General features: G+C 48.3%; 4 protein-coding genes and 1 long non-coding RNA gene across 8 annotated transcripts; 3 read left to right on the plus strand and 2 right to left on the minus strand.

Moving 5' to 3' along the window:
* The first annotated feature begins 19,132 nt into the window (after positions 1-19,132).
* Positions 19,133-293,742, plus strand: LOC127568859 (collagen alpha-1(XXIV) chain). 4 transcript variants are annotated; one of them, XM_052013085.1, is made up of 60 exons: positions 19,133-19,547; positions 47,114-47,178; positions 81,939-83,272; positions 89,803-89,856; positions 96,525-96,578; positions 99,314-99,367; positions 104,289-104,342; positions 107,834-107,878; positions 110,234-110,287; positions 112,128-112,172; positions 116,203-116,256; positions 118,346-118,390; positions 127,180-127,233; positions 136,095-136,139; positions 141,399-141,452; positions 141,566-141,610; positions 147,329-147,382; positions 149,495-149,548; positions 151,739-151,792; positions 169,603-169,656; positions 175,273-175,326; positions 176,320-176,364; positions 177,320-177,373; positions 178,283-178,327; positions 184,581-184,634; positions 190,508-190,561; positions 200,570-200,623; positions 204,235-204,288; positions 204,617-204,670; positions 206,380-206,424; positions 206,545-206,589; positions 207,700-207,753; positions 209,952-210,005; positions 211,622-211,675; positions 216,941-216,994; positions 218,389-218,442; positions 225,121-225,228; positions 234,072-234,125; positions 234,245-234,352; positions 235,470-235,523; positions 237,620-237,673; positions 239,158-239,214; positions 247,152-247,205; positions 249,192-249,245; positions 250,121-250,174; positions 256,314-256,367; positions 259,183-259,290; positions 261,582-261,689; positions 262,775-262,885; positions 263,659-263,712; positions 265,483-265,545; positions 267,339-267,392; positions 269,294-269,329; positions 275,492-275,527; positions 275,623-275,649; positions 278,304-278,369; positions 283,063-283,231; positions 285,053-285,162; positions 289,853-290,071; positions 291,954-293,742. In XM_052013085.1, exons 1-60 carry the CDS (start codon positions 19,492-19,494, stop codon positions 292,098-292,100), a joined length of 5,115 nt encoding a protein of 1,704 aa, XP_051869045.1. In that variant the 5' UTR covers positions 19,133-19,491; the 3' UTR covers positions 292,101-293,742. The 4 variants fall into 4 exon arrangements, 3 of the variants coding, with proteins under 3 accessions (XP_051869045.1, XP_051869047.1, XP_051869046.1); XM_052013087.1 differs by lacking the exon at positions 247,152-247,205; XM_052013086.1 differs by lacking the exon at positions 99,314-99,367.
* Positions 293,283-349,204, plus strand: znhit6 (zinc finger HIT-type containing 6). The gene is made up of 11 exons (XM_052013158.1): positions 293,283-293,389; positions 301,515-302,594; positions 304,896-304,961; positions 306,494-306,600; positions 306,685-306,770; positions 310,943-311,046; positions 321,742-321,810; positions 325,118-325,198; positions 328,762-328,842; positions 341,192-341,316; positions 348,967-349,204. The coding sequence occupies exons 1-11, from the start codon at positions 293,283-293,285 to the stop codon at positions 349,050-349,052; spliced, it is 1,992 nt and encodes a 663-aa protein (XP_051869118.1). The 3' UTR covers positions 349,053-349,204.
* Positions 349,205-378,007: 28,803 nt separating this feature from the next.
* ccn1 (cellular communication network factor 1) lies at positions 378,008-382,998 on the minus strand. The gene is made up of 5 exons (XM_052013093.1): positions 382,769-382,998; positions 381,811-382,024; positions 380,819-381,172; positions 379,663-379,835; positions 378,008-379,220 (listed from the first exon to the last, which is right to left on the minus strand). The coding sequence occupies exons 1-5, from the start codon at positions 382,817-382,819 to the stop codon at positions 378,918-378,920; spliced, it is 1,095 nt and encodes a 364-aa protein (XP_051869053.1). The 5' UTR covers positions 382,820-382,998; the 3' UTR covers positions 378,008-378,917.
* Positions 382,999-410,347: 27,349 nt separating this feature from the next.
* Positions 410,348-415,800, minus strand: LOC127568867 (uncharacterized). Its single transcript, XR_007956091.1, has 2 exons — positions 415,495-415,800; positions 410,348-411,107 (listed from the first exon to the last, which is right to left on the minus strand). It is a non-coding gene; the product is annotated as an uncharacterized LOC127568867 (long non-coding RNA).
* ddah1 (dimethylarginine dimethylaminohydrolase 1) lies at positions 413,738-526,625 on the plus strand. Its single transcript, XM_052013096.1, has 6 exons — positions 413,738-414,168; positions 500,812-500,911; positions 507,873-507,946; positions 508,780-508,899; positions 522,840-522,983; positions 525,782-526,625. Exons 1-6 carry the CDS (start codon positions 413,884-413,886, stop codon positions 525,890-525,892), a joined length of 834 nt encoding a protein of 277 aa, XP_051869056.1. The 5' UTR covers positions 413,738-413,883; the 3' UTR covers positions 525,893-526,625.
* The last annotated feature ends 26,061 nt before the right edge of the window (positions 526,626-552,686 follow it).

The following is a 552,686-nucleotide window of genomic DNA, read 5'->3' on the forward strand; positions in this document are numbered from 1 at the left end:
GCATATTTAAGGTTTAGGAAGCAAAAATCAGATCGGGCTCTTGAGAGCTATGAGGTAGCCAGGAAGGCTTCTACCCCACTGTACAGCATCTTCCCCACTGTGATAAGACTATTGAACGGTTCATTTATACGATAAGATGGACAATGAACTCACGATCTACCTTGTTGTGACCTCGCACCTTATTGCACTGCACTTTCTCTGTAGCTGTGACACTCTGTACTGTTATTGTTTTTACCTGTACTACATCAATGCACTCTGTACTGACTCAATGTAACTGCACTGTGTAATGAATTGACCTGTACGATTGGTTTATAAGACAAGCTTTTCGCTGTACCTCTGTACAAGTGACAATAATAAACCAATACCAATACCAATACCAAAAAGGAGCTCAAGAAGGGACTTAGGAGAGCTAGAAGGGGACATGAGAAGGTCTTGGGAAGTAGAAATAAGGAAAACCCTAAGGCGTTCTACACGTACGTGAGGAACAAGAGGATGACTAGGGTGAGGGTAGGACCGCTCAGGGATAAAGGGGGAAACTGCGTCTGGAGGTCAAGGAGGTAGGGGAGGTCCTGAATTAATACTTTCCTTCAGTGTTCACCGAGGAAAGGGACTCAGATGACTTAGAAGTTAGCGTAGAACAGGCTAATATGTTGGACCATGTTGAGGTTAAGAAAGAAGCAGTGTCGGAGCTACTAAAAAACATTGGGATAGATAAGTCCCCGGGGTCGGATAGGATATATCCCAGGTTACTATGGGAAGCGAGGGAAGAGATTGCTGAAGCATTAACGATGATCTTTGAGTCCTCCCTGGCCACAGGAGTGGTAGCAGAGGATTGGAGGATGGCAAACGTTGTTCCATTGTTCAAGAAAGGTAAAAGGGATAATCCTGGGAATTATAGACCAGTGAGTTTTACGTCAGTGGTGCGCAAACTATTGGAGAGGATTCTCAGGGACAGGATTTATGAGTATTTAGTCTTATTAGGGATAGTCAGCATGGCTTTTTGAAGGGCAGGTCGTGCCTCACGAGCCTAATAGAGTTTTTCGAGGAAGTGACAAGACAAATTGATGAAGGTAGAGCAGTGGATGTGGTATATATGAATTTTAGCAAGGCGTTTGACAAGGTTCCCCATGGTAGGCTCATCCAGAAAGTCATGACATATGGGATCCATGGAAACTTGGCTGTGTGGATTCAGAACTGCCTTGCCCACAGAAGGCAGAGGGTGGTTGTAGAAGGGGAGTATTCGACCTGGAGGTCAGTGACCAGTGGTGTTCTGCAGGGACCTGCTCTGGGACCCCTGCTCTTTGTGATTTTTATAAATGACTTGGATGAGGATGTAGAAGGGTGGGTTGGTAAGTTTGCAGATGACACAAAGGCTGGAAGTGTCACGGATAGTGTAGAAGCTTGTCGTAGGCTACAATGGGATTTAGGCAGGATGCAGAGCTGGGCGGAGAAGTGGCAGATGGAGTTCAATCCAGAGAAGTGTGAAGTGATACACTTTGGAAGAACGAACATGAAGGCGGAGTACAAGGTTAGTGACAGGATCCTGAGCAGTGTGCAGGAACAGAGAGATCCTGGGGTCCAAGTCCATAGATCACTCAAAGTTGCCGCACAAGTTGATAGGGTGGTTAAGAAGGCGTATGGTGTGTTGGCCTTTATTAGTCGGGGGATTGAGTTCAAGAGCCGCAAGGTGATGTTGCAGCTCTGTAGAACTCTGGTCAGACTACACCTAGGAAGGAAGTGGAAGCTTTGGAGAGGGTGCAGAAGAGATTTACAAGGATGCCGCCTGGATTAGAGAACATGTCTTATGAGGAGAGGTTGAGCAAGTTAGGGCTTTTCTCCTTGGAGAGACAAAGGATGAGAAGAGACTTGATAGGGGTCTATAAGATTATGGGAGGCAGCATCTTTTCCCCAGGGTGGTAATGGCCAATACCAAAGGTCACTCGTTTAAGGTGCATGGAGGAAAGTTCAGGGGGGATGTCAGAGGTAGGTTTTTTTCTGCACAGAGAGTGGTGGGTGCCTGGAATGCACTATGGGGGGGGGGGCAAGGGTGTGGTAGGGGTGGATACGACAGGGTCATTTAAAAGACTTTTAGGTAGGCAATGGACAAAAGAAAAATAGAGGGTCATTGGAGGTGAAGTAGGGAGGGGGATAGATAGAATGGGGATGAGGTTTATATAAGTCGGCACAACATCAAAGGTTGAAGGGCCTGTACTGTGCTGTACTGGTCTATGTTCTTTGTCCTGAGGCTGCCAAAGGATACAGCAGGACATAGATCAGTTGCAGATGTGGGCAGAGAAATGGCAGATGGAGTTTAATCCGGCCAAGTGTGAGGTGTTGCACTTTGGGAGATAAAATGTAAAAAGACAGTATACTGTTAATGGCAGGACCCTTAACAGTGTTGATGAGCAGAGGGATCTTGGGGTCCAAGTTCATAGCTCCCTGAAAGTGGCTACACAGCTTGATAGGGTAGTCAGGAAGGTATATGGCATGCTCGCCTTCATTAGTCAAGGCATTGAGTTAAAGAGTCAGGAAGTTATGCTGCAGTTTTATAAAACTTTGTTTAGGCCGCATCTGGAGTATTGCTTTCAGTTCTGGTCGCCCCATTACAGGAAGGATGTGGAGGCTTTGGAGAGGGTGTAGAAGAGGTTCACCAGGATGCTGCCTGGATTAGAGGGCATGTGCTATGAGGATAGGTTGGGCAAACTTGGGTTGTTCTCTCTGGAGAGGTGAAGGCTGAGGGGAGATCTGATAGAGGTTTAATAAGATTATGAGAGGCATCGATAGAGTAGACAGCCAGTATCTGTTCCCCAGGGTTGAAATGTTTAATATCAGAGGGCATGCATTTAAGGTGAGAGGGAGAAAGTTCAAAGGAGATGTGCAGGGCAAGTTTATTCACACAGAGAGTGGTGGGTGCCTGGAATGTGCTGCCAGGGGTGGTGGTGGAGGCAGATATGATAGAGGCATTTGAGAGGCACTTAGACAGGCACATGGATGTGCAGGGAATGGAGGGATATGTTCATAGTGTAGGCAGAGGGGATTGGTTTAGTTGGACATTTGGTTACTAATTTAATTAGTTTGTCAAAACATCATGCACCAAAGGGCTTCTTCCTGCACTGCACTGTTCTATGTCACCTGAGTGTTTCAGTTATGAGGAGAGACAGGACAGGGTGAGTTTGTTTCCCTTGGAGCGTCAGAGGCTGAGGGGAAACTGATCAAATAGAACAAAGTTATGAGGGGTAGAGGTAAGACAGGTAAAAAGAAACATTGCCCATTCACAGATGTATCTGAAACTAAAGGGCATAGCACTTGTTAGGGGAATAAGAGGTAAGGGGTAAGAGGTTCAGAGGGGATCTGAGGAAGAACATTTTCCCCAGAGGAGGGTTGGAATCTGGAACACACTTCCTGAGGGGGTGGTTGAGGCAGAGACTCTTACAAAACTTATGGAGTATCTAAATGAGCACTTGAATATTCAAAAAAGGAATTGTCAACGCTTTGGGTCAAAACCCTGCATCAGGACCTTCCCCCCTCCTCCTTTCCCCCCCACAGATGCTGCATGACCCGTTGAGTTCCTCCAGCAGATTGGGTCTTGTTCCAGATTCCAGCGGCTGCAGTCTCCGGAGTCTCCGTTACCTGGGATTTACCCTCCTGCTTTCTGTCTCCTTCCTTCTTTTGAATAAAGGAATTACATTTGTCATTCTCCAACTGAGCGGAATCTTCCCCCAGTCTACGGATATTGGAAAATTGAAATGAACTTATCAACAGCCACTTCCTTAAAGACCCTAGGATGACGTCTGTCAGGACACAGAGACTCACTGTCCACAGCTCCAGCGGTTTGCTTCCCTGCTCATTGTACTTTTCCTGACTTCCTTCCTCCTTTCTCATTCTCAACTTGCAGCTCTTTCTGGGATGTTACTTGTACCTTCAACATTAAAACCAACGGAAAACTCCTGTTTAATTCACCTGCCACCTCCTTGTTTTCCATCAGTTATTCCCCGAACCAACTTCCTATTGGGCCAACGCTCGCTTGTGAAGTCTTTTCAAAGTTTCAAAGTCGAGTTTATTGTCATCTGCACAAGTCCATGTGTGCACAGGTGCAATGAAAAACTTACTTGCAGCAGCATCACAGGCACAGAGCATCAGATAAGCAGCATTCACAAGAAAAACATAAATTAAAACATAAATTATATACAATTTTTACAAGAAAGAACACAATTAGAAAAAACAAACAAACTCCATTTTAGTGCAAAGTGATCAAAGTGGTCATGGTGTTGTTGAACTGCAGTGATTAGGGTTGTGCCGGTTGGTTCAAGAACCGAATGGTTGAAGGGAAGTAGCTGTTCCTGAACCTGGTGGTGTGGGACTTCAGGCTTCTGTACCTCCTGCCCGATGGGAGCTGTGAGAAGATGGCACGGCCCGAATGGTGGGGATCTTTGATGATGGATGTTGCCTTCTTGAGGCAGCGCCTCCTGTAGATACTCCTGATGGTGGGGAGGGATGTGCCCGTGATGTATTGGGCAGAGTCCACTACTCCCTGCAGCTTCTTACGTTCCTGCAACATTCGAATTTCTGTCCCAGACCATGATGCAACCAGTCAGGATACTTTCAACAGTACATCTGTAGAAGTTTGTTAGAGTGTTCGGTGACAAGCCGAACCTCCTTCACCTCCTAAGAAAATAAAGACACTGGCGCACCTTCCTTGTGACTGCATCTACGTGCTGGGCCCAGGACAGGTCACCCGATGTGTTAATACCCAGGAATTGAAAGCTGCTGACCCTCTCCACCGCCAATTCCACAATGTGGACTGGCGCATGTTCGCCCTCCTTCCCCTTCCTGAAGTCAACAATCAGCTCTTTAGTCTTGCTGACGTTGAGCAAGAGGTTGTTGTTGTGGCACTGCTCAGCCAGGTGTCCTGTCTCATTCTTTTGCCTTTATATTCCTATTATTCCTTTACATCTACGGACACTCCGACTACCCGTGCTCATAACCTCCTCCTTTGGTCATGTTGTGCTGTGACTTGAGGACCCAGTTCTGCTCATGCTATCGGACACGCAAAGCTTTCCACTGACTCCAAAATCCTTCACATCCTAAAGCAATAAAAAACTGCAGATGTTGGAAATCTGAAATAAAACAGAAATCATACATGTAGACACAACAGGCTGCAGCTGCTGGAATCTGAAACAACACATGAGCTGCTGGAGGAACTCAACAGGTCAGGCAACATCTGTGGAGGGAAACGGACAGTTGACTTCAGATCCTTTTATCACTTACCTTCACTAAGGGGCACTTTACAGCAGCCAGTTAACCCGCCAGTGCATCCAATGTTGGAAATACGCAGCAGGTCAGTCAGCGTCAGTGGAGAGAGAAACGGGGTTAATGGTTTAAGTCGATAACTTTCCTTGTTTCAAAATAGGCTCGGTGTCCCTGAGCAGCACAGTGGCACAGCGGGTAGAGCCACTGCCTCACATCTCCAGAGACCCGGGTTCAATTCTGACCTCGGGTGCTGTCTGTGTGGAGTTTGCACGTTCTCCCTGTGAATCCACTTGCCACCCACATCCCAGAGACGTGCAGGGTCGGTGGGTTAATTGGCCGCTGTAAATTGCCCCCAGTGTGTGGGTGGGGGGTAGAATCTGGGGGGAGTTGATGGGAATGTGGGGAGAATGAAATGGGGTTGGTGTCAATGGGTGGGTGATGGTCGGTACAGATACGGTGAGCTGAAGGGCCTGTTTCTATGTGACTCTTGTTTACAGATGGATTTGTGGTGAATTCAACATCTAACATTCCCCACCCCTCTGCCCCTCTGCAACTTGCCCCTGCAGATTACCCAATGGTGCGCTCTGGTCTCCCGCCCTGTGGACTCAGCCAGTGCTGATTTATCTTCTCCCACAGTGTGCCCCTCCCTCAGTACTGCCCCTCCCACAGTGTGCCCCTCCCTCAGTGCCGCCCCTCCCACAGTGCGACCCTCCCTCAGTACTGCCCCTCCCACAGTGTGCCCCTCCCTCAGTACTGTCCCTCCCACAGTGTGCCCCTCCCTCAGTGCCGCCCCTCCCACAGTGCGACCCTCCCTCAGTACTGCCCCTCCCACAGTGTGCCCCTCCCTCAGTACTGCCCCTCCCACAGTGTGCCCCTCCCTCAGTACTGTCCCTCCCACAGTGTGCCCCTCCCTCAGTGCCGCCCATCCCACAGTGCGACCCTCCCTCAGGACACTGCAGGTTTCACCTTGGAGTTTGATTACACCTCTCGTGGACCATGGTGATGGTCACCGTCGTCCAACCCACCTCACCCTGAGAATGCAGCAGACTGCATCAATGTGTGCACGTCTGGCTGTGGATCGCACCTACATCCTACCTCTGGGCCTTTGCAGTCCTTGCTGTCACTTGATGAATGCCAACTCACTGTCCACTGCAAACCCTTCCTTTCCCAGAGCCACAGATTATTTGTGTATTTAAACCCAAGGCCAGTGATGGGAGCCATTTCACATCATGGTCCTGTTTTTCACATGTATCTGCCAGGACAAAGTTTTTTGATTCATCAAAGGTGTTTGCGTTTACAGTTCATCGCCAGACTCTTGATGTCACCCCTGCCTTTGAGGATGCCTTGTCACGGGTCCATCTTCATTTTTCACGCATTACTGCTATAATCATAGTTTGCATCACCTATAAATAAACCCGACTGGCAATTATTGCCCTGCAGTGACCACGGGTCCGCCAACCCCTTGTTAAATCTCCGCTTTCATTGTTTTCCTTTCAGCCTTGCTCCTCTCCTCCTCGCAGTCCAAATGATTAACTGGTCTGAGCGGTGGGGTTTTCTGCCCAGACATGAAGGAGAACTATGTTTACCTAAACATCGGAAAAAGCAAGTAGACATTACAGAAGCACTGTTTAATTAAGTGGGTGTTTCCTGCTTTCTTCCCTCAACTCCCCTTCCTCCCCGGGGAACAGATTTAACTATTTACTGGGCTACAATTCCTTTCTTATCAGAGGGGTGTCATCGATAGAGTCATAGAGTGCAGGCCCTTTGTCCCATCGAGTCCATGCCGACCATCACCCACCCAACCCTACACTGATCCCATTTTATTCCCCCCACATTCCCATCAACCCCCCCAGATTCTACCCCCCACCCACACACTGGGGACAATTTACAGCGGCCAATTAACCCACTGACCTGCACGTCATTAGGATGTGGGAGGAAACTGGGACACCCAGGGAAACCCACACGGTCACAGGGAGAACATGCAAGCTCCACACAGACAGCGGAGGCCGGGTTTGAACCCTGGCGTATTGAGGTAGTACAAGGTAAAACAATAACAGAAGGCAGAATGAAGTGTCACAGCTACAGAGAAATTGCAGTGCAGGTAGACAATAAGATGCAAGGTCATAATGAGGTAGATTGTGAGGTCAAGAGTCCATCTTATTGTACTAGGGGATCATTCAATAGTCTTATAACAGCAGTATAGAAGCTGTCCTTGAGCCTGGTGGTACGTGCTTTCGGGCTTTTGTATTTGCTGCCTGATGGGAGGGGGGAGAAGTGGTAGTAATTAACTGTCTGACTAAACTAGTCCCTTCTGCTTACACAACGTCCATCTCCCTCCACTCTCTGCACATTCTTGTGCCTATCTAAGAGCCTCTTAAACCCCTCTATCGTACCTGCCTCCACCACCACCCCTGGCAGCACATTCCAGGCACCCACCACTCGCTGTGTAAAAAACTTGCACTGCACATCTCCTTTGAACTTCCCCCTCTCACCTTAAATGCACGTCCTCTAGTCTTACGTATTTCGACCCTAGGACAAAGAGATACCGGCTGTCTACCCTATATCTTCTCCTTCTCCCACATTCCAAAGACGTACGGGTTAGGAAGTTGTGGGCATGCTATGTTGGCACCGGAAGCGTGGCGACACTTGCGGGCTGTCCCCAGAACACTCTACGCAAAAAGATGCATTTCACTGTGTGTTTCAATGTACATGTGACTAATAAAGAAATCTTATCTTATCTCAGGGGAGGCTCAGAATGCTCAACACCAGCTGGAGAATATGGGCTGAATGGCTCATCTCTGGATTACGCTTGATGCAGCCCAACTGCTCATAGGTGGGTGTGAACCTGACACAGCCCCCTTTGTCCTGCAGCAGCAATGCATTTGATGCAGTCTGCATGAGTTACAGCAAGGCTTTTGACAAGATCCCGCATAGGACGCAGGGAGAGTGGCAGATTGCACCCAGTATCAGCACAGTGGCAGGAAGCAGAGGGCAAGGATTGACAGATGTCTGCAACTGGAAACCTGTTACCCGGAGCATGGCACTCTGTCCCAGGTTACACCTGATTTAGTGGGCATGATAGAGAAGGGTCTTCAACCTGAAGCACTGACTCTGTCTCTTCCCACGGCATGACCTGCTGAGCATTTCCAGCACTTTCTGTTTATATTTTAGATCTTGATCCAAGACAGTCCTGGAGTGTGCTGACCCTTTGTGAAATGGCTTCAGCAGATCCATTCATTATGTTTATTTATTACGCTCCTGTTTGTATCAGCTGCTGAGGTCAAGACGGTTGAGAGCTTCAAATTCCTAGAAGTTCAAGTTCAAGTTCCTGTCCTGATCCAACCACGTAGATGCCAGGGCGAAGAAAGCTCACCAGCACCTCTACTTCCTCAGGAGGCTAAAGAAATTTGGCATGTTCCCATTGACCCTCACCACTTTTATCAATGCACCATTGAAAGCATCCTATCTGATGTATCACTGCTTGGTACGGCAACTGCTCTGCCTGTGACTGAACAAACTGCAGAAAGTTGTGGACACAGCTCAGCACATCACGGAAACCAGCCTCCCCTCCGTGGACTCCGTCTACACTTCCCGCTGCCTCAGTAAAGCAGCTGACATAGTCAAGATCTCCACCCACACCGAGCACTCTCTCTTCTCCCCCCTCCCATCGGGCAGAAGATATAAAAGCCTGAAAGCACGTACCACCAGGCTCAAGGACAGCTTCTATGCCGCTGCTATAAGACTATTGAATGGTTCCCTAGTAGAATAAAATGGACTCTTGACCTCACAATCTACCTCGTTATGACCTTGCACCTTATTGTCTGCCTGCACTGCACTTTCTCTGTAGCTGTAACACTTTATTCTGTATTCTGTTTTCCTTATACTACCTTGATGTGCTTATGTATGGAATGATCTGTCTGGATGGCACGCACAAAAAAGCTTTTCACTGTATCTTGGTACATGTGCCAATAACAAACCAATACCAATACCAGGATTTGCAGCATCTGAAGTTTATTATGATAAAAAAAAGTTTGCAGGTGGCACAATGATAACAACATACAGAACAAATGAGATCAACAGCCCCCGACAACCACATTATTTCATCCTATCGCAAACGTTCCCTTTGTTCTACCCATCACCCTCCCAACCTTCTCTGCTACTGAGACTATTTTGTTTCTCTCTTTCTCAGTTCTGAAGAAGGGTCTTGGACCTGAAACATTAACTCTGTTTCTCTCTCCACAGATGCCGCCCGACCGATGAGTGTTTCCGGCATTTTCTGTCTTTATCTCAGATTTTGCAGGTTTTGTTTTTGATTTTCACTCCCTTAATCATTTATCCCGAGCCTTGCACTGATGCCATTCTCAGTCGAAGCTTACATTTTCACTGCAGTCATTGGCCGTGTGCTCGGCGCTTGAAAAGGATAGAGGTTCGGTCAGTTGGGCAGAGAAATGGCAAATGGAATTTAATTGAGAGAAGTGTGGGGAGGCAAAACGAGACAAGGGAATGGATAATAAGTGGGAGGATATTGAGTGGTGGGAGGGCATCAGTTATGCACCAGGTACCATCACATTCATTGTTGCATCCAAGTCCCCGGAGTGAGCCCACAGCCCAACACCTCTGCTGCAAGTACACTCCCCACTGACCACAGGGTCCTAAAGGCAGCAGGCCAGGTCATTAAGGTGGTTGAAAGGGTATACAGGATGCTTTCCTTTATTGGCTGAGGCACAGGATTCAAGGGGTGGGATATTATGTTAACATTGTACACAGATGAACCACAGCTTGAGTACTGTGTGTAAATCTGGTCACCACATTGCAGAGGAGAGAGATCCGGATGTTAGCAGAAGCAGAAAACTGTGGGAAGGGTTGTTTTTGTTGGAACGGGAGGTTGAGGGGAAGTTTAACTGAGCTGTGAAATGACGAAGGGCCTGGGCACCACAGAAAGCATCCTCTCCGGATGCAGGCATGGTAGTGTAGCGGTTAGCGTAACGCTATTACAGCACCAGCGACCCAGGTCCAAATCCAGCCACTGACTGTAAGGAGTTTGTACGTTCTCCCCATGTCTGTGTGGGTTTCCTCCGGGTGCTGCAGTTTCCTCCCACATTCCAAAGACGTATGGGTTAGGAAGTTGTGGGCGTGCTATGTTGGTGCCGGAAGCGTGGCGACACTTGTGAGCTGCCCCCAGAACATCTACGCAAAAGATGTATTTCACTGTGTGTTTCAATGTACATGTGACTAATAAAAAAATCTTATCTTATCTTATCTTATCTTATCTTATCTTATCACAGTTTGGTATGGCAATTGCTCTGCCCAGGACCGCAAGAAACTGCAGAGAGTTGTGGACACAGCTCAGCACATCACGGAAACCAGCCTCCCCTCTGTGGACTCCGTCTACACTTCCCACTGCCTTGGGAAAGCAGCCAGCATAATCAAGGACCCCTCCCACTCCTGACATTCTCTCTTCTCCCCCCCTCCCATCGGGCAGAAGATACAAAAGCTTGGGAACATGAACCACCAGGCTCAAGGACAGCTTCTATCCCACTGTTATAAGAATATTGAACAGACCTCTCATACACTAAAAGATGGACTCTTGACCTCCCAATCTACCTTGTTGTGGCCCTTGCACCTTATTGTCTGCCTGCTCTGCACTTTCTCTGTAACTACAACACTATATTTTGCATTCTTTCTTTTTACTACCTTGATGTACTTATGTATGGAATGGCACACAGACAAAAGCTTTTCACTGTATCTCAGTGCATGTGGCAATAATCAACCAATTACCAATACCAACAGAACAGCTTCTTCCCCTCCACCATCAGATTTCTGAACGGTCCATGAACCCATGAACACTGCCTTGTTATTCCTTTTTTTTTGCACTATTTACGTCTTTCTATCTTTATGTCTTGCACTGTACTGCCGCCACGAAACAGCAAAATTCACGACATATGTCAGTGATAATAAACCTGACTCTGATTCACAGAGGCATCAAAAACCAAGGATCAGAGATGTAAAATACAATGGTTGGAGAGGAGGGGAGGACTCAGGGGTTGGTGGGGACTGGGACTCAGAGGCTGAGACCCTATCACATGTGAACTTTTCAGATGTCCCCTACATTACAGCAGTTCGGGTAACAGAAATTTGCCCTCACAGAATTCACAGATCACCACCCCAAAATTTGAGATACGGAATAAAATTCGTTCTCATGGAAGTTATGTGAAAAAGTCAATAAATCAACAAAAAATTAATTTTTTTCTTGACGCGTGTGCAGATGATGTGGTATGGGTTGTTTTCTACAAACCCACACCCCCCATTACAGGAAGGTCACCTGTACATGGACAAGGACATGAAGAGACGTGATCTGCCGGACTACAGACCTGAAGCTCAGAGGTGGGGACAGGCTGCTCACTCTTTTATTGACTACCTGCTGCTGTGTTATAATATTTGTCTGATTCTACTTGCATTTCTGTAGCACCTTTCAGAATCATTGTGCCTGAAATCATGAGGGGCATAGGTGGCGTGAATGCACACAGTCTTTTCCCCAGTGTCGGGGAATCAAGATCTAGAGGGCACATGTTTAAGGTGAGAGGGGAGAGATTTAAAAGGAACCCAAGGGGCAACTTTTTCACCCAGAGGGTGGTCCGTATATGGAATGAGTTGCCAGAGGAAGTGGGTGAGGCAGGTACATTAACAACATTAATAAAGTACTTGGACAGGTACACGGACAGGAAAGGTTTAGAGGGATATGGGCCAAATGGGACTAGTTTAGGTGGGAATCTTGGTCAGCATGGACCTGTTGGGCAGAAGGGCCTGTTTCTGTGCTGTATGACTCTACAACTCTTCAGAACACGTCAAAGCACTTAAATCCAGTGAAGGGTTGTAAGTCAGGAGGTGCAGTGTTACCTACACACATGTAGCTGGTAGAACTACTGCCTCACAGCCCAGAGAGCCAGGTTCGATCTTCATACTGCACACGAACGAGTCGGTGAATAAGTCCCTCTGGATAGCAGTTGTGATGACACCTTCTGATCATCGAGAGAAGCCATGAGCATCATGAGAGGCTTTATGAGAGGCTCAGATAGGGCGGACAGAATCTTTTCCCCAGGGTAGTAATGTCGAATACTAGAGGGCATAGCTTTCAGGTGAGAGGGGGAAAATTTAAAGGGGATGTGTGGGGCAAGTTTTTTTACACAGAGAGTGGTGGGTGCCTGGAACGGGCTGCCAGGGGTGGTGGTGGAGGCAGATACAATCATGCATTCAAGAGGCTTTTAGACAGGCGCATGAATACACAGGGAACAGAGGGAAATGGACCACGTGCAGGCAGACGTGCTGGACACAGATATCATGGGCCAAAGGGTCTGTTTCTGTGCTGTGCTGTCCCTGGTTCTACCTGATGTACTGATGTGATGAAATGATCTGTGTGGATGGCACGCAGAACAAAGTTTGCTACATGTGACACTAATAAACCAATTACCAATTAAGGCTGATTAGATGGTAATTAATCAGCCTGGATTTGTCCTGCTTTCTGTGAACAGGACATCACTGGGCAAAGTTCCACATTGCCATGTAGACGTCAGTGTTGTAACTGGACTGGAGGTGTTGTTCTTCAGCACCACAGCTGGGATGTTGCCTGCTCCCGAAACTTCACTGTACCCAGTGCTCTCAGCTGATCTTTAACGTCACCTGGAGTGAGTGGCCTTGGCTGAAGACTGGGTCTGTGACGGTGGGATCTCGGGAGGGAGCGGAGATGGATCACCCACTGTGGTCACCAGTGTTTCAGCCTTGTCTTTACCACTCACAAGCTGGGTCCCAGCCCCGTAGAGACTGGGGATGTTGTTGAAGTGTCCACTCCTCGCCCGCGTCCCCCCTGCCCCCACCGACCCCCGCCCCCTCACACCCCCGTGAGCTGTGTAATTGCCCACCTCCATTTCTGACTGGATGTGGAAGGAGTGGAGAGCTTTGATCTGACCCTCATTTAACTCTGTCTGTTACATGCTGTTTAACAGGGTCATAATTAAAACCAGTTATGAAAGTCAAAATGTTTAAAAGGCAAGTGTTTAAAATCCATGATTAGCATTCAGACAAAGAAGTATTTTGAAATGCCACAGTTTCTTTTTGAAAGTGAAAATATCATCTTTCAAAGGGCGGATTATCAATCACAGGTTACATCAGAAAAGATGACATTACTGATGTAAATGAACATTGGAGTTAGAGATATTGAAGAAAAGTACTACTGGGACGAACTTCTGCCCCTTCCCCAGAGCTGCACCGTGGGACCTTCTGTATCTGCCTGAGATAGAAGGCATTGCCTTGGCTGAGCCCACCACCAGACGGCAATGGTACCAGGCAGCACTCTCTCCATCAGCTGTCGGGGTGGCAGTCTTGGTTTCTGTGTGACGTGCACCCAGAAATGACAGATTTAGAGTTAAGAGTCGCTGAGATCTGTCCCAACCAGACACACGTGTACCTCTGCAACAGACAACGTGCTGGAGGAGCTCAGTGGGTCAGGCAGCAGCTGTGGAGGGAAATGGACAGTTGACCCTTCATCTGGACCAGGGACTGGACCTGAAACATCGACTGTCCATTTCTCTGCACAGACGCTGCTCGACCCGCTGAGTTCCTCCAGCGTTTTGTGTGTTGCTCCAGATTCCAGCATCTGCAGTCTCTTGTGTCGATGTGTGTATCCTCAAATGTGTAGGGCGAGTGGTAGAACCAGGGGTGGGGGAGGTGGGGGCTGGGGGGAGTTGTTGGGAATGTGGGGAGAATAAAATGGGATCAGTGTAGGACTGGTGTAAATGGGCAGCTGATGGTTGGCATGGACTCAGTGGGCCGAAGGGCCTGTTTATGTGCTGTATGACTGTGACTCTTTTATCCTGTGTGTTCCATATTCCTTACAACATAGAAAGAGGCCCTTCAGCCCATCAAGGTTTAGGGTGACAGCACAGGAACAGACCCTCAGCCCAACTGGTCCATGCCGACCAAGTTGTCTACCTGAGCTTGTTTACCCATTTGCCCGGGTTTGGCCCAAATCCTTCCAACCCTGTCCGATCCATGTATCTGTCCAAGTACCTTTTAAATGTTGTTAATGTACCTGCCTCACCCACTTCCTCTGGCAGCTCGTTCCATATACTCACCACCCTCTGGATGAAAAAGTTGCCCCTCGGGTCCCTTTTAAATCTCTCCCCCGTCACCTTAAACCTGTGCCCTCTGGTTCTTGATTCCCCAACCCTGGAAAGAAGACTGAGTGCATTCACCCTATTGATGCCCCTCACAATATTACACTCCTCTGATAAGATCACCCTTCAATCTCCTACATTCCAAAGTCCCAACCTGCGCAATCTTTCCCTATAAACTCAGTCCCTCAAGTCCTGACAACGTTCTCATAAATCTTCTCTGCAGTCTTTCCAGCATAATGACATCTTTCCTTCAACAGGGTGACCAAACAGTGCTCCAGGTGCGGCCTCGCAAATGCCGACATGTGGAGCAATCCCACTCCAAACGAATTTTCCCTGTAACCTGTTCCCCCCACAATGCACACATTAGCTGCGACCTTCACGGCAGTGATTGCTGGTAATGGATTGCAGTGTCAGCTGTTGTGAAGGGTGGATTGGGTTAGGGGAGTGGGGGTGTAAATGGGGTGAGAGATAATGTCTTTTAGAGGAGGGAGAAATGTAACTGAGCCCAGAACCAGTGCTTACAGAGGCCAGGAAGGTGCAGCAAAACAGAGAACGTCACAAATACACATCAGGTGGCATCCGTGGAGAAATGACTGCTGAAACGTTATCTCTGTTTCCCTGTCCACAGATGCTGCCTGACCCACTGAGGATTTCCAGAATTATTTCACTCATTCAGGAAAAATGAGTTCCCAGCAGGTGACATCAAGGAAACAAACAGCCTTTGAAAAAGTTACAGTCTGAGGGGATCACCAGGCGTGCAGCCCGCAGACTGGGCAAGTGTAAAGTTGCTCTGTGGAGTGAGGACGGAACTCCGGGGTGATGTTCTGGAGCAGTACAGAGTGTTGCACCGAGGGAAGGGGGTACTGGGGGAGGGTCACACTGTGGAAGGGGCGGTACTCAGGGAGTGCCGCACTGTCAGAGGAACATGCTTCACTACTGACGGGATCTGCACAGCTACAGGGGGTTACACAGGGGCGCTGCATTAGAGTCAGACAGCCCTGAAACAGGCCCTTCAGCCCAACACGTCCATGCTAACCAAGTTGCTTACCGGAGTGAGTCCCATTTCCCCACGTTTGGCCCATGTCCCTCTAAACTTTCCTATCTCTGTACCTGTCCAAGTGTCTTTTAAACCATAATTGTATCCACCCCCACCACTTCCTCTGGCAGCTCGTTCCGTATACCCTCCACCCTCTGGGTGAAAAACTTGCCCCTCAAAGCACAGTTAAATCGTTCCCCCTCACCTTAAACCTACCCCCTCTAGTTTTAGACTCCCCTACCCTGGGGAAAAGACTGTGACCACCCACCTTTATCTCTGCCCCTCTATAAGGTCCTCCGTGGTCTTTGTCTGTGGAGCATGTTGGACTGCAGTTTCCTGGGTGTGATGTTAAATCCCTATGCCCTCGTGGAGAATATGCTGCTCACTATTTGGAACATTGGGTTCACCCCAGGGCCCCTCCAATGGCTATTCTTCAGTCCACTTTATTACGATAGATGACGTCATCATAATCTGTTTCGGTGAATTGCCATGTTGAATCATGAATGAGCCTATAATTGGCTGTAAAGTGCTTGGGGTTGTGCTGAGATCCTAAATGGGCAGTTCTTACATGGTTGATTTGCTCGAAGCTTTCAGGATTTTGCAAGGTGCAGATGGGTAGCGACTGAAAATCAAAACCAGGCCATTCAGGTAAGATTTGGAAGCTCTTGTTCTGACAGCCGGGCCGCTCCCACTGACAGCTGCGGAAAGTTGCTACCCACAATGTTAACTCTGAGCTCAGTGTCCTTCGCCAGGTTAGGGTTAAGGCTGTGGAAAGAGCCAAGCTTCAGATCAAATGATGGAACACCCCTGAGGGGTCGAATGGCCGTATTCTCTGATGATCTCAATAACACAAGGGCCGGCTACATCCTTGAAGGTAATTCTGCATTTTTTTCAGTTGATATCATCCATCGTCAAAGGCCGGTATCTGCGCAGCTGGTGGGCAGAGAACTGAAACGTCACACAGTTATAAGTGAGCATCCCGTGGCATTCACAACACAGGAACAGGCCATTCGGCCCAATGGTACATGGATGGGAAAGGTTTAGAGGGACATGGGCCAAATGCAGGAAAATGGGACTGGCTCAGGTAGACGTCTTGGTCAGCATGGACAAGTTGGGCCAAAAGGCCTCCATATGTGTTTAACCAACTCTCCCCAAAACCAGCCCTGATCTTCACCCCCCCCCCCCCCCCCACCTCTGGGAGGGAGCCCAACATTCCCACTGTTCCTGTTTCTTCCCAATCCCTGGCTGGATTGATCAGGTGACGGTTGGTCACCTCATCCAACAGCCATATAGAGCAGGTACAGCACGGATACAGGCCCTTCGGCCCAACTGGTCCATGCCGACCATGGTGCCCACCCAGCTAGTCCCAATTTCCTGCGTTTGGCCCAAATCCCTCCAAGCCCTGCCCCTCCGTGTACCTATCCAAGTGCTTCTTAAATGATACTGTTGTACCTGCCTCACCCACTTCCTCTGGCAGCTTGTTCCATACACTCACCACCCTCTGTGTGAAAAACCTGCCCCTCAGGTCCCTGTTAAATCTCTCCCCTCTCACCCTAAACCTATGGCCCCTAGTTTTGGACTCCCCCACCCTGGAGAAAAGACTGTGAGTCCATCTTGTCTATGCCCCTCATGATTCTATAAACTTCTACAAGGTCACCCCTCATTCTCCCAGGTTCCAAGGAATAAAGCCCTCACCTGGCCAACCTCTCCCTATAACTCAGGCCCTGGAGTCCTGGCAACATCCTGGTAAATCTTCCCTGCGCTCTTCCCAGTTTAACCATGGACGGCTCGGGGCTCTGCATTACTGAGCGGTCACTCAACTCTCCGTCACTTACTGATGCAGAATTCGGCCCATTGTTCTTGCGCTGGTTCTCTGGAGATCTCCAGCCAACCCCACTTCCCTGTCCTTTCCCAAATGCCTGCTCCCAACTCGCTGCAGGGAAGATCCTGCCCCGGACCTGAAACCTTGACTGTGTCTCCCTCCACAGCCGCTGCTCGACCTGCTGAGTGCTCCCAGCACGGTGTGTGTTGGTTTCTCCTCCGCTGCCCTTCCCCCCGCCGCCCGTCTCCCTGCTCCCGGGACGGTCTCCGCCTCCTCTCGGGACCCCGCTGCCAGGATGCCGGTCCGGGACAGCCATTGTGTGAGTCGGCCCAGCAGACGGATCCGGCGCAGATAAGGGCTGTGATGTCACAGGGCACTGGTGAAATTCAACACCGGCCCACACGTTAACACATTCACGCTGCAGCCCCTCTCGCTGCCGACCTCAGCCAGTGGTTCCCGGGCGAGGGAGGGGTGGGTGGGGGTTGGGGCTAGTTCTCGGGCACACCGACGGATGGCTGGAATTATACTGACATCCACGTCTGCACTGCTGCCGGGAGCTGCTCCGCTGGCCCGCAGAGGCAACGGTTCGCTTCAGTGCAGTGACTGAGAGGGGCGAGAGTGTGAGAGAGGGAGGGAGAGGGGGAGAGAGAGAGAGAGGGAGAGGGAGAGAGAGGAGGGAGAGGGGGAGAGGGAGAGGGAGAGAGAGGAGGGAGAGGGGGAGAGAGAGAGAGGAGGGGGAGAGGGAGAGGGAGGAAGAGGGGGAGAGAGAGAGGGAGGGAGAGAGAGAGAAAGGGGGAGAGGGAGGGAGAGAGAGAGGGGAGAGAGGGGGAGAGAGAGGGAGGGAGAGGGAGAGAGAGGAGGGAGAGAGAGGAGGGAGGGAGAGAGAGGGAGAGAGAGGGGGAGAGAGAGGGTGAGTGTGAGAGAGAGAGGGGAGAGGGAGGGCGAGAGAGTATGAAAGAGAGTGTGTGAGGGGGCGAGAGAGGGAGAGGGAAGGGGCGTGTGAGAGAGAGGGGGGAGAGAGAGGCGGAGAGGGAAGGCCAGAGAGAGAGAGAGTGTGTGAGAGAGTGTGTGAGAGAGCAGAGCGAGTGAAGACTGTGGGAGGAGAGTGTGAGAGACGGGGAGGGTGAAAGGGTAGAAGGGTTGAGAGGTTGTGAGGGAGAACAGGAAACAGAGGGAGAGAGACGAGATGGAGTGAAGTGCGAGGGACAGAGGGGAGTGAGGGGGGAGCGAGACTGTATGAGAGAGGGAAGGGACTGAGTGAGAAACCAGTGTGTTCGGGAGAGCGGGACCCTGGGAGCGGGATGTCAGAGAGACAGTGAGAGAGGGGCAGAGGGAGGGAGACTGTGTGAATGAGTGAGTGAGGGTGGAGAGAGACTCAAGGTGTACAGGATACTGAGAGAGTGTCAGGGAGAGTGTGTCACAGGGAGAGACGGTGCTGTGTGTGTGAGAGAGGGTGTGTATGGTGCGTGAGAGTGTGAAGACCTAAGGTGTTGAGAGAGAGGGAGAGCCCGGTGTGGTGTGTGTGTGAGAGAGGGTGTGTGTGTGAGAGAGAGAGGGAGAGAGAGAGCCCGGTGTGGTGTGTGTGTGAGTGTCAGAGAGAGGGTGTGTGTGTGTGAGAGAGAGGGAGAGAGAGAGCCCGGTGTGGTGTGTGTGTGAGTGTCAGAGAGAGGGTGTGTGTGTGTGAGAGAGAGGGAGAGAGAGAGCCCGGTGTGTGTGTGTGTCAGAGAGAGGGACTGTGTGTGTGAGAGAGAGAGGGAGAGGGAGAGCCCGGTGTGTGTGTGTGTGTGTGTGTGTGTGTGTGTGTGAGTGTCAGAGAGAGGGTGTGTGTGTGTGTGTGTGTGTGTGTGTGAGAGAGAGGGAGAGCCCGGTGTGTGTGTGTGTGAGTGTCAGAGAGAGGGTGTGTGTGTGTGTGAGAGGGAGAGGGAGAGCCCGTGTGTGTCCAGGGGGCAGGCGCTGTGAGAGGGTGAGTGTGTGAGAGAGGCAGTGGGCGGCAGAAGGTGAGAGGGTGAGTGAGGGAGACGCGGGTAGAGGAGGGCAGGGGGTGTGGGAGAGATGACCTCCTACACGTGAGTGCGGACACACACAGACACAGACACGGCGGTCCGCGGAGCTGCCCTGCCTCACTCCCCCGCTCGCCCGGACTTCGATGAATCAGCATCGCTGGCGATTTCTGATTTTGCCTCGGGTTTCGCTGCCTGGACAGATGCATACAAATGCATTTAGGAACCCAGAGGCCAACGGCTAGACCAATCTCTCCCCCCGCGAGAAGGTGAGTGCGGTCAGTGTGATGAAGTGCCGACAGCGGCTTCTCCGGCTGTTAACGAATTAAACTCTCCAGGTTGCCTGTGGGGTTTTGTTTTAAAGCAAATTTAAGCCTTGCGGCGGCCGGTTGCTCCTTGACTGTGTGACCCAGACTGAGCTGCCGGGGTTCCCCTCAATTTCTGTCTGAGTGGAGTTGGGGCGACTGGGACACCGTCCCGGCGACAGAGAACTCGCTCCCCGGACAGAGTTCCAGCCGACACATGTTTGTCCGGGAAAGGTTGTGTCCCGAGTGAGACCGGTGCAGGGTTTGGCCGGGCCGGGCTCCAATGCAGTTCTTGATCTGACTGTAACTTGTCTGTGTGTGTGTGTGTGTGTGTGTGTGTGTGTCTCTGAGTGTGTGTGTATGGGTGCTACTGGGTGTATGAGTGTGTGTTTGTGCCTGAGTGTGTGTCTGTGTGAGTGTGAGGGTGTCAGTGTGAGGGTGTGTGAGTGTGTGTGTGTGTGTGGGTGTGTGAGCGTGTGGGTGTGTGTGTGAGTGTGCGTGTGTGTGGGTGTACTGGAGCTGGTCAATGAATACAGCAGCAGGGGGTGGTGGGGAGAATATTTTGCCCATGGGCTCACGGACAGGAGACGGACAAAGGGCCGAGTGGCCAGCCAACCGTGCTGTAAACACTGGTGATCAGAGAATGGGTCTCACTCTCCAACTTGGAACCAGAAGCTGCTGGAAATCTGAGAGTAAAACCTGGAAACACTCAGCGGGTCGGGCAGCGTCTGTGGAGAAAGGAGCAGAGCTAACGTTTTATGTCCCACGCTCACCTTACTGCCGGCTCCTCCCGCCTCTCTCCAACAACCGAATACCCCAAACACTGGCTGCTCCTGCAGTAAAGTCGCTGCCTCACAGCTCCAGAGACCGGGGTTTGATCCCGACCTTCGGCACTGTCTGTGTGGAGTTTGCACGTTCGCCCTGTGACCGCGGGGGTTTCCCCCGGGTGCTCCCGTTTCCTCCCACATCCCAGAGACGTGCGGGTCGGTGGGTTAATTGGCCGCTGTAAATTGCCCCCAGTGTGTGGGTGAGGGGTAGAATCTGGGGGGAGTTGGTGGGAATGTGAGGAGAATAAAATGGGATCAGCGTAGGGTTGGTGTCAATGGGTGGGTGATGGTCGGCAGGGACTCGGTGGGCCGTGCTGGTTGACTGGTTCTATACTGGTACAATATCTGGCCCAGTTCTGGGTGTCCTCCGCAGTCCACCTGTAATGGGTGAGCTGTATGGGAGACAGGGAGGAACCACCCCCACCTCTGGAAGAAGCTCTGACTGTACTGGGGTTGGGAGCGAGTTACATTTGTTGATCCCCACCAGGGGCATCAGCCCGGACCAACACACGGGAAGCCGGACCAGCAGACAACAGGTTAAGTTGGTCCTTGAGTCGCCAAAGCTCCGGTACAAGTGGGAGTAATTGGGGCTGGAGTAGTTAGTGACCCGGCGCTGTCACTGGGGGAGACCGGGTCAGCCGGGATTCCGGGGCGGAGGGGGCACAGGCAGCTGAAGGCGGGAAGACAGTGGAGAGGGAGGGGTGTCGGGGCCGGAGGGGGTCACAGAGACGGGGAGGGGTGTAGGGGCCGGAGGGGGTCACAGAGGGAGGGGTGTAGGGACCAGAGGGGGTTACAGAGACAGGGAGGGGTGTAGGAGCCGGAGGGGGTTATAGAGACAGGGAGGGGTGTAGGGGCCGGAGGGGGTTATAGAGACAGGGTGTAGGGGCTGGAGGGGGTTACAGAGACAGGGAGGGGTGTAGGGGCCGGAGGGGGTCACAGAGGGAGGGGTGTAGGGGCCGGAGGGGGTTATAGAGACAGGGAGGGGTGTAGGGGCCGGAGGGGGTTATACAGACAGGGAGGGGTGTAGGGGCCGGAGGGGGTCACAGAGGGAGGGGTGTAGGGGCCGGAGGGGGTTACAGAGACAGGGAGGGGTGTAGGGGCCGGAGGGGGTCACAGAGGGAGGGGTGTAGGGGCCGGAGGGGGTTATAGAGACAGGGAGGGGTGTAGGGGCCGGAGGGGGTTACAGAGACAGGGAGGGGTGTAGGAGCCGGAGGGGGTTACAGAGATGTGCATCTGTGTGTGTCTGAGACAGGGAGGTTTATTCTGAAGAAGTGGATGTTTATTGTGTAAATAGGAACCCTGTGAAAGGTACACTTCCTATTCCAAATGGGCAGTGACATCTCTGAGCGATCTTTAACACTTTAAATCCCAAATACTTCTCTTTAAACGTACACATTCTATTCCTGTGTAAAATCCATTCTGAAGAGCGGACATTGGATGGAATCCCCAGTCCACTGAGTATCAGGATACAAATGCTCTTGGGTTTGGCCCCACGATGCTGGCGTTGACCCACTGGCTCCTTGAGGGTTAAGGAGTGGGTCGGACTGAGACATCCGGCCGGAGTTGTCTCCGAGAGAAGCGATCGGCAGGATTCCAGTGGGACTGGGAGTGAGACGGTCACTGGCCGGTTGTTGTGTCTCTGCTGTGGCGATGGGGAGGGAGGGAGATCTCACTGGCAGCTCACACCAGGGGTACCTGCTGAGTTCAGCGGGGTGTGTGTGTGTGTTTGGTGGGGGGCGGTTGATTGCAATCAGCCGCTGGACCTCAAAAGTGGTTCCTGCCCGCGCTGTTTATAAATAACAGCGTGGCTTTTGTTTGTACATCTGTTCAGCGCTGCTTCTCGCTGACACAGTGAACGTGAATGGAAGTCCACGGAAAGAACAGATTTAACCCCGGGGAACCCGTCCCTCTGGTTGGACAGGCCGGTTGTACCCCCTCTCTCTACAACTGCTGAACGTGTGTGTAACTGGGGGGAGAGGTCCTGACTCTAACACCGCACGGAAAGAAAGCCCGGCGTGAATTCTTTGGCCTCACACATAACTTGGAGACGCAGCGTTCCGGGAAGCGCAGTTGCCTTGAAACTCACCCAACCGCTCGGCCCCTCGACCCTCGTTCTCGTTCAGTAAGGACATGGCTGATCTCACTTCACTCTCCATTCCCACCCACTCTAAACTTTCACCCCCGGATCCAGAATCTGTCGAAGCACATTCAGATGTTTCCACTGCCCTTGGAGAGTTCCAAAATCTCAGCGCCCTCAGAGAGAAACTGTCAACCTGTCTGTCTGCAGCGGGTGACCTTCGTTTCTCAATACCAGCCCTTGGCTCCAGATACTCCTACAAGAGCAAACACCCTCTCCCTGTAACCCTGTCAAGACCCTCTGGAGGTTCAATGGTTCAATGTCAGCTTTCACTTTTCTCAACTCCAGCAGATACAAGTCTGGCCTATCCAACCTTTCATGGAACAGTACAGCACAGGAACAGGCCCTTCGGCCCACAATGTCTGTGCCGAATTAAACTAAATCCCTTCTGTATGTACATGATCAATGTCCCTCCGTTCCCTGCATATCCATGTGTCTATTTAACAGCCTCTTCCACCACCTCCCCTGGCAGCCCGTTCCAGACAACCACCACTCTCTGTGTAAACAAAAACACTTGCCCCCACATCTCCTTTAAACTTTCCCCCTCTCAACTTAAATGCATGTCCTCTAGTATTTGACATTTCTACCCTGGGAGAAAGAATCTGACTGTCTACCCTGTCTGTGCCGCTCATAAGTTTATAAACTTCTATCAGGTCTCCCATCAAGCCTCTGACGCTCCAGAGAAAACAGCCCAAGTATAGAACCATAGAACCATAGAACAATACAGCACAATACAGGGCCTTCAGCCCACCATGTTGTGCCGACCTTTAAACCACACCTAAGACTATCTAACCCCTTCCTCCCACATATCCCTCTATCTTAAATTCCTCCATATGCTTATCTAACAATCTCTTGAACTTGACCAACGTATCCGCCTCCACCACCACCCGAGGCAGCGCATTCCATGCACCAACCACTCTCTGGGTAAAAAACCTCCCTCTGATATCTCCCTTGAACCTCCCACCCATTACTTTAAAGCCATGCCCTCTTGTATTGAGCATTGGTGCCTTGGGAAAGAGGCACTGGCTGCCCACTCTATCTATTCCTCTTAATATTTTGTACATCTCTATCATGTCTCCTCTCATCCTCCTTCTCTCCAAAGGGTAAAGCCCTAGCTCCCTTAGTCTCTCCTTGTAATGCATACTCTCCAATCCAGGCAGCATCCCGGTGAACCTCTTCTGCACCCTCTCCAAAGCCTCCACACCCTTCCTGTAATGGGGTGACCAGAACTGCACACAATACTCCAAGTGTGGCCTGACCAAAGTTTTATACAGCTGCAACTGAGAAAACCTGCCCATTCCAAGTTAAGCAAACCTCTGAAATGTTTCTAACACATTTGAACCCATCCCCAAATAAGGAGACCAATACTGTACACAGTACTCCAGATGAGGGCAACTAAAGTGCAGCCTTCCTAGTTCAATTTCCTGAGCAATAACCTTGATAGCTTTGTTAATTATTTGCTGTACCTGTATACTGGACTTTAGTGAATGCTGCACTAGGACAGCCAGATCCCTCTGTACCTCAGAGTTGGACAATGTCTCATCATTGAGATAATATGCTGTTCAACATCTTCTCCCTTCCCCATCGTGCTCCTGATCTTTGCCCTCTCACTTAACCGGTCCACTTCCTTATGCTCTTTCCACAACTTACTTTCCTACCTATCTTTGTGTTATCAGCAAATGTAGTGACCATACATTTGGTTCCCTCACCCAAGATATCTGTATACATTTTTAAAGACAATGTGAGGGGCAAGTTTTTTATGCAGAGTGGTGGGTGCCTGGAATGGTTACCAGGGGGAGTAGTGGAAGCGGGCAGTTTGGCAGAGTTTAAGAGGCTTTTAGGTAGACACATGAATATGAAGGGAATGGAGGGAGATGGATGATACACAGGAGGGGGACATTTAGTATAAATTGGCATCAAGATAGGCACAACATCGTGGGCTGAATGGCCTGTCCAGTGCTGGACTGTCCTATGTTCAATGCAAAATGTTGACACCCAGCGTCGATCCTTGTGGTTCACCACTCTTTACATGTTACCAACCATGTGCGCCCCCCTCTGTTTTCTGTTCACCAGCCTCTCTCCTATCCAAGCCAACGTAACCTCCCACACCGTGAGCACTTCCATAACGATCTTTGATGTGGCATCTTATCAGAAGCCTTCTGGAAATCTGAGTATACTACATCCACCAGTTCTCGTTTAACCACATGATGCTTTTTCAAAATACTCCAATAAATTGGGAAACCATGCTTTCTTTTTTAAAACACAATGTTGATTTTCTTAGATTCGTAGAGTTATACAGCATGGAAACAGCAAGCCCTCCAGTCCTGGCAACATTCCTGTGAATCTTGAAGGGAAATAACCCTAAATAGCCCCAGGGAGGGAGAGTGTGGGGGGGGGGGGGGAATGGAACTGACAGTTGTGCCCAAACCCAGCAGGAATCACTGGGCTGAGTAACCTCCGTCTGCGGTGTGCTGTCTCTGTGGCTCAGTGTTGGTGTGAGCTTGTAGAGCTGTGTATGTTGGTTTGTTTTCAGGTTTTGTTTCATGCGTGTGCATGTGCGTGTATGTGGACATGTGTGTGATGTGTGTGCACGTGGACATGTGTGTTTGTGTGTGTATGTGCATGTCTGTGGACATATGTGTGCATGCGTGTTCATGTGGACATGTGTGTGCATGTGCATGTGGACATATGTGTGTGATGTGTGTGCACATGGACATGTGTGTTAGTGTGTGTATGTGCATGTCTGTGGACATGTGTGTGCATGTGTGTTCATGTGAACATGTGTGTACGTGTGCATGTGGATATGTGTGTATGTGTGTGATGTGTGTGCATGTGGACGTGTGTATGTGTGTGATGTGTGTGCATGTGGACGTGTGTTTGTGTGTGATGTGTGTGCATGTGGACGTGTGTTTGTGTGTGATGTGTGTGCATGTGGACGTGTGTTTGTGTGTGATGTGTGTGCATGTGGACGTGTGTTTGTGTGTGATGTGTGTGCATGTGGACGTGTGTTTGTGTGTGATGTGTGTGCATGTGGACGTGTGTTTGTGTGTGATGTGTGTGCATGTGGACATGTGTGTTTGTGTGCGTGTTGTTTCTCCTTTGACTGACTTATTTGAGTTTTGGGAAGTGGTGACCAAAAGGGCTGATGAGGGCAAGGTTGTGGATGTGGTCTACATGGACTTTAGCAAGGCCTTTGACAAGGTCCCACATTGTAGACTGGTCTGGAAGGTGGGATCACATGAGATCGAGGGTGAGCAAGCCAACTGGATACAAAATTGGCCTGGTGGGAGGGGTCAGGGTGTGGTAGTGGGGGCTGTTTTTCAGATTAGAGGCCTGTGACCGGCAGTGCGCCACAGGGATTGGTGCTGGGTCCCCTGTTGTTTGTCATCTATATTAACGATTTGGGTGAGAATTGTAGGTAGCATGATTAGTAAGCTTGCAGACGATACCAAGATCGGTGGTGTGGTGGACAGTGAGGAAGGTCGTCAGAGGTTACAAGAGGATCTGGATCAACTGGGAATGTGGGCCCAGGAGCGGCAGATGGAATTTAACTCAGACAAGTGTGAGGTGATGCATTTTGGGAAGTTAAACCAGAGCAGGACTTGCACGGTGAATGGCAGGGCCCTGGAGAGTGTTGTAGAGCAGAGAGACCTAGAGGTACAGGTACAGAATTCTCTGAAGGTGGTGACACAGGTAGACAGAGTGGTGAAGGCATATAATACGCTTGCCTTCATCAGACAGAGGGGACATTGAATACAAGAGTTGAGACATCATGTTACAGCTGTACATGACATTACTGAGACTGCACCGGGAATATTGTGTAAATTCTGGAGGGCAAACTATAGGAAGGCTGTGCTGAAGCCAGAGAGGGGCAGGAAAGATTCACCAGGATGTTGCTGGGACTGGAGGGCTCTAGTGATGAGGAGAGGCTGGTCAGGCACAGGTTTAAGGTGAGGGGGAAAGATTTAAAGGGGACCTGAGGGGCATGTTTTTCACACAGAGTGTGGTGGGGCTGTGGAATGAGCTGCCAGAGGAGGTGGTAGAATCTGGGGGTGGGGGGGGGGTGGTTGATGGGGATGTGGGAAGAATAAAATGGGATCAGTGTAGGATTGGTGTAAATGGGTGGTTGTTAGTTGGCATGGACTCAGTGGGCTGAAGGGCCTGTTTCTTGAAATAGAAGGAGGCCACTCGGCCCATTTAGAACATAGAACAGTACAGCACAGAACAGGCCCTTCAGCCCACAATGTTGTGCCGACATAGCTAATCCCTCCTACCTACAGAATGCCCATATCCCTCTATTTTCCTCTCATTCATGTGCCCATCCAAGCCCCTCTTAAAAGCCCCCAATGAATTTGCCTCCACCACCCTATCAGGCAATGCATTCCAGGCATCCACCACTCTCTCAGTAAAAAACGTACCCCTCATGTCTGTTCTGAACCTACCCCCTCTCACCTTAAATGCATGCGCTCTGGTATTGGATTGCTCAGTAATGGGAAGAAGATATTGCTTGTCCACCCTAACTATGCCCCTCATAATTTTATACACTTCCAACAGATCACCCCTCAGCCTCCACTGCTCCAGGGAAAAGAGCCCAAGTTTGTCCAGCCTCTCCTGATAGCACATACCCACTGTGTAATGGATGTGGGCCAAACGCAGGGAAACGGGACTAACTCAGAAGACACCTTGGTCGGAATGGATGAGTTGGGCCGAAGGGCCTGTTTCCGTGCTGTATTGTGAACAGGCCAGGAGGCAGGATTCTTGCTCTTGGCCTGTACCCAGTAACCATCCCTCACCACTGGAGACCAGTGCATTCATGAGCTCGTGTGTCAGAATTCTGGACGGGAGGAGGAAAGGGTTCAGGTTTTGAATTTGAACGAGAGCAGCTGTGAAGTGCTGCCCTATTAGGATGTGTTGCTGAAGCACTTTTTTTTAAATCTGTGATGCATTTCACATTTGAACCAGCCACCAACTGCTTTCACTGTCATGGTTCCAAGGGCTGGTTCTTGATTCTGCCCCTTATCCCCATGATGGGGCCTTGTGCAGCACATGGTTTCCATGCACTGCTATTTGCCTGATGACACACACTTGAGTTCCATCAGGAGACTAGTATAAGAACCCTGGTTCCACAAACACTGGTTGCCAGATTATTGGTCTATCTCTGGGTATACTTTGTCTCTAGGCTGCTTAGAGCTGTTAACTCTAGAGCAGTCTTGGTTTTGTGGTTTTCCCTAGAAAGCCCTGTTTCTGTGTTGGGACTCTGTCTCACTGTCTCAGAGCCCTGAAGCATGATTCCTTTTGTTTGTTGTTCTGTGTTTGGTACTGAGGAAGCATCCTGACTCCAGTCTTGTTCTGGTGTTCTGCATTTGGGTTCTCTGTGATCTTGCTCTTTGTGTGAAATTGTGACATTCACTCTCTCTAAATTGGTGTTGGTTTATTATTGTCACTTGTACTGCGGTACAGTGAAGAGCTTGTCTTACAAACTGATTGTACAGGTCAATTCATTACACAGTGCAGTTACTTTGAGTTAGTACAAAGTGTATTGATGTAGTACAGGTAAAAGCAGTAACAGTACAGAGTAAAGTGTCACAGCTACAGAGAAAGTGCAGTGCAATAAAGTGCAGGGTCACAACAAGGTAGATTGTGAGGTCAGAGTCCATCTCATTGTATAAGAGAACTGTTCAATTATCTTATCACAGTGGGATAGAAGCTGTCCTTGAGCCTGGTGGTACGTGCCCTCAGGCTCCTGTATCCTCTACCTGATGGAAGAGGAGAGAAGAGAGAATGTCCTGGTGCTAATGAAATTACACTCGATTTGCAAAGGTTGTGCTGAGAATGTATTTGAGGTGATTGGTTGGAGGCAAATATTTGCATTGCTTTTCACTTCTAGTAATCACACCTGATTGCTTAAACCAGGCCTGCAACAGACAGCTCACTGTAAATGTGTCCCAGAGTGTCACTGTCCAAACACTCATCTCAGTGCAGAGGTGAGCAGTAGCTCCCCAAAGTTTATCAAGCAGTTCATTTGTCTGCATTTAGAGAGCAGGGAAGATTTTTCTCCCATATGCAACCTAAGGATTAACTTAATCCACAAACACCCCAGTTCAGTCCGGAATCTGGTCCTTGTGGAATGAAATCTTCCAACTTCTGTCAAAGGTTTGCTTCTATTTAGCCAACCAGGTGTATTTGGTAAACTGAAGCTGTTCTAAACAATATCTCTCACAGTGCCAGAGACCTGGGTTCAATCCTGACTTCAGGCACTGTCTGTGTGGAGTTTGCATGTTCTCCCTGTGACTGCATGGGTTTCCCCTGGGTGCTCAGGTTTCCTCCCACATCCCAAAGATGTGGGGGTTCACTGGTCACTGTAAGTTACAATGTAGTAGAGGGTAATGTCAGTTTGAATCAGAGTTGATGGGTGTGTGAACGAGTAACTTGTAGAGAAATAAAAGGTGGCGTGGTGCATGGATTGCATTGCTGGGAGCTGGTATGTCACAAATGGGCTGTGGCCTCCTGTTTCAAGAAACAGGCCCTTCGGCCCACCAAGTCTGTGCCGACCATCACCCACCCATTGACACCAACCCTACACTGATCCCAATTTATTCTCCCCACATTCCCATCAACTCCCCCCAGATTCTACCCCCCACCCACACACTGGGGGCAATTTACAGCGGCCAATTAACCTGCCCACATCCCAAAGATGTGTGGGTTGGTGGGTTAATTGGCTGCTGTAAATTGCCCCCCCCCCCCAGTGTGTGGGTGAGGGGTAGAATCTGGAGGGGAAGTTGATGGGAATGTGGGGAGAATAAAATGTATAGGGTATAGGGATCAGTATAGGGTTGGTGTAAATGGGTGGGTGATGGTTGGCATGGACTTGATGGGCTGAAGGGCCTGTTTCCTTGCTGTAACTCTCTGACCTTGTGAGTGCCAGACTGCACAGAAATGGGCACTTTGGCCCACCAAGTCCATGCTGATGATTTAGCTCCTACTTCCATTAATCACAAGGCACAACTGTGACCTCAGGTATGTGTTCTACTAACTAGGGATGAAGTTCTGGGCAGATGCTGCTCATGGGAGTGTGCTGTGCACAAATGTGGTTTTCAGTGCAGTCCTGAAGTCAGGTTGCTATGGAAATGCCAGGGTTTAACATGCAGAGTGATTGGGGAGAGGGTGATTGCTCTGGTGTGTGAGTCAGTGCAAGGGCTTTATTGCTTTAACCCTGTCAGGAGTGTGAAGGGTGATCCTGACAGATGAGGCATTTTGTAATGGTGACCTGTTGGAGCATGAAGTCCTTTGCCATGGGGAACGTCTATTTTGGAGAGAACTCTGGAGAAACATTGACAAGGTTTTGCAAATTATTCACAGGACAGAAACAGTCCCCACTGCTCCCTGCTCCACACCTGACCTTCCCCACACCCCTCCTCAACCCCTCATACAACATCCACCTATTCCTCTCCCTCGGCACTCAAGCCCACTGTGGCTCACCACAACTGTTCCCCTGTAAGTCCCACATTCCTTCTGCTCTCTGGGAGATGAGGATTGTCCTCAATTACTGATCAGAGATTACACAGGACAGTACAGCAACAGGTCATTCGGCCCACCGTGACTCTGCTGACAATGATGGAAAATTAAAGTAAACATATCTGCCTACACACGATCTCTATCCCTCCATTCCTGCATATTCATGTGTCTGTCTAAATGCCTCTTAAATTCTGCTATTTTATCCACTGCCATCACTTGTTCCAAGCACCCACCACTCTCTGGGCAAGGCAACTGTTTTGCACATCACCCGCGGCCCCCCCCCCCCCCCAAACCTTAAAGTTATGCCCTGTGGTATTTGACATTTCTACCCTGGTGAAAAGATTCTGACTGTCTACCCTATCTATGCCTCTGATAATTTTTTAAACTTCTATCGGGTCTCCCCTCAGCCTTTGCTGCACCAGAGAAAACAGTTCAAATTTTTCCAAACTCTCCTTATAGCTAATACTCTCTATTCCAGGCAGCATCCTGGTAAACCTCTTCTGCACCCTCTCCAAAGCCTCCACACCCTTCCTGTAATGAGGCAACCAGAAGTGCACACAATACTCCAAGTGCAGCCTAACTAACGTTTTATACAGCTGCAACATGACCTCCCAACTTTTATACTCAGTGGCCTGACTGACGAAGGCAAACCTGCCGTATGCTGCCTTCACCACCCTGTCTACTGTGTTATTACTTTCAGACACTATCTGACATTGATGCCCCGAGTCAATGACCTTATCTGTGCCAAGCTTAATAAACCCCTTCATGATTTTAACAACTCCTTGGTCTTAAATAAAACACAAAATGCTGGAAACACTCAGCAGGTCAGACAGTGTCTGTGGAGAGCTCCTCACCCCTCAGCCTTCTCTCTACTGGTATTGGTTTATTATTGTCACTTGTCCCAAGGTACAGTGGAAAAACTTGCCTTGCATACTGATCGTACAGATCAATTCATTACACAGTGCACTGAGGTAGTTCAGGGTAAAACAATGCAGAATAAAGTGTCACAGCTACAGAAAGTGCAGTGCAGGCAGACAAGGTCGGCAGCAAAGACCTCTGGCCTGTCCACTATTTCGTCCTTCTGTTCTGATCCCACCCTGGGGTGGCACAATGTTGCAGCACTTAGTGACGCTGCCTCCCAGCTCCAGAGACTCTGGTTCGATCCTGACTTCCAGTCAAGTTAAAGTTGAGTTTATTGTCATCTGCACATTTATGCACAGGTGCACTGAAAAACTTACTTGCATCAGCATCACAGGCACAGAGCATCAGATAAGCAGCATTCACAAGAAAACCATAAATTAAACATAAATTATACACAATCTTTACAAGAAAAAACACAATTAGAACAAAAAGAAAAAAAAAAGTCCATTTTAGTGCAAATGATCAAAGTGGTCACAGTGTTGCTAAACTGTAGTGATTAGGGTTTTGCAGGTTGGTTCAAGAACCGAATGGTTGAAGGGAAGTAGCTGTTCCTGAACCTGGTGGTGTGGGACTTCAGGCTTCTGTACCTCCTGCCCGATGGGAGCTGTGAGAAGATGGCACGGCCCGGATGGTGGGGATCTTTGATGATGGATGTTGCCTTCTTGAGGCAGCGCCTCCTGTAGATACTCCTGATGGTGGGGAGGGATGTGCCCGTGATGTACTGAGCAGAGTCCACTACTCTCTGCAGCTTCTTACATTCCTGTGAATGTGAATTACTGTACCAGACCATGATGCAATCAGTTGGGATAATTTCAACAGCACATCTGTAGAAGTGCTGTCTGTGTGGAGTTTGCACGTTCTCCCTGTGACCGTGTGTGTTTCCCCCAGGTGCTCCGGTTTCCTCCCACATCCCAAAGACGTGCAGGTTAATCGGCTGCTGTAAATTGCCCCCAGTGTGTGGGTGAGGGGTAGAATCTGGGGGGAGTTGCTGGGAATGTGGGGAGAATGAAATGGGCTCAGTGTAGGATTGGTGTAAATGGGTGTGTGATGGATGGTCTGCACAGTGAACTGAAAGGCCTGTGCTGTGCTGTGTGACTGAATCATTTCACGGCTTTGTTATGTGCCTGTATCTCTTTTACAAAGTGTGACCTAACGCGTTCATGATCGAATGAAAAATAAAAATGGAAAATGTTGGAAACAATCAGCAGGTGAGGCCACACCTTTTGAGTGAGAAACAGAGTTTCCGAAAAATTCCCCGAAAAGTTAATTCAGTTTCTCTCTCCGCAGATGCTGTCTGACCTGCTGAGTGTTTCCAGTATTTTCTGTTGTTGTTTCAGCATTTTTGAACTTTAATTCACAATCGAATTAAAGTTCACTGCGTTTAATGCAATATAACCCCAGCACTGCAACACAATTTGATCCTGAAATAGTGGGAACAGCGACCTGGTGGACAGGGCTGGGACTGAGGAGCAGTGATGTGGAGGATCTGTGGGTCAAGCAGGGCTCTGGAGTGGGTCAGTTCCACAGGGCGTGGGAGGAACGAGCCTCTGTCGGCTTAGAAAGTAGAAACCCTAGCTGAGGCAGCTGAACACAACCAGGCAGCGAGGACTTGACGAACAGTGTTCCACCTGAAACCTTAACTCCCATTCGCTTTCCTTGGTGCTGCTTGACTGGCTGAGTGTTTAGAGCATTGTCTGTTCCAGTGTGGAGCGTATACATGAGCTTATTAACTGTAACGTATCCTTTTATGAGACTGTAGTAATGTTTGTTATAATGTTCATAAAGTTTGCAGCAAAGGGCACACCAGGTGATGTGACTATGATATTAACATAGACAGCATCAGCAAAGTAACTCTGTGGTGGAGTGTCATTCTGGTCAGTACTGGCAATGTCACCCTGTGGTAGAGGGACGCCATGCTTAGTGCTGGCAATGTCACCCTGTGGTAGAGAGACGCCATGTTTAGTGCTGGCAATGTCACCCTGTGGTAGAGGGACGCTATGCTTAGTGCTGGCAATGTTACTTTATAGTGGAGGACACCATGCAGGGTGAGGTCGATGGCTGTCATGCTTAGTGGACGGGAATGAACCAGATTCTAAACTGTTGACTGATTAGGTGAAACTGCACTGACCTGAATAGGTCCTAAACAAGATAAGAGCCCATGGAATTACAGGAGGGTTACGAGCATGGATAGAGCATTGGCTGATTGGCAGGAAACAGAGAGTGGGAATAAAGGGATCCCATTCTGGTTGGCTGCCGGTTACCAGTGGTGTTCCGCAGGGGTCTGTGTTGGGGCCCCTTCTTTTTACATTGTATATCAACGAATTTGGATTATGGAATAAATGGCTTTGTGGCTAAGTTTGCCAATGATACAAAGATAGTTGGAGGGGCGGGTAGTGTTGAGGAAATGGAGAGTCTGCAGAGAGACTTGGATAGACTAGGAGAATGGGCAAAGAAGTGGCAAATGAAATACAATGTTGGGAAGTGTCTGGTCGTGCACTTTGGTAGAAGCAATAAACGGGCAGACGATTATTTAAATGGGGAGAAAATTCAAAATTCAGAGATGCAAAGGGACTTGAGAGTCCTCGTGCAGGATACCCTAAAAGTTAACCTTCAGGTCGAGTCGGTGGTGAAGAAGGGCCTGTATTGTGCTGTATTGTACTAAGGCGAATGCAATGTTGGCATTCATTTCTAGAGGAATAGAATAGAAGAGCAGGGATGTGATGTTGAGGCTCCATAAGGCATTGGTAAGGCCTCACTTGGAGTACTGTGAGCAGTTTTGGGATGTGCTGATGTTGGAGAGGGTTCAGAGAAGATTCACTGGAATGATTCCAGGAATGAGAGGGTTAACATATGAGAAACATTTGACGGCTCTTGGGCTGTACTCCTTGGAGTTCAGAAGAATGAGGGGGGACCTCATAGAAACATTCCAAATGTTAAAAGGCCTGGACAGAGTCGATGTGGCAAAGCTGTTTCCCATGGTCAGGGAGTCTAGTACAAGAGGGCACAACTTCAGGATTGAAGGGCGCCCGTTCAGAGCCGAGATGCGGAGAAATTTCTTTAGCCAGAGAGCGGTGAATCTGTGGAATTTGTTGCCACGGGCGGCTGTGGAGGAAAAGTCATTGGGTGTATTTAAGGCAGAGATTGATAGGTATCTGAGTAGCCAGGGCATCAAGGGTTCTGGTGAGAAGGTGGGGGAGTGGGGCTAAATGGCAGAATGGATCAGCTCATGATAGAATGGCGGAGCAGACTCGATGGGCCGAATGGCCGACTTCTGCCCTTTGTCTCATGGTCTTATGCCTATTACACTGAAAACCTGTATCATAGAGTCATACAGCACGGAAACAGGCCCTTCGGCCCAACTCGTCCATTCCGACTGTGTTGCCCAGTGAGCTGGTCCCATCTGCCCGCGTTTGGCCCATAGCTGTCTAAACCTCTCCTATCCATGGACTTAGCTTGATGGCTTTTAAACGTTGCTGATGTGCCCGCCTCAACCACTGTTTTTGGCATCTCATTCCAAATACGCACCACCCTCTGTGAGCAGAAGCTGCCCCTTATGTCCCTTTTAAATCTCTCGTCTCTGATCTTAAACCTCTGCCCTCCTGTTTTTAGCACCCCCTCCCTGGGGAAAAGACTGTGTGCTTTCACCCTGTCTACGCCCCTCATGATCTTATACACCTCTATCAGGTCACCCCTCAATCTCCTACGTTCCAGGGAATAAAGTCCTGGTCCATGCAACGTCTCCTTGTAACTCAGGCCCCCAAGTCCAGGCAACATCCTGGTAAATCTTTTCTGTACTCTTTCTAGTTTAATAACATCTTCCCTATAACAGGGCGACCAAAACTGGACACAATACTCCAAGTACGGCCTCACCGACGTCTTGTACAACTGCAGCATAACGTCCCGACTCCTGTACTCAGTGCCCTGACCGATGAAGGCCAGCGTGCCGAACGCCTTCTTCACCGCCCTGTCTCCCTGTGTCTCTGCCTTCAGCGAACTATCCACTTACACTCCTAGGTCCCTAAACTAAAGTCCTCCAATCCAGGGAGTGTGGAGATCTGGGAGGGTTGCGGAGCTGGGGGAAGAACCTTGAAAGCGAGGTGGTGAGGTTTGATATTATTGCGGTGCAGGATGTAAAGTCAAGGCCAAATGTCAGTGGCCCCATCTGCTCGTCCCTCTGTAACCAGGAGCCACAATAGCTAATTACTCTACTTCCTGCTCGCAAACCAGCACAGGCTCGGGAGCCAGATGATTGGTAAATGGCAGGGAGATTCTTTGCAAACGTCGACATTTACAGATCAGAGGGAAAACAAATGGTGTGACCGGACTCTGGAGTTCCGGAAAAATCTACAGGGCGCAACGTTTAATTAGTGCAGCTTTTGAAAGGTCTCTTTGAAGGAATGCCTCATAATGAGATTGCACACAGGGTCTGGTTCACTGACAGTTGTAACTGAGCTAATGGGTCCAGCCACCTATTTAAGAGGAACACAACACGTGGGTGTACGTGATTTAGTTTCTTTTTCCCCCTGTAACCCTTTCATGGCTGCAGGACAAATTCTAAAATGGTTCACAAGTGGGTAAAGGGTGCCACTGTAGAGTTACTGCCTCACAGCTCCAGAAACCCGGGTTCAGTCCCGACCTCCAGCGCTGTCTGCGTGGAGTTTGCATGTTCTCCCTGTATTGCGTGGGTTTCCCCCGGGTGCTCCAGTTTCCTCCCATATCTCAACGACGTGCGGGTCCGTGGGTTAATTGGCCGCTGTAAATTGTCCCCAGTGTGTGGGTGAGGGGTAGAATCTGGGGGGAGTTGCTGGGAATGTGGGAAGAGAACAGGTTACAGGGATATAGTAGGAGAATGGGATGGATGGGATTCTCTGAAAATGAACATACATCTGATGGGCTGAATTACACCCTACGATGTATGAGAAGAGTTACCTCCTTATACACCAGGCAGCAGAAGTCTGTAACCCTCTTCCACAGGAGCCTTGGAGACTGAGAGCTAACTGCAAATTCAAAACTGAGCTTCTCAGATTTTCTTCAATCTAACTACAGCCTGACCAACTTTTACTTATAGAACACATAACAGTACAGCACAGGAACAGGCCCTTCAGCCCACAATGTCTGTGCCAAGCATGATGCCAAATTAAATGAATCCCTTCTGCCTGCACATGATCCATCTCCCTCCATTCCCTGCATATTCATGTGTCTATCTAAGAGCCTCTTAAACACCTCTGTTGTATCAGCCTCCACCACCACCCCTGGCAGCCCGTTCTAGGCATCCACCACTCTCTGTGTAATAAAAACCTGCCCGGCAAATCTCCTATAAACTTTCCCCCTCTCACCTTAAAGCTGTGCCCTCTAGTATTTGACATTTCTACCCTGGGAAAGAGACTCTGGCTGTCTACTCTATGCCTCTCATAATTTTATAAACTTCTATCAGGTCTCCCCTCAACCTCTGACACCCCAGAGAAAACAACCCAAGTCTCTCCAACCTCTCCTTAGAGCTAATACTCTCTAATCCAGACAGCATCCTGGTGAACCTCTTCTGCACCTTCACCAAAACCTCCACACCCTTCCTGTAATGGGGCGACCCAAACTGTACACTGTACTCCAAATGCGGCCTAAGCAAAGTTTTATACAGCTGCTGTATGACTCTGTGACTCCATAACATTACTTCCTGCCCCTTATACTCTATGCCCCTTGTGAGGAAGACAAGCATGCCATAGGCCTTCTTTACCAACCTATCTACTTGTGTTGCCATCTTCAGGAGGTGTGGACATGGACCCCAAGTTCCCGCTGTACATTTATTAACCCTGTCTGGAACAGGTTACACTGCACGTTTTGAAGTGTGAACTTATATACTTCACAAGTGACAAACCAGATTAAAAATCCAAACCACAATCTATGGCCTTTACCATACAACCCTGGAAATTTATAGTAGAGCAATAGGAGGTCCATCATGTCTGTTCTGTCCAAAAGAACAGACCATCTCCCACCTCTTGGTCTGCGCATTGCTACAGGCTACAGTCCTTTAAGTATCCATCCAGGTACAAGTGTGGTGAGGGTTGCTGCCCACACCAGCTTCCCGGTCACTGAGTCCCAGACCCCAACACTGTTGAACAGAATAATCTATTCCCTCCCAAGTCCTTGTACCAATTAACTTAAACCAGCACTGACAACAAGCAAAGCTTTAATGAATGAGGTAATCCATGGAGAACTGGTTATCTGGAGCTGATCTCAAAGATCTGCCGTAAATGTGGAGATTTAGACGATAATGATGTCCATTCTGGGAGTTCACAGAAAAGCAATGCAGTCCAGATTGGAAACTGCAATTTGTGCTTCTATGGAAAACCTTTCTGGGTCAAAGAGTCTAAAGGAATTTCAATTGAATTGTTTTGTTTAACTTTTTGACTTCAAAAGCACTGGAGGGGGAAATCAGATCTGACTGGAGACTGTTCCAAAAGTGATTCCCACATCGTGCTGACTCGGGACACATTCGTACTGAGCACGGAGCCCAGTCAACGGCAAGTGAGAATTACTGAAGCAGAGAGGTGTCCCAGCGATTCCTTCGGGCTCAGCCCTGTGTTACTGGCTCAACGCTGGAAACAAGGTTGTGGATGAGAAGAGACAGGAGTGTTCTTGTGGTGTCTTTCCTGATGGAATGTCCCAAAGCAGTGTAAGGGTGTAAAGTACCTTGGAAATGTAGTCACTGTTGTGTTGCCGGAATCGCCACAGTCAGTAGTGCACAGCAAGATCCCACCAATGCAATGATGACCCAGATAATCTCTTTCGCAGTGACATTGTTTGTTGGCAAGGCCACAGGGGTGAATCTCAGGACCGGGATCTGGGATCCTGTGAGAGAGCTCTCTGAAGTCTCGTTCTGCTGTGTAGTGGAACTTGCTTGTAAGCTTCTGCCTATGAGTTCACCCCGTATTATGAAAGAAAGGAGAGGTTGGACAAACTTCTGTTGTTTTCTCTGGAGCAGCGGAGGCTGAGGGGAGATCAGATGGAAGTTTATAAGATTATGAGAGGCACAGATAGAGCAGACAGCTGGTATCTTTTACCCAGGGCCAAAGTGTCTAATAAAATGAGGGCATGCATTTGAAGTGAGAAGGTGTAAATTCAAAGGAGATGTGTGGGGCAAGTTTTTTTACACAGAGAGTGGTGGGTGCCTGGAACGTGCTGCCAGGGGTGGGGTTAGATGTGATAGAGTTGTTCAAGAGGCTCTTTACAGGCACATGGATGTGCAGAGAATGGAGGGATACGGACATGTGCAGGCAGAAGGGATTAGTTTAGTCAGGCATTTAATTATTAGTTTATTAGTTCAGCCCAACACGGTGGGCCGAAGGGCCTGTTCCTGTGCTGTACTTTTCTAGGTTTATGTTCTAGGTCCTGGCTGAGCTGGCTGCTCCCTTCCGTTCTGCCGCCAATAAAGTTGCCGATGTCGTACAATGGTAATGAGTGAACAATGATATCTGCACGGTGTCTTGTCAGCGAGTCCCTCCGGATGGGGGATGACTTGTTCCCACCCTGGTTCTGTGGTGACTCCTGAGGCTGACGTGAGACGTGGAGATTCTTCCACTGCTGGGGACAGGTGGGTGATGTGTGAAGTGGCCCACACCTTCTGCCGCATCTGTGTGCTTCCGATTAACAGACACGGGATTGGAATTGGAATTGATCTATTACTGGGTAGGCACAGTAGCGGTTAGCGTAACACTATTACAGCGCCAGCGACCCAGGTTCAATTCCGGCTGCTGTCTGTAAGGAGTTTGTATGTTCTCCCCGTGTCTGTGTGGTTTCCTCCGGGTGCTCCGGTTTCCTCCCACATTCCAAAGACGTACAGGTTAGGAAGTTGTGGGCGTGCTATGTTGGCGCCGGAAGTGTGGCAACACTGCGCAAAAGATGTGTTTCACTGTGTGTTTCAATGTACATGTGACTAATAAAGAAATCTTATCTTGTCACATGCACCCAGGTACAGTGAAAAACTTGTCTTGCATACCATTCGTACAGATCAATTCATTACACAGTGCATTGAGGTAGTACAATTCTTAATTGATCCCCAATGCTCTTTCTCCACTGTGGGCAGTCCTGGGCCAGAGACTCCGAGGAGTCAGTGAGGATGTTGCATGTTTTAAGGGAGGTTTTGAGAAAATCCTTGAACATTTACTGCTGTGCAGCTAGTGCTCTTGTCCATGGTCAGAGCTCGGAGCAGAGCACCTGTTTCAGCAGCCTGGTGTCAGGCATGTGGTGGACCATCTCCTTCGATGTGCCAGCCTTCAGCTGACTGAGGAAAGGCAGTGTTTGAAGGTTGGGACCGGATCCCTGGCAGAAACACTCCTGGTCCAGCAGGCAGTGGTGACCCAGCCTCCTGTCCACTGCCGGACTCGCACTAACAGCAGCGTCAACCTTGGCACTGCAGAGGTATCACCAGTGCCGACCGACCCCGCAGAGTCACAGAAAACAGCACGGAACCAGGCCCTTCAGCCCACTGAATCTGTGCTGACCATCAAGCACCCATTTATTCTCCCCAGAGTCTACCCCTCACCCACACACTGGGGGCAATTTACAGTGGCCAATTAACCCACCGACCTGCACGTCTCTGGGATGTGGGAGGAAACCGGAGCACCCAGGGGAAACCCACGTGGTCACAGGGAGAACGTGCAAACTCCACACAGACAGCGCCAGAGGTCGGGATCGAACCTGGGTCTCTGGAGCTGTGAGGCAGCACCATTGTGTCACCTTTAAATCCTCCACATCCACTGGCAGGATAAGTGAACCGACATCAATGTCCTGATGCAGGGTCTCGACCTGAAACATTGACAATTCCGTTCCCCTACGCAGACGCTGCTCGATCCGCTGAGTTCCTCCAGCAGATTGTGTGTTGCTCCAGATTCCAGCGTCTGGAGTGTCCCGTGACTTCATCAGTGTCCTCCCTGAGCAACATCCACAGCTCTGAGGCACTAATTACCTCCACTGTAATTAAACTGAGGCTGCAGGGGGCAGGAAGCGATGGGATTACTGCTCCTCACAGGTGTGGGATGGGGTGTCAGGTGCAATTAGCAGCGAAGTCCTGAGTGAGTGGGATTTCACTGCGAGAGGTTGCGTCCAGCGATCCTTAAAGCCGGTGCTGTGAATGTAGTCTCGCCCCCAGGACATGGCTGGTGTAGTCATCAAGAATGAGGCCTCGTATTCCTCAGGGCTGCCGGAGTCCAGCTCCTGCACAGTCACACAGTCCGAGAGCGAGACTAATGACGCACGGCGGATAAGGGAACTTTACCTGTGGCATTAAATTACAGCAGAACTTGGAATAAATTAAAAAAGAACAGGACTTAAGGGACTGAGTTATAGGGAGAGGTTCAATAGGCCGGGCCTTTACTCCGTGGAGACCGAGGGATGATCTCACAGAGGTGTATAAAGTCATGAGGGGCACTGATAGGGTTTTCTTTCCAGGGTTGGGGAACTGGAAACTAGAGGACATAGGTTTAAGGTTTGAGATGAAAGCTTTAATAAGAACCTGAGGGGCAACTTTTTTACCCAGCGGGCGGTAGATATATGGACCCAGCTGCCAGAGGAAGTGGGTGAGGCAGGTACATCAGGTACATTGAAGAAATATGTGGACAGGTATGTGGATGACAAGGGTTTAGAGGGACATGGGCCAAGTGCTGGGAAATGGAATGAGTTTGAGTACACATCTTGGTCAGCATGGACAGAGATGGGCTGAAGGGCCTTTCTCCATGCTATACAACTTTATACGACTCTATAATGTTGATATGAAGTACAGAGAGGGGTGTGGCACAGTGGCCCAGCTGGTAAAGCCACTGCTACTCAGCTTTAACGTCCCGGGTTCGATCCCGACCTCCAGCGCTGTCCGTGTGGAGTTTGCACGTTCTCCCAGGGTTTCCCCCGGGTGCTCCGGTTTCCTCCCACGTTCCAAACATGTGGTGGGTTAATTGGCCGCTGTAAATTGCCCCCAGTGTGTGGGTGAGGGGTAGAATGTGGGGGGAGTTGATGGGAACGTGGGGATTAATCAATGATTAATGACCTGGAGGAGGGAATGAGAAGTAAGGTTTCCAGGCTTGTTGAAGATATGAAAATAGGTGGTGGGGCACGTTCTCATGAGGACATTGTGATTCTGCAAAGGGGCATAGATATTGATTTATTATTGTCACGTGTACCGAGATACAGTGAAAAGATAAGATTTAAGATTAAAGATTTCTTTATTAGTCACGTGTACATCGAAACACACAGTGAAATGCATCTTTTGCGTAGAGTGCTCTGGGGGCAGCCCGCAAGTGTCGCCACGCTTCCGGTGCCAACATAGCATGTCCACAACTTCCTAACCCATACATCTTTGGAAGGTGGGAGGAAACCGGAGCACCCGGAGGAAACCCACGCAGACACGGGGAGAACGTACAAGCTTCTTACAGACAGCAGCCGGAATTGAACCCGGGTCGCTGGTGCTGTAATAGCGTTACGCTAACCACTACACCGTGCCATCCAGACAGATAATTCCGTACATAAGTACATCAAGGTAGTAAAAAGGAAAACAGAATGTAGAATATAGTGTTACAGTTACAGAGAAAGTGTAGTGCAGGCAGACAAATAAGGTGCAAAGGCCACGACGAGGTAGATTGGGAGATCAAGAGTTCGTCTTTTAGTGTATGAGAGGTCCGTTCAATAGTCTTATAACAGTGCGATGGTACATGTTCTCAAGCTTTTGTATCTTCTGCCCGATGGGAGGGTGGAGAAGAGAGAATGTCTGGGCTGGGAGGGGTCCTTGAGTACATTGGCTGCTTTCCCAAGGCAGCGGGAAATATAGACAGAGTTAGTGGACGGGAGGCTGGTTTCCGTGATGCGCTGAGCTGTGTCCACAGCTCTCTGCAATTTCTTGCGGTCACAGGCAGAGCAGTTGCCATACCAAGCCATGATGCATCCAGATTGGATGCTTTCTGTGGTAGGTAGATTGATTTGAAGAAAATCTGGCAAATGGAGTTTAATGTGGGAAAGTGTGAGGTCATGCACGTCGGTAAGAGGAATCAAAAGGCAGATTATTATTCAAATGGAGAGAGACTGCAAATGAGCAACATTCAGAAGGATCCAGGTGTTCTAGTGCATGAATCACAAAATGTTAGAATCAGAATCAGGTTTATTATCACTGACATATGTCGTGAACTTTGTTGTTTTGTGGCAGCAGTACAGTGCAAGACATATAGTAACTTTTATGTCTTTTATAGTCACTTTTAAGTTACCAATAAATAGATAAATAAATAGTGCAAAGGCAGAATAATGAGGCAGTGTCCATGGGTTCATAGACCGTTCATGGCGGAGAGGAAGAAACTGTCCCTGAATCGTTGAGTGTGCGTCTTCAGGCTCCTGTACCTCCTCCCTGATGGTAGTAATGTGAAGAGGGCGTGTCCCCGATGGTGAGCGTCCTCAATGATGGATGCCGCCTTCTTGAGACACCCCATCCTGAAGATGTCCTCGATGGTGGGGAGTGTTGTGCCCGTGATGGAGCTGGTTGAGTCTACAACCCTCTGCACATTGGAGCCGCCATACCAGGCAGTGATGCAACCAGTCAGAACACTCTCCACCGTACATCTGGAGAAATTTGTAAGAGTCTTTGGTGAAATACCAAATCTCCTCAAACTCGTAATGAAGTAGAGCTGCTGGCGTGCCTTCTTCATGATTGCATCAGTGTGTTGGGCCCAGGATAGATCCTCTGAGATGTTGACGCCCAGGAACTTGAAGCTGCTCACCCTTTCCACTGCTGACCCCTCAATGAGGACTGGTGTGTGTTCTCCCGACTTCCCCTTCCTGAAGTCCACAATCATTTCCAAGGTCTTGCTGACGTTGAGTGTGAGGTTGTTGTTGCGACACCACTCAACCAGCCAATCTCTCTCACTCCTGTACGCCTCCTCATCACCGTCTGAGATTCTGCCAACAATAATGGTGTCATCGGTGAATTTATAGATGGTGTTTGAGCTGTGCCCAGCCACACAGTCATGAGTGTAGAGAGAGTAGAGCAGTGGGCTAAGCACGCATCCTTGAGGCTCACCTGTGTTGATTGTCAGTGAGGAGGAGGTGTTACTACCGATCCGCACTGACTGTGGTCTCCCGATAAGGAAGTCAAGGATCCGGTTGCAGAGGGAGGTACAGAGGCCCAGGTTTTGAAGCTTGTTGATTAGTACTGAGGGGATGATGGTGTTGAACGCCGAGCTGTAATCAGTAAACAGCAGCCTGCTGTTGTTTAGATGGCAGGTCCAACAAGTAGTTAAGAAGGCGAACAGACAGAACGTTGAACAGTACAGCACAGAAACAGGCCCTTCGGCCAACCCTGTCTGTGCCGACCATGATGCCAATATATGGTTGCACATGGTCTGTATCCCTCCTTTCCCTGCCTGTTCATGTGCCTGTCTGAATGCTTCCTAAATGTTGCTGTTGTATCTGTCTCCACCCCCTCCCCTGGCAGCCGTTCCAGGCACCCACCACTCTCACCTTAAACCTATGCCCTCTAGTATTTGACATTTCCACCCTGGGAAAAAGACCCTGATAGTCTACCCTATCTACGCCCCTCATAATTTTGTAAACTTCTTTCAGGTCTCCCCTCAGCCTCTGACACCCCAGCGAAAACAACCCAAGTGTGTCCAACCTCTCCTTCTAGCTCATACCCTCTAATCCAGGCAGCATCCTGTTGAACCTCTTCTGCACCCTCTCCAAAGCCTCCACATCCTTCCTGTAACGGGGTGACCAGAACTGCACACAATTCTCCAAGTGAGGCCTGACCAAAGTTTTATAAGCTGCAACATTTCTCTAGAATTTACTGATAGTTTCAGCGCTTCCACTCCCCATGGCCAGGATATGAAGAAGGTGGAGTCCCAATCAGAGCAAATTTAGGAGGAACCCTGAGTGTAGTTCAGGCTGAGGTAAGTATGTGTGACCTTAGTGGTTTAGTGTTTCTCTGCTAATAAAACAGCTGTTCTGGCGTGTGTTCAGTCCGTCCTGTAATCAATGTGACTTGTGTGTCCAGTTTTGATGGATTATGGAGCAATTGGAACGATTGCAAAAACATCTGATTTGGGGGCCTTCCTGGGGGCCACACAGACGGAGCTGGGAGCAGTGATCATCAACACAGGCAAACCAGCTGGGAACTGCATGCAATGTCTTGCCACTCTCTATCGAGTGATCACAGCCTTGAAACTCCTTCACACGGACAGCTGTAGTTATCAGAACTGGAAGCAGATTCAATGGGCTTCTTTAACAAAGTTGTAGAGTCATACAGCACAGAACAGGCCCTTCAGCCCAACTTACACATGCTGACCAAGATGCCCATCTAAGCTAGTCCCGTTTGCCCATGTTTGGCCCATATCCCTCTAAACCTTTCCTATCCATGTACCGGTCCAAATCAATATTAAATGCTGTTATTGTGCCTGCCTCAAGCACTTCCTCTGGCAGCTCGTTCCACATACCCACCACCCTCTGTGTCAAGAAGTTGCCCCTCAGGTCCCTTTTAAATCTATCCCCTCTCATCTTAAACCTGTGCCCTCTCTAGTTTTTAATTCCCTTTCCCTGGGAAAAAGACTGTGTGCACTCAACTCTGTGAGAATTGAAAAGGAGAAAACAGGTTTAGGGAACCTTGGTTATCGAGGGATATTGAAGCCCTGGGAAAGAAAAAGGTGACGTATATTAGGTACAGTATATGCAGTTAGGATCAAGTGAGGCGCTTGAGGATCATAAGAAATACAAGAGAACACTTAAGAGAGAAAACAGGAGGGCAAAACCAGGACAGGAGGTTGCTCTGACAGACAGGGTGAAAGAGAATCCCAAGGGTATATTAAGAGCAAAAGGGTAGCAAGGGACAAAATTGGTCCTCTTGAAGATCAGCGTGGTCATCTATGCATGAAGCCGAAAGAGGTGGGGGAGATCTTAAATGAATTTTTTGCATCTGTGTTTACTCTGGAGACAGAGATAGACTGAGGCAAGAGTAGTGAGGTCATGGAACGTATCCAGATTATGGAAGAGGAGGTGCTGGCTGTCTTGAGACGAATGAAGGTGGATAAATCCCAGGGCCTGTGGGAGGCTAGTGCAGAAATTGCAGGGGCCTGGCAGAGATATTTAAAATGTCCTTAGCCACGGGTGTGGTGCCAGAGGACTGGAGGATAGCTAATGTTGTTCCATTCAAGAACAGCTCCAAAAATAAGCTGGGAATTTATAGGCCAGTGAGCCTGACGTCAGTCGTGGGCAAATTATTGGGAGGTTTTCTAAGGGACAGGATATATAAGTATTTGGATAGACAGGGCCTGATTAGGGATAGTCAACATGGCTTTGTGCATGGCAGGTCATGTTTAACCAATCTTATAGAGTTTTTCGAGGTTACCAGGGAGGTTGATGAGGGAAAGGTGGTGGACGTTGTCTATGTGGACTTTAGCAAGGCCTTTGACAAAGTCCTGCATGGGAGGCTGGTCCAGAAGGTTAAGTCACTTGGCATTCAGGATGAAGCAGTCGATTGGATTCAACACTGGCTTAGCGGGAGAAGCCAGAGAGTGGTAGTAGATGGTTGTCTCACTGACTGGAGGCCTGTGACTAGTGGTGTGTCGCAGGGATCGGTGTTGAGTCCGTTGTTGTTTATCATTTATATTAATGATTTAGATGATAATGTGGCAAGTTTGCAGATGACACCGAGACTGGGGGTGTAGTGGACTGTGAGGAAGGCTATCAAAGCCTGCAGCGTGATCTGGACCAGCTGGGAAAAGGGGCTGAAAAATGGCCGATGGAATTTAATGCAGACACGTGTGAGGTGATGCACTTTGGGAGGACAAACCAGGGTAAGACTCACACAGTGAATGGTAGGGCTCTGAGGTGTGCGGTAGAACAGAGGGACCTGGGAATACAGATCCATAATTCCTTGAAAGTGATGTCACAGGTAGATAGGGTCATAAAGAGAGCATTTGGCACTTTGGCCTTCATAAATCAGGGCACTGAGTACAGGAGTTGGGATGTTATGTTCAAGTTGTACAAGAAGGAGAGGCCAAATTTAGAGTATTGTGTGCAGTTCTGGTCACCTACCTACAGGAAAGAGATCAATAAGCTTGAAAGAGTGCAGAGAAAATTTACACGGATGTTGCCAGGACTTGAGGACCTGAGTTACAGGGAAAGGTTGAATAGGTTAGGACTTTATTCCCTGGAGCGCAGGAGAATGAGGGGAGATCTTATAGAGGTATACAAAATTATGAGGGGTATAGATAGAGTGAATGCATGCAGGCTTTTCCCCTCAGGTTGGGTGAGACCAGAACTAGAGGACATAGGTTTAGGGTGAAAGGTGAAATATTTAAGGGGAATCTGAGGGGGAACTTCTTCACTCAGAGGGTGGTGCGAGTGTGGAACGAGCTGCCAGCGGAAGTGGTGGATGTGGGTTCAATTGTGACATTTAAGAGAGGTTTGGGTAGGTCCATGGATGGGAGGGGTTGGAGGGATATGGTCCGGGTGCAGGTAGATGGGACTAGGCAGAAGATCAGGCCAGCCTGGACTAGATGGGCTGAAGGGCCTGTTTCTGTGCTCTATGACTCTTATAAATCGTTGGTTAGACCACTCGGAGAACTGTGTGCAGTTCTGGTCACCACACAGCAGGAAGGACATGATTGCGCTGGAGAGGGTGCAGAGGAGATTCACCAGGATTCTTGGATCGGAGGACTTTAGTTATGGTGAGACATCGGACAGGCTGGGCTTGTTTTCTCTGGTGCGAAGGGGGCTGAGGGTGACCTGATAGACGGATAGAAGATTTTGAGGGGAATAGATAGGGAAGATAGTAAAGAATCTTTTTTCCATGGTGGGGACGTCTAAAACAACAGGGCACAGGCATGAGGTGAGAGGGAGGAGGTTTCGAGGGGATCTGGGAGAGGGGGGGGTTCTTCTTCCACACAGACGGTGGAGGTAGGTGTTCTCTCAACATTTACAAAGCATCTGGACAAGTGCATGAATCACCAAGGCAGAGGAGACCACAGACCAAGTGCTGGGAAATAGCATTAATATTAAGTGTGATGGTCAGCAGAGACATGATGGGCCGAAGTCCGTGTTTCTGTGCTGTATGACTCTGACACTGTAACTGCTATCATCAACTAAACAAGCGTGTTTCTCTCTAGGAAACCCCTCCTCTTCCTGGTCACAGTATGCATGGCTCTTGGAATTATACCAGTCCGCTCACAAGGTAAGATCTTCCACTCATCTGTGGCATCTCTGTATCGTGAATGGACAGTCAGTGAACAATGTGGTGATACTGAACATCTTCTGTCATTTTTCATGTTGTTTCAAAGCCTTTGAACTATTTATGATTCCATTGTTTTGGCTATTCAGAAATTCTCCGCTTTTGGTTCAGTTAAACTCTCACCATCACAGGACGGGTTTTGAACATTACACTGGAAGAATAAAACAATGCAGATGTTGGAAATCTGAAATAAAAACAGAAAATGTTCATCAGGTCAGGCAGTTTCTGTGGAAAGAGACACTGACCACTTCTCCTTCCACAGATGCCACCTGACCCGCTGGGTACTTCCTTCAGCTTCTGTTCGTGTTGAACCAGTACTATTTGTGATTATACTGATGGTGTTGGCTGCAATGTCTTGTGAACAGTTGGGAGTACACTCTTTTCAGACTTATAACTGAAACCCTTCATCTATGGTACTTTTCCAACTAAATTGGTAAAACATTGGTAAACTGGTTTATTGTTGTCAGAAGCACTGAGGTACAGCGAAAAACATTGTTTTGCATGCCATCCATACAGATCATTTCATCACATCAGTACATTGAGGTAGTACAAGGGAAAACAATAACAGAATGCAGAATAAAGTGTTCCAGTTACAGAGAAAGTGCAGTGCAGGCAGACAATAGGGTGCAAGGCCATAACGAGGTAGATTGTGAGGTCAAGAGTCTTTATCGTTCTAGGGGACCATTCAATAGTCTTATAACAGCCGGATAGAGCTGTCCTTGAGCCTGGTGGTACGTACTTTCAGGCTTTTGTATCTTCTGCCCTATGGGAGAGGGGAGAAGAGAGATTGTCCAGGGTGGGTGTGGTTTTTGATTATGTCGGCTACTTTACCGAGGCAGCGGGAAGTGTAGACAGAGTCCACGGAGGGGAGGCTGGTTTCTGTGATGTGCTGAGCTGTGTCCACAACTCTCTGCAGTTTCTTGTGGTCCTGGGCAGAGCAGTTGCCGTACCAAGCCATGATGCATCTGGATAAGGTGTTTTCTATGGTGCTCCTGGAAAAATTGGAGAGGATTGACTGAGACATGCTGAATTTCTTTACCCTCCAGAGGAAGCAGAGGTGCTGATGAGCTTTCTTGGCCATGGCGTCTACGTGGTTGGACCAGGACAGGCTGTTGTTCTATATGTTCACTCCTAGGAGCTTGAACCTCTCAACCCTCTTGACGTCAGCACTGTTGATGTGAACAGGAGCGTGTTCACTGCCCTGCTTCCTGAAGTCAATGAGCAGCTCTTTTGTCTGCTGACATTGAAGGAGAGGTTGTTGTCATGACACCATGTCACTAGGCTCTCTATCTCCTTCCTGTACACTGACTCAACTTCTCTGTCCTTTCTGCAAGACTGTTACATAGTATGGGGGGTTTGACTGAGGTCAACATATGGCAACAGCAACTTTTTGGACATCCTAAAGCACTTTATGAGGGCAATTGAAGTATTTTCCAAGTTTTGCTTGTTTTCGTGACATAGGGAGCATTGCAGCCAAGATTCCACAAGCTGCAATGGAATAATGACCACATGCACTGATATTTAGAAATGCTGATTAATAAATAATGGACAGGAAACCAGGGACTGTCCTCTCTGCTCTCTGTCAAGATCTGGACAGTGAAGAAGGTTGTCTAAGGGTACAACAGGATCTGGATCAACTGGGAGAGAGGGCCAGGGAATGGTTGATGGAGCTCAGCTTGGACAAGTGTCAGGTTGTCATTTTGGGAGGTTGAACCAGCCCAGGACATACACAGTGAAGGACAGGGCCCTGATGAGTGAACAGAAAGACCGAGAGGTACAGGTACATAGTTCCCTGAAAGTGGCGACACAGGTAGACAGGGTGGTGAAGACGGCGTATGGTATGTTTGCCTTCATTGAGGACAGGAGTTGGGATGTCATGTTACAGTTGTTCAAATCAACGTCAGGTTTATTACCACTGACTTAAGTGACGTGAAATTTGTTGTTTTTTGGCAGCCGTACAGTACAAAGGCATAAAATTACTTTAAATTACAAAAATAAATAGTTTGAAAAAAGGAATAACGAGGTAGTGTTCATGGGTCCATGGACCGTTCAGAAATCTGATGGTGGAGGGGAAGAAGCTGTTCCTAAAATGTTGAGTGTGGGCCTTCAGGCTCCTGTACCTCTTCCCTGACAAGAAGAGAGCATGTCCCGGCTGGTGAGGGTCCTTAGTGATGGATGCCACCTTCTTGAGGCACCGCCTCTTGAAGATATCCTCGATGGCAAGGAGTGTTGTGTCCGTGGTGGAGCTGGCTGAGTCTACAACCCTCTGCAGCCTCTTGCTATCCTGCGCATTGGAGCCTCCATACCAGGCAGTGATGCAACCAGTCAGAATGCTCCGCACCGTACATCTGTAGAAATTTGTAAGAGTCTTTGGTGACAGACCAAATCTCCTCAAACACTTAACGATGTAGAGCCTCTGGCGTGCCTTCTTCATGATTGCATCAACGTGTTGGGCCCAGGACAGATCCTCTGAGATGTTGGTGCCCAGGAACTTGAAGCTGCTCACCCTTTCCTCCGCTGACCCCTCAATGAGGACTGGTGTGTGTTCTCCCGACTTCCCCTTCCTGAAGTCCACAATCAATTCCTTGGTCTTGCTGACGTTGAGTGTGAGGTTGTTGTTGTGACACCACTCAACCAGCCAATCTATCTCACTCCTGTACGCCTCCTCATCGCCATCTGAGATTCTACCAACAACAGTGGTGTCATCAGTGAATTTATAGATGGTTTTTAAGCTGTGCTTAGCCACACAGTCATGAGTGTAGAGAGAGTAGAGCAGTGGGCCAAGCACGCATCCTTGAGGTGCATCTGTGTTGATTGTCAGCGAGGAGGAGATGTTACTACTGATCCGCACTGACTGTGGTCTCCCAATAAGGAAGTCGAGGATCCAGTTGCAGAGGCCCAGGCTTTGAAGCTTGTTGATTAGTACTGAGGGGATGATGGTGTTGAACACTGAGCTGTAATCAGTAAACAGCAGCCCGACGTATGTTTTGCTGTTGTCTAGTTACTCCAAAGCTGAGTGGAGAGGCAGTAAAGATTGTGTCCGCTGTAGACCTGTGGTGGCGGTTAGTATTGTGTGTATTTCTGTTCACTGTACTCTAGGAAAGATGTGATTAAGTTCGAGAAGGTTCAGAAAAATTTCACCAGGATGTTACCGGGACCGGAGGGCTTGAGTCTTAGGGAGAGGCTGGATATGCTGGGACTGTTTACCCTGGAGGCTGAGGGGTGACCTTATAGAGGTTTATAAAATCATGAGGGGCACAGATAGGGTGAATAGTCATAGTCTTTTTCCCAGGGTGGGGGGAGTCTAAACCTGGAGGGCAGAGGTTTAAAGTGAGAGGGGAGAGATTTAAAGAGGACCTGAGGGGCAAGTTTTTCACGCACCGGGTGCTGGGTATATGGAACGAGCTGCCAGAGGACGTGGTAGGGGGTACAGTTACAATGTTTAAAAGGTATTTGGATAGATGAATGGATAGGAATGGTTTAGAGGGATATGGGACAAACGCGGGAAAATGGGGCGAGCATATCAAGGCACCTCATTTGGTGTAGGTGGGTTTGCTGAAGGGCATGTTCTTGTGCTGCATAACTGTGTGAAATGCTGTGAATCCCTCCCGTGGGAGCACAGTTTAATGTCATACCCAAAGTATCTCTGACAGAACAGCACTCCCTCGGTACTGGAGTGTGAGCTCCACATCCTCATTGTTCTCTGCATTGTTCAAACCCACACAGGGAGGGGAATCTGTGGGATTCTCTGCCCCAGAGGGTGTGGAGACTGGATCACTGGGGGGTTTAAAGAGGAGGGAGGTAAATGTTTGAAAGATCAGGGAACTGAGGGCAATGGGGAAGTGACACAAAGGGGAGGTGAGGCCTGGGGCAGATCAGCCATATTGAATATGGTATAGTCTAGAGGGGCTGAGTGGTCTACTCCTGCTCCTACTTTCTTATTTTCTGAAGAGGTTTTTCTCCAGAATTCCTGATTAGTTTCCTTGGTGACTACCTTCTATCTAGTTCTGGAATTATCTCCCCATTGCTCTATAAAATACCTTCAATATCCAGCCCTCGGCCTTCTCTCTGGGGAGAAGTACCCCAGGCTGTTCAAGTTGACTTTAGTGGAGGTAATCTGATATTTGCAACACCCATATGAGTGAACATTGATTGCAGGAGACAGGTTAGGGACCAACACTGCCCTCAGTATCCCTGTTGCTGAATGTGGAAATTGGAGTGACAGTGGGACTTTCAGCACCACCACCGTGCCTCTTGCTGCTGACATTGCTGTGTCCCCGATCTGTTCCCAGTTGGCCCTAACCAAACCCGCCCACCACTCAACTCTGTATCTGAGCCTTAATGCCCTTTCAGTCAACGATGAGGTCTCTCAGATGCCCGCATCCTGGGCAGGACAACTGCCACATCTCTCTCAACGTTATCTTACCCTCACCTGCCTGTTGCTTAAACACCCCTCAAGGGCCAACAATTTATCTATAGAGTCACGGGGGTCATACAGCACAAAATGTGAACCTCGCACTTATTCTTCCCGAAATGTAACCCCTTGCACTTTCAGATTTTATTTCAGATTTCGATTTGTCTGCAGGATTTTTTTCTCTTCAGGCCCAGAATGGAGATCCTGTGTGACCTGCTGTTGCTGGAGAACAAAGGATCATTTGATTTGTGCAGCCTGCTTCTCAGCTGATTGTCTTGGTCCAAGTTTCAACTGAAATGTTGAAATGCTTATCTATTAACTTCAACTAACAGCAGATCAGATTCCGACAAATTGTTTCACTTCCAGCTGGGATGTGGGGAATCAGCCAAGATTTGGAAATACACCAGGCTCAGCTTATGTTTGGTTGTATCAGGAATCAGCCTCCCCTCTTGTTGAAATGTTCATGGATAAAGTAACAAGGCAGAACTGAAGTTGCTTGAATTGGCAGGTCTAATGTCCACACCCAACCCTTCGCTTTCAGTTTTGGTAGTTTGGTTTATTATTGTCACACGTACCGAGGTACAGTGAGGATCTTGTCTTGTGTACCGATTGTACAGATCAATTCATTTCAACAGTGCAGTGAGGTAGTACAGGGTAAAACTATAACAGAATGCAGAATAAAGTGTTACAGTTACAGAGAAAGTGCAGTGCAGGCAGACAATAAGGTGCAAGGCCACAATGAGGTAGATTGTGAGGTCAAGGGTCCATCTTATCACACTAGGGAACCATTCTATAGTCTTATAACGGTGGGATAGAAGCTGTCCTTGAGCCTGGTGGTACGTGCTTTCAGGCTTTTGTATCTTCTGCCCGATGGGAGGGGAGAGAAGAGAGAATGTCCAGGGTGGGTGGGGTCTTTGATTATGTTGCCTGCTTTACTGAAGCAGCGAGAAGTGACTAACTCCTTCAAAATATTTTTTTTGACATCTCACAGCGTCATACAACCCAGAACAGGCCCTTCTGCCCACCGAATCATTGGACTAGCTCACTGAGGCAACTTGATTGGCACGGACGAGTTGGGCTGAAGGGCCTGTTTCCATGCTGTATCGCTCTATGACTGTATGTGTCCATGCTGGCCAACCCATTTACACTGATCCCATTTCATTCCCGTCAACTGCCCCCAGATTCTACCCCTCACCCACACACTGGGAGCAATCTACAGCGGCCAATTCACCCACTGACCCGCACGTTGTTGGGATGTGGGAGGAAACCGGAGCACTTGGGAGGAAACGGGTGCACAGGGAAAACATGCAAACTCCACACAGACAGCGCCGGAGTTCGGGATCGAACCCGGGTCTCTGGAGCTGTGAGGCAGTGCCTGCGGGAAAGCAGCCAACATAACTAAAGACCCCTCCTACCCTGGACATTCTCTCTTATCCCCCTTCCCATCAGGCAGAAGATACAAAAGCCTGAAAACATGAGCCACTAAACTTAAGGACACCTTCTATCCCGCTGTTATAAGACTATTGAATGGACACCTTGTATGATAAAGATGAACAGTCGACGTTTCTGGTTGAGACCCTTCATCCAGACCATTTCCCTCCACAGATGCTGCCTGACCCGCTGAGTTTCTCCAGGAGATCACGTGTTGCTCCATATTACAGCATCTTGCAGTCTCTTGTGTCTTTAATGTTTTTATAAAGGTGGAGCATAACCTCCCTGCTCCTGTATTTGATGCCCTGACTAATGGAAGGCCAGAATCTCATGCACCTTCTTAACTACGTGATAGACCTAAACTGTCACCTTCGACATCTTTGGATTTGCACACCAAGGTCACTCTGTTCCTCAGTACTCCCAAGAACCTAAATCATCTTCCAGCTCACTCTCTCCCAGCTCCTCATAATGTTAAACCTTAGCATTGAATCTTCCCACAGTCTCCCCTCCTTCCAATAAACACCTTGACCTATCCACTCTTCCCTTGCCTTAGCTTTTAATGACTCATAAGAGGCCATTTGGCCCATTGGCTCCATGCCAGCTCCCAATGGAGCAATCCCTTACAACTCTGATAATCTGGCACAGTGGTGGACTGTTAGGGGGTACTCTGGTTAACACCCAAACATAGTTTTGTTTCCTTATTTTTACCTGTTACACAGGAGAATAATAAATTTCTCAGTGAACCAGTGAGTTTAAAAGTAGTAGGAAATTTGAGAGGACTAGAAAATAAAAGCAAGGATGTAGTGCTGAGGCTTTATAAGGCATTGGTCAGACCACATTTGGAAATATTGTGAGCAGTTTTGGGCCCCGTATCTCAGGAAGGATGCATGGATCCTGGAGAGGGTCCAGAGGTTCACAAGAATGATCCCAGGAGTGAAGAGCTTTAACGTATGAGCAGCGTTTGATGTATCTGAGCCTGTACTCGATGGAGTTCAGAAGGATGAGGGGGGATCTCATTGAAACCTCCTGGATATTGAAAGGCCTGGATAGAGTGGATGTGGAGAGGATGTTTCCATCAGTGGGAGAGTCCAGGATTCGAGGGCACAGCCTCAAAATAGAAGGATGTCCCTTTGAACTGAGACGAGGAGGAATTTCTTTAGCTAGAGGGTGGTGAATCTGGGGAATTCATTGCCACAGATGGCTGTGGAGGCCGTCATTGGGGGTATGTAAGGCAGAGATTGATAGGTTCGTGATTGGTAAGGGGGGTTAAGGGTTATGGGGAGAAAGTGGGAGAATGGGGTTGAGAAAATATCAGCCATGATCGAATGGTGGAGCAGACTCGATGGGCTGAATGGTCCAATTCCGCTCCTATATCTTATGGTTTTATGGAAATATACAAACACTCCAGTCCCGCACTCCGGATCCAGCTCCGGTCCCGCCCTCTGGATCCGCCTCCGGTCCCGCCCTCCGTTAACGTTTCAGGTCTAGGACCCCGTCAGAAGGTGCAGAGGGGGTGGAGTGATGGGAGGAACAAGGGGAATGTCTGTGATAGGATCAGTTGAAACAGCTTAATAGTTATCAGCACAGAAATCCGCTTGGTCTGTGTGATGAGTTATTAATGGTAACGTGATGGGACCTGCCGGGCAGACTTAATTTATATAAGTAGGATAAGAAAAAATGAGCCAACGTGATATAATAACAGGAAATGGAAAATACTGGAAACACTCAGCAGGTCAGGCAGCATCTGTGGAGAGAGAGAGTTGATGTTTCAGATGAGGCACCCTTCATCAGCACTGAGGAAGTTCGAAGCTTTGTGAGTCTTTGTGGCTCCGCTCACTACAGCTGACTTCCCTTTGCAATCTAAACTCTAATAACAACGAGAGGTGTCACTTGGAGCATTGTGTGCAGTTGTGGTCACCCCATTACAGGAAGGATGTGGAGGCTTTGGAGAGGGTGCAGAAGAGGTTCGCCAGGAGGCTGAGGAATATAAAGTTATGAGAGGCTCAGACCCAGTGCAGAAATGTTGAATATTAGGGAGCACAGCTTTAAGGTGAGAGGGGGAAAGTTTAAAGGAGATGTGCGAGGCAAGTTTTTATTTTACACGGAGAGCGGTGGGTGCCTGGAACGCACTGCCAGGGGTGGGGGTGGAGGCAGATACAATAGTGGATTCAAGGGGCATTTGGACAGCCACGTGAATGTGCAGGGAATGGAGGGATACGGAGCATGTGCTGGCACATGGGATTAGCCTTGCTTGACATCATGTTCGGCGCGGACAGGGGGTGTCGAAGAGCCTGTGCTGTTCCATGTTTCTATGTCACACTGACTCGGGTTTACCTGGGCGTTGAAGATTTGGATTTTGTCAGCAAGAAAGGAGAAAAAGCTTGAACTTTCAACAGCTTCTTAAATATGAGGGTGAGAACAGAATTAACTAATTCTGGAGGTTTTACAGTTGCCCTCTCCTGCCAGCCTTCTGATCGGGCGGTGGAGTAATGAAACATCTGGACTGGAGCCGTTTCCAGAGCGTCTGCCAGCGGTGCAGGTGTTACTGGTGTGGGATGCAGACCTGCCTGCGCTCTTGGCTTCCTCTCCAGACATCTGTCTTCCCCACTTCTGCTTCCAATTACTATAATGCAGTCGTCAAAACGACACTCTTGGCTGGGATGTCTAATTATTAGAAAGTGGTCAGGATGAAAAAGACCAAAGGAAAAAATGTAACAATTAAAGCCGTGTATGCGTTGCCCTGGAACGGAGGAGGGACGCAGTGGAGGTACAGAATGAGGCGAAGCATCGACAGGGTGGATGGTCGGAAACTGTTCCCCATGGACTCTCACCAACTTTTACCGATGCACCACAGAAAGCATCCTATCTGGATGCATCACGGCTTGGTACGGCAACTGCTCTGCCCAGGACTGCAAGAAACTGCAGAGAGTTGTGGACACAGCCCAGCGTATCACGGACACCAGCCTCCCCTCCTTGGACTCTGTCTTTACCTCTCGTTGTCTTGGAGAAGCAGCCAGCATAATCAAAGACCCCACCCACCCGGGACATTCTCTCTTCTCTCCTCTTCCATCGAGTAGAAGGTACACGTGCCTGAGGGCACGTACCACCAGACTTAAGGACAGCTTCTACCCCACTGTGATAAGACTATTGAACAGTTCCCTTATACAATGAGATGGACTCTGACCTCACCATCTACCTTGTTGTGACCTTGCACCTTATTGCACTGCACTTTCTCTGTAGCTGTGACACTTTACTCTGTACTGTTGTTATTTTTTTTACCTGTACTACATCAATGCACTCTGTACTAACTTGATGTAACTGCACTGTGTAATGAATTGACCTGTACAATTGGTTTGTAAGACAAGTTTTTCACTGTACCTCGGTACAAGTGACAATAATAAACCAATACCAATACCAGGGGGCAACTTGGAAAAAACAGTTGGACAGATACATGGATACCAAAGGTTTAGAAGGTTATGGCCCAAACTCTGGCAAATGGGACTGGCTTGGGTGGGGCATCTTGGTCAGCATGGACGAGTGGGGCCGAAGGGTCTGTTTCCATGCTGTATGATTCTATTACCCTCACTTTAAAGCTCTGCCTCTGGTATTTGAAGAGAGAGTCCAGCTACCCTACCTGATGTGCAGTGGTATTGCCATCGCTGAGTCCCACACCATCAAAATTCTGGGGGCCACCGTTGACCAGCCACATAAATCTTGTGGCTACAAGAGGAAGTCAGGAGCTGGGGATCCTTTAGTGACTGTCTCACCTCCTGACACGCCAGGGCCTTCCCCCCATCTACAAGGCATAAGTCAGGAGTGTGCTGGAAACGTCTCCACCTGCCTGGGTGAGTCCAGCTCCAACAGCTCTCAAGAAAGTCAACACCATCCAGGCCAAAGCAGCCACTTGATCGGCACCCCATCCACCCCCTACACACTCCCTCCCTCCACCACTGGCACACAGTGGCTGCAGTGTCCACCATCTACACAACACACTGCAGTTACTCCCAGGCTACTCCAACAGCACCTCCCAAACCTGTGACCTCCACCCCCAAGGACAAGGGCAGCAGGTGCAGGGGAACACCACCACCTGCAGGTTCCCCTCCACCATCCCAGCTTGGAAAATATATTGCTATTCCTTCAGCTTGGACCTCCCTCCCCACCAGCACAGCGGGAGCGCCTTCACCAGAAGGAGTGCAGAGATTCAAGGACGTGTCTCACCCTCACCTTTTCAAGGGGCAGCTCGGGATGAACAATAAGTGCTGGCTTTGCTGGCAATGTCCAGATCCCAAAGTTGAATTAAAAAATCCTTCTCAATCATTAGGGTGGACTCCTGGGTTACTCTTGTCACAGGCTAAACCATTACACCCTTTTCTGATGATGCTGTGCAATTTATTCCTGCTCCTTCCTCACATCCCTGCAACATTTCCTTTCAAGTAATCCCGTTCCCTTCTGCGAATTCCAGCTGAATATACTTCCACTGCCTTTTCAGGAAGCACGTCCCAGATCCCAGCAACTCACTGCAGGGAAGCTTTCTCCTCCTCCCCCCTCTCCTTCCTTTGGCCAATTGCCTTCACTCTCTGTTCTCTGGGCTGTGATCCTCACACTGCTGGAAGCAGCTGGTATTGGTATTGGTTTATTATTGTCACTTGTACCAAGGTACAGTGAAAAACTTGTCTTGCATACTGATCGTACAGGTCAATTCATTACACAGTGCAGTTACATTGAGTTAGTACAGAGTGCATTGATGTAGCACAGGTAAAAACAATAACAGTACAGAGTAAAGTGTCACAGCTACAGAGAAAGTGCAGTGCAATAAGGTGCAAGGTCACAACAAGGTAGATCGTGAGGTCATAGTCCATCTCATTGTATAAGGGAACCGTTCAATAGTCTTATCACAGTGGGGTAGAAGCTGTCCTTAAGTCTGGCGGTACGTGCCCTCAGGCTCCTGTATCTTCTACCTGATGGAAGAGGAGAGAAGAGAGAATGACCCGGGTGGGTGGGGTCTTTGATTATGCTGGCTGCTACACCAAGACAACGAGAGGTAAAGACAGAGTCCAAGGAGGGGAGGCTGGTGTCCGTCTTACTTAGTCCATCAATACCAGTAGAATTTGGATTGAAACCATGGACTCTGCTGATGGATGATAAGAGCTGGAGACACAATTTGTTGGTGTTGATAATGTTGGTCAGGATTGATGTGGCAAGATACTGTGGGTTTCCAGACAGTTCAGCTACATTAGTTTGGATTTTCATACAATGAATGCCAGTTACAGAGTCTCCAGAGGAAAGCAGCATGAATTTCTTGGAAATGACCGGCAGTGGACCTACCCTGTGACTGTGTTACTGTCAGAGAGGGAGAGGTGGAGCTGTTCAGACATTAATAACCATCTCTTGCGGGGTTTGGAGATTTGCTTCATGTGTTTTACGTTTGATTTCTTTCATGTTCTTTCAGTTAAAATAAATTCAGAGGTGTAAACGGACGATGCAGAGATTGGTCATCGTTGAGGAAGAGAGATTCAGACGACAGGTAGATTTAGATGGCCCGTTTAGCCGGGCAGAGAAGTGGCAAATGGAGTTTAATCCAGAAGAGTGCAGATGGACTTTAATACGGGTCAGTGTGAGGTGATGCATTTTGAGAGACGGAAGAAGGAAGTAACAGAGGAGCCTGAGGGTTCACGTGGATTGGTCTCTGAGGGTGGCAGCGCATGTTGAGAGAACATTTCATGAAGTATAAGAGACTTTGGTCTTCGCCAATATTGGGGAGTGCACACGGCAGGGGAGCAGGCAATCAATGGGAGGATGTTGAGTGGTGTGGTGGGACATGGAGTGACCACCGAGCACCAAAGGTGGAAGTACAGGTCAATTAAGGGTGAACAAGGCATTAACATGGGATGCTTCCCTTTATGAGCTGAGGCATAAGCAGAAAGGTTGTTTTCTCTGGAGCATCAGAGGCTGAGGGGAGGCCTGATAGAAATATATAAAATTATGAGATAACGTAGGGGAGGAGCAAAAACAGGGTAGGTAGAGGCTTTTTTACAAGGGTAGAAATGTCAAATACTAGAGGGCATAGCTTTAAGGAGAGAGGGGGAAAATCCTACACTAATCCCATTTCATTCTCCCCACATTCCCATCAGTTTCCCCCAGATTCTACCCCTCATCCACACACTGGGGGCAATTTACAGCGGCCAATTAACCCACCGACCCGCACGTCTCTGGGATGTGGGAGGAAACCGGAGCACCCGGGGGAAACCCACACGGTCACAGGGAGAACGTGCAAACTCCACACAGACAGCGCCAGAGGTTGGGATCGAACCCGGGTCTCTGAAGCCATGAGGCAGAGGCTCTGCCCACTGCACCCTGTGCCACCCCTTCTAACCCCAGTTTTCTTGAGTGTGGTCCTCTCTGATATGGATCCATGTTCATTCCTTTATGCACTTTCCTCCCTCAGTTTTGCATCCTTGGGCTGGGTCCAACCCCCTGCCAGTTTAGCTCAAACTCTCCCCAAGCACTCAGGACATTGGACCCCATCCACTTGTATTGTGCTTGACATGGTAATGAGGTTGTATTAGTTGAAGACATTATAATGGGACATGGGTTTGTTTGCCATCAGTAACAGTTTGGAGAAAATGTTTGATTTCATTGAGGAAGAACAGCCAGATGATTGATAGCAACTAGGATTGTACCTTCACAAGGAAAGCAAAATGAACCCACGCGATCTTCTGTAATGACTCTCAGCTGGCAAGCTGGTCTGTAGATGGGAATGTTTCTCACAAGGGGAGGGAGTGTATGGTTCTGTTTAGTTTTGAATAGCAGTGGTAGCTTGTTGATGAGACATTAACCTGGTGCCCATCTGGAAGGAGGAAGATCCCACTGGACCTACCTGGAAAATAGTTCTTAGTGTCCTGGGGCCAATATGGTGCTCCTGGTTAATCACTGGAACCAACTTTTTGGTATCTATTAGGTCACTGTGTGGGATTTTGCTCTGCACAAATTGGCTACTCTTCAGTGTGTCAGTCAAATGCTTTGGGACTTCTAGGCACCTCGAAGACTAGGCAGAACAGTGGTGCAGCGGGTAGTGCCACTGCCTCACAGCTCCAGAGACCCTGGTTCGATCCTGATCTCCGGTGCTGTCTGTGTGGAGTTTGCACATTCTGTGACCGCGTCGGTTTCCCCCAGGTGCTCCGGTTTCCTCCCACATCCCAAAGACGTGTGGGTCGGTGGGTTAACTGGGTGTGGGTGAGGGGTAGGATCTAGCAGGGAGTGTGGGGAGATGGGAATGTAGGGAGAATAAAATGGGGTCAGTGTAGGGTTGGTGTAAATGGGAAGTGGTGTGGTAGGAACAGGAAATGTCGGAAGCAGATACAAGAGCAACATTTAAGAGGCAGTTGCAGAGTCACATGGGCAGGCAGGGGACAGAGGGATGTGGATCACGTGCAGGGAGATGGGACTAGTTTAAATTGGCATCATGGTTGGCACAGAAACTGTGGGCCGAATGGCCTGTTTCCTACTGCATCTCTCTACAACTCTGAGGTGTTCCTCATTTCCTTGGCAACAGGTTGTGTGTGACATCAGGCAGCAACCATGTCTCTGAAACACAAACAGAAGTGCTGGATGGACTTGGTCAGGCAGCATCTGTGGAAAGAGAAACCGGTTATGGTTTGGGGTCAGGGACCCTTCCTCAGCTGTTGACTGGCTGAGGTCTTCCGGGACCTGTGTCTGTGTTTCACATTCCAGCATCGATGCTTTTGTCTGTTTTCCAAGTTGCCTCAGTCAGTCGGCACCAGGCGTGCGTCCAGCCATCTCGAGTGGCTGTCCTTTCTCGCGTGGCGAGGGCAGTGTGGACCTGGATTCCTCAGCAGAACCAGGGCAGGGGCATGACGATTCTGCTGTGGGCCTTGGGGACATACAGCCAACAGCACTGCTGTAATGTAGCAAACAAGGGCAGGTGAGGTGTGCACAGCAAGATCCCTCCCACAAACAATGACGAGATACAGGTCCTCCCTGGGTTACGGACGCTGGACTTGTGTACAGCCCGTGCAAACGACTCAGCGTTTGGGAGACCGACTGGATGGATTTTCTGTCTGCTGAGGGGCTACAGGCATCTCCTCCCGGGTGGGAACTCGCTTTGCAACTGTACTTCTGAGGTGTGGACATCTGGGTTACGAGCAGACCCCTGCTGTAACCAGGGGATGATCTGTAATCCGTTATTCTGCATTTGGCTGACAGATAGATGTCAGTCCTGGGATACAGAGAGAATCCACCGACAACACTGACCCAGTCCTCAGCTCATGTCTCATCTAACAGGGGCACTTCTGACAGTGCTGCGCTCGCTTGGTACGTCCATACAATGGTACAGTATCGCCCCTCCCACGGTGTGACACTCCCTGAGTACTGCCCCTCCCACAGTGTGACCCTCCCTCAGTACAGCCCCTCCCACAGTGTGACCCTCCCTGAGTACTGCCCCTCCCACAGTGTGACCCTCCCTCAGTATTGCCCCTCCCACAGTGTGACCCTCCCTCAGTTCTGCCCCTTTTTTTACAGTTAGTTTGTCTATATTGCATGTTTCACACTCTTCAAATTATTTTCCATCTCAGACTGCAAAAAAAACACGATTTTACTGATCATTGAGGTAAATGTACAGGCAAGGCTCATCAGTTTGCTGATGACACTAAAATAGGTGGTATAGTGGACAATGAAGAAGATTATCTAAAATTACAGGGGATCTTGATCAGCTGGGTAAGTGGGCCAAGGAACGGAAAATGGAGTTTAATTCAGATAAGTGCGAGGTGTTACAGTTTGGAAAGTCAAATCCAGGTTGGACTTTCACAGTGAAAGGCAAGGCCCTGGGGAGTGTCGTAGAACAGAGGGACCTTGGAGTACAGGTACATGGTTCACTGAAATTGGAGTCACAGGTAGACAGGGTGGTGAAGAAAGCTTTTGGCACGCTGGCCTTCAGCAGTCAGGGCACTGAGTATAAAAATTGGGAGGTCATGGTGTGGTTGTACAGGACGCTGGTGAGGCCGCACTTGGAATGTTATGCTCAGTTTTGGCCACCCTACTATAGGAAAGAAGTTATTAAACTGGAAAGAGTACAGAACAGGTTTACAGGGATGTTGCCAGGACTTGAGGGACTGAGTTATAGGGAGAGGTTGGACAGAATAGGACTGTTTTCTTAGAGTGTAGGAGACTGAGAGGTGATCTTATAGAGGTGTATAAAATCATGAGGGGCATAGACAGGGTGACTGCACTCAGTCTTTTTCCCAGGGTTGGGGAATCAAGAACTAGAGGGAATAGGTTTAAGGTGATAGGGGAGAGATTTAATAGGATCTTGAGGGGCAACCTTTTTACACAAAGGGTGGTATCTATGTGGCATCAGCTGCCAGAGGAAGTTGTTGAGGCAGGTACTCAACTTTTAAAAGACAGTTTTAAAAGACAGTTTTTTAAAAGACAGTTGGACAGGTACGTGGATTGGAAAGGTCTAGAAGGTTATGGGCCAAATGCTGGCAAATGGGACATCTTGGTCGGAATGGACCAGTTGGGCTGAAGGGACTGTTTCCGTGCTGTATAACTCTATGAAGAAACAATGGTTCATATTTAAGGAATTATGCTGTAGCCTTCAATAAATAAGATACAAACAGCAGGGAAAGTGGTCCAGCATGGTGCACTGAACATTAAAGATTATTTCAGATCAAAGAAAATTAATGTTATGTTACCAATCAGAGCAGTCGGAGCCAAGAAAAATATCAGAATTATGGAAAGAAGGGCCAAGATATTTCTGCAGAAGGGAAGGTCAGGTACTCAGAAACTGACTGTAAAAGCTTCTGTCGGTATCTACAGAGGAAAAGATTAGCCATGGCTTGAAGAATGTTCGAGAAATTGAACAAGTATTTCCTCCATGAAAGAAGATACAGAAATCTCCCAGAAATAATGGACAACTAATTGGTAATTGGTTTATTATTGCCACATGTTCTGAGGTACAGTGAAAAACTTTGTTTTACATACCATTCACACAGATCATTTCATCACAAAAGTGCATTGAGGCAATTCTCAGAGTCATAGAATTTAGATTGAACGGAGTAAAAGAATGATAACAGAAGTAACAAGGAGACCTGCAGAGAGCAGCGTGCGGTCACCACGCTCCGGCACTGCAGGGGGTTCAAGAATCTAGACTCAGCTGTGATCGGTTAAATGGCGGGTGATTTGGAAGGTAACCTGCAGGTGGTGGTGTTCCCCTGCCCCTCCCTGCTCTCGTCTTCCTTGGTGGGAGAGGTGGTGGGTTTGGGAGGTGCTGTCGGAGTAGCCTGGGTGAGTAACTGCAGTGTGTGGTGTAGGCAGTGCTCACTGCGGTGCGTTGTGCAGACGGTGCACACTGCGGTGCGTGTGTTGACGGCACACACTGCAGTGCGTGGTGCAGACGGCACACACTGCGGTGCGTGGTGCAGACGGCGCACACTGCGGTGCGTGGTGCAGACGGCGCACACTGTGGTGCGTTGTGTAGACGGCGCACACTGCGGTGCGTTGTGTAGACGGTTCACACTGCGGTGCGTGGTGTAGACGGTTCACACTGCAGTGCGTTGTGTAGGCAGCGCACACTGCGGTGCGTCGTGCAGACGGTGCACACTGCGGTGCGTCATGTAGATGGCTCACACTGCGGTGTGTCGTGTAGACGGCGCACACTGCGGTGCGTGGTGTAGACGGTGCATACTGCAGCCACTGTGTGCTGGTGGTGGAGGGAGGGGTGTTTGGGGGGTGGACAGGGTGCCCATCGAGCAGCTGCTTGAGCTTTTAAACTGAGGCTGCCTAAGTGATGTTGAGCTGCTTGTGGATTGTTGGAGATGTACTCTTCCAGGCAAGTGGGGAGTAACCTGGTACTTTGGGATGATCGCAGTGGAGAGGGTGCAGAGGAGGTTCACCAGGACGATGCCTGGGCTGGAGTGAGAAGAGGCTGGAGTTGGTTACCCTGGAGCAGAGGAGGCCAAGGGCGATGCAAAATTATGGGGAGAGAGATGGAAACATTTCCCCCGAGATTAAAACTGGAGAGCATTGCTTTAGGATAAGGGGCGGGGGGGGGGGGGTTGGTTTGGTTTAGAGGGGATCTGAGGAGGGATTTTTTAACCCAGGAGGAGGTTGGAACCTGGAGCGCATTGTCGGACGGACTGGTGGAGGCAGAGACCCTCACAACATTTAAGTGGGATCCAGACAAGAACTCGAATTGACAAAGCACGGAAGGCGATGAGCCGAGTGCTGGTAAATGGGATTTGTGCAGATGGGCAGTTGGCAGTCAGCATGGACATGATGGGCTGAAGGGCCTGTTTCTGTGCTGTAGGACTCTATGACTGATATCCCAAGTTTGTACCTTGTAGAAGGTAGAAAGTTTGAGGAATCATTCACCACACTTTTCCAGACATTGATACTACAACCATAGAACCATAGAAACATAGAACAATACAGCACAATACAAGCCCTTCGGCCCACCATGTTGTGCCGACCTTCAAACCACACCTAAGACTATCTAACCCCTTCCTCCCACATATCCCTCTATCTTAAATTCCTCCATATGCTTATCTAACAATCTCTTGAACTTGACCAACGTATCAGCCTCCACCACCACCCCGGGCAGCACGTTCCATGCACCAACCACTCTCTAGGTGAAAAACCTCCCTCTGACATCTCCCTTGAACTTCCCACCCATTACCCTAAAGCCATGCCCTCTTGTATTGAGCATTGTTGCCCTGGGAAAGAGGTGCTGGCTGTCCACTCTATCTATTCCTCTCAATATTTTGTATACTCTTAATATATTCCTCTTAATATTTTGAACATGGAACATAGAAGAGTACAGCACAGGAACAGGCCCTTCGGACCACTATGTTGTGCGGAACTAATTAAACTAATGACACCTAATCCCTTCTGCCTGCACAATGTCCATATCCCTCCATTTCCTGCACATCCATGTGCCTATCTAAGAGCCTCTTAAACACCTCTATCGTATCTGCCTCCACCACCACCCCAGGCAGTACATTCCAGGCACCCACCACTCTCTGTGTAAAAAAAAAACTTGCCCCACACATCTCCTTTGAACTTTCCCCCTCTCACCTTAAATGCATGCCCTCTGGTATTAGATATGTAGATCCAGGGAAAAAGATACTGTCTGTCTACTCTATCTATGCCTCTCATAATGTCATGAACTCTGATCAGGTATCCCCCTCAGCCTCTGCCGCTCCAGAGAAGACAGCCAATATTATGTTGACTGATGATTTTTGCCACATTATTGACTGCAAAATCAGTTCTTTGTGTGTGGAGTACAGAAACGTGTAAACCAGGTTAAAGTAAATCCAAACAGTTTCAGTCCCATCCAGTTGCTTGTTTGTGTTTTTCGGAGACCAGGAAAGTCGTTGGATTGCGGTGAAACGTCAGTGTGGTTAGAGGAACAATGACGTCACCCTAATTAGCTTCCAGACTCCCTTTGTAGATTCCTTTCAAACATGTTTGGATGTACAACAGAACCAACCTCCATCCCAAGTGTAACCACTTGAATATGGAGTGGATTGGATTAATACAATGGGGTTTCAGAATGATTCATTGCGAAGCAGTAATGGTAATCAGATGTAGAGTTGAATAGCTTGCTTTCGCTTGAGTACAAGAGAGAAAAGAGAAGAAAGGATTCACAGAATTTTAGGATGTCCTGGTTGCTTTGTAAGCCGGTGAAGTTCTTTACTGAAGTGTGGTTGCCTTCCATATCTGTGCCCACCACACCTGTGGTTCAGTGTTTGACCTGAGGTTGGGCATTTGCTGTTAGAGTCATAGGGCAATACAGGCCCTTTGGCCCAAACAGTCCATGCCGACCGCGGTGCCCACCCAGCTAGTCCCAATGTCCTGCATTCCGCCCATATCGCTCCAAGATCCGCCCCTCCACATACCTATCCAAGTGCTTCTTAAATGACACTGTTGTACCTGCCTCACCCACTTCCTCTGGCAGCTCGTTCCATACACTCACCGCCCTCTGTGTGAAAAAGTTGCCCCTCAGGTCGCTTTCAAATCTTTCCCCTCTCACCCTAAACCTATGCCCCCTAGTTCTGGACTCCCCTACCCTGGGGAAAAGACTGTTACCGTCCACCTTATCTATGCCTCTCATAATTTTAAACACTTCTATAAGGTCGCCCCTCATTCTCCTACGTTACAAGGAATAAAGACCCAGCCTGGCCAACCTCTCCCTATAACTCAGGCCCTCGAGTCCTGGCAACATCCTCGTAAATCTCCTCTGCACTCTTTCCAGGAAAGAGTTTGTGTTGCCAGAACACTTTTATAAAAAGCAGAGGTGACTGGTTCTACTCCAGCCCCTGACTTCCCTTCCTGCTGCCACCACGACCCCAGGGATCTTTCTCTGACCCACACACTGCCCACAGAGCAAGGTTTCCCACCCACCACCTTCCACAAGCCCATGAACACCCCGCTGCTCCACATCCTAGGTCAGACCGGACGGCACAGAGGTGCTGCTGGCAGAGCTGCTGCCTCCCTGCTCCAGTAATGCAGGTTCGATCCCGACATCCACACAGGCAGCACCAGAGATTCGTCATGAGGGAACAAGGGGACGGAAGGTCCACTCCTGATTCTGTTTTGTATGTTCTTAAAGCTTTCAATGCCTGCTTTTTTTAAATCTTTTCTCTCTCTCTCTTTTCCTTTTTCTCGTTCTCTTTCTCTCCTCCCCCATCTCTCAGTCCATCTCTCACTATTTCTCTTTCTCCCTCTTGCTTTCTCCCTCTCTCTCACACTTTAACTCTCTCCCCCTCCCCCTCTCCCCCCTCTTTCCCCCTCTCTCCCCTCTCCTCCACCTCTCCCCCCTTTACCCCTTTCCCCTTTCTCCCCCCACCACTCTCTCCAGGCCCTTTCTCCCTCTCTCCCCCTCTCCCTCCCCCTCCCCCTCTCTCCTCCTCTCCCTCTCCCTCTCCCTCCCCCTCCCCCTCCCTCCCCCCTCCCTCCCCCTCTCCCTCCCCCTCCCCCTCCCCCTCCCTCCCCCCTCCCTCCCCCTCTCCCTCCCCCTCCCCCTCCCTCCCCCCTCCCTCCCCTCTCCCTCTCCCTCCCCCTCCCCCTCCCTCCCCCCTCCCTCCCCCTCCCCCTCCCTCCCCCTCCCTCCCCTCTCCCTCCCCCTCTCTCCCCTCTCCCTCCCCCTTTCCCTCCCCCTCTCCCTCCCCCTCTCTCCTCCTCTCCCTCTCCCTCTCCCTCCCCCTCCCCCTCCCTCCCCCTCCCTCCCCTCTCCCTCCCCCTCCCCCTCCCTCCCCCTCCCTCCCCTCTCCCTCCCCCTCTCCCTCCCCTTCTCCCCCCCATGTGGCAACATTTCTTCCCAATCACTCTTCCACATCCCATCCCCGTTTTCACATCGGATCCGCTGGTTTGAATTTGCCCTCATTTTCACACCTTTTACTGTTTCACGGGACATCCATGCTGACTGGGATCTATTCATTACTCCCACATCCCCGCTTCCCAGCCCACAGCCCTGCAGGACTCAGCTCCACAAGTACCCATCCCAGCAGACTTAAACATAGTGAGGGTTACTGCCTCAACTGTTGTTCCAGACCCTTACACAGCCCATTTCTTCAGTCAACGGCCCCTCCTTTCTCATCGAAGTGTGGATTGTCCATCTCCCTCTGTTGATGCTGCCTAACCCGCTGAGTTCCTCCAGTGTTTGATGTGCTATTGCCTGCACTGTTACTACCCCATTATTACATCCCACTTTCAGCGATTTGACATAAAAAGGATTTCAAAACCCAGTCTTGTTAAGGGCCCGCCTAAGTAACAGAAGACACAGGTATGCTCACTCCACCTCCAAAATTCTGGCCCGTTTATTTTAGATTTCACATAACTTGCAGAGATCGGGTTTTCCCTCCGTAACTGACAACGTAGGTCTCCGTACAATAACACATGAATGATAGGAAAATAGAAACATAGAAAACCTACAGCACAATTCAGGCCCTTTGGCCCACAAAGCTGTGCCGAACATGTCCCTACCCTAGAAATTACTAGGCTTACCCATAGCCCTCTATTTTATTCAGCTCCATGTACCTATCTAACAGTCTCTTGAAAGACCCTATTGTATCCGCCTCCACCACCGTTTCCGGCAGCCCATTCCACACACTCACCACTCTCTGAGTAAAAAAACTTACCCCTGACATCTCCTCTGTACCTACTCCCCAGCACCTTAAACCTGTGTCCTCTTGTGGCCACCATTTCAGCCCTGGGGAAAAGCCTCTGACTATCTACCCAATCAATACCTCTCATCATCTTATACACCTCTATCAGGTCCCCCCCTCATCCTCCGTCTCTCCAAGGAGAAAAGGCCAAGTTCCCTCAGCCTGCTTTCATAAGGCATGCTCCGCATTCCAGGCAGCATCCTTGTAAATCTCCTCTGCACCCTCTCTATGGCTTCCACTTCTTTCCTGTAGTGAGGCGACCAGAACTGAGCACAATACTCCAAGTGGGATCCGACCAGGGACCAATATAGCTGCAACAATACCTCTCGGCTCCTAAGTTCAATTCCCCGATTGATGAAGGACAATACACCATATGCCTTCTTAACCACAGAGTCAACCTGCGCAGCCGTTTTGAGCGTCCTATGGACTCGGACCCCAAGATCCCTCTGATCCTCCACACTGCCAAGAGTCCTACCATTAATACTATATTCCGCCAACATACTTGACCTACCAAAATGAACCACTTCACACTTATCTGGGTTGAACTGCATCTGCCACTTCTCAGCCCAACTCTGCATCCTATCTATGTCCCTCTGTAACCTCCGACAGCCCTCCAAAACTATCCACAACAACCCCAACCTTCGTGTCATCTGCAAACTTACTAACCCACCCCTCCACTTCCTCATCCAGGTCATTTATAAAAATCACAAAGAGTAAGGGTCCCTGTACAGATCCCTGAGGTACACCACTGGTCACTGACCTCACGCAGAATATGACTCTTCAACGACTGCTCTTCGCCTTCTGTGGGCCAGCCAGTTCTGGATCCACACTGCAATGTCCCCTTGGATGCCATGTCTCCTCACCTTCTCCATAGGCCTCGCATGGGGTACCTTATCAAACACCTTGCTGAAATGCATATACACTACATCTACTGCTCTCCCTTCATCGATGTGCTTAGTCACATCCTCAAAAAATTCAATCAGGCTCGTAAGGCAGGGCCTGCCCTTAACAAAGCCATGCTGACTATTCCTAATCATATTATACCTCTCCAAATGTTCATAAATCCTGCCTCTCAGGATCTTCTCCATCAGCTTACCAACCACTGAGGTAAGACTCACCGGTCTATAATTCCCTGGGTTATCCCTACTCCCCTTCTTGAATAAGGGAACAACAAGATGTGGGGCTGTGTGGGAGGGAAGGGTTAGATAGATCTTAGAGCAGGATAAAATGTCGGCACAACATTGTGGGCCGAAGGGCCTGTACTGTGCTGTAATGTTCTATGTTCTATGTAACTCATGAGACCTTACCTCAGAGTGCAGATGTTCTGTTCAACAGGCTTCATGTTCTTGGATGCAATTACCAAGGTAATATTTGGTTTTCATAGAGTTATACAGCCCAGGAACAGACCCTTCGGCCCACCATGTTGTGCCAAACTAATTAAACTAGTAATTTGGTGATGCCTAACTAAATGAATCCCTTCTGCCTACACAAGGTCCATATCTCTTCATTCCCTGCACATCCATGTACCTGTCTGAGTTTCTTAAATGCCTCTATCATATCTGCCTCCACCACCACACCAGGCAGCACATTCCAGGCACCCACCACTCTCTGTGTAAAAAACTTGCCCTGCACGTCTCCTTTGAACTTGCCCCCTCTCACCTTAAATGCATGCCCTCTAGTGTTAGACATTTTGACCCTGGTGAAAAGATACCGGCTGTCTGCTCTATCTGTGCCTCTCATAATCTTATAAACCTCTATCAGGTCTCCCCTCAGCCTCCGCCTCTCCAGAACTGTCCAAGTTTGTCCGACCTCTTCTTATAGCACATGCCCTTTAATCCAGGCAGCATCCTGGTAAAACTCTTCTGCACCCTCTCCAAAGCCTCCACATCCTTCCTGTAATGGGGCGACCAGAACTGAATGCAGTTCTAGAGCTGCCAGAAAAAGTGGTTGAGGCAGGCACATCAGCAACATTTAAAAACTATCTGGATAAGTCCATGGACAGGAGAGGTTTAGAGGGCTATGGGCCAAACGCGGGCAGATGGGACCAGCTCGCTGGGCAGCACAGTCGGCAGGGACGAGTTGGGCCGAAGGGCCTGTTTCCGTGCTGTGTGACTCTGTGATTCTACACCAATTGTAATTTCTTTTCCTATCAACTCCCTGGGCTCGCGCCTGTAGATACTCCTGCCATCCACCGGTACTAGATTCTCCCCCTCACCCACATACTGGGGGCAATTTACAGCGGCCAATTAACCCACCGACCCGCACGTCTCTAGGATGCGGGAGGAAACCTGAGCACCCGGGGGAAACCCACGCGGTCACAGGGAGAACGTGCAAACTCCACACAGACAGCGCCGGAGGTCGGGATCGAACCTGGTTCTCTGGCTCTGTGGGGCAGTGGCTCTACCCGCTGTGCCACTGGGTTACCCTTGTGTTACCCTTGATTTAAGTCTCAATCAACTTCACTAGAACAGAACTTTGCATGCGCGTTTGTGGGAACTTGCTGTACACGAACTGCCTGCCATGCTTCTCTCATTGCAACCTTGACCACACTCCAAGATTACTATTACCAGGCTGTAAGACACTTCTTTGCTTGACCCCTATCCGTGTAAATATTTATTTCTTTTCTGGATTAAATGTGCCAGTACAAGACTGAAGAAGGGACAGAGATGGTGTTTGTTTGATGGATCTTTTGTACATTTCAACAACCAATTAGTTGCTTTTGAAGTGGTGTTGGTGTCTTTATAGAGGCAGCCGCTCGGTGAACACAAACTGCTCACAGCAACACGCACAATGTGCCTGTTAAAAGAATCTGAAAGGTGGGCAAACCAGTTCTGTGGGGAATCTGTGGAGATATTAGACCTAAACACCAGTGTCTAGCACTATCATGTCACTGTCTGGGTAATGAATCATTCAAGGCAGCTGCCGTAATCTCCCCATCATTTTTCAGTGAGTCACACAGGAGCTAAGGCCATCAATCACTGCATCGCAATTTAACGCAAGGTAAAGGACTTCTCCTCCGTACTTTGATCAAACATACCCCCTGTGCTCACTGACCTACACTGACACCTGGTCTGGCACTAACCCGATTTTAACATTCTCACCTGCTTTTCAAATCGCTCACTGTCCCTGTCTCCGAAACAGCCTCGAGACATCCCAGTTCCCTTCCATTTCCAGAGTCTTGAATTTAATCGCTCCCCCATTGCTGTCTGGGTGGCATAGAGATGTAGTGGGTAGAGGGGTAGAGTCACAGTGTCACACAGCACAGAAACAGGCCCTTCAGCCCAACCGGTCCGTGCCGACCAAGATTTCCATCTAAGCCAGTCCCACTTGCCTGCGTTTGGCCCATATCCCTCTGAACCTTTCCTATCCATGTTCCTGTCCAACTGTCTTTTAAATGTTGTTACTGTACCTGCCTCAACCACTTCCTCTGGCAGCTCGTTCCATGTATGGACCACACTCTGGGTGAAGAAGTTGCCCCTCAGATTCCTGTTAAATCTCTCCCCGCTGCCACACGGCTCCAGAGACCCGGGTTCGATCCTGACCTCCCGCGCCGTCTGTGCGGAGTTTGCATGTTCTCCCTGTGACCGCGTGGGTTTCCCCCGGGTGCTCCAGTTTCCTCCCACATCCCAGAGACGTGCGGGTCAGTGGGTTAATTGACCGCTGTAAATTATCCCCAGTGCGTGGGTGAGGGGTAGAATCTAGGGGTAGTTGATGGGAATGTGGGGAGAATGAAATGGGATCAGTGTAGGGTTGGGGTAAATGGGTGGAACGGACTCAGTGGGCCGAAGGGCCTGCTTCTGTGCTGTACCTCAATGACCGTGCCGTCAGCTGCCTGGCCTTAAACTCTGGACTCTCCCAGCACCCTTTCCATCTCCTCTTCCTTTCCTCATGCTCCTCTGGAAGATGTAGAAGGCCATTCCCATTCCGGAGGGATGTCGAGGGTCACAGTCTAAGGAGAAGGGCTGAGCTATGAAAAGCAGAAAGTTAGCAGGCAGGTCCAATGAGTAACTAAGAATGCAAATGGCAGATTGGCCTTTCTTGTGAAGCAGTTGGAGTTCAGGAACTGGGAGGTTTTATTACAGCTGTGCACGGTATTGGTGAGACCACACCTGGAATACTGCGCACAGTTTTGGCCCCGTTATCTAAAAAAAGATACAGTAAAGTGTCTGTAGCTGTGACACTTTACTCTGCATTCTGTTATTGTTTTCCCTTGTTCTACCTCAATGCACTGTGTAATGAATTGATCTGAACGAACTGTATGCAAGACAAGTTTTTCACGGTATCTTGGTACAAGTGACAGTAATAAACCAATTCCAATTCCAATAACATTGGGGACAGTCCACACAGATTCACCAGGCTAATTCCTGGGATGAGAGGATTGTCCTGTCAGGAGTGGCCGAACAAGTTGGGTTTGTATCCTTTGGAGTTTAGAAGAATGAAAGGTGATCTTATTCAAACATATAAGATCCTGACATTGATGCAATCACGAAGAAGGCACGCCAGTGGCTCTAATTCATTAGGAGTTTGAGGAGATTTGGTATGTCACCAAAGACGCAAATTTCTGCGGATTTACAAGGGAGAGCATCCTGACTGGTCACATTGCTGCCTGGGAGTTGACAGGGTGGACGTTGAGGTGTTTCCACCAACACAAACAAGGTGACAGAGCTACAAAATAAAGGGCTGGTCATTTAAAACTGGGGTGTGGGGAAAGTTCTTCTCTCAAGAGGGGGTGAATCTCTGGGATTCTCTGCCCCCGAGGGTGGCAGAGGCCGGATCATTGGATATAGTTAAGGTGGAGATAGATAAATATTTGAAAGATTGAGGAATTGAGGGCAATGGGGAACTGGCACAGAAGAGGAGATGAGACCTGAGGCAGATCAGCCGTGGTTACATTCAATGGTGGGACAGGACTGAGGGGCCGAGTGGCTTCCTCCTGCTCCTTGTTTCCTTGAGTTCTTGTGAGAAGTTTTTACCCCTGAGACAGTGATGAACCTGTGGAACTCCCACAGGAAGCATCTGAGGCCAAACCATTAAATATATTCAAGGAGGAGCTGGAAGTCCTTCTGAGGGTGAGAAGGGTGGAAGGACATGGGAAGGAAGCTGAATCAGGGGACTGAATGTGGATGGTCAGCCACAATCGTGTTGTGCGGTGGAGCAGGCTGCAGGGGCCGAATTTCCTTGTGTCAGTGTTAGTGTGGTCTGATACCTGATTTTCTTGGCTAATATTCTGGCGCAGTGCCTTGGAACATTTTGTGATGTTAAGGGTGCTATATAAAAGGAGGCTGTTGCCATCAGCATTCCGCAGAATACCCCCGGGCAAAGAGAGCTTGGTGACCTTGGAGATCTTGGCCATGCAGTTAATATCCCCAATCCCTCCCAATCAAGCAGCAACTGAAAATAATGTTAAACCGTGGAGTTGAGAACAGAGCAAACTTTTCAGAGACTTGTTGATTAGCAGATGCTCAAAGCGAATGGCTGATCTTACAGTAAACATCGTACCATGCTCATTGATGCCTTGATGAATCAGGCCACTGCTCCCAGTCATACCTTCCTGAGCTGTTTAGCACAAAACAAGACACGAGAAAGAGTACAGATACTGGAAATCTGGAGCAACACACAAGAAGGGTGAGCTGCCTCAACGACCATTGCCCAGTAGCACTCATCTACTGTGATGAAGTGCTTTGAGAGGTTGGTTATGGCTAGAATTAACTCCTGCCTGAGCAAGGACCTAGACCCGCTGCAATTTGCCTACCGCCACAACAGGTCTACAGTGGACGCAATCTCACTGGCTCTCCACTCAGCAACCAAGCAACAGCAAAACATACGTCAAGCTGCTGTTTATCGATTACAGCTCAGCGTTCAACACCAACATCCTCTCAGTACTAATCATCAAGCTTCAAAACCTGGGCCTCTGTACCTCCCTCTGCAACTGGATCCTCGACTTCCTTATCGAAAAACCACAGTCACTGTGGATCGGTAGTAACACCTCCTCACTGACAATCAACACAGGTGCACCTCAAGGATGCGTGCTTAGCCCACTGCTCTACTCTCTCTACACTCATGACTGTGTGGCTAGGCACAGCTCAAACACCATCTATAAATTTGCCGATGACGCCACTGTTGGCAGAATCTCAGATGGTGACGAGGAGGTGGACAGGAGTGAGAGAGATCAGCTGGTTGAGTGGTGTCACAACAACAACCTCACACTCAATGTCAGCAAGACCAAGGAATTAATTGTGGATTTCAGAAAGGGGAAGTTGGGAGAACACACACCAGTCCCCACTGAGGGGTCAGTGGTGGAAAGGGTGAGCAGCTTCAAGCTCCTAAGCGTCAACATCTCGGAGGATCTGTCCTGGACCCAACACACTGATGCAATCATGAAGAAGGCATGCCAGCAGCTCTACTTCATTAAGAGTTTGAGGAGATTTGGTATTTCACCAAAGACTCTTACAAATTTCTACAGATGTACAGTGGAGAGCGTTCTAACTGGTCGCATTGCTGCCTGGTACGGAGGCTCCCATGTGCAGAATCAAAAGAGGCTGCAGAGGGTTGTAGACTCAGCCAGCTCCATCATGGGCACAACCCTCCCCACCATCGAGGACACCTCCAAGAGGCGGTTCCTCAAGGAGGCAGCATCCATCACTAAGGACCCTCACCACCCGGGACACGCCCTCTTCTCGTTACTACCATTAGGGAGGAGGTACAGGAGCCTGAAGACCCACACTCAGTGTTTCAGGAACAGCTTCTTCCCCTCCGCCAACAGATTTCTGAACGGTCCGTGAACCCATGAACACTCCCTCGTTATTCTTCTTTTGCACTATTTATTTATTTTTGTAACTTTTAGTAATTTTTATGCCTTTATGTCTTGCACTGCACTGCTGCCACAAAACAACAAACTTCACAACATAATGTCAGTGATAATAAACCTGATTCTGATTCTGAGGAACTCAGTGACTTGGCCAGCATCCAGATGCTGCCTGACCCACTGAGTTCCTCCAGCATTTTGTGTGTTAGCACAAAGTGAAGCCACTTATGCTGGTGCATTGGTTAGTGCCGCTTCCTCACAGCTCCAGAGACCCAGGTTCGATCCTGACCTCCTGCACTGTCTGTGTGGAGTTTGCATGTTCTCCCTGTGACTGCGTGGGTTTCCCCTGGGTGCTCTGGTTTCCTCTCAAAAATGTGCGGGGTGGTGGGTTAATTGGCTGCTGTAAATTGTCCCCAGAGTGTGGGTGAGGGGTAGAACCTGGGGGGAGTTGATGGGAATGTGGGGAGAATAAAATGGGATCAGTGTAGGGTTGGTGTAAATGGGTGGGTGATGGTTGGCACGGACTCGATGGGCCGAAGGGCCTGTTTCCGTGCTGTATCTCTGTATGACTGTATCTACAACAGAGCTGGCACAGGTTCGATGGGTGAGTCGCCTTCTTTCTTGTATCATGTATTTGATTATTTTACAAATTATTATTGATTTGCCTGAGATAATCAAAATGTATAGGTTGGTGTGACTGCCAATCCTTCAGCGAATGGTGTCGAACGTAAAATCTGTGTAATGATGGAATGTATGATGATTCAAAGTTTAACTTTTAGGGAAGGGGCTCAGTTTGGACAGGGCTCGTATTTCAGTCGGGAATAATGCCTTGTTATTCCAAGAATGTTAAAGGATTTATCTATGCTTGTTAGTGAGGGACCTTGATACGTGTTGTGGTGTTGCACAGGTAAATCAGACACTGGCTGCAGACAGCACCGGTCCGTGTTGCTGGTTGGATGAAACCTTGGAATCAGAATCAGAATCAGGTTTATTATCACTGACATTATGTTGTGAAGTGTGTTGTTCTGCAGCAACAGTACAGTGCAAGACATAACGACATAAAAATTACCATGTTACAAAGTAAATCAATAGTGCAAAAGAGGAATAACGAGGTTGGGTTCATGGACCGTTCAGAAATCTGATGGTGGAGGGGAAGAAGTTGTTCCTGAATCGTTGAGTGTGGGTCTTCAGGCTCCTGTACCTCCTCCCTGATGGTAGTAACGAGAAGAGGGCATGTCCCAGGTGGTGAGGGTCCTTCATGATGGATGCCACCTTCTTGAGTCACCGCTTCTTGAGGATGTCCTCGGTGGTGGGGAGGGTTGTTCCCGTGATGGAGCTGGCTGAGTCTACAACCCTCTTGCAATCCTGCACATTGGAGTCTCCATACCAGGCGGTGATGCAACCAGTCAGAACGCTCTCCAGCGTACATCTGTAGAAATTTACAAGAGTCTTTGGTGACACACCAAATCTCCTCAAACTCCTAATGTAGAGCCACTGGCACACTGCCTTCCTTGTAATTGCATCAATGCGTTGGGCCCAAAATAGAACCTCTGAGATGTTGACGCCCAGGAACTTGAAGCTGCTCACCCTTTCCACTGCTGACCCCTCAATGAGGACTGGTGTGTGTTCTCCCGACTTCCCCTTCCTGAAGTCCACAATCAATTCCTTGGTCTTGGTGACGTTGAGTGCGAGGTTGTTGTTGCGACACCACTCAACCAGCCGATCTATCTCACTATTGTACGCCTCCTCATCGCCATCTGAGATTCTGCCAACAACAGTGGTGTTATTGGCAAATTTATAGATGGTGTTGGATGGGTGGGTTAGTAACTTCGCAGACAATACAAAGATTGGTGGTGTTGTGGACAGTGTAGAAGATTACCAAAGGATACAGTGGGATATAGATGAGTTGCAGATGTGGGCAGAGAAATGGCAAATGGAGTTTAATTCGGCCAAGTATGAGGTGTTCCACTTTGGGAGATCAAATCTAAAGGGACAGTACACTGTTGATGTACAGAGGGATATTGGGGTCCAAGCCCATAGCTCCCTGAAAGTGGCTGTACAGGTTGATAGGGCAGTAAAGAAGGGTATGGCATGCTGCCTTTATTAGTCGAGGTATTGAGTTCAAGAGTCAGGAAGTTATGTTGCAGCTTTTTCAAACTCTGGTTAGGCCGTATCTGGAGTATTGCATTCAGTTCTGGTTGCCCCATTACAGGAAGCATGTGGAGGCTTAGAGACGGTGCAGAAGAGGTTTGCCAGGATGCATGGGCTATAAGGAGAGGTTGGACAAACCTGGGTTGTGTTTCTACAGCAGTGGAGGCTGAGGGGAGACGTGAGAGAGGTTTATAAGATTATGAGAGGCATAGATAGAGTAGACAGCCAGTATCTTTTTCCCAGAGTTGAAATGTCTAATACCAGAGGGCATGCATTTGAGGTGAAAAGGGATAAGTTCAAAGGAGATGTGTGGGGCAAATTTTTTACACAGAGCGCGGTGGGTGCCTGGAGAGGGGTGGCTTTTAAGAGGTTCTTGGACAGGCACATGAATGTGCAGAGTCCTGGTGCGGAGACTGTGGAGCTGAGAACCACTCCAACCTCCCTCCAATCCCAGGGCCTGGGGAAGGTGGAACTTCCACAGTCTCGTACCCCTCAGATGCACATTGTCCCAGCACAAGGCTGGGTGAGGGGACCTACAGCCCAGCCCAGCTGTGCCAGCTCTTTGGAGGAGCTCTCCAATTAATCCCACTTACACTTTGTACACACAAGCTGTGCAGTTCCACGTGTAGAATCACCCGTACTTGCATAGTTTAAGAGAGGCCAGATGCTAAACAAATGTAATGAATGAACTGGACTATTCAGGGGGTGAGGGGGGCGGTGAGGAGACACTTCCTTATGAGAAGAGTGGAACTCTTTGCTTGCGCAGTTAATCAATGGTTTTGGCTGGGTATTTGGGGTAATTTAGCCAGTCCGAGTGGGCGGATGAGTGAATCCCAGAGAAGTTGTGATCTGGGAATGCTGGAGCAGGCCCGAGGTGTAGAATTGGCCTGTTCCTGTGTGACAGGGGGTTGAATCAGCCACATTGGTCAGGGTCTAGAATCACACGGGACAGCTGACTTCTGTCTCCTAAAGAGTTCTCTGAAAGTGGCGTCATAGGTAGACAGGGTACTTAAGAGGGTGTTTGGCACACTGGCCTTCACGTCAAGTTTATTGTCACATGCACAAGGACATTGAGTACAGAAGTTGGGATGTTATGTTGCAGTTCCACAAGATGTTGGTGAGGCCACACTTGGAGGATTGTGTTCAGTTTGGTCACCCTGCTATAGGAAGGACGTTATTAAACTGGAAAGTGTGCAGAGGAGATTTATGAGAATGTTGCCAGGACTCGAGGGGCTGAGTTGTAGAGAGAGGATGGACAGGCTAGGATTTATTCATTGGCGCATAGGAGACTGAGGGGTGATCTTATAGAGGTGCATAAAATCATGAGGGGCATTGATAGGTGAATGAGCACAGTCTTTTTCCCAGGGTTGGGGAGTCTAAAACTAGAAGGCACAGGTTTAAGGTGAGAGGGGAGAAATTTAATAGGAACCTGAGGGACAACTTTTTCACCCAGGTGGTGATCCATACATAGAACGAGCTGCCAGAGGAAGTGGGTGAGGCAGGTACATTAACAACATTTAAAAGGCAGTTAGGTAGGTACATGGATAGGAAAGGTTTAGAAGGATATGGGCCAAATGCAGGCAAATGGGGCTTTCTCAGGTGGGTATTTGGTCAGCACGGATGAGTTGGGCCGAAGGGTCTGTTTCCATGCTGTGTGACTCTAAAAGCCTGAGTGAACCAGGTGGTTGTTCGAATTACTGAGGCTGGCTATTCCCAGTTATTGTGGTTGGATGTGAGTTCACTTACCTGGAACAATACAGCACAATACAGGCCCTTCGGCCCACCATGTTGTGCTGACCTTTAAACCACACCTAAGACTATCTAACCCCTTCCTTCCACATATCCCCCTATTTTAAATTCCTCCATATGCTTATCTAGTAATCTCTTGAACTTAACCAATGTATCTGCCTCCACCACCACCCCAGGCAGCACATTCCATGCCCCAACCACTCTCTGGGTGAAAAACCTCCCTCTGATATCTCCCTTGAACTTCCCACCCATTACTTTAAAGCCATGCCCTCTTGTATAGCACATTGGAGCCCTGGGAAAGAGGCGCTGGCTGTCTACTCTATCTATTCCTCTTAGTATTTTGCACACCTCTATCATGTCTCCCCTGATCCTCCTTCTCTCCAAAGAAGAAAGCCCGAGCTCCCTTAGTCTCTCCTCATAATGCATACTCTCTAAACCAGGCAGCATCCTGGTTAATCCCCTCTGCACCCTCTCCAACGCTTCCACATCCTTCCTATAATGAGGCGACCAGAACTGGACACAGTGCTCCAAGTGTGGTCTAACCAGAGTTTTGTAGAGCTGCATCATTACCTCGTGGCTCTTAAACTCGATCCCTCAATTTATGAAAGCTAACATCCCATAAGCTTTCTTAACTACCCTATCCCACCTGTGAGGCAAATTTCAGGGATCTGTGGATATGGACCCCCAGATCCCTCTGCTCCTCTACACTCCCTGGAATCCTGCCATTAACTTTGTACTCTGCCTTGGAGTTTGTCCTTCCAAAGTGTACCACCTCACACTTGTCCGGATTGAACCCCATCTGCCACTCCTCAGCCCAGCTCTGCATCCTATCAATGTCCCACTGCAACCTTCGATAATCCTGTACACTATCCACAACATTTAATTTTTATAATTTAGGTTATATAATGCTTTTTGTTTCTCTAGGAACAGAACGACATACAGGCAGATCGGTGTTGTCTATTGGGGAAACCGGAGAATTTATAGTGGGACAACACACACAAAGTGCTGGAGGAGCTCAGCGGGTCAGGCAGCATCTGTGGAGGGATGTAAACAGTCGACGTTTCGGGCCGAGACCCTTCATCGGGACTGGAAGGGAAGAGGGGAGAAGCTGGAATGTCGGGGGAGGGGGTGAAGCAGAGGCTGGCAGGGGATAGGTGAGTCCAGGTGAGAAGGGGGGAAGGTAGGTGGGGGGGGTGGGGTGGGAGTGATGTGAGAGGCTGGGAGGTGATGCAGATGAAGGGAGTCGGTAGGAGAGGGCAGTGGGCCACTTTATTTCCCCTCTGTCTTCCCTCGTTCCGGTGGCCCCTCCCCCTCGTCTTTCCCCATCCCCCACCCTCATGTCCTGCCCATCCCTTCCCCACCTCCTTCCTTTATTCCAGGGTCCACTGCCCCTTCCCACCGGATTCCTCCTTCTTCAGCCCTTTGCCTCTTCTGCCCATCACCTCTCAGCGTCTCCCATCTCCCCTCCCCCCACCCACCCACCTTCCCCCCTCACCCGGACTCACCCGTCACCCGCCAGCCTCTGCTCCTCCCCCTCCCCCCACCCACCCACCTTCCCCCCTCACCCGGACTCACCCGTCACCCGCCAGCCTCTGCTCCTCCCCCTCCCCCCACCCACCCACCTTCCCCCCTCACCCGGACTCACCCGTCACCCGCCGGCCTCTGCTCCTCCCCCCCCCCCACCCACCCACCTTCCCCCCTCACCCGGACTCACCTGTCACCCGCCAGTCTCCCCCTCCCCCTCCCCCCACCCACCCACCTTCCCCCCTCACCCGGACTCACCCGTCACCTGCCTGCGTGTGCTCCTCCCCCTCCCCCCACCCACCCACCTTCCCCCCTCACCCGGACTCACCCGTCACCTGCCTGCGTGTGCTCCTCCCCCTCCCCCCACCCACCCACCTTCCCCCCTCACCCGGACTCACCCGTCACCTGCCTGCGTGTGCTCCTCCCCCTCCCCCCACCCACCCACCTTCCCCCCTCACCTGGACTCACCCGTCACCTGCCAGCCTCTGCTCCTCCCCCCCCCCCCACCCACCTTCCCCCCTCACCTGGACTCACCCGTCACCTGCCAGCCTCTGCTCCTCCCCCCCCCCCCCACCCACCTTCCCCCCTCACCCGGACTCACCCGTCACCTGCCTGCGTGTGCTCCTCCCCCTCCCCCACCCACCCACCTTCCCCCCTCACCTGGACTCACCCGTCACCCGCCAGCCTCTGCTCCCCCCCCCCCCCCCACCCACCTTCCCCCCTCACCTGGACTCACCCGTCACCTGCCTGCGTGTGCTCCTCCCCCTCCCCTCACCTTATTCTGGCTTCTGCCCTCTTCCCTTCCAGTCCTGATGAAGGGTCTCGGCCTGAAACGTCGACAGTTTATTTCCCTCCATGGATGCCGCCCGACCTGCTGAGTTCCTCCAGCATTTTGTGTGTGTTGCTCCAGATTCCAGAGTCTGCAGTGGGGGAGGGATAACAGGATATCGCGGGATTGTGAGATGATATATCAGAGAATCAATTTGGGTGCAGAAAGGGATGGTTCAGCTGTCAACACAAGCCTCATAGAGGGAGGAGGGATCTTCTGTGGGCTGTAAATATTGGTAGAGTTGGGCCAGACATGAGGAAGTAGGAGCAGGAGTAGGCCACTCAGCCCCTCAAGCCTATCCCACCATTCGTCGACGATTCCTTTCCCTCCCACAGATGCTGCTCGACCCGCTGTTCCTCCAGCAGATTGTTTGTTGCTTCAGTTTCCAGCGTCTGCAGTCTCAGGTGTCTCCATCATTCACTGTGACCCTGCTCACCTGCCCCCCTGCCCCCGTGATCCAGTCTCCACACCCTCTGGGGCAGAGAATCCTACAGATTCCCCTCCCTCTGTGAGAAGTTCCTCAGTGTGAAGTGACTCAGATTTGTCACGTGATGGCCTGTTTTTGTGTTGCAGACCCACAAAACGAATTGACGCGTGACTTTTTTGTCTCAACTCTAGGTGTAGACATTCTCCAGAATCTTGGTCTCACAGATACCAGGGCGTTGCTGACAGCTCCTCAACAACCATGGGCATCAGTCTCGTTACCTCCAGGGGTCACGGCTGCAGAGACGGGCATTATCCTGTCAGGCGACGCACACATTGAGGCTCCGACATCAAACGCCATGCCCCGGGACATTGGAGATGATTTCACCATCATTGTGGGTCTCCGCTCCCACAGAGTCAATAATGCCTTTCTTTTTAGCATTAAAAATAAAAACAGACTCCAGTTTGGAGTACAGATTTTACCCAGAAAATTAGTTGTGTATGTTGCTGAGAAACCCTCTGTATATTTTGAATATAATGCTCACAATGGACAGTGGCACACGTTCGCGATTCACATCAATGGGAAAACTGCCTCCTTTTATTCTGACTGTGGTGCAAAATTCATCCGCAAGGAATTACCCATCAAGCTCCCAGAATTTTCTCCCAACAGCAAGCTAACTTTGGGAAGGATGAGCTTGAAGTCGGTCCCTTTCGAAGGCACCATTTGCCAGCTGGACGTTTACCCAAACGCACAAGCCTCCATGAACTATTGCAACTACGTGAAGAAGCAGTGCCGGCACGCTGATACCTACCGATCGCCCACACCCTTGCCCACCACCGCGCTGGCTGAAGCGGCCACCTTGAGCTCCTGGACCACAAGTTCTACACCGAGGGAAGAGACACAAACATCTCCATGTCTGACATCAACAGCGGGGAGTCCCCAAGAGGTTCCACCCAGGAATATGTCGTTAAATAGAACGGACTCCAGTTTGTCAATGTCGAAGACTTCATCTACATCACCTCCCACTGCGACATCACCAGCTCAGCACTTCAATGGGACCTCGAGATTACACCAACCTCTGGGCACCCAGGTTGACCCTGCCACTGTCCTGACCACCACCAACTCCACCATTGAGCCCACCACCAGGAAATCCCAATTATCACCCAGTGCTGAAGATCAAGCCGTAGGTGACAAGACCACCTCTGACATTCAAGAGCTTTTACTCTCAATCCTGGAGGCTGGTGAGGTGGCAGAGAGCCAGGAAGATGCCAGTCCTTCTGAGGAGGCGGCACAAACTTCACAGCAAATACAGATGATCAATGCAACCTTGTACAGGGCAACAGAGGAGCCCTCATCACAAGATCAGGGCAGTTTATGGGATCAGGATGTTCCCTCTGCTCTGCCTTTAGACTCTGTCGAAAGCATGGATGACATTGAGATTGACAACTATGACTATGATTATGAAGACTTCCTGGACTATTTGAATTACCAAGGCTTGCCAGGGCCCAAGGGGGAGCCAGGACTACCTGTAAGTACTCTGTTGGATTCAAAGCAGTGATGGCCAATCTGTGAGTGAAGAGGCAGACAGGACACTTGGCTTTTATTGGCTGAGGGAGCAAGGGGGCCAGGCAAGGACTGTGCAAAACTTTAGTTAGGCCACAGGTGGAGCACCATGAATGGATGTGGGCAGCACAGAGGCACAATTGGTACAGCTGCTGCCTCACAGCTCCAGAGACCCGGGTTCGATCCCGACCTCCGGTGCTGTCTGTGTGGAGTTTGCACGTTCTCCCTGTGACCGCGTGGGTTTCCCCCGGATGCTCCGGTTCCCTCCCACATCCCAAACATGTGTGTTGGTGTCTCTGCTCGTATCTTTAAAAGGCTGACGCTGTTGCTTTTAGATTCCGTCACAGGATGGAAATCGATGCTTAAACCTGAAATATCCCAACTGTGACAAATGTTCAGATGTTCAAAGATACTCTGAATGTTGGGCTAATCTTAATAGAAATGGCAATATAAGTTCCAGTATATTATATTTTATTGGTTCTGCACATCTACAAAGAGCTTAGTTCATTTCTTTGGCGAATAACTCTCCAAGGTTTAACTGCCTTAACATATGTTATTGATTTATAGTATACTGTTTTGCCTCTGAGGTTACTGAAACTCAGCCTGTGGCAGCAGCCAAGTTAAATGTGTCTTGGCTGTGGTTGTGTCACCGAAAGGATCATAGAATTGGTTGTGGCACAGAGGAGCCATTTAGTTCATGGCGTCTGTGCAGTCAGTAACGCTGCAGAGGGAGCCTCAACAGGTCGTTTCCCCCAATTCATTCCCTTCACACGATCACTTGTTGGGTGTGACGCTGGTATTTGTCACAGAGTCACAGAGCAGGGAAAACGGGCCCTTCGGCCCATTGAGTCTGTGCCACCATTGACACCAATTCAACACTGATTGAATTATATTCTCCCCATATTCCCACTAACTCCCCCAGATTCTACCCCTCACCCACACACTGGGGACAATTTACAGCGGCTAATTAACCCACCGACCCCGCACGTCTTTGGGATGTGGGAGGAAACTGGAGCACCCGGGGGAAACCCACGTGGTCACAGGCAGAATGTGCAAACTCCACACGGACAGTGCCAGAGGTTGGGATTGAACCTGGGTCTTTGGAGTTGTGAGGCAGCCGCTCTAACTGCTGTGCCACTGTGCCGGACCTTTTGAGCAGCCATTTCAGAGGGTTAAGAAGCATCCACCACGCTGTGCCTTGTGGGCATATAGTTCAGACAAGTAAACATTTTCCTCGGAACTTAGTGACCACGGTGGGTCTTTAATAAAAGCCAAGGCACCCCATGGTCACCATGACTAATAGTTAAGGTTTATATGAGTTGCTTGAATTTAACTTCTCTATTTATTACAGTTTACATTTGATGTGTCCTGGATCACTGGTCAGTAACTTGACAAATGTATTGCTCTGTAATGCTGGTGCTTGTGGGATGACCTGAGGATCATGAATAACACCTCGTCCCAGGGACTCTCCCTCTGACGGTGCAGCCATGCCTTGGTGCTGCCCGGCAGTGTCAGCCCACGTTTGGTTCCTTCTGTCCCTACAGTCCAGGCTCCCTGTGTTGGGAGGGAGGGTTCTCTTGGTGACGGGGCCTCACTGTAGGGTCCCATCCAGAAGGGGCACCACTGACAGTACTTGGCTGGCAGGTCAGACTGCCGAGTGGGCCCATGTTCTGTGTGGGTCCTGAACTCGCAACCTCCCCAGTCAAAGCGCAGTCACACTGCCGAGTTCACTTGTAACCTGAATGCCATCGCCAGCCATGGGGTGTGTTTCTGGACAGCCGTGTGCCTTTAACTTCCTAAAATGTCCTGAGGAGCTCCCAAGGATGGGTAATCAGGCGATCTGTGCCACATAAAGAGGTATTAGAACAGGTGAAAGTTTGGGGTAGGTTTAAAGGAATGTCTTAAAGCAGTAAAGTAGGATTAAGTATAGAATAGTACAACACAGAACAGGCTCTTCAGCCCACAATGTTGTGCCGACATAGCTATTCCCTCCTACCTTCAGAATGCCCATATCCCTCTATTTTCCTATTCATGTGCCCATCCAAGCCCCTCTTAAAAGCCCCCACTGAATTTGCCTCCACCACCCCATCAGGCAACGCATTCCAGGTATCCACTACTCTCTGAGTATAAAACGTACCCCTTGTCTGTCCTGAACCTACCCCCTCTCACCTTAAAGAGGGGGGGGAGATATTTACAGGGAGAGGTCCAGAGCCTTGGGCAGTGGAAGGAATGACTTGACATAAGGAAGTGGCTGGGCTGCGGTTTAGTTTACAGTCCCTTGTTTTCACCTTCCACACTCTTTCATCCTTGCACCCTGTTGTCACCGAGTCAACTCTGTTCAAAGTTCTGCAAACCTCAACGAAGATGCTCTCTTGCCTTCTAAGTTGTATGAATTTGCGCAATCTCTCCTTGTAATCTAACCCTGGGAATCCAGTATCATTCTGGTAAATCTGTGCCCCAAATAGTCAGAGTCGTAGAGTCAGACAGCACAGAAACAGGCCCTTCGGCCCAACTCGTCCATGCTGAACAAGTTGCCTAACTGAGCTAGTCCCATTTGCCAGTGTTCGGCCCATATCCCTCTAAACCTTTCCGATCCACATCCCTTTCCAAATGAATTTTAAACGTCTTAATTGTACCCACCTCTACCGCTTCCTCTGACAGCTCGTTCCACACACCCACCACCCTCTGTGTGGAAATAGTTGCCCCTCAGGTCCACTTTAAATTTCCCCTCTCAAAGGTGCCCTCTAGTTTCAGACTCCGCTACCCTGGGAAAAAGACGGTGACCATCCACCTTATCTCAGCCCCTCATGATTTTATAAACCTCTATCAGGTCACCCCTCAGCCTCCTTCACTCCAGGGAAAACAGTCCCAGCCTCTCCTTATCACCCAAGCTCTCCAGTCCAAATAACAGCCTCATAAATCTCTTTTGCACCCCCTCTCGTTTAATGACATCCTAGTCCTGGTAAGGTGTGGTGAACTGAGCTACGCACAGAGGCAATGTTCCCAAGGTTTTGTGTACTGTACCTTCCTTCCCTGTGTAACCGTAGATGCAGCTATTGTTCAGTGGCCTGTGGCTGTGGATGGAGAAGAGCAGAGGTTTCAGGTTTACGTACCAACCAACAGGAATGTCTAAGAAGGGATTTCATCGAGATTCTCAATAGATTGACTGAACAGTATCACAAAAGATTCTTCCCTTGTCTAAGGGCGGGTCGATGATGTCTATTAATCCAAGGCTGTTGCTAAAAGGGTTTAGAGGATCCAGGGAGTGGCAGTTGGTTGAGCTGCTGCCTCACAGCTCCAGAGACCTGGGATCGATCCCGACCTTCGGTGCTGTCGGTGTGGAGTTTGCACGTTCTCCCCCTATCTGTGCTGTATGACTTTCCAACTCTATGAATGGGCAATACTTGTGGTGCTGATCATGACTTCAATGGAAATGTCCTGAGTTTTGTTGTCAAGCTGTCTCTGTAAAAATCCCACTGTAAGGAGGGACACAGGAGGTCAGAAGCACAGTCAGTGACCAGAGGTTTGTACGGGGATCATTAAGGATTTAGTAGCCACAAGTCACCAAGGTCTTTGACACCCATACATGGGGTACTAATGGGAGCTCAGTGGGAATAGCCTCACTCCTGATGCAGAAGACTCGGGATGCAAACCCGACTGGAGAAGTTAAGGAACCAAATGTCAGCCGACACTGCAGTGCGGAAGCCTGACAGCACTGTCAGAGGGACTGTCCCTTTCAGACATTACCCAGTATCCCATTCAGTCTCAGTGCTGACGCAGGGTCTTGACCTGAAACGTCGACAGTTCCTCTCCCCCCACAGATGCTGCTCGACCCACTGAGTTCCTCCAGCTGATTGTGTGTTGTTCCAGACCCCAACACCTGCGGTTTCCTGTATCTCCCACTCATCCTCGTTCAGATCTATCTGAACCCATCCCACCGCTAGGAGTAATCAGTCGGGGTGCTGTCTGGTGTCTGGGGCAAACAGCTAACCGAACCACACACACAGATGACCCCAGTGGTAGAACATCGAACAGTACAGCACTGGACAGGCCATTCGGCCCACAGTGTTGTGCTGATCTTGATGCCAATTTATTCTAAGTGTCCTCCTCCTGTGTATCATCCATCTCCCTCCATTCCCTTCATATTCCTGTGTCTATCTAAAAGCCTCTTAAACTCCACCAAACTGCCTGCTTCCACTGCTACCCCTGGTATCCCATTCCAGGCACCCACCACTCTCTGTGTAAAAAAAATTTGTCCCTCACGTCGCCTTTAAACTTCCCCCCTCTAACCTTAAAAGCACGTCCTCTGGTGTTTGACATTTCTACCCCGGCGAACAGATTCCGACTGTCTACCCTATCTCATAATTTAAAAAGCCTCGATCAGGTCTCCCCTCAGCTTCCGACACTCTAGGGAGAACAACTCAAGTTTGTCCAACTTTTCCTTATGGCTGATACTGTTACGGACTCAGTGAAAGTCCCTTTAAGATAGAGAGTGTGTGTGTATGTGTGTGTGGGGTGTGCTTACGTCAATAGAAGATAAAGGACGTAATGACGTTGTTGAAGAAGTCAGAAGAAGAAGAAGAAGGAGAGAGAGAGAAGGGAGAGAGACACCAGCCTGCTTGTTTTCTCTATCGATGGATGAGAAACAATAACTGTGTTTGCCACTGAAATCCATGTATGGAAGTTGGAAGTAATCCGGTGGAGTTCACTTTGTTGCTGACCTGTAGAAGGAAACAGGTATTTGTGTGTGGACGACCACGGTTCGGATGCTTTTCGGGGTGAGGAAGTCACTACCGAGTAAACACTGGAGTGTCGTTTGGGTTCCATCGTGGAACATTTGGATTTCGTATTTACTCTCTCTATGTTTTTCTACATCTACATCTTATCTTCAGACAACGGTGGTTGTTGAAGAAGCCCTTGCTCATGTTTCACCTTATGGCTTGCGGAACTGAACTTTAAGAACCATTCAGGAACTGGGAGTTTTGGACTTTGTCACACACACACACGACGAGTTTAGTTTTGGGGTTAACGTTCGAGGTTTAACATTTTTGAATTCTAACATACTAACATTTTTTTTACTTTTATTTTACGTATTATCATAAGTAGTGATTAATAAAATAGTTTTTAACACTGAATCATGCTCAGTGTGTTTCTTTTGTTGCTGGTTTGTGACAATACCCTCTAATCCAGGCAGTATCCTGGTGAACCCCTTCTGCACCCTCTCCAAAGCCTCCACACCCTTCCTGTAATGGACACAATACTCCAAGTGCGGTCTGACTAAGGTTTTATATAACTGCAGCATGACTTCCTTAATCTTGTACTCAACACCCCTCCCAATGAAGGCGAGCGTGCCGTACACCTTCTTTACCACCTTATCCACGTGTAGCCACTTTCAGTGAACTATGGACCTGGACCCCACTGTATTCCTTCATGGTCCTTTACACTGTTCACAGCTCCACCAATCTTGTTGTCATCCTCAAACTTGCTAATCTACCCGTCTACATTTTCATTCAAGTCCTTGGTATACATCACAAACAACAGAGGTCCCAGCACCCATCCTTGCAGAACACCACTGGTCACAGACCCCCAGCCAGAGTAACAGCCTTCCTGCTGCTGGTGGAATCTTGCTGTGCACAAATTGGCTGCTGTGTTTTCAACAGTGTCGGCACTTTAAGGAGTAATGCATTGGCTGTAAGGTGTTTAAGGATAAGTAAGGTGCTGTACAAATATCAGGTCTTTAGTTCACCCATAAATGAGGGAAGTGTTATCTGAAAGCAGAAATGCTGCAAACACTCAGCAGGTCGGGCAGCGTCTGTGGAGAAAGAAACGGTTAACGTTTTAGACCTGAGGCCCTTTGTCACAACGGGGAAAGAGCAAGATGCCAAGTTCTAGCACTTGGTGTTTGTTTCAGACTTCCAGCATCAGCCTTTCTTTTTGATTCACGAAGATTTAATCGAGTTCTGTAAAACTATGAGAGGCCTTGGGAGGGTGACTGAGAACCAATTTCCCCAAGAGGTCAGTACCCGGGAGATATAGAGTCCCACAGTGCAGAGACAGGCCCTTCAGCCCACCACGTCATGCTGACCATCAAATACCCATCCACACTAATCCCATGTCCCAGCACTTGGTCCGTACCTTCTCTGCCTTGGTGATTCAAGTGCTTGTTGGGCCGAAGGGCCTGTTTCTGTGCTGTATTACTCCATGAATCTATGAGAAGAGGGTGGTACAAAACAAATGCTGAGGAACTCAGAGGGTCAAGCAAATGGACAGTTGATGTTTCGGGTCGGAACCCTTCACCTGCACTGAAAGAGTTGGCCAGTGTGAAGAAGGAGCTGGTGATGGGGGTGGTAGAGAGGGGTGGGGGGCTTGTGGGGAACACCTGGCAGAAGCCTCCTGTTTCTGGCCTGTGAAATTCGACTTAATCCGAATGTTGGCTGTGATGTTGTACCATTGTACTGAGGAGAGTTCTAATTGAATGTTGTTTTGTTTGGGAAGGGACCTCCAGGACTACCTGGCGCTCCGGGACCCCCAGGGAGGCGAGGACCACAGGTGAGTGCCAAGGAGATTCAGATGAGTTTATTGTCATAGACGCCAGGGTGCAATGAAATTCCTTGCTCGGGTGAAGCTCACAGGGTGAACAAAAAAGTTGTGTTTATCATCATCTGCACAAGTCCATGTGTGCACGGGTGCAATGAAAAACTTACCTGCAGCAGCATCACAGGCACAGAGCATCAGATAAGCAGGATTCACAAGAAAAACATAAATTAAACATAAATTATGTACAATTTTTACAAGAATGAACTCAATTAGAACAACTAAAACATACCAGGTTGCATCACAGCCTGGTACGGAGGCTCCAATGCACAGGATTGCAAGAGGCTGCAGAGGGTTGTAGACTCAGCCAGCTCCATCACGGGCACAACTCTCCCCATCATCGAGGACATCTTCAAGAGGCGGTGCCTCAAGAAGGCGGCATCCATCACTAAGGACCCTCACCACCCGGGACATGCCCTCTTCTCATTACTACCATCAGGGAGGAGGTACAGGAGCCTGAAGACTCACACTCAACGATTTAGGAACAGCTTCTTCCCCTCCGCCATCAGATTTCTGAACGGTCCATGAACCCATGAACACGACCTCATTATCCCCCTTTTTTCCAATATTTATTTATTTTTTGTAATTTATAGTAATTTTATGCCTTTGCACTGTACTGCTGCTGCAAAACAACACATTTCACATCATATAAGATAGTGGTAATAAATCTGATACTGATTCTGAAACCAAAGTCCATTGTAGTGCCAAGAGGTCATCGTGTTGCTAAACTGAGGTAGTTAGTAATTGTGGCGGTTGGTTCAAGAACCGCGTGCTTGAAGGGGAGTAGCTGTTCCCGAACCTGGTGGTGTGGGACTTCAGGCTTCTGTACCTCCTAGGTCTACATGTACACATGATGATAATAAATACAATGACGAGCACCAAACCACAGAGTGGTGCAGATACTGTAGTGCAGTCTGAGATAGTGCAAAAAGAGACGCTAAAATGGCAATAACAGAAGAGGTGAAGTTAAGAGTCCGAGACCATGGCAGCAGCACCAGGAAGGGGGTGTGAGAGAGGTAGTTGGCTCAGGAGTCTGACAGCAGTGGGGAAGAAGCTGCCCCACACACAAGAAAATAGGAACAGGAGTAGGCCACTCAGCCCCTCTAGCCTGCCCCGCCACTCAATATGATCATTGCCCCATTATGGGAAGGATGTGGAAGCTTTGGAAAGGGTGCAGAAGATGTTTACCAGGTTGCCGTAAGGAGAGGTTGGACAAACTTGGGTTTTTTCTCTGGAGCGGCGGAGGCTGAGGGGAGACCTGATGGAGGTTTATAAAATTATGAGAGGCACAGATAGAGTAGACAGCCAGAGTCTATTTCCCAGGGTAGAAATGTCAAATGCTAGAGGACGTGCATTTAAGGTGAGAGAGGGAAAGTTCAAAGGAGATGTGTGGGGCACTTTTTTTACACAGAGAGCGGTGGGTGCCCGGAACGGGCTGCCAGGGTTGGTGGGGGAGGCAGATATGAAAGTGGTGTTTGAGAGGGTGTTAGATAGACACATGAATATGCAGGGAATGGAGGGATATGGATCATGTGCAGGCAGAAGGGATTTGGTTTAATTTGGCATCGTGTTCAGTGCAGACATTGTGGGCCATAAGGCCTGTTCCTGTGCTGTACTGTTCTGTGTTCTATGGCTGATCTGCCCCAGAACTCATCTCCTCTTCTGTGACAGTTCCCCATCACCCTCAGTTCCCTGATATTTCAAACATTTATCTCCCTCCTCTTTAAATCCCCCCCAGTGATCCAGTCTCTACACCCTCTGGGGCAGAGAATCCCACAGATTCACCTCCCTCTGAGTCACCCTCTGGGCTTTGCTCTTTGTGTATCCTTGTTGTCTGTCAAACCTTAAGATTTGCTTATTTTGGGACTCTGCCCAATACATCACGAGCACATCCCTCCTCACCATCGGGAGTGGCTACAGCAGGCACTGCCTCAAGAAGGCAACATCCATCATCAAAGATCCCCACCATCCAGGCCGTGCCATCTTCTCACAGCTCCCATTGGGCAGGAGGTACAGAAGCCTGAAGTCCCACACCACCAGGTTCAGGAACAGCTACTTCCCTTCAACCATTCGGTTCTTGAACCACCTGGCACAACCCTAATCACTACAGTTTAGCAATACTGTGAACACTTTGCAATAAAATGGACAGTGTTTTTTTGTTCTAATTGTGTTCTTTCTTGTAAAGATTGTGCATAATTTGTGTATAATTTATGTTTTTCTTGTGAATGCTGCTTATCCGATGCTCTAAGTAGGTTTTTCATTGCACCTGTGCACACATGCACTTGTGCATCTGACAATAAGCTCAACTTTGATCATTTTTCACTCCATGACTAGGACACCCCTCACCCTCATCCCATTCCCATCTTGTCGCATCCTCCCTGCCTCTAAAGCATTCACTCTTTGTTTTCTCCACTTCCAAATCCAAGCATCTGCTGCCCCTGCCCTTCTGCTCCTGTGCTCACTGACCACTGCTGGGGCCCAGGTACGTAACACCTCACTGCACATTCCTCAAATCCTTCCCCATTGACCAAGCCTGGTGCCCATATCGTTCAGTGTCAGATTCGGTTTCGTTACAAATCCTCCCTGGCCTTGCACCTCCCTCTCTCCTGACCACCTCCTCAAGCCTGTGGGATTTTCTCACAACCAATTCTGCCCTTTTCACCAACCCTGACTCCCATAGTTCCACCCCTGGCAGCCGGGCCTTCAGTTGCCGGGACCCCAAGCTCTGGAATTCCCTCCCTCCAACTCTCCCCTTCTCTCCCCTCCTTAAACTTTACACTTTAGCTAAACTGTTGGTAACTCTTCCATTAACTCTTTATGTGATCCTGTATCCATTTTGTTGGCTAATCCTCCTGAGAAATGCCATGTGAAGGTTACTATATAAATGTAAGTGGTTGTTATCTTTAGAAACATAGAAAAAAGGAACAGTAGGCCATTCGGCCATTCGGCCCTTTGAATCTGCCCCACCATTCAATGTGACCATGGCTGACTATCCACATTCAGTTCCCAGTTCCACCTTTCTCCCTGTATCCCTCCACCCCTCCAGCCCAAAGAACAGCATCCAGCTCCTTCCTCAATATATTTACGATCTGCCTTCAGTGGGAGAGAGTCCCGTAGGTTCACCATTCTCTGGGAGAGGAAACTTCTCCCACTCTCAGCCTTAAATATCTCCCCCCTTCTCCTCAGATCCTGGACACTTGGCCATCAGGAATATCCTTCCTGCATCCAACTTGGCCAGCCTTTATTTTTGCTTTTCTATTAACTTTATGGTCTTATAGAGAAAACTTGAACGGCTTGAGTTTGGCATCACTTGTGGCAGAGTCAGTGACTTGAGTCAGGGATTCGACAGTTCTGTTCCCACTCCAGAAGTTTGGTCACAATAGTCGAGGTGTCCAAATGCTCTCTGAAGACTTTCCTCAAGTCCTTCCCCATTGACCAAGCCTGGTGTCCATGTCATTCAGTGTCAGATTTGGTTTGGTTACGTTCCTGTGCTGAGCAGGCCCTTTGTAAAGTCTAGAACAGTGCAGCACAGGAACAGGCCCTTTGGCCCACCATGTCTGTGCCAACCATGATGACAATCTAACTGATCCCATCTGCCTGCATATGGTCCGTATTGCACCATTTCCCTGCCTATTCAGGTGTCTGAATAAAGGTCTCTTAAACATCGTATCTGCCTCCACCCCCACCCCTGGCAGCCTGTTCCAGGTACCCACCACTCTCTGTGTAAAAACTTGCCCCACACATCTCCTTTGAACTTTCCCCCCTCACCTTAAACCTATGAACGCTAGTATTTGACATTTCCACCCTGGGAAAAAGACTCTGGCTGTCTACCCTATCTCTGCCTCTCATCATTTTATAAATTCCATCAGGTCTCCCCTCAGCCTCTGCCACTCCAGAGAAAACAACCCAAGTGTGTCCAGTCTCTCTGGTTAATACTCTCTAATCCAGACAACACACTGGTGAACCTCTTCTGCACCGTCTCCACAGCCTCCACACCCTTCCTGTAATGGAGTGACCAGAACTGCACACAGTTCTCCAAGTTTTATACAGCTGCAACATGACTTCCCGACTTCTGTACTCAGTGCCCTGACTATAAGCATGCTGTCCGCCTTCAAGCCCCTAAATGTCATCCATCAACCACCCTACACTGATCCCATTTCATTCTCCCCACATTCCCATCAACTCCCCCCACATTCTACCCCTCACCCACACACTGGGGGCAATTTACAATGGCCAATTAACCCACTGACCTGCACGTCATTGGGATGTGGGGGGGGAAACCCACAGGGTCACAGGGAGAACGTGCAAACTGCACATAGCGCCGGAGGTCCGTATTGAACCCAGGTCTCTGGGGTTGTGAGGCAGTGGATCTACCCACTACACCATCCACACACACACACACACACACACACACACACACACACACACACACACACACACACACACACACTCTCTCTCTCTCTCTCTCTCTCTCTCTCTGTCTGTCTCTCTCTCTCTCTCTCTGTCTCTCTCTCTCTCTCACTCACTTTCACTCTCTCTCACTCATCCTCAACATGTTTAAAACATACCTGGACTTGAAGAGCCATAATCTACAGGGGCTGAGACTGGGAGGAGAACTGAATGCAGCCAAGAATCTGAGAGATAAAAACCCTTCCCTTTAACATGCACAGGTCAATTTCTGTTGACTCATTTTTCCACCTGCAAAAGACAGCCAGCACTCAAAGAGTTAAGCTGCTGTGGTTCAAAACGGAGTCTTTTTCTGAGAATGCTAAGCTAGCCTTAAATGTCAGTGGGACAATGATTCTGATTGTTTCAGGAGCAAAAGAGCAAAGGTACTTGTCAGTACGTTTAACATATTGAAAGGTCGTGGTAGGGTTGACTGTCCAATGTACCCAAGTGTTGGGAGTTCACTGAGGCTGTCCCAACAAAGGACTGGGACACCTTTCAAAAAGCATTTAGATATTTTTTCCCTTGTGGCCAACGGGAGTTAGTTTGTGAAGTGTTCACGGACGGCCCACTGGCTTCTGATGTTGTAGAATGTCAGCTTTCATCAGTGAATTACCCGTGACATTCATGAGCACGTCCAGATGGCAGGGAGCGCATCTGTGACCTGAAACCTCATCGCACATCACCCAGCAGCAGGTCACGTCAAGGGCAGACCTTCAGCTTCTGCAAATCACAGGGAAATTCTCCCAAATTTCCATAAAAATCAAAGTATCGTTGAGTCAGACAGCATGGAAACAAGCCCTTCAGCCCACCGAGAACGTGCCAACCCATTTACACCAAACCTGCACTAATCTCATTTCATTCTCCCCTCATTCCCAACAAACCTCCCTAGATTCTACCAGTCACCTACACACTGGGGACAACTTACAGCAGTCAATTAACCCACTGACCTGCACGTCTGAAATACTGTGTGCAATTCCAGCCGTCCCATTACAGGAAGGCTGTGGAGAGGGTGCAGAAGAGGTTCACCAGGATGCTGCCTGGATTAGAGGGCAGGTGCTATAAGGAAAGGTTGGACAAACTTGGACAGTTCTGGAGCGGCGGAGGCTGAGGGGAGAAGTTCGTAAGATTATGAGGGGCATAGATAGAGTAGACAGCTGTATCTTTTCCCAACGTCGAAATGTCTAATATCAGAGGGCATGTATTTAAGGTGAGAGGAGGTAAGTTCAAAGGGGATGTGCAGGGCATGTTTTTTTTACATAGAGAGTGGTGGGTGCCTGGAATGTGCTGCGAGGGGTGGGGGTGGAGGCAGATACGATAGAAGGATTTAAGAGGCTCTTAGATAGGCACATGGATACAGAAGAGGTTAGTTTAGTTAGGCATTTAATTACTAGTTTGATTACTTTGGCACAACATCATTGGGAGGAAACCGGAGCACCCAGGGGAAACGCACATGGCCCCAGGGAGAACGTGCAAACTCCACACAGACAGCGCCAGAGGTCAGGATCGAACCCCGGTCTCTGGAGCTGTGAGGCAGCATCTCTCTGGTCTGAGTAGAGTGTTTGGTCACAGAGAGCAAAGAGTGAACTTCTGGGGGAACTCAGTGGGTCAGGCAGCAGCTGTGGAAGCAGAGAGATAGTGGATGTTTCAGGTCGAGACCCTGCATCAGGACTGGTCATAGGGAGAACGTGCAAACTCCACAGACTGATTCTCCCTCTCACACGTCCATCAGCTTCTCCTTGTTTCTTCCGCCACTCCCGCGCACTGAGGGGTAATCCACAGCATCTAATTAACTTCCCAGCACGTCCTTGGGATGTGCGTTTAGACGTGGCTCTCAGCTCGATGGAGGGGACGAGTCAAAACTCCTGCTCTTGGAGTAAGTCAGTGTTCCCTTCTGTGTGAGTGTCCCCCCTCTACAGTGAGCTGTAGGTTCCTGCCACACACCTACTTCTGAGTCACAGACTTTGTTTCTCTACAAGCCCCTGAAAATTCTGATGGATATTATCAATTCTCCGGTGGAGTTGGAAAAGATGATTCCAATTTCCAAAGGGCTATGAGAACAATAAATTATGGAGAGCTCTATCAATTCCAAATGTAAATTTTAAAACTGAGTTAATATAATCATTTTGCAAAATGTTAGTAAGATTCAGCAAAATCTCATCTTCTTGTGTCTGCAGGGGTTTCCTGGACCACATGGGAATCCAGGATTGCCTGGTCTACCAGGCCCAAAGGTACGTGCAACTCCAGAGCCATCAATCTGTGTCTCCAACCTGCCGTTTTCCAGATGTAGCTAACCTTTGAAGTCTCCCACAGTCCCAAACCGTTAAATCATTATCTGCAGTGATGGGCTGCCGCCAGATGTAGATCGTACGCGGGCCATGAGCAGTGAACTCCCACCGCTTCCTCAACAGGACTGGCCAACCGTGGATGAAGGGAAATGGGAGACTTGGCAGAGGAAGCAGCAGATATCGGACTGGGACAGGAGGCTGGCTCCTGGTGGAAGGACTGATATCTCAGTGGGTCACCACAAGTCAGAATGGTTTGGGTTTGAGTCCCATTGTAAGTCCAGCCCAACACTCGAGTACTGAGGGTGGGCTGCACTGCTGGGGTCCTCTACCAGATGAGAAGCTACTGAATACGGGTGCGATAGTGTAGTGATTAGGTTTCTGGACTAGCAGCTAGAGTTCTGGACCATTGATTGTGAAAGTCATCTTGAATCCCACTGTGGCCGTTGGCATTCAGTTAATGAAGTAAAATCTGGGATTTAAAAGATAAGTAGTCTCAGTAGTTTGCTGCAGAAAACAACTTGGTTTACTTATGTCCTTTGGGGAAGGGAATCTGCCCTAGCGGAGACTTGATTAAGCCTCGGTGCCAGCAGTTAGTGGCTCAGGCGTTAGTGCTCCAGAGACCTGGGTTCGATCCCAACCTCTGGCGCTGTCTGTGTGGAGTTTGCACATTCTCCCTGTGACCGCGTGGGTTTCCCCCGGGTGCTCCGGTTTCCTCCCACATCCCACAGACATGTGGGTCGGTGGGTTAATTGCCCCCAGTGTGTGGGTGGGGGGTAGAATCTGGGGGAGTTGATGGGAATGTGGGGAGAATAAAATGGGATCAGTGTAGGGTTGGTGTAATTGAGTGGGTGATGGTCGGCACGGACTCGGTAGGCCGAAGGGGCTGTTTCCGTGCTGTATCTCTCCATAACTCTATGACTCTTCACTGAATAACCAGACCCTCATTTAGAGACTGTGACCCCCCCTGGTTCCCTCAGTCAAGGGAACCATCACCCACATGTTGTCATGGAGACACGGCTGTAATATTGTGGTGGGGCTGAGGGTCTTGGACTTTGGCAAGACCCCAAAAGGTGTGGCACGTTTTCAGAGTGTGGTACCCGAGTCGAGTGTCACTGGGAGCTGACGAGGCCAACAGCAGGCAGACGGCAGAAGTGCTGACGTGGTGGCAACAGTGGACTGAAAGACAAGAGTCCCCAACCTCGGAGATCCTGGCCCACAGTGGGACCCTCACCCGCACCATAATATTACAGCCATGTTGACAGAGAAATTGTTTTGGTGGGAAGGGTGTGGCCTGGGTTCCTGGACCACGGGTGGACAGGGTGGGGCGTTGGGGACTGATGGGGAATCAAGGGGGGAGACAGACGGTGTGGGGAGATGGGAGATAGGCGGTGATGAGGAATCAAGTGCTGATCAGAAGGGCGGTTCTGAGGGAGGGTCACACTGTGGGAGGGGTAGTACTGAGGGAGTGTTACTGTGGGAGGGGCGATGTGCAGAATTGCCTTCTTTAGAATTAGTTGTTCCAAATGGAACAAAGCTCCCCAAGTACTCCTCTCCCAATATGAGGATGTATCAAAGCAGTCCACGGTCAGAGAGTGACTCCCCTCCCAAACTGCAGCCTCAGTCATGACTTGATGTCACCATTCTGTACCCAGAGACTGGGCTGGGGTTTGAACTCACGACGTTCTGGTTCAGGCGTGCAGCCATTGTCAGTAGCCGAAGGGGATGATGGAAATTAACTTTCAAATGTGAGAGAGCCACTCTGATTCAGAAGTGACTCATTTTTCTGAGTTAGCATTTCAAGACAGCTGGTGGTTACACAATGCACATCCAGAGCTCCCACAGTGAATGACTACAACATTGCTGTTAGTTGCCAGTTTGCAAACTTAAATTCAATTAACTTCATTATGAATGGCCATGTTGACTTTGCTTTGTAGATGTAAGGACAATAAAAGAATAAAAAAAAATTGCCAGCTAATGTGCCAAATATTTTAACAAAATGAGGGGCATAGAGAGGGCAGATTGTTGGAAACTTCCCCAGAGCAGAGACGTCTTAAGCTAGGAAGCACAGGTTTAGAGTAAGGGGTAAGAGGTTCAGAGGGGATCTGAGGAAGCACTTTATCCCCCAGAGGGAGGTTGGAATCTGGAGCCCTCTCCCTGAGGGGGTGCTGGAGGCAGAGACTCTCACAACATTTAACAAGTATCTTTATTAGTACTTGAGTCACTAAGGCAGAGAAGGGTACAGATCAACTGCTGATAAGTGGGATTCATTGGTAATCAGTTTATTATTGTCACATGTACTGAGATACAGTTAAAGATATTTTGTTTGAGTGCCATCCAGACAGATTATTGCATGCATAAGTACATCGAGTTAGTACAAAGGGAAAACAGAATGCGAGAGGCTACTTAATGGTTAACATTGACAATGTGGGCCGAAGGGCCTGTTTCTGTGTTGTTTGACTGAAAAAATATTTTCCACGTAACACCCCTGAAATTCTACAAAACTTCAACCGTCGATATTTATACTTGTCTCTCTGTGGTTAATGAGCGTTTAATGCAAGTGCCGTATTTATCTTTGATTAAATGCATTGTTTAGAACTCTTGTAAGCTATGGCGAGTTGAGTGTTGCAGTCACCCTTACTCCGGTGATTATATTGGTGCATCCATAATTCCTACATCAGGGTCCGAAAGGAGAACCCGGCTTGTTCCCCATTAAAGCACCTCGTGGAGAGCAGGTAAATGAGTCCGGGGTCCCGTCTGTGTGCCGTGTCGTTGGAAGTCTTGTGTCTGCCACCATTTCCCCTCCATCACTCTTTGTTGTCTGCATGGTGCACTGGTTCACTGGTCGATGTGTCTTCAGTTTGCATTGAGAAGGAGAGCAGGCTCACTGTTTGTGGTGTCCGTGTGAGGGACCTGATGTGCGAAGGTTGCATCCTTGGCCATGTGGAATGCACGTAGTTGGTGTTGGTTTGACTGGTTTTCTTGTCCACACTCCACCTCCATCTCCGCCTGGCTTCTGTGTCACACAGGTGTGGTCTTTGTCTTCCATCAGCTTTCTGTGTTCTTGCTGCATGTGCTGGTGGGTGCAGGGAACCGTCGCAGTTTGGGGGAGTTTGTGGGGAAGCAGTATTCCAACTTCTTGTCAGTCATTCTAGGGAAAATCAGATGAATTGCCTTTAAAGTGGATCATTGCAAGCAGGTAAGGAGAACTAGCAACAGGTGGACCCCATTCCTCTGCTCTGATGGATCACATTCTGACCTCTGAAGCTGTCTGTGTGGAGTTCACACGTTCTCCCTGTGACCTTGTGGGTTTCCCCCGGGTGCTCCGGTTTCCTCCCACGTCCCAACGATATATGGGTCAGTGGGTTAATTGACCACTATAAATTGCCTCCAGTGTGTGGGTGAGGGGTAGAATCTGGGGGGAGTTGATGGGAATGTGGGGAGAATGAAATGGGATCAGTGTAGGGTTGGTGTAAATGGGTGGGTGATGGTCGGCACGGACTCAGTGGGCCGAAAGGCCTGTTTCCGTGTTGTATCTCTCTATGTCTTAGCTCCATTGAACTGCCTTAATCCCTTAACCCATAGTACCACGTTTAACAAATGTACTGACCACAGCCTTGAATGCTTGCCCTGCAGAGGGAGTTCATCAGCTTTACACCTTGACTTGTATTAATATTATTTACATGCTAACAATATTGAATGAGTGGCCCATCTCTAACTCCATGAGGCCTGCCCACCATCAACAAGACACGAGTATGGAGTGTGATGGATGATGGCAGCTCAAGAAATTCAACACTATCCCGGGCAAAGCAGCTGCTCGATCGGCATCCCGTCCACCCCCCAAACACCCCTCCCTCCACCACCAGCGCACAGTGGCTGCAAGTGTGCACCGTCTACACCACGCATCACAGTGTGCACCGTCTACACCACGCACCGCAGTGTGCACCGTCTACACCACGCACCGCAGTGTGCACCGTCTACACCACGCACCGCAGTGTGCACCGTCTACACAACGCACCGCAGTTACTTGCCCAGGCTTCTCCAACATCACCTCCCAAACCCACCTCCTCTCCCACCAAGGACAAGGGCAGTGGGTGCAGGGGAGCACCACCACCTGCAGGTTCCCCTCCAAGTCCCACACCATCCTGACTGGGAAATATATCACCGGACACATGAATGATAAAAAAAAAATAGGGAGCTCTGTGGGAGGGAAGGGTTAGATAGCTCTTAGAGCAGGATAAAATGTTGGCACAACATTGTGGGCTGAAGGGCCTGTACTGTGCTGTAGTGTTCTATGTTCTATGTTCCTTCACCATCACTGGGTCTAAACCCTGGAACTCCCTCCACAACAGCACCTTCACCAGAAGGACTGTAGTGGTTCAAGAAGGCGGCTCAGTCCCACCTTCTCAGGAGAAGTTAGGGATGGGAAATAAGTGCTGGTCATGTTCCCAGAATGAATAAAATGAATGTTTAGGATAAGCTGATCAGACAGACTGTACAGGCTGGAGTGAAAGATAAACACATGAAATGGAACTCTATATTCCATCCAGATAATGAAGTGTCTGCTCTCGACTGCGCTCATGAGTAACTGTGGTACAATTGGGCATGTGATTTCATCCAGCGTTTTATAGCTTAACATTAAATTTATACCGCTAATAAAATACTGTTATAAAAATCCCCTAGCATCTAATTTCCTATGAATTAGACCCGTCATTTACGAGTTATCTGTTGCCGGGGTGGTGCTCCAGGGAAACAGAGCAGTTTTTTAGCTCTTGCATTGGAGAGGAATAGTTGAGGAAAGGAAAGGAACATTTCTGTTAAGGCTGAGTGTCTGCAAATCAAAGGCAGTTCCCCTGATGTTTGCGTCTCTGTGAAGGAAGCGACTGTAAACTCTCTCCTCTCTACGGACCGTAGAAGGTTAATCCAGAGAGTTCACAGTCCTGTTGACAACAGCCTGCTTCATCATCTCTGGAACATTAACCAAAAAAACCCCCACGTAGTATCTAAATTTATCTAACATTGGGTAGGGCTCAGCGGGAGTACCGTGTCCAACACTGGTCACCACACTGAGGGAAGGAATGGAGAGGGTGCAGAGGATACTCACCAGGACATTGCCTGGGATGGAGTGTTTCAGTCAGGAGGAGAGACTGGAGAGGCTGGGTCTGTTCTCCCTGGGTGAGGAAGGCTGAGCGTGGGATCTGATAGAGGTGCACAAAACTGAGGACCATAGAGTCTTTTTCCCAGGGTGGAAATGTCAAATACTAAAGGGCACAGCTTTAAGGTGAGAGCGGGAGAGTTTAAGGGAGATGTGCAGGGCTAGCATTTTACACAGAAAGTGGTGGGTGCCTGGAACGAGCTGCCAGGGGTGGTGATGAGCGCAGATACAATAGTAACGTTTAAGAGGCATTTAGACAGGCACATGAAAGGGCGAGGAATGGAGAGATGTGGACCATGTGCAGGCAGATTAGTTTAATCTGGCATCATGGTTGGCACAGACATGCCGGGCTGAAGGGCCTGTGCTGTACTGTTCTATATAGGGTAGATAGTGAGAAGCTATTCTCAGTGGCAGAGGTGTCTAAAACCAGAGGACTAGGTTCAGGGTAAGGAGTAGGAGGCATCGGGTAAGGAGTAAGAGCTTAGAGGGGATCTGAGGATGCAGAGACTCTCACAACAAAATCAGTCGACAATCAAACAGAGTCAATTAGTTTTATGCAAAGGAAGTAGTGTTTGACACATTTGTCAGAATTGTTTGAGGATTTTAATGAGCAGCATGGATAATGGGAAAGTTGCAGGTGTAATGTATTTGGAATTCATTTGACAAAGTGCGACATAGAATCACAGAATGATTTCAGCAAGGAAGGAGACCATTTGGCCCCTTGATTGTGTACTGGCTCATTTCACTCCCCTCTCACTGCAGCCCTGTAAAATCTCTCCGTTCAGACATTGATCCAGCTCCCTTTATTAACATAATTATTTAACCTGTGTCCTCTTCCAGCCCCGAGCATTATAATAACAATCCTCAAGTCACTCATTATTCTAGCGCTGACCCCCTCCAATTAATGCCCCCTAGTTCTTAACCCCTCCACCAATGGGAACAGCTTCTCTCCACACCCTTCAATCTTCAACAGCGCTGTCAGATCCCACAACGAGCTCCTTTGTTCCAAGGAGAACACCTCCAGTCCCTCCAATCTATCCGCATAACCTTCCCACCCATCGTGCTGTAAGATTATCTGTCCATGTCACTACCTCTCTCCACAGATGCTGCCTGGTGTGTTGGGCAACCCAACACTCACCTTCTGGTTTCAGGTCTGGGTGGCTGCGTTTCTCGGTCCTACATCTCCCTTCGCTCCTTCCCTCTCCTCATTCAGCTCCCAGCCATAAACAGGGTATCCCCACGGCAACCCTGGGCCCACCCCATCACAGATATTCTCCTTGTCCTACTCATCCCATCCCTCCTCCCCCATCCCCTGCAACCTCTCCTCTCTTTTCCGGAATGTCAGGGCAGGCTCCAGGGGCTGAATGGGCGACCCCTGCTCTTTACGTGACCTCACTCCCTGCGGTCGTCCCTGTTCTGCGGTTTCCGAGGTTCCCCATGGCCCGTCTGATGAGACAGCACCAAAAGAGACCGACCGCCCCACCTTTCCCAGGCTGGTTGTTTGGAAGGCCCACAGCATGTAAATGCAGAGGAGGCAGGAGCAGGAATCGGCTCCATGACCCCTTGAGCCTTCAATCTGCTCAATGAGATCACAGCTGATCCATTACGTTGACTCCCCTTTCCCGCCTGGTCTACACGGATTCCCAAACAGATTTCGGTCTTGGTCTTAGATACACTCAATGACGAGAAACCACCTCGCTCAGGGATAAACTCCAAAGGTTTGCAAACCTCTGAGATGAGGAAACCTGATGGAAGTTTATAAGATTATGAGAGGCATAGACAGAGTAGACATCCGGTATCTTTTCTCCAGGGTTGAAACGTCTAATACCAGAGGCCATGCATTTAAGATGAGAGGGGGAAAGTTCAAAGGAGATATGTGGGGTAAGTTTTCTTACACAGAGAGTGGTGGGTGTCTGGAATGTGCTGCCAGGGGTGGGGGTGGAGGCAGATACGATAGAGACATTCAAGAGGCTCTTAGATAGGAACATGGGTGTGCAGGGAGTGGAGGGATACAGACATTGTGTAGGCAGAAGCTTAGTTAGGAATTTAATTCCCAGCTTAATTGGTTTGACACAACATTGTGGGCCGAAGGTCCTGTTCCTGTGCTGTACTGTTCTATGTTCTGGAAGAAATTCCCCACTCACCTTGGTGCCCAGTGACAGGCCTTTTATCTGGAGGCTGTTCCCCAGGCCTGAGGAACCAGATTCTCCCAGTCAACTCCTCAAAGAAGTCCATACATTTCAATGCCATCACCTCTCATTCTAAACCCATGGGATTAATGAAGGGAGATGCTCAAAGTTGGTCCATTGATGATGAAGTAGTGAAGGAGGCTGTTCAGCCCATTGTACCTATCCCAACCTATGGTGGGGGTCTCCAATTAGTCCCACTCCATTGCACTTTCTCCCCAGCCCAGTAAGTGTATACGTGGACGTTTCTGGAATATTCCTGTTGTTGCTATTGTCTCAGTTATCTTGCTAATGTGCTTTTGTTCTCTCACGTAGGGTGACCCAGGTCCACCTGGTTCAATTGGGCCATCTGGCCCCAAAGGTACAAAGGTAAAAAGCTCTTTGCTGCTTTTGAAGAATTTTCTTTGAGTGTTTCCCATCTGTAGCTGATTCAATGAAAGAAAAGTCTATCAGTGTGTGTGCTCTGGGTAAATGGTATTGGCTTATTATTGTCACATGCTCTGAGATACAGTGAAAACCTTTTGTTTTGCATGCCATCCAGACAGATCGTTCCATACAGTAGTACATCGAGGTAGTACAAAAGGGAAACAGACTGCAGAATATATCATGTTACAAGTTACAGAAAATGTGCAGTGCAGGCAGACAATAAGGTGCAAGGGCCATGATGACGTAGATCAGGAGTTCAAGAGTTCATCTTTATCATATAAGAAGTCCGTTCAAGAGTCTGATAACAGTGGGATAGAAGCTGTCCTTTAGCCTGGTGGTACGTGTTCTCAGGCTTTTGTATCGCCCGATTGGAGGGGGGAGAAGAGAGAATTACTGGCATGGGAAGGGTCCTTGATTATGTTGACTGCTATCCTGAGGCAGCGGGAAGTATAGACAGAGTCAATGGAGGGGAGGCTCCAACATCAAGAGATTGAGCAGGTTGGGACTATTTTCATTAGGGTGTTGGAGACTGAGGGGTGACCTTATAGAGGTGTTAAAATCATGAGGTGCATCGATAGGGTGAATGCAGAAAGTTTTTTTCTCAGGGTTGGGGAATCAAGAACTAGAGAGCATAGGTTTAAGGTGAGAGGGGAGAGATTTAATAGGAACCTGAGGGGCAACTTTTTCACCCATACAGTGATCCGTATTTGGAATGAGCTGCCAGAGGAAGTGGTTGAGGCAGGTACATTAACAGCATTTAAAAGGTACCTGGACAGGTACATCGATGGGAAAGGTTTAGAGGGATATGGGCCAAACACAGGCAAATGGGACTAGCTGAGATGGAAATCTTGGTCGTCATGGACCAGTGGGGCCGAAGGGCCTATTTCCGTGCTGTATGACTGTATCCAAGATGGCGTCAGAGTGTGGCGACTCTTTGCGAGGTGGGTTATGAGGTTTGTGTGTTAAGAGACGTGTCCAATTCCCTTTTATATTTCAGCGAGATAGCTCATCAATCCATTTTCCACTGTAACCTTCCTGGCATTTTGCCCAGCCAACACTTGATTGTATTTTGGTATCTGGCCGATCGGTCTACCCCATCAGATAAAGCTCAGCTGATAGAGCTATGGCAGCTGGAATTTAATCCTGACAGATGCGAGGTGATGCGGTTTGGGAAGGCAAACAAGGGTAGGACGTGCACAGTAAATGGTGGGGCCCTGGGGAGTGTGGATCAACAGAAGGATCTTTGGTTACAAGTTCATAAATCCCTGAAAGTGGCAGCACAGATCGACACGATGGTGAAGAAGGCACGGCATCGAATATATAAATTGGGACGTCATGTTAAAAACTTAATAACAAATTGGTTAAGCCAGACCTGGAGGACTGTGTGCAGTTCTGGTCACCACACTGTATGAAGGAAGTGATTGTATTGGAGTGAATGCATTGGAGATTCACTGGGATGTTGCCTGGATTGGAGTGCTTCAGTTATAAGGATAGGCTGGGTTTGTTTTCCCTGGGCTACAGGATGCTGAGCGGTGACCTGACAGATGAGCACAGAATGATAAAGAGAGGTGAGACAAATAGTAACAACCCTTTTTCCCAGGGTGAGGGTGTCTGAGACAAACAAGTAGAGGTTTAAAGTGAAACGTAGCAAGTGTAGAAGGGACGTAAGGGGGAGTTCTTTCCCCAGGGGAGGTTGGAAACTGGGACACACTGTCTGAGGGGGTGGTGAAGGCAGACAGTCTCACAACGTTTAAGTTGCTCTGGGTGGTACCCTAGTCCCAACAAGCATCAGCTGTGTCATCAACGACCTTCATGAGGTCAGAAGTGGGGACGTTTGCTGCCGATTTCACAAGTGTTGAACACCTCAGTAAATGAAACAACCCAGACAGCACTCAATCACGGTCTGATTAGTGGCAAGTAGCATTCATAGAGTCATACAGCACGAAACAGGCCCTTTGGCCCAACTCGTCCATGCTGACTGTGTTGCCCAGCGAGCTAGTTCCATCTTTCCCTATCCATGGAGTCATCCAGATGGCTTTTAAACATTGCTAATGTGCCCGCCTCAGCCACTATTTCTGGCAGAACATTCCAAATACGCTCCACCCTTTGCGTGAAGAAGCTGCCCCTGATGTCCCTTTTAAATCTCTCGCCTCTGATCTTAAACCTCTGCCCTCTTGTTTTTAGCACCCCCTCCCTGGGAAAAAGACTGTGTGCTTTCACCCTGTCCATGCCCCTCATTATATTCCTCTGTCAGGTCACCCCTCAGTCTCCAATTCACACCACAAGTGTGCCAGTCAATGATTCTCTCCAACTTGAAGGAATCAAGGTACCTGCCCCTGACATTCAGTGGCACTGCCGTCACTGAGTGCCAAACCGTCAAGATTCTGGTGGTCACCATTGACCAGAATCCCAGGTGAACCATTCACACAGGTACTGTGGCTACAAGAGCAGGTCAGAGGCTGGGATCCTTCAGCAAGTGACTTACTTCCTGACACCACTAAGGTCTGTCCACCATCTGCAGGGCACAAATCAGGAGTGTGAAGGAATGCTTTCCCATTGCCTGGATGAGTGCAGCTCTTCAACACTCAAGAAGCAGCCCAAATGATTGATGCCCCATCCACCCCCCTACACACCCCCTCATTGTGCGCCGGCGCACAGTGACTGCAGTGCGAACCGCCAACACAATGCACTGCGGTTACTTGCCCCAGGCTACTCCGACAGCACCTCCCAAAAAGACAAGGGCAGTAGGTGCAGGGGAACACCACCACCTGCAGGTTCCCTTCCAAGCCACGCACCATCCTAACTTGGAAACATATCACTGTTCCATCACCGTCACTGGGTCTAAATCCTGGAACTCCCTCCCCAACAACACAGTGGGGGCACCTTCACCAGAAAGGCTGTAGAGGTTCAAGAAGGCAGCTCACCCCCACCTTCTCAAGGGGCAGTTAGGGATGGGAAATAAATGCTTAGACCCCAAACAAAGAATAACTAAGTAAATAATTGGACAGAACTTTCAAAAGGAATTGGACAAATACTTAGAAAAGGAGGGATTTGCAGGGATTTGGAGTGGAACCAATTGGAGAGTTGTTGCAGTGGTCCAGGTTTGCTCTCCGTTATGGCCACAACTTTCCATGGGTCTCTGAGTATTTGCCACTTGGTTCGCAGCCCTGTACAGAGTAAAACGAGTGAGTTTGTTTAGTTCTGTAAGCAATTCTGATATAAACAAAAGTGGCCTTTTAGGTTTAAACAAAACTTTGCTTTATGATGGGAGATATTTGGGTTTTCTCTGGTGAACACCTATCAACTGATAGCCAAGTAAACTATCTGTGTATCTTCAAAGCCGATCTGTGTCTAATTCTGCTGGGTAACCTCTGAGTGAGTCAAGCTTACAACTTTCTGGTCAACAAACTGAACCCTGGGTATTTTTCTTTCAGGGTTCCAAAGGATACCAAGGTCTGCTTGGTCCTCCAGGGAAACAAGTACGTATTGTCCTGCACTGTGGGATACCGTGGGCATTGTGATGTGATTCTGCTGTGGGGATGGTTGCTGCTTCCCAGGGTGTATAGTTATATCGCCACTACCCTAACTCCTGCCATGTCCCATTCTCCTGTCTTTGGCTTCTGGTTGGGCACTGCCTCGTCTTCATTCCCACTTCATTCCCAGCCAGGGTCTCTCCCCCACCTGTCTCTGTAACCACCACTGACCCACCATTCCAGCATCTCCAGATTTTACTGCTCCATCAGCGGCTGTGCTTTCAGCTGCCTGAGACCCGAGCCCTGGAACACTCTCTCTCTCTCTCTCTCTCTCTCTCTCTCTCTGTCTCTCTCTCTCTCTCTCTCTCTCTCCCTCTCTCTCTCTCCCTCTCTCTCTCTCTCTCTCCCTCCACAGCTAAGAAGGTCCTTATAATCCATCTCTGTGATGTTGTAATGTCAACTTGCTTGGCTCGGGATCACATTCAATTCCTTAAAGCACTTTGGGGAATTTTATACACCATCTAAATTCAATGTGCTTTGTTGTTTTATTGCCAGATTGAAAGCATAGTCAAATGCATAATTTGACAACTTTCTCCTTGAATTACAAACTGGGATAATACTTAGTCTGGGCCAAGGATGGCATTGTGGAGCTAACATAGTACCTCTGCTCACCCAGCAACACATCTGAAATCTCTGCTTCTGGCTGGTTCATTTGTATCTTTTTTATTAAGTAACTACTTTTATCAACATAATTCCAGACCTTACAAACTTCCCCTAATATCAAATCTTTATATTGGATTTGGTTCCTCCGCCTGTTATCTGGGAGGTGAAATCGGAATGAAATGTTGTGATGAAACATGATAGGCCACTAATGAACTCAGAAGCGTCTTTATCAGTACTTATGAGCTTGTTGCAGTCAGTTATGAGCTGCCTCATGTCTGCAGCAGGGCCGACAGTGTAGAGCGGAGATAACCGGTACGGAGAAGTGAGAGGGAGAGGTTCGATAGAGGTGGTAGGGGATAGGTGGAACCAGGTGAGGTGGGAGATGATGAGCAGATGGCGGGGGGGGGGGGGGGGGAAGGGGGGAGGGGGAAGGGGAAATTTTGAGACAGAAGATGGAAAGTGATAGGTGGAACTAGAGAAAGAAAAGCATTATGCAGATGGAGCCAGGTGGGGGAGGTGATGAGTATGGGTAAAGGGGAGGGGTGCGAGTGGGAATGGAAAAGGGGAGAGAGACCCAAGGGACAGGTGGGATGGGAAAGGAACACGGGTGGGGGGGGGGGGGTGCGGTGCGAGGCGGGGGGTTGTGGTGTGGATTACCTAAAATTGGAAAATCCGTTGTTCCTAACGTTGGGCTGTAGGCTACCCAAGTGCAGTGTGAGGTGCTGTTGCTTGACCCCAGCGTGGCAGTGGAGAAGGCCAGGGACGGACAGGTGGGTGTGGGAGTGGGGAGGGGAGGGCCAGGGACAGACAGGTTGATGTGGGAGTGGGGAGGGGAGGGGAGCTGGAACAGAACCAGAAGCTCAGGTACTCCACCAAACAGTCACCTCATCTGCCTTCTGTGGGAGATGTTCGGCTACTATTACAGTTAATTTATTATTAATAATGTGTTATTAAAGGCAGGAAAAATCAAAGTAACCTCGCAATGTCAGCATAAAAACAGAACATCCTGTTTCTACAATTTCTCAGAAGCCATGGATTGGTACTGGTATTGGTTTATTATAGTCACTTGTACCAAGGCACACGTACAGGTCAATTCATTACACAGTGCAGTTTCATTGAGGTAGTACGGAGTGCATTGATGTAGTACAGGTAAAAACAATAACAGTACAAAGTGTCCCAGCTACAGAGAAAGTGCAGTGCAATAAGATGCAAGGTCACAACAAGGTAGATTGTGAGGTCACATACAGGAACTGGTGGACATACTGGTAGAACCATGGAGATATACAGCAAGAAGAGAGGCCCTTCATCTATGTCCATGCTGCCCATTAAGTACCTATCTATACTAGCTCATCTACCAGCATTTGGCCCACATCAGGGGGGCCACGATGCAAACACCGAGTGCAGACGACAAGCTTGGAGGAGGTGCTGATGAACCTCTGCCTCACCTGGAATAGCTGTTTAGGTCCAAATTCTACCCTTTCCTCAATTTTACTTGGACCATCTCTGACACTCCTCTTCCTTTTCCTTCTCTACATGGACTTCATGCTCGAGATCACAATAATATGTTAGTGGAAACTTGGAGTAATCTAACGATGAGTGCATTTTGAGTGCAATTTTCTGCCTTTGCCCAAATCAGAAACTCTTGCTCATTACGTGAATAGTTGTGCCCGTTTCAATGACTGCGTCTTCACTCTACAGGGTCCAGCTGGCTTGGATGGGAATCCCGGAGTACTGGGCTATCCTGGAAGGCAGGTGCAGTAACTATACATTGGATTTTCCAGTGGGGTTAATGTTTAACCTCTTCTCTTCACCAGTTTGCCCTGAATTAATCAGGTCCTAGAAAAGGGTGGATATGTTAATGTTCCAGGTGCAAGACGTGTCACCAGATGTTCTGACCAAGGATCTCGGAGAGGAAATGTTAACTTGTTTCTCTCTCTACAGATGTTGTCTGACCTCCTGAGAGAAACTGGGTCAACGTCTCAGTCCATTTCACACTGACGTTCTCCTGCTCCTCTTTCCAACTGTTCCAATCACACTTCACTGAGTGTGGCATCAATTTAACAACAGAGTCAAACCCCAGTGTCAGATAGTACTCAAAATCTAATCTTGTGTTGTAAGCACCTCTAAACTGACAACATCCATGGCAATTATTTTATTATAAAAAAATCAGGACTGTTACAGTGCAGAAGTCAGGCATTCAGCCTGTTGATTGCAGCCTGTTCCCCAGTAGAATGATCCAATCAGCCCCACTCCTCCACTCTTTCCCCACCAGCCCTGCAAATTGCTCCCCTCAAGTGTGGCTCAGCGGGCAGAGCTGCTGCCTCACAGCTCCAGAGACCCGGGTTTGATCCCGACCCCCGGCACTGTCTGTGTGGAGTTTGCACGTTCTCCCTGTGACCATGCAGGTTTCCCCCGGGTGCTCCAGCTTCCTCCCACATCCCAGAGACGTGCAGGTCGGTGGGTTAATTGGCTGCTGTAAATTGTCCCCAGTGTGTGGGTGAGGGGTAGATCAGGGGACTCTTGAGTTCAACTCCCTACCAAAGGCTCTGGTGTTTCACCATTCTGACAGACGTTGAGCTCCAGATAATCATTGCCCTTCACCGAAAGATAAAACCTCTTCACCTAAAGAGGATTTATCTATCAGTCCCTTGGACCTTTGTCCATGAGATGGAATCTGCGTCCCCATTCATGAACTGATATCTGTGTACACAACTTCCTTCTTTCCTTCCTTTTTAAATCAGGTACTGTTTTCCAGACCTCTGTCAGATATCCCTGCAACCTTTGTTAGCTCCTGCTTCCCCAAGCCTGCAGCAGGGAATACCTCCTCCCTGGAACTGGTGAATCTCCCGTGTATCTCCTTCGGGCCTTCACATAACCCCAGAACTAGGCACAGGATCAACTTTGAAAAGCAATACGGGAAATTAAGTTGGCATGAATGCCATTGTGTATTTTGGCACATCCAGGATGGAGACACAGTCTTGATGATTTCATCGTTTGTACATCCTCTTATAAAGTCTAATTAATACAGTAAAAACTCTCCCTGGAGTGATGAGAAACAACTAAAGTGCACCAACATTGTAAAAGAAACCTAAGTATTAAAGTCAGAGTCACACAGCACGGAAACAGGCCCTTCGGCCCATTGAGTCCGTGCCGACCATCACCAACCCATTGACACCAACCCTACACTTGATCCCATTTCATTCTCCCCACATTCCCATCAACTCCCCCCAGATTCTACCCCTCACCCACACACTGGGGGCAATTTACAGCGGCCAATTAACCCACCGACCTGCATGTCTCTGGGATGTGGGAGGAAACCAGAGCACCCGGGGGAAACCCACATGGTCACAGGGAGAACGGGCAAACTCCACACAGACAGTGCCGGAGGTTGGGATCAAACCCAGGTCTCTGGAGCTGTGAGACAGCAGCTCTGCCCGCTGCGCCACTGTGCCGGCCCTTTTCCAGCTGTGCTGCCCTTAACCAGCTGTGCCACTGCTTAAAGTGAGCAAAGCAAATCAGAGGTAATACAACGTAACTTTAAAGAAGTTTCTTTAACCACACCAGCTAATATCTAATCCTTCATTGTTTGCAGGGCTTGGCTGGTCCACAGGGAAAACCTGGTCCGAAAGGTGTACGGGTGAGTGATGCCTCAAAGCTGTTCAATGACACAGTCAAGTGAAAACCACTGAGGAGCAAAGCTAATCAATTTGGTGGTCTGGAGACATGCCCTCCAGAGGGTGGGTAAACCAGCGTCCTCCCCAGATGGACATAAGGACTCCCAGCTGCCCTTTCAGAGTCATACAGCACGGAAACAGGCCCTTTGGCCCAACTCATCCATGCCGACCAAGATGCCCATCTAAGCCAACCCCATTTGTGTCATGCTTCCGAGTGCAGGTTCTCGATTCTGCCCCTTATCCCCATTGATGGGGCCTTGTTGTGCAGCACATGGTTTCCATGCACTGCTATTTGCCTAATGACACACACCTGACTGCCATCAGGAGACTAGTATAAGAACCCTGGTTTCACAAACACTGGTTGCCAGATTATTGGTCTATCTTTGGCTATACTGAGCTGTTAACTCTAGCGCAGTCCCGGTTTTGCTGTTTCTCCTAAAAAAACCCTGTTTCCATGTTGGGACTCTGTCTCAGAGCCCCAAGGCAAGATTCCTTCTATTTGCCGCCTGCGTTTGCTTCCAAGGAAGCATCCCGACTCCAGTCTTGGACTGGTGTTCTGCATTTGGGTTCTCTGCGACCTCGCTCTTCGTGTGACAATTTGGCCCATGTCCCTATAAACCTTTCCTATCCATGTGCCTGTCCAAGTTCGCTTTAAATGTTGTTAATGTACCTGCCTCAACCACTTCCTCTGGCAGCTTGTTCCATATACGGACCACCCCCTGGGTGAAAAAGTTGCCCCTCACATTCAGGCACATTAATAATGTCATTACTGGCACAAATGTTTCAGTCCATATTTATTGAACAAATTGAATTTAAATTTCCTGGCCTCCATAGCTTTGAATCTGTATCTTTAGTTCAACAGACCAGCCTATGGGACACCAGTCTAGTGAACTAATCAGCATGCCCCTGTACACAAGTGCTCACATCACTGACCACACTTTACATCCCAAGTGTGGACTCCCCTCCACTTCTGTGAAGTGCTTGGGACGTGCTGAGGTTGGAACTGGTGCCTTTGGGGTACACTCCTGTCTATTTATCTTTCTCTCTGCCTGCGTTATGTGCTGTAATAGCGTTGCTGTAGGACATTCCCAGTAGGTCGGACTGTACTAATGGAGAGAGAAAAACTGAGGTGGGTAATTTGGAAGAACAGACCTGCTCTATACAGACAGGAAGAAGGAATGAGTTCCCTAAAGATGCAGAATTCAGTATTGAGTCCTGCAGGCTGCAAGGTGCCCAGATGGAAAATGGGATCAGTGTAGACGGGCAAAAAGGTCGGCATAGATGTGGTGGGCTGAAGGTCCTGTTTCTGTGCTGTACACTCAATCTGTGACTTCTCCAGTGAGCTTTCTTTGGTACTGCCTCTCACAGTATACCAGCGGCTGCCACACCGCAACTTAATTGGTAAATTGGTTTATTATTGTCACATGCGCCGAGGTACAGTGAAAAACTTGTTTTACAAACCGATCGTACAGATCAACTCGTTACACAGTGCATTGAGGTAGTACAAAGGAAAAGAAATTACAGAATGCAGAATAGTGTTACAGTTACAGCGAAAGTGCAGGCAGACAAAAAGGTGCAAGGGCCGTAACGAGGTAGATTTTATTGGTATTAGTTTATTATTGTCACGTACTGAGGTACAGTGAAAAAAGGTCAAGAGTCCATCTTATCGTACTGGGGAACTGTGCAATAGTCTTATAACAGTGGGGTAGAAGCTGTCCTTGAGCCTGCGGGTATGTGCTTTTAGGCTTTTGTATCTTTTTCCCGATGGGAGGGGGGAGAAGAGAGAATGTCCAGGGTGCGTGGGGTCCTTGATTATGTTGGCTGCTTTACTGAGGCAGCGAGAAGTGTAAACAGAGTCCATGGAGGGGAGGCTGGTTTCCGTGATGCGCTGAGCTGTGTCCACAACTCTCTGCAGTTTTCTGCAGAGCAGTTGCCGTACCAAGCTGTGATGCATCTGGATAGGATGCTTTCTATGGTGCATCAATAAAAATTGGTGAGGGTCAAAAGAGACATGCCAAACAGCAAAGCGTGCTGGTAGTTGTTACAAATGCAGAGAGTGCTTCTCGCTTTGTAGAAGGCTGGGTTAATGCTCCCTGGATAGTTCAGTGGTTCTGTGCACAGACAGCCCCGAGATCCCCTGTTCTTGCATTCTCCTGAAAGAGATGACATGGCTTGTCATTCAGTGTACATTCAATCAGTCTAGGTGTAAGTTGTTTTGAAGGGTTAGCCCCTCGGGCAGGACCTCAGTAGCCAGCTGGACATGCAGACCAGTACTCGTTTTCTCATTAATGCTGTCAAAGTAAGTAAGATCTCCAGTGTGAATTTGCATCCCTGACACACGCGCACTCACACACACACACACACACACACACACACACACACACACACACACACACACACACACACACACACACACACACACACACACACAGCAATCCATCCGGGGAGCAGCTGAGTTACCCCAACGTCTGTAAGCGTTGTGCCCTGGACTCCAAACGTAGTTATCCATTCTGGAAATTAAATGCATTTTGTACATACGTATTATTGCAGAATAGTTCACATGTATCGAGTTGTAGAGTCACACAGTGCAGAAACAGGCCCTTTGGCCCATCGTGCCTATGCTGACCACTACGCTTATCTACACTTATCCTACTTTTCAGCATTAATTCCACCTCTCTCTGTGCCCTGCTCATTCCGGTACCTGTCCGGATGCCTCTTAAATGTTGTTACTGTTCCTACCTCCTCCTCCTCTATTACACACTTTATAAGTTATACTATTTTCAGAACTTCAGTACATAAACTGAGCGGGAACATCAGTTCTGCTGTACTGGAAGTGCACAGGTTTGTACCAGGGCACTTTGTACAAACTCACAAATCTCTTTCTGTCTTACACCAATTTTCCATCTTTTCTGACAGTGTAAGAGGTCATTCGGCTCATCAAATCCAAATTGGCTCACACAGAAATCTCATTCCCCCACTAATTTTGCCCATTATCCCCACATTACCACCAACTACCCCCAGATTCCAGGCTCTGATTCAGACTCCACCCACACACTGGGGGCAATTTACAGCAGTCAATTAACCCACTGACCCGCACGTCTCTGGGATGTGGGAGGAAACCGGAGCACCCGGGGGAAACCCACGCGGTCACAGAGAGAACATGCAAACTCCACAGAGACAGCGCCGAGGGTCAGGATTGAACCCTGGTCTCTGGAGCTGTGAAGCAGTGACTCTACCTGCTGTGCCATTGTGCTGCCCCACAGGATAGAGGTATATACAATTATGAGGGGCACAGGTAGGGTAAGTAGCCAGAGTCTGTTTCCCAGGGTAGGGGGGTCTAAAACTAGAGGGCATAGGTTTAAGGTGAGAGGGAGCTGGTTTAAAGGGGATTTGAGGGGTAAGTTTATCAGTTGGTGTCTGTAAGGAGCTGCCAGAGAAGGTGGTGGAGGCCGGAACAGGAATAACATTTAAGGGGCATCGGGAAAAGTACTTGAATGGAATTGTAATTGGTTTACTTGTCACATGTACCGAGGTACGGAGAAAACTTCTTTTGCATACTGTTCATTCAGATCAATTTATTACAGAGTACATCAAGGTAGTACAGGGTAAAACAATAACAGAATGCAGAATAAAGTGTTACATTTACAGAGAAAGTGCAGTGCAGGCAGACGATAAGGTGCAAGGCCATAACGAGGTAGATTGTGAGGTCAAAAGTCCATTTTATCGTACTAGGGAACTGTTCAACAGTGGGATAGAGCAAAGCATGGAGGGAGATTGAATTAACTCAGGCAAGTGGGGCTAGTATAGAAAGGCATAATGGTTGGCATAGCGCCGGTGGGCCGAAGGGCCTGTCTCTGTGCTGTGTGACTCTCGGACTGTGTAAGTATAAACACCCTTTCCTTAAGTACCCTCTTCCGCCTCACGTTACTGCCCTGAGCAGTGAGGGTAACCACTAACGTCGGCTGTTCATAATTGCTGTCTCTTTCTCTACAGGGGTTCATCGGACCACCAGGGGTTGTCGGACCTCCTGGGCCGGAAGGTAAAAAGGTAAAGTGTGTTCCGAGAACGATCTGCTGCAGGGGTCGATCCCTGTGTCCCGGTCTGGTCACTGGGTACAAATAGGGAGTGTTTGTAAATCAACACTGAAGCCAAAACAAATTCAACATTCGATCAGATGGGATAGGAGCAGGAGAAGGACACTTGAGCCTATCCCACCATACCTCAAGATCAGGGCTGATCTCCTACCTCAGCATCACTGTCCTGCACTGTCCCTGTATCCCTTGATTCCTTTAATGTCCAGAAATCTCTCGGTCTGTTTTAACATAGAACATGGAACATTACAGCACAGTACAGGCCCTTCGGCCCACGATGTTGTGCCGACCTTTTAGCCTAGTCTATGATCAATCTAACCATTCCCTCCCTCCCACCATCCATGTTCCTATCTAAGAGTCTCTTAAATGTCCCTAATGTATCTGCCTCTACCAGCACCCCCGGCAGCAGGTCCACTCACCCACCACTCTCCTGTAAAAGATTTACCTCTGATATCCCCCCTGTACTTTCCTCCAATCACCTTAAAATTATGTCCCCTCATGTTAGCCATTGTTGCCCTGGGAAAAAGTCTCTGACTGTCCACTCGATCTATGCCTCTTATCATCTTGTACACCTCTATCAAGTCACCTCTCATCCTCCCTCTCTCCAAAGAGAAAAGCCCCAGCTCACTCAAACTATCCTCATAAGACATTCTCTCCAATCCAGGCAGCATCCTCGTAAATCTCCTCTGCATCATCTCTAAAGCTTCCACATCCTTCCTATAGTGAGGCAACCAGAATTGAACTCAATATTCTAAGCATGGTCTAACCAGAGTTGTATAGAGCTGCAACATTACCTCACAGCTCTTGAACTCAATACCCCGACTAATGAAGGCCAACACACCATACGCCTTCTGAACAACCCTATCGACCTGCGCAGAAACTTTGAAGGATTGATGGACGTGGACCCCAAGATCCCTCTGTTCCTCCACACTGCTAAGAGTCCTGCCATTAACCCTGTGTTCTGCCTTCAAATTCGATCTTCCAAAGTGAATCACTTCAGACTTTTCCAGGTTGAACTCCATCTGCCACTTCTCCGCCCTGCTCTGTATCCAATCAATGTCCCATTGTAACCCTCGACAACCTTCTGCACCTTCTACACACTGTTTTGAGTGGCTGTTTTATCAGGGGGAACATGCTCCATAGCAAGTCTCTCACCATTCTGTGAAACCAAAGCTTAGAGCCACAGTCATTGAGCCACATAACGGAAACAAGCCCTTCAGCCCACCAAGTCCCTGCCGACCATCATCCACCCATTTACACAACCCTACACTGATCCCATTTCATTCTCCCCACATTCCCATCAACTCCCCCCAGATTCTACCCCTCACCCACACACTGGGGACAATTTACAACGGCTAATTAACCCACCGACCCACATGTCTTTGGGATGTGGGAGGAAACCAGAACACCCGGGGGAAACCCACACAGTCACAGGGAGAACGTGCAAACTCCACACAGACAGCGCCGGAGGTTGGGATCGAACCCAGGTCTCTGAACCCGCTGCCCACATGTGTCATCCAGCCACGTACCTGTGACCCTGGTCCATTTACCCCTCCTCAACACCATCAGAGAAATTTAAGCAAAAAAATCAAAAGCAACTGGCCCAACTTGCCCAGGTCAGTCGAAAACTATTGAGGTGACTCCCATCTCTCATCTCCTGGTCCAAAGACTTGCAGCTTACAGTTCTTGACATCCTCCCCTTTTTACAACCTGCTAAGGGAGTTTCTACTTCTAACACTGTGACTCGCATTGAGGAAAGGCGCCTGCACCATCAGTCTGGGTAAACTGTATTTTCCTCAACCCCCTCTAACCCTGGCACCATTTCCCTTAAATCTTGGCCCTCTTGGTCCACAGAAGCATCTCAGTCCCAAGGTTAAAACTACCCATTGGTCCTGCGCTGGTCGGTGCTTGTGGAACAGTGCTTTACGTATCCTCAGACACGGCACACAAAGTGAATGTGGTGCAGAATCTGGGTGGAATCCTAATGTGGGAAATGTGATTCATATTGTCCATAGCTGGCTAATCTGAATGCTTTGTCTCCTTAGGGTATTGCTGGACCCAGAGGAACAAAAGGACCCAAGGGGAGAGAGGTAAATTCAGTTGGTATCTTCTAAACTTAGAAACCTTGCCTCGGAGCGCAGAACAATATGGTTTGTGTGAAAGACATTGACGGTTGCAGTGAAAATTCTCACTGGGAGTTTCCAGACACCAGAAACACCAGAAAGCAGGAACAGAAGGAGGCCACTTGGCCCCCCAGTCCTGTTCCACCATTCACTGTGACCACGGCTGATCTGCCCCAGGCCTCATCTCCTCTTCTGTGTCAGTTCCCCATCACCCTCCATTCTGGGATCTTTCTCACCCTCTGGGGCAGAGAATTCCACAGATTCACCTCCCTCTGTGAGAAGAAGTCCCTACACACCTCAGCTTTAAATGTCTGCCCCCTAATCCTGTAACTGTGTCCCCTCATTCCAGACTCTCCCACTGGTGGAAACATCTCCCCTGTCCTGTCCCCTCAGGGCCTGAGATGTTTGAGTGAGATCTCCCCTCATTTTTCTAAGCTCCAAGGAATACCAACCCAATGTGTTTCACCTCTCTTGTTCAGACTATTCTCCCATCCTGGTGAATCTCATAAAGTCAGAGTAGTACAACATGGAAACTGGCCCTTCAGCCCAACTCATCCATGCTGACCAAGATGCCCGTCTAAGTTAGTTCCACCTGCTCACATTTGGCCCATATCCCTCTAAAACCCCCACCACCCCTGTACTTATCCAAACGTCTTTTAAATGTTGTTATTGTACCTGCCTCAACCACTTCCTCTGGCAGCTTGTTCCATATATATGACACCCTCTGTGTCAAGAAGTTGCCCCTCAGGTCCCTTTTAAGTTTTTCCTTTCTCACCTTAAACCCATGCCTTGTAGTTTTTGGTTCCCTTTCCTTGGGTAAAAAAAATTTATAAGGTCACCCCTCAATCCCCTAGATTCCAAGGAATAAAGTCCCAGCCTGCCCAACCTCTCTCCATAACTCAGTCCCTCAAGTCCTGGCAGCATCCTCGTAAATCTCCTCAGCAGTCTTTCCAGTTCAATGAAAACTGGAGTTGTTCCCAACACTGGACAGTTTCTGCCTGAAAATGTTGCACAGTTTTCCAGGGAGTTCCTTGCATGAAGCAGGGAGATCCCCTCTCGTTGTAATGACAGAGACAATCATTCCATACAAACAGAGCAAATATTTGCACCCACTCCAATACTTCAAAGACTCGCCTCTCACTGAAAATATTCCTTCCATGACTCATTCGGGAGGCGTGGGCGTTGCTCAAGAGCCAGCATTTATTGTGCATCCATCACTGAGGGGGTGGGGTTGAGCCATGCAATGGTTACAGCACAGAGGGAGGCCATTTGGCCCATTGTGTTCTCCCAGAGCAACCCACCCACCAATACTTTCCCTGTGGTCTTGCAACCTTTTCCCCACCATCTGCTTGTCAAACTCCCCCATGTTGCAGCTGAATAAAACTTTGGTAAGGCCACATTTGGAGTGTTGTGGGCAATTCTGGTTCTCTGTAACCCCCTCAAACCCCGACAGCCCTCCCTCTGTAACCGCCTCCGGTCCCTACAACCCTCCCTGTCTCTGTAACCCCCTCCGGACCTACACCCCTCCCTCTGTAACCCCCTCCAGCCCTGACACACTTCCCTCTGTAACCCCCTCCAGCCCCTACACCTCTCCCTCAGTAACCCCCTCCAGTCTGTCCACCCCACCCTGTCTCCATAACCCCCTCCGGCCCCTACACCTCTCCCTATCTCTGTAACCCCCTCCAACCCCTACACCTCTCCCATCTCTGTAAGCCCCTCCGGCCCCTATACTCTTGCCTGCAGGCATCAGTACTGTGACCGATTGTGAGCTAACAGTGTCAGCGCTCACAGAACCACTCAGCAGGCTGACTCATAACGGCCTCCTGGGTTCAGGGCACATGGGGATGGACAATAAATGCTGACATTGTCAACAACATCCCGTTTCCTTGAAAGAAAAATTACCAAGGTGACGTTGCAGCTCTGTAGAACACTGGTCAGACCACACTTGGAGTATTGTGTTCAGTTCTAGTCGCCTCATTATAGGAAGGATGTGGAAGCTTTAGAGAGGGTGCAGAGGAGATTTACCAGGATGCTGCCTGGATTGGAGAACATGTCTTATGAGGATAGTTTGAGTGAGCTGGGGCTTTTCTCTTTGGAGAGAAGGGGGATGAGAGGTGACTTGATAGAGGTGTACAAGATGATAAGAGGCATAGATCGAGTGGACAGTCAGAGACTTTTTCCCAGGGCAACAATGGCTAACACGAGGGGACATAATTTTAAGGTGATTGGAGGAAGGTATAAGGGGGATGTCAGGGGTTAGTTTTTTACACAGAGAGTGGTGGGTGTGTGGAACGCACTGCCGGCAGAGGTTGTGGGGGCAGATACATTAGGGACATTTAAGAGACTCTTAGATAGACACATGAATGATAGAAAAATAGGGGGCTATGTGGGAGGGAAGGGTTAGATAGATCTTAGAGCAGGATAAAATGTTGGCACAACATTGTGGGCCAAAGGGCCTGTGTTCTATGTTCTATTAGTCATAACAGCTGTGAACGGACAGCTGTCAGCTTGAGTCAATTAGTCCTCTCCATGGGTTTTGTTGCCTTTAAAGTGGCTGGCAAAAGAATGCTGAGAAACCTTCTTCACCAACACAAACTACCCACAGTTACAATGGCAGGAATCAAAGGTCAGTGTCGTTAGCTATAAGTCTTCCACCCATGTCTGGATTGGAACTGGCCATTTCTGCCCTGTATCTTGCATCTGTGACATTGGCTCTGTCTAGCTTTCTCCATTAGCAGGGTCTGACCTGCTGGGCATGTCCCACAGAGCCACACTTCTGTGGCCTCTACAACTTATCCACACAGCAACCCTGGTCTCACCTTATCACAGACATTTCCTTTGCCCTATCCATCCTGGCTACCTACAGCTAACTTGGCTTTTCAGTTTCCCAGTTTTGATGAAGGGCTTCAGACTGTGAAACATTAACCATTTCTCCTTCCACAGATGCTGCCTGACCTGCTGAATGTTTCTGGCGTCTTTGTTTCAGACTTGCAGCATCTGCAGTATTTGAGTTTCCGGATAGGTCAGTTCGTACCCAGCCAGTGATGAAGGGTGTGTGTCTGTCAGACAAATTATTGCTGCCAGCCAGGTTTCACTTATTACAATGTGAAATGAGACTCTTCGGCCCATCAGGTCCATACTATCTCCAAGGGAAGCATTCCCATTTCTCCCATATCACCTCTCCTTATTTCCCTGAACGCTGCAATTTATTCTTTTTCCCACACGTCCATCAACTGCCCTTTGATTAGTTTGCCACTTAATAACATAAGGTGCAATTTACAGTGGATGCTTAACCTACCAACCAATCTTTGGGATGTGGGAGGAAATCGGAGCACCCGGGGGAAACCCACGCGGTCACAGGGAGAACGTGCAAACTCCACACAGACAGCACCAGAGGTCGGGATTGAACCCGGGTCTCTGGCTTTCTACTGCTCCATTATGCAGGATGGAGTTACTGAGATAGGGAGGGGTGTAGGGGCCTGAGGGGGTTACAGAGATGGGGAGGGGTGTAGGGGCCAGAGGGGGTTACAGAGACAAGGAGGGATGTAAGGGTCGGTGGGAGTTACAGAGACGGGGAGGGGTGTAGGGGAGGGAGGCGGTTACAGAGACGGGGAGGGGTATAGGGGAAGGAGGGGGTTACAGAGACAGGGAGAGGTGTAGGGGAGGGAGGGGGTTACAGAGACAGGGAGGGGTGAGGTCACGGAGAGATCTGTAAAGAGCAGTAAGGCCATTAAGACTGAGGCATTGGTGAACCTTTGCCCTCAAGTTTTAGACACATCTCCCCTGGGGAATCGTTTCTCACTCTCTACTTTCTCGCTGCCTCTCACTGTTTGACATCGTTCTGTCCGGTTATCCCTGGGCCTTTTCCCAAAACCTAACTCCGCCAGTGCAGTCAGTCCTCTGCCACCTTGGCTCCTTCCCCACCTCCCAACTGTGTGGACGTGACCTCACTTCCAGCTGAGAGCAAGCCTGCAGCTGTGCAGCACTCCCTCAGTGCCCTGAGTAGGGCCTGAACCTCTGACCCTCGGATTCAGAGGCAGGCATCGTGACCACTGGCGCCGTGGGGATTAAAATGGGAATGTTGGTGAGAGCAAATGTCTGTCCCTCCGGCAGTCTGGGCCATTCCATGTCACAAACGCTCTGTTAGCCTCTAGTCACGTTCTGGCCCCAGTAACTGGTTGGAATATCAAACAGAACGGAACGCACAGGAACAGGCCCTTCGGCCCACTATGTCTGTGCTGACCATGATGCCAATCTAACTAATCCCATCTGCCTGCACACGGTCCACACCCCTCCATTCCCTGCCCGTTCATGCATCTGTCTAAATGCCTCTTAAACGTTGCTATCCTATCTGCCTCCACCACTTCCCCGGCAGCCCGTTCCAGGCACCCACCACTCTCTGTGTAAAAAAAACTTGTCTTGTAAATCTCCTTCATACTTCCCCCTCTCACCTTAAACCTCTGTCCTCTAGTATTTGACATTTCCACCCTGGGGAAAAGACTCGATTATCCTTGCCTCTCTTAATTTTATATGCTTCTATATCAGGTTATAACAGTAACCCACTATGATTTGTAATGTCTCACCAGTGGATAAAAACCCATCTTAAGATGTGGTCCTTCAGTAAAATAGCAGGAAACGATGTCCGCAGTGTGGATCTAGAAGCCTCAGTATATCCGTTCTGGTTGGGGATGAGGTCCAATTGAAGTTGCAACAATGGGGGTGAACAGATGATTTTTCCATGAATATTAAGGGTTAGGGAGATGGAGTTATGATAAGGAGCACCTGGGAACTCACAAAATTACAGATAGCTTTCAGGCAGACTGGCTACTCCTGTCCCCATGTTTCTATAATTATTCCTGAACATTCCCAAATTTGCAGCATTAATGCAGTAAATGTCTGTGTGCCTCAGTTTGCATTCTACTGTCTGCATGCTGACAAGGACAAGGAGAATTAAGGCACAATTTAACATTCCTTTGTAAATTTGACAGCCACAATTGTCAGTGAGACTGGGGCAGCCTGTATTACATGTGATAATGCAGTTTGTCCAGGAACTGGGATTGATTAAACAAGCTTCATGCTTGGCACACCAGCCATAGAATTCAGTGTAATGCCCTTTATTAATCGCAAAACACGTTGTTAAATCATTTATAATTACCATTTTGTTTGGAAGCCTTCATACAAGCTGAACAAATTTGCAATGTGTTTATTCGATAAACAAAAGATTTACATTTCTGTAGCACCTTACCCAGTTTTAAATCATTGCAATGTACTTTATAACTATTGAAGTCCTTTCAAAGTATAGTCACAGTTGTAACCAAGGGAAAACAGCAGCCAATTTGTGCACAGCAAGCTCCCACAAACAGCAGTGTGGATCAGATTTTAGTGACTGTGGGATAAATACCAGGACAACGGGAAGGAAACCCTTATTTGCTCTTAAACAAAGGGACATAGTTCCAAGATAAAGGGACGGTCATTTAAAACCAAGATATGCAGAAGTTTCCTTTTGCAGAGAGAGGTGAATCTCTGCAATTCTCTGCCCCTGGGGAGTATGGACTACAGAGCCAATGGCAAACTGCTGAAGGAACTCAGTGGGCTGAGCAGCATCTGTGGAGGCAGAGGCATGGTCAATGTTCTGGGTTGAGATCCTGCATCAGGGCTGGGTTGTGGGGTCTAGCTCATTCAAAGTATTTGAGGTGGAGGTAGATAAATGTTTGAAAGATCAGGGAACTGAGGGCGATGGGGAACTGGCACAGAAGGGGAGATGAGACCTGAGGCAGATCAGCTGAATGGTGGGACAGGCTGGAGGGGCTGAGTGGCCTCCTCCTGCTCCTATCATCATGAATCACAGTGAAGTACAGCACATAAACAGGACCTTCAGCCCACCAAGTCCATGCTGGCAGCTAACCACCATGTTCTGTGTTGTGACCCCTCTGGTCCTTCAGTCCGTGTTCTCTGATCATCCTTCCTCAGGAAGGATGAGGTTGTGTTGGAGAGGGTGCAGAGGGGATTCACCGGGATGGTGCCTGGGTTGGAGGGCTTTAGTTATGGGGGGACAGTGGACAGGCCAGGCTTGTTGTCCCTGGAGCGAGGGAGGCTGAGGGGTGACCTGATAGAGGTGTGCAAGGTTATAAGAGGCATAGAACCATACAGCACAAAACAGGCCCTTCGGCCCACCGTGTCGTGCCGTCCATCAGACCACCCTCACACTACCTAACCCCTTCCTCCCGCATATCCCTCTATCTCACGTTCCTCCAGGGTAGGTAGTCAGAATTTTTTCCCATGGTAGGGGGTATCAAAGACAAGAGGCTGTAGGTTTATGGTGAGAGGAAGGAGTTTTAAAGGGGATCTGAGGGGTAGGTTTCATTGCACGGAGAGTGTGTGATATCTGGAACTCACTGCCAGAGAAGGGGGTGGAATCACTGTGCTGAAGACATGTCTAGACAGGCACTTCAATAGGCAAGGCACAGAGGGATGTCAGGCTAACGTGGGCAAATGGGAGTGGTGTAGATGGGCATGGAGGTGGTGGGCCGAAGGGCCTGTTTCTGCACTGTAAGACCCAACATCCTCCATCACCCACCTTCTGCCCCGGACCCTGCAGCAGGACTGGGTTGTGGAGACTAGCTCATCAGAAGTGGAGGTGGATAAATGTTTGAAAGCTCTCACTTCTGCTCACCAAACCCTCACCAGTTCTTTAGCTGCTGTTAAAGGGAGGAGGGGAAGCTGGGTGGGGAACAGCTGAAGGGAGGGGAGTGAGCAGCGTTATTTCTGATATCAGGGAGATCTGGAGTTTAGGCCAAAGCTTTTCCGTGACAAAAGGTGGCTGAGGAAGTCAGGTGAGGATTTACTGACTTCATGGATGAAGTGATATTGGAGCAGAGAGACCAAACAAAAGCAGACTCCAGTGAACAAAGCTGAGAGACAGTCACATGGAAGATCAAGTTTCAATCCATGGTAAATGACCAGTGGTGCAGCGGGCAGAGCCGCTGTCTCACAGACCCAGGTTCAATCCCTACCTCCGGCGCTGTCTGTGTGGAGTTTGCACGTTCTCCCTGTGACTGCGTTGGGTTTCTCCCGGGTGCTCCCGCTTCCTCCCACATCCCAAAGACGTGTGGGTCGGTGGGTAAAATGCCCCCAGTGTGTGGGTGGGGGGTAGAATCTGGGGGGAGTTGATGGGAATGTTGGGGGAATGAAATGGGATCAGTGTAGGATTGGGGTAAGTGGGTGGATGATGGTCAGCATGGACTCGATGGGCCGAAGGGCCTGCTTCCATGCTGTGTGACTGAGTCTATGACCCCCTGCAGGAGGAACAGCAGGGAGACGTAGTTTTGTGGGAAGTGGCTTCAGGAACAGGTAGAGTGTGCCCGAGGGGCCATTCACCCATCGTTCTCAGCCCTCACGGTCTGAATCCACCTCCGTCACCCCATCTCCTTCCCCACAGGTTCCAGTCAGTCGGTTCCACCTGCCTGGGCAGCCACAAAGAGGTATCATATGCCTCCTTATCGACTTTTATCTGTAGCTCCGCCAGTCCAGGAATGAACTTCTTCAGCTGCAGTGTTGCGGACCAAACACTGAGCATTATTCCCACCGGGGGACTTCAGTTTGATTTTGGAGCAGTGTGTGAACATACGTCACTTCTAGTTTTTCACTGTTTGATCAGAGCAGTAGGATGCCTGGCATCTACGGTTCAGTGGGTAGTTCACTTCATCCCAAATCAGAGAGTCATGGGTTCAAGCCCCACCTCCAACACTAAATAAAAACAAGCGACATTCCCAGTGCATCTCTCAGGGAATGCTGGAATATTGCACTGTGAGACGGGTGGTGTTGAGGGAGGGTCACTCTGTGGGAGGGGCCGTATTGAGGGACTGGCGCACTGTGGGAGGGGCAGTACTGAGGGAGGGTCACACTGTGGGAGGGGCAATACTCAGAGAGTCATAGTACAGCATAGAAACAGGCCCTTCAGCCCACCGTGTCTATGCCGACACCATGCCTATCTATACCAATCCCACCTGCCTACATTAGTTCCATCTCTCTCTGTGCCCTGCTCATTCAAGCACTTGTCCAGATGCCTCTTAAATGTTGTTCCTGTTCCTGCCTCCACCACCTCCTCTGGCAGCTCCTTCCAGACACCAACTACTGTGAAAGATTCACCCCTCAGGTCCCCTTTAAACCTCTTCCTTAAACCTGTGACTTCTAGTGTTAGACACCCCTACCATGGGAAACAGACTCTGGCTATCTCCACTATTGATGCTTCTCATAATTTTACATACTTTTATCAGTTCACCCCTCAGCATCCTTCACTCCAGGAAAAACAGTCCCAGCATATCCAATCCCTCCTGATAACTCAAGCTCTCCAACCCAGGTAACATTCTACACTACACCCTCCCTAGCTTAATCACATCCTTCCAACAGTGTGGAGACCAGAACTGCACACAGTGGTCCAAGTGCAGCCTAACCAGTGTTTTGTATGACTATAACCTGATGTCCCAACTCTTGTATTCAAGGCAATTGTGCCATAAACCTTCTTCCACACACTGTTTACCTGTGTTCCCATTTTCAGAGAACTATATGCCTGTACCCCAAGGTCTTTGTTCTACCAGTGCCCCCAGTGTGATATGGAGACTGGAACTGTGCACGGTGCTCCCAGTGTGATATTGCTTGATACAGGTTTAATACAATGGTTTTGCTTTTCAAATTTTTCCATCTAGAAGTGACCCTAGTGAATATTTCACTAATTATGTCCTTATTCACTTTTCCAGGGATATCCCGGTTCATCTGGGCCAAGAGGTCCTCCTGGTTCCGATGGCAGTCCTGTAAGTTTTATCCATTGCCCATTTTCCTCTCTGTGCTGTCCATCAGAGCTCACTGCCTTTCAGGAGAACCTTTGAAATGAGCTGCTTGAGGATAAGAACCTCACCTTTGGGTGGTGCTTCCAGTGAACATTCCCTGAGGCCCAGCAAACTGGAGAAAAAGCAAGCAACTGGTGTTAAAGATGGGAAGGTCTCAGACAAGCCTGATTTTACACTTGTCGTCATGACTTGTGCAAGCCTCTGCTCTCTGTTCCACCCACCTAACCCTCCCAGCCCCAGAGCAAGCCTCGGCTCATTCACATGGCTCTCGCCCCGTGTGAAGTTAGTGAATGTCCTTCAATTAATGCTGCTTGTAAATTTAAATCCAGAATTTCAGAGCAGAAATTAGTTTCCTTTGTTGCCTTCTGGTGATGTTTAATGAACGAATTTATCATGGAATTCAAAACACTGCAGATGCTGGAAATCTGAAGTTAACTGAGAAAATGCTGGAAACACTCAGCAGGTCAGGCAGCATCTGTGGAGAGAGGAACAGTTAATGTTTCAGGTTTAATCACAGACTTTGTCACAGACCCAAAACATTGACCGTTTCTCCTCCCACAAATGCTGGCTGACCTGCATTTTCTGTGTTGATTATCCTCGCGGAGAGCCATGTTGTTGTTGTCAAACAATCATAGAGCCACACAGCACAGAAACAGGCCCTTCGGCCCACCATGTCCATGCTGACAATCAAGGACCCATCTACACGACCCCCATTTACCTGCACTTGGTCCATTGCCTTCTCTGCATTGGATTTTGAATTAAAAAATTCTCACAAACACTACATTTCTTAACCTTTCAGCCTTTAACCTTTAACTCTTCCTGTCTAAACCTTTAAACAGGAAAGTTTCCTCAATTAATATGTAGAGGTCCCAAGTAGAGAGAGCGCGATACTGGATCTCCTCTTAGGGAACGAGACAGGTCAGGTGACAGAAGTGAGTGTAGTGGAACACCTTGGATCCAGTGATCATAGTTCCATTCGTTTCAAGATAACTATGGAGAAGGATAGGATTGGTCCTCGGGCTGAGATTCTAAATTGGAGTAAGGCCAAGATAGGCTGTTTTTCGTCAAAGAGATCCTTGGTAAGTGGGAGGCTTTCAAAAGTGAAATATTTAGAGTGCAGAATCTGTATCTTCCTGTTAGAATAAAAGGCAAGGCTAACAAGTTCAGGGAACCTTGGTTATTGAGGGATATTGAGGCCCTGGTAAAGAAAAAGGTGGCACAAATCAGGTATCTGCAGTTAGGATCAAATGAGGTGCTTGAGGAGTATAAGAAATGCAAGAGAACACTTAAGAGAGAAATCAGGAGGACAAAAAGAGGACATGAGGTTGCTCTGACAGACAGGATGAAGGAGAATCCCAAGGGTTCCTATAGCTATATTAAGAGCAAAAGGGTAGCAGGGGACAAAATTGGTCCTCTTGAAGATCAGCGTGGTCATCTATGTATGGAGCAGAAAGAGATGGCAGAGATCTTAAATGAATTTTTTGCATCTGTATTTACTCTGGACTACAGAACTGAGTCAAAAGAGTAGTGAGGTCATGGACCGTATCTGGATTACAGGGGAGGAGCTGCTGGCTGTCTTGAGGCGGATGAAGATGAGGATAAATCCCCAGGGCCTGACAATGTGTCCCCTTGGACCTTGTGGGAGGCTAGTGCAGAAATTGCAGGGGCCCTGGCAAAGGTATTTAAAATATCCTTAGCCGCAGGTGAGGTGCCGGAGGACTGGAGGATAGCTAATGTTGTTCTGTTGTTAAGAAGGCTCTTAAGAATAAGCTGGAAATTATAGGCCAGTGATGCTGACATCAGTTGTGGGTAAATTATTGGGACAGGATATACAAGTATTTGGATAGACAGGGCCTGATTAAGGATAGTCAACGTGGCTTTGTGCATGGCAGGTCATGTCTAACCAATCTAATGGAGTTTTTCGAGGAGGTTACCAGGAAGATTGATCAGGGGAAGATGGTGGATGTTGTCTACACGGACTTTAGCAAGGCCTTTGACAAAGTCCCACATGGGAGGCTGGTCCAGAAGGTTAACTCGCTTGGCATTCAGGATGAAGAAGTCAACTGGATTCAACATTGGCTTAGCAGGAGAGCCAGAGAGTGGTAGTAGATGGTTGTCTCTCTGACTGGAGGCCTGTGTCTAGTGGTGTGCCCCAGGGATCAATGCTGGGTCCGTTGCTGTTTATCATCTATATTAATGATTCAGATGATAATTTTGTAAACTGGGTCAGCAAATTTGCAGATGACACCGAGATTGGGGGTGTAGTGGACAGCGAGGAAGGCTATCAAAGCCTGCAGCATGATCTTAACCAGCTGGGAAAAGGGGCTGAAAAATGGCCGATGGAATTTAATGCAGACACGTGTGAGGTGATGCACTTTGGGAGGACAAACCAGGGTAAGACTCACACAGTGAATGGTAGGGCTCTGAGGTGTGCGGTAGAACAGAGGGACCTGGGAATACAGATCCATAATTCCTTGAAAGTGGCGTCACAGGTTGATAGGGTCATAAAGAGAGCTTTTGGCACTTTGGCCTTCGTAAATCAGGGCATTGAGTACAGGAGTTGGGATGTCATGTTGAAGTTGTACAAGATGTTGGTGAGGCCGAATTTGGAGTATTGTGTGCAGTTCTGGTCACCAACCTACAGGAAAGAGATCAATAAGCTTGAAAGAGTGCAGAGAAAATTTACACGGACGTTGCAGGGACTTGAGGACCTGAGTTATAGGGAAAGGTTGAATAGGTTAGGACTTTATTCCCTGGAGCGCAGGAGAATGAGGGGAGATCTTATAGAGGTATACAAAATTATGAGGGGTATAAACAGGGTGAATGCATGCAGGCTTTTTCCCCCAATGTTGGGTGAGACTAGAACTAGAGGTCATAGGTTTAGGGTGAAAGGTGAAATATTTAAGGGGAACCTGAGGGGGAATTTCCTCACTCAGAGGGTGGTGCAAGTGTGGAAAGAGCTGCCAGCGGAAGTGGTAGATTTGGGTTCAATTGTAACGTTTACCATAGAACCATACAGCACAAAACAGGCCCTTCGGCCCACCCTCACACTACCTAACCCTTTCCTCCTGCATATCCCTCTATCTCACGTTCCTCCATGTGCCTATCCAACAAGCTCTTGAACCTGTCCAATGTATCTGCCTCCACCACCACCCCAGGCAGTGCATTCCATGCACCAACCACTCTCTGGGTGAAAAACCTCCCCCTGACATCTCCCCTGAACCTCCCACCCATAACCTTAAAGCCATGCTCTCTCATCTTGAGCATTGGTGCCCTGGGAAGGAGGCGCTGACTGTCTACTCTATCTATTCCTCTCACTATTTTATATACCTCTATCATGTCTCCTCTCATCCTCCTCCTTTCCAGTGAATAAAGCCCTAGCACCTTAAGCCTCTCCTCATATTCAATACTCTCCAATCCAGGCAGTATCCTAGTAAATCTCCTCTGCACCCTCTCCAACGCCTCCACATCCTTCCTATAATGAGGCGACCAGAACTGAACACAGTACTCTAAGTGTGGTCTAACCAGAGTTTTGTAAAGCTGCATCATCACCTCGCGGCTCTTAAATTCAATCCCGCGATTTATGAAAGCCAACATCCCATTGGCCTTCTTAACTGCTCTTTCCACCTGTGAGGCAACTTTCAATGAACTGTGAATATGAACCCCCAGATCCCTCTGCTCCTCCACACTGCCAAGTACCTTGCCGTTTACCCTGTACTCTGCCCTGGAGTTTGTCCTTCCAAAGTGTACCACCTCACACTTCTCCGGATCGAACTCCATCTGCCACTTGTCAGCCCAGCTCTGCATCCTATCAATATCCCTCTGTAAGCTCCGACAGCCCTCCACACTATCCACAACACCACCGACCTTAGTGTCGTCCGCAAACTTACTAACCCACCCTTCCATCCCCTCATCTAAGTCATCTATAAATATCACAAAAAGTAGAGGTCCCAGAACCGATCCCTGCGGGACACCACTAGTCACTGCCTTCCAATCCGAGGGCACTCCTTCCACCACAACCCTCTGCTTTCTACATGCAAGCCAATTCCTAATCCACACAGCCAAGCTTCCTTGGATCCCTTGGCCTCTGACCTTCTGAAGAAGCCTACCATGAGGAACCTTATCAAACGCCTTACTAAAATCCATGTAAACCACATCCACCGCACTACCCTCATCAATCTTCCTCATCACCTCCTCAAAGAACTCTATCAGGCTTGTGAGGCAAGATCTTCCCTTCACAAAGCCATGCTGGCTGTCCCTAATCAGTCCATGATTCTCTAGGTGTTCATAAATCCTATCCCTTAGAATCCTTTCTAACAGCTTACCCACCACAGACGTGAGACTCACCAGTCTGTAATTCCCTGGCCTATCCCCATTACCTTTTTTGAACAAGGGGATAACATTCGCAACCCTCCAATCCTCCAGCACCATCCCCGTGGAAAACGAGGACTCAAAGATCCTTACCAGCGGTTCAGCGATCTCCTCCCTCGCCTCTCGAAGCAGCCTGGGGAAAATCCCATCAGGCCCCGGAGATTTATCTGACTTAATATTATTTAACAACTTCAACACATCCTCTCTCTTGATATCTACAACCTCGAGAACATTACCCTTACCAGCACTCCCTTCCGCGTCATCAAGACCCCTCTCCTCGGTGAATACCGAAGAGAAGTATTCATTGAAAACTTCTCCCACTTCCGCCGCCTCCAGGCAAATTCTCCCACCTTTGTCCTTAATCGGAACTACCTTTACCCTAGCCATCCTCCTACCCTTCACGTACATGAAAAAGGCCTTGGGATTTTCCTTAACCCTACTAGCCAAAGCCTTTTCATGTCCCCTTCTAGCTCTCCTCAGCCCTTTCTTAAGTTCCTTCCTCGCTACCCTATATTCCTCACGGGCCCTGTCTGAACCTTGCTGCTTATACGTCACGTATGCTACCTTCTTCTCCCTAACTAGTCGTTCCACCTCTCTCGTCACCCACGGTTCCTTCACCCTGCCATTCCTTCTCTGCCTCACCGGGACATATTTATCCCTAACATCCTGCAAGAGATCCCTGAACATCGACCACATCTCCATGGTACATTTCCCTTCAAAAAGGACATCCCACTTTACACTCCCAAGTTCTCTCCTTATAGCCTCGTAGTTCGCCCTTCCCCAATTGAAAAACCTCTTGTCCTCTCTGCACCTGTCCCTGTCCATGACAATTTTAAAGGTTATGGAGCAATGGTCACTGTCCCCCAAATGCTCACCCACCAATAGATCCTTCACCTGTCCCGGTTCATTTCCTAAAACTAGATCTAACATGGCATTCCCTCTAGTCGGCCTGTCAACATACTGCCTCAGGAATCCTTCCTGGACACATTTAACAAATTCCGTCCCATCTAAACCTTTGGCACTAAGCAGGTTCCAGTCTATATTTGGGAAGTTGAAGTCTCCCATTATAACAACCCTGTTATTTTTGCTTCTCTCCAAACACTGCCTGCCAATCTGCTCCTCTATATCTCTACTGCTACCGGGGGGCCTATAGAATACTCCTAGTAGAGTAACTGCTCCCTTCCTGTTCCTTAATTCCACCCATACGGACTCTAGAGATGATCCTTCTACAACATCCATCTTTTCCACAGCCACAACAGTGTCCCTGACCAGTATCGCCACCCCTCCTCCTCTTCTCCCCCCTTCCCTATCCCTCTTAAAACACCGAAAACCAGGAATATTCAATATCCAGTCCTGCCCTGACGTCAGCCACGTCTCAGTAATAGCCACGATGTCATAGTCCCCCATACTTATCCAAGCCCTCAGTTCATCACCCTTATTCCTGACACTTCTTGCATTTAAGTAAACACACTTTAGTCCATCTACCTTACTACTTTTATAGCCTGTATTCTGCTTCTCCTTCCCCAAAGCCTCTCTACCTGTTTGATCTAACTTTTCCCCATCCCCTTCTTCCTCTGACCTACTCCTCCGGTTCCCTTCCCCCTCACAAACTAGTTTCAACCCTCCCGAACCACCCTAGCAAATCTCACCGCAAGGATATTGGCCCCCTTCTGGTTCGGGTGTAACCCGTCCTCTCTGTACAGGTCCCACCTTCCCGAGAAGAGATCCCAGTGATCCAGAAATCTAAAACCCTCCCTCCTGCACCAGCTTCTCAGCCACGCATTTATGTGCCACCTCCTCCTATTCCTGCCTTCACTATCACGTGGCACTGGCAGCAATCCGGAGATTGCTACCCTTGAGGTCCTGTTCCTCAATCTTCTGCCTAGCTCCCTGAACTCGCTCTTCAGGACCTCATCCCCCTTCCTACCTATGTCGTTGGTGCTAACATGGACCACAACTTCTGGCTGCTTTCCCTCCCACTCAAGAATCCTGTGGACCCGATCAGTGACATCCCGGACCCTGGCACCTGGGAGGCAACATACCATCTGGGATTCATGCTCACTGCCACAGAACCTCCTATCTGTCTCCCTGACTATCGAGTCCCCTATCACTACCGCATGTCTCTTTCCCACCCTTCCCTTCTGAGCAGCAGTACCAGTCCCAGTGCCAGAGACCTGGTAACTGCAGCTAGGCCCCTGCAGGTCATCCCCCTCAACAGCTTCCAAGGCAGAAAACCTGTTACTGAGGGGAACAGCCTCCGGGGTTCCCTGCTCTGTCTGCCTGCCTGACTTCTTCTTCCTCTTCCCTCCCCTGACAGTCACCATTCTATCTGCCTCCTGAACCTCAGATGTACCTGCTCTAAGGGGGGTGACTGTCACCTGATGCACCGTGTCTACATAGCTCTCTCCCTCCCTTACGCTGTGCAGTGTTTGTAGCTGTGACTCCAGCTTATCATCTCTGAGCCGAAGTTCATCCAGCCTCAAGCACCTACTGCAGATGTGGCCATCTTGGACCGCAGCAAGGTCCACGAGTTCTTGCATCAAACAGTTGCAGCACACCACCATGTCCTCCATCTGACTACCTTTCTTTTTTCCCTAGTTAGTCCCACCTACAAATCTATAGTAGACAACAGGTAAACCTTTCCTTTACCTACTTACCAGCTACTTACCCTCCTTGCCCCTTCACGCTGAAGCCCCTTGAGCCAAAGCCTAACCACTCTGCTCCCTCTCACTCCGCTGCCCGCTCCGACGCTGCCCGCTCTATAGGCTGTTTCCTTTTTTAAGCTGCCCGCGCCGCGCCTGCGCAGTCCAGCCCCCACTCGACTAGTTAGAAAAAACTTATAAAAGTCTAACCCTTACACTATAAAAACCCTAACAAAAACTAACCCTTACACTTAAAAACCCTAATAAAAGTGATAAAGAGAGAAAACACTTAGCTGCTCCGAAGTCCTCCGAACCGAAGCCCGAGTCCTCCGAAGTTTTTTTTCTCTCCTTTTTAAGCTGCCCATGCCGCGCCTGCGCAGTCCAGTCCCCACTCGTCTAGTTAGAAAAAACTTATAGAGCGGCTTGGATAGGTCCATGGATGGGAGGGGTTTGGAGGGATATGGTCCAGGTGCAGGTAGATGAGACTAGGCAGAAGATGAGGTCAGCATGGACTAGTTGGACTGAAGGGCCTGTTTCTGTGCTGTAGTGCTCTCTGACTCTATCTTATCCCGAAGAGGGCTGGTACTATTAGTGTTTTACTTTAATGCTAAAAGTGATTCTGTTTACATTTTTTTCAATGTAGTTTGCCTGGACTTGTTCAATATGATAGATAGTTTGCAGTGTTATCTTTACATCTTAAGGAAGGAAAAAATAGTGTCACCTCTGAATTTTCTAGTTGTTGACATTGTTCTATACTTAATGTTTCATATTTCCATTTGGCCCATGGAGTCTATGCCAGCTCACATGGCAAACCATTGCTCCCTGTTGGTGTGTCTGTTCCACCACAGCCTCATCTCCCCCATCACCAAATCCTTCTGCTCCCACCCACATGTTCCCCTTAATCCCTCCCCACTGCTCCCCATGCTCTTGTCTAAGACCTTTCCTGTGGGAGTGAGTTTTCATTCTCACTGCTCCCTTTAACGAGGTTTCGCCTGAACTCATTGACTTGTAGTTATGCCGACTTTTTTCTTGAGTCCTCCCCATTGTCATGACATTTCATGGCAGGACTTGTAGATATCAGTTTATTCAAGCTGAATGCAATGTAATTTGCAAATCTGGACTAATCCTGTACTTGAAACCAAGTTTAAGAGAGTATCCTTCCAAACGTTGCTTCAACCACTCAGTCAGGGGAATTAACTCTTATTTATATTGCTCACATTGTTAAAGAAACAAGAAACATTTGTAATAGCTGGATATCCCGCCAACCTTCCCAGTCAAAAACAGTGACCACTTTCCAAATGTATGTCAGTGGAGATAGTGTGTGTTTCTGCAAAAAAAGGAGCGGTGTGGTACCAATGCTAGTAGATCCGCTGTCTCACAACGATCCAGGTTCGATCCTGGCCTCGGGTGCTACCTGTGTGGAGTTTGTATGTTCTCCCTGTGACTACATGAGTCTCCTTTGGGTCCTCAGGTTAATTGCCCCAAGTGTGTGGGCGCGGGGTAGAATCTGATGGGAGTTGATGTGAATGTGGGGAGAATAAAATGGGATCAGTGTAGGATTGGTGTAAGTGGGTGGTTGGTGGTAGGCACAGACTCAGTGGGCCGAAGGGCCTGTTTCCGTGCTGTGTGACTCTGTGACTCTAACCACTCCTTACAGAGCAGTTTCTATTCTAACACTATATTGATAGGTTTTAGTCAAAGGTACATCAGAGGTTTGGGGTTTGTGACCATGGTCCTCCAGTGAGAACAATGCAATGTGCCATGAACTAAGAAATGCAAGATCTAATATCGAATTCCTCTCGCTGTTTCTAGGGAAAAGTTGGAGGAGTTGGACAACCAGGATTCCCTGGTCTTCGGGTACGTATAACTCAGATGCACAACTTTAAGTCAAACTTGTTCTAAAATTAATTTTTGGGATATGGCAATGCCTGCATTTATTTCCCATCCCTAATTGCCCCCTGGAGAAGGTGGGGGTGAGCTGCCTTCTTGAATCTCTGCAGTCCTTCTGGTGAAGGAGCTCCCATTGTGCTGTTGGGGAGGGAGTTCCAGGGTTTAGACCCAGCGACTCTGAAGGAACAGCGATGTATTTCCCAGTCTGATGATGTGTGATGTGGAGGGGAATCTGCAGGTGGTGGTGCTCCCCACCACCCGCTGCCCCGTCCTTGGTGGGAGAGGTGGTGGGTTTGGGAGGTGCTGTTGGAGTAGCTTGGGCGGGTAACTGCAGTGCGTTGTGTAGACAGTGCACACTGCAGCCACCGTGCGCCGGTGGTGGACGGAACAAACGATTAGCCTGGTGGATGTGGTGTCAATCCAGTGAGCTGTTTTATCGAGCTCCTTAAGACTGGTTGGAGCTGGCAAGTGGGGAATGTTCCATCTGACTCTTGACTTGTGCCTCGTAGATGGGGGAAAGGCCTTGGGGTGTTCACTGCGGGATCCCCAGCCTCTGACCTGCTCTGTAGCCACAATGTTGTGTGCAACTGGACGTCAGGCAGACTGTACCATCGATCTGGTGCCACCTGTTCAGTAGCTCTGGGCAAGATGAATTTTTAGCTGGTGTTCTTTCTGTCTGAGTCTAATGGTTTAGGATCAGGTCAGTGTCCTTTGATTGCCGTGGATTAGTTGGCCCATTTGATCAAAGGATTTGGCAGGTTATCAGGGTCATTCAATGATATCAGTAACATTACTTCATCCAGCAACTTGAGGAATCCTGTCAGCCGCTTGAACCAGTTAGACCATGGCTGAGGTGCCTACCGTCCACGTATCCCCACCCAGTGCGATAAGATGGACTCTTGACCTCACAATCTACCTCTTTATGGCCTTGCACCTTATTGTCTGCCTGCACTGCACTTTCTCTGTAGCTGTGACACTTTATTCTGCATTTTGTATTGTTTTCCCTTGTATTCCCTCAATGCACTGTGTAATGAATTGATCTGTATGGACAGTATACAAGACAAGTTTTTTCACTGTACCTCAGTACATGTGACAATAATAAACCAATTTACCAAGTGAACGTTAGCAATGGGAGTTTTGAGTCCGATGGACTCTCAAACTCAGTTACTCCTTGAGTGGGAGAGGAAGAACTTCCAGATGTCCACCACCTTTCATGCAAAGGGGTATCCCACCTGAACAACTTTGTTCTCCTTCTGAGATTCTGCCCCAAGGTTCAGGATGTCTATGCCTGGAGAAATAGTTTCTCTCCGCCCACCCCGAGTCGGATGGAAAGTGCTGGATCTGCTGCCTCGTGGCTCCAGAGGTCCGCGTTTGATCCCGACCTCCGGTGCTGTCTGTGTGGAGTTTGCACATTCTCCCTGTGACCATGTAGGTTTCCCCCGGGCGCTCCGGTTTCCTCCCACGTCCCAAAGACGTGCGGGTCCGTGGGTTAATTGGCTGCTGTAAGTTGCCCCCAGTGTGTAGGTGAGGGGTAGAATCTGGGGGCAGTTGATGGGAATGTGGGGAGAATAAAATGGGATCAGTGTAGGGTTGGTGTCAATGAGTGGGTGATGGTCTGCATGGACTCGGTGGGCCAAAGGGCCTGTTTCTGTGCTGTATGACTCTGTGACTAAATACGAAAATCTTTTACATGCTGGCTGTTAGGTAGATGGGCTATTGTAAGTTGTCCCTTGTGTTGATGGGTGGTGGGAGATTCAAGGGGGATTCGCTGGGCATGTGAAGGAGCATGGGGGGGGGGAGTGGGATTGATGGGAATGTTCTGAGAGACAGCATAGACTGGATGGGCTGAATGGCCTTATGTGTTTGAATTTAAATTGGTTTATTATTGTCACATGTACTGAAGTACAGTGGAAAACTTTATTCTGCATGTCATCCATACAGATCATTTCATTACAACAGTGCACTGAGGTAGTACAAGGAAAACAATAACAGAATGCAGAATAAAGTGTTACAGCTATGGAGAAAGTGCAGTGCAGACAGGCAATAAAGTGCAAGGTCATAACGAGGTAGATTTTGAGGTCAAGAGTCCATCTTACCGCACTAGGGGACTGTTCAATAGTCTTATAACAGCAGGATAGAAGCTGTCCTTGAGCCTGGTGGTACGTGCTTTCAGGCTTTTGTATCTTCTGCCTGATGGGAGAGGGGAGAAGAGAGAATGTCTGGGGTGGGAGGGGTCTTTGATTATTTTGGCTGTTTTACCGAGGCAGCGGGAAGTGTAGACAGAATCCACGGAGGGGAGGCTGGTGTCCGTGATGCGCTGGGCTGCATCCACAACTCTGCAGTTTCTTATGGTCCCAGGAAGAGCAGTTTCTGTACCAAGCCATGATGCATCCGGATAGGATGCTTTCTGTGGTGGTGGTGATTCTTTTTGTGGATGTTGTCATGGTATGACTTTTGATGTCACAAGAAAATAGGAGCAGGAGGAGGAGGAGGCCTCTCAGCCCCTCAGTCCTCTCCCACCATTCACTGTGACCACGGCTGATCTGCCCCAGGCCTCATCTCCTCTTCTGTGCCAGTTCCCCATCGCCCTCAGTCCCCTGATCTTTCAAACATTTACCTCCCTCCTCTTTAAACCCCCCAGTGATCCAGTCTCCACACCCTCTGGGGCAGAGAATCCCACAGATTCCCCTCCCTCTGTGAGAAGAACACCTCAGTTTTAAATGACTGTTCCCTCATCTTGAAGCTTTGTCCACTTGTTCGAGACTCTCGCACTGGCGGAAGCATCTCAGCATCTACTCAGTGAAGCCCCCTCAGGATCTTGGGGACAGATGAAGGGTCTCGACCCAAAACATCGACTGTCCATTTCCCTCCACGGATGCTGCCTGACCCACTGAGTTCCTCCAGCACGTTGTGTTGCTCCTTGGGACTGAATAAGGTCACCCCTCATTCGGAATACAGACCCAGCCTGTTTAGCCTCTCTTGGTGGGACAATCCTCCCAGCCAAGGAACGAGCATGATGAACACTAGAGTCACAGAGTCACATTTGAGCACGCTGTAGTTATCGTCACCCTATTCATGCAGCTTTGAGCCTCAGCGACCATTGAATAAAAACTTCCTGCCCGTGTATCACTTTACGCAACTGCAGTTTCCAATTATGGCTCTAAAGTTTATGAACATTTTAAAATGGATTTGTCAAAATTGGCTTGTAAATCTTTGGCCCCCAGTCAATCATGGGTCCTCTCCAGATCTAACATTCTCGCAGCTGTTCTGGAGACAAGCTCAGCACTGTGTGTTACTGCCGGGAATCTTGCCAGCAACCATATAGCTTGCAAAGTACCGCTGTTAAGGCAAGGACTTCAAACACAGATGCTTGAGAAGTGGTTTTGAATTGTTGAATGATCTCGCACAGAAGGAGGCTGTTTGTCTCATTGTGTTGTCACCCTGGTGATCCATCAGGAGACGCACTTCATTCCTTTGATGAATTCCCTGATGGGCACTGGCTGTCGATATAGATGGGATGATACTTGGAGCTGCCCGTTCCTGTTTCTTGCACCGATAGCCATTCTTTTAAGCAAAATAACCGAGGATTCGCATCTCTGCAGAATTGGCAGAGTTGACACCTCTTGGGAAAGAGCAACATTGCTTTTTCAGGACTGTAAGAGCAGTTTTCAGGGAAAACCTGCCAGCATCGGTTTCTGAGAATTCAGGCAGGATGAAGGGCTGGGTCACTGCAGGATGGAAACTGAGTCACACAGCACAGGAACAGGCCCTTCGGCCCACCCTGTCCGTGCCGACCATCACCCACCCATTTACACCAACCCTACACTGATCCCATTTCATTCTCCCCACATTCCCATCAACTCCCCCCAGATTCTACCCCCCACCCACACACTGGGGGCAATTTACAGCGGCCAATTAACCCACCAACCCACATGAATTTGGGATGTGGGAGGAAACTGGAGCACCCGGGGGAAACCCACACGGTCACAGGGAGAACGTGCAAACTCCACACAGACAGCGACAGAGGTCGGGATCGAACCCGGGTCTCTGGAGCTGTGAGGCAGCGGCTCTACCCACTGAGCCACTGAGCCGTGCTGATAATCAATGTAAGAACTGAAGAAATCTTACTTGTTCAGTTCTTCTCCCTCAGCACCATGAACCAAGAGTCAGTCCGGGGGGCAGGTCTTCATGCTCTACAAGTGCATCATTCTCTCCAAAACTCACCAAGCAAGGTTGGTTCAATCAGAACAGACAAGCCATGCTTTCAGTATAGGGAGACCTGAACAAGTTCTCAGGAAGTTATATTGCAGCTTTACAAAACTCAGGTTAGGCCACGTCTGGAGTATTGCATTCATTACAGGAAGGATGTGGACACTTTGGAGAGGGTGCAGAAGAGGTTCACCAGGACGCTGTCTGGATTAGAGGGTATGAGCTATAAGGAGAGGTTGGACAAACTTGGGCTGTTTTCTCTGGAGCAGCGGAGGCTGAGGGGAGACCTGATAATTTATATGAGGGGCAGGCACGGTAGCATAGTGGTTAGCATAATGCTTAGCATAATGCTTTACAGTGCCAGCGACCCGGATTCAAATCCGGCCACTGTCTGTAAGGAGTTTGTACGTTCTCCCCTTGTCTGCGTGGGTTTCCTCTGGGTGCTCCGGTTTCCTCCCACATTCCAAAGACGTACAGGTTAGGAAGTTATGGGCATGCTATGTTGGCGCCGGAAGCATGGCGACACTTGCGGGCTGCCCCCCAAAAATCACTACGCAAAAGATGTATTTCACTGTGTGTTTCAATGTACATGTGACTAATAAAGATCTTATCTTATCTTATCTTATTAGATAGGGTAGACATCCAGTATCTTTTTCCCAGGGTTGAAACGTCCAGTACTGGAGGGCATGCATTTAGGTGAGAGGGGATAAATTGAAAGGAGATGTACAGGTAGGATTTTTACACAGGGAGTGGTGGGTGCCTGGAATGTGCTGCCAGGGGTGGTGGTGGAGGCAGGTACGATAGAGGCGTTCAAGAGTCTCTTAGATAGGCACATGAATGTGCAGAGAATGGAGGGGTATGGACATTGTGTAGGCAGAAGGGACTACTTTAGTAAGCATTTAATTACTAGTTTAATTAGTTCAGCACAACATGGTGGGCCAAAGGGCCTGTTCCTGTGCTGTACTGTTCTATGTCCTATGTTCTCAGTAACCATACTGCATTTCTCTTCCCATGCAGGGTGATGTGGGTCCTCAAGGGTTAACTGGCCTCCCAGGAATTCCAGGACCTCAGGTACAGTTTCTAAGCCATGATTATGATCTTTGATGAATTATTTTTCTGACTTGCGGCCAATGTCCTTCAGACATTGCAATACCTTTCACTCTCTGTTCCAATTCTCATTGCAGGGTCTGGTGGGAACCGTTGGCCAACCTGGACTGAAAGGTGATAAGGTGATCTAAATATTTCTATCTTTGGATATTTTAATCTGTAAGGAAACAGTTGATCTCTTCTAAGGATCTGCATTGTCCTGAACAGTGATAATCTTATAACGATCACAGAAGGAGACCATTTGTCCCATCGGGTCCATTCTATCTCCCAGGCGAGCAACCCCAGCATTTATTCCTTATTTCCCTGTATCTCTACAACTTACTCTCTCTCACACACTTGCCCATCAACTCTCCATTGCCTTATTTTGCCATGAAGCTACACTACAGGACAACTTTACACTGGCTAATTAACCACCGACCCGCAGGTCTTTGAGATGTGGGAGGAAACCGGAGCACCCAGGGGACACCCACGAGGTCATAGGGAGAACGTGCAAACTCCACACAGACAGTGCTGAAGGTCGGGATCGAACCTGGGTATCTGAAATTGTGAGGCAGCGACTCTACCCACTGTGCCACTGTGCTGACCTAAGTGGCTGTAGTGTATCAGGGTTCTCATAACTTGAGTTGACCCCATTCTAAAGGCAAGAGCTCAGTGAGACGGATATGGACATTGTGCAGACAGAAGGGATTCAGTGTCATTAGCTTAATTAGTTCGCCACAACGTGGTGGGCCGAAGGGCCTGTTCCTGTGCTGTACTGTTCTATGCTCCATGTTCTAATCAGAGGTTGAAGGGAAGAGACTTGGGAAGGGTAGACTGGAGTGGACAAGCCCTCATGTTCAGTGATGAGTTCAGACTGTTTCTTTGATGTCAGAACAGGAACTTTACCACTCAATGTGTTTCGGTGATCAAATCAAATTACCAGAAGCCTTTCTCAGGTACACTGCTGTGGAGTGTGGCTGGAACAGCACGTTTCAGATATGTGTGTTCTCAGACTAGGAAGTGCATGATGGAATATTGAATTCAATGTTGAATCGGGTTCGATAGTGAACAGAGAGAGGGAAAGAAAGGTTAGATAGAGAGCAAGAAAAAGGACTGAGGAAAAAAGTCAAAAACATTAATTTACTGTTTTAAAACTTTAGCAGATTTAAAGAAGGAATGAGATTCCACACCTGTAAAAAATTAATTTTGAGTGCAGACAGGATGTTTGGGAGTAATTAAGATTTAGAGCACTATTGAAAGGGTTCTTAGTCTGGAATGGATAACCCCTAATGTTCAGTGATGAGTGTGTAGCTGTGCTGTCAGTACAGGAACTTTGCCATTTGATCTACCAGTGGCCAAATTGGATTACTGGAAGCCACCCTTGGGTACTTTACGGATGTGCCGTGTAACTGGGATGGTGCCTTCTGGATTTTTGGGTCTTTCCGCACTCAGCCGAGGATTTTGTCCAACTTGCACTTGTGCAGCAGCAGGCACTGAGCGTCTCGCTCTCACCCCCATCGCAGAGAGAGTGCCAACATCTTCTGCAGTGTATAAAAATGACAGGAGACGGAAGAAGCCTCATGTGGAACGAGTTTTTACTAAATGAGTTCAGTGGTTATAACATGACAAACGATGAGCCTCTTCGTTGATTCATGAGTTCCACTCCTCTTGTGAATGTGCCTTCCACCTTACAGTAACATCTCCAGTTAATTCCGACATCAATTGAAACCATATTGCTCTGGAGGCAGTCAGGGAGTAACAAAGCTTCGATACGCTTTGATTCCAACCCCATGCTCTGAAGAAACACTTTAACAGATTACTTCCAAATTTACAAAGTGTTTGTTCTGTGCGGATTAACAACATTGGAGGAAGCAAAACCACAGCTCTTCAGCCACCATTTAGTGCCAGACTCTGGAAGATTAGGGGTACTGCACAATCAGTTTTTCGGTTATTGATCAAGGAGAAAGAATGTAACCAACAATCTGCTGGACGTACTCAGCAGGCCCTGAAGGATGACAGGCAGAAGGAGCCAGTAGGGGCTCCATCCCCACCTGGCTTCATCTGCCTGACGTCCTTCACCCCTCCTCAGTCCACCAGTCACCTACTGGCCTCTCTCCTCTTCATACCACCCATCTTCCCTCTCCACTCTCGGTCCTGATGCAGGGTTTCGACCCGAAACAATCGACACTTCCTTTCCTACCCACAGATTGCTTGTTGCTCCAAGATTCCAGCTTCTGTGCTTTCCTGTGTCTCTGAAGAATGCAACTGCCCACCATGATCGACCTTCCAAACGTTGCCCCAAGACATTGAAAGCTCAGTCCCACCGTATCATTCTGTGGCCTGCTGCACTGGTATAATGCCAGTTCAGGGAACACCACCTCACCTTCCACTGGATACATTGCAGCCTTCCACACCAATATCGAATTGCACAACTTTCTTTCCACTGTATCAGAACTAGCATCGTTTTGGCTCAGTTTATTTTCTTTGTTTGTCTGGCCAGCTGGACAAGTTACTTATTGTTAACAACACATGACACAGGCAAACATGTACAATGTGCTTCAAGCTGCCATGTGAACTGCTCCCATTGGCCCACTTGGTCTCACCCTATCACAGCAATGGCTAACACGAGGGGACATAATTTTAAGGTGATTGGAGGGGGGTACAAGGGGGATGTCAGGGGTAAGTTTTTTACACAGAGAGTGGTGGGTGTGTGGAACGCACTGCCGGCAGAGGTTGTGGGGGCAAATACATTAGGGACATTTAAGAGACTCTTAGATAGCCACATGAATGATAGAGAAATGGAGGGCTATGTGGGAGGGAAGGGTTAGATAGATCTTAGAGCAGGATAAAATGTTGGCACAACATTGTGGGCCTAAGGGCGTGTACTTCTAGTAGTGCTATCCGTTCTGTGTTCTATTCTACATGTATGTGAGGAACAAGAGGATGACCGGAGTGAGGGTAGAACTGCTCAGGGAAAAGTGGGGGGGGGAAATGTGTCTGGAGGCGAAGGAGGTATGGGAGGTCCTGAACGAATACTTTTCTTCAGTGCTCACCAGGGAGAGGGATTTAGACCAAGGGGAGGTTAGTGTAGAACAGGCTAATGTATTGGAGCATGTCGAAGGTAAACAAGAAGCAGTGTTGGAGCTACTGAAAAGCATTAGGATAGACTAGGACCCGGGGTCAGACAGGATATACCCCAGGTTACTATGGGAAGCGAGGGAAGAGATTGCGGGAAGAGATCTTTGCATCCTCCCTGGCCACAGGAGTGGTAGCGGAGCATTGGAGGATGGTAAACATTGTTCCAGTGTAAAGGTAAAAGGGAAAATCCCAGGAATTATAGACCAGTGAGTCTTACGTCAGTGGTGGGCAAACTATTGGGAGGATTCTTAGGGACAGGATTTATGAGCATTTAGAGAAGCATAGTTTTACTAGGGATAGTCAGCGTGGCTTTGTGAGGGGAAGTCATGCCTCATGAGCCTAATAGAGTTTTTCGAGGAAGTGACAAGACAAGTTGATGAAGGTAGAGCGGTGGATGTGATATATATGGATTTTAGCAAGGCATTTGACAAGGTTCCCCATGGTAGGCTCCTCCAGAAAGTCACGTGGTATGGGATCCATGGTAAATTGGCTGTGTGGATTCAGAATTGGCTTACCCACAGAAGGCAGAGGGTAGATGTAGAAAAGGAGTATTCTGCCTGGAGGTCAGTGACCAGTGGTGTTCTACAGAGATCTGTTCTGGGACCCCTGCTCTTTGTGATTTGTATGAATGACTTGGATGAAGAAGTCATTTTGCAGTTGACACGAAGGTTGGAGGTGTTGTGGATAGTGCAGAATGTTGTCGTAGGTTGCAATGGGATACAGATAGGATGCAGAGCTGGGCGGAGAAGTGGCAGATGGAGTTCAATCCAGAGAAGTGTGAAGTGATTCACTTTGGAAGATCAAACTTGAAGGCGAAGTACAAGGTTAATGGCAGGATTCTTAGCAGTGTGGAGGAACAGAGGGATCTTGGGGTCCAAGTACATAGATCCCTCAAAGTTGCCTCACAATTGGTTGGGGTGGTTAAGGAGGCGTGTGGTGTGTTGGCCTTCATTAGCCGGGGGATTGAGTTCAAGAGCCGCAAGGTAATGTTTCAGCTCTATAGAACTCTGGTTAGACCACACTTGGAATATTTTGTTTGGTTCTGGTCGCCTCATTATGGATGTAGAAACTTTAGAGAGGGTGCAGAGGAGATTTACCAGGATGTTTCCTGGATTGGACAACATGTCTTATGAGGATAGGTTGAGTGAGTTAGGTCTTTTCTCTCTGGAGCAATGGAGGATGAGAGGAGACTTGATCGAGGCGTACAAGATAATGAGAGGCATAGACAGAGTGGATAGCCAGCACCTTTTCCCTAGGGTGGTAATGGCCAATACTTGAGGTCTCTCATTTAAGGTGCATGGAGGAAAGTTCAGGGGAGATGTCAGAGGTAGGTTTTTTACACAGAGAGTGGTGGGTACCTGGAACGCACTGTGCTGGGGGTGGTGGTAGAGGCTGATACAACAGGGATATTTAAGAGACTATTACATAGGCACATGGACAAAAGAAAAATTGAGGGTCATGTGTGGTGAAGAAGAGAGGGGTAGATTGAATGGGGATAAGGTTTATATAGGTCGGCACAACATTGTGGGCTGAAGGGCCCGGACTGTGCTGTAGTGTTCTGTATTCTTTGGAACTCTCTTTCTCAAAGGGCAGTTGAAGTCGAGTCTTTGAACACTTTTAAGCCAGACCTGGATACCTTTATAATAAAGCAGGAAGCACTGATAATTCTCAGCCGGTCAGGCAGCATCTGGGGAGAAGGAAACAGTTAATGTTCCAGGTTGCACTATAATGTGAAACTGTATGTGGTGAAAAGTTGGAGACAGCAGGTGTCCAAGGAGATTGGCCTCCATATTAAATAATCAGAGAGCTAAAAGAATGGCACAGCGGGCAGAGCCGCTGCCTCACGGCTCCAGAGATCCCAGTTCGATCCTGACCTCCGGTGCTGTCTGTGTGGAGTCTGCACGTTCTCCCTGTGACCGCGTGGGTTTCCCCCGAGTGCTCCAGTTTCCTCCCACATCCCAGAGACGTGTGGGTCGGTGGGTTAATTGGCTGCTGTAAATTGCCCCCAGTGTGTGGGTGGGGGGTAGAATCTGGGGGGAGTTGATGGGAATGTGGGGAGAATAAAATGGGATCAGTGTAACTGATGGGTGGTCGGTGTAGATGGTGGGCTGAAGGACCTGTTTCTGCGCTGTATGTTTATGGGGCAGAAGTGAGCAAATAAGGTTAGGTGACTGAACAGTCTAGATCTCAACAAATGCTTGCACAACCCCTCCTGTCTCTGTGCACCTGATAATAACTGGACTTGTTACACTTTGATCTGGTGTGACCTGTCATTTCTTCAGAATAACACCCACTGGACATCAGAGGCAAAGCAATTCCAATTCCAATTCCTCCCGTCAGATAGAGGTCATTTTCTGTCAAACAGTTAAATTTGTTTTTGAAAACGAGATCTATGGGTGCCGAGATCCTCTCCTGGTTTTGCTCACCTGGCTGATTCATGCCACACTCAGTCTTTGACCTGCTGTAACGTGGTTCCTCACTGCAGCACCCAGACAAATGTGAGGGAGGCTGACATCTGTGCTAACAAAAATGAGCGATTCGTGTCTGTAGCGAGCTTGGTGTTTTCCCATTTACCTGAAATGAACAAACAAAAACCTCATCAACGTTCATGCATTTGACAGAGCTGTGTACTCAGGGAATGTGTGCGGTGTTTCTGCAGTTGAAGTGTGAGTACTCAATGTGGGCCCTCATTGTGACTCTGTGTGTGACAATGTGTTACCCAGGGTGATCACGGTTTGCTGGGAGCTCCTGGAGAACAAGGATTCCCCGGAGATCGGGTATGTACAAAGATGCATTTTCGTTCATTTCTCATTGCCTTGCGAACATTTATCTAAACTGCTCTTTAATGTGGTATTGTTACTGTAGGAGGGGCAGTACTGTGGGAGGGTTGGTGCTGAGGGTGCGTCGCACAGTGGGAGGGGCGGTACTGAGGGAGTGTCACATTGCAGGAGGGGCTGTACTGAGTGGATCGCGTGTGCCATGGACGGTGTGAACGAGATTCTCATCTGAAGTATTGCAGGTGCATTTTGCGGTGGTTAGCATTATTGCTGTAGTTAGAATCTGTCTGCCTAGTTTCTTCTTCTTTCTGTATCAGTTGTAGTAGTTTTGACACTGGATGTCCTTTTGTAGTGCTTTTAGTGAATAAAAGTTTGTTAAAAAATGGGGCGGTACTGAGGGAGGGTCATAATTCAGATGAGAAAATCTTTCAACACCTCTGAGTAATTGCTGTCAGGTTCTCCGTGATATTCCCAAACTGATACTTCACTTTCCACATAATTGCTTGGCAGGAAAAGTATTGGGATAGATAAGTCACTGGGCCAGACGGGATATATCCAAGGTTATTACGGGAAGTGAGGGAAGAGATTGCTGCGCCTTTGGTGACAATCTTTGTGTCCTCACTGGCCACAGGAGTAGTGCCAGATGATTGGAGGGTGGCAAATGTTGTTCCTTTGTTCAAGAAAGGGAGCAGGGATAACCCTGGGAATTACAGAGCAGTGAGTCTTACTTCAGTGGTGGGCAAATTACTGGAGAAGATTCTTAGAGACAGGATTTATGGGCATTTGGAGAAGCATAGGCTGATTAGGGACAGTCAGCATGGCTTTGTGAGGGGCAGGTCGTGCCTCACAAGCCTGATTGAATTCTTTGAGGATGTGACAAAGCAGATTGATGAAAGTTGAGCAGTGGGTGTGGTGTACATGGATTTTAGTAAGATGTTTGATAACGTTCCTCATGGAAGGATTCAGAATTGGCTCCCTCATAGAAGACAGGGTGGTGGTAGATGGAGTGTATTCTGCCTGGAGGTCTGTGACCAGTGGTGTTCTGTAGGGATCTGTCCTGGGACCCCTGCTCTTTGTGATTTTTATAACTGACTTGGATGAGGATGTGGAAGGGTGGGTTAGTAAGTTTGCTGATGATACAAAGGTTGGTGGTGTTGTGGATAGTGTAGAAGGTTGCTGTAAATTACAACAGGATATTGATAGAATACAGAGCTGGGCTGAGAAGTGGCAGATGGAGCTCAACCCAGATAAGTGTGAAGTGATACACTTCGGGAGATCAAATTTGAAGGCAGAATACAAGGTTAATGGCAGGACTCTTAGCAGTGTGGAGGAACAGAGCGATCTTGGGGACCACGTCCATAGATCCCTCAAGGATGCTACACAGGTTGATAGGGTTGTTAAGAAGGTTTATGGTGTGTTGGCCTTCATTAGTCAGGGGATTGAGTTCAAGAACCATGAGATAATGTTGCAGCTCTATAGAACTCTGGTTAGACCACACTTGGAGTATTGTGTTCAGTTCTGGTTGCCTCGTTATAGGAAGGATGTGGAAGCTTTAGAGAGGGCGCGGAGGAGATTTACAAGGATGCTGCCTGGATTGGAGAGCATGTCTTATAAGGATAGGTTGAGTGAGCTCGGGCTTTTCTCTTTGGAGAGAAGGAGGATGAGAGGTGACTTGATAGAGGTGTACAAGATGATAAGAGGCATAGATCGAGTGGACAGTCAGAGACGTTTTTCCAGGATGAAAAAGGCTAACATGAGGGGACATAATTTTAAGTGATTGGAGGAAGGTATCAGGGGGATGTCAGGGGTAAGTTTTTTTACACAGAGAGTGGTGGGTATGTGGAACGCACTGCCGGCAGAGGTTGTGGGGGCAGATGCATTTGGGACATTTAAGGGACTTAGATAGACACATGAATGATAGAAAAATAGGGGGCTATGTGGGAGGGAAAGGTTAGATAGATCTTAGAGCAGGATAAAGTGTTGGCACAACATTGTGGGCCTGTACTGTGCTCTAATGTTCTATGTTGTGTGTTCTATGTACCGACGTGAGGATTATTGCTGGGACTGTGTAATTACCATTGAAGGCACATATTTTGCCGTTTCTTTTTGAAGGGTGCTATTGGCTTGACTGGACCACCTGGAGCAAGAGGGAAACCAGGGCCACCGGTAGGTTTGGTTCACCTGGATGAGTCTGCCCCATCTGAATTCAAAGCTGCTGGTCGGGAGTCACAGAGTACTACAGCATGGAAACAGGCCCTTCGGCCCAACTCATCCATGCTGACCAGGATGCCCATCTAAGCTGGTTCTATTTGCCCGTGTTTGACCCATATCCCTCTAAACCTCTGATAAGATGGTGGATATAAATGCCCAAGGCGTGCTACTGCTTTAATCTGGTTTCTTTCAAGTTCACAGGAAAATTGTGAATCTCTTTTACAGATTAATCTGTGGGGTTTAGTCTGAGTTTCAACCAGAGTCTGTGAGAAATTGTGATCAGGAAACACTACGCTTAGGATTTACAGAAGATCGACTGTCTTTGGACTATGTTTGTATTCCCTGTTTTTAAGGAGTTATGGAATGATAGAATGATACGGCATGGAAAGGCCATTCAGCCCACTCTGTGTGTGTTGGCCTTTCTATTGGTCCCAGGCAGCTTTTCTCCCTGTCAACCATGTACGTTTCTTTCCTTTCCAAGTGGTTCTCTAGTTCTCTTTGCATGTTCCTGTTGAACCTTCTCCACCGCCCTTTCAGGCTACACGTCACGCTGTGGGAGAATTACTTTTAAAGTCGTACTGTCTCGCAACTCAGGCCCTTCAGCCCTCCAAGTCTGTGCCGACCATCAACCAGCCATTGACAGCGCCCTACACTGATCCCATTTAATTTCCCCCCACATTCCCATCAACTCCCCCCAGATTCTACGCCTCACCCACACACTGGGGGCAATTTACAGTGGCCAATTTTGATTTGGTTTGGTTTATTGTCACATATACCGAGGTACAGTGAAAAAATTGTTTTGCATGCCACCTATATAGATCATTTCATTACAACAGTGCATTGAGGTAGTACAAGGGAAAACAATAACAGAATGCAGAATAGAGTGTTACAGTTACAGAGAAAGTGCAGTGCAGGCAGACAATAAGGTGCAAGGGCATAATGAGGTAGATTGTGAGGTCAAGAGTGCATCTTATCGTACTAGGGAACCGTTCAATAGTCTTATAACAGTGGGATATTATTCTATAGTATTCTAGTATTCTGTAATAATCGTTGCAAACTGCTCTCTGCAATTAACCCACCGACCTGCACATCTTTGGGATGTGGGAGGAAACCGGAGCACCCGGAGGAAACCCACGCGGTCACAGGGAGAAAGTGCAAACTCCACACAGACAGCGCTGGAGGTCAGGATTGAACCTGGATCTCTAGTGCTGGGAGGTGCTACCAGCTACACTGTTTGTTCTACACATAGCAAGTTGAGGCCTTTTCCTACTTAAAGGCATGTTGCAGTTTAGTCCCAGAAAATTATCCATAATATCAATTGTCCATAATAATTCCTAAATCAAAGCATTCCAAGGATCAGAGCATAGATAATTATTTTGTCAAAGGTTTGCTCATCGTAAATTAAAATCCTTTTGAAATGAGGCTGCATTGGAAGTATTTTTCTGTACCCTAGCTGTCTGTCTCTGAGCATCAGGAAGCACTGTGTGACACTGCCCAAACTTTTGCTGATGCACCATAGAAAGCATCCTATCCTGATACATCACGGCTTGGTACGGCAACTGCTCTGCCCGGGACCACAAGAAACTGAAGACAGTTGTGGACACAGCTCAGCACATCATGGAAACCAGCCTCCCCTCCATGGACTCTGTCTATACCTCTCGCTGCCTCGGTAAAGCAGCCAACATAATCAAAGACCCCACCCACCCCGGACATACTCTCTTCTCCCCCCTCCCATCAGGCAGAAGATACAAAAGCTTGAAAGTACGTACCACCAGGCTCAAGGACAGCTTCTATCCCACTATTGAACGGTCCCCTAGTATGATAAAATGGACTCTTGACCTCACAATCTACTTCGTTATGACCTTGCACCTTATTGTCTGCCTGCACTGCACTTTCTCTGTAACTGTAACACTTTATCCTGCATTCTGTTTTCCTTTGTACTACCTCGATGTACTTAGGTATGGAATGATCTGTCTGGACGGCATGCGAAACATAAGCTCTTCACTGTGTCTCGGTACACGTGACAAATAATGTTTCCATTATCCAAACAGAGTTTTCATTCTATTTTTGTTTCATATTTCCAGCACCTGCAAGTTTTTTGACTTTTCACTGACTCTCTGATGCAATGTTTGCTGTTTGTCCTAGGGTAAAATGGGTGATGCCGGACCACAAGGTTTGCAAGGACTCCCAGGACCTGAGGTAACAGAGTGTTTTGTTCAGGTTGCTATTACAAAGCGAGCATTGTTAGATTGACCAGTCTTGGTAATGCAATAATCCCCTTTGCAATGTACAGCGCGTGTAATAAAATATCCCGATCTCTTCCCAGGACTGTATTCAGACCTAATGAGACACCAAGTCACGTAAAGAGATAGCAGGGCAGGGGAACAAATGTGCTGTCAGACATGGAGGTGTTAAAGAGATTAGAAGGGGTCACATGTTGTAGAGAGCCAGGGAGGGAACCACAGAGCTTGGGGCCCAGGCAGCTGAGGGCAGGGTCAACAGTGGTGGAGCCATGGGAATCTGCGAAGGGCAAGAGGCGGAAATTGGTGAAGCATGGCGGTGTTGGAGGATTGGAGGGGTGCAGGGTCTACAGACATGGAGAGGGGTGAAGGGTGGGTTATAGAGGGGGGAGGGACTGGAGGAGGTTACAGAGGTAGGGGGGGTGTAGGGGCCAGAGGGGGTTACAGAGACGGAGGAGTGTAGGGACTGGAGGGGGTCACAGAGACAGGGAGGGGTGTAGGGGCTGGAGGGGGTCACAGAGACAGGGAGGGGTGTAGGGGCTGGAGGGGGTTACAGAGACAGGGAGGGGTGTAGGGACCAGAGGGGGTTACAGAGACGGGGAGGGATGTAGGGGCCAGAGGGGGTTCAGTGTCAGGAAGGGATGTAGGGGCTGGAGGGGGGTTACAGAGATAGGGAGGGATGTAGGGGCTGGAGGGGGTCACAGAGACACGGAGGGGTGTAGGGGCTGGAGGGGGTCACAGAGACACGGAGGGGTGTAGGGGCTGGAGGGGGTCACAGAGACACGGAGGGGTGTAGGGGCTGGAAGGGGTTATAGAGAGAGGGAGGGGTGTAGGGACCAGGGGGGTTCAGTGACAGGGAGGGGTGTAGGTGCCGGAGATAGTTCAGTGACAGGGAGTGGTGTAGGGGCCGGAGGGGGTTCAGAGACAGGGTGGGGTGAAAAACTGAATGGAAAAATGTGTGAGTTTGGGTTGAATCTGTGATAAAAATTGTGCTGAATTTTTATAGAAATACTATCCAATAGTCCAGAAAATTTGCTGGTCTGGTACCACCGAAGAACCCAGCATTCCAGATTATCGGAGTTTTTCTGTGATCTGTTCTTAATGGACAAACGTTTCCCAGGCAGTGGGGAGAAGTTCTTTTCACAAAATGGTGCTGATCTTTTACTACAGCACAGCAGGAGGCCATTGGTCCCTGGAGGGAGCAGTCTGTCCCCACCTACCCTTCCTACAGTCTCTCCCATGTGCCCGTCACACTTACCTCTGTAGAGTCTAGGGAGTTGATGGGAATGTGGAGAGAACAAAATGGGATTAGTGTATGGTTGGTGCAGATGGGTGGTTGAAGGTCGGCACGGACTCGATGGGAGGAAGGGCCTGTTTTCTTGCACTATGGTTCCCTTAAACCTGCCTCTTCTGTGCTGAACCACTCCCTGTCAGAACTAGTCCAAAATTCACACACGCTCAGCTGTATCCTGAACTCCCTAAAGGAATTCTTAGCGTCTGTCATACTCCAGGCTCCCTGTAAATAAAGAGAACTCCATGTCAAACCCTGAAAGGCACCTGCCAGAACCTCTCACCTTGACATCCTAGAGGGAGTCCCAGCTGGTTTAAACTTTCCTGATAGTTTTCACCTCTGAGGTCTTGCGAGTTTATGCCTCAGGAAGGATAAACACAGATTCTCCTGAATGGAGGAGATGAACAGCTCATGCATCACTCCCTTGTCTCACACAGTCAGTTCATGCACTCATTTCCAAACCTGTTGTCAAGTGTTCACCATCTGCCACCCTGTGGCTGTTAGCAACCGCTGCATGCACAGTGGTGTAGATCCTCTGCCTCACAGCTCCAGTGACCAGGGTTCGATCCCGACCTCTGACGCTGACTGTGTGGAGTTTGCACGTTCTCCCTGTGACCGTGTGGGTTTCCCCCCGGTGCTCCAGTTTCCTCCCATATCCCAGCAACATGTGGATCAGAAGGTTAATCAGCTGCTGTAAATTTTCCCAAGTGCGCGGGTGGTAGAATCTGGGGGGTGTTAATGGGGGGAGAACTGAGATTGTGCAAATAGACGCCCGATGGTTGATGTGGGCTGGCTGAGGGGCCTGTATGTCCCCCAGATTAAACGTGGAAGCCAAATTCATGTAATCAAAATCATGTTGCAGCTGTATAAAATTTTGGTTCGGCCGCACTTGCAGTAAGATAAGACAAGATCAGATCTCTTTATTAGTCACATGTACATCGAAACACACAGTGAAATACATCTTTTGCGTGGTGTGTTCTGGGGGCAGCCCGCAAGTGTCGCTACACTTCCGGCAACAACATAGCATGCCCACAACTTCCTAACCCGTACATCTCTGGAATGTGGGAGGAAATCGGAGCACCCGGAGGAAACCCACGCAGACACGGGTATTGTGGTCAATTCTGGTTGCCCCATTACAGGAAGGATGTGGGGGCTTTGGGAGAGGTTCACCAGGATGCTGCCTGGATTAGAGAGTATGATCTATAGGGAGAGGTTAGACAAATTTGGGTTCTTTTGTCTGGAGTGTCAGTGGCTGAGGCACAATCTGAAAGAAGTTTATAAAGTTATGAGGGGCACACATAGGGTAGACAGAGTCTTTTTCCCAGGGTAGAAATGTATAACACTAGAAGACGTGCATTTAAGGTGAGAGGGGAAAGTTTATAGGAGATGTGTGGGGCAAGTTGTTTTACACAGAGAGTGGTGGGTGCCTGGAACGGGCTGACAGGGGTGGTGGAAGCAGATACAATAATGGCTTTTAAGAGGCTTTTAGATGGACACATGAATATGCAGGAATGGAGGGTCAGAAGAGATTTTAATTTGGCTTCATGTTCAGCACAGACACTGTGGGCCGAAGGGTCTGTTCCTGTGCTGTACTATTGTATGTTCTGTGTATGATCTAAGCTTTAAAACTTTCCCCAACAGCCCAATTCCCAAGTTTGTTAAACACCACTCTGGGAAAAACAACATTCTCAAATCAATTAATTAGATTGCAGATCACAATTGAGATATGGAGTCCAGTGAACATTTTCTAATGGAGGGTGCGGAGGGAATGCCGTGCAGTTTGTAATTATCGGGGCAATAAGCCCTGTCGAGCAGATGTAACCAATTTTGCTGTCGGAAGTCCGAGCCGATTACTAATTACAGACATGAAGCAGAGTGCTGTCTACCGCTCACACACCGACTCCGAAAGTCACAGGAGCCAATGGGGACCATCTGTGCAGTTTGATAAGGAGTGCTGTGGTTAAATGTGGCGCCTTACCTCAGCATTACACGGGTTGATTAGAGGATCCAGAAGCCGGGAATATGATTATCCTAGATCGCAGAGTGATAGAGTGGGTTCCGATACTTTGGTATGGCAGAGGATGTTTAGGGAATCACATCGGATAACCCAATTGCTGCTTTCCACACAATCAGGGATTCAGCCCTGAACCCAGGCTCCTGAGTTGAATGAATGATCCAAAAAGGCTGAATGGTGGAGTCCTGTCGGCTGGTGGGGAGGCAGTGAGCTCGGCCCCAGAACCCTGCACTTCCAGCTGGGGGGGGTGGTTACAGAGACAGAGAGGGGTGTAGGGGCCGGAGGGGGTTACAGAGACAGGGAGGGGTGTTGGGGCCGGAGGGGGTTACAGAGACAGGGAGGGGTGTTGGGGCCGGGGGGGGGGGGGGGGTCACAGAGATGGGGAGGGGTTAGAGGGGGTTACAGAGACGGGGAAAGCCAGGGGGTGGGGGCCGGAGGGGGTTACCACCCCTCCCTCAGTACCGATCCTTCACAATGCTGGACGTTTGTACAGGACAAGCCCACAACCTTCTGACTCAGGGACTGTGTTTCCCGCTCGGTCACAGCTGACACTACAGAACACTGAGGGAGCTGAATTGCTGGTTGTTTATCATGCAGGTGTCCCTGAAGAGGGATGGGAGGGTTTAGTTGCCCTCGGTGTGCCATGTGCCCAGGATACTGGGCAGGCTGGGCCTGTGGACCACTCTGTCAAACAGCAACAATACACATTTGATGAGCTGCCCTTCCTTGGGCTTCTCATCAGGATTGAAGGCCTGGGAATGAAAAGGCCGTCACAACCTGGATGGAATATCAGCCCAGGAGCAGGAAGCAGAGAGTAATGTTGTTTCATGGAACTGATGGTCCACATTTATCACCTGTCATCAGATTTGGCGGCTAGTCTCTTGATCTTACCCGAGTGTTGCTGTGAAAGTACAGTTTGAGTCTGTGTCTGATTGCTTTAAGTGTACAATGATCCACCTTTCACATCCAGTACCTTAGTTCCCACAAAATTCAGCTCCCACTTCTGCTTCCTGGAAACCTGAGATTCCCCTCCGGATTTACTTGGAGTGCTGTGTGCACTTCTGGTCACCGCACCACGGGGGAAGTGTGATTGCACTGGAGAAGATGCACAGGATGTTCACCAGGGTGTTGCCTGGATTGGAGCATTTCCATGCTGAGGTGGCATTGGAGAGGCTGGGTCTGTTCTCCCTGGAGCAGAGGGGGCTGAGGGGGGACCTGATAGATGTGTACAAAATTAGGAGGAGGGAGAGGTAAGATAGATTGTAAAAAAATCTTTGTTTACATGGTGGGGGGTGTCTAAGACAAGAGGGCATTGGAACAATGTGAGGAGAAAAAGATTCAGGGGGGATCCCATGGGGAGTTCTTCCCCTAGGGGAAGTTGGAATCTGGAATGCACTGCCTGAGGTGGCAGTGGAGGCAGAGACCCTCACAGCATTGAAGAAGTATCAAGGCAAGTTCTGCTACTTGTCCCATACATCAGTGATTTGGAAGGGAATGCCGGCGGCATGATTAGTAAGTTTGCAGATGGCTCCAGGTCCAGCCGATCCATGGATGACCTGACTTGTGGAAATCCAACTTTGGTCAAGCTCTCCCATGTGTTTCTAAAGCAGTCTTCAAGATAGTACCAATAATAAAATAAATATTATATGTTCCACTTGTTTTATTATGGCGAGTGTTAGGGTAAATATTCAATGAAAGAATTATAACATTGACATAGAGTGATACAATATGGGTTACTATGGACCACGGATGTTCCTTGGGAGAGTGAGACTCGTGTCAGAAGATGGGACGTGATAGGTGGAAGTGACAAAGAGCTGAAGGTGAGATGGAATCTGATAGGAGATGCAGTTTCTGTCCCTTTTCCCACCCTCCCCTCCTCCATCTGCCAATCACCCCTCCTCACCTGGATCACCACCCATCACCTGCCGGCTCTTACTTCACCTCTTCCCCTCACCTCTTCATACTGCTATCTCCCCTCTGTCGTTCAGTCCAGGGTCATGATCTGAAATGTCAACTGTCTATTGTCAGGCAGACGCTGCCTGACCCGCTGAGTTCCTCCAGCAGCTTGTGTGTGGCTCCAGATTCCAGCATCTGCATTCTCTTGTGTCTTCCTAAGCTAGTCCCACTTGCCTGCATTTGGCCCATATCCCTCTAAATCTTCCCTATCCATGCACCTGTCCAAGTGCCTTTTAAATGTAATTAACTCTTAGCAGCAGTGTGGAGGAACAGAGGAACAGAGGGATCTTGGGGTCCACACCCATAGATCCCTCAAGGTTGTGACGCAGGTCGATAGGGTTGTTAAGAAGGCGTATGGAGTGTTGGCCTTCATTAGTTGGGGTATTGAGTTCAAGAGCCGTAAGGTGATGTTGCAGCTCTATAGAACTCTGGTCAGACCACACTTGGAGTATTGTGTTCAGTTCTGGTCGCCTCATTATAGGAAGGATGTGGAAGCTTTAGAGAGGGTGCAGACGAGACTTACCAGGATGTTGCCTGGATTGGAGAGCATGTCTTATGAGGATAGGTTGAGTGAGCTAGTGCTTTTTTCTTTGGAGAGAAGGAGGAGGAGAGGTGACTTGATAGAGGTGTACAAGATGATAAGAGGCATAGATCGAGTGGACAGTCAGAGACTTTTTCCCAGGGCGACAATGACTAACAGGAGGGGATATAATTTTAAGTGATTGGAGGAAGGTATAAGGGGGATGTCAGAGGTAAGTTTTTTACACAGAGAGTGGTGGGTGCGTGGAACGCACTGTCGGCAGAGGTCGTGGGGGCAGATACATTAGGGACATTTAAGAGACTCTTAGATAGACACATGAATGATAGAAAAATAGGGGGCTATGTGGGAGGGAAGGGTTAGATAGATTTTAGAGCAGGATAAAATGTTGGCACAACATTGTGGGCTGAAGGGCCTGTACTGTGCTGTAGTGTTCTATGTACCCACCTCAACTACTTCCTCTGGCAGCTCAGTCCACACCCACCACCATCTGTGAGATAAACTTGCCCCTCAGGTCCCCTTCAAATCTTTCCCCTTAAACCTGTGCCCTCTGGTTTTATACTGCCCTGCACTAGTACGGTGATGGGAACGGCACACCGTGCTCTGCCTGTGGCCACATTGCCGAACTTTAAACTGGAGTAGCTATTTAAATCTAAAGTTGCTCCTGGCTTTAAACATAAGACATACCTAGAAACGGAATGCGAGACTGGGGCAGGGTTTGTTTTCCCTGGAGCTGAGGGGAACCTGAGAGAAGTGTACAAAGTTACGTGGGTGCAGAGATAGGGAGAATTGTGAGAAACTTTTACCATGGTGGACTTGTTTACAGTTACAGGAGGCACAGATAAGGTGGACAGGAACAGTCTTTTCCCCAGGGTAGGGGAGTCCAAAACTAGGAGGCATAGGTTTAGGGTGAGAGGGGAAAGATTTAAAAGGGACCTGAGGGGCAGGTTTTTCACACAGAGGGCGGTGAGTGTATGGAACGAGCTGCCAGAGGAAGTGGGTGAGGCAGGTACAACCGTATCATTTAAGAAGCACTTGGATAGGTACATGGAGGGGCGGGACTTGGAGGGATATGGGCCAAACGCATGAAATTGGGACTGGCTGGGTGGGCACCGTGGTCGGCTTGGACTGGTTGGGCCGAAGGGCCTGTATCTGTGCTGTATTGCTCTATGACTGTGGATCTATGTCTAAAACTATAGGACATAACTTTAAGGTCAGGAGCAAGAAGCTTAGAGGGGATCTGAGGAACTTTTATCCCCCCAGAGTGTGGTTGGAATCTAGAACGCACAGGTTGAGGCAGAGACTCACAACATTCAGGAAGTATCTAGATGAGTACTTAAGCATCAAGGCAGAGAAGTCTGCAGACCAAACACCGAAAATGAGATTGGTATAGATGGGTACTTGATGGGTGGCGTGGATTTGGTGGGCCGAAGGCTGTGTGTCTCCATGACTCTATAAACATTAACACTCTATTCTTTATGAAGAACATGAGGCTATTCGGCCTATTCAGTTTGTTCTAGCATTTAGCAAGTCAACTCCATTGACCCACCTCTGCCCCAAATCCCCCAATACTTTGGTAAATAGAAGGCTGCTTAGAACCACTCTTGGGTGGAATAAAGAGGGAGAACCAGGCCAATAGTGACCAAACAAAAATTTTAAAAACTGCAGGTGTCAGAAATCTGAAATAAAATGCTGGAAACACACAGTAGGTCAGGCATTACCTGTGGAAAGAGAAACAGAGTTAATGATTCATCAGTTGAGAAATTTCTGAACCACTTCCAATATTCACTTCTCCCTGAAGGTTACTACCTATCAACCTACAGGGCAGAGGAACCCCACGAAAGATTCCCAGGTATAAAGTTTTATACATAATATATTTGAAATTGTCACCAGTTGGGCCTACTGGAGACACGGACAATCTGTGTGGAGCCAAGTGTAGGTGAACTAAATGAATGCTTTTTATACTACAAAGCAAATGGATTTTGCAGTTGGAGAATTCAGTGAAGGGGAAGGTGAAAGTCTAGAGCAAGTGTCCATAAGTAAAGAGGAGTTACTTAGTGCCTTGGCGGGCTTGGAGATGGATAATTCCCCTGGACTAGATGGGATTTATCCCAGGCTGCTGCAGGAGGCAAGGGAAAAGATTGCTGGGGCTCTGGCTGAGATTTTTAAATCTTCGCTGGACACAGATGAGGTACCAAATGACTGGAGGACAGTACATGTAGCCTCCCATTTCAAGAAAGACAGCAGGGAAAAGCCTGGTAACTATAGATGTGTGAGCCTAACATCAGTGGTTGGGAAGATACTGGAAAAAAATTCTGAGGGAGAGAATTAATGATCACTTGGGAAGGCAGGGACCGATCAGGCACGGTCAATATGACTTTGTCAAGGGCAGATCCTAATTGACCAATTTGATTGAATTCTTTGAAGAGGTAACATTGAAGAGGTATCAGTGAGGTCAGGGCAGTAGGTGTGATTTACATGGACTTTAGTAAAACCTTTGACAAGGTCCCACACAAGAGACTGTTTAAAAGGTTATGGCCCATGGGATCCAGGGCAAGATGGCAAACTGGATCTAAAATTGGCTGAGCAAAAGGAGACAGAGGTGGTGGGAGAAGGTGTTTTTGTGACTGGATGCCTGTTACAAGTGGTGTCCCACAAGGATCGGGGCTGGGACCCTTGTTGTTTGTAATATATGTGAATGATTTGGATGTGGAAGGAAAGATTTTTGGAAGTTAAGCTGGGCCAGGACATACACAGTGAATGGTAGTGCCCTGGGGAGCTCTACTGAACAGTGAGACCTTGAGCTATGTACATAGATCCTTGAAAGCAGCAACAGAGTGGTGACGAAGGCGTACGGCACGCTCGCCTTCATTGAGTATGGATGTTTGGACAACATGTTGGACAGATCGTTAATTTATTAGAACAGAATGATCAGAATCAGATTTATTATCACTGACGTATGAGGTCAGATTTGTGGCAGCAGTACATTGCAAAGACATAAAAATCTGTACATTACAATAATAAATAATTAGAGCAGAAAGGAATGATGAGCAGCACACACGGAGAGCTGGAGGAACTCAGCAGGTCAGGCAGCATCTGTGGAGGGAAACAAACAGTAAATGTTTTGGGTCAAGACCCTTCATGGTTGACCCTCCACAGATGCTGCCTGACCTACTGAGTTCCTCCAGCATTTTGTGTGTGTCGCTCCAGATTCCAGCATCTACAGAATCTCTTGTGTCAAAGGAATACCAAGGCAGAGTTCATGGGTTCATGGACTGATCAGAAATCTGATGGTGGAAGGGAAGAAGCTGTTCTTGAGTCGTTGAGTCTGGGTCTTCAGGCTTCTGTACCTCCTCCCCGATGGTAGTAACGAGAAGAGGGCATGTCCTGGGTGGTGAGCGTCCTTAGTGACGGATGCTGCCTTCTTGAGGCACCGCCTCTTGAAGATGTCCTCGGTGGTGGGGAGGGTTGTGCCCCTGATGGAGTTGGCTGAGTCTACAACCCTCTGCAGCCTCTTGGCTGTTAGGCTGCACTTGGAGCTCTGTGTGCAGTTCTGGTCACCACACTACAGGACGATGTCATGAAGGTAGAGGGGGGGACATGAGGTATCTAAAATTATGAGGGGTAGAGATGATCAGAGGCAGATAAAACTAAAGGGCAAATGTTTAGGGTAAGAGATGAGAGATTTAGAGGGGATCTGAGGGGGACCTTTATTGCCCAGAGAGCGGTGAGTACCTGGAATGTAGTGCCGGAGAGAGGTGGAAGCAGTCACTGACAGCATTTACGAAGTGTCCAGATGTTTAGGCATGGAGGGCTATGGACCAAGTGTTGGGAGAAGGGTGCCCACTGGTTGGTATGGATGTGATGGGCCAAATGGCCTATTTCCATGTGGTGAGGTTCTATAATCCTATTGCTGGGATGGTCCAACTGTTAGGACCATCCCAGGGATAGCTGTTAGTCTCCTGCAGAGACAGTGGAAGGATGTTCCATGCAAACTTCCAAGAGCGAACAGGAGAGGTACTTGGAAAAGAGAGGGTTCTGCTCAGCTGCAGGAAAGAGCAGGGTCAGATTAATCGGCCAGTGTAACATCCCAAGGGTGTGAGTGAGGGGTACGATCTGGGGGGAGTTGAGGGGAGTGTGGGGAGGAGGTTACAGGGGAAATCAATGGGGGGATAGGATTGCTCTGTCAGGCAGCATTGACTTGATGGGTTGAACAGCCTCTTCCTGTGTCGTAAAGAGATATATAAAATGGATGTGAGTTGGAGACTGTCAAAAATTGGCTAAAAGGATTCTGTGCCCTCCAACCACAGTTCTGCTAGGCACGGTTCTGTTAGCGGGAAGCAGTTTGAAACGATAGACCAGTTGCTGTTCTTGTTGCTGTGGTGAGTTGATGGGCCTGTTGATTAACTAATTGGATAATCAGGCAGCAGCTGCCAATAAAAAGAAGTTCGGGTCAAGTGGAGCAGCCATTGTGTGAGTGGGCAGTGTGTGAGTGGGCAGTGTGTGAGTGGGCAGTGTGTGAGTGGGGAGCTGAGGCTTTGGCTCAAGAGGCTTCGGCTAAAGAGGTGGAGCAGGTGAGCAGAGGCTTCTGGCAGGTTCTCTTTCTGTCTCTGTTATTTGTAACTTTCTTTGTACAGAACAGTGGGAATGGCTCTCGGGGCAGTGGTGTGCTCCTCCTGTAGGATGTGGGAAGTCAGGGAGGCCTCCAGTGTCCCCGAGGACTACACCTACAGGAAGTGCGTCCAGCTGCAGCTCCTTACAGACCGCGTTAGGGAGCTGGAGCTGCAGCTGCACACACTCCGGATCAGTCGGGAAGCGGAGGAGATGACAGACAGGAGTTACCAGGAGGTAGTTACATCCGGGGTGTGGGATGTAGGTAGTCGGGTGACTGTTAGGGGAGGGAGAAGGAACGGGGAGTCGGTACAGGATATCCCAGTGACTGTTTCCCTTGGTAACAGGTATATTGTTTTGGATGCTGTTGGTGGGGATGAATCACCAGTGGTGAGCCACAGCAGCCTGGTCTCTGACACGAAGACTGGCTCTGTGGCTCAGAAGGGAAGTGGGGTGGGGGGGGGGGGTGGTTTGGAAGGAGAGGAGTGTGATAGCGACAGGGGATTTGTTGGTTAGGGGAACAGACAGGAGATTCTGTGGACAAGAACAGGACTCCCAGATGGTGTGTTGCCTTCCAGGAGCCAGGGTCGGGGACGTCTCGGATCGACAGCACATCATTCTGAAGGGGGAGGGGGAGCAGCCAGAAGTGTAAGATAATGGATAAGGTAATATAAGGGTTTATAATATAATATAAGGTAACATGGGTAAGATGAGGGTTGAGGTCCTGAAGAGCGAGTATTGGGAGTTAGGAAGGAAGCTTAAAAAGCAGGACCTCAAGGGTAGTAATCTCCGGACTGCCGCCTGTTCCATGTGCCAGGGAGGGAAAGAATAGGAAGATACAGCAGACTAATGATTGGCTGAAGAGTTGGTGCAGGAGTTCAGATTTGTGGATCACTGGGATCTCTTCTGGGGAAGGTATGACCTGTAGAGAAGGGATGGGTTACACTTGAACTGGACAGGGACCAATATCCTTGCAGGGAGGTTTGCTGGAGCTGTTGGGGAGGGTTTAAAGTAGGTTGGCAGGGGGCTGGGAACCAGACTGTTAGGTTAGAAGATGGATCAGTTGGTGTAGAAGCAGATGCGATGTGTACAGGGAAGGTGAGGAAGGGTAGGCGGGGATGGGGCATAAATGCAGTCAGTCAGATGGGTTGAAATGTGTTTACCTCAATGCGAGAAGTGTTAAGAATAAGGGTGATGAACTTCGAGCACGGATCAGTACCTGGAATTACGATGTTGTGGCCATTACAGAGACTTGGCTGTCACAAGGGCAGGAGTGGCTGCTTGAGGTTCTGGGGTTCAGATGGTTCAAAAGGGATAGGGATGGAGGTAGAGGGGTGGGGGGAGGGTGGCATTGTTAATCAGGGGTAGTATCACAGCTGTAGGAAGGGAGGACATCACAGAGGGATCATCTAATGAGTCAGTGTGGGTGGAAGTCAGAAACAGGAAGGGAGCAATCATTCTATTGGGAGTATTCTATAGGCCCCCAGATAGCCACCAGGACACTGAGGAGCAGATCTGGAGGCAGATTTTGGAAAGGTGGAAAAATGACGGGGTTGTTGTCATGGGTGACTTCAACTTCCCCAATATTGACTGGCACCTCCTTAATGCAAAAGGTTGAGATGGGGCAGAATTTGTCAGGTGTGTCCGGGAAGGATTCCTGACACAGTATGTGGACAGGCCAACTAGAGGAGAGGCCGTACTGGATCTAGTACTTGGCAATGAACCTGGTCAGGTGACAGACCTCTCGGTGGGTGAGTATTTCAGGGTTAATGACCACAACTCCCTGACCTTTAGCATAGCCGTGGACAAGGATAGGAGCAGACATTATGGGAAAGTATTTAATTGGGGGAGGGCAAATTACGATGGTATTAGGCAGGAACTTGGAAGCGTAAATTGGGAGCAGTTGTTCTCTGGTAAATGCACTGCAGAAATGTGGAGGTTGTTTAGGGCCCAATAACATGGGGTTCTAGATAGGTTTGTCCCACTGAGATGGGGAAAGGGTGGTAGGGTGAAGGAACCATGGTGGACAAGAGAGGTGGAAGGTTTAGGAAGCAAAAATCAGATCGGGCTCTTGAGAGTTATGAGGTAGCCAGGAAGGAGCTTAAGAAGGGACTTAGGAGAGCTAGAAGGGAACATTTGAAGGCCTTGGCAAGTAGATTTAAGGAAAACCCAAAGGTGTTCTACACATATGTGAGGAACAAGAGGATGACTAGGGTGAGGGTAGGACCGCTCAGGGAAAAAGGGGGAGAATGTGTCTGGATGTGAAGGAGGAAGGGGAGGTCGTGAATGAATACTTTGCATCAATGTTCACCGGGGAGAGGGACTTAGATGAAGGGGAGGTTAGCATAGAACAGGCAAATGTGTTGGAACATGTCAAGGTTAAGAAAGAAGCAGTATTGGAGCTACTAAAAAGGTTTAGGATAGATAAGTCCCTGGAGTCGGACAGGATCTACCCCAGGTTACTATGGGAAGTGAGAGAAGAGATTGCTGGAGCATTAACGATGATCTTTGAGTTCTCTCTGGCCACAGGAAAGGTACCGGAGGATTGGAGGATGGCAAACGTCATTCCATTGTTCAAGAAAAGTAAAAGGGATGATCTCGGGAATTATAGACCAATGAGTCTTACGTCAGTGGTGGGCAAATTATTGGAGAGGATTCTCAGGGACAGAATTTATGAGCATTTATTCTTATTAGGGATAGTCAGCATGGCTTTTTGAAGGGCAGGTCATGTCTCACAAGCCTAATAGAGTTTTTCAAGGAAGTGACAAGACAAGTTGATGTAGGGAGAGCGGTGGATGTAGTATATATGGGTTTTAGCAAGGCGTTTGACAAGGTTCCCCATGGTAGGCTCATCCAGAAAGTCATGTGGTATGGGATCCATGGAAAATTGGCTGTGTGGATTCAGAATTGGCTTGCCCACAGAAGGGGAGTATTTGAACTGGAGGTCGGTGACCAGTGGTGTTCCGCAGGGATCTGCTCTGGGACCCCTGCTCTTTCTGATTTTTATAAATGACTTGGACGAGGAAGTGGAAGGGTGGGTTAGTAAGTTTGCAGATGACACAAAGGTTGGAGGTGTTGCGGATAGTGTGGAAGGTTGTTGTAGGTTGCAATGGGATACAGACAAGATGCAGAGCTGGGCAGAGAAGGGAGAAATAGAGTTCAATCTGGAGAAATGTGAAGTGATACACTTTGGAAGATTGAACTTGAAGGCGGAGTACAAAGTTAACGGCAAGATTCTTAGCAGTGTGAAGGAACAGAGAAATCTTGGGGTCCACAGCCATAGATCCCTCAAAGTGGCCATGCAAGTTGATAGGGTTGTTTAGAAGGCATATGGTGTGCTGGCCTTCATTAGTCGGGAGATTGAGTTCAAGGGCCAAGAGGTAATGTTGCAGCTCTATAAGATTCTGATTAGACCACACTTGGAATGTTGTGTTTAGTTCTGGTCGCCTCACTATAGGTAGGATGTGGAAGCTTTGGAGAGGGTGCAGAGGAGATTTACAAGAATGCTGCCTGGGTTGGAGAACACATCTTATGAGGAGAGGCTGAGCAAGTTAAGGCTTTTCTCTTTGGAGTGACAGAGGATGAGAGGAGACTTGATAGAGGTGTATAAGATTACGAGAGGCATAGATGAAGTGGACAGCCGGCACCTTTTCCCTAGGGTGGGAATGGCCAATACTAGAGGTGTCCCATTTGAGGTGAGTGGAGGAAAGTTCAGGGGAGATGTCGGAGGTAGGTTTTTCACACAGAGAGTGGTGGGTACCTGGAATGCACTGCCGGGGGTGGTGGGGCCGATGCGACAGGGTCATTTAAGAGACTATTAGATAAGCACATGGATGAAAGAGAAATTGAGGGTTATGGGAGGTGAAGTAGAGAGGGGTAGATTGAATGGGGATAAGGTTTATATAGGTCAGCACAACATCGTGGGCCGAAAAGCCTGTACTGTGCTGTACTGTTCTGTGTTCTAAAGGTTCATATGGGGCTAATTAAGGGCCTTTTCCATAAGGTTTTACACTTGGAAAAACATTTGTGAATAGATTCACAAGATCATTTGTTCTATGTATTCTATGCACGTCTGCCATTGCGTATGAGCTCCCCCTTTAAAAAAACTGAACATTTGGAACATAAATACCTCCAGGTCTCTCTTTCAAATGGTTCCAGATCTTTGAAGGGTTGGCACAGCATTTCCCGAAACTCCTTCATACATTTCAGTCGGACAGATGTTGGATTTAGCTTTAGACTGGGACTCCTAATGACCATCTGTATGTCCACCCAAGGAGAGCATCAAATCAGATGTTGGCCAGACAGACGTCACCTTTGAGTTGATTCACTTGTAGCGTGGGTGTATCCTGTGCACTGATGTTCTTGGGCTACAGTTACCGCAGTCCGTACACAAATAAACCACATGGTCCCTATCTCCTGCCACTTTAATTTTCCATCCCACTCCCACTCTCCACCCTTGGCCTCCTGCACTATTCCAATGAAACTCAACATAAGTTCAAGGAACTGCACTTTGTTGGGACCTCATGTTCCAGCTTTACAGGATGTTAGTGGGACTGGTCCTGGAATATTGTGTGCAGTTCTGGTTACTGTACTGTAGGAAGGCTGTGATAAAGTTGGACAGGGTGCAGAAAAGATTTACAAGGATGTTACCAGAACTGGAGGGCTTGAGTTATAAGGAGAGACTGGACGGGCTGGGACTGTTTACCTTGGAGCAAAGGAGGCTGAGGGGTGACCTTATAGAGGTTTGTAAAATCATGAGGGACAGAGATAAGGCGGATAGTCAGTCTTTTTCCCAGGGTGAGGGAGTCTAAAGCTAGAGGGCAGAGGTTTAAGGTGAGGGGGAAAGGTCTAAAGGGGACCTGAGGGGCAAGTTTTTCACACAGAGGGTGGTGTGTGTGTGGAACGAGCTGCCAGAGGAAGCGGTAGAGGCGGGTACACTTACAGTGTTTTAAGCTAATTTGCACAGGTACATGGACAGGACATGTTTAGAGGGATATGGACCACACATGGGCAGATAGGACTAACTTATATGGGCATCTTGGTTGGCATGGACAGGTTGGGTTGAAGGGCCTGTTTCCATGCTCTATGACTGTGTGGCTCTATGACTCCATGTCTATTGGAACAGGAGGGTGTAGAGGAGGTCACTGGGACGTAGTGTGGGATAGAGTGTTTTCGGAGAGATTGGAGAGCTCCCCATACAGATGTGTCCAAAACCAGACCATAGGGTTCAGGGTGAGGAGTAAGGAGTTTAGACGGGATCTTAGGAGGAATTTTGAGGAAGATTTGAAAGTGGCTGGTATCGGGAACGCACTGTCTGAGGGGGTGGTAGAGGCAGAGACTCTCTCAACATTGAAGAAGTATCGGGATGAACACTTGAATCACCAAAACAGAGCAGGTAACTCAATGTAACACTAACTGCACTGTGTAATGAATTGACCTGTACAATCGGTGTGCAAGACAAGTTCTTCACTGTACCTCGGTACAAGTGACAATAATAAACCAATACCAATACCAAGGTATGGACCAAGTGCTGGGAAATGTAGATGTGTAGGTGGGTACTGGATGGTCAGTATGGAAATGGTGGGCCGAAGGGCCTGCCTCTCTGCTGTAGGACTCTCGGATTCTACTTATATTGATGGAATCGCCCCATAACCAGAGAAGAACTCCAGCCTATTTCGACAATGCTATTTAACTCTTTGCTGCCTGGTTTCATTCTACCTGCCTTTGTTGAACAACCTGGCCTCTCACTGAGTACAGTGACCAGGTGCCGGGGTGGCAGCTCGGGTCAGACTTCATGAGGCTGATATTTAACTCCATTGACCGCAGCTGAAGGGATACAGCCACTGGCCGATGATTGGGCATGTGGTTTGTGTTGGCAACCAAGTTCGAACATCTTCATCCTATCTTTCTGAGTGAGGTGGAATGAGCCCCAAGAATGGGCTCTCAGGGTGACCCGGTGGGGGAGATGGTGGAGCAGTTATTGCCGCTGCCTCACGGCTCCAGTGACCCGGTTCAATCCCGACCCCTGGCACTGTCTGTGTGGAGTTTGCACGTTCTCCCTGTGACCGTGTGGGTTTCCCCCGGGTGCTCCGGTTTCCTCCCACATCCCAATGACGTGCAGGTCGGTGGGTTAATTGGCTGCTGTAAATTGCCCCCAGTGTGTGGGTGGGGGGAGGGGGGGCAAAAGAATTAAAGGGAAGTTGCTGAAATGAAATTGAGTTGCAAGGCTACAGGGAAATGGGGGGGGGAGGGTGAATGTGACTGATGGGATTGTTCTCTGGGAGCTGGCATGGAGTGAATGAGCTATTTTTGTCTCATAATCAGTTAATAAGATCAGAATAACACTTCCCTTTCTATAGCACCTTTAATGTAGTAAACACATCTTGGGATAATTCATAGGAGTGTTACCACATGATGCAGAGATGTTTAGGCAGCTCTAGAGAGGTGACAGAGAGATGGAAAGGAGTGATAGAGAAAGAATTCCAGAGCTTGGGGCCCAGGCAGCTGAAGAGGCGATCTCGGAGGGGTGGTGGGGTGTGTGTGGTGTTAGCGACCCTGGCAGACCATGGAGAGGTTTGAATACAAGTTGAAGAATGTTGAAGTTGTTGTCTCCCCTCCGCGGACTCTGTCTACACTTCCCGCTGCCTCGGTAAAGCAGCCAGCATAATCAAAGACCCCACCCACCTTGGACATTCTCTCTTCTCCCCCCTCCCTTCAGGCAGAAGATACACAAGCCTGAAAGCACATACCACCAGGCTCAAGGACAGCTTCTATCCCACTGTTATAAGATATCTTTATTAGTCCATTTACATCGAAACACACAGTGAAATGCATCTTTGCAGAGAGTGTTCTGGGGGCAGCCCGCAAGTGTCACCATGCTTCCGGGGCCAACATAGCATGTCCACAACTTCCTAACCTGTACGTCTTTGGAATGCGGGAGGAAAACTGGAGCACCTGGAGGAAACCCACACAGACACGGGGAGAACGTACAAACTACTTACAGACAGCAGCCGGAATTGAACCTGGGTCGCTGATGTTGTAAAGCGTTATGTTAACCGCCACAAGACTATTGAACGGTCCCCTGTACAATAAGGTGGACTCTTGACCTCACAATCTACCTCGTTGTGACCTTGCACCTTATTGTCTGCCTGCACTGCACTTTCTCTGTAACTGTAACACTATATTCTGCATTCTGTTATTGTTTTCCTTTGTACTACCTCAATGCACCGTGTAATGAAATGATCTGTACAGATGGCATGCAGAATAAAGTTTTTCCTTGTACCTCGGTACATATGACAATAATAAACCAACTTATCAATTTGACTCAGATGACATATCAACACTTTTCCTGTTTTTCAGGGATTCCCCGGAGATATTGGGCAGCCCGGCCCTAATGGAGTTGAAGGTTCAAAGGTAGGAGGATAAAATATCTTTGTTTTGAATAGTTCTGTAACATTGATGTCATTGAGTTGGTTGAGCAACCAACCACATTAAACAATTTTACCAGACAGCGAACCAGGAAGAAGAAAGCAGAATTTATTTTGCAAATGTTATAAACTATTTGGTGTTTATTATAAAGACTAGAACAAGATAGAAGCTGAAATAACCCTTAAGGAAGAGCAGTAAGTTTGTTATAGAGTCACAGAGTTGTACATCCCACCAGGTCCATGCTGACCGTCCTGTCCATCCACACGAATCCCATTTGCTCACATTAGGTATTGGTATTGGTTTATTATTGTCGCATGTACCGAGGTACAGCGAAGAACTTGTCTTGAACACTGTTCATACAGATCAATTCATTACGCAGTGCATTGAGGTAGTACAGGGTAAAGCATTAACAGAATGCAGAATAAAGTGTCACAGCTACAGAGAAAGTGCAGTGCAGGCAGACAATAAGGTGCAAGGTCATAATGAGGTAGATTGTGAGGTCAAGAGTCCATCTTATTGTACTAGGGGACCGTTCAGTAGTCTTATAACAGTGGGATAGAAGCTGTCCCTGAGCCTGGTGGTACGTGCTTTTAGGCTTTTGTATCTTCTGCCCAATGGGAGGAGGGAGAAGAGAGAATGTCCAGGGTGGGTGGGGTCTTTGATTATTTTGGCTGCTTTACCAAGGCAGCGAGAAGTGTAGACAGAGTCCATGGAGGGGAGGCTGGTGTCTGTGATGTGCTGGGCTGTGTCCACAACTCTCATTTTCTATGCCTTGCCGAGTTAAGTGTCTGTCTCAATGCCTCCTAAACAGTGATTGTATTAGGTTCCACCACTTCCTCTGGCAGTGAGTTCCAGATATCACCTACGCTCTGTGTAGAAAAAAACCTTACCCTTCAGATCCCCTTTAAAACTCCGTCCTCTCACAAACATACACTTCCTTGTTTTTAATGTCCCTACCATGGGAAAAGGTTTCTGACTATAAGATTTCTTTATTAGTCACATGTACATCGAAACACACAGTGAAATGCATCTTTTGCGTAGAGTGTTCTGGGGGCAGCCCGCAAGTGTCGCCATGCTTCCGGGGCCAACATAGCACGTCCACAACTCTCTAACCCATACGTCTTTGGAATGTGGGAGGAAACCGGAGCACCCGGAGGAAACCCACGCGGACATGGGGAGAACGTACAAACTCCTTACAGACAGCGGACAGAATTGAACCTGGGTCGCTGACGCTGTACTAGCTTTATGCTAATCGCTACACTACCGTGCCTGCAGTACAGTGCAAAGACATAAAATTACTATAAATCTGAATTAAACTCTATTATTACATTGAACTGGGTGACCTTGCTGTAGAGGTGACCACCCAGTGTTGCTATCAGAAATCACACAGCAGCATGCAACCTCAGAGGGGCAACACAGCTAGGGCAACAACACTACAAGGGAACCTGACAGCCACATCTGCTGCTCCCAAACCCTTCGGCCCCACCTCAAATGGCAATTGATGGCCCTGGATGGTTTGCTGTCCCAAGGTGAGGTGGAACCTATGACTCGGTGGCCTTCAGGGTATTGGTGAGGTCCCTAAGTCAGCCCATCAGCTCCACTAACCATCACAAAATCCAAGCCACTGTGACAGTGATTTACAAAGTAAAGTGTATTTAACATTGCTTGCAGCTCACAGAGCTTCTCTGAGGTAGGAGAATGATGCATTTCTATTAGAATTCAGTTTGTGGAGGAGGTTTTTTTTTTGATTAATCATGGAATTGTGGAGTCATACAGCATAGAAACGGGCCCTTTCATCCTACCTCGTCTATGTCTTGATGCCCATCTATGTTAAGCCCATTTGCCCACATTAGGCCTGTATGCCTCTACATCTTCCCTATCCAAGAACCTGTCCAAATGCCTTTTAAACATTGTAACTGTACCTGCCTCTGGCAGCTGGTTCCATATCCCCACTGGGTGAAAAACCTACCCCTCAGATCTCCTTTAAATTTCTCCCTTCTCCTATGCCCTCTAGTTCTATACTCTCCTGCCCTGGGGAGAAGACTATGACCTTCTACCCTATCTCTGCCCCTCATAATTTTATAAACCTCGATCAGGTCACCCCTCAGCCTCTGACACTCCAGAGAAAGAACCTAAGTTTGTCCAACCTCTCCTTATAGCTCATACCCTCTAATCCAGGCAACATCCTGGTGAACCTCTTCTGCACCCTCTCCACAGCCTCCACATCCTTCCTGTAATGAGGCGACCAGAACTGAACACAATGCTCCGAATCTGGCCTAACCAACATTTTATACAGCTACAACATGACTTCCTGATTTTTATTCTCAATGCCCTAACTGATAAAGGCAAGTATGCCGTACGCCTTCTGTACCACCCTGTCTACTCGTGTTGCCCCTTTCAGGGAGCTTTGGATTTGGACCCCATGGTCCCTCTGTACATCAGTGCTCATAAGGATCCTGCCATTAATGCTCTTACATTTGATGTCCCAAATTACAACACCTCACACTTGTCTGAATTAAACACCATTTCTCCATCTATATTTCCAACTGGTCTATATCCTGCTGTATCCTTTGACGACCTTCCTCACTGTCCATAACTCCAGATTTTACCCAAACCTAGCCTATCCAACCCTCTCCTTGTAACTCCAGCCCTCCATTCCAGGCAACATCCTGGTGAATCTGTTCTGCCCTCTCTCCATTGCTGCCACGTCCTTCTTGCAGTGTGGCAATGTTAGTTAAGTCTTTCTTCACCTAAGTCAAAGTTTTTCGCTGTATCTCAGTACAAGTGACAATTTATCAGATCTTGTTTAGACCACATTCAGCGTGCTGAGTACAGTTCTGGTCACCATGTTGTTGGAATGGGTATGGAGTCACTAGAGAGGGAGCTTTACCAGAAATGAGAGGGTATATGTATCAGGAAAGGGTGTACAGACTGGGTCTCTCCCCCAAGAAGAGGACACTGGAGAGTGACCTAATGGAGGTCTGTAAAACTATCAAGGGTTTTAATCGAGTGAGTGCAGAGAGAATATTTCTGCTCTTGCACACAACGTCACCTGCCGGTAGAGTAGGAAAGGGCACAATGAAAAGCTGTCAATAAAAGATGGGCAGTATCAGAATCAGATTTATTATCACTGACTTATATGACGTGAAATTTATTGTTGAAAGGCATAAAAATCTATAAATTACAAAAATAAATAAATATTGCAAAAAGAAACAGAATAACGAGGTAGTGTTCATGGGCCCATGGACCGTTCAGAAACCTGATGGCGGAGGGGAAGAAGCTGTTCCTGAAACACTGAGTGTGGGTCTTCAGGCTCCTGTACCTCCTCCCTGATGGTAGTAACGAGAAGAGGGCATGTCCCAGGTGGTGGGGATCCTTAGTGATGGACGCTGCCTTCTTGAGGTACCACTTAGAACATAGAACATAGAATAATTACAGCACAATTCAGGCCCTTCAGCCCACAAAGCTCTGCCGAACATGTCCCTACCCTAGAAATTACTAGGCTTACCCATAGCCCTCTATTTTACTCAGCTCCATCTAACAGTCTCTTGAAAGACCCTATCGTATCCGCCTCCACCACCGTTTCTGGCAGCCCATTCCATGCACTCACCACTCTCTGAGTAAAAAACTTACCCCTGACATCTCCTCTATATCTACTCCCCAGCACCTTAAACCTATGTCCTCTTGTGGCCACCATTTCAGCCCTGGGGAAAAGCCTCTGACTATCTACCCGATCAATACCTCTCATCATCTTATACACCTCTATCAGGTCCCCCCTCATCCTCCGTCTCTCCAAGGAGAAAAGGCCGAGTTCCCTCAACCTGCTTTCATAAGGCATGCTCTGCATTCCAGGCAGCATCCTTGTAAAGCTCCTCTGCACCCTCTCTATGGCTTCCACATCCTTCCTGTAGTGAGGCGACCAGAACTGAGCACAATACTCCAAGTGGAGTCTGACCAGGGTCCTATATAGCTGCAACAATACCTCACGGCTCCTAAATTCAATTCCCCGATTGATGAAGGACAATACACCATATGCCTTCTTAACCACAGAGTCAACCTGCGCAGCCGCTTTGAGCGTCCTATGGACTCGGACCCCAAGATCCCTCTGATCCTTCACACTGCCAAGAGTCCTACCATTAAGACTATATTCCGCCAACATATTTGACCTACCAAAATGAACCACTTCACACTTATCTGGGTTGAACTGCATCTGCCACTTCTCAGCCCAACTCTGCATCCTATCTATGTCCCTCTGTGACCTCTGACAGCCCTCCAAACTATCCACAACACCCCCAACCTTCGTGTCATCCGCAAACTTACTAACCCACCCCTCCACTTCCTCATCCAGGTCATTTATAAAAATCACAAATAGTAAGGGTCCCAGTACAGACCCCTGAGGTACACCACTGGTCACCGACCTCCACTCAGAATACGACCCTTCAACAACCACTCTTTGCCTTCTGTGGGCCAGCCAGTTCTGGATCCACACTGCAATATCCCCTTGGATCCCATGGCTCCTCACCTTCTCCATAGGCCTTGCATTGGGTACGTTATCAAACGCCTTGCTGAAATCCATATACACTACATCTACTGCTCTCCCTTCATCGATGTGCTTAGTCACATCCTCAAAAAATTCAATCAGGCTCGTAAGACAGGACCTGCCCTTGACAAAGCCATGCTGACTATTCCTAATCATATTATACCTCTCCAAATGTTCATAAATCCTGCCTCTCAGGATCTTCTCCATCAGCTTACCAACCACTGAGGTAAGACTCACCGGTCTATAATTCCCTGGGTTATCCCCCCTCTTCGTGAATAAGGGAACAACATCCGCAACCCTCCAATCTTCTGGAACCTCCCCCGTCTCCATGGATGACACAAAGATCATCATCAGAGGTTCCGCAATCTCCTCCCTCGCCTCCCACAGCAACCTGGGGTACATCTCATCCGGTCCCGGCGACTTATCTAACTTGATGCTTTCCAAAAGTTTCAGCACCGCCTCTTTTCTAATACCTACATGCTCAAGCTTTTCAGGCCACTGCAAGTCCCCACTACAATCCCCCAGATCTTTTTCCATGGTGAATACTGACGTAAAGTATTCATTAAGTACTCTTCTTGAAGATGTCCTCGATGGTGGGGAGGGTTGTGCCTGTGATGGAACTGGCTGAGTCTACAACCCTCTTGCCATCATGTGTATTGGAGCCTCCATACCAGGTGGTGATGCAACCAGTCAGAATGCTCTCCACCGTACATCTGTAGAAATTTGTAAAAGTCTTTGGTTACATACCGATTCTCCTCAAACTCCTAACGAAGTAGAGTCGCTGGCGTGCCTTCTTTGTGATTGCATCAATGTGTTGGGCTCAGGATAGAGCCCCTGAGAAACCTCTTTGGGTAAAGAGGGGTGAGAACGTGGAACTGATTCCCACAAGGAGGGGTTGTGGTGGAGGGTACAGGTACATACCAAGGCAGGATGAAGGGGAAGGGAATAGGGATTACTCTGATGGATTTAGCATAGACATCCTGCGTAGGTAGTGTAAGTCTTCATTCACTTTCCATGTCTTTTCGAGCCTTTATTTATATTCCTTTTGTTTGGCTGTTTAGGGTGATCCTGGTGACAGAGGACCTCCAGGTCCCCGTGGGTCTAAGGGCCAGGAGGTAGGTGAGAGGGAGCTGTCAAGGGCGGTCAGGCACAAGTTCACCTCCCAGAATGGTGATCAGTATCACAGATCTGTTCCATTCCCCAAGTTCATGCTCACATCTCTGAACTTCCCATTCATGGAGTCAGATACAGCATGGAAACAGGCCCTTCGGCCCAACTGGTCCATGCTGACCAAGATGCTCATAACCTTCTAGCCCTTTCCTATCCATGTACCTGTCAAGTGTCTTTTAAATGATGTTAATGTACCCGCCTCGACCACTTCATCTGGCAGCTCATTCCATGTACTCACCACCCTCTGGGTGTAAAAGTTGCTCCTCAGGTTCCTATTAAATTTCTCCCCTCTCACCTTAAACATATGCCCTCTGGTTCTTGATTCCCCAACCCTGGGAAAAAGACTGTGCACATTCACCCTATCGATGCCTCTCATGATTTTATACACCTCTATAAGATCACCCCTCATTCTCCTACACTCCAATGAATAAAGTCCCAACTGACTCAACCTCTCTCCATAACTCAGTCTCTCGAGTCCCAGCAACATCCTCGTAAATCTCCTCTGCACTCTTTCCAGCAATATGGCGTCGTGGACAGATAAAGCACAGAAACAGGCCTTTCGGCCCGTTGAGTCCATGCCAACCATCAACCATCCACTTACACTAATCCCATTTTATTCTCCCCACATTCCCATCCTCCACCCCTACCCTGCCCCCAGATTCTATCCCACACACGGGGGCAATTTACATCGGCTAATTAACCCACCAACCCGCACGTCGTTGGGATGTGGGAGGAAACCGGAGCACCCGGGGGAGACCCACACGGTCAAAGGGAGAACGTGCAAACTCCACACAGACAGCGCCAGAGGTCAGAATCGAACCCGGGTCTCTGGAGCTGTGAGGCAGCGGCTCTACCCGCTGTGCCACTGTGCACCTCATTTCTAGGTGTCTGTGATTACTGACTCAACAATCCTTGACCCATTTGTCCTTGTACGACAGGGAGCTGAAGGACCAGTGGGACCACCAGGAAGCCACGGGTCACTGGTGAGTTTTATACCTGACAGTTACACCCCTCGTCCTGAACCTGTGCAGATGCCTAATGATGTAACACTGCTTGCCTTCGATGTTGAATTGCACCCAGCTTTAAAATAGCAGCAGGAAAGATAAAGCCTCCAAATGCCGTGAGACCACTTGCCCTGCTGGTGATGGGAAAGTTTCGAAGCTCAGAATAGTCCCTGTAGAGGCTAAACTGACCCAGGCACGATGGGAGCTGGCCACGTGTGTGTGTGGAGGTCAGACTGTGTAGTCAGGTTAGCCCTACTGAGTAGTGTATCTGGGTCAGGAGGATTTGCTTAGTAAGATAAGATAAGGTTTCTTTATTAGTCACACGTACATCGAAACACACAGTGAAATGCATCTTTTGCGTAGAGTGCTCTGGGGGCAGCCCGCAAGTGTCGCCACGCTTCCAGCACCAACATAGCACGCCCACAATGAGATGAAAACAGAAAACGCTGGAAAAACTCAGCCAGTCGGACAGCATCTGTGGAGGAAGGAAACAGAACCTGAAACACTAACTGCTCCTCTCATCACAGATGCTGCCTGACCCGCTGAGATTTGTGTCTCTTTAGTTCAGATATCCGTCGTCTGCACTTATTTTGAGTTGCAGTAATTAAATGAAGGTCGGGGTGTTTCAGACAGATCTGTGGTACGGGTCAGATTGATAGCGGGTGGGCTCGGAGCATCGAGAGAAACTGCTGCTCAACAGCAGGTTGTGTGTTGCTCCAGATTCCAGCATCGGCAGTCTCCTGTGTCTCCACATGGAGAAAGGCACTGGGCTTAAACTGGGCTCAGACTGGCCAGGCTGGGTTTAAATTCAATCCCCAGTAGACTCAGTACTAACCTTCAGGCCCAGTATTCCTGTCCACTGAATCTTTTATCCTTGTGCGCGGTGGTTGAAATTGTCACACTTACTGTACTAACCACCGAACCTCTGTTTTAGGGCAGACCAGGTCGGAAAGGATATCCCGGGGATGACGGATTAGAAGGCATGAAGGTAACCATCAATAACAAGGAGTAAGAACACAAGACAACAGGAGCAGGAGGAGGCCACTCGGTCCCTCAGTCCTGTCCTACCATTCACTGTCACCATGGCTGATCTGCCCCAGGCCTCATCTCCCCTTCTGTGCCAGTTCCCCATCGCCCTCAGTTCCCTGATCTTCCAAACATTTATCTCCCTCCTCTTTAAATCCCCCAGTGATCCAGTCTCCACACCCTCTGGGGCAGAGAATCCCATAGATTCCCCTCCCTCTGTGAGAAGAAGTCCCTACACACCTCAACTTTAAATGTCCACCCCCTAATCCTGTAACTGTGTCCCCTCGTTCCAGACTCTCCCACTGGTGGAAACATCTCCACATCTCCCCTGTCCTGCCCCCTACCTTTATACAACATGCCCACCTGTGTTGGTGTCAGTAATATGGCCAGTGTTGTTCTTTCTGTAACTGGAAAGAATTATTTTTCAAAGTCACCAGAACAATTTCCCATAAGAGTAATAGCATCACACAGCACAGAAATAGGTCCTTCGGCCCACAATTTCCATGCTAACCATTAAGAACCCATCTACAGTAATCCCATTTCCCAGCACTTGGCCCATTACCTTCAACTAGGCCATTCAAGTGCTCATCCAGGTGTTGTGAGAGTCTCTGCCTCCACCACCCCTCAGGAAGTGCATTCCTGATTCCAACCCCTCTCTGGGGGTAATATTCTTTGATCCCCTCTAAACCTCCTACTCCTCACCTTAAACCTACGGCCTCCGGTCTTAGACACCTCTCCTCTGAGGAAGCATTTCTCACTATCCACCCTCTCAATTTGTACTCCTCTGTCAGATCAGGTCCTCTCTCAGCCCCCTCCAGTCTCTTCTCACAGGGGTGATGAAAATATATTGTCTCATTGTTCCGTCTCACAGGGGGAGCAAGGAGATCTGGGAAACATTGGAAAGATTGGAGAGCCGGTAAGTTTGCATCTTTTCCAAACTGAATGTTTGTGCTTGTGAAGTTTTGGTGGGGAGAGTACGTTTAGATTTTGATTTAAATTTAAGCTCTGAACATTGTACTGAGGCATCTATTTCCTCAGTGACTGGGAAACATGTACCGCAGTTGTCACACTGAATCAGGTTGGTCCTTAAACCAATCCTGTTCAGATTAAGATGAGCTGTGGAAACACAAAGCCCCACACACAGGAGAGAAAGCAGTTATAGTCTTGGCTTCAAAGAACCAAAGGGCCATTGAGGGAGTGTAGGAACGGCGAGATCACCAAACCGCAGTGGATGCCCTGGTTCTGATTGTGACTCCTGTTGTGTAGTGTTCACAACACTGACAAGGTCCCTCTGCTCCCTGCTAATGTTTTCCTGCACACCACTCCCTCCCACCCCTCTGCATCACCATCTCTTCAGTTCCTCTCTCCCCAAGTTTTTCCTTCCCTCAGTGAAGCGATTTCTCCTGAACTTCCAGCCAGATTAACAATGCTTATCCTGTTCAAGATGTCCCATCTCTGGTCATAAGCCCCTGGCATATCCTTTCACTTTGGAGGTGCACTGTGCACTGACTCCCCTTGTAGATAAGTGGATCAGCACAGGACCCGACTGGTCATGACACAAGGCAGAATTTAATGTGCTTTCGGGAAGGGGACTTGTGTTCCTTATTGTTGGGTAGTTTCGATGTACATCACCTTGTCAAGGTTCTCATGGGAACCCAGACCTGTCAGTATGGAGACACAGACCCTGCCAGGGGCCGTGCCTACCAGGCAGAGACTGCACAGAGAAAGATGGTACTGGGTGAGAGCAGCACTGTGCTTATCAACTCTGTGGGCACCACTTACTGTCGAGAACCAGAGACGGCAGATGTTAGCATCTGGAGCAACAAACAAGATTCTGGAGGAACTCAGTGGGTCAGATAGCACCAGGCTGCATCCAGATGAGGGATCTTGACCCGAAATGTTGACTGTTTATTTCCCTCCACAGATGCTGCCCAACCTGTTGAGTTCCTCCAGTATTTTGCTTGTTGCACCATTTACTGTAGGCTTGTCTCACTCGATGGACCAGAGGCTAAACCAATGCGTGGGCTTACTCACACACACTCACACACACACTGTCCCTCTCTCTCTCACACGTTCTCTCTCACACGTTCTCTCTCACACGTTCTCTCTCACACGTTCTCTCACAGAGAATTCACAATTCACAATTCACAGGATGGGTCACAACTAAGAATTATCTTCACTGCTCTTTAAAACACTGTACTCGTTATACCGTGGTCTTTTCTGTAACAGCAGAAACACAAAGCAGAAACAGGCAGGATAGACAAAGGAGAGTCAGTGGATGTTATTTTCTCGGAAAACTGAATTTTCTCAGTTTGTGGTGATATTACTGAAGACCACTGTGTGTGTGTGTGTGTGTGTGTGTGTGTGTACACGCGCAATAGGGTAAGTGCAGCATTAGTGTAAATGGATGGTCAGCACAGGCTCAGTGGGCCAAAGGGCCTGTTTCTGTGCTACATGAGTCTGTAGGACAGGAAGGTTGGGAAGTTGGAGAAGGTTGCAGAGATGGAGGATGTAACCAAGGAGGCAGATTTTAAATCGAGCCTTTGGAAGGTGAGGTTGGGCAAGAGGAGGTGAGATGGAACAGGGAACAGGTTTAAGATAATTGCCGAAAGATTAGGGGGCAGATGTGAAGCAGATTCCGTAGGAACTTTGCAAAGGGAATTCCATAAACACTTGAATTTGCAGGATTGAGTGGAAAGGAAGGGATTAATTTTGTAGCCGTCCGATTTGCTCAGTTGTGGAGTAACAGAGTTAAGAAAACACGGAGATACTTTCGAGGGGGTGGGAGATGCATTCAGAAGCCATAGGCTGAGGGTCAGGTTTGCTTATGAGATGCAGGTGTAGAGAGCACCAATCTGTGCGGACATGTTCTCCTAATTACACCGAGAACAGATGGGTCTATTGTTTGATGTCATTCGGGGGGGGCGGGGGGGGGGGTCAACGTGCTCAAGGAGTTTTATTAAAACCTTTTGTAAATGCAAATTATGAGCGAAAGCTTATGAACAAGAGCGTGGTTTTATTATTCCTATGAGTGGTATAAACCTCTTGACTGGGTGGGAGGAGACCCCGGTGAAACTGTGTAATGGGGAGGACGGTCTCTCCAGCATGCTCTGACATTCTGATCATAGTAGCTGATCCGTTTCCAACTCTGTCTATGCACCTTGGGTCAGTAATCCCCCACTACCCGTGCAGAGACCGTTTCACCCTCACCCTGTGTCTGTTTCACCTCTCCGACCCCCACCCCTGTCAGAGATCTCGCCCTCCCCTCCCTCCATCTTTGCAAATTAAAACCTGTCTCTCTCCAACATTCACACATTATCTTGTGCATCCATTTCCTTACAGTGCTGAAGCAGGCCATTCGGCCCAATGAGTCCATTCCCATTGATCCCATCGCACCTTCGCTCCATCTGCCCTGGCTGTCTGGAGCTCCCAGTTGCCAGCCATTTCACACCCCTCCCCAATCCCATACTGACCTGTCTGACCTCGGCTGAAGGGTGAGGTTTCTGGGTACTTGGAAGCACCTTATAAAGTAGGCCGAAGTCAACATGGTTTCCTTAAGGCGAAATCTTGCCTGACAAATCTGTTGGAATTCTTTGAGGGAGTAACAGGCAGGATAGACAAAGGAGAGTCAGTGGATGTTATTTTCTTGGACTTACAGAAAGCTTTTGACAAGGTGCCGCACATGAAGCTGCTAAAGAAGATAGGAGCCCGTGGTATTACAGGAAAGCTACTACAACGGAGAACATTACAGCACAGTACAAGCCCTTTGGCCCACAATGTTCTGCTGACATTTTATCCTGCTCTAACATCTATCTAACCCTTCCCTCCCACATAGCCCCCCATTTCTCTATCATTCATGTGTCTATCTAAGAGTCTCTTAAATGTCCCTAATGTATCTGCCCCCACAACCTCTGCCGGCAGTGCGTTCCACACACCCACCACTCCCTGTGTAAAAAACTTACCCCTGACATCCCCCTTATACCTTCCTCCAATCACTTTCAACTTATGTCCCCTCGTGTTAGCCATTGTTGCCCTGGGAAAAAGTCTCTGACTGTCCACTCGATCTATGCCTCTTATCATCTTGTACACCTCTATCAAGTCACCTCTCATCCTCCTACTCTCCAAAGAGAAAAGCCCTAGCTCACTCAACCTATCCTCATAAGACATGCTCTCCAATCCAGGCAGCATCCTGGTAACTCTCCTCTGCACCCTCTCTAAAGCTTCCACATCCTTCCTATAATGAGGCAACCAGAACTGAACACAATACTCCAAGTGTGGTCTAACCAGAGTTGTATAGAGCTGCAACGTTACCTCGCGGCTCTTGAACTCAATACCCCGAGTAATGAAGACCAACACTCCATACACCTTCTTAACAACCCTATCAACCTGTGAGGCAACCTTGAGGGATCTATGGACGTGGACCCCAAGATCCCTCTGTTCCTCCATGGGTGGCACGGATAGAAACTTGGCTGACTGGCAGAAGGCAAAAAGTGGGAATAAAGGGGGCCTTTTCTGGTTGGCTGCCGGTGACCAGTGGTGTTCCGCAGGGGTCAGTGTTGGGTCCGCTACTTTTCACATTACGTGTTAATGATCTGGATGACGGAATTGAGGGCTTTGTGGCCAAGTTTGCAGATGATACAAAGGTAGGTGGAGGGGCAGGTAGCGTTGAGGAAGCAGGGAGTCTGCAGAAGGGCTTGGACAGGTTGGGAGAATGGGCAAAGAAGTGGCAGATGGAACACAGCGTAGGGAAGTGTACGGTCATGCACTTCGGTAGAAGGAATAAAGGCGTAGACTGTTTTCAAAACGGGGACCGAATTCAGAAATCGGAGATGCAAAGGGACTTGGGATCCTAGTGCAGGATTCCCTAAAGGTTAACTTGCAGGTTGAGTCGGTAGTGAGGAAGGCAAATGCAATGTTAGCATTCATTTCCAGAGGACTAGAATATAAAAGCAAGGATGTAATGCTGAGGCTTTATAAGGCATTGATCAGACCACATTTGGAGTATTGTGAGCAGTTTTGGGCCCTGTATCGAAGGAAGGATGTGTTGGTATTGGAGAGGGTCCAGGGGAGGTTCACAAGAATGATCCCGGGAATGAAAGGGGTGCGTTTGATGTCTGTGGGCCTTTACTCACTGGAATTTAGAAGGATGAGGGGGGATCTCATTGAAACCTACCGAATATTGAAAGGCCTGGACAGAGTGGATGTGGCAAGGATGTTTCCAGTAGTGGGAGAGTCTAGGACCAGAGGGCACAGCCTCAGAATAGAAGGACGTCCCTTTAGAACAGAGATGAGGAGGAACTTCTTTACCCAGAGGGTGGTGAATCTGTGGAATTCATTGCCATAGACGGCTGTGGAGGCCAAGTCATTGAGTGTATTTAAAGCAGAGGTTGATAGGTTCTTGATTAGTGAGGGTGTCAAAGGTTACGGGGGAGAAGGCAGGAGAATGGGGTTGAGAGGGAAAAATAAATCAGCCACGATCAAATGTGGAGCAGACTCGATGGGCCGAATGGTCCTAATCCTGCTCTTATGTCTTATGGCCTCCTCCACTCCCAGGGTGAGGCTAAACTGGAGGGAGAGCCCCTCCTCTCCAGGCTGGGCAGTCTACAGCATGAACACTGAATTCTCCAGCTTCCCCTGTGTCCCTTCCCTCTCCTCCTGACCTAACCAGCCCCCCAGCACCCTGTTTCTTCCCCCTCCTCCCCCCACTCCATCTGCTCATCACCCACACACCCTCTCCCCACATTTCCCACCTGCCCTCCCCACCTCCCTCCCTGATTCCAGGCTCCACCTTCCTGTCCTATCAGATCCCACCATCTGTCACCTCCACCTCCCACCTCCCACCTCCCAGCCTCTGTCACCATCTCCACCCTCCCCTCCTTCACCTGCCCGTCACCCCTCCTCACCTGGATCCACCCACCACCCGCCGGCTCTTGCCCCTCCCCTCCCCCTCGCCTCTTTATACCGGCCACCTCCCCACTATCTTTCAGTCCAGATGAAGGGTCTTGACCTGAAACGTCGACTGTGCATCTCCCCCCACAGATGCTGCCCGACCCGCTGAGTTCCTCCAGCAGCTCGTTTTTCCTCCAGATCCCAGCACCTGCAGTCTCTTGTGTCTGACTCTTCTTGAAACCCATTGCCCCACTTATTTCCCATCCTCTCCCACACATAACCAGCAACTCTGCCCTGATCCTCCTGCCACACATCTCGCTGAGGGGCCCATGAAGCTACTCGGTTCTGATGAAAGGTCACTGCTTCACCTCACCTGGTACTCTTACCCTAGGTGCTACCTGACCCAATGGAAGATTCCAGTAGTATTTTGCTTCTGGAATAAAGGTGTGGTGGAGAAAATAATTGGAAGGTTTAGGTTTAAGGTTATGAGAAATGTTGGGGACTGGAACTAGACAGTTGACTGAGAACTCACATGGATACAATGGGCCAAATGGCCTCCTCCTGTCTTGCAACCATTCTACGGTTGGAGGATCATCCAGCCTCCCAGCTTCAGACTTTTTTGTGGGTTCGATCCTGACCTCTGGCGCTGTCTGTGTGGAGTTTGCACGTTCTCCCTGTGACCGTGTGGGTTTCCCCCGGGTGCTCCGGTTTCCTCCCACATCCCAAAGACGTGCGGGTCAGTGGGTTAATCAGCCACTGTAAATTGCCCCTCTTGTAAGTAGGAGAAGCGGGGAACCGTCGAGAATAGGACACAGGAAAATCGTCGGGGTGCGGGATTGCTCTGTGAGGCAGTGTAGAGGATGAGCCGAACAGCCTCCTCCTATGCAGTGAGATCTATGGGAAAGAGAAACAGTTTAACATTTCAGGTCAGTGACCCATCATCGGCACTGGGACAGGGAGCAGACACAGGATTTTGTAGTTGCAGAGAAGGTGAGAGGACCATCCCTGCTGGGGTGCTGCCAGGGTTGCCCAGGTGGGGGCAGTACTGCCCACTGAGCCACAACCGATGCCCGTGGACATCTCTATCTCCACAGCACAAAGCAGATCCAAACAGATCAAAGGGAGCCGAGGTGAGTGGCTGCTGTTAACACGGAGCCCAGCACAACCTCAGTGAGAAGGAACAAGCGGCTGAACAAACTCCTTCTGTCAGTTTGTCCCCATAAATATTGTGACTCTAACCTACCTACCGAGCAACATCTGATGTGTCTGTCTGTTCACAGGGTCCTGCAGGTTTGCCTGGACCAAGGGGTCCCCCTGGGATTCTCGGTGAAAAGGTAACGTTTCATATTATCGGTTAAGACTATTAAACTTCCTCATCTTGAGTTCTGGGGTTATTTCTGCGTCAGAGTGAGGTGGTGCTCGATGTGCCTGGTGGTTCCTGAAATCACCTCCACCACCAAGCCTGGGGAGTTGGGGGGGGCGTGAACTGAGGAGGACATCTTGTGGATGTTCCCCTCCACCTCACCCTCCAAATGGCATTCTGCAGCCAAAACACGAACTTCCACAGGGAGCCTCCACACTCAGCTGGGCATACCTGGGTGGGGAGCATGTTGGGACCAGAACACCAGGGAGAAACTCTGCGTTCTTCCTCAAAGTTGTACAATTAAATATTTACACCCATCTTAGTAGAATGTTCCACGTGAAGGAAGGGAACTCTGACAGTGTGACCCTCCCTCAGTACCACCCCTCCCTCAGTGTGACCCTCCCTCAGTACTGCCCCTCCCTCAGTGTGACCCTCCCTCAGTACCGCCCCTCCCTCAGTGTGACCCTCCCTCAGTACCGCCCCTCCCTCAGTGTGACCCTCCCTCAGTACCTCCCCTCCCACAGTGTGACACTCCCTCAGTACTGCCCCTCCCTCAGTATGACCCTCCCTCAGTACCTCCCCTCCCTCAGTGACACTCCCTCAGTACCGCCCTCCCACAGTGTGACACTCCCTCAGTACCTCCCCTCCCTCAGTACTGCCCTCCCGCAGTGCAGTGCTCCCTCAACACCACACTACAAGACCATAATGCTGAAGATTTCCACATCAAGATTCCTTGCAGGGCAAAGAACCCTGTCTGACAACTCCGTGTGAACAGAGCTTGTGCTGCATTGTTAGAGATGAATTGTTTCAGGAGTTATGTTCAACTGAAGATCCCTGGCATGATTCGGGGTGAGATCAGCCGAGTTGTTTGTTGGGTCACATCCAACATTTACCCGTCAATCAACATCACATGTACGCATAATCATAATTTTTTTCTGCGTAACAGCATCTGATAGTGAGACTTATCTGGAGATCCAGGAGGTGAGATTTTCAATCTATTACAATGGGGCAGGAAAGAGATTTACAGTTAGTTACTGAGTGGTGGCAGGTGAGAGCTTTAGCTGGTTACTGGGTTGGGGCTGCGTGGGAAGGGGAATGGGTGTAGATGGCCATGGGAGAGTGCATCAGTAAGTCACAGAGGACCATAAAACATTGAACTCAGAACACAGACACGGTATAGCACAGAAACAGGCCCTTCGGCCCACCATGTCTGTCCCGAACACCACGTCAATCCCTTCTGCCTGTGTGATCCATATCCCTCCGTCCTCTGTGTTTTCATGTTTCTGTCAGTCTCTTAAACACCACTGTTGTCTGCTTCCACCCACTCCCCCGGCAGTCCGTTCCACGCACCCACCAGTCTCTGTGAAAAAAAACTTGCCCCGCACTCCTTTAAACCAACCCTCTCTCACCTTAAATGCATGCCCTCTGGTATTTGACTTTTCTACCCTGGGAAAAATATTCTGACCGTCCACTCTATCTGTGCCTCTCATAAGTGTATAAACTTCTTTCAAGTCTCCCCTCAGCCTCCGCTGCTCCAGAGAAAACAATCAAAGTTTGTCCAACCTCTCCTTGCAGCCAATGCCCTCCAATCCAGGCAGCATCCTGGTGAACCTCTTCTACACCCTCTCCACAGCCTCCGCATCCTTCTTGTAATGAGGCGACCAGAACTGCACACAATACTCCAAGTGCAGCCTAGCCAAAGTCTTCTTAAAGCTGCAGTGTGACTTCCTGACCCTTACACTCAATGGTCCAGGAAGGAAGGAGGGTTCTGAATGAGGGGAAGATGTGTCTGGTGGTAGAATCTCACTGGAGGTCTCAGAAGTTACAGAGGATGATCCATTGAATGTGACTGCCGGTGGGGTGACGGATGAGGACTCGGGGAACCTTATCTTTGTTCTGGTTAGGAGAAGAAGGGCAGGAAGTGTGATGGACATGGCTGAGAGCACGGTCAGCAGTTGTGGCTGGGAGAACGCAGCTGAGGAAACAGGGAGACGTCTCAGAAGCCCTGGTGGGGAAGGCACTGTCATCAGAGTAAATATGATGGAGCTGGAAAGGTTTAGATGGATTTAGGCCAAAGCAGGCAAATGGAATTGGCTTAGATGGGCATCTTGGTTGGCATGGACAAGTTGGCCTGAAGGGCCTGTTTCAAAGTCAAAGTCGAGTTTATTGTCATCTGCACAAGTCCATGTGTGCGCAGGTGCAATGAAAAACTTACTTACAGCAGCATCACAGGCACAGAGCATCAGATAAGCAGCATTCACAAGAAAAACATAAATTAAACCTAAATTATACACAATTTTTACAAGAAAGAACACAATTAGAACAAAATAAGGTCCATTTTAGTGCAAGATGATCAAAATGGTCCCAGTGTTGCTAAAATGCAGTGATTAGGGTTGCGCCGGTTGGTTCAAGAACCGAATGGTTGAAGGGAAGTAGGTGTTCCTGAACCTGGTGGTGTGGGGACTTCAGGCTTCTGTGATTCCTGCCCGATGGGAGCTGTGAGAAGATGGCATAGCCCGGATGGTGGGGATCTTTGATGATGGATGTTGCCTTCTTGAGGCTGTGAGTCGTTTTACTCCATGACTCTATGGGATGACTGAGAGAACGTTCTGCACTCAACAACATTGCAGCCCAGATTATCACCATCATTGTCTTCATGTCTCTGGAGTGGAACTGAACCTCCCCACCATCGAGCTCAGTGCCGCTGACAGAGACGAGTGATGTAGCTGGTAGATCCACCGCCTCACAGCCTTTGGGGTGCAGGTTTGATCCTGACCTCCGGTGCCATTCAGATGGAGGCAAAGAGACATACAACATGGATACAGACCCTTCGGCCCACCCTGTCCGTGCCGACCATCACCCACCCATTTACACCAAACCTACACTGATCCCATTTCATTCTCACCACCCTCCCATCAACTCCCCCCAGATTCTATCCCTCACCCACACACTGGGGACAATTTACAGCGGCCAATTAACCCACCAACCTGCATGTCTTTGAGATGAGGGAGGAAACTGGAGCACCCAGGGGAAACCCACGTGGTCACAGGGAGAACGTGCAAACTCCACACAGACAGTGCCAGAGATCAGGATTGAACCCGGGTCTCTGGTGCACTCTCCCACTGACCCCATCAGTTTCCCTGGGTGCTCCGGTTTCCTCCCACATCCCAACGACGTGCGGGTCGGTGGGTTAACTGGCCACTGTATATTGTCCTGAGTGTGTGGGTGAGGGGTAGAATCTGGGGGGAGCTGATGGGAATGTGGGAACACAGGTGACAGGGAAAATTAATAGTGGAAACATCCTCCCAACAATGACCTGACAGGCCTCCAGAGATTCTTCTGTGGTCGGTGAGATTTACAGCTGGCGGTCTGAGATATGGTTGGTGAGATTTGTGTGTGGTTACTGAAACATAACAGGTCAGGGATACAGCAATTACTGAGCAACAGGTGATGAAACACTGCTAGTTACTGAGATACAGACTTACTGCCCATTACAGAGCAACAGCTGAGCAAACTTATTGCTAGTTAATGAACAACAGGTAATGAGACTTGCAGCTAGTTACTGAGACGCCGGTGATGAGATCTACGGCTAGTTACTGAGATGTACCAGATGGGATACAGCCATTCCTCGATTTACAAAAGTGTTGCTTTTTGAGACATTTAGTTCAGTGAAATCTCACTCAGTGAAAAGTCTGGGCAGAATGCCTGGGGTATCTTGGTGCAGGGTACTCCCATGGGCACAGAGCAGCCGCTCTTTGTTACAGCACAAAATCGTTCCATAAAGTGAAGACCCTTAGCCCAAACATTCATCAGCAAAAATTCTTCAAACATTTGAGAATTCAGGAACTACTGGATAAGTCTGGTTGCTCTTGATAGGAATGGGGCGGGGTTGGTAGATGGAACTTCATCGCAAAATGTGAGAGAAGATGTATTTTCTGAACTCATATGGAGGTGGGACGTATCCAGTAAATGGTTGGGTGCTCAGGAATGTTCATGAACAGAGAGACCTTAGGATTGAAGTCCATAATTCCCTGAGAGTGGCAACAGAGCTGGTGAAGAAGGTGTATGGAATACTTGCCTTCAAGGGTTGGGGCACAGAATATAAAAGCTGGGACATTATCTTGTAACTTTACAAAACACTTGGACTATTGTGTGCAGTTTTGGTTGCCACACTATGGGAAGGATGAGGTTGTGCTAGAAAGGGTGAACAGGGGATTCAGCAGGACTGCAGGACTTTAGATATGGGGAGAGATTGGATAGGCTGGGATTGTTTTCCCCGGAGCGAAGGAGGCTGAGGGGTGACTTAATAGAGGTGTATAAAGTTATCAGAGGCATAGACAGGGTAGATAGTCAGAATCTCTGTCCTATGGTAGGGGTGTCAAAGACAAGAGGGCAGAGGTTTAAGGTTTAAGGAGTTTTAAAGGGGATCTGAGGGGTAAGTGTTTTACATGGAGAGTGGTTGGTATCTGGAACTCGCTGCCAGAGGAGGTGGTGGAATCTGTGTTTAAGAGGCATTGAGACAGACACTTAAATAGGCAAAGCATAGAAGGATACGGACCTACCAGTCATAGAGTCATACAGCACGGAAACAGGCCCTTCGGCCCAACTCGTCCATGCCGACTGTGTTGCCCAGTGAGCTGGTCCCATCTGCCTGCATTTGGCCCATAACCCTCTAAACCTTTCCTATCCATGGACTTATCTAGATAGCTTTTAAACATTGCTGATGTGCCCACCTCAACCACTATTTCTGGCAGCTCATTCCAAATACGCACCACCCTTTGCGTGAAGAAGCTGCCCCTGATGTCCCCTTTAAGTCTCTCGCCTCTGATCTTAAACCTATTGTTTTTAGCACCCCCTCCCTGGGAAAAAGACTCTGTGCTTTTCACCCTGTAGACAAATGGGATCAGTGTTGAGGGGAAAAAAGGTCGACAAGGACGTGTTGGGCTGAAGGGCCTCTTTCTGTGCTGTACAACTCTCTGACTCTGACCTGTCAATCAAAGTTTAAGGTCCCACACAGCTCTATCTCGATAACTGCTGTTTGTTCACAGTTGCACTGAAATGGAAGCTTGCCTTGGGCTGTAAATTTTTCAGATTCTTAGCAGTCCATGTGCATCACACTGGTGTTTGATGCATGGCCTGTCTAATGAGAAGGCAATCTCTCAACGAACTGGGGCCCAGCGACAAGAAAGTGCACAGGGTGTGTGTTTAACATAAAACACAGACTTGGGCAAATTAATATCAACAACTTAAAGATCGACCTGCAGTTCTTTGGCACGATGCACGTGATGATCTCAGGACATCCCAGAGATACTTTCACTATTTCCTTATGACTTGAAATGAGGCCATTCGACCTGTTGAGTCAGTGCCAGCACACAGACCAATCCCATTCTCCCATTCACTTTCCCTGTAACCCATCCACCCCACATTTCCATCAACTCCCCCCAGATTCTACCCCTCACCCACACACTGGGGACAATTTACAGCGGCCAATTAACCCACCGACCCGCACGTCGTTGGGATGTGGGAGGAAACCAGAACACCCGTGGGAAACCCACGTGGTCACAGGGAGAGCGTGCAAACTCCACACAGACAGCGCTGGAGGTCGGGATTGAACCCGGGTCTCTGGAGCTGTGAGGCAGCTGCTCTACCAGCTGTGCTACAGTGCTAGTCCTAAAAATGAAATGTATTTAAAACTGTGATGTAGGAATTCAAGCAGGTAACTTTGATGCAAATTGTAAATGTTTAATTGCTATTGGAGAGATTGACGGAGAGATTTGGAGAGATATTTGAATCTCTCGGTACTCAGGTTGGCCGATGTTTAACGTGTCTCTTCTTCTACGGCAGGGTGATCGCGGAGATCCTGGACCTCTGGGCCCACCTGGGGAGAAGGGATCCATGGTAAGCTGGAAGTCAGACACATCCTGCTCCAAAATCCACAGGTTTGGCAAACTGATGTCCAGGTTCTCGTCCTTGAGTTATGGAGTCACCATGGTTCAGAGGGGGGCTGTTTGGCCCAATGACTCCCTGCTGGCTGTATGAAGAGCAATCCCTCCAATCCCATTCCCCATCCCTCTCTCTGGAGCCCAGCAGGGTTATTTCCTGATGCAGGGTCTCGATCCCAAACATCGACAGTTCCTTTGCCTCCATAGATGCTGCCTGACCCGCTGAGTTCCTCCAGCAGCTTGCTTGTTGCCAGAATTACTTCCTTTCAATGCCGATCCAATTTCCTTCAGGAATCATTGTCTCTCCTTCCATTCCTCTCAGCAGTGAGTTCCAGGTCATTCCACTCACATCTCATGGTGTAGAAGGAAGCCATTCGGCCCATCGGGTATCTGCTGGCTCTCAGAACAATCCCATCAATCCCATTCCCCCACTTATTTCCCTGTAGCCTGTTCTCTCTCACATGCCCATTAACATGCAGCAGGTTCCCCCCTCGCTCACCCACACATGGGGGACAATTTACAGCAGCCATTTAACTCACCAACCCACACGTCGCTGGGATGTGGGAGGAAACCAGAGCACCCAGTCACTGTGGATAAAGTTCACTCGCATCCTCCTGGATCTCTCACCCAATGCCATAAATCTGTGTCTCTGGTCCCTGTGTCATCAGTTAATGGGAATGGGTTTTCATTGTCCACGTCTAAACCTGCACACCTCTTTTCCTCCTCTGTCGGATCTCCCCTCAATCTCCGTTGCTCCAAGGAGGACGGCTCCTGTTTCTCCAACACCATCCCCATCCCTAGGACCGTTCAGTAAATCCCCCTGCATCCTCTCAAGCCCTTCTCATTCTCCCCAGAGTGTGGTGACCACAACTGGATGCATCCTCTACCTGTGGCCTTTGTAAAAGTTCAGTGTTACTTCCCAGCTTTTAGAACATAAAACACAAGAAAGTAGGAGCAGGAGGAGGCCACTCGGCCCCTCAGTCCTGTTCCAGCATTCACTGTGACTATGGGTGATCTGCCCCAGGTCTCATCTCCCCTTCTGTGCCAGTTCCCCATCGCCCTCCATCCCTGGATCTTTCGAACATTTATCTCTCTCCTTTTCGAATCGCCCACCACTGGTCCCAGATCTCCAGCCAGAATAACACCCTTCCACCACCACCTTTAGGCAAGCCAATTCTGAATCCAAACTACCAAGTCACCATGGATCCAATGCACCTTAATCTTCTGGGTCAGCCTACCATGAGGGACATAGAACGTAGAACGTTACAACACAGTACAGGCCCTTCACCCCATGATGTTGTGCTGACATTTTAGCCTACTCTAAGATATATCTAACCCTTCCCTCCCACATACCCCTCCATTTTTCTATCATCCATGTGCCTATCTAAGAGTCTCTTAAATGTCCCTAATGTATCTGCCTCCACCACCTCTGCCGGCAGTGCGTTCCACGCACCCACCGCTCTCTGTGTAAAAAAAACTTACCCCTGACATCCCCTTATACCTTCCTCCAATCACCTTAAAATTATGTCCCCTCATGTTAGCCATTGTCGCCCTGGGAAAAAGTCTCTGACTGTCCAATCGACCTATGCCTCTTATCATCTTGTACAACTTTATCAAGTCACCTCTCATCCTGCGTCACTCCAAAGAGAAAAGCCCTAGCTCACTCAACCTATCCTCATAAGACGTGCTCTCCAATCCAGGCAGCATCTTGGTAAATCTCCTCTGCAACCTCTCTAAAGCTTCCACATCCTTCCTACAATGAGACGACCAGAACTGAACACAATACTCCAAGTGTGGTCTAACCAGAGTTCTATAGAGCTGCAACATTACTTCGCGTCTCTTGAACTCAATGTCCTGACTAATGAAGGCCAACACTCCATATGCCTTCTTAACAACCCTATCGACCTGCGCAGTGACTTTGAGGGATCTATGGACGTGGACCCCATGACTCTTCTGTTCCTCCGCACTGCTGAGAGTCCTGCCATTAACCCTGTATTCTGCCTTTGAATTCGACCTTCCAAAGTGAATCACTTCACACTTTTCCAGGTTGAACTCCATCTGCCTTGTCAAATGCTTTACTAAAGTCCGTGTAAGCAACATCCAGTGGCCCCACCCTCATCAATCATCTTTGTCACCTCCTCAGAAAACTCAATCGTTAGTAGGACATGACCCACCCTGCACAAAGCCCTGCTGATTGTCATATTTGTTCCAAATGCGCCTGAATCCTATCCCTAAGAATCCTCTCCAATGGCTTCCCTACCACTGATGTGAGACTCAGCAGCCTTCCATTTCCTGAATTATCCCTATTTCCCATCTTGAACAAAGGAATAACATTTTCTACTCTCCAGTCCACAGGACCTCGCCTGTTGCTAATGGGGATACAACGATCTTCAAGGCCCCAACAATCTCCTCTCTTGCCTCTTTCACCAACCTGGGGTATATCCCATCAGGCCCTGGGGACATCCACCTTGATGCTCCTCAAGAGACCCAGTGCCACGTCCTTTTGATTTCAAAATGCCCTGGTACATTAGTACACCCCACACTGCTCTCACTATCCTCCACATCCTTCTCCTTGGTGAATACTGGCGCAAAGGACTTGTTTCATACCTCGCCCACATCCTCAGACTCCAGGCACAAATTCTCTCCTTTATCCTTGAATGGTCCTACCCTCTCTCTCGTTATCCTCTTGTTTTTAATGTAAGTGTAAAATGCCTTGTGATTCTCTTTAATCCCACTTGCCAAGTGACATCTCATGGCCCCTTTTGACCTTCCTAATCCCTTGCTTGAGCTTTTTTAGGGACCTGCCTAATTTTAGCTTCCAAAACCTTACCTGCACTTGTAAGCTGCCTCCAACAGAACTAGTCTCAATACCCCAGGAACCTGCCGCCCTCCCTCCTGCACCTTCCCCAGGCACACATTCATCTGTCCTCTCCTTCATGTCCCACTAATGCACCGAGTAATCCAGGGATGACTACCCTGGAGCAACACACAATCTGCTGGAGGAACTCAGCAGGTCGAGCAGCATCTGTAGGGGGAGAAGAATTCTCTATGTTTTAGGTCCTAATGCAGGGTTTCGACCCAAAACTTCCTTCCCCTCCACCACCCCCCCCCCCCCCCCCCCCACACACACACACAGATGCTTTTCAATCCACTGAGTTCTTCCAACATTTTGTGTGTTGTTCCAGATCCCGGCACCTGCGGTCTCTTGTGTCTTCATGCCCACCTTTGAGGACACGCTCTCTCCTAGCTCCTTAGAATCTGTCCACAGGATCCCACCCCTTTTGTTGCCTGCGTCGTTGGTACCAGCATGGACCACAACCTCTGTCCGATCTCCCTCTCCCTCTGGTAGCCAGTCAGTAACACTAGGGAGGCAATCTGTCCTCTTGGAACCTCATCTCCAACTGCATCTACCTGCGGCATCATAAACACATCCCCATCGCTCTTTTGGTCTTCCTCCTCTGGTCCTGTGCCTTGGTAACCCATGGAGCCATGGTCTTGCCTTGGGCTGCACTCCCCAAGGTAAAGCTCTCCCCCATCACCACTCAGCCGGTTAGAGAGCAAGATACCCTCAGGGATCCCCTGAACTACCTGCTTACTCTGTCAGATGGTCCACGTTCCCTCTCTGCCTGGACTTGTTCAGCAGAAGGGTGACTGCCTTGTGAAACGTGTGATCCATGAGACTCTCAACCTCATGGACAGACCGCAGTGACGTCAGCTGTTGCTCGAACTCCTCTAGCTGACAACATCCCTGTGTCCTGGGGTCCCTGCATGGTGCAGGGTGTGCACTCTGGGGCTCTGAGGTGCCTTTCCATGCCTCAACTCACTCAACTAGGACAAGTACCAGGACAACACCCTTTCCTCTCACAGTGCCAATTCCCCTTCTCCCAAAATCAGAGTTTCCTGCTCTGTAGAAGCAGTACTCTGTAAAACCGGCTTCTACACTACTTACTGAAGGAAGCAAGAGAGGAGATTGGGGCCTTGACAGAGATCTTTGTGTCCTCTTCAGCCACAGGTGAGGTCCCAGAAGATGACAGAACAACCAATGTTGTTCCTTTGTTTAAGACGGGCAACAGGGACAAACCAGGAAATGATAGGGTGGTGAGCCTTACATCAGTGGTAGGGGGATCACTGGAGAAGATTCTTAGGGACAGGATCTACTCGCATTTGCAAAAGCATGAACTTATTAGGGATAGTCAGCGGGGCAGTGCGGGGTCGGTCAAGTCATATGAATGGGTTTTTTGAGGAGGAGATGAAGATTGATGAGAGTAAGGCAGTGGATGTTATCCACATAAACTTCAGTAAAGCATTCCACAATGCCCCTCATGGTAGGCTGGTTCAGAAGATGGGATCCATGGTGACTTGGTAGATTAGATTCAAAATTAGCTTGGTCGTGGAAGCCAGAGAGTAGTGTTGGAAAGGTGTTTTTTGACTGGAGGTCTGTGACCAGTGGCGTCCCGCAGGGATCAGTGTTGGGACTACCATTGTTTGTGATCTATAGACATGATCATTGATGAAAATGTAGGTGGTCTGAGTAGTAAGTTTGCAAATGACACAGAAATTGGAATTGTGGATAGTGAGGAAGGTTGTCAAAGGAATTGGAATTGGTTTATTATTGTCACTTGTACAGAGGTACAGTGAAAAACTCGTCTTGCATACTGATCGCACAGGTCAATTCATTACACAGTGCATTGTAGGTAGACAATAAGGTGCAAGGTCATAACAAAGTAGATTGTGAGGTCAAGAGTCCATCTTATCGTACTAGAGAATCGTTCAATAGTCTCATAACAGTGGGATAGAAGCTGTCCTTGAGCCTGGTCGTACGTGCTTTCAGGCTTTTGTATCTTCTGCCTGATGAGAGAGGGGAGAATGGAGAATATCCGGAGTGGGTGGGTCTTTGATTATGTTGGCTGCTTTACTAAGGCAGTGAGAAGTGTAGAGAGAGTCCAAGGAGGGGAGGCTGGTTTCCGTGATGCGCTGGGCTGTGTCCACAACTCTCTGCAGTTTCCTGTGGTCCTGGGCAGAGCAGTTGCCGTACCAAGCCGTGATACATCCAGATAGGATGCTTTCTATGGTGCATCAATAAAAGTTGGTGAGTGTCAAAGGGGACATGCCAAATTTCTTTAGCCTCCTGAGGAAGTAGAGGCACTAGTGAGCTTTCTTGGTCATGGCGTCTACGTGGTTGGAGCAGGACAGGCTTTGGTGATGTTCACTCCTAGGAACTTGAAATTCAATTCCTTCCTGAAGTCAATGACCAGCTCTTTTGTTGACTTTGAGGGAAAGGTTGTTGTCATGACACCATGTCACTAAGCTCTCTATCTCCTTCCTGTACTCCGACTCATCGTTACTTGTGATACGGCCCACTACGGTGGTATCATCTGCAAACTTGTAGATGGAATTAGAGCAGAATCTGGCCACGCAGTCATGAGTGTATAGGGAGTAGAATAGAGGTCTGAGGACACAGCCTTGTGGGGCACCAGTGTTGAGAATAATCGTGCCGGAGGTATTGCTTCCTATCCTCACTGATTGCAGTCTATTGGTCAGGAGGTCAAGGATCCAGTTACAGAGGGAGGTGTTGAGTTCCAGGTCTCAGAGTTTGGTGATGAGTTTGCTTGGAATTAATGTATTGAAGGCAGAGCTGTTGTCAATAATGATTCAACAGGATATAGATCAGTTGGAAATGTAGGTGGCAAAATGGCGGATGGAGTTCAATCCAGACAAGTGTGAGGTGTTGCACTTTGGAAGGTCAAATGTAAGAGGTAAGTGCACAGTAAATGGCAGGACCCTTAGGAGCATCGATGTACTGAGGATCTTGGGGTACAGGTCCATAGTTCACTGAACATGGCTACACTGAACGTGGGAAGAAGGCGTACGGCATACTTGTCTTCACCGATCAGGGTGTTGAGTATAAAAGTCAGGAAGTCACGTTGCAGCTGAATGAAACTTTGGTCAGGCCACAGTTGGAGCATTGTGTGCAGTTCTGGTCTCCCCATTACAGGAAGGATGTGGAGGTTTTGGAGAGGTTTATAAAATAATGAGAGGCATAGACAGGGTAGACAGTCTTTTTCCCAGGGTGAAAATGTCAAATACTAGAGGGCATAGGTTTAAGGTGTGATGGAGAAAGTTCAAGATGTGCGGGGCAAGTTTTGTTTACACAGAGCGGTGGGTGCCTGGAGCGTGTTGCCAAGGGAGGGCATGGAAGCAGGTACGACAGCAACATTTAAGAGGCATTTAGACAGGCACATGAACAGGCAGGGAATGGAGAGATGTGGACCATGGGCAGACAGATGGGATCATAGCCGGCACAGACATGGTGGGCTGAAGGGCCTGTTCCTGTGCTGTACTGTTCTCTGTTCTATGTATGAGATACATGAACAAACTCCTCCTGTATTTGACATAAAAACAGAAAATGCTACAAACACTCAGGCAGCATCTGTGGAGCAAGAAACAGAGTTAATGTTTTAGGTCTGGGACCCTTCATCCAAACAGTTCTTTCAGATTTCCAGCATTTGCAGTTTTTTGATTTTCCTGTGCTTTTTTTTATTCATTCGAGGGATGTGGCTTCACAGGCTGCCAGCATTTCATTGCCCATCCCCTGTTGCCCTTGGGAAGGTGGTGGGGAGCTGCCACAGTCCTTGAGCTGTGCATTTGCTAAAACCAGAATTTCAAAAACTTAAGTCAGCCCTTATTGACAGTGATTTCCAGGCAATTGGCTCCATCAACTTGTTTTCCACTTGTAGAAAATCTAAGTTTAGTTAAATGCTACCTCAAAAATTGAGATCAGATGCCAGACTCTTAAATATCCCCACTTACTGAAACCAACTCCCGTTCCATCCTCTAACTTCATTCAAACACATTCCGTGCAACAAATTATTGACATGAATTCTGTAAATACTTTGTGTTGAAGACAAATTTGGAGGAAATATGGAGCAGACGATGGCTCTGTGAATGACTTCAACGCACATCTGTCATCTTTTGAAAGTGTGGCTTGTACAGAGTGGGTTACCGAAACCCTGCATACATTTCAGCAATTAGACGCAGCAGCTTGTAAACAGAGCCAAAAACAGCTCCTACACCACAAACACTTTGCAGCAAAAAAACGTTCATCAAGGCAAAGGGCTCTTTAGCTAAGAACACCCTGAATCCCTATAATTATATTTTGTGCATAAACTATTTGGTATTGGTTTATTATTGTCACTTGTACCGAGGTACAGTGAAAAACTTGTCTTGCATACCGATCGTACAGGTCAATTCATTACACAGTGCAGTTACATTGAGTTAGTACAGAGTGCATTGATGTAGTACAGGTAGAAACAATAACAGTACAGAGTAAAGTGTCACAGCTACAGAGAAAGTGCAGTGCAATAAGGTGCAAGGTCACAACAAGGTAGAACGTGAGGTCATAGTTCATCTCATCGTAGAAGGGTCCAGGAGGCAGGTCCGCTTCGTAGTCGTTCCTGGAGGTCGGAAGATTGTCAGTCCTGTAAGACGATTTAAAAGAACATTATTAGTAATAGTGACATAGAGTTTAAATTTAAAAGTGTAGAACGATTATAGTAAGGGTAATAAGTAGATCTGTAGAGAGCAGCTTGCAACAAGTCACCACGTTCTGGTGCCATATTACTTGAAAAAAAACATGAACTGAAACTCTTTTGAGTAGATGTCTAATTTGGGAAGATCTAGTCAATCAGAGAACCACAATGGAGATCTGAGAGACTGCGGATGCTGGAATCTGAAGCAAAAACCAAACAGCTGGAGGAAATCAGCGGGTCAGGCAGCATCTGTGGAGGGAGAGGGATGGTCGATGTTTTGGGTCAAGACCATGCATCAGGACCCTGCCTTCCAACTGGGTGCTTCGGTTTCCTCCCACACCCCAAAGACAGGCGGGTTGGGGGGGATTAATTGGCCGCTGTAAATTGCCCCCAGTGTGTGGGTGAGGGGTAGAATGTGGGCGGGAGTTGGTGGGAATGTGGAGAGAATAAAATGCGATCAGTGTAAATGATCAGCACAGAGAATCGTCAAGTGCCTATTCCTCTGCTGTCCATCTGGATGATTCAGTGCGGCCTCCTGAGTTAATTTGGCTGAAGTCCCTTCACCACGTCGGGGACGTTGAGAGTAATTACTTAGCCCAGTCAGGGATCCCTGAAGCACTCCAGTAGTTACAAACCTCCAACCTGAGCAAGGCTCACTCACCCTGACTCCCCGTTTCCTGTGGGGTAGGCAGTCCTTTCTCTCTGCCCATGTATTCCCGTAACTCCTGAACACTTCTGCAGCTGTTATTTTTATCTTATTGCAAAATATAATGCATTTTATTATTTTTAGTTTTAAACAAGTTTGGTTTTAATACTTAGTTTCATTTTTCAGTATTTGCACTTTGTAAAATATTAGAATAAAGTGTTACAGCTCCAGAGAAAATGCAGTGCAGGCAGACGATAAGGTGCAAGGCCATAACAAGTAGATTGTGAGGTCAAGAGTCCATCTTATTGTACTAGGGGGCTATTCAATTGTCTTATAACAGCAGGGTAGAAGCTGTCCTAAGACTATTGAACAGATCTCTTGTACAAAGGCCGAATAGGGTGTATAAGGTTATAAGGGGTCCAGGTAGGGTAAAGAGGATGAACCCATCTCCCCCGGAGAGGGCGAGAAAGCCAGGGGGGACAGAGATTTAAAGTAATTGGCAGGATTAGATGAGGGGTGAGGAAAAAATTCTCTCACGCAGAGAGTGTTGGGGGTCTGGAACTCACTGCTGGAGGGGAGGGAGAGGCACCTTCACCCAATACGTGGATGTGACCTCGTGCTGGAGGGGGGGATTGGGTTGTGGACCAGCACAGAAGGGATGGGGTAAGTGGCCTCCGCCTGTGCTGTAATTTTTCTGTTGTTCCGCAGTTCTGCCGGTGGCATTCCTTCAATGTGATTGGCTGAAACCAATTACCAGTTTCCAAGGAAACAACCTCGGCCTATCCAATCTTTCAAAGGCAAAACCGCAATCTTGAAATCAACTTTATAAATATTTTACAACCGCAAATACTGAAAAATGAAACAGGCTAAGTATTAAAAGAAAACTCATTTAAAACTAAAAATAATAAAAATGCATTATATTTTGCAATAAGAAAAATAACAGCTGCAGATGTCAGACAGCAGTGGGTGTCTGGTGATTGGAAAGCTCGTCGTGGGCACCCGTCCCCCAGCTGAGCGTCAAACACCATTGTTCCACCACGATCGCGAAACCCAGGTCACTGAAATCCATTGAAGACTTCCGACAGCTTTTGTTTCCGATGTAACCGTTCTTTCTCTGGATCTGGATCTACACTGCCTGGTAACAGGAGACACCTGAGACTGCAGACACTGGAATCTGGAGCAACACACAATCTGCTGGAGGAACTCAGCGGGTCAAGCAGTGTCTGTGGGAGGAAAGGAATTGTAGGGTCCTGATGCAGGGATTCAACCCGAAATGCCAACAATTCCTGCTCGACCCACTGAGTTCCCCCAACAGATTGTTTGTTGCCTGGTAACAAACTCAGCTGTAACTTCCGAAAGAGAATTGGATAAATACTTGAAGTAATAATTCTTGCAGGGTTACTTGGAGTGGGATTAATTGGGAAGGGTCAAGTCGAGTCAAGTTTATTACCCTGTGCACAAGCACAGTGAGGGACAGGTACACAATGAAAAACTTTCTTGCAGCAGCATCACAGGCATTAATTACCATCACTAATTGCCTCTGACTGAGGGCTGGTTAAAAGTCAGTTTCCCATTGATGGGACTGGAGTCACATATCAACCAGACTAGATATCCTGTCCAGAAGGACATCAGTGAACCAGAGGGGTTCAGTTTGTTGCAGTGTGATCAGAGCCCCGTCTGTACCACTTCACCCCCCCAGAAGTGCCCAAGCACCAGCACCTTAGCTCAAGTGGAGGATGCCGGGGGGAGCACCAGCTTGTTAACCACTCTCCTTGTGTTTGTTTCACAGGGTTACATGGGACCTCCTGGGACAGCTGGACCAATGGGCCCCGAAGGACAGCCGGTGAGTAAACCGTCAGGGGGTGGGGGAAGAAAGGCAACTCAACTCCTGACCCGATGCCCCGCACTCCCTCAACTTTACAGGAGCAGGAGGAGGCCACTCGGCCCCTCAATTCTGCCCCACCATTCAATGTGACCATGGCTGATCTGCCCCAGGCCTCATCTCCCCCTGTGTGCCAGTTGCCTGGCTTCTCCTGCCCTGCACCGGTCAGGGTCTCTGTCCCTGCCTGGCGTGGGCGCAGGCTGGGTTCCTGTTGAACTTCGGTGCCTTTGTTCATTTCATTCCCAGGGATGCTGACTTCTTTGGCCCGGTCGGAGTTTCCAGTTCAGAGTATTGAGCAGTCACTGATCCACGACCCCAAACACATCAAAAAAATGTTTGTGTCCAATGACGTGCAGCTCCACATTTCCATCACGTCACACGGCTTCAGACACACGGTTACACTCTCGAGAACGTGGCAGCTATTTATACACCACAGACACCCATTTCCATGTATCATTAACCGTGACCAGTGTAACTGACCCTGACCCGTGTCTCCTGAGGGGTGATTTCAGGGGTCAAGTAGAGCTGGGCATCCCGCTGTGTGCTTGCAGTAACACCCCTTCCACACCGGGTTAAGGATTTTACAACAGTCCAGTGGTTTCACGGTCACCTTTCCCAAAACGAATGTTTTACTTGCAGGTCAATTCGATTAACTCACTCCCCCGTGGTTGGATTTGAACTCAGGCCCTGATCCTGTTTCACAGCAGCCCCCGAGATGCAGACAGATCTGTGTCAGGGTTTAAACAGCTGCCTTGTATGTTCTCTCAGGCAGACATAAAAGAAATCTTATAGAACGTAGAACAGTACAGCACAGGAACAGGCCCTTCGGCCCACAATGTCTGTGCTGAGCAGGATACTGCCTACACATGATCCACATCCCTCTGTTCCCTGCACATACCTGTACCTATCTAAAAGCCTCTTAGACGCCACTATCTTACCTGCCTCCAGCACCACCCCTGGCAGCACGTTCCAGCTCTTGCCCTGTACATCTCATTTAAGTATTTCCCCTCTCACTTTACATACACATCCTCTAGTATCTGACATTTCTACGTTAGGAAAAAAATCTACCCTATCTACGTCTCTCATAATTTTAAATAAACTTCTAACAGGTCATCCCAAAGTCTCTGACGCTCCAGAGGAATTTCCTTAAGACATAGGCCTTTCGGGCCAGCTCTTGGAACAATCCCATTCCCCCATTTAATTCCCTGCAAACTACTCTCCCTCGCATTCCCATTAAGTCCGTCCAGATTCTACCACACACGTCATGGCCAATTAACCCACCGACCCGCACGTCTTTGGGATGTGGGAGGAAACCGGAGCACCCGGGGGAAACCCACGCGGTCACAGGGAGAATGTCTCCACACAGACAGCACCGGAGGTCAGGATCGAACCTGGGTCTCTGGAGCGGTGAGGCCCCTTTGGCATTTCTTTAAAGAAGAGCAGGTTTGTTGCAGCAAATAATTACCTTCCAACCAACGTGATTAAATACAGATCGCCTTCTTAGCACATTGTTGCTTGTGGGATCTTTCTCTGCTACATTAGCTGTCACATGACTATTTGTTAGCACCTCACAGAGTCACACAGCCCAGAAACAGGCCCTTCAGCCCACCATGTCCATGCTGACCATTGAGCACCCATTTACATTTATCCTATTTACCAGCACTTGCCCCACAGACCAGTTAGAGTCAGAGAGTCATACAGCACAGAAACAGGCCCTTCGGCCCAACTGGTCCATGTCGACCAAGACTCCCATCTAAGCTAGTCCCATTTGCTCACGTTTGGCCCATATCCTTCTAAACCTTTCCTATCCATGTACCTGTCCAAGTGTCTTTTAGAAGTTGTTATTGTACCTGCCTCAACCACTTCCTCTGGAAGCTTGTTCCACATAGGTACCAGACTTTGTGTAAAAAAAAAGGTTGCCCCTCAAGTTCCTATTAAACCTCTCCCCTCTCACCTTAAACCTATCTCCTCTGGTTCTTGATTCCACAACCCTGGGAATGAGGGGCATTCACCCTATCTATGTCCTTCATGATTTAATTCACCTCTTTAAGATCACTTCTCAGTCTCTGACACTCCAATGAAAATAGTCCTAGGCTGTCCAACCTCTTCCTGTATCTCAGTCCTTCAAGTCCTGCAACATCCTTGTAAATCCTTTCTGCACTCTTTCCAGTTTAATAACGTCTTTCCTATAGCAGGGCGACCAAAACTGAGCACAATACTCCAAGTGTGGACTCCCCAGCGTCCTGTACAACCGCACCATGACCTCCCAACTTTTATACTCAGTGCCCTGACTGCTGAAGGCCAGCGTGCCAAAAGCCTCCTTCACCACCCTGTCTACCTGTGACTCCACTTCCAGGGAACCATGTATCGGTATTGGTTTATTATTGTCACTTGTACCGAGGTACAGTGAAAAACTTGTCTTCCAAACCGATCGTACAGGTCAATTCATTACACAGTGCAGTTACATTGAGTTAGTACAGAGTGCATTGATGTAGTACAGGTAAAAACAATAACAGTACAGAGTAAAGTGTCACAGCTACGGAGAAAGTGCAGTGCAATAAGGTGCAAGGTCACAACAAGGTAGATCATGAGGTCATAGTTCATCTCATTGTAAAAGGGAACCATTCAATAGTCTTATCACAGTGGGGTAGAAGCTGTCCTTTAGTGTTCTTGTACTCCAAGATCCCCCTGTTCTACAACACTCCCCAGAGCGTTGTTCACTGTGAAAGTCCAACCTGGATTTGACTTCCCAAAATGCAACACCTTTCACTTATCCGAATTAAACTCCATTTGCCATTCCTCTGCCCACTTACTCAACTGATCAAGATTCCCCTGTAATTTTTGATAACCTTCTTCACTGTTATGTTGTGAGAGTCTTAGGCTGTGTGTTCCAGATGCCAACACTCTCTGAAAAGATTCTTCCTCAGATCCCCCTGAGACCTGTTACCCCTTAATCTAACCTCTGCCATGGGGAAGGGTTTCTTACTATCTGCCCTATCTCTACCCCTCATAATTTTGTACACCTCTATCAGGTCCCTCCTCAGCCTCCTCCACTCCAGGGAGAACAGACCCAGTCTCTCCTCATAAGTGAAACGCTCCATCCCAGACAAATTTCCTCTGCATCTCATCCAAAATCCAGCACTGCTGACAGAGCAGCACTCCCTCAGTACCTCTACTCAAAGTCCAGCGGTGGGACTTGAACCTACAACTTTTTGAGCCAGAGGTGAAGCACTTCACACTGGGTCAGAGTTAGGGGAGGGAGATCAGAATCAGATTTATTATCACTGACTTAGATGATGTGAAATGTGTTGTTCTGCGGCAGCCGTACAGTGCAAAGACATAAATTACTATAAATTACAAAAATAAATAAATAGTGCAAAAAAAAACGGAATAACGAGGCAGTGTTCATGGGTTCATGGACCGTTCAGAAATCTGATGGCGGAGGGGAAGAAGCTGTTCCTGAACCATTGAGTGTGAGTCTTCGGGCTCCTGTACCTCCTCCCCAATGGTAGTAACCCCAGTGCTGGTACACTTACCTCATCCTGATGTCAGCTCTTTCGTCTGCCTTCCAGGGACTCCCAGGACGAAGGGGACCACCAGGGCTACAAGGTGTGAAAGGGAGAAGGGTAAGTGGTGTTTATCAGTAAACGATGGTCACTGTTGTAACACCCCTCCACACTGCCTGTTACCAGATCTGGAGAATTCAGATGGGATTGTTCTCCCTTCGATACATTAGCATCTGTACGACATTAAAGTTCCTCTCATGACCCTCTCACTCCTCCCTTTCATAGGAAGGATGTGATGGTGAGGTGCCAGGGTTAATGATTCTGAGCACTGCAAGTTCAAATCCCACTCTGCCTGATTTGGAGATGAAAGTTTGTGCGGAGCAGACAAGCTTCAGAAGCTTAAGGTGCGACGTGCGGCAAATCACATTGTTTCCTGTGACTCTTTCAGGGACCGAGAGGCTTGGATGGATTACCCGGAGAACAAGGACCTCCAGGTAAAAAGGTAATTATTTACTTTGTGACATGACACAGGGGAGTTCCTGGAATCCATTGCTGGCCAATTGAAGGCCACGAAAGCAATATTGGATTGAGTGCTCCAAGGGCAAATAAGATGGAGCCCATGAGACTGTCTCTGCATTAAAGATGCACCATCTTGTCTGGGAAATTCTGAGAGAGAGAAGAGGGGAATGAAGCATATCTGGACAGTGATGGTTTCATGTATATCTGTACTGACCCCCCAGTACACATCCACACCAAACCCATTCCCCAGCACCTGCTCCGTACCTCCTCTGCCTTGGTGATTCTAGTGCTGGTCCAGGTGCTTGTTCAATGTTGTGAGAGTCTCTGCCTCCCCCACCCCCTCAGGCAGTGCGTTAAAATTCCAACTAAGGGATAAAATTCTTCCTCAGATCCCCTCTAGACCTCTTCCACTATACCTATCCCCTCTGGTTTTGAACACCTCTGCTGTGGGGGAAATGTTTCTCACTACCCACCCTATCCAAGTCCCTCATAACTTTGTATACCTCTGTCAGCTTCCCCCTCCGCTCCCTCCGCTCCAAGCAAGACAAGCCCAGCCTCTCCAGTCTCTCCTTGTAACTGAAACCCTCCATCCCAGGCAACGTCCTGGGGAATCTCCTCTGTACCCTCTCCAACATAGTCTGGTGACCAGAAATGCACAGAGTTCTTCAGCTGTGGTCTAACCAACATTTTATAAAGTTTTACCATGAGCTCCCTGCTCATATGCTAATGAAGGCTAATGAAGGTGAACCCCAGCTAATGAAGGCCAGCATCCCAAATACCTTCACCACCCTATCCCCCCCTCAGGGATCCATGGACTTCCACACCAATGTCCCTGGGTTCTTTCAACTCCCAAGGGCTCTACCGTTCAATGTGTAAGTCCTTCCTCACATTTCTCAGGATTAAATTGCATCTAACAAAGTCATCAATATCATCCTATGGTCCAAGATTACTCTCCACACAATCAACATCCCGTGTCAATGTGAATACACAGAAGCACAGCATCTTGGTCATTCACCTGTTACCTTGCACGTAGCAATGATGTAAACCAGCGAATCACCTCGTTATGGGTGAAGTAGGGGTGAGTTGTGCAATGAACAGTTTTTTTATACATTGTTAACATTTAACAAAGGCATAAGAACACAAGACAACAGGAGCAGGAGGAGGCCACTCGGCCCCTCAATCCTGTCCCACCATTCAATGTGACCACGGCTGATCTGCCCCAGGCCTCATCTCCTCTTCTGTGCCAGTTCCCCATCGCCCTCAGTTTCCTGATCCTTCAGACATTTACCTCCCTCCTCTTTAAACCCCCCAGTGATCCAGTCTCCACACCCTCTGGGGCAGAGAATCCCACAGATTCCCCTCCCTCTGTGAGAAGTCCTTACACACCTCAGCTTTAAATGTCTGCCCCCAATCCTGTAACTGTGTCCCCTCGTTCGAGACACTCCCACTGGTGGAAACATCTCCACATCTCCCCTGTCCTGTCTGCTCAGGGTCTGAGATGTTTCATTAAGATCTCCCTTTATTCTTCCGAGCCACATAGAATACAGATCCAACTTTTTTAACCACTAGTGATAGAACAACCCTCTCATTCTGGGAATTAGTTGCGTGGATCTTCTTTGGACTGTCTCCAGTTCTCCAGCCCAGAAGCTCATTCTGACTGTGGTGTCCTACAAAGAGTTGTTTGCCTTGCAGGGGGAGAGAGGTGAAGCTGGACCACTGGGTGACACTGGACTCATTGTAAGTGTGCGCCTTTGATAAGATTTGCGATTATCTGTGCTCAGAGTGAGGACGGTCTCCTCAATCCTTTCGGCTTTTATTCTGCGAATTCTTTAAGTTGTGTCATTTTCTGAATTGCAGGGAAAGGCCGGGAATCCTGGAGAACAGGGAGCACCAGGACTTCCAGTAAGTACAAGATGTCTGTCATAAACCCACCTGTCGTTCAGTGTGCATCAAGAGAATGGAACCACGCACATTTCTTCAGAGTCCTTCACAACACCCCTCCCCCCCCCGACGGTGTGGTGCTCCCTCAATACCACCCCTCCCACAGTGTGACCCTCCCTCAGTACCACCCCTCCCACAGTGGGACCCTCCCTCAGTACCGCCCCTTTTTTTTTACAAAACGTTTATTAGCTAAAAGCACTACAAAAGACAACCATTATCAATACATTACATCTAATACAGAAAGAAACAACGAAGCAACTACAGAACTACAGAGAATAATGCAAACTAATACCCGTGAAACACACATACAACATTATGCCCGCTACCGCCACACACAACACTTCAGATCAAAATAGCATCGGCCTCGTCCACGACACATGCGATCCCCTCAGTATCGCCGCTCCCTCAGTGTGACCCTCCCTCAGTACCGACCCTCCCACAGTGCAGTGCTCCTTCGGAAATGTAATGGACTTTATACTTACGTGAAGCATGTGTTACCTTGTGTTGAAAAGACATCATTAAGCTAGAAAGATTTGTGAGGACGTTGTCAGGACTCAAGGGCCTGAGTTATATGGAGAGGTTGGACGGGCTAGGACTTCATTTTTTGGTGCATAGGAGACTGTGGTGTGATCATATAGAGGTGTATAAAATCATGAGGGGTATTGATAGCGTGAATGCACTCCATCTGTTTCCCAGGGCTGGGGAATCAAGAACTAGAGGGCACAGGTTTAAGGTGAGAGGGGAGGGATTTAGGGGATACCTTTTCACCCAGAGGGTGGTGAGTATATGGAATGAGCTGCCAGGGGAAGTGGTAGAGGCAGGTACATTAACAACATTTAAAAGACACTTGGACAAGTCTATGGATAGGAAAGGTTTAGAAGGTTCTGGGCCAAACATGGGCAAATGGGACCAGCTTGGATGGGGCATGTTGGTCAGCATGGACGAGTTGGGGCGAAGGGCCTGTTTCTGTGACTCTGTGGCTCTATTTCCCACGTGCGTTTCACCAGATGGACACTGGAACAAGAATTCTTGACTCCACTGTGTTTTCAGCCACACTCTTCATTGTTTCAGGGATTGACTGGGCCTTCAGGAAGCTCCGGAGATATGGGACCTCCTGGACAACCAGTTGAGTATACCTTCAGTCTCCTATTTCTTAACGGTGAATCTGTGGAGTGATGGAATGTAAAAAGGGGCCATTCAGCCCTTCCTGCTTGTGCTAGCTCTGTCAAGGCATATTGTCTCACTGAGTCTTTGTATATCTACGTACGTCCAGCTCCCTCTGTGGTGGCTCATTGAATCTGCTCCACAGGTGCTCATGCCACTCGGCCCCTCAATCCTGTTCCACTATTCAATGTTATCACGGCTGATCTGCCCCAGGCCTCCTCTCCTCTCCTGTGCCAGATCCCCATCGTCCTCCATTCCCTGATCTTTCAAACATTTACCTCCCTCCTCTTTAAACCCCTCAGTGATCCAGTCTCCACACCCTCTGGGGTAGAGAGTCCCAGAGATTCACCTTCCTCTGTGAGAGTTGTACCCCAATGCAGTCTAAATCTTGATTAATATTCCATGTAAATAAAGAAAATCCAAGTCAGGAGTGTGTTGAAACACCCTCCACTTGTCCAGATGAGTGCGGCTTCAACAATATTCAAGAAATTCAACACCATCCAGAACAAAGCAGCTGCTCGATTGGCACGCTGTCCACCCCCCTGAACACTCCCCCCGTCCACCCCCACACACTCCCTCCCTCCACCGCCGGCGCACGGTGTCTGCAGTGAGCACCGTCTAAACAACGCACTGCAGTTACTCACCCAGGCTACTCCGACAGCACCTCCCAAACCCACCTCCTCTCCCACCAAGGACAAGGGCAGTGGGTGCAGGGGAACACCACCACCCGCAGGTTCCCCTCCAAGTCCCACCCTGACTTAGAAATACATCGCTGTTCCTTCACCGTCACTGGGTCTAAATCCTGGAACTCCCTCCCCAACAGCACAGTGGGAGCTCCTTCACCCGAAGGACTGCAGTGGTACAAGAAGGCAGCTCACCCCCACTGTCTCACGGGGCAGTGAGGGGTAGGTAACAAATGCTGGGGTAGCCAGCGGTGCCCACATCCTATGAGAGAACGATAAAAATGTTTCTTCAAAGCCAAAACCCTTCAAACTGTGTCCTCCAGTCACCAACTCTTCTGCGCCAAAGACAGTTATCCCCTACAAACCCCCGGCAAAACAACTGATGATTTAGAATGCCTCTTCATCAAATCTCCTCCTATCCTTTTCTGCTGTAAGGATTTTTTTCCCAATCCCTCCACAGGAATGAATTCCCTCACCGCTGGGACACTCGCTGTAAATCCGCTCCACCTAATCTTCAGGACCAGAACTGAGCACAGAGCAAAAAGGGAGATTCTTGTGCACTCCAAGTCCTCGTTATACGGGTGGGATGAGGGACTTCCTGCACATGGATGGCAACATGGCCCTTTCCTTGTACCCAGTACTGCACTAAATAAATAATGCACTGAAAGATTAACGTGTATTAATTAACACATTAAAACTTTTAACTACACAAAAGGAAATGATATAGACGAACAAACTACTGCCATTGAACAGGGTTTGAGATCACACTGTACAGCTGTGTGAACGTAGAGTGTGCTCTGTTGGAAGAGTGCACAGGAGAGAGTGTACCAGTGCTCTGGAAACCAATCACCTGTCTACACACACGGTGACTGGTTCCTCAATGTCTACATTTCTATGGATATGTTTCCCTGAGATGGGGTCTGGACTGACCTTGCGAATCCACAGACCTGTGGTGAGCAAAGACCGAGCATTTTTCAACGAAATTGATCGAATCTCTTGTCAATTCGAAGTCAGACTCTTGGCAGGAATTTAACACTCTGATGAGAACTCACTCAGAATGTTGACAAGCAACTCTGGCTTTCCATGTGTCTTCATAATGTTTACTTTATTTCAAACATAAACTTTATTCATAATAAAATATATATACAAAAGAATAAACACTGTGCAAAACTCTTTAGATTCTTAGTATCATTTGGCCAATACATTCAATGGTGTTAAGACAGTTATATACATAGCACTGTTGCCACACATGTGGCCCCAAGTTATGTTCTTGTCCAGGGGATCGAACTGGAGACCTTTCACCCGTGAGGCAGACATGATAACAGCCTGTAATGTTCATTATTAGCTGCTCGTGAGAGCTCTCCTCCTTGTTACAAGGGATAAATGTATTGTGGAACAACTTGAATCATTCTCTCGGTGCACGGTTACCAGTCAGTGGAGGACTAGATGTTGCTCAACAATGATTTTTCTGTGCAGGGACCTCGAGGACAGGATGGTGAAGTGGGACCCGTTGGAGAAATTGGTCCTGAGGTAAGTCTTTCCATATTTTGCTATTTCCTTCCAGCTGTACCTCTAGAAGTGACGGGAGGCAAAATTCAGAACCGTGCCATCAGATTGCCTGTAAAATCCGTGTAAGGACCAAATCTCTGTCCGGTAGACAAAGAATCAAATGTCACTGGTGCAATCTTGGCAGGAGGGCCTTTGAGCTCTCCGGCACACATGCCTGAAACCCCCCGCTGCAAATTGTAGGGTCCTGCAAACAATGATGGGACAGATTGGATGGCACGACCACAGGACCAAGGATAGGAGTTGGGACGTTGTGTTCCAGTTTGCACTGGGAGTATTGTTGAGACATTTGGTCACCCTGTTATAGGAAGGTCAGCATTAAAAGCTGGAAAGACCGCAGAGAAGATTTACGAGGATGCTGCCAGGACTTGAAGGACTGAGTCATCGGGAGAGGTTTGGCAGGCTTGGACTCTATTTCTTGGAATGTAAGAGACTGAGAGATGACCTTAGAGATGTATAAAATCATGAGGGGTATAGATAGGGTGAATCCACACAGTCTTTTTCCCAGGGAAGGGGACCTAAAAACTAGAGGGCACAGGTTTAAAGTGAGAGGTGAAAAATTTAAAGGGAACCTGAGGGGCAACTTTTTCACACGGAGGGTACTGGGTGTGTCGAACGAGCTGCCAGAGGAAGTGGGTGAGGCAGGTACAGTTGCAACATTCAAAAGAACTTTGACAGGTACATGGATAGGAAAAGTTGGCCAAAAGATCGAGGGATTATGGGCCAAATGCAGGCAAATGGGACTAACTCAGGTGGGTAAGTTGGTCGGCATGGATGAGTTGAGGTGAAGGGCCTGTTTCTCTGCTGTTATAGCTCTGTGATTCTCTGAATGGGAATGGGAGAAATCCTCAAAAAAAGGGTCAAATGTGTCAAGTTGTGGGGCAGAGTTGGAGAGTGGGATTAATTGGAGACACTCCTGCACAGTCGGTATGGGGTGAATGGGCTGCTTCCGGTGTATCGTTCTTTATCTTATCCATTCAAGGGATGTGGTTCTGCAGGCTGAGCCAGCATTTCATTGCCCCTCCCTAGTTGCCCTTGAGAAGGTGGTGGGGAGCTGCCTTCTTGAACCACTGCAGTCCCTGAGGTGTGGGTACACCCCCAGTGGCGTCAGGGAGGGAGTTCCAGGATTTGACCCAACGACGGTGAAGGAACGATGATATAGTTCCCAGTCAGGGTGGGGTGTGGCTGGGAGGGAACTCCGGGGTGGTGACCCCTGTGCTTCTGCTGCCCTCGTCCTTCTAGCTGGGAGAGGTGGTGGGTTTGGAAGGTGCTGTTGAGGGGTCTCGGTGAGTTGCTGCAGTGCCTCCTTTAGATGGTACAACCTGCTGCCACTGTGTGTGGGTGGTGGAGTGAGTGGGTGGGGTGTCTATCAAATTAGCTGCTGTGTCCTGTACGTTGTTGAGCTTCTTGAGTGTTGTTGAAGCTGCCCTCACCCAGGCAGGTGGAGAGTGTTCCCTCACACTCCTGAACTGAGCCTTGGAGATGGTGGACGGGCTTTGGGGAGTCAGGAGCTGAGTTCTCTGATTCTACTACAAAAGAATGTTTTGCACTGTAAAGAGATTGGTCTGTTCATTACACAGGGAATTCCAGGACCTGAAGGAGAAGCTGGTCACCAAGGAGAACCTGGAGCCAAGGTAGGAACAGAATATCAGCCACCTGAGGGAGAAACAGCCTGGCCAAAGTCACAGTGTTGTCAGAAAGTGAAATACAAGAAGTAGATAGGGAGACTGTTTGGCCCCTTCATTCAGTGATATCCTGGGGCTTCTTCCAATTCATCTTCAGGTTGAGTAGTAAAGAAGACAAATGCATTGTTAGCATTCATTTCGAGAGGGCTAGAATACAAAAGCAAGGCTGTACTGCTGAGGCTTTATAAGGCATTGGTCAGACCACATTTGGAGTATTGTGGGCAGTTTTGGGCCCCGTATCTAAGGAAGGATGTGCTGGCCCTGGAGACGGTCCAGAGGAGGTTCACAAGAATGATCCCGGGAATGAAAGGCTTAACATATGAGGAACGTTTGATGTCTCTGGGCCTGTACTCAATGGAGTTCAGAAGGAAGAGGGGGGGTGGAATCTCATTGAAACCTACCAAATATTGAAAGGCCTGGATAGAGTGGACGTGGAGAGGATGTTTCCATCAGTGGGAGAGTCCAGGATCTGAGGGCACAGCCTCAGAATAAAGGGATGGCCCTGTAGAACTGAGATGAGGAGGAATTTCTTCAGCCAGACGGTGGTGAATCTGTGGAATTCGTTGCCACAGACGGCTGTGGAGGCCAAGTCATTGGGTGTATTTAAGGCAGAGATTGATAGGTTCTCGATCGGGGAGGGGGCTAACAGTTACAGGGAGAAGGCAGGAGAATGGGGTTGAAAAGAATTATCCATGATTGAATGATGGAGTAGACTCAATGAGCTGAATGGCTGAATTCTGCTCCTATATCTTATCTTATGGTCCACTTTCCCAGCTGATCCCTGAATTTCCTTACAGTTCTACATCCTATCCACCCCGGTCCTGAATATACTCGAGGACTGAGTATCCTCAGGCTCTGAGGTACAGAACAGCAAAAGTTTATAACTACAGCCCATCCCTCGGATACAAACACTAGATTTATGGAACCCCTACGTACAAACCAGCTCCCATAATATCACTGGATTCAAAAGTCCGATGTACATACAAATGTTTGTTCCTACGAAGAGCAGAACCAGTTTCCTGGAGTCGCAAGAGACTGATGCTGGAATCTGAAGCAACAAACGATCTGCTGGAGGAACTCAGCAGGTCAAGCAGCATTTGTGAGGAGGAAAGGAATTGTCGACATTGGGTTGAAACCCTGCACCAGGACCCGAAACGTTGACAATACCTCTCCCCTCACAGATGCTGCTTGACCCACTGAGTTCCTTCAGCAGATTGCTTAAAACTAGTATCCTCTCTCTCTCTCCACCTGGTAATTAGAAACATAGAAAAACTACAGCATAATTCAGGCCCTTCAGCCCACAAAGCTGTGCCAAACATGTCCTAACCCCAGAAATTACTAGGCTTACCCATAGCCCTCTATTTTACTCAGCTCCATGTACCTATCTAACAGTCTCTTGAAAGACCCTATCGTATCCACCTCCACCACCGTTTCTGGCAGCCCATTCCACACACTCACCACTCACTGAGTAAAAAACTTACCCCTGACATCTCCTCTATATCTACTCCCCAGCACCTTAAACCTATGTCCTCTTGTGGCCACCAATTCAGCCCTGGGGAAAAGCCTCTGACCCGATCAATACCTCTCATCATCTTATACACCTCTATCAGGTCCCCCCTCATCCTCTGTCTCTCCAAGGAGAAAAGGCCGAGTTCCCTCAACCTGCTTTCATAAGGCATGCTCCGACATTCCAGGCAGCATCCTTGTAAATCTCCTCTGCACCCTCTCTATGGCTTCCACATCCTTCCTGTAGTGAGGTGACCAGAACTGAGCACAATACTCCAAGTGGGGTCTGACCAGGGACCTATATAGCTGCAACAATACCTCACGGCTCCTAAATTCAATTCCCCGATTGATGAAGGACAATACACCACATGCCTTCTTAACCACAGAGTCAACCTGTGCAGCCGCTTTGAGCGTCCTATGGACTCGGACCCCAAGATCCCTCTGATCCTCCACACTGCCAAGAGTCCTACCATTAAGACTATATTCCACCAACATATTTGACCTACCAAAATGAACCACTTCACACTTATCTGGGTTGAACTGCATCTGCCACTTCTCAGCCCAACTCTGCATCCTATCTATGTCCCTCTGTAACTTCTGACAGCCCCCCAAACTATCCACAACATCCCCAACCTTCGTGTCATCCGCAAACTTACTAACCCACCCCTCCACTTCCTCATCCAGGTCGTTTATAAAAATCACAAATAGTAAGGGTCCCAGTACAGACCCCTGAGGTACACCACTGGTCACCGACCTCCACTCAGAATACGACCCTTCAACAACCACTCTTTGCCTTCTGTGGGCCAGCCAGTTCTGGATCCACACTGCAATGTCCCCTTGGATCCCATGTCTCCTTACCTTCTCCATAAGCCTCGCATGGGGTACCTTATCAAATGCCTTGCTTCTTCTAATTGTTCTTTCCTAAGTGCTTTTGATTCCATTTATAAGATAAGATAGGATTTCTTTATTAGTCACATATACGTTGAAACTCACAGTGAAATGCATCTTTTTGCGTGGAATGTTCTGGAGGCAGCCCTCAAGTGTCGCCACACTTCTAGCACCAATTACAATACTGTGAAGGTATTGTTACCATATCAAGTGATTTTTGCGTATTTTCCAACGTATGGACAAAATCAACGTATAGACATCTGTAAAAACAGAACCCGTTCGTTACCCAGCGATGGTCTGCATTCAGATTAAAGAAATGTCCCTTCATAGTAATCCAAAATGGCCAACCCTTCACTAGTTTTGGACTCTCCCGTGAGGGACACAGAGTTTCTCTGCATCGATCCTATCAGCCCCTAGAAATTCTGTACATCTCAGTGACATCAACACTCTTCTTGTGATCTCCAGTAAGTATTGGCTCAATCCCTTCTCACGGACATCCCCTTCACTCTACCATTAACAACCAGAAAACTCTCAGACTCTGACAATGACTCTGTTGGTGAGAAGCAAATTCATATCTGAATCTGATGTCGGGTCTTTGAAAGGTTTTAATGGCTTGAAATGACGAATATCCAATTGTAGGAAATACATTTCCTGTTGATCACTTTGTGAACAATGACATTTTTTTGTTAAATTTTTTTTGTGTCCAAACCAGGTTATTTGCATGCATGTCTCAAGCGATAGAGTCACCCAGCACGGAACCAGGCCCTTCAGCCCATCGAGTCCATGCCAACCATCACCCACCCACTTACATTAATCCTACACTGATCCCATTTCATTCTCCCCACATTCCCAGCAACTCCCCCCAGATTCTACCCCCCACCCACACACTGGGGGCAATTTACAGCGGCCAATTAACCCACCGAACCGCATGTTGTTGGGATGTGGGAGGAAACTGGAGCACCCGGGGGAAACCCACACAGTCACAGGGAGAACGTGCAAACCCCACACAGACAGCGCCGGAGGTCAGGATCGAACCCGGGTCTCTGGAGCTGTGAGGCAGCAAAGCTAACCGCTGTGCCACACTGTGCAGAAGAGCAGAGTCCAGGAAATTTTAGGCCTGTACCTCATTTGTTCTGCGCCACGGAGATGATGTCACAGGCAGGCAAGATCCTGATTGGCTGCGGAGACTGAGGGGCCACTTCCCCAGCTGGAGGGTGTGGAATCAGAGGGCTCGGTCTCTGAAACGGATGTTGGCCAGTTAGGAGCTGAGCTGCGTGGAAATTTCTTCTGTCTGGGGCTGATTGTAAGTTTAAGGAATTCTCCTCCTCCCATCAAGGATAACCAAGCCTGAGACTCATTGAATTTGGCACAGTGAGGGCATCAAAGAAAGAGGCTGGATCAGAGACAATGTCTGGGATCAACTGTGATATTATTGAATGGGTGGAGCAGGTTCGAAGGGCCTAATCCTTCTCTCCTTTCTTATCCCAGTTAGTTCAGCTGTTTTCTATATATGTGAGGCATTGGTTCATTCACTGCAGTATGACTGTCCATTTCTCTATTGAAAATCGTGTTGTATGGATCATATAACAACAATGACCTGCATTCAGTTGGCAGCTGTAAAATGTCACCAGGTACTTCGCAAAAGGTCTAGGTCTTAAGGAGGTGATAAAAGGTGTTGAGAGAGAGAGGGTTGGGAGGGGATGGTTTGGGAGGGGATCCCTGAACTTGGGATCCAGGCAGCTGAAGGCAGCCAGCAGTGGTGGAGCAATGGGAATTGGGGCAATCAAGAGGGCAAAATCAGAGGAGGGTAGAGATCTTGGAGGATTGTCAGGGGTGGAGGAGGTGCAGAGATGGGGAGGGATTTGGAGGAGAATGTGAAGGTGTTTATGAATATGGAGCTGTCTATGAGGCCCCAGATCCATGATTTTCAGCACTTTATTTGCAGGAATTCCCTCCAGAAACTTCTCCACCTCCCTGTGTCTCCCTCGATCAATAAGAAGCTCCCTCTCTGTCCATGTACCTGTCCAGACGCCACCTCAGGTGGATCTGTGTTTGATAACGCTCCTCCCTATGAAGCCTTCAGATGTTTAAAAGTCCTAATCAAAAGCTAGTTGCAATGTCCAGGACCTTGGGTACATCCTTTCCAATGCTGTGGAGCACACAGCCAATAGAGTTCAGATCATCTTCAGTCGAGTCAACCCTTAATTTTCCTCCAGTATACACTTGTCCAGATCTAGAGAACATCTGTTAATGCACTGCCAATTGCCTCGCAACCATCTCGTTCTGGGTTTGAAGGAACTGCCTGTCTCTTGAACGTCATGAGTTGATGCCTCCTTTTCTTCATCCACCCAACTTTGCAACTTACAAAAGAGACTTTGGTTTGCACAGGAGTACGTTCAGTAAACCATACCCATTCACACTGATAAATAAAACAATAAACGTTAGTAAAGCAGAAATATGGGACGATGTAATATTGGTTGTGTGATCAGATGAAGCAAGGTACATCTTTGATCACTAGTGGTAGCCACTGCTTGGAGTATCCCCTGCCGATACACCACACAGTTCCCTCAGAGGAACTGAATGTAATAAGTTGAGTACCTCAATGCTCGATACTATAGCATCGGTCCAACATGTGCAGCCAAAGGCAGGTTTTTACCATGTTGCTTTCAGATAAAAATCATGTGCCTAAACTTGTGATAAATTCTGCAAAGAGAACACTTGCCAACATTGTCAGAAAAACTTGCACAGATGATTGGAAAACAATGTACAGAATTTTTGTACGGACAAATTTTAATGTAAAGTGTCTTTGAATTAACACAGGGTGAAATCGGCCCAGCTGGCAGTGAGGGGGAACCTGGCCAGACAGGACTGAGGGTGAGTTCACCAAGTGCCAATATTCAAATCCGTGTTTACTGGCTGATTATGTGTAAAATTATACCTGGATTGACCTTCAGAGGCAGGATGAAGCAAGTCGTCTGTGCTTGATATGATCTTGCATTAGTCCAGGTGTGACTAAAGCACAGCAAAATACCATGGATTCTGGAATACAAACAGCAAAGGCTGACAGACTCAGCAGGTCAGGACAGCACCAGCAGAAGGCTGGGTGGAAACCATCTCCACACTCCTACCTGTCCTCGCAACCTCACATCTAAATCACAAAAGTTATTGCAGGAGATGGGAACAACTTCCATTCTGGAGTTGGTATTAAGAATATGTACATACACGTTGAAACTCTCGAATAGAACATAGGACATAGAACGCTACAGCACACTACAGGCCCTTTGGCCTACAATGTTGTGCCAACATTTTATCCTGCTCTGAGATCTATCTAACCCTTCCCTCCCACATAGCCCCCTATTTTTCTATCATTCATGTGTCGATCTAAGAGCCTCTTAAATGTCCCTAGTGTATCTGCCCCCACAACCTCTGCCGGCAGTGCATTCCACGCCCCCACCACTATCTGTGTGAAAAAAATTTACCCCTTATACCTTCCTCCAATCACTTTAAAATTATGTCCCCTCGTGTTAGCCATTGTCGCCCTGGGAAAAAGTCTCTGATGTTTCATCGTCACACTTTTCACGTCCAACATTCATCGTTGAGTGATTTCTCTGAACAAACTTGCAGGCTGAAGAACGTTGGGAGCACCGTGCACAGTTCCAGTCTCCATATCACACCGGGAGCACCGTGCACGGTTCCGGTCTCCATATCACACCGGGAGCACCGTGCGCTGTTCCGATCTCCAGATCACACCGGGAGCACCGTGCGCTGTTCTGGTCTCCGTATCACACCGGGAACACCGTGCACAGTTCCAGTCTCCATATCACACTGGGAGCACCGTGCACAGTTCCAGTCTCCATATCACACTGGGAGCACAGTGCACTGTTCTGGTCTATATATAATAGAAAGAATATGAAGTCACAGGAGAGGATACAAAAGGTATTCCCTGCGTAAACGTGGATATTTTTTGTGCTCGTATCTGATCCAATCTGCAGTAAACCTTACATACCCGGTGTCCCTCCACACAATGCATCTGAATGACTTGAACCATTCAATGGACAGCTCAGAATCTTACTTTCCACATGACGATTTGGCCCACCTTGCTGATGCTGGCATATACTGGTGTTTATGTGGCATATCAGACATCACTGAGTTCAACAAACACTGCTTCAGTCAGCTGGCATTTGTTTCCTGATTAAAAAGCAAATGGATTAACAAATGGTCAATGTTCTCCACTAGGATTAAAAGAACGGTCTCTCTTTCTGACTTAGGGTGAGCCAGGTCCCACGGGAGACGATGGACCTCAAGGGAAAGACGGACTAAAGGTGAGCTTGTGTAACCAGGGCTCGTGTTCGGGAGCCCAGTATCAATGACTCTGAGTGTCAGAAAGGCGTGCAGCCTAGATGAGGGCAGAGGTTTAGTCTCACACCCCTGTCCTCTGGGTCAATCCGTGCACCAATCACATGGCCCAGGAACATGATGAGACACTTGCACACATACAGAGAAGCTAGGGCAATGGAGCAGCCAAGGGCTCTGCCAGAGAGCTGGGTGCTAAGGAGCATCTCCAAGGTGGGGAGTGCCGGAGAGAGGGACATCCAGAGCTCACAGCCCAGGCCACGGAAGACAGAGCTTGGGCTGATCAAAAAGCCGAAATTGTTAGAGGACAAGAGATTTGGAATGGGTGAAGGGGGTTACAGAGATAGGGAATGGTGTAGGGGTCAGAGGGGGTGACAGAGACAGTGGGCAGTGTAGGGCATGGAGGGGTTACAGAGACAGGGAGGGGTGTAGGGGCTGGAGAGGGTTACAGAGATGGGGAGGGGTATAGGGGTCGGAGGGTGTTACGGAGACAGGGAGGGGTGTAGGGGTCGGAGGGTGTTACAGGGACAGGGAGGGGTGTAGGGGCCGGACAGGTTTACAAAGTTAGGGAGAAGTGTCAGGAGGGCTACAGAGGGTACAGAGATAGGGAGGGGTGTAAGGGGTTGCAGATAGGGAGGGTGCGGGTGGAGGGAGTTACAAGGGTAGGGGGGTGAGCCCGAGGTTGGGTACTGAGGCAGTGCCGGATTGGGTTCCAGTGTGGGTCAGAACACACCTCCCTGGGTGTGTGCACTCAGATAATGATCGCCCTGCAGGTGTGAAAGGAAATCAGGCCATTAACTTTCTGACCGTTCTGTTGAACAGGCTTCGGCAGGTACCTCAGTGTCGGCCCAAGCTTGGGAGGGATCCAACGCAACCTCACGGTGAACAGGCAGCCCCTCACACCAGTACAAGCAGCTCAGCCTCATCAGCTGACTGAACCCACCCTAGTCCTCCTGTTTTATCCGGGGAAGGCTGGCATTCCGATTGCACCCTTCCTAGGACCGGAGGAGACTGAGGGGTGATCTTATAGATATTTATAAAACCACGAGGGGCATAGACAGGGTAAATGCACACAGTCTTTTTCCCAGGTAAAGGGAACCAAAAACTAGAGGGCACAGGTTTAGGGTGAGAGGGGAGAGATTTAAGAGACCTGAGGGGCAACTTCTTCACCCAGAGGAAGGTGTTGAGGCAGGTACAATAACAACATTTAAAAGACATTTGGACAGGTACACAATAGGAAAGGTCTAGAGGGATATGGGCCAAACATGGACAAATGGAATTAACACAGGTAGGCACCTTGGTCGATTGGGTGAGTTGGGCTGAAGGGCCTGATTCTGTGCTGTAAATCAGTTTATTATTGTCACATATACTGATGTACAGTGAAAAACTTTGTGTTGCATGCCACCCATACAGATCATTTCATCACAGTGCATTGGGGTAGTACAAGGGGGAACAATAACAGAATGCAGAGTAAAGTGTTACATTTATGGAGAAAGTGCAGTGCAGGCAGACAATAAGGTGCAAGGCCATAATGAGGTAGAACTAGAGAGAAGGTGCTAGGAAAACTAAATGGGCTAAAGACTGATAAGTCTTCTGGACCAGATGAGGTGCATCCCCAGGTTCTGAAGGAGGTGGCTTTAGAGATAGCGGAGGCATTGGTGATAATTTTCCAGGAGTCGATAGACTCCGGCATGGTTCCGGAGGACTGGAGGGTTGCAAATGTAGTTCTGCTGTATAAGAAAGGTGGGAGGCAGCATAAAGGAAATTACAGACCTATTAGTCTGACACCGGTGGTGGGAAAGTTATTGGAATCGATCCTCAAGGATGAGGTTATGGAATACCTAGAGGTGCGAGGCAAGATAGGTCCAAGCCAGCATAGTTTCGTGAAGGGAAGATCCTGCCTGACCAACCTATTGGAGTTTTTTTGAAGAAATCACAGGTAGGGTGGATAAGGGAGAGGCTGTAGATGTTGTGTATTTAGACTTTCAAAAGGCCTTCGACAAGGGGCCGCACAAGAGACTGATTAATAAGATGAGAGGTCATAGAATTACAGGTTGGATAACAGAATGGGTGGAGCCTTGGCTGGTTGGCAGGAAGCAAAGGGTGGGAATAAAAGGATTTTGTTCTGGTTGGCTACTGGTTACTAGTGGTGTTCCGCAGGGGTCGGTGTTGGGGCCGCTTCTTTTTTCCTTGTACGTTAACGATTGGGATGATGGAGTAAATGGTTTTGTGGCTACGTTTGCAGATGACACCAAGATAGGTGGAGGAGTAGGGAGTATTGAGGAGACAGGAAGGTTGCAGAGAGACCTGGATAGTTTAGGAGAATGGGCAAGCAAATGGCAGATGAGATTCAATGTTGAGAAATGTGCAGTTGTACACTTTGGAAACAGAAATAAACGGGCAGATTATTATCTAGAAGGAGAAAAAATTCAAAGTACAGAAGTACAAAGGGACTTGGGGGTACGTGCAGGATACCTTAGAGGTTAACTGCCAGGTCGGATCAGTGGTAAAGAAAGCGAATGCTATGTTGGCATTCATTTCGAGAGGTATCGTGTATAAAAGTAAGGAAGTGTTGATGAGGCTCTACGGAGCACTAGTGAGGACTCATTTGGTATACTGTGCACAGTTTTGGGCCTCATATCTTAGGAAGGATGTGCTGATGTTGGAGAGAGTTCAGAGGAGATTTACGAGGATGATTCCCGGAATGAAAGGTCTTACATTTGATGAACGTTTGTCGGCTCTTGGACTGTACTCACTGGAGTACAGAAGAAAAATGTTGAAAGGACTGGACAGAGTAGATGTGGCCAAGCTGTTTCCCTTGGTGGGTGAGTCCAGCACCAGAGGGCACAATCTTAGAAACAGAGATGAGGAGAAATTTCTTTAGCCAGAGGGTGGTGAATTTATGGAATTCCTTGCCACGTACATCAGTGGAGGCCAGATCATTGGAGGCGTTTAAGGAGGAGATAGATAGATATCTAAATAGTCAGGGTATCAAGGAATATGGGGATAAGGCCGGAAATTGGGGTTAGAATAGTGTTTTTTTTTGTTCCCCCTCCCCCAATTTCTCATTTCTTTTTCTTTTTTCCCTTTTCTTTGGAGCAGACTCGATGGGCTGAATGGCCTACTTCTGCTCCCTTGTCTTGTGATCTTGTGAATGTGAGGTCAAGGGTCCATCTTATCGTACTAGGCGACCGTTCAATAGTCCCATAACAGCGGGATAGAAGCTGTCCTTGAGCCTGGTGGTACGTGCTTTCAGGCTTTGGTATCTGTATTACTCTGTTGTTCTGTGACTCTGTGGCTTCCCAAGCGGCTCTGTATACCCAGTCTGAAATAAGGTCACCAAATTATGTTTGCAAACTCCCCCGGAGACTCCCCAGATAATAATACATCTTTAGTGCTGTTGTTTGCAGAATAAATACTGCGCCCTGCACTTCTTTGAAACAATACCAGGGGGTCTTCTACATCCAACTGAGTTGGATGAATTTCCATCTACGCAGAAGGAGTCTACTTTGGCCCATTGAGCCTGTACCAGTTCACAGAAAAATCCCACTATCTGCTAAGTTTAACTGCACTCCCACCCCCCACCCCCACATTCCCATCAACTCCCCCCAGATTCTACCCCTCACCCACACACTGGGGACAATTTACAGCGGCCAATTAACCCACCGACCCATACGTCGTTGGGATGCGGGAGGAAACCGGAGCACCCGGGGGAAACCCACGCGGTCACAGGGAGAACGTGCAAACTCCACACAGACAGCGCCAGAGGTCGGGATCGAACCGGGGTCTCTGGGGCTGTGAGGCAGCGGCTGTACCCGCTGTGCCATTGTTCTGTAGGTGAATGTTCTGACAGATGGAATCTGTGGCAATGAAGCACTCCATCAGCCGCACACTGAAGCTTAAATTGGGATTTGATCTTAGAATGTTCTGAGTTAGTAAACAATCTACTGGGCTAGTCAGCACTGAAGCATTATACAGACCAATCAAATATTTCACAAATAGTTATTCAAGATATCGTTGAGCCTTCAATTCAACAGATATCTGGCACATCCTCCCATCACCCAACAAATCCCTCTTAAACTGGGGTCCCAACCTGCCCCCTCAGCCCCCACTATTCTGAACAAAAATTGGGGATTTCTCACCGGTCTCCAGGACAATATTTATCTCCCACATGACGTCACTAAACAAAGGCATGAAGGCCCGCTCACGTATCTCAGTAGTGTATGGGACTGTGCTGTTGAAAAGCCAGCAGTGTATTTGCCCACACTATCGTACTTCAAACAAATACTGTGCGAGCTGTTCACAATGAGATTATGGAGGTGACACAGCTCCTTTGGCACAGTGGCTCAGCGGGTACAGCCACTGCCTTACAGTGCTAAAGACCCAGGTTCAATCCCGACCTCCGGCGCTGTCTGTGTGGAGTTTGCACGTTCTCCCTGTGACCACGTGGGTTTCCCCCGGGTGCTCCGGTTTCCTCCCACATCCTAAAGACGTGCGGGTCGGTGGGTTAATTGGCCGCTGTAAATTGCCCCCAGTGTGTGGGTGAGGGGTAGAATCTGGGGGAAGTTGATGGGAATGTGGGGAGAATAAAATGGGATCAGTGTAGGGTTGGTGTCAATGGGTGGGTGATGGTCAGCACGGACTGGGTGGGTAGAAGGGCCTGTTTCCGTGCTGGGTGACTTTGTGACTCCAGGAAAAAAAGGAAGAAAGGTTTGCACTGATAAAGTTGCTTGTACCACCCCAGGTTCCAGAGTGTTTGTACAGCTCGGCAATTTACCAAATCCTTCACCATCAATATCCTCAGAACCTCCTTTTGACCGGAAACCCCACTGGACCAGGTGTACAAGTACTGTGCCTCTTCGAGTGGGTCAAAGGCTGGGGATTCACCTCCTGGTGGTAGGATCGGAGGGGTTGGGCACTGCTGTCCTGGGCAAGTAACAGAAGGGCATTTTGTTGTAGTGTTGCAGAGGGAATAAACGTGTAAGGTGGTGGATGGGGTGCTGGTCAACTGCTTTGTCCCCCATGGTATCTCGCTTCTTCAGAGTTGGTGGAGCTATACTCATCCAGACGTGGAGGGAATTTGATGGTGCCTTGTAGATGGTTGGAAGAGTTAAACTTGAAGAATTTGTTATATCCAGATGTCAATGAGTCGATTGTAGCTTCAACCAATACTCCCTCTGGTCCAAGGGAAGGGTATGATGCAGGAGCAAAATTTTCCCAGTATCAATAATTTGCCACAGTCTGAGCAGAGGCAATTATCCAGTAGGCTGCTCAAAGTTATTTTGTGTTTTGATGAAGTAAGTAGGGAGAATCTGTAGCCACGGCAGGAGGTTAGGTGAGCAGAGGGCAGAGTGAAGGGGAGTGGGCAGAAGGACCTGGGGGAGAGGAGGACTGTTCCCTGCAGCGAGTTGCTGGGATCTGAAAGGGCAGTGAGAGCAGATTCAACAGGAACTTGCAAAGGAGCCGTGCGGAGAGAGCAGCTGAACTAACTGGAAACTCAAGACTGCAGGAGATACAAAAGCCTGAAAGCACGTACCACCAGGATCAAGGACAGCTTCTGTCCCACGGTTGTAAGACTATTGAACGGTCCCCCGGTACGATAAGAAGGACTCTTGACTTCACAATCTACCTCATTATGACCTTGCACCTTATTGTCTGCCTGCACTGCACTTTCTCTGTGACTGTAACACTTTATTCTGCATTCTGTTATTGCTTTACCTTGTACTACGTCAATGTATTGTTGTAATGAATCAACCTGTACGAACGGTATGCAAGACAAGTTTTTCACTGTACCTCGGTACAAGTAACAATAATAAACCAATACCAATTCCAGATGCTGGAATGTGAAGCAACAACCAATCTGCTGGAGGAACTCAGTGAGTCGAGCAGCATCTGGGGGGGGAGAGTAGCTGTCAATGTTTCGGGTCAAAACCCTGCATCAGGACTGAGTGGGGAGGGGGAACGGCCAGAATAAAGAGAAGGGGAGGGGCAAGACAGGAGTCTAAGGTGACCGTGGACTTAGGAGAGGTGAAAGATAAGGATCAGAATCAGGTTTATTATCACTGACATAGATGATGTGAGATGTGTTGGTTTGCGGCAGCAGAACAGTGCAAGGCATTACATTACTATAAATTACAAAATAAATAGTGCAACAAAAAAAGGAATAATGAGGTCATATTCATGGGTTCATGGACCGTTCAGCAATCTGATGGCGGAGGGGAAGAAGCTGTTCCTGAATCGTTGAGTGTGGGTCTTCAGGCTCCTGTACCTCCTCCCCGATGGTAGTAACGAGAAGAGGGCATGTCCCAGGTCCCGGGTGGTGAGGGTGCTCAGTGATGGATGCCGACTTCTTGAGGTTGAGCCAGGTGGGGGAGGGGACGGGTGAAGCAAGACGCAGGTGGATGATAGAGGCAGGGAAAATAAAGGAGAGACAGGTAGACACTGACTGGAGATGCTTTCACAGGGCTGGGACAGGCATAATAGGTGAAGTGGTGTCCCTCTGGGCTGTGTCATTCTCTGTGGTGCGGTCAGTGGGAGAAATATGTGTCACATCCCGGCTGTTTAGAATCAGGGTAACAGTTGGTGTGCGGTGGTAATATTTTCCTGAAGTAGGCCGACTCTCATCAACACCTGCACTGTTACCACAGGGTGAACCCGGCGACGAAGGTCCCAGAGGCGAGGTGGGAGAACGAGGAGACTTTGGAGTTCGGGGACCTGCGGGTGAAGCTGGCGGACCTGGGATTAACGGGCTGCCGGTGAGTCGCGCGAGATGTCTGTGGTGTGGAGAAGGAACAGCACTGCCAGTCCTGCCTTTGTCCACGCACCTCCCCAAGCTGGGGGCTGGTGGGGAGCTTGGGTTGTTCATTGGAGACATGAGATTGAAGCCTATCGTTCAAATAATAGCTTCAGTAAAGGTGGCTTTGAAACTTGTGGATTGTTCTAGAAGCACCTCTGTTTATTTGTGGGCAGAAGGCACCTCCAAGGGGGGGGATTGACCTTCCTTGACCTGACCCTTGCCCAGATACACCCCTATTGTGGGTGGTCACGTTGCCTGACAGACTGTCCAATCCAGGGCAGTGAATGCTGGTCTTCCACATGTCTTTGGTTAACAGAAATCTATCAATCTCAGCCTCAGGATTAATGATTCAACATACATCAAGTGTTCACTCTCACCATCTGCCTCCCATTTACACCAACCCAATACTGATCCCATTTTATTCTCCCCACATTCCCACCGACTCCCCCCAGATTCTACCCCTCACCCACACACTGGGGACAATTTACAGCTGTTATGGACTCAGTGAAAGTCCCTTTAAGATAGAGAGTGTGTGTGTATGTGTGTGTGGGGCGTGATTACGTCAATAGAAGATAAAGGACGTAATGACGTTGTTGAAGAAGTCAGAAGAAGAAGAAGAAGGAGAGAGAGAGAAGGGAGAGAGACACCAGCCTGCTTGTTTTCTCTATCGATGGATGAGAAACAATAACTGTGTTTGCCACTGAAATCCATGTATGGAAGTTGGAAGTAATCCGGTGGAGTTCACTTTGTTGCTGACCTGTAGAAGGAAACAGGTATTTGTGTGTGGACGACCACGGTTCGGATGCTTTTCGGGGTGAGGAAGTCACTACCGAGTAAACACTGAAGTGTCGTTTGGGTTCCATCGTGGAACATTTGGATTTCGTATGTACTCTCTCTATGTTTTTCTACATCTACATCTTTTCTTCAGACAACGGTGGTTGTTGAAGAAGCCCTTGCTCATGTTTCACCTTATGGCTTGTGGAACTGAACTTTAAGAACCATTCAGGAACTGGGAGTTTTGGACTTTGTCACACACACACACGACGAGTTTAGTTTTGGGGTTAACGTTCGAGGTTTAACATTTTTGAATTCTAACATACTAACATTTTTTTTAACTTTTATTTTACGTATTATCATAAGTAGTGATTAATAAAATAGTTTTTAACACTGAATCATGCTCAGTTTGTTTCTTTTGTTGCTGGTTTGTGACAAAATTGGGGGCTCGTCCGGGATAGTTCCCAAGGTTAACGAGTGTCGTCTGGGATTGTACCCCAGATTGACGAGATTTGTTCGAGATTCAATCCAAAGATTTTTGAGGGAGGTCTGATAAATTCTTTTTAATTGGCTTGTGTGTGTGGAAACCAGCAGCAATGGATATTAAGGCATTTTTGGAGTCACCAACCCAAAAGGGATTGGAGGTGGCGAAAAAGGATGATTTGATAAAGATTGCTACCAGGCTAAACCTTACAGAAGTAAAGCAGTCTATGAGAAAGGCAGATATTCAGAGATTGATAGCTGGCCATTATGTGGAAAAGAAGGTGTTTGAGAAGGAAGTGTTAAAACAGTTTCCTGGCAGTGAAATAGCAATTTCTGAGGCACAGGTGCAGCTGGCAAAGATAGAAGCTGAACGAGAACAAACCCAGTTAAAGATAGAAGCTGAACGAGAGGAAAAGAGATTAGAGGCCGAACAAAAGCTAACTCAGATGAAGATAGAGGCTGATCTAGCAATGAAGCAGATGGAATTGAAGAAGATGGAGCTGGATAACGAGGAGAAAAAGAGGCAGCATGAGTTACAAATGAAGCGTAGGAGTTCGGAATCTGATTCTGATGATGGTTTTTCAGCCAGCAGGGAGGTTCGATTAATCCCTCCGTTTGAAGAAGATCAGGTTGATCAGTATTTCCAACATTTTGAAAAGGTTGCTGTGAGTTCAAACTGGCCAAGGAAAGGATGGGCTCTTATGGTACAGAGTGTGATTAAAGGTAAAGCTCAAAAAGCTTATTCTGCTTTGTCTGTTGAGGATGCAGCTGATTATACCAAGGTAAAACAAGCTATTTTGAAGGCCTATGAATTGGTCCCTGAGGCTTATAGACAAAAATTCAGAGACTTGAGGAAATCTGCAGATCAGACTTATATGGAATTTGCCAATGGAAAGAGAATATGTTTTGAACGATGGTACATGGCTAAAAATGTAGATGGGGATTTTGATAAATTGAAAGAATTGATACTAGTGGAAGACTTTAAAAGATGTGTTCCAGCTGAATTAACAACATATTTAAATGAAAAGGCAGTGGAAACTTTACAAGAAACTGCTAGGTTGGCAGATGATTATGCTTTAACCCATAAATCCAAATGGGGACAACCTAAAACCTTTCAAAAGAGTTACAAAGACAATCCAGGTAAACCGGAGATTAAATTGGGAGGTAATCAAAAAGGAAAAGATGAAAAGAAGCCAGGGCTGGAGAAACCTGTTGAGCGTATTTGTTATTACTGTAGGAAACCTGGCCACGTGATATCTAATTGTGCCCTTTTGAAGAAAAAGAAGGAAGCTGGGCCCAATGCTTGCTTTCAGGCAATTAAAAATCAAAAAGGTTTAGGAGATGCTGTTAAAGATCAGTCCTTGCAAGAGGGAAAAGCGGAAAAGTTGGAGGAGGTGAGAAAGGAATTCCGTTCGTATGTATCAGAGGGTTTTGTTTCACTGAATGATGAGTCACCCCAGGTGCCAGTGAAAATTCTTAGAGATACTGGGGCTAGTCAATCTCTCTTGCTGGACAGTGTTTTAAATTTTGGTGAAGAAAGTGACACTGGTGAGGTAAATCTAATACGAGGCGTTACAGGTGAGACCATGTCTGTCCCTTTTCACAGGGTGATTTTAAAGTCAAAGTTCGTAGAAGGACCAGTCGAGATAGGGATAAGACCTAGTTTGCCAGTGGAAGGAGTTTCTTTGTTATTGGGAAATGACCTTGCAGATGGAGAAAGTGTTCCTGTGGTACGGTTAACAACCAAACCAAGGATTGATGAGTCTGAGGATGATTCAGATGTTTACCCATCATGTGCGGTGACTCGAGCTAGAGCTAAAGAATTAGCCAAGACAGACAGTCCGGTGCAGTCTGATGTGGTTCCTTGTGACAGTCCTAAACAGGAAGAAAATTTTGATGCCTTATCTGAGACTTTTCTGTCTTCACTGGAGGATCAACATCCTTATAGTGAGCCTGAATTTAAAGATTTGTCTTTGTCGAGGAAGGATTTTATGGTGGAACAGACAAAGGACCCTGAGTTGACAGAATTGAAAGAAAAAGCTCTCTCATGTGAGGAGATTGAAAAAGTGCCAACTGGATACTATGTCAAAAATGGAGTGTTAATGAGGAAATGGAGACCTCCTCATGTTCCTGTTACTGAGGAATGGGAAGTTATTCATCAGGTTGTTGTTCCAAAAGTTTATAGGGATGAGATTTTAAACCTGGCCCATAGTATGCCTTTGGGTGGTCATTTTGGTGTGAATAAAACTGTAGGGAAGATCTTGAAACAATTCTATTGGCCTGGTTTGAGAAAAGATGTGGTGATGTTTTGTCGAACCTGCCACACATGTCAGATGGTAGGTAAACCAAATCAAAAACCCCCTGTGGCTCCTTTGAAACCAATTCCTGCTTTTGGTGAACCCTTTTCGAAGGTGATTGTGGACTGTGTTGGCCCCTTACCAAAGTCTAAGACTGGAAATCAGTATTTGTTAACCATCATGTGTGCCACTTCTAGATTTCCAGAGGCAATACCCCTTAGAAATATTAAGGCCAAGACGGTGTCAAAGACTCTTGTAAAATTTTTTACCTTGTTTGGTTTGCCAAAAGAAATCCAATCTGATCAAGGTAGTAATTTTATGTCAAAAATTTTTCAACAAATAGTCTATGAGCTGGGAGCAAAGCAGATTGTATCATCTGCATATCACCCAGAATCTCAAGGAGCTCTGGAGAGATTTCATTCTACTCACAAAAATATGCTGAAGACTTATTGCTTTGAAAACACAAAGGATTGGGACGAAGGTATCCATTTACTTTTGTTTGCCGTTAGAGAATCGATCCAGGAGTCAATCGGATTTAGTCCGTTTGAGCTTGTGTTTGGACATAGGGTGAGAGGACCTTTGGAGTTGTTAAGAGAGCAATGGGTTAATGAGGAAGTTCACTTGAGTCTGTTGGACTATGTCCAAAAATTTAAAACTCGGTTGGAGAGAGTCTGCCAGCTAGCGAGAGAGAATCTGAAAACAAGCCAGATAAGAATGAAGACATATTTTGATAGACGTGCTCGGCCTAGGACATTCGCAGTGGGGCAAAAGGTGTTGGTATTTTTCCCTAGCCAAAATAATCCCTTGCAAGCTCGCTTTTCTGGACCCTATGTTATTGAATCTCGAGTGACTGATCTAACATATATAATCAAAACACCAGATAGACGCAAGAAAACACAACTCTGTCACGTAAACATGCTAAAACCTTATTATGAGAGGGATTCAGTTGTGGCCTTGGTGGATGGTGAAAAGGTTGTTTCTAGAATGCCTGATGTTGATGTTGAGGAAGGCCAATTTAGACCAAATATTGTTCCATCGAAACTAAAAAACCAAAATATCATGGAGAACCTTGAAACGAAGTTGGACCATTTACAAGTTTCACAAAAACAACAGATGAGAGAATTAATTTTAAAATTTAAAAATCTGTTCCCAGATGTTCCAAACAGAACATCGATAATTACCCATGATGTTGATGTTGGGGATGCAAAACCAATCAAACAACACCCATATCGAATGAATGTGGAAAAAAGTAAACTTGTTGATCAGGAAATAAAATACATGTTGGAAAATGATATTATTAGACATTCTACTTCAAATTGGAGTTCGCCCTGTGTTATTGTACCTAAACCTGATGGAACTGTTAGATTTTGCACAGATTACAGGAAAGTGAATGCTGTAACAAAGTCAGATGCTTACCCTATTCCTAGGGTGGATGATTGCATAGACAGAGTGGGAAAGGCAAAATTTCTTACAAAGATTGACCTATTAAAAGGGTACTGGTGTGTTCCATTAACAGATAGAGGAAGGGAGATTTCAGCCTTTGTAACCCCTTCTGGATTGTATGAATACAATGTTTTGCCATTTGGAATGAAAAATGCTCCGGCAACATTTCAAAGAATGATTAATTCAGTGATTCATGGGTTAAAACATACAGATGCCTACATTGACGACTTAGTGACTGGGAATGATACTTGGGAAGATCACATCTCTGCGTTAGAAAGGTTGTTTGAAAGACTTTCCAAGGCTAACCTTACAGTTAACTTGGCTAAAAGTGAATTTGGCCATGCCACTGTGACGTATCTTGGTTATGTTGTAGGTCAAGGCAAGCAAGCTCCTGTTCAGGCAAAAGTTCAAGCAATATCTGAGTTCCCTATTCCCACAGGTACGAGGACTGTTAGAAGATTTTTGGGAATGGTTGGATATTACCGAAAATTTTGTAAAAATTTTGCTGATATTGCTCTTCCCCTAACTAATCTTCAGAAGAAGGGAGTAAAGTTTGTTTGGACAGATTCTTGTCAAGAAGCATTTGAGAAGCTGAAAGCCATTTTATGCTACCATCCTGTGCTCAGAACACCTGACTTTGAAAAGCCATTTTCATTAGCAGTAGATGCCAGTGATGAAGCTGCAGGAGCTGTGTTGTTGCAGAAGGGTGACCTTGATGATATTGACCATCCTGTAGCTTACTTTTCAAAGAAATTTAATGAGCATCAAAAGAATTATTCCACCATAGAGAAAGAATTACTGTCGCTTGTTTTAGCCTTGCAACATTTCAGTGTATATGTTTGCACCGCTCAGAAACCATTGACTGTGTATACAGATCATAACCCATTGGTGTTTCTGAGCCGAGTCAAAAACAAGAACAGAAGGCTGTTAAACTGGAGTTTAATTTTGCAAGAATTTGATCTCATGATAACTCACATTAAAGGCAAAGATAATGTGATTGCTGATTGTCTTTCCCGATGTTAAATGGGAAACATGTATCTGTACTAATCTGATATTCTGTAGTTGTGTAGCATGATAATTATTAACATTACTAACGGTATGCGCGGTTGAATTTTTCTTGGGAAAAATTTTTTTTAGGTGGGAGGTGTTATGGACTCAGTGAAAGTCCCTTTAAGATAGAGAGTGTGTGTGTATGTGTGTGTGGGGCGTGATTACGTCAATAGAAGATAAAGGACGTAATGACGTTGTTGAAGAAGTCAGAAGAAGAAGAAGAAGGAGAGAGAGAGAAGGGAGAGAGACACCAGCCTGCTTGTTTTCTCTATCGATGGATGAGAAACAATAACTGTGTTTGCCACTGAAATCCATGTATGGAAGTTGGAAGTAATCCGGTGGAGTTCACTTTGTTGCTGACCTGTAGAAGGAAACAGGTATTTGTGTGTGGACGACCACGGTTCGGATGCTTTTCGGGGTGAGGAAGTCACTACCGAGTAAACACTGAAGTGTCGTTTGGGTTCCATCGTGGAACATTTGGATTTCGTATGTACTCTCTCTATGTTTTTCTACATCTACATCTTTTCTTCAGACAACGGTGGTTGTTGAAGAAGCCCTTGCTCATGTTTCACCTTATGGCTTGTGGAACTGAACTTTAAGAACCATTCAGGAACTGGGAGTTTTGGACTTTGTCACACACACACACACGAAGAGTTTAGTTTTGGGGTTAACGTTCGAGGTTTAACATTTTTGAATTCTAACATACTAACATTTTTTTTAACTTTTATTTTACGTATTATCATAAGTAGTGATTAATAAAATAGTTTTTAACACTGAATCATGCTCAGTTTGTTTCTTTTGTTGCTGGTTTGTGACACAGCGGCCAATTAACCCACCTACCCGCACATCGTTGGGATGTGGGAGGAAACCGGAGCACCCGGGGGAAACCCACACAGTCACAGGGAGAACATGCAACCTCCACACAGACAGCGCCGGAGGTCGGGATCGAACCCGGGTCTCTGGAGCTGTGAGGCAGCAGCTCTACAAGATGTGCCACGGTGGCACCATGACTGGTTCTTGGTTCAGGTGCAGCCTTCCCCTGAAACAGTCGCAGTTTGTGGATTCCCTCAGTTAACCCTACATCTCCCAGCCGATCGTTTGGTAAATTGGTCTATTATTGTCACTTGTACCAAGGTACAGTGTAAAAACTTGTCTTGCGTACCGTTTGTACAGATCACTTTATTACAGAGTGCATTGAGGTAGTACAGGGTAAAACAATACAGAATGCAGAGTAAAGTGTTACAGCTACAGAGGAAGTGCAGTGCAGGCAGACAATAAGGTGCAAGGTCATAACGAGGTAGATTGTCAGGTCAAGAGTCCATCTTATCGTACTAGGGAACCATTCAATAGTCTTATAACAGTGGGGTAGAAGCTGTTCTTGACCCTGGTGGTAGGTGCTTTCAGACTTTTGTATCTTCTGCCCGATGGGAGGGGGGAGAAGTGGAAATGTCTGGGGTACTATCCCTGTATTCTATTCCCTTCATATTGAGAAATCTACCACCCTCAGTTCTGAATGAACTCAGAGACTGAACCACCCTCCAGGTCCACAGACTAACACAATCCGGGTGAAGAACTTTATCCTTGTCTCAGTCCTAAAAGTTGACCCCTTATTCCAAGACTCACCGCGGTCCTATATTCCTCAGCCAGAGGAAACATCCTACCCACATCCTACCAGGCTGTCGAATCCTGATTATTTACAATGGAATTCAGTTCTTAACCTTTAACGTACATTGGTAGCTGTGAGAGAGCATTTGTCAGTGAACACCTCTCCATGGTGCCAAATTTCCCGTCAGAGTAATGATGGGACTGATGACACATTCTGTGTGAAGATGCTAATCGGACAAGCAAAGCCACATGGAACACAGAACAGTACAGCACGGAACAGGCCCTTCAGCCCACCATGTCTGTGCCAACCATGATGCTCAATGAAATTGATCCCATCTTCCTGTACATAGACATTAGACAATAGGAGCAGAAGTAGACTATTCGGCCCTTCGAGTCTGCACCGCCATTTTGAGATCATGGCTGATCCTCAACAATCAATATCCTGTTCCTGCCTTGTCCCCATATCCCTTGATTCCCCGATCTATAAGAAACCTATCTAGCTCCTTCTTGAAAGTGCCCAGAGAATTGGCCTCCACTGCCCTCTGAGGCAGTGCATTCCACAAATTCACAACCCTCTGGGAGAAGAAGTTTTTCCTCACCTCTGTCCTAAATGGCCCAGCCCTTATTCTTAAATCATGCCCCCTGGTCCTGGACTTCCCCAACATCTGGAACATATTTCCTGTCTCTATCTTGTCCAATCCCTTAATAATCCTGTATGTTTCAATCAGATCCCCTCTCAATCTTCTCAATTCCAGCGTGGTCCATGTCCCTCCATCCCCAGCCTGTTCATGTGTCTGTCTAAATCCCGCTATTGTCTCTAGTTCCATCATCACATAATAGGGGGTATACAATTAAAGACACAAGAGAATACAGATGCAGCAGGAGACGCAAAAGCCTGAAAGCATGTACCCCAGACTCAAGGACAGCTTCTATTCCGCTGTTATAAGACTCTTGAACAGTCCCCTAGTACATATGTCAATAATAAATCAATTTACCAAATGGCACTGAGGTAGATCAGCCATGATGAATGGTGGGGTAGACTCAAGGGGCTGAATGGTTCACTTCTGCTCCTATTTTGCATGTTCCTATTTGTAAAGGAAGTCCTGCTGCTGATTGTGCATTGACTAAACAACTGTCTCTCTAACCACAGGGGCCCGATGGGACACGGGGCAAGCCAGGGCAACAAGGACGGACAGGACGAAAGGTGCCTTCAGTTTCTTGCTTGGAGAGTCAACCGAGCTGGCTGGTGATTGATGGGGATCACACTCCTGGTCCCAGGGAGAGCAGTGGAGAATGCATAACGTCCTGTTTCTCTTTCTTCAGGGAAGGAAGGGGCAGCAGGGTCCTGCAGGAGAACAAGGACATCCTGGTGAGCGAGGAGAACAAGGAGAAACAGGTCCAAAGGGAGTGAGGGGAACACGAGGAACAATGGTAAATCTCAACGTTTCTGCCACACTTCTCAAGCCCTACACCATGTTCCAAAGGCTTCCAGAATGAATGCAGTTCCTTTCGATTGTAATTTTGGAAAAATGGAAGCCAATTTTTGTGCTCAGTGTGATCCCACAAGCAGCCATCTAAGGTTGCCCATATTATCCATACAAGGGATTGTTTGGAGTTAATATTTGCCGCCATCAAACTCGTCATTCCTACTTATCCTTGTGACAACCTTGGTCTCACCACATCAGAGATGTTCCTTGTCCTATCCCTCCGCCCCACTTCCTCTGAACTCAAAACTAGCTTTTTATCTCTCTATCCAAATTCTGACCAAAGGTCTGGACCTGAAATGTCAACTGTTTCTCTCTCCGTAGACGCTGTCCGACCTGATGAGTGTTTCCAGCATTTTCTGCTTTTACTTCAGATTTCTAACATCTCCTTGAATGTTTTGCCTTTCATTTACCAGTCTCCGACATCCAGAGTGTCTGCTGTTCTGCAGTATGTTCCCGGGATCTTCCCTGCCCCCTGAGAGAGTAGATGGAACCCAGTCCAATGTTCCATCCAACGGTTGACAGTGGACTGTGTAGTGCTCCCTCAGTACTGACCCTCCCTCAGTACCACCCCTCCCACAGTGTGACCCTCCCTCAGTACCACCCCTCCCACAGTGTGACCCTCCTTCAGTACTACCCCTCCCACAGTGTGACCCTCCCACAGTACTGCCCCTCCCACAGTGTGACACTCCCTCAGTACTGCCCCTCCCCCACTCAAACCTGAGTCTCCAGAGCTGTGTGTTGGCCGTGCCACCTTTATTCAAAGTTGGCAAGTGACTGCGCTAATTTAGTAACTTCAGTGAACTGTAAAGGTGTGCTGTCTCCTGAGCCAAGATCACATTCCTCCAAAGCTCGGTAATTTATTCTCGATAACTGTTCAACTCTGTATGCAAATCTTCAGTTGGTGGTCAAGTGCAGGCGGTTACATGCAGTGGGTGCCAGGAACAATTTGAGACAAGTATTTCAGGGACACAGCGCAAAAGCAACATGGGAACAACACGGAACAATGTTCACAGTTTTTCTATTGCAAATGGCCTCTGCAGTGATTATCTCTGTTTGTGTAGGGACCTCCTGGTCTGATGGGCCCCTTGGGAGAACCAGGAATTATGGGATATCAGGTGAGTGAATGCCAACAACAACCCTACATTTATGTGATACCTTTGATGTGGTTAAAATATCCCAAGGTGCTTTGCTGGATAGGTTGAGCGAGCTCGGGCTTTTCTCTTTGGAGAGGAGGTGGATGAGAGGTGACTTGATAGAGGTGTACAAGAGGCATAGATCGACTGGACAGTCAGAGACTTTTTCCCAGGGCAACAATGATTGCCAGGGCAATGAGGGGACATAATTTTAAGGTGATTGGAGGAAGGTATCAGGGGGATGTCAGGGGTAAGTTTTTTACACAGAGAGTGGTGGGTGTGTGGAACGCACTGCCGGCAGAGGTTGTGGGGGCAGATACATTAGGGCCATTTAAGAGACTCTTAGATAGACACATGAATGATAGAGAAATGGGGGGCTATGTGGGAGGGAAGGGTTAGATAGATCTCAGAGCAGGATAAAATGTCGGCACAACACTGTGGGCCGAAGGGCCTGTACTGTGCCGTAGTGTTCTATGTAAAACCTGACACCGGGTCACAAACCAGAGCAGGTGGCGGAGAATCCGGAAAAGAGGGAGTGTTTATGGCGAGATTTGGAGAAGGGAAGAGGTTGGGCAAGAGAGGTCCAGGTGCATCTGCAAGATCGGAGGTGGAGGAGTACAGTGACAGTGGCTGGAAATGCAGGAGGAAGTTTCAGAGGTAGGTTGGGAACATCTCTTTTTGGACTTATCGATAGCGTCAGCCCCCACCATCTTCTGCTGACTGCTGTCCCAGTGAAAAGGTTCCTCTTCTCCTGCCCTCTGGCCAATCACTTGGGCCTCTGACAATTGACTCATTCAATCTGCTCAATAGGAACCTCTCAGCTCCCCCTTCAGGAGAACGTTCTCAACTCTTCCTCAGAGAGGCACAGGGGAGCGTTCTCTGGACTGAATCCCCTCAATCCCTGATCGTGTGGCTGGGAAAGTGCCCCCGCCTCCTCTCTGAGTCCTGTGCATTGTTTCAGAAGATAAATTCCCCTCCAGCCCCACCTTGTCGTCCGTTCCCCAGTCCCTGACTCTTTCTACTCATGGGAGGCCATCTCAGCCTCGGCCAGGTGAACATTCAACCATTTCCATAGTTGTGTTTAATTGGTAAATTGGTTTATTACTGTCACATGTACCGAGGTACAGTGAAAAACTTTGTTTTGCATGCCATCCATACAGATCATTTCATCACATCAGTGCATTGAGGTAGAACAAGGGAAAACAATAACAGAATGCAGGACAAAATTTAACCCAGTTCCACAAGTCTATGTTGCCAGGACTCAAGGAAGTTACAAAGAGAGGTTAAGCAGGCAAGGACTTTATTCCTTGGAGCAGAGGGGACTGAGGGGTGATCTTATAGAGGTGTATAAAATCAGGAGAGGCATAGATAGGGTGAATGTGTGCAGTCTTTTTCCCAGGGAAGAAGAACTAGAGAGCATAGGTTTAAGGTGAGAGGGAGAAGACTTCATAGGAATGTGAAGGGAAACTTCTTCACCCAGAGGGTAGTGCGTATATGGAATGAGCTACCAGAGGAATTGGTTGAGGCAGGTAATTTGGTAAATTGGTTTATTATTGTCACCATGTACTGAAGTACAGTGAAAAACTTCGTTTTGCGGTGCCGTCCATACAGATGCCCGGAATGCGTTGCCTGATAGGGTGGTGGAGGCACATTCACTGTGGGCTTTTAAGAGGGGCTTGGATGGGCCCATGAATGAGAGGAAATGGAGGGATATGGGCCTTCTGTAGGTAGAAGGGATTAGCACAACATTGTAGGCTGAAGGGCCTGTTCTGTGCTGTACTGTTCTATGTTCTATGTTCTATGTTGATCATTTTATCACAACATTTAAAAGGCACTTGGACAGGTACATGGATAGGAAAGATTTAGAAGGGTACAGGCCAAATGCGGGCAAATGGGACTAGCTCAGAAGGGCATCTTGGTCGGCATGGACCAGTTGAGCCGAAGGGCCTGTTTCCATGCTGTATAACTCTATGATTTAGGCTTTACTGAAAGTCGATATGGGTTTATTTCGACTAGACTGCAAAGCTCCTTTGAAAGCTTCTATGGCGACTTATAACTGACCAATGCTTCGATTTCAGGGTCACCGAGGACCAGCAGGACCTCTTGGACCACCGGGACCTAAGGGTGAGAAGGTAAGTCAGATCCGTTCTTCCTGACTTGCCAACCTTGGCCAGGTCACAGGGGAGGTCTGAAGAGGAGGGAGATAAATGTTTAAAAGATCAGGAGATCGAGGGTGATGGGGAATTGGCACAGGAGAGATGAGGCCTGGTCCAGATCAGCCGTGGTCACATTGAATGGTGGGAGAGACTTGAGGGGCCAAGTGGCCTCCACCTATTTTCTTATGCTCTTACTATGGCAATATCTGGATTTGGTTACAACAGCCGGATGTACCTCTTGCAATCATTTCAAATCACAATCAGAGATTGGAACTCCAAACTTAAAACGGAATGAGCAAAATATTTCAGCTTTGTTATTCTTTAACTATTTCAAGGAACATGGTTCTTGCATTCCTAATGTGGCTTTAAAGCAGTAAAATGTCGTAAGAGTGTTATCATATTCTGAATCCCAGTCAGCTGATTGAAAACCTGGACAGAGGTAGGAGTGGATTTTAAAAATGTGACACGGCGGCCAGGGCCGCTGCCTCACGGCTCCAGAGACCCAGGTTCGATCCCGACCTCCGGTGCTGTCTGTGTGGAGTTTGCATGTTCTCCCTGTGACCGCATGGGTTTCCCCCGGGTGCTCCGGTTTCCTCCCACATCCCAACGACGTGCGGGTCGGTGGGTTAATTGTCCCCAGTGTGTGGGTGAGGGGTAGGATCTGGGGGAAGTTGACGGGAATGTGGGGAGAATAAAATAGGATCAGTATAGGATTGGTGTAAATGGGTGGGTGATGGTCGGCACAGACTCAATGGGCCGAAGGGTCTGATTCTGTGCTGTGTGACTCTATGGAAAGGTTTGAAATTGGAATTGCTTTATTATTGTCACATGTACTGAGGTACAGTGAAAAACTTGTCTTGCATACCGTTCATACAGATCAATTCATTACACAGTGCGTTGAGGTAGTACAGGGTAAAACAATAACAGAACGCTGAATAAAGTGTCACAGTTACAGAGAAAGTGCAGTGCAGGCAGACAATAAGGTACAAGGCCATAACAAGGTAGATTGTGAGGTCAAGAGTCCATCTTATTGTACTAAGGAACCGTTCAATAGTCTTATAACAGTGGGATGGAAGCTGTCCTTGAGCCTGGTGGTATGTGCTTTCAGGCTTTTGTATCTTCTGCCTGATGGGAGGGGGGAGAAGAGAGAATGGGGGACAGAGTTACTTAATATGTTCAGGGTGGACAGTGACAGATGCTTGAACTATAAGGGAGTATGGGGAGAGAAGGGTAAAGTGGTGCTGACGCCAAGATTGGATCAGCCATTGTCACGTTGAAGGGCAGAGCAGACTCAAGGGGCTGAATGGCCTCTTCCTGTATTATAAGTCTGGATGTTTCAAGTCACAAGGAGAGCGATATGTAACAGAAATATGAAAATGCTTTCAATTTGTATAAAACTGATAACACTGAGGTGTTGCAGAGTAGAGTTGTAACCCCTGTTCCTTTCCTTCCACTCCCAGGGCTATCCAGGTGAAGACAGCAATGTTCCCGGACCACCAGGACCTCTAGGTGAACCAGTAGGTCATTCTTTTAGTAGCAAATACCGTTAATCCCTGTAAACGTTACTTCAGTGCATGTTCCTTCACATTTACCTGCCTTTTGCTGGAAGAATTTTCACAGGTCTGAAAACACAGGCACCTCTCAGACTCCTGCTTGGGTATTGCACGAATGCAGCCAATGCAACACTGCGCAGGAAATACTGCACAGGGGGTTTTCAGTGGAGTGGTTTTCAATTGAGTGCAAACATGAATAATTCAACTGTAGCTGGTCTAATACTGGACAAGATCTGTAAGTCAGCCACAGGGGTGGTTATCGATGGACAGACTCTTTGGGTAAAAGAAAATTGTTACTTTATCCCCATGGCAAACACCTCTGTAATCTGAGGCCATGGGTTTAGGGTAAAGGTAGGAGGTTTGGAGGGGATCTGAGGAAGAACGTAAGATATCTTTATTAGTCACATGTACATCGAAACACACAGTGAAATGCATCTTTTTGCGTAGTGTTCTGGGGGCAGCCCTCAAGTGTCGCCACGCTTCCGACGCCAACATAGCATGCCCACAACTTCCTAAACCGTATGTCTTTGGAATATGGGAGGAAACCGGAGCACCCGGAGGAAACCCACGCAGACATGGGGAGAACGTACAAACTCCTTACAGACAGCGGCGGGAATTGAACCCGGGTCACTGGCGCTATAATAGTGTTACGCTAACCACTACGCTACCGTGCCTGCCCCAGAGGGGGGTTGGAATCTGGAACGCACTACCCGAGGGGGTGGTGGAGGCAGAGACTCTCACAACATTTAAGAAATGTCTAAACAAGCACTTGAATCACCAAGGCGGAGAAGAGTAGGACCAAGTGCTGGGGAATGGGATTAGCGGAACTAGGATGTAATGGTCAGCATGGACACAGTGGACCGAAGGGCCTGTTTCTGGGCTGTCTGGCTCTAGAACTCTGTGAGCCCCTAAATGTTTCCTTTTGTGTGTATTTAAGCAGCTCTTTTGAGTCCTCCCCCACTGTATCTTCAGACAACACATCCCAGATCTCCATGGGAACACATTCTCCACATGGATCTTTTGACTGTCACCACAAATCCACATGAGGTTTGAGGATTAACTTGGCCGATAAATGGTTGCTATCATTCCTGGATTATTCCAGAAACAGGCCCTTCAGCCCACCGTGTAATGCTGACCATCAAGCAGCCCTCCGTGTTAGTCCCATTTATCAGTGATTCAGGTGCTGATCTAAGTGGGGGTAAGGTTCCAGTGCTCCCGCAGAGCATCATTTAAAGAAATCTTCGTTCCATTAAAAAACGGTTGCTGTGCTCAGTCCTGGAGACAAGTGACGATAATTCAGTGCGAATCACTCAGAACCGAGCACTGACGTTTGCATTTTTTCTCTTAAGACTTTGTAAAAGGAGGATTTGGGGGTTAAAGAAAATCAAAAAAAGCTGCAGATGCTGGAAATCTGAAATAAAAGCAGAAAATGCTGGAAACGCTCAGCGCATGTGGAGAGAGAAACAGTCAGCGTTTCAGGTCAAAGACCCTTTATCATGGCTGAGAAGGAGAGAAAACAAGTTAGTCTAAGTACTGGAGGTGGTGAGGGGGATAATGAGCGGTACGATGGGTTAGGGTGAAGTGATGGTCAGTCATTGACTGTATAGTGAGGCTCCCTTGTCTGTGTAATGTGGTGCTAATGTAGAGTCTGGGTAACAGAAGCTGGAATCTGGAACAAACAATCTCTGGAGGAACTCAGCTGGTCAAGCAGCATCTGTTGGGAGGGTGGAGGTGGGGGAAGGAATTGTCATAGTTTCGGGTCAAGACCCTGCATCAGGACTGGTCTAGGCCACAGAGTCCAGGTAACAATGTACAGTCCCACCTACTGAGACATGCCCAGCAAACTTGAATATCCACATGGAAGAGAAAGAGTGATGGTAGGCTCCAATGACCTGTCCTGATACAAACAGGAAGAAAGTGCGAGTTATCTAAAGTTGGAGAATTCGATATTGAGTCCTGCAGACTGCAGTGTGCCCTGATAGGGGGATGAGGGTTTATTCCACAAGCTCATTGCAGGAGGTCACAGACAGAGGTCAGGTGGGAGTGGGACGGGGGACTGAAGTGGCAGATGGACGAGGAGGTTTCCTTTCACGCTAGCTTCCTGGAGGCTTACCTCTGCGAGGCAAGGCACATCTGATTAACCTCTCAGTCTTCAATGCCTCAATACATTTATCTTCTTTCCTTCCACCATGAGACACACAGAGAAAAGTAACCAGTTCTTGGTCACTAGTTGCATCTTATTTCAGCTCCTCTTCCCACTCCCACACTGACCTGTCTGTCCACGGCCTCCACTGCCACAATGAGGCCAAAAGCAAACTACAGGAAGAGCAGCTCACATTCTCCTTGGGTAGTCTGCAGCCCAGTTGTATGAACATTGACTTTTCCAATTTCAGATAAACCACCCCCCTCCCAACCCCCACCGTGTTCCTTTCCCACTCCCACCATCCACCCAGGGTCTCTCTCTCCCTTTGTTCATCTTTTCCGTTCCCTCCCCCAACGCTCATTCCAGAGCCTCATCTCCCTCCCTCACTGCTCCCATCTGCCCATCACCCACATACCTATCTCCATGGGTTTCTTCTCCCTTGGTTCCCCTTTCCTATCCCCTCTCCCACCCGGATCTATCCGCCCATCATCCCTCTCTCATCTGGTTCCACCTATCACCTACCGGCCCCTGCCTCACCCCTCCCACTCACCAGCCATCTTCCCTTCCACTCTCAGTCCTGATGCAGGGTCTCGACCAGAAACATTGACTGTCCCTTTACCTCCACAGACGCTGCTCGACTCGCTGTGTTCCTCCGGCATCTTATTACCTTTGACTCTCAGTTCCAGTATCGGCAGTCCCTGTGTGCCAGTGTACCACCCCCGCCGTCATGTAGCGGCCGTGATTATCACCCTCTCTCTGAACTTCAGCGACAGTGAAGCAGCAGAAATGGAGGACAAATTTGTCTCCAGTCATGTGAGGGGCACGTTTCTGCTGCAAGCTGTGTACTGTCGGACACGTAGGGGGTGTGGGGTAAGGTTACCACCACACAGAATCAGCAACATGCCCACTGCCAACCAGCTAAATGCACTGGGCACATGGCAAACCTGTCCGAGCAACTGTCTACGGTGGGGATCAGGCACCCTGTCTGTACTGAGATGGGACATCACTCATGAAAAACATGATGATGCTGGAGGACTTGTCACCCAGATCATCACCCAGATTGTGGGCCAATTATAATTGTGTCTAAAGGGTCACAATTCAGCAGAGGGTTCTCCACAGAGAGAGTTTCATTCATAAAGAGGAGGAGAAGCTGTGATAGACAGAAGGTGTGTGCTGATTGAGAGAGGAGAGGTCGGGGAGACATAAAGCCAGCATGGAGGCTGCATGTTGTCCACAAAGTAATTTACAGTGTTTTCACTGACATAACTCAGACAATGTATACGTACCATGGGAGGGGTGATACTGAGGGAGGGTCACACTGTGGGAGGGGCAGTAATGAGGGAGCATTGCACTGTGGGAGGGGCGGTACTGAGGGAGGGTCACACTGCGGTGGGTCAGTACTGAGGGAGGGTCACACTGCGGTGGGTCAGTACTGAGGAAGGGTCACCCTGTGGGAGGGGTGATACTGAGGGAGTGATGCAATGTCAGAGAGGCTAAGCAGAATGTTGATTTGATTCTCATACTGATGAAAACCATTCTCCCTTTGAAGGTGCACAGTGAGGTTTGTCGCAGTGCTTTGACCACAATCCTTCAATCAACCGCGATAAACTGTTACCTGGGCATTATCACTTGTTTGTGGGAGCCTGCTTTACACAATTTGAGTTCAAGCCATACCCTAAACATCATTGCTTTCATCATGTCCTACAGCACGGAAACAGGCCCTTTGGCCCATCGAGTCCGTGCCGACCATCACCCACCCATTGACACCAATCCTACACTGATCCCATTTTATTCTGCCCACATTCCCGTCAACATGAGATGATGCATTTTGGAAAATCAAACCAGTGTAGGACTTATACAATGAATGGTAGGGGACTAGGGAGTGTAATGGAACAGAGGGACCCAGGTGTACAAGTGCAAACTTTGGTGAAAGCGGCGTTACAGGTAGACAGGGTGGTGCAAAAGGTGTTTAGCACGCTGGCCTTCATCAGTCAGAGCACTGAATACAGGAGTTGGGACATTATGTTGCAGTTGTATAAGTTGTTGGTGAGGCTGCACTTGGAGCACTGGGTACAGTTTGGTCGCCCTGTTACAGGAAAGACGTGGTTAAATTAGAAAGAGCGCGGAGGAGATTTACGAGGACGTTGCCAGGACTCGAGGGCCTGAGTTATAGGGAGAGGTCGGCCAGGCCAGGTCTTTATTCCTTGGAACGTAGGAGAATGAGGGGTGACCTTTAAAATGTTTACAATTTTGAGAGGCATTGATAGGTTGGACAGTAACGGTCTTTTCCCCAGGGTAGGGGAGGCCGGAACTAGGGGGAATAGGTTTAGGGTGAGAGGGGAAAGATTTAAAAGGGACCTGAGGGGTAACTTTTTCACACAGAGGGCGGTGAGTGTATGGAACGAGCTGCCAGAGGAAGTGGGTGAGGCAGGTTCAACAGGATCATTTAGGAAGCACTTGGATGGGTACATGGAGGGGCGGGGCTTGGAGGGATATGGGTGCAACGTAGGAAATTGGGACTAGCTGAGTGGGCACCACGGTCGGCATGGACTGATTGGGCCAAAGGGCCTGTATCCATGCTGTATTGCTCTATGACTCTGTGACTGCCCCCCAGATTCTACCCCTCACCCACACACTGGGGACAATTTACACGACCGATTAACCCACCGACCCACACGTCTTTGGGATGTGGGAGGAAACCGGAGCACCCGGGGGAGACCCACGCAGTCGCAGGGAGAACATGCAAACTCCACACAGACAGCGCCAGGAGTCAGGATTGAACGCGGGTCTCTGGAGCTGTGAGGTAGCAGCTCTACACGCTGCGCCTCTGTGCGTCCTTGCTGTTGAGGATATACAATAAATGTTTTGCTAAATGACCATGACCAGGGCGACAATGGCTAACACGAGGGGACATAATTTTAAGGTGATTGGAGGAAGGTATAAGGGGGATGTCAGGGGTAAGTTTTTTACACAGGGAGTGGTGGGTGCGTGGAACGCACTGCCGGCAGAGGTTGTGGGGCCAGATACATTAGAGACATTTAAGAGACTCTTAGACACATGAATGATAGACAAATGGGGGGGCTATGTGGGAGGGAAGGGTTAGATAGACCTTAGAGCTGGATAAAATGTCGGCACAACATCGTGGGCTGAAGGGCCTGTACTGTGCTGTAGTGTTCTATGTTCTCTGTTCTATTTCTTTCCCTGAAGCAGATGGATTTTGACAAATAACTTGGAGCTTCATAGCAACAAGACAAGCTACTTTTTAGATTCAGGTTTATCTGATTACTTAAAGTCCCAAGCTGCCATAGCATTGGAATTGGTTTATTATTGTCACATGTACCGAGGTACAGTGAAAGACTGGTCTTGCATTCCGATCATACAGATCATTTCATCAGATCAGTACATCGAGGTAGTACAAGGGAAAACAATAACAGAATACAGAATAAAGTGTTACAGTTACAGAGAAAGTGCAGTGCAGGCAGACGATAAAGTGCAAGGCCATAACGAGGTAGATTGTGAGGTCAAGAGTCCATTTTATCGTATTAGGGAACCGTTCAATAGTCTTATCACAGTGGGATAGAAGCTGTCCTTGAGCAGGCTGTGAATTCATAACACTATATCAGTGGTCCAGAGATTTGGACACAAAGGGGGTCAGGGGTTATAGGGATCGAGAGGAAGAAAGGACAGGGCATAGAACTGTACAGCACAAGAGCAGGCCATTCATCCCACGATATCTGTGCTGAACACAAGATTGGAGCAGGCCTTTCTTCTTCTCATGTTCTAAGAACGTGAAGTTCAGGGAAAGCCAGGCGTCTCTGGTGGTGAGTGAGGGGTGTACACAAGAGCAGGGGGGTAGGGCTTGTACCTGCTCACAGGATCCCGACAGCTCTAATGGATGAGTCAGGTCTGTTTGTTGATGTTGATGCGGGAGCTGTTTCTACCTGACGTGGTGAGCTCCTAAGATATGATCTGTTTCTCTGCACTCCGGTGGAGCGACAAACAGTGCACGTGGCACTCTTGGCAGCCCTCCATTGCTGGCCAGATTGGAGATGATTGGCTAATTCATTGGCTGCTCATGCGTAGAGACTATCCCGGCTGTTGGCAGCCAGGACTCCTGCATCATTCGAATCTGAGGAACTTAATTCCCCACCTGCGCATTCCTCACCCGTGCATCCCCCACCCATGCATTCCCCACCCGTGCATTCCTCACCCATGCATTCATAGCGTCACAGAGACACAGGGCACAGAAACAGGCCCTTCGGCCCACTACATCTATGTTGACCATCACGTACCCATTGATGTAATCCAATTGGTCTATAACCTTCTCTGCATTGACAATTCAACTGCTCATCCAGATGTTCCTTCAATATGAGGGTCTCTGCCTCCACTCCTCACCTCTCAGGCAGTGCATTCCAGATGCCAACCTCTCTCTCTGGGGGACAAAAAATCTTCCCCCTCACCTTAAACCTATGCCCTGTGGTGACAGTCATCTCTGCTCCTGGGAAGAGTGTAATACTGCCTACCCCATTTAAAGTTCTGTACACCTCAGTCGGGACCCCCCCTCAGTCCCCTCCGCTTCAGGGAGAACAGACCCAGCCTCTCCGCTCTCTCCTCATCACGCAGACACTTCCCAGTTTTGGAAGATTGAGAGTTCAGATCCCATTTTAAGTACAGATTCCAGGCTAACACTGTGGGGTGCACTGTGGGGGTGCCACACTGTCTGAATTATTCTCTCTCTGTTGGGATGCTAATCCAAAATACTAATAGATAACAGGATTTTGAAAATGAACAGGCGTGTTCTCCCCTATGTTCTGGTTAACGCCTAGCTCTCAACTAAGGTTTAAAAAGTGTATCATGACATACCGGTCATGGGATCTTGCTGTGTACACATTGGCTGACAAGTTGCACTGGTATCTACATTTCAATAAAGTACTTCATTGACTATAAAGTGCTGGGATAGGGAATGGAAAGGGGGCACTGGAGGAACACAAGTGGGTCGGGCAGCATCTGTGGAGGGAAATGGTCAGTCGACGTTTCAGGTCGAGACCCTTCATCTGGGTTGTTATTAAGGTTTCGAATCCAAATCTTTCTTCCCTCCATTCACTGCATTTTCATTGGACGAATTGCCCGACTTATGGGAGGAAGATGCTGCCATTTCCAGAGGCTTTTGGGTGGACCCGGTAGGCTGTCAGCTACAGCTGAAGCAGGCTTGATTTGCCGTAAGATAACCTCTGTTTTCTAAAGCAGAGCAGAAAATGCTGGAAACGCTCTTCTCTCTCCACAGACGCTGCCTGGCCTGTGGAGTGTTTACCAACACTTGCTGATTTTGTTTCAGATTTCCAGCACCTGCAGCTTTTTTTGATTTTTATTTCCCGCTTGCCACGTGATTGGCTGACACAGGATAACGTTAGGGCTATATTTCATAATCTCTCCAGTAACTGGACTCTAAAGGAATACAGTCGTAGAATAGTTCCATCTGGAAGGTTGCTTCCCATTAAAACAAGCTCTTGTGGTTTGATGTGAGGGGAAACTTTTAATAATAAACTGATCGCTCTGAAGCTTAAAACATAACGTGGACATGCCCTGCATGACAGGCAGGGGAAACCAATTGTACTTCATCTTGAAGCAAGGGTGAGTGAATGAAGTACACACAGATGATTGAGCTCACGTCAAACACTGGAATGATTTATTCGGTGGGGAGTGGATACAAGAGACATGTGTTCCCAAGCTGCATGTCACACATTGTTCTCTCTCTCAGGGTCCTGCAGGTCCCCGTGGAGATCGCGGTGAACCAGGAGATGAAGGCTACAAGGTAACTCTGTTGTTCTGTGGAGGTTTGAGGAGCTGCAGGCCAGGCAGGGGGTGGGGGTGTTGTTAGTTTGGGAGAAGGCTGTGGAAATATACAAGACACTTGTAAACTTGTAGAATGGCTGTGCGTTTGGTAAATGAATTTCAGTGTTGACAGAAAAGTTTGGTGATGCTTTTTGGTTGGAAGGATAAGGAGGTGGGTTAGTTTTTAAATAGTATTGAAATAAGGAAGAAAATCAAAGGAATAGGAGACAATATGTTGCAGTTGTATAAGTCATTGGTGAGGCTGCACTTGGAGCACTGTGGACAGTTCTGGTCGCCCTGTTACAGGAAAGATGTGGTTAAACTGGAAAGAGTTCAGAGAAGATTTACAAGGATGTTGCCAGGACTGGAGGGCCTATGGTCTTTATTCCTTGGAACCTAGGAGGGACACCTTATAGAAGTGTTTAAAATTATGAGAGGCCTAGATAAGGTGGATGGTAACAGTCTTTTCCCCAGGGTAGGGGAGTCCAAAACTAGGGGCCACAGGTTTAAATGGTGAGTGTATGGAACGAGCTGCCAGAGGAAGTGGGTGAGGCAGGTACAACAGTATCGTTTAAGCAGCACTTGGACAGGTACATGGGAGGGGCAGGGCTTGGAGGGATATGGGCCGAACGCAGGAAATTGGGACTAGCTGGGTGGGCACCGTGGTCGACATGGACTGGTTGAGCCGAAGGGCCCGTATCTATGCAGTATTGCTCTATGACTCTATGACTAATATGACCCTATTTCTAAACTCTAACCCCCAGCAATAATGACCAATGTGCCAAATGCCCTCCTAACCACTTCCTACCCCTGCCTGCTAACCCTTTGTCCTGCACAAGGACTCTGCACTTCACTCATTTGCAGGCTCTGTTTAGGAAGTAATCCACCTTTTGATCCTCTCATTAAACTCCAATTGTTTTCACGCACTCATTCAACCCCTCTGTATCCTGTGGCAGAGTCCAAATACCCTCATCAAAACATGCCCTCTCAACTCCCACCCTGCCCCCTCCTCTCAGTAGAGATGGTAGATAATTGAGGGCCAAGGACTGATCCTTGGGGCACTCCACCGGTTATGTTCCTCCAGCCTGAAAAAGACCCATTAATTCCATCACTCTGAGTGATCACCACACCGACACACTTCACCCCAATGCACCCTTCCATGGACAAGAAGAAACTAGAGGATGAAGGTCCTTAGGGTTTTGAGGGGTTTGGTTGGGAGGACTTGGAGAAGATGTTTCTATTTCTGGCAGACACCAGAACTGGGAGTCACATGGTAAGAACCATGACTAATTCAGTCAGAAGTTCAGGAGAAAACATCCTGACGCAGGGTTGTGTAAGGATGGGGAACTTGCAGGTGACCCCAATTGTCCAGTTAGGCAGTAAGATCCAGACCCCCCACCATCAGACACGACAGGTCAGTGCCAATAATCATAGAGTCACACAGCACAGAAACAGGCCCTTCAGCCCACTGAGTCCATGCCGACCATCACCCACCCATTGACACCAACCCTACACTGATCCCATTTCATTCTCCCCACATTCCCATCAACTCCCCCCAGATATTACCCTCACCCACACATTGGGGGCAATTTGCAGCGGCCAATTAACCTGCACGTCTCTGGGACGTGGGAGGAAACCGGAGCACCCGGGGAAACCCACGCAGTCACAGGGAGAACGTGCAAACTCCACACAGACAGCGCCAGAGGTCGGGATTGAACCCGGGTGCTGGTGCTCTACCTCTGGTGCTTCTAATGGGGGGCATTAATAAGAGGAACTGAATAAACTAAATGGGAATCTAGGGTCTTATTGCAGGGCCACCTCTGCAAAGGTCAAACCTTGTTCCAGGAGGAGCGCACACCATGAGCGTTGACCATTGGAATTTCTCAAGGAATATTTTAATGTTGATCATCTTCTCGAGGCTTGGCTGCCAAACTGACTGCTCTCTCTTTGTAACCAAAACCTGCAGGGTTACCAAGGTGTACCTGGACCAAGAGGAAATGTCGGACAGCAGGGAAGACCGGTAGGACTTCTTGAAAACAACGTGTTTGAACAGATAGTCAAATAGTGACTGTTACACTTCATTCACAGGAAAACGGTCAAACCTCTCACCTGAGTCACAAGGACCAAGGTTCAATTCCTGTCCTGGAGACTGACGCACACACTGTGGGAGGGGCAGTACTGAGGGAGGGTCACACTGTGGGAGGGGTAGTACTGAGGGAGGGTCACACTGTGGGAGGGTCAGTACTGAGGGAGGGTCACACTGTGGGAGAGGCAGTACTGAGGGAGTGTCACACTGTGGGAGGGTCAGTACTGAGGGAGTGTCACACTGTGGGAGAGACAGTACTGAGGGAGGGTCACACTGGGAGAGGCAGTACTGAGGGAGGGTCACACTGTGAGAGGGGCAGTACTGAGGGAGGGTCACACTGCAGGAGAGGCAGTACTGAGGGAGGGTCACACTGCGGGAGGGTCGGTACTGAGGGAGGGTCACACTGCAGGAGGGTCGGTACTGAGGGAGGGTCACACTGTGGGAGAGGCAGTACTGAGGGAGGGTCACACTGTGGGAGGGTCAGTACTGAGGGAGGGTCACACTGTGGGAGGGGTCACACACTGTTCACAGGGGAACATCGTCAGAGGTCGGGATCGAACCCGGGTCTCTGGAGCTGTGAAGAAGCGGCTCTGCCCACTGCACCACTGAGCTGCCCATTGGTAATTATCATATTTGTGTCCGTGGGATCTTGCTGTGCACATATTGTCTCACTCTCCCTGTTGCTGCACCATGGTCCTCGTTTCAGGAAGGTTCTCCGTTGCGGTGAAGGCTGGGAGAGGGACTGTGAGGGAAGTTCCCGAAGTTACTCAGCCTTGGGCGTCCTGTTTGTTTATTTTGTCCCACTGCAGGGAGACCCGGGACAACCAGGCGAGCCGGGGCCGAAGGGAGGAAAAGGACCGAAGGTATGTGCGTCTCCTCACCCTCAGACTGGTCCGAGCCACTGAGAGCCGCAGTGTACGCCGGCGAGGCTGGGGGGTGAAATGTGCCCAGCAAGGTCAAAGGGGAAATGGCATGAGCTGTAAAATGACATCACACCTTGTCACTCAAACCCTCTTACCTGTGCAACAAATAATTCAGAAGGCAAATTAGCCTTTATTGCAAAGGAGTCGGAGTTTGATGTTAGAGGAATATTATTACATTTGTTCAAAGTCGAGTTTATTGTCATCTGCACAAGTCCATGTGTGCACGGGTGCAATGAAAAACTTACTTGCAGCAGCATCACAGGCACAGAGCATCAGATAAGCAGCGTTCACAAGAAAAACATAAATCTTACAAGAAAGAATGCAAATAGAACAAAAAAAGTTCATTTTAGTGCAAAGTGATCAAAGTTGCAATAGTTTTGCTGTACTGAGGTAGTGATTAGGGTTGTGCCGGTTGGTTCAAGAGTCGAATGGTTGAAGGGAAGTAGCTGTTCCTGAACCTGGTGGTGTGGGACTTCAGGCTTCTGTACCTCCTGCCCGAGGGGAGCTGTGAGAAGATGGCACGGCCCGGATGGTGGGGAGCTTTGATGATGTATGTTGCCTTCTTGAGGCAGCACCTCCTGTAGATACTCCCGATGGTGGGGAGGGATGGGCCTGTAGTCTATTGGGCTGAGTCCACTACTCTCTGCAGCTTCTTACATTCCTACGTGTTCGAATTACTGTACCAGACCATAATGCAACCAGTCAGGATACTTTCAACAGTACATCTGTAGAAGTTTGCTAGAGTGTTCGGTGAGAAGCTGAACCTCCTTCACCTCCTAAGAAAGCAAAGATGCTGGCACGCCTTCCTTGTGATTGCATCTACCTGCTGGACCCAAGGCAAGTCATCCGATGTGTTAATGCCCAGGAATTCAAATGGCACATGGTGTCCTGTGTACAGGTTTGGTCCCCTGATTTAAGAAATGATTTACAAGCACTGGTGGCAGTAAAGGGGTTCACTCAGCTAATTCCTGGGACGAGAGGGTTGTTCTATCACGAGAAGTTGGATCTGAATTCTTTGAAAGGGTTCTCCAATGTTCCAGTCTCTTGCCAGTTCCTCAGTTGGGGAAAGAGTGAAACATTGTGGATCTGGTCCCACCAACCTTTCCGCCAGATCCCAGCAACTCCCTGCAAGAAACATTCTCCTCCTCAATGCCTCCCTTCACTCTGTGCCCTCTGTTCAGCCCTTCCTGCCCCTGGACACAGTCCCTTCGCTTTGGGAGCACCTGTATTCAGTCATCAGGAGAGGCCCTGAGCTTTCTGTTCTCCGCCACCCCATTCCACCTGGGATTGTCTGTCACCTCCTGCACTGTTATAGTGAGTCCCAACATACGCCTGAGGAACACCTCACCTTCCATCTGGGCACAGTGCAGCCTGCAGAACTCATAATGAAATGGAGTCCAGATGAAAAGTCTCGACCCAAAACATCGTCTGTCCATTTCCCTCCACAGATGCTGCCTGACCTGATATGTTCCTCCAGCATTTTGTGTGTTGCTCCAGATTCCAGCATCTGCAGTCCTTTGTGTCTCAATATCAAATCCTCTAACTTCAGTTATCCCTGTCTCTCTTTCTGTCTACCTAGAATGAGCCAGTTCAACCAGCCATCCAACTATGATTGTGGCTCAGTTTTTCTCTCTTCACTCTAGAGATAAGATTTCTTTATTAGTCACATGTACATCGAAACACACAGTGAAATGCATCTTTTGCATAGAGTGTTCTGGGGGCAGCCCACAAGTTTCGCCACGCTTCCGGCGCCAACATAGCATGCCCACAACTTCCTAACCCGTACGTATTTTGAAATGTGGGAGGAAACCGGAGCACCCGGAGGAAAACCACGCAGACACGGGGAGAACGTATAAACTCCTTACAGACAGTGGCCGGAATTGAACCTGGGTCACTGGCGCTGTAAAGTGTTATGCTAACCGCTACACTACCATGCCTGCCCATTAGTACACTCTGACCTGCTGGACATGTCCCACAGCCCTGCTGTTAGCCACACAGACAAAGAACTTCTAATTGAAACATAAATGAATTTGGTCTCACCCTATCTGAGGTATTTCCTTTAATATTAGCCTTCTCCCCACCCCCTCCATCTTCCCTGCTACCAATGACTAATTATTCTTTTCTTTGCCATTTCTGGCAAAAGGTCTCAGATCGGAAACATGAACTGTTCCTCTCTGCACAGATGCTGCCTGACCTGCTGAGTGTTTCCAGCATTTTCAGTTTTTATTTCAGATTTCCAGCATCTGCAGTTTACTTCATTTGATTTTCACCGTTACTTCTCATTTACTGCATCAAAACCCGCTCTGATTTTGAATATTAAATTTCCCCTCAACCTTCTGTGCTGCAAGAGCCCAGTAATGTCTAGCCCATCAGGATGATGACGTGTGTGTCTGGGCCACAGTGGAACAGCAGTACTTGTCTCTGTGGCCCTGTGTTGGCCCAGACAAAATCTCCAAGTTACTTCCAGTGACTCAACAATGTTGCAAGACTGGTAAAAAATTAACAAATGTTTTTGTTGACCTCCTGGCTTTTGAAGTGTCAGCCACCGCAGGATATTAGCAAGGTGCAAATTAACACCTCACTGCGGTGTGGCAGAGAGAACTGCTCCTCACCCGGCAGTGATCCAGGTTCAATCCCGACCTCTGGCGCTGTCTGTGTGGAGTTTGCATGTTCTCCCTGTGACCGTGTGGGTTTCCCCCGGGTGCTCCGGTTTCCTCCCACATCCCAAAGACGTGCGGGTCGGTGGATTAATTGGCCGCCGTAAATTGCCCCCAGTGTGTGGGTGAGGGGTAGAATCTGGGAGGAGTTGATGGGAATGTGGGGAGAGTGAAATGGGATCTGTGTAGGATTGGTGTAAATGAGTGAGTGATGGTCAGTACAGACCTTGATGGGCTGAAGGGCCTGTTTCCATGCTGTATCCCCATAATTCTCTGATCCTGTGTCATTGGGTTAGTGTGGATTTTCAGTTCATCTGCTGCTGAAACCCTGGTCCTTGCCTTTGCCTCCTCCACCACCCTCCTGACCAGCCTCGCCCCCGCCCCCACTCCTCGTGTCCGCTTGTGTCCGAGGTCATCCCACATTCTTGTTGACCTCACAGACTGCAGTTCAGAGACACGTGGGGAGGCCTGAGGGCGTCGGGAGCAGATTCAACAGGAGCACGTTGAGGGAATTGGAGAACCTTTTGGAACCAAACTAGCAGTAAAGCTAGAGCCCTGAGATACACCCAGGTCAGGCAGCATCTGTGGAGAGACCAAACACCGTGATCTTTCTTCGGAATTTGGCATGTCCTCTTCGACCCTCGCCAATTTTTGTCGATGCACCAAAGAAGCATCCTACCTGGACGCATCAGGGCTTGGTACGGCAACTGCTCTGCCCGGGACACCCAAGAAACTGCAAAGAGTTGTGGACACAGCCCAGCCCGTCATGGGAACCAGCCTCCCCTCCATGGACTCTGTCTACACTTCTTGCTGCCTTGGTAAAGCAGCCAACATAATCAAAGACCCCACCCACCCCAGACATTCTCTCTTCTCCCCCATCCCGTCGGGCAGAAAATACAAAAGCCTGAAAGCACGTACCACCAGGCTCAAGGATGGCTTCTATCCCGCTCTTATAAGACTATTGAATGGTCCCCTAGTATGATAAGATGGACTCTTGACCTCACATTCTACCTCATTATGGCCTTGCACCTTATTGTCTGCCTGCACTGCACTTTCTCTGTAACTGTAACACTTTATTCTGCATTCCGTTTTTTTCTTTTGTCCTAACTCATTGTACTTAAGCATGGAATAATCTGCCTGGATGGTGTGTAAGCAAAGGCTTTTCACTGTATCTCGGTACATGTGACAGTAATAAACTAATTCCAGACAGGAAGAAATTGGATAAATGCTTAAAGGGAAGAGGATTAGAGGACTTTGAGAGTACAGCAGGAGTGTGGAAATGATTCAATCCCTCCTGTACACAGCTGGCTGCTCTTCTGTCAGTCCGGCGATAGGTTTGTTCCTCTTCTCACAGACAAGGAGCTTAACTGCCTGTATTTCAGAATTGCCTTGCCTGTAGAAAGCAGAGGGTTGTGGTGGAGGGAGTGCATTCGGATTGGAGGGCTGTGACTAGCAGTGCCCCACAAGGATTGGTTCTGGGACCTCTGCTTTTCGTGATTTTTATTAATGACTTGGATGAGGGGGTAGAAGGGTGGGTTGGCAAGTTTGCAGACGACACAAAGGTCGGTGGTGTGGAGGATTGTCAAAGGTTGCAGAGGGGTATTGATAGGATGCAGAGCTGGGCTGAGAAGTGGCAAATGGAGTTCAATCCGGAGAAGTGTGAGGTGGTACACTTTGGAAGGAAAAACTCCAAGGCAGAGTACAAAGTTAATGGCAGGATTCTGGGCAGTGTGGAGGAGCAGAGGGATCTGGGGGTTCATATCCACAGATCGCTGAAAGTAGCCTCACAGGTGGATAGGGTAGTTAAGAAAGCTTATGGGATGTTAGCTTTCATAAGTCAAGGGATCGAGTTTAAGAGCTGCAAGGTAATAATGCAGCTTTACAAAACTCTGGTTAGACCACACTTGGAGTACTGTGCCCAGTTCTGGTCACCTTATTATAGGAAGGATGTGGAGGCATTGGAGAGGGTGCAGAGGAGATTTACCAGGATGCTGCCTGGTTTAGAGAGTATGGATTATGAGGAGAGACTAAAGGAGCTAGGGCTTTACTCATTGGAGAGGAGGAGGATGAGGGGAGACATGATAGAGGTATACAAAATATTAAGAGGAATAGATAGAGTGGACAGCCAGTGCCTCTTTCCCAGGGCACCAATGCTCAATACAAGAGGGCATGGCTTTAAAGTAATGGGTGGGAAGTTCAAGGGCGATATCAGAGGAAGGTTTTTTTTACCCAGAGAGTGGTTGGGGCCTGGAATGCGCTGCTTGGGGCAGTGGTGGAGGCAGGTACATTTAAAATAGAGGGATATGTGGGAGGAAGGGGTTAGATAGTCTTAGGCAAGGTTTAAAGGTCGGCACAACATTGTGGGCCAAAAGGCCTATATTGTGCTGTACTGTCCTATGGTTCTATGGTTCTAACTGTCCATTCAATGGCTACATCACTTCACCCTGTTACTGATATTCCCTGTGTACCACCCAGTACCCTCCAGCACCGTCTCTGTTACCTGTTACCTAAGTAAAAGAACTTGCTTTCTCTCTTTCTCAGTTCTGATGAAGGGGCTTCGATCTGAAACGTTAACTGGCCTCTCTTTCCACGGATGCAGCCTGTCCGGCTGAAATCTTCCAGCATTTCAGTTCTTCTTTCAGATTCCAGCATCTGCAGCTTTGTTTGTTTTCCAAGGTTAATCTACTTGTCTGAGACTTTTCCCCAGGGTTGGGGAATCAAGAACTAGAGGGCATAAGTTTAAGGTGAGAGGGGAGAGATTTAATAGGAACCTGATGGGCAACCTTTTCACCCAGAGGGTGGTCAGTGTGTGGAACGAGCTGCCAGAGGAAGTGGTAGAGGCAGGTACGTTAACAACAATTAAACGATACTTGGACAGGTACATGGATAGGAAAGGTTTAGAAGGGAAGCAAATGGGACTGGCTTGGATGGGCATCTTGGCCGGCATGGACCGGTTGGGCCGAAGGGCCTGTTTCCGTGCTGTATGACTCGAATACTGCCCCCACTGTTTAATACTGTTTCTCTCCCCAACGATCACTCTAAAATCCTTACAAATAAATCATTACCTTGTTAACTATTTATAATCCAGGGAACCTGATTTATGCGATCTCCCTTCATAATCTAACTCCTGGATCTGTGGGTAAATCACTGTTCCTTCATCATCCTGGAGCTCCCTGCCCAACAGCTCTGTGGGAGCACCTTCACCAGAGGAACTGCAGTGGGTCAACAAGGGGGTTCACCCCCACCTTGTCACGGGGCAGTGAACCGTGGACATGTCAGAGAATCCCAGATTCCAAAAACAGAATGAACTAAATGCGTGCGATCCCTCAGTGCCAGAGTCTCTCCGCGATGCGCAGCAGGTAGGGTTGTGCACAGTGCCCCAGCTGTAAGTGAATCTGAGTTCTGAACTTTCATGTTTACAGGGTTTAAAGGGAGCAAAAGGAGCTGCTGGTGGGGCGGGGACACCAGGTTTGCCGGTGAGTAACCTTCCGTTCATCTGTGTGTACTTGACCTTCAAATACCTGGGAGATTTCCCTTCCTCGTCGCAAGGAACGAACCAAGAGGAAAAGATGGAGACGTGAGAGTCCGCAGACACTGGAATCTGGAGCAACAAACAATCTGCTGGAGGAACGGTGGGTCGAGCAGCATCCGTGGGGTGGAAAGGAATTGGCGACATTTCGGGTCAAAACCCTGCATCAGGATTCCCCCACAGACGCTGCTCGACCCACTGAGTCCCTCTAGCAGACTGTTTGTTGCTCCAAGAGAAAGGATGTCGTTTTGTTCAGCCACACGTGGGGACAGTCAGTGGCGCAGCGGGTAGAGCCGCTGCCTCACAGCTCCAGAGACCCAGGTTTGATCCTGACCTCCGGCGCTGTCTGTGTGGAGTTTGCACGTTCTCCTTGTGACCACGTGGGTTTCCCCCGGCTGCTCCGGTTTCCTCCCACATCCCAGAGACGTGCGGGTCGGTGGGTTAATTGCCTCCAGTGTGTGGGTGAGGGGTAGAATCTGGGGGGAGTTGATGGGAATGTGGGGAGAATAAAATGGGATCAGTGTAGGGTTTGTGTAAATGGGTGGGTGATGGTCAACACGGACTCGGTGGGCCGAAGGGCCTGTTTCCGTGCTGGGTGACTCAATACCTCAAATTACATAGACAGGTTATTTGGTTTCCCAATGATGTATCAGTGACCCTGCTCAGAGTAGCCGCAGTTCCTGCCACTTGGGACCATTTCCAGTCTCCTAGACCAGGACTGGACAGAAAGAGGCATTTCAGACCTTGATGACTGGATCACCATTGATTTCTGTTGTCGAATCAGTTTCCAGCACAATCAGGAACTGCGTTCCAGAGCCCATCCACTTGTTGGGAAAATGCTTTCCCTTGTGTCGCCACCAGTTCTGCTGATGGACATCTCTGTGGTGACTGGCCCCCGGCCAGTGGAAACAGGTTCCATCTGCGGGAGGAGCAGCCAGAGTTGGAAAGTATAAAGTGTGCGATGTAGTCGCCATTGATACAACAAGAACCAGTCTTAAATCTTCTATTTCAAATGTGCCATACACAGTGGCAGGACAGCTACAGGGATAAACACTGAGGGGGGAGAGCTGGCCCCCACTCGCAGTGGGAGCTCCCTGAGACAGATGCTTTGGAAACTGACACAACTGTAAGACATTCTCACATACATGGACAACACATACAGATAGTGGGGCTGTGTTGATTATCTGAAATCGAAACCCGCAGGATGAGATCAGTGATGTTTCCAGACAGGCTAGCTTGCCATTTAGAACATAGAACAGTACAGCACAGGAACAGGCCCTTCAGCCCACCATGTCTGTGCTGAACACAATGCCAGTCTAACTCATCTCATCTGCCTGCACGTGGTCCATATCCCTCCATTTGCTGTCTGTTCACGTGCCTGAGTAAATGTCTCTCCAATGTTGCTGCTGTATCTGCTTCTGCCACCTCCCCGGTCAGCCCGTTCCAGGCACCCACCACTCTCTGTGTAAAAAAAACTTGCCTCGTAAATCTCCTTCAAACCTATCCCCCCCTCCCCCCTCACCTTAAAGCTATGCCCTCAAATATTTGACACCTCTACCCTGGGAACTAAGGGTGGAACTGTCAAATCTGACTGTCTGTCTGTGCCTCTCATAAGTTTATAAACCTCTATCAGGTCTCCGCTCAACTTCCAACACTCCAGAGAAAACAATCTAAGTTTGTCCAACAATCCAAGTTAGTACAAACAACTTGGCAGGCACGGTAGTGTAGCGGTTAGCGTAACACTACTACAGTGCCAGCGACCCGGGTTCGATTCTGGCTGCTGTCTGTATGGAGTTTGTACATTCTCCCCCTGACTGCATGGGTTTCCTCCAGGTGCTCTGGTTTCCTCCCACATTCCAAAGACATATGGGTTAGGAAGTTGTGGGCATGCTATGTTGGCGACGGAAGCATGGCGACACTTGCGGGCTGCCCCCAGAACACTCTACGCAAAAGATGCATTTCACTGTGTGTTTCGATGTACATGTGACTAATAAAGAAATCTTATCTAACATGGACATAGTCAAATTTGTTCTGGCTTTCTGTCCTCAGAAGCTTTGAGATCATTCATGTTAATTGCTTTGTCCCAGCAAAGGTGTTTGATGGTTTACTTAGTTAAGATGTGCTCCCATTGTAAATATGTAATTCGTTGGAACTATTTCTCAACACCCAAAATATTGAAGTAAACTGTGCAATTCCAACGATTGAAATTGTGTTCAATCACCTGCCATCATCTATGTTCTAGAGTATGAAAACTCAATGTTCTTTGACTTCAGAGAGTTTCTAGCAGTGGATTCTATCAAGAGGTTCTCCAACCACATGTCCTCTGTGTGCTGAACAAAGAGCTGTTGAATCTACCACTCAAAGTCACAACTCTCCATACTCTATCAGTAGCCTCGCCTCGCCTAATCCACAGCTCCTTTCCCTCTCTTTGTTTCTCACTCAGCTTCCATCAACCCTGGGTTTCTCTCTCTCTCACCAGTCAGGGAGACAGGCTTTGTCTCCCATCATTCACAAATGCCCCACTTCCCTACAAGTTGGGATGCAAACATTCCTTGTGCTGGAAGCTTTGGACAAAAGGATGCACAACGTGAGATCTACCCCTCCAGCAAGTCCCAGACATTTACATGCCAAGCTCTGAGGTGTAGTTCTTGCCCACGGAAACTCAGGGAGAATCCACGCCAGCCCCTTCTCAGCGAAATGAATGATGGGTCCGCAGTCACAACACTCGAAACATGTTGCTATTTTATTGACTCATTTTACAGGGAATCACTGGACCACCAGGTACCAGAGGAGCAGTAGGATACCCTGGGCCAAGAGGACATCCCGGGAGTGTTGGAAAACCAGGAGTTTCTGGAAACCGTGGGCCACCTGTAAGTAAATTCCATGCTTCAAATCTCCATTCTGACTTTTTAATAGAACAGCCAATTTATCTCACTGATTTAGAGTGATAAACTGTGCACAGAGGCATCAGAACCACTGACTTAGATGGCGTGAAATTAGTTGTTTTGTAGCAGCAGTACAGTGCAAAGACATTAAAATTTGCTATAAATTACAAAATAAATAAAGAGTTCAAAACGAAGAGGAATAACAAGGTAGTGTTCATGGGTTCATGGACCGTTCAGAAATCTGATGGCGGAGGGGAAGAAGCTGTTCCTGAATCGTTGAGTGTGGGTCTTCAGGCTCCTGTACCTCCTCCCCGATGGTAGTAACAAGAGGGCATGTCCCGGATGGTGAGGGTCCTTAGTGATGGATGCTGCCTCCTTGAGGCACCACCTCTTGAAGATGTCCTCGATGGGGGGGAGGGTTGTGCCCGTGATGAAGCTGGCTGAGTCTACAACCCTCTGCAGCCTCTTGCGATCCTGTGCATTGGAGCCTCCATACCAGGCTGTGATGCAACTAATCAGAATGCTCTCCACCGTACATCTGTAGAAACTTCCAAGAGTCTTCGGTAACATATCGAATCTCCTCAAAGTCCTAATGAATTAGAGCTGCTGGCGTGCCTTCTTCGTGAGTGCATCAATGTGATGGGCCCAGGATAGATCCTCTGAGATGTTGATGCTCAGGAACTTGAAGCTGCTCACCCTTTCCACCGCTGACCCCTCAAGGAGGATTTCAATGGCAGCTGCAGGAATTTAAATTGTGTCAATATGAGGATGTTGCCAGGACTAGAGGGTCTGAGCTTTAAGAAGCAGTTGGCCAAGCTAGGTCTTTGGCATAGGGGAATGAGAGGTGATCTTATAGAAGTTTATAAACTCATGAGGGACATAGGCAAGGTGGACGGGAACAGTATTTTCCCCAGGGTAGGGGAGTCCAAAACTAGGGGGCAGGTTTAGGGTGAGAGGGGAAAGACTTAGAAGGGACCTGAGGGGCAACTTTTTCACGCAGGGGGTGGTGAGTGTATGGAACGAGCTGCCAGAGGAAGTGGGTGAGGCAGGTTCAACAGTGTCATTTAAGAAGCACTTGGATAGGTACATGGAGGGGCGTGGCTTGGAGGGATTTGGGCCAAATGCAGGAAATTGGGACTAGCTGGGTTGGCACCATGGTCAGCATGGACCAGTTGGGCCGAAGGGCCTGTATTGCCCTATGACTCTATGACTAATAATATAAAGTCTGGGTTATTGACAAAGCTCATTTGGTTCACCGATTTCCCTTGGGAGGAAGATCTGCCACGTTACCCTGTCTGGAATGAATGTGCCCCCAGACCCACCATGTGGTGAACCCTTAATGCCAAGAGGACCCGAATTCAAGGGGATTGGAAATAAACACTAGTCTTCCAATACCGCCAACACCCGTCAAATCGCCGAGGTTACTCTGGTGATGACCGAGGTGGCCGTGGGTGGGGCTGTGGATCTGACCTCTCCCATTCCAGGGACTTAGTATCAACGTGCTGGTCGGGTGCACTGGAAGCTGTGATCCCTCCACACCACCACTTACTGGTTTAGGACCAGCAAGGCATGTCATGTGTCATACAGCACAGGAACAGGCCCTTCGGCCCATCGAGTCCGTGCCGACCATCACCCACTCATTTACACCAATCCTAAACTAATCCCATTTCATTCTCCCCACACTCCCATCAACTCCCCAGAGATTCCAACCCTCACCCACACACTGGGGGCAATTTACAGCAGCCAATTAACCCACCAAACCGCACGTCTCTGGGATGTGGGAGGAAACCGGAGCACCCGGGGGAAACCCACGTGGTCATGGAGAACGTGCAAACTCCACACAGACAGTGCTGGAGGTCAGGAGCGAACCCGGGTCTCTGGAGCTGTGAGGCAGCAGCTCTACCCACTGTGCCACAGTGCCTGCCTCGTTAACAGCAAGAGATCATAAATTTAAGCTCATTATTCACATTAGAAGAGAGATTTTTTTTCACCCAGACAGTGGTAGATTTCTGATGAAGGGTCTCTGACCTGAAACATTAACTGTTTCTCTCTCCACAGATGCTGCCTGACCTGCCAAGTGTTTCTAGCACTGCCTGGCTTTATTTCAGATTTTCAGCATCTGCAGTTGTTTGATTTTCAGTGGTGAAGTTCTGATCTGCTGCAGGCTGTTATAAGCAACACGTTTCCTTACCCCGAATCCTTGCGCTCTGCTGTTAAACCTGGTCACGTTTCCTGATGTAACTGTGTGTTTCAATGAATTGATGTACTTTCCGTAGGGCGACCTAGGTGATGTTGGACTAACTGGGGTCGCTGGGAAACCCGGACCTCGAGGGGCTCCTGGTGAGCCTGGTCCTGTGGGTGACAGAGGTCAACGAGGTCCTAAGGTAATTAAACCTCATATCGTTACTGCGTTAGTAGTTCTGGGGTCTGCCGGCTAAGACAATCCCTGCTCTTCAAGTGTAGACCCATAGGTTATGGCTCTGTTTAACTGATGGTTCCTGCTGAGATCACCCTTTCAGGCAGTGAGTTCCCGACCTAAGTAGGTGGTGTTGTTGACAGTGAAGGTGGTTCTCAGGATTTACAGAGGGATCTTGATCAGCTGGGTAAGTGGTCCCAGGAAAGGCAAATAGAGTTTAATTTGGATAAGTGCGAGGTGTTGCATTTTGGGAAGGCAAACGAGGGTAGGATTTTCCCAGTGAACGGTAGAGCCCGGGAGAGTGTTGTAGGACGGAGGGACCTTGAAGTTCAGATACATGGTTCCCTGAAAGTGGCATCGCAGGTAGACAGGGTGGTAAAGAAGGCTTTAGCACACTGGCCTTCATCAGTCAGGGCACTGAGTTTAGATTGAGTTTAGAAGTTGGGATGTTATGTTGCAGCACAGTAGTGTAGCGGTTAGCATAATGCTATTACAGTGCCAGCGATCGGGGTTCAATTCCCGCCGCTGTCTGTAAGGAGATTGTACGTTCTCCGTGTCACTGAGTGGGACTGCGTGCCAGCGGCCATGCCCTCAGTTGCCTGGGCCCCGAGCTCCAGAAATCCCCCCATAAACCTTTTCTCCTCCTCTCCTCATCTAAAAATCACCCATAAAGCAACCACGTTGAGCTTGATTTTAATGCCAGGGCTTGGTTTGATAACACTGCCCCGAGAAATGTTTCACCATGTTCTATAAATGCAGTTTATGTCTGCAGTGGTAGTACTGCCCTTGGTTCAGTGAAGGCTCTCCAAGTCAGCCTGGACCGGAAAGATTCACTTTTCCTTGGCAAATATCATCACATTCTGGAGATTTAAGTAAAAGGCAATCCAGTCTGCCTTCTGTCCAGACCTGTGCACAGTGCTCCCGGTGTGATATGGAGACTGGAACTGTGCACGGTGCTCCCAGTGTGATATGGAGACAGCACTCAGTGTTACAGATGTGGTCTCCTGTGTATTCTTTGAACCATGCCAATGAGTGACCTTTGTACCTTTGCAGGGAGAGAGAGGTTTGTCAGGACAACCGGGTCTCCAAGGTACTCGACGAGGTCAAGCTGGAGTGCAGGGTGACCAAGGATCCATGGGGGAACCTGGTCCTAAAGGTCAAAGGGTAAGTGTTGGCAATGACCCCAACATCCCCACTGCACACCCCAGCCACAACCTGACCACACATGAAACTGAAGCACTCAGACCACCCGATCCAATCCGTAGCCAGTGGTAACTAACTGAAATGCCTATAGAGATGCTGGCGGCTTCACGATTCCTGAACCAGTACAGGAAAGGGTCAAGCAGAACAGTGTTCATCATGGACTATTGTAGAACTTTTCACTCAAGCAACAGCTCTAAACACACCTCCTTCAGTACCGTCCCTCCCACAGTGCGACACTCCCTCAGTACTGCCCCCCCTACAGTGTGATCCTCCCTCAGTACTGCCCCCCACCACTGTGTGGCCCTCCCTCAGTACCGCCCCTCCCACTGTGTGACACTCCCTCAGACTGCCCCTCCCACACTGTGACCCCCCGCCCCCCCCCCTTAGTGAGCATGTTCTCCCTGTGACCACATGGGTTTCCACCGGGTGCTCCGGTTTCCTCCCACGTCGCAGAGACGTGCAGATCAGTGGGTTAATTGGCCGCTGTAAATTGCCCCCAGTGTGTGGGTGAGGGGTAGAATCTGGGGGGAGTTGATGGGAATGTGGGGAGAATGAAATGGGATCAGTGTAGGGTTGGGGTCAATGGGTGGGTGATGGCTGGCAGGGACTCAGTGGGCCGAAGGTCCTGTTTCCGTGCTGGGTGACTCTTCACTGGAAGTCCACTCTGTTGAAATAGACGTCGTTACAAGATCCGTTCTCACACTGTATTAAGATCCACGTTTTTGCTGTTTCAGGGCGATATTGGTGACCAAGGTTTGAGAGGCTTCCAGGGTTTTGTTGGCCCAAAGGTACGTTGATTGACAGCGCAATCATTTTACTTGTCATCGCTCCTGAAGATCATTACAGCTCTTGTCTGCATTGCACTGCACCCAAAACCCTCTTATCTGACTGGCTTTCACCAGAGCGAAGGGTATTCAGAGAACTTCTTCCATCATGGAGGGTTAAAGGGGAGGAACAGAGACAGTCCCGGTGCCCTAATGATCTCCAGGTGTGACCCTGGGCAAGTATCTGGTGGTCCTGTTAATGGACCTCTGCATCCTCTTCCCTCCCCACACGCTGTGCATCACGTATAAGTGGGGTGTATGCTGGTGTAGGAACCCTGTATGGAAAACCACCATGTTTGATAGGGGGCTGGGACTCACTGCCTGCGGAGGTGCCCGGTGGGGGCTGAGATTCACTGCCTGCGGAGGTGCCCGGTGGGGGCTGGTACTCACTGCCTGCGGATGTGGTGGGAACAGGAACCCTCACCGATTCTCAGCCGTACTTGGAGCTGGAACCTCTGAGCTTCAGAATGAGAACTGCAAGAGGGAGGTGAAGGTGGGGGCAGTTTCTCACCTCCCTGATCCAACGGGACGAAGCGACTCTTCCATATCACAACTTTCCACGATCCGGTGGTGGGAGTGGATCACCCAGTATTTTGTCGGGCTCTTTGTGGACAAACCAGGGATCCTCGACCCCCTGGCCTTCTGGTCCACACGTGGTCCCAAGCCCAACTCTATACAATGAGCCATCTCTGCCTGGGACACAATCCTGAAGAATTTGTCCCATCTCCAGGCACTCCCATCTGTGTCCTGCCCCCACTTGGCCAAGACACTCTGAAGAGAAGGCCTGGGGTCACCTTTAGGAGAATCACCATCCGGCCCAAATCCCTCCAGTCACCACCGGAGTGACCTGGACACAAGCCTCTACCACCCTGGGGTCAAATCCTTCCCCCCCCCCCTCCCCACCCCTACCACCTCAGCCCATCCTTCACTCACAGCCCCCTGGGCTCCAGAGTCGGGGAGAGATACAGCACAGAAACAGGACCTTCGGCCCACCCAGTCCATGCCGACCATCACCCACCCATTCACACCAACCCTACACTGATCCCATTTTATTCTCCCCACATTCCCATCAACTCCCCCCGGATTCTACCCCTCACCCACACACTGGGGGCAATTAATCCACCGACCCACACGTCTTCGGGATGTGGGAGGAAACTGGAGCACCCGGGGGAAACCCACACGGTCACAGGGAGAACGTGCAAACTCCACACAGACAGTGCCGGAGGTCAGGATCGAACCCGGGTCTCTGGAGCTGTGAGGCAGCGGCTCTACCCGCTGAGCCACTGTGCTGCCTAAAGTTTTCTGCCCTTCTGCCCCTATCCATTCAATTCCTGACTTTGACTGAGGACCAGACACACTCCTATTTCAGAGATCACTCTGATCTCTCTCAATGCTTCGTTTACATGGAAGATCCCAACACTGTGTCCAGAGTTGTGTCTGGCTGGTTCTGCCTTGAGGTCAGGTGATGCTGTAAGGTGGGTTAGGGGGTGTAGTTGCAATGGGCAGTGTGGTGACAGCTCAGTGTGACAATGGAGACAAAGACCCTCCAATCCCAATGACCACAGCTTCTCCCCTCAAACAACAGAAGAGCTGACTACTTTATGGAAACCACAGACCGTCGGCTGAAATGCCAACAGCTGTGTGTGGCTTCTGACAGCTGCTTAGCAGAGTGGGAACTAACGGTGTGGTGAAGTGTGTATCAGTTGGGAACCTACGCTGTTTTGTTTTTGACAGGGTCCAATTGGAGATGTTGGTTATAAAGGGATTCAGGGTCCCAAGGGCCCGACCGGATTATTTGTAAGTAAACTGTATTTTTGCACGTTTGAAGTTTATGTACAAAGTCAACTCTGTGACCCATTCAGCTCTGGGGATTTTACACTGTGAATGTATCCCTGCATCAACACCATCAGTGACACCAAGCAGGATCCAACAGAGTGTCTCGTAGCACAGACACAGGCCCTTTGGCCCACCCAGTCTTTGCTGACCATCCACCACCCACTTACCCCAATCCTACACTGATCCCATTTTATTCTCCCCACATTCCCACCAACTCCCTCCAGATTCTACCCCTCACCCACACACTGGGGACAATTTACAGCGGCCAATTAACCCACCGACCTGCACGTCTTTGGGACATGGGAGGAAACCGGAGCGCCCGGGGGAAACCCATGCAGTCACAGGGAGAACGTGCAAACTCCACACAGACAGCGCCGGAGGTCGGGATTGAACCCGGGTCTCTGGAGCTGTGAGGCAGCAGTTCTACCGCTGAGCCACTGTGCCATGCCCATGATCAGCCTGACGATAGACCTCCCCACTGCCTTCCCCAATAATTTTCCCTGTGACCAGTTGGCTCTCTGTGACCAGCAACCCTAACCCCTCCTGTCCACCCCTCCCTGTGCCATGGGTGACCGGCGGAGGTTCCTATTTAACCAGATGCCGTGGGAAACTTGTCCATCTGAATATGCCGGTCACTGAACCAAGTCAGGCTCCCCACCAGCATCCTAGCTTCCTGGGGCAACCCCACATGTGAGAGAGGGACGGGCCTCAGTCTCTGGAGGTTAGAAGCAGTGGAGGAGATTTCGCTGTGAGACTGAAGGGTCGTACAGTCCACCACGCCCATGTTCACATTCTTGCCCGTCTCCCCTAATCCCATCTGCTGCATGAGGTCCCTCAATCAAAAGAGTGTAAAAAACAGGAGGGCAGAGGCTTAAGGTGGGAGGGAGGAGTTTTGAAGGGGATCTGAGGGGTAGGCTTTTTACACAGAGTGGGGTTAGTATCTGGAACTCGCTGACGGAAGAGGCAGTGGAATCAGGTGCAGTCACTGCGTTTAAGAGATATTTAAACAGACACTTAAATGGACAAGGCATAGAATACACTCCTAATACGGGCAAATGGGGCTAGTGTAGAGAGGTATAAGGGTAAGAATAGACGGTGGGCTGAAGGGCCTGTTTCTGTGCTGCCCCTCTCTGGGACTCGACTCTCTGACAAATGGTGGTGAAAGTAGAGGCTCTGAACGATTTTAAGGCAGATGTAGATTGGTCCTTGATCAGCAGGTGGGTGAAAAGTCCCTGGAAACACTGGGAATGTGGAGCTGACGTTACAGTGAGACCGGCTGTGAACTTACTGATGATGGTGCAGGCTGGATGTCCCAAGTGCTGGTTCCTGCTCCTATTAAGATCTCTTTACTAGTCACATGTACATCGACACACACAATGAAATGCACCTTTTGCGTAGAGTGTTCTGGGGGCAGCCCGCAAGTGTCGCCACGCTTCCGGCGCCAACATAGCATGCCCACAACTTCCTAACCCGTAGGTCTTTGGAATGTGGGAGGAAACCGGAGCACCCGGAGGAAACCCACGCAGACATGGGGAGAACGTCCAAACTCCTTACAGACAGCGGCGGGAATTGAACCCAGGTCGCTGGCGCTGTAATAGCGTTACACTAACTGCTACACTACCGTGCCTGCCTCTCCTACTTTGTACCTTTGTCCCTGTGTTTGTGTTTACAGCATCTGCAGTTTTTTTGTTGCTTTTATGTTAATATTTTTGGGGCTTTGAAATTAATTCCAATTTCTTTTCCATTGTGAACAGGGAAATCCTGGACCGATTGGACCAGCTGGGATCACAGGTCCTGCTGGGACACCTGTGAGTATCTGCCTCCTTTGTTAGAAGCACCCTTGGCATCTCTTCCCACTGGTCTTCTGCATGTCAGCCAGATCTGGCATCCTGCACAATGCATTTCTGTCCCCAGTCACTCCCTGCGTTAACTGGACTCTTACAGTGCATGCATGTTATCCAAGGACATCCCATAACATTGGCACAAGACCAGCGAATTTTTGGACAGAGACATGAGTGGGGGTGGCAATGCTAACCAACGTTTGCCATCCCCACTCATATCTCTTCCCAAAGACCTGGCTGGCTGGCTGGCTGGCTGGCTGGCTGGCTGGCTGGCTGGCTGGCTGGCTGGCTGGCTGTGTGTGTGTGTGTGTGTGTGTGTGTGTGTGTGTGTGTGTGTGTGTGTGTGTGTGTGTGTGTGTGTGTGTGTGTGTGTGTGTGTGTGTGTGTGTGTGAGTGTGTGTGTGTGTGTGTGTGTGTGTGTGTGTGAGTGTGTGTGAGAGAGAGAATGTGTTTGAGAGAAACTGTGTGTGTGTGTGGGAGAGAAAGAAACGATGTACGTGTGAGAGAGATTGTGTGAGATATGAGAGAGAGACTGTGAGAGAGACTCTGTGTGTGTGTGTATAGATCTAACAACAGACTTAAATCTCTCTCCTGATTGACACCTTCTGGTGAGACAGTAAAGAACAACCTTAAACCTCTGTCCTCTTGTATTTGACATTTCCACCCTGGGGAAAAGACTTTGACCGTCTACTCTGTCTCTGCCTCTCTGAGTTTTCTAAAGCACTGTCAGTGGGATTGTGGTCCAATGAAGAGTGACCAGGGAAACAATGTACCACTGGTTAGTACCCCAGAGACTGTGGATGGAATCCAACGCCCCTTCCTCCTGCAGTCTCCCTGCAGGTGGTATCTGTTCATGCACACAGAAACGTGTGTGTGTGTGTGTGTGTGTGTGTGTGTGTGCATGAGTCTGTGGGTGTGTGTGTGTGTGTGTGAATCAAGGTGACCCAAGGACCTCAGAAACAGATACCATGCTCGATGTTCTTCTTCCCTCTGGTGAGCTCAGGGTTAATCCCATGGACTTCCCATGTTTCCTCCTGACCCCATGTCTGAGCGGTCCTGCCTAAATATCCACCCACTCCACCAACTCTTCAGTACCCACAGCCCCCAGGGACAGAGTTCAAAACGTCACAACCCTCTGAGTGCAGGAATCCCTCCACATCTGCAAGCATCTGGTGGCCCCATTATAGGATGTGGAAGCTTTGGAGAGGGTACAGAATGGGTTCACCAGGATGTCGCCTGGATTGGAGAGTACCTGACCTTGTACTGGGGAATGAGCCTGGTCAGGCATTGAAGTTTCAGTGAGAGAGCATTTTAGGAACAAAATTTCACTATGATGTTGCTGTGATGTTATGCTAGGCTGCTGCCTGGATCAGAGAGTACCAGCTATAAGGAGAGGTTGGACAAACTTGGATTGTTTTCTCTGGAGCATTGGAGGCTGAGAGGAGACCTAATAGAATTATGAGAGGCATAGATAGACAGTCAGGGTCTTTTTCCCATAGTGGAAATGTCAAATACTAGAGGGTATAGGTTTAAGGTGAGAGGGTGAAAGTTTAAAGGAGATGTACGGGGCAAGTTTTCACACAGGGAGTGGTGGGTGCCTGGAATGGGCTGCCCGGGGAGGTGGTGGAGGCAGATACGATAGAGGCGTTTAAGACAGACACACGAATATGCAGAGAATGGGGGGATATGGATCATGTGCAGGCAGATAGGTTTAATTTACTTTGGCATCATGGTCGGCACAGACATTGTGGGCCGAAGGGCCTGTTCCTGTGCTGTGTTCTATGTTCTATCTCCTATCTCTCGTACTGCACCTCCAATTAGAATGATTTTTCAATTCACGTGTTATTTTTCTATTTTTTTTTCCAAAGGGTCCAAAAGGAGTAAAAGGAAACAGAGGTGAACTGGTAAAAGCTTTAATTAAATCTCACACCGAATGTGCAGCAGCTACATATTTCTGGCAATGTGTAAATATTATAATAGATCGAGTTGCTCAAAGGCTGAGCTGACAATAAACGCGCTGCAGCCTCTGTAGAGGGACCACTGTGGGCGAGAGAGTCTATCGATAGCTGTGGGAAACTGTAAGGCTGTGACTGATACAGCTTCTGCCTCACAGCTCCAGAAACCCAGGTTCAGTCCTGACCACCGGTGCTGTTGTGGAGTCTAAATCATTGTAGGTAGGTTGTCCAAACCTCCTGATGCAATGGTCTATGACCCAGGTTCTAAGATCTTCCCAGTGATATTTCTGTTGGGGTTTGGTGGAGCCCTGTTCTGGAGATGAGTTGTTAATCGCTGGGGACTCTTTGTCTGTCTTTGAGGATTGAGAACCCCTCCACACTGACAGGTATCAGTAAACTCTGCACACCTCTGGACTCCAACCAGTGACCCGCCTGGTCCTAGGACACGGTTGACAGTCAAGGCAACCCCAGCGTGGCATTAATTAATGCTGCTGACCATTCTGTGAAGACATTGGGAAGTAATATTTCTAATTGTCCCGTAATATTAAAAAATACTCAATGCGCAATCCTGACCACAGCAAATACACCTGCAGTATCAGAAAACGTACCGTTGGAATGAAATGATCTGTATGAAAGGTATGCGAGACAAATTTTTCACTGTATCTTGGTACATGTGACAATAATAAACCAATTTACCAACTTACATTACAGGATGAGAGACAGAAGTATTGGAGTCACACAGCGCATAAACAGGCCCTTCGGCCCATCAAGTCCCTGCTGATCATCACCCACCCATTTACACCAACACTACACTGATCCCATTTCATTCTCCCCACATTCCCATCAACTCCCCCCAGATTCTACCCCTCACCCACACACTGGGGGCAATTTACAGCGGCCAATTAACCTACCGACCCGCATGAATTTGGAATGTGGGAGGAAACCGGAGCACCCGGTGGAAACCTATGCAGTCACAGGGAGAATGTGCAAACTCCACACAGACAGCACCAGAGATTGGGATTGAACCTGGGTCCCTGGAGCTGTTGGCTGAGCCACTGTGCGACTCAAGCACTGATGCTGAGTCACATGAAGAAATAGTGATACAGGTGACCAGAATCCTGCTCAGAAAAGGAGGGTTTAACGTCATCCTAGTGGAGGAGAGAGACTTGGAGAGGGGATTGCAGAGCCTGGGCCCAAACAGCTGAAGGCACAGTCACCAGTGGGGGCTAAAGTCAGGCGTGTATTAGTAGCTGGAATTGGAGCAGTTGCTTTTATAAAGGTTTAGAGGGCTGTGGGCCAAACACGGGCAGATGGGACTAGCTCACTCGGCAACACAGTCGGCATGGATGAGTTGGGCCGAATGGCCTGTTTCCGTGCGGTGAGACTCCATGACTCGAAATGTAAAAGGTCATCAAGAATTAAGTGAAAGTGGCACTCTGGTGAAAGAATTCACATCACTACATGAATACACAAGTAACTCCTGATGACGCAGCAGAAATGGCAGTCCTCTTAAAATCTCCAAAATAAGAAATAAATAACCAGATTCCCAGAACACTTCTCACAAGCACTGGACATCCGACAGGACTTTCCAGCCAGTGAGGTACTTTCTGAAGTGCAGCCACAGATGCATAGAAGGAAATGTGGCAGCTGAGTTGTGTGCAGAGAGTTCCCAAGTGCAACAAATGACGGAATTGGTATTGGTTTATTATTGTCACTTGTACCAAGGTACAGTGAAAAACTCGTCTTACAAACTGATCATACAGGTCAATTCATTACACAGTGCATTGAGGTAGTACAGGGTAAAAACAATACAGAATGCAGAATAAAGTGTCACAGCTACAGAGAAAGTGCAGTGCAGGCAGACAATAAGGTGCAAGGCCATAATGAGGTAGATTGTGAGGTCAAGACTCCACTTTATCGTACCAGGGGACTGTACAATAGTCTTCTAAGTAGTCTTAGAAGCTCTCCTTGAGCCTGGTGGTACGTGCTTTCAGGATTTTGTATCTTCTACCTGATGGTAGGGGGGAGAAGAGAGAATGTCCGGGGTGGGTGGGGTCTTTGATTATGTTGGCTGCTTTATCGAGGCAGCGAGAAGTGTAGACAGAGTCTGTGGAGGGGAGGCTGGTTTCCGTGATGTGCTGAGCTGTGTCCACAACTCTCTGCAGTTTCTTGTGGTCACGGGCAAGCAGTTGCCATACCAAGCTGTGATGCATCCGGATAGGATGCTTTCTATGGTGCATTGATAAAAATTGGTGAGGGTCGACAGGGACATGCTAATGATAATCTGGAGATTTTGTGACATTGAGGAAGGGGTACACATTGGACAAAATTCCTTGAGGAAAGATGCACGGTCTGTGTCCCATCTCCCAATCCACAGCCCCATAGACCACAACTTATCAAGTGTTCATCTTGCTACTTGGTAAACGTGGCAAAGGATTCTGCTTTCAACTCCCATTGGGTGAATTTTTTTCATGGACTTCCCCCTAAATCCTCCACCAATTAAATCTGTGTCCCCTAATTATTGGTCTATGCCCCAAGTGGTTACCATAGAGTCCCACAACACAGAAACAGGCCCTTCAGCCCACCATGTCCATGCTGACCTTTGTACCCATGTCCCAGCACTTGGTCCGTACTCAAGTGCTGGTCCAAATACTTGTTCAATGTTGTGAGGGTCTCTGCCTCCACTCCCCTTCAGGCAGTGCATTCCAGATTCCAACCCCCCTCTGGAGGGAAAAAGTTCCTCTTTGAACTTCCTCGAAACTTCCTACCCCTTTTCCTAAATCTCTGCTGTCTAGTTTTGGACATAGTTCACATTTCTGCTCCACACCAGCCTGCCCCCACTCTCCATCTCCCGCAGCATTCTCCCTTGTGTCTCTGTCCAGCCTCTCTGAGGTGCACCATGTTATTCTGCACCTGCAGGAGTGTTTAACAAGCAGAGGCTGCTCTGGGTCGTGATGTTTCAAGGCTGGTTTACCAGAGTACATGCTGAGAATGTTATGAACCACACTTGGAATAGATGACAAAAAGCAGATGAGACATTTCAAATACTTCAAAAGAAGTGCAGTGATCACAGGACGAATCTTTGCTCGGGAAAGAAAGAACTCATTAGATGTCCAAATGTGGAGCAGGTTACAGAGACTAAAACAATATGTCCTTTAAAGGCTAAAAATTATATGAAACTCGTAGTCAAAGTCTATTAGGGGAATGCAAGAGTGGCAGTATTCAAGATAAAATGATAAATTGATACCAGATTGATTCGGGATGAGGGAGTCGAGGAGTAAACTTCAATCACCCTCTATCCCATTGTACAGAAGTCCCAATGGTTGGGCGTCTGGCCCAGTGTAAAAACAAGAGGGTTGTTGTCGTGGGTAATTTTAACTTCCCCTGTGTTGATGGGACTTCCTTAGTGCCAGGGGCTGAGAAAGGGGCAGAATTTGTTTGGCGCATCCAGGGGCGTTTCTTCAAGAAATATGTAGATAATACAACTCGGGAAGAGGCCGCACTAGACCTTGTACTGGGGAATGAGCTTGGCCAGTGATAGAGGTTTCAGTGGGGGAGCATTTTGGGAACACTGATCATAATTCCTTAAGTATAAAAGTCGGGAAGTCATATCGTAGCTGTATAAAACTTTAGTTAGGCCACACTTGGAGTGCTTGCAGTTCTGGTCGACCCATTACAGGAAGGATGTGGAAAGGGTGCAGAAGAGTTTCACCAGGATGCTGCCTGGATTAGATGACATGAGCGATAAGGAGAGGTTGAACAAACTTGGGTTGTTTTCTATGAAGCATCACTTTTCCCAGAGAAGAGGTGTCAAAAACAAGAGGGCATAGGTTTAAGGTGAGAGGAAGGGGTTTTAAAGGGGACCTGAGGGGTAATCTTTTTCCACAGAGTGATGATATAGCAATGATTTTTGAGAAGGGATAATGTGTTACAAATTGTGCAACAGTTGGGTTGGATTTAATCCCAGAGACTGAGCCAGAAACAACAGTTTTGTGTGTGCCAAGAACGCTTTGTTCGTGCTGTTGTGTAAATTGCAATTTGCAAAGCATCCAGTGAACCACGGCAAGTGGATCCCTTCAATCACACAACAGGCATCTGTGCCGACAATAAAGCAAATGCTGGTGAGATGAAAGCTGCTGCATGGACATCTTCAAAGTAAACACAGGCACACAGTGGTAGTTCACTGAGGACTGACAGCAGTCTGGAAGGCAGTTACTGACATTGTGGGACTGACCACAGGCAGTACTGAGGGAGTGTCGCACTGTGGAAAGGGGGGTACTAAAGGAAGGTCACACTGTGGGAGGGGCGGTACTCAGGGAGTGTCACCCATCTAGTCCATGCCGACCTGATCTTCTGCCTAGTCTCATCTACCTGCACCCGGGCCATATCCCTCCAAACCCCTCCCATCCATGGACCTATGCAAACCTCTCTTAAATATTACAATTGAACCCTCATCCACCACTTCCGCTGGCAGCTCGTTCCACACTCGCACCACCCTCTGAGTGAAGAAGTTCCCCCTCAGATTCCCCTTAAATATTACACCTTTCACCTTAAACCTATGTCCTCTAGTTCTAGTCTCACCCAACCTGAGGGGAAAAAGCCTGCATGCATTCACCCGATCTATACCCCTCATAATTTTGTATACCTCTATAAGAACTCCCCTCATTCTCCTGCGCTCCAGGGAATAAAGTTCTAACCTATTCAACCTTTCCCTGTAACTCAGGTCCTCAAGTTCCTGCAACGTCATTATAAATTTTCTCTGTACTCTTTCAAGTTTATTGATATCTTTCCGTAGGTTGGTGACCAGAACTGCACACAATACTCCAAATTCGGCCTCACCAAAATCTTGTACAACTTCAATACAACATCCAACTCCAGTACTCAGTGCCCTGATTCATGAAGGTCAAAGCTCTTTATGACCCTATCTACCTTTGACGCCACTTTCAAGGAACTGTGGATCTGTATTCCCAGGTCCCTCTGTTCTACCGCACACCTCAGAGCTCTACCATTCACTGTGCAAGTCTTACCCTGGTTTGTCCTCCCAAAGTGCATCACCTCACACTTGTCTGCATTAAATTCTCAGTCACTTCTCAGCTCATTTTCCCAGCTGGTCAAGATCACACTGAAAGCTTTAGCCTTCCTCGCTGTCCACTACGCTGTGATGGGGGGGGGGGGGGGGCGGTACTGAGGGAGCATCACACTGTGGGAGGGGCGGTACTGAGGGAGGGTCACACTGTGGGATTGGGGTACTGAGGGAGGGTCACACTGTTGAATATGCTGCCTTCAGAAAAATATGGCAAAACAAGCCTTCCCGATGGATATAAAAGTTCCCGCAACTTAATTTTTAAGGACCTCTCTGTGTTGCAACTGATATTTATTCCTCACCCAGTGTCACTAAACGACAGACCATGTGCCTAGTATTACCTTGCTGTGTGTGGGATCCTGCCTTCCTGAAACTGCCTGTGCACTTTACAATGGGGTCTCCACTTCCAAAGTACTTCACAGCTTGTAAATCCCTCCGGGATGTGATGTGAAGCTCCAATAGTGCACTGTCCGACTAATCAGAAATCCCAATGGTTCGGGATGTGGCTCACCAGGTGCTGATCCTGCCCTCTGTCTGACACACTGGAGCCCCAGTTCCCACCCTCCCTCTCTCTCCCCAGGGCCCTGGTTCCCACACTCACTTTAGACTTACAGGGTCACTTGGATTTATCATTCTGCTGTGTAACATCTAATAAAAGTAAATTAAAAGTGTGTTATCGCACTTATAAAAGTTAATCCAACAGTCCATAAAATCTGGCACCACCAACCCTTAACCAAGATTTGCTTTATGTAATGGGACTCAGAAGGCGCTATAGAAATGCAAGTCTACCTTTTGCTCTCTGCTGATGGTAATTGCAAGACAGCTGCAAATCCCACCGGGACCTCAGAAATTCACAAGTGAGAAAAGAATACAAAGCTGGGGGGATGGAGGGAGACCGGTCGCAGGGGAAACATGGAAATGACCCGCCAAATGGTCTGCTTCTAGCCTGAGCTTCCAGACTAGAATCAAAAAAAAGGGACGTGTTACCCAACAGGGCAATAACTGAAGGTGTTTTCATTCATTGGCAGGGACCTGAAGGGCCTCAAGGACATCCCGGACCTCCCGTGAGTACAGATACATTTTACTTGGTGCAAGTGTTATGTGGGTTCCATTTCCCTTTAAACCTGCTTTAAGTTGAAACCTGTCTGTTTCATTCCAGGGTCCTCCTGGTGCCCCAGGACCACTGGTAAGCAAGATCCCACTCTCCTCGTTATATCTGTAAGGAACTGCCTCAGTTCCGACTGATGTCTTGTGTTGAAAAGAAAAATTAGTCTTTCCCCCAGTTTGAACATTGTACAAGGTGTCCCTCAGAGATACTAACACCGACGATCTCCAGTTTCCAAATTAGTAATTGCAACCCATCAGGGAAATATACAATCCATTTTGAATGCACCTTTCATCACATTCCTGAATGATTGACTGAATCCCAGCGTGATGAGCTCAGTTCCTTCAACGTGAAGTGACTTGTCTATTGTAGACCTTTCCAAGGTGTGCTCTACATACAAACCTCGCCCATCGATGGTTTTGAGTAAAAATTCTCCGTTATGCTGAATAGTTGAAATTTGTGGGATACTCGGATTCTGTCCAAACAAGGACACGTTGTACCCGATGTCTGGGAGTTTGTAGTCAGTAGTGAAGCGACAGAGATCACATTCATCTCACTGACAGCTGCCACGGGGATTTTGTTCAGTTCCCACTGTAGGTTTCATAGGATCATAGAACCATAGAACAATACAGCACAATACAGGCCCTTCGGCCCACCATGTTGTGCCGCCCTTCAAACCACACCTAAGACTATCTAACCCCTTCCTCCCACATATCCCTCTATCTTAAATTCCTCCATATGCTTATCTAGAAATCACTTGAATTTGACCAATGTACCTGCCTCCACCACCACCCCAGGCAGCGCATTCCATGCCCCAACCACTCTCTGGGTAAAAAACCTCCCTCTGATATCTCCCTTGAACTTCCCGCCCATTACTTTAAAGCCATGTCCTCTTGTATTGAGCATTGGTGCCCTGGGAAAGAGGCGCTGGCTGTCCACTCTATCTATTCCTCTTAATATTTTGTACACCTCTTATCATGTCTCCTCTCATCCTCCTTCTCTCCAATGAGTAAAGCCCTAGCTCCCTTAGTCTCTCCTCATAATGCATACTCTCTAATCCAGGCAGCATCCTGGTAAATCTCCTCTGCACCTTCTCCAACGCTTCCACATCCTTCCTATAATGAGGTGACCAGAACTGGACACAGTACTCCAAGTGTGGTCTAACCAGAGTTTTGTAGAGCTGCATCATTACCTCGCGGCTCTTAAACTCGATCCCACGTCTTATGAAAGCTAACATCCCATAAGCTTTCTTAACTACACTATCCACCTGCGAGGCAACTTTCAGTGATCTGTGGATATGAACCCCCAGATCCCTCTGCTCCTCCACACTGCCCAGAATCCTGCCATTAACTTTGTACTCCGCCTTGGAGTTTGTCCTTCCAAAGTGTACCACCTCACACTTCTCCGGATTTTTTCCGCTGATCCAAGATCCTTGCAAGCACGTTGTTCTCCAGCTGCAATTGTGAGCAGGAAAAGCAATGATGAAGCTCTTCAAGCAATCTGGTTCATGGCACCCTTTGGGGCTCCAACTAACTCTTGTCCCCCACAAACTTCTCTATCCTTTAAAATGTCTTCTCTTTCTTCAGCAGTCCCTGAAGATCAAGGATGACATGTCTTTACTCTGGTTCTGTGGGTTCCGGAGTGACTGACGAGGCCAATGCAGGAACTAGACTTTTGCGCAGATGGGGCAGGTCATGCCTGATGGGACAGTGACCGGGTGGTTTGTAGGTTGGTGTGTTCCTCCAGCCTTTTACATGGGGCCACTGTGTACTCCTGACACGTGGCCTCGAGAGACTGAGGACCATCCCCAATTTTCCTTCTGCACTCTGAGCAGGCGGGGGCCAGAGATTCCCAGGAGTCAGTGGGGATGTTGGGAATTTTTTCCAAGGAGGATTTGAGAACATCCTTGAATCTTTTTCCTCTGGCCCCCTGGCAGTCTCTTCCCATGTGTTTCAGGAGTCTGGTGACAGGTACACAAGCGACAGGGACTGCTCAGCAGGGTGAATGTCTCAATGAATTCCTGAACTGAATTGAATTCTTGAATTGGTTTATACTGTCATGTACCGAGATACATGCCATACACGAGTACCTCAAGGTAATAAAAAGAAAATAATGCAGAGTATATTGTTGCAGTTACAGAGAGAGCGCAGTGCAGGGAGACAATTAAAGTGTCCACTTTATTTATCTACCTGCAGTGGTCATTTGGGAGATCAAGAGTTTATCTTTAGCGTGTGAGAGGTCTGTTCATAACAGCAGGATAGAAGCTGTCCTTGAGCCTGATGCTACCTGCTTTTGAGGTTTTGTATCTTCTGCCTGACGGGAGAGGGGAGGAGAATGTCGGGGGTGGGGAATGTTGGTCTGCAAGGGTGCCTACAGTGTAACTGATACCTAATGTTATGACAGGGTACATTGTAGTAATGCATTACTGTAAACCTTTGCTTATTCTGTAGTTTTACGCTCGTTACTGTACTTGTTGTATTTATTAGTACTGTGTACACTGTTTACTCTGTGAGCTTCACACCAGCAAGGAATTTCATTGCACCCTGGTGTTTATGACAATAAACTCCTCTGAATCTGGGACTATGCTCCACATCTACCCGAGATCTGCCGGGTCTGGTCAACTTACCCATGCTGAGAGAGATGGAGAACGTTGCACTCAACAGTACTACACTCTTGTTGATGAGAAAAGATAGTCTTCACTGACATTTTTTATGTTATTTCTCTTCATTGTGTAGAGACACGTGGACATTAACGCAGCCATTCAAGCCCTGATTGCAAGCAACGAAGCTCTCCAGTTTGAGGTACCATTTGATTTAGTTGGTATTGGTAATTGGTTTATTATTGTCACATGTACCGAGATACAGCGAAAAGCTTTTGTCTGCGTGCCATCCGGACAGATCATTCCATACAGAAGTGCATCGGGGCAGTGAAAAGAAAACAGAATGCAGAATAAAGTGTTACAGTTACAGAGAAAGTGCAGTGCAGGCAGACAATAAGGTGCAAGGCCACGATGAGGTAGACTGGGAGATCAAGAGTCCATCTTTCAGCATATGAGAGGTCTGTTCAAGAGTCTGATAACAGTGGGACAGAAGCTGTCTTTGAGCCTGGTGGTGCGTGTTTTCAAGGTTTAGATTCTTCTGCCCAATGGGAGGGGGGAGAAGATAGAATGTCCGGAGTGGAGAATGTTGGCCTGGAGAGGTGTTCCCATAGCTTGGACAATGTTACAGTTACCACAGTGGGAGAAACTGTGGATGTATGAGGATTGATTATGAAACAAAACTAAAGATGACGTACTTAACATCCAACCAGTGGTGTCCGTCCATGCTGGACCCTGAGCTCAGGAATTCCCTCCCTAACCCCCTCCTCTATCTCTCACTCTCCTTTCTGGTACTCCTCAAAGGTCCCTCTGTGGAACATTCTTTCCTCTGTGAAAGGCCTGGATAGAGTGGACATGGAGAGGATGTTTCTATCAGTGGGAGAGTCTGGGATCCGAGGGCACAGCCTCAGAATAAAGGGACGTCCCTTGAATTGAGATGAGGAGGAATTTCTTCAGCCAGAGGAACTCGTTGCCACTGAGGGCTGTAGAGGCCAAGTCATTGGGGGTATTTAAGGCAGAAATTGATAGGTTTGTGATTGGTAAGGGGGTTGAGGGTTATGGGGAGAAGGCAGAAGAATGGGGTTGAGAAGAAAATATCAGCCGTGATCGAATGGCGGAGCAGAGTCAATGGGCCGAATGGCCTAATTCTGCTCCTATATCCTACGGTCCATCTTCTGGTCACCTGTCCAAATATCACCGTGAGAGCGACAAGTTCTCCGTGTCCGTGTGGGTTTCCCCGTGTGCTCTGGTTTCCTCCCACATCCCAAAGGCGTGTGGGTGGATGGGTTAATTTGCCGCTGTGAATTGCCCCCGGTGTGTGGGCAGTGGGGAACAAACCAAAGGGGAGTTGACGGGTTGTGTGAGAGAATAGGTTGCAGAGGATCAGGGAAGTGAAGAGAGGAAGAATGAGACTGATGGGATTGCTCTGCTGTGGGTGGGCATTGAAACTGTGGGCTGAATGGCCTCCTTTTATGTTTTAATTAGTAACTAAAAAAACATTGGTCCTGATGCAGGGTTTTGAACACAGAACATAGAACAGTACAGCACAGTACGGGCCCTTTGGCCCATGATGTCGTACTGACCGATATAAACACAGTCCACGATCAATCCAACCCTTCCCTTCTAAGCAGCCCACAACCCTCCATTTTTCCTACATCCATGTGCCTGTCTAAGAGTGTCTTAAATGTCCCTATTGTATCAGCCTCTACCACCACCCCCAGCAGTGCGTTCCAGCCACCCACCACTCTCTGTGTAAAAAAACCTACCTCTGACATCCCCCTGAACTTTCCTCCTCTGACCTTAAACTGATGTCCTCTGGTATTGGCCATTGCTGCCCTGGGGAAAAGGTGCTGGCTGTCCACTCTATCTAGGCCCCTCATAATCTTATACACCTCTATCAAGTCACCTCTCCTCCTGTGTCACTCCAAAGAGAAAAGCCCTAGCTCGCTCAACCTATCCTCATAAGACATGTTCTCTAATCCAGGAAACATCCTGGTAAATCTCCTCTGTGCCCTCTCTAAAGTTTCCACATCCTTCCTATAATGAGGCGACCAGAACTGAACACAATACTCCAAGTGTGGTCTGACCAGAGTTCTATAGAGCTGCAACATCATCTCACGGCTCTTGAACTCCATACCCCGACTAATGAAGGCCAACACACCATATGCCTTCATAACCACCCTATCAACTTGTACACCAACTTTGAGGGATCTATGGACGTGGACCCCAAGATCCCTCTGTTCCTCCACACTGCTATGAGTCCTGCCATTAACCTTGTATTCTGCCTTCAAATTCGATCTTCCAAAGTGTATCACTTCACACTTTTCTGGGTTGAACTCCACCTGCCACTTCTCAGCCCAGCTCTGCATCCTATCAATGTCCTGTTGTAACCTACAGCAACCTTCTACACTATCCACAACACCACCAACCTTTGTATCATCAGCAAACTTACTAACCCACCCTTCCACATCCTCATCCAGGTTATTTATAAAAATCACAAAGAGCAGGGGTCCCAGAACAGATCCCTGCAGAACACCACTGGTCACCAACCTCCAGGCAGAATACGCTCCGTCTACAACCACCCTCTGTCTTCTATGAGCGAGCCAATTCTGAATCCACACAGCCAAGTTTCCCTGGATCCCATGCCTCCTGAATTTCTGAATGAGCCTTCCGTGAGGAACCTTATCAAACACCTTTCTAAAATCCATGTACACCACACCCACTGCTCTACCTTCATCAATGTGCTTTGTCACATCCTCAAAGAATTCAATTAGGCTCGTGAGGCACGACCTGCCCCTCACAAAGCCATGCTGACTGTCCCTAATCAGCCTATGCTTCTCCAAATGCCCATAAATCCCATCTCTAAGAATCTTCTCCAGTAATTTGCCCACCACTGAAGTAAGACTCTCTGCTCTGTAATTCCCAGGGTTATACCTACTCCCTTTCTTGAACAAAGAAACAACATTTGCCACCCTCCAATCATCTGGCACTACTCCTGTGGCCAGTGAGGATGCAAAGATCGTCGCCAAGGGTGCAGCAATCTCTTCCCTAGCTTCCCGTAATAACCTTGGATATATCCTATCTGGCCCCGGTGACTTATCTATCCTAATGTTTTTCACATCCCCTTTTGTCACGTCGACATGCCCTAGCATATCAGCCTGTTGTACGCCATTCTCACAAACGTCAAGGTCGCTCTCTGGTGAATACTGAAGCAAAGTATTCAATAAGGACCTCCTCTACCTCTTCCGACTCTATTTATCCCTGATCGGTCCTACCCTTACTCTCATCATGCTCCTACTCTTCACATATGTGTAGAATGCCTTAGGGTTTTCCCTAATCCTACTTGCCAAGGCCTTCTCATGCCCCCTTCTAGCTCTCCTAAGTCCATTCTTAAGCTCCCTTTTGTCTACCTTGTAACTCTCCAGAGCCCTGTCTGATCTTTGCTTTCTAAACCTTAGGTAAGCTTCTTTCTTCCTCTTGACAAGATATTCTACATCTCTTGTCAACCACAGTTCCTTCACTCTCCCATCCTTACCCTGCCTCAATGGGACAAACTTATCCAGAGCTCCATGCAAGTATTCCTTAAACAACCTCCAGATTTCCGCTGTGCACTTCCCCAAGAACATTTGTTCCCAATTTATGCTCCCAAATTCCTGCCTAATAGCATCATAATTCTAAAACTAGAGGGAACAGGTTTAAGGTGAGAGGGGAAAATTTTAAAGGGGATCTGAGGTGCAACTTTTTCACACAGAGGGTGGTGGGTGTGTGGAACGAGCTGTCAGAGGAGGTGGGTACAACTGCAACACTTAAAAGGCATTTGGACAGGTACATGGATAGGAAACGTTTAGAGAGATTTGGGCCAAATGCGAGCAAATGAGACCAGCAAAATTAGGCAGCTTCAAGTTCAAGTTTATTGGAGTCATAGAGCCATGGGGCACTACAGCACTGAAACAGGCCCTTCGGCCCATCTAGTCCTGGTTTTCTGCCTAGTCCTATCTACCTGCACCCAGATAATATCCCTCCAAACCCCTCTCAACCACGTACCTGTTCAAACCTCTCTTAAATGTTACAATTGAGCCTGCATCCACCACTTCCACTAGCAGCTCGTTCCACACTCGCACCACCCTCTGTGTGAGGAAATTCCACCTCAGATTCCCCTTAAATATTTCACCTTTCACCCTAAACCTATGTCCTCTAGTTCTGGTCTCAGCCAACCTGAGGGGAAAAGCCTGCATGCATCCACCCCTCATACCCTTTTATTGTCACAGGCAAACACACCAAGGGTATAAATGCCATGAAAACAAGCTTTTTGTAGCAGCAACACAGTACGTTACAGACACAACACACATAAATTGCATAAACTTAAATTTACATAAATGATACATAATTTACACGACAAAATAAACAAAAATAAACATATGCTATCAGAGCAAGTTGAGGGAAATACAGTCCGAGGTAGTGTTGGGGTTTTTCAGATGGGTTCAGGAACCTGACAGCAGTGGGGAAGAAGCTTTTGTTGAACCGTGAGGTGTGGGTCTTCATGCTCCTGTACCTCCTGCCTGATGGCAGCATCGAGAAGAGGGCACGGCCCGGATGGTGCAGGTCCCTGATGATGGATGTCACATCCCTGAGACATCGCCTCCTGTAGATTTCCTCGATGGTGGGGAGAGCTGTACCCGTGATCCCCAACCAGCCTGGTCGGCATGGACGAATTGGCCTGAATCCCTGCTGTTCAGCTCTATGATCTACAGCTTGGTGAGATGGATATTTGATGCCTGGCATCAACATAGTGGGCTGAAGGGCCTCCTCTATGCTGAATGGCTCTATGACTCTGTAATAGTGGCTGTGCTTGCAGCTTTTTGCACTTTGTCTCACACTTCGACTAACATTTTCTGCAGAACTACCAGAATACTGAAACTGCCTTCCTTGAACAAGGCGTGGAGATATTCAAAACTCTTCACGACCTCAGCAGTCTCATGCACAGTCTGAAGAACCCGTTGGGGACCAGGGAACACCCCGCCCGTGTGTGCCGAGATTTGCTCCACTGTGACCATCAGTTACGCGACGGTAGGTACATCCTGCTCTTTACAGACAACTTTTCAAATGTCGGAAGGCCGCACATGGAGTACTGTGCTGCCACATTACAGGAAGGGTGTGGTTGCACTGGAGAGAGTGCAGAGGAGATTCACCAGGGTGTTGCCTGAATTGGCACGTTTATTACACAGAGGGGGGTGGGTGCCTGGAATTCGCTGCCGGGGGTGTTGGTGGAGGCAGATATCACAGAGGTGTTTAAGAGGTAAATTGGTAAATTGGTTTAATATTGTCACATGTACCGAGGTCCAGTGAAAAACTTTGTTTTGCGTGCCATCCATACAGATCATTTCATCACATCAGTACATTGAGGTAGTACGAGGGAAAACAATAACAGAATGCAGAATAAAGTGTCACAGTTACAGAGAAAGTGCAGTGCAGGCAGACAATAAGGTGCAAGGCCATAACGAGGTAGATTGTGAGGTCAAGAGTCCATCTTATCATTCTAGGGGACTGTTCAATAGTCTTATAACAGCGGGATAGAAGCTGTCCTTGAGCCTGGTGGTACGTGCTTTCAAGCTTTTGTATCTTCTGCCTGATGGGAGGGGAGAAGAGAGAATGTCCGGGGTGGGTGGGGTCTTTGATTATGCTGGCTGCTACACCAAGGCAGCGAGAGGTATAGACAGAGTCCACGGAGGGGAGGCTGGTGTCCGTGATGTGCTGGGCTGTGTCCACAAATCTCTGCAGTTTCTTGTGGTCCTGGGCAGAGCAGTTGCCGTACCAAGCCGTGACGCATCTGGATAGGATGCTTTCTATGGTGAATTGACAAAAATTACATTCTTAGATAGGCACATGAATATTTAGGGAATGAAGGAATATTAACCATCTACAGGTAGAATGGATTAAGTGTCATTAGTTTAATTAGTTCAACACAACATGGTGGGCCGAAGGGCCTGTTCCTGTACTGTACTGTTCTATGTTCTAATTGGAGGACTTTAGTTATGGGGAGAGATTGGACAGGCTGGGCTTGTTTTCCCTGGAGTGAAGGAGGCTGAGGGGTGAACTAATTGATGTATAAAATTATGAGAGGCACGGTAGTGTAGCAGTTAGCCTAACGCTATTACAGCGCCAGCAACCCGGGTTCAATTCCGGCTGCTGTCTGTAAGGAGTTTGTACGTTCTCCCCGTGTCTGCGTGGGTTTCCTCCGGGTGCTCCGGTTTCCTCCAACATTCCAAAGACGTACGGGTTAGGAAGTTGTGGGCATGTTATGTTGGCACGGGAAGTGTGGGCTGCCCTCAGAACACTCTACGCAAGAGGTGCATTTCACTGTGTTTCAATGTACATGTGACTAATAAAGAGATCTTATCTTATAAGCTGGATAGAATCTTTTTCCCATGGTAGGGGGATCAAAAACCAGAGGCCATGGGTTTAAGGTGAGAATGGAGTATTGAAGGAGATCTGAGGGGGAAGATTTTGCACAGAGGGTGGGTAATGTCTGGAACTCGCTGCCACAGGAGGTGGTGGGATCAGTCACCAGAGACATCTAGACCGGTACTTAAATAGGCAAGGCAGAGAAGGATAGGGAGCTAATGCAGGCAAATGGGATTTGTGTAGATGGGCAAGAAGGTCGGCATTGACTTGGTGGACCAGAGAGCCAGTGTCTGTGCTGTAGCACTCTGACTCTCTGACACAAAGCAGCAACCACTCAGACACACTGCTGGAGGAACACAATGGGAGGTGTTTCAGTCTGTGTCCCTGAACCAGGTATTCCTCCAAGCAGCTGGCTCCTTGCTCCAGGTTCCAGCATCTTGTGTCTCCATTACACTTGCTAACACAAGTTCTTTTCAATCCCGGCAGACAAGTATTGGATCGACCCCAACCTGGGCTGCCCATCAGATACAATCGAAGTATTCTGCAATTTTAGCACAGGAGGACAAACCTGCTTACAGCCCATCAGCACATCCAAGGTAATGAGGTGACTCCAGATTGGTGGCGTGCTGGGGCTGTTCTCTTTCGAGCAGAGAAGGTTAGAAGGAGATGTAATGGTCATTGAGGAGAGATTGTGTGCACTGGAATGGTCAGTGATCAGAGGGCCCGGAGTGATGGGGATTGACAGTATGACATGAGGAGGTAAATCGGTTTATTATTGTCACATGTACCGAGGTACAGTGAAAAACTTGTCTTGCAGACCGTTCATACAGATCAATTCATTACATGCTGCATTGAGGTAGTACAGGGTAAAACAATAACAGAATGCAAAGTATTCCAGTTACAGAGAAAGTGCAGTGCAGGCAGACAATAAGGTGCAAGGTCATAACGAGGTAGACTGTGAGATTAAGAGTCCATCTTATGGTACAAGAGGTCCATTCAATAACCTTGTAACAGCAGGATAGACGCTGTCCTTGAACCTGGTGGTACGTGCTTTCAGGCTTTTATATCTTCTGCCCGATCGGAGGGGGGAGAAGAGAGAATGTCCGGGGTGGGTGGGGTCTTTGATTATGTTGGCTGCTTTACTGAGGCAGTGAGAAGTGTAGACAGAGACCATGGAGGGGAGGCTGGTTCCTGTGATGTGCTGGGCTGTGTCCACAACTCTCTGCTGTTTCTTGCGGTCTCAGGCACAACAGTTACCATACCAAGCCATGATACATCCAGATAGGATGCTTTCTATGGGACATTGATAAAAGTTGGTGAGGGTCAAAGGGGACATGCCGAATTTGTTTAGCCTCCTGAGGAGGTAGAGGCACTGGTGAGCTTTCTTGGCTGTGGCGTCTACATGGGAAATATTTTTAGAGGGGAGTTGCTGGCATCTGGGACACACTGTCTGTGGCAGCAGATTCAACATGGACTTTGGGAAATTCTAGAAGGAAAAATCCCGGTGCGAGGGGCTGGGACTAATTGGAGGCCCTTTCAAAGAGCCAGCCCTGATATGATGGGCCGAATGGTCTGCTCTGAATCATAAAAGACTAACAGCACAAAAGCAGAACATTCAGCCTATTGTGCCCATGCTGCTTGAAAATGAGCCACACCCACCCCCTCCCCCAAATCTCATCCCACCTCCCAGCACCGGGTCCCTAGTGTGGCTCACGTTCCAAGACATGTTGGCCTTTTCTCCTTGGAGCGACGGAGGATGAGAGGTGACCTGATAGAGGTGTATAAGATGATGAGAGACATTGATCATGTGGATAGTCAGAGGCTTTTCCCCAGGGCTGAAATGATTGCCACAAAAGGACACAGGTTTAAGGTGCTGGGGAGTAGGTACAGAGGAGATGTCAGGGGTAAGTTTTTTACTCAGAGAGTGGTGAGTGTGTGGAATGGGCTGCCGGCAACGGTGGTGGAGGCGGATACGATAGGGTCATTTAAGAAACTTTTGGATAGGTACATGGAGCTGAGAAAAATGGGGGGCTGTGAGTAAGCCTAGTAATTTCTAAGGTGGGAAAGGTTTGGCACAACTTTGTGGGCCGAAGGGCCTGAATTGTGCTGTAGGTTTTCTATGTTTCTATGTCTGACTACTGTGGAAATATGATGGGGTATCAGCCTCTCCCACCCTTCAGACAGTGAGATCCAGACCCCTGAGGGTGCAAGGTCTTTCCTCATCTCCCCTCTATTTGGCTTCACCGATCATCGCTTTGTAAACAGTCCTCCAATCCTCGGGCATCACTCCTGAAACCAAGGAGGGTTGAAAAATGATGTCAGGACCTCAGCACAGTCACCACCCTCAATCCCTTTGACAGCCTGAAATATATTTCATCTGGACCTGGATGTTTAATGTCATAAACCTCCCTCTAAACTACACTAAGTCTTTGTCAGTCACAGGGGATTGGGACACAGACTTCCTGCAGATAACGGTAAAACACAGACACCACTCACAGCTACAACATGTCAAGTCCAGTTTACTGTCCTGTGCACAGGGACGGTGAGGTACAGGTGCGGTGAGGCGCAGGGACGGTGAGGTACAGGTACGGTGAAAAACTTGCTTGCAGCAGCATCACAGGGATGTAGGTACAGACAGCCCACAGGGCATAAATCATACAGGACAGTGAAGAGAGAGACCGTGCAAAACAAGACATTAGTGCAAAGACCCAATCAGAGACAAGCCCACGGCAGTGCAAGAGGAGGTGCGTGGTGTTCCGTTGCTGAGGTAGGGTTAGGGTTGTGCAGGTCGGTTCAAGAACTGAATGGTTGGAGGGAAATAGCTGTTTCTGAACCTGATGGTATGGGACTTCAGGCTTCTGTGCCTCCTGCCCGATGGGAGCTGTGAGAAGATGGCATGGCCTGGATTGTGGGGATCTTTGATGATAGATGCTACCCTCTTGAGCCAGCGCCTCCTGTAGATGTTGTCAGTGGTGGGGAGGGCTGTACCCGTGATGGACTGGACTGTGTCCAACTTGGAGATGATGTATCCATGGAGACTTAATAGTAGTTATGGAGAGATTGTGTCCACTGGCAGGAGGGTCAGTGATCAGAGGAGACAGTTCCTCCTGAAATATCCCAGCAGTCTGATCCCCATCTCTGGCCCTGCATCCGATCCACACTTCTGTTGTCCCTGCCCCTGACCCCCATCTGCTTCCGACCACAGTGACGGGAGACCGAGCAGGCGCAGGAAGAGCAGGCACCAGCCGGCCTCTCTGCCTCAGTGAGTGAGTCTGCTCAGTGCTCCTGGCTCTGCTCGGCTCCACACAGACCCCGGTTGTTGCTGCTCGGAGTGGGTGCAGAGAGAAGGCACGGAGAAGACGTCTCCCACCTGGCAGAAGATGTCTGCAGCCCTGCAGCAGCCGGAATATCCGTCCCCATCCATTTCACTGGTCTCCTAAACACTCAATCCTATGTATGGATTGTCCATAAGTCGGGCATTCGTACCCAGGGAAGACCTCAAAGTCAAAGTCAAGTTTATTGTCATCTGCACAAGTACGTGTGTGCACAGGTGCAATGAAAAACTTACTTGCAGCAGCATCGCAGGCACAGAGCATCAGATAAGCAGCATTCACAAGAAAAACATAAATTATACACCATTATACAAGAAAGAGCCCCAACTGGAACGGAAGAAGCAACGGCCACTCTGGTGCACAGTGGTCAGGGTTGCTGTTCCAGTGCTGCAACAGGATATCCAGTGTGATCCTTCTCCCAGCAATCAGGACTGAGCCAACCCCTCAGGGAGGGCTGGAGGAACATGCTGGTTTATCCACACTCCCAGTGATGTGCAGCCGACCTCATGCCCACACAGAACCACAGTCAGTAACTCAGCAGATTGCAAGGACTTCGCGTACGGTTAAGCCATATCTGGATGAGAACCTGAATCACTAAGGCATAGAAGGACCAAGTGCTGCTAGATGGAATTAGTGTAGGTGTGTACTTGGTCAGCATGGAGGTGATGGGCTGAAGGGCCTGTTTCTGTGCTGTCGGACTCTGTGACTCGATGATTTAACCAATCCAATATTTCACACACTTGCTCCTCAACCCTTACTGTTGTAAAGGCTGCAACCTCACCACGTCCTCCCACTTCATTCCCTCGGGATCAAGGATGACTTGCATCCACCCTCGTGGATCCTGAGGTGACTGGTGAGGCCAATGTGGGACCGGCAGACTCTTCCACAGATGGGGCGAGGGGTAGAATCTGGGGGGAGTTGATGGGAATGTGGGGAGAATGAAATGGGATCAGCGTAAATCAAAAAAAAACTTCAAATGCTGGAAATCTGAAATATTCAAACTGAAACATTAACTCTGTATCTCTTCCCACAGATTCAGCCTGACCTGCTGAGAGTTTCCAGCATTTACTGTTTTTATTTATGGAATTAGTGTCAGGGGGTGCTTGATTGCTCTTGGGCTAAAGGGTCTGTTTCTGAGCTGTGTGACTCTATGAATATAATGGTCAGTCTCTGTTAAATGAATCCTCACCACCCTTAACCTTAGACCTTGAGACTTGCCTTCAGTGGTAGGGGTGCTGAGTACAAGAGTAAGGAAGTCATGCCGCAGCTGTAAAAACCTTAGTCAGACCGCACTTGGAGTATTGTGTGCAGTTCTGGTCACCCCATTATAGGAAGGATGTGGAGACTGTGGAGAGGGTGCTGAAGAGGTTGACCAGGATGCTGCCTGGATTAGAGGGTATGAGCTATGAGGAGAGGTTGGACAAACTTGGGTTCTTCTCCCTGGAGCGGCGGAGGCTGAGGGGAGACCTGATAGAGGTTTCTAAAATTCTGAGAGGCACAGATAGGGTCGACAGTCAGAATCTGTTCCCCAGGGTAGAAATGTCAAACACCAGAGGACGTGTTTTTAAGGTTAGAGGGGGGAAGTTTAAAGGCAACGTGAGGGGCAAGTTTTTTACGCAGAGAGTGGTGGGTGCCTGGAACGGGTTACCAGGGGTAGCAGTGGAAGCAGGCAGTGTGGTGAAGTTTAAGAGGCTTTTAGATAGACACAGGAATATGAAGGGAATGGATGATATACAGGAGGAGGACATTTAGTATAAATGGGCATCAAGATTGGCACAACATTGTGGGCCGAATGGCCTGTCTAGTGCCATACTGTTCTACGTTCTTCAGCCCATCTGCTCTCAAGAGAACTGTTTCCCGGTGCTCAACCACAACTTCTGCTCCTGTGTAGCCAGCCGTAGTTTGCTCTTTGAGTTCTGTTTATTACCCTCAACTCTTCCCTCCTGTTTTGCAGTTGGACTTTGGGGTCGGGATGGTGCAGATGAACTTTTTGCACCTGCTGAGCTCGGAAGCCATACAGACCATCACCATCCACTGCCTCGATTTCCCAGTCTGGAGAAACAGCTCCAGCAAAGATCCCTATGCCAATTCCGTGCAGTTCAGGGGGTGGAACGGAAAGATATTTAAAGCAAACACGTTGGTTCAGCCCAAGGTTACGAGCGATGGGTGTAAGGTAAACTTTGAAACTTCTGTCATCAATAATTCTGGTTCTCCTATAACTCTGGCAAAACCAGCTCAGATGTCTTCAAATAACGCTGTGGAAGTAAAATTGCATTAAATGTACAGCTCAGGAAGAGGCTGTTTGGTCCCTTTGCTCCAAACCAGTGTATCAGCTCCAGCCCTGCCTTTTCCCACCCTCTCCATCTCCCTCCATCTCTATCCCTCGCTACTTTGTGTGTTTGTCCAGCGTCCCCTCAAAGCCTTCTCTCCTCTTCAGCTCAACCTCTCCCTGTGCAAGCAAGCTTCACAAACGGGGCACATGGTGGTGTAGCGGGTGGTGCTGCTGCTTCACAGCTCCAGGGAACCGGGTTCGATCCTGACCTTCAGTGCTGCCTGTGTGGAGTTTGCACGTTCTCCCTGTTTCCCCCGGGTGCTCCCATATCCCAAAGATATGCGGGTCGGTGGGTTAATTGGCCGCTGTAAACTGCCCCAGTGTGTGGGTGAGGGGTAGAATCTGGGAGGAGTTGATGGGAATGTGGGGAGATTGAAATAGAATTATTATGAATGGGTGATTGATGGTCGGTACGGACTCAGTGGGCCGAAGGGCCTGTTCCTCTGCTGTCTGACTCCACAGGGTCAAACATTTAAGATGGAAACAAGGAAAAAATTTTCTCTCATGGAGTCATGAACCTTTGGAATTCTCATTCTCAGAGGGCTGTGGAGGAGGAGACTTTGTCTCTGATTATCAGAGGTAACCCCTTTAATAAACAGACCTCTTAATCTCAGAATTAAAATTAATGATTGACCTCAATCTAGTCTGTGGAATAGAGTTCCATGCTCAACCTGTAAAAATGTCTCTGACTTTCACTACTGAAACCCAGCCTCCAATTTTCAGACCTCCTGTCCAGTCCCAGACTCCTCTAACGGTTTCTCCGTGTCCATCCAATCGGCTCCCCTTAATTTTGATATCTTTCCCGTCTGCTTTAGGATCCAGGGAGATGCAATTCTAGTTTGTTTAATTAAAGTTAAATTCCCAGATCCCATGTACAGTAAAACTCTGGTATTCTACTGTCCAGCTGTTCATAAATCCCGATGGTTTGACATCTGGGTCACTGGATCATAGAGCAGTGGAGAACAGATACAGGCCCTTTGGCCCAACCAGTCCATGCCGACCACTGTGCCCACCCAGCTAGTCCCAATTTCCTGTATTTGGCCCATATCCCTCCAAGCCCCACCCCTCCATGTGCTTCTTAAATGATACTGTTGTACCTGCCTCACCCACTTCCTCTGGCAGCTCGTTCCATACACTCACCTCCCTCTGCGCGAAAAAGTTGCCCCTCAGGTCCCTTTTAAATCTTTCCCCTCTCACCCTAAACCTATGCCCCCTAGTTTTGGATTCCCCTACCCTGGGGAAAAGTCCACCTTATCTACACGTCTCATAATTTTAAACACTTCTATAAGGTCGCCCCTCATTCTCCTACGTTCCAAGGAATAAAGACCCAGCCTGGCCAACCTCTCCCTATAACTCAGGCCCTCTAGTCCTGGATGATGGGTGCCGATTCCTTCGATCCCTTTCCCACACAGGGACCCAGTTTCCTGAGCTCCCTTTAAACTTACCAGGTACACTGAAAAACACAATATTCTACTGACAGCGCCAGAGGTCGGGATTGAACCCGGGTCTCTGGAGCTGTGAGGAAGCGGCTCTTGACCCTCCACATCCCATTGTAATTTAATGCTTCCCTCGCGTGCGCGCATGCAGACACACACACACACACACACACACACGTTCCATCCTTGCCGGACCCATTGACAAAGTTGACACAAAGCTTGCCCGCATGAATAATAAGGCTGTAGATTCTGAGCAATAAAATGTATCTGTTGTTCTTTGACGGCAGATTCAGGACGGAACTTGGCAGCAGACACGGTTTGTATTCCACACTCACGTTGTGAGCCAACTACCGATTGTTGAAATTCAGCAAACCCCTGGTTCCAAGCCAAGGAAGCAATACCGTGTGGAAATTGGTCCAGTCTGCTTTCTGTAAGGGACAACGGACACAGTTCTCCCAAAGAACTCTGCGAGGAATCTGCTTACGGAAAGCTAGCTAAAAGTTTTGAAGGAATTACCTCTGATGACAGTGAAAAATGCAGGAACATTTTCCTTCTTTAAGAAACGTCACGTTCCTTTTACTGAAAGTGACATCTCAGGAAGAATGCATCGATGGCCCAGAAAACCAATCGTTGCAGTCAACAGTAAATGCAAGCCAGCAAACGTTTGCTGCACAGTGTGTTTGTGCTTCTTGCCAATACTTCCCCCAACTAAAGGGAATGGAGACTCTTAGGAACATTTAGATTGTGACTTTTCCTCTGTCTGCTCTCCGCAAGCCAACACATTGATGGCTGCAGTGGAAGAATGCTGGTCAAACGTTCATGGCGATGATGGGATGGGAGTCACGATGGGATGGGAGTCACAATGGGCATGAGGAACGTCGCTGGCGGAGGTCACCTTTGAACCTCTCCTCTTCATGTCTGGGAGACGATACTTCTGCAGGAGCCCACTACCTCCAACACACTGCCGCCTCTGTCGGTCAAAGTCTGGAATCCCCCATGTGCCAATGGGACAGATCGCTGGGTTTCTGCTGGCCTGATTGTGAGCACGCCTCCCCCCCACCCCCCACCCCCCCCCCCCCAACCTGTCGACCTTTGTACAGAAGGTTGGCAGGAGCTAGGGTGCAGGAACACCACGTAGACTTGGCTTCTTACTGCTGCTTCACCATTTTCCCACTGGTGTTCCAGCCAACTGCCCCGGCATGTCACCTCCCATATTCTCAGAATCCAGATGGGTTGCTTAATCAACCAATGGGCAAGCTTCTCCCGCTGGGGTCCGTTGGTGACGAAAGGCTGGTGAACAACAGGCAACTTGCATGTCCGATTACTCAGTGTCCCACGGAGGACCTGCCCGCTCATAAGCCTGCCCCTCTTGGACCTTCCATTCCACCTTGTGCTCACCTCCTCCTCCTCCCCGTACCGACCAGCGAAAGGTCATTGGGTGGGCAGACAACAGGCGCTGGAATCTCCTGGGCTGACGACAGGGGGCATTTGTGCGCTCTTTTCCAACTGTTACACTGACCTCCTACCTGCAGGGGCTCCACCAGTTGGACAAGTAGAGCTGTGGCGGAAATTTGGGTATTGAACCTCAGATACTGGTCACACGTTGAAGTTCCTAGATGAAGCCCCCCAACCTTGCCCCCATCCCCAGTCGCACGGACGGGAGTGTTAAGCAGATGGAGTTACACAGGATAGCTTGTGTCTCACAGCTTCCTGGATGCCCAAGGTGCTTTTGTTAATAAGGTGCTAATCATTTCACAAAGACTTTGATATTGTTATTTTTATTTCAAAATGTATGTACTGGCTACATTCAATAATTTCTGTTTTAAAAGTACTTATTTGGTCATTGAGAGAGAGTCCTAGCGTCGTACAGCACAGAAACAGGCCCTTCGGCCCATCATGTCCATGCCGACCTTTTTGTCCATCTACACTGATCCCATTTGCCCGCATTAGGACCATTTTACTTCAATCACAAACATTATTTATATGAATGTGTAATTATGGTGAATCCGGCTCCCGTTTGTGGATGTGCTGTACAGATTGGTACAAGATGCATAGTGACTGTAGATAGACAGCAAAGCTTGGCTAGTGGAGGGAATATAATAGAACAATTGCTTGCCTTTCAGTTGTGAGGTTGCAGCTTGCTATTACTTATTAAATCTTGATCAACAACATCCAACGAAATGTTACTTGTGCATATTTTGTACAGTTGGTGGTAGGGCTGGGACCAGCCCTTCTATAATCAATTTATCGGTCAGCAGTTTTATTTAAGAGAAAATTGTTCAACCTCACCTATCATTATGACACAAAGGAAGCTTATTTAGACCCATTTACTGAGCTCTTAATTGGAGGTTGTGTACAGCAGGAACGTGTTTAACGTGATCCATCCCCATTTCCGGGCTCGGCAGTGCCTGTGGACCTTCGTTTGGACTTCTTGTTCCATAACCATCTCCCAATACTCCAGGAACATTTTATTTGTTGTCTTTATGCTTGGGATTATGCATGATGACTCTCTTAACCAACCAGACTCTGCCAAACGTAACTAAGAACATAAGAAATAGGAGCAGGAGGAGGACATCCGGCCCGTCAAGCCCGCTCCGCCATTCAATAAGATCATGGCTGGTCTGGCCGTGGACTCAGATCCACCTACCTACCTTTTCCCCATAACCCTTAATTCCCCTACTATGCAAAAATCTATCTAACTGTGTCCTAAATATATTTAATGAGGCAGCCTCTACTGCTTCCCTGGGCAGAGAATTCCACAGATTCACTACTCTCTGGGAAAAGCAGTTTCTCCTCATCTCCGTCCTAAATCTACTTCCCCGAATCTTGAGGCTAGGTCGCCTAGTTCTAGTCTCACCTACCAGTGGAAACAACCTTCCTGCCTCTATCTTATCTATCCCTTCCATAATTTTATATGTTTCTATAAGATCCCCTCTCATTCTTCTGAATTCCAGTGAGTGAATTCCACAGTTGTGTAACACATTTCCCAGTGAACCCAGGGGTATAAAGGGAGCAGGGGCTATACACGCACTCTGGATCCTGGCTCCAGCTGCAAACCCACCCACGTTCCTGACCCCTGGTGTTCCCAGACCCCAATCCCAGCTCTGGCCACACTCTGGACCACAGCTCACATTCCAGACTCATGGATGAGCCTCGTGCTGATTTATTGGAGTTTTATTGTAAAAGGATTTCCATCCAAATGCAGGCTGCAGAGTCAACAGCAGGGAAGATATTCAAACCTAGAAATCATCCCTGGTCCGTAGGGAGTTACTGAAGATCACAAGTGTTGCAGGATATCCAGCTGATACTTGGAGGCTGGAATCACAGGACTAGGAGTCAGAGTCAAAGTCGAGTTCACTGTCAGATGCACAGGTGCAAAGAAAAACTTACTTGCAGCAGCATCACAGGCACAGAGCATCAGATAAGCAGCGTTCACAAGAAAAACGTAAATTAAACATAAATTATACACAATTTTTACAAGAAAAAAACACAATTAGAACAAAACAAAATCCATTTTAGTGAAAAGTGATCAGAGTGGTCACAGTGTTGCTAACCTGGAGTGATTAGGGTTGTTCCGATTGGTTCAAGAACCGAATGGTTGAAGGGAAGTAGCTGTTCCTGAACCTGGTGGTGTGGTGCTTCAGGCTTCTGTGCCTCCTGCCCGATGGGAGCTGTGAGAAGATGGCATAGCCCGGATGGTGGGGATCTTTGATGATGGATGTTGCCTTCATGAGGCAGCACCTCCTGTAGATACTCCCGATGGTGGGGAGGGATGTGCCCGTGATGTACTGGGCAGAGTCCACTACTCTCTGCAGCTTCTTATGTTCCTGCGCATTTGAATTGCCATCCCAGACCGTGACGCAACCAGTCAGGGTACTTTCAACAGTACATCTGTAGAGGTTTGTTAGCGTGTTCAGTGACAAGCCGAACCTCCTTCAGCTCCTAAGAAAAGTAGAGACACTGGCGCACCTTCCTTGTGATTGCATCTACGTGCTGGGCCCTGGACAAGTCACCGGATATGTTAACGGTCAGGAATTTAAAGCTGCTGACCCTCACCACCGCTGATCCCCCCAGTTTAAACCTGTGCACGTTCACCCTCCTTCCCCTTCCTGATCATTAGTTCGGTCACTGAGAACCGAGATGAGGAGAAATCTCTTCACCCATTGGGTGGGGAACCTTCAGAATGTTGTACCCTGGATGCCTGTGGCTTGGGCACTGAAAGAATCAGGGTCATAGCATTGTGGAGCTTAGAAGCAGGCCCTTCGGCCCATCGTGACCATGCTAGCCATCGAGAACGCATCCATATATGGATCTGGGGATCAGGTGGGGAAGTTCTTGAGTTATAGTCTCTCTAGTTTTCTAATGCTTATGTTTTTGAGAATTTGAATGTTGTGCAAGCCCTTCTTTCTGCCTCTCTCACCCCTGCCTCCTTTACAAATGATTTTCTAATCCCCATTTCATTCACAATGCGAGGGTAAATTTTCCAGGTCTGTGGCCGGATGAAAGGCCTCGCTGCCTGGATCAGGAAGTTTCAGCGATACAAAAACAGGCCATTCAGCCCAACTGCCCCATGAGACTCTGCTTCACCCCCACTTCATCCCCTTTCCGCCGTATGGTTCCCCTGAAACCCAGCTCTGCTGATTGCCATTCCATAGTTCCTTCACAGTCTATTCAGCCCATCGAGTGTATGCTGGTTCACACAGCAATTCCCATTCCCTCCACATAACCGACTCTCCCATCAACCACCACCCCACCCCCCCCCCCGGAGACCTGGACGATTTACAGCAGCCAATTATCCTACCAACCCACACGTCTTTGGGATGTGGGAGGAGACCAGAGAACCCGGGGGAAACCCACGTGGTCACAGGGAGAACCCGAGGTCAGGATCGAACCCGGGTATCTGGAGTTGTGAGGCAGTGGCTCTGCCCGCTGAGCCACTGTGCCGCTATGGTGTATTTAACCATTATTTGCAGTTTTAAAGAGCAAGAGAAATTTCCAACTAAACTGGAGAAAACCATTTGGTTTTGGCTGAGAAATATGTACAGGATGTGTTGTTTATCCACAAAGATAAATCGTGTAAAATCTGGAGGTATTTGAAGTGTAATATTAGAGATAATTACCAAGAATTTATTTACCAATATTTCCATGTTACAGACAAATAAAGCTCAGTAATAGTCTGCAATTCTTCCCTGTTCAGTGTGAATCTTTACACTTCCTTCCTGTTCCTGCAGGAGTTCAGTGTCTTACACTGACTAGCTCAGTTGAGAAGACATTTATTTCAAGGATAGGACTGCAGCCGGGTTTCAGACTGCAGAAGAAAATTGGAGATTTCACATGGCTTTTCACATACTCTCCTGTCCAATCATGTCCTTCCCATAGCATGACGGCCACAACTACACACGGTACTGTTTGCGGTCTAACTCCTGATAGAGTCATAGACAGGCCCTTCCGCCCAACTCATCCATACCAACCAAGACGTCTATCTGAGCTAGTCCCATTTGCCTGCAAAACGGAGACACCAGAGACGGCCGATGCTGGAATCTGGAGCAACAAACAATCTGCTGGAGGAATTCCATGGGAAAGGCATCATCTATGGAGGGAAACATTGACTGTCCATTTCGGGTCGAGACCCTTCAAGAGGGCTACTCTTGAGTCCTGATGAAGGGTCTCGACCTGAAACGTCAACTGTCCATTTCCCTCCAGAGAAGCTGCCTGACCCGCTGGGTTCCTCCAGCAGATTGTTGCTCCCACTTGCCTGTATTTGGCCCATGTCCCTCTAGGCTTTTTTGAATTGATGTACCTCACCAAATGCCTTTTAAATGTTGTAATTGTACCTGGCTTTACAGCTTCCTCATTCTGTATACCTACCTGTGTGAAAAACTTGCCCCTCAGGTCCCTTTTAGATTTTTTTTCCCTTCTCACCTTAAACCTTTGCCCTTCAGTGTTAGACTCCCTTACCCTGTGACCATGCACCTGATCTACTCCCCTCATTATAAGGTGCCTCAGCCTCCTACACTCCAGGGAAAACAGTCCCAGCCTATCCAGCCTCTCCTTATAACTCAAGCCCCAGTTCTGATAACTTCCTCGTGAATCTTTGCTACACCCTCTCTAGCTTAATGGCATCCTTCCTATAGCTGGGTGACCAGAACTGCACACAATACTCCAAGTGTGGGCTCACCAATGACTTGTAGTTTTAACACAACATCCCAACTCCTGTACTCAGTGCCCTGACTGAAGGCCAGCGTGCCAAACACCTTCTTCACCACCCTGTCTACCTGTGTCGCCACTTTCAAGGAATTATGTACCTGTTCCCCGAGGTCTCTCTGTTCTACAGCACTCTCCAGGGCCCTAAAATTTACTATGCAAGTACTGCACTGTTTAACTTACAAAACTACCACACATCCCACCTGTCTGAGTTAAATTCCATGACTTATAGAGTTGTAACTTCCCTGTTCTTGAATTCTATGCCCCAACTAATGAAGGCAACTTTCCATATGCCTTCTTCATCAGCTTGTCTATCTGTGCTGCTGCCTTCAGGGATCCTTGAACTTGTACACCAAGGTCCCTCTGTCCCTCACTACTTCCCCGCGTCAAATTAAATTGGTTTACTATTGTCACGTGTACTGAGGTACAGTGAAAAACTTTGTTTTGCATGCCATCCATTCAGATCATTTCATCACATCAGTGCATTGAGGTAGTACAAGGGAAAACAACAACAGAATACAGAATAAAGTGTTACAGTTACAGAGAAAGTGCAGTGCAGGCAGACAATTGGTATTGGTTTATTATTGTCACTTGTACCAAGGTACAGTGAAAAACTTGTCTCGCATACTGATCGTACAGGTCAATTCATTACACAGTCAGTTACATTGAGTTAGTACAGAGTGCATTGATGTAGTACAGGTAAAAACAATAACAGTACAGAGTAAAGTGTCACAGCTACAGAGAAAGTGCAGTGCAATAAGGTGCAAGGTCACAACAAGGTAGATAGTAAGGTCAGAGTCCATCTCATTGTATAAGGGAACCATTCAATAGTCTTATCACAGTGGGGTAGAAGTTGTCCTTAGGTCTGGTGGTACGCAAGGCCAACCACTCACTCCGTATATTGCAGCTTTACTAGTTCTCCCTAAATATAACACCAGGATAAAATTCCATCGGCCATTTCTCTGCCCATCTTCACCAACCGATCAATGTTATTCTGTAGCCAAAGATTACCTTCTACACTATCGACAATCTTTGTGTCCTTGTACGAGCTAACAAATAATGCCTCCAACAGTCACATCCAGATTGTTAATATATATAAAACAAACAGTACATGTTTCGACATCAGTCCCTGTGGTACACTGTTGGTCACAGACTCCCAATCACAAAACAAACCATCACCTTCTGTCTCCCATTACCAAGTCAATTTCAGATCTAATTTGTCCCGAATCCCATGCGCTCTCATCTTTTGGACCAGTCTCCCATATGGGACCTTGTCAAAGACCTTACTGAAGTCCACGTATTCTATGTCAACCTCAATACACTTAGTTACCTCCTCAAAAAATTCAATTTAGTCAGATAGGATCTCCCCTTAACAGCCAAACTGACTATCCCTGATCAATCCCTGCTCCTCCAAGTACAGATTAACCAGCTCCCTCAGGATTTTTTCTAGTAACTTCACTACCACCGAAGCACTGCCCTGCAGCTGCCTGGTTTATCCCTGCAGCTCTCCTTGAATAAAGATAGCACATTCACTGTCCTCCAGTCATCTGTGAGCAGAGATTTGAACGTCTCTGACAGAGCCCCAATCTCCTCTCTTGCCTTCCACAGCAGCCTGGGATAAGTCTTACCAGGTCTGGGGATTTATCCACCTTTAAGCCCACTTATATATCTTCTCCTTTTCAAAGACAATTTGTTCTAGAACCATCTCCCTTCCTGATTTCCAGGTCATGCCCTCTTCTCATGACCACCATCGGGGAGGAGGCACAGGAGCCCGAAGACCCACACTCAACGATTCAGGAACAGCTTCTTCCCCTCCGCCGTCAGATTTCTGAACGGTCCATGAACCCTCGTTATTCCATTTTTTTTGGTAATATTTATTTTGTAATTTATAGTAATTTTATATCTTTGTACTGCTGCCACAAAACAACACATTTCACGACATACAGTATAAGTCAGTGTTAATAAAGCTGATTCTGACAGCATCCTTCTCTGCAGTCAGTACAGATGTGAAACATTTATTTAGGACGTCACCCATATCCTCAGGATCCAAGCACAACTTGCCTCTTTGTTTCCAATGGTCCCGCTTCAATCCCTATTCTTTTCTCTTGCCTTAATTATAAAATGCTTTAGGATGTTCCTTAATCTCGCTCACTGGTAAAGTTTAATGCCCCTCTTTGCCCTTCTGGTTACATTTTTTTTAAAAAAAGTTCCCTCTACGCAGAACAGTGCACACAGGAACAGGCCATTCGGCCCACAATGTCTATGCTGACCATGACGCCAATTTAAGCCGCACATCTGCCTACATGTCCCTAACCCTCCATTCCCTGTCAGTTCATGTGTCGGTCCAGAGCAACACACAAGACGCTGGAGGAACTCAACGGGTCAGGCAGCATCTGTGGAAGGAGATGGACAGTCGACGTTTCAGTGACTCCATGTGTCTGTCTAAATGGCTCTTAAACACCACTGTCGTATCTGCCTCCACCACCACCCCTGGCAGCCCCTTCCAGGCACCCACCCGTCTGTGTAAAAAAACGTACCCCACACATAGAACATTACAGCACAGTACAGGCCCTTCGGCCCACAGTGTTGTGCCGACATTTTATCGTGCTCTAAGATCTATCTAACCCTTCCCTCCCACATAGCCCCCCATTTCTCTATCATTCATGTGTCTAAGAGTCTCATAAATGTCCCTAATGTATCTGCCCCCACAACTTCTGCCGGCAGTGCGTTCCACACACCCACCACTCTCTGTGTAAAACTTACCCCTGACATCCCCCTTATACCTTCCTCCAATCACCTTAAAATTATGTCCCCTCGTGTTAGCCATTGTCGCCCGGGAAAAAGTCTCTGACTGACCACTCGATCTATGCCTCTTATCATCTTGTACACCTCTATCAAGTCACCTCTCATCCTCCTTCTCCCCAAAGAGAAAAGCCCAAGCTCACTCAACCTATCTTCATAAGACATGCTCTCCAATCCAGGCAGCATCCTGGTAAATCTCCTCTGCACCCTCTCTAAAGCTTCCACATCCTTCCTATAATGAGGCGACCAGAACTGAACACAATACTCCAAGTGTGTTCTGACCAGAGTTCTACAGAGCTGCAACATCACCTCACGGCTATTGAACTCCATCCCCTGACTAATGAAGGCCAACACACCATACGCCTTCTTAACAACCCTATTGACTTTGAGGGATCTATGGGTGTGGACCCCAAGATCCCTCTGTTCCTCCACACTGCTAACAGTCCTGCCATTAACCTTGTAGTCTGCCTTAGATTTCCACCTTCCAAAGTGTATCACTTCACACTTTTCCGGGTTGAACTCCATCTGCCACTTCTCAGCCCAGCTCTGCATCATATCAATGTCCTGTTGTAACCTACAGCAACCTCCTACACTATCCACAACACCACCTTCACCTCCCTGGCGCCCTGTGTCACCACTTCCAGGGAACCCTGTCCCTGAGCCCCTAGGTCTCTCTCCCACCACACTCTTGGGGGGACATGGGCCAAACGCAGGAGACTGGGACTGGCTGGGTGGGCACCGTGGTCGGCAGGGGCTGGGTGGGCCGAAGGGCCTGTCTCCGTGCTGCACTGCTCTGTGGGTCCGGGCGCCCAGTGTAAGCCCTGACCGTCCCGCTGCCCGAGTCGCCCCCGGCGGGACGTCCCGCTGCCCGAGTCGCCCCCGGCTGCTCCCGGCGGGACGTCCCGTTCCCCGAGTCTCCCCCGGCTGCTCCCGGCGGGACGTCCCGTTCCCCGAGTCTCCCCCGGCGGGACGTCCCGCTGCCCGAGTCGCCCCCGGCTGCTCCCGGCGGGACGTCCCGTTCCCCGAGTCTCCCCCGGCGGGACGTCCCGCTGCCCGAGTCGCCCCCGGCTGCTCCCGGCGGGACGTCCCGTTCCCCGAGTCTCCCCCGGCGGGACGTCCCGCTGCCCGAGTCGCCCCCGGCTGCTCCCGGCGGGACGTCCCGTTCCCCGAGTCTCCCCCGGCGGGACGTCCCGCTGCCCGAGTCGCCCCCGGCTGCTCCCGGCGGGACGTCCCGTTCCCCGAGTCTCCCCCGGCGGGACGTCCCGCTGCCCGAGTCGCCCCCGGCTGCTCCCGGCGGGACGTCCCGTTCCCCGAGTCTCCCCCGGCGGGACGTCCCGCTGCCCGAGTCGCCCCCGGCTGCTCCCGGCGGGACGTCCCGTTCCCCGAGTCTCCCCCGGCGGGACGTCCGGCAGCCAGCGGCCCGGCGCCGACAACAGGAAGCGGAAGGGCTGCGGGGAGGCGGAGCGGGGGAACAGCCGGCAGCTGCACGCCTGCCCGGGGATGGAGGCCGGAGACACCGCGGAGCTGGGAGGACCGGCCCCGACCCTGGGAGGACCAGGACCGACCGCGGGAGGACCGGCCCCGACCCTGGGAGGACCAGGACCGACCGCGGGAGGACCGGCCCCGACCCCCGGCGCGGAGCCCGGCTCCCAGCCGACCGGACTGTGCACCAGCCCGGGGGCCGGCGGCCGGGAGCCGTGCACCAGCCCGGGGCCGTGCACAGACCCGGAAGATGCAGCGGCGTCCGACGGGCTGGAAGGGACGGGGCCGTGCGCGGTCCCGGGAGGGAGAGGACTGTGCGCGGTCCCGGGAGGGAGAGGACTGTGCGCGGTCCCGGGAGGCGCGCGACCCGGCGCGAGCCCGGCTGCGGTGCGCGCGCCGCAACAACCCGCCGCTGTGAAAAGGAAGGTCTCGCTGTCGGGGTGAGTCGGGCTGCGGACCTGACACATTACAGACGAGGGACAATAGCGGGCGGGGCGGGGTCTGGGGGACGGAGAGGTGGGGGTGAAAGACAGTAAAAGGCGGTCCCCCCCCCCCCCCAGTGTGCAGAGCATGGATGTGATGAGGCTCAGCTGCATCTATTTTAATGCAAGGATTCTGACCAGTAAAGTACATAGAAACAGAAAACCTACAGCACAATTCAGGCCCTTCGGCCCTCAAAGGGGAGCCAAACGTGTCCCTAAGAAATTACTAGGCTTACCCATAGCCCTCTATTTTACTCAGCTCCACGTACCTATTTAGCAGTCTCTTAAACGACCCTATCGTATCCGCCTCCACCACCGTTGCCGGCAGCCCATTCCACACACTCACCACTCTCTGAGTAAAAAACTTACCCCTGACATCTCCTCTGTACCTACTCCCCAGCACCTTAAACCTGTGTCCTCTTGTGGCCACCATTTCAGCCCTGGGGAAAAGCCTCTGACTATCCACACGATCAATGCCTCTCATCGTCTTATACACCTCTATCAGGTCCCCCCCCCCCCCCATCCTCCGTCGGTCCAAGGAGAAAAGGCCGAGTTCCCTCAACCTGCTTTCATAAGGCATGCTCCGCATTCCAAGCGGCATCCTTGTAAATCTCCTCTGCACCCTCTCTATGGCTTCCACATCCTTCCTGTAGTGAGGCGACCAGAACTGAGCACAATACTCCAAGTGGGGTCTGACCAGGGATCTATATAGCTGCAACAATACCTCATGTTGGGCTGCATCTGGAGTGTTGCATGCAGTTCTGGTCACCCCATTACAGGAAGGGTGTGGAGGCTTTGGAGAGGGTGCAGAAGAGGTTCACCAGGATGCTGCCTGGATTAGAGGGTATGAGCTATAAGGAGAGGTTGGACAAACTTGGGCTGTTTTCTCTGGAGCGGTGGAGGCTGAGAGGAGACCTGATGGAAGTTTATAAAATTATGAGAGGCAGAGATAGGGTGGACAATCAGATTCTTTTTCCCAGGATGGAAATGTCAAATATTGGAGGACATGCATTTAAGACGAGAGGGGGAAGTTGTTTTTACACAGAGAGCGGTGAGTGCCTGGAACGGGCTGCCAGGGGTGGGTGTGGAAGCAGATACGATAGAGGTGTTTAAGAGTATGTTAGATAGACACATGAATACACAGAGAATGGAGGGATGTGGACTGTGTGCAGGCAGAAGAGATTTAGTTTAATTTGGCATTCTGTTCGGCACAGACATGGTGGGCCGAAGGGCCTGTTCCTGTGCTGTACTGTTCTGTGTTCTAAAAATCACAGTGAGATAGATTCACCGGGCTAATTCATGGGATGAGAAGGTTGTCTTATCAAGACAGCCTAGATACTTTGGTTCTGTATTCCTTGGAATTAGGCTGAGAGGTGACCTTGTTCAAACATACAAGCTCCTAAGAGGGCTTAACAGGGTAGATGCTGAGATGTTCCCACGAGTTGGAGAGTCACAAACAAGGGGGCATTGGTACAAAATGGGTAAATTGGTTTATTATAGTCACATGTACCGAGGTACAGTGGGAAAGTTTCTTTCGGTTGCCATCCATACATTGCATCAGTGCATTGAGGTAGGTCAAGGTAAAACGATAACAGAATACAGATTAAAGTGTTACAGTTACAGAGAAAGTGCAGTGCAGGCAGACAATAAGGTGCAAGGCCATAACGAGGTAGATTGTGAGGTCAAGAGTCCATTTTATCGTACTAGGGGACCATTCAATAGTCTTATAACAGCAGGATAGAAGCTGTCCTTGAGCCTGGTGGTACGTGCTTTCAGGCTTTTGTATCTTCTGCCCGATGGGAGAGGAGAGAAGAGAGAATGTCCAGGGTGGGTGGGGTCTTTGATTGCGTTGGCTGCTTTACCAAGGCAGTGGGAAGTGTGGACAGGGTCCATGGAGGGGAGGATGGTTTCCGTGATGTGAAAACCACGTGGCTCGTCATTTAAAACAGGCGTGCAGAAACCTCCCTTGGTGGGGTGAATCCCAGGAATTCTCTGCCCCCGAGGATGGCAGAGGCCGGATTATTGGATATATTTAAGGTGGAGATAGATAAATATTGGAAAGATGGAGGAATTGAGCGCAGTGGGAAACTGGGACGGAAGAGGAGCTGAAGCCAGCACCATTCAGCCATGATCATATTGAGTGGTGGGGCAGACTTGAGGGGCCGAGTGGCCTCCTCCTGTCATGGAGTCAAAGCATCGAGGGTTCTGTACAGTTCTGCGGTGCTCCAGTCTAAGCTGTCACGGTTTTGGGTCTCACAGGTGTGAAGCGTGCGGGACTGCGGAGGCCAAGTACAGGTGCCCTCGGTGCATGACCTACTCCTGCAGGTACGTCGTGGTTTCACCATTTGCCCCCTCCAACCCGCTGTGGGGACCTGACAGGCACAGAAAGAGGCCAGCCAGGCCCTCCGCTCCTTCCTGGTGTGTCCCCCACACCAGCCTCACCTCTCACCAAACCTTGTATTCCTTTCACCTGTCCCGCTATCTGTCTCCTCCTCACCCCAACCTAAACTGGTCTGTGGTCGTTACCCTAACCCTCCACACCAAACGGCTTCCATCATACATTATTGCCACATGTACCAAGATACAGTGAAAAACTTCTGTTTGCCTGCCATCCAGACAGATTGCTCCAGACAGAAATACATCCAGGTAGTAAAAAGGAAAACAGAATGCAGAATAAAGTGTTCCAGTTACAGAGGAAGTGCAGTGCAGGCAGACAGTAAGGTGCAAGGCCATAACGAGGTAGATTGTGAGGTCAAGAGACCATCTTATTGTACTGGGGAACATAGAACATTACAGCACAGTACAGGCCCTTCAGCCCACAATGTTGTGCTGACATTCTATCCTGCTCTAAGATCTATCTAACCCTTCCCTCCCACATAGCCCCCCATTTCTCTATCATTCATGTGTCTGTCTAAGAGTCTCTTAAATGTCCCTAATGTATCTGCCTCCACCACCTCTGCCGGCAGTGCGTTCCACACACCCGCCACTCTCTGTGTAAAAAAAACTTACCTCTGACATCCCCCTTATACCTTCCTCCAATCACCTTAAAATTATGCCCCCTCGTGTTAGCCATTTCCACGCTGGGAAAAAGTCTCTGACTGTCCACTCGATCTATGCCTCTTATCATCTTGTACACCTCTACCAGGTCACCTCTCATCCTCCTCCTCTCCAAAGAGAAAAGCCTGAGCTCACTCAAACTATCCTCATAAGACATGCTCTCCAATCCAGGCAGCATCCTGGTAAATCTCCTCTGCACCCTCTCTAAACCTTCCACATCCTTCTTATAACGATGTGACCAGAACTGAACACAATACTCCCAAGGGTGGTCTGACCAGAGTTCTATAGAGCTGCAACATCACCTCGCGGCTCTTGAACTCAATACCCCAACCAATGAAGGCCACACACCATACGCCTTCTTAACAATCCTATCAACCTGCGCGGCAACCTTGAGGGATCTATGGACCTGGACCCCAAGATCCCTCTGTTCCTCCACACTGCTAAGAGTCCTGTCATTAACCTTGTATTCTGCCTTCAAACGGAGAACCATTCAATAGTCTTTTCACAGTGGGATAGAAGCTGTCCTTGAGCCTGGTGGTACGTGCTTTCAGGCTTTTGTATCTTCTGCCCGAATGGAGGTGGAGGTGGGGGGGTCGGGGTTAGTCTGTCATCCGTCTGCCCAGCCCCTGCCTATGCTGTAAACCCTCCCTATCCCTAACTGCCCCTTGAGGAGGTGGGTGTGAGCTTCCTCCTTGAACCTCTGCAGTCCTGGTGACGGTGCTCCACGGTGCTGGGGGAGGGGTGCGGGGGCAGACTGTTTGTATGTTGGCGTTGACCTGTTCTTCTGTCACCTGTCGAAGTTTGCTCTGTGTGAAGAAGCATAAAGCGGAGAGTGGGTGCAGCGGCATTCGGGATAAAACGGCCTTCCAGTCGCTCAGCGATTTCACGGAGATGCAGCTACTCAGCGGTAAGTGTTGTCCTGGCGACTCTGAGTGTGATCCAAAGTCTTTGGCACCCCTGCACGATCCCTGAGTAACGTTGGTGATTTTAGATTACAGGTTCCTCGAGGACACTGGGAGACTGGCGGACAGCGCGCATCGAGACACGTTTGTTCACCAACCAACGTCCAGTAAAGCTGTAAGTTGTTAGTCGTAGAGTCATACAGCACGGAAACAGGCCCTTTGGCCCACTGAGTCCATGCTGACCATCACCCACCCATTTACACCAACCCTACACTGACCCCATTTCATTCTCCCCACATTCCCATCAACTCCCCCCAGATTCTACCCCCCACCCACACACTGGGGGCAATTTATAGCGGCCAATTAACCCACTGATCCGCACATCTTTAGGATGTGGGAGGAAACTGGAGCACCCGGGGGAAACCCACGCAGTCACAGGGAGAACGTGCTAACTCCACACAGACAGCGCTGGAGGTTGGGATCAAACCCTGGTCTCTGGAGCATTGAGGCAGCAGCTCTACCCTTTGTTAAGACTGTAGGAAGCAGACCACCAGGTCTGGGGAACTTATCGGCCTTCAGTATAAGTGATGAGTGTTGCTTTACATTCCTTCCTCTCATTTGTTCCTCAATTCAGATAAACTATTATTGGGACGTCCTTCTGCCTTGAATATAAACACAAAATATTTGTTCAAGATTTCAGTCATTACCTTAGTTTCCATCATTAATTCCCAGGTCTCTAATTCAAGAAAAGAAAAAGACAGGAAATGAGGAAACTTGTAGGTCAATTAGTCTACATCTATCATTGGAAAATATTGGAATCCATCATTAAGGAATATGGGAGTAGCAAAAGGCTTTGGAAATTATTGCACAATTGAGCAGAGTCAATATGGTTTTATGAAAGGGAAATCACTTGTGATAACTGTATCAATGTTGTTTGAGCATGTACTGAACAGGATGGACAAGGGGGAACCAGTAGATACAATATATTTGGATTTTCAGGGAGAATTCAGTGAGGTGCCATACTGGAAAAGAGCTTGTATCATGGAGTTAATATATTAGTGTAGTTAGACGATTGGCTAGTGGATAGAAAGCAGGAGGATGGGAGAGACACAAGAGGCTGCAGATGCTGGAATCTGGAGCAAAAATCTGGTCAGGCAGCATCTGTAGAGGGAAATGGACGTTTTCAAGTTGGCAATCAGTGACTAGTGGGCTGCCACAGACTTCACCCGTTTACAGTCTGTCTAATGACTTGGGTGAAGTGACTGGGTGTACTGCAGCCAAATTTGCTGATGACACAAAGGGAGGTGGGTTGGCGAGTCTTGGGGAGGATGCAAAGAGCCGGCAGAGGGATGTTGATAAGTTAAGTGGGTGAGCAGAAATTTGGTGGACGGAGTTACCCACTTTGATCAGAAGGATAGAAAGTAGAATGTTGTTTAAATGGAGAGAGGCTACAGAATGTTGCAGTGCAGAATAACGGCAAGTAATTAGGAAGGTAAATGGAACTTCGGGCTTGGACCATGAAGGTAGGGATGTCTTGCTGCAAATGAGACCACACCAGGAGCTCTGCTTGCATATTTGGTCTCCTTATTTAAGGAGGTTCATACTTGGATTGGAGGCAGTTCAGAGAGAGCTCACTGGGTTAATTCCCAGAGAGGGTGAGCAGGTTTGACCTATAGTCGTTCAAGGCGAGTGAGAAGTGATTTTATTGAAGTATAAGATTCTGAGATGGGTGCACAAGGTAGCTTCTGAGAGGAGTTTCGAACAAAGACATAGATACAGAACAAGGGGTTAACATTAAAAGGGGTTGAATATGCAAGCACGGTAGTGTAGCAGTTAGCGTAACGCTATTACAGCGCCAGCGACCCAGTTTCAATTCCGGCTGCTGTCTGTAAGGAGTTTGTACGTTCTCCCCCCGTGTGTCTGCGTGGGTTTCCTCCGGGTGCTCCGGTTTCCTCCCACATTCCAAAGACTTACGGGTTAGGAAGTTGTGGGCATGCTATGTTGGCACTGGAAGTGTGGCGACACTTGCGGGCTGCCCCCCAGAACACTCTATGCAAAAGATGCAGTTCACTGTGTTTCGATGTACATGTGACTAATTAAGATACCTTATTTTATCTTATGTTCTTTTAGCATCCACAGTTTTTTTTAACATAAGAAATAGGAACAGGAGGAGGCCATCTGGCCTGTCGAGCCTGCTCTGCCATTCAATAAGATCATGGCTGATCTGGCCGTGGACTCAGATCCACCTACCTGCCTTTTCCCCATGACCCTTAATTCCCCTACTATGCAAAAATCTATCTAGCTGTGTCTTAAATATATTTAATGAGGGAGCCTCTACTGCTTCCCTGGGCAGAGAATTCCACAGATTCACTTCTCTCTGGGAAAAGTAGTCGCTCCTCATCTCCGTCCTAAATCTACTTCCCCGAATCTTGAGGCTATGTCCCCTAGTTCTAGTCTCACCTACCAGTGGAAACAACCTTCCTGCCTCTATCTTATCTATCCCTTTAATAATTTCATATGTTTCTATAAGATCCTCTCTCATTCTGAATTCCAGCGAGTATAGTCCCAGGCGACTCAATCTCTCCTCATAGGCTAACCCTCCCTCATCTCTGGAATCAACCTGGTGAACCTCCTCTGCACCACCTCCAAAGCCAGTATATCCTTCCTCAAGTAAGGAGACCAGAACTGCACGCAGTACTCCAGGTGCAGCCTCACCAGTACCCTGTACAGTTGCAGCAATAACCTCCCTGCTCTTAGTCTGAAATACAAACTGATAATGCTGGAAACACTCAGCAGGTCAGGCAGCATCTGTGCGGATAGGAACAATGAATGTGTCAGGTCTGAGACCCTTTGTCAGAACCAAACAAGGGTCAGCTGCTAAGGAGATGAGGAGAAATTTCTTTTCTCAAAGGGATGTAACTCTATTGAATTCTCTCTCCCAGAGAGAGGTGGAGTCATTGAACCTGTTCAGGTGCAGACAGACATTTTTGGGGTCTGTAGGGGAGCCGAGGATTATGGGGATCAAACAGGAGAGTGGATCGGATTGAATGGTGAAGCAACCTTGAGGGGCCGAATAGCCTACTCCTTCACCCATCTGCATGTCCTTGTGTAAGTCTATCTTATGTGTGACTTCCAGCCCACCAATGTAGTTGACCCTAAATTGAAGCTCCTTGTTTCAGGGGCAGGTAGGTAAAACTATAAGACATAGGAGCAGAATTAGGCCATTCAGCCCATCGAGTCTGCTCGGCCATTCAATCATGGCTGATTGTTTTGCAACCCCATTCTCCTGCCTTCTCCTCATAACCCTTCACCCCCTTACCAATCATGAACCTATCAATCTCTGCCTTAAATACACCCAATGACTTGGTCTCCACAGCTCTCTGTGGCAATGAATTCAGCCCTCTGGCTGAAGAAATTCCTCCTCATCTCAGTTTGAAAGGGCCATTCCTTTATTCTGAGGCTGTGCCCTCGGATCCTGGGCTCTCCTACTGGTGGAAACATCCTTCTCCACGTCCACTCTATCCAGGCCTTTCAGTATCCGGTAGGTTTCAATGAGATCCCCCCTCATCCTTCTGAACTCCATCGAGTACAGGCCCAGAGCCGTCAAACGCTCCTCATACGTTAAAGCTCTTCACTCCTGGGATCATTCTTGTGAACCTCTGGACCGTCTCCAGGGTCCATGCATCCTTCCCGAGATACGGGGCCCAAAACTGCTCACAATATTTCCAGATGTGGTCTGACCAACGCCTTATAAAGCCTCAGCATTACATCCTTGCTTTTATATTCTAGTCTTCTCGAAATGAATGTTAACATTGCATTTGCCTTCTTTAACATAGAACAGTACCAGCACAGTACAGGCCCTTCGGCCCATCATGTTGTGCCGACCTATATAAACCTAATCCCCATTCAATCTCTCCCCCTCTCTACTTCACCTCCCATAACCCCCTCTTTTTTCTTTTGTCCATGTGCCTGTCTAATAGTCTCTTAAATAACCATATCATATTGGCCCCTACCACCACCCCACCACCCCCGGCAGTGCGTTCCAGGCACCCACCACTCTCTGTGTGAAAAACCTACCTCTGACATCTCCCCTGAACTTTCCTCCACGCACCTTAAACGGGTGACCTCTAGTATTGGCCATTGCCACCCTGGGGAAAAGATTCTACTACCGACTCAACCTACAAGTTAACCTTGAGGGAATCCTGCACCAGGACTCCCAAGTCCCTTTGCACCTCTGATTTCTTCGGAAAGGAGCAGTCTTGCCAAATCCCTCAAATAAGTTACATTTTTAAACCTGCCTTGACCTGGTTTTGTGGTGAACACGTGTCTCTTTCTGTTAACCTGCAGCTGAACTTCATGAAAAACCGTGCTCGAAGGTGTAACATGAACCTGAAACTGTTACCCATTGGGTTCACCAGACGAAGGGAGAATTCAACGTTCTACCACAAGAGGTGAGTAGGCACAGCACAGGCAACGGTTACGATCGGAAACCAGTGAGGGGTCTTCGAGACAACAGTTGGGAACAAAAGTTAAGGATGAGGACACAGCCCCTTTAGCTTGTTCTGCCAGCCATCATTCAGAGTGATTTGTAACTTAAACTAGAATGACAGGTACTCACCTGGTCAGGCAGCATCTGTGGGGACAGAAGCAGAGTTAACTTTTCAAACCTTTCCATTTGGATGGAAAGTCTTTGAGCTGAAATGTTGACCGTTTCCCTCTCCACAGATGCTGCCTGACCTGCTGAGTGTTTCCAGCATTTTCTGTTTATGTCAATGGTGTAGCTCTGTTTACCTGCCTTTGACCCACAATGTCTCTGTCTATCAAGAATTCATCATTTCTGGACAAGTAATTGGTTAATTCTGCAGTTTCTGTTTGCGGAAGGAAGTTTCACTCTCCTCTGGATACAGAAATGTTTTTGATCTCGTCCCTTTCACACTGGATGTAATTTTTAGACTCTGCTCCATGGAGCCTGATAGAGTCACAGAGGAATACAGCACAGATACAGGCCCTTCGGCCCAACCAGTCCATGCCAACCACGGTGCCCACCCAGCTAGTCCCAATTTCCTGCGTTCGGCCCATATCCCTCCAAGCCCCGCCCCTCCGTGTACCTATCCAAGTGCTTCTTAAATGATACTGTTGTACCTGCCTCACCCACTGGCAGCTCGTTCCATACACTCACCACCCTCTGCGTGAAAATGTTTGCCCCTCAGGTCCCTTTTAAATCTTTCCCCTCTCACCCTAAACCTATGCCCCTTTGTTCTGGACTCTCCTACCCTGGGGAAAAGACTGTTTACTGTGGACGGTAATCTTAAACACTGGTCACCCCTCATTTTCCTACGTTCCAAGAAATAAAGACTCAGCCTGGCCAACCTCTCCCTATAACTCAGGCCCTCAAGTCCTGGCAACATCCTCGTAAATCTTCTCTGCGCTCTTTCCAGTTTAGCTACGTCTTTCCTATAACAGGGTGACCAGAACTGTCCACAGTGCTCCAAGTGCGGCCTCACCAACGACTTGTACAACTGCAACATAACGTCCCAATTCCTGTACTCAGTGCCCTGACTGATGAAGGCCAGCGTGCTAAACGCCTTTTTCACCACCCTGTCACCTGTGACGCCACTTTTAATGAACTCTGCACTTGTACACCTGTGTCCCTCTGTTCCACTATACTCCCTAGTCCCCTACCATTCATAGTCCTACGCTGGTTTGACTTTCCAAAATGCATCACCTCACACTTGTCTGTATTGAAATCCATTTGCCATTCCTCAGCCCACTGCCCGAACTGATCAAGATCCCCCCGTGATCTACGATAACCTTCTGCACTATCAACAACACCTGTTAACCTCATGTCATCGCAGACTTACTGATCAAGCCTTGTGCATTCGCTTCCAAATCATTGATATAAATAACAAGGGTCCCAACACTGACCCCTGCGGCACACCACTAGTCACCGGCCTCCAGACCAACAAACAACCTTCAACCCTCTATCACTTCTGTAATAGTCATCCTTCTACTCATGAGCTATAGGAGGAGACCTTTGGTCTCACTGGGTCCATGTCGACTCCCAGGAGAGCAATCCCATGTACCACTCTCCCCTCCCCACCCCACCCCACCATCACCCTTTATATGAAACTCCGGTTAGGCTGCATTGGGAGTATTGCATTCAGTTCTGGTCACCCCATTACAGGAAGAATGCGGAGGCTTTGGAGAGGGTGCAGAAGAGGTTTACCAGGATGCTGCCTGGATTAGATGGTATGTGCTATGAGGAGAGGTTGGACAAACTTGGGTTGTTTTCTCTGGAGCGGTGGAGGCTGAGCGGAGAACTAATGGAAGTTTATAAGATTATGAGAGGCACAGATAGAGTAGACAGCTGGTATCTTTTTCCCAGGGTCGAAATGTCCAATACCAGAGGGCGTGCATTTAAGGTGAGAGGGGGTAAGTTCAAAGGAGATGTGTGGGGCAAGTTTTTACACAGAGAGTGGTGGGTGCCTGGAATGTGCTGCCAGGGGTGGTGGTGGAGGCAGATACAATAGAGGTGTTTAGAGGCTTTTAGACAGGCACATGAATGTGCAGAGAGTGGAGGGATAGAGACATTGTTTAGGCAGAAGGGATTGGTTTAGTTAGGTGTTTAATTAGTTGGGCACAACATGATGGGCCGAAGGGCCTGTTCCTGTGCTGTACTGTTCTATTTCCCTGTAACCCCTCCTGTTGTACACTCGAAGAGCTCCGTGACTTCCTGAATGCTGCTGCTCCTCAGTGAGCAGTTACAGGCCTTGGCGCCCACCAGCCAGTGAGGATGCTTTATTGTCTCGGGGGCACTTGGAGAACGTCCTTGAATCATTTTGTTATTTCCAAGTCTCCAATAGACCGTCCCCCCGCTCTCTCCCAATAGCCCGGCACATTTCACCTTTCCCAGGATTTCTCCAAATCCATTTGCAAGTCCCTGTTGGATCTGTTTCTTCCAGGCAGCACTTCCCAGATCTCAGAAACTCGCTGTGGGAAATATTAAAGTCCGACAGCATGGAAACAGGCCCTTAGGCCCAACATGTCCATGCTGACCATCAAGCACCCATCCACACTAATCCCATTTCCCAGCACTTGGTCTGTAGACTTCTCTGTGATTCAAGTGCTTGTCCAGATAGTTTTTAAATGTTGTGAGGGTCTCTGCCTCCACCACCCCATCAGGCAGTGCGTTCCAGATTCCAGCCTCCCTCTGGGGGAAAATCTCCTCCTCAGATCCCCTCTAAGCTTCACCTTAAACCTATGCCCTCTGGTTTTAGACACCTCCTATGGGGAAAAGTTTTCACTGTATATGTTCTCAGTTTTGTACACCCCTCAGGTCCCCCCTCAGCCTCTCCTGCTCCAAGGAGAACAAAGCCTGCAGTCTCTCCTCATAACTAGAACACTCCATTCCAGGCAATGTCCTGGTGAATCTCCTCTGCACCCTCTGCAGTGCAACCATGTCCTTTCTCCTCCTCCTCCATCTCTCTGGACCCTCCACCGATCCCCTTCACCAGCTCCCTCTGGTTCTGCCAGCTGAAATGGTGTCCCCTGCTGCCAGATGTTGACGTGGGATGGTCCAGAATTTGCAGCCACGAGCACAAGGAGGAGGATCTAATCAGGAGTTTGGGAGAAACATATTTCCCCAGAAATCGGTGGCAAAGTTGGGACTCGTTCTCAAGGGAGAAAGTGAGGAGGGTGGCAGAGATGGGGCTGGCCTCGGGGAAAGCAGGGTAGAAGGATATGGTAATGGGGAGGGAGGGAGAGGGATGGGGGCAGCCTGGTGTGGAGCGCAAACACCAGTACAGAGCAGAGGGGCCGAATAGCCTGCAAATAGTGTTCAGTAATTCACAACCCACTCTGTTGTTAAAGAGAAATCATAACTGCTCTGGTTGTTCACCGACTGTCCTTGTGAGCAGCACACTGCTGCCTCTGCTACTCTGCAGCACATCCGTACTTTCCAAAGCTTGTCGAGGATTTCCCGGCTGTACCAGTGACACAGGGTCAATAGATCGGTTTCTTAGCTCCAGAGTCCAAAAATTCAGAGTTCTAATTCTATTCCAGAGATTTGGTGCAAAACCTCAGTCGACACATCAGTGCAGTTCTGTGGGAGGGGATCACACTGTGGGAGGGGCAGTACTGAGGGAGCATCGCACTGTGGGAGGGGTGGTACTGAGGGAGCATCGCACTGTGGGAGGGGTGGTACTGAGGGAGGGTCACACTGCGGGAGTGGCAGCAATGAGGGAGCATCGCACTGTGGGAGGGGTGGTACTGAGGGAGGGTCACACTGTCAGAGCGACAGTGAAGGCACTGATTTGTTCCATTAACAATGAGGAGCAATTGGTTAAAATCTCCCGTAGCTGAAAGCATCTCAGCCAATGCTAGCGTTGGAGGCTGGGTGATAAATGTGTGTTATCACTTTAATATGTTGCTTGATCAACATCGTCTGGGCTGGAAAAGTCTTCTTCTTTATTCCGATTAGTTGAGCAGAAGGTGACACGGGGCAGTACATTCCAGTACGTTAGTGCCTTTCCAGTAATGAGCATCACATCTGGTTTGATGCAAGGGCAATCAATCACCAGCTTTAAATTGGGCCTGTTATTGCAGTTTTCTATAAATATCTTTTTTCCTGGAAAAGGGATTTAATGCCAGAGGAATTGGAGAGCAGCTGGCCTGATCCTGTGGTAAAGCACTCTGCTGGCTCCCTGCCGCACAAGTGTTGTCCTGATGGACGGAGCAGCTGTGGTGTCCGGGCCCAGAGGATAGGGAACGGGACTTGTCTGTCGAGGACTGATTCATCCGTCCTCCCCGTGTTCCCGGGCCTCCTGCCTCCCCATCCTCCGTCACCCCCTGAAGCTCCAAGCGTGTCCTGAAACCTCTGCTCACCACCAGTCCCGGTTTCCCAACTCTATTCCTTCCACTTTGTAAACCGACCTGATCTACCCACGACCTCTCCATAGCTGAATGTCCAGTCCTGTCTGTGCGGCTGCAGATCACGTTGTCAGTGCTGCATACACCTGATGCAGCGTCACCCCAGTAACGATAATCTGAATGGCGCAGCCAGTAAAGCTGCGACCCCCGGCGCTGTCTGCGTGGAGTTTGCATGCTCTCCCTGTGACCGCGTGGGTTTCCCCCGGGTGCTCCGGTTTCCTCCCACATCCCAGAGACGTGCGGGTTGATGGGTTGATTGGCCGCTGTAAATTGCCCCCAGTGTGTGGGTGAGGGGTAGAATCTGGGGGGAGTTGATGGGAATGTGGGGAGAATGAAATGGGATCAGTGTAGGGTTGGTGTCAATGGGTGTGTGATGGTCGGCAGGGACTAGATGGGCCGAAGGGCTTGTTTCCGTGCTGTGTGATCTGTGGCAGCCCAGTTATTATCTACAGAAGCAGAGTTAACGTTTTAGATCAAACCCTTCGTCACGACACATTGCAGTGCTGACTGCTGTCCGGTTGTTTCCACACCAATCCTGCCCGACCCACTGACTGTTGTCGGCAGTGTCCGTGCTCACGGTTCACAGTTCGGGCCGAGGAACCGTCATCGGGTGTTGCCACTCAGTTCAGTCAGTGGAAGAGGTTTCACTGTCGGACTGGTAGCTCCTCCTGCACAGTCCTCACCTTCACTGCCAGACCCCTCATCCTCCCTCCCTCCCTCCCTCCTATCTCCTACGCCCATCCCTGTCACCCCTTCCCGTCCCCGTCACCCTTCCATCACCCGTCCCTGGCTCCATAAAGCCCTCCATCTCCTACGCCCCTTCATCTCTTACAGTCCTCCCTATCCCTGTAACCCCCTCCGGCCCCTACACCACTCCCCGCCTCTGTAGCCTCCTCCGGCCTCTACACCCCTCCCTGTCTCTGTGACCCCCTCCGGCCTCTACACCCCTCCCTGTCTCTGTGACTCCATCTGGCCCCTACACCCCTCCCTGTCTCTGTGACCCCATCTGGCCCCTACACCCCTCCCTATCTCTGTAACCTCCTTCTTTGCAGCAATTCCGGCCTCTTAATTATCCCTGATTCCCATTGCTCCACCATTGGTGATCTTGCCTCCCTGAACCTCTTTACTTCTCTCTCCCTGTGTTAGAAGCTCCTTGCAGCCTCTCTCTGACCGAACTTTAGTCCCCAACCCAATAACTCAGGGTGGAGTTGCATCTGATTTACTCTCCGCAGTGTTCCCCATTGTGGAGCTCTGGTCCGGAGGGACTGGAAAGGCTGCTTTATTCTCTCTGGAGGCTGAGGGATGCCCTTGTAGAGGTTTATAAAACTATGAGGGGCATTGATCGGGTAGATCGTCAGAGTCTTTTACCCAGGGTAAGGGAGTCTGGAACTACAAGGCGCAGGTTGATGCTGAGAGGGGAAAGATTTAAAGAAGATCATAAGTTACTCACGCGGAGTCTGGTGACTATCTGGGACGAGCTGCCAGCGGAGATGAGAGAGGCAGATACAATTACAACCCTCGAAAGGCGTTTGGATGGGTACTTTGACAGGAAAGCTGTAGATGGATACGGGTCTAATGCAGGCAAATGGGATTTGTGGGGATAGGCATCACAGTCGGCATGGACAAGATGGGCTGAAGGGCCTGTTTCTGTGCTGTATGATTTTATGACTCAATGCATTTTTATCACTTTTAAGGCACTGTAGAAATCTTAAAGTAGAAGGAAAAAATTCCTCTTCCAAATATTAATGGAGAAACTGCAGGTGCTGGAAATCTGATCTATAAACAGAAAACGCTGGAAATGCTCAACAGGTTGGGCAGCGTGTGTGGAGAGAGAGAGTTAACATTTCAGTGACCCTTTATCAGTGCAGGTTCTGATGAAGAGTCTTCGACCTGCAGTATTACCTCTGCTCCTCTCTCCGCAGATGCTGCCTGACCTGCTGAGCGTTCCCAGCGTTTTCTGTTTCTGTCTCACTTGCACGTACTGTTTGTCGAGTTTGTGCTGCTCTTTTATTTGAGTTATTTTGTGGACATATATTGCATAACAGATTGCTATTTTGGTTACTTTTTTCTAAATGATTAGTTCATAAAACTTGGTTTGTAGTTGACTTCAATGACACTGAGAAAATCTCAAATTTTGAACTTTAACAAGTTCTGGTAAAAGGCATTTATGTGTCATCATTGCAATTTAAACAGTTTATATTCCAGTACGTATTGTTGAAGGAATCTTCAAGGGTCACATAAACGTACTAAAAAGCCCGTGATTTACCCAGGCTGTAGTATTAGAATGAGCTGTGAGTTAAATGTTCATGCCCCAGTTGTGAGATATTGGTCTTTACACCAATTCCATCCTATCACAACACAGAAGGAGGCCATTTGGCCCATTGAGGCCATGCCAGCTCCCAGCAGAGCAATCCCAACAGTCCCCTTCCCTCTCTTTATTTCCTTCAGGATTTGCAGCTTATTCTCTCTCACACCCTCAGTGTCTCTTCATATTTTTTTTCGATTTACAGCAGCCAATTAACCACCAGCATGTTTATGGGAAGTGGGAGGAAACCGGAGCACCCGGGGGAAACCCACGCGGTCACAGGGAGAACGTGCAAACTCCACACAGACAGCGCCGGGATTGAACCTGGGTCGCCGGAGCTTTGAGATGGCGGTGACCGCTGTTCCGTCATGCCTCCACAATTGGAAGCACGGTGTTTGACGATGAAATGACCGTTTAGTTAACCTCGCAGGGCAGAAACAGACAAATTTCTCCATGCTGGTGCTGAGATCCAACTGGAGACCACTCCCTCCTCCTCCCATCCCACCCTCTCAGGATATCCTGCTTCCAACTCAGTCACAGAGCACGGAAACAGGCCCTTCGGCCCATCGTGTTTATGCTGACCATTGTACCCATCTACATCGATCCCACTTCCCGGCACTTGGTCCGTTCCCTTTTCTGCCCTGGTGATTCAGGTGCTCGTCCAGGTACTTGTTCAATGACGTAAGAGGCTGCAAATGCTGCAATCTGGAGCAACAGACAATCTGCTGGAAAAACTCAGCGGGTCGAGCAGCATCTGTTGGGAGGAAAGGAATCGTCGATGTTTTGGGTCAAAACCCTGCCTCAGGACTGAGAGTGCAGAGGGGGGAATGGCCAGTGTCGAGAGGAAGGGGAGGGGTGAGATGGGGTCCAAGGTGATTGGTGGACTGAGGAGGGGTATTGGAATTGGTTTATTATTGTCACTTGTACCGAGCAAACATGCTGTAGGTTAATTGGCTGCTGTAAAAACTTGTCTTGCATCCCATTGGTATGGATCAATTCATTACACAGTGAATTGAGGTAGTACAGGGTAAAACAATAACAGAATACAGAGTAAAGTGTCACAGCTACAGGGAAGTGCAGTGCAGGGAGACAGTAAGGTGCAAGGTCACAACAAGGTAGATTGTGAGGTCAAGAGTCTGTCTCATCGTTCAATAGTCTTATCACAGTGGGGTAGAAGCTGTCCTTGAGCCTGGTGGTACGTGCCCTCAGGCTCCTGTATCTTCTACCCGATGGGAGAGGAGAGAAGATAGAATGACCCGAGTGGGTGGGGTCTTTGATTATGCTGGCTGCTACACCAAGGCAGTGAGAGGTATAGACAGAGTCCAACGAGGGGAGGCTGGTTTCCGTGATGCGCTGGGCTGTGTCCACAACTCGCTGTAGTTTCTTGCAGTCCTGGGCAGAGCAGTTGCCGTCCCAAGCCGTGATACCTCCAGATAGGATGCTTTCTGTGGTGCATCGGTAAAAGTTGGTGAGTGAATGTTGGTGGGTGAAAGATGACGGACAGGTAGGTGAGGGGGTGGAGTTGGGAGACAGTGGCAGGTGAATAGTAGATGGAGGGAGACAGAGAGAGGACTCTTTCAGTTCACTGTTTCTCTCCACAGACGCTGCCTGACCTGATGAGTGTTCCAGTATTTTTTGTTTATATCTCAAATATCCAGCATCTGCAATTTTTAAATGATTTTTCACAAACAACACTTTGTTGATGCACTTTAGTTACATTGCTTAAAGAATAAATATTGAACAGAGTTCGAGGAATCTTTTGCAACCACCAGAAAGAGTTGCAGTTTCAATATCCTGTCCGAATGTTTACTTTTAAACATTTCTTACCAGAAGTCGGCTGGAACATTTTTGTTCTCCCTCTGGTAACCGGTCATGGCTCGACGCAGCAATGTCCTACCCTGACACCCCTCCCAGGAGGGGAGGCTCCATCTTATGGGAGAATCTACAACAAGGGGGGAGGGGTGTCAGTGTTGGAAGAGAAACAGCCTCCTCTTTAAATGGCGGTGAGGCAAAATCTTTCCTCAGCAAAAAGGGTTGAGAATCTTTGGAACTCTCTTCCTCGACGAGTGGTGCAGCAGAGTCTCTGAATGTCTTTAAGGCAGATAGATCCCTGACAAGCAAGGGGGTGAAAGGTTACTGGGAGGGTGAAGCAGGGATACGGAGCTGACGTTACAGGAAGATCAGCTGTGAACTCATTGAATGGGAAAACAGGCTCGAGGGGTCAAATACTCTGCTCCTGCTTGTACAACATTATACAGCACAGGAACAGGCCCTTCAGCCCACCATGTCTGTGCTGACCATGATGCCAATTTAAACCAATCCCATCTGCCTGCACATGGTCTAGTCCCTCCATGCCTCTTCCTGCCTACGTTTCTAAATGTTTCTTAAATGCCCCTATCATATCTGCCTCCACCCCCACCCCTGGCAGCCCATTCCAGGCACCCACCACTCTGTGTAAAAAGAAAACTTGCCCAGCACATCTCCATTAGACTTTCTCCCTCTCACCTTAAAGCTATGCCCTCTCGTATTTAAGTCTAGGTCAAGTTTATTAGAGTCATAGAGCAGTACAGCACAGATGCAGGCCCTTAGGCCCAACCAGTCCATGCCGACCATGGTGCCCACCCAGCTAGTCCCAATTTCCCGCGCTCGGCCCATATCCCTCCAAGTCCAGCCCCTCCAAGTGCTTCCTAGATGATACTATTGTAAGATAAGATATCTTTATCAGTCACATGTACATTGAAACACACAGTGAAATGCATCTTTTGCGTAGAGTGTTCTGGGGGCAGCCCCGCAAGTGTCGCCACCCTTCTGGCGCCAACACAGCATGCCCGCAACTTCCTAACCCGTACGTCTTTGGACATTAATGCAAAAAAATGACATCTTAAAAATATGACATTTCCAAGATTTTTTGCACCAATTTTTGCAGTTTTTCTCTCTCTCTTCACTGTCTTGTCTAATTTATGTATAATGCCCCTAACTGATGTGTGTCTGACAAACGGTGTATTGTCCTTCATCAATCGTGGAATTGAATTTAGGAGCCGTGAGGTATTGTTGCAGCTGTATAGGACCCTGGTCAGACCCCACTTGGAGTATTGTGCTCAGTTCTGGTCGCCTCACTACAGGAAAGATGTGGAAGCCATAGAAAGGATGCAGAGGAGACTTACAAGGATGTTGCCTGGATTGGGGAGCATGCCTTATGAAAACAGGTTGCGTGAACTCGGCCTTTTCTCCACCTGATAGAGGTGTATAAGATGAGGAGAGGCATTGATCATGTGGATAGTCAGAGGCTTTTCCCCAGGGCTGAAATGGTTGCCACAAGAGGACACAGGTTTAAGGTGCTGGGGAGTAGGTACAGAGGAGATGTCAGGGGTAAGTTTTTTACTCAGAGAGTGGTGAGTGTGTGGAATGGGCTGCCGGCAACGGTGGTGGAGGCGGATACGATAGGGTCTTTTAAGAGACTTTTGGATAGGTACATGGAGCTGAGAAAAATAGAGGGCTATGGGTAAGCCTAGTAATTTCTGAGGTAGGGACATGTTCGGCACAGGTTTGTGGGCCAAGTGACCTGTATTGTGCTGTAGGTTTTCTATGTTTCTAAAGCTGACAGGACCTTGGTTTCACTTCCATTCTGAAGGATGGCACCTCTAACCATGTGGCAGTCCCTCAGTACTGCACTGGACCCTCAGGGCGTACTACTGGAGAGTGACTCGAACCCATAACCTTCCTACTGGCAGCTGATGGATCAGTCCACTGACTTGTGGTTCCTCTAGTGGATTCCTGTCATAAAGGTTATGTGTCGGGTAAACACGACCAAGAAATAAATAGAAAAGTGGGAGCTTGAACGCAAAGAGGCAGATCAGCACTGGCTGGTAAATATTGACGGTGGATTGATTCACGGTTTCTGATCTGTTTTCAGGGAGCAGATGTTTTATTGGCACGTGAAGCTGGTGTTTCCTCAGAGCTGTGCGGCATACACAGAGAGGAGGTGAGTGGAGGCTGCCTCAAGGTAACAGGGCTCGGAGGCTGGGGTCGAAACCTCCACAGACGCTGCCTGACCTGCTGAGTGTTTCCAGCATTTCATGGCTTTTCAGCTTTCCAGCATCTGCAGGTTTATTTTATTGATCTCGTCTACAAATCTCCAAAGTATCTGCACTCCAGTTCCAACCCCATTAGTGTCTGGGCCCAGAGTCATGGAGTCTTACAGCACAGAGGGCCCTTCAACCCACCATGTTTATCTGACCGTCCATTATCCATCCACTCTTGCCTCACTCCCTTACACTTCTCTGCCTTGGTAATTCAAGTGCTCGTCCAGATACTTTCGCACTGATTTTTGCTGAACCTCTCCACCTCTCTCTGTCTCGAAGACGCTTCTTAAAATCTCCTTCACTGGCAGAGACTCGAGCCTTGATATCTCCTTATGTGACGTGGGGACACGTTTGCATTTGAACCTTCCTGTGAGACACCATTCAGATAGTTGTTGCTGCATGACAGGCTCTGTATGGTTGTTGATGTTGCCTGGCAGTGCTCTGGGGATGGAACTGAAATGGGGAGAATGTGGAGTGAAGAATTTAGTGAGGATTGGGATTGCTCTGTGAGCCAGCATCAACTCGATGGGCCAAAATGGCCTCCTCCTATGTTGTAAGAAAGTATGGTCTGATAATGGGGTCCCTTTGAGTCAGAGTTGTTAAGTTTGTGGTGAGGTTAATTCTGGCCCAGTAATGAGGGGCAGAAATGAATTCGAATCAGGTTTATTATCACTGACACATGAAGTGAAATTTGTTGTTTTGGCAGCAGCAGTACAGTGCAAGACATAAAAATTACCATAATTTACAAAAATAGTGCAAAAGAGGAATAACGAGGTCATGTTCATGGGTTCATGGACCATTCAGAAATCTGATGGCTGAGGAGAAGAAGCTGTTCCTGAATTGTTGAGTGTGGGTCTTCAGGCTCCTGTACCTCCTCCCTGATGGTAGTAACAAGAAGAGGGCATGTCCCGGGTGGTGAGGGTCCTTAGTGATGGATGCCGCCTTCTTGAGGCACCGCCTCTTGAAGATGTCCTCGATAGTGGGGAGGGTTGTGCCTGTGATGGAGCTGGCTGAGTCTACAACCCTCTGCAGCCTCTTGCAATCCTGCACATTGGAGCCTCCGTACCAGGCAGTGATGCAACCAGTCAGAATGCTCCGCACCGTACATCTGTAGAAATTTGCAAGAGTTCTTAGTGACAGACCAAATCTCCTCAAGCTCCTAATGAAGTAGAGCCACTGGCGTGTCTTCTTCATGATTGCATCAATGTGTTGGGCCCAAGATAGATCCTCTGAGATGTTGACACCCAGGAACTTGAAGCTGCTCACCCTTTCCACCGCTGACCCCTCAATGAAGACTGGTGCGTGTTCTCCCGACTTCCCCTTCCTGACGTCCACAATCAATTCTAGATCTGGTCTTGCTGATGTTGAGTGCAAGGTTGTTGTTGTGACACCACTCAGCCATCTGATCTATCTCACTCCTGTACGCCTCCTCATCGCCACCTGAGATTTTACCGACAACAGTGGTGTCATCAGTGAATTTATAGATGGTGTTTGAGCTGTGCCCAGCCACACAGTCATGAGGGTAGAGAGAGTAGAGCAGTGGGCTAAGCACGCATCCTTGAGGTGGGCCTCTGTTGAGTGTCAGCGAATGTGGTTGTCCCTGTCCTCTCCGTGGTCTGCTGCAGCGTGGAAGCAGGCCCTTCGGCCCATCGAGTCTGGGCTGACCATCACCACCCATTGACACCAACCCTACACTGATCCCATTTCATTCTCCCCACATTCCCATCAACTCCCCCCAGATTCTACCCCTCACCCACACACTGGGGGCAATTTACAGCGGCCAATTAACCCACCGACCCGCACATCATTGGGATGTGGGAGGAAACGGGAGCACCCGGGGGAAACCCACACGGTCACAGGGAGAACGTGCAAACTCCACACAGACAGCGCCGGAGGTTGGGATCGAACCCGGGTCTCTGGAGCTGTGAGGCAGCGGCTCTGCCCACTGCCATGCCATTGATTCTGGCCCAGTGATCCAGGTGAGGGGCATAATTGTGGTATCCCTGTCCTTTTACCAAGCTCTTAGTGTAAATGGTGATCTCTTTCTTACAACTGCACTGAACCATGGGGCATGTTATTAGCAAACCTTTGCCAGTCTGGAAATGACTTTGGTTTTTCCTCATCTCTGCACAGAAGTGGGGAAATCCTGCTAACTCCCTGCAGAGCATCGGTGAGACCACAAAGGAATACGGCCCCTCCTTAATCAATGAAGGATGTGTTTGCATTGGAGGCAGTACAGGCAACATTCATAGAGTCATACAGCAAGGAAACAGGCCCTTCAGCCCAACTCGTCCGTGCTGACCAAGATGCCTACCTGAGCCAGTCCCATTTGCCTGCATTTGACCCATATCCCTCTAAACCTTTTCCATCGAAGTATCTGTCCAAATGTCTTTTAAATGTTGTAGTTGTACCCACCTCTACCACTTCCTCGGGCAGCTCGTTCCATATACCCCATATATGGTATATGAAGGAGGGGGAGGGGTGGATAGTACAGAGGGAACATCTCTGATAGAATGAGACCAAGGAATGAAACTCAGGCAGTGAGAAATGTAAGAACTGTGAAGTGTAGGGCTACGGGTGACCCTGAGCTTCCCGTTCCCTGCCACTTTAATTCCCCAAACCATTCACACGCTGACCTCCCTCTCTGGGTCAAACTGCACTGTTACAAGAAGGCCCAGCACAAGTTCAAACCTCATCTAACATCTGGGCGCATTGAAGCCCTCTGGGCTTGATATCGAATCCTTCAACTTTAACTAACTCACTTTGTCTGTCTATTTAGGGACAGCACAGTGGCTCAGCAGGTACAGCCGCTGCCTCACAGCTCCAGAGACCCGGGTTCGATCCCAATCCCAATCTCCGGCACTGTCTGTGTGGAGTTTGCACGTTCTCCCTGTGACTGCGTGGGTGCTCCAGTTTCCCCCCACATCCCAACGACGGGCGGGTCGGTGGGTTAATTGCCCCCAGTGTGTGGGTGAGGGGTAGAATCTGAGGGGAGTCGATGGGAATGTGGGGAGAATAAAATGAGATCAGTGTAGGATTGGTTTCAATGGGTAGTTGATGGTCAGCACAGACTGGGTGGGCAGAAGGGCCTGTTTCCGTGCTGTGGGACTGAGTCAATAACTGGCAAGGTGCGGAGGGAGTGAATGGCCTGTTCTTGAGTGTCCGTCTGCAAAACTGACGTTAAAATTGAACGTTTTTCCTTGCCAGGGTGGCTGATAAGAAGACAGTGGAAGAACTACTGAGGAAGTACATCGACCCGCAGGAATCCGACCCAGTCATTCGACAGAAGTACGTGTGAATCCTTCATGTACATAGAACAGTACAGCACAGAACAGCCCCTCCACCTACAATGTTGTGCCGACATAGCTAATTCCTCCTACCTACAGAATGCCCATATCCCTCTATTTTCCTCTCATTCATGTGCCCATCCAAGCCGCTCTTAAAAGCCCCTAATGATTTGCCTCCACCACCCTATCAGGCAACGCATTCCAGGCATCCACCACTCTCTCAGTAAAAAACGTGCCCCTCACGTCTGTTCTGAACCTACCCCCTCTCACCCTAAATGCATGCCCTCTGCTATTGGATCGCTCAATAATGGGAAAAAGACATTGCTTGTCCACCCTATCTATGCCCCTCATAATGTTATACACTTCCAACAGATCACCCCTCAGCCTCCACCGCTCCAGAGAAAAGAGCCCAGGCTTATCCAGTCTCTCCTGATAGCACGTGCCCTCTAATCCAGGCAGCATCCTGGTAAACCTCCTCCGCACCCTCTCTAAAGCCTCGACATCCTTCCTATAAGTGAGGTGACCAGAGGTGAGGTGAGGTATGAACACCCACTCCATGACCAATCTAACACTGACCTCCTCCCACTCCAGGCACGTTTCCCCCTCTACCCCTGAGTGGTCCTACCCTTACCCTAGTCATCCTCCTGTTCCTCATGTATGTGTAGAACATCTTGGGGCCTTCCTGAATCCTACTCGTCAAGGCCCTCTCGTGTCCCTTTCTAGCTCTCCTCAGTCCTTTCTTCAGCTCCTTCCTGACGACCCTGTAACTCTCAAGAGCCTGGGAGTTGGTGGTGATCCCTTCACTGAGTTTGGATCCACTCCATCCCTCACTGACGTCCAGACCTGGTTACTGCGGCAGTTAGTGGGATACTTTGCACGTTAGCGAGTGAAGAAGTGAAGCAATACTCAGCTACAGATACTGCCAGTTTTCTGGTCCAGGATCTGGAACTTAGCCATCAACCCACAGAGCAGGAACCACTGAATCCATGCTGAACAACAACCACCAATGCAAAGAGCTTGTGGCACCTCACAACAACCTGCATTCATAGAACATGGAACAGGAAGAGGCCCTTCGGCCCACTGTGTCTGTGCTGACCATGATGCCAATTATACTAATCCCATTTGCCTGCATGTGATCCACATCCCTCCGTTCCCTGCCTGATCATGTGTCTGTCTAACAGCCTCTTAAACGCCTCTATCGTATCTGCCTCCACCCCCACCCCTGGCAGCACATTCCAGGCACCCACCACTCTCTAGGAAAAAAAAAGCTTGCCCCGCACATCTCCTTTAAACCTTCCCCCTCTAACCTTAAACATATGCCCTCTAGTATTTGACATTTCTACCCTGGCGGGTGGGGGGGGGAACCTCTGACTACTCTATCTGTGCCTCTCATAATTCTATAAAACTTCTGTCAGGTCTCCCCTCAGCCTCCGACACTCCAGAGAAAACAATCCAAGTTTGTCCAACCTCTCCTTATAGCTCATACAGCTCTTTCTTCCTTTTGCCTATTAGTGCCAAGCTAAAGTAGTGAGGATGGCTACAGAGTCAGTGGTGTGTTCAGCTTGTGAGATGTGAGAGTTCTGGGAGACATCCAGTCTCCCTGATAACTACATCTGCACGAGGTGCATCCAGCTGCAGCTCCTTACAGACCGTGTTAGTGAACTGGAGCTGCAGCTGGTTGACCTTCGGCTCCTACAGGAGAATGAGGAGTACATAGGTAAGAGCTACAGGGAGGCAGTCACTCCAAGGCTGCAGGAGGCAGGTAGCTGGGTGACTGTCAGGAGAAGGGAGGAGAATGGGCAGGTAGTGCAAAGTACCCCTGTGGCCGTTCCCCTCAGTAACAGGTATACCACTTTGAATACTGTTGAGGGGGATGACCTACCAGGGGAAAGCTGCAGTGACCAGGTCTCTGGCACTGAGCCTGGTCGTGTGGTGCAGAAGGGAAGGGGGGAGAAGAGGAGAGGGGTAGTGACAGGGGATTCCATAGTAAGGGGGGCAGACAGGAGACTGTGTGGATGTGAAAGAGACTCCCAGATGGTATGTTGCCTCCCAGGTGCCAGGGTCAGGGATGTTCCAATGCGGCAGGAAAAGGATGGTAGAGTGAAGGAACTGTGGTTGACATGAGAAGTAGAATATCTAGTGAAGAGGAAGAAAGAAGCTTACCTAAGGTTTAGGCAGTAAGGATCAGACAGGGCTCTAGAGTTACAAGGTAGCCAGGAAGGAGCTTAAGAATGGACTTAGGAGAGCTAGAAGGGGGCATGGGAAGTCCTTGGCGAGTAAGGTTAAGGAAAACCCCAAGGTGTTCTACTCATATGTGAAGAATAAGAGGATAACTAGAGTGAGGGTAGGACCAATCAGGGATAAAAGAGGAAACGTGCCTGGAGTCGAAGAGGTAGGGGAGGTCCTTAATGAATACTTTGCTTCAGTATTCACCAGAGAGAGAGACCTTGACGTTTGTGAGGACGGCGTAAAACGGGCTGATAAGCTAGAACATGTTGATGTTAAGGAGGATGTGCAGGAACTTTTGAAAAACATTAGGATAATGTGGAGTAGGATGAGTGGTGCCAGATGACCGGAGGGCAGCAAATGTTGTTCCTTTGTTCCAGAAAGGGAGTAGGGATAACCCTGGGAATTACAGACCTGTGAGTCTCACTTCAGTGGTGGGCGAATTACTGGAAAAGATTCTTAGAGACAGGATTTATGGGCATTTAGAGAAGCATAGGCTGATTAGGGACAGTCAGGATGGCTTTGTGAGGGGCAGGTCGTGCCTCACGAGCCTGATTGAATTCTTTGAGGATGTGACAAAGCACATTGATGAAGGTCGAGCAGTGGGTGTGGTGTACATGGATTTTAGTAAGGTGTTTGATAAGGTTCCTCATGAAAGGCTTATTCAGAAAGTCAGGAGGCATGGGATCCAGGGAAACTTGGCTGTGTGGATTCAGAATTGGCTCGTCCATTGAAGACAGAGGGTGGTGGTAGTTGGAGCGTATTCTGCCTGGAGGTCGGTGACCAGTGGTGTTCTGCAGGGATCTGTTCTGGGACCCCTGCTGTTTGTGATTTTTATAAATGACGGATGAGGATGTGGAAGGGTGGGTTAGTAAGTTTGCAGATGACACGAAGGTTGGTGGTGTTGTGGATAGTGTAGAAGGTTGCTGTAGGTTACAATGAGACATTGATAGAATACAGACCTGGGCTGAGAAGTGGCAGATGGAGTTCAACCCAGAAAAGTGTGAAGTGATTCACTTTAGAAGGTTGAATTTGAAGGCAGAATACAGGGTTAATGGCAGGATTCTTGGCAGTGTGGAGGAACAGAATGATGGACCAGGCTGTGTCTACTACTCTCTGCAGCCTCTTGTGTTCCTGTGCGTTAGAATTGCCATCCCAGACCGTGATGTAACCAGTGCACTTGTAGTAGTTTGTTAGAGGATCTGGTGACCTGTCAAATCTCCTCAAGCTTCTAAGAAACTAGAGCAGTCACACCTGGAGGTAGCATCACACTGAATTCGGGTGAAACCGGCGGGCTGTGTTGAAGTTGTTGACGTACCTTTCCGTGTCTCTCTGCAGGCTAAAGGTTTATGCCCGGACCCCTCTCGACCAAGTGTGCATCTTTCTGAAGGTGGAAGATCGAAAGTGCAACTCCCTCAGGTAAAGGAGGGATCCGCTCTGACAGCTCCCCAGCTCAAATTTTGTGTCTTCAGCCACGGTGTTTACTTTAACCGGTCATGGTTAAAGTGACATGTGTGTTCGCAGGGGTCTGGCAGCAGTAGGGAGACCGGAATTGACACCAATACCTTTGGATGAGACACTCCCACCCTGCCACCATCCCTTCCAATCCAGACCTCTCTCACCACACAGCTTGAGAATACTTTTCAAGAGGGGCGTAGTGGCGGTACTGAGGGAGGGTCACACTGTGGGAGGGGCAGTACTCAGGGAGGGTCACACTGTGGAAGGGATTACATTACCATAACTGGTGTGTATATTGTAGCTGCATCATGCTACACCAAGGGTAGAGAGAGTGAAGCTTTCACAGAGGGAAGTGATGCTGACCGAACAGATTGGGTTCTCTATCCACTTCCTGTTCGTATCTTCCCATCTCCCCATCGAGGACCATCTTTTTATTCCAGACCACTTGATCTGCCAACAAGTTTTTCCTTTTAAATTTTGTGAATTATTTTAAAAATTGCCTGTTTCAGCAGGAAAGCTGAGAGTTCCCCAGAGGTCTCTATGTAAACAGAGGCCGTGTTGCTGCAACGTGCAGTCGGTGCTCTGCATTGTCCAGGCCACTGTGTCCCTGTGTCAGAGCTGATTTCTGCTCCCTGGCTGTAGTTACAGACTTGGAACCAGGAGAGGTCACCGGTGAGCCACGGAGCCTCAGCCTCCACATTTCCGTTTTCAGATCACAGGCCAACTCTCTGCTTTCTCAAAACTTCATTTAAGTTAAATATACTTGAGTAAACTTGTATATAAGATGAGTTGACCAGACGCAATTGGTGGCAAGGTGGCATAGCGGGCAGAGCCTCTGCCTCACAGCTCCAGAGACCCCGGTTCGATCCCAACCTCCAGCGCTGTCTGTGTGGAGTTTGCACGTTCTCCCGGTGACCGTGTGGGTTTCCCCTGGGTGCTCCAGTTTCCTCCCACATCCCAAAGACGTGCGGGTCGGTGGGTTAATTGTCCACTGTAAATTGTCCCCAGTGAGTCTTGCATCTGTGGTGGGTAAGCTGTTAGAAAGGATTCTAAGAGATAGGATCTATGAGCATTTAGAGAATCATGGACTGAATAGGGACAGCCAGCATGGATTTGTGAAGGAAAGATCTTGCCTCACAAGCCTGATAGGGTTCTTTGAGGAGGTGACCAGGAAGATTGATGAGGGTAGTGCAGTAGATGTGGTCAACATGGATTTTAGTAAGGCGTTTGACAAGGTTCCACATGGTAGGCTTCTTCAGAAGGGCAGAGGCCAAGGGATCCAGGGAGGCTTGGCCGTGTGGATTCAGAATTGCCTTGCCTGTAGAAAGCAGAGGGTTGTGGTGGAGGGAGTGCATTCGGATTGGAGGGCTGTGACTAGTGGTGTTCCACAGGGATCGGTTCTGGGACCTCTACTTTTTGTGATATTTATTAATGACTTAGATGAGGGGGTGGAAGGCTGGGTTAGCAAGTTTGCAGATGAGACAAAGATCGGTGGTGTTGTGGATAGTGTGGAGGGCTGTGAAAGCTTAGAGAGGGACGTTGATAGGATGCAGAGCTGGGCTGACAAGTGGCAGATGGAGTTCAATCCGGAGAAGTGTGAGGTGGTACACTTTGGAAGGACAAACTCCAAGGCAAAGTACAAGGTAAATAGCAGGACTCTGGGCAGTGTGCAGGAGCAGAGGGATCTGGGGGTTCATATCCACAGATCACTGAAAGTTGCCTCACAGGTGGATAGGGTAGTTAAGAAAGCTTATGGGACGTTAGCTTTCGTAAATCGTGGGATTGAGTTTAAGAGCCGAGAAGTAATGATGCAGCTTTACAAAACCCTGGTTGGACCACACTTAGAATACCGTGTCCAGTTCTCGTCACCTCGTTATATGAAAGATGTGGAGGCGTTGGAGAGGGTGCAGAGGAGATTTACCAGGATGCTGCCTGGTTTAGAGAGTATGGATTATGAGGAGAGACTAAGGGAGCTAGGGCTTTACTCATTGGAGAGAAGGAGGATGAGGGGAGATGTGATAGAGGTGTACAAGATATTGAGAGGAATAGATAGAGTGGACAGCCAGCGCCTCTTTCCCAGGGCAACAATGCTCAATATAAGAGGGCATGGCTTTAAGGTAATGGGTGGGAAGTTCAAGGGAGACATCAGAGGGAGGTTTTTCACCCAGAGAGTGGTGGGTGCATGGAATGCGCAGCCTGGGGTGGTGGTGGGGGCTGATACGTTGGTCAAGTTCAAGAGATTGTTAGATAAGCATATGGAGGAATTTAAGATAGAGGGATATGTGGGAGGAAGGGGTTAGATAGTCTTAGGTGAGGTTTGAAGGTCGGCACAATATGGTGGGCCGAAGGGCCTGTATTGTGCTGTATTGTTCTATGGTGTGTGGGTGAGGGGGGGAATCTGGGGGCAGTGGATGGGAATGTGGGGAGAATAAAATGGGATCAGTGTAGGGTTGGTGTAAGTGGGTGGGTGATGGTGCAAACCTGCAGATGCAGAAAATCTGAAATAAAGACAGCAAATGCCGGAAACACTCAGCAGGTCAGGCAGCATCTGTGGAGAGAGAACTTCTTCAAAGTAAAATGTCTCTGTTCCTCTCTCCACAGACGCTGCCTGACCTGCTGAGGGTTTCCAGCATTTTCTGTTTAATTTCAGATTTCCAGCATCTGCAGTTATTTTGCTTTCTGATATTAACCTACAGTTCAGTTTGTTCACACTGCAAGTATTCACCACGACACTGTATATATTGACTTTTACCCTGACGACATGCTCAGTGCTACACTGATCGTACATAATCGCTTAACCCTGACTGCATCATCGTTGTTGCTCTCTGTGTACTCCCTGTCACTCTGACCTCCCATATTCTTTGTCACCTCTGTTTCTGTAAGGACATATTCACTGTTAGAAGTTGGAATTGGTTTATTATTGTCACTTGTACCAAGGTACAGTGAAAAACTTGTCTTGCATACCAATCGTACAGGTCAATTCATTACACAGTGCATTGAGGTAGTACAGGGTAAAATAATAACAGAATACAGAGTAAAGTGTCACAGCTACAGAGAAAGTGCAGTGCAGGCAGACAATAAGTTGCAAGGTCATAACGAGGTAGATTGTGAGGTTGAGTCCATCTTATCGTACTAGGCAACCGTTCAATAGTCTTATAACAGTGGGATAGAAACTGTCCTTGAGCTTGGTGGTACGTGCTTTCAGGCTTTTGTATCTTCTGCCTGATGGGAGGGGGAAAAGAGAGAATGTCTGGGGTGGGTGGGGTCTTTGATTATGTTGGCTACTTTACCGTTATGCTGAACAAACTGACTATTACATACTATATATTCACCGTAACATTACACATTAATAGTAATTCTGACTATTATTCATTAGTCATAGAGATATACAGCACGGAAACAGGCCCTTCGGCCCAACTGGTCCATGCTGATGAAGATTCCCACCCAAACCAGTTCCATTTGCTAGCATTTGGCCCATATCCCACTAAACCTTTCCCATCCAAGTACCTGTCCAACTGTCTTTTACACGCTGTAGTTGTACCTGCCGCATCCACTCCCTCTGGCAGCTCGTTACTCTGACTCCAGGCGACCCGTGTTATGCACTTCAGAGTAACGGAAATTTGCTCTTACAGAATTGACAAATCACGACCTGTAAAGCTACCCCAACACAATAACATTCACTCTCACGGAATTTGTATGAAAAAAAGATCAGGCACAAATTTTTTTTTCACCTCGTGTTTCTTGATGTAGCTTTGTGTTACGGAAAATCACGATAAGGACCATTTCTAGGAACGCACACCCCCACCCCTGTAACACGGGACTCGCCCGTCCTTTGTCACAGTTACCACTCACTGTATGGACTCACTGTGACATGAACGATACGAGTTCACTATCAGAGACCGTCCCCGGTCACTGTTACTCTGACTACATTACTCTTGATGTTCATACTGTAATACTGCAGACTCACTGTTTCACTACATATCCACTTTTACTGTGAATGAGAAACACGATGATGCTGGAGGAACTCAGCAGGCCAGGCAGCATCCGTGGAGAGAAGCAGGCGGTCAACGTTTCGGGTCAGGAGCCTTCTTCAGGACTGAAGATAGGAAAAGGGGAAGCCCGATATATAGGAGGGAAAAGCAGAGCAGTGACAGGTGGACAGAAGAGGGGAGGTGGGGTGGGCACAGGGTGGTGATAGGTAGATGCAGGTAAGAGATAGTGATGGGCAGGTGCGGGGGAGGAGGGGAGAGCAGGTCCACCGGGGGATGGGTCAAAGGAGCAAAAAGGGTGGGTAGAAAAAAGAGAGAGAGGCTGGGAAAGGGAAGAGGCATGGAGGGGTGGGGGTATGTGGGAGGGGTGGGGGTATGTGGGAGGGGTGGGGGTATGTGGGAGGGGTGAGGGTATGTGGGAGGGGTGGGGGTATGTGGGAGGGGTGGGGGTATGTGGGAGGGGTGGAGGTATGTGGGAGGGGTGGGGGTATGTGGGAGGGGTGAGGGTATGTGGGAGGGGTGGGGGTATGTGGGTGGGGTGGGGGTATGTGGGAGGGGTGGGGGTATGTGGGAGGGGTGGGGGTATGTGGGAGGGGTGGGGGTTTGTGGGAGGGGTGAGGGTATGTGGGAGGGGTGGGGGTATGTGGGAGGGGTGGGGGTATGTGGGAGGGGTGGGGTTTGTCGGGGGGAAGTTTGGGGATTACTCAAAGTGGGAGAATTCAATGTTCATGCCGTTAGGCTGCAAGGTTCCAAGATGGAAAATGAGGTGCTGTTCCTTCAGTTTGCGCTTGGAATTCTCCTGGCAGTGGAGGAGGCCGAGGACTGACATATCAGTGATAGTGTGGGAGGGGGAGTTGAAGTGACCGGCGACGGGGAGACGCAGATCGTGGTTACGGACAGAGCGCAGGTGTTCTGCGAAACGGTCACCCAATCTGCGTTTGGTCTCCCCAGTGTAGTGGGGGGGGGGGGGGGGGGGTGCCACAGGTGACCGTATGAAATCTCATGTCTGTAGATGGAATGTTTCTACTCAAGGTGAGAAGGCAGCTGCGGTTAGGTCAATGAACTTCACTGTAACTGTTCACTGTAACCCTGGCTCTGAGTATTCATTATTAATCCATGTGTCTATCAGGTTTCAGTGTAAATGTTAACTATTCTTGGTGTTCATGTGACTGTTCAAGTGAATATGTACAGTCAGTAACGTATACGTTACAGTTACTCTGACTGTATACGTTCATGAACACTGACTGAACTGATTCACTGTTACACTGAATATTCACTCTAACACTGACTACTGAATCACTGTACACTGTGCCTGTTCCCTGCTGCACTGCATCTTCACTCCCACCTTCACTGTGTGCTCACTGTTACTCTGACCACATCTTCGCTGTTACTCTGGACATATTCCCCGTCACTCGGATATGATATTCCCTGTTACCCCCATTACTCCAGATACACATCCACTGTGACATTGTACAAACTCATTCTTACACTGTGTGGGATGACAAACTGTAACTGACTATTATTCACAGTTATCCTCGACGACTTTTTTTTACCGTGACCCTAACGGCACGTGCTCATAGAAACATAGAAAACCTACAGCACAATACAGGCCCTTTGGCCCACAGAGTTGTGCTGAACATGTCCCTACCCTAGAAATTACTAGGCTTACCCATAGCCCTCTATTTTACTCAGCTCCATGTACCTATCCAAAAATCTCTTAAAAGACCCTGTCGTATCCGCCTCCACCACCGTTACCGGCAGCCCATTCCACACACTCACCACTCTCTGAGTAAAAAACTTACCCCTGACATCTCCTCTGTACCTACTCCCCAGCACCTTAAACCTGTGTCCTCTTGTGGCCACCATTTCAGCCCTGGGGAAAAGCCTCTGACTATCCACACGATCAATACCTCTCATCATCTTGTACACCTCTATTAGGTCCCCCCTCATCCTCCGTCTCTCCAAGGAGAAAAGGCTGAGTTCCCTCAACCTGCTTTCATAAGGCATGCTCCGCATTCCAGGCAGCATCCTTGTAAATCTCCTCTGCACCCTTTCTATGGCTTCCACATCCTTCCTGTAGTGAGGCGACCAGAACTGAGCACAGTACTCCAAGTGGGGTCTGACCAGGGTCCTATATAGCTGCAACAATACCTCACGGCTCCTAAATTCGATTCCCCGATTGATGAAGGACAATACACCATATGCCCTCTTAACCACAGAGTCAACCTGCGCAGCCGCTTTGAGCGTCCTATGGACTCGGACCCCAAGATCCCTCTGATCCTCCACACTGCCAAGAGTGGCACTCACCGTGACCCTAACCGTGCGCCATGACCCTAATCACACACTGTGACACTCGGTGACATACTGACGATACATATTTTCTGTTCCAATGGTCATATCCACAGTACTCAATGTAACTCTGCGTTCACTCTGTACATGTTTCACTGTCATCGTAGAATGGCACAGGAACAGGTCCTTCGGCCCACCATGTCTGTGCCGACCATGATGCTGAATTAATCTAATCCCATCAGTCTGCACGCGGTCCGTCTCCCTCCATTCTGTGCCTGTGCAAGTGCCTGTCGAAAAGCCTCAAACACTGCTGCCGGTGTGTTCCAGGCTCCCACCCACCACTCTGTGTATTAAGAACATAAATCCTTTGAACTTTCCCCCCTCAGCTTAAACCTGTGCCCTCTGGTATCTGACATTTCCACCCTGTGCATATTCACTGTTCCGCTGCCTCTTTAACTGGTTGTGCCAGAGGGATCTGGTTCATCTGGACATTTTTGTTACATGAGAGAAGTGTCTTGCTGTTGTTTTCACATTGCTGCAGTGATCTCATGCTGTAGTATTAGTCATTGGCATTTGGGCCCAGGGTTTGTCTCAATCGCAGCTTGCAATTATCAGCTCAGGAACATTCGGAGCAGATGTGAGCTGAGAACTGGCCTCCTCGGCAGTCATTCAAACTCGACTGCTTGTCCTTTGAGCAGGAGGTTGCTGACGTTAGTTCCTGGGTGTAACCCTGCATTGGCAATCTTGTTCCACTGGATGTGGGTTGGTGCCAGGAATAACTTTCCTCTGTGGTCCCTGCTTCAATTGGTGGTCACTGTCATACAGCACGGAAACAAGCCCTTCGGCCCTACTCGTCCATGCCGACCAAGATTCCCATCTAAGCCAGTCCCATTTAGAATATAGAACAGTACAGCACAGAACAGGCCCTTCGGCCCACAATGTTGTGCCAACATAGCTAATCCCTTCTGTCTTTACCTCTCGTTGTCTTGGTGAAGCAGCCAGCATAATCAAAGACCCCACCCACCCGGGTCATTCTCTCTTCTCTCCTCTTCCATCGGGTAGAAGATACAGGAGCCTGAGGGCACGTACCACCAGACTTAAGGACAGCTTCTACCCCACTGTGATAAGACTATTGAACGGTTCCCTTATACAATGAGATGGACTCTGACCTCACGATCTACCTTGTTGTGACTTTTCATCTTATTGCACTGCACTTTCTCTGTAGCTGTGACACTTTACTCTACTGTTATTGTTTTTACCTGTACTACATCAATGCACTCTGTACTAACTCAATGTAACCGCACTGTGTAATGAATTGACCTGTACGATCAGTTTGTAAGACAAGTTTTTCACTGTACCTCAGTACGTGACAATAATAAACCAATACCAATACCCTCCTACCTACAGAAGGCCCATATCCCTCCATTTTCCTCTCATTCATGTGCCCATCCAAGCCCCTCTTAAAAGCCCCCAATGAATTTGCCTCCACCATCCTATCAGGCAACGCATTCCAGGCATCCACCACTCCCAATAAAAAAATGTATCCCTCATATCTATTCTGAACCTACCCCCCTCACCTTAAATGCGTGCCCTCTGGTATTGGATCGCTCAATAATGGGAAAAAGATATTGCTTGTCCACTCTATCTCTGCCCCTCATAATTTTATACACTTCCAACAGATCACCCCTCAGCCTCCACCGCTCCAGAGAAAAGAGCCCAAGTTTGTCCAGCCTCTCCTGATAGCACATGCCCTCTAATCCAGGCAGCATCCTGGTAAACCTCCTCTGCACCCTCTCTAAAGCCTCGACATCCTTCCTGTAGTCAGGTGACCAGAACTGCACGCAATACTCTAAATGCGGCCTAACCAGAGTTCTATAGAGATGCATCATGACTCCTATACTCAATATCCCGATTAATGAAAGCAAGCATTCCATAAGCCTTCTTAACCAGCCTGTCTACCTGTGTAGCCACTTTCATGTTTGACCCATATCCCTGTCCATGTACCTGTCCAACTATCTTTTAAATGATGTTACTCTACCTGCCTCACCCACTTCCTCTGACAGCTCGTTCCATACGCTTACCACCCTCTGTGTGAAAAAGTTGCCCCTCAGGCCCCTTTTAAATCTTCCTCCTCTCACCCTAAACCTATGCCCCTTAGTTTTAGATTCCCAATGCTGGGGAAAAAAACTGGACATTCACCCAATCTTTGCCCCTCATGATTTATACACCTCTATAAGGTCACCCCTCAGTCTCCCACGCTCCAAGGAATAAAGTCCCAGCCTGTCCAGCCTCTCCCCTTGAGCCCTGACAACACTGGGAGTTGACCAATAATAGTGCACCACTGATTGCCCTCAACTCCAAGCCCTCCATTCCCACCTTCCCCTTCCTCCCGTCTTGGCACTTACCCAGAGCCGATCATCCGGTCAGAGCTTGGTCCCTGAAGCTAGTTCCCACTGGATCACCAGATCCCTGTGCTTCCCACCACGTCGTTTGGAATTCTCCAACTATAAATGGAAATCAGTGCTCTGCAGATGCTGGAAATCTGAAATAAAAACAGAAAATGCTGGAAACACTCAGCAGGTCAGGCAGCGCCTGTGGAGAGAGAAATGGTTAACGTTTCAGGTTGAAGTCTCTTCTTCTGACTCTTTCTCTCCAGCATTTTCTCCTTTTGCATATATAATAGGGCCCTGGGGAGTGTTGTGGAACAGAGACACCTTGGGGAACATATAACAGTACGGCCCTTCGGCCCACAATGTTGTGCCAACTTTTATAAACCTACTCCATGATCAATCTAACCCTTCCCTCCTGCACAGCCCATAACCATTTCTTACATCCATGTGCCTATCTAAGAGTCTTTTAAATGTCCCTGTTGTATCAGCCTCTACCACCATCCCCCGCAGTGTGTTCCAGGCACCCACCACTCTCTGTGTTTAAAAAAAACCTACCTCTGACATCTCTCCTGAACTTTCCTCCTCTTACTTTAAACTGATGTCCTCTGGTATTGGCCATTGCCGCCCTGAAGAAAAGGTGCTGGCTGTCCACTCTGCCTATGCCTCTCATAACCTTGTACACCTCTATCAAGTCGCCTCTCATCCTGCGTCGCTCCAAAGAGAAAAGCCCTAGCTCACTCAACCTATCCTCATAAGACATGCTCTCCAATCCAGGCAGCATCCTGGTAAATTTCATCTGCACCCTCTCTAAAGCTTCATCCTTCTTATAATGAGGTGACCAGAACTAAACAAGTGTGATCTAACCAGAGTTCTATAGAGCTACAACATTACCTCGCGGCTCTTGAACTCACTCCCCTGACTAATGAAGGCCAGCACACCATACACCTTCTTAACCACCCTATCAACGCGTGGTGACTTTGGGGGATCTATGGACGTGGACCCCAAGATCCCTCTGTTCCTCCACACTGCTAAGAGTCCTGCCATTAACCTTGTATTTTGCCTTCAAGTTCATTCTTCCAAAGTGTATCACTTCACACTTTTCCAGGTTGAACTCCATTTGCCACTTCTGTGCCCAACTCTGCATCCTGTCTATATCCCGTTGTAACTTACGACAACCTTCCACACTTTCCACGACACCACCAACCTTCGTGTGATCTGCAAACTTACTAACCCACCCTTACACTTCCTCATCCAAGTCATTTATAAAAATCACAAAGAGCAGGGGTCCCAGAACAGATCCCTGTGGAACACCACCGGTCACTGACCTCCAGGTAGAATACTCCCCTTCTGCAACCACCCTCTGCCTTCTGTGGACAAGCCAATTCCAAATCTATGCAGCCAAGACTCCATGGATCCCATGCCTCCTGACTCTCTGGATGAACCTACCATGGGGAACCTTGTCAAACACCTTGCTAAAATCCATATACATCACATCCACCGCTCTCCCTTCATTAATCTTGTCACCCCCTCAAAAAACTCAATCAGGCTCGTGAGGCATGACCTGCCCCTCACAAAGCCACGCTGACTATCCCTAATAAGACTATGCTTCTCCAAATGCTCTTAAATCCTGTCCTTAAGAATCCTTTCCAATAGATTGCCCACCACTGACGTAAGACTCACTGGTCTATAATTCCCAGGATTGTCCCTATTACCTTGAACAAGGGAACAACATTTGCCATCCTCCAATCCTCCGGTACCACTCCTGCGGCCAGGGAGGACTCAAAGATCTTCGTTAGTGCTCCAGCAGTCTCTTCCCTCACCTCCTGTAGTAACCTGTGGTATATCCCGTCCGGGCCTGGGGACTTATCTATCCTAATGTTTTTCAGAAGCTCCACACGACCTCTTTCTTAACCTCAACATGTTCCAGCACATTAGCCTGTTCTATACTGACCTCACATTCATCTAAGTCCCTCTTCCTGGTGAACACTGAAGCAAAGTATTCATTCACGACTTCCCCTACATCAATGGTGTGTGGCACAGGCAGCAATCCAGAGATTACTACCCTTGAGGTCCTACTTCTCAGCTCCCTTCCTAACTCGCTATATTCCCTCTTCAGGACCTCAACCCTTTTCCTACCTATTTCATTGGCACCACAACTTCTGGCTGCTCTCCCTTCCCCCTTAAAGACGCTGTGGATTCGATCCGAGACGTCTCTGACCCTGGCACCTGGGAGGCAACACACCATCCGGGAGTCTCGTTCTTGTTCACAGAATCTCCTGTCTGTTCCTCTCACCGGTGAATCCCCTGTCACTATCGCACTTCCCTTCTGAGCCACAGAGTCAGACTCTATGCAGAGACCCGGCCGCTGTGGCTTTCCCCAATAGGTCGCTCCCCCCCAACTGTATCCAAAACGATATACTTGTTATTGAGGGGAACGGCCACAGAGGCACCCCGCACTGACTGCCTACTCCCTTCCCCTCCCCTGATGGTCACCCAGCTACCTGCATCCTGCAACTTGTGTGTGACTGCCTCCCAGTAACTCCTGTCTATCATCTCCTGAATGATCTGAAGGTCCTCCAGCTCCAGCTCCAGCTCCCTAACATGGTCTGTAAGGAGCTGCAGCTGGATGCATTTTTCACAGGTGTAGTGATCAGAGAGACTGGAGGTACAGGTACATAGTTCCCTGACAGTGTCGGTATGGGTAGGCGGTGGTGAAGAAGGCGTGTGGTAGGCTTCCATTCATCAGGCGGGGTGTTGAGTACAGGAGTTGGGATGTCACGTTACAGCTGTACAGATCGTTGGTTAGGCCACACCAAGAGCACTGTGTGCAGTTCTGGTCACCACACTATAGGAAGGGTGTGATTGAACTAGAAAGGGTGAAGAATAGATTCACAGGAATGTTTACTGGGACTGGAGGGCTTGAGTTATAAGGAGAGGCTGGATAGTCTGGGACTGTTTTCCCTGGAGCGAAGGAGGCTGAGGGGTGACCTTGTAGAGGTTTATAAAATCATAAGGGGCAGAGATAAGGTGGATGGTCACTGCCTCTTTCCCAGAGTGGGGGGAGTCTAAAACTAGAGGGCACAGGTTTAAGAGGAAAGATTTAAAGGGGGCCTGAGGGGCAGGTTTTACACACACAGGGTGGTGGGAATATGGAACGAGCTGCCTGAGGAACCACAGTGTTTAAAGAGTACTTGGACAGGTACATGGATAGGAAAGGTTTAGAAGGTTATGAGCCAAACACAGGCAAATGGGACTAGCTTAAAACAGGCATCTTAGTCAACATGAAGGGCCTGTTTCCATGCTGTATAACTATGAAACTCACCAAAGAGGTACAGGAGCCTGAAGATCCACACTCAATGACTCAGGAACAGCTTCTTCCCCTCTGCCATCAGATTTCTGAACGGCCCATGAACCCATGAACACGGCCTCGTTATTCCGTTTTTTGCACTATTTATTTATTTTGTGCTCTGTAGTAATTTTTATGTCTGCACTGTACTGCTGCTGCAAAACAACACATTTCACAACATACAAGTCAGTGATTACAAACCTGAATGTGAAGACTTCATTCAGTAACAGAAGTGGTGCACTTGTCCCACTGATTGTGAAGCTTTAGATTTAAAGTGGACGTGATTTCTTTTTAAGGTATCACAAGCTGGATTTAAGTCAAACGCTTGCAGAGAACCTGAGGCAGAAGACAATTATTGAATATCCCACATTATTCGTGGTGTTGAAGGAGAATTCTTCTGAGTATAAGTTACTCTGCGATGGTAAGTAATATCATTGGTTCTAATGTTGAGCAGAATCTTGCAATGAAACCAGAAGAATGATGTGTGAGATCAGTGTTTTGTGGGTTTAATTATATAAATCCCTAAAAATGCCAGCGCCAGAAATCTGTGTAAAGAAAACAAGCTTTAAAAAGATTTATTGATCATTGGTTGGGTCCCAGCTGGAGGACTGGAGCCAGTCCTGGGTCCACCCCTCAGGAGGATGTGATGGACCAGGAGAGGGTGGGGAGGGGGTTTACTGCAACAGTCCCGGGGAAGAGGGGAGAAGCTGTTCTCCTTGGAGCAGGAAAGGTTAAGAGAATACAGAGATACAGCAGGGAAACAGGCCATTTGGTCCATTGAGTGCATGCTGACCATCAAACACCCATTTACACCAATCCCATTTTATTATATAGACCAGTACAGCACAGGAACAGGCCCTTTGGCCCACAGTGTCTGCGCTGAGCACCATTCCAAGTTAAATTAATTCTCTTCTGCCTGCAGATGTTCCACATCCCTCCAATCTGGGCACCACCCAACAGGAAGGATGTGGTAACAATAGAGAGAGTGCAGAAGAGATTCACCGGGAGTTTTCAAGAATGGATGGTTATAATCGTAAGGAGAGATTGGAGAGGCTGGACTTTTTCCTCACTGGAACGTTGGATGCTGAGGGGTGACCTTATAGAGGTTTATAAAATTGAGGGATGTAGATAGTCTTTTACCCAGGGCAAGGGAGTCTACAGGGCACAGGTTTAAGGTGATGGGAGAAATTTAAAGGAGATCTGAGATGTAAGTTTCTCATACAGAGTGTGTTGAATATCTGGAGTGAGCTGCCAGAGGAGATGGCAGAGACAGATTCAGCTAAAATGCATTTGGGCAGGTCCTTGGATAAGAAAGTTGTGCAGGGATCCGGGACTAATGCAGACAGGTGGGATTAGCATAAATAGACCACGGTCGGTATGGACGGGGTGGGCTGAAGGGCCTATTTCTGTGCTGTTTGGTTCCATGATTTCCATGATTTTGAGGAAGCCTCCTCCTATCAGAGGGGTGGTAGTTATTGAGCCCCTCTCTGGGAGGGGCGGTACTGAGGGAGGGTCACACTGTGGTAGTGGCGGTACTGAGTGTGCTCTCCTTCAGCTTGATGAATTATTGGTAAAGAATCTAACAGAGCGGTGTCGGAGAACTTTGGAAGTTGTGGGAGTGTGTGGTTATCATCTGGAGCAGTGGCTGAGACAGCTTCTCTTCAGAAGGGGGCTGTTTTTCTCAAGTATTTGGGAGCTGATTTCCAACGCTGTGGGAGCGGTAGTGGCTGGCGAGTTGCCAGGGTTCGTTTTGAACTTTGAGGGAGCTGCGATTGGATTTCTTCTGATCTGTGTATCAATTGGCTTCCTCCCACTGGAGACCTTGGCCCAGGGCACCTGGGTGAAGAGTTTCTTGGCGACTCCTGGACTTTCGTGTGGCCGGGGAAACGTCGGGCTGGGCTGCCAGTGGACGCTTTGCTGTGTGCAGGAGGGATGGTCCTGGAGTTTCAGCTCGCTGACTGCATATTTGGAGACATCTCCCACCTTTTCCTTTTCTCTGGACTGCTCTTTGAGGATCTAATTAATGTTTTGCTGTATATCGGACAGGCAGTGTGTTTTGAATTTCTAACTGCGTAGGGACTAAACATGACTGCCTGTGCCTCGGGCATGACGCAGCCTCATTCCTAGGCAGCCGTCGCTGCTCCTGGAGGCGTGGCTACTGAGAAGACATCACCCTTCAGACTGTTGACTTTGAAAAATGCAGTTCGCTGCTCTGTGCCTCCATCGGTCGGGCTGAGCGATGGCTTACGGGCCATGTCTGCGACGGTGGGGGGCAGGGCTGGTGTCGTCACGGTCACTAGAATGTTTGGTGGACTGGTATTTGTATTGTGATCTGAGAAGGAGGTGTCCTTGGCCTTGGGCAGGGGGCTGACATTGGGGGGGGGGGGGGGGGGGTGGAATCTTCATGCCAGTGGAGCCGGTGGGGGCCCCCGTGCAGCGGGTCGTCCTTTCCAATGTCTTTCCCCCTATCCCTGACGAGGCCCTCCTCCCTCACCTGCAGTCTCTGGGCGAGGTGCAGTCGAGCATCACTCCAATGTTGCTCAAGCTGGCCGTACCTGGCTTTGAGAACGTGTACTCCTTCAAGCGCTCACTGTTTATGCAGTTGGCGTGGGATGGGGATGCTGAGGGGCAGTTCCAGGTCCTGCATGACGGGCAGAACTACAGAGTGTTCTGAGCCACCGGCCGTCTGCGGTGCCATGCGTGCAAGGCGTTTGCGCATGTCCGTCGGCATTGCCCCAGCCGCTAGGCTGCTGGCTCCGCCTCGACGGTGCGGGGGGATACCGCTGACACTCCTGCCGTGGCCCCTCCCGCTGCTGTTCCTGCCTCCGCTGCCCCTCCTGTGTCGGTGGGGGTGGGGGGTGGGGATGTGTGGTGCGGACGGTGGGGAGGGGTAGACTCCTGTCGTGGGTAGGAGGGCACGGCGGAAGAAGGGGCACCTTCGGGCCTCACCCCTGGAGGGGCAGGAGACAGCGGCCTCCTCTGGTCCGGACCCGGGGGGGTCCCTGTGGTCTCTGGGGTTCAGCGGGTGCCAGGGGAGGTTGAGGGGGAGGGTGCAGTGCCGGGGGCCGAGGTTTCCTCTGAGATGGAGGTCACTGTGCTTCCACACCCCAGTGGACTGAAGCGGCGCCGGAACGTGTCCGAGGGGTCGGAGGGATCGGGGTCGCCTGAGTGGGGGGATTTGTCCCCGGTGAAGGCCGTGTGCTCGAGGGGCGACCCCCCCGGAGCTGGAGGGTGGCACTGAGGGGGATAACTCGGCTTCTGTCGGGGTCGTACTCCCCGAGTCGGTGGGCGATCCCGCAGTGCGAGGGCTGTCGGAGGGAGAGCACCCACCCCCGGTTGAGGCTGCGCGCTTGGAGTGTGTGCCCGCTGGGGAGGGGGTCGGCCCCGCTGAGGGCCCCGCGGGTCCGGGGTTGCCTGAGGGAGGGGTGTCGGCCAGGGTGGTGGTGTCCCAGCTCGTGGCTGCCATTGAGGCCAGGAGTCCCGAGAGGGTGCGTTCCATCCCCGTGTCTGAGGGGGGTCGGGGTGCCCCTGGGTCACCAGCCCGCTCGGTGGCACAGAGTGAGGGTGCCCCAGTGAGTGGGGAGGGTGGGGATCCTCCTAGTGCTGCTGGCGGGGCGGGGGGGGTGGTGGTGGTGGTGGCGGTGGGAGACCGGGGTGTGGCGGTGGGCGTGGCCCCGTCGACTCGCGTCCTCCGATCGAGCTCCACGAGGGCCTGCGAGCCGCCCACCCTGGGGGGCAGTGACGGTGTTCGGGGTTCCAGTCCTGCCCTGCCTTGGGGCCAGGGTCCGGGTGGGCTCCTGGGCCCGGGGATGGTGGGGTCTCCTCCGGGCGCTGGTCCTGGGGTGGGGTCGCCCCTGGGGCAGGACCGTCCAAGGGGGCTCCAGCCCGGCTTGGGACGGGCGTGTTGCCCGGTAGTGGTAACTGCTCGGAGGATGACGAGAGCTTGGGGTGCAGTGGTGGGGGCGAGGGGGATTCGTTTGATGCTGAGCTGGAGGACTACCTCGTCCCCGGCACCGCGTCGCAGCCCGTCACTGTGGAGGACATCCGGGAGGTCCATCCACAACATGCTTGGGCAGGAGGGGGCGTCAGCGCTGGACAAGAAAGAGAAGCGCAGGTTCAGTAACCTGTAGAAGGTTCTGGTGGCTAAGTGTAGGGCGCGGGGGAGCTCGGTGGGGAGCCCTGCTCCTTCCGCCTGTAGCACCGGGGAGGGGAGTGTACTGCAGCCATCATGAAGGTCACCGTTGCCAGCCTGAACATCAATGGCGGCAGGGGGTCTCTCCGCAGGTTCCACCACCTCTCGGTCCTGCGAGACGGGAGGTACACGGTGAGCTTCCTGCAGGAGACCCGCACCATTCCAGGAGACGAGTCCGCCTGGCTCCTGGAGTGGCGCGGGGGGGGGTCTACATGAGCCACCTCAGCTCCACTTCGAGCGGGGTGGAGATCTTGTTGGCCCTGACCTTCCAGCCAGAGGTATTGCAAGTTCAGGAGCTGGTGCCAGGCCGTCTGCTTCATCTCACCATGCGCTCGGACGGCGTGCTGTTGCACTTCGTCAACATGTACGCCCCTGAGCTCGGCCCCATGCAAGCGCGCCTTTTTCGGGAGGTGTCTGCCCTGGTGGGCTCCTTCAAATGAGGCAAGTGCGTCATCCTTGGGGGTGACTTCAACTGTACCCTTGGGAAGAGGGATCGCTCCAGACCCCAGTGTAGCCGCGCATCCGTGCGGCTGTTGCAGGACCTGGTGGGATCCTTCGACCTAGTCGACGTTTGGCGGAACCTTCATCCAGACTCCCGCGCTTTCTCGCGGAGGCCCGGGTGGGTGGAGGTTCACGGATCGATCGGCTGTATGTGTCCAAGGCGCACATCTCCTGCGTGTCAGCAGCCTCCATGCGGCCGGTGGCGTGCTCAGACCACCACCTGGTTGGGTGGCGCTCAGTCCGCAGCCCGCGAGGGCGGGGTCCGCGTACTGGCATTTTAACAACCGGCTGCTGGATGACCGGCAATTCCAGGACTCGTTCTGCCTGTTTTGGGAGGCTTGGAGGGAGGAGCTGAAGGGCTTCTCCTCCCTAAAGCTCTGGCGGGGTGTGGGCAAGGCCCACATCCGTCTCTTCTGCCAGGAGTACGCGTGGGGGGGGCGCGACCAAGGGGTGGGTGTCCAAGATCGAGTTGGCTCGAGAAGGAGCTGCTCGACTTGGAGTCTCGGCTGGGACTGACCGCCGAGGACTCGCCCCTTTGGTGCGGGTACCAGGGAGTGAAGGAAGCGCTGAGGGACCTGCAGCTCGAAAGGTCCCGAGGCGCGTATGTGCGATTGCGGGTCCAGATGCTACGGGATCTGGTCCACGCCTCGCCGTTCTTCTACTCTCTGGAGCGCTGGCGGGGTGTCCGCGGGCGGCTCATGGAGCTGCTGGCAGCGGACGGATCCTTGGTCACGGATCAGGCGGGAATCATCCGGGCGGTCCGCACTTTTTACATGGCTCTGTTCTCACCGGATCTGTCCAGTGAGGAGGCGCGCACGACTCTGCGGGAGGGTCTGTCGAGCGGCTGGAGGCTCCTCTGAGTCTGGAGGAGCTGACCGCCGCCCTGGACCAGCTGTGGCGGGGCAAGGCTGCGGGGATGGACGGGCTGACGGTCGAGTTTCTCTGGGCTTTCTGGGACGTCCTGGGGGTGGACTACGTAAGGGTGCTGGGGGAGAGCCTGGCGACGGGTGAGATGCCCCTCTCTTGGCGTAGGGCGGTCGTGGTCCTGCTGCCGAAGAAGGGTTCTCTCCTCTGCACCGAGTACAAGCAGTGTGCCCGGACGATGGCCAATCGTCTGGGCTCCGTGCTGGCCCAGGTGATCCACCCCGACCAGTCCTACACGATCCTGGGCCGGTCCATCCAGGACAGCGTCCACCTCGTCCGGGACCTGCTATACCTCTGCTGGGAGGCCAGGGTGTCGGCCGCCTTTCTCTCCCTCAATCAGGAGAAGGCGTTCGACAGGGTGGATCATGGGTACTTGTTCAGGACTCTGCGCGTGTTCGGGCTCGGGCTGCATTTTGCGGCCCACGTCCGGCTGCTGTACACCGCCGCGGAGAGCCTCGTCAAGGTCAACGGGTCCTTGACGGCACCCTTTCGCTTCGGGAGGGGGGTGCGTCAGGGGTGCCCCATGTCGGGACAGTTGTACTCGGTCTGCGTCGAGCCGTTCCTGTGCCTCCTTCGGAAGCGGCTGACGGGGCTGGTCCTGCGCGAGCCGGCGATGGAGGTCGTCCTCTCGGCTTACGCCGATGACGTCCTCCTGGCGGTCACCGACCCGGCGGACCTGCGGACGATGCGCGAGTGCCAGCGGGTCTACTCGGCTGCGTCCTCCGCCAGGGTCAACTGGGCGAAGTGTTCGGGTCTGCTGGTGGGGCCATGGCGGGCGGACTCCCTGCCGGAGGAGCTGTGGCCCTTCAAGTGGAGCACCTCGCACCTCCTCTAGCTGGGGGTCTACCTATCCCCGGCCAAGGGGTCCTGGCCGGCGAACTGGCAGGAGTTTGGGGCGAAAGTCTCCGCCCGGCTGGGGCGCTGGTCGGGGCTGCTCCGGGCGATCTCGTACAGGGGCAGGGCACTGGTCATCAACCAGCTGGTGGCCTCCATGCTGTGGTACTGGCTGGCCGCGCTGGTGCCGCCCAACGTCTTCGTCGCCACCACCCAGAGGAGGTTGACGGACTTCTTCTAGGGCAGCCGGAGGCACTGGGTCTCTGCGGCGGTCCTGTCTGCCGTCGGCGGAGGGGGGTCAGTCGCTGGTGTGCGTGCACACCCGGCTGGCGGCCCTCCGCCTCCGGGCGCTGCAGAGATACCTGTACACCGAGCGCCCCCCACGGTGGCACGCGCTGGCCACCTTTTTCCTCCACCGGGGATGCTGCCTCCGGGGGGGGGGGGCGCGTCTTCCAGCAGCGGGCGTCGGCCGTGCCGCTCTGCAGGGACTGCCCGGGTTCTACCGGGATCTGATGCGGGTGTGGGGTGCGGTGTCGTGCGGCGAGCACATGGCCACTCCCTCTCCAGTCGCAGTAGGCGGGACACCGGGGGGGGGGGGGGGTCCCGGCCGCGCCGGCCCCCGCCCCACCAGAGTTGCTGGTCAGGCCCAGGGCCCGGCTTCTCTCGCGGGAGGCGGCTTGGCACAACCTGAGCTGCCTGGAGGACACGCTGACGGTGCCGTTCCGCGAGGCGTCGAGGCGGTTCTTGTACGGGCTGCTCCTGCACACCTTTCACTTCCTCGCCCTGGTCTGCCAGCCGGACATGCCGTGGCAGTCCGTCTTGCCGCGGGCGGCGAGGGCGCTCCCCGGTGGGGGTCTCTCTACGCGGGAGTCCTCCCGCTGTACGTCGGGGACCTGGGGTGGAGGGTGCTGCACCGGGCCGTGCCGTGCAACCGATTTTTGAGCCGGTTCACTGACACCCCGGCCGCCTGTCACTTCTGCGGCCGGGAGGAGACGGTGAACCACGCGTACGCGGAGTGCGAGAGGTTGCAGCCCCCCTTTGCGTACCTGAAGGGGCTGCTGCTCAAGTTCTGGCTGCACTTCAGCCTGACGCTGCTGATCTACGGTCACCCGGTGCGGCGTGGGGCGGGTCACGCGGGGGATCTCCTGGTAGGTCTTCTGCTGGGCCTGGCCAAGCTGGCCATCCACAGGACGCGGCAATGGGCGGCCGAGGGTTCCGATTGGTCCGCCTGCCTGCCCGTCTTCCGGGCTTACGTCCGCATGCGGGTGTCCTTGGAGAGGGAGCACGCGCGGTCTCCACAGGCACCCTGGCTGAGTTCCACGCTCGGTGGGCCCCTCGGGATCGCGTGTGTCGTGGACGGTGTGAACAAGGTTCACGTCTGAAGTGTTGCATTTTGTGGTCGTTTAGTTAGTGTTCTCTGCTGTAGTTAGAATGTGTCTGCATAGTTTTTTCTTTCCTGTGTCAGTTACTGTAGTTTTGACACCTGGATGTCATTTTGTAGTGCTTTTCATCAATAAACTTTTGTATGTTCATTCAAAAAAAAGGGATGTTACTGGAGGGGGCCGCACTTCTGAATGAGCAGATCCCAGTTTCATTGTACCTCCTTTCTTTCCTCGTCAGATAACTCGGATGAGGATTCTCGGAATGGTACAGACTCCTCGACAGAGAATGGAAGAGAAGAAGGGGAAGTCAGAGATGGCTCCTGAGTAAATCTGAATCGCACCCAACATACGGCACTCTGACTTGAATCAGTGTTGGGTGGGACCAGATGCAGTTGCTTACCCACTGGGACTGTGTTGACAGCACATTCACAAGTGTTATCTTTTTTAGAAGATCTCAAATAAATTTCCTAAATAATCTCAGCAGTTTATTTGATTGCCACCACACTTGAAGACAATATTTACGTGAATGTTTCACTACAGGTAGGGAGGGTGACGTGGGGAAGGATGGAAAAATAACACCAGTTATCATGAAAATCTAGAAACACCACAGATGCTAGAAATCTGAAATAGGAGCAGAAAAAGCTGGAAACACTCAGCAGGTCAGGCAGCATCTGTGGAGAGAGAACCAGAGATGCTGTTTGGGGTCCAAAACCTCTTGTGAGAACTGGGAGAGAGAGGAAACGGGTATTTTAATATAGGAAATATTTTAAAATGTTTTATTATATTAATTATATTAATTATATTTTATTAATTGTATTATTGATTAAACGTTAGCATGATTAATAAAATATAATATTTTAAAATTGGAAACAGATAAACAGAAAACATAGAGAGATGGGTAGAATCCCCGGATCTTTCAAACATTTACCTCCCTCCTCTTTAAACCCCCTAGTGATCCAGTCTCCACACCCGCTGCGGCTGAGAATCCCACAGATTCCCCTCCCTCTGTGGGATGTTCGCACACACCTCAGTTTTAATTGACTGCCCCCTAATCTTGTAACTATATCCCGGGACACAGGACAGAGATCGATGTCTATTAGACAGCCCAAAGGTTAAGGGGTCTCGGCAGGAGAGTTGACAGTCGGTGGTGTTTTGGAATGGTTTGAGGGTGACCAGTGAATGTAACTGTTCCGGGCACACGGTGCAAACAACTTGGTTTCTCTTTCCTGGTTTCTCTTTCCATTCTCAGCAGTGAATGTACGAAAATCGACCCAAATGAAATCAGTGCATAACCTCACTGGTGAGAAGTTCCAACAGTAACACCCACTCCACGTCCAATCTTGTCCAAAGGTTATTTTGGGGTTTAATCATTTTGAGATACAATTGCATCAGCAGCCAGCTGGTCTCAAGCTTTGTGTAGTCTTAACTCTTCCTTGTCTGAAGTTCATTTGTTTTTCAGTTGGCGTAGACTTTTTCTGGGATCTATTTGGCACAGTATTCCTGCAAGGTGTATAGAAGAGGAAGAGGCCATTTGGCCCTTGAACCTGCTCCATCGTTCAGTAGCAACCTCTACCTGACCACATTCCCACCCTTCTCCCCAAAGCCTTGTTTCCCTGGAGTGCAGAGCCTCAAGTACACACCCTGATGCACAATTCTGAAGGTTCAGAAACCTCTGAAGAAATTTCTTCTCAGTCTTAAATAGCCAATCCCATGGCAAGCAGAATATCCTGACCCACAAGCAAGAAACTATCCTGACTTTTTTTTATTCCCTTTCTGGGATCTGGACATGGCAGGGAAGCCGGTGTTTATTGACCATCCTGAACTGCCCCAAGAAGGTGGGGGTGAGCCACCTACATGAACCACCGCAGTCCTTCTGGTGAAGGTGCTCCCACGGTGCTGATGGGGAGCGAGTTCCAGGATATAGATAAGATATCTTTATTAGTCACATGAACATTGAAACACACTGTGAAATGCATCTTTTGCGTAGAGTGTTCTGGGGGCAGCCCGCAAGTGTCGCCACGCTTCCGGCGCCAGCATAGCATGCCCACAACTTCCTAACCTGTACGTCTTTGGAATGTGGGAGAAAACCAGAGCACCCGGAGGAAACCCACGCAGACACAGGGAGAATGTACAAACTCCTTACAGACGGTGGCTGGAATTGAACCCGGGTCGCTGGCGCTGTAATAGCGTTACGCTAACCGCTATAAGACCCAGCAATGTGGAAGGAACAGCGATATATTTCCAAGTCAGGGTGGGGTGTGACTGGAGGGGAAGCTGCAGGTGGTGGTGCTCCCCTGCACCCACTGCCCTTGTCCTTGGTGGGAGAGGTGGTGGGTTTGGGAGGTGCTGTCGGTGTAACCTGGGGCAGCTTCTTCACACAGAGGGTGTGCATATTTGGAATGAGCTGCCAGAAATAGTGGTTGAGGCGGGCACATTAGCAACGTTTAAAAGCCATCTAGATAAGTCCATGGATAGGAGAGGTTTAGAGGGCTTTGGGCAAAACACGGGCAGATGGGACTAGCTCACTGGGCAACACAGTCAGCATGGACGAGTTGGGCCGAAGGGCCTGTTTCCGTGCAGTGTGACTCTAGGACTCTATAAGGTGGTTTAAAGCCTGTTTTGTATAGTTCACCACTTTATCATGCCCCACCTCTCGCTGTGCAGAGGGGGAAAAAATGAAGGTCTTCATCCAATGTCGCCCTCACCAGCTGGGACATCCTGAGGTTACAACAGGGTTCGGCGAGCTCCACCATCAAATTTGCTTCTCACAGAGTGTCCCGGGACCGGAAATCGAAAACTCTGCAAAAATAAAAGAGCAAAGTGCTGGAAAGGCTCAGCCGTTCAGGCAGGATGGATGGCGGTTGTCATTCTCAAACATTAATTAGAACACAAGAAAATAGGAGCACCAGACCCCTCAAGCCTGTCCTAGGTCTCATCTCTTTGTTAGTTCTCCATAGGCCAAAACTCCTCGATCTTTTAAAGATTTTGCAACCTCTGTAAATGCCTCCAGCAATACCCTCCAGGGTGGAGAATTCCACAGATTCACCTCCCTCTGTGAGAAGAAGTCCCTACACACCTCAGTTTTAAACGTCCGCCCCCTAATCCTGTAACTGTGTCCCCTCGTTCCAGACTCTCCCACTGGTGGAAACATCTCCACATCTCTCCTGTCCCCCTTCAACACCCCCCATTCTTCTAAACTCCATGGAACACTCAGAATTATTGGTTTTATTATTCGTTCAAGGGATGTGGATCTGCAGGCTGAGCCAGCATTTCATTGCCCCTCCCTAGTTGCCCTTGAGAAGGTGGTGGGGAGCTGCCTTCTTGAACTGCTGCAGTCCCTGAGGTGTGGGTGCACCCACCGTGGTGTCAGGGAGGGAGTTCCAGGATCCTGACCCAGCGACGGTGAAGGAACGGCGACACATTTCCCAGTCAGGATGGGGTGTGGCTGGGAGGGAACTCCGGGGTGGTGACCCCTGTGCTTCTGCTGCCCTCGTCCTTCCAGCTGGGAGAGGTGGTGGGTTTGGAAGGTGCTGTCTGAGGGGTCTCGGTGAGTTGCTGTAGTGCCTCCTGTAGATGGTCCACACTGCTGCCACTGTGTGTGGGTGGTGGAGTGAGTGGGTGGGGTGTCTATCAAATTAGCTGCTGTGTCCTGTATGGTGTCGAGCTTCTTGACTGTTGTTGAAGCTGCCCTCACCCAGGCACGTGCAGAGTGTTCCCTCCCACTCCTGACTTACACAGAACATAGAACAGCATAGGAACAGGCCCTTCGGCCCACCATGTTGTGCCAAACTAATTAAACTAGTAATTAAATCCCTAACTAAACTAATCCCTCTGCCTACACAATGTCCGTATCCCTCCACTCTCTGCACATTCATGTGCCTGTCTGAGAGCCTCTTGTATGCCTCTATCATATCTGCCTCCACCCCCACCCCAGGCAGCACATTCCAGGCACCCACCACTCTCTGTGTAAAATACTTGCCCCACACATCTCCTTTGAACTTTCCCCCCTCACCTTAAATGCATGCCCTCTGGTGTTAGACATTATGACCCTGGAAAAAAGATACCGGCTGTCTATCTATGCTTCTCATAATCTTATAAACCTCTATCAGATCTCCACTCAGCCTCCACCGTTCCAGAGAAAACAACTCAAGTGTGTACAAACTCTCCTTATAGCTCATGCCCTCTAATCCAGGCAGCATCCTGGTAAACCCCTTCTGCACCCTCTCCAAAGCCTCCACATCCTTCCTGTAATGCAGCGACCAGAATTGAATGCAATACTCCAGATGCAGTCTAACTAGAGTTCGATAAAGCTGCAATGTAACTCTTGACTCTCGAACTCAGTGTCTTGACTAATAAAAGCAAGCATGCCAGATGCCTTCTTTACCGCCCAATCAACCTGTGCAGCCACTTTCAGGGAGCTCTGGACTTGGATGCCAAGATCCCTCTTACATCAATGCTGTTAAGGGTCTTGTCAACAGTGTACTGTCCCTCTAAATGAGCCTTGAGCTTTGGCCTGAGCCTTGCAGATGATGGACAAGCTTTAGGGAGTTAGGTGGTGAGTCATTCACCACAGGATTCCTAGCCTCTGATCTGCTCTTGTAGCCACAATGTGTATATGGCTGCTTCAGTTCAGTTTCTGGTCAATGGTAACCCCCAGGAGATTGATAGTGGGGGAATTCAGTGAAGCCAACACCATTGAATGTCAGGGAGTGATAGCTGGATTTTCACTTTTGGATATTGCCATTGTCTGGCATGAATGTTACTTGCCACCTATCTGCCCAGGCCTGGACATTGCCTCGGACTTGCTGAATTTAGATGTGGTCTGCTTTATTATCTGAGGAGTCACGAATGGTGCAGAACATCGTGCAGTGAACATTCCTACTTCTGACAAGAATGAAGGAAGGTCATTGGTGGAGCAGCTGAAGATAGTTGAGCCTTGCACACTACCCCAAGGAACTCCTGCAAGGATGTCCTGTGGCTGAGATGATTGACCTCCAACCATCTTCCTTTGTGCTAGCTATAATTCCAACCAGCAGATTGTTTCCCCCAGCTCCAGTGTAGCCAAGGCTCCCTGATGCCACACTCCATCAAATGCTGCCTTGAGTCAAGGGCAGTTACTCCCATGTCACCTCTGGAATTTAGCTCTTTTGTCCATGTTTGAACTAAGGTTGTAGAAGTCAGGAGCCAAGTAACTTTGGCAAAACCCAAACTGATCTGTGAGCAGGGAGTGCTGCTTGATAGCACCGTTGACTATCCCTTCCATCACCCTGCTGATAAACAACAGCGGACTAATGGTGGTAACTGGCCAGGTGGGATTTGTCCTGCTTGTGAACAGGGCCTACATGGGCAACTTTCCACATTGTCGGGTAGATGCCACTGTTGTATCTGTACTGGAACAGTATGATCAAGGGTAGGGCAAATTGGAATTGGTTTATTGTCATATGTACCAAGGTACAGTGAAAAACTTGTCTTGCATACTGTCCATACAGATCAATTCATTACCTAGTGCAGTGAGGTAGTACAGGGGAAAACAATAACAGAATGCGAATAAAGTGTAACAACGAAAGTGCAGTGCAGGCAGACAATAAGGTGCAAGGTCATAACGAGGTAGATTGTGAGGTCAAGACTCCATCTTATTCTACTAGGGAACCATTCAATAGTCTTATAAGAGCGGGATAGAAGCTGTCCTTGAACCTGGCGGTACGTGCTTTCAGGCTTTTGTATCTTCTGCCTGATGGGAGGGGGGAGAAGAGAGAATGTCCGGGGTGGGTGGGGTCTTTGATTATGCTGGCTGCTTTTCCAAGGCAGAGAGAAGTGTAGACACAGTCCGAGGGGAGGCTGGTGTCCGTGATGCGCTGGGCTGTGTCCACAACTCTCTGCAGTTTCTTGCATTCTCAGACAGAGCAGTGACCTGGAGTCCTGGAATTCTGGAGAACAGGTCTTCAGTACTATTGTCAGAATGTTGTCAGGGCCTTCGGTGTATCCAATGCCTTTCGCCATCTCTTGATGTCATGTGGAGTGAATCGAACTACCGGAAGACTGGCACGTATCATGCTGGGGCCCAGCAGAGGAGCTGAGGTGTGAAAAAAAACTTGCCCCGCACATCTCCTTTGAACTTTCCCCCTCTAGTATTTGAGAGTTCTACCCTGGGGAAAAAACAATGACTGCCAACCCTAACTGTGTCTCTCACAATTTTATAAACTTCTATCAGGTCTCCCCTCAGCCTCTGACACTCCAGAGAAAACAACCTAAGTTTGTCCAACCTCTCCTTATAGCTAGTACACTCCAATCCAGGAAACATCCTGATGATCCTCTTCTGCACCATCTCTAAAGCCTCTGTCTACGTCAACAGTGCTGAGGTCGAGAGGGTTGAGACCTTCAAGTTCCTGGGAGTGAACATCACCAATAGCCTGTCCTGGTCCAATCACGTAGACGCCACAGCCAAGAAAGCTCACTAGCGCCTCTACTTCCTCAGGAGGCTAAAGAAATTTGGCATGTCCCCTTTGACAGTCACCAACTTTTATTGATGCACCATAGAAAGCACCCGATCTGGATGCATCACAGCTATGTACAGCAACTGCTCTGCCCAGGACCGCAAGAAACTGCAGAGAATTGTGGACACAGCCCAGTGCATCACAGGAACCAGCTTCCCCTCCATGGACTCTGTCTACACTTCTTGCTGCCTTGGTGAAGCAGCCGACATAATCAAAGACCCCACTCACCTGGGCCATTCTCTCTTCTCCCCTCTCCCATTAGGCAGAAGATACAGGAGCCTGAGGGCACATACCACCAGGCTCAAGGACAGCTTCTATCCCACTGTGATAAGACTATTGAATGGCTCCCTTATACAATGAGGTAGACTCTTGACCTCACAATCTACCTTGTTATGACCTTGCACCTTATTGTCTGCCTGCACTGCACTTCCCTGTAGCTGTGACACTTTATTCTGTATTCTGTTATTGTTTTTACCCTGCAATGTGACTTCCCGACTTTTATACTCAGTGCCCCGACCGATGAAGGCAAGCGTGCTGTACGCCTATATACTTGTGTGGCCACATTCAGGGAGCGATGGATTTGCACCCCAAGCTCCGTCTGTACATCAATGCTCCCAGGTAGCGAAGCAACCATTCAGGTACTCACTGTCATGACATCAGAAACAAGTCCCTCAATTTCTGCACAGAAAGCTCCCACACCAATGGCTAAATTGTTTTAGTGACCGTAACTGGGGTAACTGCTGGGCATGACACTGGGAGAGAATCACTCTTCAAAATCATGCCCTTGATCTCCTATCCAAGAGAAAAGGTCTCACACTGGTGAACCTTATTCAAGTCAAGTGGAGTTTATTGTCAGATGCACAAGTCCATGTGTGCACGGGTGCAATGAAAAACTTACTTGCAGCAGCATCACAGGCACAGAGCATCAGATAAGCAGCATTCACAAGAAAAACATAATACAAGAGGTCACCCATTTAAGGTGAGTGGAGGAAAGTTCAGGGGGGATGTCAGAGGTAGGTTTTTCACACAGAGAGTGGTGGGTGCCTGAAACGCACTGCCAGGGGTGGTGGGGGCCGATGCGACTGGGTCAATTGAGAGACTATTAGATAAGCACATGGAGGAAAGAAAAATCGAGGGTTATGGGAGGTGAAGTAGAGAGGGGGAGAGATTGAATGTGGATAAGGTTTATATAGGTCAACACAACATCGTGGGCTAAAGGGCCCGTACTGTGTCGCACCGTTCAGTGTTCGATGCTAAACATAAGATATATACAAATTTTACAAGAAAGAACACAATTAGAACAAAAGCAATTTTAGTGCAAAGTGGTCACAGTGTTGCTAACCTGGAGTGATTAGGGTTCTGCCGATTGGTTCAAGAACCGAATGGTTGAAGGGGAGTAGCTGTTCCTGAACCTGATGGTGTGGGGACTTCAGGCTTCTGTACCTCCTGCCCAATGGGAGCTGCGGGAAGATGGCACGGCCCGGATGGTGGGGATCTTTGATGATGGATGTTGCCTTCTTGAGGCAGCGCCTCCTGCAGATACTCTCGATGGTGGGGAGGGACGTGCCCGTGATGTACTGGGCAGACCATGCCCCTGTTGGGAGCACCAACCTTGTATTTTGTTTGCTCAGGTCTCTGAAGTAACCCACAACTGTCTGTATCACAGGCAGGAATGCAACCACAGCTGATATCTTTCATCTAGTGTTTATAAATGGCTAGTTTTATTTAGCGTATGTGTATTATGTGACTGAAATATAATCAGCCAACATGCGATATTAACATTTCCCCTTCTACAGTAACTTGTTGGATAACTGGAACTCTCTGTGATTGAAATGATTATTTACCTTTTACCTGCCAGCCACCACAGTATTTTTAATCTGATGCCATTTGGCACTGTGTTGAATTCTGTAACGTCAAGCATATCCTCTGAATGTAATCTCAGTGGTTTGGATATAAAACAATCCTCTTGTAAAGGGAGAGGTTATCTGAGGTCTATGCAGGATTAACAGCAAAGAATGTGAATCTCACTGTAACCAATTGATTGGTAACGAATTTTTTTTTTTAGCATTTGAAACACTGGTCAGAGCACTTTCTCCTAGAAGGAGAAACTAACTACTCTTGCATCCATAACTAATCTCCTGCGCCAGTAACTCAGTGAAGAGTTTTCTCCCAAGACTGTTCGCAGTAGAGTCGATCACACTCCTGTCATCCAAACCCAAGAACCTAGGCTGTCACGACAGTGCAATTTCGGTACTGGTTTATTACTGTCACACATACTATCACACATACTGTCACACATACATGTGCACCGTCCAGACAGATCATTCCTTACATAAGCACCGAGGTAGCATAAAGGGAAACAGAATGCAGAATACAGAGAAAGTGCAGTGCAGGTAGACATTAAGGTGCAAGGTAGATTGGGAGATCAACAGTTCATCCTCTCGCATACAAGAAGTCCGTTCAAGAGTCTGATAACAGCGGGATAGAGGCTGTCCTTAAGCCTGGTGGTAAGTGCTCTTTTGTATCTTCTGCCTGACGGGACGGGGGAGAAGAGAGAATGTCAGGGGTGGGTGAGGTCCTTTATTATGTTGGCTGCTTTCCCAAGTCAGCAGGAAGTGTAGGCAGAGTCCGTGGAGGGAAGGCTGGTTTGTGTGACGGACTGGGCTGTGTCCACAACTCTCTGCAATTTCCGCAAAATCAATGAACTACATGGCCATCAGAAGAGCTGTCTGTCAACCAACGCCCTGCCAGGAAGAAGTAAAAGGTGTAAGGTGGTCCTTCAGATGATAAGATATCTTTATTAGTCACATGTACATCGAAACACACAGTGAAATGCATCTTTTGCGTAGAGTGTTCTGGGGGGCAGCCCGCAAGTGTCGCCACGCTTCCAGCGCCGACATAGCACGCCCACAACTTCCTAACCCGTACGTCTTTGGAATGTGGGAGGAAACCGGAGCACCCGGAAGAAACCCACGTAGACACGGGGAGAACGTACAAACTCCTTGCAGACAGCGGCTGGAACTGAACCCGGGTCGCTGGCGCTGTAATAACGTTACGCTAACCGCTACACTACCGTGCTAAAGTTATCGATCACTATCGATGCTGTTTGTGAGCTCATGGTGTGTGTGCACAGGTTGGCTGCTGCATTTTCTGCATTGTGTTTGCCTCAACAGAGATTTGGAATGTTGCGAGGCTGAAGAAGGTGCTACAGAAATGTAAGTGCTGTTACATTGGCTTACTGTCCAACAATCCATCCATTACAAAGTTCTCATCTTTGTTCTCATCAGTCCTGTATCTGTAACCCCCTCCAACCCTCTGAGTTCGCTGTGCTCCTCTATTTCCAGCCACCTTGATCATTCCCAATTTTACTCCCTCTGCCACTTGTGATGCCTGGGCCTCAATGTACAAAACTGCCCCTTGAAACCTCTCCACCTCAGGTGAATGAATGATGATAAATCTCCAGGTCAGGATGCTGCACGACCTGGAGGGAACCAGCAGGTGGTGGTGCTCCCCAGCACCCACTGCCCTTGTCCTTGGTGGGAGAGGTGGTGGGTTTGGGAGGTGCTGTTGGAGTAGCCTGGGTGAGTAACTGTGGTGCGTTGTGTAGACGGCGCTCACTGCGGTGCGTGGTGTTGACGGCGCTCACTGTGGTGCGTGGTGTAGACGGTTCACACTGCGGTGCGTGCGTACACGGTTCACACTGCGGTGCGTGGTGTAGACGGCACACGCTGCGGTGCGTGGTGTAGACGGCGCATGCTGCGGTGCGTTGTGTAGACGGCACACGCGGTGCGTTGTGTAGACGGCGCTCACTGCGGTGCGTGGTGTTGACGGCGCTCACTGCGGTGCATGGTGTAGACGGCGCTCACTGTGGTGCGTGGTGTAGATGGTTCACACTGCGGTGCGTGCGTACATGGTTCACACTGCAGTGCGTAGTGTAGACGGCACACGCTGCGGTGCGTGGTGTAGACGGCGCACGCGGTGCGTTGTGTAGACGGCGCTCACTGCGGTGTGTGGTGTTGACGGCGCACGCTGCGGTGCGTTGTGTAGACGGTGCACACTGCGTGCCGGTGGCAGAGGGAGGGAGTGTTCAGAGGGGTGATGAAGGAGGCTGTTCTATTCTGGATGGTAGTGAGCTTCTTGAGAGTTGTTAGAGCTTTACTCATCCAGACAAGTGCAGAGGATTTCACCACATTCCTGACTTGTGCTCTGCCAATGGTAGAAGGGATTTGGGGTGTCAGAAGGTGACTCACTCACTGGAGGATCCCCAGCCCCTGACCAGTTGTTGAAGCTGAACCTCTGGTCAGTGGTGACCTCCAGTGTCTCAGTCCTGGATTGTACAGCACAGAAACAGGCCCTTCGGTCCATCGTGTCCATGCTGACCTTTTTGTCCATCTACACTGATCCCATTTGCCTGCATTAGGACCGTATCCTTCTCTGCCTCGCCTATTAAAGTGTTTCTCTAAATGCGTTTTTAACATTGTGACTGTATCTGATTCCACTCCGGCAGCAAGTTCCAGATATCAACCACTCTCTGTAAAAAAGCTCCTTAAAACTCCTTCCTCTCACAAACCTCTGCCCTCCTTAACACCCCCCTACCCTGGGAAGAAGACCCTGACTATGTACGCTGTCTATACCTGTTATAATTTGATACACATCTATCGGGTCCCCCTTCAACCCCCATCGCTCCAGGGAAAACAAGCCCAGCCTGTCCGATCTCTCCCCATAACTAAAGTCCTCCAATCCAGGCAACATCCTGGGGAATCTCCCCTTGGTCTATTCTCCCCCCAGATTCTAGCCCTCACCCATACACTGGGGGAAATTAACCCACCGACCTGCACGTTGTTGGGATGTGGGAGGAAACTGGAGCACCCGAGGGAAACCCACGCGGTCACAGGGAGAACGTGCAAACTCCACACAGACAGCGCCGGAGGTCGGGATCGAACCCGGGTCTCTGGAGCTGTGAGGCTGCGGCTGTACTCGCTGTGCAGCCACTCCTCGACCATTGGTTCATGAGCAACATGAGGATGACGGGACAAGTGGCCTCTTTCACCGCCAGGAGTGTCTGTGACTCTCTCACTTGAGGCCCAGGTTTAATTGCAATCGTAACTCTGGAGGAACTTTCAGTTAGAGATCCCCAGCCGCAGAGTGAGTCATTCCCACATATAACTACCATGTGACTGACTGTCAGAAAGTCCCTCAGAATATAACCAATCATGTACAGGGAACTAAAGTTCCAACCAGCCAATCAGCGATGGAGAAAGGGTAAACAAAGAGAAGGCGACATGTCAACACAATATCCTTGGCCTGTTCTGATGAAAGATTCCACACCATATACGTAAAACTCTGATAACCCAGCACCCTGGTGGTAAGATAAAATCAGCTAAAACAAGATCTCTTTATTAGTCACACGTACATCGAAACACACAGTGAAATGCATCTTTTGCGTAGAGTGTTCTGGGGGCAGCCCACAAGTGTCGCCACGCTTCCGGCGCCAACATAGCATGCCCACAACTTCCTAACCCGTACGTCTTTGGACATTAACCGCTACACTAACCGTACCTGCCAGACTGGCTGGCCTTTTGGAATATTGGATGTTATTCTCATTAATAGATCAACACACTTTTCATTCACTTTCATTTCCCAGTGAAACCAGTGAGTTTAAATCAGGGACAGAGACGCTGGAGAGTTTAAAGGGAGCACAGGAATTGGGGCCTGTTGTTTAAAGGGAATGGGAAACAGGGTCCCGATGAGTTTAAAGGGAGTGGGAAACAGGGTCCCGATGAGTTAAAGAGAGTGGGAAACGGGGTCCCGATGAGTTAAAGAGAGTGGGAAACGGGGTCCCGATGAGTTAAAGAGAGTGGGAAACGGGGTCCCGATGAGTTAAAGAGAGTGGGAAACGAGGCACCAGTGAGTCTAGAGGGAGTGGGAAATGCAGCCCTGGTGAGCTAATGGGGGGTAAGAAAGAGGTTTCCAATTTAGTTCCATGGATCTGATCTTTACCCAGAACCTTGTCCGTCCATCTCTTCTGAATCCACTGCTCCCTTTTAAACACCACACTCCATGTTGCAGGAAGAAGCCATTTGGCCATTACAGTTGATACTGTGGATGAACCTTTCTAGTTGTCCCACTTCTCCACAAACCTGCCATTCTTCCTCCTTCAAGTATTTGTCGTTCAAAAGGCTGCTATCTAATCAGTGCACAGGTTTGATTCTTGTCAGTGTTCCCACAGACTGTGAAAGAATCAAAATGGTGAAGTTCCCCAGACACATCCACTATCAAACTTTAATCATTTCTCTGCAGTAAAAGTGATCAGCGAATGCTCTGTTCCTGTTTTCCTTGCATCATTGTTGTGGATGAAGTAATTCACTTGTTCTTGGCAAAATTCTTGTTGGAATCAGAGGTCATTTGGCTGACTTAAAGTTTCCAGAACATCCGAACTGATCTTGGGAATTCATCTGTGGATCTGACATTGATCAAGCCAACTTTCCCCAGGAGGGAATTGCCAGTGATCTCGGCTGAATGGGAATGATTCAGCTGGCAGTGGGAGCACTGGTGGACCATGGTGTGTGCTTGGGAGGGAGCCCTGCACTGGGGTCCCTCAATCCCTGGTGCTGGGACCCTTCTCTCTCTTTGATTTATGTTAATGACCTGGACCTGTGGAGACAGAAGATCATTCCAATGCTTGAGATCACAGGTAGATAAGGTGGCAATTGGAATTGGTTTATTGTCACGTGTACCGAGGTACAGTGAAAAACTTTGTTCTACATGCCGTCCATACAGATCATTTCATCAATCATTAATTGAGGTAGTACAAGGGAAAACAATAACAGAATGCAGAGTGAAGTGTTACAGTTACAGAGAAAGTGCAGTACAGGCAGACAATAAGGTGCAAGGCCATAACGAGGTAGATAGTGAGGTCAAGAGTCCATCTTTATTGAGGTCCATTCAATAGCCTTAATAACAGTGGGACAGAAGCTGTTGCAACCAGTCAGGACACCCTAGTCAGGATTAGAGGGAAGAAGAGGAGGAATTTGTCCATCCAGGAGGGTTGGTTTCTGGAACTCACTGCCTGGAAGGGCGGGAGAGGGAAACATTAAAGATAGAATTGGAGAAACACTTAACCACATGGCTGTGGTTAAAGTAAAGGAAGGGAACACGAGAGACTGCCGACACTGGAATCTGGAGCAACACACAAAGTGCTGCAGGAACTCAGTGGGTCAGGAAGCGTCTATGGAGGGAAACAGACAGTCGACATTTGGGGGCGAGACCCTTCAGCTGGACTGAGAGGTGAGACTGATTGGAGACCTCTGCCAATGAGCCAGCAGGGACTCAGTGGGCCAAAAAGCCTCATTCTATTAATAACACGGCATGGAAGATCACAACAGCCGAAAGCTCAACTAGACATGTCTCTTGAATTTTAGAATGGCTATGGTGTCGACATTTAAACAGTTAAACCACTAACTTGACTTGACCCAGATGTTGTGAAATGACTCTGGATGTCTGAAATGAGCATAAACACTCTCTCCTTACTTGGTGTGTGGGCCCCAGAGTGAAACCAGGACAATAGTTTGATTGATTCTACTGAAAGATCTCGTGTTTGTTCTGAAGTTAATGTCACGCTGGTAGGGGGAAGTGAAAAGAGGTTTGGGCATCAGATGTACACAGGAACACAAGGAAACCAGAGCAGGAGGAGGCCACTCGGCCTCTCAGTCCTGTCCCACCATTCACAGTGACCATGGCTGACCTCCTCTCCTGTGTCAGTTCCCCATTGCCCTCAGTTCCCTGATCTTCCATTTATTTACCTCCAATTTAAATAATTCTAATGAGCCAGTTTTCCAAAAGTCCCTGGAGTGGATAATACCAGATGTTAGAACATAGAATGTAGAGCAGAACAGTACAGCACAGGAACAGGCCCTTCGGCCCAATATGTTGTACTGAACTAACTAAGCTAATGATGCTTAATTGCCCTGATTCCCTTCTGCCTGCACAATGTCCATCTCCCTCCATTCCCTGCACATCCATGTGCCTATCTAAGAGCCTCTTAAACACCTCTATCGTATCTGCCTCCACCACCACCCCAGGCAGCGCATTCCAGGCACCCACCACTCTCTGTGTAAAAAACTTGCCCCCCCACATCTCCTTTGAACTTGCCCCCTCTCACCTTAAATGCACACTCTCTGGTATTAGACATTTCGACCCTGGGAAAAAGATACTGGCTGCCTACTCTATCTATGCCTCTCATCATTTTATAAACTTCTATCAGGTTTGCCACTCTCTCTGAGAAGTTTCTACATAACTTGGTTTTAAATGATGAACTCCAGAGAATGCAGATCCAACCTGTTTGCCTCTCTTGGTAGAAAAGGATTGAAGATCAAAAAACTACAGATGCTCCAAAACAAAAACAAAAAATGCTGGAAACACCCAGTAAGCCAGGCAGCGTCCGTGGAGTGAGAAACAGTTAACGTTTCAGGTCCAGGACCTGCCATCAGAAGCAGGAATGGACAATGTGATCAAATCAAAAGTTCTTCAAAGAACAGGGAGACCATGCCAAGAAACTTTCCCATAGATCCTCTTGCTCCTTCGCTTTAAAACCTTGCATCAAAAAAATAATAAATTAATATCTTAATCTTCAAAGCAAAATGAAAATCTTCAAACAAGTCACAACGGGCCATCCATAAATTAAACAAAACACTGATTTCTCACCCCATTCCTATTTAAACATCTAAAGAAATGACTTTGCCAGTTGGGAGCATGTCTGTCGATATCTCTCTAATTATCTCATTATCTGCTCGTTATTAATCTGGTGGGAACATGCTGTTATATCTCCCACGTTACAGCTACAAAAATACTTAATTGGCTGGAGAACACTTTGGAAAGTCCTGAAAGGGATGGGAAAGGTGCTATACAAACATTTCTGTTCCCCACCCCTCAACTGAGATGAAAACATCATTCTTTTTTTACTGTGGATAGTGGGGGTTACGACCTTGACATAAAGATGAAGGATTTAAGATGCATTAAATTGCTGGCTAACCTTACACTTCATTTCAGATACTTAACCAAAGTGGGCCCCTCGTGCAGTGGAAATGGGAGGAGAATAATCCTGGGGCTCATTCCCAGGCATCATTAGTTTAATTAGTTAGGCACAACACAATGGGCCAAAGGGCCTGTTCCTGTGCTGTACTGGTTGTTCTATGTTCTATGTTCCATGCTGTCTGACCTGCTGAGATCTTCCAGCAGTTTGGGCTTTAGCTCCAGCTCCCAACACCTGCAGTCTCTTGTGCTTATACTTCAAATGTCCGTCACTTGGGCAAAGCTGAAATGGATAAATGGGACATTTGGGAACAGAAGTTACTCCCTCTGAATTTTGAAATTAAGAACAACCTGGATGATGATCGACACCGGCCAATGACAACCCCACCACATTCAGCAAAGAGAAAACTTGTGTGGAAGTACTTTAGTAATCAAACTGATGGAGTTTGCAACTCACTGCCTGAGAAGTGGGTGGAGACAGAACCCCTCATCATCGTGTAACAGCGCCTGCTCTCTGCTCCCAAGTCCTGTAAAGGAAGAGATTACCAGGAGGAAACACTTCAAGGATGTCAAAGTCAAAGTCGAGTTTATTGTCACATGCACAAGCGCTTGTGTGCACAGGTACAATGAAAAACTTACTTGCAGCAGCATCACAGGAACATATAGAACACTACAGCACAGTACAGGCACTTCGGCCCACAACGTTGTGCCGACATTTTATCCTGCTCTAAGATCTTTCCCTCCCACATAGCCCCCCATGTTCCACGCACCCACCACTCTCTGTGTAAAAAACTTAACCCCTGACATCCCCCTTATACCTTCCTCTGATCACTTAAAATTATGTCCCCTCATGTTAGCCATTGTCACACTGGGCAAAAGTCTCTGACTGTCCACTCGATCTGTGCCTCTTATCATCTTGTACACCTCTATCAAGTCACCTCTCATCTTCCTTCTCTCCAAAGAGAAAAGCCCGAGCTCGCTCAACCTATCCTCATAAGACATGCTCTCCAATCCAGGCAACATTCTGGTAAATCTACTCTGCACCTTCTCTAAAGCTTCCACATCCTTCCTATAATGAGGCAACCAGAACTGAACACAATACTCCAAGTGTGGTCTGACCAGAGTTCTATAGAGATGCAACATCACCTCGTGGCTCTTGAACTCAATACCCCTAGTAATGAAGACCAACACTCCATACACCTTCTTAACAACCCTATCAACCTGCATGGCAACCTTGAGGGATCTATGGACGTGGACCCCAACATCCCTCTGTTCCTCCACACTGCTAAGAGTTCTGCTATTAACCTTGTATTCTGCCTTCAAATTCGATCTCCCGAAGTGTATCACTTCACACTTATCCAGGTTGAACTCCATCTGCCACTTCTCAGCCAAGGTCTGCATTCTATCAATATCCTGTTGTAACCTACAGCAACCTTCTACATTATCCACAACACCACCAACCTTTGTATCATCAGCAAACTTACTAACCCACCCTTCCACATCCTCATCCAAATCATTTATAAAAACACAAAGAGCAGGGGTCCCAGAACAGATCCCTGCGGAACACCACTGGTCACCGACCTCCAGGCAGATAAGCAGCACTCACAAGAAAAACATAAATTAAACATGAATTATTCACAACTTTTTACAAGAAAAACACAAAAAGAACAAAAATAATCCATTTTAGTGCCAAGTTGTCAGAGTGGTCCTAGTGTTGCTAAACTGTAGTGAGCAGGGGTGTAGCAGCTGGTTCAACAACCCACTGGTCGAAGGGAAGTAGCTGTTCCTGAACCTGGTGGTGTGGGACTTCAGGCTTCTGTACCTCCTGCCTGATGGGAGCTGTGAGAAGATGGCACAGCCCGGCTGGTGGGGATCTTTGATAATGGATGTTGCCTTCTTGAGGCAGCGCCTCCTGTAGATACTATGTTCGCAAATATTCCTTGAAAAAATTGGTATTGGTATTGGTTTATTATTGTCACTTGTACCAAGGTCCAGTGAAAAACTTGTCTTGCACTCTGATCGTACAGGTCAATTCATTACACAGTGCAGTGAGATTGTACAAGGGAAAACAATAACAGAATACAGAATAAAGTGTAACAGCTACAGGGAAGTGCAGTGCAGGCAGACAATAAGGTGCTAGGTCATAACAAGGTAGATTGTGAGGTCAAGAGTCCATCTCATCGTATAAGGGAACCATTCAATAATCTTATCACAGTGGGGTAGAAGCTGTCCTTGAGCCTGGTGGTACGTGCCCTCAGGCTCCTGTATCTTCTGCCTGATGGGAGAGGGGAAAAGAGAGAATGTCCTGGGTGGGTGGGGTCTTTGATTATGCTGGCTGCTTCACCAAGGTGGTGAGAGGTATAGACAGAGTCCATGGAGGGGAGGCTGGTTTCCGTGATGTGCTGAGCTGTGTGCACAACTCTCTGCAGTTTCTTGCAGTCCTGGGCAGAGCAGTTGCCGTACCAAGCCATGATACATCCAGATAGGATGCTTTCTATGGTGCATCGATAAAAGTTGGTGAGAGTCAAAGATGACATGCCAAATTTCTTTAGCCTCTTGAGGAAGTAGAGGTCCTGGTGAGCTTTCTTGACCATGGCGTCTATGTGGTTGGACCTGGATAGGCTATTTGTGATGTTCATTCCTAGGAACTTGAAGCTCTCAACCCTCTCGACCTTAGCACCATTGATGTAGACAGGTGCATGTACACCTCCCCCTTTCCTGAAGTCAATGACCAGCTCTTTTGTTTTGTTGACATTGAGGGAAAGGTTGTTGTCATGACACCATGTCACTAAGCTCTCTATCTCCCTCCTGTACTCCGACTCATCGTTACTTGTGATACGGCCCACTACGGTGGTATCATCTGCAAACTTGTAGATGGAGTTAGAGCAGAATCTGGCCACACAGTCATGAGTGTATAGGGAGTAGAGTAGAGGGCTGAGGACGCAGCCTTGTGGGGCACCAGTGTTGAGAATAATCGTGCTGGAGGTATTGCTGCCCATCCTCACTGTAACACTCTATTCTGCATTCTGTCATTGTTTTCGCTTGTACTACCCCAGTGCACTGATGTGATGAAATGATCTGTATGGATGGCAGGCAAAACAAAGTTAATCACTGTCCCTCGGTTTCTCACTGTTACACATCACGGCCTTACCGACTGGGGAATCCCTGACCTGTTGTCACTCACAGCAGAGGAGAATTCAGGATATCACTGAGCACCTCTTGAATCTTCCCAGGACCAGTAAAGGAGGCAGAGGGAGTGCACCACCTCTCAGACTGCCCCTGCACCCATCCCCAGCACCTCCTGCCCTTCATGTGACAGGTTCCATCTGCCACCTCAGAACCAGAGTGGGAGCAAGTCACCATAAGACCATAAGATACAGGAGCAGAATTAGGCCATTCAGCCCGTTGAGTCTGCTCCGCCATTCAATCATGGCTGATTTTTTTTCAACCCCATTCTCCTGCCTTCTCCCCATAACCCTTAACCCTCTTACCAATCACAAACCTGTCAATCTCTGCCTTAAATACACCCAATGACATCCTCTACTGCCCTCTGTGGCAATGGATTCCCCAGATTCACCACCCTCTGGCTGAAGAAATTCCTCCTCATCTCAGTTCTAAAGGGACGTCCCTTTATTCTGAGGCTGTGCCCTCAGATTCTGGACTCTCCCACTGATGGAAACATCCTCTCCATGTCCACTCTATCCAGGCCTTTCAGTATCCGGTAGGTTTCAATGAGGCACGGTAGTGGGCAGGCATGGTAGTGTAGCAGTTAGCGTAACACTTTACAGCACCAGCGACCTGGGTTCAAATCCGGCCGCTGTCTGTAAGGAGTTTGTACGTTCTCCCCGTGTCTGCGTGGGTTTCCTCCGGGTGCTCCGGTCTCCTCCCACGTTCCAAAGACGTACGGGTTAGGAAGTTGTGGGCGTGCTATGTTGGTGCCAGAAGCGTGGCGACACTTGCGGGCTGCCCCCAGAACACTCTACGCAAAAGATGCATTTCACTGTGTGCTTCGATGTACATGTGACTAATAAAGGTATCTTATCTTATCCTTCTGAACTCCATCGAGTACAGGCCCAGATCCATCAAACACTCCTCATACGTTAAGCCTTTCATTCCCGGGATCATTCTTGTGAACCTCTGGACCTTCTCCAGGGCCAGTACATCCTTCCTTAGATACAGGGCCCAAAATTTACCTGTGATTTCGAGGGACTGCAGGGAAGGAGACTGAGATAAGCACCTGAAGAGCAGCAAACTATGGACGAGGAGCTGGGAGGTGGGATTTGTCTGAAATGCCCTGTTTTGGACGGCATGGATACGATGGGTTGAATGGCCTCCTTTTGCTCAGTAATCACTATAATTCAGTATGGGGGATTTACCTATAGTTGACCATTAGGAGACAGGAAGAAAAGCCCAACAAACCCCTTCAATTCCTCGTCCCTGCAGAACCAGCACAGTGGTGCAGTGGGCAGAGCCTCTGCCTCACAGCTCCCGGGTTCAATCCCGACCTCCAGCGCTGTCTGTGTGGAGTTTACATGTTCTCCCTGTGACCGCGTGGGTTTCCCCCGGGTGCTCCGGTTTCCTCCCACATCCCAACAACGTGCGGGGTTGGTGGGTTAATTGGCCGCTGTAAATTGCCCCCAGTGTGTGGGTGAGGGGTAGAATCTGGGGGGTGGTTGGTGGGAATGTGGGAAGAATGAAATGGGATTAATGGTTGATGGTCGACATGGATTCGATGGGCTGAAGGGCCTGTGCCCAGGCTGTGTCCCTCCACTTCAGACTGTGAGTGGGTCTGAACTCTGAACTCAGAGGGCTGTGTGGGGGGATTGAACCACCTTGTCTGATGCCTCTCCATGGTATTGTAGGTATTCTGTCTAAGTAGTTTTTCGAAGGGAAAACATTACCTTTTGAAGTGAACACGGTTGGCCTGAACTCTTTGCTGTTTACGCAGGGCTTTTTTTTGCACGGAAACATCTGTAGCCCATCAAGTTGTCTGCTCTCTGCGCCACTGCTGCATTCTTTTGCAATTTCATACCTGCCCTTGGTAGTCTGATGGAATAAAGTGGATTCTTTCTCCATCTTAAAAACATCCTTCAACCAGCAGGTCTGCAATTTAATGTTAGGGAAGGAATGCAGATATTAATAGGCACTCACTTGTCAGAAACATCAGCCCACTGAACTGAAATGGATCACTGACATGCTGCTTCTTTTTTAAAAAATATCTGATTATCTTACTTCTGCTGGTAGACAGAGGTGGGTTTCTCCAAATCTTTTGTTATCTCATGTCAACTTGGTTCGAACCAAACACTCACCCACCTAATAGTTCATCTGCACTTTTTATCAGTGGAAGCTCTTGTGCCTCTGAGACAGAAGATTGTGATTCAAACCCTGTCCCAGGCACTTGTGACCAGCAGTTTATTGGTAAAGTAAATTGGTAAATAGGTTTATTATTGTCACATGTTCTTTGTTCTGCATGCCATCCCCATACAGATCATTTCATCACATCTGTGCATTGAGGTAGTACAAGGGAAAATGCAGAGTAAAGTTTTACAGCTCCAGAGAAAGTGTAGTGCAGGCAGACAATAAAGTGCAAGGTCACAGCGAGGTAGATTGTGAGGTCAAGAGTCCATCTCATCGTACTAGGAAACAGCTCAACAGTGGGATAGAAGCTGTCCTTGAGCCTGGTGGTACGTGCTTTCAGGCTCTTGTGTCTACTGCCCGATGGGAGGAGGGAGAAGAGAGAATGTCTGGCGTGGGTGGGGTCTTTGATTATGCTGGCTGCTCCACCGAAGCAGCGAGAAATGTCAACAGAGTCCTGAAGAAAGGCTATAGAGAATTAGGAAGGAAGTTGAGAAACAGGATCTCAAAGGTAGTAATTTCCGGATTACTGCCTGTGCTAAGCGACAGTGGGTATAGGAACAGAATGAGGAGGAGGTTAAATGCGTGGCTGAGGGATTGAACTAAGGAGCAGGGATTCAGATTTCTGGATCATTGGGGCCTCTTTTGGGGCAGGTATGACCTGTTCAAAGAGGGCGGGTTGCACTTGAATCCCAGGGGGACCAATATCCTGGCGGGGAGGTTTGCTAAGGCTACTGGGGAGGGTTTGTTGGGGGGTGGGATCCGTACTGGAGAGACTGGGGAAGAGGTGTTTGGCTCTCAAATAGAGAAAGCTAGTAGTAGGTACGATAGGCGGGTGATAGAGAAGGGACGTGCTCAGACAGGTTTGAGATGTGTCTATTTTAATGTGAGGAGTATTGTGAACAAGGCGGATGAGCTTAGAGCTTGCATCAATACTTGGGGATATGATGTGGTGGCCATTACAGAGACTTGGATGGCTCACGGACTGGAATGGTTACTTCAAGTGCCGGGTTTTAGATGTTTCAGAAAGGACAGGGAGGGAGGCAAAAGAGGTGGGGGAGTGGCACTGTTGATCAGAGATAGTGTCACAGCTGCAGAAAAGGTGGACGTCGTGGAGGGATTGTCTACGGAGTCTCTGTGGGTGGAGGTTAGGAACAGGAAGGGGTCAATAATTTTACTGGGTGTTTTTTATAGGCCGCCCAATAGTAACAGGGATATTGAGGAGCAGATAGGGAAGCAGATACTAGAAAGGTGTGAGAATAACAGAGTTGTTGTGATGGGGGATTTTAATTTCCCAAACATCGATTGGCATCTCCAGACAGTGAGGGGTTTAGATGGGGTGGAGTTTGTTAAGTGGGCTCAGGAAGGATTCTTGACACAATATGTAGATAGGCCTACAAGAGGAGAGGCTGTGCTTGATTTGGTATTGGGAAATGAACCTGGTCAGGTGTCAGATCTCTCAGTGGGTGAACATTTTGGAGATAGTGATCATAATTCTATCTCCTTTACGTTAGCACTGGAGAGAGATAGGAACAGACAGACTAGAAAGGAGTAAAGGGAATTATGAGGCTCTCAAGCAGGAAATTGGAAGATTAAATAGGGAACAGATGTTCTCAGGGAAAAGTACAGAAGAAATGTGGCAAATATTCAGGGGATATTTGTGTGGAGTTCTGCATAGGCATGTTCCAATGAGACAGGGGAGTCACGAGAGGATACAGGAACCGTGGTGTACAAAGGCTATAATAAATCTAGTCAAAAGGAAAAGAAAAGCTTACAAAAGGTACAGAGAGCTAAGTAATGTTAGAGATCTGGAAGCGTATAAGGCTAACAGGAAGGAGCTTAAGAAGGAGATTAGGAGAGCCAGAAGGGGACATGAGAAGGCCTTGGCGGGCAGGATTAAGGAAAACCCCAAGACATTCTACAAGTATGTGAAGAGTAAGAGGATAAGATGCGAAAGAATAGGGCCTATCAAGTGCAGCAGTGGGAAAGTGTGTATGGACCCGGAAGAAATAGCAGAGGTACTTAATGAATACTTTACATCAGTATTCACTATGGAAAAAGATCTGGGGATTGTAGTGAGGACTTGCAGCAAGCTGAAAAGCTTGAGCATGTAGATATTAGGAAAGAGGAGCTGCTGAAACTTTTGGAAAGCATCAAGTTGGATAAGTCGCCGGGACCAGATGGGATGTACCCCAGGTTGCTGTGGGAGGCGAGGGAAGAGATTGCGGAGCCTCTGATGATGATCTTTGCATCGTTGATTGAGACGGGAGAGGTTCCAGAAGACTGGAGGGATGCAGATGTTGTTTCCTTATTCAGGAAAGGGAGTAGGGATAACCCAGGGAATTATAGACCAGTGAGTCTTACCTCAGTGGTTGGTAAGCTAATGGAGAAGATCCTGAGGGGCAGGATTTATGAACATTTGGAGAGGTATAATATGATTAGGAATAGTCAGCATGGCTTTGTCAAGGGCAGGTCCTGCCTTACAAGCCTGATTGAATTTTTTGAGGATGTGACTAAGCACATCGATGAAGGGAGAGCAGTAGATGTAGTGTATATGGATTTCAGCAAGGCGTTTGATAAGGTACCCCATGCCAGGCTTATTGAGGAAGTAAGGAGGCATGGGATCCAAGGGGGCATTGCAGTGTGGATCCAGAACTGGCTGGCCCACAGAAGGCAAAGAGTGGTTGTTGAAGGGTCGTATTCTGCGTGGAGGTCGGTGACCAGTGGTGTACCTCAGGGGTCTGTACTGGGACCCTTGCTCTTTGTGATTTTTATAAACGACCTGGATGAGGAAATGGAGGGGTGGGTTAGTAAGTTTGCGGATGACACAAAGGTTAGGAGTGTTACGGATAGTTTGGAGGGCTGTCAGAGGTTACAGAGGGACATAGATAGGATGCAAAGTTGGGCTAAGAAGTGGCAGATGCAGTTCAACCCAGATAAGTGTGAAGTGGTACATTTTGGTAGGTCAAATATGATGGCAGAATATAGTCTTAATGGTAGGACTCTTGGCAGTGTGGAGGATCAGAGGGATCTTGGGGTCCGAGTCCATAGGACGCTCAAAGTGGTTGCGCAGGTTGACTCTGTGGTTAAGAAGGCATATGATGTATTGTCCTTCATCAATTGTGGAATTGAATTTAGGAGCCGAGAGGTATTGTTGCAGCTATATAGGACCCTGGTCAGACCCCACTTGGAGTATTGTGCTCAGTTCTGGTCGCCTCACTACTGGAAGAATGTGGAAGCCATAGAAAGGATGCAGAGGAGATTTACAAGGATGCTGCCCGGAATGCGGAGCATGCCTTATGAAAGTAGTTTGAGGGAACTCAGCCTTTTCTCCTTGGAGAGACGGAGGATGAGGGGGGACCTGATAGATGTGTATAAGATGATAAGGTATTGATAGGGTAGATAGTCAGAGGCTTTTCCCCAGGGCTGAAATGGTGGCCACAAGAGGACATAGGTTTAAGGTGCTGGGGAGTAGGTACAGAGGAGATGTCAGGGGTAAGTTTTTCACTCAGAGAGTGGTGAGTGTGTGGAATGGGCTGCCAGCAACGGTGGTGGAGGCAGATATGATAGGGTCTTTCAAGAGACTGTTGGATAGGTACATGGAGCTGAGTAAAATAGAGGGCTATGCGTAAGTCTAGTAATTTCTAGGGTAGGGACATGTTCGGCACAGCTTTGTGGGCCAAAGAACCTGAATTGTGCTGTGGATTTTCTATGTTTCTATGTTTCTATCTCGAGTCCATGGAGGAGAGGTGGGTTCCTGTGATGTGCTGAGCTGTGTACAGCAGGGATCAGCGCTGGGACCTTTTGTGTTTGTTGTATACATCAACAAGCTGGATGCAGGAGATGTGGTTAATAAGTTTTCAGGTGATAAGAAGATGGCGGTGCGATGATGACGGTCTCTGGCTGCAAAATGATGTGGATCAGTCGATAAGGTGGGCAGCGCAAATCTGGATGGAACTTAGCCCTGAACAATGTGATATGATGCATTCTGGGAGTTCTAGTAAGGGAGAGACTTAGACAATGCATGGTGGGGTGCTAGGAAGTTCTGAGGGACAGAGAGACCTTGGTGGACACGTCTATGGATTCCTGAAGGCAGCATCACAGGTAAATAAAGCGGTTAAGAAGGCAAATGTGATACTTGCCTTTATTAGCTGGGGCATAAAACGTTAAGTCCTAGGACACTGTGGGAAGCAAGGGAAGAAACCGCAGGGGCCCTGGCAGAGATATTTGTATCATCGATTAGCCAGGAGTGAGGTATCGGAAGACTGGAGGGTGCCTGATGCTGTGCCTTTGTTTAAGAAGGGCTGCGAGGACAAGCCAGGGAACTGCAGGCCGGTGAGCCGAACATCAGTGGTGGGAACGTTACTGGAGGAGATTCTGAGACACGGAATCTACCTGCATTTGGAAAGGTGAGGACTAATTAGGGAGAGTCAGCATGGCTTTGTGTGTGGGAAATTGTGTCTCATGAATTTAACTGAGTTTTTTTAAGAGGTGACCAAAGAGGATTAATGAGGACAGGGAAATGATGTTGTCTACATGAACTCCAGCAGGACTTTCGACAAGGTCCCACATGGTAGCCCGGTCCAAAAGGTTAGATCAAATGGGATCCAGGATGAGCTAGCCAACTGGATACAAAATTGTCCTGGTGGTAGGGTGGTAGTGGGGGCTGCTTCTCAGATTGGGTCCAGTGATGAGGATTTGGATGAAAGATGCAAGTGGTATGATTCATAAGTTTGCAGACGATACCAAAATTGTTGGTGTGGTGGACAGTGAAGAGGGTTGTCCAAGGTTACAGCAGGATTTGGATCAACTGGAAAAGTGGGAAAGGAACACCGGATGGAATTTAACTCAGAGAAGCGGGAAGCACCTGCACTGTGGGAAGTTAAACCAAGACGGGACTTACAGGAACTCGTACGTCGGGCTGCTGTTCATCGACTACAGCTCAGCGTTCAACACAATCGTCCCATCCAAGCTCATCATCAAGCTTCAAGCCCTGGGCCTCTGCACCTCCCTCTGCAACCGGATACCCGACTTCCTCATCGGCAGACCTCAATCAGTGAGGATCGGTAACAACACCTCCTCGTCGCTGACCATCAGCACAGGTGCACCTCTAGGCTACGTGCTTAGCCCCCTGCTCTGCTCCCTATACACACATGACTGTGTGGCTAAGCACAGCTCCAATGCCATATACAAGATCAGCAATGACACCAATGCCCAGGTTTATGGTAAGGGAGTTACTTAGAAGGGAACTGAGGATGACATTTTTGGTTGGAATCTGGAACTCACTCCCTCTGGGGGAGGTGAAGGCTGAGACTCTCACAACATTTCAGAAGTATCTAGCCGGGCACTTGAAGCTGGGCTGCGGACCGAGAAGGGGTGAAGTGCTTGCAGCACAAAAATCTGGGTGGAAACCCCCAGTGCAGTCCCCTGGGAATGCTGCAGTGCTGGGAGTACAATGTTTGGATGTGATCTTACCTTATACTATGTTTGGATGTGATTGTACAAAGAACTATGTTTGGATGTGATCTTATACCCTTGAAGTCTAATTTCTCAGGTGGATTCCAGTGAAACACTGGACAATCCGGTACCCCAGGGCCAATATTTACCCCTCAACCAACAGATCTGCTCTTTGCCACATCATGGGCTCATCCTGTGCATATGGCAGGTTAATCGCTCACTGCAAATTGGAGATGGATGGTGGAATTAATAGGATGCGCAGAGATTATTTTACAGGAGATATTGGTGGGGGAACAGGATTGCTCTGTGGGCTGGCACAAACTTGATGGGCCAAATGGTCTCATTCCCTGTGGTTAGGAAATGCTTGCTGCCGCAATCCTCACATTACAGCAGTGACTACACTTCTGAAGTAAACCTCTGGGAAAATGTAATGAAAATCAAAGTCCTTTTGTTTCAAACTGGGTGCTGGTCACTGAGACAGGTTTTCCGTGACTGTTCCCAGCCTTTCTATCAGCCCCATGAATTTTTAATTGCGGGAACCTCCCTCTGGAACTCTTGACTCAACTGGGAGAGGGAGCACGATTCACGAAATGGTACAAATCATAAAACTACCCAACTTTCTGCGCCTCTTGTACATCTCAGCTGAGGTCACCCCCACTCAATTGTTTTCTCTCTCTCTCTCTCTCTTTCCCTCCACCTGCTCAGCTCCTCCTCTCTTCCTCCCTCCCTCCCCCCTTATTCTGAGTGCTAGACATACCACACATTCCTCAGTATTTGTTGTCACCAGTTTCAATCACTGCCTTCTGGGGAATGAGCAAAAAAATCTCTTCTATTGTTCCGAAGCCACACGAGCAGCATTGGTGCTTTGTAACTCAAACGTGTTGGTTTGATGGCACAGTCAAAGTATTGATTTAGTGATACTGTGAATAGTAAAACCTGTAGATACTTTAATGAATAAAGTTTATTTTTGAAATTAAAAAAAAATCTCATGCATGCATCCAGACACAAATAGGAAGCTGGATCCCAGAGACTGGTGTACAATTCTATTCCTGCACCCCCACTAGAGAAGGTATCCGAAGCATTCCTGGAGAGATACCGGTCTGGTTCCTCAATACCTTGTTCTCTGTGTCTTGCTGGATGAAGGAATTTCTCAAATTGGCAAGAAATTCATGAGGGGGCCCATCCCATAAGAGGCTGGGTTTTCCTAGTTTGGGCCGTACGTCAGATTTCCGCCCCGACTGAATTCACTCGAGTGCCGATAAGCGTTAAATCTGATTTAAATATTTTCTGCCTAAGGATCTCCCCCACTCCTGTCGTAAACAATAACAACAGTAAAATGCATTTACCCCTTGGGATGAGTTCATTGAAAGGTGACACTTAGTCATCGCATTCCTTGACACAACTGGGGGAGAATTTCCTCTCTTTATGTCATGGGATCTGCTTTTATTTCCAAATTAGTGCTCTGGGAGTCTTGTTCCAATATCGCCGGAATCCACTGCATCCCCTCCAGGCTAACAAAAGGGCCCCGCGGGTTAGGATTGAGTTCGGGAGCTCCCATTTAATCACATTCTCTCCTTATATCCAGGTCTTGGCGTGAGAAGCTGCAGAGAATGCCATCTGGAACAGGGACTGGATTCCAAGGAAGGATTCCACAAACTTGCATTCTTGCTGAGTTACTTATCATGGCGGAGAATGAGGTTATTCAGCCCATTGGATCCATGCCAGCCCCCAACATTCCCCTGTAGCTTACTCTCTTTCCACTCCCCTTCCTCTTTCCAATTAACTACGCTGTGATATTTTTCTCTGGCCAATTAACCCACTGACCCGCACGTCTCTGGGATGTGGGAGGAAACCGGAGCACCCGGGGGAAACCCACGCGGTCACAGGGAGAACGTGCAAACTCCACACAGCGCCAGAGGTCGGGATCGAACCCGGGTCCCTGGAGCTGTGAGGCAGCGGCTCGACCCGCTGCACCACTGAAGGTTAAGTGGGAGATCTGATAGAACTTTCAGCTGGAACCAACAGGGTGCATAGAGAGAAGATATCTCTTCTGGTTGCGAGCTTAGCACTGGGCTCAGAGTCTAACAACTAAAGCCATTCCTCTTCAAAGAGTATTCCTCCCTGCAGACGGAGGAGGGAACTTTGAATTCTCTCCCACAAAGTGGCAATTGATGTCAGAACAATAGTTAACTTTGAATCTGAGATTGTTGACTGTAATGATCAAGGAACATGGGATGAAAGGCAGAATTAGGTCACAGATCAGCCATGACTTCACTGAAGGACAGAATCCCTTTGATGGGCCAAATGACCATGCTGTCTTTAAAGCTTTTGTCATTTTTTGGGAATGTGGACGTCACTGGCAGTGCAGGCATTTGCTGTCCAAACCTAATTGCCCCCAAACTAAGACAGTTCAGAATCAACCACATTGGTTGATCTTTAGTCGTACACAGAGCAGGCCCAGACTTCCTATCCTGAAGGATATTAATGAACTATGTGGGTTTTTGTGGCAACTTCATGGCTACTGTTACACTTTCTAACTTTTATTTCTCAAATTCCACCTTTATTTAATTACTTGGATCTAAATTCCCCAAGTGGGATTCAAACTCTTGTCACTGCATCAATGGTCCAGGCCTCTGGTTACTAATCCAGTAACTTAACCTCTAAACTATTATACCCCTGTGACATGATCCACCCAGTATGAATGGTTGCCTGTCTTGGTTCTAGTGTGTGTGTGTATGTGTTATACCATAGTGCTGGATGGTTTATGTTGCTTAGTTTCGAGCCCTCATTGATTGGATCCAGCGACATCTGATATTAGAACAGTTACGACCCCAACTGAATCATACATCTAATTTCATTTCCCTTTTACTTTTAATGTCTCTCTTGTCTTAGACTCACAACTGGGGTTCCACTTCAAAAAGAAATGAGCACTTTGCAGCAGAATTCAGTTCCATAAATAAATTGTTTAATTTCCTTCTTAAAAAAATTAAATCTATGTACATTTAATTCCAGTATGACTTTCTTGTACCCAATAGAATCTGCTACATTTTTGATAAATAATGCAACATTCAATGGATATATTGCAGGATTTAACATAACTGATTCCGTTCGCTGTGCTATGCACGTTAGACAGCCAGAACTTTTAACAGGTTTGGTTACTAGCTGCCACACAATGTGAGCTGTTCTGCTCACCCAAGGGAATAACGTGGTTTGCTCCTTGCCTGGGAACTCACAACTTTGCTCTATACTACGACCATGTTTTTTCCCACACGAGGACACGAGAGACAACGGGTTGCTTAGAGTACAAAGTAAGACATTATATAATAATACAAATATACATTGCTTTGTTACAAATAGAACAAAAAGAAGTGGGTAAACTATGCTCCAATATGAAGCTATTTCTTTGCTCCAATTAATTGAAGCTTCCATTTAAACTTGAGGGTTCACCCACCCCTCAGCCTCAGTTGCCCCGAGGGCATTAATGCACAGTGCACATAGGTATAAGATACAGTATAACAACAATCGTAGCCTTCCCCACCCCAGCTACTGGTCCCTACTACTGTTGTATGTAACACTAACCAGATAAACCCTACACTACAGCCCCTTCAACATCCCCAAGTCTTTCCAATATTCTGCAGTCACAACTTGGGAAAGAAATGCGGGGACTAGTGCAAACTACCCTGTTGGTGTGATGACTTGTGCTGGTTGTCCACATGACCCGTGGGAAGTATCTCTGCAGAAAGGGAGGAGGATTAAGTCCTGCCTGCTGTGTTACTGTCCTGTTTCAAACGTGTCCCTTCCACTGAGCGGCCGATTCCTCCGCTGCCTGCCCGGTGCCCGCCAGAGCGGAGGGTCAATCTAGGAACTTGTGAATGTCATTGTGCAGCATGACGTAAGGACTGGAGGCCTCGTTGTGGTGGGGGCAGTTGTAGTGGCACCGACACGACTGGATCATCATCATGTTCTTCGTGAAGGTCTCTCCGTCGTCACAGCGGAAGCGGACTCGGACTGTCCTGGTCTGCTGGGGGGTGCAGCAACGGCCATCCACGCACGAGCCGCAGTGCTTGGAGCGGTATCTCTTCACGCTGGTGCAGCCTGCGTAGGTGAAATGTGTCGCGCTGCTGGATTTTTTCGTCCTGTAGCACTTCTTTCCTTTCTGCATTGAGGGTAAAGAGAAGCACATGAATGGTCTACTTAATGATTAAAGCAGTGGATGCAACCATACCGTCGTGGAGAGATACAGCACAGAAACAGGCCCTTCGGCCCACTGAGTCCCTGCCATCTCCCAGCCATTTACACCAACCCTACACTGATCCCATTTCATTCTCCCCACATTCCCATCAACTCCCCCCAGATTCTCCCCCTCACCCACACACTGGGGGCAATTTACAGCGACCAATTAACCCACCAACCCACACGTCTCTGGGATGTGGGAGGAAACCAGAGCACCCGGGGGAAACCCACGCAGTCACAGGGAGAACGTGCAAACTCCACACAGACAGCGCCAGAAGTCGGGATCAAACCCAGGTCTCTGGGGCCGCGAGGCAGCGGCTCTGCCCGCTGCGCCACCCCAAGTGGACGGGGAGAGTGGGGTTTACCTTGAGGTCAGGAAGCGCGACCTGATCGCAGGGTCGTAGGTTGCAGATCCTCGTCTCCTTTCGAAGCTTGCAGTCAGGATTGTCATTGGTGACCCTGGTGGATACGCCTACCCCACAGGTCCTGGAACACTGCGACCACTCAGTTGTCTGAACAAAACACTTGGGTCTCCAAGCTGCAACCAAAGAAGGCAGGCAAACTTAGACACTTGAATTATCAACGCGGAGGACCACGCGATTCTTATGTAACATAATCCTTCTTAAATTATCTCATGCATGCGTTTTGCTCTTTTGCATGGTTTATTATCCAGTATGGAAGAGAAATTCTTTTGCTCAGTGGAGCTGTTGAAAGGCAATGAATTCAGGTCATAGCTTGCAGCTTCCGAAAACCTTGCCAACTCCGGAGGGAAGGGAATTCTGTCAGGGCGCCTGTTGATGACGTCACTGCCTCTGCTGGTACAGCCTGTGCGTTCAGGTTTTCCAGCCCCAGCGATGGTCACTGAGACCAAGGACTGCGGCCAACTTTGACAACATAACCTTCTGCTTATCCCTGCAAACTGAGGGCCAATGTAAAGCAACATGTGGCTGCATTTTCTTGCAGTATCGTCCACACAGATACATGGGCAGTTGTCAAATGGGACCTCCTGAAATCAGAGGACACCAACTGACAGGGAATGAGGAGATTTATGGGTTCTGTTGTGAAGTTATACAGCACGGAAACAGGCCCTTCGGCCCAACTCATCCATGCCAACCAAGATGTAGTCCTATTTGCCTGCATTTGGGCCATATCCCTCTAAACCTTCCCCGTCTACAGTACGTACCTGTCCAAATGTCCTTTAAACCGTGTTACTATACAGATAGTTCCATGTACTATGTTCTGAGGAACCTGAAACATTAACCCTGTTTCTCTCTCCACAGATGCTGCCTGACCTGCTGACCTCCAGTATTTTCTGTTTTTATCTCAGATTTAAAGCATTTGCAGGTTTTTTTTTGGATTTTGCCTTTCAGGGTTTGGAAGGGGTGCTCAGACAGGGGAGCAGATTCAGTGGACAGGGAAGGGGGAGGGGTAAAATCAAAGGGCAAGGACAGGCGAGTGGTGTCTCAAAGGGCTGTCAGGGGTGCAAAGGCCGAGTGGCCTGATACTTGTATCGTGCCTTACCTGGGAGCCTCTTGAACCGCTTTTTGAGCAGGGAGAGGAGCTCGTTGTTGTACAGGGGCAGGTCGTGCCATGATTTCACCACCGTCTCCTGGCTGAAGGCACCTCCCCTTCCTTCGGCCTCCGGCCCAGCCTTGCTCCTGTCACACGTCCACTCCTCGCAGCACTGTCCCGGCACCTTGACCAGCCAGGGGTTGGGGCAGCCCGCGTTGGGGAGCGAGAGCTCCTGGGGGCAGAGGGGGAGGCAGCCCACAGCCCCATCCATGCAGGTGCACTGGTGCTTGCAGTTGGGCTGGAAGATCTCACCGTTCTGATAGATCCGGCTGTTATACTCACACGGGCGTCCCTCTGACTTGGCTGTAGCGACACAAGAGCAAGGCAGAGGGCTGTCAGTGAGTGGGAAAGGGAGGGCAGCCTCACCTACCCTGTACTGCCGAGCTTCCCCAAGCACCTTCTCCTCAGAGCCACGGGAACATTCCTCCTGCACCCACCCCCCTCGCCCTGTCTCTCGACCCTCCTCCATCACCCCCACACTCCTTCCCCTAGTCCCCTCCCCACCTCCCTCCCCTGATTCCATGCTCCCACCTTCCTCTCCTATCAGATCCCACCATCACCTCCAGCTCTCACCTCCCAGCCTGTCACTACCTCCCCCTCTCCCACCTGCCTACCATCCCTCCTCACCTGGATCCACCTCTCACCTCCCAGCCCTTGCTCTACCCTCCCCCTCCCCAGATGAAGGGTCTCGACCCCCAGACGTGGACTGTCCACCACCCCCCTCACAGACGCTGCTCGACCCCCTGTTCCTGCAGCAGTGTGTGCCCTTTGCTCCAGGTTCCGGGATCTACAACCTGCCTTGTGTCTTCACTTGGAAATGCACGGAGTGCATTCCACACCGGTGAAGTCACAGGCTTTCACTGCCAGACCCTGACCCGGGGGCCAAGAAAGCACAACCATACATGGTTTTAAGTTGGAGGGGACAGTTCCCCTTTGCCTACCTCTGCAGATGCCCCGTTGGGCGCTGGGGCTGGCGCCAAAGTTGCACTCCAGCCCTCTGGTGCGGTCGCAGGGAAGCGTCTTGCTGCAGTCCTGGTTGAGCTGCCGGGCGCAGACTCGGCAACAGCCGCAGCCGTCCAGCAGCAGGCTGACGCCGGGGGCGCAGCGTGGAGGCTCCCGGGGGCACTGGCACTGCGGCGTGCAGCTCGGCTCTGCCTGCGGAGGGAGAGTCACCGGTCAGTCAGGCAACAACGTGGTGATGGAACTCACCCCAACCACCCCCCGCTCCAACCCCCTCCACTCCCCCTCCATCCCCTCCTCACTCCAACCAGCCCCCACTCCACTCCATCCCAAACCCCTCCACTCCCCCTTCCCACTCCACCCCCTCTGCCTCCCCACTCCCCCTCCATCCCCTCCCCACTCCCCCTCCAAAACCCCCCCTCCCCCCTGCACCAAGTATCCGCCAGGCGAATCTCAGACGATCCAACACTGACAGAGTCAAAACATCCCCCCGCACCAAAGCGGCTCTGGGCTGCGAGCGCTAACCCCGCTCCTCTCACCGCCGACGCTGCCCAACCTGCCGAGCATTTCCAGCATTTAAAGGAGGGAACGTTCGGCCCCTCCTGCCCCGTGCTAGACCACCGAGAGCAGACATAAAGAGGCTGCGGATGCCGGAATCTGGAGCAGCAAACCATCTGCTGGGGGAACTCAGCGGGTCGGGCAGCGTCTGTGGGGTGGGGGGGGGGGGGGAAGGAATTGTCAACGTTTCGGGTCGAACCCCTGTATCAGGGCAGGCTGGATTACTGGCAGTCCCGTCCCACTGACCCTGGTGGGAACCGTCCCTCTGCCCGGTCCGCCGGGACACTCAACGGTGTGAAGATTGCAAAGAAAAATAAAGTTTGCAGTGAAAAAAGAAAGTTTGCAAAGAAAAAAGAAAGTTTTGCAAAACAGGCGACTTACTTTGGCGAGGTAGAGAACGAGGAGGATTGCGAGAGCTGGAAAGTGGATCATTCTGGCGAGAGGAGAGAGCGAAGGCTGTAATTGCTCAGCGTGCTCCGGGTCTGGAGTCTGGGATGAGTGAGTGAGTGAGTGAGAGTGAGTATCTCCGGGCTCCTGCTGTCCTACCGCTCCGGTTTGCTGCCTCTCTGGTTGTCTGGGCGCTCTGGCTTACGCTTTTGCCTTTTATAAGCCCGCTGCCTCCTCCGGGCTGATGTCTCCTCCCCAAACGACAGACCCAGCTCCCCCCTCCCCAAACCTCCGTCTGAGGGCGCCTCACCAACAATTTCAGGAATGTCTCCGGCGGCTTTTTCCACAGACACCGCCCCGGTTACAGCGGCAGAGAAAATAATCCCGGCTGCTCCGCTCTGTTCTCTCCCTCCCCTCCCTGCTGAAAACACCACACATCATTCACACACATTCTAACGGGAGTGTGCATGCCAGGAGGGACACACAGCATGCTTTGAAGGTTGCATAATAGAATATTTACAAACCATTTCGTATTCACTACAGAGTGAATGCTCTTCCCGCCCCATTCACTTTGCCTGCATCCGTTTTAACAAGTTCCAGATGGTTTATCCTCCACGAGGTAACATTATTCCCATATTTGGTAGCGTAGAAATCTGCACTTTCCCACATATTTCGACTGCCATCTCAACCACAAAATATTGTTGACATCTCAAAACTTTTTTTGAGCAACGTTTTCTCTTGCAAAAAAAATGTTTTGATTCATGTTGGAGCAGAGGTCTTGGTATGGGATTTCGAGTCTTAGTCGAGTCATTTTTGGGGGGAAATTTGTTGACTGTGTGACAGAGTTGAAAGTTGTCAGTAATTCTGACAGCTACACTGCTTTGTGTTTTACTCCTAGGCAGGGCGACGCGGTTTAAGACATGTCACCTACGAATTAAGAAGCGGTCTTACCGGGGGCAAGGTTTGAGAAGGAGATGGGTTTCCAAGGTGGGCTCTGTGAGAACGTAGGACCACATTCACTAACTCTGCAGGGATGAACTTTTATAGTTGTGGGTTGACTCTCTGCAAATGGAACCCACCGGGCACATTGAGACACTGTCCTCGTGTGTAGAGGCACAGCATTGCTTAACATTCCAAGAAGATTTTGCATACAGATCAAACAGGGATTGCACGCACATTCTCCCGGCCACTGCCCGATGTCCAAAATCAGACTTAACCGCACAATGCGTAGTATATGTTAAAGATCTGAACATCTGAACAAATGAACAATCAGTCCCATGGATTTGTGAGACGACTGTGGAATTTGAGGTAATTTTTTTTTTGGTTCTAACTGTTTAGAGGAGCAGATGTTGAATTGCAATGTTAAGGATGTTTCAGAAGCCCTTTTGCGGAGTGTCCCGACACAATGAGGTGATGCTTCCCGTGGACGAACAGCAGCTAACGTGAGATGTGTCAACTATACCTGACTTTAGGGTAAATCTCGTTCTTGGTGTGATACTATACTAGTTTACTAGTGATCGGGAACTCACTGTGAATGTGTGTGTGTGTGTGTGTGTGTGTGTGTCTGTGATTTTCTTTAAATACTACGAGAGAAAGATTAGCGAAAATATAATTTGCGCAGAAGCCTGTTGGAAATCCCTCTGCAGAATAGTTACACACACACGCACACACCACAGGCACACACACACACACGCACAAATGCACACGCATACAAAGACACACACAGGCACACACACACAGATGCACACACAGACATACACTCACACACCCACACACAGACACACACACAGAGACACAGGCACACACACATACAAAGACACACACACACAGACACATACACAGAGTCACACACACACACAGACATTCACACACAGACACACACACAGGCACACACACACAGATACACACACACACAATGTGGCTGGAAATATCACGAAGAGACGCGAGACTCGGCGGTCAAGTCGCCCGATTGATCCTTTTTTTGCGAATCTGATGTCCCGCAGTAAAATAACTCCCAGAAACAGGCGAGCAGGAATTTCCAAATAAGCACATCCTTGTTCCGGCTGCCAGACCTCGGAGGTGCCTCGCTCGCAGTCAGCTCTATATTTAGACATTGTCCACTAGAAACTTCTCTTTAAAAGAATGTTTACAGTTTGGAAGATCTGGAATTGCATCCGATCTGGAAATGTAGATTGTAGGATATTGAGACATCACAGAACCCAAGAACCAGCAGCCGGTTACAACAGTTACTCTGATCCCATTTTATTCTTCCCACATTCCCAGCAACTCCCCCCAGATTCTACCCCTCACCCACACACTGGGGGCAATTTACAGCGGCCAATTAACCCACCGACCCCGCATGTCGTTGAGATATGGGAGGAAACCGGAGCACCCGGGGGAAACCCACGCGGTCACGGGGAGAACGTGCAAACTCCACACAGACAGCGCCGGAGGTCGGGATCGAACCTGGGTCTCTGGAGCCGTGAGACAGCGGCTCTACCCGTGTGTGGTATGCACCTGTGCTGCAGGTGGATATCACACACACAAACACACACACACACACACACACACAATCCAAATGCAGGGAGGTCACCCAGCAATGGTTGGACAACAGCTGGAGAGCAGTGTGTGTGTGGGTCTGGTCACCCCACTGCAGGAAGGATGTGACTGCATTGGAGAGGGCGCAGGGGAGATTAGTGAGGATGTTGTCATTGCTGGAGATTGGGCAGAGCCTGTCTGTGCCGAGCTCAGGGGCAGATTGAGTCAGGAGCAAGATACAAGATTTCTTTATTAGTCACATGTACATCGAAACACACAGTGAAATGCATCTTTTGCATAGAGTGTTCTGGGGGCAGCCCGCAAGTGTCGCCACGCTTCCGGCGCCAACATAGCACGCCCACAACTTCCTAACCCGTAGGTCTTTGGAATGTGGGAGGAAACCGGAGCACCCGGAGGAAACCCACGCAGACACGGGGAAAACGTACAAACTCCTTACAGACAGCAGCCGGAATTGAACCCGGGTCACTGGCGCTGTAATAGCGTTACGCTAACCGTTCCCTCAGAGAGAGGCCAGAAAACATGGACAGATGATCAAAAGGGAGGTGCGGGGATTGTTGGGAGGTGAATCTCTGGAGTTCCCTACCCCAAGGGCTGTGTGCCTGGATCACTGGCGGGGGAACGGGGGGGGGGGGGGGGGGGGGGGTCTACGGAGGAGGGAGATAAATGTTTAAAAGATCAGGGAATTGAGGGCGATGGGTGAATGCCCAGGAAAGCAGAGAGTTGTGGACTCTGCCCAGTACATCACGGGCACATCCCTCCCCACCATCGGGAGTATCTACAGGAGGCGCTGCCTCAAGAAGGCAACATCCATCATCAAAGATCCCCACCATCCGAGCTGTGCCATGTTCTCACATCTCCCATCGGGCAGGAGGTACAGAAGTCTGAGGTCCCACACCACCAGGTTCAGGAACAGCTACTTCCCTTCAACCATTCGGTTCTTGAACCAACCGCCACAACCCTAATCACTACCTCAGTACATCAACACTGTGACCATTTTGATCACTTTGCACTAAGATGCATTTTTTTGTTCTAATTGTGTTCTTTCTTGTAAAAATTGTGTTTAATTTATGTTTTTCTTGTGAATGCTGCTTATCTGATGCTCTGTGCCTGTGATGCTGCTGCAAGTAAGTTTTTCATTGCACCCGTGCACACATGGACTTGTGCAGATGACAATAAACTCAACTTTGATTTTGACTTTGATGGGGATCTGGCACAGAAGAGTTGATGAGGCCTGGGGCAGATCGGCCATGGTCACAAAGAATGGTGGGACAGGGCTGAGGGGCCGAGTGGCCTCCTCCTGCTCCTGTGTTCCCGTGCTCTAGGATGTCACTGGATGTCAGGTGGAGGCAGTGATTCTCACATCAGTTAACAAGTATCTGGACAAGCAGTTGAAACAGCAAAGTAAAGGTTACGCACTGAGCGCTGGTAAATGGGATGAGTGTGGATGAGTACAATGGTCAGCACGGACATGGTGGGCCAAATGGCCTGTTTCTGTGCTGTGTGACCCTATGGGCTGCTCAGCAATGTTAGTCTGAACATGGAGATGAGGAGGAACTGCTTTTCCCAGAGAGAAGTGAATCTGTGGAATTCTCTGCCCAGGGAAGCAGTAGAGGCTACCTCATTAAATATATTTAAGACACAGTTAGATAGATTTATGCATAGTTGAGGAATTAAGGGTCCTGGGGAAAAGGCAGGTAGGTGGTGCTGAGTCCACAGCCAGATCAGCCATGATCTTATTGAATGACGGAGCAGGCTCGACGGGCCAGATGGCCTCCTCCTGCTCCTATTTCTTATGTTCCTATGTTTCTTATGTTGTCCTGATGTTGCTGAAAAACAACCTGGCTTGATTTGAATCATGGAACCATATACAGCGCAGAGAGTGGCCACTTGGCCTATCAGTTCTCTGCTGGCTCCTGACAAAGCCTACTCCCTCGTCCTTTCCCTGCAGTCCTGAAAATTATTTACCCTTGAGTGTCGATCCATCTCCTGTTTGAGGGCCATGACTGTCTCTAACCTGCCCCTGTCCTACTTCCACACACAACCTCTCCACCCTGTGTAAATGGAGTCTTTTCTCAGAACCCCCTTGTACCTTCTCCCCAGAACTGCGTCCCCTTCCCCGAGCCCTTGAACCATCCCGCTGATGAGAACAGCTTCCCTCTTGTCCCTTCTCACTTTCCTTCAACCCATGGAGAACAATTCAGTATCCCCCACAGTCCTGGAGCTAAAATCCTTCACTTAAACAAATGCTGAAAATCTGGGAGTGCTCAATTTGGAGACATTTTCCTCCTCTCTCCAATGGGAGTTGCGTGAACCCTCTCTTACTACTCCCACTATGTGGTTTCTGCTGCTCTCCAACCAGGTTCTCACCCAAACTCGATCCACCTATCGCTTGCCAGCTCTTGCCCCCCCCCCCCCCACGTCTCAATACTGACCATCTCCCCTCTACCTTTCAACCCAAAATATCAACTGTCCATTTCCCTCCACAGATGCTGCCTGACCCGCTGAGTTCCTCCGGCTGTTTGGTTTTTGCTGCAGATTCCAGTGTCTGCCATCTCTTGTGTCTCCAACTCCAAAAAATCTTTGCCGCCCCCTCGGCTGGAACCTTCACATCTGTGCTAAAGTGGGATGACCAGAACTGGGCACAATTTCCCACCATTGCCCAGCCTGACCTCCCTGATTTCTACTCTACACTGCTATTTATGGATCCCAGGATCATAATCACCCTCTCAATGTCTTCCACCACTTACAAAGATTTCTGGACATATAAACCCAGGTCTCCATAAAGACCATATGATATAGGGGCAGAATTAGGCCATTCGGCCCATTGAGTCTGCTCCGCCATTCAATGACGGCTGATTTTTTTAACCCCACTCTCCCACCTTCTCCCCATTACCCTTAACCCCCTTACTAATCAAGAACCTATTAAGTACACACAATGATTTGGCCTCCACAGCCTTCTGTGGCAACGAATTCCACAGATTCACCATCCTCTGGCTGAAGAAATTCTGAAGCTGTGCCCTCAGATCCTAGACTCTCTCACTGATGGAAACATCTCCTCCACTGTTCTTCCACACCCTTTAAAGAAGTGTGCCATTTAGACCACTTTGGTTGGCCGCATTGTCTCTCTGCCAAAATGTATCACCCGCAGCTCTTATAAAACTCTGGTTAGACCACACTTGGAGTATTGTGTTCAGTTCTGGTCACCTCATTATAGGAAGGATGTGGAAGCTTTAGAGAGGGCGCAGAGGAGATTTACCAGGATGCTGCCTGGATTGGAGAGCATTCTTATGAGGATAGGTTGAGTGAGCTCGGGCTTTTCTCTTTGGAGCGAAGGACGATGAGAGGGGATTTGATAGAGGTGTACAAGGTATTGGTATTGGTGCATTATCGTCACTTGTACCGAGGTACAGTGAAAAGCTTGTCTTACAAACCGATCGTACAGGTCAATTCATTACACAGTGCAGTTACATCGGGTTAGTACAGAGTGCATTGATGTAGTACAGGTTAAAAACAATAACAGTACAGAGTAAAGTGTCACAGCTACAGAGAAAGTGCAGTGCAATAAGGTGCAAGGTCGCAACAAGGTAGATTGTGAGGTCAGAGTCCATCTCATTGTAAAAGGGAACCGTTCAATAGTCTTATCACAGTGGGGTAGAATCTGTCCTTAAGTCTGGTGGTACGTGCCCTCAGACTCCTGTATCTTCTACCCGATGGAAGAGGAGAGAAGAGAGAATGTCCCGGGTGGGTTGGGTCTTTGATTATGCTGGCTGCTTCACCAAGACAACGAGAGGTAAAGACAGAGTCCAAGGAGGGGAGGCTGGTGTCCGTGATGCGCTGGGCTGTGTCCACAACTCTCTGCAGCTTCTTGCGGTCCTGGGCAGAGCAGTTGCCGTACCAAGCTGTGATACATCCAGATAGGATGATGATAAGAGGCATAGAGCGAGTGGACAGTCAGACACTTTTTCGCAGGGCGACAATACCTAACATGAGGGGGAGTAATTTTAAGGTGATTGGAGGAAGGTATGGGGGCATGTCAGAGGTAAGTTTTTTTACACAGAGAGTGGTGGGTGCATGGATTGCACTGCTGGCAGAGGTTGTGGGGGCAGATACATTAGGGACATTTAAGAGACTCTTAGATAGCCACATGAATGATAGAGAAACAGGGGGCTATGTGAGAGGGAAGGGTTAGATAGATCTTAGAGCAGAATAAAATGTCGGCACAACATTGTGGGCCGAAGGGCCTGTACTGTGCTCTAATGTTCTATGCTCTACCCTGAATGTATTTTCATCGGAGCCATTCTGGTGAAATATTGAGGTTGTTATATGTTCATAGTGGAGGCCAACCAACCTCAAATAGGACCTCTAGTTTCACTTCAGTAACAGAGTGGCAATTTCAGAAACACACTGAACATCATGGTCACATTCCATTTGACATCTCAAGCACTGCAGTGGTTCAGAAGGCAGCTCACCACCACCTTCTCAAGGGCAACTAGGGAGGGGCAATGAAATGCTGGCTCAGCCTGCGAAGCCCACATCCCTTGAATGAATATAACAAAAAGTCCTCCCCTGCCTCTGGGACGTGTTGACATCTCAGTGATTTTGTGGTTGATTTTTCCTCTGGTTTATCTGTTGTCATTTGTATCTCAGGTGTAGCAGTCTTACCTCAGAGTCAGAAAGTTGTGGGTTCAAATCTCACTCCAGAGTCCCAAAGACGTGCGGGTCGGTGGGTTAATTGGCCGCTGTAAATTGCCCCCATTGTGTGGGTGAGGGGTAGAATCTGGGGCGAGTTGATGGGAATGTAGGTAAAATAAACTGGGATCAATGTAAGATTGGTGTCAATGGGTGGGTGACGGTCAGTGTAGACACAGTGGGCCGAAGGGCCTGTTTCTGTGCTGTGTGACTCTTTGACTTGAGTATAACTGTCCAGGCTGAAGTTAAACATTTTCTTCACAATTTCTACTTCCACAAGACACACATTCCCCTCCCCTTTTGCTCGAGGATCACTCCCTCGTCTGCTCCCTGTTCCCACCAACCACTTCCCATCCACTGACACGTTCCCACTGCATCGGCAGGAAGTTCTTTCACCTCTCCCCTTCCCACCACGCCGGTACCCCAACAGTCCTCCCAGCTGAAGTAGTGAATCACTTGCACTTCAGAATTAGAATCAGGTTTGTTATCACTGATTTATATGGTGTGAAATGTGTTGTTTTGCAGTAGTAGTACAGTGCTAGACATAAAAATCACAAAAATAAATAGTGCGAAAGAAAGGAATAACGAGGCAGTGTTCATGGGTTCATGGACTGTTCAGAAATCTGATGGCGGAGGGGAAGAAGCTGTTCCTGAATTGTTGAGTGTGGGTCTTCGGGCTCCTGTGCCTCCTCCCTGATGGTGGTAATGAGGAGAGGGTGTCCTGCATTCAGTGCTCACACTGCAGCCTCCTCTACACTGGCAAAACCAAATGTAAATTGAATGATTGCTGTGCAGAGCACCTGTGTTCAGTGAGCAGGAGTGACGATGAGCTTCCTGTGGTCTGCACTTTCATTCACCATGCCAGTCCCACTCTGTTGCTCCCTGCACTGTTACAATGAGGAACAACACCTCATCTTCCATCTGGGCATGGTAAACCCTTCCAGACTCAATACCGAATTCTCCAATAATAGGTAACTCTTTCTTTCCGGCTGTACCAGAACCGGCCGCACCTGCCAGTCACACCTCTGTGAATTTGGATCAGTTTTTCTCTCTCCATTAGTACTGCCTGACTCACTGGGCATGTCCCACAGCCCTACTGTTAACAACATGTAACTGAAACAAAGCCAAATCTGCCACATTAATGCATTTGGTCTCACCCTATAAGAGATATTTCCTTTGTTCTACCCCTCCCTCACCCAACCTCTCTGCAAATGAAAACTATTTTGTATTTTTCCTCTCTTTCCCAGTGTTGATGAAGGTCTTGGACCTGAAACATTGACTCTGTTTCTCCGTCCTCAGTTGCTGCCTGACCTGCTGAGTGTTCCTGCATCTACCTTTTGTGTATGTTCACAACCTAGGCTGAGCCTCCACAGCCATGGTGACAGTGGCAATAGACTGCCTCCTCAGGGGGGATGTGGCACATGGTAAATTGGTAAATTGGTTTATTATTGTCACATGTACCGAGGTACAGTGAAAAACTTTGTTTTGCATGCCATCCATACAGATCATTTCATCACATCAGTGCACTGGGGTAGTACAAGGGAAAACAATAACAGAATGCAGAATAAAGTGTTACAGTGAGAATAGGCAGCAACACCTCTGGCATGATTTTTCTCAACACTGGTGCCCCACAAGGCTGCGTCCTCAGCCCCCTACTCTACTCCCTATACACTCATGACTGCGTGGCCAGATTCTGCTCTAACTCCATCTACAAGTTTGCAGATGACACCACCATAGTAGGCCGTATCTCAAATAACAATGATTCGGAGTACAGGAAGGAGATAGAGAGCTTAGTGGAATGGTGTCATGACAACAACCTTTCCCTCAATATCAACAAAACAAAAGGGCTGGTCATTGTCTTCAGGAAAGGGGGTGGTGTACATGCACCTGTCTACATCAATGGTGCTGAGGTCGAGAGGGTTGAGAGCTTCAAGTTCCTAGGAGTGAACATCACCAATAGCCTGTCCTGGTCCAAGAAAGCTCACCAGCACCTCTACCTCTTCAGGAGGCTAAACAAATTTGGCATGTCATCTTTGACACTCACCAACTTTTATCGATGCACCATAGAAAGCATCCTATCTGGATGTATCATGGCTTGGTACGGCAACTGCTCTGCCCAGGACTGCAAGAAACTGCAGAGAGTTGTGGACACAGCTCAGCACATCACAGAAACCAGCCTCCCCTCCATGGGCTCTGTCTATACCTCTCGCTGCCTCGGCAAAGCAGCCAGCGTAATCAAAGACCCCACCCAACTGGGTCATTCTCTCTTCTCCCCTCTCCCATCAGGCAGAAGATACAGGAGTCTGAGGGCACATAGCACCAAGCTCAAGGACAGCTTCTATCCCACGGTGATAAGACTATTGAATGGTTCCCTTATTCAATGAGATGGACTCTTGACCTCACAATCTACCTTGTTATGACCTTGCACCTTATTGTCTACCTGCACTGCACTTCCCCATAGCTGTGACACTTTACTCTGTATTCTGTTATTGTTTTTACCTGTACTACCTCAATGCGCTGTGTAATGAAGTTTTGCTGACTTTGAGGGAAAGGTTGTTGTCATGACACCATGTCACTAAGCTCTCTATCTCCTTCCTGTACTCCGACTCATCGTTATGTGAGATATGGCCTACAACAGTGGTATCATCTGCAAACTTGTAGATGGAGTTAGAGCAGTCTGGCCATGCAGTCATGAGTGTATAGGGAGTAGAGTAGAGGGTTGGGGACACAGCTTTGTGGGGCACTCGGTACAAGTGACAATAATAAACCAATCCCAATCCCAATACAGTTAAAGTGCAGTGCAGGCAGACAATAAGGTGCAAAGTCGATGACGAGGTAGATTGTGAGGTCAAGAGTCCATCTTATCGTACCAGGGACCATTCAATCGTCTTATAACAGCAGGCAGTGTTGAGAAGGAGCAGGAGCAAAGTCTCCTGTGTCCGGGCTGATACATAGCCCTCAATGAACATTAATAAAAGCATTAAGTGGTCATTAACACATTTGTAAAGAAGCCTGCTGTGAGATCCCTGTTTGTAACTTGGCTGCTCTCTCTCCAACATGACCGCAGTGGCTCCAAGTCTAAAATTACTTCATGGACTGTCGGGCACTTTGATGTTGTGAAAGGTGCAAGACTTATTTCATCTCTGATTTATGTCATTCCCTGGGGTGCAAAGAAGCTTCACGCAATTTATATTTAGAACTTGCTCTCCAAGTATCTCATTAAATCGCAAACTGTTTTGACAACCTGCCCAGGAAGGTCAATTAACCCACCATTTGTAACTTGCCTCAAAACCCTACCCATCTGTGACCAGCAGCCAGACCATAGACAGTGAACCAACACTGGACAACCAGCAGGCAGACAGCAGACAATCCACAGACAGTTGACAACCAGCAGACAGCCTGCAGACAGCCCACAGACTGTGAACAACCAGCAGACAGCCTGCAGACAGTGGACAACCAGCAGACAGCGGACAACCAGCAGACAGCCTGCAGACAGTGGACAACCAGCAGACAGCCTGCAGACAGTGGACAACCAGCAGACAGCCTGCAGACGGTCCACAGACAGTGGACAACCAGCAGACAGCCTACAGACAGTGGACAACCAGCAGACAGCCTGCAGCCAGTTGTCATCCAGGCTCTGGAACAAACCTATCTACAACCAGCCACTAGAGGCCAGTGATCCACCACCATCAGAGAGGTGCCTGCAATCTGTCAGACAAACAGACTTGTATCTACAGTATATAGCACCTTTCTCAACCTCAGCACATCCCAAGTACTTCACAAACATTGGAGCTGAGACATCACTGGGTCCAGAACTCGGAAACAAGCCAACACGTCTATGCCAAACAAGATGCTCATCTAAGCTATTCCCATTTGCCCTCGTTTTGCCCATATCCTCCCAAACCTTCCCTACCCATCCACTTATCCAAATGTCTTTGAAAAGTCGTTTTGTACCTGCATCTACCACTTCCTCTGGCAGCTCCTTCCACATACTGACCACCCCCTGCGTGAAGAAGTTGCCCCTCAGATTCCTATTAAATCTCTCCCCCGTCACCTTAAACCATAGAACCATAGAACCATACAGCACAAAACAGGCCCTTCGGCCCACCATGTTGTGCTGTCCATAAAACCACCCTCACACTACCTAACCCCTTCCTCCCGCATATCCCCCAATCCCACACTCCTCCATGTGCCTATCCAACAAGCTCTTGAACCTGTCCAATGTATCTGCCTCCACCACCACCCCAGGCAGTGCATTCCATGCACCAACCACTCTCTGGGTGAAAAACCTCCCCCTGACATCTCCCCTGAACCTCCCACCCATAACCTTAAAGCCATGCCCTCTCGTCTTGAGCATTGGTGCCCTGGGAAGGAGGCGCTGACTGTCTATCTATTCCTCTCAATATTTTATATACCTCTATCATGTCTCCTCTCATCCTCCTCCTTTCCAGTGAATAAAGCCCTAGCACCTTAAGCCTCTCCTCATATTCAATACTCTCCAATCCAGGCAGCATCCTGGTAAATCTCCTCTGCACCCTCTCCAACGCCTCCACATCCTTCCCATAATGAGGCGACCAGAACTGAACACAGTACTCTAAGTGTGGCCTAACTAGAGTTTTGTAAAGCTGCATCATCACCTCGCGGCTCTTAAACTCAATCCCGTGGCTTATGAAAGCCAACATCCCATTGGCCTTCTTAACTGCTCTTTCCACCTGTGAGGCAACTTTCAATGAACTGTGAATATGAACCCCCAGATCCCTCTGCTCCTCCACACTGCCAAGTACCTTGCCGTTTACCCTGTACTCTGCCCTGGAGTTTGTCCTTCCAAAGTGTACCACCTCACACTTCTCCGGATTGAACTCCATCTGCCACTTGTCAGCCCAGCTCTGCATCCTATCAATATCCCTCTGTAAGCTCCGACAGCCCTCCACACTATCCACAACACCGCCTATCTTAGTGTCGTCCGCAAACTTACTAACCCAGCCCTCCACCCCCTCATCTAAGTCATCTATAAATATCACAAAAAGTAGAGGTCCCAGAACCGATCCCTGCGGGACACCACTCGTCACTGCCTTCCAATCCGAGGGCACTCCTTCCACCACAACCCTCTGCTTTCTACATGCAAGCCAATTCCTAATCCACACAGCCAAGCTTCCTTGGATCCCTTGGCCTCTGACCTTCTGAAGAAGCCTACCATGAGGAACCTTATCAAACGCCTTACTAAAATCCATGTAAACCACATCCACCGCACTGCCCTCATCAATCTTCCTGGTCACCTCCTCAAAGAACTCTATCAGGCTTGTGAGGCAAGATCTTCCCTTCACAAAGCCATGCTGGCTGTCCCTAATCAGTCCATGATTCTCTAGGTGTTCTCTAGCTGTGCCCTCGAGTTCTTAATTCCCCAACCCTAGGAAAAAGATGGTGCACATTCACCTTATCGATGCCCCTCATGATTTTATTCACCTCTATAAGGTCACACCTCAGCTTCCTATGCTCCAAGGAATAAAGTTCTATCCTGCTCAACCTCTCAATCCAGTCCCTCGAGTCCTGGCAACGTCCCAGTAAATCTTCTCTGCACTCTTTGCAGCTTAATGCCACGTTACAGCTGTACAAGACGTTGGTAAGGCCACATTTGTGTGCAGATCTGCTAGCCCAGCTATAGGAAGGATGTCATTAAACTGGAGAGGTGCAGAAATGATTTACAAGGGTGTTACTGGGACTGGAGGGTTTGAATTATAAGCAGAGGCTGGACAGGCTGAGACTGTTTTCCCCGGAGCGTAGGAGTCTGAAGAGTGACCTTATAGAGGTTTATAAAATCATAGGGGGCATACATAGGGTGAACGCGCACACTTTTCCAGAGGATAGGGAAGTCCAAAACTAGAGAGCTCAGGTTTAAGGTGAAAGGGGGAATACTTAAAGGATACAACAAACAATCTGCTGCAGGAACTCAGCAGGTCGAGCAGCATCCGTGGGACAAAAGGAATTGTCGATGTTTCGGGTTGAAACCCTGCATCAGGAGAGATCTCTCCCCTCGAGGTTTAAAGGGGACCTGAGGGGCAACGGTAGTGTAGGTGGGCGCCACTGTAGTGTAGCGGTTAGCGTAACGCTATTACAGCGCCAGCGACCAGGCTTCAATTGCCGCCGCTGTCTGTAAGGAGTTTGTATGTTCTCCCCGTGTGTCTGCGTGGGTTTCCTCCGGGTGCTCCGGTTTCCTCCCACATTCCGATGACGTACGGGTTAGGAAGCTGTGGGCATGCTATGTTGGTGCCGGAAGCGTGGCGACACTTGCGGGCTGCCCCCAGAACACTCTACGCAAAAGATGCATTTCACTGTGTTTCGATGTGACTAATAAAGATATCTTATCTTATCTTAACTTCTTCACACAGAGGGTGGTGGGTGTGTGGAACAAGCTGCCAGGCAGGTACAATTGCAATGTTTAAAGGACATTTGGACGGGTGCTGTACGTGGATAGGAAAGGTTTAGAGGGATATGGGCCAAACACAGGGAAATGGGACCAGCTCAGGAAGGCATCTTGGTCGGCCTGGACAAGTCAAGGTCAAAGTGGAGTTTATTGTCACATATCTGAGTCCATGTGTGCACGGGTGCAATGCAGCAGCATCACGGACACAGAGCATCAGACAAGCAGCCCGAGTTGGGCTGAAGGGCTTGTTTTCTGTGACTCTCGGACTCTCAGTATTTTTGAGCTTCAGTCACAGCTTTATTGAAGGGAAGACTGCAACCAAGCTGTGCATAGCAAGATCCCACAAATGGCAAAGTGATACTAACCAAATTAACTACTTCATTGATGTTGTTTAAGGGACTAAAATTAGTTAAAATACCAGGGAGAACTCACCAGCTCCTAAACATGGTGACTATGGGATATGTTATTTGTACCTAAGGATGGTCCTCAAGTTGATGCCTTGTCTGAAAGATGGCACCTTTGATGGTAACAAAATCAGCAAATGCTGGAAACACTCAGCAGGTCAGGCAGCGTCTGTGGAGAGAGAACCAGAGTTAACGTTTCAGGTTCAGAACTCTTCATCAGAACTGGGAAAGAGAGATAACAAGTTAGTTTTCAGTTGGAGAGAAGTCTACGGAAGGGATGGGTAGAACAAAGGGAGTACCTCTGATAGGGTGAGACCAATTGAATTACTCTAGAGGTTAGGCAGCAGATGGTACACTGCTGGCAGGGATGGGATGGGATATCTCTGGGATGGGCTTAAAACACAACATCTAGACTCAAGCGAGACACCAGCTGTGATACATAAAAACAGGAAATAGAAGCGGGAGTAGGCCACTCGGCCCCTCAAGCCTGCCTCACCATTCAATATGGCGGATCTGCTCCAGGCCCCATCGCCTCTTCTGTGCCAGTTCCCCATCACTCCCAGTTTCTTGCGGTCACAGGCAGAGCAGTTGCCGTGCCAAGCCGTGATGCATCCGGATAGAATGCATCGATAGAACTTGGTGAGGGTTAAAGGAGTTTGCTGCACGTCAGTCTATCAATGTTGACGGGTCAGATAGAGCCTCAAGTGTAAAGGGAGATGCAGAGAGGGGGCTGGAAGCTGGTGGGACGGGTCTGAGTCATCATTCTGCTGAGGAGGCTGCGAGATAATAATGGGTGTGACAAGCCATTGGGTCAATCTCAGATCAGTGCAACCCTTCCCACACTGCGTGTATCATTGTTTCTGCCACCATCCCACTGCCACAGCTCTGTATAATCTTCTCTAAACATCAGTTGATCCAGAAGGAAGAGTTGACGGTGAACTCTGTTTTTTATAATTGCTGACATTAACTTGCCATTCACAGTCTCTCCTCTCATTGAATTACCTTGGCCTCTCTTTACTAAGAACAGAAGAAGTTGAAGATGGTGAGCCTTACAGACGTTTGTGCTGCTCTAGCAGTCAATAACAATAAAATCATTTTCTGATAAAATAGGTGGTATAGTGGACAATGAAGAAGATTATCAAAATTTACAGGGGATCTTGATCAGCTGGGTAAGTGGGCTGAGGAACGGCAAATGGAGTTTAATTCAGATAAGTGCGAGGTGTTGCATTTTGGAAAGTCAGATCCAGGTTGGACTTTCACAGTGAATGGTAGGGCCCTGGGGAGTGTTGTAGAACAAGGGGACCTTGGAGTACAGGTACTCCTGACTCCAGAGCTGTGGATATGATCAAGGTGGTGGCAGTTTGATTGTTGGACCTCTGGAAAGCAGAGTGATGGGGTTTGTAAAGGAAAGTGATTTCATAGAGTCGTAGAGTCATACAGCACGGAAACAGGCCCTTCGGCCCAACTGGTCCATGCTGACCAAGGTGCCCCTTCCAAGTAAATCCCATTTGCCAACGTTTGGCCCATAACCTTCTAAACCTTTCTGATCCATGTACCTCACGATCCCACTATGACCTCACGATCTACCTTGTTGTGACCTTGCACCTTATTGCATTGCATTTTCTCTGTAGCTGTGACACTTTACTCTGTACTTGTTATTGTTTTTACCTGTACTACATCAATGCACTCTGTACTAACTCGATGTAACTGCACTCTGTAATGAATTGACCTGTACGATCGGTATGCAATACAGGTTTTTCACTGTACCTCGGTACAAGTGACAATAATAAACCAATACCAATACTTGTCCAACTGTCTTTTAAAAGTTGTTATTGTACCTGCCTCAACCACTTCCTCTGGCAGCTCATTCCACACAGATACCACCCTTCTGTGTAAAAAAAAGAAAATTTGCCCCTCAAGTTCCTCTTAAATCTTTCCCCTCTCACCTTAAACCTGTGCTCTCTAGTGCTTGATTCCCCAACCCTGGGAAAAAGACTGAGTGCATTCACCCTACCTATGCCCCTCATGATTTTATACACCTCTGTATGATCACCCCTCTGTCTTTTGCTCACCAAGGAATAAAGTCCTTGCCTGTCCAACCTCTCCCTATAACTCAGTCCCTCAAATCCTGGCAACATCCTGGTAAACCTGTTCTGCACTCTTTCCAGTTTAATCATATCTTTCCTATAGCAGGGCAACCAAAACTGAACACAATACTCCAAGTGTGGTGAAGAAGGCTTTTGGCACACTGGCCTTCATCAGTCAGCACATTGTGTTGGAAGGTCATGGAGCGGTTGTACAGGACGCTGGTGAGGCCACACTTGGAGTATTGTGTTCAGTTTTGGTTGCCCTGCTATAGGAAAGATATGATTAAACTGGAAAGAGTGCAGAACAGGTTTACCAGGATGTTGCCAGGATTTGAGGGACTGAGTTATAGGGAGAGGTTGGACAGGCAAGGACTTTATTCCTTGGTGAGCAAAAGACAGAGGGGTGATCATACAGAGGTGTATAAAATCATGAGGGGCATAGATAGGGTGAATGCACTCAGTCTTTTTCCCAGGGTTGGGGAATCAAGCACTAGAGAGCACAGGTTTAAGGTGAGAGGGGAAAGATTTAAGAGGAACTTGAGGGGCAAATTTTCTTTTTTTTTACACAGAAGGGTGGTATCTGTGTGGAATGAGCTGCCAGAGGAAGTGGTTGAGGCAGGTACAATAACAACTTTTAAAAGACAGTTGGACAAGTATTGGTATTGGTTTATTATTGTCACTTGTACCGAGGTACAGTGAAAAACCTGTATTGCATACCGATCGTACAGGTCAATTCATTACAGAGTGCAGTTACATCGAGTTAGTACAGAGTGCATTGATGTAGTACAGGTAAAAACAATAACAAGTACAGAGTAAAGTGTCACAGCTACAGAGAAAATGCAGTGCAATAAGGTGCAAGGTCACAACAAGGTAGATCGTGAGGTCATAGTGGGATCGTGAGGTACATGGATCAGAAAGGTTTAGAAGGTTATGGGCCAAACGTTGGCAAATGGGATTTACTTGGAAGGGGCACCTTGGTCAGCATGGACCAGTTGGGCCGAAGGGCCTGTTTCCGTGCTGTATGACTCTACGACTCTATGAAATCACTTTCCTTTACAAACCCCATCACTCTGCTTTCCAGAGGTCCAACAATCAAACTGCCACCACCTTGATCATATCCACAGCTCTGGAGTCAGCAATTCTAAAGCTCCACAGCTATAGTCCGACATGTGTTATTTTCATTTTGTAATTTGTTCAATCACAGCTTGCGGGCGTCCCTGGCAAGGCTATTTGGTGATGAACCCAAACTTGTCCTCATGGAAGGAAAGGTGAATGACAGAGTCATACAGCAGAGAAAAGGCCCTTTGACCCCCAATGTCCATGCTGGCCATCGTACCCATCTACACTAATCCCATTTACCAGCACTTGTTCCGTAGCCTTCTGTACCTTGGTGATTCCAGTGTTCATCTATATACAAAAGAACATAAGAAATAGGAGCAGGAGGAGGCCATCTGGCCCATCGAGCCTGCTCTGCCATTCAATAAGATCATGGCTGATCTGGCTGTGGACTCAGATCCACCTACCTGCCTTTTCCCCATGACCCTGAATTCCCCTGCTATGCAAAAATCTATCTAACTGTGTCTTAAATATATTTAATGAGGCAGCCTCTACTGCTTCCTTGGGCAGAGAATTCCACAGATTCACTACTCTCTGGGACAAGCAGTTTCTCCTCATCTCCGTCCTAAATCTATTCCCCCGAATCTTGAGGCTACGTCCCCTGGTTCTAGTCTCACCTACCAGTGGAAACAACCTTCCTGCCTCTATTTTATCTATCCCTTTCATAATTTTATATGTTTCTATAAGATCCTCTCTCATTCTGAATTCCAGCGAGTATAGTCCCAGGCGACTCAATTTCTCCTCATAGGCAACCTGGTGAACCTCCTCTGCACCGCCTCCAAAGCTAGTATATCCTTCCTCAAGTAAGGAGACCAGAACTGCACGCAGTACTCCAGGTGCAGCCTCACCAGTACCCTGTACAGTTGCAGCATAACCTCCCTGCTCTTAAATTCAATCCCTCTCACATTGAAGGCCAACGTTCCATTTGCCTTCTTGATAACCTGTTGCACCTGCAAACCAACCTTTTGCGATTCATGCACAAGCTCTCCCAACTCCCTCTGCACAACAGCATGCTGCAATCTTTCACCATTTAAATAATAATCTGGTCTTCTATTTTTCCTTCCAAAGTGGATGACCTCACATTTACCAACATGATATATTTGTGATCTATTCGTTTCTTTGAACATAGTGTATCGATGAGGGCAGGGCGGTAGATGTGATTTACATGAACAAGGTCTCACATGGGAGACTGGTTCAAAAGGTTAGAGCCATGGGATCCAGGGCAAGTTAGTAAACTGATCCAAGATTGAGTTGGCAATAGGATAAGATATCTTTATTAGTCACATGTACATCGAAACACACAGTGAAATGCATCTTTTTGCATAGAGTGTTCTGGGGGCAGCCCGCAAGTGTCGCCACGCTTCCAGCGCCAACATACCATCCCCACAACTTCCTAACCCATACGTCTTTGGAATGTGGGAGGAAACCGGAGCACCCGGAGGAAACCCACGCAGACATGGGGAGAACGTACAAACTTCTTACAGACAGTGGCCAGAATTGAAGCCGGGTCGCTGGCGCTGTAAGGCGTTACGCTAACCGATAGATTGTGATGGTAAAGTCCATAGATCCTGAAAGGAAGCAATGCAGGTAGATAACATGGTTAGGAAGGCATATGGGATCCTGGCCTTCGTTAGTCACAGCACTGAATACAGAATCCAGCTCTATAAACCATTGGTCAGACCTCAGCTAGAGCACTGGGTGCAGTTCTGGTCACCACACTACAGGAAGGTTGTGACAGCGCTGGAGAGGGTGCAGAGGTCACCAGGGTGCTGCCTGGGATGGAGTGTTCCAGTTATGAGGAGAGACCGAAGAGACTGGGTGTCTTCTCCCTGGAGCGGAGGGGGTTCAGAGGGGACATGACTGAGGTGTATAGAGTTATGAAGGGTATAGATAGATTAAGACAGCAAGGGGCTTATCCCATATCAGAGGTAGGCAAAACTAGAGGACACAGATGTAGGGTATGGGATCTTGCTGTGTGCCCATTTGCTGCCATGTTTTCTATGTTCCAACAGTGACAACACTTCAAAAATACAGGGTTGGCTATGAGGCCTTTTGGCATTGGGTGTCCTGAGGTTTTGAAATCTCTCAGGAAATAAGAAGCATTTTTTTCTCTCTCTCAACTGAGCTGCCTAACCTACTGAGTGCATTCCACTATGGTTTATCTCTTGATTTGCAACTTCTTTGGTATCTTGCTACACTCTGTGGTCTTGCTCCATTTTCCTGTATTACAAGAGTGATTACATGTCATAATTCCTTTCAATTCACAGCACAAAAACAGCCCCTGTGGCCCACCTCATCCATGCTGATCATGTTGCCTACCTGAGTTGGTCCCACTTGTTTATATTTGGCCCATATCCCTCCAAACCTTTCCCACCCATGTACCTGTCGAAGTACCTTTTAAATGTTGTAACTGTACCCACCTCTACCACTTCCTCTGGCAGCTCGTTCCACACACCCACCACCCACTGTGTGAAAAACTTCCCCCTCAGGTCTCCTTTAAACCTTTCCCCTCTCACAAACCCCTGCCCTCTTTAAATTTTAGACTCCCCTACCCTTGGAAACAGACTGTGACCATCCACCTTATCTATGATTACATGAGCCTCTATATGGTTACCCCTCAGCCTCATTCGTTCCAGGGAAAACAGCCCCAGTCTCTCCTAAGAGAGACTGGGGCTGTTTTGAGAATCATGGACTGATTAGGGACAGCCAGCATGGCTTTGTGAAGGGAAGATCTTGCCTCACAAGCCTGATAGAGTTCTTTGAGGAGGTGACCAGGAAGATTGATGAGGGTAGTGCGGTGGATGTGGTTTACATGGATTTTAGTAAGGCGTTTGATAAGGTTCCTCATGGTAGGCTTCTTCAGAAGGTCAGAGGCCAAGGGATCCAAGGAAGCTTGGCTGTGTGGATTAGGAATTGGCTTGCATGTAGAAAGCAGAGGGTTGTGGTGGAAGGAGTGCCCTCGGATTGGAAGGCAGTGACTAGTGGTGTCCCGCAGGGATCGGTTCTGGGACCTCTACTTTTTGTGATATTTATAGATGACTTAGATGAGGGGGTGGAAGGCTGGGTTAGTAAGTTTGCGGACGACACTAAGATAGGCGGTGTTGTGGATAGTGTGGAGGGCTGTCGGAGTTTACAGAGGGATATTGATAGGATGCAGAGCTGGGCTGACAAGTGGCAGATGGAGTTCAATCCGGAGAAGTGTGAGGTGGTACACTTTGGAAGGACAAACTCCAGGGCAGAGTACTGGGTGAATGGCAAGGTACTTGGCAGTGTGGAGGAGCAGAGGGATCTGGGGGTTCATATTCACAGTTCATTGAAAGTTGTCTCACAGGTGGAAAGAGCAGTTAAGAAGGCCAATGGGATGTTGGCTTTCATAAGTCGCGGGATTGAGTTTAAGAGCCGCGAGGTGATGATGCAGCTTTACAAAACTCTAGTTAGGCCACACTTAGAGTACTGTGTTCAGTTCTGGTCGCCTCATTATAGGAAGGATGTGGAGGCGTTGGAGAGGGTGCAGAGGAGATTTACCAGGATGCTGCCTGGATTGGAGAGTATTGAATATGAGGAGAGGCTTAAGGTGCTAGGGCTTTATTCACTGGAAAGGAGGAGGATGAGAGGAGACATGATAGAGGTATATAAAATATTGAGAGGAATAGATAGAGTAGACAGTCAGCGCCTCCTTCCCAGGGCACCAATGCTCAAGATGAGAGGTCATGGCTTTAAGGTTATGGGTGGGAGGTTCAGGGGAGATGTCAGAGGGAGGTTTTTCACCCAGAGAGTGGTTGGTGCATGGAATGCACTGCCTGGGGTGGTGGTGGAGGCAGATACATTGGACAGGTTCAAGAGCTTGTTGGATAGGCATATGGAGGAGTGTGGGATGGGGGGATATGCGGGAGGAAGGGGTTAGATAGTGTGAGGGTGGTCTGATGGACGGCACAACATGGTGGGCCGAAGGGCCTGTTTTGTGCTGTATGGTTCTATGGTTCTAATAACCCAAGCCCTCCAGTCCTGTCAATCCTTGTGAATCTTTTCTGTGCCCTTTCCAGCTTAATCACATCCTTCCTACAGCAGGGCGACCAGAACTGTGCATAATACTCCAAGTGTGGTCTCACCAATGACTCGTAGTTGCAACATGACATCCTACCTCTTGTACTCAGTGCCCGGACTGATGAAGGCAAGCGTATCAAACACCTCCTTCACCACCCTGTCGACCTGTGTCGCCACTTTTAGGGAACTATGTATTTGTACCTCTAGGTCTCTCTGTTCTACAACGCTCTCCAGGGCCCTGCCGTTTATTGTGTAAGTCCTGCCCTGGTTTAACTTCCCAAAACACAACACTTCACACGTCCAAGTTAAATTCCATCTCCATCGCCCACTTTCCCAGTTGATCCAGATCCTGTTGTAACCTTAGACAACCTTCTTCACTGTCCACTAGAGCACCAATGTCATGGTGGTCTAGAGGACAGTTCATCTGCAAACTTACTAACCACGCCCCCTACGTTCTCATCCAAATCATTAATATAGATGACAAACAACAGAGGACCCAGCACCGACCCCTGCAGCACACCACTGGTCACAGGCCTCCAACCTGAAGAACAACTCTCCCCTACCACCAAGCCAATTTTGTATCCAATTGGCTCACTCACCCTGGAGCCCATGTAATCTAACCTTCCAGACCAGCCAACCAGAATCAGAATCAGATTTATTATCACTGACTTAGATGACATGAAATTTGTTGTACCGTTTAAACCATGTGGGCTCTTGACAAAGGTCTTGCTAAAGCCCACTGCCCTGCCCTCATCAGGTCCTCTTGGTCATCTCTTCAAAAAACTGAATCCGATTCATGAGTCTGAAGTATTGTAAAATACTTCAGAACGCTCTGAGTTTGTGAAGTGAAATAATGCTTTAATGACCAGATTATCTCCTTTTAGCAGCTGATTAATTTTTATTTAACCCCCTATCACTTCCAGGCTGTTTGTAGGGGATTCAATGGTGGTGATACCATGGAAAGATATATAAAATTTATAAGAGGCATTGTTAGGGTAGATAATCAGAGTCTTTCACCTATTGTAGGTGTATTAAAAATCAAGAAGGCATAAGTTTAAGGTAAGAGGAAGGTACTTTAAAGGGGATCTGAGGGGTGTGTTTTTTACACGGAGAATGTTTCAGATCTGGAGCTCACTGCCAGACTAGGTGGTGGAATCGGATAGAATCACTGCGCTTAAGAGACATTTAGGCAGACACTTAGATAGACAAGGTGTAGGGAGGATACGATCCTAATGTGGGTAAATGGGATTAGTGTAGATGGACAAGAAGGTCAGCATAGACGTGGTGGGCTGAAGGGCCTGTTTCTGTGCTGTACTCACTCTATGACTCTAAAACCATTGAATGTTAAGGGCAGCTAGTTAAGACCTCTCTTGTTGGAGATGGGCATTTGTTCAGGTGTTACTTGCCACTGAACAGCCCATGCTAGCATGTCGTCCAAATGTGGCTTCAAGAAGTCATGGGCTGCCTCATTTTCTCAGGAATTGTAAATGGAACTGGATGTTGGGCAACCATCAATGAGCATCTGTTGTGTGAAAAGGTTCTTTTGGAATCTTAAAGATGCAGGACTCTGGACACAGGCTTTGGATTTAAAAATAGTTTAATCACAAAGGCAAACGTGGGGACAGAATGAATGGGAACGGATACATACTCACACACGCGCGCGGGAGACCGTGAACGTGTGGGGGAATCGAGGATGAGATATACACACACACAAAAACACACAATAAACAAGGTACAGCTTATCAAGGGATAAACACTTCAATGCCTGAACTCTTTGACCCAGACAAGCATTAGCCCTAACACTCCCTGGAATCTGACTAAGATGCTCCCAAACAACATGGTGGTGCACACTCTTACCAGTGGTCTCTGCAGTGTTGTCTCATTATTCCTGGGGGAGTCAAAAGAGGAAGTACTAGGAAGTGCAACACTCTTTATAGTGCTGGAAGGCTGGGTGCAGCCTGGCCAGGTAATTTAGACAGGCCAATGGTCAGGCAGGTTCAGGAACAAAGGTGGTCTCCAAGGCCAATCCCTATGCCCACACCTGATGGGTGGGGTGGAGCAAAACCTTGATTGACAGTGGTGTTACTTCCGATCTGATAAGCAATGCTGTTCTCCGACCAGAGGGATCAGTGTTGTTACTGTCACGTGACAGCTATGTGCTCTCCTACTACAGCATCCCCCCTGTTGATGTACAGTGGATGGCAGGTCAGTGATGAAGCTACTGAAGGTGGTTAGTCCAAGCTAACAACAGTGCTTTAGGCTTATAAATATATTCCGCCAGCATTTGTCACCTCATGGCCTGATATACCCCTCTCTCTACCATGAGCATCAATCCAGGGGACAGTCACGTTAGAGTGGGCATACAGACAGCCGCACCAGGCACAAATCAAGTACCAATGCAGTGACCTGCAACTCCTGGCCGCAGGACTGCCCACCAGTGGAAATAGTATTCAATGGCCAGAGCCAGCAGAGCAGATCTAAGCTCCCCATTTGTGGGTGGAGCATGCAAACTTCAGGCAGACAGCACCGGAGATTGGGATCTAACATGGGTCGCTGGAGTTGTTAAATTGTCGTCAAGTTTATTGTCTCTTAGATAAACACATGAATGATAGAAAAACAGGGGGCTATGTGGGAGGGAAGGGTTAGATAGATCTTAGAGCAGGATAAGATGTTGGCACAACATTGTGGGCTGAAGGGCCTGTACTGTGCTGTAGTGTTCTATGTTCTATGTTCTCTGTACACAAGTACAGTGAGGTACAGGTACAATGAAAAACTTGCTTTCAGCAGCGTCACAGGCACATAGGTACAGACAACACAATGTAAATTATACATAAAATTATACAATATAGAGAAGAAACACTGTGCGAAAATAAGACAGTGCAAAAAAAAACGAATCAGAGACAGGTCCATGGTAGTGCAGTTGGAGCACGGAAGGAGATAGACAGCCCAGTGACATGGTGTCATAGCAACAACCTTTCCCTCAACGTCAGCAAAATGAAAGAGCTGATCATTGACTTCAGGAAAGCGGGTGGTGCACACACTCCTGTTTACATCAACGGTGCTGAGGTCAAGAAGGTTGAGAGCATCAAGTTCCGAGGAGCGAGCATCATCAATAGCCTGTCCTGGTCCAACCACATAGATGCCACAGCCACGAGAGCTCACCAGTGCCTCTACTTCCTCAGGAGGCTAAACAAATTCGGCATGTCCCCTTTGACTCTCAACAATTTTTATAGATGCACCATAGAAAGCATCCTATCTGGATGCAGCACAGCTTGGTACAGCAACTGCTCTTCCCGAGACTGCAAGAAACTGCAGAGAGTTGGGGACACAGCTCAGCACATCACAGAAACCAGCCTCCTCTCCATGGACTCTGTCTACCCTTCTCGCTGCCTTGGTAAAGCAGCCAGCATAATCAAAGACCCCACCCACCCCGGACATTCTCTCTTCTCTCCCTCCCAATTTAATTTAAATTGGTAAATTGGTTTATTATTGTCACATGTACCGAGGTACAGTGAAAAACTTTGTTTTGCATGCCATCCATACAGATCATTTCATCACATCAGTGCATTGAGGTAGTACAAGGGAAAACAATAACAGAATGCAGAATAGAGTTTTACAGTTACAGAAAAAGTGCAGTGCAGGCAGACAGTAAGGTGCAAGGTCATAACGATGTAGATTGTGAGAAACAAAGGACTGTAGATGCTGGAAACCAGATGAAAAACACGATGATGCTGGAGGAACTCAGCAGGCCAGGCAGCATCTGTGGAGAAAAGCAGGTGGTCAACATTTTGGTTCAGGATCCTTCCTCAGGACTGAAGATAGGAAAAGGGGAAGCCCAATATATAGGGGGGAAAAGCAGAGCAGTGATAGGTGGACAAAAGAGGGGAGGCGGGGTGGGCACAGGGTGGTGATAGGTAGATGCAGGTAAGAGATAGTGATGGGCAGGTGCGGGGGAGGAGGGGAGAGCAGGTCCACCGGGGGATGGGTCAGAGGTAAGGAGGAAAAAAAGGTAGAAGCAAGGGGAGAAGAGAAGAAGCATGGTGGGGTGGGGGGGTCAGTGTGGGGAAGGGGTGTGGGGATTAATTAAAGTGGGAGAATTCAATGTTCATGCCATTAGGCTGCAAGGTTCCAAGATGGAAAATGAGGTGCTGTTCCTCCAGTTTGCACTTGGAATTCTCCTGGCAGTGGAGGAGGCCGAGGACTGACATATCAGTGATAGTGTGGGAGGGGGAGTTGAAGTGACCGGCAATGGGGAGATGTAGATCACGGTTACGGACAGAGCGCAGTTGTTCTGCGAAACGGTCACCTAGTCTGCGTTTGGCCTCCCCAACGTAGAGGAGGACACACTTGGAGCACCGAATGCAGTAGATGATATTAAGGGAGGTGCAGGTGAATCTCTGTCTCACCCGAAAGGACTGTTTGGGTCCCTGGATGGAGGTGGTGTAGGGGCAGGTATTGCACCTATGACGGGGTAGTGGAAAGCTCCTGGGGTGGGAGTGGGATGGGTGGGGGGGCAAGGAGTGAACTGGGGAGTCGTGGAGAGAGTGGTCCCTGTGAAAGACAGAAAAGGGTAGGGAGGGGAAGATCTGCTTGGTGGGGGGGTCCCGTTGGAGATGGCGGAAGTGGCGGAGAATGATGTGTTAGATATGTAGGCTGGTGGGATGAAATGTGAGGACAAGGGGGACCCTATCCCTGTTGGGTCTGGTAGGGTAAGAGCAGAGGTGTGGGAAATGGCAGAGATATGAATGCGAGCTCTCTTGACCACAGTCAGGGGGAAGCCCTGGTTAGAAAAGAAGTTGGACATCTCGGATGTCCTGGAGTGGAAAGCCTCATCATGGGAGCAGATGCGGTGGAGGCGGAGAAATTGAGGAAATGAGATAGCATCTTTGCAAGAGACAGGGTGGGAGGAGCTGTAATCAAGGTAGCTGTGGGCATCAGTGGGTTTGTAGAAGAAGATTGTGAGATCAAGAGTCCATCTTAGCGTACTAGGGGATCGTTCAATGGTCTTATAACAGTGGGATAGACGCTGTCCTTGAGCCTGGTGGTACGTGCTTTCAGGCTTTTGTATCTTCTGCCCGATTGGGGGGGGGGGTGCAAAGAGAAACTTAATTTAATTTACCACAGTTTTCCTTTGCCGGGGGAGGATTAAGACCACATTTGAGTATTTGAGAACACTTCTGCCCTCTGAAACCCTATGATGTGATTTTGAAGAAAAACAGCAGAATTATTGCCATGTCTTGGCCAAGAGTACCCTCCAAAATCAACATCACCGCTTCAAGTATCTGTTGTGTGTGAGAGCTTGCTGTGTGCAATTCAACTGGCAAACTCCCTCATTACAGCCATTACTGTACCTCAGAAGTGCTTCACCCTCTACAAAAGGTTTTGTGATATCCTGAGATCAAAAAGACTTAGGAAAGCAAAATAGCATTTTCTTTTACCTTTTCCAAGTCCTTTTAGACTGTGGTCTTCAAAAGAATGTGCCTAAGAAGCAGCAGAATGTCACCATTAAAGACGAAATCAGATTCAAGGTGATTTTTTTCTTTTGTTACTCCACTTCCTTAGGAGGCTAAAAAAATTCGGCATGTCCCCTTTGACCCTCACCAATATTTAAATGCCACTACCCTATCTGCTTCTACCACTCCCCCCAGCAGCCCATTCCAGGCATCCACCACTCTCTGTGTAAAAAAACTTGCCCCACACATCTCCTTTGAACTTTCCCCTTCTCACCTTAAATACATGTCCTTGAGTATTTGATATTTCTACCCTGGGAAATTGATTCTGTCTATCTATGCCTCTCATTATATTATAAACTTCTGATAGGCCTCTCCACAGCCTCCGCCGCTCCAGAGAAAAACAACCCAAATTTGTCCGACCTCTCCTTATAGCTCAAGCCTTCTTATCCAGGCAGCATCCTGGTAAACCTCTTCTACACCTTTTACATACTTCTTGTAATGGGACAACCAGAATTGCACACAATACTTCAAGAGCAATCTAACCAAAGTTTTATACAAATGCAGCATGACTTCCTGACTCTTGTACTCTATGCCCCTAGTGATGAAGGCAACATGCCACAGACCTTCTTGACCACTCTATCTTGTTGTGTGGCCACTTGCAGGGAACTATGCACTTGGACCCCAAGATCCCTCTGTACAACTGAAGAAATAAAAACTCAAAGTAAAAGTACAACAGGGGAAAATTGATAAGCAGGAACTTTGGATTGTTTTAAGGAGTTACACAGCATGGTAACAGGCCCTTCAAAGTCAAAGTCCAGTTTATTGTCATCTGCAATATCATTGTCATCTTATGCACAGGTGCAATGAAAAGCTAACTTGCAGCAACATCACAGGCACAGAGCATCAGATAAGCAGCATTCAAGAAAAGCATAAATTAAACACAATGTTTATAAGAAAGAACACAATTAGAACAAAATAATACAAAGTCCATTTTAGTGCAAAGTGATCAGAGTGGTCATAGTGTTGCTAAACTGCAGTGATTAGGGTTGTGCCGGTTGGTGCAAGAACTGAATGGTTGAAGGGAAGTAGCTGTTCCTGAACCTGGTGGTGTGGGGACTTCAGGCTTCTGTACCTCCTGCCCGATGGGAGCTGTGAGAAGATGGCACGGCCCGGATGGTGGGGATCCTTGATGATGGATGTTGCCTTCTTGAGGCCTCATGTAGATACTACCGATGGTGGGGAGGGATGTGCCCGTGGTGTACCACCAAGTCCGCACCAATCATCAACCACCCATTTACCCTGACCCCAATTTATCCTCCCCACATTCCCTGTGCTGCACTAAATCAAGAATTAGTGACTCTGAACCGATTCATGATGCAGGAGAGAAGATAAAACTGATAGAGCTGGGACAACGGATCTATCGAAGACAAAACTATTCAGAGCAGCCAACAGCCATGGTCCACGCAACTGTGAAGAAGCACGGTGCAGATGGTCATCTGGTGAGGACAGCACGCTTTTGGTGGTCATCCGGCTGAGCCTGACTCCACACCAGCAGGGAACCTGGGTAAAGAGCAGGAGGCATGACCAATGGCACTGCAGTCAGAGGAAGACTTATCTCATCAGTCGACTTGAGGCAGTATGTTCAGCCTAGAAGATTTGGACAGCTCGTGGATCTGTGAGTGGAATAGGGTGAGTGATTTGAAAGCAGAACAGTGACAGAATTGCTGATGGTATTGTGGAAGGTATGCCACAACCTGAGTAAAGGTATTTGGTGAAGGCATCCCAGTCTGGTTGTGAAAGGCAAAGCTGACCTTTATCAAAGTCAAAATCGAGTTTATTGTCATCTGCACAAGTACATAAGATATCTTTATTAGTCACATATACATCAAAACACACAGTGAAATGCATCTTTTTGCGTAGTGCTCTGGGGGCAGCCCACAAGTGTCGCCACGCTTCTGGCGCCAACATAGCATGCCCACAACTTCCTAACCCGTACGTCTTTGGAATGTGGGAGGAAACCGGAGCACCCGGAGGAAACCCACGCAGACACAGGGAGAACGTACAAACTCCTTACAGACAGCGGCCGGAATTGAACCCGGGTCGCTGGCGCTGTAAAGCGTTATGCTAACCGCTATGCTACTACTGTGCACATGTGTGCACAGGTGCAGCGAAAAACTTACTTGCAGCAGCATCACAGGCACATAGCATCAGATAAGCAGCGTTCACAAGAAATTCATGAATGAATGAATTCACAAGGAATTTATGGAGCACAGTGCTTGGCGAGCCTGTTTCTGTGAGAGGGAGGGGGCTAAGAGGTGGAAGGAGTGTGGGGGAGGGAGAAGGAAAGAGAGGGATGGAGGGAAGGTGGGAAGAAGAGTGGGAGAGAGTGTGGGATAGAAAGAGAGAGGAGGAGAATGGCGGGGGGAGAGAGGGAGAGGTGTGGTTTGGAGGGTGCGGAATGAATGGGGGAGAGGATAGTGGGACAAGGAAGGAGAGATCGAAGGAGGAGAAGCAAGAGGGAGGGGAAAATGGGGAAGGAAGGGGAATTGGTGAGGTACAAGGAGGTGGGAACTGAGAACATGAGGAGAGGAGGTAGAGGGAGAGGGGGGTCACGGGGAAGTGGGAGGGCAGCAGGGATGGCAGGATCAGAGGGGGCTTATAGACTGACAATAAGGGAGGGTGGGAAGGGGTAGCAAGCGAGGGAGGGCAAATGGAAGAGGAGGGGAATGAGGGGGAGCATAGCTGGATGTGAGGGGAGATGGTGTGGGTTTGGAAGGTCGGGGTGATGTGGAGGAGGGCAAGGTGATGAGATGGGTGCGCAGGAGGGGAGAGAACAGAAGCAGAGACCAAGGGTGGGAGATGGTGGCAGAGGTATGGAGGGTGAGGTAGGTGGAGGGTGAGGGGAGGTCAGGGAGAAATAGTGAGGGTCAGGGAGGAGATGGAAGACAAGGTGATAGGGAGAGGGAGGCTGAAGGTGGGAGAGGGAGGGATAGGGTGAGGGACTGAGTAGATAGAAGGATGGAGGGAGGTGGAGAGAGGGAGTGAGGGGGAAGGGGAAGGAGAGTGATGAGAGGGAGGGGATGAGAGGAGGGAGGGGGATAAGGGGGAGAGATGAGACAGAGGGGGTGAGAGGGGAGGGGGATGAGAGGAGAGAGGGGGAGGGGATGAGGGAGGGGATGAGAGAGGAGGGGGTGAAAGGGGAGGGGATGAGAGGAGGGAGGGGGATAAGGGGGAGACATGAGATGGAGGGGGTGAGAGGGGAGGGGGATGAGAGGGGAGGGGATGAGAGGGGAGGGGGAGGGGATGAGGGGAGGCAGGGGGATGAGAGGGGAGGGAAAGGGGGGAGGGGGATGAGAGGAGGGGATGAGAGGAGGGAGGAGGGGATGAGAGGAGGGAGGGGGAGGGGGATAGAGGAGGGAGGGGGAGGGGGATGAGGGGAGGGGGATGAGGGGGGAGGGGGATGAGAGGAGGGAGGAGGGGATGAGAGGAGGGAGGAGGGGATGAGAGGAGGGAGGGGGATGAGGGAGGGGGATGAGGGGGGAGGGGGATGAGAGGAGGGAGGAGGGGATGAGAGGAGGGAGGAGGGGATGAGAGGAGGGAGGGGGATGAGGGGAGGGGGATGAGGGAAGGGGATGAGGGGGAGGGGATGAGGGGGGAGGGGATGAGGGGGGAGGGGGATGAGAGGAGGGGATGAGAGGAGGGAGGGGGATGGGAGGGAGGGGCAGGGGGATGAGGGGAGGGAGGGGGAGGGGAATGGGAGGGAGGGGCAGGGGGATGAGGGGAGGGGGATGAGGGGAGGGGGATGAGGGGGAGGGGATGTGGGGGGAGGGGGATGAGAGGAGGGAGGAGGGGGATGAGGGGGGAGGGGGATGAGAGGAGGCAGGAGGGGATGAGAGGAGGGAGGGGGATGAGGGGAGGGGGATGAGGGGGGAGGGGGATGAGAGCAGGAGGGGATGAGAGGAGGGAGGGGGATGAGGGGAGGGGGATGAGGGAAGGGGATGAGGGGATGAGGGGGAGGGGATGTGGGGGGAGGGTGATGAGAGGAGGGAGGAGGAGGGGGATGAGGGGGGAGGGGGATGAGGGGAGGGGATGAGAGGAGGGGGAGGGGATGAGAGGAGGGAGGAGGGGGATGAGGGGGGAGGGGGATGAGAGGAGGGAGGAGGGGGATGAGGGGGGAGGGGGATGAGAGGATGAGGATGAGGGAGGAGCAGGAGGCGAGCAGCGCGCACAGGGGGAGGACTGGCGTGACCGCGCCCCCTCCCGCCCCGCCCGTGACCGCGCCCCCTCCCCCGGCCGTGAGCGCGCGTCCCGCGCCTGCCGCCAGACGCGCGGGACCATGGCGGGCTTCGGGCGCTGCAGCCACGCTGTGGTGCGCGGGATCCCCGACTCGCTGGCGGGCGGCGCGCTGCGGCGGAGCGGGACGGAGGGGGTGGACACGGCGCGGGCCCGGCGGGAGCACGAACACTACGTGCGCACCCTGGGCGCCGGGCTCGGCCTGGAGGTGCTGGAGCTGCCGGCCGACGAGGGGCTGCCCGACTGCGTGTTCGTGGAGGACACGGCCGTGGTGTGCGGGGACACGGCGCTGCTGAGCCGGCCCGGGGCGCTCAGCCGGCGGGGAGAGGTACGGCCGCGCCCCCGTCCCCGTCCCCGTCCGCGCGTCTGCGACCCCCGTCCCTGTCCGCGCGTCCGCGACCCCCGTCCGCGCCCCCGCGACCCCCGTCCCTGTCCGCGTCCCCGTCCGCGCGTCCGCGACCCCCGTCCCCGACCCCGCGACCCTCGTCTGCGACCCCCGTCCCTGTCCGCGCCCCCGCGACCCCCGTCCCTGTCCGCGACCCCCGTCCCTGTCCGCGCCCCCGCGACCAACGTCCCCGTCCTCGTCTCCGCGACCCCCGTCCTCGTCTCCGCGACCCCCGTCCGCGCCCCCGCGACCCCCGTCCCTGTCCGCGACCCCCGTCCCTGTCCGCGCCCCCGCGACCAACGTCCCCGTCCTCGTCTCCGCGACCCCCGTCCTCGTCTCCGCGACCCCCGTCCGCGCCCCCGCGACCCCCGTCCCTGTCCGCGTCCCCGTCCCTGTCCGCGCGTCCGCGACCCCCGTCCGCGCCCCCGCGACCCCCGTCCCTGTCCGCGTCCCCGTCCCTGTCCGCGCGTCCGCGACCCCCGTCCGCGCCCCCGCGACCCCCGTCCCTGTCCGCGCCCCCGCGACCCCCGTCCCTGTCCTCGTCTCCGCGACCCCTGTCCGCGCCCCCGCGACCCCCGTCCCTGTCCGCGCCCCCGCGACCCCCGTCCCTGTCCTCGTCTCCGCGACCCCTGTCCGCGCCCCCGCGACCCCCGTCCCTGTCCGCGTCCCCGTCCCTGTCCGCGTCCCCGTCCCTGTCCGCGCCCCCGCCACCCATCCTCATGCCCGCGCCCCCTGTCCATCCTCGCCCCTTGTGCGCGCTCCCTTCTCCTGCTGACCCCGCGCCCCCTGTCCATCCGTGCAGTCCTCCATGTACTGCTGTCCGTCTGTCCATCTCCTCCGTCCCCCCACTCACCTCTCCTGTCCCTCCTGCTGCCCCCTCCACACTGCCCTTCGACCCCCCGTTCCTCCTCCCGATCCCCTCTGTCCCGCCTCCCGACACCCTGTCCCATCCGTCCCTGCACTCCCCTCTCCTGTATCCTCTCCTCTCCATCCTCTCTGTCACCCAGCACTCCCTCCAGTCCTCCAACAGCCCTTCCACTCCCTCACATTCCCCTCCGCCACCCGGTTCCCCCCACACTGCCCGGCGCTCCCCTGCATCCCTTTCACCCCAACCTCTATCCCTGCATCTCATCACTTTCTCTCTCTTATCTCCATCCCTTGCTCCATTCAATCTTCCATTTCGTTGGACACCTCTGGGAACAATGGTCGTCCTCACCTCGTTTAATACAATTCCAGATTATTTTCTCACAAGTGCTTACAAAGTATTACCTGCAGCACTTTCCCGTTTCCTTCTGATGCCTCTCCCTTACCCTTTTTCTCCCTCTCCCTCTCTCTCCATGTCAAACACTCTGTGTACCTGAAGGATTAACCTTCCTTCTGGCAGGTGCCTGTTGAAGTCACATCTCAGGGTTTCCAGTATTTTTGCCATTTGGATATAACCCTTTGATCTTTGTCCTGATAAGATGACTCTGGTTAATGATTTCCCTTCTAGTGGTCAGTGTCTTTGGCCATTAACATTGTGTTCCTGTTCAGTGTTCCAAATGATGTGCTTTAAAATGTGAAGTGTGAATCAGCCTTCCAATATAACACCTTTTATTTCAGATTTAACAGGATAAATTTGGATTAGAAAATTGTGTGACGAAGACATCATTTCAGGAAGAAAGTGACCGTGCTGATTGCAAGACTCGTGTCTTTTGTTGCTAAACTGCTCAAATTCTTGTCCATTCATTTCTCTGTTCATTAATTTTATGGAATAGTAAGTTAAATGTTCTAGTTAGAGTACCCACTCATGTTCTGTGTTCTAATGTACAGGGTGCTGTATAGAAACAGACAAATGTAAAAGCTCTTTTAAACTATATCAGGTTATTCATACTTTTTCTCTGCCTCATATCCAAATATTTTCAACTTAATCAACCCAAGGAATGTCTGTTAGTCCTGGCTGATGCAGTGAAGCAACTTGTAAATGTATTGTACTCAAGTGAGAAATTTCTTCCTTAATGTAGTGTCTCCAGATCTCATTTGTGTCAAAATCATGCCTGAGATTTGTTTCTTTGATTAAACCTCCCATTTTTTAAATACATACATTTAGAATTCACATAATGTATTTCAGAAGATATTAAATAATGTCGCTCAGACTTGTACGATTCACAGCTACCTATACCATAGAGTCAGTCTCTATTTGTAGCTTAAGCTCTTTCGAATTAAATGTTTCCAATTCAGTGTTGAACAACCTCTTTAAAACCTTCCCTAGTGTTATGTTCAGGTACTGTATATTGCAACCTACTATTTAGTGATATAGGTCTTTACAGCAATGGATGTGTTGATATGGTTTAGTTTCACAGAACAAGATGCCTTTTTGGCAAAAACAAAGATTGTAAGATTTGGTTTCTGGATGGGAATTGCTGCTGTGTAATCTCCCAAAAAGTCGAAACTAGGAAGAAGCCGTAATTTTGTTTCCTGTTCCCTTAATGACTTTAGTGTGAAAGAAAAGGTCCATTTTTCAGGATCGTTGAAACAGGATTAAGCCCTACAGCTGTCCTCTTAATGCTTATTGAACGATCTTTCCTGCTAGCATTAAGCTTTTAACATCATCATGTTGAGTTGAGAAGGGTCACTGGGGAAAGTTCTTTAACCCAAACATCTCTGGACTTGGATGTTTTATTTAGCTGGGCACATTGTTTTAAGGTCATGGGTATGAAACTGAAGATTCCCAAGAATACTAATCAGAATCAGGTTTATTATCAGTGACTTACGGCATGAAATTTGTTGTTTTGTGGCAGCAGTACAATGCAAAGATTCAAATTTACTATAAATTACAAAAATAAATAGTGCAAAAAAAAGGAATAACGAGGTAGTGTTCATGGACTTCAGAAATCTGATGGTAGAGGGGAAGAAGCTGTTTCTGAATCATTAATTGTGGGTCTTACAGTTACCTAGAACTGCTGGGGAAAATAAAGATTTTTTTTATTGGGATATAGATAATTAATGGTGGGGTGGGTCCGACGATCCTGAGAAGCATTGAGAGGATAAATAGTAAGGATTATTGAGTTGGTAAATCAGGCTATAGCTCTGGGGGAAACCTGTATTTCATCAGAATGGGTGTTGGAACAAGAAATGCATTGGTCTGAGAGGCTGTTGAGATGGAGGCTGCCATGTGACTTCGTAGAGAATTGAAGAAAAGATTGAGAAAAGGAAGTAAACTGTAGAAGTTCCAATTGTGAAATCAAAAGTTATGTGTTTTCTTAAAACAATCTGTTCTTGTTCAGGAAAGTAGGACTGTGGCAATAGCTGTCATTGATACTTAGACACCCAGGTGTACCATCCTCAGGATAGAGAAAGAAGTGTTAGAAGTAGTGAATTAAAAACTATCTCTGACTCAGAGAGTTTTGCAAGGTTTAGTTCATCAATCTTATTTGGAGATTTTACAAAATAGAGTCATAGTTAAAGCCAAAGTCGAGTTTATTGTCAGATGCACAGGTGCAATGAAAAACTTACTTGCAGCAGCATCACAGGCACATAGCATCAGATAAGCAGCATTCACAAGAAAAACATGAATTATACACAATTTTTACAAAAAAACCCACAATTAGAACAAAGTGATCAGAGTGGTCACAGTGTTGCTAAACTGTAGTGATTAGGGCTTTGCTGGTTGGTTCAAGAACTGAATGATTGAAGGGAAGTCGCTGTTCCTGAACCTGGTGGTGTGGGACTTGAGGCTTCTGTACCTCCTGCCCGATGGGAGCTGCGAGAAGATGGCACGGCCCAGATGGTGGGGATATTTGATGATGGATGTTGCCTTCTTCAGGTTGTACAGTAAAGAAATGGACCCTTCAGTCCACTACATCCATGCCGATCATTTTGCCCATCTCCACTATTCCCATTTGCCCACATTAGGACCATGTCTTTCTATGCCTTGCCCATTTAAGGGTCTGTATAAATGCCTCTTAAATATAATTGTGTCTGCTTCCACCTCCTCTGGCAGCACGTTCCAGATATCAACAACTCTCTGTGTTTTTAAAAAAACTTGCCCCTCAGATCCCCTTTTAAAACTCCTTCCTCTCACCTTAAACCTACGCCGTCTTGTTTTTGATCTCTCTACCATGGGGAAAAGATTTTGACTTTCTACCCTGTCTATGCCAAATAGTGAAAAGTACACATTAAGCATTTGGTTTCAACATGAATTCTTCAAGGAAAAAATCAGGTCCCACTTTCCCCCCTTTGGGCTTTTGTTCAGTCAGATTTGTTCTGCTTGAAACGGCAAATACCTGGCTTGATGTGTCTATGCAGTGGGCACCCTGTAAATGAAATAGTTCTGGCTTTTAAAAAATGATAAGCATTTATTTCCTTCTCATTTTCAGAATGCATTACGTGCTGCATTCTGTCTAAATGTTAATCATTTGATAAGAAATAAGCTCGTTAAAAACTAGGCATTATATATCACAACCTGTTGTTTCAGCAAGATTATTGATCTTTACAGATGTACATTTTACCTTAGCAGAACAAAATTGCCTTATAAAGAAAATTACAGCACTACAGCATTTGGCCCATTGTGCCCACTTTGGTTTCAAAGAGAGTTCAGGATGGAATGGTGTGGCGCAGCTAGTACAGCCGCTGCCTCACAGCTCCAATGCCTTGGGTTCGATACTGATGTTGGGCACTGTCTGCGTGGAGTTTGCACGTTCTCCCTCTGACCATGTGGGTTTCCCCAGGTGCTCCAGTTTCGCATGTCCTAAAGAAATGCTGGTTGGTGGGTTAATTGGCTGCTGTAAGATGCCCCCCTAGTGTGCGGTAGAACCGGGAAGGAGTTGATGAAAATACAGGAGAATAAAATGGGATTAGTTTAGGATTGGTGTAAATGGGAGTTTGAAGGTCGGCATGGACTCGTTGGGCTGAAGGGCCTGTTTCTATGCTCTGAGGGCAACTTCACTTCCTATCCATACCTGTGTAACTTCAGATGATGAGAGGCATAGACAGGGTAGACAGTCTCTTTTCCAGGGTGGAAATGTCAAATACCAGAGGGCATAGGTCTGAGGGGGAAAGTTTAAAGGAGATGTGCGGGGCAAGTATTATTTTACACAGAGAGCGGTGGGTGCCTGGAATGGGCTGCCGGGGAGGTGGTGGAGGCAGATACGATAGAAACGTTTAAGAAGCATTTAGACAGATGTACAAACAAGCATGGACTGGAGGGATATAGACCATGTTTAGGGAGATGGGATTAGTTTAATTTGGCATCGTGATCATTCACAGACATGGTGGGCCAAAGGGCCTGTTCCTATGCTGTACTCTTCTATATTAACCTTGCCTAAGGTCCTCATGATTTTACACACTTCTTGAAACCTTCCCTCATTCTCTCAGTCTGAAGAAAACAATCCCAGTTTAGTCGATCTCTCCTCATAACTATAACTCTCGTGCCCTGCCGATGTTCTTGTAAATCTCCCCTGTTTCTTCTCTGAAGCTCTTGCATCCTGTAGTGTAGTGACCAGAAATGTAGCTGTGGTCTAATGAGTATTATTGTAGTATGCACTCCCTTGCTCTTATAAAGATGTATGGAGGCTTCAAGGGTTCAAAGAAATCTGGGTGTTCTTGTACCCAAGTCACTGAAAGCCAACGTGTAGGTGAAGCAAGCAATTTATGAGAGGGTTTGATGTTGTGCTGCAGTTACATAGGGCTGTGGTGAGACCACACCTGGAGACCACAGGTAGGATATATGGGTCCAGATTAGGTAGGCAGAAAATGCACCAGATTGGCAGGGTTGCTGTATGAGGAGAGAGAGAGTAGACCAAGCCAATGTCCTCTAGAGTTTGGAAGAACTGTAAGGTGATTTCATTGACACACAAGTCTTGCAGAGTTTGGGGTGGATGGAGGGAGGGTGTTTTCTCAGTGCAGTCTGGAATCTGGGGGGGGGGGGTCACGGTTTCAGGATGCAGAGTGGGTCATTTTTGGTAGAGATGAGAAGAAATTTCTTCATGGAATTGGTCATTTCGGGCAGAGGAGAAATTTCTTCAGAGTGGGGTGAACCATTCTCTTCCTGGAATCTATGGAGTTTATTCAAAAGACAGATCGATAAATTTCCGCATATTAAGGGAATCAAATCAGTGCAGGAAAATGGAACTAATGCAGAAAATCAGTCACGATCTGGACAAGTGTCAGAGCTCTCCTCCCGCTCCCCCTCCCCTCTCACCATTCACATTGTTCTTCCTCAACATCACCCTTGGCCCTTCTCTTTTCTCCTGACATACGCAAAGTACAGTATTTATTCAGAATAATGAGCCTGTCTTCTGCCTCCAAAATTAGCTTTACTGTTTTGGTCTCTAATAGAATCGTGCAGCACAGAAACAGGCTCTTTGGCCCACCTTGTCCATGCCCACTATCAAGCATCCATCTACACCAATCCCATTTACCAGCACTTGGTCAGTAGCCATGGCAGTTTATAAGTGCTCACCTGAAAAGTAAAACGTTGTGCAAGTACCTGCCTCAAACACCCCTGGGGAAGAATGTTCTAGATTCCAAACTTCATCTGGATGAAAAAAAATCTCCCTTGGATCTCCTCTTACCCTAAATCTGTGTCACAGCTGCCATGGGGAAAAGTTTCTTACAGTCTACCCTATCTATACCCCTGATAATTTTGTATGCCTCTGCTTTGTCCTTTGTTATCTTCTTCCTTCAAGTATCAATGAAGCATTGTTGAGGTTGTATAATTTTGCCTGCAGTATTTATTGACATGCCTTTTATTAATTTCCTGCTGCAAGTTTTACACACCATTCCATCTTTCACATCTCTTGGGTATCTGTCATAAATCGTAGAGTTATACAGCATGTAAACAGAAAGGGATCCTGGATTCCACACTGATTATTAAGCACCCATTCACACTGATCCCATTTTATTCTCCCCACATTCCCATCAACCCCCTCCCCCCAGATGCTACCCCTCAACCACACACTGGCGACAATTTACAGCAGTCACTTAACCCACCAACCTGCACGTCTCTGGGATGTGGGAGGAAACTGGAGCACCCGGAGGCAACCCACGCGGTCACAGTGAGAACGTGCAAACTCCACACAGTGCCGGAGGTTGGGATTGAACCCAGGTCTCTGAGCTTCAAGGCAGCGGCTCTACCCGCTGTGCCGCTGTGCCACTGTGCTGGCTCTGATAAGCTTCCCATTTGTTTTGCCTTGTACTCTGATACCCATGAAGCTCCAGATCTGGGAGCTTCCCTCTTCCCCCTTTACCGGCAGCACATCTGTTCTGAAACCTCCTTGAACACCTCTGACGTGCTCAAGTTGCTGCTTCTAGTGATATTTGCCAAATCACAACTCAGCCTTTAAAAATTGTCTTAACTAAAAAAAATAGAAATTTTATCCCTGGTACATCTTTTGTCCATCTGCAAAATGTACTTCATTTCGTGGAGAAGTGCAGTTTTCTATTTCCAAGAGATGTTGCAATGCGCTGGCTGAAAGTGTTTCATTGTCCCTTAATTACTTGGGTGTGGGAGGCAAGGTCTGACTTTCAGGAATGCAAGGAGAAAGATGTACAACTCCTTCAACACATTCTGCAAATTTAACTCTTAAACAGCGTTTTCTATTGGTGCGAGGCTTTTGCGATCATGAATTTGAGAAGGACAGGGCACATCTGGAAGATTTCCAAAATGCAAACATGTTAAGATGCAGATAGTGTTGTGTACAAAATGTTTTAAGTTAGTGAGAGGGAGTCATAGAGTAATATAGAAGGGAAACAGGCCCTTCAGCCCATCTCGTCCATGCCAACCATGGTGCCCACCAAGCTAGTCCCATTTCCCTGCATTTGCCCATATCCGTCTAAACCTTTGCTATCCATGTACCTGTCCAAATGTATTTTAAATGTGGTTGAGGCAGGTACAATAACAACTTCCACATACGCACCACCCTCTGTGTGAAGAAGTTGCCCCTCAGGTCCCTTCTTTCCTCTCTCATCTTAAACCTATGCCCTCTAGCTTTTGATTCCCAACTCTGGGGGAAAAAGACTGAGCGCATTCACCCTATCTATGCTCCTCACGATTTTATACACCTCAATAAGGTCGCCTCTCATTTCCTACGCTCCAAGGAATCAAGTCCCAGCCTGTCCAACCTCTCCCTATAACCCAGGCCCTCGAGTCCTGGCAGCATCTTGTTAATCTTCTCTGCGCTTTTTCCAGTTTAATGATGTGTTTCCTATAACAGGGTAACCAAAACCATATTCGGTACTCCAAGTGCAGTCTCACCAACATGTTGTACGACTGCAACATCGAGGAGAGTGAGGATTTGGAAGAATATTAATTGCATTTGCAAAGAACAGCTGGCAATGTAATGGTTCCCTTATCCATTGGGAGAGTGATGATCTCATGGGATCCTACTTACTGTGCTCTGGTGATTTGCTCATTTGTAAAGAGGTTAGACCTCTTATCCCCTTGTACGTTCTCTCTAATACAGGTTTATAATCCTGAGAAGCATTGAGAGGATAACTAGTGAAAGGTTGAGCATAACGTGAAAGACATTGTCATAGAGTAATACAGCACGGAAACAGGCTCTTTGGCCCAATGTCCCTGCCAGCCAAGATGCCCATCTGAGCTAGTCTCATTTGGCCCATATCCCTCTGAACCTTTGTTATCCATGTATCTATCCAAATGTCTTTTAAATGTCATTGTACCTGGCTCAGCCACTTCCTCTGGCAGCTGATTCTATATACGCACCACCGTCTGTATGAAGAAGTTGCCCCCCACCCCCCTCACCCAGTTCCTTTTCAAATCTCTCCCCTCTCATCTTAACCCTGTGCCCTCTAGTTTTTTACTCCCTTTCCCTGTGAAAAAGACTGTGTGCATTCACCCTATCTATGCCCCTCATGATTTTGTGCCCCTCTGTGAGGTCAGAACCTGTCGTTCAGAAGATTGTTTTTGGAATGCTGATTGCATTACCTTGAGGGTGGATTTTGAGGTGTGGATCAACGTGAGAACTGAAACTCCAAGAGGAAATGTTCAGTTTAAAAAAAATTCACGTTGTGAAATCAAAAGAATGAGCCCTTGTTCTGGTAAGTGAGGTTGTGTCAATAACTGCCATTGATGCTCAGCCACCGGAGTGTACCTTCCTTGGAACAGAGAAGGAAGTGGAGAATTAAAAATTAGATATGACTCAAAGAGTTGGAAGGTTTGCTACATTGTTCTAATAGGAGGGTGTAATGAAATTACAGATTGATTCACTATTTGGTTTCACTGTGGTACCTTTATGAAAAAAATGGGCATCATTTTTAAAAATTTCTTTGATTTGTTCATTTTTCCTGCTGTGGCTGTGACTGTTACTGGCAAAGCCAGAGTTTGCTGCTCATCCATAATTGACCTTGAGAAGATGGTGAAGAGCCATCGTCTTGAATTGCTCCAGGCCTTCTATAGTGGTGTTAGAGAGGGAGATCTAACGTTGATGTAGGACTAGTGATATATTTCCACATCAGGATGGTCCATGACTGTGTCCTTTTTGCTGTAGAGGTCATTGGTTTGTGAGGTTTTTGTCAGAGTACCCCAAGTGAGTAAAGTAGTGAATTTTGTAGATGGCACTGATTGCAGCCGCTGTGCATTAGGTGTAGAGGGTATGGATGTTTAAAATAAGATAAAATTTCTTTATTAGTCACATGTATATCAAAACACGCAGTGAAATGCATCTTTTGCGTAGAGTGTTCTGGGGGCACCCCGCAAGTGTCGCCACGCTTCCGGTGCCAACATAGCATGCCCACAACTACATGGGGTGTAATCAAGTGGGCTACATCCTCCTGGATGGTGCCAAGCTGCTGGGGCTGTTGGAGCTGCACTCATCCAGACAAGTGGAGAGTGTTCCATCACATCCCTGATTTGTGCTTTGTAGATGGTGGAAAGGCCTTGGGGTGTCGGGAGGTGAGTTGCTCGTTGCAGGATACCAAGCATCTGACCTCTTGTAGCCACAGCAGTTCTGTGGCTGGTCTTGTTGATCAATGGTGACCCTCATGATGTTGATGGTGTGGGAGTTGGTGATAAGTGCCATTGAACGTCATGTGTAAGTGGCTAGACTCTCTTGGTGGAAGCGGACATTGCCTGACACTTAATTGGCATTTATTAACCCACACTTGATTGTATGGATACCTTTCTTTGCCAAATGGAATTAAATATTGTACAATGATCATTGAGCATCCCCACTTATGACCTTCTGGTGAAGGGAAGGGTCACTGATGAAGCAGCTGTATATGTATGGGTAAGGATGTTGTCCTGGGGAACTCCTGCAGTGATGTCCTGGGGCTGGGATGCTTGACTTTCAACAACCACAAGTATTTTCTTTGTGCAATGACTCCAGCTATTGGAGTGTTTGCCCCTTGATGCCCATTGACTCGTCCACACCCAGTCAAATGCTGCCTTGACATCTAGAGCAGTTACTCTCCCCCCACCTCTGGAATTCAGCTCTTTGTTCCCTGCTTAGTCAGAAGAGATCTGGAGCCAGGTGAGTGATTATTGATGAGTACGCGCTGCTTGATAGCATTGTACTATCCAGCACTTTTCTGATTGAGTAAGCTAATTGGTTTGGATTTGTCCTGCTTCCTGTGAACAGGACATACCTTGGCAATTTTCCACATTGTCATGTAGACGTCAGTGTTGTAACTGGACTGAAACAGCTTGTCTGGAGCACAGGTCTGCAGTAAAACAGCCAGGATGTTGTCTGGTCCCGTAACCTGTGTTCTCATCTGTTTCTTGATATCACGTGGCATGAGTCAAATTGTGTGCCTTCCAGTTTCCACAAGGAAATGCCCCAATCCCAACCAGCAGAAGATGCCTTCAGCCCCGCAGCAGCTGGCAAATTGATCCCCATCCATCCCGCTGGTTTTCCCAACGCTCGGTCCTATGTGCGGGGTGTCCATAGTGTTCATAACCTGGGGATGTCCTGCAGGTGCTTAGTTCTGACTTGATCGTTAATCATTTGATGTTAAAAAATGACTTTCAGATCTGAGCAGGTGATCTTCCATCTCATTGGGGTTGTTGGTCTTTTCAACAACAGGTCTGTGCCATGGCATGATACAGTTTAACTTACCATTAAAACTGATGGTACAAAACCATACAATCCACCTTGCCCAGGTGTGTTTTGAGTCATACAGCACAGAAACAGGCCATTCGGCCCACCATGTCCATGCCGACCTTTCTGCCCATCTACACTAATCGTATTGGTCCGTATCTGTCCATGCCTATCTAATTGTCTCAAACGTAGTGATTGTATCTGATTCCACCTCCTCCTCTGGCAGCGAGTCACAGATATTGACCGCTCTCTGTGCAAAAATACCTACCCCTCAGATCCCCCTTTAAAACTCCTTCCTCTTACCTCTTGTTTTATGTTTTAAATGTGATGGATAGTTTCTCCTATGAACATTCATCTATTGTCTTCCCCCACATAGTTTCAATGGTACAGAATCAGAATGTCCCACACCTGGTGATCAGTTATAATAGCCTTGAAGTATCAGTTGAAGTTAAATTGTGAACAGGTTTTATTTCCTGGTTCTCAATTTGATTAATATCTGCCATCCATAATTTCACAGCTCCAGAATAATCCCTAACCGTGAATTCCAGGCCCCACAATGTTTGGAATGAAAATACATTTCCTGAAGGCTACTCTAATTTTTTTATCAGTTACTTTGATCTATGGCTCCTGGTTATCTTCCTCTCTGCTAAAGGAAAGAGGTCCCTGCTTCTCACCCTATCTAAGCGTCACATAATTTCATGCATCTCAATTAAATCTCAACACAGCGTCCTTCATTCCAAAGAAAATCACCCCATCTTTCTGCTGCCTGGACACCTTTTGTTATCCTTCAGGCATAAAACATCTTGGGCAACACACAAAATGATGAAGGAACTCAGTGGGTCAGGCAGCATCTGCGGAGGGTAATGGACAGTTGACATTTTGGGTCGAGACCCTTCTTCAGGACGGGAAAGAAAGGGGAGAAGGTATAAAAGGTGGGGGGAGGGAGTGGAGTGAGAGTTGACAGGTGAGGGGTGTGATAGGCAGGTGAGGGGGGGAGAGTGGGAGTGATGTAAGAAGTTGGGAGGTGATAGGTGGAAGTGACAAAGGGCTGAAGAAGATGGAATCTGATAGGAGAGGACAGTGGACCATGGAATAAAGGGAGGGGGGGTGGGGAGGGGAACCAGAGGGAGAAATAAGGGGGTAATGGGCAGATAGAGAGGGTGGGGGAGGAGAAAGAGTAGGGGCTGGAGGAACAAGAGAAAAGGCGGGACAGAGGGGAGTGGTTACCGGAAGTTGGAGACACCTTGAGCTTCTCCTGATGTAATGTGTTGGTATTTTTCCACACATCATCACTGCCCTCCAGATTTAATGTTTGAGTAAGAGGTGAGGGAGGGATCCGAGCAGAACTGAAGTAAGAACTATTGCATAAAGAAGTGGGCTTAGCTTGGACCGCGGGACTTCCCTTTCACCACATCTCTCATTTGAAGCAGTGAGTGAGTGGAGTTAAAGCAAAATTTGTTCAATGTGAGAATATGTTCAGGTGAAGGACGTGTTGGGGTTGATGGATGGAGCTGATTGGGCGTCTGTTCAAGGAAGAAGTGGAGGGCCCTCAGACCATCCAGATGTGGTTGAAGCTGCAGATGGATCTGGATGCTGTTCTACAAGGACTGGATAAGTTAGCACGCGGATATGGAGTAGACTAAGGGAAATGCAACGTTGGCCTTCATTGGAAGGGGAAATGGTGTATACAAGTAGGGAAACCTTGCTACAACTGTGCAGACCACACTTAAGCACTGCATGGAGGCTTGGTCTCCTTATTTACTTATTGGAGCCAGTTCAGAGAAGGTTTGTTACATTGGTTCCTGGGCTGAGAGATGGGGCAGGTTGGGCCTGAACTCCTTGGAGTTTAGAAGAATGAAGGGCAATCAGACTGAAATACAAAAGGTTCTGAGAGGGCTGAACAAGGCTGATGCTGAGGGAATGTTTCCCCTCTAGGGGAAACCTAGAACTGGACAGCATGGTTTCAGAATAACATCTTGCCTAGTTAAGATGGAGATAGAGGAATTTCTTCACCTAGAGTCTCAAATGTACCCAAGGGAGTCATGAAGGTTTGAACAGAACATAGAACTGTACAGCACTGGACAGTCCATTCGGCCCATGATGCTGTGCCAATCTTGATGCCAATTTATACTAAATGTCCTCCTGTGTATCACCCACATCCCTCCATTCCCTTCATATTCATGTGTCTGTCTAAAAGCCTCTGAAACTCCACCACACTGCCCGCTCCCACTGCTACCCCTGGTAACCCCTTCCAGGCACCCACCACTCTCTGCGTAAAACAAAAACTTGCACCTCACGTCGCCTTTAAACTTCGCCGCTCTAACCTTAAAAACACGTCCTCCGGTGTTTGACATTTCTACCCTGGGGAACAGATTCTGACTGTCTACCCCATCTATGCCTCTCATAATTTTAAAAACCTCTATCAGGTCTCCCCTCAGCCTCCACTCCAGGGAGAACAACCCAAGTTTTTCCAACCTCTCCTTATAGCGCATACCCTCTAATTCAGGCAGCATCCTGGTGAACCTCTTCTGCACCCTCTCCGCAGTCTCCACATCTTTCCTGTAGTGGGACGACTAGAACTGCAAAGTACAAGGCTGATGTTTCGACAAAAAGATTTCACGGGAATTAAGGCAATGGCATTCAAGTCATAGCCTTCAGTTGATGCCAAGATTAGATCAATCCTGGTCCTTACTGAAAGGCACAGAAGGTTCAAGGGAGCATCAGGCCAAATTGTTTCTTGTGTTATTAAGGAAGACTCAATATTTTGGTAAATTGGGGAGAAAAGTGGCAGATGGAATTTAATCCTGAAAAAGATGAAGTATTACAGTTTGGCTGGGCTAGGATATACCTAAAGAGTGGTAGGATCCCAGGAAGTACAGAGAGACCTTGGTGTACACATCAAAGGATCCCGAAAGGTGGAAACACAGGCAGATGAGGTGGCAAAGAAGGCGGCACTGGGGATTCTTGCCTTCAGTAGTCAGGACATAGAATACAAGAGTGGTATAGGCCACATCTGGGGTACTGTGTACATTTCTGGTCACCTCACTATAGGAAGGACGTGATTGAACTGGAGAAGATACAGAGGAGATTAGAAAGTCGTAGAGTCATACAGCACGAAAACAGGCCCTTCAGCCCAACTGGTCCATGCCGACCAAGATGCCCCATCCAAGCTAGTCCCATTTGCCTGCATTTGGTCCATAACCGCATAGGAGTGTAGCAGTTAGCGTAATGCTATTACAGCGCCAGCGACCCGGGTTCAATTCCTGCCACTGTCTGTATAGAGTTTGTATGTTCTCCTCGTGACTGCATGGGTTTCCTCCGGGTGTTCCAGTTTCCTCCCACATTCCAAAGGCATACAGTTTAGGAGCTGTGGGCATACTATGTTGGCACCGGAAGAGTGATGACACTTGCGGGCTGCCCCCCAGCACATTCTCAGTAACGCAAAAAGATGCATTTCAATGTACGTGACTAATCAATAAATGTCTATAAATATCTATATCCATCTGCCTGTCCCACTGTCTTATAAATGTTGTTATCATAACTGCCTCAACCACTTCCAGGATTTACCCTGGGATGGAGTGTTTCAGTAATGGCAAGGCACTAGATAGGCTGGCTTTGATTTCCTTGGAGGAGAGGAGATTGAGGGGGGATGTGTACAGAATTATGAGGAGCATTGACAGGGTAGATGGTGAGAAACGTTTCCAATTGACAGAAGTGTCTATAACCAGAGGTTTAACATGAGGGTTAAGAGATTTGGAGGGAGTATGGGGAAGAACCTTTTCACCTGGAGTGAGGTTGGAATCTGGACTGCACTGCATGAGGGAGTGGTGGAGGCAGGGACTCACAACATTTAAGAAGTATCTAGGCGAGCACTTGAATCACCAAGGCAGCAAAGGCTAGAGGTCAAGTGTTGGGAATTGGGATTGGTGTTGATGGGTAGAGTGGTCAGCGTGGACACGGTGGGCCGAAGGTCTGTGTCCATGCTGTGTGACTCTATTTTCAAACTGCAAATGACAGGATTCTGAAAGTGTTGTGTACCTGAACAAATTGTTTGTGGTTAGTGAGAGGGAAAGTCGAGATTTGGAAGAATACCAGTTATAGTTGTGAAGAGCAGCTGGTCAAATATGTGCCATTTTTCATTTGGACAGAGAGTATTAAGGGTGGCGTGAGTCTCTTGAGAGGCATTGAAAAGGTAAATGTGAAATATTGTTGATGAAAATAAAAAAAAACTACAGATGCTGGAGGTCTGAAACAAAATTTAGTATGCAAAATTGAGAGGTAGAGGTTTAAGTAGGAGAGTAAGAGGGTTGGAGGGGATTTGAGGAAAACGTTATCACCCTGGTGTGTATGACAATTAACTAATCTGAATCGGGTTGCAACCTGGAATGCACTGCCTGAGAAGATCGTGGAAGCAGCTACTCTCACAACATGTAGAAATATTTAGACGACCACTTCAGTTGCAAGGGCATAGAAGGCCACAGACCAAGTGCTAGTAAGTGAGATGAGGATAGTTGGGCACTTGGTGTTGGGCATGGACGTGGTGGGCTGAAGGGCCTGTTTCCCTGCTGTGTGACTCTTTAAAAACATAAAAATGCTGGAAAAGACTCAGCAGAAAAACAAGAGTTAACGTTTCAGGTGGAAGACCCTTTGTGAAGACAGTGAAAGACTATTGTTTGTAAATCGGGCAGAGCTCCAGAGAGTGCGCTTCAACAGATGGATGTTAAGCCACAGAATGCTTTGCTTTGTTACGGACTCAGTGAATGTCCCTTTAAGATAGAGTGTGTGTGGGGCGTGCTTACGTCAATAGAAGATAAAGGACGTAATGACGTTGTTGAAGAAGTTAGAAGAAGAAGAAGGAGAGAGAGAGAGAGAGAAGGGAGAGAGACACCAGCCTGCTAGTTTTCTCTATCGATGGATGAGAAACAATAACTGTGTCTGCCACTGAAATCCATGTATGGAAGTTGGAAGTAATCCGGTGGAGTTCACTTTGTTGCTGACCTGTAGAAGGAAACAGGTATTTGTGTGTGTGGACGACCACGATTCGGATGCTTTTCGGGGTGAGAGAGTCACTACCGAGTAAATACTGAAGTGTCGTTTGGGTTCCATCGTGGAACATTTGGATTTCGTATTTACTCTCTCTATGTTTCTCTACGTCTACGTCTTATCTTAAGACAACGGTGGTTGTTGAAGAAGCCCTTGCTCATGTTTCACCTTATGGCTTGCGGAACTGAACTTTAAGAACCATTCCGGAACTGGGAGTTTTGGACTTTGCCACACACACACGAAGAGTTTAGTTTTTTGGGGTTAATGTTCAAGGTTTAACATTTTTTGAATTCTAACATACTAACATTTTTACTTTTATTTTACGTATGGTCATAAGTAGTGATTAATAAAATAGTTTTTAACACTGAATCATGCTCAGTGTGTTTCTTTTGTTGCTGGTTCGTGACAGCTTCGAGTGGCCGTTGAGGTAATTTCAGAGTGAATTGAAGGAACATTTGAGAAGAGGAAACAATGTGAAATGGTGTGTTTTAGATTTCATAAAAGAATTAATCCTTGTTTGGGTAAATGAGGTTGTGTCATTGACACCTGACTGTGGAGTGTTTACAAAGCTCTGACTCAAGGGTTTTGCAAGGCTTGCTTCACTGCCCTTTACCAGAAGGGTTTAATGAAATCAATTACTGATCCACTGTTTGATTTCACAACAATTCTATGAAAAAAATGCTTCTAACCTTTTTCTGTTTGGCTCACATGTTGGGTACCATGAAATTGCCAAGTGCTTGGCTTTCAAGTTCTGTGTTCCAATGTAGAAGGCAGCTTGTACATTGAACAAGACTGGCTGTCAGGGAGAAAAATTTCAGCCTTAATGTTTTTAAGCTAGGTTGAGCAAGTCATGCATCTCCTACTAGTTTCCCATGATCAGACCAAGGACATTTCAAATTGTTGATGCAGTGTTGCTATTTTTAAGTATTGCATTGCAATCAAAATACCAGTTTCCTTCTCTGAGGTATGGTGCACCCTGAAATGAATGATTCCATTTGTGGAATAAAACCCCAAAATAAAGAACCTGCCATAATACTCATTTCAGGGATTGTACATCATGGTCATTTTCTGAGCCCCATTCGAGATCCTTTGACTGATGTGCCTTGAGGTGGCTCTGTAATCCAATCCGAGACCCCAGATATATCTGCAAATAATGCAGGCGTATTTCTACGATTCTGTCTGGACTTGGTGAGACTACATCAGGAATATTGTGTATAACTATAGTCTGGAAAAGGTGTGGAAAAGATTAGAGTCATAGAGTCATACAGCACAGAAACAGGCCCTTCAGCCCAACTGGTCCATGCCAACCAAGATGCCCCATCCAATCTAGTCTCATTTACCAGTGTTTGGCCCATAACCTTCTAAACCTTTCCTATTCATGTACCTGTCCAACTATCTTTTAAAAGTTGTTATTGTACCTGCCTCAACCACTTCCTCTGGCAGCTCGTTCCACATACATACCACCTTTTGTTTTAAATAGTTGCCCCTCAAGTTCTTATTATGTCTTTCCCCTCTCACCTTAAACTTGTGCCCTCTAGTTCTTGATTCCCCAACACTGTGAAAAAGACTCTGCATATTCACCCTATCTATGCCCCTTATGATTCTATACACCTCTATAAGGTCCAATGAATAAAGATGTTGCTAGGACTGGAGGGCTTGAGTTGTAAGGAGAGACTGGACAGGATGGGACTGTTATCCCTGGAGCGTAGTTTAAGGTGAGAGGGGAAAGATTTAAAGGGGACCTGAGGGGCAGAGGGTGGTGGGTCTTTGGAAAGAGCTGCCAGAAGAAGTCGCAGAGATGACATTTAAAAGGCAGCTACTTAGAAGGGAAAGCTTGAGATGAGACACAGGAGACTGCAGATGCTGGAACCTGGAGCAAAAAACAACGGTTGGAGGGACTCAGCAGGTCAGGCAGCATCTGTGGAGGGAAATGGACAGTCAACAGTGTCCCAGTGAAGGGCCTCGACCCAAAGTGTCGACTGTTCTTTTCCTTCTAAGGTTTCGAGGGATATGGGACTAGCTGAGGTGGGCGAGTTGGGCCAACGTGCCTGTTTCTGTGCTGTGCCACTCTTTGACTCTAGATCTGGACACTCTACCCAAAAGAGAATGTATGAGATAGAGGGAGCACAGATTGATGAGGCTCACCAGATTGATTGCTGGGATGTGGAGATAGGGGTGGGGCCATTCTCTGAGGAGATGGAGTTTAGGAGTGATCTCAGTGAGATGCACAATATTCTTACAGGGCTTGACAGGGACAGTGCTTTCTGTGGCTGGGTTGTCTAGAACCAGGGATCACAGTTTCAAAAGAAGGGGTTGGTCATTCAGGACTGAGGTGAAAGGTCTTTGCCCAGAGAGTAGTGGTTCTTTGCCTTTCTCTTCACCGGAGACCTGTGGAGGCTGTCGTTATTCAAGGGAAGGGATTTTTGGGAATCGAGGGATATGGAGTTAGTGCAGAAAGTGAGATAAAAATCACCCATGATCATATTGAATGGGGGAGCGGTGATGAGGGACCTGCTTCTGTTTGTGCCTTTCGTGGGAGTACAGCTTTCTTTTCTTTTCCAAGCATTTTTTGCCTTCCAAAGCAAAGCATTTTTTCTTTGAAGTGGAGCTCCAAGAGCTTCGAGGGTGAGGTGCAGGAAACCCCCTGTCTTGTGTGGGTGCTGTGTTCATTCAAAATGGTCTGTGTCCCGGTTTTCCGTAACGTAAAGTCGTGTCATCTGTGCATCGAGAAACATGAGTCGCAAGAAAAATCTTGTGCTTATTCATTTCCACACAAGTTCCATGAGAGTGAATTTTATTTGGTACCTCAGATTTTTGGGTAGTAATCTGTGAATTCTGTAAGAGTGAATCTCCATGAACCGAACAGCCGAAAGGCAGGGGTCACCTATACTCTTCCCAGCCCATGGTGTCACCAGCTGTTTTCTTCAGGAGTGCCTTCAGTGCCTTTTGTCTGTAGCCTTTCCTTTGATTGTCACAGCATCTCTGGCCATGAGCAAGCTGGGAGTATATGGGAACCTGAAGATCAGGTGCACACGTGTCCAGTCCAGGGTGGTTAATATCCAAGGACCATTATTTCCTTATAGGTGACATTGTGTCAGGTGGGAAGTCCACTCCACAGTGGAATGGTTCTTGACCCCTCCTCAGTCACTTTAAAGGCAGGTCTGTTTGCTTTGTATCTGTTTCCTTTATGGTGCAATGTAATTTACCAGAACAAGAACTCTTTCTTTGCATTGAAACATCTTTTGATTCAACAGTGACAATCGTTGCGTAATGCAGAATGTAGAACATTGCAACATGTTGAGTAAGTGGTTTCATTCCCTTAATTATTCAGGAGTGGTCTTTTGCTTGAGAATATTCCAGTGGAGGTGACCCATACCTTGAACCTCTTCTGCCAAATTTTCCATTTAACATTTTCCTTTTGAAGGATACACGTAACATTTTTCTGCTAAGACTAAGGTTTCTTTTAAAAGCTTTTATTGTGTTCAGAAGAAAGGTCTTTCCAAAACCTAAACCAATCGGGTCTTGCACAATGTGAGTCTGGGCAGAATATTTGAGAGTTTTAGTTGGGAGGGGGGAACTAGTGAATCTTAGGTATTGGAAAGTGGGTGCTTTTCAGTGGGACCAAGGAGCAAGGGGTGTGTAGGAGAACTGTTCTTTTTTCAATAATGACTCATTTGCAACTGTTAACTATTTATTTGCCAGTAATTGTTGAGTTGAGAAATGATAGCTTTAGAAGTACTTGGGAAATTAGAAACATATTGAATGCTTTGACCTATTGAGGTTAAATTCAAAATGTAAATTGTTGCAAGAATTCAGAATCTCCTGAGGTGGTTTCCACCCCAATGAAGTGCAGTAACCATTGAAGTGTAGCATAGTCACTGCACAGCAAGCTCCCACATACTGATGTGATGTATCAATTGTCCAATTGATCTATCAATTTGTTTTTCTTCATGTTGTTCAAGGAATACATATTATCAAGGATTTATTTGCCCTAATCTTGCTGAAAGCACACACCACCCATCCTTCCCTCTCCTCTCGGGTAAAACCCATTCTTCAACTAAGCCTAACTAGGGGGGAAGATTTAAAGGGGATCTGAGGGACAAGTCTTTCACACACAGGATGGTGGGTATGTGGAATGAGCTGCCAGAGGAAGTGGTTGAGGTGGATACAATTACAATGTTTAAAAGATAGTTGGACAGGTACATGGATGGGAAAGGTTTAAAGGGATATGGGCCAAACGCAGGCAAATGGGACTAGTTCAGGTCGGGACTAGCTCAAGCATCAAGTTGGTCGGTATGGAGGAGTTGGGCCAGAAGGCTTGTTTCTGTGCTGTTTCATGCTCTGGCTATTACCTGCCCTAACATCCCTTACTTTAATATACCATTCTGGTCATACTTTCCTGTGGCACAGGAAGTCATTTGGCCCATTGAGTGTGCTGGCTCTTGAGCAATCTCACCAGTTCCATTCCCCCATTTATTTCCCTGCAAACCCTGCCCTTTAACTCCACCTACATGACTCCAATTATCCCAATGATAAGCCGGTTAGCAAGTTAGGAGTAGAAACTGTGAGCACGTGGGAGGAAACCCACACAGTCACGGAGAATGAGTGACACACAGACATCACTGGAGCTGTGAGGTTAAGGCACTAACTATATCTTCTTCTGCAGCTGTGCTAAATATTGTGTGATAATTATAGGTGACCCTTGTTCCTAGAAAACGGTCCGTGACGCAATTTTCCGTAATGCAAAGCTGCGTCATCTGTGTGTGTGTGTGTGTGTGTGTCAAGGATTACATAGGACATACAACAGTACAGCACAGTACAGGCCCTTTGGCCCACGATGTTGTGCCGACCTAGTAAAACCTGCTCCACCAACAATCTAAACCTTCCCTCCTACACAGCCCATAACCCTCCATTTTTCTTACATCCATGTGCCTAAGAGTCTCTTAAATGTCCCTATTGTATCAGCCTCAACCACCACCCCCAGCAGTGCGGTCCAGGCACCCACCACTCTCTGCGTGTAAAAAAAACCCAAAATATCCCTCTGACATCTTCCTTAAAGTTTCCGCCACTCACCTTAAACGGATGTCCTCTGGTATTGGCCATTGCCGCCCTGGGGAAAAGGTGCTGGCTGTCCATTCCGTCTATGTCTCTCATAATCTTATACACCTCAATTGCAAGTTGAAAAAAATAAACGTTGTGTTTACTTATTTACTTCATTTCACTTAAATGCTGTGAGAGTGAATTTTATTCTGCATCTCAAATTTCTGGGTGGTGATCTGCGAATTCTGTGAGAGCAAATTTCTGGTTACCCGAACGGCCATAACGTGGGGATTGCTTGTACTCAATTTAAAAACAATATACTTTCTCCCAGTATAATTCAATTGATTATGGGACGTAGGGTCTGATTGGAGACCAAGGGCAAGCCCAGATCTCTTTGCCAACACCTGAATCTCCTCTGCTTCTGCAATTAAGATATAAACTATGACTGTCCTAAAGACACCCTCATTTTCTCAGCTGCTTTGCTTGTGTACAACTTGCTCAGTGTGCATCCCTTTTCCTGTAGCATAGATCAAGTCCTAATTCTTAAAATACACTTTAAAAGATTTAAATAAGAATTAAAATGCTCTTTATTGCATGGTTCTAATTTGTAAAATGAATGCAGCTTTTTATTAGTTATTACTAATATAGCTTAAACAAAAACGTGCATTTCTTTTGGATGTCTCAGGACTTCATAATGTCCTAAATCACTTTAATGTAGCCAGTGAGGTACTTTTCCAGTGCTGTAATGTAGGAAAAGGAACAATGAGTTTGTACACAGTAATCTCCCACAGTCAGTAATGTAATAATGACCCTGTCATCTGATTTGCTGTGTAGATTAAGTGATAAATATCAGACAGGGCATCAGGGAGTGCTCTGATCTTCAGGCAAACTCTTACATTTACTAGAGAGGGCCTTGGTTTAAAATCTGATCTAAAAGACGTGGTTTGGAGGCGAGACTGTTGCCAGTTGGGCGGAAGGGCCTGTGTCCGTGCTGTACAACTCTGTGACTTCTGATGCCGGAATCTGGAGCAAAAAACAAACTGTTGGAGGAACTTGGAAGGTTGAGCAGCATCTGTGGAGGCAAAGGACTGATGCAGGGTCTCAACCCGAAACATCAACTATCCCTTTGCCTCCACAGATGTTGCCTGACCCACTGGGTTCCTCCAGCAGTTCGTTTTTTGCTCTGGGTTAGTAGGTTAATTGGCTGCTGCAAATTGCCCCCAGTGTGCAGGTGAGGCGTACAATGTAGGGAGAATAAAATGGGATTAGTGTAAATTGGTTTATTATTGCCACGTGTACTGAGGTACAGTGAAAATCTCTGTTTTGCGTGCCATCCATACAGATCAATTCATTACACAATGCATTGAGGTAGTACAAGGGAAAACAATAACGGAATGCAGAATAATGTGTTACAGTTACAGAGAAAGTGCAGTGCAGGCAGACAATAAGGTGCAAGGTCATAACGAGGTAGATTGTGAGGTCAAGAGTCCAGCATTTGTACTAGGAGACCGTTCAAGAGTCTTACCAACAGTGGGATAGAAACTGTTCTTGAGTCTGGTGGTACGTGCTTTTCAGGCTTTTATATCTTCTGGCTGGTGGGGGGGGAGGGGTGGGGGAAGTGAGAATGTCCAGAGTGGGAGGGGTCTTTGATTATGTTGGCTGCTTTACCAAGGCAGCAAGAAGTTTTGAATGTGGAGCTGTGGTCAATAAACAATAGTCTAACGTAGGTGTCTTTACTGTCCAGATGCTCCAGAGATGAGTGTAGGGCCAGGGAGATGGCATCTGCTGTAGACCTGTTTTGGCGGTAGGTGAATTGCAGTGGGTCGAGGTTGTCTGGGAGGCCGGAGTTAGTGCATATCATGACCAGCCTCTTGAAGCGCTTCATGATAGTGAATGTCAGAGCCACTGGGCGGTAGTCATTAAGGTACATTGCCTTATTTTTCTTAAATGCCAGCATGATAGTGGTCTTAAAGCAGGTGAGAACCTCATTGAAGCAGGGAGAAGTTAAATATGTCTGTAAATACCCCTGCCAGCTGATCTGCGCAGGATCTGAGGACACGGCCAGGGACACCATCCGGGCCAGGTGCTTTCCGTGGGTTCACTCTCTGGAAGACTGATCTTACGTCCGCAATGGTGACTGTGGGTTCAGGGGCATTGAAGGCTGTCGTTTAATGGGTGGTTGATGGTCGACATGGACTCAGTGGGCAGAAGGGCCTGTTTTCATGCCCTAACGCAGCGCTCCCTTTGTACTGAGGGTCAACCTGGATGTTTTGCTGGAGTGGGGCTTGAATTCTGACCCGTGGAGCCACAAGCCCCTGTGCATCAGTTCCAGAATAACGCTCCTCAGGCCCACTAGTTGATACCAGATCCTTATTCCACAACTGCCTGCCCTGTTGGCCTCTCTAGTGAGTTTGCTAATGGTGACATTGAACTGCTAACTGGCCACACAAAGTAATCTGGTTAAGTAATGTCCTGGTTTGGCCGAGTGTGACTCCAGATCCCACACGTTGGGTCTGATATGCCCAGCAGGGTCTCCAGTTCCAAGGCAATCAGGAATGACAGATTCTGACCAAGGATGAGTGAAGGAAGCTTGGTGGAGGCCACTTGGCCTTTGTAGAAGGTCCTGTCCTGCCACAAGAATTCCCTATTAAAATCATTCACGGAATCTGCTCCCAACACCATTTCAGGGAGAGATTCCTAGACTCTTGAGGGAAAACCTTTCTGCTCATCTCCCCCTCTGTCTCTTCAGTTATTGGTCCAACCTCCCATGGTCTTGAGACTCCCTTGGCAAGGGCACACAGAACCTTGATATCAGAGCCAGGAAGGGTAGTTAAAACAACATGAACAGTATGCAGCTACTAAGAAGTGGTATGATAGCATCAGAGGCAATCCAAAGAAAATTCACCAGGCTAGTTCCTGGGATGAGGGAGTTGTCCTATCAAGTGAGGCTAAACAGGTTGGGTCTGTATTCCCTGGGAGTTTAGAAGAATGATCTGTGTAGGAACTACTCACAGAGGGAGGTGAATTTGTGGAGTTTTCTACCCCAGAGGGTGTGGAGACGGGATCACTGCGGGATTTAAAGAGGAAGGAGGTAAATGTTTGGAAGATCAGGGAACTGAGGGCGATGGGGAACTGGCACAGAAGGGGAAATGAGGCCTGGGGCAGATCAGCCATGGTCACATTGAATGGTGGGGCAGGTTTGAGGGGCCAAGTGGTCTTCTCTTCTCATGCAGCAGTGTTTGTAGGGTAGAGGTCTAGTGCTCATTGCCTTTCCTGAGGATACTGCAGAGAAAGAGCATTAGCTGATTGAAGCAGGCTCATTTTCTTTGATTCAGATTTATGATGATTTAAAAGCTTGGCCAATTTATTCAAAGTCTTGGCATGCTTTGGAGAACAGTTAATCTTTGGCCTGCTTTCCTCTGCTAAAATGCAACTTTTTAGCAGTTCTGAGTCTGCTGTGGGGAATATTTCTAATGATCCCATCTCCATCCCCCTCTGGGACAGAGAATTCCAGAGCTTCACCTCCCTTTGTAAGAAGAAATTTCTAAACACCTTGGCTTGAAATGTCCAGCTCCTTATAGCTATGTCTTAGGGTCTTTTGGAAGAAATAAGAAACTGACAGAAAGACAGTGTGCTATATTGGTAAATGGTTGTTTTTCAGGTTGGAGGTTTTGTGGAAATAAAGGAAATTGGAGACTGGGATCAGGTGTAAAAATGGAGGTAGTAAGTCAACTATGATTTATTGATAGGCACTAGAAAGGTAAGGGGTCAAATGGTTTATTTATGTTTTTGCAAGCTATTCTGTGATATTCAGTTTTTTCTTCTCCATGCATGGACTTGATGATCGTGGCACCATCTGGAGTATTGCATTCGGTTTTGGTCACTGCGTTACAGGAGGATGTGGAGGCTTTGGAGAGGGTGCAGAAGAGGTTCTCCGGGATGCTGCCTGGATTAGAGGGTATGAGCAAAAAGGAGAGGTTGGCCAAACAGGTTGTTTCCTCTCGAGCAGTGGAGGCTGAGGGGAGACCTGATAGAGGTTTATAAAATAATGAGAGGCATAGATAGAGTAGACAGCCAGAGTCTTTTCCCCAGGGTCGAAATGTCTAACACGAGAGGACGTGCATTTAATGTGAGGGGGGAAAGTTCAAATGAGATGTGCAGGACAAGTCTTTTTACACAGAGAGCGGTGGGTGCCTGGAATGCGCTGGTGGGGGTGGAGGCAGATATGACAGAGGCATTTAAAAGGCTCTTTGAAAGGGACACGAATGTACAGAGAATGGAGGGATATGGACATTGTAGGCAGAAGGGATGAGTTTAGTTAGGTGTTTATTTACTAGTTTAATTAGTTCGGCACACATTGTGGGCCGAAGGGCCTTTACCTGTGCTGTACTGTTCTATGCTCATCCTGAATGCTGCTCCTCCGCTGTGAATGGTCCTGGCCCAGAGCCCCCCTTGGAGACAGTGGCGATGTTCCACTTGTTCAAGGAGGCTTTGAGCATGTCCTAGAACCTTTTCTTCTGTCCTCCTGATGACCTCTCGTGCCATAGTTCAGGAAGAGTACTTTAGGAGTCTGGTATTGAGCATCTTTATGATGTGGCTGAGAGCCTTAATGATGGGGGTGTTGGCCTAGGGGAGGTCCCTTTAAGGGACCCTCAGACCGTAGACACTGTCCTGCAGGAGGCTGGCCATGGGTATCGACATGTATATTGGTCCTGATGTGGTGGAGCAGTACATACCCTCACAGGTGTGAGATTTTTAAAACATTTTTTGCCAGTCTTTCAGTTGAGGAGAAGAGTCCACCAACTTCCAGATCATTTCCCTCTGCAGAATCTTCTGTGGGGTGCACTACAGTGAAGTTTGCAGGGTCACTGTTGTGGAGGGGTTTTCTTTCCAGGGTGAAGGTTGTGAAAGGAAGGGCATAGATTGGAATTGGTTTATTATCGTCACCTGTACTGAGGTACTGTGAAAATCTTGTCTTGCATACCATCCATACACAGTTTATTGAGGTAGTAGGTAAAATCAATACAGAATGCAGAATAAAGTGTTACAGCTGCAGAGAAAGTGCAGTGCAGGTGGACAATAAGGTGCAAGGTCATAATGAGGTAGATTGGGAGGTCAAGAGTCCATTTTATCGTACTGGGGGACTGTTCAATAGTCTTATAATAGCAGGATAGAAGCTGTCCTTGAGCCTGGTGGTATATGCTTTCAGGCTTTTGTATCTTCTGCCTGAAGGGAGAGGGGAGAAGAGAGAATGTACGGGGTGGGTGGGGTCTTTGATTATGCTGATTGCTTTTCTGAGGCAGTGAGAAGTGTAGACAGAGTCCATGGAGGGGAGGCTGGTTTCTGTGATGTCCTGGGCTGTGTCCACAACTCTCTGCAGTTTCTTGCGGTCATGGGCAGAGCAGTTGCCATACCAAGCCATGATATATCCGGATAGGATGCTTTCTATGATTTATCAATAAAAATTGATGAAGGTTGATGGGGAGATGCTAAATTTCTTTAGCCTCCTGAGGAATTAGTGAGCTTTCTTGGCTGTGGCATCTACGTGGTTGGACCAGGACAGGCTATGGGTGATGTTCACTCCTAGGAATTTGAAGCTCTCAACCCTCTTGACCTCAGCACCATTGACGTAGACAGGTGCATGTACACTGCCCCCTTTCCTGAAGTCAATGACCAGCTCTTGTTTTGCTGACATTGAGGGAAAGGTTGTTGTCATGACACCATGTCACTAAGCTCTCTATCTCCTTCCTGATTAGTTGGAAAGTTGGGCAGAGTGGTGGCAGATGGAATTCAATCCAGTTAAGTGTGAGGTAGTGCATTTTGGGGCTGTCGAGTATCAACAGGACATGTGCAGTAAATGGCAGGGACGTCAGCAGTGACAATATATAGAGGGACCTTGGAGTGCAAGTTCATAGCTCCCTGAAAATGGTGACACAGGTGGGTAGGGTAGTGAAGGAGGTGTTCAGCACGCTTGCTTTCATAGGCTGAGGTACTGAGTGTAAGAGCTGGGATGTCACTTTGCAGCTGTGCAAAACATTGGTCAGGCCGCATTTGGATTAATGTGTCCAGTTCTGGTCACCGCACTACAGGAGGGATGTGGCAGCAGTAGAGAGAGTGCAGTAGAAATTCACCGGGATGTTGCCTGGAATGGAGGGCTGTAGTTATAAGGAGAGCCTGGATTGACTGGGTTTATTCCTGCTGGAATGTGGGAGGCTGTAGTGGGTTTATAAAAATTATGAGGGGCATAGATGGGCAGGGCAGTCTGGAACCAGAGGGCACAGGTTTAAGGTGAGAGGGGAGAAATTTAATGGGGATCTGAGGGGCAGGTTTTTCACACAGGGTAGTCGGTGTATGGAACAACTGCCAGGGGAGGTGGTGGAGGCAGGTACAATTACAGCATTTAAAAGACATTTGGACAGGTACTTGGATAGGAAAGCAATAGAGGAATATGGGCCTAAAGTGGGCAAATTGGACTAACGTAGGCAGGCATCATAGTCGGCATGGGTGAGTTGGGCCGAAGGGCCTGTTTCTGTGCTGTACCGCTCTGACTCTCCAACAATGAAGTATAACCAGTGATGTGGCAGGTTACTAATTACTAGGCTATATCTCTTACCCAGTTAGTGCAGGTCGCAAACACAAATCACTATCTATGCTAAAGCAACAAAGACTTTGCTAATCTTCTGAATGACGTTAAGTGCAGAGCTGGCTTTGTTTCAAACTTTCTGATCTATTAGGGGCATTGTTCCATCAGGTATATGGCTGTGTAACATATCCACATTGCACCTGTAGAACACTTGCAAAATAATATGTCTTAAAAATTGCTGTACTCAGTAACCTTTCTTGCAATGCTGTCCTGTTTCCTTGTCCACCAGCACTAGATCTCTTGGCTGATTTTATTGAATCATTGGCAATTAACACACTGCAATCATTATTCTGCACTTTCAGAGAAACTCATTTTTCTCAAAAACCTTATCTGTCTACTCACCCACTTAGCAAGAGGACCCTAGAACCAGTTTATTAAAGAGAAACATTTCCATAAAGTAAAGCTTTTAATTGATGAAATAATTATGGTTGGATTTATGAAGCACTTTTCGCAATCTTGAGATGTCAAACTCCTTTAAAGCACTTTGTGTGTAACCTGGATAGGATTTGATTTTATTGATAAGTGTTGATAATTGCAGTTTTTTTCTCCTCACATTCAGATTGGTAAATTCTTCAGAAACGTTTTTCAGAATTCATTGTGCACATTTCAAGTAACTATCACGAAAGATCTGAAATTTTTTTGTATTCTTCAGTTGTTTTCCACTGCTGCCATAAAATTGCAACAAATTAAAGTAGACATGTTTCATGGAGAAACTCGAAACGCTGGAGGAACTCAGCAGGTCAGGCAGTATCTGTGGAGCGAAATGGGCAGTCGACATTTTGGGTCGAGACCCTTCATCAGGACTGGAAAGAAAGAAGGGAGATAGCTGGTATAAGAAAGTGGGGAGAAGGAGTGGATAAGGAGCTGGCAGGTGATAAAGTGGATCCAAGTGTGGGGGGTGATAGGCAGGTGAGGGAGGGGGGAGAGCGGGAATGATGTCAGAAGCTGGGAGGTGATAAGTGGAAGTGACCGAAGGCTGAAGAAGATGGACTCTGATAGGAGAGGACAGTGAACCATGGAATAAAGGGAAGGAGATAGGGAACTGGTGGGAGGAGTGTCTGGGTGGTAGGACACATTTTATATTTTGTCAGGAGAAGCTTTTAGTTGTATGCTGTCATTGATAAACTGGCCTCAGGCCCCTAAGTATGTGCTATCTGAAATTACAAAACAATAAAACAATTTAGTGTAACAATAAATATCAATATTTTGTCAAAATTATTTTTAAAAAAGGCAAAATTCTGTTAAGTCTATTTGTGAGGAGTAAACTTGAAAAGATGAAGATCAGACTGTGTAAAAGATCTTAGAAATATAACAATGGCAGGCCATTGTGTTTGGGATGTTCGTTGAGGGATTAATATCGATCATAACACTAAGAAGAGATGCTTTCTCTCGGAAGGGACCAGAGGACGGCTCTTCTGATAGTGCAGAGTCACCAGACACAGCACTGAAGGTCTCCGACTCACGTCTCTGGAAGGTCATATGATCCACTTAGCAAGAAAGAGATTTCACTACAAGCAAGTGATCGATCGGTGTATAAACCTCTACGTCCGGCTTATAGATAAGACTGCTATTTGTCAAGATCAGAACCTTCCCCAGCAGTTCCCATAAGTCCCCCTGAATGTCGTCATGACCACAGTTCCAAGCTTCCGTAACTGAACGGTGAACTTTCCTCGGTCACCTCTCAGCCTGCATCCCTGGCATATTCAGAACCCACCAGACTTACCGTGGTCCCTCCCTCTCCCCATTCCTTCCCTTCCAGCCCACCCCAACTGCCGACTTCAGTCCCCACTCCTCACTTTTCCCTCCCCATCCCTGTAAATCTCTTTGTCCGACCTTCCTCCAATTCTGACTTTGTGAACAACCTCTGTTGTTGTTCCGTCGCGGGCTGATGTGCCTTCACCTGCTTGTGCCCTAAGCTCTGAAATTCCCTCTCTAGACCTCTCCAGTCTCTCTATCCTCCCCAGTAACACTACTTACCACCTACCTCAGTGATCCTTCTGGTCATCTGCCCTAATGTGTCATTTCAAGGCTCAACATTAACACTTCTGTCAACTACCTTAGCATATTGACGCCGCGGATAGAGCTGCCACCTCATGGCTCCGGTGACCTGGGTTCAATCCTGATCTCCAGTGCCGTCTGTGTGGAGTTTGCATGTTCTCCCTTGTGACCGCATGGGTTTCCTCCCACATCCCTAGGACATGCAGGTCGGTAGGCTAATTGGCTGCTGTAAGCTGACCCCAGTGTGGGGGAGTTGAACTGGGGGAATTGATGGGAATGTGGGGAGAATAAAATAGGATTAGTGTAAATGGGTGGTTGATGGAGGTATGGACTCGATAGGCCAAATGGCCTGTGTCTGTGCTGTATGACTCTATTCCATTCTAAAGTTGTTAGTGTCAAGTTATTACTGAAGGAGAGGGAAGTATTGGATGTTACTGTGGCTGAATCATGCATTTATCTGTCCTACTAAAGGAAGTGAAGAAATTCCTCTTGTTGCTAAGTATCTGTTGCTGCTTGTCTTGGTCCAACCCCATTTGTTTCCAGTGTGTGGTGAATGTGCAGGAGGTCAGACAACTTCTGGGCCACATTCTGGCCTATGTGTAACATCTACAACCGAGGAAGAATCTCTCCCCGCTGTGCTTTCTGCGTCCCCTTCCATTATTGTACTTTCGCAGTTCACAACCAGGCCAGGGTGCCAACAAAGCCTTCACACTGATGGCTCGATACAGTGTGCTTAGGAAAAGTTACCCACCTGATCAGCACTGTGGCTGCATCATACGCAAGTCAAGTCGAGTTTGTTGTCATGTGCACAAGTACAGTGAGGTACAGGTGCAATGCAAAACTTGGTCAATTGGTTTATTATTGTGACGTGCACCACGGTACAGTGAAAAATTCTGCATGCCACCCATACAGATCATTTCATCACATCGGTACATCGAGGTAGTACGTGGGAAAACAGTAACAGAATGCAGAATAACAGAAGGGCAGGAGGTACAGAAGCCTGAAGTCCCACACCACCAGGTTCAGGAACAGCTACTTCCCTTCAACCATTCGGTTCTTGAACCACCTGGCACAACCCTAATCACTACAGTTTAACCACTACGACCACTTTGATCGATTTGCTCTAAAATGGACTTTGTTTTATTTTATCTAATTGTGTTCTTTCTTGTAAAAAAAAATTGTGTATAATTTATGTTTAATGTTTTTCTTATGACTGCTGCTTATCTGATGCTCTGTGCCTGTGATGCTGCTGCAAGTTAAGTTTTTCATTGCACCTGTGCACACAGGTGCATATGACAATAAACTCTGACTTCAATATAGTGTCACAGCTACAGAGAAAGTGCAGTGCAGGCAGACAATAAGGTGCAAGGTCATAATGAGGTAAATTGTGAGGTCAAGAGTCCATCTTATTGTACTAGGGGACCATTCAATAGTCTTATAACAGCGGGATAGAAGCTGTCCTTGAACCTGGTGGTACGTGCTTTCAGGCTTTTGTATCTTCTGTAAAACTTGCTTGCAGCTGCATCACAGGAATATGGATTCAGACATAAATTGTACATAAATTATTCAAGACTGAAGAAAAAGACTGTAAAACAAGAATTTGTGCAAAAATGCAATTAGGAACAAGTCCACGGCTGTGCAAGAGGAGGTCTGTAGTGTTCCGTTGCTGAGGTAGGGTTAGGGTTGTGTAGGGTCAGTTCAAGAATCTGATGGTTGTAGGAAAGTAGCTGTTCCTGAACCTGGTGGTGTGGGACTTCAGGCTTCTGTACCTCCTGCCTGATGGGAGCTGCAAGAAGATGGCATGGCCCGGGTGGTGGGGATCTTTGATGATGGATGTTCCCTTCTTGAGGCAGCACCTCATGTAGATGCTGTGGGTGCCTGCAAACAAGAGAAGTGCATTCTTTGACAAGGCTGATTAAATAAGGAAGCTTGGCTCCCAATAATGTGCCACTGTCCTAGCAGCCTGTGATTACTTAGAATGGTATTCACTATTGTTCAACTCCGTACAACGGCTTTTGTCCATTTGCAGATCAGGCACAGATTTTCACTACTTTTCTGTTTTAGTGAAGAAGTGATTGAAATGATGTTTAAAGCAGAAGAAAATAGGAGCAGGAGTAGGTCACCAGGTCCATCAAATCTGCCCTGCCATTCAATATCATCGTGGCTGATCTGTGCTGGCCTCAACTCCTCTTCAAAAACAGGCTTCCTCTATTCAAGAATAGAGCAAAATAGAATTCTTTCTGAAGCTGCTCAGTAACAGAGTGCTTTGGTGCCAACCAGATGTCTGAGGAGAGATTCTCAAGGCATTTTAATGATTTTTTTTCCCACTGTTGAACCAGCCCATACATTCTTGTGCGCATTTTTGGGAGCGTCTTTCAATAACATTGCTTTGAAATGATGTTATTTCTGAATTAAGGTTAGATCACCAGTACATTCTGATCATTGCTGAATGCTTGGCTTTAAACCTTCACCACCACCTGTTGTGATTGGGGGTGGGGGAGAGAAAACTGAAGACAAGTAATGGCAAAACATTATCTTAAATCATGCAATGTGGACGTGACATAGAAGGAGCATTCCATATCACCTTTATCATTGTTCAACTCCCTCTTACTTTGTTGCCTCGGCCAAGAAAGCTCACCAGCACCTCTACTTCCTCAGGAGGCTAAAGAAATTTGGCATGGCCCATTTGACCCTCACCAATTTTTATCAATGCCCCATGGAAAGCATCCTATCCGGATGCATCATGGCTTGGTATGGCAACTGCTTAGCTGGGACCTGCAAGAAACTGCAGAGAGTTGTGGACACAGCTCAGCACATCACGGAAATAGCCTCCCCTCCGTGGACTCTGTCTACACTTCCCGCTGCTTTGCTAAAGCAGCCAGCATAATCAAAGACCCCACACATCCCGAGCATTCTCTCATCTCCCCCCTCCCATTGGGCAGAAGATACAAAATCCTGAAAGCATGTACAGCCAGGCTCAAGGACAGCTTCTAGCCTGCTGGTATAAGACTATTGAACGGTCCCCTAGTACGATAAGGTGGACTCTTGACCTCACAATCTACCTAGTTATGGCCTTGCACCTTATTATCCACCTGCACGGCACTTTCTCTGTAACTAACACTTTATTCTGCATTCTGTTATTGTTTTCCCATGTACTACCTCAGTGCACTGATGTGATGAAATGATCTGTATGGATGGCATGCAAAACAAAGTTTTTCTCTGTACCTCGGTACATGTGACAATAATAAACCAATTTTAGCTGTTTCAGAAGAACACCCTGTGGTCTTGGATCTTCGTGCACTCTTGCAGCAGTCCACTGGTTTTGTGATCCCATCGCTGATTGTGAACATTGATATTAAAAACAAGGCCATTTGGCCGATCTGGTCCTTGCTGATTGACAGCAGAGCAAATCTGTTGGTCCTATTTCCCCGTCTCTTAATTTCCCTGAAACACTGCAACGTGCTCTCTCTCTCATGCTCATTGACTCCCTGTTTGATTCGTTTGCCACTGACCATCCTAAGAGAAAGGTGCAGTGATCAATAATCTACCAACGCTCTTTTAGGATTTGGGAGGAAACCGGAGCACCAGGTAAAGCCCACGTGCTTATAGAGAGAACGTGCAAGCTCCACACAGACAGCAGCTGAGGTCAGGATTGAACCCAGCTTGTTAGGATTGTGAACTTAAATACCCTAGTTGCTATGTGGTATTTTAACTTGTGTCTCTGGATCATGAGTCCACACGCTAATTTACTGACATAATTACTGTACCCTGACCCCACAAACTAAATGCCTCTTTTTTTTTTGAGTTCATACATGTCAAATGATCTGTATTCAGATGAAGGGTCTTGACCTGAAACGTTGACTGTCCATTTCCCTCCACAGATACTGCCTGACTTGCTGAAACTTGCAAGTGGCAGCTAAAATTTGATGCAGAAGTGTGAAATTTTATTTAAAAAATCAAAGAGACAGCAGATGCTGGAAATCTAAAATCAAAAGAGAAATTGCTGAAAATACTCTGTAGGTCGGGCAGCATCTGTGGGAAGAGAAACAGTTAATATGCAAGTTGCATTTCTTTTTGCAGTTGCCAAGATCTATAGGGATGCTAGAATCTGTAAAGATTCATTGTTGTAGGGATGGTAGAGACACAATCAGTCATTAACTTTGGAAGGGAATTGAAAAAGCCCTTGGCAGAGAATGGGATGCAATTACTCTACCTGGAGCCAGTATTGATTGAATGGGCCAAATGGTTCTCATCTGTGAGACCATTAGATGTATTTAAGCAGGAGATAGATAAATATTTGATAGATTGAGGAATTAAGGGTTATGAAGTACTAGCACAGAAGAAGAATTGAGGCCAGTATAGATCAGCCATGATCATATTGAATGGTGGGGCAGGCTTGAGGGGCCGAGTGGCCTCCTCCTGCTTCTCCTTTCTTACAAAGTTGCTTGGGAGTAGAATTCAAGCTGACCGTGTCCTTGAAGTCTACACAAAGGAGTGGAATTAGTGCTGCACCCAGGTTATACCACCTGAGCTGTAGGTTTGTTTGGAATTGGCCATTTGGGTTCAGAACATTGTAGAGGCAGAAGGGATTAGTTGGGCATTTTACTGCTAATGTAATTGGTTCGACACAACATTGTGGGCTGAAGGGCCTGTTCCTGCTCTACTGTTCTATATTCTGAGACCAACTTCAAGTGCAACCTTTTTTTAACATGCAGAAGACGGTGGAATCTTTATTTGTGCTGTATAGAATTTGCCCCTAAAAATTCTCTGATGTTAAACTAATTTCAGGCAAATTGCATCAACTTCATTGAGAGGAAACCTCCACTCAGGAGTGTGCAGTGGCAGAGTTGATGAACACTCTGCAGAAAGGGGAAGACAGATGAGGGGCTGAATGGCTCATTGGGCTTGTGACCAGTGAGGATGGTTTGCAGAGTGCTGGGAGTCCTTGCATCCATCTGGTGGGACTCCAGCCCAGTGGGTGTGGACAGTTGGAATGCTGTCGGGAGATGATGCTGGGAACATTGTTGTAACTGGATGTTCGTTTGTGTCACCCCGAGAAGTGTTTTGCATGTGTTGCTCAACTGACAAGTTCTCATGCATGCACTCGAAGTTATTTATTGGCCAATTATTGAGAACTTTGGGAAAAAGATAATTAGGGATCGCCAAAGTCTTCTCTACACTGGGGAGACCACCCATAAATTGGGTGATTTTACATTATTCCAGCGTAGCTCAAGAAACAGAACCTCATCTTCTGCCTGTCTACCTGCCTGCGTTCAACTATTTTATCAATGCCATAGTGATACTGCGTTCAACCGCTGTATCACTCCCTCCACGCCGCCCCTCCCACAGTGCAGTGCTCCCTCCACACTGCAATACCTTTTGTATCTGTACTTCTGAACCCCTTTAACATTTAAAACATCTCCATCAGATCAGCCCTTGATCTACTGTACGCAAGGCACCTCGAATTTGCAGTTGAAAAGATGGCAATAAAATTGTAAGGAATTTGAAGTGAGCTTGGCAAAAATTGCCATTCGTTGAATTCATGATTGACATTAATGAGTGCAAAGGTCAGAGTAAGTTTCAGTGCAGTAATGTATTAACCCCGCAATCTCATGGGAGCCACCTTTTAATTACATCTGCAGTTCGTGGAGGGAGATCTGTGTTGAAAACTGTACAACAAAGGATGTGTGGGTTGTGTCACACTGGTACAGGAAGGGTATGGAAAAGCTGTAGCATTGTCTTTGTGGTCCCGGAAACTTGATTGGAGAATGGGAGCATTTCACCCCATTATCTCAACAGCAAGCCCTTATTGCAATGCAGCATTTTATTCCATGTTGCTATTCTTTGCGAGATTGCAGGAAATGCATTAAGCTGATTGCTTGCTTGTGCAGAGACATGCATGGCTTGTAATGGCTGTGGCAAGGATGTGGTAAATTAAATTGGTTTATTATTGTCATTTGTACCGAGGTACAGTGAAAATCATGTCTTGCATACAATTTGTACAGATCAGTTCATGACATAGTGCATTGAGGTGGTACAAGGGAAAACCAAACAGAATGCAGAATGAAGTCTAGCAGCTATGGAAAAAATGCAGTGCAGGCAGACAATAAGGTGCAAGGCCATAACGAGGTAGATTATGAGGTCAAGAGTCCATTTTATTGTACTAGGGAACCATTCAATAGTTTTACAACAGTGGGATAGAAACTGTCCTTGAGCCTGGTGGTACGTGCTTTCAGGCTTTTGTATCTTTGCCCGATGGGAGGGGGGAGAAGAGAGAATGGGAGGGAGATGGAATGGGAGGAAGGCGTTAGTGAAGAATGCAATCAGCAGCCCTCGATTCCACGGCGCACATCTGGACCGAGAGCCCCTTCAAGATTCCCAAGTGAAACTGGTCTAATTCCTTCAGCGCACCATGTCCGTCTGGAATCCTGGGGAGATGAATCATGGAGCCCTGAGGCATGGAGGGAGGCCATTTGCCCCATTCTGTTCTGGCTAGCCAGACTAATTCCACCACAGTTCTCGGTCTGTAGCCCCCTGGGTTACGTCACATCCAGTGATCTTCGAGGCGCTGCCTAAATTATGATCATTTCTGCTTCTGTCACCTTCCCGACCCCCACTGATCTCCACCCACCTCCTCTCCAGCCCTTCCACTAATTGCCTTCTATTTGGGGAAACAGATGTTTCCTCTTTGACCAACCTGCACCTCCAACGATGTTTTACATCTCTGTGCTGTGACACTTTACTCTGCATTCTGTATTGTTTTACCCTGTACTACCTCAGTGCACTGTGTAATGAATTGACCTGTGCGATCGGTATGCAAGACAGGTTCTTCACTGTACCTCGGTACAAGTGACAATAATAATAATTAATCTCCATTTATTCTCTGTCCTAAAGATAACAGTCCCAGCTTGGAAACCTTTCTTGGCCACATCCTTTAAAATCTCTGGGGGATGAAAATAAGCCGGGATGGATCAGTGTGCAATAAAACCTGAAAATACTAAAAGCACTCATCAGGTCGTGCAGGATCTGTGGAAAGTGAAACAGATGACCTTTCCAGTCTGAGAACCTTCATCAGGGCCAGTACGGGATTGAAGCAAAAACCAAGCTGCTGGAGCAACTCAGTGGGTCGAGCAGCAGCTGTGGAGGGAAAGGAAGGTGTGAGCCAGTCCTGATGCCGGGTCTCGACCTAAAACATCGACAATTCCTTTCCTCCAACAGACGCTGCTCGACCCACTGAGTTCCTCCAGAAGATTGTGTGTTGCTCCAGATTCCAGCATCTGCGGTCTCTTGTGTCTCCTGTATGGAATTGTTAGGATTACTCTGAGATCTTCAGAAACTGGACAGGCTGTTTAAGCTTTCTGCATATCATGAGACAATATAAACATGGTATTCGAGTAAGGAAATGGCCAAAGCAATGAGTACAAATGGGTTAAATATTAAATGATAGTGATACGGCCGTGCCAATAAGACACTTAAATAACTTTCACCCCGTCTCTGCATGCTGTCCTGTGCTGTCACGTTCTAGTTGTATGTGGTGACCAGAACTTACCATTGTGGCTCAGCTAGTGCTGTATACATTCCACTGTGACTACAACCTACCCTCCCAATTCTCATCATCCACCTCTCCTGCTACTTTGGGGAATTGGTGGACATGCACTCCACAGTCCAGTTCCTCTATGCTTCAGAATGTTCGACCGTTTACTGTGTATTTCTTTGCTTGTCCACACTTTCCAGATTGCAGTACCTTGTACTCCCTGGATTGTATTTAACGAGCCCCTTCAGTGATATGGGGAGCTGGGACTGGAGTCCTTAAAACAGGCAAGCCATTAAAAGTCCAAACAGTGTGGAAAAAGGAGGAATTGTCAGACTCTTTTTCCAAGGTTAGAAATCTCAAGTACTAGAGGACATGCATTTTGGGCGAGAGGGAAAGTTTAAAGGAGATGTATAGGGCAAGTTTTTTTTTACAGCAGAGAGTGGTGGGTGCCTGGAACAGGCTGCCAGAGGGAGTGGTGGAAGCAGATATGATAGTGTGTTTAAGAGGCCTTAGATAGACACATGAATGTGGAGGGATATGGATCATATACAGGCAGGAGAGATTTAGTTTAACTTGGTGTCGTGTTCAGTGCAGACATCGTGGCAGAAGGGCGTGTTCCTGGGCTGTACTGTTTTATGTTCTATGACCCGTTTCCTTGGAGGACAACCAGCGGGGACAGACTAACGATGCCTAGTGAAGATTGGAGATGAGGAGACACCTCTTGCACCACAACTTGTCATGCTCTGGGATTCACGGTCTGAAACGTTCCTTCTCCATCACTGGGCCAAGATCTTGGAACTTCCTCTGTAACAGCACTGTGGGTATGTCCACATCTCAAGGACTGCAGTGGTTCAAGAAGGCAGCTCACCACCACCACCTCAAGGGCAACTAGGCTAGGGCAATTAAATGCACACCCCTTGAATGAAAAGGTGGGAAAAGCAGATTCAATTGTGGCTTTCAGAAAGAATCTGGATGCACAAGGACACGAAAGAAAATATTCACAGGGCGATGGGGAAGGGACTAAACTGAGCGCTCCTACAAGAAGCTGCCCCAGAGAAGATGGACTGAATGGCCTATCTGTGCTGTGCTGATACCACGGTTCAACAGTTAAGTGTGTAAAACCTGTGCTTTGTTGTCGAGAGGTGAAGCTTAAGTTTCAGGGAGGCAGAACCAATGCGAGTCTCCAAGGCTGGAATGTGTCAGGATCAATGACTCCATTTATTCCCTGAGTTTCTGCAAAGTCACAGCAGGTCGAGAGGGCTTTTTATCACTAAAGATTATTCCCACTGCTGAGTGATGGGCTTAAAATAACTCTGCACCCGTTGTGCGGAAGGTTTGCTGTAACATTAGATGCCAACCACAACTTTACCATGACAGCCCATGTTCTGAAATACAAATTCTTTTTTAAATTGACCTGCACATGAAATAGACCACTACTGTCCTGAGTGAGGCATCTTATCCTTTCTCCCACACCCTGCACTCAGTACCACTCCGCCCCATGATGTGCTGGGAGACTGGGTGAATGATCGTTGGGGCAAGGACAACTACACACGATTGGAGCCCAACCAACCAGCACAAAAACTGAACACCTTCAGACCACGAGACATCGGAGCAGAATTAGTCCATTCGGCCCTATTGAGTCTGCCCCACCAGTTGATCGTGGCTGGTTTATTATTCCCTCTCAACCCCATTCTCCCTGTAACCTTTGACACTCTTACTAATCAAGAATCTGTCAACCTCTGCTTCGAATATACCATTTTAGCTGCAACTTTCCAGTTTTGATCCAGAAGAAACTCTCAACCACTGTCTTCAATAAGCTGCAAAAAATCGATCGTGAAGATTTTCCCTGAAAGATCAAAATAATCTGCATGAATGGTCTGCAAGACAAGTTTTTCACTGTACCTCGGTACAAGTGACAATAATAAACCAATTCCAATACAATGAAAACAATGGCCCAAGAGTGGATGATGCTTCAGTGTCACAAACTACTTAGTTATTGCTGGCTATACAACTGTGCATCCAATTTACTTCAGACAAAGGATGCCTGCTATACTACCAGGGTAGAACTTGGCTTGCAAGAGGCAAATTCTTTTGGGGAGGAAACTACAATGAGGAGGAGGGGATTCATCAGTTCCACAGTGCGAGGATGCAGTGGAGAAGTATTCAAGGTGGTATTGATAACTGAGACCTAGGACACCTCCCTCTGTAACTGGATCCTTGACTTTCTGACCAACAGACCGCAATCAGTGAGGATAGGCAGCAACAACTCCGGCACAATTATTCTCAACACTGGTGCCCCACAACGCTGTGTCCTCAGCCCTCTACTCTACTCCCTGTACACTCATGACTGTGTGGCCAGATTCTGCTCTAACTCCATCTACAAGTTTGCAGATGATACCATCATAGTGGGTCGTATCTCAAATAATGATGAGTCAGGAAGGAGATAGAGAGCTTAGTGACAAGGTGTCATGACAACAACCTTTCCCTCAATGTCAGCTAAGCAAAAGAGCTGGTCATTGACACCAGGAAAGGGGGTGGTGTACATGCACCTGTCTATATCAATGATGCTGAGGTCAAGAGTGTTGAGAGCTTCAAGTTCCTAGAAGTGAACATCACCAATAGCCTGTCCTGGTCCAACCAAGTAGATGCCGTGGTCAAGAAAGCTCACAAGCGCCTCTACTTCCTCAGGAGGCTAAAGAAATTTGGTATGTCCCCTTTGACACTCACCAACTTTTATCGATGCACCATAGAAAGCATCCTATCTGGATGCATCACGGCTTGGTATGGCAACTGCTCTGCCCAGGACTGCAAGAAACTGCAGAGAGTTGTGGACTCAGCTCAGCATATCACAGAAACCAGCCTCCCCTCCCTGGACTCTGTCAATACCTCTCGCTGCCTTGGTGAAGCAGCCAGCATAATCAAAGACCCCACCCACCCAGGTCATTCTCTCTTCTCCCTTCTCCCATCAGGCAGAAGATAAAGGAGCCTGAGGGCATGTACCACCAGGCTCAAGGACAGCTTCTATCCCACTGTGATAAGACTATTGAACGGTTCGCTTATACAATGAGATGGACTCTTGACCTCACAATCTACCTTGTTTGACCTTGCACCTTATTGTCTACCTGCACTGCACTTCCCTGTAGCTGTGACACTCTACTCTGTACTCTTTTATTGTTTTTACCCTGTACTACCTCAATGCACTGTGTAATGAATTGATCTGAATGAACGGTATGCAAGACAAGTTTTTCACTGTACCTCAGTACAAGTGACAATAATAAACCAAAACATGTCAGGAGCTCTGTGTAAGTAGTGGAAGGAGAGCACCACCTCACAAACTGCCACATCCATGGGAAAGGCTACAGTTCCCACACTGGCCTCATCAGCCACCTTAGAACTCACAGAAAGCCAGAAGTGAGAGAAGAGATTGCTGCACCTTGGGATTGTCCACCTTTACTTCAGTGGTGGGCAAATTACTGGGAAGATTCTTAGAGACAGGATTTATGGGCATTTGGAGAAGCATAGGCTGATTAGGGACAGTCAGCATGGCTTTGTGAGGGGCAGGTCGTGCCTCATGAGGCTGATTGAATCCTTTGAGGATGTGACAAAGCACATTGATGAAGGTAGAGCAGTGGATGTGGTGTATATGGATTTGATAAGGTTCCTCATGGAAGGATCATTCAGAAGTCAAGAGGCATGGGATCCAGGGAAACTTGGCTGTGTGGATTCAGAATTGGCTCGCCCATAGAGGGTGGTGGTAGATGGAGAGTATTCTGCCTGGAGGTTGGTGACCAGTGGTGTTCCGCAGGGATCTGTTCTGGGACCCCTGCTCTTTGTGATTTTTATAAATGACTTGGATGAGGATGTGCAAGGGTGGGTTAGTAAGTTTACAGATGACACAAAGGTTGATGGTGTTGTGGATAGTGTAGAAGGTTGCTGTAGGTTACAACAGGACATTGATAGGATGCTGACCTGGGCTGAGAAGTGGGAAATGGAGTTCAACCTGGAAAAGTGTGAAGTTGGAAGATCAATTTTGAAAGCAAGGTTAATGGCAGGACTCTTAGAGTGGAGGGACAGAGGGATCTTGGGGTCCACGTCCATAGATCCCTCAAGGTTGCTGCGCAGGTTGATAGGGTTGTTAAGAAGGCGTATGGTGTGAGGGCCCTTATTAGTCGGGGGATTGAGTTCAAGAGCCACGAGGTAATGTTGCAGCTCTATAGAACTCTGGTGAGACTACACTTGTCTGGTCGCCTCATTATAGGAAGGATGTGGAAGCTTTAGAGAGGGTGCAGAGAAGATTTACCAGGATGCTGCCTGGATTGGAGAGCATGCCTTATGAGGATAGGTTGAGTGAGCTGGGGCTTTTCTCTTTGGAGCGAAGGAGGATGAGAGGTGACTTGATAGAGGTGTACAAGATGATAAGAGGCATAGATCGAGTGGAGAGTCAGAGACTTTATCCCAGGGCGACAATGGCTAACACAAGGGGGCATAATTTTAAGGTGATCGGAAGATGGTATAATGGGATGTCAGGGGTAAGTTTTTTACACAGAGAGTGGTGGGTGCGTGGAACGCACTGCCGGCAGAGGTGGTGGGGGCAGATACATTAGGGACATTTAAGAGACTCTTAGATAGACACATGAATGATAGAGAAATGGAGGGCTATGTGGGAGGGAAGGGTTAGATAGATCTTAGAGCAGGATAAAATGTTGGCACAACATTGTGGGCCGAAGGGCCTGTACTGTGCTGTAGTGTTCTATGTTCTACGTCTCCTTTAAATTTCCCCCCTCACCTTAAACCTTTAGTTTAACCCTTTAGTTTGAGACTCCCCTATCCTGGGAAAAAGACAGTGATCATCCACCTTATCTCTGCCCCTCATGATTTTATAAACTTCTATCAGGTCACCCCTCAGCCTCCTTCACTCCAGGGAAAACAGTCCCAGCCTGTCCAGCCTCTCCTTATAATTCAAGCCCTCCGGTCCTGGCAACATCTTCGTGAATCTTTTCTGCACCCTGTCCAGCTCAATGACCTCCTTCCTGTAGCATGGCGACAGGATCTGTGCACAGTGCTCCAAGTAGTGAACCTGTGGCATTCTCTACACAGAAAGCAATTGAGGCTTAATCATTAAATATATTCAAGAAGCAGTTGGATTTAATACTAATGGCTCAAGAGGCCAAGGGATGTGAATCAGGACTGAATTTGGACGATCGACCTTGATCGTACAGAATGGCAGAACAAACGAGAAGGGCCGAATGGCTCACTACTAATTTCTTTGTTTTGAGGTCAGTGAGCAGGCGTGATTGGTGAGTGGGATCTTTCTTAAAATTCCATTGAAACTAATGCAGAAACAATGCATTCACCAGGAGGTCACAAACAAATCCACTCCACCCCATGTCAGAGTTGTACACCACTGAAGCAGGCCCTTCGGCCCAACTCATCCATGCCAACCAAGATGCCTATCTAAGCTAGTCCCATTTGCCTGTGTTTGGCCCATTTCCCTCTAAACCTTCCTCTCCTTTGAATGTTGTTAATGTACCTGCCTCAATCACTTCCTCTGGCAGCTCATTCCATGTACTGACCACCCTCTGAGTGGGAAAAAGTTGTCCCTCAGGTTCCTATTAAATTTCTCCCCCTCACCTTAAACCTATGCCCTCTTGTTCTTGATTCCCCAGCCCTGGGAAACAATCTGAGCGCATTCACCCTATCAATGCCCGTCATGATTTTGTACACCTCTATAAGGTCACCCCTCATTCTCCTACGCTCCAATGAAAAAAGTCTCACCCTGCTCAGCCTCTCTCCATAACTGTCCCTCGAGTCCCAGCAACATCCTCATAAACCTCCTCTGCACTCTTTCCAGTTTAATGGCATCTTTCCTATAGCATGGTGACCAAAACTGAACACACCGTCATCTTGTTCTGTCACCTTAGTTTCCTAGTTTGAACACCACGGGGGGAGAGGGGAGATTTGCGACGGGGTTTTCTGCAGACAAGTTCAGGGCTTGCTATTTACATCAGGGATGAACTGACCTTGGGGAAAAAAAAATGTTCTTGTGATCTCCGTGATGAGACCGTAGCAGTTAAATAAAATGTTTAACTAACTTTTTATGTATTACATGGACAGCCATAAGAAGTATATTTTTAAAAATGCATTTCATTTTCAAATATTTGAGAGGAACTATGATATAAAATTAATATTTTTATTTATATGTATCTTTCCACAAATATAAAATTAATATTTTTAAAACCAGGGAGTTTTCAAAGCAGTGTTTAATGCTCAAAGTACTATTAAATCCTCAGATTTCATGTTACAAAATGCATGGTTTTCAGTATATTTTACAGTGGTGCCAGACTGTAAATAGTTCAAATTTAGTTCAAGTGAATTCATTGTAGTAAATTGGTTTATTATTGTCACATGTAGCAAGGCACAGTGAAGGACATTTGATACAGATCATTTCATCACATCAGTGCTCTGAGGTAGTACAGGGTAAAACAATAACAGAATGCAGAATAAAGTGTTACAGTTACAGAGAAAGTGCAGTGCAGGCAGACAATAAGGTACAAGGCCATGATGAGGTAGATTGTAAGGTCAGGAGACCATCTTATTATACTAGGGGACTGTTCAATAGTCTTATAACAGTGGGATGGAAGGGGTAGAAGCTGTCCTTGAGCCTGGTGGTACGTGCTTTCAGGCTTTTGTATCTTCTGCCAGATGGGAGGGGGGAGACGGGAGAATGTCCAGTCTTTGATTATGTCGGCTGCTCTATCGAGGTAAGCACCAAACTCTGCAGCGTGGGGAGCAGAGTCCTGTTTCTCAGCGTAGTGACAGTGAAGGCTCATTCTGTGACATTGTCGCTGCAAGTGAGGCAGCTCAAGCCTGCATTTAGACAACATTCGGACACGGGATGACAAGTGACAAGTAACATAAGCGGCACAAAAGTGCCAGGCAGTGACCATCTCCCGGTTAGGGAGAGCCTGGCCACTTGTTCAGTGGCGTTACCATTGCTGTGTCCCCTACAGTTGATATCTTGGGAGTCACAATTAATCCGACACTCAAATGGACCAGCCACGTAATTGCTGTTGCCACAGGAACAGGTCAGATTCTGGCTATCCTGTGCTGACCAATTCACCCCTGACATCCTCAGGTCTTTCCAGCTCGACGATGAGTGCAGCTGCAACAACTCTCCATAAGCTTGACACCCTCCAGGACAGAGCAACACAGGATAGGCCTTCCATCCACCATACTGATCATTCATTCTCTCCACCACAGTGGCTGCAGTGTGCACCATCCACAAATGTACTGTCACCAGGCTACTGTAAAAGCACCTCCGACATTAATAATCTCTACCGCACCCCCCCCCCCCCCCCAAGGATGTGGGCAGTAGGTACAAGGGCAACACCACCCCATGCAGGTTCCCCTCCAAGTCCCACACCACCCCAACTGGGAAATATAGAACATAGAACAGTACAGCACAATACAGGGCCTTCGGCCCACAATGTTGTGCTGACCTTTAAACCTGACCAAAGACTATCTAACCCCTTCCTCCCACATATTCCTTTATTTTAAGTTCCTCCATATGCCTATCTAGTAATCTCTTGAACTTGACCAACGTATCAGCCTCCAACACCACCCCAGGCAGCGCATTCCATGCACCCACCACTCTCTGGGTAAAAAACCTCCCTCTGACATCTCCCTTGAACTTCCCACCCATTACCTTAAAGCCATGCCCTCTTGTATTGAGCATTGGTGCCCTGGGAAAGAGGCGCTGGCTGTCCACTCTATCTATTCCTCTTAATATTTTGTATACCTCTATCATGTCTCCTCTCATCCTCCTTCTCTCCAAAGAGTAAAGCCCTAGCTCCCTTAGTCTCTCCTCATAATGCATTCTAAACCAGGCAGCATCCTGGTTAATCTCTGCACCCTTTCCAAAGCTTCCACATCCTTCCTATAATGAGGTGTCCAGAACTGGACTCAGTACTCCAAGTGTGGTCTAACCAGAGTTTTGTAAAGCTGCATCATTACCTCGCGGCTCAAACTTGATCCCACGACTTATGAAAGCTAACACCCCATAAGCTTTCTTAACTACCCTCTCCACCTGTGAGGCAACTTTCAGTGATCTGTGGATATGGACCCCCAGATCCCTCTGATGCTCCACACTACCCAGAATCCTGCTATTAACCTTGTACTCCGCCTTGGAGTTTGTCCTTCCAAAGTGTACCACCTCACATTTCTCCAGATTGAACTCCATCTGCCACTTCTCAGCCCAGCGCTGCATCCTATCAATGTCTCTCTGCAATCTTTGACAATCCTCCACACTATCCACAACACCACCAACCTTTGTGTTGTTTGCAAACTTGCTAACCCGCCCTTCTACCCCCTCATCCAAGTCATTAATAAAAATCACGAAAAGCAGGGGAAGTATATTGCCGTTCCTTCATCATCACTGGGTCTAAGTCTTGGAGCTCCCCCCCAACTGCACTGTGGGGGCACCTTCACCAGAAAGACTGCAGTGGTTCAAGGAGCTGGTTCACCCCCACCTTGTCAAGGGCAGTCAGGGATGGGAAACACATGCTGGCCTTGCCAGCAAAGTCCATATCCTGGGAAGTGAATAAATAAATAAAGTTCTGGCCTGTACAGCTACAGTTCTGTGCTGTTTGTGTACAGTTCCAAAACTCCAGCCTATTTATTTATACCAAGTTTAATGCCACCTGGAATAGGCAGTATTTATAATTATTCAGCAATTGAGGTTAGACTATATTAGAAGCAAAGTGCTGAGGATGTTGGAGACCTAAACATACAAATTAAGACCAGGAATAAAGCTGGAGACACGAGAGACTGCCGATGCTGGATTCTGGAGCAACACACAAAGTGCTGGAGGAACTCAGCGGGTCAGGCAGCATCTGTGGAGGCAGATGGGCAGCTGATGTTTTGGGTTGGTGCCTCATCTGGACTGGTGAAGCTGATCTGATTGTACTACTATGATTCTGACCTCAGCCCCATATTCAAGTCTCCCTATGTTAACCTTTCGTCCACAAACTTGTCCATAGGGTAGGGACATGTTTGGCACAGCTTTGTGGGCCGAAGGTCCTGAATTGTGCTGTAATTGTTCTATGTTCATAGATGCCTTAAAAATAGTCAGAGCCTTAACCCTTTATGTTTAAGCAGTAACCCCTAGTTCTGAATACTCCGATATTCACACTGTCAACTCTCCTCTGAATCTTATGTTTCAATCACTGTCCTAAACTCCAGCGGATACCTAGCCTGACCAACCTCTCCTCATAAGACAATTCACCCTTTCCAGAAATTGATCGAATAAACCTTCCCTGAACTGTCGCAGGTAGACAGGGTTGAAGAAGGCTTTTGGCACGCTGGCCTTCAGTTAGGGCATTGAGTACAGATGTTGGGACATTATATTGCAGCTGTACAAGATGTTGGTGAGGCCGTATTTGGAATATTGTGCTCAGGTTTGGTCACTCTGCTATATAAAAGATGCCATTAAGCTGAAAATAGTGCAGAGGAGATTTACGATGGTGTTGCCGGGACTTGAGGGACTGAGTTATGGAGAGAGGTTGAGCAGGTTGGGACTTCTTTCATTGGAGCGTAGGAGACTAGGAGTGAGCTCAGAGATGTATAAAATCATGAGGGGCATCGATAGGGTCAATGTGCACCGTCTTTTTTCCAAGGGTTGAGGCATCAAGAATTAGAGGGCATACGTTTAAGGTGAAAGGGGAGAAATTTAAACGGAACTTGAGGGGCAACTTTTTCACCCAGAGTAGCCCGTATATGGAACGAGCTGCCAGAGGAAGTGGTTGAGGCAGGTACATTAACAACATTTAAAAGGTACTTTGACAGGTACATGGATAGCAAAGGTGTCGAGGGATATGGGCCAAACATGGGCAAATGGGACTAGCTTAGATGGGAATTTTGGTCGGCATGGACCAGTTGGGCCAAAGGGCCTGTTTCCGTACTGTATGACTCTATAATTGCTTCCAATGTATTAACATCCTTCCCCAAATGAAGAAACCAGTACTGTGCACAATACTCCAGATATGGTCTGCCAATGCCCTATACAACTATTGCTTTTGTAATTAATTCTCCTAATAATAAGCAATAATATTCTATTAACTTTCTTAATCATTGGCTGGAATCTCCAGGAATACAAGAAGTGCTGAGAATATTCAGCAGAACAGGAGACGTCTGTGCCAAGAGAAACATCGGTGATAGCATTCAGATCAAATTAATTCTGATTCTCACCCCGTATGACACATTTGAAAGCTGGTTAACCAGAAATTGATAAATTGGTTTATTATTGTCTCATGTACTGAGGTAAAGTGAAAAACTTACCTTGCGTACCGACTATACAGATCAATTTATTACACAGTGCACTGAGGTAGTATAAGGGAAAACAATAACAGTGCAGAATAAAGTGTTACAGTCACAGAGAAAGTGCAGTGCAGGCAGACAATAAGGTGCAAGGTCATAACGAGGTAGATTGTGAGGTCAAGAGTCCATTTTATTGTACTAGGGGACCGTTCAATTGTCTTATAACAGTGGGATAGAAGCTGTCCTTGAAGCTGGTGGTACGTGCTTTCAGGCCTTTGTATCTTCTGCCTGATGGGAGGGGGGAAAAGAGAGAATGATCGGGGTGGGAGGGGTCTCTGAATATGTTGGCTGCTTTGCTGAGGCAGTGAGAAGTGTAGAAAGTTGCATAAGTAGTTATTGTTTAGAAACTTTTCACATTTGGGGTGACACAAGGTAGAGCAGCTGCCTCTCAGCTCCAGAGACCCGGCTTCGATCCTGACCTCCGGTGCTGTTGCTGTGGAGTTTGCATGTTCTCCCTGTGACTGCGTGGGTGCTCTGGTTGAAGTTTATTGTCATACATGGTGTAAATGCCATGAAAATTAGCTTTTTGCAGCAGCGGCAGCCCAGTACTTTACAGACACAAGTTAACATAAGCTTACATTAGTTGCATGACATTAGCATAAGGACAACAGTGCAAGTTGGGAGAGAGAAAAAGAAATATAGTCTGAGGTCGTGTCAGGTGGGTTCAAGACCTGATGGCAGTGGGGAAGCAGCTGTTGTTGGTATCCTCCTGCATCTCAGAGACACACGTGTTGAGTGGTTAATTGGACACTGCAAATTTCCCCTAGTGTGTAGGTGAGGGGTAAAATCAGGGGGAGGGTGGGGTGGGGGGAGGAGTTGATGGGAATGTGGGGAGAACAAAACAGGATTGTGTAGGATTGGTGTAAGTGGGTGGTGGATGGTGGGCAGGGACTCAGCGGTATGACCCTAACACTCTAAACCTTGAATCCTGAGAGCAGCAGGTAAGGTCGGATACAAGGGGAAAGTATTGAGCAAGACTTTGGATGGTATCGGAAACACAAACACAATCATGATTTTTGTTTTAATTGGCATTGTGCGCTAGTGCAGGTAAAGCAGAGAAAGCAAATGGGATGCAACAATTAGTCTTCAGAACTCTGCTAATTATTTACAACCACAGCAAGTTGTTACTTTTCTGTTTGTAAGAAGTAGTGTTTCCTGGTGGATTTTGTAGCAGATTCTGGAGCAAGTGCAAGGAACTGGATCATCTGTTGTGAATGAGCATTTATAACGTTGTTTAATTTTATTCTGGGGAGGCAAGTGCTGAGATTCCCTGGAGGAAGGAAGGAATCCACTGGTTGTAGTGAGCGGGAGGAATATCCATGATGAGGGAGTTGTGCATGGATACTAGGCTGGTCCTGGTCAATGTCAGCAATTGAATCCGGGTCTCTGACACTGAGAGACAGCAGTTCTACCCGCTGCACTGTGTATTCCACTCTGGCAGGCTTCACAATCCTTAATCCTTGCCCACCCCTCCCCTGACGTCAGCTGACATCCCTGGCATACCTGCCCCTCCCCTCAGATATCGGGGCCACTCAAGAACAAGAACAGTTACCATTTGTATAGCGCCTTTAAAGACCCGAGATACTTCATGGGGATGCAAATGCAGCGAAGGTCAGTGCTAAACTATGTGCGCAGATGTTAGAGAGGTCCCCAGGCCCCTGCTTAAAGGGGGAGCAAGAGAGGCCCAGAGGTGTTGGGGGTGGTGGTGGGGGAACTTTTAGAGCTTGGGTCCAAGCACTGAAGGAACAGGGAAATGTGCTGGGAACCCAGATTAGAGGAGGTAGTACAAGAGAAAACTAACAGAATGCAGAGTTAAGTGTTACAGTTACAGAGAAAGTGCAGTGCAGGCAGACAATAAGGTGCAAGGTCATAACGAGGTAGATGTGAGGTCAGGAGTCTTATCACACTAGGGAACCAATCAATAGTCTTATAACAGCGGGATAGAAGCTGTCCTTGAGCCTGGTGGTACGTGCTTTCAGGCTTTTGTATCTTCTGCCCGATGGGAGAGGGGAGAAGAGAGAATGTACGGGGTGGGGTCTTTGATTATGTTGGCTGCTTCACCAAGGCAGCGGGAAGTGTAGACAGAGTCCATGGAGGGGAGGCTGGTTTCTGTGATGTGCTGAGCTGTGTCCACAACTCTCTGCAGTTTCTTGCGGTCCCAGGCAGAGCAGTTGCCATACCAAGCCGTGATGTACCTGTACCATTCTTGTAGCCCTGTTATGTCCTTAAACTGAGGGCTGGCAGGTAGGAGTAACTTGACATCCATTGTTGGCTAGCACAGACAGAGTGGGTCAAATGGCCTCCTCCTCAGAGGGAAGAAATGTGCATTGCCCGCAAGTGATTGGCTTGGATTGATTCCAGTTGTGCTGAGATTAAGATTCCCCGAAATGTTTCCCTATTTTCCTGCTGTTCAATGTATTTTCAGTTAATATGTATTGCAGGGACTCAACCAAGCTCTAATAGTTTATTTCAAATATCCCTCTGAAGAATGTTCTTGGCTTAGAACCGGACTTGGAAATAGAGAGTCTCACTGGTTTCCTGATTGTGCTCCTTTGTATTTTGGTGCTCAGACAGTTACACTTTTCCCTATCCGATGTTTTAATAAATTACAGATGTATGTTCTCAGACACTGGACCAAATCAGAAAAAGTATTCTGCTGCAGTAGTTTTCTTTCCTGGGGGGATTGTTGCAAAGATATATGTGGGTACAGAGGCAGGGTAGTTAGGTGCCTGGCAGAACATTCAGAGATATGGGCTAATGTGAGTGAGATGTGGGTTTAAATCGTAACAAAACAGCTGAGAGTTTAAATTCAAACAACTAAATTACACCGGTGACAAACAGCTCCACCTCCCCACCACTTTGCTCTCTCTGAATTATCCTGCTAATTGTCTACCATCTGATACACCCCGCGCCCCTCACCATAACACCAACACACCCCGCGCCCCTCCCTGTGACACTGACATACCCCGCACCCCTCACTGTAACACCGACACACCCCGCGCCCCTCACTGTGACACCGACACACCCCGCGCCCCTCACTGTGACACCAACAACCCCTCACTGACACCGACAACCCCTCACTGACACCGACACACCCCTCACTGTGACACCTACACACCCCTCGCCGTTACACCGACACACCCCTCGCCGTGACACCGACACACCCCGCGCCCCTCGCCGTAACACTAACACACCCTACACCCCTCGCCGTGACACCGATACATCCTTCGTCCCTCACTGTGACACCGACATACCCCATGCCAACACACTGGCGCACCCCGCACCCCTCACTGTGACACCAACATACCCCATGCCAACACACCAACGCACCCCGCGCCATGACACTCTGATTATTGTAACAGTAATAAAATCCACGACTCTGATCCATATAAATTTCTTGACCCTCTGCCCCTTCGGATGGAGGTCATCAACTCTGCTGCCTGTTCTCGGGTGGTCTTCTAGCTCGGACAAGCCCTGCTCCATCATTGGCTTCTGCATGCTGCACTGTGCTGCACTGTGTTGTGGTTGTGTTGTGCTGTGTTTCAGGATAGGCAGCGCTTGGATTTTAAAAAATCCACCCTTATTTTCAAGTTGCCCCCTGTTCTCTGGAAATATTGACTGTATTTTCATTGACACGGATATAACGGATGTTTCTTAATTGGGTCTAAGATAGTGTCGATCGTCAGAATCTTGTTCCCATGGTAGGGTTGTCAGAAACAAGAGGACAGAGGGTTATGGTGAGAGGAAGGAGGTTTATAGGGGATATGAGGGGAAAGTTTTTTTTACACACGGAGGGGTTGATATTTGGAACTCGCTGCTGGAGGGGGTGGTGGAATCAGGTACAGTCGCTATGTTTAAGAGACGTTTAGACAGATACTTAAATAGGCAAGGCATAGGTATGGTCCTAATGTGGGCAACTAGGATTAGTGTGGATGGGCAAAAAGGTCAGCACGGACAGGGTGGGCCGAAGGGCCTGTTTCAGTGCTGTATGCCTCTACGACTACATTTGACTATGACTGGCCTTGCATCTTATTGTCTGCCTGCACTGCACTGTCTCTGTAACTGTAACACTCTATTCTGCATTCTGTTACTGTTTTCCCTTGTACTACCTCAATGCACTGATGTGATGAAATGATCTGTATGGGCGGCATGCAGAACAAAGTTTCTCACTGTACCTTGGTACATGTGACAATAATAAACCAATTTACCAATTTACATTTACATTTGTTCTTATAAATAAAAAGCAGATGTCCTAACGGTTTAATGCGTTGGATAATGGAGTAAAAGTTCCTCTTTTTTTAGTGATGGAAAGAAAGAATTAGCAAACTTCTAAGCTAGTTTCTCATGGCCAGTGGTGGTGTTCAGAAGTAGTTATGACTCAGTACTCCATTGGTTGGCAGGCATGAAGCCTGGGAAGTGGGAATAACTGGCCTTTGAGGTGGCAGGCTGTGGCTAGTGGGATACCGTAGGAGTCAGTGCTTGGGTCTCCGCAGGTCAAGATATACTTCAAGGATCTGGATGAGGGAACCTAATGTAATATTTCTAAGTGTGCCAATGATGCAAAAGTGGGCAGGATTCTGAGTTGTGGAGAGGCTTCAGGGAGATTTCGACAAGTTGAGTGACTGGGAAAATACAGGGGATATGCTGTATAACAGATAAATGTGAAGCCACCCACTTTGCAGAAAGACAGGGTATAATTTGAATGGTGGCGGTTTAGGAAGTGTTGATGTACCAAGGGATCTGGGTGCTGCAGAGTCATACAGCATGGAAACAGGCCCTTCGGCCCAACTCATCCATGCCAACCAAGATGTCCATCTATTGCTAGTCCCATTTGCCTGCATTTGGCCCGTATCCCTCTAAACCTTTCCTATCCATGTACCTGTCCAAGTGCCTTTTAAATGTTATTGTACATGTCTCAACCACTTCCTCTGGCAGCTAGTTCCACATACCCACTGCCTTCTGTGTGAAAGAACTTGCCTCTCAGACCCCCTTAAATCTTTCCCCTCCCACCTTAAACCTATGCCCTCTAGTTTCAGACTCCCCTACCCTGGGGAAAAGACTACGACCTTCCACCTTATCTAAGCCCCTCATGATCTTATGGACCTCTACAAGATCACCCCTTAGTCTCCTATGCTCCAGGGAAAACAGTCCCAGCCTGTCCTTATAACTCAATCCCTCCAGTCCTGGCACCATTGCTGTGAATTTTTTCTGCACCATCTCTAGTTTAATCCTATAGCATGGTGACCAGAACTGTACACCCGTGAAGCCCAATAAATCCTTGTACCACAGGCACTGGAAGCCAACAAGCGGTGTTGCAGGCAATTGGGAAGGCAAGTGGTCTGTTGGCCATCATTCCAGAGGTTAAAGTACGGGAGGAAGGATGTTTTATTAGTTTATACGGAATCTGGTGTGACCACGCCTGAAATGTTCTTTGCACACACTTCCCACCGAGGGGGTCTTTGCCCGACTGTTTCTGGGTGGGGACTGCCAAGGAGGAGAGAGTGGTCGAGTAGGCTTGTCTTCACTTCAGTTTAGAGGTTGAGGGGGATCTCATTAAAAATGCAAAATGCTAACAAAATCTAATTGGCTAAATACAAGAAGACTGGTGAATTGGTTTATTATTGTCACATGGACTGGGGCACAGTGAAAAACTGTGTTTTGCACACCATCCATACAGATCATTTCATCACATCAGTGCATTGAGGTAGTACAAAGGAAAACAATAACAGAATGCAGAATATAGTGTTACAGCTACAGAGAAAGTGCAGTGCAAGCAGACAAAAAGGTGCAAGGTCATAACGAGGTAGATTGTGAGGTCAAGAGTCCATCTCATCGTACTAGGGAACAATTCAATAGTCTTATAACAGCGGGATAGAAGCTGTCCTTGAGCCTGGTGGTACGTGCTTTCAGGCTTTTGTATCTTCCACCTGATGGGAGGGGGGACAAGAGAGAATGTCCGGGGTGGGTGGGGCCTTTGAGTATGTTGGCTGCTTTACCGAGGCAGTGAGCAGTGTAGACAGAGTCCCCGGAGGGGAGGCTGGTTTCCATGATGTGCTGAGCTGTGTCCACAACTCTCTGCAGTTTCTTGCAGTCTCAGGCAGAGCAGTTGCCGTACCAAGCTGTGATGCATCCAGATAGGATGCTTTCTATGGTGCATTGATAAAAATTGGTGAGGGTCAAAGGGGACATGCTAAATTTCTTTAGCGTCCTGAGGAAGTAGAGGCACTGGTGAGCTTTCTTGGCCGTGGCATCTACATTGTTGGACCAGGACAGGTTATTGCTGATGTTCACTACTGGGAACTTGAAGCTCTCAACCTTCTTGACCTCAGCACCATTGATGTAGACAGGAGCATGTGCACTGCCCTCCTTCCTGAAATCAATAACCAGCTCTTTTGTTTTGCTGACATTGAGGGAGAGGTTGTTGTCATGACACCATGTCACTAGGCTCTCTATCTCCTTCCTGTACTCCGACTCATTGTTATTTGAGATCTGGCCCACTGCAGTGGCGTCATCTGCAAACTTGTCGATGGAGTTAGAGCAGAATCTGGTCACACAGTGGTGAGTGTATAGGGAGTAGAGTAGGGGAATGTTTCCTCTGGCTGGGAGGTCAAGAACCAGGAATCAGTCTCAGGATATGGGATAAGACGTTTCTCTGGACTGAGATCCGGAGAAATTTCTTCAGGAACCCGTGGACTTCCCCCACAGGGCAGTGGAGACAAAGCTGCTAAATATATTTTAAGTGGAAAAATTCTAAAACACAGAAGGCATCATCACACGGAGAGAGCAGGAACATGATATCGAGATGGAGGATTAGCCGTGGCTGCACGAATGGTGGAGCTGGCTCAGGGCTGAGTAAGTGAAAATCAAAAAAACTGCAGATGCTGGAAATCTGAAATAAAACAGAAACTTGGGAGCACTCATCAGGTCAGGCAGCATCTGTGGGAAGAGAAGTGGAGTTAACATCTCAGGTCAGAAGCCCTGCATCAGAACAGTGCCGACTCAAGGGTGTTTGACCTGAAACGTTAGCTCTGGTTCCCTTCCCGCAGGCGCTGCCTGACCTGCTGAGTGTTTCCAGTTTCTGTTATCAAGGGACTGAATGGCCTCTTCCTGTTTTTCTCTGTTTCTAAAAAGTCTGTCGCAGCTCATTTTGCCAAACGTTTTCACAGCGAGATTAGTGTGAAAAAACTTAATGTTCACTTCAGACCCCTGATTCTGTACTGACTGCCCAGTGAGAGCTAGCCCTGTGCAGGGGCAGCTCTCACTGAGAGCATCGAATGAGTCTCTGCATTTAACAGCACCAGTGGGAATGCCAAAAGTCGCTGTCAGCTCTGCCCCATTGAGACGGGGAGTGCCGACATTCAGAATCAGTATCACCGACTTACATGTTGTGAAATGTGTTGTTTTGCAGTAGCAGTACAGTACAAAGACATAAAATTACTATAACACAAAATAAATAGTGCAAAAAAAAACAAGTTAGTGTTCATGGACCGTTCAGCAATCTGATGGTGGAGGGGAAGAAGCTGTTCTTGAATTGCTGAGTGTGGGTCTTCAGGCTTCTGTACCTCCTCCCCAATGGTAGTAACGAGAAGAGGGCATGTCCCGGGTGGTGAGGGTCCTTAGTGATGGATGCCACTTCCTTGATCATTGCCATTGTTACTGCAGGTACCATAGCATCTGACCCCGACCACAGAAATTACCCCTGATCACCTTCCTTTTCCTGAGGGGAAATGGCTCTTTCCAAGTACAGACACTTCCTGAGTTACATAAAGGTTCTGAGAACTGTCCGTAACCTGACATTTCTGTTATTTGAAAACTCTGTCAGCTGAGATCACAGAAGTCACGCTGGTAGGTTGATTAGTACAGATCTCAGTTAAGTTGGATCTTAGAATTATTTAATTAGTACAGATCTGCACTGCAGATTCAAAACAGTCCGGACCACGGGTGTTGTCAAACCAGAGTGTTTCAGCCTGTATAGCCACCACATTCCAGTCCATCCGTGAAGCAACGGGTCTTGGTTTCCATGTTTATGTAGGAGTCTGTGGGAAGCATGGGTTTATCAGGCCGTGTCTGGAGCTGATGAGATGTAATTCTTTGGATGAATGCCACTACTAACTCTGGAGTTTGCTCACACACAGACAGTAAATAAAGTTTCTTTGGAATGCTCTTGATTGATATCTGAAATATGTCGTTTCACCTCATGAAGCTGACGGGAAACAGTAGGTGTGCTTATTAGATTAACTTTCAAAACACTGATCGGAGAAGAGCCAGTTTGTAATCAGTTTGCAAGGTAACAAGGCAGATCCTTATTTATAGGCTTTCAGTTTAGATGCTTTGTATTTATGGAAAACATATCAGGGTAAATAACTTAAATTTGCAGACAAATGGGGGGGGGTTCTGGGCAGAGAAAGAGGCAGCTTGTCCCGTCCCAAGTCTTAATGCTGGCTTTCAAAATTACTCGGTTTACTTGTGGGGGGTGAAGAGAAAGAGTGGGTTCCTCAGCATTGCCCTCCACCATCAGATTTCTGAACGGTCCGTGAACAGTACCTCCTTATTTTTTTTGCACTATTTATTTATTTTGTAATTGATAGATCTTTATGTCTTGCACTGTACTGCTGCCGCAAAACAACACATTTCACGTCATATGTCAGTGATAATAAACGTGATTCTGATTGGTGACCATACCTTCAGCTGCCTGGAGTCTAGGTTTAGGAATTCCCTCCCCAAACCCTTCTGTCTCTCTCCTTAAAAACATTCCATAAAACTGAACCCCTTGGGATAAAGTTTGGAGCATTCTCTCCTACTGTTTAATTCTATCGTTCCTGGAAAGCAAATTTGGAGTTTCCTGCATTAAAGTTGATCTCAAAAACCAGCCTCCCCTCCATTGACTCTGTCTACACTTCCCACTGCCATGGGAAAGCAGCCAACATAATCAAAGACCCCTCCCACCCCGGTCATTCTCTCTTCTCCCCCCTCCCATCAGGCAGAAGATACAAAAACTTGTGAGTGTCCTCCAGGCTCAAGGACAGCCTCTATCCCCACTGTTATAATACCTCACATACGCTAAAGATGAACTCTTGATCTCTCAGTCTACCTCATTGTGGCCCTTGCACTTTATTTGTCTACCTGCGATTTCTCTGTAACTGTAACACTATATTTTGTATTTTTTCCTTTTGTACTACACCGATGTACTTGTGTATGCAATGATCTGTCTGGACGGCACGGAAACAAAAGCTTTTCACTGTATCTCGGTACATGTGACACCAATAAATCAATTACCAATTATCTATAAATTCAAGTTATGGTAACTGGAGGAGATTGAGATCACCAGCAAAAAAAGTTATTTAGGACATGAAGTGACCCAAGAGGAGACATGATGGAAACCAAATCCATAACAGCAGCTTTTAACTTGGACGTGGATCAATAATTGCAAACTAAAATGATGCTGGGAAAGGGCAGAGGTTGGGGACTAAGTGGTTAGTTCTTTCAGAGAAGCGACAGACATGATGAGCTAAATTGGTGATCCTGACCTGTGAAATTCTTTGAGTTCGACAAGGGTTAAAGAGAAGCCAGACAAAGATTAGAATCCATTACGTTCTTACTACTTGTCAGGCAGCAATTTAAAGAGCAAAAAATAACTGCTGGAGGAACTCAGTGGGTCGAGCAGCATCTGTGGAGGCAGAGGGAGAGTCGAGGTTTTGGGTTGAGACCCTGGATCAGGTTCTGATCTTCAACACTATTAACTCTGTCTACACTTCTCGCTACCTCGGTACAGCAGCCAACATAATCAAAGACCCTTCCCACCCCGGACATTCTCTCTTCTCCCCCCTCCCATCGGGCAGAAGATACAAAAGCCTGAAAGCACGTACCACCAGGCTCAAGGACAGCTTCTATCCCGCTGTTATAAGACTACTGCACAGTTCCCCAGTACGATAAAATGGACTCTTGACCTCACAATCTACCTCGTTATGGCCTTGCACCTTATTGTCTGCCTGCACTGCACTTTCTCTGTGACTGTAACACTTTATTCTGCATTCTGTTATTGTTTTCCCTCGTACTACCTCAGTTCACTGATGTGATGAAATGATCTGTATGGATGGCATGCAGGTTTTTCACTGTACCTCGGTACATGTGACAATAATAAACCAATTCCACAGTCTTGACCTGAAATGTGGACCATCCCTTCCCCTCACAGATGCTGCCTGACCCGCTGAGTTCATAAAGTCATAGGTAAAGTCATTGAGTCACACAGCACAGAAACAGGCCCTTCGGCCCAACTGGTCCATGCTGACCAAATGCCCATCCAAGCTGGTCCCATTTGCCCACGTTTGGCCCATATCCCTCTAAACCTCCAGTACATTGTCTTTTGCTCCAGATTTCAGCACCTGTAGTCTTTTGTCTGCAATTTAATGGATTTGTGAACAACAGAGACGATGACAACCACAGAACAGCCCCGGGGTAAAGAACTCCAAGGTTCAGTCCTCTGATGGAAACAAAACTCCTCCTCAAACAAAAACAGAAAATGCTGGAAAAACTCAGCTATTTGGGGAGCACCTGTGGGAAGAGAAACGGTGAAGGTTTCGGATCAGCTACCCTTTGGTTGGTGGGTAGGTCCCAGATCAAAAACTCGACTTCTCAGTTCTAAATGAGCAACCCATGAACCTGAGGTTGTCTTTCAGTTCTACCCTCTCCAATCCGGGAGAACAGCCCCTCAGCGTATTCCTGTTATAGAGTCAAACAGCACAGAACCAGGCCCTTTGGCCCACTGAGTCTGTGCCGTCCATCCACCACCCATTTACACTTATTTTATTCTCCCCACATTCCCGTCGTTCCTCCAGATTCTACCCCTCACCCACGCACTGGGGACAATTTACAGCGGCCAATTAACCCACCGACCCAGATGTGGGAGGAAACCGGAGCACCCGGGGGAAACCCACGCGGTCACAGGGAGAACGTGCAAACTCCACACAGACAGCGCCGGAGGTCTGGATCGAACCCGGGTCTCTGGGACTGTGCCACCCAGTCACTCTCTCAGAATTTTACAAATAAGAATCTTATAAGAGTTCGAGTTACAGAAGCATTTGAAACCATCTCCAGCGCACCAGGGGTGAACCTGCTGTCGAGTTGCCTTGTTGATGCACAGTGTGTGAATTGCAATTTACATATTCAGGGACAGTGACGGTGTGGTGAAGAGCACCATTTATCAGGACACCTGACACATCCCACAATCTTCACAGGAGCCATGCAGTGAAGACTGCAGGTTGCATAATGCGAATGTGACAGGCATTATTTAGCTGATGAGGAGTGGGTGGTATCTTGCATCCACTTAAGCAGCAATACATTACGATAAGAAAGTTCTTCAAAAATTGGGTCAACGCTGGAAGAAATTATTTATAACTATGGAAGGATGGAGCACAGTCAACCATTTCCCTTCCACTCAAAGCCTCCAGCAAAGGAACTGATTTGCATTCGGTATTGTGAGGCTGCCATTTGCTTCGATGTTTCTGATTCACCCCGGTCAGGTTGAGATCAAGTTGTCTGTTGGTCATTCGGCCCATCTGATCCGTTCTGGCCTTTATGCTACCCCCTCCATACTTCTCACAATATCAGTAACTCCCTTCTGTTGCTTCCCCCTCGTGTTTAATCAGCATCCCCTTTCACTTCTTTTGCTCTTCACCCTAACCCCGCCCCACCCCCGTGGGAGGAAGTTCCTCCCCCCGCGGGGCAAACGAGCCCGTGAACGGGGAACAGAACTGTACGGTCGTAGAGTCACGCAGCACAAAAACAGGCCCTTCGACCCACCACGTCCATGCTGACCCATCAGGTACCCATCAACACATCCCATTTACCAGTCCGTGGCTTCCCCACCCTTCAGCTGCTCATCCAGATACTGACTAAACATTGTGAGAGTCTCTGCCTCCTGCCCACCTCAGGCAGTGCATTCCAGATTCCAACCTCCCTTTGGGGGAAATAACACCTCCCCTCGAAACCTCTCACTCCCTGACCTCCAACCTATACCCTATAGTTTCGGATACAGCACCTGGCTCTAAAATGGCAGCCAAGTTAAGGATCGAGCAGGATGCTGGGGTGTTACATCAGCTGTGGGATACTTAGCCAGGGCAGGCTGACCGAGGAAACAGGTTCATTTGTTACTGAAACAGAGAGAAGTGTGGCTTCAGTGGAAGGTTTACTCACCCTGTCCTCAGTGAACATGGGCAGGTCAGGTTTGTTTTAACGTGCACAAGTGCAGTGAGATACAGGTTGCAGCATCATCAGTGTCACGGTGAGGGGCGCGTCAATGTTACAGTGAGGGGTGCGGGGTGAGTAGGTGTCACAGTGAGGGTCGCGGGGTGTCTCGGTATCACAGTGAGGGGCACGGGGTGTGTCACTGTCACAGTGAGGGGTGCGGGTTGTGTCGCTGTCACGGTGAGGGTCGCGGGGTGTGTCGGTGTCGCAGTGAGGGGTGCAGGGTGTCACGGTGAGGGTCGCGGGGTGTGTCGCTGTCACGGTGAGGGTCGCGGGGTGTGTCGGTGTCACAGTGAGGGGTGCGGGGTGTGTCGCTGTCACAGTGAGGAGTGCGGGGTGTGTCGGTGTCACGGTGAGGGGTGCGGGGTGTGTCGGTGTCACGGTGAGGGGTGCAGGGTGTCACAGTGAGGGGTGCAGGGTGTGTCAGTGTCACGGTGAGGGGCACAGGGTGTGTCGCTGTCACGGTGAGGGGTGGGGGGTGCATCGGTGTTACGGTGAGGGGTGCGGGGTGTGTCAGTGTTACGGTGAAGGGTGCATCAGTGTTACAGTGAGGGGTGCAGGGTGTGTTGGTGTCACAGTGAGGGGCGCGGGGTGTGTCGGTATTACGGTGAGGGGTGCGTCGGTGTTATGGTGAAGGGCGCGTCAGTGTTACAGTGAGGGGTGCAGGGTGCGTTGGTGTCACGGTGAGGGGTGTGGGGTGCGTCGGTGTCACAGTGAGGGGAATGGGGTGTATCGGTGTCACGGTGAGGGGTGCGGGGTGTGTCGGTATTATGGTGAGGGGTGCAGGGGTTGTGTGTGTTACAGTGAGGGTCGCATGGTGTGTCGGTGTCATGGTCAGGAGTGTGGGGTGTGTCGGTGTTACGGTGAGGGTCAAGGGGTGTGTCGGTGTGATGGTGAGGGGCCTGGGGTGTGTCAGTGTCATGATGAGGGGCGCGGGGTGCGTTGGTGTTACGGTGAGGGGCGCGTCAATGTTACAGTGAGGGTTGCGGGGTGAGTAGGTGTCACAGTGAGGGTCGCGGGGTGTCTCAGTGTCACAGTGAGGGGCGCGGGGTGTGCTGGTGTCACAGTGAGGAGTGCGGGGTGTGTTGGTCTCACAGTGAGGGGTGTGTTGGTGTCACAGTGAGGGGTGCGGGGTGTCACGGTGAGGGACCCGGGGTGTGCCGGTGTCACAGTGAGGGAAAATCTTGCCTGCAGCAACATCACGGGCACCTAGGTACAGACAACACACGGAGTATAAATTATGCATAAATTATACAAGGCAGTGAAGAGGAAAAGAAAGACGGCAAAAACAAGACATTACTGCAAATAAAACACTGAGACAAGTCCACAGCAGTGCAGGAGGTGGTGTGTGGTGGTCCGTTGCTGAGGGGGGGTTATTGTTGTGCAGGTCGGTCCAAGAACCTTGTCGATGCATCAGCTGACTGTCCTCGATCGTGGGGCAGTGTCCTCTGATGTCAGAACTCTGATCTGAAATACCAACGTCCTCGCAACAGAACATCATCCTTGGGGCATGAATGTTCTTCCCTGTTCTTCGCCACATCACCAGCAAGTCACCCAGTGGCCCCAGCTTCGGGAAGTGAGTTATTGGACCTGTGTCTTGGTTACTACCGCCTGCTGATTGAGTGGGTCCAGGGGGTAGCACCTTGTCAGAAGCTCTGTGGGCTTACTTCGCACTCAAGGGTCTTTGGTGCGGTGGTGAGGGGGAGCCATTTCATGCAGAGATGCACCTGTTGGATAGGACATTGAACTGAAGCCTCCTCTGCCTCTCAGGAGGATAGAATTATCGGGAGATACAGCACGGAAACAGGCCCTTCGGCCCACTGAGTCCCTGCCGACCATCACCCACCCGCTTACACCAATCCTACACTGATCCCATTTTATTCTCCCCACATTCCTACCAACTCCCCCCAGATTCTACCCCTCACCCACACACTGGGAGCAATTTACGGCAGCCAATTAACCCACCGACTTGCACGTCTTTGGGATGTGGGAGGAAACCGGGGCACCTGGGGGAAATCCACAGGGTCACAGGGAGAGCGTGCAAGCTCCACACACACACAATGTCCTGTCCGACAGCTGCATCTATTGAACAGTTCCCTAGTACGATAAGATGGACTCTTGACCTCACAATCTATCTCATCATGGCCCTTGCACCTTATTGTCTGCCTGCACTGCACTTTCTCTGTAACTGTAACCCTTTATTCTGCATTCTGTTATTGCTTTTCCCTTGTACTATCTGAATGCACTGATGTGATGAAATGATCTGTATGGATGGCAGGCACAACAAAGTTAATCACTGTAACTTGGTACATGTGACAATAATAAACCAATTTACCAACACTGGAGGTCAGGATCAAATCCAGGTCTCTGGAGCTGTGAGGCAGCAGCTCCTACCCACTGCACCACATGGCACTACAGGTGTCCTGGACAGTATTAATCTACCAACTATCAATAGAATAAATTATTTTCTATTTATGTAAGCTTGGAACATTTGTAAAGCACTTTGGGACATCCTGTGTGGGACAAAGAGGCTCAATAGAAATTCAAGTTCCTTACTGAGGTGATGTCTGGAACACAGTTTAAATCTACTCTTGAACTAAACATGTTATCTCATTCAAGAAATGAGTGTTCCATTTTTCTGTCAGCCCAACAATAAAAATTGAAAGCAGCACTGTCTAGACAGAACCTTCAGGAAATCCAGCAGCTACTTGTGTCTTTCTGAGGGCCGTCTTGTACCCACAGAGGGCCAAGTGGTTGAATATGTTCACTGCTGGTAGGAGTTGGTGTAGGGAGAATTTGTTGTCAGTGTTAAAGCCCATTTGACAGGGCTGTACAGGGGTACAAGCAAAGCTTAAAGCTTTGATACTTGAAATGAGAAGATGGAACAACCATCGTGCATTCACTGTTACATTACGTTACTCTTTGGACACTGTTCCAGAAGTTGATTTGCAAGTTTGGCACAGCTCCTGACACCTCTTCCAGCTCTCTCTCAGACAGCCCCTCTTGCCTTTGCAATGCATCACACAGTGAGAAAGCCTGGCATTGTTTTACAGGGCTCAAAGTAAACACAGACCGCTCTCCCGATTGCAGTCCTCAGATTTAAATTCTCCAGTGTGCAAAGTGATTAACGTGCAGGACTTCAAGCCCCACTCAAGGACAAATGACCAACATTGTCTTGCAAAGGGGATTTGTTCAGCAGAGTTTGTTGTCCAAGCTGTATTAAAAGATGAGGAGATGGTCACAGAATCTTTCTGGACAAAAATCACCACACCTTGTATTTTGTGCCCTGTATGTATGGAAGGATGTGCTGGCATTGGAGAGGGTCCAGAGGAGGGTTACAAGAATGATCCTGGGGATGAAAGGGTTAATGTATGAGGAGCGTTTGATGGCTTTGGGCCTGTACTTGCTGGAGTTTAGGAGGACGAGGGGATCTCATTGAAACCTACTGAATATTGAAAATCCTGGATAGAGTGGATGTGGAGAAGGTGTTTCCATCTGTGGGAGAGTCTCGGACCAGAGGTCACAGCCTCAGAATAGAAGGGCGTCCCTTTAGAACAGAGATAAGGAGGAATTTCTTCAGCCAGAGGGCGGCAAATCTGTGGAATTCATTGCCACAGAGGGCTGTGGAGGCCAAGTCATTGGGTATATTTAAAGCGGAGGTTGACAGGTTCTTGATTAGTGAGGGTGTCAAAGGTTACGGGGAGGAGGCAGGAGAATGGGGTTGAGAAGGAAAAATAAATCAGCCATGATCGAATGGCAGAGCAGACTCGAGGGGCTGAATGGCCCAATTCTGCTCCCATGTCTTATGACCTTATTATAAAATGAGTAAATTTGATTCCCATCTAAGCTTGTCTGATTTTTGCACATTTGACCCATATCCTTCGGAACCTTTCCTATCCATGTGCCTGTCCAAGTGCCTTTTAAATGTTAGTGTACATGCCTTGAGGGAATCTAAGTGCCTATTATAGAGGTTCAGTACACAGCTGTCACTAATGCCCCCACTGGCAACTTTCTTGGAGTCATCAATGACTGGAAGCTCAGCTGGCCCAGACATAAATACTTTGGCTGCAAGAGCAGGTCAGGGGATGGGCTTCCAACAAGAAGTGATATCCCAAAGTCTTTCCACCATCTGCAAGGCATGAGTCAGTAGCTCTCTCCACATGCCCAGACGAACGTTTCTCCAACAGACTCGAGAAGCTCGATACCAACCAGGGCAAAGCAGCCCGCTTGACTGGTACTCCCATCCAACACTTGAAACTTTTAAGAAACTATATACTTGCATTGGAGGCAGTCCAAAAAATTTCACTGGGCTAATTGTCAGGATGAAAGGGTTGTCCAATCACAAGCGGCTAAAGGAATTAGAGTTGTAATCTTTGGAGTTTAAAAGAAAGAAGGGTGAACTGATTGAAACATCTCAGGTCCTGAGAGACCTGACGGTGGATGTTTAGGTGTTTATATTACTGAGAGTCTTGAACAGGAGACATAGTTACAAGATTAGGAGGCAGGAACTTCTCACCGAGGGAGGGGAATTCTCCACCCTCTGGGGGGATTTAAGGAGGAGGGAGGTAAATGTTTGATGAGGGAATTGAGGGCGATGGGGAACTGGCACAGAAGAGGAGATGAGGCCTGGGGCAGATCAGCCATGGTCACAGAGAACGATAGGACAGGACTAAGGGGCCAAGTGGCCTCCTCCTGCTCCTGTTTTCTTGTGTTCTACTTGACACCACTCCGTCGTCGTGGCTGCAGTGTGGACCGTCTACACAATGCACCACATTTACCTGCCCGGGCTACTCCAACAGCACCTCCCAAACCCACCACCTCTCCCACTAAGGACAGGGCAGCGGGTGCAGGGGAACACCACCACCCGCAGGTTCCCTTCCAAGTTGGTCAACAGCCTGACTTGGAAACCTATCACCTTACATCGTCACTGGGTCCGAATCCTGGAACTCCCTCCCCAACAGCACGGTGGGAGCACCTTCACCAGACGGACTGTGGTGGTTCATGAAGGAAGCTCACCCCACCTTCTCGGGCAGTGAGGGATGAGCAGTGAATGCTCTCCTGGAACTGGTGTTGAAAATCAGTAGCAACCAGAGAATCCCCAGCATGGCTTGTGGTCTCCACCCCCGGAGAGTCCTCGTCCCTCCTACTTCTTATTGCTCTGCCTCTCAGCAACATTACCTGGAGGTGAGTCAGTTCCCACACGAATGCCAACAACGTTCCACATATCCCCAACATCTCAGAATCAGAGTTATTATCACTGATGTGTGTTGTGAAATTTGTTGTTTTATGGAAGCAGTACAGTGCAAGATGTAAAAGTTTATAAATTACAAAAATAAATAGGAATAAGGAATAGCAAAAAAAAAGGAATAACGAGGTAGTGTTCATGGGTTCATGGATCGTTCAGAAATCTGATGGCGGAGGGGAAGAAGCTGTTCCTGAATTGTTGAGTGTGGGTGTTCGGGCTCCTGTACCTCCTCCCTGATGGTAGTAACGAGAAGGCGGCATGTCCCGGATATCTCCTGGTCTCTCCATTCTCACTGCAGTCACACGGCATGGAAACAGGCCCTTCGGCCCACTGAATCAGTACCGACCATCCACCACCCATTTACACCAATCCTACACTGATCCCATTTTATTCTCCCCACATTCCCATCAACATCTCCCCCCACCCCACATCAAGATTGTACCCTCACCCACACAATTTACAGTGGCCAATTAACCCACCAACCTGCACACCTTTGGGATGTGGGAGGAGATCCGAGCAGTCACAGGGAGAACGTACAAATTGGTAAATTGGTTTATTATTGTCACTTGTACCGAGGTACAGTGAAAAACTTGTCTCGCATACCGATCATACAGGTCAATTCATTACACAGTGCACTGAGGTAGTACAGGGTAAAACAATACAGAATGCAGAATAAAGTGTTACAGCTACAGAGGAAGTCCGTGCAGGCAGACGATAAGGTGCAAGGTCATAACAAGGTAGATTGTCAGGTCAAGAGTCCACCTCATCATACTAGGGGACCATTCAATAGTCTTATAACAGGGGGATAGAAGCTGTCCTTGAGCCTGGTGGCTTTTGTATCTTCTGTCCTATGGGAGGGGGGAGAAGAGAGAATGTCCAGGGTGGGTGGGGTCTTTGATTATGTCGGCTGCTTTACTGAAGCAGCGAGAAGTGCAGACAGAGTCCATGGAGGGGAGGCTGAGCTGTGTCCACAACTCTCTGCAGTTTCTTACAGTCCCAGACAGAGCAGTTTCTTTCAGTTTCCTTTCTTTCCGCCAACTCCACAGGGTCAGCACTGGAGGTCAGAATCAAAACCAGATCTCTGGAGCTGTGACTCAGTGGCTCTAATACCTGTTTGCAGAACATCCAGGACTAGATGAGCAGGAATTTTCTCCATTTAACCATCAGGCAAATAAAAGCCCAACCTTGCAAACCCTGATGCGCTCTCTAACCTCTGCTTCTGCTCTCTGCGTCATCTCTCACTATCCCTGATCTCAGTCGTTGTACCTTCAGGCATCAGTCTCCATCCCAACCCCCACTGAAACCTAACTTGGTTTCTCTCTTCCCCAGGTCTGATGACGGGTCCCAGAGTTGAAACGTAAACTGTTTCCCTCTCCACAGACGCTGCCTGACTTGCTGAGTGTTTCCAGCATTTTCCAGTTTTATTTCAGATTTCCAGCATCTGCAATGTTTTTGATTTTCATCCGCAAACTCTGCCCTGCCCTTCCACAGCCTCTCCACCTCCCTCTCCTCCTTAAAGCCCATCTCTGCACCCGAGGCTTTGGTCACCTCCTGAGGCTACGCCAGATTTTGTTTGATGACATTTATGTGAGCGGCCTTGGCATGTTTTGCTCCATCAAAGATGCTGGGACCAGTAGAAGCTGCTATTGCTGCACAGAATTCTCCCGCTCTCTCTATCTCACCTCCCTCTCTCTATGTATCCCCATGTCGCTCTGGCCCAGCTCTCTCCCCCATTCTTTCCCTCCCCTTCCTTGGTTTATCTCTCTCCCCATTCTGTCTCTCCCTCCCCTCTCTCACCCCGTTCTCTCTCTCTCCCCATTCTCTCTCTCTCTCCCCCCGTTCTCTCTCTCTGTCCCCCATTCTCTCTCTCTCTTTCTCTCTCACTCTCTCTCTCCCTCCCCCACCATCCATTCTCCCTCTCACTCCCCTGTGGAAATCCAGCCTGTATTCCCATAACATGTCCTGAACCAGACAATGGGAATGGACTTATCAGCCGTCTGTCCTCTCCTGTTCTCTCTCTCTCTTTCACGCAGAGGGTGGTGAGTCTATGGAACGAGCTGCCAGAGGAAGTGGGTGAGGCAGGTACAACAGAAGCACTTGGATAGGTACATGGAGGGGCAGGGCTTGGAGGGATATGAGCTGAATGCAAGAAATTGGAACTAGCTGGGTGGGTACCGTGGTCGGCATGGACCGGTTGGGCAGAAGGACCTGTATCCCTGCTGTACCTGCTCTATGACTCTCTCTCTCCTGTTTCTTTTCTCTCTCTCCTGTTTTCTCTCTCTTCCCCCTATTCCCGACTCTTTCCCCCACTCCGACTCACGTGGTGGTACAACAGCACAATGCCCCGCTGCTTCTCTGTGCGTGCAATATATGCGGGATCAGCACATCTGGGAGGAGGTTGTGTCGGCCGGGGAAGGATAATCTGTTTGGGTGATCAGGTGAGGTCTCTGACTGACCTTGGGCTCCTCCTGGTGGCTGCTATCAGTTTAACAGCTTTCATCTCTCGCCCTCAGAGGGAGTCCAGAGAAGTTACAGAAACAGAAGGGAGATTAACTTAAATGTGCAATGTCGTTGGAACCAAATCTCAGGAATAGAGTAGCACGTGCAGCTGCCACAGTAAAATGTTCAGAGCTGCAGGCCAGGAATGAATCTCTAGGCAAGTGTCAACTTGGATATCCAACTCCATTCCTCCTCTTGAGTCATTGATGAGTTTCGTGAAGTTCAGGGGCTCAGCACAGATCCGGGGAACACCACTTGTGACATCCCATCAGTCAGAGAACCGACCCCTTCAGTCCAGCTCGGTCTCATGCCTCCAACTAATTCCTGGCCAATGTTACCCTCCAGTTGACACTTCAGGTCAAGGCCCTTCATCCGGGCCATGAAGCTCTGCATTCTGCATTGTTTTACCCTGTACTACCTCAATGCACTGTGTAATGAATTGATCTGTACAATCGGTATGCAAGACATGTTTTTCACTGTACCTCGGTACAAGTGTCAATAATAAACCAATACCAATAATACAAGGGAAAACAATAACAGGATGCAGAATTATGTGTTACAGCTACAGAGAAAGTGCAGTGCAGGCAGACAATAAGGTGCAAGGTCATAACGAGGTAGATTGTGAGGTCAAGAGTCCACCTTTATCCTATGAGAGATCCATTCATGGGATAAAAGCCATCCTCGAGCTTGGTGGTGTAGGCTCTCAAGCTTCTGTAGCAAGAGGTAGAATTGGGCCCACACAGAGATTTAGGGCTGGAGATGTTTACAGGCGTGGAGGGATTTGAACAAGGATGAGAAAATTAAGGCGGAGGTGCTTCTGGGATGAGACCTTGTATGGCTGAGCGAGCACGAGGTGTGATGGGCAATTAGGAGCTAATGAAAGCTCCTCCACCGATTCTCATGGTGGAGACTACTAGATGTCACATACAGGTCCCTCTTCATCAATGTGGTTTAGTTCACTTTGTTAAATCACTCCCAAATTGCCAACCTGTTGAACTGTTACACTGCTGCATTAAACTTTAATGTTTTCAACCCTGAGAACAGATTCAAATCCAATAGGTGTGCTGTACAGTGTCGCCTAGTGTCTAAATGTTGGTACTGTGGGTTTAAATGACTTGATTCTTTTTTAAAAGCCTCAAAAGTTGATGGGAAGGAAGGAGTACGTAGATAAGGTGGGTAGTGAGAAACATTTACCCATAATAGAGACATCTAAAACTAGAGGGCATAGGGTTAAGGAGAAGAAGAGGGTTAGATGGAATCTGGGTAAATATTGGAAAATTGGTTTATTATTGTCACATGTACCGAGGTACAGTGAAAAACATTGTTCTGCATGCCGTCCATACAGATCATTTCATTACAACAGTACATTGAGGTAGTACAAGGGAAAACAATAACAGAATGCAGAATGAAGTGTTACAATTGCAGAGAAACTTCAGGCAGAGAATAAGGTGCAAGGCCATGACGAGGTAGATTTTGAGGTCACGAGTCCATCTTATTATACAAGAGGTCCGTTCAATAGTCTTGTAATATAATCTTTACCCCCAGAGGGAGGTTGGAATCAGGAATGCACTGCCTGAGGGGCTGGTGGGGGCAGAGAGCCTCACAACATTTAAGAACTATCTATAGGAGCACTTGAATCACCAAGATAGAGAAGGCCAAGTGTTGGTAAATGGGATCAGTGCAGATGGGTCCTGGATGGCTGGCATGGACGTGGTGGGCCGAAGGGCCTGTTTCTGTGCTGTGTGACTCTAGTTATAGAGTTTGTATAAAGGATTTTCCGCTGAAATTTAAATAGGAATGCACTAATGAAATTATCAAAGGCATCACTGACAAACAACTCAGTTCCAGAGTCTGGGACAAGGAATCTGATGCTTCATCAGTGTCAGCTGCTTCTGTCCAGTGTTTGGTGAACATCACATGACAGTGTTTCCCATTTGAATGAAGTTGTGAAATTGTGTCCAAGCTGCGCTTGAACTCTACACTGGTGTGGTTTACCCTTCAGGTTTCTGTCAAATTTATTTGCATAACTTCCAGTGTGCAATCTCCCTGAACCAAGTCTCTCCCAAGTGTTGTTCTTGCTGTGGGAATGGAGGGAAGGAATAACATGGTTAGACTGGCTTCAGGGAAAAGTTTAGTCTGTGGGTCGAGAGCTAATTGGGCCAATTGCCTAGGGCTTATCTACTCAGAGCTTGTAGTCACTAATTAATCGGGAACCAATCAAATGAGGGAAAGATTAAGAGAGTGAGGCTGGAACAGGAGGTGATCTTGGTGGAGCAGCCAAGACGGACCTGAAGACCTACTCCAGTTTCTTGTTATGAGGAAGTCTCTGGATGTCCTTCACAAGAGCAAGTTCATGAAATGCCTCCAAATGGAGTTGCTCCAACTCGAAACATGAATTGGGAATAATTTGTAACCTCAGAATGGTTTCTGAACAGTTTATTCCAGGGATAAGACCAGAAAAAGCTGGAAATACTCAACCAATCAGACACATTCAGTGCAAGGAGAAGCTTGGCTGATGCTCCAAGCATTCCTGAAGATCGCACCATAACTGAAGCAGTTGGGGATAAAAGATCCAGCGGGAGTGACGATGGACTTCAATGAGGAAAATTTGGGGAGTCAATGGTGGTGCATAGACACTCGTGTTGACTGGTCAGGTCTAAGGCCTGGCCTCTGTGCTGTATGTCTTATGTAATCCTTTGTAAATGAGACGATATTGTATTGAACAAGAGCAGGGAAGCTCCCATCTCGTCCTGCCCGGTATCAGTCCCTCAACCAACAATCACTACATTAGATTGTCTCTCAGATATAGGGAAGCATTGTTCAGGGTCCTGATGAGGCCATGCTTCGAGAACCAGCCACAGTTTTGATCCCTTATTTAAGAAGGGATATTCTAAGATTGGAGTCAGTCCAAAAGAAATTCAACAAGTTAATTCCTGCGATGGTTGTCACCAGCAGCTAAAAGAGTTGGGTCGTATTCTTCGGGGTTTAGGAAAATGAGGGCTGATTTCAAGGGCACATTTGAGGCCCTGAGGGACAGGACAGGGGAGATGTGGAGGTGTTTCCACCAGTGGGAGAGTCTGGAACGAGGGGACGCAGTTACAGGATTAGGGGGCGGACATTTAAAACTGAGGTGTGTGGGGACTTCTTCTCACAGAGGGAGGGGAATCTGTGGGATTCTCTGCCCCAGAGGGTGTGGAGACTGGATCACTGGGGGGTTTAAAGAGGAGGGAGGTAAATGTTTGAACGATCAAGGAACTGAGGGCGTCACTGTGTGTTTTGATGTACATGTGACTAATAAAGATGGGGAACTCGCACAGAAGAGGAGATGAGGCCTGGGGCAGATCAACCATGGCCACATTGAATGGTGGGACAGGATTGAGGGGCCGAGTGGCCTCCTTCTGCTGTTATTCTCCTGCATTCCTGTGTCACTGTTTGTGGAGGTTTGCTGTGAGCAAATTAACCCTTGTGTTTTCCTGCACTACTGTAGGGATTGTATCTCAAACTCTAAATTGCTTTGGCTCCATGAGGTTATGAAGGAATGGAACTTTGTTGTGTCATCTTGGAGATTTACTGACTAACAGCACAGGGGAAAGGTGGGCAGGGGAAGTGTGGTAATAATGAGAGAGGTTTATAAAGTTATGAGAGGCATAACGAGGTTAGACAGTAAGAGTCTTTCTCCCAGGGTAGAAATGTCAAATAGTTTAGGGCATAAGTTTAAGGTGAGAGCAGGAAAGTTTAAAGGAAGGGTGGTGGGTGCCTGGAATGGGGTGGGGTGGAGGCAGATGCAATAGTGGTGTTTGAGAGGCTCCTGGATAGGCCCATGGATGTGCAGGGAATGGAGGGATACGGACATAGTGAGGGCAGAAGGGGTTAGTTGAATTAGACGTCATTAGTTTAATTAGTTTGGCACAACATGATGGGCCGAAGGGCCTGTTCCTGTGCCGTACTGTTCTGTGCTCTATGTTCTAATGGAAGATTTAATCGGCACAGGGATTGGGAAAGCAAAGGGGAGGAAAACTATTCAATGAGTTACTAAAGGGTCAGGCCTTTAACCGAAATGAGAGCAGACGGTGTCTATGATGTGGTGAGTCCTGCCATCAGTTCTCAAAGGCACAAGGTGAGGCCGGATTTGGAATATTGTGTTCGATTTTGGTCGCCCTGCTATAGGAAAGAGTGCAGAGGAGATTTACGAGGAAGTTGCTGGGACTTGAGGGACTGAGTTATGGAGAGAGGTTGAGCAGGTTGGGGCTTTGTTCATTTGAACGTAGGAGAATGAGGGGTGATCTTACAGAGGTGCATAAAATCATGAGGGGTATAGATAGGGTGAATGCACACGGTATTTTTCCCACGGTTGGGGAATCAAGAACTAGAGGGCACAGGTTTAAGGTGAGAGGGGAGAGATTTAATTGAACCCTGAGGGGCAACTTTTTCACCCAGAGGGTGGTCAGTACATGGAACGAGCTGCCAGAGGAAGTGGTTGAGGCAGGTACATTAACAACATTTAAAAGGTACTTGGACAGATACATGGACGGGAAAGGTTTAGAGGGATATGGGCCAAACGCAGGCAACTGGGACTAGTTTAGATGGAAATCTTGGTCAGCATGGATGAGTTGGGCTGAAGGGCCTGTCTCCGTGCTGTATGACTCTTAAGTGCGAAGTGATACATTTTGGTAGGTCAAATAAGGGTAGGACATACGCAGAAAATGGTAGGGCATTAGGGAGTGCTGATGAACAGAGGAACAGGGGGTACAAGTCCATAGATCCCTGAAAGTGACAGCATAGGTGGATAGGATATGGGACTCTTGCCTTCCTCAGCCGTGGCGTAAAATATAAGAGCAGTGACATCATGTTAAAACTTTATAAAAGTTTGGTTAGACCACAGCTGGTTACCACACCTTAGGGAGGATGAAATTAAACTAGAAGGTGTAGCGGTGAATCACCAGGGTGTTGCCTGTATTGGAGCATCTCAGCTCACACTGGTACCCCCTCTGTCTCCCGTCCCCTCTCTCTCTGTCTCTGTCTCTCTCTCTCTTTCCCCCTTCTGCCTCTCTCCCTCACCTATCTCCCACCCTCTCTCTCTCTTACTCCCACTCTCTCTTTCACCTCCCTTCTCTCTCTCGCCTTCTCCCTCTCCCTTGTCTCCCCTCTTTTGCCTCCCCCCTCCCTTCTCTCCTCGCCCCTCTCTCCCTTTTCTGCTCCCTCTCTCTCTCATGCTTGCTCTTCTGCAGTCTCTTCCTCAGTCCCCTGCCCCCCTCCCTCATTGCCCCTCTTTCACTCTCTTTCTTCTCCACGCACCTAATCCATATTTTTCCTTCTCACTCACTCACGCACTCACACGCACTCACACGCACTCACTCACACACGCACTCACGCACTCACTCACGCACTCGCTCACACGCACTCGCTCACACGCACTCACTCACACACACACTCACTCACACGCACTCACTCACACGCACTCACACGCACTCGCTCGCACGCACTCACTCACGCACTCGCTCACACGCACTCACTCACTCACTCGCACGCACTCACTCGCACGCACTCACACTCACTCACTCACACACACTCACTCGCTCACATGCACTCGCTCGCACACACTCACTCGCACGCACTCGCTCGCACGCACTCGCTCGCACGCACTCGCTCACTCACACGCACTCACTCGCTCACACGCACTCGCTCACTCACACGCAATCGCTCACACGCACTCACTCACACGCACTCGCTCACACGCACTCACTCATGCACTCACTCGCTCACACGCACTCACTCACACGCACTCACACTCACTCACTCACACACACTCACTCACTCACTCACACGCACTCGCTCACGCACTCACTTGCTCACACGCACTCACTCACTCACACGCAATCGCTCACACGCACTCGCTCACACGCACTCGCTCACACGCACTCACTCATGCACTCACTCGCTCACACGCACTCACTCACACGCACTCACACTCACTCACTCACACACACTCACTCACTCACTCACACGCACTCGCTCACGCACTCACTCGCTCACACGCACTCACTCGCTCACACGCACTCACTCACACGCACTCACTCGCTCACACGCACTCACTCACACGCACTCACTCACACGCACAGACACCTATTAGTGGAGAAGATAGTTCTGTCTCCGGCGGAAAATGAATCTGTTAGAATGGTTTCTCATTCACGTGACCCTGAGGAATTGTACTCGACAGTTAATGTCAATGTGTTGCCACGGTATCGAACAGTGTGTCTGGTCGTTACCGTTTCCAAGACTAACAAGAGGTTTTTCCATCTTCTGTACATTTTTCAGTCTCACATATTTGCCATTTAATTCTACAATAACCTTTTTAGAACTGTTCAGAGGATTGGATTCCAGTCCTGTTGGTCTAGCTGATCTCATGTCTGGTGACTATGTAAACTGTTCCTCAGCAGAAGGCATTGGATGAATTAATGATGAAATAATCCATCCGCTCCTTATGAAAAAAAAATTAATATAAACACTCGCTCTCAGCAAGATACTGGGCAGCAGTGGATGAAAACTTTAAATGACAGGATGTTCTGGGAGTATTTTCTCAACCTCTGACTAAACCATTCTCAAAGAAGGAATGTGGTTGATTCCATCGCTGTGTGTTTTCCGTGTGCCTCAGCAGGGAACAAGGGTAGACTCTGTGTGACTGCAGTTTTACCAAGTGTGCTGAGGGAAGATTTCCCACCCTGGGTTAATAAGATGTTTATAATTCTTCTGCATGTGGAGCTCATTCCAACTGGCAAACCCGGTGTGTCTCAACCAAATGTGACCTCGAAGTCAAAGATCAGCGAGCACGGTTGAGGGAAAGGTTCGTGTTTATTGTCATGGGCACACATACCCAGCGTATAGATGCCATAACTATTAGCTTTATGCAGCAGCAACACAGTACATGACAAACGTAAATTACATAAACTTAACATAAATTATACATACACAACACAAGAAACAAAAATAAACGTAAGGACATCAGTGAAGATTGAGGGAAATACAGTCCGAGGTGGTGTTAGAGTTTTTCAGGTGGGTTCAAGAACCTGACGTCAGTGGGGAAGAAGCTGTTGTTGAACCTTGAGGTGTGGGTCTTCAGGCTCCTGTACCTCCTGCTTGATGGCAACATCGAGAAGAGGGCATGGCCTGGACGGTGGGGGTCCCTGATAATGAATGTCATCTTCCTGAGACATCGCCTCTTGTAGACTTCCTCGACGGTGGGGAGAGCTGTACCCGTGATGGAACTGGCTGATTCCACCACTCTCTCTGGCCTCTTGTGTTCTTTTGCTTTGGGGTTCCCATGTCAGGCCATGATGCAACCAGTCAGAATGCTTTCCACTGTACAGCTGTAGAAGGTTGTCAGAGAGCTGCGAAGTTCTTGGATGTGACCCCACCTTAGTTGCAAGTAACTGGTATTTTGTGTACCCAGGTCTCAAGCCACCTGGTCAGACATTGTATTAAATTTGTCCGGTTTCACTCGAGGGAGATGAATTTTTAGAATTCTATGCACATACAGTCACTGAGGATATTCAAAGGTTTGACTGAGAAGTTAATGGACTCAAAGGGAATGAGGGAGTGGGAAGCAGTTGTGAGTTGAGAGACTTTGGATTGTTACTATTGGTTTATTATTGTCACGTACTGAAATACAGTGAAAGCTTTTGTCTGCGCGCCATCCAGACAGATCAGTCTGTACACAAGGACATCGAGGTAGTAAAAAGAAAAACAGAATGCAGAATATAGTGTTACAGTTACAGAGAAAGTGCAGTGCAGGCAGACAATAAGGTGCAAGGCCATAACAAGGTAGATTGTGAGGTCAAGAGTCCATCTTAATGTACTAGGGGACTGTTCAATAGTCTTATAACAGCGGGACAGAAGCTGCCCTTGAGCCGGGTGGTACGTGCTTTCAGGCTTTTGTATCTTCTGCCCAATGGGAGGGGGGAGAAGAGAGAACGTCCGGGGTGAGTGAGGTCTTTGACTATGCTGGCTGCTTTACCGAGGCAGCGAGAAGTGCATGGAGGGGAGGCTGGTTTCCATGATGTGCTGATGGCAGTCATGTCCAGGGTTTCTGGGGAAGTGGTGGGGGAGAGAATTCATAAGCAGAAGAAAAATCACATTTTTCCCTTGATGCGTACTGCTTAGAATGTGGAATGACTCCAGATTTTAAACAGTAGGAAAAATTTATCCCATCTGTTCTCAGGATGAGTGCATCACGTTGTTCTGGAATGTAGTTAACTCAAAGACATCTCTCCCTCTCTGGAAGCCATTCAAAAAAATAACATCATCAACATAACTTACGAAAGTGACCTTTTCCAGCATGCTTGACTCATAAGGTAGTTTATTACGTGAATTCTGAAGAAAGCTAAGGCAAGATAAACTCATTGGCTCATGGATGTTTATGGCACAGAGGGAGGCTGTTCTGCCCATTGGTTGATGCTGGAGAAGGGAGAGGTGTTCTGGCTGCCCAGCTCTCTATCTCTCAGTGGATCACGGCACCCCCTGCATGTTGTCAGGCAGAGAGTTCCTGACACCCACCACTGCTGCTGGTAAAATAGAACAGAATCAGAAAGAGGCTATTCATCCTGGTATCTGTAGTGGCCAGTAACTGACCCAGATAACCCCACTTCCCATTAGGGGCATCGATAGGGTGAATGCACTCAGCCTTTTTCCCAGTGTTGGGGAATCGAGAACTAGAGGGCATAGGTTTAAGGTGAGAGGGGAAAGATTTAATAGGAACTTGGGGGGCAACTTTTTTCACACAAAGGGTGGTATTGGTATTGGTTTATTATTATCAAGGTACAGCGAAAAACTTGTCTTGCATACCAATCATACAGGTCAATTCATTACACAGTGCAGTTACATTGAGTTAGTACAGAGTGCGTTGATGTAGTACAGGTAAAAACAATAACAGTACAGAGTAAAGTGTCACAGCTACAGAGAAAGTGCAGTGCAATATGGTGCAAGGTCACAGCAAGGTAGATCGTGAGGTCAGAGTCCGTCTCATCGTATAAGGGAACCGTTCAATAGTGTTATCACAGTGGGATAGAAGCTGTCCTTGAGCCTGATGGTACGTGCCCTCTATCTTCTACCTGATGGGAGAAGGGAGAAAAAAGAATGACCTGGGTGGGTGAGGTCTTTGATTATGCTGGCTGCTTCACCAAGGCAGCGAGAGGTAGAGTCCAAGGAGGGGAGGCTGGTGTCAGTGATGTGCTGGGCTGTGTCCACAACTCTCTGCAGTTTCTTGCGGTCCTGGGTAGAGCAGTTGCCGTACCAGGCCGTAATGTATCCAGATAGGATGCTTTCTATGGTGCATTGATAAAAGTTGGTGAGTGTCAAAGGAGACAAACCAAATTTCTTTAGCTTCCTGAGGAAGTAGAGGCACTGGTGAGCTTTCTTGGCCGTGGTATCTACGTGATTTGACCAGGACAGGCTGTTGGTGATGTTCACTCCCAGGAACTTGAAGCTCTCAACACTCTCGACCTCAGCACCATTGACGTAGACAGGTGCATGTACACTGCCCCCTTTCCTGAAGTCAATGACCAGCTCTTTTGTTGACATTGAGGGAAAGGTTGTTGTCATGACACCATTCGACTAAGGTCTCTATCTCCTTCCTGTACTCCGACTCATCGCTGTTTGAGATACGGTCTACAATGGTGGTATCATCTGCAAACTTGTAGATGGAGTTAGAGCAGAATCTGGTATCTATGTGGAACGAGCTGCCAGAAGAAGTGGCTGAGGCAGGTACAATAACAACTTTTAAAAGACAGTTGGACAGATACATGGATTGGGAAGGTTTAGAAGGTTATGGGCCAAACACTGACAAATGGGACTAGCTTGGATGGGGCATCTTGGCCAGCATGGACAAGTTGGGCTGAAGGGCCTGTCTCCCTGCTGTATGGCTTTATAACTCTTTGTCTCACATTTTCAAGTGTTCATCAGGGAGCTTTTGAAATGTGGGTGGGAGGAGTGGTTCTTGTTTTTTGTAAACTTTTACTTCCTTTTTTTATTTTTAAGAAAAATCGTCAGCGATCCTAGCAAATTCCAAACAGGAATGGCACAGTGGTCCAGCAGATAGACCCGCTGCCTCACATCTCCAGTGACCCGGGTTCGATCCCGACCTCTGGTGCTGTCTGTGCGGAGTTTGCACATTCTCGCTGCACATTGTCCCCAGTGTGTGGGTGAGGGGTAGAACCTGGGGGGAGCTGATGGGAATGTAAGAGAGAATAGGTTACAGGGAACTAAATGGGGCAATGGGATTGCTCTGAGAGATAGCATTGACTTGATGGGCTGAGTAGTCTCCTGTGTACTAAGGAGAAGAGCTTTTAAGAAAGGAAGAAATATTCCATTGCTCTGCTGTAAGAGACCATCAAAGTCAAGACATTCTACTGTGTAACTGCTGTTGGCAACTCTAACAACCGATGTAGACACAACAATGGAGCTCTTTAACTGTACCTTGTGGTGTAGTGTGAGGCTGTACCAGACCTACAGCCTAACCTGACACCCACGGCCGCCGGTAAAGATCGTTCACCTCCACCTGATCAGTGTCCCAGTGCCAAGGTTAACACCCCATTTGCAGGACACCCTCAGACTGACCACTGTAACTTGTCCCCAGTGTGTGGGTGAGGGGTACAATCTGGCCAGAGTCGCCGGGAATGTGGCGAGAATAAACTGGGATCAGTGTAGGGTTGGTGTGAATGGATGGGTGATGGTCGGCATGGACTCGGTGGGCCGAAGGGCCTGATTCTGTGTTGTGTGACTCTATGACTTTATTGCAGTTGAATTAAGAGGCAAAAATGTTCATTCAGGTACGTGCCGATACAGCACAGAAACAGGCCATCCGGCCCTTACTGACTATAAAGCACTCAGTTACACTAATCTTACATTAATCCAATTTCTTTGTTTTCTTTACATTCCCATCAACTGCCCCCAGATTCTACCCCTCACCCACACACTGGGGGCAATTTACAGCGGCCAACTAACCCACCGTCCCGCACATTGTTGGGATGTGGGAGGAAACCGGAGCACCCGGGGGAAACCCACGCGGTCACAGGGAGAACGTGCAAACTCCACACAGCGCCGGAGGTCGGGATTGAACCCGGGCCTTTGGAACCGTGAAGCAGTGGCTTTACCAACTGTGCCACTGCACACTGTGTTATCTAATGAGATAGAGTCACACACAAGTGAAGTACTCTATGTTAAGGCATAACATAGATCCAAGTGTGGGCCACCTTAACTTGAGGGAATTATTCCAGACTAAACAAGGCGTGTGGCACGCTTGCCTTCAGTGGTCGGGGCATTGAGTATAAGAGTCAGGAAGTCATGCTGCAGCTGTATAAAACTTTAGTCAGACTGCACTTGGAGTATTGTGTGCAGTTCTGGTTGCCCCATTATAGGAAGGATGTGGAGGCTTTAGAGAGGGTGCAGAAGATGTTCACCAGGATGCTGCCTGGATTAGAGGCTGAAAGGAGACCTGATAGAAGTTTATAAAATTATGAGAGGCAGAGATAGGGTAGACAGAATCATTTTTCCAGGGTAGAAATGTCAAATACTAGAGGACATACATTTAAGGTGAGAGGGGGAAAGTTTAAAGGAGATGTGCAGGGTAAGTTCTTTTTACATAGAGAGTGGAGGGTACCTGGAACAGGCTGCCAGGAGTGGTGGTGGAAGCAGATACAAAAGAGGGGTTTAAAAGGCTTTTAGACAGATACATGAATATGCAGGGAATGGAGGAATATGGATCACGTGCGGGCAGAAGGGATTTAGTTTAATTCGACATCGTGTTCAGCACAGACATGGTGGGCCGAAGGGCCTGTTCTTGTTCTATGGAATTGTGGACACTGATACATTGAGTATATTTAAGGCAGATCAAGAGATTTTTGAAATACTGTGGAGTTCAGGGTTATAGGGATCGGGAAGGGAGGTGGATTTGAGGCCAGGATCCGATCAGCCATGCTTTTATTGAAAGGTGGATCAGATTCGAGGGACGAATCCTGCTTTTGTTTCTTACGTTCTGAAATGAATAACAAACTTACTTGGAAATCCCTTAAAAGGATATTTACTGGGTAGTTGAAAGAAAGCTGGTGTTAAATGGTTTCCGCTGTCTGTGTCCAAGATCTCTGCACCTTGACCAGTTTTCCAGAGATCAGAAACGTTGGCAGTCCCCACCACCTCCCCACCTTGTCTCTGAAGTCTCGCTGGGCCTCTGATGAGGTTGCGATGTTGTTTTGAGAAATAACACTGTGAGGGGTTGTGTGGAAGCTGAGGGAGACTGAAGCAGTCTTTGTCGGATGCCCTTGAAGTGCTCGATTCAACATCCTCAGCCCACCAAAAAAGTAAAATCTGTCCAGACCGAATACCTGATAAGCTGACGTATTTGAGCTGGGTCATAAAATATATTAAAAATATTGAGGCTTAATCCATAGCTGAGATAACGTATTGTGTGGTTCTGACACTGGTTACTGTTCTAAACAGAAGGAATGAATTAACAATGACTTAATTGTACTGTAGATTTCAAACACCGGCATTAAAGTTCGTTTGGAATGTTAACATGAAACGTTAAACTCGAAATCCTGATCCTTGTATAATTTGTTATGATTAGTGTTTATCATGAGCAATGACTGCTTAAATGCCTTCCAAAGTACACAAAATATCTTAACCTCATTACATTTCTGTGAAGACTGTTTAAAGAGTAACGTCAGTGGGCCCAATGACTTGAAAAGGTGCTGGCGTTCTTAATCAAAGTTGGCCCTTCCTGTGAGAAGAGGACTGGGAAAGGGGAAATTCTTACTGCTCCGGGACCCGGGTTCGATCCTGACCTCCGGTGCTGCCTGTGTGGAGTTTGCACGTTCTCCCTGGCTCCACCGAGTGCCCTGGTTTCCGATTGAAGTCTAGAAATTCAGAAGTTTAGAAGTGTAGGAGTTTATAAAATCATGAGAGGCATAGATAGGGTAGAGAGTCTCTTTGCCAGGGAAGAAATGTCAAATACTAGAGGGCATAGCTTTCAGGTGAGAGGGGGAAAGTTTAATAGAGATTGATGAAGCAAGGTTTTTTTACACAGAGTGGTGGGTGCCTTGAACGGGCTGCCAGGGGGGGTGGTGGAGACAGATACGATGGAAACAGGCAGAGAATGGATGGATAGGGACCATGTGCAGGCAGATGGGATAGGTTAGGTTGGCACCATACTCAGCACAGACATGGCGGGCCGAAGGGCCTGTTCCTGTGCGGTACTGTTCTATGTTTCTCCCACATCCCGGGTTGATAGGTTAATTAGTGATGGTAAGTTACCCCGAGTGTAGGTGAGTGGTAGGAAAATCGGAGGGAGAGTTGATGGGCATGTGAGAGGGAATAGTTTACAGGGGAATAAGTGGGGCAGGGGATAACCCAGTGGCCTATAGTTTCTTGCTTTCTGTCTCCCTCCTTTCAGGAGTGGCAGTGTTACATTTGCAGTTTTCCAATCCTCTGGGTCCTTTCCAGAACCCAGGGAATTTTGCCAGATTGCAATCAATGCATCTACGAACAACAAGCAGTTCCTTTAAGAGCCGAGGAGGAAGGCCTTTGGCCTTTGGTCACATTGGTTGCCTACTGCTTGTTAGAAGTTCCCTCCTCCCATCATCTTTAATTACCCGTAATTATTGGAATGATTTCAGAATCTTCTACCATAAAGACCAATCTAAAATAATAATTAAGGATCTCAGCCATTTCTCTATTTCCCATTATAAATTCCCCAGACTTAGCCTCAAGGGGACCAGCATTCACTCTAACTATTCTGCTTGCAGAAGGCCTTATTATCTATTATTATTTTACTTCTTAGTTTAATACTCTCCTTTCTCCCTCTTTATATTTTTGGTTCAGTCATCCTTTGTTGGTTTCTAAAACCTTCCCCATCCACTACCTACCACTAATCTTTGCAACACTGTGTGCCTTTTATTTCAGTTTGATATCATCCTTGACTTCCTGAGTTAACTACGGATGATGCAAACCTCTTGGAGAGTCAATGACTGGAATTCATCTTTGAGTTGGGCTGAAGGGCCTGTTCTGGTGCTGTATGACTCTGTGATTCTGAACCTCTTGCCCCTCTGATTTTAGATACTCCACTCTGGGGAAAAGATTCCTACTATCCACCCCTGTATGATCATAGTCACACAGCACAGAAACAGGCCCTTCGGGCCAACTGGTCCATGCCGACCAAGATGCCCATCTAAGTGAGTCCCATTTGCCAGCGTTTGGCCCATATCCCTCTAAACCTTTCCTATCCATGTACCTGTCCAGTGTCTTTTAGATGCTGTTATTGTACCTGCCTCAATCACTTCCTCTGGCAGCTCGTTCCATATACAGGCCACCCTCTGCACTAGTGCCACACAGTTGCAGCTGTTGATACCCTTTGTTCCAAATTTAGCTGCTCAAACCTGCTTCCCACTTTCCCATTGATCTTCCAAAAGCCCCAGTGCCTACAGATGATGGACCACTCAGAAGTTGCCTCTACACAAACAACATAGGATTGAACATTGAACGTAAACCTGTTGGATCCATGGCACCGTCCCTGTAATCTGATACCATCTGATGAACAAACTGAACAGAACTGCAGCTCCAACCCCACAATGTATTGTGTTAAACCCTAGGAGATTAAATAAAAATTATATCCATGAAATACGATCCACACTCCACTTCCTGAGAGCCTGCATGTCTGGAGGCTGTTTTCTTAACAACAACCAGTGGTTGTTTGGTGAGTGCAGCAAGCTAACATTGCAGAGCAGTTACAGGTTTGTCCCTCCAACCTGCGTATTGTGAAGTCCTCACATCCATTTCCCAGGATTAATGTTCCCTTTAAATCTATGTCTCAATACTCCTGGCACTCCCATCATTTTTGTCGGGACTGTGGCTGCCTCACAGCTCCAGAGACCCTGGTTCGATCCCGACCTCCGGCGCTGTCTGTGTGGAGTTTGCACGTTCTCCCTGTGACTGCATGGGTTTCCCCCGGGTGCTCCGGTTTCCTCCCACATCCCAAAGCTGTGTGGGTTGAAGGATTAATAGCCCGCTGTACATTGCCCCCAGTGTGTGGGTGAGGGGTAGAATCTGGGGGGAGTTGATGGGAATGTGGGGAGAATGAAATGGGGTCAGTGTAGGTGGGTGTTTGATAGTGCAGATTCAGTGTGTGCAGAGGCTGATTCTGTGTTGTATGATTCTACACATCAGGGAAAGATAAACTCTTACCTCAGAGATCACCAGAACTTTTTCAAGGTAACTTCATGGTTGTGGATAGATGAGTTGGGAATGTGAACAGAGAAATGGCAGATGGAGCTTAACCTGGACAAGTGTGAGGTGTTGCACTTTGGGAGGTCAAATGTAAGAGGAAAGTATACAGTAAATAGCAGGAGCATTGATGTACAGAGGGGTCGTGTGGTCCAAGTCCATTATTCCCTGAAAGCGGCAACATAAGTGGATAGGGTGATAAAGAAGGTGTATGGCATGATTGCCTTCATCAGTCGGGGTGCTGAGTATAAAAGTCAGGAAGTCAGGTTGCAGCTGTATAAAACCTTGGTCAGGCCATACTTGGAGTATTGTGTGCAGTTCTGGTCGCCCTGTTACAGGAAGGGTGTGGAGGCTTTGCAAAGGGTACCGGAGTGGTGAACCAGGGTGCTGCCTGGATTAGAGAGTGTTAGCTGTAAGGAGATGTTGGACAAACTGGGGTTGTTTTCTCTGGAGTGTCGGAGGCTGAGGGGAGACCTGATAGAAGTTTATAAAGTTATGAGAGACACAGACAGGGTAGATCATCAGAGTGGAAATGTCAAATACTAGAGAGCATCAGTTTAAGGTGAAGGAGGGGGGAGTTTAAAGGAGATGTGTGGGGCAAGTTTTATTACACAGAGAGTGGTGGGTGCCTGAAACGTACCACCAGGGCTGGTGGTGGAAGCAGATACAATAGAGGTGTTTAAGAGGCAATTAGACAGGTACATGAACAGACAGGGAATGGAGGGATGTGGACCATGTGCAGGAAGGTGGGATTACTTGGGTTAGCACAGACATTGGGGGCCAAAGGACTGTTCCTGTGCTGTACTGTTCTATGTTGTATGATTAGCGTAAATGGGTGGGTGATGGTCGGTGCAGACTCAGTGGGCCGAAGGGCCTGTTTCCATACTGTATGACTCTTTGATTCATTGACCACGCACAGTAAATGGCATCAGGCTCAAGATGTGCTGAAGTTCAGGGTGCACTGCTGGGAACGTGTGCAGCAAGGTCTCACAAACTGCAGTGAGGGAAATAACTAGAGGTTGTTATTTTTTAACGGCACCTTGTTTAATTTGATAGCGAGGATGTGGATGCTGCTGCCAGTTTCTGCACTCCCTGACCGTCCCTCACTGTGTCCCGGAGAAAATGGCCTGCCAGGCAGTTTCTGTCAGGGTCAATGTCTTTGGCTATTGGCCAAGCTCACTGGCCCTCTCTGGGTCCGGAGTCACACAACCATTTCCCAGGGGGGCATCAGTGAACCAGAGGTATTCATCCACAAACCAGCATTTGCGGGGTCAATGATGTCGGCATCGACACAGGTCAATAGGCCCATCAAGTCCATGCTTGTTCCTAGCAGAGTTCCACCCCATGCCATCCCATTCCATCTCAAGTGCCAACTCTGAAGCCACTGACACTGACTGGCCTCAGCACTGGCCACAGCAGACTTAGACTGTTAACACTGGTGAACTAGGTTCTGCAGGAACAGATAATAATTGAAAGAACATATCATTTGAAGAAGAGCAGAGAGCTCTCTCTGGTGCTTTGCCCAAACAAGCTCACTACTCCAATACAGATTGGAATTGCTAAAGCTTATGCAAGAACGGAAGAAGTTGAAGATGTTTTTCTGCCTTCTGGATTTGCAGCCCCTGGAGAGAATTAACTGAACAGGGACTTTGCTGTCATCAGGACACTACCAGTAGGCTGTAGTGTCTTTCCCAGTGTCCGGAAACATCTCAGTCACAGGGTCACACAGCACAGAAACAGGCCCTTTGGCCCATCATGTCCTTGCTGACCATCCAGTGTACATCTACACTAATCCCATGTCCCAGCACTCGGTCTATAGCCTTCTCTGCCTTGGTGTTTCAAGTAGTTGTCCAAACACTTGGTAAACGCGGTGAGAGTCTCTGCCTCCACCCCTCCCCTCAGGCAGTGCGTTCCAGATCCCAACCCCCTCTGGGGAAGAAGTTCTCCCCTCCACTCCTTATCTTAGATCTAGGCCCTCTGGTCTTAGATGCCTCTGCTATGGGGAACATTTTCTTTCTATTTTTCTTAATTTTGCCTCTCATGATTAGGTATCCTTCCATCAGATCTGTACCTCATCATCTCCCTCAGCCTCATCTACTCCATGGGGAACAAACCCAGTCTCTCTCAATAGTGCAGTCGTCACATTGTAAAGTAGGAGGTACCTCACAGGTATTGAGGGTGCCTCTGGAGATTAGTTTATTGGTTGTGGGACCAAGAACGTTTGGGATAGGATTCATGGCCTAGGGATGATAAGACAGATGAACTGTGTTTGATGTCTTGTGCTGGCAAGAAGTGAAATATCAATCATCTGTGTGTAACTGGGATCGGATACAGGTCAGGGTCGGGAACATTGGGTGTCAGGAATGTGGAATATGGAAGTGGTTGAGGCAGGTACAATAACGACATTTAAGGGACATTTGGATAAGTACATGGATAGGAAAGGTTTTGAGAGATATGGACCAAACACGGGGCAAGTGGGACTAGCTCAGGTGGGCAGTTTGGTTGACATGGATGATTTGGGCCAAAGGGCCTGTTTCTGTGCTGTATGACTCTGAATGTGGGTGGGTTTGTGGCTGGAGTCAGGGACAAGAGTGCTTGTATGTTTTTGCTTGTTTTAATGAGCTGGAATTTACCTAGAAGTTGTGATTTCATGTACATGTAGCTGTGACGGCTGTATGTCATTGTAACTGTAGTGTGACTGCCAGCAGCGTTAGTGTTATCTGTACTATTATGTTGTCTGCAGGACATCCATGCCCCCATCCCCTGCGGGTAACAAGGACTTAGTGTAATTAATACTTCAGCCACAAAGAGGAATGCAAGAGCAAACTCCAATCCCACCTCTACCCTTTCAATCTTTGGTTCCTCCAATTTTCTTCCATTTAAAGACGGTGGCTCTTTGGTACGTTGTAAAGAGACGAAGAGTTACAGTTATATAGCACCTTTCACCTTCCAGGCCATCTTGAAGCAGATACAGACAGTGAAATCCGTCTGAAGTGTCGGCACTGTTGACAGTGGAAACACAGCAGACCATTTCTGTTTAATTAGAACATAGAACATAGAACAGTGTAGCACAGGAACAGGCCCTTCAGCCCACAATGTTGTGCTGAACTAATTAAACAACTAATTAAATGCCTAACTAAACTAATCCCTTCTGCCTACAATGTTCATATCCCTCCATTCTCTGCACATCCATGTGCCTGTCTAAAAGCCTCTTAAATGTCTCTATCGTATCTGCCTCCACCCCCACCCCTGGCAGCACATTCCAAGTACCCACCACTCTCTGTGTAAAAAAAACCTGCCCCACGCACCTCCTTTAAACCTTCTCCTCTCACTTTAAATGCAGGTCCTCTAATACTTGACATTTCTACCCTGAGAGAAAGACTCTGGCTGTCTACTCTATCGATGCCTCTCATAATTTTATAAACCTCTATCAGGTCTCCCCTCAGCCTCTGACGCTCCAAAGAAAACATGTTTGTCCAACCTCTCCTTATAGCACACACCCTCTAAACCAGGCAGCATCCTGGTGAACCTCTTCTGCACCCTCTCCAAATCCTTCACACCTTTCCTGTAATGGGGTGACCAACATTGCACACAATTGATAAGCATGTTTCTGTGTTCGGCAATCTACACAATTTGAAAGCCCGGTATTTGTTTTTTTTATATATAGGTGGACGCTACGAAGAAAGTTCTGACTCAACTTGGTCTTAATATCGTGGAAGTGATCGATGAGACAGCAACTCTCGATGGCGGTGACATTCTGTTCACAGGTAGGAGCCTCGTCCAATCAGACAATGGCTGAGATCTCAAAGTGTCTTAATCCTTATCAGAAGGGCTTGATAGCAATAATCTATGATTTAATTATGAAAATACGTCCAGAATCACTGGACAAAATTAAGAATGAATGGGAAAGTGAACTCCAGACACCTTTACCTACAGAGACATGGAAGAAAATTCTTCATGTAGTTAATACATCTTCAATGTGTGCCAGACACACTTTGATACAGTTTAAGGTAGTTCACAGGACCCATATGTCAAAAGATAAGCTAGCCCATATTTATTACCATATAAATCCTATATGTGACAGATGTAGATCGAATGTGGCTTCCCTGACACATATGTTTTGGTCCTGTCCTCTTTTGGAAAAATATTGGAAAGACATTTTTAATATTATCTCAACTGTATTGAATATTGATTTACAACCTCACCCTATCATTACAATTTTTGGATTACCAAGGATAGAGTCTGGCCATTTATCTGCTTCCGCTAACCGTATGATTGCCTTTGTTACATTAATGGCCAAAAGATCCATTTTGCTTAAATGGAAGGATCCAATGCCCCCTACTACTTTTCAATGATTTTCTCAAACTATATCGTGTTTAAAATTGGAAAAAATTAGGAGTGGTACTGTTGATCCTTCGATTAAATTTGAAGATATTTGGAGTCCATTTATTCAATACTTTCATATGATATAGATCCCTTTTCAATAACTTTTCAATTTAGAGGAATGGAGTTGACAACATAATATTGCTGTTTCTATTGAGAAATTTCAGTCCAATTTTTTTTTCTTTTTTTTGTCTTTTTTTGACATTTTCTTTTTAGTTTGGTTTGTTATATTATTTACAATTTTTTATTGATTTGGGGATTCTTTTTCTTTTCTTTTATATACACAATAAATCTTTTTCTTTCCTTTCTTTTATATTATATTCAACTACTAAGAGATCGTGAGATCTAAAGATTTTTTTTTATATTTTATTATTCTTTATGATTATCTACGCCATGACTGTTCTCCTGATTTCTTTGTATTACATGTATGATCATCAATGTTATATATTAATCTGTATTAGTTTGGAAACTAATAAAAAGATTGAAAAAGAAGGAGATCTGAATGTGTGTTTGACACCGAATGCTACATCTGTTGCTTGAAATGGATAAGCAATATTATGGGAAGGACGTGGAGGCTTTAGAGAGGGTGCAGGGGAGATTTACCAGGATGCTGCCTGGATTAGAGGGCATGTCTTATGAGGATAGGTTGAGTGAGCTAGGGCTTTTCTCTTTGGAGCGACGCGGGATGAGAGGTGACTTGATAGAGGTGTACAATATTATGAAGGGCATAGACGGAGTGGACAGCCAGCATCTTTTCCCTGGGGCGGCAATGGCCAATACCAGAGGACATCAGTCTAAGGTGAGTGGAGGAAAGTTCAGGAGACATGCCAGAGGTAGGTTCTTTATACAGAGAGTGGTGGGTGCCTGGAATGCACTGCTGGGGGTGGTGGTTGAGGCTGATACAATAGGGTTATTTAAAAGACTCTTAGGCACGTGGATGTAAGAAAATGGAGGGTTATGGCCTGTGCAGGAGGGAAAGGTTGGATTGATCACGGAGTAGGTTTATATCGGTAAGTACAACATCGTGGGCCGAAGGGCCTGTACTGTGCTGTACTGTTCTATGTTATAAAATGTAAGGAACCCCAGTGATATTCATGACCTGGGAACAGTGGGAGGCCATTCAGCCCCTCAACTCTGTCCTGCCATTCCTCCTCCTCTTCCTTCTTCTTTGGCAGACCCTCAGGATTGAAGATGACTTGCTTCCATGGGGTTGGAAGTGACTGATGAGGCCAGTGTGGGAACTGCAGACGCTGCCACAGGCGGAGCAGGAGGTGTTTGGCAGGACAGGTGGAGTTTGTGGGGTGTTGGCTCCTTCACAGTTTAGACCGAGACTCTGTGAGTTCCTGACACATGGACTTGAGGTTCTAGATACCTGAATGCTCCTCCTCCACTCTGAGCAGTCATAGGCCAGGGATTCCCAGGGGTCAGAAAGGTGGTTGAAATTTTTGAACGTGTCCTTAAAACTTTGCCTCTGTCCACTTGGTCATCTCTTTTCCGTAACAAGAAAACTCCGGTTAGGCCGCATCTGGATTCAGTTCTGGTCGCCTCCTAACAGGAAGGATGTGGAGGCTTTGGAGGAGGGTGCAGAAGAGGTTCACCAGGATGCTGCCTGGATTAGAGGGCATGTGCTATAAGGATAGGCTGGACAAACTTGGGTTGTTTTCTCTGGAACAGCAGAGGCTGAGGAGAGACCTGAAAGAGGTTTATAAGATTATGAGAAGCCTAGGGTAGACAGCCAGTATCATTTCCCCAGGATTGAAATGTCTAATACCAGAGGGCAGGCAGTTAAGGTGAGAGGGGGTAAGTTCAAAGGAGATGTGCGGGGCAAGTTTTTTTTACACAGAGAGTGGTGGGTGATTGGAATGTGCTGCCAGGGGTGGTGGTGGAGGCAGATACAATAGAAGCGGGCAAGAGGCTTTTAGACAGGCACATGGATGTGCAGAGAATGGAGGAACATGGACATTGCATAGGCAGAAAGGATTCATTTAGTTAGGCGTTGAATTACTAGTTTAATTAGTTCAGCACAACATCGTGGGCCGAAGGGCCTGTTCCTGTGCTGTCTGTTCTGTGTTCGATGTTCTAGTAGTGTGTTTGCTTGTGGAGTGTGTGACTGATGTGACCTGCTCGAAGAGCTAACGGAGTGTAACTGGGGCTCATTGCTGGGGTCTGGGAGAGGACATTGATGTTGGTTCACATCTTTCCAGTGGATTTGGAGGGTTTTGTGGAGACAGTACTGGTGGTATCTCTCCAGTGCCTTGACATGCCTGCTGTCAGTTGTCCATCTCTCAGAAGGAAAGTGCAAAGTCGAGATTATTGTCATCTGCACAAGTCCATGTGTGCACAGGTGCAATGAAAAACTTACTTGTAGCAGCATCACAGGCACAAAGCATCATATTTAATGCAAAATGATCAAAGTGGTTATAGTGTTACTAAACTGTAGTGATTAGGGTTGTGCTGGTTGGTTCAAGAACCGAATGGTTGAAGGGAAGTAGCTGTTCCTGAACCTAGTGGTGTGGGACTTCAGGCTTCTGTACCTCCTGCCCGATGGTGGCTGCGAGAAGATGGCATGGCCCAGATGGTGGGGATTTTTGATGATGGACGTTGCCTTCTTGAGGCAATGCCTCCTGTAGATACTCCCGATGGTGGGGAGGGATGTGCCCGTGATGTATTGGGCAGAGTCCACTACTCTCTGCAGCTTCTTACGTTCCTGCGCATTCAAATTGCCGTCCCAGACCGTGATGTAACCAGTCAGGATACTTTCAACAGTACATCTGTGGAAGGACAGAAATTGCTACTACCTGGTAGGCCAGGAGCTTCATGTCTAAGTTAAGGACTCAATCTTCAAATGCCTTTTTCCTCAATTGACCAAAGATTATGCTGGTGTAATGAATATTTAGACAGCCACGTGAACACGCATGGAATGGAGGGACACCGATCGTGTGCAGGCTGATGGGGTTAATTTAATTGGGCATCATGTTCGGCACAGACTCCCTGGTCCGAGGGGCCTGTTGCTGTGCTGTACGGTTCTCTGTTCTGGATGGTGTGCGGTGGTGAACTTCATCATCAATCTCCGCATTTGTTGAGAGGCTCCCAAAACACAGGGAAGTGGAAGGAGGACCTTTGACAAGAGGCCAATTCTCCTGTACACTTCAGTGAACAAGTTGACAATAACTTGGAGGTCAGACTCCTAACATGTCAGAATCAGAATCAGATTTATTATCACTGACGTAGAAGTTGTTGTTCTGCGGCAGCAGCACAGTACAAGGACATCAAGTTACTATAAATTACGAAAATAACTAAACAGTGTTAAAAAAAAGGAATAATGAGGTAGTGTTCATGGACCATTCAGAAATCTGATGGTGGAGGGGAAGGACCCGTTCCTGAATCATTGAGTGTGGGTCTTCAGGCTCCCGTACCTCCTCCCCGATGGTAGTAATGAGAAGAGGGCATGTCCCAGATGGTGAGGGTCCTTCTTGAGGCACCGCCTCTTGAAGATGTCCTCGATGGTGGGGAGGGTTGTGCCCATGATGGAGTTGGCTGAGTCTACAACCCTCTGCAGCCTCTTTCGATCCTGTGCATTGGAGCCTCCGTACCAGGTGGTGATACAACCAGTCAGAATGCTCTCCCCCCACCGTGCATCTATAGGAATTTGCAAGAGTCTTTGGCATACCAAATCTACTCAAGCTCCTGATGAAGTAGAGCCGCTGGCATGCCTTCTTCATGATTGCATCAATGTGTTGGGGCCAGGATCGATCCTCCGAGATCTGCAAACTGCAGCTGGACTACTGAGGTTTGGCTGACCTTGTACTGGAGTGTGGACACCTGAAGATGAACAGTAATCCTGTAGGTTGGCTCCACTGCTGGAGGAAGCTCATCAGAGGTGAAATGCAGCGTTGAAACCTTCCTCACCACCATGCTCTACCTTGTCTCTGCCATTCACTGGGATCGGTCACTGGGAACTGATTTATTATTGTCACGTGTACCGAGATATAGTGAAAAGCTTTTGTTTGCGTGCCATCCAGACAGATCAGTCCATACACAAGGACATCGAGGTAGTACAAAGGACAAACAGTAACAGAATGCAGAATAAAGTGTTACAGTTGCAGAGAAAATGCGGTGCAGGGAGATAATAACGTGCATGGGACCATAATGTGGTAGATTGTGAGGTCAGGAGTTCTTTATCGTATAAGAAGTCCATTCAGTAGTCTTATAACAGCAGGGTACAAGCTGTCCTTGAGCCTGGTGGTACATGTTCTCAAGCTTTTGTATCTTCTGCCTGACAGAAGGGCGGAGAAGAAAGAGTGTCCGGGGTGGGTGGGGTCTTTGATTATGCTGGCTGCTTTCCCGAGGCACTGGGAAGTGTAGACTCCATGGAGGGGAGGCTGGTTTTTGTGTTGGGCAAGCTCTACAAACCCACCTTCTTCTCATATTCTTTAATACTTTTTGCTTCATGCAATCTGTCAGTCAACGGTTGACACAGCATCAATTCCCATCTCTGGGAGAGAATGAAAAACTTTTACCAGTCTTGTATCCCGAGGGATTTCCTAACTTCAGTCCTGGTTCTAATTTATAGTGGGGTTGTTCATTACGTAAAGAGATTTCCCAATTCTAGTCAGGAGAAATATTTTAGCCCATTACTTGTTAGGTTTAACCATTACTAATGGTACAGCTTGTTCTACTGTCACTGCTTGGGATTGCAGAACATTCTTCTCACTGTTAACCAAATGAGGTCACATTTACAGTGTGTGATGGTTTGCAGTTTGCTCTCTCGATCATTTCCCTAACCTCATTACCATCATCAGCTGACACTTACCTGATCTTACCGGTCATGTTCTTTCGCTTGACTCGATGGTGGACTCAGCCAGTTCCATCATGGGTACAGCTCTCCCCACCACCGAGGACATCTACAAGAGGCGATGTCTCAAGAAGGCAACATCCATCGTCAGGGACCCCCACCATCCAGGCCGTGCTCTCTTCTCAATGCTGCCATCAGGCAGGAGGTACAGGAACCTGAAGACCCGCACCTCACGGTTCAACAACAGCTTCTTCCCCACTGACGTCAGGTTCTTGAACCCACCTGAAAAACCCTAAATCTACCTTGGATTATGTTTCCCTCAACTTGGACTGATGTCTTATGTCTGTTCTTGTTTATTTTGTCGTCTAAGTTATGTATAATGTATGTTAATTTAAGTTTATGTAATTTATGTTGGTAACGTACTGTGCTGTTGCTGCAAGAAACTACTTTTCATGGCATTTACACCCTGGGTATGTGTGCCCATGACAATAAACTTGAACTTTGCACTCCCTTTAACTACCGCCCTTGTAAACCACACCACCCGCTCGACTGATCCCAACTCCAAATCCTTCTTCCACCTCCATGCATCTCCATCCCCTCTCCACTCCCACCCATTGCCACCGCCCCTGTTCCCACCCCTCTCCACCCCACCACCTTCCACTCCGACTCCCACCCACCTACAATCCCGGGTGGTGGAGGTGGATGTGGTTCACTTGTTCTGGTCCGCTGGGAACGTTGCACTTCCGAGAGTCAAAACACTGCAGATGCTGGAGACCTGAAATAAAAACAGAAATCGCTATAAACCAACTCAGCACATCAGGCAGCGCCTGTGCAGAGAGGAGCACAGGTAACGTTTCAGGTCCAGTTCTGAGGAAGGGTATCAGAGGGAGAGAGAGAGAGAGAGAGAGGGGGAGAGAGAGAGAGAGAGAGAGAGAGAGAGAGAGAGAGAGAGAGAGAGAGAGAGAGAGAGAGAGGCGTGACAGTGTGTGAGAGCGAGTGTATGTGAAAGTGTGAGTCTGCATAGAGACAAACAGCGCAGAAGCAGGCCCTTCGGCCCAACCAGTCCATGCCGACCCAGATTCCCAGCTAAGCCAGTCCCATTGCCTATGTTTGGCCCATATCCCTCTAAACCTTTCCCATCCACGTACCTGTCCAAGTGTCTTTTAAATGTTGTCAATGTACCTGCCTCACCCACTTCCTCTGGCAGCTCGTTCCATATACTCACCACCCTCTGGGTGAAAAAGTTGCCCCTTGGGTTCCTATTAAATCTTTCCCCTCTCACCTATGCCCTCTAGTTCTTGATTCCCCAACCCTGGGAAATAGACAGTACACGTTCACCCTATCTATACCCCTGATGATTTTACACATGAGTGTGAAAGTGTGAGTGCACGTGACTGACGGTGTGAGAATGTGACTGTGTGTGTCTGTGCGAGGGAGTGAGAATGAGCTGCAGTGAGAGTGTGTCAGTGCCCAGCAGCTCTTTGCAGTGTTAAGAAGCAGTCACTTACCAGTAACTGTTGACACCTCTCTGTGGTCTAATTCACATTTAGGTAAAGAATTCTTCGTGGGTCTTTCGGATAGAACCAATCAGCGAGGTGCAGAGATTCTGGCCGATGTCTTTAAGGTGAGTGACGTTTTGTTTGGACTTCTCTCTGGAGAGTAGAGCAGTGAGGTGGCCTGAGGAGGCTTTTAACTCACCACGGCCTTTGGTTAGGGTTGACAAGGAGGAGCTGTTTTCACTGTGAAATCCAAACCACAAATATCGGAGTTATTCAGGAATTAGTGAGATATCTCTTTTCTCGGACTGGGGATGGGAGGGAGGGAGAGACAGGTATGGAACAGAAGGGATGGTGTCTCTCACGTTGCTCGGGATGAGTAGGGGCAGAATCTCACTCTCTCACTCCCGCATTCACTCGCGTCTCTGACTCTCACTCTCTCTCTTAAATATACTCGTGCACTCTCACACTCGCACTCACTGTCGGTCACATGCACTCACTCACACTTGCACACGCACTCACACTGACACACTCACCCATTCTCAGTCTGTCACACAAACACACAGTCACTCTCACACTCACTGTCAGCCGTGCACTCACACTTTCATGTGCACTTCCACACGTATGAACACTCACTCACACTTTCTCATACACCTACTCTCACTGCCAGGCCTCTCTCGCATGCACACACTCACACAGTCGTGCCTCTCTCACTCTTTTTCTCTCTCTCTCTCTCTCTCCCTATCTCTCTCTACTCTCTCTCCCTCTCTCTCTCTCTACAGTGAACATAGGAATAGAACACCAAGGATGGATGGCACTGATGAAACTGTTTACCAGAGAAAGAAAGATAATCTCATTGATATCGAGGGGGGAAAGGGGAAAATTGGAAGCAAAAATCCACCAGAACTCGGGCTGTGCTTCGACACTGTTGCCTCGGTTTGATCGCTGTTTCCCTCTGTAGGATTATGCTGTTTCCAAAGTCTCTGTCACAGGGGCTCTGCACCTGAAGAGTTTCTGCACTATGGCCGGCCCAGGACTGATTGCTATTGGCTCCAGTGATCACGCACAGAAAGTGCTCACGGTAGGTGCACCAGGGCACTCGCTTCTCGAACCCTTTCTGTAATGACAGGGAGATCCCGGTCTGGCCAGTTCCTTGGCTCCACTTCCCTTTGTACCTTTGCAATTGATTGCAGGTTTAACTGAGGGAGCATTGACTGTTGGCGCAGGAGACTGCAGACACTGGAACCTGGAGCAACAACATATGAGAAACTGCTGGAGGAGCCCTCAACCCCCTCCCTCCCCCTCGCCCAGCTCTTCCTCCTTTTTGTCTGCCTCCATCTGTCATGTCTCCCAACTCTAACCCTCTCCTACCCGGCTCGATCTGCCTGCTGTCCTTCAACCTTCTCCCAATCCCAGTCCACCGATTACCTGCTGACCCCTGTCTCACCCTCCCCCTCTCCTCTTCATACCGGCCATCTCCCCTCTCCACTCCCGGTCCTGATACAAGGTCTCAACCCAAAACATTGACAATTCCTCCCTGCCCCCCACAGATGCTGCTCGACCCGCTGAGTTCCCCAGCAGACAGGGATGAGTTCCACATCTTTTCCTGAAGGACCTGTCTCCGAACTGCCTCTGACTTGCAGACTGTACCACACAAACAGCAACTCAGAGTATTTTGGGACTGAGTTCCTCCAGTAGGTTGTGTGTTGCTCCAGATTCCAGCCGCTGCAGCCTCCTGCGTGTCCGCTCAGAGGACTTCATTGGCTGCACCTTGGGATTTCCGAGGGAGCCTTTCTCAAGGAAGTCGTAAAACTCCAACACTCTAGAACACTTGTGACTTTGATGGTGCCAGACTGACAGATTTTCCAGACTATTAGATGTTGTAAACACCCAAACACACTTTCATTCCACTTTTTTTGTTACGTATTATGTTAGTGGGCTAGTAATTGTTTTTCAGTGCACCCGGTAGGTTTTGGGAGGTAGAACCGGGAGATAAGATCAGACAAGGTCTCTTTATTAGTCACATGTGCATCGAAACACACAGTGAAATGCATCTTTTGCATAGAGTGTTCTGGGGGCAGCCCGCAGGTGTTGCCACGCTTCCGGCGTCAACATAGCATGCCCACAACTTCCTAACCTGTACGTCTTTGGAATGTGGGAGGAAACCGGAGCACCCGGAGGAAACCCACGCAGACACGGGGAGAACGTACAAACTCCTTACACACAGCAGCCGGAATTGAACCCAGGTTGCTGGCACCGTGAAGCGTCAAACTAACCGCTACACTACCATGCCTGCCCAGATTTTCAGATGGTAGGTTTTAGTTTGTCAAACCTTCTCTGCAAACCTCCCACGATCCTGACACCTAGTGTTATAGGGTGATACAGCATGGAAGCAGGCCATTTGGCCCACCACCTCCATACTGACCAGTGGGAACCCATCCATATTATTCAAATCTCCCAGCACTTGTCCTGTGCCCCTCTATGCCTGGGTGATTCAGGTGTTCATCTAGACTCTTCTTAACTGCTGTCAGTGACCCTCTTTTCACACTCTGTCCAGCAGTGTGTTCTAGGGACTCAGTATTCTCTGTGTGAAAAAGATCCCCTCTAAATCTCTTCCCCCTTACCCGAAAACTGTGTCCTCTAGAGTCATAGAATCAAACAGGTCCTTCGGCCCAACTGGTCCATGCCAACCAAGATGTCCACCTCAGCTGGTCCCATTTGGTCCATATCCCTCTAAACCTCTGGTCTTATCTTCCTGTGATATGGGGAAAAGTTTCCTACTATACCCCTCGTAATTTTACATACTCAATCATGTCCCTCCTTAACCCCTTCTGCTCCAGGGAGAACAGACCCAGCCTTCCCAGTTCTCAACCCTGACCCCTGCCCCAACTGTACACCTAGCCCACAGTCCATGCTCGTGCCCTGCTTACACCTCACTGGTGATCCGGACCGCCAGCTCACACTCCGGACTAGTGAGCCAACCACGTGCTGGGACTTGCAAACAATCGGGTACGGGAATTTTACTGTATGACAGCACTCGGGTTACAAGTTATAGGCATGGCTAACATGAACCAGCAGATCATTGGGAATTTAATCTCACAGTCTACGTCATAGAAATGGCAAAGTGTTCCTTTGTTTTATCCCCTTGCTGGTTAAGACGTCAATATGAGTAGGTGTCCTTCAAGATTTTGTCACCCAATAGGGTACATGAAACCAGAAGATCGAGTCCAAAGCCCCTGTGTAGGGGCTTTGAATATAAACTGATAATACTGGACGTCTCATGGGTGATTTGACTTCTACATTTTTGTAAACAATGTGCTCACCTCATTGAGTTTTATTTGACTTTTTTTTATCTTTGCTTGAATTCTGGCTTCTAGTTAAAGTGCTTTCCATGTTATATTTCCCTATAATGTAGCTGGAGGGCATTTAACCCATCCCAACGCACGGACCAATCGCAGTCATTTCCCTGTCACCTGTTCTTCCCACATTCCCATTGACTCCCCTCAGATTCTACCCCTCACCCACACACTGGGGACAATTTACAGCGGCTGATTAACCCACCGACCCGCACGTCGTTGGGACATGGGAGGAAACTGGACCACCCGGGGGAAACCCACGCGGTCACAGAGAGAACGTGCAAACTCCACACAGACAGCACCAGAGGTCGGGATCGAACCTAGGTCTCTGGAGCCGTGAGGCAGCAACTGTACCAGTTCTGCTACTGTGCACTGTTGTCGAGTTAGTGAACATCGATGAGTGAAGTTATCCCACTTTCTTGAGTTGTATTTGGTTATCGGATCTTACTGGAAGAGTTCCCGTCTACTCGAGATAAAAATGCTTTATCTGCCGTCTCTTCAATTTAATTCTTGGGGTTTTTGAAGTAAAAACTTCAATGAAAAACTTGTCAGAATCTTAGCTTAGTGACCAAAATGTTCAAACTGATAAAACTAGTCGATAAGCAGTCCACAGACACCACCAAATCAATCAGCTGTGTTAATTGCTGCGGGAGGAACTCAGCAGGTCAGCCAGCATCTGTGGAGGGAAGTGGACAGTCAACGTTTCAGGTCGAGACCCTTCTCCCATCCATTTCCCTCCACAGATGCCGCCCGACCCGCTGAGTTCCTCCAGCGTTTTGTGTGTTGCTCCAGATTCCAGCATCTGCAGTCTCCTGTGTCTCTGCTGCGTTAAGCGATTTCATCTCGAGTGGAAGTAGTCTCAATGTCTCTGGTATGTGGATAGAGAGGGAGAAGGAATGAATTGCAACACCTCATTGTTTAATGTGTCCCTTGTTCTAATCAAGGCGGGGTCAGCTGTAACTCCCTCCACAGTTACACTCTTTCCCCTCTGTTTTTTTTTGTGAGATAATACTCCATATGGAATGAAAGGAAGAAAAGTACCCAGAATTACATGTTTTATTCATTCAGAGGCTATGGCTGGGACTGGCAAAGTCAAAGACGTGGGCCAAGTGACCCCTCGAGCCTGATCCACCAGTTACCAACACTACGACAGATCTTCCACCTCGTGCTATTTCCCTGTAACCCTTGATACATAAACATCCAAAAATGTCTTAATCTCAGTTCTTAATCTGAGATTAATTTGTACCCAGTAGAAGTTTATAAAATGATGAGAGGCATAGACAGGGTAGACAGTCAGAGCCTTTTTCCCAGGGAAGAAATGTCAAATACTAGAGGACATTCATTTAAGGTGAGAGGGGGAAAGTTTAAAGGAGATGTGTGGGGCAAGTTTCTTACACACAGAGTGGTGGGTGCCTGGAACGGGCTGCCAAGTGTGGGGTTGGAAGCAGATACAAAAGAGGCATTTAAGAGGCTGCTAGACAGTCACATGAATATGCAGAGGATGGAGGGATATGGATCACGTGCGGGCAGAATGGACTTAGTTTAATTCAGCCTTGTGTTCAGCACAGACATAGTTCCTGTGCTGTACTGTTCTATGTTCTGGGTAATCATCAGCGAAGCCTCGACAGTGCTCCAGGATCGAGAACTCAGAACATTCTCTCCCCTTCAGTCCTACAACTGACTTACAGCAAATAGAATCCGTTTATTCAAAGTCAAGTTTATTGTCACCTGCACAAGTCCATGTGAGCACAGGTGCAATGGAAAACTTACCTACAGCAGCATCACAGGCACGGAGCATCAGATAAGCAGCATTCACAAGAAAAAACATAAATTATACACAATTTTTACAAGAAGGAACACAATTAGAACAAAATGACAGTCCATTTTAGTGCAAAGTGATCAAAGTGGTCACAGTGTTGCTAAACTGTAGAGAATGCCTTAGAAATCACAGCCAAAACACAACAAAGTCTTCTTTTAAGACCAAGTTATTTCTCGAAAAGATTCTGAGGCCACACAGTTAGTGCCCTTGGCATGGGGTTCTTGGTGCTGAATTGTCTCTGTAACAGCAGCTGGAGCAGATTTATGGTGTGAGTCACATGGGAGGCCATACGGCAGAGGATCTGAGCATGAACACAGTTAACACCCACAGGAAGTATCCAGAGGATACGGGGACAAATCTGGTTGGCAGTTATTCTGTATTGCCCATGAACTGGGCAGCTTGTAGGACCATTATTATTATTTTTTTATTATTATTATTTAAATCCAAAGGCAGCGTGATTGGTGTCAGCTACAGACTCTTCTGGGGAAGGATGGCAGGTGATCTTCTCTAAAGGGTAGATTATAGTCTCACAGTCGTTGGTTCCAACTTCTCCTCTGGGTTGGACATTTATTTGATGAACTCTTGACCTCACAATCTACCTCGTTATGACCTTGCACCTTATTGTCTGCCTGCACTGCATTTTCTCTGTAACTGTGACACTTTATTCTGCATTCTGTTATTGTTTTACCCTTGTACTACCTCAATGCACTGATGTGATGAAATGATCTGTATGGATGGCATGCAGAACAAAGTTTTCACTGTACCTCGGTACATGTGACAATAATAAAGTGATTGGCAATTTATTATTTAATTAACTGGATTTACTGGGATGTGAACGTGCGCCTGATTATTAATCCAGGTAAATGACCATAAAACCACCATACGCTCTTGCATACGCTCTCCAGTGACCCCGGTTCGATCCCAACCTCCAGTGCTGTCTGTGTGGAGTTTGCACGTTCTTCCCTGTGACCACGTGGGTTTCCCCTGGGTGCTCCGGTTTCCTCCCACATCCCAAAGGCGGGTCGGTGGGTTAATTGCCCGCTGTAAATTGCCCCCCAGGGGAAGAATCTTGGGGGAGTTGATGGGAATGTGGGGAGAATAAAATGGTATCAGTGTAGGGTTGGTGTCAATGGGTGGTTGATGGTTGGCACAGACTCGGTGGGCCGAAGGGCCTGTTTCATGCTCTTTGTCTCTATGAATTAGATAGTATATATATCCCGGAAAAAATCCATTCAGCCCAACTAATCTGTACTGTTATTTATATGTTGGATGAACCCCATCCCATGTCACCTGCCTTATGTCAGCCCATCAGGACCTGTGACAGAGGAAGGTGTGACCCCTCCCTATCCACCCACCGAGACACACTGGGGAGCAGGAGTCGTCCATTTGAACGTTGGGCAACTATTTCATTTAAGAAGTTTCCTGCTATCTTCTGAGCCGTTGGAATGTTTCTCAACTCTGGTTGGAATGTTACACTTCATGCAAAGTATTAACAAACTGGATTAACCCTTCCCCTTCAATAGACATGGAAATGTCGCCAGAGATCCCACACGGCTTCTGCACCCAACATCCCTGACACAAGGCATCTTGTCTAGGCCCTAAGCTCTGGACTTCTCTCTGGAAAAACTGCCTGAATCTCCCCCCACCCACTCAACCCCCAACCCTCTCCTTTTAACTCATATCACAGCCTTACTGGAGGCAACAGAGTTTAAAAATAAGTTGAGAATAAATGAGTTCCTGAAGTTTTCTGGTGGCCAGTTACATATTGGCCTTGTCCCAGGGGAGAGGTTGGTGACCACCTGTCCTGATCTCTCCGTCTTGTCCCTGGTGTCAAATTTTGTTCACTAACACTCCAATAAAGCAGAGGTTCACTACGTTAAAGATACATTGCAAATACGAGTCATTATTAAGCAGGAATATGAGAATTTTTTTCTACACATATCTTTTGTTAATTGCTTGTGTGTTTCTTAGCAACCCGCCCTGACCCTCTGCCAGCACGTGACCAGCACCACCAACCTGCTGGCACTTTGCTGCCTTGTCGTCTCTCATTTTATTTTTACCCTTCACAGCTTCCTGAAACACTGTGACACTGACTGCAGTAAATTAAGGGCGTTTCTGAATTTAACTTGTGTACACTCTAATTCCCTTTGCATTACTTTTTTTCTGCGTGTCACAGCAGTGCTTAAGTTCCAGGAGTTTTCTTTTACTGTCTCCAGTCGGTCAAACAATTTAATGTTAAAATTAAATTAATCGTAGCTGAGTGTGGCAGGGAGCCACAACAGAGTGATTAAGGTTGATAATCCAGAGACTAGGATTACTAATACAGAGAGAGAGATTTTCATATCGCACCACTTCAGCTGGGAGTTTCAATTCAGGTCATCGAAATTCACGGCACTGAAGAAGGCCATTCGTTCCATTATGTCCATGCCAGCCAACAATGGAGCCACCAGGCGTCTCCCTCTTCCTGTCCCTTGGTCTGTAGCCTTACAGGTTAAGGCACATTGTGTACTTATCCATTTAAATATAGTATTAATATAGTATTAATGGTAGGACTCTTGGCAGAGTGGAGGATCAGAGGGATCTTGGGGTCCAAGTCCATAGGACGCTCAAAGCGGCTGCGCAGGTTGACTCTGTGGTTAAGAAGGCATATGGTGTATTGTCCTTCATCAATCATGGAATTGAATTTAGGAGTCGAGAGGTAATGTTGCAGCTATATAGGACCCTGGTCAGACCCCACTTGGAGTATTGTGCTCAGTTCTGGTCGCCTCACTACAGGAAGGATGTGGAAGGAGATTTACAAGGATGCTGCTTGGAATGCGGAGCATGCCTAATGAAAGCAGGTTGAATGAACTCAGCCTTTTCTCCTTGAGGGGGGACCTGATAGAGGTGTATAAGATGATGAGAGGCATCAATCGTGTGGATAGTCAGAGGCTTTTCCCCAGGGCTGAAATGGTTGCCACAAGAGGACACAGGTTTAAGGTGCTGGGGAGTAGGTACAGAGGAGATGTCAGGGGTAAGTTTTTTACTCAGAGAGTGGTGAGTGTGTGAAATGGGCTGCCGGCAACAGTAGTGGAGGCGGATACGACAGGGTCTTTTAAGAGATTTTTGGATAGGTACATGGAGCTGAGAAAAATAGAGGGCTATGGGTAAACCTAGTAATTTCTAAGGTAGGGACATGTTCGGCACAGCTTTGTGGGCTGAAGGGCCTGTATTGTGCTGTAGGTTTTCTATGTTTCTAAATGTGCTGCTATCTGCCTTCACATCCATGCAAGCAGTGGGTTCCAATCCCAAAGCTCTGTGGAAGAAGATGGTTTTCCTCAGTTTCCCTGTTATCTCCACTTCCATTTTATATTCCCTAGTTATTGATTTCTCGGCTAAAGGAAATATCATCCCTCCCTGAACATCTCCTCCTTTAAAATCCTCTTCCAAGGCCAACCTTTGGTCACCTGAACCATTATCTCCGTTGGTGTTTAATGTCAGAATTTCATTTTGATGATGCTTCTGTAATGTACATGGAGACACTCTGCCAATCAACAGCATGGTGTATAAACAGATGCTGGAGAGTATTGCCAGATGCCATATCTGACGTGACATTCAGCAGCACTGCCTGTGGGGAAAACTGTGAAGGCTGCGTTATCCAAACACCAGCCACTCATTTGAAAATGTGCTGTGAAATATTATTTAGAGATACGGTGCCCCTCTATAGCAATGCACATTCTTTTGTTCTTAATATTCACTGGTCAAACTCTCTCAACTCATAGGCTGTTTGTTCTTGTTCTACTTATCAGACTGAAATAACACAGAAAGAGGCCATTTGGCCCAGCAGGTCCATGCCAGCTCCCAGGGAGCAATCCCATCCATCCCATTCCCTGCCCCTCTCTATACATCCCTGTACCCCTGCAAATTATTCTCTCTCATACATGCCCATCAACTCCAAACTAATGGGTAATTTACAGCAGGCAATTAAATTACTGGCATGTCTTTGGGATGTGGGGGGAAACCCACGCGGTCATGGGGATCGCGCAAGCTCCACACAGACAGCGCCGAAGGTCAGGATTGAACCCAGGTCTCTGGAGCTATGAGGCAGCGGTGCCAACTACTGTGCAAGCAGTATAGCAGCAATCTGGGTAAAGGTTACTGGGTTTGGCTCGAAATCACTCGCCCATGTCCTGTACCTCTCAGTCTCTCACCCTGCACCCCAGGCCGAAACTAAGAATGCAATGTTCCGAAATGCTGAACTCCATGGCTAAGGTTAACGGAAGCAGAGATTCCACTTTGAATGCAGTTTGAAAACCCTACCCAAATGTGCTGGAAACTTGTGGTCAGCTTCTGGTAAATGTCTATTTTGCATAATTACTGATGAAAATTCTCTCATGTACTGATGTAATCGGGCAGTGGAACCAGCAGGGACGTTCTTTTTTTCTTCTGGCATCTGCATATTTGTTAAATTGGAGGCTTTCATCTGTGCATTAAATCTGAATCTGAATCAGGTTTATTATCACTGAATTATATGTTGGGAAATGTGTTGTTTTGCGGCAGCAGAACAGTGCAAAGATATAAAATCACTACAAAGTACAAAATAAATAAATAGTGTAAAAAAAATGGAATAACGAGGTGGTGTTCATGGATTCATGGACCGTTCAGAAATCTGGTAGCAGAGGGGAAGAAGCTGTTCCTAAGTCGTTGAGTGTGGGTCTTCAGGCTCCTCCCCAATGGTAGTAACAAAGAGAGGGCGTGTCCCTGGTGCTGAGGGTCCTACGTGATGAATGCCGCCTTCTTGAGGCGCCGCTTCTTGAAGACATCCTCGATGGTGGGGAGGGATGTGCCCGTGGCAGATTACTAATTTGCTGCATTATCAGTTCTGGCAAATCTTCATTTCTGGACCAACACAGACCTCAGTGGCACAGTGGTCAGAGCCGCTGCCTCACAGCTCCAGGGATCTGGGTTCAACCCGACCTCCGGCACTGTCTGTGTGGATTTTGCACGTTCTCCCTGTGACCGTGTGGGTTTCCCCCGAGTGCTCCGGTTTCCTCCCACATCCCAACAACATGCAGGTCGGTGGCTTAATTGTCTGCTGTAAATTGCCCCCAGTGTGTGGGTGAGGGGTAGAAACTGGGGGGGAGTTGACGGGACTGTGTGTTGGTTGGTTCATTGTCACCTGCAACAAGATACAGTGAAAGGCTTTTGTTTGTATGCCGTCCAGGCAGATCATTCTGTATGTAAGTGCAACGAGTAGTAAAAAGGAAAACAATAACAGAATGCAGAGTAAAGTGTTACAGCTACAGAGAAAGTGCAGTGCAGGCAGACAATAAGGTGCAAGGTCATACCGAGGTAGATTGGGAGGTCAAGAGTCCACCTTTATCATTTATGAGGTCCGTTCAAGAGTCTGATAACAGCGGGGGGTGGGGGGAGGGGGCAAGGGCGAGGGGGAATGTGAGGAGAATAAAACAGGTTAGGCTAGGATTAGAGAGGAGATTTACAAGGGAATTGCCAGGACTCGAGGGGCTGAGTTATGGAGAGAGGTTGAGCAGGTTGGAACATTTTTCATTGCAGTGTAGGAGAATGAGGGGTGACCTTTAGAGATGTATAAAACCACGAGGGGCATTGATAGGGTGAATGCACTCAGTATTTTCCCCAGGGCTGGGGAATCAAGAGCTAGAGGGCACAGGTTTAAGATGAGAGGGGAGAGATTTAATAGGAATCTGAGGGGCAACTTATTCACCCAGAGGGTGGTCAGTGTGCGGAACGAGCTGTCAGAGGAAGTGGTTGAGGCAGGTACAATAACAACATTTAAAAGACACTTGGACAGGTACATGGATAGGAAAGGTTTAGAAGGTTATGGGCAAATGGGACTAGCTTAGCTGGGAATCTTGGTCGGCATGGACCAGTTGGGCCAAAGGACCCGTTTCCGTGCTGTATAACCCTATTCATGTAAAATTGGGCAGTTGATGGTCAGCATGGACGTGTTGGGCCGAAGGGCCTGTTTCATGCTGCATCTCTGGACCCTATGACTCCTGGATAAACAGCTGAGCTGTGGTGGTGCGGGAGAGATTTACTAGAATATCTCTAGGGTTGAGAAATTTCAGTTAACAGGTTCGATGGGAGAATCTGGGGTTGAAGCAAAGAAAGTTGAGGGGAAGTTTGACAGAAAATAATAATCAAAGAAACTGTGAATGTCAAATAAAAACAGAAAATGTTGTAAACACTCAGCAAGTCGAGCAGCATCTGTTGACAGAGAAAGAGTCATTGGTAATTGGTTTATTATTGTCACATGTACCGAGGTACAGTGAAAAACATTGTTTTGCATGCCATCCATACAGATCATTTCATACACATCAGTGCACTGAGGTAGTACAAGGGAAAACAATAACAGAATGCAGGATAAAGCATTACAGAGAAAGTGCCGTGCAGGCAGACAATAAGGTGCAAGACCATAATGAGGTAGATTGTGAGGTCAGGGACCATGCCAAAAGAACTGGGAAAGAGAGATTTAAAATAAGGCAACTTTTAGTTGCAGAGAAGGCAATGGGTGGACTTTGACAGGGCAAGGCTCGCGTTACAGTGGGCATGTGTTGTAGGGATCTTCTGGTCAAGTGGGCTCATGGGGGGCAGTTAGAGAGTGATACTGCATTGCTGGTGGCAGGGCTGTGGGATATGCCCAGCAGGTAATGGAGCAGTGGAGAGAAAATAGGTGTGGAGAAGATCAGGAGTGGTTTGGAGGGAAGTTCTGCCCATTGGTGCACGGATTGAGGATTATAGGGGCAAAAGTTTCAAGTGATACAGAAGGTGGGGAGGTATGGAGAAACCTTCAACACCATGAGCAGTTATGATCTGGAGCAGTGGCGACCGTGGTAGTCAGGGCCCCAATGAGGCAAACGGGTGGGTGTTTGAAGGTAAGTAATTCACAGGATTCTGAGGAGAGAGTGGGGCGGGTTGGTTTGCTCTCCGTGGTCCTGGTATGGACTCGATGGGCAGAATGACCTCCTTCCGTGCCCTACCCTTTCTTGTGATTGTGTGATGTGGAGCTTGCTCCCACTGGGAGAGACTGAGGCGAGGAGCAGAGAGACGGTTACCGGGAAGCTGGAGAAATGGGAAGGGATCAGGATGTGGGGAAGTGGGGGAAGGGGAGGTGGAGGAGAGGCCGGTGTGGTGCAGAAACAACAGCACTCAACAGAGGGGCCAAACGTCCTGCATCTGTGCTGTAAAAATAGCTATCGTCCTACAGCACAAAGGATATTACTGGAGCAGATTCTTAGGGACAGGATTTACTTACATTTGGAAAAACATGGAGTTATTAGGGGAGTCAGCATGGATTTGTGTTGGGGAGGTCCCGTCTCACAGATTTGATTGAGGAGGTGATTGATTGGTATTGGTATTGGTTTATTATTGTCATTTGTACTGAGGTACAGTGAAAAACTTGTCTTACAAACCGATCGTACAGGTCAATTCATTACACAGTGCAGTTACATTGGGTTAGTACAGAGTGCATTGATGTAGTACAGGTAAAAACAATAACAGTACAGAGTAAAGTGTCACAGCTACAGAGAAAGTGCAGTGCAATAAGGTGCAAGGTCACAACAAGGTAGATCGCAAGGTCAGAGTCCATCTCATTGTATAAGGGAACAATTCAATAGTCTTATCACAGTGGGGTAGAAGCTGTCTTTAAGTCTGGTGGTACGTGCCCTCAGGCTCCTGTATCTCCTACCTGATGGAAGAGGAGAGAAGAGAGAATGACCCGGGTGGGTGGGGTCTTTGATTATGCTGGCTGCTTCACCAAGACAACGAGAGGTAAAGACAGAGTCCAAGGAGGGGAGGCTGGTACTGTGAGGGTAGGGCAGTGGATGTTGTCTACATGGACTTGAGTAAGGTGTGTAACAAGGTCCCTCATGGTTCAGAAGATGAAGTCACATGGAATCCACGGTGGGTTGGGAAGTTGGAATCAAAATTGTCTCGGCCATAGAAGAGAGTAGTGGTGGAGGGGCCTGACTGGAGGTCTGTGACCAGAGGTGTTCCCCGGGGATCAGTGTTGGGACCTCTGCTGTTTGTGATTTTATTATATATATAATAAATCTATAAGTCTATGACAGCCGCTGTCTGTAAGGAGTTTGTACGTTCTCCCTGTGTCTGCGTGGGTTTCCTCCGGGTGCTCCGGTTTCCTCCCACATTCCAAAGATGTACGGGTTAGGAAGTTGTGGGCGTGCTATGTTGGCGCCGGAAGCGTGGTGACACTTGCAGGCTGCCCCCAGCACATTCTACGCAAAAGATGCATTTCACTGTGTGTTTTGATGTACATGTGACTATTTTTAATAAAGAAATCTTATGTATCATCTGGTTGAAAATGTAGGTAGGCTGTTTAATACGTTTGCAGACAACCCTCTAATTGGTGGAAGTGTGGACAGTGACGAAGGTTGGCCAAAAGATACAGTAGGATATAGATCAGTTGGAAACTTAGGTGGGGAAATGGCAGATGGAGTTTAATCTGGACAAGTGTGAGATGTTGCACTTTGGGAGGTCAAATGCAAGAGGAGAGTACACGGTAAATGGCAGGACCCTTGGGAGCATCGATGTACAGAGGGGTCTTGGGGTGCAAGTCCATAGCTCCCTACAGGGGCAACACAAGTAGATAGGGTGGTGAAGCAGGCGTACGGCACGCTTATCTTCATTGGTTGGAGCATTGGGTCGGGAAGTCATGCTGCAGCTGTATAAAGTTTTAGTTTGGCTACATTTGCAGCACTGTGTGCAGTTCTGGTCACCACACTACAGGAAGGATGTGGAGGCTTTGGAGAAGAGGTTTACCAGGATGTTGCCTGGATCAGAGGGTATTGTCTAGAATAAGAGGTTGGACAAACTTGGTTTGTTTTCTCTGGATTGTCAGAGGCTGAGGGGAGACCTGATGGAAGTTTATAAAATTATGAGAGGCGCAGATAGAGTAGACAGTCAGGGTCTTTCTTCCCAAGGTGGAAATGTCAAATACTAGAGAACATGGGTTTAGGGTGAGAGGGGGAAAGTCTAAAGGAGATTTAAAGGCAAGTTCTTTTACACAGCGAGTGGTGGGTGCCTGGACCGTGCTGCCAGGGGAGGTAGGGGGGGGCAGTGGAGATAGCAATGTCTAAGAGGCGTTTAGACAGACACATGAACAGACAGGGAATGGAGAGATATGGACCATGGGCAGGCAGATGGGATTAGTTAGATTACTATCATGGTCGGCACCGACATTGTGGGCCGAAGGGCCTGTTCCTGTGCTGCACTGGTCTGTGTTCTATTTGGACTTCCTTCATTACTGAAATCTCCATCCCAGTCAACAGGCGAGGCATGGAAGGATATGGAGCTAATGCAGGCAAATGGGATCAGTGCAGGTGGGCAAAAAGGTCAGCATGGACATGATGGGCTGAAGGGCCTGTTTCTGTGCTGTATAACTCTGGGACTCAATAGCAGTCTGGTGACTCTTCTCTGCACCCCTTCCAGTGCAATTGCATCCTTCATATAGTGTGACAACCACATCTGTACGTGGTTCTCCAGCTGTGGCCTACGCCATTGTGTTTTAAAGTTATACCATAACTTCCCTGCTCTTCTATTCCATTCCTCACTAATCAAGGCACATATCCTGTCATCTCTGATCTATGCTGATGGTTCAGGATGTAATCACTAGCTGAACCACATCGATATTACTTGGTTTCATCTATCAGCAAAATGGGAGCTTATCAAATCCTTCTTGGTCATCCCCATTGATCACGATCTCTCTGAATCGTGCAAACCGCTGAGTGTCTTTGATTGATCCAAACCAGAGATGGAGCCATTTGCATCTGTTTGCTCACCCGGTTTGATTTAACTTCCTTTGCTCAACAGAACATGCAGGAGATGAGTGAACATCGTTATGACAAGCTGACCCTGCCAGATGATGAGGCTGCAAACTGTGTTTATCTGAACACGCCGGAGAAGGGACACGTCCTTCTGCACCGCACTGCCGAGGAATTCCCCGAGAGCGCAAAGGTAAAGCGGGCTCTGCTCTCATTTCAGCGAGGCTTCTCATTCCTGACGTTTAATGGACGGTTTGTCCTTCACAGTGGAGTTTTGCTCTCAGAAACCTGCATCAAGGGACGAGGCAGTAGTGCAGGAATCCAAACTGAAATCTTTAGAACATAGAGGCCACATGTAGAGGTTCAGGAAGATAGTTCATGACTACCTTCTCAAGGGCAATAAAAGCTGGCCTGGCCTGCGATGCCACCATCTTATAAAGTTAATAAGTAATCAGTCTTGGCTCTGGCACATTGGCCAATAAACTCTGCTTTGATTCAGAAGGTTGTAGGTTCAAGCCCCACTCCAGAGACTTGAACGTGAAAACCCAGCGCAGTGTTGAGGGACTCTTCTGCTCTTAGGTGGTCTCTTAGTATTGAACAAAACGCTGGAGGAACCCAGTGAGTCAGGCAGCGGGAGGGAGATGGACAGTCGATGATTCGGGTCACGACCCTTCAGCAGGACTGGAAAGGAAGAGAGGAGACAGTCAGTCCAAAAGGTGGGGGGTGGGGTGGGCCAAGAGCTGGTGGGTGACGGGTGGATCCAGGTGAGGGGGTGATAGGCAGGTGAGGGAGGGGGGAGAGTGGGAGTGATGTCAGAAGCTGGGAGGTGAGAGGTAGGAGTGACGAAGGGCTGAAGAAGATGGACTCATAGGAGAGGAAGGTAGAGCATGGAATGGAGGGAGGTGGGGAGGGGAACCAGTGGGATGGGTGTGTGGGTGGTGGGCAGAGGGAGAGGGTGGAGGAGGGGAAAGACACAGGGTGATGGGGACCAGTTGGATCAGGAGGAGAGAGAGAAGAAAAATGGGGTACAGAGACAAAGGGGAGCGATTGCCAGAAGTCTGAGAAGTCCGTGTTCAGTTCTGGTTGCCTCATTACAGGAAGGATGTGGAGGCTTTGGAGAGGGTGCAGAGGAGATTTACCAGGATGCTGCCTGGATTGGAGAGCATGTCTTATGAGGATAGGTTGAGCGAGCTCGGGCTTTTCTCTTTGGAGAGGAGGAAGATGAGAGGAGACTTGATAGAGGTGTACAAGATGATGAGGCATAGATCGAGTGGACAGTCAGAGACTTTTTCCCAGGGCGACAATGGCTAACACGAGGGGGCATAATTTTAAGGTGATTGGAGGAAGGTATAAGGGGGATGTCAGGGGTAAGTTTTTTTTTAACACAGAGAGTGGTGGGTGCGTGGAACGCACTGCCGGCAGAGGTTGTGGGGGCAGATACATCAGGGATATCTAAGAGACTCTTAGATAGACACACAAATGATAGGAAAATAGGGGGCTATGTGGGAGGGAAGGGTTAGATAGACCTTAGAGCAGGATAAAATGTCAGCACAACATTGTGGGCCGAAGGGCCTGTACTGTGATGTAGTGTTCTAAATTCTATGATGTTCATGCCGCCAGGTTGGAGACTGCCTGGACGGAATATGAGGTGTTGTTCCAGACGCAGGTTCCCAACCCAGAACATCAGCTGTCCATTTCCCTCCACAGATGCTGCCCAACCCTCTGAGTTCCTGCAGCAGTTTGTGTGTTGCTCCAGATTCCAGCATCTGCTGTCTCTTGTGATTCTTAGTACACAGGCTGACTTGTATCCATCTGTGTGTTCCAAGGTGGTTGTTGAGACCAATGTGAAATCCACAGTGGGGCAGGAGGTGTCTGATGGACAAACTTAGGTTGCTTTCTCTGGAGTGGCAGAGACTGAGTGGAGACCTGACAGAAGTTTATAAAATTATAAGAGAATAGATAGGGTAGACAGTCAGAATCTCTTTCCCAGGATAGAAATGTCAAATACTAGAGGGCATGCATTTAAGCTGGGAGGGGGAAAGTTTAAAGGAGATGTGCGGGGCAAATTTTTTACACAGAGAGTGGTGGGTTCCTGGAACAGGCTGCCAGGGGTGGTGGCAGATACCATGGTGGTGTTTAAGGGGCCAAATGCAGGCAAATGGGACTAGTTTGGTGGGCACCGTGGTCGGCACGGACCAGTTGGGCCGAAGGGCCTGTTTCCATGCTGTATCGCTCTGTGACTCTATTTCCATGTGCCTTCTCCCCCAACTCGCACTGAGCAGCAACAACTGGGGTCTGGACGGAGCCAGGCTGAGCTGGGAGCGCTGAGCAGACTCGCTCACTCACCGAGTCAGAGAGACTGGCCGGCGGCTTCACTTCCCGTGCCTGCCCGCTCTCCTATCACAGCCGTTCCTGGTCATTTCTGAACTCGTTGGCACTTAACCGCCCTCTGGGATGGTCTAACGACGCACCCAGTTGTCCTTACAGGTGGGCAGCAAATGCTGACCTGAAGCCCCCATCCCAGGAGGCGATAGAACAATGCAGCCTAGCTCCACATATCCCACCTGGGGAGCCCACAGCCCAATGGTCGGCACATGAGATGACTCCTCCATGTTCCTTTCCCATTCCCGCTGGTCCACCCGGGTTCTCTCTCCCTTTGTTCACCGTTCCCATCCCACCTGCCCATCACCCACACACCTGGGTTTCTCCTCCCCCATCCGCCCCACATCCCTCCCTTATCTGGTTCCACCTATCACCTACCAGCCCCTGCCTCAGCCCTCCCTCACCCCTCTATACTGTCTACCTCCTCTCTCTACTCAAAGGGTCTCAACCAGAAACCTCGTCCATCCCTTTCCCCCCCACAGATGCTGCCTGACCCACTGAGTTCCTCCAGCAGATTGTGTGTTGCTCCAGATTCCAACATCTACAGCCTCCTGTGTCTCCACCGTACATGAAAAGTGTTCTTTAAATCTACTCCTCTTTCTATTGCAGGTGTTTGGAAAACTGAGGGACTATCTGCTGATTCCGGTCGCCAACACTGAACTGGCCAAAGTTGACGGAGGGCTGACTTGCTGCTCCATTCTCCTCAATAAGGGGGCCTGAAAGCATAAGGAATCTGGCTTTATAAAAAAAAGGAGCTGTTACTTTTGTTTGGCGATAATGTGATTATTACAGATTACGCAGCTGTGTGGTTCTATTGATTGCTGCTTCCTCCTTTGTCCTGTTCTATCTCCCAGTTTATATTGAGAGCGGGTGGTCCTTTACTGCCATCTTGTGATTAAAACCACTTATAACCTTTCCGTGAATGAACTGCTGTAAAATGATGAGTAGGACATGATACAATATATACAGATACTAAAAGGGTGAATTAAGTTATATTCAAAATAATTAATACAGATTTAGTTTAAATACTGCTGTTGATTACTTTGTATGGGTTTTGATGTTATTTACTGTAAATTCTGTGGACAACTTCCTTGACTTTGTACCAGTTCCAAGTTAATGAGGCACATGGATACCCAGATGCCAAAATGACTCCATGCTTAACGTCATTCCATTAGAGGCATACACTGTGAAATTATGGAGCTAAATTGCTAAATATTTCTAGATAGTCCAGTTCCTTCTGTTATCAAGCTTTCCTGGACTCCAATGTACTTTTTTATTACGTTAGTCTCATCTTCTGCGCAGCGTGTGTGCCAAAGATGTCATTGCATTGAGCCTGGTCACAGAAGCACAACAGGAAGCATCATCATTCTTCCTTGCCAAATGATTCCTTGATGTAGTTTTCACTGATCACATCCGCTTCATGCTGAATAAATAAAAATCATTATCAATGCTGCATTCAGTTGTTTTTTTGTGCTAAGCTGAACTCATTTTCATAACTTTTTAATTTCTGACATTGGATTGGAAGCATTTTTGTATTACAAAATATTGTTCTGTCTGGAGTGTCGGAGGCTGAGGGGAAACCTGATAGAATTTCATAAAATTATGAGAGGCACAGATAGAGTAGACAGCCAGAGTCTTTTTCTCAGGGTAGAAATGTCAAATACTAGAGGACGTGCATTTAAGGTGAGAGGGGGAAAGTTCAAAGGAGATGTGTGGAGCAAGTTTTTACACAGAGAGCAGTGGGTGCCTGGAATGGGCTGCCAGGGGTGGGGGTGGAGGCAGATATGATAGAGGTGTTTAAGAGGCTTTCAGACAGACACACGAACAGGCAGAGAATGGAGGGATGGGGATCATATACAGGCAGATGGGATTAGTTTCATTGGCATCGTGCTGGGCACAGACATCGTGGGCTGAAGGGCCTGTTCCTGTGCTGTATTGTTCTATGTTCTATGTTATAAGGTAAAATATGCTTACAATCTAATGTTACAGAAGCATTACTTTCCAAATTTTGTTGCCATTTTGAATAGATTTTGCCATGCTTCCAAGCATTTTACACCGTGGTTCGCCACGGGATTTCAATTTCCTGAGTGTTAACTTGGATTGCCTTGGCATAAAAGCCTCCAGAGGGGCTGGAATGTTTGAGGTGTGTCCAGGAGAACTTCTTGATGCCGTATATAGATAGAACAACGAGGGAATGAATTGGTTTGATGCAATTGGTTTAATATTGTCACATATACCGAGGTACAGTGAAAAACTTTGTTTTACATGCCATCCATACAGATCATTTCATCACAAGGGAAAACAATAACAGAATGCAGAATAGAGAGTTACAGTTACAGAGAAAGTGCAGTGCAGGCAGACAATAAGGTGCAAGGTCATGATGAGGTAGATCTTGAAGTAAAGAGTCCATTTTATTGTACAGGAGGTCTGTACAATAGTCTTATAACAGCGGGATAGAAGCTGTCCTTGAGCCTGGTGGTACATGCTTTCAGGTTTTTGCATCTTCTGCCCGATGGGAGAGGGGTGGAGAAAGAATGTCCAGGGTGGGTGGGGTCTTTGATTATGTCGACTGCTTTACCGAGACAGAAGTGTAGACAGAGTCCATGGAGGGGAGGCTGGTTTCCGTGACATGCTGGGCTGTGTCCACAACTCTCTGCAGTTTCTTGCAGTCCCAGGCAGAGCAGTTGCCGTACCAAGCCGTGATGCATCCAGATAGGATGCTTTCTATGGGGCATCTATAAAAATTGGTGAGGGTCAACAGGGACATTCTGAATTTCTTCACCCTCCTGAGAAAGTAGAGGTGCCGGTGAGCTTTCTTGGCCGTGGTGTCTGTGGTTGGACCAGGACAGGTTATTGGTGATGTTAGTGATGAGCATTACTGGACCTTGTCTTGGGGAATGTAGTGGGTCAGGCGGAGGGAGTGTCAGTGGGGGAGCATTTCGGAGACAGTGATCATAATTGCACATTTCAAAGCGGTTATGGAGATGGATAGGGCCGGACCAGGAATAAAGGTCTTAAATTGGAGGGAAGATGAATTTCATTAAAATAAGGCAGGACCTGGTAAAGGTAGATTGGGAGCATCTGCTTGCAGGTAAGTCCACAGTGGGAGGCATTCACAGGAGAAATAGCAAGTTCAAGGTCAACATGTTCCTGTCAAGGTAAAAGCCGGGGTAACAAGTACAGGGAACCCTGGATGTCGAGGGGTATTGAGGGTTGGATAAAGAGAAAAAAGGAAGCGTATACCAGGTATAGGGAACTCATGACAGGGTGGGCCGTTTAAGAGCATAAAACTTGTAAGAGGAAAAGGGGGGGTCATGAAATATTACCAACAGAGATGATTAAGGTAAATCATTATATACTCACAGCAAAAGAATGACCAGAGTCGGCCCATTCGGTATGAACAGGGACAATCTGTGTGGACCCAGAAGGTACAGGAGAGGTCCTAAATAAAGCATTTTCATCAGTATTAACACAGACTTTGCAGTTGGAGAATTCAGTGAAGGGGAAGGTGAAAGTCTAGAGCAAGTCTCCATAAATAAAGAGCAGTTACTCAGTGCCTTGGTGGGCTTGGAGGTGGATAAATCCCCACGACCGGATGGGATTTATCCCAGGCTGCTGCAGGAGGCGAGGGGCTCTGACTCAGATTTTTAAATCTTCGCTGGCCACAGTGAGGTACCAGATGACGAGAGGACAGCAAATGTGTTCCCCCTTTCTAAGAAAGCCTGGTAATTACAGACCTGTGACCTTAACATCAGTGGTAGGGAAGTTATTGGAAAAATTTCTGAGGGACAGGATTAATGATCACTTGGAGAGGCAGGGATTGATCAGAGACAGCCAGCATGGTTTTGTCAAGGGCAGGTCCTCTCTGGCCAATCTAACTGAGCCTTTTGAAGCCATAACCACAGTGCGTTGATGAGAGCAGTGCAGGGAGAGGCGGTTTAAGATAAGATTTCTTTATTAGTCACATGTACATTGAAGCACACAGTGAAATGCATCTTTTGCATAGAGTGTTCTGGGGGCAGCCCGCAAGTGTCGCCACGCTTCCGGCTCCAACATAGCACGCCCACAACTTCCTAACCCGTATGTCTTTGGAATGTGGGAGGAAACCAGAGCACCCGGAGGAAACCCACACAGACACGGGGAGAACGTACAAACTCCTTACAGACAGCGGCCAGAATTGAACCTGGGTCGCTGGCACTGTAATAGTGTTACGCTAACCGTTACACTACCGTGCTGCCCTACATGGACTTCAGTAAGGCCTTCAACATGGTCCTATGTGGGAGACTGGTACAAAAGATTAGGGCACATGAGATCCAGGACAAGTTGGTAAATTGGATCCAAAATGGGACAGGAAATAGGTGTCAGAGGATGATGGTAGAGGGTTGTTTTTGATGCCTGTGACCAGTGATGTTACACAGGGATTGGTATTGGAACCTTTGCAGTTTGCAATATATGTGAATGATTTGGATGTGGTTGTAAGAGGGAGGGTCAGTAAGTTCACAGATGACCCAAAGACTTGTGGAGTTATTGTCAGTGTGGAGGGTAGTCTTGGGCTACAAGGTGATATCGATGTGTTGGTGAAATGGGCTGAGGAATGGCAGATGGAGTTTAATTCTGATAAATGTGAAGTGGTTCATATTGTGAGCACAAACAGGACTAGGACACACACAATGAACGGTAGGGTCTTAGGCGTACTGAGGAACAGAGGGACCTTGGTGTACAAGTCCAAAGATTCTTGAAGGTGACAGTGCAGGTCGATTACATGGTTGAGAAGGCCAATGAGATACTGGCCTCATTGGTTGGGCATTGAGTACAAGAGCAGGGAAGTAATGTTCCAGCTTTATAAACCATTGGTCAGGCCTCAGCTGGAGCACTGTGCACAGTTCGGGTCACCACACTACAGGAAGGTTGTGACAGCGCTGGAGAGGGTGCAGAGGGGATTCACCAGGGTGCTGCCTGGGATGGAGTGTTCCAGTTATGAGGAGAGACTGAAGCAGAAGAGGGGACGTGGTTGAGGTATATAGAATGATGAGGTGTATAGATAAGGGAGACTGCAGGAAACTTTCCCCTTATCAGTGAATCACAGAAAGGGAGGTCCCTGCAGATAGCGGAAAGGTGTGGCTGGTGGTGGGATCCTCTTGTAGCTGGTGGAAAAGTCAAAGAATGTGTGCTGGTGGGGTGCTAGGGGGAGGACCGTGGAGCTCTATCCCTGTTCTGTCTGGGGGAGGGGTGGGGGGGAGGTTGGTGTAAGAGCAGAAGTGCAGGATATAGAGGAGATGGAGGTGAGGGCTCCATCCACCACGGTCGGTGCCCCACTTTCTGCAAAAGAGGAATCTCGGGAGTGGAAGGCCTCATCTCCAGAACAGATGTGGTGAAGACAGAAAAACTGAGAGAAAGGAATGGTGTCCTTACAAGAGACGGGGTGGTGAGCGGTGTAGCCTCGGTAGCTGTGGAGTCAGTGGGTCTGCAGTAAATGGTGGTGGATAGTCTGTCTCCTGGGAGATCAAGGGGAGAGAGGTGTGGGAAACTGTCCAAGTGAATCTGAGGGCAGGTGGGAAGTTGGTAGCGAGTTTGATAAAATTGACGTTCCGAACGGGTGCGGGGTAAGATTTAGGGTAAGGGGGAAGGAGCTTTTGTGGGGATCTGAGGGAGACCTTCTTCACCCAGAGAGTGGTGAGTACCTGGAACACACTGCCTGAGAGAGTGGGGGAAGCAGAGTCACTGACAGCATTTAAGAAGTGTTCAGGTGAACACTTGGGTCACCCAGGGGTAGAGGGTGACAGGTCAAGCGCTGGAAGGTAGGATTAATACAGAAGGGTGCCCACTGGTCAGTGTGAGCATGATGGACCAAATGGCCTGTGTCCATGCTGTATGACCTTATGACATCCTCTTATCGATGAAATTATTGCTGCATTTTAACAATATAAAAATTTAAATGCTTTCAAAAATACCAAGAAAATACACAACAGATTGTTTTGTATTTTTTCTCTCTGTAATTATTCTCTTTATTCTTATGAAGATCTTATGGCCATGTCACAAACCAGCAACAAAAGAAACACACTGAGCATGATTCAGTGTTAAAAACTATTTTATTAATCACTACTTGTGATAATATGTAAAATAAAAGTAAAAATGTTAGTATGTTAGAATTCAAAAATGTTAAACCTCGAACGTTAACCCCAAAACTAAACTCTTCGTGTGTGTGTGTGACAAAGTCCAAAACTCCCAGTTCCAGAATGGTTCCTAAAGTTCAGTTCCGCAAGCCATAAGGTGAAACATGAGCAAGGGCTTCTTCAACAACCACCGTTGTCTGAAGATAAGATGTAGATGTAGAGAAACATAGAGAGAGTACATACGAAATCCAAATGTTCCACGATGGAACCCAAACGACACTTCAGTGTTTACTCGGTAGTGACTTCCTCACCCCGAAAAGCATCCGAACCGTGGTCGTCCACACACAAATACCTGTTTCCTTCTACAGGTCAACAACAAAGTGAACTCCACCGGATTACTTCCAACTTCCATACATGGATTTCAGTAGCAAACACAGTTATTGTTTCTCATCCATCGATAGAGAAAACAAGCAGGCTGGTGTCTCTCTCCCTTCTCTCTCTCTCCTTCTTCTTCTTCTTACTTCTTCAACAACGTCATTACGTCCTTTATCTTCTATTGATGTAAGCACGCCCCACACACACATACACACACACACTCTCTATCTTAAAGGGACTTTCACTGAGTCCATAACACCTCCCACCTAAAAAAAATTTTTCCCAAGAAAAATTTACCCGCGCATACAGTTAGTAATGTTAATAATTATCCTGCTACACAACTACAGAATATCAGATTAGTACAGATACATGTTTCCCATTTAACATCGGGAAAGACAATCAGCAATCACATTATCTTTGCCTTTAATGTGAGTTATCATGAGATCAAACTCTTGCAAAATTAAACTCCAGTTTAACAGCCTGCAAACATATACACTGAAATATTGCAAGGCTAAAACAAGCGGCAGTAATTCTTTCTCTATGGTGGAATAATTCTTTTGATGCTCATTAAATTTCTTTGAAAAGTAAGCTACAGGATGGTCAATATCATCAAGGTCACCCTTCTGCAACAACACAGCTCCTGCAGCTTCATCACTGGCATCTACTGCTAATGAAAATGGCTTTTCAAAGTCAGGTGTTTTGAGCACAGGATGGTAGCATAAAATGGCTTTCAGCTTATCAAATGCTTCTTGACAAGAATCTGTCCAAACTTTACTCCCTTCTTCAGAAGATTAGTTAGGGGAAGAGCAATATCAGCAAAATTTTTACAAAATTTTCGGTAATATCCAACCATTCCCAAAAATCTTCTAACAGTCCTCATACCTGTGGGAATAGGGAACTCAGATATTGCTTGAACTTTCTTCTGAACAGGAGCTTGCTTGCCTTGACCTACAACATAACCAAGATACGTCACAGTGGCATGGCCAAATTCACTTTTAGCCAAGTTAACTGTAAGGTTAGCCTTGGAAAGTCTTTCAAACAACCTTTCTAACGCAGAGATGTGATCCTCCCATGTATCATTCCCAGTCACTAAGTCGTCAATGTAGGCATCTGTATGTTTTAACCCATGAATCACTGAATTAATCATTCTTTGAAATGTTGCCGGAGCATTTTTCATTCCAAATGGCAAAACATTGTATTCATACAATCCAGAAGGGGTTACAAAGGCTGAAATCTCCCTTCCTCTATCTGTTAATGGAACACACCAGTACCCTTTTAATAGGTCAATCTTTGTAACAAATTTTGCCTTTCCCACTCTATCTATGCAATCATCCACCCTAGGAATAGGGTAAGCATCTGACTTTGTTACAGCATTCACTTTCCTGTAATCTGTGCAAAATCTAACAGTTCCATCAGGTTTAGGTACAATAACACAGGGCGAACTCCAATTTGAAGTAGAATGTCTAATAATATCATTTTCCAACGTATTTTATTTCCTGATCAACAAGTTTACTTTTTTCCACATTCATTCGATATGGGTGTTGTTTGATTGGTTTTGCATCCCCAACATCAACATCATGGGTAATTATCGATGTTCTGTTTGGAACATCTGGGAACAGATTTTTAAATTTTAAAATTAATTCTCTCATCTGTTGTTTTTGTGAAACTTGTAAATGGTCCAACTTCGTTTCAAGGTTCTCCAGGATATTTTGGTTTTTTAGTTTCGATGGAACAATATTTGGTCTAAATTGGCCTTCCTCAACATCAACATCAGGCATTCTAGAAACAACCTTTTCACCATCCACCAAGGCTACAACTGAATCCCTCTCATAATAAGGTTTTAGCATGTTTACATGACAGAGTTGTGTTTTCTTGCGTCTATCTGGTGTTTTGATTATATATGTTAGATCAGTCACTCGAGATTCAATAACATAGGGTCCAGAAAAACGAGATTGCAAGGGATTATTTTGGCTAGGGAAAAATACCAACACCTTTTGCCCCACTGCAAATGTCCTAGGCCGAGCACGTCTATCAAAATATGTCTTCATTCTTATCTGGCTTGTTTTCAGATTCTCTCTCGCTAGCTGGCAGACTCTCTCCAACCGAGTTTTAAATTTTTGGACATAGTCCAACAGACTCAAGTGAACTTCCTCATTAACCCATTGCTCTTTTAACAATTCCAAAGGTCCTCTCACCCTATGTCCAAACACAAGCTCAAACGGACTAAATCCTATTGACTCCTGGATCGATTCTCTAACGGCAAACAAAAGTAAATGAATACCTTCATCCCAATCCTTTGTGTTTTCAAAGAAATAAGTCTTCAGCATATTTTTGAGAGTAGAATGAAATCTCTCCAGAGCTCCTTGAGATTCTGGGTGATATGCAGATGATACAATCTGCTTTGCTCCCAGCTCATAGACTATTTGTTGAAAAATTTTTGACATAAAATTACTACCTTGATCAGATTGGATTTCTTTTGGCAAACCAAACAAGGTAAAAAATTTTACAAGAGCCTTTGACACCGTCTTGGCCTTAATATTTCTAAGGGGTATTGCCTCTGGAAATCTAGAAGTGGCACACATGATGGTTAACAAATACTGATTTCCAGTCTTAGACTTTGGTAAGGGGCCAACACAGTCCACAATCACCTTCGAAAAGGGTTCACCAAAAGCAGGAATTGGTTTCAAAGGAGCCACAGGGGGTTTTTGATTTGGTTTACCTACCATCTGACATGTGTGGCAGGTTCGACAAAACATCACCACATCTTTTCTCAAACCAGGCCAATAGAATTGTTTCAAGATCTTCCCTACAGTTTTATTCACACCAAAATGACCACCCAAAGGCATACTGTGGGCCAGCTTTAAAATCTCATCCCTATAAACTTTTGGAACAACAACCTGATGAATAACTTCCCATTCCTCAGTAACAGGAACATGAGGAGGTCTCCATTTCCTCATTAACACTCCATTTTTGACATAGTATCCAATTGGCACTTTTTCAATCTCCTCACATGAGAGAGCTTTTTCTTTCAATTCTGTCACCTCAGGGTCCTTTGTCTGTTCCACCATAAAATCCTTCCTCGACAAAGACAAATCTTTAAATTCAGGCTCACTGTAAGGATGTTGATCCTCCAGTGAAGACAGAAAAGTCTCAGATAAGGCATCATAATTTTCTTCCTGTTTAGGACTGTCACAAGGAACTACATCAGACTGCACCGGACTGTCTGTCTTGGCTAATTCTCTAGCTCTAGCTCGAGTCACCGCACATGATGGGTAAACATCTGGATCATTCTCAGACTCATCAATCCTTGGTTTGGTTGTTAACCGTACCACAGGATCACTTTCTCCATCTGCAAGGTCATTTCCCAATAACAAAGAAACTCCTTCCACTGGCAAACTAGGTCTTATCCCTATCTCGACTGGTCCTTCTACGAACTTTGACTTTAAAATCACCCTGTGTAAAGGGACAGACATGGTGTCATCTGTAACGCCTCACACTAGATTTACCTCACCAGTGTCACTTTCTTCACCAAAATTTAAAACACTGTCCAGCAAGAGAGATTGACCAGCCCCAGTATCTCTAAGAATTTTCACTGGCACCTGGGGTGACTCATCATTCAGTGAAACAAAACCCTCTGATACATACGAACGGAATTCTTTTCTCACCTCCTCCAACTTTTCCGCTTTTCCCTCTTGCAAGGACTGATCTTTAACAGCATCTCCTAAACCTTTTTGATTTTTAATTGCCTGAAAGCAAGCATTGGGCCCAGCTTCCTTTTTCTTCAAAAGGGCACAATTAGATATCACGTGGCCAGGTTTCCTACAGTAATAACAAGTACGCTCAACAGGTTTCTCCAGCCCTGGCTTCTTTTCATCCTTCCCTTTTTGATAACCTCCCAATTTAATCTCCGGTTTACCTGGATTGTCTTTGTAACTCTTTTGAAAGGTTTTAGGTTGTCCCCATTTGGATTTATGGGTTAAAGCATAATCATCTGCCAACCTAGCAGTTTCTTGTAAAGTTTCCACTGCCTTTTCATTTAAATATGTTGTTAATTCAGCTGGAACACATCTTTTAAAGTCTTCCACCAGTATCAATTCTTTCAATTTATCAAAATCCCCATCTACATTTTTAGCCATGTACCATCGTTCAAAACATATTCTCTTTCCATTGGCAAATTCCATATAAGTCTGATCTGCAGATTTCCTCAAGTCTCTGAATTTTTGTCTATAAGCCTCAGGGACCAATTCATAGGCCTTCAATATAGCTTGTTTTACCTTGGTATAATCAGCTGCATCCTCAACAGACAAAGCAGAATAAGCTTTTTGAGCTTTACCTTTAATCACACTCTGTACCATAAGAGCCCATCCTTTCCTTGGCCAGTTTGAACTCACAGCAACCTTTTCAAAATGTTGGAAATACTGATCAACCTGATCTTCTTCAAATGGAGGGACTAATCGAACCTCCCTGCTGGCTGAAAAACCATCATCAGAATCAGATTCCGAACTCCTACGCTTCATTTGTAACTCATGCTGCCTCTGTTTTTCCTTCTCCTCACTATCCAGCTCCATCCTCTTCAATTCCATCTGCTTCATTGCTAGATCAGCCTCTATCTTCATCTGAGTTAGCTTTTGTTCAGTCTCTAATTTCTTTTGTTCGGCCTCTAATCTCTTTTCCTCTCGTTCAGCTTCTATCTTTAACTGGGTTTGCTCGCGTTCAGCTTCTATCTTTAACTGGGTTTGCTCTCGTTCAGCCTCTAATCTCTTTTCCTCTTGTTCAGCCTCTAATCTCTTTTGCTCTCGTTCAGCCTCTATCTTTGCCAGCTGCACCTGTGCCTCAGAAATTGCTATTTCACTGCCAGGAAACTGTTTTAACACTTCCTTCTCAAACACCTTCTTTTTCACATAATGGCCAGCTATCAGTCTCTGAATATCTGCCTTTCTCATAGACTGCTTTACTTCTGTAAGGTTTAACCTTGTAGCAATCTTTATCAGATCATCCTTTTTCGCCACCTCCAATCCCTTTTGGGTTGGTGACTCCAAAAATGCCTTAATATCCATTGCTGCTGGTTTCCACACACACAAGCCAATTAAAAAGAATTTATCAGACCTCCCTCAAAATCTTTGGATTGAATCCCAAACAAATCTCGTCAATCTGGGGTACAATCCCAGACGACACTCATTAATCTTTGGATTGGATCCCAGACGAATCTCGTTAACCTTGGGAACTATCCCGGACGAGCCCCCAATTTTGTCACAAACCAGCAACAAAGGAAACACACTGAGCATGATTCAGTGTTAAAAACTATTTTATTAATCACTACTTATGATAATACGTAAAATAAAAGTAAAAATGTTAGTATGTTAGAATTCAAAAATGTTAAACCTTGAACGTTAACCCCAAAACTAAACTCGTCGTGTGTGTGTGTGACAAAGTCCAAAACTCCCAGTTCCGGAATGGTTCTTAAAGTTCAGTTCCGCAAGCCATAAGGTGAAACATGAGCAAGGGCTTCTTCAACAACCACCGTTGTCTGAAGATAAGATGTAGATGTAGAAAAACACAGAGAGAGTACATACGAAATCCAAATGTTACACGATGGAACCCAAACGACACTCCAGTGTTTACTCGGTAGTGACTTCCTCACCCCGAAAAGCATCCGAACCGTGGTCGTCCACACACAAATACCTGTTTCCTTCTACAGGTCAGCAACAAAGTGAACTCCACCGGATTACTTCCAACTTCCATACATGGATTTCTATGGCAAACACAGTTATTGTTTCTCATCCATCGATAGAGAAAACAAGCAGGCTGGTGTCTCTCTCCCTTCTCTCTCTCTCCTTCTTCTTCTTCTTACTTCTTCAACAACGTCATTACGTCCTTTATCTTCTATTGACGTAAGCACGCCCCACACACACACACACACACTCTCTATCTTAAAGGGACTTTCACTGAGTCCATAACAGCCACACAAGTGGACAGGGTGGTAAGGAAGGCGTACAGCACGCTTACCTTCATTGGTCGGGGCACTGAGTACAAAGTCAGGAAGTCATGTTGCAGTTCTTTAAAACCTTGGTTAGGCCACATTTGGAGTATTGTGTGCAGTTCCTTCCAGGTGAGGCAGTGGTGAAGGGTCTCGACCCGAATCATCGACTGTCCATCTCCCTCCCGCTGCCTGACCCGCTGGGTTCCTCCAGCATTTTGTTCAATACTAAGAGACCACCTAAGAGCAGAAGAGTCCCTCAACACCGCACTGGACTCACAGGTGAAGCGCTGCCTCACCTGGAAGGACTGTCTGGGGCTCTGAATGGTGGTGAGGGAGGAGGTGTAGGGACAGGTGTAGCACTTGGTGCAGTTGCAGGGATAAGTGCTGGCAGGGTCATCGGTGGGGAGGGACGAGTGGACAAGGGAGTCGTGGAGAGAGTGATCCCTGCAGAAAGTGGAGATTTCTCCATGTGGAGGGGTTGCTCCAGATTCCAACATCTGCAGAATTTCTTGTGTACGCAGATTGGGTGACCGCTTCATCGAGCATTTTCGCTCCGTCTGCCGGAACAGCCAGGATCTCCCGGTGACCAGCCATGTTAATTCCATATCCCATCCCCGCACCTAGTCTGTCGATGGGCTCCTCCATAGACACAGATTAGAGCATCAGCACCTCATATTCCACCTTGGTCGTCTCCAACCTGACGGCCTGAACATCGATTTCTCGAACTTCCAGTAACCCCTCCCCACTGTTCCCACTTTTTCCTTTTTCTCCTTATCCCACCGGCCCCCATCACCCTCTCTTTCCCCTCCCCCACCCTCTCGACCTGCCCACACAGTCCTCTCTCCAGTTCCCCTCCCCACCTCCCTCCCTTTATTCCATGGTCCACTGCCCTCTCCCATCGGATCCCATCTTCTTCAGCCCTTTGTCACCTCCACCCATCACCCCCCAGCTTCTGACATCACTCCCACTCTCCCCCCTCCCTCACCTGCCACCTCTGGCTCCACCCCTTCCCCCACCCTTTTATACCGGCTACCTCCCTGCTTTCTATCCAGTCCTGATGAAGGGTCTCGACCCGAGACGTTGACTGTCCAACACGGTTGGGTCTGGCTGTGCCGGAAAGATCTGACCGGGAGGGCCGCTCCCACCGCTGAAAAGAAAGTCACCGTTTCAGGCCCAGAACCTTCCACCAGAACTGGGATGGAGAGAGAAACAAGTTAGTGTCGTGTGGCAGAGGAGGTGGGGGGGTGGGGGGGGGTGGTGATGGGTAGAGGAAGGGGAATATCTATGGTAGGGTGAGACCAGATGGCTCATTGAGGGCAGTTACAAGCACTGTGTCGTGTGTTGTTAATGAAGATGCTGTGGGACATGCCTAGTAGACCGTAAGACCATAAGACAAAGGAGCAGGAGTCGGCCATTCGGCCCATCGAGTCTGCTCCGCCATTCTATCACGAGCTGATCCATTCTCCCATTTAACCCCACTCCCCCGCCTTCTCACCATAACCCTTGATGCCCTGGCTACTCAGATACCTATCAATCTCTGCCTTAAATACACCCAATGACTTTGTCTCCACAGCCGCCCATGGCAACAAATTCCACAGATTCACTGCTCTCTGGCTAAAGAAATTTCTCCGCATAGACCAGACTATATAAATTGGATAAGAAAAACTGAGCTAAAATGATTACAGGCCAAAATAGAGAGAGAAAGAAAGAGTGATCTACCTGAAGTTGGAGGCCTCAATATCAAGTCGGGAAGGCTCCAACATGCCTAGTTGGGAGATGAGGTGCTGTTCCTCAAGCTTACATTGCGCCTCATTGTAACAGGGCACAAGCGGGGAACGGGAAGCTCAGGGTCACCACTGGGGACTGAGTGCAGATACTCTACAAAGTGATCACCCAATCTGCAGCTGGTCTCTCCAATGTCGAGGAGACCACACTGTGATCACTGAATGCGGTGCATTTGATCGGAAGAACGGAAAATAATCAAATAGGCTTTTGGAAGATTGGCCTTCACATTGAGAGGACTAGAGTATGTGTAGGCAGCAAGAGTGGGGAATGTGGGGTGAATAAAATGGGATTAGTGAAGGATTGGCATAAGTGGGTGTTCAATGCTCAGCACAGACGTTGTGGGCCGAAGGGCCTGTTTCTGTGCTGTATGACTCAATGACCTTATAGAGGTGTATAAAACCATGAGAGGCATAGAGAGGGTGAAAGAACACAGACTTTTCCCCAGCAAAGGGAAACTAAAAACCAGAGGGCGTAGGTTTAAGGTGAGAGGGGAAAGATCTAAAAGGCAACCTGAGGAGGCAACTTCTTCACGCAGAGGGTGGTGAGTATATGGAACGAGAGCAGGTACCCTTAGAGCAGGTACTTCTGGGGTCCAGGAAGCAGATAGAAGGGTGACTGTCAGGGTAGAGAAAAGGAAAAAGAAAACGAACAGGCGGACAGAGCAGGGAACCCTGGAGGCTGTTCCCCTCAGTAACAGGTTTTCTGCTTTGGAGGCTGTTGAGGGAGATGACCTGCCGGGGCCTAGCAGCAGTGGCCAGGTCTCTGGCACTGGGACTGGTACTGCTGCTCAGAAGGGAAGGGTGGGAAAGAGACATGCGGTAGTGATGGGGGACTCGATAGTCAGGGAGACAGATAGGAGGTTCTGTGGCAGTGAGCATGAATCCCGGATGGTTTGTTGCCTCCCAGGTGCCAGGGTCTGGGATGTCACTGATCGGGTCCACAGGATTCTTGAGCGGAAAGGAGAACAGCCAGAAGTCATGGTTCATGTTGGTACCAACGACATAGGTAGGAAGAGGGATGATGCCCTGAAAAGTGAGTTTAGGGAGCTCGGCAGAAGGCTGAAGAACAGGACCTCAAGGGTAGCGATCTCGGGATTGCTGCCAGTGCCACGTGATAGTGAAGGGAGGAATAGGAGGAGATGGCAAATAAATGCGTGGCTGAGAAGTTGGTGCAGGAGGGAGGGTTTTAGATTTTTGGATCATTGGGATCTCTTCTGGGGAAGGTGGGACCTGTACAGAGAGGACGGGTTACACCCGAACCTGAGGGGGGCCAATATCCTTGCAGCCAGGTTTGCTAGGGTGGTTCAGGAGGGTTTAAACTAGTTTACAAGGGGGATGGGAACCGGAGGAGTAGGTCAGAGGAAGAAGGGGATGGGGAAAAGTACAAAAGTACAGGCCGACTAGAGGGGATGCCATATTAGATCTAGGTTTAGGTAATGAACTGGGTCAGGAGACAGATCTCTCGGTGGGTGAGCATTTGGGGGGCAGCGACCACTGCTCCATAACCTTTGGCATTGTTATGGACGGGGATAGGAGCAAAGAGGACGGGAAGATATTTGATTGGGGAAAGGCGAATTATGAGGCTATAAGGCGAGAACTTGAGAGGGTAAATTGGGATGACATTTTTGAAGGGAAATGTACTATGGAGATGTGGTCGATGTTCAGGGATCTCTTGCAGGATGTTAGGGATAAATTTGTCCCAGTGAGGCAGAGAAGGAATGGCAGGGTGAAGGAATCATGGGTGACGAGAGAGGTGGAACAACTAGTTAGGAAGAAGAAGGCAGCATACATAAGGTGTAAGCAGCAAGGATCAGATAGGGCTCGTGAGGAATATAGAGTAGCAAGGAAGGAACTTAAGAAGGGGCTGAGGAGGGCGAGAAAGGGACATCGCTTTGGCGAGTAGGGTTAAGGAGAACCCCAAGGCTTTTTTCTTGTACGTGAAGAGCAGAAGGATGGCTAGAGTAAAGGTAGGTCCGATTAAAGACCAAGGTGGGGGGATGTGCCTGGAAGCTGTGGAAGTGGGTGAGGTTCTCAATGAATACTTCTCTTCAGTATTCACCAAGGAGAGGGATCTTGATGACTTTGAGGACAGTGTTGGTGAGGGTAATGTTCTAGAGTATGTGGATATCAAGAGAAAGGATGTGTTGGAGCTGTTAGGAAATATTAGGACAGATAAGTCCCTGGGGCCTGACGGAATATTCCCCAGGCTGCTTCGTGAGGTGAGGGAGGAGATTGCTGAACCATTGCCTAGAATCTTTGAGTCCTCGTTGTCCACGGGGAAGGTACTGGAGGATTGGAGGGTGGCGAATGTTGTCCCCTTATTCAAAAAAGGTAGTAGGGATAGTCCAGGGAATTACAGACCAGTGAGCCTTACGTCTGTGGTGGGTAAGCTGTTAGAAAGCATTCTAAGAGATAGGATCTATGAGCATTTAGAGAATCATGGACTGATTAGGGACAGCCAGCATGGCTTTGTGAAGGGAAGATCTTGCCTCACGAGCCTGATAGGGTTCTTTGAGGAGGTGACTAGGAAGATTGATGAGGGTAGTGTAGTAGATGTGGTCTACATGGATTTTAGTAAGGCGGTTGACAAGGTTCCACATGATAGGCTTCTTCAGAAGGTCAGAGGGCATGGGATCCAAGGAAGCTTGGCTGTGTTGATTAGGAATTGGCTTGCATGTAGAAAGCAGAGGGTTGTGGTGGAGGGAGTGCATTCGGATTGGAGGGCTGTGACTAGTGGTGTCCCACAGGGATCGGTTCTGGGACCTCTACTTTTTGTGATCTTTATTAATGATTTAGATGAGGGGGTGGAAGGGTGGGTTAGCAAGTTTGCAGATGACACAAAGATCGGTGGTGTTGTGGATAGTGTGGAGGGCTGTCAAAGCTTAGAGAGGGATGTTGATAGGATGCAGAGCTGGGCTGACAAGTGGCAGATGGAGTTCAATCCAGAGAAGTGTGAGGTAGTGCACTTTGGAAGGACAAACTCCAAGGCGGAATACAAGGTAAATGGCAGGATTCTGGGCAGTGTGGAGGAGCAGAGGGATCTGGGGGTTCATATCCACAGATCATTGCAAGTTGCCTCACAGGTGGATAGGGTTGTTAAGAAAGCTTATGGGGTGTTAGCTTTCAAAAGTCGTGGGATCGAGTTTAAGAGCTGCGAAGTAATGATGCAGCTTTACAAAACTCTGGCTGGACCACACTTAGAGTATTGTGTCCAGTTCTGGTCGCCTCATTACAGGAAGGATGTGAAGGCATTGGAGAGGGTGCAGAGGAGATTTACCAGGATGCTGCCTGGATTAGAGAGTATGGATTATGAGGAGAGGCTAAAGGAGCTAGGGCTTTACTCATTGGAGAGAAGGAGGATGAGGGGAGACATGATAAAGGTAAACAAAATATTAAGAGGAATAGATAGAGTGGACAGCCAGCGCCTCTTTCCCAGGGCACCAATGCTCAATACAAGAGGACATGGCTTTAGGGTAATGGGTGGGAAGTTCAAGGGAGATGTCAGAGGGAGGTTTTTCACCTAGAGAGTGGTTGGTGCATGGAATGCGCTGCCCGGGGTGGTGGTGGAGGCTGATACGTTGGTCAAGTTCAAGAGATTGTTAGATAAGCATATGGAGGAATTTAAGATAGAGGGATATGTGGGAGGAAGGGGTTAGATAGTCAGGTGTGGTTTGAAGGTCGGCACAACATGGTGGGCTGAAGGGCCTGTATTGTGCTGCATTGTTCTATGTTTCTATGATTCTATGGTTCTAACGAGCTGCCGGAGGAAGTGGTTGAGGCAGGTACAATAACAGCATTCAAAAGACATTTGGATAAGTACATGGATTGGAGGGGTTTAGAGGGATTTGGGCCAAATGCGGGCAAATGGGACTGGCTTGGGGACACCGTGGTCGGCATGGACAGATTGGGCTGAAGACCCTGTTTCTGTGCTGTATTACTCTATGACTCTATGACAAGGGCATGCTTCAGATCCTTGGTAAATCACACATGGAAGAAGTCTCTGACTATCTATAGAACATAAAACACAGAACAGTACAGCACAGTACAGGCCCTTCGGCCCATGATGTTGTGCCGGCCCCAGGGACTTATCTATCCTAATGTTTTTCAGAAGCTCCAACTCTGCTTCTTACTTCGCCTGGACATGCTCCAGCAGATTAGCCTGTTCTACACTGACCTCACATTCGTCAAAGTCCCTCTCCCTAGTGAACACTGAAGCAAAGTACTCATTAAGGACCTCCTTTACTTCCTCCAACTCCAGACATGTTTCCCCCTTTATCCCTGAGCGGTCCTACCCTCACTCTAGTCATCCTCCTTTTCCTCACATACGTGTAGGATGCCCTGGAGTTTTCCTTAATCCTACTCACCAAGGACTTCTCATGCTCCCTTTTAGCTCTCCAAAGTTCCTTCTTAAGCTCCTTCTTGGCTACCTTACAATTCTCAACAGCCCTGTCTGATTTTTGCTTCCTAAACCTTAAGTATGTTTCCTTCTTCCTCTTGACTAAATGTTTCACATCTCTTGTCCACCATGGTTCCTTCACCCTACCATCCTTTTCCTGTCTCAGTGGGGCAAACCTATCCAGAAGCCCATGTAATTGGTCCCTAAACAGCCTCCACATTTCTGCTATGCATTTCCCTTAGAGCATCTGTTCCCAATTTACACTCCCAAGTTCCTGTCTAATGCCATCATAATTCTCCCTCCCCCACTTAAATACTTTCCCATATCATCTACTCCTATTCTTGTGCATGGCTATGCTAAAGGTCAGGGAGTTGTGGTCACTATCCCCGAAATGCTCGCCCACCGAGAGGTCTGTCACCTGATCAGGCTCATTGCCTAGTACCAGATACAACATGGTCTCTCCTCTAGTTCGGCTTGTCCACATACTGTATCAGGGATCCTTCCTGGACACACCGAACAAATTCTGCCCCATCTAAACCTTTTGCACTAAGGAGGTGCCAGTCAATATTGGGGAAGTTGAAGTTACCCATGACAACAACCCTGTTATTTTTTCACCTTTCCAAAATCTGCCTCCCAAACTGTTCCTCAGTGTGAGGACAGCGTAAAACAGGCTGATAGGCTAGAACATGTCAATGTTTAGAAGGAGGATGTGTTGGAACTTTTGAAAAACATTAGAATAGATAAATCCCCGGGGCCAGACGGGATATATCCCAGGATACTACAGGAAGCAAGGGAAGAGATTCCTGAGCCCTTGACAATGATCTTTGAGTCTTCAGTGGCCACAGCAGCAGTACCAGATGATTGGAGGGTGGCAAATGTTACTCCTTTGTTCAAGCAAGGGAGTAGGGATAACCCTGGGAATTACAGACCAGTGAGTCTTACTTCAGTGGTGGGCAAATTATTGGAAAAGATTCTTAGAGACAGGATTTATGGGCATTTGGAGAAGCATAGGCTGATTAGGGACAGTCAGCATGGCTTTGTGAGGGGCAGGTAGTGCCTCACAAGCCTGACTGAATTCTTTGAGGATGTGACAAAGCACATTGATGAAGGTAGAGCAGTGGATGGGGTGTACATGGACTTTAGTAAGGTGTTTGATAAGGTTCCTCATGGAAGGCTCATTTAGAAGGATGGGAGTCATGGGAGCCAGGGAAACATGGCTGTGTGGATTCGGAATTGGTTTGCCTATAGAAGGCAGAGGGTGGTGGTAGAAGGAGTGTATTCTGCCTGGAGGTCGGTGACCAGTGGTGTTCCGCAAGGATCTGTCCTGGGACCCCTGCTCTTTGTGATTTTTATAAATGACTTGGATGAGGAAGTGGAAGGGTGGGTTAATAAGTTTGCAGATGACACGAAGGTTGGTGGTGTTGTGGATAGTGTAGGAGGTTGTCAAGGGTTACAACAGGATATTGATAGGATGCAGAACTGGGCTGAGGAGTGGCAGATGGAGTTCAACGCGGAAAGATGTGAAGTGATCCACTTTGGAAGGTTGAATTTGAAGGCAGAATACAGGGTTAATGGCAGGACTCTTAGCAGTGTGGAGGGATCTTGTGGTCGACGTCCACAGATCCCTCAAAGTTGCCGTGCCAGGCGATAGGGTTGTTAAGAAGATGTATGGTGTGTTGGCCTTCATTAGTCAGGGGATTGAGTTCCTGAGCTGCGAGGTAATGTTGCGGGTCTATAAAACTCTGGTTAGACCACACTTGGAGTATTGTGTTCAGTTCTGGTCACCTCACTATAGGAAGGATGTGGAAGCTTTAGAGAGGGTGCAGAGCAAATTTACCGGGATACGGCCTGGATTGGAGAGCATGTCTTATGAGGATAGGTTGAGTGAGCTTGGGCTTTTCTCTTTGGAGAGAAGGAGGATGAGAGGTGAGCTGATAGAGGTGTACAAGATGATAAGAGGCATAGATCGAGTGGACAGACAGAGACCTTTTCCCAGGGTGGAAATGGTTAACATGAGGGGGCATAATTTTAAGGTGATTGAAGGAAAGTATCAGAGGTAAGTTTTTCACACAGAGAGTGGTGGGTGTGTGGAACACACTGCCGGCAGAGGTGGTGGAGGCAGATACATTAGGGATATTTATGAGACTCTTAGATAGACACATGAATGATAGAGAAATTGAGGGCTATGTGAGAGGGAAGGGTTAAATAGATCTTAGAGCAGGATAAAATGTTGGCACAACATCATGGGCCAAAGGGCCTGTACTGTGCTGTAATGTTCTATATTCTATGTGAAGTCCTCCAATCCAAGCAACACCCTGGTGAACTCCCTCTGCACTCTCTCCAGTGCAACCTCATCCTTCCTGCGGTGAAACAGCCAGAACTAGCAGGTAGCCATTGTCATTGAATGAGTCAAGTAACTAAATTGCCTCTCCTTGTTCTTACAGTCCTCGTTCAGACAGTGACGTTCTTTGGTCACTATTGAAAGGCACAGAAGTTGCTTCTCTGACATATTTACCATTGTACTATTGCAAGTTCAGGGTTGGCATTTGGAAAGGGAGTTCAGAGAACAGCAAAGGAGCTACTCACAGGAGGTACAGAAGCCTGAAGTCCCACACCACCAGGTTCAGGAACAGCTGCTTCCCTTCAACCATTTGGTTCTTGAACCAACTGACACAACCCTAATCACTACAGTTCAGCAACACTGGGATCACTGTGATCTCTTTGCACTAAAATGGAATTTGTTTTTGTTCTAATTGTGTTCTTTCTTGTAAAAATTATGCATAATTTATGTTTAATTTATATTTTTCTTGTGAATGTTGCTTATCTGATGCTCTGAGCCTGTGACGCTGCTGCAGGTAAGTTTTTCATTGCACCTGTACTTATGCATACAAAATTAAGCTCGACTTTGAGCCAAATAAAAGGTTTAAATGAGGTACTTCAAGCAAAGGAAACTGAAGAGTAGGGAATGGCCTGATGGACCATGATGTTTGCCCTAATCACCACCCCTCCAAACCCTAAGAATTCCAGAGAATGGGAAGGTTTGTCACTCAGAGTGCAGATGGGATGTGCAGTTAGCACAGTGGTGGGAGCTGGGTCAAGGAGTTAAACGGAATCTCAACACCAGGCTGGGGAAATGAATTGAAAATGAAATCAAATCATGGATCAAGAAAGCTCAATGTACCGTTGAATCATGGTTTGGACCAGATGCAAAACTGAAATTAATACTCTTAAGCCTGTGAATTAAATTTAATTATAATAATTTCAATTATCTCAATGAGCTACTACATCTTGTTGCAAATTTCCTTGTATTGCATTGTCAAATATTCATCACATTCGCCTGGCCTCTGTTCTTTTGGTGAGAATACGTTGGGCAGAGGATGGGTGGTGTTGACGGCAGAGTAAAATGCCACTGTGTTTCTCTTTGCTGCAGTTCAGGAATCTGTAACAACTGCTTTAATATGAGCTTGCAGTGCGTGGGATTTGCCGGGACTGGAGGGCTTGAGTTATAAGGAGAGGCTGGATAGGCTGGGACTGTTTTTCCTGGAGTGTAGGAGTCTGAGGGGTGACCTTATGGAGGTTTATAAGATCAGGAGAGGCGTAGATAGGGTGAATGGTCACAGTGGGCAGGCACAATAGTGTAGCAGTTAGCGTAACGCTTTACAATGCCAGAGACCTGGGTTCAATTCTGGCCACTATCTGTAAGGAGCTTGTACGTTCTCCCCATGTGTGCGTGGGTTTCCTCCAGGTGCTCTGGTTTCCTCCCACATTCTGAAGATGTACGGGTTAGGAAGTTGTGGGCATGCTATGTTGGCGCTGGAAGTGTGGCGACACTTGTGGGCTGCCCCCAGAACACTCTATGCAAAAGATGTATTTCACGGTGTGTTTCGGTGTACATGTGACTAATAAAGATCTTATCTTATCTTATCTTTTCCCCAGGGTAGGGGACTCCAAAACTACAAGATGAGATGGATGGGAAAGGTTTAGAAAGTTATGGGCCAAACGCTGGCAAATGGGGCGAGTCTGGAAGGGCATCTTGGTCAGCATGGATCAGTTGGGCTGAAGGGCCTGTTTCCGTGCTGTATCACTCTATGATTATAGAGGGCTTAGGTTTAAGGTGAGGGAGGAAAGGGGCCTGAGGTCCAACCTTTCACACAGAGGGTGGTGGGTACATGGAACAACTTGCCAGAGGAGGTGGTGGAGGTGGGAACAACCACAACGGTTAAAAGACATTTGAACAAAATGGGAAAGGTTTAGAGATATATTGGCCAAACACAGGCAAATGGGGCTAGCTCAGGAAGGCACATTAGTTGGCATGGACTAGTTGGGCTGAAGGGCCTGTTTCCATGTGTATAACTCTATAACTCTATGCACACTATTCGTATAACATGTGTCCAGATCACCAGTGATACTAAGGGAATCATTTCAGCAGATAGGTTGTCTGTGAACAATGTTGTGGAACATCTTTTGGAAGGCATTTCTGTGGCAAGAAAGTCAGAAAAAATCCACAGATGCTGAAAATCTGAAACAAAAATAGAAAATGCTGGAAACATTCAGAAGGTCGAGCAGCGTCTGTGGAGAGAGAAACTGGGTCTTTAATCTGAAACATGACCTGTTTCTCTCTCCACAGACACTGCCTCACCTGCTGAGTGTTTCCAGACTTTTCTGCTTTATTTCAGATTCCCTAGATCTGCAGTTTTTATTATTTTCATTTACTACATGTTACCTGATTAATTGGATTGGAAAAAGCTGCTTTTGAATCGTTGAATGTGGGTCTTCAGGCTCCTGTACCTCCTCCCCGTTGGTAGTAACGAGAAGAGGGCATGTCCTGGGTGGTGAGGGTCCTTAGTGATGGACACCACGGTCTTGAGGCACTGCCTCTTGAAGATGTCCTCGATGGTGGGGAGGGTTGTGCCCGTGATGGAGCTGGCTGAGTCTACAACCCTCTGCAGCCTCTTGCGATCCTGCACATTGGAGGGTCCATACCAGGCGGTGATGTAACCAGTCAGAATGCTCTCCACCAAAGACTTTTACAAATTTGTATGCATTGAACATCTATACAAATTTGTAAGAGTCTTTGGTGACAGACCAAATCTCCTCAAACCCCTAACGAAGTAGAGCCGCTGGCATGCCTTCTTCGTGATTGCATCAATGTGTTGGGCCCAGGACAGATGTTGATGCCCAGGAACTTGAAGCTGCTCACCCTTTCCTCCGCTGACCCCTCAATGAGGACTGGTGCGTGTTCTCCCGACTTCCCCTTCCTGAAGTCCACAAGTGATGTAGAAATAGTTTGCTCATTGGAAATAGTCAATGTGAGAAAACTGCTTGCATAATATCACAAAATGAGTTGCATCAGTCTACCGACATGATTTAACCTCTTTGCTCGATCACAATTAATAGAATCTCTGCTACCCACACACAAATCTTCGACTATTTAAAATATGAAATTTGAAATAAAAAGTTTGTGTTAAAACCAAGTCAGTGAGATAGTCAGCACAGAGACAGGCCCTTCCTCCCATCATATCCACACTGACCATCTATCCCCCAGCTACTCTCATCCTATCTTCCCTTTCACATCCCAGTTAACTCCACCATACCCCCTCTCCCAATTCTTGCGTCAACTGCCTACACACTGGGGACAATTTACAGTGACCAATCAACCCACTGACTCGCAAGTCCTTAGGATGTGGGAGGAAACCGGAGCACCCAGGGGAAACCCACACCGTCACAGGGAGAATGTGTGAGCTCAACACAGACAGCAACGGAAGTCAGAATTGAATAGAATAGGACCTGATTCAGGGTTTCAATGTGAAATGTCAACAATTCCTTTCCCCCCCACAGATGCTGCTCGACCCACTGAGTTCCTCCAGCAGATTGTTTGTTGCTCCAGATTCCAGCATCTGCAGTCTCCTGTGTCAACACCCAGGTGCCTCTTGCAGATGTCCTCGATGCTGGGGAGGGTTGTGCCCGTGATGGAGCTGGCTGAGTCTACAACCATCTGCAGCCTCTTGCGAACCTGTCTATTGGAGCGTCCGTACCAGGCAGTGATTCAACCAGTCAGAAAGCTCTCCACAACGCACCCATAGACATTTGCAAGTCTTTGGTGACAGACTAAATCTCCTCAAACTCCTAACAAAGTAGAGCCACTGGCGTGCCTTCTTCATGATTGCATCAGTGTGTTGGGCCCAGGATAGACCCTCTGAGATGTTGACGCCCAGGAACTTGAAGCTGCTCACCCTTTCCACCGCTGACCCCTCAATGAGGACTGGTGTGTGTTCTCCCAACTTCCCCTTCCTGAAGTCCACAATCAATTCCTTGGTCTTGCTGACGTTGAGTGCGAGGTTGTTGTTGCGACACCACTCAACCAGCCGATCTATCTCACTCCTGTACACCAGCTCATCACCATCTGAGATTCTGCCAACAGTGGCGTCATCGGCGAATTTATAGATGGTGTTTGAGCTGTGCCTAGCCACACAGTCATGAGTGTAGCGAGAGTAGAGCAGTGGGCTAAGCACGCATCTTTGAGGTGCGCCAGTGTTGATTGTCAGCGAGGAGATGTTACAACCGATCTGCACGGACCGTGGTCTCCCGATAAGGAAGTCGAGGATCCAGTTGCAGAGGGAGGTGCAAAGACCCAGGTTTAGAAGCTCTGGAAACACTCAGCAGGTCAGGCAGTATCTCATAGAATCATAGAATGGAACAGCACAGAAACACGTCCATTTGACCCACCTTGTCCAGTCTAATCATGATGCCTGCCTGTGCTAATCCCATTTGCCTCTCCTCATATCCCTCTACACCGTTCCAATCCAAGTACCTGTCCAAATATCTTTTAAATGTAAATGTAGCTGCCTTCATCACCTCCTCTGGCAGCTCGTTCCTCATACCCACCACCCTCTGGGTGAAAAACTTACCTCTCAGATCTCCTTTGAAATTCTCCCCTCTCACCTTAAACAGTTCTAAATTCCCGTCTTGGGAAAAAGGTTCTGACTGTCGTTTCTATGCCCCTCGTAATTTTATAAACCCCTACAAGATCACCCCTGAACCTCCTATATTCCAGTGAGAATTAAACCTGGCCTGTACAATCTTCCCTTATTACAACAGTCCTCTGTTCCAAAGTTAGTGCCTCAGGTCTGACACCCACTGTCCTGATTAAAGTCTTGGACCTGAAACATTCACTCTGTTTCTCTCTGATTTGCTGAGTGCTTCCAGCATTTTCTGTTTTTATTTAATACATCACAGACTCTGTATAAAATGCAGGGTATGGTCATAGAGTAATACGGCATGGAAACCGGACCTTTGACCCAATGTCCATGCTGACCAAGATGCCCATCTAAGCCAGTCCAATTTGCCTGCGTTTGGCCCATATCCCTCTAAACCTTTCCTACCCATGTATTTATCCAAATGTCTTTTAAATGTTGTTATTATACCTGCCTCCACCACTTCCTCTGACAGCTTGTTCCATATACCCACCACCCTCTGTGTGAAGAAGTTGCCCCTCAAGCCCCTTTTCAATCTTCCCCCTCAAACCTGTGTCTTCTCAGTTCCACTTCCCTGGGAAAAAACTGTGCGCATTCACCTTATCGATGCCCCTCATGATTTCAGACACCTCTGTAAAACACAATCTCCTCATTCTCCCACGTTCCAAATATAAAGTCCTAGCCTGGCCAACCTCTCCCCATAACCCAGGCCCTCTAGTCCTGGCAACATCCTCGTAAATCTTTACATTCTTTCCAGCTTAATGACGTCTTTCATATAACAGGGCGACAGTTTTGTGTGGAGTTTTATTTTGAGAAAGGAATAGAAGGAATAGAATTTGTGGATGACATGAGGTTAGGAGGTGTTGTTGATAGTGCAGAAGGTTATCATAGATCACAGGGGGATCTTGATCAGTTAGGGCAGTGGGCCGAGGAGTGGCAAATGGATTTCAATACAGACAAGTGGGAGGTGATGCACTTTGGAAAGTCAAACATAGTACGTAGGACTTGTACTATAAATGGTGGGGCACTAGGGAGTGTAATGGAACAGAGGGACCCAGGTGTACAAGTGCATAGTTTGTTGAAAGCGGCGTCACAGGTAGACAGGGTGGTGCAAAAGGCGTTTAGCACGCTGGCCTTCATCAGTCAGGGCACTGAGTACAGGAGTTGGGACATTATGTTGCAGTTGTATAAGTTGTTGGTGAGGCCGCACTTGGAGCACTGCGCACTGTTTTGGTCGCCCTGTTACAGGAAAGACGTGGTTAAATTAGAAAGAGCGCAGAGAAGATTTATGAGAACTAGTCCCGGGCCTGAGTTACAAGGGGAGGGTTGGCCAGGCTGGGTCTTTATTCCTTGGAACGGAGGAGAATGAGGGGCTACCTTATAGAAATGTTTAAAATTATGAGAGGCAGAGATAAGGTGGACAGTAACAGTCTTTTCCCCAGGGTAGGGGAATCCAAAACTAGGGGGCATAGGTTTAGGGTGAGAGGGGAAATATTTAAAAGGGACCTGAGGGGCAACTCCTTCATGCAGAGGATGGTGGTATATGGAACCAGCTGCCAGAGGAAGTGGAGACACCAGAGTCTGCAGATGCTGGAATCTGCAGCAACACACAATCTGCTGGAGGGACTCAGTGGGTCAGGCAGCATCTGTGGAGGGAAATGGACAGTCAACGTCTTGTGTCCAGATGAAGGGTCTCCACCCGAAAAGTCGATGGTCGGTTTCCCTCCACAGATGCTGCCTGACCCGCTGAGTTCCTCCAATGTCTTCTGTGCCAGAAGACGTGGTTGAGGCAGGTACAATGACAACGCTTGGACAGGTCCCTGGATAGGAAAGGTTTAGAGGGATTTGGGCCAAACGTGGGCAGGTGGGACTAGCTTGGATGGGCACCTCAG

The sequence above is a fragment of the Pristis pectinata genome, chromosome 3 (genome assembly GCF_009764475.1).
Source record: "Pristis pectinata isolate sPriPec2 chromosome 3, sPriPec2.1.pri, whole genome shotgun sequence".
Taxonomy (NCBI): Eukaryota; Metazoa; Chordata; class Chondrichthyes; order Rhinopristiformes; family Pristidae; genus Pristis; species Pristis pectinata.

Excerpts from the sequence above, each read along its gene's own strand:
- LOC127568859 (XM_052013085.1), top strand. The coding sequence starts at position 19,492 with ATGCATTTAGGAACCCAGAGGCCAACGGCTAGACCAATCTCTCCCCCC. Across the intron at positions 19,548-47,113 it reads ATCTCTCCCCCCGCGAGAAG|GAAACCCCTCCTCTTCCTGG; the intron begins GTGAGTGCGGTC and ends GTTTCTCTCTAG. Across the intron at positions 234,353-235,469 it reads GGGGAACACGAGGAACAATG|GGACCTCCTGGTCTGATGGG; the intron begins GTAAATCTCAAC and ends CTGTTTGTGTAG.
- ccn1 (XM_052013093.1), bottom strand. The coding sequence starts at position 382,819 with ATGATCCACTTTCCAGCTCTCGCAATCCTCCTCGTTCTCTACCTCGCC. Across the intron at positions 381,173-381,810 it reads CCAACGGGGCATCTGCAGAG|CCAAGTCAGAGGGACGCCCG; the intron begins GTAGGCAAAGGG and ends GTGTCGCTACAG. Across the intron at positions 379,836-380,818 it reads GCGGTTCAAGAGGCTCCCAG|CTTGGAGACCCAAGTGTTTT; the intron begins GTAAGGCACGAT and ends CTTTGGTTGCAG.
- ddah1 (XM_052013096.1), top strand. The coding sequence starts at position 413,884 with ATGGCGGGCTTCGGGCGCTGCAGCCACGCTGTGGTGCGCGGGATCCCC. Across the intron at positions 508,900-522,839 it reads ACGCACAGAAAGTGCTCACG|AACATGCAGGAGATGAGTGA; the intron begins GTAGGTGCACCA and ends TTTGCTCAACAG. Across the intron at positions 522,984-525,781 it reads AATTCCCCGAGAGCGCAAAG|GTGTTTGGAAAACTGAGGGA; the intron begins GTAAAGCGGGCT and ends TTTCTATTGCAG.
- znhit6 (XM_052013158.1), top strand. The coding sequence starts at position 293,283 with ATGAAGCCCCCCAACCTTGCCCCCATCCCCAGTCGCACGGACGGGAGT. Across the intron at positions 302,595-304,895 it reads AGGAAGGTCTCGCTGTCGGG|GTGTGAAGCGTGCGGGACTG; the intron begins GTGAGTCGGGCT and ends TGGGTCTCACAG. Across the intron at positions 321,811-325,117 it reads GCGGCATACACAGAGAGGAG|GGTGGCTGATAAGAAGACAG; the intron begins GTGAGTGGAGGC and ends TTTCCTTGCCAG.